Consider the following 498,982-nt stretch of genomic DNA (forward strand, 5'->3'; position numbering starts at 1 on the left):
ATGGCCACAGATCCACTGAAGTCAGTGGATAGCTGATGATCCGGCCCTGAGAGTCTGGCCCTAAAAGTTTAGCTGGTCAGTTAAGACTGGGAAGAACATCTAGAAAAGCCTCACCAGGGTGAGAGAAGCTATTCCGGCAGCTCTGGATTCTCCAGGGTTCACCAGTGGTCTGTGGGCCTCAGCTTAAGAACCACTGGTCTAGAATGAAACTAGGTGATATGGGGGATGGGGGGATGGGGGATGACAGAATTGCAACCACACCCATAAAATTGAGAGGGAGAAAACCGAGAGTGAAAATGCCCAAGACCTGCAACTGTATTGAGGGAAACATCTACAGTCTCCCAGGAAGACTGGCTCGGACCCGAGGTCCATCTCGCCCAGTATTTGTCACTGACCGTGGCCAGCACCAGACACTCCAGAGGGCAGTTATGGGATAACCTGCCTCCAAACCGTAGAGATCAGCCCTGAACCAAATTCTTATCAACCAAGCTTATCTTTATTGACCAGGCCTCACTGATCTGCTAAACTCTAACAATAAAAGTCTGCCCCGTTCCTCTTATCTCCCACCCCAGCCCCTGCACAATACACATGTGGATAGATTCTAGACTGATATATCGGACTGATCATGATCTATTAAACGCTCCACAATAAGTTCTGATAGGCCTAGAGGACCGCTCCCCTGTGTGGCACCTTTATTTGTTACGAGGTGTGTGTTGTGACCGAGTTGTGCCAGTTAGCCATTAAAAAACCCGTGTCGATCTGTGTGTGGGGGGGTGGGGTAAAGTCCCAGTGGGGGGGGGGGGGAGTGCAGGTGGGGATTGGGGCCGAGCCAGCTGCTCCAGAGGTAGATTCGGTGATGACGTGGCTGCTTCCAGATCCTCGGTGAAATTTACCCCATGGGCCAAGGATCAACAGGAGGCTTTAGAGTTTAATATCGCCCCCGGTGAGCAGTGCGGTTTGGGAGAATCTAAAGCAGGGAATGAAGTGGTTTAGACCAAAACGCTGGCTACTGAGTAGCTCAGGACACCCTCAGGGCTCTCTCATTCATTCTCAAATGCTACAAAACAGAAGCTAAGCCACTTGCCCCCTCTGCCCCCTCTGCCGGCTGAGGAGGGATCTGTCGCATTTCTAGGCCCTTTATCCTTCTGCGGGAGCTGTTTCCTCTGTGATAGGGAGATGGCATGACAGCGTCTGCAGCCTGACCCCTAAACAGCTTTATGGCCACCTGCCCAGCCAGTGGTGGATCTAGCTGGCTCCACAAATTGAAGGAGTCTGCTCCGTCTCAGCCACTGTGCTCTGAACCAGCTGTTCTGCAGCCAGGCTCAGGAGGAGGCAGGTACAAAAGGAAGGACACAGGGGCCGCTGGGTCATTATTGGAACTGAGGGGAAAGGTCAACTATTGTTTGGGGGGGAATTTTGGGGTGGAAAATCTGCCATTTTTGTCAAAACTTCCCACCATTTTTGGTCGTTTTTTTTTTTCCTGACGAGAAACCGAAAGCAAAACCGGCAAAATGTTTGGCTTCCTAAACCCATTTTTAGTTTATTAAAAACCTGTAGGGCTTTCAGGTAAACGTGTTGGGTTTTCAGAAGGTGCGTTATTTTTTGTGTGCCAAACCTGAACACTGTGACTGAAACATTTTGCAAAAAGAAAAGGAGTACTTGTGGCACCTTAGAGACTAACCAATTTATTTGAGCGTGAGCTTTTGTGAGCTGTAGCTCATGCTCAAATAAATTGGTTAGTCTCTAAGGTGCCACAAGTACTCCTTTTCTTTTTGCGAATACAGACTAACACGGCTGTTCCTCTGAAACCTGAAACATTTTGGCGTTTTGGTTTCCCGTTTTTGATTGGCAAAAAATGCAAATATGGTTTTTCCGGGGAAAAAATTGTTTCCTATTAAACTTGCTGGGTTTTCAATCTGCCAGTTTTCATTGGAATTTGGCTTGGATGGAAAAATCTCGAGCAGCTCTAGGTATGGTGCTCAGACATTCTCCATGTGCAATGAGAAAATTTCAGTCTGAATGATCAGTATTTATCATTTGTGTTGCAGTAGCAACCAGATCAGAGCCCCAATGGCCGCTGTAATAGTAATTAAAAAAGTGTCTGTCCCAAAGAGCTTTCAATAAACTAGCCTTTCGTTTTAGATTAATCAAAGCAACCCACACAAAAAGACAGTCTCCATGAGAGAGCACAGTATCTGTGTGTGCTCTGTGACCTGGATGCTGGCGTAGCTCTTCTCTCTACAGACAGTAGTCTTCAGAGAGTTAAAGTTGCAGGACACAGAAAATAAAAGGCATACATATATCCATGCATGCCAACGGCCACTTTGGTTTTGCACTGATTTACCTGATTATGCTCATATCTGTCCTTCTACCACGGATTTGCCCGCTTGAATACAGGAGCACGCAACTGCAGCTTCTGCCCTTTCCATGCCATAAATGAGCTGTCTTCTTTGGTCATGAATGATGGATGTGTCCATCTTTGATGTCTCTTTACAGCTGATTTCTTGGATTACAGCCGATTTCTTGATGTCGACTAGATCTGATTGAAACATTTCATCAAAACATTTTTGGGGATGAAAAATGGCTTTTTGTGGGAAACCCAAATATTTTGGGGTAAAACATTTGGGTTTTGGTTAAAAAAAAAAAGTTGGGTTTTAAAAAACCAAGATCTTTTCCCTAAAATTGTAATGAAAAAACCTTATTCAGAGCCATATGTAGTAGAGTTAAAGCAGCACAGCCCTGAAATCTAGACAAGCATGTGCCTACCTGGAGCTAGCCCTCACCTGAAAAGCCTCAGTACCACAGTATAGCAGTTTCCCATCACACAGCATGAACTTGTGCTATCGAATAGAGCTGGCTGAAAAATTTTCAGTGCAAAAATTCCCCCCCCCAAAAATGCGGTTTTGTCAAAATTGCAAGTTTTTGTGGAAATGTGTTGATTTTGACCACCACTTTAATGGGGAAGCGTCAAAATGAACTGTTTTTATTTAGTAACATCAAAACGTTTTGTTTTCATAAGGTAAAAATGTTTTGTTTTGACACTTTGACTTGTATATTATATTGTAATAATTTAATGTTATATTATAGTTTTAATATTAGATACAGTAGCATATTTCAACATTTTACAGAGCATTGTAACCTATTGACTTGCGCAAAGCAAAACGGTTCACGTCTGAGAATCAGAATTTTTCAGAATTTGCATTCCGTGAGAAATCTTGCAATTCCAACTCTTGGTTCCAATTTGGAATGAAAGCAAATTTTGAAATGTCTGAATTTCCCCTGAGGGAGAGAGGCCAGTATCAGATGAGCTCTACGGCCGAGACCCCACAGGGCCTTCTCCACTGCTTTTTGGCTTTGAGTCTCAGGCTCAGATCTGTCACGTTTCACTTGGTTTCATGTTGAAACGAAAGCTGTGGCCCACAGCACTCAGTATCTTGGCAGCTGGATCCATTTACTTGGGACCTTTTACTGCTGGGGGGCCGGGAAAATTCCCCAGCACATTTAGAAAACAGGAACCACAAGCTTGAACAGGACAGGGAGCAGAGCTAGGGGCTTAGCAATCTTCATTCTGGTCAGCACCTGCTCATCATTCATCTGCCTTTATTGTCCATTCTCAGCGTCTTGCTGCACTTTAATGCAAAGCCTTATGCCCCTAATGGAAAGAGACATTCTCCAGGCCTTCCTGGTGGTTCAGAAGCGCAGGGGCATCAGCATCTCAGGGGAGAGGGCAGTTCATTCAGCTTGTTCTAGCAGCAGGTGGCTGTCAGTTTCTGTCTGGATCTGAATTTCCCCCACTTTCCAGGCTGTTTAGGTCCAGGGTTTTGGTTTTGGCCCCTCACTAATTGACGGTAAGGTAATATGGTTATGTAAGGCCCCCAACTGGGAGTCAGAGCACCTGAGTGGCTCTGCCACTGACTCACTGACTGACCTTGGGCAAGTCCCTTTGGACAACTTTTTTTTTAATACGTATCCACTGATTTTTCAGTACCTCTACCTTTAGGTGCCCAACTTAAGACAGTGAGCTCGATTTTGAGAAGGGCTGAGCACCTACAGCTCCCAGGGGTTTCAGTTAGAGGTGGCAGAGGGCAGCACCTCTAGTGGACACGTCTGAAAACGTTTAGCTGGACTTCTGTGCCTCAGTTTCCCAATCTGTAAAATTGCTCATGAGACATTCTCTCCTTTGTAAAGCGCTTTGAGATCGACTGAGGACAGGCACTAGCTAAGACCTAAGAGCTATTGTTATATTTATTATGAAATGGAAGTCCCAGCTTGTTTTCATATTTTGCAAGGGGCTAGGTCGTGGCTCAGTGAGTGAAACCTCTGCTCAGACTGCATTTCCGTAAACACAAAGGACTAACTATTTTATATGAGGGTGGAAATCTTTCCTTATGTAACATTCTGAGTCTAGATTGTTGTATGTTTCATGTCTCTTTAGCACATCTGGAGCAGCAAACATGTGGAAAACAGGTATTTCTTATGCATAGCAGGGTGCAGATCCAACAGATGATGAACGACTCTAGGTGCCAGATCCTATGGACTGAGAGTTTATAAAGCCGATAGGTACACAGTCTAGATGGACAAAACAGAAAGACTGACTCTGGGCCACCTTTTCAGCAGTGCTCTGGACACTGGGTGCATACTGGAGGCTGGGCTCTTTTGAAAATCAGGCCTCTGTTCGTGCACTAGGAATTCTGGCCTTGAGCCTCTGTTTTCATTGCATGATCACGGGAGGCACATACCGTAACTCAAGCTCCTACACCTCAGATGGCGTCTGGCTGCAGAGCACAGGGCCTCCCCCGCTGTACCATTCGCGGAGCGCTCCGTGCAATGAGCAGCGTGGTGTGTGTGCGATCATGTAATGCAAGAGCCAGATGTGCTGCGCATGTGGGAGGGGGCCGAGATAAAGTGGCTGTGGGAAAGAGGCAGCTGGATAGAAGCCCAGACCAGCACTAAGCGTGGTCCACACTGAATTCCTCCGGCTGGATGCCTTCTCCCTTGGCACTGCAGTGGCTCTGACATGCTCATTCCGGTGCTGGCTGGGGCTAATCCCTTGTCCGTATTTTCCTCCCAGCATGTGAAAGCAAATCTTTGGCTTTAATCTCATTTTCCAGCTCCCCCTCCAGATGGGCTCCCAGGCACAGGTGAGAATTTCCCCACTGCCCTCCCCGGGGATTTGCCCCCTCGCTCTGTTAACTTTATCCCCTGACCTGGCCAAAATAATTTTCTCATCCCCAACCCATCCAGGCTGTCGGAGTCTGCTGCAGGACCAGCTGAAGCTAAGTGCTAGGCTGGAAAGCAGGACGAATCCCAGGCAACCAGGCTCCCAAGCCGTTCAGGGACCAGAGGGGAGCTAGTGCTCTGAAAATGCAGCTCTAAGAGGCTAGAACACCCTGTGCCAAATTCACAAGGGGTGCCTAAGCTTGTGTGACTCAGACCCTCTCTCACTCATTTAGACGTCCTTGCACTCACCCTTGGGCCTAATCACTTACCACCATGGAAAGGAGCCTAAACTGCTGTAGAGAGCCAGAAGCTGTGTGATGAAGTAGTCCCCAGTCTTCTCTAACATATGTCTTCTTCCAGCCCCTCAGCTTGTAAATTACACTCCAACCGCCTCCTTTACCCATGGGCATGGAGCAGGTGTGAGATGGTCTGTGAGAGTCTGAGCGAGCGTAACAGAGATCTAATTCGCATCACTTCTGGATTCGTCCCATCTCCGCACCAGAGGCTAGCCTCCCCCATCATGCCCCTCTAAGGGCCTTTGCCAGATCTGCTGCCGCTGATGATCCACAGACAATCACAGCTGTTGTGAAAGAAAGCGTAGAATCAAATGAAGGAGAAATCTTAAATGAACCAAATTGTACCATAGAATCTCTATGGATAGCAATTCCATGCTCAAATAATAAGAATATAGTAGGGATATATTACTGACCACCTGACCAGGATGGTGATAGTGACTGTGAAATGCTCAGGGAGATTAGAGAGGCTATTAAAATAAAAAACTCAATAATAATGGGGGATTTCAACTGTCCCATATTGACTGGGTACATGTCACCTCAGGACAAGATGGAGAGAGAAAGTTTCTTGACACCTTAAATGACTGCTTCTTGGAGCAGCTAGTTCTGGAACCCACAAGAGGAGAGGCAATTCTTGATTTAGTCCCAAGTGGAGCACAGGATCAGGTCCAAGAGGTGAATATAGTTGGACCACTTGGTAATAGTGACCATAATATAATTCAATTTAACATCCCTGTGGTGGGGAAAACACCACAGTGGCCCAACACTGTAGCATTTAATTTCAGAAAGGGGAACTACACAAAAATAAGGAAGTTAGTTAAACAGAAATTAAAAGGTACAGCACCAAAAGTAAAATCCCTGCAAGCTGCATGGAAACTTTTTAAAGACCCCATAATAGAGGCTCAATTTAAATGTATACCCCAAATTAACAAACATAGTGAGAGAACTAAAAAAGAGCCACCGTGGCTAAACAAAAAAGTAAAAGAAGCGGTGAGAGGCAAAAAGGCATTCTTTAAAAAGTGGAAGTTAAATCCTAGTGAGGAAAATAGAAAGGAGCATAAACTCTGGAAAATTAAGTGTAAAAATATAGTTAGGAAGGCCAAAAAAGAATGTGAAGAACAGCTAGCCAAAGACTCAAAAAGTAATAGCAAATTTTTTTAAAGTATATCAGAAGCAGGAAGCCTGCCAAACAAACCCAGAGGGGCCACTGGACGATCGAGATGCTAAAGGAGCACTCAAGGACGATAAGGCCATTGCAGAGAAACTAAATGGATTCTTTGCATCGGTCTTCACAGCTGAGGATGTGAGGGAGATTCCCAAACCTGAGCCATTCTTTTTAGGTGGCAAATCTGAGGAACTGTCCCAGATTGAGGTGTCATTAGAGGAGGTTTCGGAACAAATTGATAAATTAAACAGCAGTAAGTCACTGGGACCAGATGGCATTCACCCAAGGGTTCTGAAGGAACTCAAATGTGAAATTGCACGACTACTAACTGTAGTCTGTAACCTATCATTTAAATCAGCTTCCGTACCCAATGACTGGAGGATATCTAATGTGACACCAATTTTTAAAAAGGGCTCCAGAGGTGACCCCGGCAATTACAGGCCGGTAAGCCTGACTTCAGAACCTGGCAATAAAATTGTCAGACACGTAGATGAACATAATTTGTTGGGGAATAGTCAATGTGGTTTTTGTAAAGGGAAATTATGCCTCACCAATCTACTAGAATTCTTTGGACAAGGGGGATCCAGTGGATATAGTATATTTAGATTTTCAGAAAGCCTTTCACAAGGTCCCTCACTGAAGGCTCTTAAGCAAAGCAGGCACCCATGGGATAAGAGGGAAGATCCTCTCATGGGTTGGTAACTGGTCAAAAGATAGGAATCAAAGGGTAGGAATAAATGGTCAGTTTTCAGAATGGAGAGAGGTAAACAGTGGTGTCCCCTAGGGGTCTGCACTGGGTCCTGTCCTATTCAACATATTCATAAATGATCTGGAAAAAGGGGTAAACAGGGAGGTGGCAAAATTTGCAGATGATACAAAACTACTCAAGATAGTTAAGTCCCAAGCAGACTGTGAAGAGCTACAAAACGATATCTCAAAACCGGGTGACTGGACAACAAAATGGCAGATGAAATTCAATGTTGATAAATGCAAAGTAATGCACAGTGGAAAACATAATCCCAACTATACATATAAAATGATGGGGTCTAAATTAGCGGTTACCACTCAAGAAAGAGATCTTGGAGTCATTGTGGATAGTTCTCTGAAAACATCCACTCAGTGTGCAGCGGCAGTCAAAAAAGTGAACAGTTCAGAAAAGGGCAACAAAAATGATTAGGAATATGGAGCGTCTGCCGTATGAGGAGAGATTAATAAAACTGGGACTTTTCAGCTTGGAAAAGAGACGACTAAGGGGGGATATGATAGAGGTCTATATAATCATGACTGGTGTGGAGAAAGTAATTAAGGAAGTGTTATTTACTCCTTCTCATAACACAAGAACTAGGGGTCACCAAATGAAATGAATAGGCAGCAGGTTTAAAACAAAAGGAAATATTTTTTTCACACAATGCATAGTCAACCTGTGGAACTCCTTGCCAGAGGATGTTGTGAAGGCCAAGACTATAACAGGGTTCAAGAAAGTACTAGATAAATTCATGGAGGATAGGTCCATTGATGGCTATTAGCCAGGATGGGCAGGAATGGTGTCCCTAACCTCTGTTTGCCAGAAGCTGGGAATGGATCACTTGGTGATGACCTGTTCCGTTCATTCCCTGTGGGGCACCTGGCATTGGCCTCTGTCAGACGACAGGATACTGGGCTAGATGGACCTTTCGTCTGACCCAATATGACCTTTCTTATGTTCTTATGTAGCATGCCGTGTGCGCACACGCTGGCTGATCTGCTGCCGGCTGTATCCCCAGAGCTTCCCAGGGGAGATCTGCTCAGGAACACACTGGCCCTCCCTGGACTAACTTTGAGTGGAGTTTGCAACTGCTTATCAGTCCAGTTGACTCTAAGCATGTTTTGTGTCCATACCCAGATAATAGTCACTTAGTAACCATGCCTCTTGCCATGCATCAGCCTTGCCTAGAGGCCTAGGCTGGCCCGTGGATGGTAGGTTAGGCCAGTGTGGTTTTGCTGTGTGACCAGCTCCCCAACCACACCTAAGTTTGTCCTCCTTGCTCCAAATCATCTACGCAGCCTGCATCATGATGCTAATGCCATCCTGTATACATGTACGCTGGGGCTGCGGGGGATATGGTAGCTGCCCTGACTTTCCCACAATGCACCAGCTAGGCAGCATGATGGGGCGATGCACAAACACTGTCGACACGTGGTTAGTTTGTGCAGAAAAAAAGCCGATGGCTAGAAGAACACAACTCCTGTGTGTTTCTTGTAAGTGGGATGAGAGTCATGACCTGGTTACAACAACAGGGGTTGCAACAACCCTGTGTGGGCAGGGTCGCCATGATGATTATCACAAGGCGGGACAGGCAGAAAGTCCTAGCAAGACGCTGATCAGAGGCTTGATACAGATGAATAACAACAAAAAATCCAGGCTGGTCAGTGTAAGAGATCTCCCTCCAGGAAATTATAAACTGTATACACCACCTGCCTCCACCTCTTCAGACTGCAGTCGCACAGTACCTGGGAGGCCAGCTCTTGTGCTTTGGTGTGATTTCCGGTGCTATTTATTAGAGCTCGTAATTCAGATGAGAAAATGGAAAATGTCATACGTTTCTCCTCCCAGCTGCCTCCCTTGCTGCCCGACCAGGCTGCTGCTTTCTGTCCCCTCCCCTCTGTGCTCCTGGCAGCTGGGAAGTGAAACCTACAAGAATCCAGATGATCTCCAAAGCTGCTGCTTCCTGGGGCTTTGGAGAGCTAGATCCTTGTAAATTTCACTCTGCAGCTGCCAGCAAGAGAGAGGAGGGCGGGGGCGTTGGTTAGAAGATCTGGGTGAGGAGGAGACGGAGATGGCTCCAGAACATGGAAAATACACAGACCCAGAGAGGAGAGGTGACAGAGGTTAGGGATGGGTGGAAGGTACAACAGCTCAGAGCGCTCCAGGCTGAGGCTCATGATTTGGTTATGCAACTTGGGGTTTATGTTTAACCCTTTCCCTCTGGGACTGACAGCATATAAATAACAGTAATAATGAATACGTCTGCCGTCCTTATTAAGGACTGTCAATCATGGTTATTGCAATCATGCCTAAGAACCAATTGAGAACAGGGCCCCACTGTACCAGGTGCTGTACAAACTCCTGGGCCTGTGATGTCTGAATTTTATACAAGTGTCAGAGGGGGAGCCATGTTAGTCTGTATTCACAAAACCAATGAGGAGTCTGGTGGCACCTTAAAGACTAACAGATTTATTTGGGCATAAGCTTTCGTGGGTAAAAACCCCACTTCTTCAGATGCATGGAGTGAAAATTACAGATTCAGGAAGTGGGATTTTTACCATGAATTTTTACTCCATGCATCTGAAGAAGTGGGGGTTTTTTACCCATGAAATCTTATGCCCAAATAAATCTGTTAGTCTGTAAGGTGCCACCGGCCTCCTTGTTGTTTTTGTGAATTTTATACATTCATCATCATGGCAAACCCCAAAGGGACATGGCCTCCTTGCAGGTCAAGCACCACCTGGATCAATCTCTAACTAGCTCCTTAAAGTGGTCTGGGTGGCTGTTCAGTTTCTGTCCATCACTGGTGATCTTATTATGCCACTTATCAGAGGGGTAGCCGTGTTAGTCTGTATCCACAAAAACAACGAGGAGCCTGGTGGCACCTTAAAGATTAACAGATTTATTTGGGCATAATCTTTCATGATGAAATCTAAAGAAGTGGGTTTTTTACCCATGAAAGCTTATGCCCAAATAAATCTGTTATTATGCCACTGACATTTATGGCAACCACATGCTCACCGTCCGGGGAGTGGTAAAGAGACTCCGTGATTTGCTGGTCTTCCGTCCTAATAATATGTCCATACCAAGAAAGCTGATGAAACCAAATCAGTGCTGATGGAGGCAGGTTGCAGGGTTCGGCGCTCAATATCCTAATTTTATACATTAGCCCTGTGAACCTGGTAGTGCATGTGAAAATTATTTGCTCTGAGCTAAATACACTTGTAGCAAAGGGACATGCCCACCTGCCCCACTGAAACACGGGAGCCATGGAGCACCCTGTCAGGACGCACAACGGCACCATCTGCTCCTCTGTTAAATCACTCCTTAAAACCTACCGCTGATGTGATTTGTACTCAGGGCGTGCTTGGAAGCCTCAAACAAGATCAGAGCCCCGTTGGCTCTGGATTTCACATACACAGAGAGACAGGCCCTACCCCAAAGAGCTCACAGTCTAAATAGGCTAAGGGTGGTAAAGGAAACTGAGGCACAGAGAGAAGAAATTACTTTCCCAAGGTGAGCTGGAAGAGCCACATATGGAACCTGGATTCCTGATTCCCAGGCCAGTGCTCTGTTCGCTAGATCATGCTGCCTCCTTGTACAATGCCTATACAAACCACTGATCTTTGGCATTGGCTAGGCCACCTGGAATGACTGTGACCACCTAGACTACTAATTAACACAAACACAAACAGACGCTACTGTTACTTTGTCCCCCTCCCCATCCCAGTTGGTCTGTTTATCTCCCTGTCACATCTCACCAGTATCCTAGACTGGGATCTCTCTGGGGCAGGGACTGTCTTTGTGTGACTTGTTCGTACAGCACCTAGCAGAATGGGGACCTGAATGGGACCCCTAGGCAAAATTATGAGCTGTGAATATCCTCTCCCCATAGGGAATGTGTCAGTCATGAGTGTGCTTTGCTTGTGACTGGGTTTGTGTAGAAGACATAGTCTCATTGCCATGCTATGACTTTTTTCCCCAGGACTTGAGATCAGAACTTAAGAATGGCCATATTGGGTCAGACCAATGGTCCATCTAGCCCAGTATCCTGTCTTCCAGCGGTGGCTAATGCCAGGTGCTTCAGAGGGAATGAACAGAACAGGGAATCATCAAGTGACCCATCCCCTGTCATCCATTCCCAGCTTCTGGCAATCAGAGGCTAGGGACACCTAGAGAATGGGGTTGCATCCTTGACCATCTTGGCTTATAGCCATTGATGGACCTCTTCTCCATGAATTTACCTAACTCTTTTTTGAATCCTGTTATAGTTTTGGCCTTCACAACTTCCCCTGGCAAGGAGTTCCACAGGTTGACTGTGCATTGCGTTAAGTAATTCCTTTTGTTTATTTTAAACCTGCTGCCTATTAATTTCAGTAGGTGACCTGATAAGTCTGTTGCTCCTGTCTGTATCACACACAGGCCAGATAACTCCTGGTAGAGGTTAGACCCTTTCTGTCTCATTCTGTCCTCCAGTGGTTACATTCCAGGATTCCTTCTAGTCAGAGCCAGCTTCACATATCTCCCGTAAAATGTAAGGCCAAATTCTGCCCTGAGATGCACACAGCATCTCAGATGGGCTAAGGATAGGGATACTTACCTTAGAACCTAGTTGGTGGACCGATCTGCATGGGGAAACGGAAGTGCCTATCTACTATTCCCTTCAACCTCACTGGGCTTTAGATCAGGGCCCGGTTGACTTTGGAGGACAGATGGGGCTTTCTGAATGGAGAGGATACTTTCCGTTCTTCAAGCTTTGATCAGTGAAGCCTTTGGGGAATTTCCTGCTTTCCCCCTTGCCTTTCCACAATTCACAGTACTCTTATTCCCCCTCAAGACTACGAGCTCATAGCTAATCTGATGCAATTCTGCCACCTAGTGGCAGGTAGCAGTGTCAGCCGCATTGCTGCTCCAGAGCTCAATTCTTTAATGCCAAAGCACAGAACCAAATCCCATGGCAAAGGGATTTATCGCTAAGGAAAGGACACCGCAGAAGGAAGCAGTGTGTATTGTTCCACTACACTGGGCCGTAAGAGTGGGTGGCTCGGAAGATAGTATGTTGCTGGGATTCACACTCCTAGGTCACTAATCCAGGGAGCGGAAGGACGTTGTTACTTATGGATGGCCATGGTGCACGTGATGAGTTCGCTAGGTCTCAGGCAGGACTCTCATAGAGAACAGATTGCACATCATAAATCAGCATTGCTGTTAGTCTTTGTCCCCTTCTTGACAATCTCAGCAGAGAGGCCAGGGAACAAACTTGGCTGCTCACTCCTAGAAGTGGTCCCTCCAGGCCGCGATTGAGAGGGATATGACAGAGGTCTATAAAATCATGAATGGCGGTGGAGAAGGGGAATAGGGAAGTGCTATTTACCCTTTATATAACACACGAAGCAGGGATCACCCAATGCGATTAATAAGCAGCAGATTTAAAACAAACATAAGGAAGTACTTCACACAATGCACAGTCAATCTGTGGAACTCATTGGCAGGGAATGTTGTGAAGGCCAAAAGTATAACTTGGTTCAAAAAAGAATTAGATAAGTTTACGGAGGATAGGTCCATAGGTGGCTATTAGTCAAGATGGTCAGGGATGCAGCCCCATGCTGTGGGTGTCCCTAGCCTTTGACTGCCAGAAGCTGCAAGTGGACGACAGGAGATGGATCACTCCATGACAGTCCTGCTCTGTTCTTTCCATCTGAAGCACCCGGCACTGGTCACAGTCAGAGACAGGATACTGGGCGAGATGGACCGTTGGTCTGACCCAGTATGACTGTTCTTATGTTCTTGTGTTCACACTGAGGCATACAGGGCTGGGTGCTAGGAATCTGTCCTGCCACTGCCAGGACTGTGCTGTCCTTGTTTGTTCTGTATGGAAACGGACTATTTGTTTTAGAACTGTCAATCGAGGACCTTTCTTTAACTGTGCTTTGAAACTTGCCTCTTTCCTTCCCCCAGCCCCGCCCTCCGTACACACATGAGCCAGTCCCTGCATCCGGGAGCCAGATTTCATCCTAGCCCCTTAGCTCAGTCCATATAAAAACCCACCACCCAGGTGAGTCCTCTTGGTAATCTCTGCTGAGCAGGGGCCATACTAATAGCAAGGTGTGTGAGGAGGGGAACCAGGGCTGGACTAGCAGGCTGTGTTGCAGATTAAGTCTGAGGTGTGTGGGCAGCTTGCACTGAACCTAACCGGCTTTAGCCTGGGACATTCCTCTCTCCCTTTTACGCATATTGAAAAGACACCAAGTTGACTCCCACAAATAGAGGAAATAGGTAAAACAAAGCTCATGCGTCAGTATCTGACACCGGCATGAAAATCAGCTCCTCATCTGTTTTACACACAGACACAGCGGCCCATAAAGTATTTTAATAACTTCCCTTTGAGATCTTGAGATGGAAGGTGCTATAGAAGTGCACAGTTCTGGAACCTCTGCTCTCGGGATTATTGCGGGGAAGTTCTCTGGCCTGTCTGGATGCAGGGACTGGCTCATGTGTGTATTGGGGTGTATTCTCTGGCCTGTGCTCTTACAGGAGGTCAGACTAGATGATCATAATGGGCCTTTTTGGCCTTGGAATCTAGGAACTTTGAAGTTTGCTTTCAGAGGCTGCGTTGGTTTGACCCTGAGACTCAGAGCAGCGCTGGGGAACTCCTGCGTGCCCTGAAACTCAAGTACAATGCTGAGAATAAACTCTTGGAGAGAGGAAGAGCTGAGTTCCACACCTCTCATTGTGATCTCTTGCCAGCGTTAGCTTCACCTTGGGTGCTGCTGTCCTCCTCCCGGACTCCTGGGTCCTCTCATTGAGCCTGTGCTGGGTTCCCCCAGCCCCTGGATGTGTATGCGCATCACACTGTGCAGGACAGTTAACAAACATTTCTTATTTGGCTCTTTAACTAAGAGAGGGAGGGAAGGGCAGGGGGCAATTGGCCACAGCTGCTGCAGTCCCGTGACCCTTACACAGAAGAGGCCCCTTAGGGAGGTCAGAGTCACCCCGACTGCCTTTGTCTGTGCGGGTCTCTGTGCTCCTTAAATCATTCCAGGGGGCTGGGAAACTCCTGGGTAAATAAGGTCAGGAGTGTCAATTTCCCCCTAAGGAACAACCCCCACCAGGGAGAGGCCCACCCCAAAAGTTATGCAAAGGTGAAAGGGTCACCCCAGGGGAGACAGTGACTTCTCCTCATTGAAGGATCAGCCTCATGTCCCTCACCAGGGGGAAGGTTCGCAACCTTCCAATAACAGAAGCTTTGGGGGTTACCTGACCCTTCCCATTATAAGGCCCTGTTTTCAGTTGTTTATAACTTTGCCAAACTTTAGATGTCTGGAAGAAAGGGTCACGCTTGGGGTGGGGGGTAGGGGAGTGGGCAGAAGAGTCTGTGCTCACGAGGATGAACTCCCCTCTAGACCCCGGAATGGAACCCCAGAGTGCTGAGTTTCATCATTCCTCTGCTGTCCCCAAATATCTGTGAAACGCATGGGCAAAGTGTAGGTCTTGTACCCCCATCCCTGATGATGAGCCATGGGGGTGTCAAGAGGACGGATTTATTTTTTTTCAGTTTGCTTTTTCAAAAACTTAGATAATTACACACACACAAAAACCTGTTAAAAGAATATAATTAAGGTAGCAAAGTCCAGCACTCGTGATAGGAAATTCTAGAATTAAGGTCTCCTGTGGGACCTTATTTGCCGCCTCCCCCCCGCACATGTATTATGATACTGTCTTTAACTACATGCTCAAATGTTATTTTTCCCCACATTTTGGTACCGAGCCCCCCTCCCCACCCCTCTGGCCTTGTATCTGCCCTGTGATCCTGTCTCCATGCTATGGTCACACTCCCCACTTTGAGTAGCTGGAGGCAGGAGTGGTGGCCTGGGGTCCCTTTCTCCCCATAGCGGTGGCATCGGGGCCCCTCTTTCCTTGGGAACAGCAGAGGTAGCAGCAGGGCGGCAGAAGGAAAGGGACTCCATAGTACTTATTGCAGCAGTGAGGGTTTATCAGCTTGGGTGAGTCAATGGGCTAGGCCTGCTGCACCCTTCCCTTCCTGCTACACACAGTGTCTCTGTTGGGGTGGTGCTGGCAGGGCCCTGGGGCAATGGCTCTTGGACTTATAGTGTATGAAAGAGGTCAAACCTCTCAGAATGATTGTTTCCGCCTCAGGCAGGAGTCCCTGCATTCCTTATCCTGAGGTCAGTTTTCTTCATAACCATGTCAACTAGAAACTGACTTTGTTCCTTAAAGGACAGCTGAGAGTCAAACATAATCACATGACTCTAGGAGCTGGGGCCTTAAAAGTGCCAGTCTGGAGTGCAGAGGGGAACTCTTCCCAGTAGCCCTCTCTCCAGGGTGCTGAAAGCCTCTCCTCTCCCAAACATGATGGGTCAGATCCAAAGCCCCCTGAAGATATTGGGAATCCGTCTATTGACCAGAGTGAGCTCTGGAATAGGCCCCAGATCAGTTCCCCCCTCTGTGTACTTGCTATGAATCAGAATAATATTCTTCCCAAAGTCCCCACCCACCCGAGGCACAATTACAACCAGCTGTAACAAACTGACGAGAAACACCAGTGCACCTCTTTGGAGTGGGGCATGGCAGACCACAGTGGATTGCTCGCTTTCCGCCCTGGCTGTGTGAAATATGAAGGCGAGCGCATTGGTAATGGGCTCCCAGGAGCTGGGAAGGGAGCGATAGGACCTTGTAGCTATACAGGAGCATTAGCCGCCTGAAGCAGGGGATCCTCAGGCCCTGATTCAGCAAAGCACTTAAGCACAGGCTTAACTGTAAGCACATGCTGAAGTCCCCTTGAAGTCAATATGCCCCTACTGGGATGCTGGTCAACATGTGATTGCTGCTTTCTCATGGGTGCAACCCCCCGGTAGGCTGTTGCAGGTGGGGTCCTGGCAGGACTGTCTAAGATTCAGTGTTCCAGGGGACGCTTAGCTTGATTGCCTGAGAATGCAGCTTGGTCCTGAGCTCAATCAAATGCTGATGGTAACTCTGCGGACATCTATGTTGAGCTGGGATTCCCAGCTGGTGGAGACATATTTGCTCTCGGAGGCTAAACGGAGCAGTGTAGCCAGGGTAGCTCAGGCTGCTGTCCAGGCTAGCTGCCCGAGTACATACCCAGGGGGTCCGGATGGGTGTGTACCTGCACGGCTAGCCCAAAGTGTGCCCATGCTTCCCCGGGGGATTGTCATTGTTGCTGGGGTTATTCAGAAGCAGTGCTTTCTGGTCTGGGCATGGCATCGAAATGGCAAAGAGCACCGCAGGGCATCTGGAGGTGGGTCTGGATTGTTGCATCCCAGGGCTGAGATACACTGAGGGAGCCCCGAGGGCAACCAAAACTGGCAACACTAGGGTGATGTAGGGCTGTACGGCCAGGCGGTGGTACAGTTTGTGAGTGGGTCCTTTCAGAGCCCAGCAGGACTCAGTGGGGTGGGACGGAAGGACATCAGCAGGGTGGGGGGCAACAGGCTAAAATGGCAGGGGAGCTGTGAGTTGGGATTGAGGGGCATTGCCAGAGCTGGGGGGCACTGGAACAGTAGAAAGCCCTGTCAGTCAGGACTGAGGTCCCTTGCGTTGTACCCAGCGGGCTGGATATCAGGAGCTTTAAATTCAGGACAGTCACCTCAAAGTAGAAAGCAAGTACGAAATCCGCTAGGGATGGGGGGGTGGTGGGAAGGGGCTTGCTCCGTGCTGGAACATGGACGCCTAGACGCTTGTCTAGTGCAGGGCCCTTGGCCCCCTGCCCCTCCCGCCACCAGCTCCCATGCGTGATGGGTTTGTCATGCATCAGCTTGTTTAAAAGGCTGCTGTGGATGGGGCAGAGCTGCCCTGGGCCTGTCGCCCTGGAGGTGGGTACAGTTGGGAGAGTAATGAGTATTCAATTGCTCCCTTAGGTCTTTTCTTGAGCCTAATCCTCATTAGACTGAAACCCATTTCAATTAGCACAGGCCAGGCTCCCCCTTTGTCTTTCCTTTAATTGGACCATTCCTGCTGCTAAATGGGCAGCTTAAGCATCCCAAAGACCCTGAGAAAAGCTCGGCATGCCCCCTATTGGGGCTTGAAAGTGGAGAAATAACAGCATAATCAGAGTCTCTTCCTCTTTGTGGCAGCACTTGATTAGCCCTGGGCGTCCCTCCTCCCCCTCGCACCCTTTCACTGGGGGCTGCCGACAGATGGGAACAGGACGGCGGCTTTAATGGGGCATGTGCAAGGCTTTCATTGATCGCACTGCCATTCTCTGTTTCTTCTTCTTCTTCTTCTCTTGGCCTTTGTGCCGTGAGACTGGGAACAAGCTGGGAAAGGCCTGGCTATCCCGTAAATACCTGCCTACAATGGATGGACTTGAGGATGCAGGGGCTCAAAGGACAGCCCTGGCCGCACTCCTTTTATCTGCATCTCTTGCTCTCCTCTGTTCCCCTCCTCCACCTTGCTTCTCCTCCATTCCCTTCCTTCTGTTTGCCTTCCTGTTTTTTCTCATTGCCTGTTTCTCTCTCTCTCATTCCGCATTTCTTTCTCATTTCCATTCTGTCTTTCCTTCGGGCTCCGTCTTCCCTTTTCTCTCTTTTCCCCTTTCTCCATCACTTAGCCGGACATGGTCTTAAGCCAGACCAATTTGTTGCCCTTTCATCTTAGTTTCCAGATTTCCAAGCCTCGGGAAGATTCTTAAGTGCAGTCCTGCATTTCGGACCAGCCTTCTCAGCCCCAGTGCCCCCATGTGGAACGCAGCGTGTGGCAGAGAGGCGCAATGAGGGATGCATGAACTGTTTTCATCCAGGGAACCTAAAATGCTCTGGGATTCCTGCCTCTAGCATAAACAGCTCTTTCTATAGCCACAGCTCCATGATTCTGCTGCTCCCATTGTCAACAAGGGGGACACCAAATTTGTGTGGAATGTAGGTAACGTCGGGAGTGACATGAGTGATGTGTGTCCCTCCCATGAGAGACATCTCAGAGGTATGTCTTCAGCGTTCTGGTACCGACCCACGTTACTGTAACCCGTGAGTCACAGACCCTCCCCCACAATCCACAGAGGATATGAGTATGTTACGGCCTCGGCTAGGGACCCTTGGGTTTTTAGCTCAAGCTATAGCAGCTCATGCTTTTAGCTCTGGAGATCTTTGATTCGCTCCCCAGTGTGTTGGCTGAGATGGCAGCCATCATGCAACCTCTGGAGGTGAGCCTGAACCTAAGCCCCAGATCTGAGCCACCCCTGCACTGTGGGGAGGTTTGAACCCATCTGAAGTTTGCAACTGGAACCATCTCTCTAAACAGGGTGAAGAAATACCCTGGCTCTGTGCACATCACCAATTAATTTTTACTGCACTGCCAACACAGCCAAGAGTGACCAGTTTTCTATTGCTCATTGTCTCAGCAGAATTGTTAACTAGGTTCAAGTTGCAGGCTCTTCATTAACAGGGATGATGCATGAGTCAGAAAGAACCCAGCTTGACTCTCAGATCCCAGCCAGTTTGCACCTTCCTCTCATAACATCTGGTCCTGGCCATTGCTGGAGACAGGATATTGGACTCGATGGACCTTGGTTCTGATTCAGTCTGTCGATCCCTATGTTTGTATAAAATCATGCTAATAGCTGGTGACCCAGCAGCCAAAGAAGTACATGGTTCAGTGTGTATGGAAAATATTTCTTATTGGTTAACTGATATTAAACTAGGCTTGGTTGCTATCTCTCTGGGCCTAATAAGCCTGATCCTGGTTCTGAGTAAGCCAGAGAGTTCTGAATTGGCAACGATCAGTTCCTGAAACCACTAATCTTGCATTATACACACTCACCACTACAAACATACACACGCACACACAACAACTTTGTTTATTCCAAAGGGCCTGTAAGCTGGAGGAGTCAGCTGCTTTATATGTAACCATCTGACAAAACCTTAGGAAGTTCAGGAAGCCTGAGAGGGGCTCAGCATAAGGCAGGAAATGAGGAACAACACTGGGGTAACTGGGAAACAAATTGAGAGCAGGTTGTCCCAGGACAATCCAAAGCGCAAATACAAGACTTGGCAACTGGGGGACAGAGGGAGCCCCACTGTGAAGTTTAGACTGACGGAGATTGAGTTATGCATTCAACTAGAGACAGCCTAAAACCCAGGAGCTGCATTTGAATACTAGGGACACAGAATTGCGATGGGTGAAGGTGTTTAGTTTCCATCTTCCAGCAAAGTCGAAGAGGAGAGCACCCATTCATTGCCATTAGCTGGCACAGTGGTGGTTTCTACATGTGTAAACTGCATGAGGGAAGGCATAACAGAGGCCCCTTTTGAGAGCACAATGTCGGATTAATTAGGGGAAGAGATTTAATGAATGACTTGTCCTATCCCTCTGTATTTAATAGCCAAGAGGGTGTCCCAGTCAGTCCCTGTCATTGATGGCTCTGCTTGGGAACTGATTTAGCATAAGCTTAGAGCCTTATCCCATTCGGACAATGCAAGCCTTCCTGGGGCAAAGGAAGGTTTGATCCTATACGCAGCTGGGTAGGAAATGCAAGCTTCCACCCTCACCCCCAAGCGAGGCATGTGGGAGAGAGAACCCTCGCCCCAAAGTCTTGTTGTGTCCTCTCGGCATCTAAGACTGCATTTAGGTCCCTAGTGGGGTGCCTGTAAGTGCTTCGCATGGTCTCTAGGCACCAAAGCATCCTCACAGTGCACCTGGACTTGGATGTATTTGAAAGGAGGGGGATGAGGTCTGAGAACGGAGCTCTTGCTAGCAAGGGGTCAGGAGGGAACAAGCTGGGTGATATGGCGGAAGCTTGGCTCTCCAGATGCAATGGGCCCCAGGAGGGTATAGATGGAAGTGATGTGGGCTGGGGAAGGACTCAAACCTTGGGCTGGAGAAGAACAAACGCTCCACCAAAGCAGAAATAACTAGGCTTGGCAGGATTCGATTTTTCCTGGTCAATGTCGGTAAACGTCGATTTCACCATACACACGCCAACCGATGAAAACGTATTTCCATTGCTGATCTGATCGTTGAAATATACAGCGAGCAAAATGCTGCTTGAGAATTGATTAGAGTTTGATTTAAGGACCTTTCCTTTGTATGTGTGACATCTGACATTGACAATTTTCAGAGTAACAGCCGTGTTAGTCTGTATTCGCAAAAAGAAAAGGAGTACTTGTGGCACCTTAGAGACTAACCAATTTATTTGAGCATGAGCTTTCGTGAGTAGGAAAAGCTCATGCTCAAATAAATTGGTTAGTCTCTAAGGTGCCACAAGTACTCCTTTTCTTTTTGACATTGACAATGTGCGTTTTAATGGTTATACAGCTGCAACGTTTTGAATCTCAACATTTACTGTCTTGAAGTAATCGTTGTCTGCCCCCCCTTGTCTGACCGTCCCCTAATTTCCCCCAGCTATGAAAGTTTAAATGGATAAAAATCCTTAAAACCCGTAATTTTGTGCAACGGTGAAAATATAAATGGATAAATATAGAAAAAAACACTTAAAAATAAACATTGATATTATCCTTCAAAATGATAAAAAAAAGGGGAATTCTCTAAGCCTACCAATAACCCAGACTCCTTAGCTGACCCTCCACATGGTGATGGTTCTCCTGCACCATTTCCAGAGCCTCCAGGAATTGGATCTGTCGTTTGCTCACGCTCCTCTAGCTTTTCACTGCTTCCCTCGGATGTTTCTCCTGTCCGTTGGCAGGGATTTAACTGACATGCAGCTCAGGGCCCTGAGTGGAGTTCAGTGACCACAGACTGTTTTCAGTTCAATTCAGGGAGATTCTCTTGGTGTGTCTGTCAGGGGGTGCGTGCGACCTCTCCCCACAGAATGGGGTCACACACTGTGTTTGGGGCTTATTCCCCTGTGTCGTCTTATTCCCCTGTCCTGACCCTGGCAGCTGGCTCTGCAGTTCGATGCCCTGCCTGGGTCTTTCTCCCAGAGCCAGGCACCCATTTTTCCGCACCGGTCTCTGATGAGACATCGCCGGTGGCTCCTGTTAGTTTGTGAGAAACCTCTCCCCTGCTTCCCCTAGTATCTGGGCCATGGAAGCAAAAAAGCGTTAAGTGTGGCCTGACTTAAATTGTGGGTGAAAACAGAAATAAACCAGGATAGGAAGTGAGGGAAGGGACAGCAATCTTCCAGTCTGATTTTACCCCTTCCCTTCTCCTCCCTTCTTTCCCATTTTCCATTCTCCCTCCCTCTCTCCATGCCCCCCAGGAGCACACGGCACCCACAGATGGTGGGGCGGGGCAGGGCCATGGCTCTACCCACCCACCCACCCCACAGAGTGAGCTGGTTGCACTGGGGCTGCAGGGTGCCTCAGGCTAAAAGATTGTGCTAGAGGGAGGCACAACTCCTTCCTGATCTCCCCACGGGGTGGGAGGGGCTCTGCACTGCCCCCTCTTGGGGACAGTGATTAAATGCCACAACTCACAATTTGGCCCTTAGAGCTTGTCTACATGAGGGCATCCAGGAAAGTTCATTCGAATTAACTAAGGCCATGTCTACACTACCCGCCGGATCGGCTCCGCCACGACGAGAGGCAGAAGCAGAGTCGATGGGGGAGTGGCGGCCATCGATCCCGCGCCGTGAGGACGCGAAGTAAGTGATTCTAAGTCGATCTAAGATACGTCGACTTCAGCTACGCTATTCTCGTAGCTGAAGTTGCGTATCTTAGATCGACCCTCCCCCAGTGTAGACCAGGCCTAAAGGTGTGAATTTGAAGTGGATTTGTTAAACCACATTAAACCCTTGTGTGAACACCTTCATTTAGAACGAATATTACTTTAATTTGGTTTACCTTAATTCTCTTCCAAAGTGAATAAAACTAAACCCAATTAAAACTGCTTTAATCCTGAATAACAGCATCCACACAGGATTGTAAGGCGGTTTAACAAATCCCCTTCAAATTCACATCTTTCATTAATTTGGATTAGTTTGCCTGAATGTCCTGTGTAGACAAGCCCTTAGGAGTCAGCAGCACTTCCAAGGCCAAATTCTACTCTCAGTTACACCCATGTAAATCTGGAGTCCCTCCACTCCAGCGGGCCCTAGCTATGAATGTCTCTGCCAGGACAGCAGCTGGCTCAGCCTTGTTCTTACTGTTGGTAATGGGGGTGCGGGAGTAGGGGGTCTGGCCCTCATTCTTGGAGCGTCTGGCAACTGGTGATAGATGAACCACAAAATGTTCAGCGTTTTGGGTAAATACAAAGCCTGGGACATCTTGGCTGCACAGTGCTGGGCTCAGGCGGAGACGCTCACAGGAGCAGGCTTTCTCTGCCAATCTCTCAGCTGGAGTCGGGCTGGGTGGAGCTGCTCCGGCACTTGGTTAAAGGAGCTCGCGTCCTGGTTTCTCTTGCTGAGTTTGCCAGCGCTACGGTCAAAACCTCAATTGCTGCCTTTTAAAATCTCCCTTGTTCAAATGGTCACAGATGGCGACCCCTGCGCAGCTCCTGCTATGGGGCAGATAAGGCCCCGATGCAGCAAAGCACTTCAATGCATGCTTATCTTTAAGCAAGTTAATAGTCCGGCTGAAGCCAATGGGAGCCTCTCCACTGAGTTCACTGTGGGCTGGATGAGGCCCTTAGTCCTTTGCTGGATAATGTCCTAAATCCTGATTCCTAATTGAGTCTCTCTGCCCTGGCCCCAGCAGCTGGATTCCTATGCACTCACACATGAGATCTGCTGACCAATGTGGCAATGATCTGGGATGTGTATTAAGCCTCTTAACACATGCAGGTCACCTCCAGATTAACTTTCATAAATCTTGACTTAATTAAAGCCACAAGCCCCTTTCACCCGGACTGACCTGGTCACAGAGCGAATGGGTGAACACGTGTCCGGCGGGGCTGTCCGGCTGACCCTTTGGGCAGAAGTGGCACGTGCTGCTGCTAAAGTGGCAGGGACGTGATAAATCTTCCACCACAAAGGGACCGAGAAGAAAAGCTAAAGCCAGCATCTGTCTGCGGGCTGCATTCAAGGTGTTTCAGGGGATGGGGAAGAAAGGCATAGGAGAACACAAGCTGGACAAAGCCGTTTAATGGATGCCTGGCTTGCTAAATGACTGTTCTTCTTTCAAACAGCTCAGCTTAGAAACCGATCCCTCTGTGTGCGTGTCAATATATGTACGGGGCAGCAGGGGACCCCCAAACATTGACAAAACGATCTATTTTTTAGCTCATTCTCAGCTGCACTCTTTTTGCGTAACTTTCCCAAAGCCACAGACCCAGCTGGGAGAATTTCAGCCCAAAAGGCTGAAGTTGGTCAAAGTTTTAAGCAACTGAAAACAGAATTATAATGTAAAGTATCGGCAGTGATCCCACTCTGGTCTGCAACCTGACGGCATTGGGAGTGCGCTGTCTGTTATATAAACAGATTTATCGTTATACATAGATTTATCATGTGTGAGTAATAAATAATACCTTCACTACTGCTCAGCCTAGAATAGATACATACACGTGTGTGTGTGCTAACCACTGTTATCATTGCTGTAATCAGACATCCTCAATTATATATTCAGACACAGAAATACACGACTGAGTTGTAATCAGACCTTAACTATTATGTCACTACTCTCTGCTGATTATAGATACACTTACATTCATACTTACACATACTTAAAAAATCAAACCCCACTATTGTCACCGCTGTGGTCAGACATCTATGATTGTTCCGCTAACGGGAGCACAAACACTATGTGGCAAAGGGGGAAAACTGGATGAAGGAAATGTGTGGCCAGGCCAGCCCATACTGGCATGTTTCATCAAATGTTCCACCGATGGAATGGAAACACAGGGAAATCTGCACCATGGGACTCCACCTCCCATAGAAACTTCCTGTCTTAAGCATCCACTTTAATATATTCAGCAGAATTTAAGTTTAAGACCCATCTCTACTAGGCAAGCAATTCTTGCTGAGGTCAGTTAAGACTGTACACACTATATACAGCATTTAATTTCCAGCCAGGCCTCGATCCAGCCTCTTCTTCTGCAGGTGGAAATTTTGCCCCATTAATAAACTGTAGGTATAAATATTACTAAGGAGACAGTTAACGACTGGATTTGCATTCAGTCCTTCACCTCCCCTCTGAGAAGGCCAACAAGGGAGTTAATTTCCATTTTGCCATTTGTGGATGAGTGCTCTTACAATGATACCGATCTCTGCTCTAGCCTTAAAACCGTGCAGCAAAAAGCGAGTGGTTCAGATAGGGTAAGGTGGAGTCCAGTGATTCGCTTCTCCTTGCATAGAAATATTTGGTGAACCATTGCAAGGAGAGATGAAATGCATTGGAGTAACACTGCACTTCTTCTGTAGCACCTTTCCCCCAAGCGTCTCTCATGGACATTAACCCGCACTACCCTCCCTACCTCCTGTAATGTGGTTATCCTCATAAACAAAGCCCAAGCCGCAGCATCCACATGGATATTTTTAGTGTGCCAGCACAAGAGTGCCCCCTCTGGCTCCGAGGCTCACTCTCAGATGCTGTGCAGTCAGGGCTGCATTGGCACAGTGGGGGGCAGGAACCCAGTTAACCGTTGCCCGGCTCCTTAAGGCAGCATTTACACCAGTGGTACAGCGGGGGTCAAACGACAGCGTTCTCGTGCAGTAGCGTTTGACGCTCCCTTTGCACTGGAGTCAATGCCAAGGTGCGGCAATCAGGAGTCCTGACCCCCAGTTCTGCGCTCGCACCACTAGCCCACGCCACTTCTCACTTCCTTCGCTCCGCGTCAAAAGAGAATTGGAATCACGCTGTCAGCGGTTGCACATTGGCAGGAGAGACCCTCTCCTCCAATCCTCACCCGCAGTGGGGGTCCTCGCTTCCAATTGGCTAATCGCCTTCGAAAGCTTCTGAAATGAATACCATTTGCATCGCACCATTACCAAATTTAAAAAAATGCTTTTCACATTCCTGATTTCCTGCACGGCAACTGCAGGACGTGACACCCCCGCCCCCCGCCTTCCCTCTTTTGTCTTGTTTTTATCTGAAATTCTGTGGCCACTTCTTAAACAGATTCTCAAGGCTGAAGAATGATCGGAGCCATGCGGCAGAAAGTGACCTGAAGGCGTGAGAAATGCACGGAGAGGCTGCAGAAGAGAACAGAGGGTGCATGGTGTGCTGAGGCAGAGAGCACAGCTGGCCTTCCCCTGTGGGGACTCTAATATATGGTCCATGTGAAATCCACTTGCACATCTTGGGTAGGCTTTTTGTGCACTCCTCTGTGCAGGGCTGGAAGGGGTGGGGGCGGGAGGGCACAGAATAGCAGCAGAAGGGGAAGCTGTCTGAGTCCCTCTAGACTCTCCTTCCCTAAAACCCATGGGGGAAACCAGCAAAAATAGATACAGTCTGAGGGTGGCCCCTACACTTTTGCAGGGATTTTTAGAGCCAGCCATGGTCAGGGACCCGCTGCAGATGCTGTGCTTCCATGGACTAGCGGTGCTGAGGGAACAGAGCAGATGCAAGGGGGACCTTGCCTGAGTTTCCAGGGACCCATCAGTGATGGGGGATTCTTTGATAGAAGGGGTAGGGCATATTGCGTACAGCCCCAGTGGAAGAATGAACAGGTGTCTGCATGAGTTCCCTCTTTCCCATGCCGATAAAGACGTCAATGGTAAGCAGAGGTGCACAGTGCCCTTTAGGATGTGGTACTGTGGAATTATAGGAACTGGCCATCCTAGGCAGGGCAAATGAAGAGGCTTGCAAGTGTGGCCTGTTATTATGGCTTGGCGATTGGACGATGCTTACCCCACTGTGACCTTATAACATCACGAGGGGACCCCACAGCTCAGACCCTGTCCTATGAGACATGGCAGGGCAGCTGTGGAGAGCACGTGAACCTGTTCTGTAAGCAAGGGGCAATATCATTGCACAAACTCCCCAGACGCAGCGAGCATCTGGCTAGCGACCTAAGAAACGTTTGCTTCTGAATGGAGAAGTCAGACTCTTGGAGCAAGATGTTTATGGGAGCCTGGCTTTCTGTATAGATCTTTGAAACCTGTAACCTCTAAGCAAGTTCATGTATCCCTGTTTGAACCATGGATTGCTGCTCCATGGGGGTGTTTGCCAACTAGGAACTGAGGAAATGCCCATCTGCATTTAAGCTTTTAAACGATTGAGGAGGTGATGTGCAGATTGGGATCTGGATTAGGTTTAGGCTCGAGTTGAAGTTCAAGGTTAAATCATGGCTTAGGTTTGAATTCTGACCCAGCCGGGCTTGGGTTTGACAGTGTCGAAGCATCACTAACTGTCCTCGTGAGATTTCGGTCCCCAGACAGCAGAAATCTCACAAGATGAGTTGTTCTTGTGAGATTTCCACCACTTTGGGTTCACATCTGATGGGGGTGTCTGCTCTCGGAAGAGTTCTGCTGAAACGGGGCCCTGCCAGCCCGGATTGATAAGGTGTGGCGTTTTATCTGTGACAGTGACATGAAATCCACCCTGCACGGAAACCGAAGAGAAGTTTGGATCCCAGGGCTGGTTTTGGCCTGTTTCTGTTTGAACGCTGGAGTTCAACACCTGCCAGATAGTTTAAGACCTTTTTAAAAAAATCAATTTTAAAAAAATTGGAGGAAAAAAAATCACCCCACTGGAAAAGGGCCTGAGCCAAATCATAATATAGGGCCTGAGCCAAAGTCCATTGGGGGTTTTCCATTGACTTCAATGGGCTTCGGATCAGGTCCATAGTGCCTAGCCCACCAATGTTAAACATCTGCTCTGTACGTTCGGGGGTTGTACCACATGGGGCAGCGTGTCTGCCCCTCGCTGGGGAGGGGTGAGGCACCAGCCTGATGTGAACTCAGTCAGCTCCATTTTCCTCAGAAACAGAGCGGATCAGACCTCCTGAGGACTCTTTCATATTCCAGATGGTGTCAGGCCCACCTTGGGCCAGGGAGAGTGCATGGAAGACAGCTGGGGATGGAGGGAAAACAGCCGCAGCCATTACAGCGAGATGGGAGAGGGATACTGGGCCAGGAGCTGTCTCCCTGGAAACTGCAGTGTAGGAGACATAATGAGGAGCGCATCTCCCTTGCAACGGCCCTTTCATTCCTTTTTCCTCTTTATTTATTTATTTTATTTACGGCTGGGGGGAAGGTAAGGGGGGGTCCGGCTCAGCTGAACCCATGGTGAGTTTATGACACCAGGCCATAGAAAATCACATTTTTCACAGCTGCTGCAGTGACGTATTGCAATGCCCCAGTGGTCACTGGAAATCGGGGGTGGGAGAAGTCACTGAAGGGACGTTGTGGCTCTCAGAGGGGACCCTGGCAAAAGCTTTTACCAACCGAAATCAGATGGAAAGATGAAGCAGGGGGGTCTCATCGCACATCCTCACAAGAATCATGACAGTGTGTGCGGCGCTCAGATACTGCGGTGATGGGGGACACAACAGTAGGTGAGATAGATAAATAAACACCCCCCCTTCACGCACACACACGTGTGTACAGGAACGCACGTCCCTACCCTGCATGCACGCACTCCACCGACACACCAGGCAGTTACATGTCTCTCACCGCCCCCTCTCACACTACATATACACTCCACACGTGCACACACCCTGGGCACCCACACATACCCAGTGCACACAAATCTCCTGTGTGCACACACAACACCTACCGCATTCTCTCGCTCACACACACCCACATATGGTCCCTGCCCCCACTGTAAGAAATCAAGCCACGTGTGAGCAGCGGGGCAAGATGGCTCGGTTTACATGCAGACAGTTTTCAGCTAGCACGGCTTTTTAACCAGTTCTTTGCATTTGTGCCTGGCTCACGTGCTCCGTGAACTGGACATCAATAAACAACAGGGCCAGAGCATGGTATAATAAACCCCACCTCCTGACTCTATAAGTCATGTAGTGCAGACAGGCCCCTGCTTCAGAGCCCTCCGCGTGCAGCATTTACAGACCCCAGGGCCATGCAGCACCTGGGGTTCTCTATTGCAGGTGGAAGGGAGGGAGCCTGTTACCCAAATACAGTCTTTTAAGTCCTGATTCAAAGCCAATTGAAATCAATGCCAAGATTCCCACTGACTCCAGTGGGCTTTGGATCAGGCCTGTATTTCAGTGCTTGGGGCAGGTATGGGGTTGACAGCCCCAGAGTCTGCGTTCTCTGCTGAGCAGCAGTAGACGTAACGCAAAGGGAGTGGAAGCTTGCTCTCTGTGATGCCTCCATGCACCAAAGAGGGCCACTGGGAGCACTGGCAAGGTAGTTTTGTCTTCTTGGCCTGTGGCCGCTGGTGGATTTTGACATGAGAGTGGCTGTCCTGGACCTGGACTGAGACAGGCCCAGCTCATTTCGCAACAGCCATCAGAGGGTAAAAACTCGCTGACATTGGTGGCTTTGATCGGGTAACCTAAAGGGGGATTGCAGCTATATCTTCTGAGTGAGCCCCTCAGCCATTCAGCCTCCCCACTGTCCTTGCTGCACCATGGGGGACAGTTCTCAGCGGCTCAAACGGGAGAGAAAATGTTATATGGAAAAAGCCATGAGTAAATCCGATCAACTTAACTTCTTATGCCAGAGCCTGGAGTGGGGCATGCAACTGCCCATCTAATTCCCTCTACTGCAAGGGTCACTGGGTGAGATTCCATGGCCCCGGTTACGCAGGCAGGCTCAGATGCTCAAAAGTATTTAGGCTCCTAATTGCCAGTGAAATCAATGTGAGTTAGCTTCCTAAATATCTTTGAGGATCCGGGCCAAGGAGAGTTCATGATCTTAGTGGTCCATTCTGGCTTTATAATCTGTGGCTATCTATCCTGGGCAGTGTCTACTGGGATCACAATTAGAGCCGAACCTCCTACAGACTGGATTGTTCCTGCCTCAGGTCCCAAACCATTTGGAAATAAGTCCTTAACCGTTGCCTAGCAAAGGATGACATCTGGATTTGCTGGAGCTCTCCTCCTTATGGGCTGCATACTTGGCTACCCCTCATCCATCCATCCATTCTCTCTCTGTGTGTCATTTCGGTCACTCCCAGATGTTGCACTGTCTTCCAAACGAATGACTCTGCCGCTACCTTGCATGCTGATAGCACACACGCCCCTTGTAAACTCTGCCTCTCTTTATACAGTCCCCCAAAAGAAAAGACTAAAGGGAAACTAAACTTTCCCTAACAAATGAGTGTCCCTCTGCCCTGCTTCAGCCAGTGACACCCACCCACCCACGGTGGACTCGGCCTGCCCTGGGAACAAAGGAGCAATTGCATACACCATGCCGGGGTCACTGACCCACTCTATTGTCCGGGACTGGGCCCGCATGCTCTGCCTTTTGACGGATTTTCCTGTCGTTGGTGTTAAAAAGAGAGAAAGCAAGAGCGTTAGCGGCGACAATGGGGTGAGGGCTGCAGCTATTGTGGCATCAACAAAACATTTGGTAGAGACGCTCGACTGCAACTCGGGTCCCAGAGCCATTGGGACCATCTCCCCACCCTTCTGTCCAATTATGAAAGGACAAATGTCAGCAGTGACCCCGAAGGTTGGAGAAACAACCTCCCTTTAGCCCGGACACGCTCCTCTCCTTTGTACCAGCAGGAAAGATGAACCTTCGAGGTGTTTGTGGAATCCTCGGCCAGGCGACTGTCAGCAGCGTACATAAAATCTGGGCTGAGCTGAGGGGAGGGAGTGCAGGTGTTGAGATGCTACGGTGATGGGTAGCTTTATAAACACCTAGACAGACAGCTACATAGATAGATACATAGATGGGGGTGTATGGGGATGGATGGATAGATTGATAATTTCCCGTCCTGATTACGCTACCTTTGTTATATGTATTACAGGAGCGCCTAGAGGCCCTATCCAAGACAGAGGTCCTGTTGTGGTAGGTACGCTATGTACACTCAGAGTGACAGACAGTCCCTGCCCCGGAGAGCTTACCCTCTCAATAGATAAGACGCCCTCTTTCTCCCACACCTGGTCTATCTTCCTTTTACTGCTGAAGAATTGAGGCACAGCCATATTAAGTGATGAGTCTAAGGTCACACAGGGAGTCTGTGACAGAGGGAGAGAGCGAACCCAGCTCTCCTGACGGCCCGTCCAGTGCCTGGACCACAAGCCCATTCTTCCCAACTGCCTGTTCCAGTCAGAAGAAAATCTTTAGCACAAAGATCCTGATTTTCGATCCGGGCCTCCATTTCCTCAGGCTCCATTTCATACCCTCAGTTAACAACACCTGCAAGGACACGCAGGGGCAATTGCTACTGTTTAGCCTCCTAGCTGAATGTGCTGGGAGTTTTAGCACATGCAGGTGAGGGTTGATAGATGCAATTAAATGCAGGTGCAAAATTTCACCCGCCATTGGAAAACCAGACCCTGACTATTTGTACAAAAGGTTTCATTCTAAAATCTTCTCAGATCTGCTAACCCAGTGCCTTTAAGGGGCGGGTGGGTGAAGCGATATCTTTGACAAGCGCCTTACTTTCGGCAGCTGCTGAAATGTTACTGTCGGGTCAGTGTTGATTGAAGCCGAGCTGAGAAATGCTTTGGGGCAGGGCCTATCTTTTCGTTCTGTGTCTGTACAAGAGCGGGGTTCTGGGCCTCATTTGGAGCTCCTAGGTGCTGCAGTGGTGTAAATAATAAATAACAACAAGAAGGAACAGTCATGGCAGAAAAGGTTTGGCTGAGATTTGGTGGTGGGCCTTCCGAGTCACCATCCAGAAAGGCACAACCTGGGGAGCAAGGTGGCGGTGGGACTGAGGGGCGGGGGGCAAAGGGCAGCCTAAGCCACCTTCTTAGTCTGGGCTTCTTCAGGAGTTGGTGTGAGCTTCGGCATCAAGTAAAGCAACCAGGAGCTTCTCTATTTTATGGCAGCCACCTCCCGACAAGGGCTGCCTATCAGGTTATGTCTTCCCAGCATGCTAAGCCCGGGTCTGCGTGAAATGTGCTGGGAGATTTGGTGTTTCCAACCCGCATCTGAGCATCCACACTGCATTGGGAACCCAGGCCTCTCAACCATGCTCACGTGTCCGTGTTGCGCTACGCAGAACCACATCACAACTTCAGCTTCTCTGGGTACATCCTCCCGTATCCCAGGGTTCCCTGTGCCCTCGCCAGCTGAAGACGCTCTGGGCTTGGTTCAGAGTGGGTTGTGGGAGAACTTGTCTGTACGTCCTGCGGAAGTTGGCTGGAACGATTTTAAGAATATAAGAACATAAGAATGGCCCTACTGGGTCAGACCAAAGGTCCATCTAGCCCAGTATCCTGTCTTTCTGGCAGTGGCCTGTGCCAGGTGCCCCAGAGGGAATGAACAGAGCAGGTAATCATCAAATAATCCACTCCCTGTTGCCCATTCCCAGTTTCTGGCAAACAGAGGCTAATAGCCATCGATGGACCTATCCTCCATGAATTTATCTAGTTCTTTTTTGAGCCCTGTTATAGTCTTGGCCTTCACAACATCCTCTGGCAAGGAGTTCCACAGGTTGACTGTGCATTGTGTGAAAAAATACTTCCTTTTATTTGTTTTAAACCTGCTGCCTGTTCATTTCATTTGGTGACCCCTAGTTCGCGTGTTACGAGAAGGAGTAATAACACTTCCTTAATTACTTTCTCCACACCAATCATGATTCTATAGACCTCTCTCATATCCCTCCTTAGTCGTCTCTTTTCCAAGTTGAAAAGTCCCCAGTCTTATTAATCTCTCCTCATATGGCAGATGCTCCATATCCCTAATCGTTTTTGTTGCCCTTTTCTGAAACTTCCAAGTCCAATATATATTTTTTGAGATGGGGTGACCACTTCTGCACGCAATTTTCAAGGTGTGGGCGTACCATGGATTTATATAGAGACAATACGATATTTTTTCTGTCTTATTCTCTATCCCTTTCCTAATGATTCCCAACATTCTGTTCGCTTTTTTGACTGCCGCTGCACATTGAGTGGATGTTTTCAGAGAACTATCCACAGTGACTCCAAGATCTCTTTCTTGAGTGGTAACAGCTAATTTAAACTCCATCATTTCAGCTGTATAGTTGGGATTATGTTTTCCAGTGTGCATTACTTTGCATTTATCAGCTTTGAATTTCATCTGCTATTTTGTTGCCCAGTCACCCAGATGGTTTTTTGGATGGTTATAGTCTGCAAACCCATCCAGCCTGCAGCAATAGGGAATCACAGAATAGAATCATAGAATATCAGGGTTGGAAGGGACCTCAGGAGGTCATCTCAAAGCAGGACCAATCCCCAACTAAATCATCCCAGCCAGGGCTTTGTCAAGCCTGACCTTAAAAATATCTAAGGAAGGAGATTCCACCACCTCCCTAGGTAACACATTCCAGTGTTTCACCACCCTCCTAGTGAAAAAGTTTTTCCTAATATCCAACCTAAACCTCCCCCACTGCAACTTGAGACCATTACTCCTTGTTCTGTCATCAGCTACGACTGAGAACAGTCTAGATCCATCTTCTTGGGAACCCCCTTTCAGGTAGTTGAAAGCAGCTATCAAATCCCCCCTCATTCTTCTCTTCCGCAGACTAAACAATCCCAGCTCCCTCAGCCTCTCCTCATAAGTCATGTGTTCCAGTCCCCTAATCATTTTTGTTGCCCTCCGCTGGACTCTTTCCAATTTTTCCACATCCTTCTTATAGTGTGGGGCCCAAAACTGGACACAGTACTCCAGATGAGGCCTCACCAATGTCGAATAGAGGGGAACGATCACGTCCCTCGATCTGCTGGCAATGCCCCTACTTATACATCCCAAAATGCCATTGGCCTTCTTGGCAACAAGGGCACACTGTTGACTCATATCCAGCTTCTCGTCCACTGTAACCCCTAGATCCTTTTCTGCAGAACTGCTGCCGAGCCATTCGGTCCCTAGTCTGTACCGGTGCATGGGGTTCTTCCGTCCTAAGTGCAGGACTCTACACTTGTCCTTGTTGAACCTCATCAGATTTCTTTTGGCCCAATCCTCTAATTCGTCTAGGTCCCTCTGTATCCTATCCCTACCCTCCAGCCTATCTACCTCTCCTCCCAGTTTAGTGTCACCTGCAAACTTGCTGAGGGTGCAATCCACACCATCCTCCAGATCATTTATGAAGATATTGAACAAAACCGGCCCGAGGACCGACCCTTGGGGCACTCCACTTGATACCGGCTGCCAACTAGACATGGAGCCGTTGATCACTACCCGTTGAGCCCGACAATCTAGCCAACGTTCTATCCACCTTATAGTCCATTCATCCAGCCCATACTTCTTTAACTTGCTGGCAAGAATACTGTGGGAGACCGTGTCAAAAGCTTTGCTAAAGTCAAGGAATGATTCCATGATTCTATCCCTGCAATGGTGTAGACTATGGGGACACATTGTCCCGATCCTGGCCCTCCATGCAACATTCCCCCTATGCTAGGCCTTGTGAGGGGGCTGGCTACCCTACGTAGTGCCAGTGTTGGGGGAATTCTTCCCCACATGGCTAAGTGGTGTTTATAAGCAGCACACAGGAACGGGACACAAGGGCAGATCCCTCCCTTGGTTTTTCAGTGCCAGGCAGAGCTTATTCCCAGGGATCAAAAAAGCTCCTGCACTGCAAACATCCAGGTGGAAAGGCTGAGCAAAATGGGTAGTGTTTTCTTTTGGGGGGGGGTGTGTGTGTGGGCTGGGGGGTAAAAACCCTGTGACCAATCCAGCACTATGTTCTCGCTCTCTCTGTTCTCTGCGTGTCCCCAAGTCACTGAGAAAAAACAGCTTTTTTCTCTTGCTTTCCCAGTGGAGCAGCTACAGCTACAGGAGATGCAGCTGGAGGCCATCCTGAGCCAGGTATCATCAGCACAATCATCAGTCTAGCTTTGAAGGCAGGATCTTTATTCTCAGAGCCCAGGGAGGAAGCAGGGAGGGAGAGCTAAATTCTCCCCTCTCGGGGTTCTGCTTGCAGCTCTGATGGTTACAAACAAAATCACCCGTTGTCCTGGGAACCGAGTAAAAGTAAGTGCGAGCTTCGCTGAGTGGGAACCCCACCGATCATTTCTACAGAGTCACTTTTCAAAGGATAGCTGCATCTTAAAGAGTATCAGATCCAAACAGCTCACAGAACCGATGTGGGGTGGGAATAGTGCATAAGCCCCTAGTGAACCAGGGGTTGTCATTCTATGGAGGACAGTTTTAATATGCTCTTCCCCCTCTTTTCCCCCGAATATGAATCGCCCCATTGGCTCATTCCTTTCCTCTCTTAGACACAATAATCCCACCCCCTACCCCTCACCTCCTTGCTTTATCTTTTTTTCTTTTCTTTTCTTTTGTTACTTGAGAAATAATTTTTGGAGGGAAGGGGGAAAAAAAGGAATCAGTTTTCTCTTTGGGGGATTAAGGCCCTTAGCATTCAAGCATCAAGCGCTGTAAACAGTGTCTTTTCTTCTGGTGCAGCTTGGAAAGACATGGGTCTCTGTTCTCCCTGAAAGGCCCTCACACTGAATGACCCACGGGCCCTGAATGAAGTGCCTCAATTAAAAGTTTCCCATTGATGCCGGCTGAATGAGACCTTGCTGGGGAATTCACCCAGGCTGAATGGCCCGGGACTTCATGAAATATTAAGGAGCCAATAGATTTCCCACAATATTTGTACACCTTCCTTTGTGCAGATTTTTCCCTCCATTGAACCAGAAACCGTTAACACATCCGCTCCTGACGTGACCCATTCTGCTGCTCATTAGAGGCCTTGGCGGGGTAGATTGGCCTGCCAGTGCCACCCCCGCCACCCCCGCCATCCCGTGTAGACAGATTCTCAGCCATTCATGGGAAGGCTGGCGAGGCTGGGGGGGTTGAGGGAGTGAGGAGGGGATTACATGAGTGATAATGGCCACCTGCTTACATTCATTCTCTGGAGAGGTCAAGCTTAACTACAAATCCTAAGAATAAAGGAAGGGCTGGAGAGAGATGGAGAAACCGATAGGAGAGAAGCAAGAGTGGAAGTCCCAAAGGCAATGCCCGCTCATGCCTCGGCCCAGAACTGTCCACCAAGGAATTCTCCAGGTGCCTATTCCAAGAGCCGATGAGATGCCTTAGCAGATGATAAATACCTGATGTGCTGGATTTTTACCTCCTCCACCCAAAAAAGACATTTTAGTGGCATCACCTCATGCTCTTTCTTGGTGGTCCCAGGAAGAAACCAGGGAAAGGTAGGGGGAGGGAGAACCCCACCTTGCGTGCCCCTCCCCCCCCAGTCCCATCTTAAACACAACAGGGAAGCGTCTGTAAGTCCGGGGCTCCCTTCTCCTTGACAAAGGGCCTCGGGTATTTTAACAGCATCCACCGCCCAGTTGACAGCTCCAATTGTTAACTGGGCTGCAGCGGCAAGACTGTCCCCGCCCCCCATTAATGATGTTAATTAGAATCCTGCAGTGCAGCCTATCGGGGGGCTCCAGGCGAACTGGGAGTGGGACGTGAGGTGGGGGAATGGCTCTTTTCCGGAATAATTCACTCTTATTTAATCTCATTAAGAGGGGGGAAAAGAGGTTGCCCCAGGGAAGAAAGCAAGCTGTGTGTGGGAATGGATGCCAAGGGCTAACTAATAAAAATACCTAGTTCTTATATGGCACATTGCATCTATAGATCTCAGGGTCTTACAAAGGAGGTCAGTATCATTATCCCTATTTTACAGGTAGGGAAACTGAGGCACAGAGCGGCAAAGAGGCCGACACCAGGTCATCCAGGAGGCTAGAGAAAGAGCCAGGACCAGAGTACACCTCCTCTAAGTCCTGCACCCGTGCTCAATCCATTAGGCCACACTGCCTCCCTCCTCCCCCATCAAACAAAGCGAATGCATCAGAGACCCTGAGATGGCTGCTCAACTCAGCAAGCGAGCAGGCTGCAGCCTGAGCATCTAGATGCTGATTTCAGCAGAGTCCAGCTCCAGAGTTTGGGTTTGGGCCTGTTTCTCGGCCACATAGCTCCCTTTCTTTCCTCCCAGACCAGTGTGGCAATGGTCTTGTGACCTGACTGTTCACCTCTGAAGGATGGGATTGATCACAAGTGTTATAAATTAGTTGGTCTCTGCTGAGTCTGCCCAGGGGACATTAGCCCTTATCACAAAACCAAACGTAGGTCCAATTTGGTGTCTGCTTGGAAAAGGGCCAGAACTGGGCTCGCATGTGTGGCAGCAGAGGGGGATGCGAGTGGGTCCGGGGTACAACGGCAATCGGGGGGAAGTTAACACAGCACCTGCCCAATCACCAGTCCCTTGGGTCTTTCCGAATCACACAGAAAAGGAGAGACCATGGGCATAGCGGTTCTGAGCAATGGGAGGAGGCATATGCATGCTTACCTTCTGGGGTCCCTTCCAACCCTTATATTCTATGATTCTATGATTCTATGATTACCTGGGGCCGGTGGGCATGAATGTCACAGCAGTGCCAGGCAGCATTACAGAGTCAGGAGGTGACGGTTTGGTTGCACAGGGCAGGGTAGCAACCTCACGCAAGTGGTGGAGGAGTTCCTGTTAGCTCAGCCAGTCGGCTCGCTGCCCTGAGATGGTGTCACTCAGCTGGCCCATGCCTGCAAGAGGTCTGGGCATGAGATGGAAGAGCCTGTTACTTCAGTCCCTTCTGGATGCCTGACCACTAGCTGGCAGTGCAGACAAGGCAGTGTGTTGACCTTGGCATCATACCCTGGAGAAAAATGTTTGCGTGTCCTAGGTGCCTGGTAAGGTGCTTCGTGTCCCATTGGATTGAACCCTTCATTTACTGAGAGGCTGGAAATCACACTCACACCCCATATCATGTGACGAAGCACTTCATGTGCTATTATTACTGCCAAGCCTGGGACCCACTGGACTGGGCACTGTAGAAGCGCAGGGTACGTCTACACTGCAAAAAAAAGACCGATGGTGGCAAGTCTCAGAGCCCAGGTCAGCTCACGGGGCTTGCGCTATGGGGCTAAAGATAGCAGTGTAGACGTTCCCCTTCAGGCTGAAGACTGGGGTCTAAAACCCTAAAAAAGGGCGGGGGTTGGCGGGGGTGTCTCAAGGCTGAGCTCCAACCCGAGCAGGAATGTCCATGCTGCTATTTTTAGCCCTGTTGCGTGAGCTTGAATCAGTGGCCCCAGGCTCTGAGACTCTCTGCCATGAGGTTTTCATTTTTTTGGTTTTGTTTGCAGTGTAGACGCACCCACAGTGGACACTGCTGTGTGTGGCATGAAGCCTGAGGACCGGAGAGAGGCTTTTCAGAAGGTGCTTGGTTAATGATCTGCAGGACTCTGCTGGCCCTTTAAAAAGAGGATCTGGAGGGGCAGGGTCCCAGCTAGCAACAATGGTTGCACTAGACAGGTGGGCAGGCTATAGAATCTGGTCCCACGGCACGTGGCAGGCTCCGGGAATTCTCCTGCAGATGAATTCAGGAAGGAACATGTGGGAGGGACGGAGCAAGGCTTGTGGGTTAGAGCAGTGGACTGGGATTTTGGCCTCATTGGTTCTGTTCCTGGCTTTGCCGCTCACTCTCTGTGTGACATGGGGCAAGTCCTGTCCCCTTGCGGTGCCTCAGTTTCCCCATTTGTAGAACAGGGAGAATCGTGTTGACCGGCCTCAGCAAGAGCGAACCGCTCTGAGCTCTCCTGAGGAAAGCTGCTGAAAAAGAGCAAAGGGTAAATCCACCGAGAGCTGGGCGGGGTTTACTGGTCCCCTGGGCTCAGCCATTCAGGAGAGGCAGGTATTTCCTGGGGCGGGGTGGGGGAAGCATTGGTGGCTGTGCTCAGTAAAACCCGGGGAGGGTGAAAAGTAAGGACGATCTTTGAATTTAGCCTCTGAGCCACATTGGGGCTGAGAAACCCACATCCTGGTATCCTCTGGAGCAGAAAATTTGCCATTCCTCCCCTCCACTGACCTGAAAATTGTTACCATGGTCCTGTGGCTCCTAGGTCACGGGCCCCATTGGCTGGGTGGCCACACCGCATTGTGTGACAGGCAATTAGCCGCCTGGGGGGGGCAGTGCTGCTTTACTAGCCTTCTGCAGAGTTAGTGCCACACACGATAACGGGCCGGTTAACCTGGGGCTGGCATTGTCTGAAGGCCAGGAGGAAGTGGTTTTTAGTATGGGGAGAGGGAGTCCGGGTGTGTCTGAGCAGGACACCCAGAAGAGAGGGCCGAGAGGGCCCCCGAGTTTTCTGATTCTGATGTCAGGTGGGCTCAGCCAAACAACTCAGCGCAGGGTGCAGGACTGGTGGGCTGACACTGCAGAGAATACCGGATCCTCGGCTCATCCTCAATCCCCTTTGCACCACTTAAGAGGTCCAAATGAGACTAAACACTGTCTTAAGCGAGCACCTGCAGAGTTCTCTCAAATAGGGGGATCCTCGGCTGGCACAGGGCTGATGAGGCCAGCCCCTCTGGTCCTGACCTCCTGGAGCAGTGGGTTAAAAAAGGCAAGAAAAACGAATTACACTTTGGGATGGGACCAGAGTGATCTCTCCAGTCTTTGGATGTGCAGGGTCAGCCTGCCAGCTCAGCAAGGGAGACACAAACTGGGCTAGACACTGGGAGCTAGAAAGCCAGCACAAATGAATCCTGTCTATATTCATTACAACTGAGTCATGTCTCTCCCCTGCCATAGAGGACATTACAGGACCCAGATCTAGTCACAGGCATTCTCTCATTATATCCCACCAGTGCAAGAGGTCGTGCGAACTTGGTCTTCAGTCCCAGGCTGTGTGAAGCTCTCTCATTGCCCTCGTTCCCGATTCAGCTTGAGAGTTGGGTTCAACATCCCCTCCCAGCGTGAGAGGCAAAAGTGCCTTGAAACCACTGAGTTCCACTTGGTTTTGCATTGAGGCCAGGGGCAATGCTGAATGTCGTGGGACTTGGATGCAAGACCGTAAACTGGTGTCGGGACTTGATAGATAACATCACTCAGAATCAAGCTCAGGTTCCATCAAAACTTTTGTGAAATTCTGAGACCTTTTCAACTCAAGACAGGGGCCAGGTGCCAAGTCTGGCTCCAGGTACAAACTCTCCCCAAGTTCTGGGTGCTTGGGTCAGCACCTGAGTGGTGCCGGAAGTCCCCGAAACACTGGCACTTTGTGGCATGTTGCACCCCTTCTGGTACGCGCTTCCAGTCTGACGCTGTCTGGCACTTGTTTTTAGGACTCAGGCACTGGCTTGCTTCCAGGGTTTTGGTTTGGCCCAATACAGCAATAGAGGCCAAAATTGCAGAGGGAGATTTTTGCTTGTGAAGGTTTGGCCGAGCATTGTGTCTGTGACTGAGTGGGTGGGTTTACTGGGGCTGGAGATTCATGTTTCTCCCAGCCCCCACCTCCAGTCATTTCTTATTTATCTTAGATGCTTTGTGTAAACCTTTGACCTGTTGCCCGGGTTTCCCCTCTCTGCCTGTTTGCACAGCTAGCCTGCCCACATAATCCCTGCAGAAGGGAAGGTTAAGCCTCCTCTGAACCACAGATCTGGAGTGGCTTCTGCAGCCCAAAGGTCAAATGGCAGCGAAAGGTGGATGGGGAAGGGGAGAAAAATATGTAGTTCCTTCGTGATGCAAAACTGGATTAAGAATGTCCCCCTGAGCCAGAACTCAAGGGCCAGGGAGAACAGGGACTGTGCAGCCCAGAGATACAGACAGCGGTGCAGGCATCATCCTAAAAGGGAATTCCCTGCTGCCCTGCTCTCCCAAAGGAGTTATGGAGCTGTCCGTATGGGGAGCATATGTGATTCTTGCGTGAGGCTTGCACGCCATGTGCTGTGCACGTGTTTCAAATACACGCCTGAAATGGAGCCAAACTTAGAAAAAGAAATTGGCCAGTTTGATAAAACGATTAAACGATGCCTCACTCTGGTGTGTGATTCTTTATAACCTTACGCACTGTGGGAAGAGATGGGTGGGTCCCTGCCATGGAAGTGTTCTGTGACACTGGCAAGGAAGCTAGATCCCACTCGACTTCTGTGTTGTCCGGTCTGTGATCCGTTTGGCATATGCTCGTGTGTTCTTGTTGGATCTAAAATTGACCTGCTTGTCCCCATGGGTCTCATTTAAAGCAGCACAACACAGGGAAACAGTGTGGCTAAGAGGAAGTGGCTGGGGATCTTGGCATCTATTCCTGAATCTGCCACTGACTTACCACCCGACTCTGTGCAAGCTACCGTTTCACTGTTTGCCTCAGTTTCCCCCTCCATAAAATGGGGATAATAATGCTGACTCACCTCACAAGGGGGTTGTGAGGCTTAAATCAAGAGCCGGCCTGGACACGGACTCCCAGTTCCATAAAACAAATTGAGGTTTTGGAAAAAATTTCATCCTGAATCGAGACAAAAATTTGAAACCTCAATGTTTTTTGAGGAAGTAGGAGTCTGTTTTATTTCAGTAGGAATGAGCAAGTGTTTTCAAAATGAAACATGCTCCCTTGGTTACCAGGTCTACTGGCAGCCCCCCCCCCCCCCGGTTGGCTACAGGGAGCTGGGGAGCTTGGAAACTGCGGAGGAGCTGGTTGGGAATTTTTGTGTTACATTTTTTGGGTATGTCTACACTACGGAATAAGGTCGAATTTATAGAAGTCGTTTTTTTAGAAATCGGTTTTATATATTCGAGTGTGTGTGTCCCCACAGAAAATGCTCTAAGTGCATTAACTCGGCGGAGTGCTTCCACAGTACCGAGGCTAGAGTCGACTTCCGGAGCGTTGCACTGTGGGTAGCTATCCCACAGTTCCTGCAGTCTCCGCTGCCCATTGGAATTCTGGGTTGAGATCCCAATGCCTGATAGGGCTAAAACATTGTTGCGGGTGGTTCTGGGTACATATCGTCAGGCCCCCCTTCCCTCCCTCCCTCCCTCCGTGAAAGGAAGGGCAGACAATCGTTTCGTGCCTTTTTTCCTGAGTTACCTGTGCAGACGCCATACCACGGCAAGCATGGAGCCCGCTCAGGTAACTGTCACCCTATGTCTCCTGGGTGCTGGCAGACGCGGTACGGCATTGCTACACAGTAGCAGCAACCCATTGCCTTCTGGCAGCAGACGGTGCAATACGACTGGTAGCCGTCCTTGTCGTGTCCAAGGTGCTCCTGGCCACGTTGGCTGGGAGCGCCTGGGCAGACATGGGCGCAGGGACTAAATTTGGAGTGACTTGACCAGGTCATTCTCTTTAGTCCTGCAGTCAGTCCTATTGAACCGTCTTATGGTGAGCAGGCAGGCGATACGGATTGCTAGCAGTCGTACTGTACCATCTTCTGCCGAGCAGCCATGAGATGTGGATGGCATGCAGTCCTTCTGCACCGTCTGCTGCCAGCCAAAGATGTAAAAGATAGATGGAGTGGATCAAAACAAGAAATAGACCAGACTTGTTTTGTACTCATTTGCTTCCCCCCCTCCCCTGTCTAGGGGACTCATTCCTCTAGGTCACACTGCAGTCACTCACAGAGAAGGTGCAACGAGGTAAATCTAGCCATGTATCAATCAGAGGCCAGGCTAACCTCCTTGTTCCAATAAGAACAATAACTTAGGTGCACCATTTCTTATTGGAACCCTCCGTGAAGTCCTGCCTGAAATACTCCTTGATGAAAAGCCACCCCCTTTGTTGATTTTAGCTCCCTGAAGCCAACCCTGTAAGCCGTGTCCTCAGTCACCCCTCCCTGCGTCAGAGCAATGGCAAACAATCATGCATCTGAGTTGAGAGTGCTGTCCAGAGCGGTCACAATGGAGCACTCTGGGATAGCTCCCGGAGGCCAATACCGTCGAATTGTGTCCACAGTACCCCAAATTCGAGCCAGCAAGGCCGATTTAAGCGCTAATCCACTTGTCGGGGTGGAGTAAGGAAATCGATTTTAAGAGCCCTTTAAGTTGAAATAAAGGGCTTCATCGTGTGGACGGGTGCAGGTTTACATCGATTTAATGCTGCTAAATTCGACCTAAAGTCCTAGTGTAGACCAGGGCTAAGTCAGAAAATGCCAACTTGTCAAAACCAAAACTTTCCATGGGGAAGGGCTGGCTTCAATGAATGTCTCGTCTCAAAGACGTTGGGAAAAAAAAGTTTCAAAATTGTGAAAATATCCTGTTTTGACATTTTCTAAACAAAAAGTTCAGTGTTTCAGTCCAAAGCAACTTTTCACTTAGAATTGTAAGTTAATGTATAGCCAAAAAACAAGCAAAAAAAGTTTTTTAAAAAAATGAAATCTAGATGAAATTTGGAAATTATTGAAATGAAACTTTTCAATTGACCCAAACCAAATTTTTGGTTTGTGAACATTTTTGAGATTTTGACTTTTTGTCCCGATTTGGGACAGGAACATTTTTTGGAAATTTTTGCAAGATGGGAAAATGGTTTCCCGTCCAGCTCTTAGCCGAGGCTCCAAGGGCTTCCGGTTCCCAGCTCTACATTAGCCTACCTGGCTGGAAACTGTCTTGGTTTCCACAAAAGTTGAGTTGACACTTTCCTGGGATATGTTTAGATTTTGGCAAATTGGCCTTTTCCAACAGAAAAACCTTCTGTCTGAAAATTTCCAGCCAGCTCTACTTAAATAATGCAGTGCTTTGAGATCCTTAGGTGAAAAGGATAGAGAAGTGCAAATTATAGAATCAGAGAAATGTTCAGCTGGAAGGGACCTCGAGAGGTCATCCAGTTCAGTCCCCTGTGTTGAGACAGGACCTAATAAACCTAGCCCATCCCTGACAGGTGTTTGTCCTTTAAAACGTCCAGTGATGGAGAGTCCACATCCTCCCTGGGAAGCCTATTCCAGAGCTTCACTACCCTGAGAGTTAAAGTTTTTCCTAATATTGATCTCCCTGGCTGCAGATTAAGCCCATTACTTCTTGTTCTACCTTTAGTGGATGTGGAGAACAATTAATCACTGTTTTACAACAGCCCTTAACATATCTGAAGGGTCCCCCCTCAGTCTTCTTTGCTCAAGACTAAACAGGTCCCCTTTTTTAACCTTTCCTCATCGGTGAGGTTTTATCAACCTTTTCTCATTTTTGCTGCTGTCCTCTGGACTCTCTCCAATCAATCCACATCTGTCCTAAAGGGTTGCACCAGACCTAGACACAGTGTCCAGCTGTGGCTTCATCATCATCATCAGTCATTCTCACCCCTAATAAACTGCAACTGGCCTTGAAGTGCCTGTTATAAATTCTGCTCAATCCATCCCGATTAAACAAATAAATAGTCAAGGATAAGCGAGGAGATGGCAACAGTTCCATTTAGCCTTCACCTCTGCAGGCCATGACTCCAACATGATGTAGGTCACACGTGAACTGAGTCTGGTGGGCTCATCCTGCCTCCCACGGGGTGTTTCAGCCCAGTGCTCTGCATCAGCTCAGAAAAGACTCAGGGCTGAGCCACAGGCGATTTCCAGGGCACAGTTTGTTTGGAAGAAGGGTGAGTGTTGCGGGGAAGCCAGCATGATACCTTGTGTGGCAAGTCACTTGCGGTCACAGGCACCCACAACTTACATAAAAGGGACATGCGTGATCACATGTGGCAAACCTCAGGAAGGGAGGGAAACATGCCAATGCCTTCAGTGAGCATTCACGATGGTTCCCAGCACATGTCAGACACGTGCTTAGAGACCCGGGATGCTCTTCCCCTGTATCGCTCCTAGCCGCTCTGTATAGTTCTGATTTAATGCCCGTGGGTTTGAAGGGCTTTTGTATCGAACCCCTCCGGTCTGAACAGCTGCTGAAAGTGACCAAACATCTTCCAACCAGATGGGAATCCTCTAGGGGGAGGGAGAGTGGGAAATCAGCCACTGAAGATACAGGAACAGGCCAAAAAAAAAGGGGTGGGGACCCACGATGACATCAGTCTCTTAGGTGCGGCGGCTGTTTCTACAGCCCCAGTGAAAGTGCTCCCTTGGTTCCATCTGGTTTGGGGACAATCCTGGTTCTTATGGAAACACATGGCTGACATCTGGAGAAACAGGAAACGGCAACAAGCATCACCAGAGCAACAGTGTGTCCTTCCCGCTGGTCCCTCACTGGGAAAGCCACGGGATCTGCGGCTGGCGGCTCTGTGAATTCAAAGCACAAGACTGAGGCGACTAATGGATGGGCCGGGTTCAATGGAGAGGGATATCATTAATAAGTGCTACAGCCCCATTGTCCCCACTGTGCAGCCGACAATGCTGGTTAGCTCTGATGGACACTTCGATGACTCTGTGTCTTCAGGCGAGTCACTGAGTTGTTGGATCACAGCCAGTAGAAAAATATTCCCTATGAACCCACTCTCCTTTCCTTGGACAATAGCAGGGCTGCCCCGCATTGTGAGAGCCTGGGATCAGGGGCGATGGCGCAGCCTGGATCCTCCAGCACAGACTGCATTGCAGACCTCACGTCTCCAATTCCCCTGCAATGGGGTCAGACTCACGGTCAGCCAGCCCCTCGTGTGGTCGTTTACCGTGGGTGTAAAACACTGTGATCCAGCACTGGTTGGGCAAGTGGTGAGGTGGGTCTTCTAATTTACAGTGAAACTCTGTTCATTTAGTTCCCTTCCACCCACCGCTTTGTCCCATCTGCCGCTCCCTGTCTGACACATGGACTGTCATCTCTGGGGCCAGGCCTGCCTTCTTTGTTGCTTGTCTGGACAGTGCCTGGCACCCAAAGAACCAGCTTTTTCTGGGGGTTCCTGGCTGTACCATTCTAAAGCAATAACAATCACAACCAAACCGAAATGGTTGCATATACACCCTCTTTGCACGGGGGTAAATAATGACACCAGCTAGAGCAACAGAGAATCGGGCCCATAATATTTATCACCCCCTCTCTGGATAGTCAGCTGAAAAGACAAGGAAGGAGGTTCTGTCTGGTGTTCTCCAAGCTTTTTGTACCTAGCACCAGACCTCCCTCCTTCCCTCCCAGTGTCTAATCTATGCTGCTCTGCAAACCTCAGTAACTCAGCTCCTCTGACCTCTCTGGGCTCTGTCGTTCTATTGCGTGATACAGCCCTGAGCGTCACACTGCTGCTCAGCTGGGACCAGATCCTGCAAGTGGCTCAGTCCTCACTCGGGGAAATTCCCATGCTGGTCCTTCAGGGTTACTCTGTCTATAACAGAACCAGAAGGATGACAAAGGCAGAGAGGAGACTTCACAAAAGAGCTAGCAGTAAATGCCACAGGAGAGAGGGAGGATGCTCCAGTGGTTAGGGTGCTTGCCTGGGGCTCTCAGGTTCAATCTTCTGCTTTGCAACAGACTTCCTCTGCAGCCTTGAGCCAGTCACTTTATCTCTCTGTTCCCTGATGTTAGCACTGCTCTGCCTCACAAGGAGGGTTTGAGGATACAGTCATTACAGATTGCTGGGCATTCAGATGCTGTGGGGATGGGGACCACCTAAATGCCTTCAGGAGAACCTGGGCCCTTGTTGTGGAGAGTAGCGTCCCCTCCCTTTACATCAAACTCCCCAAGGACAGGCAGGTTGTTCCAGAATTGTCCAGGAGGGGGGTGATTACACCTTCTCTGGAGCATCTGGTGTTGGCCATTGTTGGGGATGGGCTATGGGGCGAGGTCTGATACAATGCAGCAAATCCCGTATGTGGGGGAGGTTTCGTTTTATGCAGTGAGAGTGCCCCACCAGAAGGCAGGGAGCCCTCAATGGGGAGAAAATAGCTCTCAAGGCAGGGGCTTTAATGGCACTTGAGACATGTGGCCTCTTGGGGCACCTACATGAAGGGAGGGGACTCAGCTTGACAAATCCCCTCCCCATTTGTTACCTCTGGTGGGACACTTTAACTGGGGCACTAATACATCTCAGTGTGGCCACTCTGCCCTCTGACACTTTCCATGGGCTTTGTGTAGCTCGAAGCCACCCCTTTTGAGACAGGCAAGATGGGAAAAATCTCTCACCCGGTTCCAAGATGCCTCAGAGAGGCTTTGCACAGAAACTTAGCAGGCATTTCCCTCTAGTCTCCTCTGGACCGCCTCCACCCCTGGAACAACCGCTACAGTGCTCCACCTACTGGTGAGGTTCGGATTATTGCGTTGATGGAATACGGCTCTATAAAGTAGGACGAAGCAGATAGTATTATTTATAAGGCAATAGCACCTAGGAGCACCAGTCCTCCACCAGGACCCCATACAGAACAAAAAGCCGGCCCCTTCCCCAAAAGTGCGTACAACCCTGTACCCTGCCTTATAAATAACAATGCACAAGCTTTCAAGGTGGAAACGTACCAAAACATGCCCTGTAACCGCGAGGCCTGCCCCTTTAAGGCCTTCAGGCAGTGAGCTCCCTCCTAATCCCACCCTGCTACACCTGTGGAGGGGGTGGGATTTAAAAGGAAGAAAGCCCCATCATTGAGGGCTGGGTGGGAAGCAGAGTGGATAAGCTGCTCTGAGATGAGGAGCTGGCTGACAGGCTGTGGTCTGCCAGAGGCCTGGGGTAGGAGGCTAGACCTGACCAGGGTGTTTGGGTGGGTTGGTTCCCAGAAGCTGGTGATTAGACAGTGAGACAGGCTATTGCTGCTGGGAACCCACCTGTAAGGAAGGAGGCTGAAGGCTGAGCCTGTGGGAGCTGGGGAACTTTTTTGCCCTGATGTTGTCTTTTGGACATGGACTAAGGCAGTGTCTCTCAACCAGGGGCATGTGTACCCCGGGGTATGCAGAGGTCTTCCTGGGGGTACAGCAACTCAGCTAGATGTTTGCCTAGTTTTACAACAGGCTACCTAGAAAGCACTAGCGAAGTCAGTACAAACTACAATTTCATACAGACAATGACTTGTTTATACGGCTCTATGTACTATACCCTGAAATGGAAGTACCACATTTATATTCCAGTGGCTTTATTTGATAATTATACGGTGAATGTGAGCAATTGTTCAGTAACAGTGTGGCTGTGACACTTTTCTGTATTTTTAGGTGGGATTTTCCGAGCAAGTAGTTTGTAAGTGAGGTGAAACTTGGGGTAACAAGACCAATCAGATTCCTGAAAGGGGGTACAGTCACCTGGAAAGGGGGAAAGCCATTGGACTAATGGACTCTGTTCTCCTGGAAGGGGCTGAATGCTTTACAGTGCCTTGACTGGAGAGTAGGCCGTGCTGCGATGCTGGGGCTTGCTATGAGGGCCCTGTTCCACGGTAATGAGTCCTGTAACACACCCCTTTGTCGCAAACACTCATGTCTTTATAGTCTTTATGTTTTGCATAAGACTTGTGGGAAATCAGAGGTGGAAATGACCTATCAAGTAATCCAGTCCATCTCCACAGTGCCCAAGGCAGGACTGAGCATAGAAGATGTCTAGAGACCTGGATTCTATTCCCAGATCTGCTGCTGACTCACTGGGGCTTTAGGCCAGTTACTTAACTGCTCTGAGCCTCGGTTACCCATTTATAAAAGGGAGAGGGGAATGTTACCTAGCTTTATAAAGCACTTTGACATCGGCAGGTGTCATTACTTAAATTGTAAATTCTTTGGACAGGGACTGTCTTTTGGTTCTGTGTTTGTACAGCGCCTAGCGCAATGAGGTCCTGGCCCCTCACTGGAGCTGCTAGACACTATCACAATACAAATCATCCTCATCGAATACAGCATCGGCTATGCAAACGCTAAGTGTCGCAGTACCAGTAGAAGCATATTTCCTAGTGCTTTGGCTTGAGGTACAGAACACTGCAGTCACTGCACGGATTATCTCCAATGGCAGAGTCTAATGGGATTCTCGGTTGGCTCTGACCTTGGACAAAAATACAGCATCACGTCACAAAGCAGAGAGCACGTCTGTGAGCAGTGGGTGGGACGATGTGAGAACAGTCAAGCTAAAACTGAACATGCTCTGCCCAGTTTGTCTGGTTCATTGACTTCATCAGTTTACCTTCTGCAGACATACGTCTCTCCTGATGCTTTAATAGACATTGCTGTGCTAATTGAGGATCCTTGTGTTTATTCCATATGCCAAGAGCAACTGTGTTCTCTCTGTCAGAATGGCTTTTGTTGTAGACTGAGAACAAAACGAAAGTCCTGGATCTACTCTGGCAGAATTCCCCCAAATATTCTAACCAGTTTTTAGACCCATTCAGCCACAACCAGTTTTAAAACTAGATGGAGCCATAGCACAGACCAGGCTTCGGGTGGCCTGAATCTGTTTCAGAACCACCTTCAGGAGAGAGCATCTGGTGTGTGTCTCTGTTACAGTCTGCACCACGTGGAAACCTGGGTGTGTGTTGCCTGGCGGGCAGTGGGAGGCAGAGATCTGAACCACAAAATGTAAACATGGAAAAACAGAGTGGAGAATGAATGAAGATCCATTCCCTGTCTCGCTGCTATGTTTACCACCAAGGCCGCCCCTGAAAGGCGAGGGTCAGGCTCCTTTCCCCCACCTCCCCCCACACGCTCTGTTGAATGGGGGTCCGGAGCTACTGAGCTGACATACCTTTGACAGCCCAAAGCAAGGGGAGGGTGTTACCCTGAGATGAAGTGCTGGACAAGGAGGGAGTTAAAAGCAGCGAACTAGCTTGTGTTGTCCCTAATCCCAGGTTTGGCAGCTGGTCTCCCCAGTGGCACTATTGTGTACACAGGCAAGAACCACTGGTTCCTCCTTCTTAGGAAAGCTGGGCAAACCAAGCCACTGGGAACGCAGGCTTCTCCTGAGCTTTGGTTGGTTACATGCCACAATAAAAGGCGAAGTGGCTCTTTGTAGGGCACATTCCCACATAGCCCTCGCCCCCGCAGTGACGGCAAATGAAATCATCACAGCCCCTCTTGTACCTTACATGCCTTTCATCCCAACACCCTAGGCACATGTAACAAACAACACACAAGCTACACTCGGGCTGCTCCGTCCACTTCTGGGGTGGAGTACGCAGGGGTTGAACAGCGTACAGCTACACTGTTCAACCGGTAGGGCCGGAGGAAAGCTCTAGCCCGCTGAAACCACAGTGGGAATTTAGGCAGAGGTAAATGCGGTTGGGAACCCTGCTTTCGCAATGCCGCTGAGAATCCCAACGGTTCGGTTTTACTTCTTACCCCAGAAACAGCACCTCCTACTCAGACCCCAGTTTAGTGCAGACTCAGAGCAGGGCACCGCGCTTGAATCACCGGAACTGACCCTGGGTTTCTCCTCTCGGGGTCTTTCCTTCGAATACTAGCCAGCCCCAGTCCTGCTCCACGGGGGAGAACATAGCCCAGGCTGGTATAGCAGGAGGCAGGTTTCCTACCTTTCGGCACAGTGTGTGAGGCACTATTGCCCTCTGCTGGCTGGAATAGGTTAGATCCATGTATTAGAACCGCTCTGTTCTCTTGCCCAGCTAGCAGACCTGGGTTTTGACCATCGTGTAGAAGCCTGCGTATTTGAAGAAGAAATCAGTTTATTCCCCATGCTATCTGTGTGCATTACAGCAGAAAACCATGGGGTCGGTGTATGTAGATGCCTATCAACCATTGCACCATCCTCTACAGCCTCTTGCTTAGAGCTGGACGAGCTGGTTCTGAATCAAACTTGACCCAGTCGGGAATGATTCAGTTCAGCACAGTGTGAGCTGGGTCCGCTTGGGCAGTCAAAGGACTCAGGCCCGGCAGAGCTGTCAACCTCACTTGGCACGTAAACCTAGTCCACTGCAACGCAGGCGTCTAGGTCAGAATCAGAACTGGGGCTGCGGTCACCCTGCCTGTGCTTAATCGCAGTGCATGCTTGGTGGGACACCACAGCATGGTCCCAAAGGCTGTGGTATGATACACCTGAACAAAGCTACGCTCTGGGAGGCAGCATGGGCCTTAGAGAAGGAGTGGGATTCAGAAGAGCTGGGCTCTGCCAGGGACCTTGGGCAAGTCACTTCCCCTCTCTGTGCCTCCATTTCCCCATCTATGAAATGGGGACAATGACCCTTATTCTCCTTGCTAAAACACTCTGAGATCTACGGATGAAAGGTGCCATAGAACTATTACTGTGTCTGCCGCAGGCCTATGCGGTCAGGTACCATGCCAAAATCTGCAGAATATAGACTCCCCTGTCTTGTAGTGCCCCTGATGCTAAGACGTCTGCTCTGTCTGTGCATGCCAAGGCAGGAGGCTGCCCGCCGTGCCTACAGGCAGCACGGATCCAAACCCCTGCCTCTGTGGATTCCAGCTGAGCTCCAAAGCCTAGTGGACCAGAGCTGAGAGCTAAGTGAGGGCTTTTTGCTGAATTGTGAACTTGCCTTGCATCGCAGCTTCTAGCCACCAGGGGCCACTTGAAACTGCTCCACTGTCTGCTGCATCAGCAAAGAGCTCTGATTCCCAGGGGAGAGCACCTCGCTCAAGAGAAACACCCATGCCACTGCGCAGAAGGCAGGGGGCTCCTTCAAGGGGTATATCTCCGACGAAGCAGCCGGTGCTTTGGCCCACACGAGGTTGAACATGGTGTGGAGCTGTTGCCCTGCCTGATGTTTGCAGGCTAGTCTCCCTTCGAAAGAGTCTGGCTGCAGGAAATAGTCCCAGTCTGCTTTTCCAGCCAATACAATGTTGCTGTTGGGACACAGGCAAGGTCTCTGTCAGTGCCGTCACTGCATGGCGGTATTAGTCACGACAGTGCAAACGCCGTGACTGCATGCTGCAATGTGGCTGGCCTAGATTCGGTTCCCCCCTAGGAACTGGATGGGAGCTGAGTCACTAAATCCTGCGCCACTCCTTTTAAACCTTGATTCACGCTGCCGGACAGTGAAGACCCCTCTGTCCAGAACACAGACAGCAGAGGCAAGGCTGTACAAGCTTTCCTGCACCCCTGGGTGCCTCTGCCCTGCACGGATAGGCACTGAGGTGAGCAGACTGCACAGCCTCTGTGCTCTGTTCAGTTTTTGGTTCCCTGCTGAGGCTCTCAAGGGAGCCAGCGGTAGCAATGCCCCTTGTGTTTTGGGCGGACCCTTGCCTATTAGCATCACTGCTGACACCTCTTTCACAGCCATCCAGTGGTGACCGGTTCTAGTCACCACTGACCTGAGCTAGATTTTAGTCAGCCAGCCCAAAAGAGCCAGTGATTTGGGAGCACAAGTCCCTTTGGCTTATGGTGTGACACATGCTCCTAAATCACCTAGGTGCTTTTTGGAAATCTCACCCCTAGACATGAGCGGGTGGAAGGACGGATCAGAAAAAACCCAGCTGTAGTCAGTCCTCCAGGGTTAGTATCTATAACAAAGATGTAAAATAAGTTAGCAGCATCAGAAAGGGAATGGAAACCTGCAGCAAGGGCTTCGTCCCAGTCCTAGGATCAGCGAGCCCTCCTTCTAAAGACCTTCTCCCTCCTCTGTTTCCAAAGAACCCCCTTCTGTAGCCTTCCTCACAGAACCTGTGCAAGACCGCTGGACAGGTATTCACCCATTAATCACCAGGACCAGTTCACACCTTCGCACCCTGTCAAAGCTTCCCTACAGCTTCTCCGATTACAAATCCAATGAGAGAGGCTGCGCTTTTGCTTTGCATGTTTAGGGGATAGTCTGGCAATTAGCCATGCAGCAGGTATGGGACTTCCCTTTGGTTTAATCAGCTGCGAGCTGGGTAGATGTACCCTGAAAGCCCATAAACATTTTGGTTTCATGCCTGGGGAAGGCTGGAGGGGCAAGAAGGGGGCTTGTGCACCAGAATAAACATTTCAGCAGCATCACTTAGACAGCAATGGCCATTGTCAGAAATCAACTGCTTGACAGGCTGCAGGTTCAGCTCTTGGCAGTGGGACAGATTCATTACTCTAATTGGAAAGGCAAATTGCCCCAGGTCCTGGGAGCTTTAATTAATTAGCAAAGGGATGCTTTGTAATGATTCTGTATTCTGATCATGCAGTTGACTCAACCAACCTAGAGAGAGGATCACCCAAATGTACTGGGAACCGCAGATGGGGCAGCCACACCCCCTTGCTGTGGTTGTAAAGGTGAGGCCAGAAAGAAGGGGCTGTGGCTGGGGCATATATAGACCAGGCTGACTCTTGGCTGTGTTTCCTGCTCCTTATGGGTGTTGCAGCAAGATGTAAGTTGGAGCAGCCCTCAAGCTGCTCTACCATGGCACAATAGGACCTGCCTACCCAGAGCAGCATCTGGATCAGGGCAGTGCAAAAATGAAGACTCTGTCATTTTTAATCCCCAGCCCAGACTCTCACTCTGTGCAGTTGAGCCCTAGCTCAGAATCTGGCCCTAACACACCACTTAGAGATATAAGACCTAGAAGCTTCAGTAATACCCTCTGCATTGTCTTCTGAACTGACTGGACATGACCAAGACTCCCTGAAATGTCCTTTCCCAGCATCCACCAGTTCTCAGTAAAAACTCCCAGGCTGTCCGTGTCTCAGGCATTTCAAAGCCCCGATGGGGGATCTATGCAGGACGTGACCAAGAAATCCCGAGCCCTGGGTGGGGAGGAAGCGGATTAACCCCTTCCGTGCTGACATGTGCCCGAGACACACACCCCTTTAGAAACACACAGAGTACGGCGATGTGAAGCCGTCCCTTCTCTTTCCCAGTAGTGGCACCTGAAAAGCCCTTTGCCGCAGTCCATGCTGGGGCTTAAGGGAGTGAAGTCTGTACCAGAGCGTGACACAGACGACAGATTCGTCTTAGTCTGAACCACAGAATATCAGGGTTAGAAAGGACCTCAGGAGGTCATCTAGTCCAACCCCCCGGCTCAAAGCAGGACCAATCCCCAATTTTTGCCCCAGATCCCTAAATGGCCCCCTGAAGGATTGAACTCAGAACCCTGGGTTTAGCAGGCCAATGCTCAAACCACTGAGCTATCCCTCCCCCCATCCCCTAGAAGAATCCAGTAGCTATGACATCATTTCCAGCCTGCGTGTTAACCCCTAATCGTAATATCCTGGCCCTGGCCTGTAAGAAATCAGCATTTGCCTATGGTTACTACCCAGAGGTACCTGAGAAAACACCATTTTCTGGTATGCTGAGTGTGGACAGCAGCTGCAGTAAGGTGGTATTGTCAACATTTGCCGTAGCTGGCAGCTCTAGCAGTCTTGGTCACCAAGGAGATCTTAAAGGGTTTTAGATGCCGGGAGCCTCCCACCATCTCTGTGAGCTAGGGGGAGATCCTTATCCCCATTTTACAGATGGGAGACTGAGGCACAGAGCAGAGAAGTGAATTGCTAATTGGGTTTCAGGCTTAGTTATAGTGTTTTGCCCGGCTTCACTTTTCTCCCAAGATAGGGGGGATATGACTGAATAACCAGTCTGAGAACAAGTTAGCAGCCTGCCCCCTCCAGCCAGGCTTCCATTGTTGATGATTATGGGTTACTGGAGAACTGCAAACCAGATCCTTTCCAATAAAGACACACTTGGTCCTCTACCCAGCCCATAAAACTACTGATCCTGCTCCCGATAAAGTCAATAGCAAAGCGCCCATTGATTTCCATGAGAGCAGGCCAGGGACCCATCAGAATCAAGACTCTCCTTTGGAAACTATGGGAGGGTTCATTGCCTCCAAGAAGTTGCTATTTAATAGTGCCCCACCCTCCAGCTCACTAACCAGCCATTGAGAACTTGTTCAGAAGAAGCAATGAATCTGGCTTGTATTTCATTGGCTGCATATGTTGTCACCTGGTATCCTGCCGGGTGGGAAGTTGTACGGGTGGAGCTTTGGGGGCAGGTTTCATCAGCAACCAAGAACTAAATTAACTTCTGTCAGTGAGTGCAGTTGTGCCTTTTGAATTCACCTTGGGCCTGCTGGACACATACTCCAAACCCAACCCCACCAGGACCTACCTGGCCTGTTGCCACAACCCTACTCCTCCCTACAGTCCCAGTTCCTTGGCAATCGCTGACCAGCTGCTTGCTGCTCTTTGGCCAATGGATTCCATTGCAGTGAATTCCTGTAACCAAAAAGAAATAACTGCTGTCCTGCACCCACCAATACTAAACCCAGTGAAGCCTCGTGACCATGTAGTGCACTGCAGAAAGTCTTTGTAACAGACCACTGGCCCTTTACGGCTCTGGCCCAGCTCAGTATTCCTGTTACATGGTCTTAGGCGGTTTAAATAGGCCAGGTGTTCTGGAGGGATGGCATTCCCGGGTGGGGGAATATGATTGAGAGTGAAGCCTGCTGGGAGAGGAAGCAGGATATAAAGGATAAGCCATTTCCTCAGCAAAGTGGGAGTTACAGGGATAAGTAATAGCTGGATGAAAGACATTTCTGGTGTCTGAGGAAGCTTCAGAGTAAGGTGTGGAAGGGAGGCGGTTTCCTGTGCACGTATTGGGACAGAGTCTCTATATTAACAGAACCTTCCCTCCTGGGATCTGTTTTAGTTTGTATCTCCAGTTGTGCTAAGCAGGTGAACTGAGGCTAAGTAGCTTTCCTACAATCTTCCCCTTTCTCCTTAGGCTTCTTGGATGCCATCAAGTCAGGGCATTAGTTACTTGACTGGTCTCTTCTCTGGGATCCTTGTTTCTTCCTTGGTGAAATAGCAATATGATGGCAGGTCAGTATCTCCATCCGTGTGAGTAATATCTATCTACTGCTTCTTGGCATTGTTTTTGTGCTCCTCTTGCTAAAGTTTATTGCATTTCATTTCATAGAAGCCTTAAAGCTGCCAGAGTCTCAAGCCAGCCTTTTACTTTAGCCATATTAATTCTCCTGTGTCAGGCTTGCCTTGTTGGTTTAATTGCACATTCTTTTTCTGCCTCCCTTCTGCAAATTCAGCCTCAATTTTTCTTCCAGTTTTTCAGGGATGCGGGGGGGGGGGGGGGGGGGGGGCTGGAACCATTTTTATATTGGGGGTGCTGAGAGCCATTGAACCAGACTGTAAACCCTGCATATGATGGAAACCATTTCAAGCCAGAGGGTGCTGCAGCACCCCTTGTTCCAGCACCAATGGGGGGAATGACTATGCCATTGGCTGACCCAAGGAAAGCACTTATTAAAACCCACCTCCTCTGAAAGAGGAGTCAGATCTTCCCAGGGACCAGTCTTCTGCCATTCTCCCTAGCAAAGAAAATGTGAAATATCCTAACAGAGGTGGAAAAACTTTGCACTGAGAGATCTTTTTCTAGGCTTGCCCAGACAGGGCGAAACTCATGCCAAGACCTCTGTCAGCAGACCCCAATATGAGAGGAGCAGGTCTGCTTTTTCATAGAATCATAGAAGATTAGGGTTGGAAGAGACCTCAGGAGGTCATCTAGTCCAACTCACTGCTCAAAGCAGAACCAACTCCAACTAAATCATCCCAGCCAGGACTTGGTCAAGCCGGGCCTTAAAAACCTCTAAGAGGTTTCCTATGCCAATTCATTATTTCTGGCTGTTGTAGGCAAGAAACATAACGTTTTCTTTCTGACCTCTGGGTCCAAGACCAGTGCTGGGCAAAGTTTAGTCTCCAAGTGTAGGGTAGGGTGTGAGAGAGTGCACCATTCTGACCCCTCTTCTGACCCTTCTTACCCTTGACCTCCGCTTCAGTTCTGACATGGCTTCAACAACTGATGGCTCACACTCTGCTAGAGTTGGAGATGACCACTTCTTGGGCCTGGAAAGCTGGTGGGTTCCAAGCTGCTTTTGAATGGTGTAATGTGTTGGTTTCAAGATATAGGACCTTGTTCAAGAGCGGCTACTAAAAGCATGCCAGAATTGAAGTGGAATGGGGAGAAGTACCACAGAAACTAGGGTGATGTGATTTTTAAGGTTTGTGATCTAGTGGGCTGAATTCTGCTCTGACCAGACACTTCAAAACATGGCCTCTGGTTTCTAATGCTTGGGGTCAGTTCTTGGCCGTACACTATTTAACACTTTTTTGACAATGACCTGGAAGAAAACACAAAATCATCACTCATCAAGCTCGCAGATGACCCAAAAATCGAGGGAGGGGTAAATAACGAAGAGGGCAGGTTACTGATTGGTACAGTGATCTGGATCACTTGGTAAGCTGGGCCCAGGCAAACAGGGTGCCTTTTGATAAGGCCACATGTAAAGTCGTACATCTACAAACAGAGAATGTAGACGATTCTTTGAGGACTCTATCTTGGGAAGCAGTGACTCAGAAAAGGACTTGGGGCATCATGGTGGATAATCAGCTGAACATGAGCTTCCAGTTCAATGCTGTGGCCAAAAGGGTTGATGCGAGCCTTAGATTAACAAACATGGGACTACTGAGAAGGAGACTATATGGCATTGGTGCCTCAGTTTCCCCATCTATGAAATGGGGACAATGACCCTTATTCTCCTTGTTTAGTCTCAAGCATCCTAGAGACTGCTGCTAGAATACTGTGTCCAGTTCTGCTGCTCAGCGTTCAAGCAGGATGTTGATAAATTGGAGCTGGCTCAGAGAAGAGCCACGAGAATGATTAAAGGCGTGGAAAAGATGCCTGGTTGTGATAAACCCAAGGAGCTCAATCTGTTTAGCTTAACCAGGAGAAGGTTCGGCGGTGACTTGATCACAGTCCTTATGTATCTACCTGGGGAACAGAAAAATGTTATAATAGAGGGCTCTTCAATCTAGCAGACGCAAATAGAACAAGATCCAAAGGCTGGAGACTGAAGCTAGACAAATTCGAACTGGAAATAAGTCACACATTTTTAACCGTGAGGGCAATTAACGATTAGAACAATTTATGGAGGGTGGGTGTGCATTTTCCATCGCTAACCATTTTTTAATCGGGATTGGATCCCTTCCTAAAAAGGATGTTCTAGTTCAAACAAGAATTAATTAAGGGAAGTCCCCTATGGCCTGTGTTATAGAGGAGGTCAGACGAGAGGATCACATTGGTCCCTTCTGGCCTTAAATCTATGAATAAGGATCAGTGCTCAAAGTGGGGTGAAAAGGGCAGACAAATGTGCCTCAGCCTATAGCCTGTCTGAAGAGGGTGTTAAAGTTAGCGAATGAAGGGAAGAGCAACATGAGCCAATGAAACTGGAAAACCTTCCCAGCCCTACCCTGGCCCTCTCTGGGCAGGGCACCGTTCCTTCACACTACCTCCTGGGCTGTGTGATTCACTGAGGTTCCAATTCAGAAAAATACTGCAGCGTGTGTCTTAAGTGCTTGGAATAGGGGTGGGCTGCTGAATTGGGGCCTAAAATATGGGGAAATAATAATAATTTAAAAAAAATAGGGCAAGAAAGACTTGGTGCCTCTTTGTGTCCTAGGTGTGTGTGTCTGACCTGCATCAGGGGATGTACGGAGGTCTGTAGTCAGTCATGCATGTTTGACTACAGCTATGGTTTTCAGAGTTCATCATTTTTAAGATCTTAACCGAGATTGGTTTGCCTTGTATATGGCCTGCCTCCTCAGTGAGGATTATGTGTCTGAACATGTCTGGAGCTCTGGGAGCAGCTGTTTTTGAGCTGCTGACAAAGAAACCTTTATGAACACAGAAAAATGAGGATTTTTTTTTTTAACAGCCGTGTAACTGGGAAACTGCTTGACTTAAAAAACATAATATATATTTCCCTTGGGATCCGCGAGTATGCTTGATTCTCCACTGCCTTACACCTGTGCACAAAGGAAGTGCAACACTACTAGATCCGGGGGAGGACGGGGACGGGACTGGGGACAGACCATTTTGTACCAGCCCTGCACTGGTGTAAATGACAGGGGGGAGCATGGCCTTATAAATTGTAATGGACAGAGTTCATTCCTAGTATGTCTCCATTGACTTTGTGGATGAATTTAGCCACTTCTGCCCTTCTGCCTATGGTGATGAGAATCATTTCAGAGAGCCCCACCACTCTGAATGTTGCATCATCCGTGTCGCGAGGTTCTGCTCTCCGAGAGCTAAAGATGCGAATCCTGCAGAGGCTGCAAGACGTGGTGTATTATGGGCGGGGGGAGGAGGAGGAGGGGCGGCTCTGGCGCAGTCAATCCTCATTTTCTTAAACCAATTTCACAAATGAACCTTCTTGGAGCCAGGGACAGACAGCGAGAGCCTGAGTCAGATGGGCCTAATGGACAGGGAGTAAATTCACTGGAGCAATTCGTTTAATTGAAAGGGGCTGCCGAAGGGTGCCAAGAAGTGTGGGAATGCGCTTTCCCCTGACAGGCCCGAAGTAGACAGCATAATATATGGAGTCTTGGCTCCCCGAGCCCTGTTGCACTTACAGCGATGTGTTCGGCTCCTTGGCGCTCTGCCCGCTCCCTGCGGTAAAATGAGACATTCCTAACTGGGCAGCCACACCTCACCTCGACTCCCCGCTCCCTCTGTGTTCTGCAGGGGGAGCCCATGTGCACACCTGCTACAAAATGGCACTCACCCCCCCCACCCCGCCTGCTAGAGGCAGTCAGCTGCAACATCCAGCTTCTAAAGCCTCCAGCTGGTGGGTGGTCTCCAGGGTGAGAGTCCTGGGGGCCAAGACTGGATGTCTTTGGTGGAGGGCCCTCTGCTGGGGAACTCCCTGCTACTGGAGATCAGGATGAGCCTCTGGCCAGGCCTACTCTGAAATTGAGGGGCGTGAGTGCAGCAAATGTAGACCTACCTAAACTACTTTAATCTGGATCATATCTCCTGGTTGCTGTGTAGACATACACTGTATCTGGCCGTGTTTAGGACATATTGCAAGACTACATCTCTTTGTGCAGCTACCCTCGCACCTACACTAACAGAGTTATAGGGTTCTCCAGCAATGTTCTCCTGGGAGCAATGTGAACCGCTAAAAACAGGGAGGGTGCAAGAATTTAGTTCTTAGTTGGGATGGGATCCAGTGTGGCTTTGAGAGACCAGGGAACTGGAGGATGAGGTGGGGTAGAACAGTAGGTTAGTGCACTGGCTTTTCAGTTCTGGAGTCTTAGGGCTTGTCTACACAGTTAATCCCTGATTAACTCCTGGTGTGGACGTTCTGATTCCAGAATAAACATGGGATTAAGTTAATTTGGGATGAGGCACTTTTATTATTAATATTATTTGTATTATTGTAGTGCCTAGGCTGTGTCATAGACCAGGACCCCATGGTCTTGGCGTGGTTATTCCAGAATTAGAGTGTCAACACGTGGAGTTAGCCAGGAGTAGTTAAATTCACTTTCAATTCGTACCCTACCTTATTTCAGATTAACTTTTGTGTGTAGACATGCCTTTCAGCTTCACTCTTGGCTTGTGTCATGGTTGAAATGAGTTTGGTGTCTCAACCAGCTACTCCTAAATGGATATCTGGCCACACCATTCAACCACTACATAACCCTTAACTAGATGGATGCCGCCGGTTGGCAGAGACCCAAACTGAGATGCGTGGGGCCTGATTCACCACAGTAGCAGAGGGGATGCACTCTGCACCCAAGTGGGCATTTCACCTTGGAGTGGAGTGCGGGGGCCAGGCAGTGTTTGCCCAGATGTAGCTTGTGAGGAGGACTTCACTTTCTTGGCCCTGGCCATTAACTCTTGGGATTGTGGTGGCTCCCTGTACGGAGCAGCTTTGGGATATTTTGGCAATGAAGGCAGCTATCCTTCCCACACATTCCTGAGTAGCACATTCATAGCTGATGCTAGATTTCAGGGGTGATGCCCTGGACCGTTGATCTAAGAGTGGTCAGATTCCACATGGCTGACTGTAGGCAGGGCGAGTTTCCAGCATGCTGTGACTGGAGGTGATGGATACAGGAAACAGTCCAGATGTATCCCCTTTGTGGGGTTTGCCTCTATTATTTGTCTAAGAATCCAGAAAAACCACAGCCTCGGCCAAAGCTTTCTCCCTAAGCTTGGTTGTTCCCTAGAGTTTTCCCTGCTGAAGATTTTCTCCTAGCCTCTTGCTCCCTCTGCCTCAGAGAGAGGCTGCCCTTAGTCTCTTAGATTGGAGCTAACTGGACACACCTGTTCTAGACACAGGGTGATTCAGCAAAATGCTTCTGCATCTCTATGCAAAGTTGAACCTCTGACATCAAGAGGCTGTGACAGAAGAACCCTGTTGTAAATGCAGTCAGTCCGCCATAAAACCAGGCTACGCCAGCCCCAGTGAGTCTGGAACCTCTGTGGAAAGCGAAAACCCCATTTTGGTTGGAAAACTGACACCCAAAAGAGAAAGGGCTAAGGGCTCCTAGGAATTATAATTTTTGGTTACTCTCTAAGGTCCCACAAGTCCTCCTTTTCTTTTTGCGAATACAGACTAACAGGGCTGCTACTCTGAAACACAAATAAGGTTCTGTGAGGATGAATACTTCCTGGTGCAATGTTTCCTGTTCACCAGGAGATGGCACTGTACCTCCCATCAAGTATAGGCTGGGGTCTATAGCAGGTCCAGAAATGCATTGCTCTAGAACAGTGGTTCTCAACCAGGGGTATGTGCACCCCTGGCAATATGCAGAGGTCTTCCGGAGGATACATCCACTCCTCTAGATATTTGCCTACATTTACCACAGGCGACATAAAAAGCCCTAGCAAAGTCAGTACAAACTACAATTTCATACACTGACTTGTTTATACGGCTCTATATACTATACACCGAAGTGTAAGTACAATATTTATGTTCCACTTGATTGATTTTATAATATGGTAAAAATGAGAGGGGGGCAATTTTTCAGTAACAGTGGGGCTGTGACACTTTTTTGTATTTTTATGTCTGATTTTGTAAGCAAGTAGTTTTTAAGTGAGGTGAAACATGGGGGTACGCAGGACAAATCAGACTCCTGAAAGGGGTACCGTAGCCTGGAAAGATTGCGAACCACTGCTCTAGAAGAGGAAGTCTCTGCTGGAACTGTCCCTGGTGATTTCAGCTTGTGAGGTGCCGCTGGCAAAGCAGGGCAGGCGCACAGTGTAGGTGTTTTCCCCCCTTAGAGCTGTTTGTTTAAAACCGTAGATTGTAAAAGACACAGGGCACAACGCTAGATCGGGTTTTGCAATACACACAATCCTCAATTATCCTAATGGGCTGGGGATGAGGAATAACCTTAGGTAATGGGGCTTTCCGCGAACCCAGGGACTTGCTAAATAGGTAACATGTGCCAGGGGACATGACCATGCTGCAGACAGTGCAGGCTCCATTCGCTCAAATCCTCTGCTATCTTCTGGAGAAATGGCACTATTCCAGTCCCTGGGCCTGGCTGCAGCTGAGAACTAGGCCCCTCGACACTGCGCTGGTAACCAACCGTTCGCTGCCCCTTTGCACCCAGTGAGCGGTAATGCTTTAAGCCAAGGGGGGAAGACATCCGGTCTCCAGCGGATTTTTATCAGTGATTTCTTTAATCACCACGGCTCTTTGAGCCTCACAATGCTGGTCTCCTTTAGTGTTTTGAGGGCTCCTTTCCTCCTAGCAGCTGGAACAGGGTGTGGTGGGGAAGGATGGCCTAGTGGGTAAGGAGCCAGGCTAGCACTACGGTGAGCCGAGTTCAGTTCCCTGCCCTAGTACAAATTTTCCTGCATCACCTTGGGCAAGTCACTGAACCTCTTTGTTGCCCATTTATAACAAGCTTTAAACCCATCCGCGTGTAAATGGGGCTGGCACAGAAGTTCCACCTCCCAGGGCTGAGGGGCTCAGATATTGCAGTAGCAGGGCCATCCAATTGCTTTAGATAGACTGGGATTCAGATCATTCCAAACAATTTTATTGGCACGATTAAACCCAGGGTGCAATAGGACTTAGGCACCTAAACACCTTTGAGGGTCTGGCCCTGGGCCTCTGAGAGAGGGGAGGGCTGGCCTGGAGGGGTGGCAGTTTGTCTCTACAGCTCAGCCCCAGCGCAGCAGCAGGCAGCTGGATCACCTGGTGCTGACTCGGTCCTTTCTCCCAGGGTTTTTCCCCCACTCATCACTTTCTGAGGCAAATGGACTTTTGATTTGGATTGAACCCTCTGCAGTGGATGCTGCAGACAGAAGCCACAGAAAAAGGATCGTTCCCCAGAGAGCTCAGTGGGGGCCTCTCTCCAGCCAGCTGATGGGTTCCGGGAGGCCATTTATCTTTCCTGCCACTCAGTTCCTCCTTGGCCAAATTACTGGATTAAATTAGACCACCTGCAGGGAGGGCGGGTGTTTAGCGCAAGAGAAAACAGCTGGACTCCTCAGAGCTTGCTTGGGGTGTATGGAATCCTCAGAGAGGCTTGCATCCATTTTGATTTGAACTGGTCTTCAGTGCGTTTGATCCGGTTTACTTCCCTCACTGGGATGGATAACGCTCACATGTTGCCTCATCTATTGCAGGCTAATGGGGGTATTTTGCTTCTGCAAGACAATGCAATCCAGGTGCAAACTTGCTTTTATTCTAGAGCTGTCCTGACCATTTTACTTGGAGTGAGAATTCCCAGGAACAATTTCTCATTACATTGGGGCCCTATCCCCTACGGCAGGAGACACGGAGCAGCCTCAGAAACGGGTCTCCTGCTCTCCCTCATCAGATCCTGACACCTCCTAGGTGTCATAGGGCGCTGTCCAGGTTTGTCCAGAGAACTCCCATGGTTTTGCATGTTGCCTGACCACCTCCTGATCCCAGGTGCAGGTGAGACAAGTGATGGGGGAAATCCCAGATAACGGATTTGGACAAGTGTCACACTGCAGTGGCAAATATTCATTCTGGTTGCATCAGCTGAAAACTAGCCTGATCCTCTCTAGTTTAACTATCAAATTTGGCTGCTAGCCCTAAGTCCTGGGCAAGAGACTGTGAGGCTAGGTCCCTGGTTCAGATCCAGCTCAGGAAGGAGTGAGAATTGTTACCAGCTGGGTGAATTAAGTTAAGTGGGTCTCAGCCCAGTTCCCAGGAGATGTGTATCCATGCCACAAGTAAACCCACCATTGCAACTGGCCAGCTCAGCAGGAAGCCAAGGATTAAAATGGATTACCCCTTCATCCTGAGACGAGACTGGAGACACATTGGTTTGTGCTGGTGGAAACAATCGCTCTGCCACTGTCCTTGTTCCGTGGCTACGAGGGGGACTTCAGTCTTTAGGGCTGGCTATTGAGGACCTTCTCCTGACTGGCATGAAAATCATTCCAGAAATTGACCTGCTGGTTTCAACATTCCACATAAAGCTACAGGAGGCCTCTAGCTACGAACACCCGCAGAATCTAGTTTATTTGGCTGCACGTGAGCTGCAGCACTGAGCAAACGAGCTTCGGTGTAAGCACCTCAACATTTGCTGCGCATGTGGCGGGTGGCGTTTTTTGTTTTTTTTTAATAGCTCGATTGTTTCTCTGTCCCGGCCCCCACACAGCAGAATTAGGACATAAATGGAGGGGCCAGCAGGTGGCATTAAGACAGTTTGTTCATTTCACTTATTAATTGTTCCTTATGATATTTCCCAGCACTGGTTCCCTCTTGCCTGGTGCAAGTAACATCCCCTGTCTGGTAACTCACCCAAGGCCAGGGCCTGCATTAGGGACAGCGCTGATAAGGGAAGGGATGAGGAATCCTGACAATGCAGCTACCCTGTGCACTAGCCTGGGCAGCTGGCATAGCCCCCAGGTGGCTGACTAATGCTTAGGGGTGGGGCTCTCTAATGGCTTGGGTGTGACAATGCAGAGCTTGAAGCTCAAGGCTGAATGATTTTGAACCTCCTGGGACTTGCAATGCCACAAGTCCTCCTTTTCTTTTTGCGAATACAGACTAACACGGCTGCTACTCTGAAACCTGAAATATACTTTATTACTCCATATCTATATTGCGGTGGTGCCCAGAGGCTCCAATCAGGACAAGAGACCCTTCGTAAGACCTTGTCGAAACACGCAATTGCAGTGAATTCACTAAAAAGGTGACTTTTTTTAAATACCAACCAATGTAGTTAGACTGGTGCAGCGTTTGTGTGTTCCTGTGCTCATGGCACATGCTAAAATAGAACCAGTTTCAAAAGAACCTGCAAACAGAGTCCAAGGCTTTACCCTACCTTGACGCCAAGTGCCACAACGATATTTGAAGAATGTCACGTCAGCTTATTTTCTGGTATTTTTCCGTATTCCATGTGTGTTGCCCTGCTGCAGTTTTGTCAGACAAACCATAAAGAACGCGCGCTGGCTATGAGTGGAAATATACAAAGACTCAGTGTGGAATAGGAGAAGAGCCGTGTCAGGATGAAGGATGGGTCTGTGCCACTGGGACAGCGTGCTGCCTTGGGCATTTCTTCTCATAGCCAGGAATCCAAGGCGCGCCTCACTTCTTCCATGGACAAAAGCAGTGAAGCCTGGAGGTGCCAGCTGCCTCTGGGCTCCCACAGGCCACCGCCAGCTCCTTCCAGGGACTGCAGACACCGTATTTGATGGAGAAACCTGCTGACCCAAGTCTTCAGTGGTTTGAGCCTGCTAAACCCAGGGTTGTGAGTTCAATCCTTGAGGGGGCCATTTAGGGATCGGGGGGCAAAAATTGGGGATCGGTCCTGCTTTGAGCAGGGGGTTGGACTAGATGACCTCCTGAGGTCCCTTCCAACCCTGATATTCTATGATTCTATGTTGGAGAATCACAAAGCGTGCTCAGCGTAAGGCCCTCTGCAGGGGGTAGGCTGCAGTAACTCTTGGATAACTGGCTGGGAAGAAGGGGGCAGTGTCAGATTAGGTTCTGGCCTAGTTAGTAATAATAGTTTACATGTCTCTAGCATCATCCATCCAAGGGACCAGTGAATTTTGCCTCCGAATCCATCCCCCTGAGAGAGGATCACTGACAGCATCTCCATTCGACAGCTGGGCAAAGGGAGGGGCTGTAACTCGCTGGGGAATAGAACCTGTGTTTCCTGCTGCTTGAGGGCTGTGCCTTAGTCACAAGCTACCCTCTCTCCCTCTGTGCCGATATCACCTCTGGTAAGAGGGCTGGGCACAGGCATCTGGGCTGGGAACAAGGGTTGACTGCCAGTTTCCTGGGGTCTCCTCTCTTCTTGGGACATCCTGTTCCCTGCTTTCATTCTGACCAGGTCGCATGTGTGGTTCAGTATTAGGGGTCTAGATGGCGAGGGGTCTGCCTCAGTGTAAGGCCAGCTGGAGGTTAGACCTCGCTTTAGATATACCACAGGCACCAGAAGGGGGCAAATACCTTCCCTTCAGCCCAGCTGGGAGCTGTGCAGTCTCCCCCTGTCGCCCCGCTCAGATCACCCGAACTCAGAGGAGGAACAGCTACAGCTTTGCAAAGCCAAGGCTCCCCTATCCTGATCATCAGCTGCCCCACAGGCAGGCCAGATGATTCCTGCCTGTGAGTACAAGCAGCTGAGTTTCCCGAGGGTGTTCTCGCCATCTCCTGTCAAGGACAGTCAGTTCTCACCTGTGCCCACTGCCGTGCCGCTCCTTCTGCAGAGTCGGAGGGGCTCTGCCTCCTGGAATCAGGCTCCTGCCAAACTAACCAAGAAATCAGATGAACATCAGGGCTGGGACAGTGTCCCAGGGACCGTGCTCTCGCCCGTGGCACCTCCATGTCCCTGGGGGTCCCCTCCGAGCTCAACGTTGAAGCCAGGCAGTAGTCTGTTTTTTCTCTTTGAAGTAGGAAGGCCCTAAGGAGTGAGGGCAACAGGAGCCTCCTGGGGGGGAGGCATGGGGAAGAACCTGGCTCCGCCATTGGATGGCGCTCGCACTTCCTCTAAGAATGTATGAGACCAGCACAGAGTTCGAGTTGTGACACGCACAAGCCAAGGGCCAAAGAAACTGAAATCAATGAGGGGAGCTTCTGTTCTCTTCTGGGGTGTCCAACTTGGGGCCCCTTAGAGGGCCCAGTTTTCAGAGGCCACGTGCGTGGCACTTCCTGGAGATCAGGCCCCTGGGCACCCAAAATGAGTAGTCACTTCTGAAGTGTTGACCTTGGGTCCTAGCAACAGCGAGTGAAGAGCCAGAGAGCGGAAGGTGCGGACTGAACCCACGCTGGCCTCGCCCAGCCAGCTGGGAAATCCCTTGAGCTGTTGCTGGGACAGCGGGCAGAGGAGGCTATAATTCAAAGTGGCAACAGCGGCCAGGAAGAGGTTAATTCCCTCTGAAAATGTGTGTGTGTGTGTAATAATGAATGCAGGAAAAAGCATTAGGGGCTTGCAGTGCATGGTGATATCGCCCCTGCATTGGCTTCCTTTATCTTGGCACCAGTAGGCTAAAATATTTCCTAGTTATGCCATGTGAGTGTTCAGAAAATTGATTTTTTTCTTCAAGTACAAAAAAAAAAATCTTTTAAGAGGTGGTAGTTTTTAGTGCTTTCCTCCCTCCCCCAGTAATGGGACCGGCAACAGCTGCATTAACAGTTTGGATAAAATTCAACACAAAAGCTTCTATCTCCCTCCCAGTCTGGCCCAATAAATCCTGCCTTTCACTATGAAACGGATTCCGGCAACTCCCCTCGGGTGCATGCACGTTCCAGCCCCGCAGCTCAGCTGAGCACTTCAAACTTTTTGTAAGGGGACTCCAATGTCTGGGGGGCCAGTGGCAGAGCTCCAGCATGGCAGCAGCTTCGCAAATCTTGCCCAGTGCCCGAAAATGGGATTCTCAAACCCTCTGTTTTTTCTCGCTCATTTTTTGTGTAAATACAAATCCTGCATGCCCTGAATCTTAATCTCGTCTCTTTCGACTTGAAACCTGCTTCCCAGAACCCTCAATGTTTTTTCTGTTAGACAGAGGCTCCCAAATGCAGGGGTTTTTTTTCCTTTGTGATGTCTGCCAACTTGGCCATCAGATGCTGAGGCAGCTGACCTAACCCTCCAGCAAATCTCTACATCTGGTGGCTGCCTATGTATCTCCTCCTACAGCCACAGCTGGGCCTTGGTGATCTGTGCAGAGTCTGTTGTCAGAGCAATTCAGTCCTAAGGGCCTTGCACCATTTAAGGCCTGTTGAAGATCTCCAAATAGGGCTAAAGTGGGACCAAAGTGGTGCATTGTGCTGTCTCCTCTGCACGGGTTTCACTTCTTCCATTGATATGAGGGACAAATGGTAACAGAGTCACCCGAGCTGTCAGTAAGGACCAACGGGCTTTGAAGTTGAGAGACTGGCAGGATAATCAGGTTGACACCATTTCTGTGGCCTGCCTTGCTCCCATCTGCCTCTGTGGAACTGATTTAAGGGGCCACGGGAGAACTTGACCGGGGCAGATGCACCATGGAACGGTCACCCAGGCACGCACCTTAGCGGGAACTCTCTGCAGACCACCTGAATGGAGCTCGTGGACCACTCTTGGTCTATGGACCACTGTTTGAGACCCTCTGGCCTAGAGCATACCACTAGGGAGAGTCTGGGTGGTGGGGTAGCTTCTGGCTCTTCTAATCTGTACTAGAGCCACTCCACCTTCTCCCAGAGCAGCTCAGAATCCCAAGGGCACAAAGGTGGCTTAAAACCACCTTTGCTTCCTCACCCCCCCCCCCTTCCTCCTATTTGTGTCTCCAGTAGAGCAGTGGAGGATCCCAGGACATATGGGTGTTTTTTAAGCTGGTGGGTTTCCTTCGGGTCTGGATCACTCAGAGACTCAAGCAGGGGGAGGGTGCAGAGGTTAGGGCATCAAGCTTCAGTGGCAAGTCTCGCAGTTGAGATATTTTAATGTCAAAACCCAATTACGAGCATGCTTCCAGTGTGGCAGCCATCAGCATCACTCAGAAACCAGCCAGTTTTCAATGGGCACGGGGATCTGTGTTCACTCAGAAGCTGGGTGTGCTGGATTTTAGCAAGTGATGCTAGTACCGGGCTGCCATGAGTGGAGGAGATTGCATATATTTGATCTTCTAAAGGATGCTTGGCTCTAGCCTGTAGCATATATCCTCCATTACCATTAAAACAAAACAAATTCACTTGGAGAAATAATCTGGGTCCTTTCCTCAGCAGGTGCAAATTATTGTTTTTATTGACTTCAAAGGAGCTATGCCCAGTGACACCAGCTGAGGATCTGCCTCTCTCTTTCTACCTCAAATGTAAAAAGCCTTAATTTTTGGTTTCTATTTTATAAAAAAAAAAAAAAAAAAAAAAGCAAAAAAGCACCACAGTTGCGCTTTCTCCCCTGCTCATCCAATCTGTCTCCTTACTGCTTTCAAATGCCTTTTAAAAATTCCTCGCGATGTTTTACGGAAATCCATTTTCCGAGATGCAGCAAAGAGGGGCAGTTTTATGTTACAGTTATTAGCCAACGACAAGGTAAGTAACTCAAAGAAGATTGATCACCCAACTAAGCCTTTTTACTTTCCCAATTAATCCTGGCATAATTGTAATAAATTCAAGTGGGGGAGTAATTAGATTTGAACGGACCTCGCTTCCCTTTGCTGTGGAATGTCCGGTGTAATAGATAGAGACATTTCTCCTGGAAGTGGCCTAGGGAAACGTCCAGTGAGTTGGGATTTCTGGAAAGAAAGATAGATGTCAGGGGATTGCATTCACTTTTTTTTTTTTTTTTCCTCAAGGGAGAACAGATTTATGCCATCAATCCACATTAAGAAGCCCTTTGTGGTTACACAGAAATCCAGCAGGAGTAATACAATTAGCCCTATGCACTTTTTAATTAAAAACAGAAAATTCAGTGTGAATTTCAGGGCAAAAGATTCTCCATTTAAAAGAATCATTGTGAATCATTTGATACTTTTGCCCCTGAGTCAAAGGGTCATTGTGGGTTTAAATCCTAACCTAAGAGCTGGGTTTACTCCTCTGATGACACTGCAGTGTAGTGTGTGTTGTGTGCTGTATTGCTAGACACCACCACAATTCTCATATAGGGCATTAAATCAAGAGCTCTTCTGCCCAGATCTGGGAACATCCATATGAAAGTTAATGTTGATGACCGTGCACTGCTGATCCAAAGGAAAAGGGCATGTGTAGTGGTTAGAACCAAGGACTGCTAATCAAGAGTCCTGGGTTCGAGTCCTGGCTCTGCCATGGATTTGCTGCATAACCTGGAGCAAATCACTTTGCCAAAGTGGCCGCTGATTTGTGTACTTCCATTTTGGGGTTTCCATCTCGATAGACCTTTGGAGCTGGTTTTCAGAAGCGCGGGAAGCACTCGCAATTCTAATGGGAGGTGGGGGTATTGAGTACCACTGAAAGCCAGCCTGAGTTGTCTGAAGTTGGGTACCCCAAAAATAGAGACCACCAGAATTAGTGGCTACTCTTGGAAATGTTGGCCTACGTCACTGACCCTAGTATAAAATAGGATAATAATAAATACCTCACAGGCTCATGCTTGAATGGGCTTTACAGAATTCATGCTATAAAGTGCTTTGAAGTAGTTAAGCAGAAGAGTCAGTCCCAGTGGAAAGTATTAGTGATTGTGTTCAGAATTAAAAACATTATGACCATGGGGATTAAAAACCAATTGTATAAATGATCTGAGGGTTCTGTGCTGCTCTTATATATGTAGGAATCACTTTGCTCCTCTCTGGGGTGGAAGCTGCCTTTTTCTTCTGTTTGTACAGCGCCTAGCACAACGGGAACCAGTCTGACTGGGCTCATAGGCGCTATGATAAGACAAATGATCATCCTTCTAATCGCATCTGGCATGGAGCAAAGCCACTGTACAGCAACACTGCATGGCAGTTTGGGACAGGAAGCGAGGACAATATCCAATAGAAATGTCAGGGGGAGTGTGATCACCTAAGTTAGAATTTGGCTCACATCACGCTCCGATTTAACAATGGGATGGGATTGGTGATGACCACCAGGGATCAGGATGTGGGTTTGGATGTCTCATTCCAAAGGCAGCTGTGGCAGCATGGGTCCATCATGCAGGGAGCACTGGCTCATTGCTGACTCAGAGGGAAAAGCACCCATCTACTTTTGACCCCTGGGTACCTTTCCAAAAGAGTTATAAATAAAACTGGTGTAATGGCCAACACTCTTCCTCCTCCGGGAGAACAAGTGTGTGTGAGCTGCTGAATAGGTGTACAATAGCTGCAGGATATCCCACCTAACCAGCCGCTGCCTGATGGGCATCTCACTGGGCTAATCCCTGGTGTGACTACATTGACTTCAGGGGGGTTCCTCTAGGGATCAGTGTGCCCAACAAGTGTGAAAGGCCCTAAAGGAAACCCAAATCCCCTCTAATATATTCCTGATGGGAGGCCCAAGTTCCTAGTTGGTGGCACTGATGGCTACGGACAGTCTTCCAGCTGCCGCGGCGTGTGGGGTACCAGTCCATCTCCTCGCATGCCCTTGTTCTTGCTGATCCAGTGCTGCGGACTCTTGTGCTAATTGGCGTTTTTCATAAAGCCCCAGCTCGGAGTCATGTGACTATGTGAGACTCTCTGCTTTCAGTTAATAGACAAAGTGAGTTTCAAGCACTCTTCGTTGCAGAGAAAAGATGGAAAACGAGACCCCAGTGCACCCTATGGCCTCGGAAGGGAAAGGAAATGGACTCGAACGGTATTATTATTATTTCTTTAATCTCATGATTTTTAAACTGCTCTCATGACTATGAGAGGTCTGGCTCATGATTCGTACATGTTTGGGGTTAGCACTACTGCCCCTGCTTCCCAGGGCGTGCAACAACGTTAATTCCCTCCTGGTCCACCTGTAACCACAGGTAGGTCCCCTGTGTTAGATAGCCACGGTTCTCTGGAGCACTTGGAAGCAAGTCCCGCCCGCTCCGTGGCAGGGAGGGTCCAGGCTCAGCAGGATCGGTGTGGCTCTCTAGGTTGGGGGTTGGGATTCCTGGGCAGCCGTGTGCACCCTGCTGGGCACAGCAATGCTCTGGGGCCGAAGCAGAGAGATCTGAGAAGTGCTCGCAAGAGAGCTCTGTTGACGGGAGTGAAGGATCCCTCCCGCTCTGCCCCTCCAGCCCCCCACACAGTGGCACCTGCCTCCCCAAGAGCTGGCGGCAGGTGGCCCTATCCACAAGGGCATGTTTCAGTCACCCTCCAGCCCCTCTCAAACCACACCCACCTGCAACCCAGCTAAGGGGGCAAGGGCAGCCCCCGGCCCTATGAACTGCACAGCCCCGTTCCACTTCACGGTGATGACGGTGGTTGGGCCCCAAGCAATGGAGCTACTGCAGGGAGGGGAACTCTGGCTTCCACCCCCCTCCCACTGCCAAGGAGGGGGAGCTGGCTCTGGGCTCTGAGTTCCTGGACCTACTGTGCAGACCCCAACCCTTCACCTGACTTGCTCGTTCTTAAGGCCTCCCTGGACCTGAGCGAGCCATAATGATTTAAAGCAGTCCAAGGAGATCTTCCAGCTGGGAGCTATGGGCCGAAGCCCAGGGTGAGTGGGCTGTACACGTGTGCAAAGGGATCACTGGGGACATGGAGGCCGCACGTGAGGTCCAGATGGGCGAATTGCAGCCCCTCTCTGCCGTGTCTACATTCACCAACTCGGCGCCGCTTGAAGTTGTGTTGGCTTGCGCCTGCCGTCACTTGGCTGAGCCCAGCTCAGAGGCAGGGCCAGAACCTTGTTGGCTAGAAAAATGAGCGGGGGAAAAACCCAACCCCACCATCAGAGTGAGCAGTGGTGAAACAGATGCCCCCACTCCCTGCAGGTTGCCTGACAGAGAGCTGCTCCCTGGCTCTCCCAGCCCACCTCCCACTGAGATCTCATTAATAGATGTACTTATTTGGAAATGGTTATGCAGGCAGACAGCCTACTTAGATGTAGGATCCCAGGGGCAACTTGTTAGCAGCTGCTGTGTAGCTACATCAAGAGGTTTTCTGACAGTACACAAAAGCCATTTGACAATGTCAGAAACCACCAAGAGGGATTAACTTAAAAGAGAAAAGAGAGGGCAAAAAAAACCCCACATTAAAACATCTCTTAAAGCTTATCAGAGTTGTGGAGCGTGAGTGGAAAAAAGCCCCGTGAGCTAAGGACGTCGGCACGTTGTGAAGAAGTCAAGGACTTTCTGTGGAAGGAGGAAATTGTGGTTGTAGTCTCATTTACGCTGCAGTGGGGGTGTATTCCTGATCTACACCAGGGCAGGTGGGAGGAGAATCAGGCCCACATTCAGACAAGGGTATATTGAAATGGGCTGAAAGCAGGTTTTTGATACCAGTGATTGGACCAGGTGTGACAGATGAAGCAGGGACGTATGCACCCAACCGTAACCCCTGTTCCAGGCCCGGTTAGTGGGAGGTCATTGAATCAAGGTTCTGTGATTTGATAGCGAGAGGAACCCAACTATAAACTTTCCTCTGCCTTTTTGCACTGCAGGGGTATCCACACAGCACTGCAAAATTCCCAAAGTCCTGCCCTGGCATGCACTGGGCTCGGTGTGAAACCTGAGATGGACTCTCTGGGAGCAGAGTCTCTGCTCCAAAGCCTGGCTTCAGAATCTAGAGGGGATCTGCTCAGGACATTATGCATAGGGCATCTGTGGGTGTGTTTAGTCTGCGGCTGGGAGTGAGCCTCAGAGCCCAGGTAGACAGACGAGTACTAGCACGCTAAAAATAGTAGTGTGGATGTTACGGCTTGGGATTTTAAGCTCCAGTCTGAGCAACAAAGTCCTAGCTTGAGCCCCACTAGTATGAGTCTGACTACTGGGACTGGGAGGCTTGTTCCCAGCTGCAGTGTAGACATACCCATATCCCCCAGTGCCTTGTCCTTGGCCAGTTCCCAGAGCTACGTCAGTGCGAATGGAAAATTCTACTCTCCCATTTTACAGATGGGGAAAATGAGGCAGTCTGCGATTTAGACCAATATTTGCCCTAGTGACTAGTGATTTTGAGTGCCTCGATTTTTCAGGTGTCCAACATGACACACGCCCGATATTCAGAATGCACTGAGTGCCTGTCCTCTGAAAATCAGGGCCTTTGAGGTGTCTGAGGTTGGGCACCTGAAAATTGAGGCACTCGCGATCACTGGTCACTTGTGAGTTGGGCTAATGCTACATCACTAGATTTCTGTAAGAGAAAGAGTTTCACTGTCCAAGGTCAGAGCTACTCTGGCATGAAGCTGCTGAGTGGAACATCAGGGCGTCTGACATTTAATTTTCACTGAAAAAGATCTGGAAACAGGCACTCTCTGACATGTCAGGTAATTTAAAACAAGCTTCCTCAGCTGCATTACCAGTTGTTAAAACGGGAAGGATTTTCCCGGGACATTGTCAGCTTAAAACTTGTACTTCTGTCAGAAATTTTATAACTGCAGTTGCTCAGGGTAACGTGAAAGGCTCTGATCCTGCACAGCCTAATGCAGGTGATTAGCTTTAAGCATGTGAGAAATCCCACTGATGTCATTATTCATGTGCTCAAAGTTGGCAGCTCTGCTAACACACATGCCTAACTCTCACAGCTTTATCATGGGTTTCCCGATGTTTGGTGGGGTTCTTTTTCTTTTGAAAGCTCCACCACCTGGAGTCAACTGAGTGGGAGAATCACAGTTTTCAATGAAAAAAATGTTTTTCTAACCCTTGTGATTACATAGGGAATCTTGGAAATGTGACCCCCAGCACCCCTTGAAGGAGCCTGGAGGAAAAACAATGATGTACGTATTTTGTCAGGTAATTTATTTACATTGTGCATTCAACTTGGTGTATAGTCAGTTTCAGTGTTCTCACCTTGTATAATCAGTAAGTAATGCAGTGTCTACTGTGGGAGCTAGGGGTGCGATGCCCAGGTCACGCAGTCCACACAGATATACTCGTGTTAGTTCTCATCTGAGCGAGTGTGTTAGAACATAAGAATGGCCATATTGGGTCAGACCAAAGGTCCATCTAGCCCAGTATCCTGTGGGCCAGTGCCAGGTGCCCCAGAGAGAATGAACAGGTAGTCATCGAGGGATCCATCCCCTGTCACCAGTGATGAGCTGCCAAAAGGTGAAGAACCGGTTCCTTCACTCGCTCCGGGTCTTCGGCGGCACTGAAGGACCCACCGCCGAAGACCCGGAGTGCCACCGGGTGAGTAAAAATTGCCTAAAGTTAACCATGTGCTTAAGTGTTTTCTTGTTACAGTGTTCAAAAGCTTTCTCGTTGCCTCACAGCACACTGTCTGGTTCCTTGTATTCTTTAACAACTGGTTCTAAACCGGCTTCAAAATTTAACAACCGGTTTGCGCGAACCTGTGCGAACCGGCTCCAGCTCATCACTGCCTGTCGCCCATTCCCAGCTTCGGACAAACAGAGGCTAGGGCCACCATCCCTGCCCATCCTCGCTAAGAGCCATTGATGGTCCTATCCTCCAGGAACTTATCTAGTTCTTTGTTGACCCCTGTTATCGTCTTGGCCTTCACAACCTCCTCTGGCAAAGAGTGCCACCAGGTTGACACTCCGTTGTGTGGCAAAAAATACTTCCTTTTGTTTGTTTTAAAGCCGCTGTCTATCAATGTCATTTGGTGACCCCTCGTTCTTGTGTTACAGCTACACGTCCGCTACGAACAAGAGGGGCTTGCCCCAGCTCTGGCAGACACACTCCTGCTAGCTCTCTTCAAGCTAGTGCTGCTAAAAATAACAGTGTAGCCACAATGGCATGGGCAGCAGCAGCACCTTGCTAGCAGCCCCGAGTACAAACCCACCAGAACCCCGTGGGTACGTACACGGGGCTGCTAACGTGTGCTACTGCGGCCACATGGCCGTGTTTAGCGCACCAGCTCAGATGAGATCTAGAGCGAGTACCTCTACGCAGGCAGGGAGTCGCATCCCTAGCTCGTGTAGACGGAGCCTTAGTCAGTTTCCCCTTGTGTCTGGGCGGGTGTTTCCCACCACAATAGGAAAGGTAGAAATATTTTTGCAAGTAGCATAAATAGTGGCAGGGGTGGGGGGGTCTGCCTGGAAGCTGTAGCATTGAAAACTACCTTTAACCCAATTTGGTTTTTAAAGGGGGAGATTTTAAGGTGATGGTGTTCCTTGAAAAACCCCTTTTACCATGGGTGCTCTTGGGTTAGTGTCTGAACTTGAGTAAGCTTGGACACTGGATGAAATCCTGGTCCTGCTGAGTGTAATGGCCCGATGTAAGCGGTAGAATAGTCCGTTTCATGTCTGCATATGGTCAGTTTCATTTTCTGGTTGTTCTTACAAGCCACCTGACAGTCTCTCTCTGAACAATCGGCCTCCTTAGAGCCGCCTCCAGGATGAAACGATTCCCCCACAACCCAGTTAAGGGAGGAGTATTTTTTTTAGGCTGACGTTTGCTGCCAGCTGTGGATCTGTCATGGAATTATGGGCCTGATCCTGAGAGAGACGGAAGAGCTATATTTCTCCTCCACTTTAATAGGAGTTGTGGATACTCAGTACTATTCTGGATCAGACCAATACCTGTCTGTGATGCAAGATCTGCTCCAAAGCCTGTAATCATTACATGCGGTGCTGTAATATGTTTGACTTTATTCTTTCAATAAGCAAACAGGATCAAAGAAAACAAACAATAACCGGTATAGTCCGCTCCATCAGACAGCCTCCAAAAGCAAGTCAATTGATTTGAAAGAGCTAACCAAGCAAAGGCCATTGCACAGAAAAGCTCATTAAATCCATTTTCCTTGTAACAGCCTTGAAAACAGATGGGGACGGGCGACAAATGATAAATAGAAATTAAAATAAAAAAAGAGTAAACAATTCCTCTTCTCCGCTTTGCAAAGCACTGGAAGCATAGTACAGCTGTGTCTTTTCCACCCCAGAGTGGAGGTTGTTTCCAGGATTTACCACTGAACTGTGCTCAAAGATACAATACAAATTAATAATTAAAATAACAAAATAATCTGCCAGGCACTGAAATATTTTTAGCTGATTGCCTGAGTTTACAGTGGCTGCGATGTAATAAAGATGTCCTTTGTGCTAGACCTTGACTAACAATGCTGATGATTCTGCAGGTTCAACTTCGCTCTACGCTAACAATGCATTCTTCCCATCCTAACCATTAACTTGGCCCTTTGTTGTTTAGGAACAACTTTCCCCTCCACACAGGAGCAAAGACTGGTTTGCAGGGAAATCTCAGAGATATCCGCAGAAGCTGTGTGTAAAGTAGATTAGAATTGGAGTGTGCTAAGTTATAAAATACAGACCCAAAGATTCCCAACATTGTCGGATCCTGGGGGCAAATTGTCACAGCTCCATTGTTTTATACCAGATAATGGTCTGCCCCCAAATGTTTCCTTTTAGCCCTGTAGGGAGCTGGAGCTGGTTTAATAGATTCCAAGGCCAGAAGGTACCATTGTGATCATCTAGTCTGACCTCCTGTAGAACACAGGCCAGAGAACTTCCCCAAAATAATTCCTAGAGCAGAGCTTTTAGAAAACACATTCACTCTTGATTTTTAACATATTCAGTGACGAAGAATCCACCATGACCCCTAGTAGATTGTTCCACTGGTTAATTATCCTCACTGTTAACAATCAACACCTTATTTCCAGTCTGAATTTGTCTAGCTTCAACTTCCAGCCATTGGCTCGTGTTAGACCTTTCTCTGCTAGATTGAAGAGCACTTTACTAAATATTTCTTCCCCATGTAGGTACTTATAGGTTGTAATCAAGCCAGTGCCAAATGCAGAAGTCAAATAACCTCTCTACCCCTACTCGAGATTCAGCTGCTTATGCATCCACGGATCGCCTTAGCCCTTTTGACTACATCTTAGCATTGCACTAGGAGCTCATGTTTAGCTGAATACCCGCCATGACCCCCAAATCTTTTTCAGAGTCCCTGCTTCCCAGGATAGAGTCCCCCATCGTGTAAGTATGGCTGACATTCTTTGTTCCTAGATGTCCACATTTACATTTAACCATACTAAAACACACACTGATTGCTTGTGCCTGGCTTACCAAGCCGTCCGGATTGCTCTGTAGCAGTGATTTGTCCTCTTTATTACTTACCACTCCCCCAATTTTTGTGTCATCTGTCACGGATATAGCTTGCAATGTTGTTTTCTTCCAAGTCATTAATAAAAATGTCAAATAGCATAGGGCCAAGAACTGATCCCTGCGGGACCTCACTAGAAACATACATGTTTGATAATGATTGCTCATTTACAATTACAATTTGAGACCTATCAGTTAGCCAGCTGTCAGTCCATTTAATGGGTGCCATGTTAGTTGCATATCTTTCTAGTTTTTTTAATCAAAATGTCATGCAGTACCACATTGAAGGCCATATGCCTAAGTATATTACATCAACACTATTACCTTTGTCAAGCAAACTTGTAATCTCATTTAAAAAAAAGATATCTGGTAAGTTTGACAGGATCTATTTTCCATAAACCCATGTTGCTTGGCATTAATTATATTACCCTCCTTTAATTCCTTATTAATTGAGTCCTGTACGAGCCACTCTCTTACCTTGACTCCAATAGATGTCAGACGGACAGGCCTATAATTACCCTGGTCATCCCGTTTATTCTCTTTAAATATTTGGCACAGCATTAGCTTTATTCCAGCCTTCTGGAATCTCTGCACTGCTCCAAGGCTTTTTGAAAATCAATATTAATGGTTCAGTGAGCTTCTCAGCCAGCTCTTTTAAAACCCTTGGATGAAGGTTCTCTGGACCTGCTGATTTTAAAACATCTGACTTTAGTAGCTGCTGTTTAACATCCTCTTGAGATACTAGAAAAATAGAGTGTTATAATATGTAGAATTCAAAACAATGTTGACAAATTAGAGAATTGGGCTGAAATCAACAAGATGAAAGACAAGTGCAAAGTGCTACACTTAGGAAGGAAAAATCAAATGCACAGCTACAAAATGGTGAACAACTGGCTACGTAGTAGCAGTTCTGAAAAGGATCTGGGGGTCATAGTGGGTCACAAATTCAATACGAGTCAACAGTGTGATGCAGCTGCAGAAAAGGCCAACACTAAGTGGTGTGTTAACAGGCATATCATATGTAAGTCATCGGAGGTAATTGTCTTGCTCCACTCAGCACAGGTGAGGCCTCAGCCGGAGTACAGCATCCAGTTCTGGGTTCCACACTTTAGGAAAGATGTGGCCAATTGGAGAGAGTCCAGCAGAGAGCAACAGACATAAGAAAAGGTTTAGAAAACCTTTCCTCAGAGGTCAGGTTAACAAAATGGGGTATGTTTAATCTTGAGAGAAGAAGATTGAAGGGGGATCTGATAACAATCTTCAAATATATTAAGGCCTGTTTTAAAGAGAATGGTGATCAATTGTTCTCCATGTCTGTTGAAGGAAGAACAAGAAGTAATGTGGTTAATCTGCAGGTTAGATTTAGATTAGATGTTAGAAGAACTTTCTAATTCTAAGGCTAGTTAAGCTCTGGAATAGACTTCCAAGGGAGGTTGTGGAGTCCCCATCACTGAGATTTTTAAGAACAGGCCGGACAAACACCTTTCAGGGATGGTCTAGGTTTATTTGGTCCTTCCTCAGCACAAGGGGCTGGACTTCATGACCTCTTGGGGTTCCCACCCAGACATACATTTCTATGAATCTTTGACATGACTACATTATCTATTTTTCCTAAATAGAGACCAAAATATGTATTTTACACTTCAGCCTTTTCTGCTTATTATTGATAATTCTACCATTTCCATCTAATAATGGATCAATGTCATTGTTAGTGTTCTTTTTGTTTCTAATATTCTTAAGAAACTCCTTCTTATTGTCCTTAACTCTGCTGGTCTTAGATTTCGTCTTGTGTCCCTTTGCTTCCCTTATCAATTTTCTACAATTCTGAGCTTCTGATTTATATTCATTACTATCAACTTCCCCTTTCTTCCATTTGTTATGTATCATTTTTAATTTTTTTATAACTGCCTTCAGTTTCCCTCTAAATCAAGCTGGTGTTTTAGCCGGCTCCTTGATTATGGCTCTTTGGACATCTAATAAAGTGTTCATAAACAATTCCCAATTGTCATTCACATTTTCCTGATTAAATTCTTCCTCCCAGTTGATCTGGCTCATGATTGTTTTCAGCTTTATGAAATTGGCCCTTTAAAGCGGCAAGTATATTTATCACTGGTACGGACTTTATTCTGTTTCCACATTATAAATGTGATCAAGTCAAGATCACTTGTACCTAAACTACAATTAATTTTTAGTTCTTTGATCAGTTCCTCTATATCTGTCACAACAGGGTCTACTACAGAATTCCCGTGTGGAATGCAAGACTCTTTGAGTTAGGAACTTGTCCTCTATGATGTACAGAAATTCCAAGGATGTGTTAGTACTGGATGCATGAAACCTCCAGCATGTGTCACTCACATTGAAATCCCCCTTGATCACACAGCTTTTTTTCCCTACACATTATAGATAGGTGCATAAAGAGTCTGTCGTCTTGTTCCCTAGAGTAATTTGGTGGTCTGTAGCAGACCCCAACTCATACCCCGTCTTGTACTTTATCTGTTAGGACATTGATCCATAAGCATTCAACATAATTTTTTTCTGGGTTATCAGTGACTTGGAAACAGGTAATGCCAGGGGTGCTGGAATAAATTTTGTAGCGGGGGGGCTGATGATGGAAACCATGAATTTGGTGTTTTGTTTTCACTACTTCAAGTCTCGGGGTGTAGCAGCACCCCCAGCAGCTCTAGTTCCAGCACCACTGGGTAATGCCATTTTTGGCATGGAGGGCCACTCTCCCTCTCCTTTTGCCAACTCAGTCCTTCCTAAATAGGTTATAACCATTGATTTTTAACATTCCAATCATGGGAATCCTCCCACTAGGGTATTCTGTAATACCAACTAGGTTGAATTTATGCTCAGAAATAAGCAATTCCAATTCCTCTTGTTTGCCACCTGGGCTCCTAGCACTGGTGTGTCGGCAATTAGAGAATTTCTTCTCTCCATGTTCTTTGGTTCCTTGATTACTTCTGTGCTCAACATCGGGAATTTGTGCCGAGTGCTCATATCTTGCCTCTTTTTATCCTTCTCTTTTGTTCACCCTCCTGACCCACTCTCATCAGCCTGTTCCTGAGCAGACTAGTTCCCCTTCCACTGAAGCCATCCAAACTATACAGCCCCTCACCCCACAGAAGGTGGACCAATGTTCCACAAAACCCAAGCCTTCCACCCTACATCACTTACCAAGTCAGCAGTTCACTTCTCATGTAAAATCATTTAGTTTCTAAGTTTGGATCTGGATCTCAATGTTACCAAATGTAGGATTCTGGTGCAAGCCCAAATGGGATGAGAAAAAGCATTTTGGGTCTTGGGGCTTGATTGTGCAGAGGGCCTAGTGTTTTGGACCTGATCCAGCAAAGCCCTCAAGCACATGCTTAACTTTAAGCATATACAAAAGGAGACTTTGCTGTGAGAATCCTCTTAGCCGGTCGGAGCAAATGTGTGGCTTGTCAGAATGGAGCAGAGTTTTCTTAGACCCAAGTGAGCCATTGCTGTTGCCTTGCATTAGGATGAAGTGACAAATTAGTCAATTAGGACCTGCTTTTCAGGCCTTTAGTGTTTGCACAGTGCTTTGATGATATAAACCAATTCATGGGGGATGAATATTGTGATGGAAAAAAAACAACAAATTTAGTAACCATATTATTAGCTTTGCAGTTGGTGCAGGATGGAAATCTGAGACTGTTGGTGCGCTTCATGCCAACACAATGGGTTCCTTATGTCTTGCATGAAGGTCACTGGAGGATCAAGGTTCAGGTGTGTACAACAGCAGGATATGCTATGGTCAGAATTTTCAGAAGCTCTAGGCATCCACAGTTGGATGCAGAGTTTCAAAAAAGTTGACCGCATTATGGGCTGGGCCCTTTAGAAAACCTTTCCACAAGTGTCACAGTGGAAGCCACTTTCACTTCGGAGAATCTGGCCTTATGTGTGAGTTTTTTTTTCTAGACAATGGCCAAATGTGGAATTGTGTTATTCGATCCTTCCCCAAACACTGATGCTGTGAATAAAACGGAACCTAGATCTGCTCCTTCTGTTAGAGTAACCTATTGATTTTAAGGTTTTAACAGGGGAAGTAGCCAAGGCCAAAATCCTCAAAGGTATTTAGGTGCCAAATTCCCATTGATTCCATAGGATTTCAATGGGAGTTAGGTGCCTGAATAACTTTGAGGACCTAGGCCAAAGGCCCTATGGGCCTTCATGGAATCTCTGGCACTTGTCCCTTTTCAGGGTAAAAACTTTACTTAGGATAGGGTCTTGGTTTTTAAAAACTTTAATTTAATTAATTAATTTACTTAATTTTTGTTTTAAGTTTGACTGTTACATTGCTGGCTCTTTGGTTAAATTTTGTTTACATTCAAGGGAAAGGGGGGGGGAAAAACAACAATCAATACATATAACATTTCAGATGTACGTAGCGTAAACAGAATTGCATGAAGCCTCCAGGAAAGAAGGGGGGGCTTGGAATTTTCAAAGTGGGCTTGAAATTTCTTAACAATTCAGTCCACTGATTTTTATTGAATTTGGCATGTCAATTTTTGACCGCCTTCCCTTCCCCCCACAGTATTGACTTGGTTGTGAGTCCACCCAATCTTGAATAATTTACCTCCTTGCCCTTAGGTCACCAGCATGACTTGTTTAGGGCCAGTGAGTGAAATACTCTTGTAAAACACCCCGGGGATGGCTAATTTATGAAGGAAAGAAACAACATCCCTCCCCTGGTGCCACTTAACTTTTCATTTTATATTTGCAATAATTGCTAAGGACATCTGGAAAAATTGCTGTCTAATCCATGGAGAAAGCCAGGGCAGAAGGTCAGAACAGAGAATACTCGAGGGGTAAACCCAAGCCATCCCACCAGACCAGGGACTTTCTAGGGGTTAGAGCAACAGAGTGGGTTTCAGAAGACCTGGGATTTGCGCTTTATTAGGCCACTGCCTTTTTGCGCAATGCTGGACAAATCACTTGCGGTCTCATTTTCACAGGGGCCCAGCACCTGGAGTGCCTTTGAACACCAGGCCAGGAACCACCTCAGTTTCCCCACCCGCCTCTGTACAATATTAATCATCATTATCATCATCATCATCATCAGGCTAATCTACATTTGAAAGGCATTTGGAAATGGGCTGATGAAAACCAGTTCCATACACATGCAAATTCCTACTACCCTTCATCAGAAAGGTCAGATCCAAATATTATTATTAGCTCAAGTGGGAGGAGGAAGTCCCTCTCTGGGGCCCCAGGTGAATGGAAAGAGCGTGTGAGTGGCTGTGTTAATGAGTGACAGCGTTTTTGTGCCAGTTACCAAGTGCGAGTCTGTCTCTCCCTGACCCTGCGGGGGAGTCAGGCAGATACAGCCTCCTGGAAGTGGGCGCCAGAGAGGGCTCAGGCCAATGTGCAGCTAAAATCTTCACTTTGCCTACTTAGGGTGAACGTGACTTGGGCGGGGGCAGGCAAACCCTAGGGGCACAGTTGGGAGACGGGGGCCAAGTGTCACTAAACCAAGAGAGGGAAAAGGAAGGACGTAAAAGCTGCCACTTCCCTGCACCTTTAAAAGTCCGAGCACGTTGGAGTCCTGATTATCCATTAACCTGATGGGAGTGTATTTCCTGGGGGTGGCGTTTCTCGCCAGCCCTGCAATAAGAGAAGAGACGACCAGGCAGTCAGGGCTGTTTTGCCAGCCCTCCTCTTTCTCTCTCTATCTCCCCCCCCCCCCCCTTATCAGCAATTCAGATTGCATGCAAATCTCCAGCCTTTCTCAGCCGGGCGCAGGGAGAAGGAGCAGGAGCATTTCTCCCTGATCAGAGCTGGGGGAAAGGAGGAAAAAAAAACACTCCCCGTTGGGGTGTCCCCCCCCCTTTCCTTCTCCCCACGCTGGAGCCCAAGTAACCTCCCCTGGGCGCGCCCGGGCTGCGGCGAGCGGGGCGGCTTTGTTCGCCCCGGTGCAGTTTGGGTGACTCCTTGGGGGAAGAAGAGGGTTTTGTTCGCCGCTGGATGAGCCGCTTCGGTTTCTTTTGTGCGGCGATGGGGGGCAGGCGGAGCGGGGCTGCGGGGCTCTCCGCCTGGGCGCTGGCGCTGCTGGCCGTGGGGCTGGGGGGCTGCTCGGGCAGCTGTCCCGAGCCGGAGTTGGAGAGGAGAGAGGAAGAGGCCAACGTGGTGCTGACGGGCACGGTGGAGGAGATCATGAACATGGACCCGGTTCATCACACTTACTCCTGCAAGGTAACGCGGCGGCGGGGCCAGCAACGTCCCCCTGCGCTGGGGGGAGGGCTGCGCTAAACGGGCCAGGGACCAGGCAGCGTGTAAACGGCACCTCGCCGCTCCGGAGTGAAACCTTCTTTCGCAACTCTTGAGCGATCTATTCCTTCCTTCCCCCAGCTCTGCTCCACTTGTTGCTTTCCCCTCAGCGGGGCAGCATCTAGCCCGACCCCCACCCAGGGGCTGGAATGAGCCCTGGGGAGATTCCTGCCCAGCGAGGCATCAGCTCTGCTCCAGCTAAACACACAAGTTTGTGGGCAATTTGGGGCTTTCACTAAAAAAAAGTTTCCTTGCCGTGTAATTTCTCCTTCTTCATGGTTTTGGTCGCTAAACTTAGATCGACGGGGTTTTTTAATGGAAGGAACAATTTTTTTTAAAAAAAATCCTCCCTAAAATATGGGGTAGGTGGAAGTAGTCGCTGTGGGGAATGGAGCAAGAAGAAATGGATCAATTTTACGCTTCTTGTCTGTTCCTTGTTTCCCTTCTGTCTCCCATCTTCCTCCCCCTGGCATCTTGCAAGAAACGCACTGATTCCGAGCCCCCTTAGACCAGTGTAAACCTCAGTAGGCTTATTCCTGATTTACCCTAATGGTGTAACAGAGGAGAATCTGGTCCCTTCTTTTCACTTTCTCAACTCCGCCCCCCCCCCCCCCCAATCCTAACAAGTGCGCTAAATAAACCGTGAACTCTCTCAGATTGCAGCAGTCCAAAGAAAGCAATAGCAAATCTCCCCCCCCCCCATTTCAGTTCCTGGAAAGTTAATCTGGAAACCACTCTCCCAATATTTATTTTAATGTGTGCGGTAGTAAAACTTTAAATCTGAACAAGTTCCTTTTTCTGCAAGAACATGTGTTTTTTATTGTGTGAATTGAGGCTTCAGTGTGTAATTATATATTTTTAGATTGCGAGGGTTTTTCTTTTTCTCTTTTTAAAAAAAGCTCAAACAACTGCTTCAAGGGGAATCTGTAAAGGCTGCTTTTAAAAGGATTCCCCCCCCCCCCCGCCCTTTAATGTTGAATGTGACTCTCCGCTGTCTGGCTGGTGCTTGTGCGGGTTCCCTTGCTGTGAACCCATCTCCATGTTTGCTCTAAAAGCATCTTGAGTTTCTTCAGCACAAGCTATTGTTTAACTATGAATCTGGCCTCTGGCTATGGGGTTTTAAAGCTAAGAGACAGCACTGAGCAACCTGAAATGCCATCCGCCTGGTTGTCAGCAAGCATGCTGCAAGGTTTAACCCTTTCCAGGAAGGGAGGCCTTCTGCAGTGACTCACTTCTTGTTAAGGCGGTGGCTTAAAATGCAGATACCTGGGTGGGGCCATTCCCCTTTCCCTATTTCAATTGACTCTTCTGTTCTGGCAAGTACTGAGGAACCTCCTGGAGTTAACCAGCAGGTCAGTCTTTAGTGGGACCTGGTATGATGCCAATACCGGTGCCCTGGCAGGAGATGTCAGCCATAGAATCATAGAATATAAGGGTTGGAAGGGACCCCAGAAGGTCATCTAGTCCAACCCCCTGCTCGAAGCAGGAGCCCCCTGCTCGAAGCAGGAGTGCGGAAGCCAGTGCGGAAGGTGAGAGAAGCACTGGGAAGGATGGGGTGCATTAGGAAAAGTGCCCATCGGCTCTCTGGGGCAGCGTCTTGCAACCTTGTTGGACAGTTGTACCAACTGAAGACCTCCACTGTACCCTCATTCATTTGTGATGCTCTAGCTGCCCCCCCTCCCCCAAACCCATCAAAGCATGCTCCATACCCCAGTCTGATCAATTAGATCATAGACCCTCCAGGCTAGTGCAGGGACCTTTGTCTATCAAGTGTCTAGCACATTGTGGGCACGTGAAAAGTTAATAAGCAATTGCGAGCAATTGGAGTCCTATGGCAGGTTGGGGCAAATGCAATCGAATGGGAGTTGAGCATCCTCAGTGCACCAGGAGGCCCAGTGCCAAAGGCTCATAATCAAAGCAGAAGGGATAACAAGTGTCCCATTACAGGGGGATGGGGGAGGAAATGTTCCAAGCCACCACTCCCCAGTCCCTTGCCCCCTCCAAACTTATGACCAATAATGGCTTTGCTTTAGGAGAGCAAAATCCAGGTTTCGCTTCATCGGCACAAGACCCTAGCAAACCACTTCATTTCCACTCCTACTTTCCTAGTATCACAATCTCACCTGCTCTGCAGCTCTCCTGATGGACTGTTTGCGCATACTGTTAAAAGTGTATGCTGCAAGCACCCGGCATCAGGTTGGAAAAAAGACCTTTGGGTCACTGTGGATACAGCAATTCTCTGAGAACTTCAGCTCAATGCGTAGCACTGATCAAATAGGCTAATAGAATGTTAGAAACTAGTAGTAAAAGGATACAAAAAAAAAGACAGAAAATATCATAATGCCACTATATAAATCCATGGTGCACCCACACGTTGAATATTGTGTCCAATTCTTGTTGCCCCGCCCCAGAAAGGATAGAGAGGAACTGGAAAAGGTTCAGAGAGGGGCAGGGAGGACTGTGGTCCATTGGGCGTGGCTTTTATTTTTAGCAACTACCTAGAAATGCATCCCACTCTGCTTGGAAAAAGCATGCTCGGGAAGATGGGGGCACGTTACAGATGAGATGTGTAGGCTATTTTATTTGATACCCCTGCTTTATTGGCATCCTAGTAGAACCCAGAGACCCCAAACAGGAACCCTTTGTGCTACTAAGATGCGTTTTCAGCCCCAAAGACCTAACAAATCCACCCCCAAAACCCTGATCTCACATCTGCACCCGAAATGCCCATCTCATCTGGGTTTGGCAGTATTGCCAGCTATCATGTCTTGATTGTGATATTTGGGACTTTTCTTTAAAAAAAAAAAATCCCAACTACTAAAATCAAGTGGCTATGTGAGACTCCAGTTTTTTTGAAGAAGTTTTTAGCCCTCGTGGCTGTAGAGGAAAAGCTTGAAAAAGGACTTGAAAGCCAGAAGGCAAATAAAAAAGAACCCCAAGTCTCTCTCTCAAAATAAAATCTCATTAGTTTGGCACGACTCACAATTTTTAAACGTTTAAGCTTGGCAGTGCTGCTGTTACCATTGGCCTGTTTTTTATTTTAACCTTTATTTAAAATACTTTCAAACAACTGAAACCTACTTTTTTGCTGAAATTCACTCGTGTGTAAGTGTCTTTCAGAAGTGCCCTTTTCTGAATCTGTCTAAATGCACCTGGCCACATTTTGCCCTTGGCTACAGCCATGCACAGTGACTTGCATAGGTAAAACCAAGGGCAAAAATTTCCAAGGTGCAGAAGTGATTCTACTGGCTCAGCTAGCAAGAAAATGCCTACCCCTTTCCTTACTACAGGATCGCTAGTAATTGTTCCTTAAAACCTAGGGTTACCTCTGAAATCCAACATCTATTTCATGGCAGCTTTTCTTAGTGTAATAGGAAATGTAAGGGCTGAGTCCATGGTATGAGTTACCTTAAATACACGCCCAAAAGAGCGAATGTTATGGGCGCTGGGTGGTCTGTGTGGAGCAGGCCTGGGAATATCTGGAGAAGATTCTCATGTGCTGCTTTAGCATATTCCTCCCTGGTTAAACTCTAACCATCAAAGTTGAAGCCTTTGATATACAGAGATAAGCAGGTTAGGACTGATAGAGGAAATTAAAGGTAGCGTTAGATAAACATCCTCAAATCGCTGCTGGCCATTCATTTGCTTTTGGAAGAGATTAACAGTCTGAGACAGGCCAGACATTCAAACTGTTGCATTAACACGGAGACTTGCGAATCTTTCCTTCCCTAGCCGGATGGTATTTCAGGGACAGTAACTAGGTCTATTTCCCTTATACTTTGCTCCTGAGCAATGGCCCGAGATCACGATCGATCGTGCTTTAGGAGATTGCTAATGGGCATGGCTATTCTTTCTACGCCTGGCGTTCTTCTCCACTTGGTTCTCAAACCTCTCTCCTTCTGGTGTCTTTGTTTGACCTGACATCCGTGCGCTACCAGTAGATGCTCCAGTCAACAAACTTAGCTGGGATCCAGCCCCATAGGAAGCCTTGGGAAGTATATGGGCCCTGTTGCCACCAAGTAATGTGTGCTATCGTGGGGAGACCTGGATTTGGATGATAAATGTGTCTGAGTGAGGTGAGGCCTTGTGCTTTGCTAACTGAGTCCTAGTCTACACTACAAGGTGCGTCGCTCAGGGGTTTGGAAGGAAGTGGGAGAAGCTCTCCTGTTGGCATAAGGCACAGCTGCAGCGCTGGAAGTGTAGACAAGCCCTCAGTTTGGCCTGGCTGCCCCTCTGCTCCGAAAAGCGCCAGCTATGGAAGGGTAGGGTGGGGCTGCAGGTCAGGGCGAGGGGCATTAGCAGAGCGGTGCAGGTGGAATCCTGCACAGAGCCTGGCTCCCACGGACATTAGCCTGTGTCGTCAGCTCTTCATTTTCCAGGTCTGCTGAGGTCCAGCAATAACTCTGCGGCCTCCCAGCCATTGCCCGGCTCCAGCTCATGGGATTGAAAAGCTTCATTCCCGGGAAGCGTCCAGTCTCTTTAGAAACTTAGACCCATCCCAGAACCTTGCAGCTCCTGGGATTCGCCGGTGTGGGAATCTCTCTCTAGGCTTGTTTGAGACCAAGTTGCTTCAGCTGCCTGCGGCACTTCCAATTGCAGGAAGGATTTCCTGGTCTTTTGGGAGATGCCTTTCCCTCTAGTTTGCATTTCACTTTAAATACATTCTTGCCCCGTGTTTCTCAAATACAAGTGCTGCTTCTGCTGCCCCCCTCATCTCGCCAGCCCTTAGGAACCCCTGAGGACACCCTCTTGATCCCAGTATTCCACATGTTCCTTGGCCAAAGAGAGAGAAGGAGATCTCTTAACTATTCTGGTTGGCAATTAGCTTGAGCCTCATTTTTTCCTTCTCGTGCCGGGCATTTTTCTTCTCAGTGTAGCCAACGAGTCACCGGAGAAGAAGCCTTAATTGTATTTGATGACGAATGGGATGCCCGTCAGGTAATCGTCCGCTGGTGCCTCTTGCATCCGAGGCATTCTAAGAATGAAGCGTGGGAAAAGAGCCCCTAGCTTCTGTTACGTTGCTCAGTGCAGCAACCTGATCTTCAAGGCCTCCCTGTCTGAAGTCTGAATATATATTCACACGGATAAAGCGAAAGCGCGGGCTGTTTCAGCTGAGGGCTTTCTGGCCCGGATGGTGAAAATGTCTGTTCACCATTCAACACAAGACGTGTCTGTCTCCCCCCCCCCCCCCCCCCCGCCATTAGTGAGTTGTTATTACTTAGTTAAGCTGCGACTTTTCTGAGGAGGGGGTGGGAGTGGGGGACAGTTGCCCGGAGGGTTCTACCAAAGCGCACTACTCTTGCTGGATGAGAATGGGGTGAGGCGGGTGCTGCTTAGGAAAGTGCCTCGACTTGATTCTGTGGATAAATGTAACCACAGGCAGTTCTGCTGCCGCACAGAGTGCTTAAAAAAAAAAACAAAACCCCTAGCCTGTAGTGTGGAAGGCTGGCAGGGAATTGGGAGGCTCCCCTTTGCCTTTCACAGAGTTCAGACCAGCATTAATCTAATGCAAGCAGGGAACTGCATTCCTTAACTCTCTATATCCTGCCCCTCACCTGAGCGGGTGTGTCCCGGGCGGCCCCTACCTGCTTCTCTGTCTCATCTGGGAGCACTTGTGTGCAGATGTCTCTCTCGGTGCGAATACAGGGGATTCCTGTAAGATCAGAAGAGAGGACAAAGCTGCCTGTTAGTCACCCCTGCTCGCCATGGGAAGCTGCTCGCTGGCTGATTGCCATCACACGCTCCAGAAGGGGCTCGCACCAGCTGGGTTAGGTACAGCTGAGCAGCTGGACTTTGAAGCCGGTTGCTGCTGGGACTGAGTCAGGCAGAGAAAATGGCTTCTGAGCGCACTTGTATTGCTTGCCCACCCTTTCCCCCCTTGCCTCTGAAGCCAGCAAAGTGTGACTTCAGCTTTAGGTTGGGCTGCCCGGGGCCAAGGAATGGCTTCTGGACCCTTGCAAATCTTTGCTCTGACTTTACTGTGGCGTAAAGTGACGTTGGCACAAGCGGTGGTAAAGTCCCCTAAAGCCAGGGGGGCCCTGGGAGTGGGAGGGAGGGCAAGCACGCTACTGGAGCACGGCTTGTGGACAAGCCCAACGTGAGCTCCTCCAAATCTATTGCAGCGTCTGCTTGCCACACCTGAGTCCCCCTCTGTGCATGCCTGGGCCATGGTGGTCTCCGAGGGCGTCCCTTGCAATTGTATTGAGAAGTACAGACTGCTGCTGAGCAGGTTGGAATGCAGGAATTGCCTGGGGCACGTTCTGCAATGCAGGGGCGGTCTTGTCTCCGGCCTCCTTGAAAGATGCATCCTGCAGATCCCCTTTTCCTCTCTCCCGCTGCCTGAGGGAGACCTGACTGGAGAGACGCTATTTGAACCTGGCTCCAGACCACTGAGGGCCTTGAAGGTTGTTAGCAACACGGACTCCGAGCCTTCAAATATCATGAGTCTGGCCCCAAGAGTGTGAGAGTGAGAGTAAAAACCCGCCATGGGCCTCGATGCTGGACCCGAGCGGCACGGAGCATTGGGATGATGCACTTTTTTGGTGGTCCTGCCCCAAAGGCAGCTGCTGTGCTGTGTACGAGCTGCAGGCAGGGCAGTCTGTGGTCCAGTCCCGAGGTTGGACTGTGGTTGCTGGGTCCTGCTCCAGAGCCGATGGTAGGTGCTCTGTTGCAATCTGTGTATCCAGGAGCAGAGATAAACCCAGCATAGGGTGACCAGACATCCTGATATTAGGGACTTTGTCTTATAGGACCCTATTTACCCCTTCATAGGACTTTATTGCCCCCCACCCCGTCCTGATTTTTCACATTTGCTATCTGTGCAATACACCAAGGGTTTGAACTACTCTGACACTTGAATGGCAGATGCTTCTCCTAAAGGGACAGTCAGGGCCTTTGCTAATGCCTTAGTGTTTCCCTCTCCTCATCAGCAATGCTTTTCCCTTGCCCTCAAAGGGGGAGTGGGAACATGTGCACTGGCAAGCTGTTTCTGATCCCCTTTCAGTCTTCCTTGCAACATGCTCCGTGGAACAGATGTGTGGGACTGGCTGTCAAGGCTCCCGAGTCCTCTTGCTGACGATGCCGTTGACTCGCTTTGTAACCTTGTGAAGAGTGCCCTGATCGCTCAGCCCCTCAGTTTCCCCATCTGTAAAATGGGCCCGGCACTTGCAAAACGCACATTAAGATGTAGGGCAAAAAGTGCTCTCATGCCAGGGAGGCTTTCTCTTGCGTCATCTGCGTGGAGGAGCATGAGCCCAGTTTTTAAACCCCGCAAATCTCCTTTAGACCATGTTAATGTGAAGAGCCACTGTCTCATTTCGGAGGGTGGCTTCCAGAGCCTCTTGCCTGTGGACTCCTCCCTCCCCCGCGGCGGCATGGTTTAATATTGCATGCTCTGAAGCTCACTAGGGGAGTTGTGACAGCTGTGGAAAGCAGGTGGCTGGCCTGGTGGAAAGCATGGGGAAAAGTGAGGGCTGACTGTGCTCACAGGTATTCTGGAGCAGCCACAAAGAGACCTAGGCTCTCAGGTTAACACTGACGTGCCGCAATGTATACGCTTGCTAGCAAGCTGCTCGCTTCCTCCTCGAGCAGATCTCTCCATGAACTCTTATTGCATAGCCAGAGCTCTGTGTTTCCTGACCGCTCCCTTAGGAGGGAATCACAGTAGCAAGGGGACCTTTAACTCCTGGGCAATAGACAGGGAACTTGTCTGGTGTGTTCCTCCCCCACCCCCTCCCATGGTGTGCAATAAATTATTCCCATTATCCTGGCCTCTTCCCTCTGCTCCATGCGTTTCTTTAGGAGCAGTTTTGAAAAGGCGAGAGCATGCCACTGGGGACAAGCTGGGAGCTCAGTGCGTTTTGATTTGCTTGCAGATCTACTTTGCTCAGCTGGTTTCTTCTCCTTTTTTGGAGGGGGTGGGATGAGCTGGGGAATCTGCCGGCTGCTGGGTTATCTCTGCCGTAGAAGATCCTGTCTTCCCACGGGGAGAAATAAACCCTTGTCTCATGGCCAGACATTTTATTTTCCTTACTGAAGTTATATGAGCGAGGAGAGCTGTGCTTTACTGCCAGCTTGTCCAAATATTACAGCAAACAAAGTCTGCTTCAAGCACAGGCTTCCTGTAACAATTTATAGGAACGCGCACTGCCCAAACAACTGCCTCTTGTAACTAAACAGAACACTGTCTTCCCTGGCTCTCTTGCCCCGGCCTGATTGGCTGCTCCCTTGTCAGAGCGGGGAAGATTCACTTCTCCCCCTCCAACTCTGTTCTGCCCACGCTCTCAATGCTCCTGCGTCAGAGCTATGATCCCTGGAATGGATGGAGACCGCTTTCTCTAGCTGGTCAAGGCTGCTGTCTCTCTGGCTTGGGGGCGTCCCTGGCTTTAGCACACACACTCTGTCTTTTCAGAAGCAGTGTTGCAAATCGGACCGAGAAGAAAATGCCAGATACCAGGCTGTGCAATGTATGAAATCTCTGAGGGAAATATTTCAGCGATAGCCCAGCACAGTGTCCTATTGACCTAGGAAAGGAGGATTCCCCGTGAGAAGGAGTTAACTTGAAAACTCCCCTTTGGGAGGCCAGTTACTCCTGCACTCTCTTGTTAACTTGGCAGCCTGTGTTTGCATCAGGCTGGTCGACTTCCCCTGCCTGCACAGCGGCTGGAGACGGACAATTGTGGATCTGGTTTTCCTGGGAGCATCCAATCAAATATGACACCCTCTGCTGGGAACCATAATTCCCTTATGAGTCATGGGCAGAACCAGGGCAGATGTGACTGACATTCTCGTCTGTCGCTTTGCCAGCTTCATGTGGCTGCTCAGTGTCCCTTGCTGCCGGGTACCGGCTCTCAAAGTCAGCCCTTGGGAAGATGTACCAGGAAATCAAGGTTCAAACTATATTGGATGAAACCAAGTCTTAAAAGTTTTCAGATACCTTAACCATGGCCTAACGCAATAAGTAATATAACACTGAGGCTAGCTCTGTGGAAGCCATCTGCAGCAGAAGCAGGGCATGGCAAGGGGTTTGTTTTTGTTTTTTTGTCTCTGTTGCAAAGGAGACTCTCCTAAGCAGGATGCTATAACGTAGCTCCGCCAACTGATGCACCAGAAAAGCCCAAAGCCAAAAAGGAGGCAGTGGATGGCTCTTCCCTCCTCTGTCGGTTTCTGTATCCAAGGGGATTGCGGAGCGGTGCTGGCATGCCCAGGGCCAAAGGGAAGGAGACTGGGATTGTAGCTTGTATCAATCACTTTAATAAAAAACAAAAAAAACCCCTAAGATCCTCAAACGCTGACACCTTTTCTGGCAAGTTTCAGCCTTGGGTGAATTCTTATGCCGCGGATGCACCTTGCTGCGACTTGAAGGGCAATCGCACGTGTAACCCTAGGCACCTGCATTGCGGAGGGGAGCGGGGGGCAGCATTTTCTTGTTGCTGCTGACGTTTATCTCACCAACCAATCATGAGAACGGCCAGACTGGGTCAGACCAAAGATCCATCTAGCCCAGGATCCTGTCTTCTAACCGTAGCCAATGCCAGGTGCCCCAGAGGGAATGAACTGAACAGGTCATCATCAAGCGATCCATCCCCTGTCGCCCATTCCCAGCTTCTGGCAAACAGAGGCTAGGGACACCATCCCTGCCCATCGTGGCTAATAGCCATTGATGGACCTATCCTCCATAAACTTATCTAGTTCTTTTTTGAACCCTGCTATAGTCTTGGCCTTTATAACATCCTCTGGCAAGGAGTTCCACAGGTTGACTGTGCCTATTCTATTCTATTCCCCTCCGGGTACTGTAAGGCCATGCTTGCCAGGGCTCACTCTGCCCGTGGCTCAGACACTGTTGTTTTATATAGTGCAACCGATGTGCACGGAGCTTTGCAGGCGTACAAGGCAGGCTCCACCCTAGAGGAGTCTGTAACCCGAATGGGAATGAGAATCCCAAATGGCTTTCTCATGGTTGCTGGGTTAGCTGCATCTCTGTCCCCTTTCTGGCATCCTCCTCGTGCCTGTACCTCCCTGATTCTCCCACTCTTAGGCTGGGCCTGGGCTACATCACCTTGCGAACCAGCTGCGTGGGCCTTGCAGGTCCAGCTGGGTTCAGACACTTGCAGTTCTTCCCTCTGGGAATGCTAGGAACTGATCAGCCAGCTGCCTTGCACCAAAGGGTTGTTTTTTAAACAGTAGGAGCAAAGCATTTGGAGAGAAGATTTTAAAAGTCCAGCCTACATGTGTGTCTCTCACCCTCACTGGAAGGACTCTAGGTATGCGAGGCAAGCCTAACTCCTTCAGACACCTCTGTCTGCTTTCCCTGTCCAACAGCCTGAATGGCTACCCACCCTTTGTGAGCAAGTCCCTTTGCTAACTGCTGTAGGGTTTTTGTTTTTTGTTGTTGTTGTTGTTTTTTTCCCCTCCATCTTCTGGTTCCCAGGGCTGGTCCTGCCCTCGTTTTTGTCTCTTATCAACTTCAAGTGTTTGCTGAGAATTGGCTTATGTGGAGCCATCCTACTGGTTTTCTCCCCCACTTCCCCCGCTTACAGCTTCCTATAAAACAAAACCAATGTCTTGATAGAGTGAACACCACGGTCACCAGGTCAGCTTGCAGTATTCCTACCTAGGGCCCTACCAAATTCATGGTCCATTTTAAAAATTTCAGCTATTTAAATCTGAACTTTCACGGCGTTGTAATTGTAGGGGTCCTGACCCAAAAAGGAGATTGGCTTGGGGGGGGGGGGGGTTTGCAGAACTGCTACCCTTACTTCTGCACCGCTCCAGGCAGCGGGGTTGTCTTCAGAGCTGGGCAGCTGGAGAGCGGCGGCTGCTGGTCGGGAGCCCAGCTCTGAAAGCAGAGCTACCGCCAGCAGCAGGGCAGATGTAAGGATGGCGTGGCATCGTGTGGCCACCCTTACTTCTGCGCTGTTGCCTGTAGAGGTGGGCCCCCAGCTGCCCCCATCCTCCAGTCACCCAGCTCAGAAGGCAGGGGCGCAGAAGTAAGAGTGGGAATACCACAGTCCCACTGCATGCATCCGATGAAGTGAGCTGCAGCCCACGAAAGCTCATGCTCAAATAAATGTGTTAGTCTCTAAGGTGCCCCAAGTCCTCCTTTTCTTTTTGCGAATCCCCCTAAAATAATCTTGTGAACCCCCCTCACCCCCGCAACTCTCTTTTGGGTCAGGACCCACAATTTGAGAATTGCTGGTCTCCCCTGTGAAATCTGTAGAATATAGGGTAAAAGCACGTTACGGACCAGATGTCACGGTGGGGTGGGGGGAACCAAATTTCACGGTCCGTGGCCTGTCTTTTCAGGCTGTGCATTTGGTAGGCCCTATTCGTAGGCCCTGGTTACAGAGCTGCTCCGTTTCCATCACAGGCCATCACCTTCCCTCGGTGTCGGTACTAGGGGTGGGGAAGGGAAGCTGGGCCAGTCTTGCACCTGAGGATGGTTCTCCCCCTCCCTGCGGGCATGTTGCTTAGTGAACAGTGCATGACTGCTGGGGAGGACAGGACAGTGGGATGCAGTCGGGCAGCTGTTCCTGCTGAATCCTCATACTGCTTCGCAGCAAGAAACTACTGCAGGAGCTGTGGGCTGGGGACGCAGGGAGAGAAATGTGCGACTTTGCTGTCCGCTCCCGCCCTGGCGGGAGGTTGCTATGACAGACCCAGGGGATCAAATCCCAAATACAGTGTGCAACCCTGTAATAGGTCGGTCACACCTGCACCTGACACACACCCAGAGGGAGGAGGGGGTCTTTCTCTTGCACTCTTGACAATGTTTCTGTGACAAGAGATTGAAAATTGACTTTGTCTACCCCTCCACTCCACCAGCAGGCTAATAAAGTGTGTCTGTGTGTGTGAGAGGAATTCAGGTTGGGCAGAGAGGACAATGCCCATAGTGATCTATTCTCACTCACGTGTTACTGCTCTTGGTGGACTAGCTCATGAAATTCACTCCCCCTGAGGTTTTATAAGCCCTGTTCACCAAGCCCCCAAAGAAAGCTCCAGTTTAGAGGAGTGAAGATTCACTAGCTCTCGGGCTCTGACCTGGGTGGCGTCGCGTTCTCATACTGGGACCTCCTGTGTTTTCTCTCCCTTTGCTCTAGGTGAGAGTCTGGCGGTACCTAAAAGGCAAAGACATCGTGACACACGAAATCCTCTTAGATGGTGGGAACAAAGTGGTAATCAGTGGCTTCGGGGACCCCTTAATTTGCGACAACCAGGTCTCAACGGGGGACACCCGCATTTTCTTCGTCAACCCCGCCCCCCACTACCTGTGGCCGGAACACAAGAACGAGCTGATGCTGAACTCCAGCCTGATGCGGATTACCCTGCGCAACCTGGAGGAGGTGGAGCACTGCGTGGAAGGTGAGGCTGGTTCCTTGCATGTCCCCTTCTCTTTCTCTGTCTTCACCCCTCACTCCCGCAGGGCTGGCTTTCTTTGTGCATCTGTACAGTAAGAACCCCCGCACTGGGGTAATGGGGTGAAGTCCTTGCAGAGCCAGGGAAAGAGAGCTGATTGGCTGGGTGAGCTGTCAAACACCCAGAGACAGAGGGGAGGGACTTCCCTTCCTTGCAAAGTCTTCTGGGGAGGAAAGTCCTCTATAAAACTCCCTGGCTTCCAGCTGGGAGTCAGAGTTGCAGGAGAAAGAGTTGGCTGGAGGAACCTGAGCCTGGGGGATTTGTTATGCAGGGGATTCCTTGGTGGGAACTGATACTGTCTCATCAGATAACTGTGTGTGGATGGCTGATGACTAGAAGTGAAGCCCCGTTCTGGGAAGTAGCCGTTAAAATCAATATGGAGCCAAGCAATGTCATTTTCACTTTACGCTACAAACTTTGGTCAATGCAAGTTATGTCAGCGTACAGTGACTCCGGTTCAGACTTTTTCTGTTTTGTAACTGGTTCACTTAAGTCATCCCTGCAAACTCAGACAGGGATCTGAGAAGCGAGCCGGCTTCTTTCAGGCTCCTCTAACCTCAGCAGGAGTAAAACTTCCATACATAGGTACAAAGGGCAGAACTTGGCCCAGCAGTTAAAGTTGGTGAATAAGCTTGATGAACGAGCCGTAACTTGAATTAATCATAGTCTGCCATAGCTGTTGTGACTGACCAGTGTTAGCAAGTGAAGGTAGCAGACGTGTTCTTTGCTCAGATCAGCAGAGCGGACAATAGGAAAAGCTTCCGAACTGTCCGGGTGGTTAAGCACTGGAACAAATTACCTGGGGAGTTGTGGAATCTCTGTCACTGGAGGTTTTTTAAGAACAGGTTGGACAAACCCATGAAGGATGGTGTTGATGATACTTGGTTCTATCTCAGTGCAAGGGACTGGACTAATCACCTGTTGAGGTTCCTTCCAGTCCTACATGTTTATGATTCTAGGATTCTAAATATCTGTGGGAGGTGGGGAGGTCTGATTTCTCAAGGGAAGGTGTAATCCAGGCTGCATCACTTGGAGCAGAACCATGCTTCGAGGGCAGCAGAAATCTCTCAAGGGCTAGGGAGAGTGTCTTTTCTCCAATCCCCCCAGTAAATGCATGTTTTACTGCTACCTTGCCCCCTGCCCCACCGTCAGAAGAGGTCTGCATAGGCATCAATGCTATTCCTATACTGGGTCCTTCTGCTAAGTATTGAGGACATTCTCACAGAGGCCAAGTGTACTGTGTCTGCAGCACTCGCCTCTACTGACTTGGAGCAAGATACCATGACTCCGATTTAGGCCTCCTGCATGGTCCTGGATAGCCCGTACGCCTGCTGAGCACCTCATCTCTTCAGTGACTATTTAACTTGACCCATCAGCACTGTCTCACTCTGCTGTGGGGCGAGTCTCAGAAATAAGCATACGTCAGGGGAGATGCCTGATCAAACAGCTGTTAGCAAGTGTCTCTCTGTCTGTGTGAGAGCGAAAAGAGCTCCTGCAGTCGGTCTAGATACCAATGTCCGAATGTGCCAGTTACCGTGGTTATCACAGACAGTACTGTGACCTATCATATCACAGCAAGGAAGGCTTCCTGTAACTGCTGTATGTGCATTTATAATGTGGACTTGATCCATCCAGATGTGGAATGAAGCCTCTTTATATAGGGACCAGAACTTTCTCCCCGCTGATGCTCCCTGTTGTCCCCATTACCCAACCATGTTGAAAATGCACTCTTCTAAAATCCCACTTGCTGGGATCTAAATTCCCTCCCCTAACGAGTGGGTTAATGTTCAAGGCAAGAGTTCCCAGTTCCTGGGAAGTACATTGACCCCAAGCCTCTCAGTTGGGGTCTGAATATTCCACATGCGGCCCTAGGAGCAGATGAATAAACAACGGAAAGAACACAGGAATTCTGTGAGAACCAACAGCTAAACATGTGGATCAGCTCCTTCCTCCTTTCTGGTGGACGGAGGAAAGGGCAGAACCCTTTCCTGCAGCTGTGAATGCTTACAGAGGAGTAAGTGATTGAGTATGTGGGCACGGCCGAGAAGGCTAGTGGAACAGAGTAGCTCCCAAAGTGAAGGCTGTGTGTGCAAGTGGCTTGTGTAGGAGGGCTGCAACATGGAGAGCAAGGTGGTTGGGCATGTCCAGTTGTGGTTATGTATGACCCACTGCATTCCCTATGCAGTGTATATGTACTCCCGGCTAAAGATTGCCCTGCTCCTCAATGCTTTTAGGGTGGGGCCTGCCTTTTTCAACCGGTCCAATACCTAGGACAGTCTTTCTCTTCACCCTTCCCAGTCTTGGTTTGCTTAGCCCTTTAGGCCCAGATTTTTACAGGTGTTGCTTGGCTCAGCTTTGCAATGTGTACCTGACTTGGGAGCCAAAGTATTCTTTCCAAAAGTGCCTTAGGCAATGAAGTTCCTTTTGAAAATGAGACATGGGCTTTGGACGTCTAAAGATCTGGGCCTTAATCTCTCCTGTCCCCTCCTCAAGAGTATGAAGAGGACATTTGGAGGAAAGGTATTTTGGCCCTTGAGAAAAAGAATGTCCTGTCTGGACCATCTGCTTTGTCCTTTACCCATCCACTAAGGTACTGACTCCATGTTGGTGCAGCTCTCCTAGTCCTAACTTACTGAATTATTGATGGAGGATAGGTCCATCAATAGTCAAGATGGTCAGGCATGCAACCCCTTGCTCTGGTTGTCCCTAGCCTCTGAAGCTGGGTGTGGATGACCGTATGGATCACTAGATGATTGCCTGTACTGTTAATTCCCTCTGAAGCACCTGGTATTGGCCACTGTCAGAAGTCAGGATACTGTGCTAGATGGACCTTTGGTCTGACCCAGTTTTAGTCGTTCTTATGTAACCTATGAGTGACTACCATTTGTGGACTTTTGTAAGTTACTGCTAACAAATTTTGGACAGGATATTCAACCTTATGCATCCGGGCTTAAGCCTGTCTCTAACAACTGGAGATCAGGATGAGATGTAAATTGGAGGCAGATTATCCCTCATCTGCTATGTGGGGGTTCTTTAACTTTCCTCAAGAGCACCTTCTGCTGGATGCTTCTGGAGACAGGACACTGGACTAGGTGGATCCTGGGTCTGATCCAGTCTGGCAATTCCTACATTGTAGAGGGATGGATTGGCAATAAAGGATGTGTTTTGCTTAGTATCAGAGGTCCAGAGCAGGGTTTCACATGGACCCAGTGGATTGGTATGATCCATTTCTACTTTTGTCTCTTGAGAAAAGAGTCCAAAAGTTGCTTTGGCTGGAAAAATCTGACCTAATGCCCATAGTGAAGCCTTTCCCAGCTGCTGCCTCTGGTCCTAGGGGAGTAAAACTTCAACTTTCCATTGTTAGAAGTAACTGGCTAAGGTAGTCCAGAGATGTCTCTTCCTGCCAGGAAGTGCTCGCACTGAATCTGGACATCCAAACATATAGATGAGCTTCCAGGAAAGGGCCTGCTGAATTTTGATGTCTTGTGCCTCCTCTTGAGGGTCAGAGTAGCCAGATGGGTGACTTCATTGAGGTGGACTAAAAACCCTGAAAAATGAATAATAATTAATAGTATAAACCCTGAAAAATGAAAATAATACAGCAGCCCCAGCTGTCCCTGAACATGAATATAGAAAATGCCCCTGGTGCATAAGGGTGTTAAAGGCACTAAACCTTGAGTCGATCTAAGTTCATCGACCATCTCTTGCATGTAGCCGTGATCTGGGTCTATATGATCCAAGTCCCATTCTGCAGAATATCCTTGCCTTAGGCCAGATAGCAGCTGACTCTGTCTTGGACTCCAGTTTTCTAGGAAGTTAATTGATCAGCTTGTTTCCTTTAACTAATTAAGAGTTTCTTCCTGATGGCTCACAGAGGAGCTATTGGTGTGTGGAGATGTGGTCATGGCTAACTGCTTTGGGGAACTGAGACCTTGGGGTGGGCTGGGATGGGGAGAAAAGGCTCTAAGATGGGACTGGAAAGCAGGCTAGGGAGAGCATTTCCATATAGGTAAGACTGAGTTAGAGTGAGAAGTGGTCTGGTTCCTGAGTGTGGTGCTGGGAAAGAACAAAAACCAGGCGACCCGCAGCACTGATGTCTCAGCCAGAGGTCAAACATCTGTGTAGACCAAGCACAGATGTGCATGATGACACTGCAGTCAGTTATCTTTGTGTTCAGCAGACTCTGCGGCAGTTTGAGGTACACCACTCTCTTGGGAAAGGGAAATTCAGCAAGTTTCCTTCACCTGGCTGATTTGCTTTTCATCTGTCAATGTCTGAAAGTCAGGCCACGGCTGGACTATTACATATGCCGTACAGTAACTAGCTTGTTGTGGCCTGGGACAATCTGGCCTGGATAAAACCATGGCTTTTGTCCCAAACTCTGCCCAAATCAGAAGTCTCTCTCTTGGAGCCTGCAACATGTTCAGTTCGACTTATACCTCGTAGTTGCCTGGCTTGCCGTGACAGGGACTTTGGAGTCCAGCAAAACTCCTACGCTTTAGTTCCATCTTCTACAGATATAAGAGCATCAGAGGGACTCAGTTGTAGCACAGATGGACTCTCCTCCCAGGATGTCCTCATAACAGGGTTAAATCTAGCACAGTCCAGAGGGCGAAAACTCCGTTTCACAAAAAGAAAAGGAGTTCTTGTGGCACCTTAGAGACTAAATAAATTGGTTAGTCTCTAAAGGTGCCACAAGTCCTCCTTTTCTTTTCGCGAATACAGACTAACACGACTGCTACTCTGAACTCTGTTTCACAGCAACTTTCAAGGTGGCGAAATGTTTTTTGTTCTGCCCTGGAACGAAATGAAAAGGTTCCAGGCATATTTGTGAAACAGAATTGTCTCAAAAAGCCAGTTTTCAGATCAAAAGCCAGAGCTTTTTGGTCGATCTCTAAATGGGGTGACTACATCAGTGAAGGTGCGAGGAGATTTGCTGCTGTCACTGCCTAAACAGAGTGTATGGGAAGTAAGGGCTGACTGGCTATTACAGCTTATAACTGTGCACCAACTTCTGGCTGGGAGTGTGTGGTTTCTCCTTTGCACCTCAAGACATCTGGGTGAGCTTTGCTAGGGGAATGGCTGATAAGCCCTTGGCCTTGCTGTATCAATTTCTGTGCTCTCTGTTAGCTAACCTGGGACTGGGCAGGTAGAAGTAGGAATCCTTGCTGAGGCTTTCAGGTGTGCTGGATTTTATAAGGGCAGATCCAGCAGACTCTCTTGAGCAAGGTGCTAGGTGTGATTACATAATTTTTTTTTTCTCCCTGCTCTTTTGAGAGCTCAACAACTGACCCCTCCCCCGAGACCTTTGCCCAGATATGTCTCCGGATTTCACTTTGATCACAGCTTCGGTTTAAGAAAATCAAGAGTTTGTGTATAGTCTGCGTGCTGTCTCCACACTGAGCTGTCTGTGAGGAAGGAAGTTCAGATTCAAGTCTTCTGGGTCCCTGGCTAATGCGAATCCAGCACTGCTATTAAAAATTTCCTGGTAGGTGGCATGATTTGCATTTATTCTGGTACAATTGCCGGAGCTGAGATTGCTTCACTAGTGATGGGGACCTTGAACCAGGGATGAGTCATGTACATAATCTTTGCAGGTATGCTATGTAATTAAACCTGATGGCACTGGATACAGTAGACATGCACCATCCTGCATGTCTTGTTCCCTTGGAACGTTTAACCATGCTATCACTTTCTGTTCCTTTCTTCTCCCACCTCCTTCCTGATCGGTTCTCCTCCCTGGCACATGCTTTGCATGTAGTGCTCAAGGGTCTTTACAAACTAATTATGCCCCGAGAGCACCGCTTTACACTGGGTTCTTCACCATCTTGCAGATCTGAGCTAGTGGGGGCGGGGTTTGGAGAGAGGGATAGAGAGAGTCTGTGATTCAGCCAAAGCGCCACAAAGCGTAGCCGAACTGGGAACCAAATCAGAGTCCTTAGGCCCAGTCCTCTGCTTTAGCTGCTCCAGACCCCTACGGTAGCCACTTCCTGGTGTGGGAGAGCCTGACCTTACCTTCAGCTAAAGTGAGGGCAGCAGGTGTCTGCAGGTAATGCTGAGGAGCAAACTACTGAGCTGTCTTATTCCCTTTTGAGAGCAAACTCCAGTCCCCTGGAGACTGCAAAGCTTCCTTGCTCCGGATTGGCCAGAAAGGTTTCTGGTTGATTTGGGAGCTGCTCTGAAGCTGGATTGCCTTGAAAGCATCTCTTAAAGCCTCATTGTGTATCTCTCTTTGTCTTTTCCTGTTCACTTTTATTCCTTCCTCTCCCTCTCCTTAATACTGAGAGGTTTTGTCCTTGTAAACCAGCCCGTGCAAAATCTGCTTTTCAGTCTCCTTAAAGAGCTTGCTAGGAGTGCAGAGTGGGCTGTTTTTAGCAAGAAAATTGCTGGCATGGGGCTAGTGCAAACCATGTTTGGGTTGCAGGCATTCCCATGATCCGCTCTCTTTGCAGAACTCCCCGGCTCTGGACCCATTTCTCTTTTCTAATCCCTCCCTGGCCTGTTATTGTGTGTTGGGGCAGGGAGGAGGGGTCTGGAAAGGCTTGATGATTTTTCTTCAAGCTGTCCTCCACCCCCGCCCCCCCCCTTCCCTCTTGGCTCTGTTTTGCGTTCAAGATAATGAGAACAGCATCACCACCTCCGCCTCAGGAGGGTGAGAAAGTTAGCCAGCAGCTGTGAAAGGGCAGTAAACTGTGAGAGAATCTTCTACTGTGAAATCCCGGGGTCACCTTCCCTTAGTTCAGGCTGCAGTGGAGTTCTACACCCAGGGCGGCTGTGTCCCAGAGCCAGGGGGTGAGAGGGCTGGTCCGGGGGAGAAGGGAAGTGGGGTCCAGTTTATGGGCCAGGTGCTGAGTCTCTGGCAGTGGATCAGTCCTGCTTTTGGGGGCTTAAAACCAAACTCTGTTTTGTAAATGGAATCCGCCCCTAGAGGGTCACGGTCTTTCCGGAGTTCTTTGCTAACAAAACCATCTGCACTTACATTCACTTGGGTAACATAATCTAGTGGATGGCACACAGGACTGGGAGTCTGGAGATTTGGGTTCTAGGCTCTACTCTGCCACTTACCGCAAGGCCTGGGGTTAGGTGCATGGACTCCCACCCACGCACCCCATCACTAGATTAACCCCTTCTTTGCTTATGTTTGCAAAGTGCCTTGGGATCCTCTGCTGTTGGAACCTACATAAGCAGAATGGGGTCTCTGTCCCCTAGTGTTGGCTAGTCCATAGGAGTGGCTAAGAGTGTACTACAGCTGCCAGCCGGAAGAGTTATTACTTTAGCCCAAGCAGTAGAGGCATAGGTATTTAGCACTGAGAGTCCTGGGTTCAATTCCCCAGGGGAGTCAGTTAAGCTTCCTCACAGGGGCTCGCTGCAGCAGCGTGGAGCTTCGATTTGTGTAAGAAGCTCCGCAGGAACGGTTAATCTTGCATGGGAGGCTGCTGATCTGCAGAGACTTCCTCCACTTGCCCTTCCTCAGGATAAGAGCGTCCTGCTTCATGTCTGTGTGGCATCGGCTCAGTTAATGACCCAGCCGCTGTTCTTAAAATCCTCTTGGCTGTGGAGGTGGCACAATTTTGACGAGCTGACTCGTCCGCTGCGGACTCGTGGGCTGCTTCTGTTTTGCTTGTTCACATCATGAACTCCCAATCTGGACGGGACTGTGGGTCGTTAGTGTCGAGTGGCGCTGGCAACATCTGGGGCTCTGAATCGGACTTTTGGCCTCTGATTTTTCTGAGATGTCTTCTATTGTCCTGCTGTCTGCTGGATTCCTCCAACTGGCCTCTGGGCTGGGGCTGCGGAGTGATGGCCTCGGGCACCGTTCAGACTAATGGCATTGCATGGAACAGGAGCATTGTTTATTTCAACTCTCCTCTGCCACACTGTTAGACCCAGGCGAAATGGACAAGGCTGGATGTGAAGTGTGTGTGTGGTGGTGGTGGGAGGGGGAGATGGGGCAGGATACATGGCTGATGGATGCAAACACCAAAGGTAGGGGATTATTTAGGGTGATACATGGGATGAAAATAAGGGGGTGCCTACAAACTACTGTCAGACTTTTTGATGGAGAGAGAGAGATTGGACTGGAGCAGACACGAGCGTGCTGGCCGTGCTGTCCTGTCGATAGGGCATAAGGTTGTGGAGCAGGACCCGCAAGTTCTATTCCTGCATTTACTAATAACTGTCTGGGCACTGAGAAGTAACGGATTCCCCCGCCGCCCCCTCCACAGCTGGGGAAATGGTGGTATTGTTACTTGCCCATGTTCTGTAAAAAGCTCTCAGACCCTACAGATAAACTGCTTTGAAGTGCAAAGTGGTGGGGTTTCCTAAGGGAAGTCCCACTGCTCAGGACTTCTTTGAGCTCTCCTGGACAATCAGACACTGGCTCTGATGGTCTGCAACGTCTTCTCCGCCTCTGACGCTTGTGGCCGTTGGGAGGCAGATGAAATTGTGCTCCCACATTTCTTCTCCTTGGCCCTTAGACAGGGGGAAATGGCCCCCTCTCTACCTGGATTGACAGGCGTTTTGGTTACAGGCTGGATGGAAAGTTGTGAGGGACGCAGCATCCTTCTTCGCATTAGATCAATGTAGCTGCTCCCCTGAAAATATACCAGGCAGCTTACTTGAAGTGGCTGGAAATCGGACTGCTTGCTGTGAAGCTCTTGGTTAGGGAAGGTGCCTGTGACTGGAACTGAGTGAGGAATTGCAGCATTATTCAGTGAATTCCCCACTGCTCCTCCCTGAGCAGCCCCTTCCTTCTTAGAAGACAGGACAATGGGCTAGAGGGACCTTTGGTCTGACCCAGTGTGGCCATTCTTATGTTCTTGCACAGAATCCAAAGGGGGTTTCCGAGGAGTACTGGTGGCATAAAACGACCCTCTAAAAGGAGAGGGGCCATAGTGACTTGAACCAGTATCGCATCCCCCTGGGAGGCAATGGAATTCTTGCGGAAGCATGGTGGGGGGAGATGCTTGCATGGCCAGTGACTGTTCTCACCAGCCATGAGATCCCAATGCGTAGCAGCGGCCAGGAGCATACGGTGCTGATGCAGTGGGAACCAGGGTCTGGTTGGAAAAGAGGAGTTGACCTTTCAAACGGGTCTGGTTTTGAGATCTCCATGCCCCCCTCAGTCCCCATCCCACACTAAAATCTGTCTTCAGGACAGTCCTCTCCTCTTGAAGCACCCACTGGCCTAAAGTCACACAGAGGTCTTGGTCGTGGCTGGCTTTTACGGTGCTTATAAGGCCCCTCTCGTGACAGTCTGTTGCCTTGTTGTGCTTTTTCGCAGGCTTGCGAAATATTTCAACCCTAATTCTTTGAACAGTTGCACACACTCACACACATCCAATGCTTGAGTGGGTCATCAAAGCAAAGCTACTGTCTGGGGGAAATCGGGGGTGGATGGAAATAGAGTGGTTCTTTCCTGTTTCCTGCCAGGAGGCAGTCACCCCTGTTTGTGTTGTCAAGGCCGGCTCAAAAATCCCTTCCTGCTGAAGTTTAACAGTAAACCATAGACAGTCCAGACACCAACAAGCTCAGGATTCTGGCATCTCTCTTCCCCCCTGCACTCCTGGGAGTAGTTGGCTTTGGAGAATTGTACCTTGCATCAAAAATTGGTGAAACTGACTGGCCTCTGCTGTTGATGCACTGGGATGTGTATGATTGCTGTTTCTCTGGAATGTGAGTGCAACTCCTCTGTATATCCTATTGAGGAAACTGAGCTCCTTAGTCCTGCAGTCACCACTGTAGGTTCCAGATGCTCGGAAGCAATAATGAGTCTTGTAACATGGGCTAAGTGTGTTGCAGCCCCCTCTAGTGGTTGGTTCACAGGGGATAGGAGCCTACTACTGCTAGCAGTTGTTAGCTCAAGTGGCAGAGGTCGTAGTTTCTGATGTTGGAGGGCCAAAGCTTCATCCCTGCAGATGCTGTGTTTGGTGTTGCTTTCTGTGCTACTCCTGAAAACAGTATCTGGTCTTTGAATCTCCACTGAGGATGTGGTCTCTGCTGTGAATTTTCACCCAAGTGTTGCAATCTTGTATTTGCTCCAACGTAAACCTACTTCCAGAGTCCTGTCTACTTGCTCTCTTATCTCTCTGCTCAAGAGCATTATTATCCAAGTCACATTTTAGGTGCCAGAACTGTTTTAAAAAAAAAACAAAAAAAACAAATATTGGCTAGACAACTGACTATACAAAGCCAGACACCTCTGCCCGTTCATTTACATTCCTCTAAATGTTGCTGGAACAAATTTGCAGCTACCTAAGATTTGTTGGCTGCCGCTGCAGGGCCACTTGTTGCCATTACGCACCATCTGGGGAGAGCTTTGATCCCCGTGCTTTGAAATCCAAGTTCCCACTTCAGTTAAGAGAAACGCCGCCAACTGTGCGGGGCCCATGCCACACCATTGCATTCTGATTCCATCCAGTAGATGGCAGTAGTTTGTGTAGATCGGAGGTCCTCCAAGGTGTGGGGCACGCCCCCCTAGGGCACGCCCCCCTAGGGGGTGTGGAGGACCATGGGTGGGGGGTGCAGCAGGTCCCAGGCCAGCCCCCACAGGGGTGGGAAGGGAGCACCACCCAGCCCCTCCCTGACCCCAGCTGTGCTCTGGTTGGCCCCCCAGCCATGGGCCTGGTTCCCATCCTCACGTGCACCTGCCCACGTCCCTGGCCGCTGGTCACAGCTCTGTTCCTGGCCCTGGGCCAAGGCCTTGGCCCCCTTACCCCTGTCTGTGTCCCTTCCTTTCTCCCTGAGCCCCGGCCCTGGCTCAAGGGGGGCGGGAATAGATGTAATGGGGGTGTGACCCTCAAAAGTTTGGGGACTGTTGGTGTAGACGCACTGATTAGTCTGTGTGTGTATATAGAGGGGAGGGGGTAACAGTAGCAGGAGTGACGTGTTGGATTCTCTCTCTCAGCTGAGAGATGGTGCTGAGCTCCTCTAAAAACCCAGAGGTGGGAGAGGGGTTATACTTGCTGTGGAGAGAGAGAAATGACCTGCCTGTCGTGTTTAAGGTGAAGCAAACTCCAAGGTTGGAGGGTTCTAAAATCCCCGTGACAAATAGGCCATATCGAGCTCCATGGCTGTATCCAGTCTTGTACCTAAGCTACTGGCCTAGTCAATAAGATGCCAGGTTTTGCTGGTGAGTTTCTCCCTGCCGGGCCCTCTGTGAGGTGCCTACCGGAAATCCCCGAGCCAGCCCAGACTTGCCTCCTGCTAATCCTTACCCTGAACTACAGCTTCCTCTTGCTTATCTTACTAAACACTCTGCAAAGATCTCACATTCTTTCAGGATGACTTCCATGGAGCCTGGGAGCCCTCTGATGTGGGAGTGTGCATGGGGGAGAACTGAGTGGCTTTATCCCGCTGTGGCTTGGTGGCCCCTCTGCTCTCTCCAGTAGAAGATGGGATGCTAATGGCCCCGGGTTCTTTTGTAGGGGCCAACGGGGTGTGGCTGTGGAAGCCGCTGCCTCATTAAAACAATTGACTTGGGCAGTGACCTCTTTTCGGCAAAACTGCTTCTCTTTTGCATTTTCGCTTACGTTGAACCACTTTCTTTGATTAGCGAGGAAATAGGATTCTCACCACTTCAATAATTAAATACCCAATTTGGTTAATTTCAGCCAGGCTCCAGCACAAACTACAAAGTGAATATTCAAAATGGTGAGGTGCAAACCACTTGGGGATTCCCCCCTCTCTGATTTTTTCTCCCCAGTTTCTCCCATGCTCAATCATCTGCTCTCTGTATTTTTTAAACCTTAAACCTTAACTGGCCTTCCTGTTTACCTGTCCTGCCTTGGTCAGATCAGAGGGCACTAGACTGGGACTTGGTAGATCTGGGTTCAATCCCCAGTTCTGCCACTGACTCAGTGTGCCCTAGGACATGACCCTTTACTCCTCTGTGCCTCAGTTTCCCCACCTGTAAAATGGGGATAGTTCTCCCTTTCTCTCACTCTGTGTTGTCTTTATAGGTCGTAAACTCTTTGTGGCAGGGATCGTGCACAATGGGGCTCTGATCTCTGTTGGCACCTCTAGGAGTTAAGTGTTGCAGTGGCATCTAAACGTGGTGTTGAGAGGCACGGTACCGTCTTTCGGATAATATGGTAAACTGAGGACCTGACTGTATGTGGTAATAATGCCATAGGATTTTTCGAGAGTGGGATTGAGGAGGGAGAGGGGGCGTAATCTTGGTGTCTTGGCCAAATTCCAACTCTGATAACCGCTTTCTGCCACCCTGAGTTCCCACCCTAGATTCAACGGAAGGCAGTGTTCTTTGATCCCTGCCTAGATTGCAGCCTAGTGTTGCTATGTGCTGGTCAACAGCTGCTTTATTCCACGCCGGCGGGGGTGGGTATCCTTGTACGTAACTTAGAAGCCTGTTGGAAAAGTGCTTTTGGGATCCTTGAGGACGAAAGCTTGCGTTTCTATCGCATTTCCATCACCCCGACCTGCTGCACACCAGAGTGCAAGCTGCATTTCTTTGCTCCAGAGTCCTGGGTACGATCAACCCCCCCCTTTTCTGGTAGAGGAGGCTATGTTGGTGTCCTCAACTTGAGGTCTTCCAGATATGTCTGGAAACTATCTGTCGTGTGGAGGAGCCCCGGTCTTGAATCGGGGCCCCCTCATGCTCAGCACTGAACGAACAAACAGAATCGAGAGCTGACAATCGAAGTAGTTATGCACGTTTGTGGCCCAGTAGTTGTAACTTGCTGCTGAGTCCATTGTGTCTCCGTCATCCCTAATCTCCCTCCCTATCAGGCCTCCCCCATAAATGACAGCAGCCCTATCCCAAGCCAGAGAGAGAGAAGAGGCCTGCCTTCCTTCTGTCTCGAAGATTTCTAGCAATACAGCTAAAGCTAGAGAATACAGGTCAATTTTACAAATCTTCCAGAGACTTGACCCTCTTGCATCAGCAATGCTCAATAATCCTTGACATCTTTGGTCCTCCCACACACACACTCACTCACTCACATGTCCCCTTGTCTGCCGTAGCACTGAAGAATGGAAGAAAATACTGCTTTCCCATAGGACGTTATGTCACATTGACAGGCTGGAAGTGCATTTTCCATCTAATATTAGTCCATCTCTCTCGATCTTGCAGGGATGCTAATTAGCTTAAGTGAGCCGGAGGACTGGCTGTGCCTCTGCGACTTTGATTTGTGGCCGATTATTCAATTAAAACAAAAAAAGGCCAAGGTGGCTTTTGCTGAGCTAAGGCATTATTCCTCTTCGCTCCATCAGCGAATAACGTCGCTGGGGCTCCAGTCGTCTGTCTCGACCGGTTTGGCCATTCTTACACTGCTCGGGCACGCAGGGAGGCCCGCTTACGACTCTATCCAAACACACAGAAAGGCTCTGGATTTGGAATAAAGGGAATGTGGCTGGCTGGGGTGGTGTAAAAAGGAGAGGGGAGACCGGGAGACTAGAAAGTATTGAGAGAACAGAACGAAATGGCATCATTCATCTAAGGATTTCACAGGGCTTAACAAACGTTGGTTAATTAAGGCCCTTCCTCCCTGAAAGGTGGCTGTTTATCTCCATTAGTGTAGACGGGGATGGGCATGGGAAGGGAGCAGAGACAATGTGACGGGACTTCCCCAACATTACACAGCGAGTCTATGGCAGAGCTGAGAACAGAATTCAGGAGTCCCGATTCACAGCCCCCCACTCTCACCCCTGATAGCAGTAGAAGTAGACCCTGTTGGGGACTGGAGTTAACCACAAGTGTCTTGGAGCTGAACGAGCGTGAGGGAGTCTAGGCTCTTGGCTGCTGGAGCCAGAATGCCGAGACTCATGTAGTACCAGCCCTCCAGAGGTAAATGCTTTGCCCAGCCCATGGGAGCCAGAGATGGGGAAAGACGGCGTGTGGGCTGGCCAGTAGAGGGTTGTCCACTCTTTCATGCTGGTGAGTTGCTGCACAGCAGTGGGAGATGCTACGTCTTGCTGTCTAACCCTTTTGTCTCCTCTTCAATCGGCGTGCTCCGGCGATGTAGGGGGAGACTCCGTCTCCAACTTCTGTGCATGGCCATGCGACTCGCTCCTGGCTGAGCCAGCTCCCAGGTGCGTGTTCCTTAGACAGGCAGGTGGGCCAAGGCTCACTGCCAATGGGTGCATCTTTCGTCTGAGACTCCTCTCTTGCTCCAACACCCTCCTGGCCTACTCAGGCTGTTTAATACTTCACCAGTTCCTTCCTTTGTCTCCCTCACTCCTGAAGCAGAGGGGAGCAGAGTGTTGAGGAGGTAATGAACGTGCATTTGTCATGCATCCTTGGCCTAAGCGTGTCTCTAGCTGGACGTATTCCTTGTCTTTAAACCTTGAATTGACCTTTCCAGCATCTATGTGAAATCCTTGCTGGTACAAAGTGAGGAAGGAAATGGGGGAGAAGTAGAATCTAGATGTTCCTGTAGCCTCTGGCTAGAACATAGTGGCTCTGAGATCCACTGCGTTTCCTCTCCATCTCAGACTCCTATGCAAGACTTCTTATTTCCCCCCCACCCGATACCTGAAGGTTGGCTGGTGTTCGCCTCTTCCCTTAATGTCCCACTGCTGCTCCTCAGAAATCTGTTCCTCTGGGGTAAACAAAAATAGTTCTCCACAAAGCACTTAAAGCAATGGGAAAGTGTAAGTGGTCTAAATAACCAATAGAAAAGCGATAAGGAAAGGCCAAGCTGCTAATTATGGCCATAAAGCAGAACTGAACAGGAGGCTTCAGGCTATATGCACTTAATAAAACTCTCTGTCTGAAGTAGGTGAATTGGGACCGGATCTACAGAGGGATGTGCTGTTTTTTCTTCTCTTGAAGTAAATTACAGTAGAACCTCAGTTACAAACTGACCGGTCAACCACACACCTCATTTGGACCTGGAAGTGTGCAATCAGGCAGCAGCAGAGAAGGGGGGAGAAAACCAACAACAGAAGCAAATACAGAACAGTACTGTATTTAACATAAATTACTGGAAAAAAAGGGAATTTTTAAAATAAAAAATTAGACAAGGTAAGGAAACTGTTTCTGTGCTTGTTTCATTTAAGCAGCGTTTTTCTTTGTAGTAAAGTTTCAAAGCTGTATTAGGTCGATGTTCGGTTGTAAACTTTTGAAAGAACCCCCATAATGTTTTGTTCAGTATTATGAATATTTCAGACTTATGAGCAACCTCCATTCCCGAGGTGTTTGTAACTCTGAGGTTCTACTGTGCTTACCTGCTGCACCTTCCTCTGGAGGAACGGCCTGAAATGGACCCCAAATGGAGACTACGTAGTTGTCCCAAAGGCACACTGCCTGGCTTACGCAGGAGGTCAGATGCGGCCATCATAACAGTCTGTCTTCTGTCGTTAAGGTCTATGATCCGAGCGAGGGCACTAGACGGTGTTACACTGTGTGTGTTTTGCTCAGTATAGGAGATTTAATTGGCTTATGTCTTTAACAAAACAAGCACTGCAATTTCACGTTTAAAAAACCTGAGCTTCCTTGCTGCAAAGTGCCAGTGGCTATAAGGCAGGTGTGGAGGGAGGCAGGGGTTGCAAAGCCGCGGGCATCTTGCCTTCGCTTTGCCGGTATGGATAAATGCCAGCTCTCTCCAGAACGCCACTTAACCGAAACTCTGGGTTAACCAAAGTTTGGTGGTTTATCCTCAGCCGCTCCGCTTCTGCAAAGCTCCTAAATTCTTCAGAATTGAAGCTACCTGATATAGAGACCAACAGTCTCTTCTTAAGGTTAGTTCCAGGGTTTCTCTAACATATTTGCCAATAATTACACTGATCATCCTGCTTGTTGCTCTATCTTGCATCCCATCCCCCAAGCTATGATAGTCTTGTCTATTTAGACTGTGATCTTTTCAGCGCATTGACTGGCTCTTACTGTGTGTTGCATACAACGCCTAGCACAATAGGGCCCAGATCTCAATTGGAATCTCTAAGTGCTATCATCTTTAAGTGCTTCTGTAATTAACTTGCTATCCCGCAGGCCCACATAAAACCAGGATTTTGGTATTGCTAACACGGTTTCAGTCAGAAAGGGGACTTGTGTTCCCATTTTTAAACAATATTAAATCAATTTTCTGAATGGTTAAGCAGCCTGGAACCTGGTTTCTAATCTCTCCCTGGTCTCCTGCACTGCCTGCGTCACTCAGATTGCATCTATATTTACTGCATGTTTGTGGGTTACAATAAAACGCTGCATAACCAAACCTCATTACAGACAACAGATTAGCATATTATTGAACATGAGCAGTGAAGAGTTCCTGCTGTCCTACATCTTCAAAGCAGAAGTTGCATGAAAATGACCAAGAAATACCCAAAGTGATTTACAATCTATACAGACTGTGTCTTCCCAGAATAATAAACTTTCCTGATTTACATGGCTGAAGAAACAGCTGGCAGCGCTCGTTAAGAATATAGAAAATCAAATGATCTAACTGGAACCATAATGTTTGGTTAACATACACGGAGTCAGAGAGAAACCAGGCCCCCAGCCCCCATGTAAGGGGGAATATTATCCCCAGTTCAGAAAAAGGGAAAAGTCAGAGGTTAAGGCCAAAACATGGTGTGAAGCTTGGATGCCTCAGTTTTTGGCTGCCCAGTTACAGACACCGGGTTCTTTTTTTGAAGTGTTTGTGCATCTGCGCTGACCTCCAGTGGGAACTGCATTCTTCCCTATAGGTTCTTATACTGCGTGTGCTACAATTGTTCTTATAGTGCTGCCCTCTGAAGTGTCTCAAGTTAGGCATCTGATCACCTTTGACCCAGGGTCACAAAGTGAATTGGTGGCAGGAAGGGGATGAGCCCCAGGTATCTTCTCATTCCTGGCTTTAGCCCATGTGGTGGCGGAGGGGCATGTGTGTGTGAGAGATAGGAAGGAAACGCCAATAACATTGGTTTGCTGAAAAGGGTCACAGAGGTAGCACGATACCCAGCTCAAACTTTCTTAACTCCGCTCCATCCCTGAAGGCACAGGTGGAAATAAAGGCCAAGTCTACCCTATAAACAGACAGTGGTATAACTGAGCAGCGCACTTATACTGACCTAACCCCGGGTGTAGCCAGCTCTGTGTCGGAGGGAGAGCTTGGATTAACTACGCCGACTGGCAAAGGTGTCCCTCCTCCAGTGCAGCTGCGCTGCGGGCAGCGTTTTAAGGGCAGCCCTGTCCTCGGAGGGGCGGAGCTATTGCTCCAAAATACTTGGGGCCGTCCGTGCACGGTGGCCCAACCTGCGATCTCCCAAGAGAAACTGGCTGTTAGCCACAGGTCCCTCCCTGCCCATCCCATATTATGACGATGGCTGCCTAGGCTGCAGTCAAAGGAAACTGAGGCACGTGTGATCAAGGTGTGTCTGTTCCTTCTCCAGGACGAGAGGGATGGGGTGGAAAGGACCGGGTGTTAGATGTGCCCCCAAAGAACAGACCATCTCGTGAGGGCTCTTTCTTCCTTCTCTCTTGCCGCCCCCGCAATCTCTGCAGGAGAAATCTCTCTCCAGGCTCCTGGACCGGGTGCTACCTGCAGTTTACATTCGCTGCCCCGCATCCACCGCCCCGTGCACGTTTCTGGATTATAAATCGTCCCCTCCTCTTGCACTAAAGGGCCTCTAGCCAGTGCCGCATTCCAGTCATAGCTCAGGCAGGTACTTTGCAGTGATAAATGGAGCTTGCAGCTTTGGGGCATGATCTCCGTGGAGCAGCCAGGTCTGGGAGGAGGCTGCACTTAGGAGATCTTGGGGAGCAGAGAGCTGTTCCTGGGGGCTGACTTGAACAGTGCGAAGGTGGCATGGATGGGAACTATGCGGGAGGCAGGGGATGGCATGGCCAGCTGGGTGGATTTAAGGCAATGCTGGAAGCCCGTTGGGTGAAGGGATTGTGGTAGCTTTGTGCTCCTTCCCTGCCCAATGGGTGTTGCTGTGGCTGTCCACTCGTCCCTCTCTGTCTAACCCCCCCAGGAGGTGGGGACCCCATGTGAGCAGGGAAAGGATCTTGCTGCAGCTCTGTGTTGTTGGGAGGGTGGAGGGGCAGGGTAGACTCCTGTGTATGGGGAGAGAAGGGGCAAGGCTGACCCTGAGCATGGGAACTGCCCCCCTGTATTTCAAACCTGTCTGGCTGCCAGCTGGTGGCAGGAGAATTTGAGCAGTGGACTCTTTCCACCTGCTGGGGATCCTGGATCCCCAAGTACGGCCCATGTGTTACTGCGGGCAAGTCTTGAACTGGGCCCCTTGTGGTCTGCAAGCCTGTTGGGTGACAGTGATGGGACCAAGCTGTCATTCCTCTCCTCTGAGTGCAGTGATTCTTGAGAAGGCTCCTCCCCTCCACCCCCCCCCCCCCCCCGCCTTGTGTTTAGCATTAAGGTAGCACGATTGTCCGGACAATGTGACCAGGAGTGGGACGCACCAGCCTGGGGATGCTGAATCACCTCCAAGCTCTCCGGTCCAGTTTCAGAGACCCAAAAACTTTGCTATAAACATCTGAATTCCAGGGGATATTTGAGCTGAACCTGCTAAACAGGGCTGAGTTGGGTACTTGATCCAGTCGAGAGTCCTCACCCGACCTCCCAGCTGACCAGAAATCTTCTCTCTGCGCTGACTGTTCCCCTCCAAACCTCCTCATGGACATCCTTTAATCCAGGAAATTAGCCAGATCTCAGATAATGGATGCTGTGGTGTTCTGCTAGTTGCCAAAAGATTAAAGGAGCTTTATTGCAGCAAGTACAGTTCCTAATGCAGGTTCTCTGGCTTGGTTCCTGTTCGTTGTTGCACACCACTGGCTTTATGCTGTGGTGACTGCTGTTGGGTCTCTCTCCCTGGACCCTAGCGCTCTCTGTCAGCTAGCTGACTTTTGAAGGGGCTGGGATGGGGAAGAGGGGACAGATCCTTTCTCAGAATCTGCTTGAGATCTGATCTCGTGCAAGCAGAGGATGTTAATGTTCAGTGTGGACGGTCTGGTAGGATGTGGTGAGATGTCCAAGAGCAGCTGGTAGCGATCAGTGCAGGAATGGCTGGGTGACACTGAATGCCCTGTGTTCTGCAGGAGCCCAACTGAATTGTCCTATGGCCCCAGAATCTGAGTCGGGCTGTGTAATTCTTGTGGGTGTGCGCTCCAAGAACCATCGCCCCCTTCCTAAAGAAAGGACCTCATTGTCTCATGCTGGTTAGGGGAGCTGGCATGTTGAAACTCAGATTATAGCCCTGATGCTAAATGAGATTTCCCCACTTCAAATGTAAAGATTGGGGGCTGGGGGGGGGGGGGGGGGGGAAGTGGCTCATCATGCTCTTATTTTTTTAAAGGGACTTTCCAAAGTGCTGTAGGAGGAGCAGGCATGTGTGTTTCTGCAGCTGAAGGTGGTGAGGTTGTAGAGTGCCCCCGGGCAGCTCAGAACATGGGCACTACCATGCTGCATAATCATTGGCAGAGAAGGTGTTTATCCAGCAGGTCACGCTGGTAGCATCTCTGGCAGCAGGTCAGGATGCAGGAACTCTTGTGTCTTTGAACAAAGGGATCTGTAGCATCCTCCCCTGAGTTTCCTCTCCTAGAATGTTCTGATCAGCTGCCCGGGAGCTGCCAGCTGCTCCAGCCTGGAGCGAATCTTACACAAAACCACCTGATCTGCAGGGTCAAGTTATCTGGTCATCCTGCCTTCAACTGCAGCCTCCTTTTCCTGTCCCCTCCTCCAACCCCACCCCAAACCTTGAGAAATTACTTGCCAATCATACATGTTTGTGTCTTCCTGCTGGCTTGTCTGATTGAAGGCCCCGGAAACACCCAGGGAACTTACCTCTAAACTCTGATTCTGCCTCTGACCTCAGTCTACACATCCCGATATGTTGCTGTTTTCCTTCTCCACCTTGAACCAAACTCTTTCTGGGCAGCTTTGGCACACTCCTAATAGAATGCATCCCCTCCCCTCCATGGAGTTCTGGCCTTGCGGTTTAAGGGGTACAGCGAGGAATATGGACGTGCTCTGAAGTGGGGGAGCTTTCTTGTAGCTGCAGCCTGCCATACCTCTTCCCCCCCACCCCCCGACCTGTTTTGGGGTTTGCTTTTATCTCTCTGGCTTCTATCGTGTTCTTGCCTGGACGAACTCTGATGGAAGGCAGCAGCCATAGTATCCCTGGTGTGCCAGCCCTTGGATTTGGGGATACCCATGTTGCAGCTCCCCAAGCAAGACCCTAGCTTCAAAGTGGCATGCCCTGGATTATAATGGACTTCAGGACTCTGAGAGAGCGAGCAACGCAGATCTCGTGACACAGGAATTGCATGAGGTCTGGTTTGTTGTTTTTTGTATTTCAATATCATTTGGGAGCCCGTCACGCTCCAGGAGCTCATTGTGCTAGGCACTGTACAGTCAGAACAAAAAGGTGGATTTCTTAGTGCATTCGTTCTTGAGATGGACCCATGTGCTAACACTAGAATGTCACCTCTGCCTGAGAGTGAACGGGTGTGGGGGGGGGGGGGGGAGGGAGGAGTTTCAGTGTGGGCGGTGGCTGAAGATAGCCCATCTTTCATACTGTGTCAGATCCATTTGTGAGTAGCTGTGTGCTGATCCGCTGTGGAGAATGAGGGGTTAGCTGTCCTCCACTTACTTATTATGCAAAAAGAAAAGGAGTACTTGCGGCACCTTAGAGACTAACCAATTTCTTTGAGCATGAGCTTTCGTGAGCTACAGCTGAGCTGTAGCTCACGAAAGCTCATGCTCAAATAAATTGGTTAGTCTCTAAGGTGCCGCAAGTACTCCTTTTCTTTTTGCAAATACAGACTAACACGGCTGTTCCTCTGAAACCTGTCATTACTTATTATGGGCTACCATAGAACTTGCAGGCCCCAACAGAGATCAGAGTCCCACAAGAGAGAGTTCCTGCCCCAAAGACTTTGCAATCTAAGGTTCTTGTTCCATATGCTGGCAGGCTTTTTTTTTTTTATGGATTGCAGGCTGTGCTGGGGGTGTGTGTGTACACGTACACCTATATAATTAAGCTCTTGGGGAACCCAGCCCAAGTCCTCCTGATGTGGTGTCTTGCTGCGGTATTTCTTCCTTCTGTTCATTCATGTCATGTTCCGTCTGTTCATATTTGAAAGCTTTACAAGTGGACGGCGTTAGGGTTTAAAATTGCTAGGTAGGGAGCTAGCCGATCCCACAGAAGCATGGAAAGGGACTAGAGCTGAGCTTTGGAGGGCAACGTAAATGCAGGGAAGGACTCCGAAAAGTTGGCCTCTGTCTGCGGCGTTACACTGATCCTGGCAAGAGCTTAGCAGGACCGAGAAATACATGCTTTAGACATGCAGCTGGCTGAAGAGGCTTTACCTCTTTTTGGGGGGAGGGATAGCTCAGTGGTTTGAGCATTGGCCTGCTAAACCCAGGGTTGTGGGTTCAATCCTTGAGGGGGCCATTTGGGTCAAAAATTGGGGATTGGTCCTGCTTTGAGCAGGGGGTTGGACTAGATGACCTCCTGAGGTCCCTTCCAACCCTGATATTCTATGATTCTATGATTCTACCTGCTCTGTTGGCCTACGGGGGAGGGGAGCATCTAGCCTGATGCTCTTGTATAGCTTGAGAGATGGAAGATAGACACACAGAGGTCTTTTGAGGAGTGCTGATCTTTAAAGGAGCTGTCATCCCAAGGTAGCTGCTGGTCGTGGGACCATGCCATGATTCCTTCTGCGGGATGGATGTGTTGACCTGTCTACATAGGGAAGAGGAGCGGTGAGGGGGTTTGCATGACAGCTGGATGGGTGGGGGTCTGCCCCGGGAGCCAGCTGGGGGACATGGGCTCAGAGGGCAAGTGGGGCTGCTTTGGTTGGAGATGAGGAGGTAGAGGGGCCCACATGTAGTGGGCGGAGAGTTGCTCAGATTCCAGTCTTGCCTAGAAGCCAGGGAAGGGGGCTCGGAGATGAAACCCTTGTTCTTGTGAGCACATGAGCTGTATGCGTGTGCACGCTTCAATCTGATGCTTTCAGAAGTGTATCCGACCAGCGGGAGCGCTGCTTCTTCTACCTCCTGTTTGTTTCCTGTCCAGTTCCTAGTTGATCTAATTAGATTTTTTTTCCCCCTCTTCCACTTCCAAGTGGAAAAGTGGTCTCCGTTTTTACTGCAATTCTGTTTCTGAGGCTCATGAGGCCCAGAGATGAAGCCAGAGAACCGCATGGTGCCAGAGTCTAGCAGCTGTTTAAACTGATGCTGTTTTATCTATGCAGCAATCTAGGAGGGGTGCAAGCCCAGACTGGCCGCCTTTGTGGGAAGCTCACTTTGAAGGCAACATCTTTCCTTTAGGTTGGGAGGACAGACCCTCTCTCTTCTCCCCCCGCGACCCCCAAAGCTTTGCTAACTCAGGGAGCACCTGGGTCTCTTCTGACCATGTCTATCTCTTGACGCTGATCCAGCCGTGGTAACTGGGGGGAAGGGGTGGGTTGGGAGTCAGGGTTGGGTTCCATTCTTGGCATGGCTACAGTGGTGCTGGTGGCTTTTGAAGCACGTAACCTCCGTGCCTCAGTTTCCCACGTTGCTCCTCTAGACGTTAGACTGTCCCAAAACTTTAACCTTGGTGTGCGGCAGAGCGTGACGTCTAAGGGTAACGTGTGGGGCAAGCAGCCTGTCCCATCAGCCCCTACTGTAGGGGGGGGCCTTGTCTGGGAGGGTCCTCTGTTGCCCAGCAAGCACTCCTGCTGTCTGGGGTCTCTTTTTCCAGCAGCTTGAAATGTAACTGCTGCCTCTCCCACGTGCTATTCCTTTCATGCTGCCTACAGCAACCACCCCCAGTTAGTGCCCTCCCCTAACCTGGTACCTTTCTATCTTCCCCCTCTCTAGCTGGCTGGTGCTGTCTGAGACCCACAGGAGGGAACGAGCACTGCTCTTAAATGCAAGTCTTCGCAAATTGCATTGTGAAAGCTTGCTATTCCTCACCACTTATTGTTCTGCCAGCCACTCAACTGAAATCAACCAGCCCTGCACAAGACAATGAACAAAATGCCGTGTTAGATAAGGGAGGAATGTTTCAATGTAATAGATGTGTGGGGGCAGGCGGGACCACGCTATCTGAACAGGAAGCCTCAGACCCCCCTGAGGCTTGGCTACCCACGGCTGTAGCCACCTCCTCCTCCTCCTTATAGCTGGGCAAACTGAGGCAGAAAAGCTCTGACTTCATCACACAGGAAATCCGTGTCCGGGAGTTCCTGGCTCAGACCCGTGCTCGCTTCACTTGACCCACACAGCACAAGGCTTGTAAGTGGCTTTGGGGCGGGAGGATTGTCCAGCACACTTCGTGCTCTGGATCATAGAAACACTCCCAGCTCAGCCCAGTGGGGAAAGCATCGGTGCACTCCAGGGGACTGCTCTGCATCAGGTTGTCCGCACAGCGCTCTTTGACTGCCCCGTGGTTCAGTGGGTGGCTGGAACTCCTCCAGACAAGTAGCCGGGTCAGCTGTGGGCTTTGTTTAACAAATCTGCGGAGGAGGGCGCACTCATGTACCTAAAAAGAAAAGGAGTACTGAGCTGTAGCTCATGAAAGCTTATGCTCAAATAAATTGGTTAGTCTCTAAGGTACCACAAGTCCTCCTGTTCTTTTTGCAAATACAGACTAACACGGCTGTTACTCTGAAACCTGTCATGTACCTAAGGTATTTCCCAACCCCCTGCGCCCCCCATTGCATTCTTTGGCAATGAGGTTGACTGCAAACAATGGCACAGGGCTGCATGTCCCTATCAGGGGTGACGTAATGCTGGCCGTGGGGAGGAATCCATTCTCCATAGGTTGCAGTTTATCTCTGGGCGCCCTGTAGGGTCAGTTTCACAGGGGCTGGATTAAGTCACTTTCTCGGTGCCAGATCGCTGGAAGCTCTTTAACTCCAGGCTCTGGGTCACTCTCGGGGCTGCTGTGCTTTGATTTTTCACCGCAGCAGGCCCGGTTACGGGTAGCGTAGCTGCGGTTGCTCCCCCATCTTTTAATTCCTGTTGTGAAGCTATTGCACCGCCGGCCCAGGGGTGGAGGGCGCCCAGAGTGGGGTCTGACCAGCCAGCTGCAGGGGGGGCAATACAGGATTGGAGTGGAGGAATGTGTGTGCCACGGGGGACCTAGGGCTGGAGTTGCAGCAGAGCAGGGCTGAGCTTTGGCCAAACTCCATTTGTGTGGGACAGCAGCAGGAGGGTTTCAGCTTTCCGGGAGAGGCGAACGAAGCCTGAGAATCCTTCGCTTCCCTCCCACCACCCCCAGCTTTGTGTGCTCCGGCCCCCTGTGGTGGCAGGACTCCAAGTGGCATGTTTATTGGAAGTGTGGGCATAAATCGCCCTGCGAGCAGGGTCCCGTGTCCCACTGCCAAGCTCTTCTTCTTCCCTTTCCCAAGCTGGCGCCAGCTCTAAAGAATCCATCGGTGCTTTCCGCTGGGCACCGGTTCAAAGCAGTCGGGCGCTGCCAGTGATATCCCCGTGCTCGGGGGAACCTCTTGATCTTGCTAGGTAGGGAGCCTGTCTGTGCTCCAGGCCCGTTTTGCCGGTGCTTAATTGATAATAAACGCAGTGCTGGGGCTCAGGCAATTTTTTTTTTTTTTTTACATTCATAACGGACACCGCAAGCCGAGAGGTGCTGGGGCTCAGCCCTGGCAAGCCCGGACACACATTAAGCCCTGCCTTGTGCCGCCTCTCAGCACGGCCCATGATTGCTTTGCAGAGACCTGCAGCTCCAAGTGCACGTGCAAGCTGAATTTATGGCCTACAGGGGTGTTATCTGCTCGGTCGGCTGGCACAGAGCACCTGCCCTCCTCTCTCGCCTCTCTTGCTCTCCCATTGGCTGCAGAAGCTAGGTGGGTAAAACCAGAAGCATGAATGCTCACGGATCCAGTCGTTAATAGCTAGGATCTCCCCGCTGTTGGCTTTTAACCATAGGAGCATCGGACTGCTGGGATTTGGGGAGAGCAGGTAGGTGGGAGCGCAGCTCAGTTACAGGCTAGATTCCAAACCTCTCACTCCGCTGGTTAAATCCGAGCCGGTTCCAGAGGCTGGATTTCTAAACTGGACATTCCAGTGGTGACAGGGCTTCTAACCCACTGCTGCTGACCCTCGGGCATGTGCGGCTCTGAGACCCTTCGTGCCAGGAGTGTGTCTCAAGAGAAGACCTCTTGGAGGGCAACGAAAATGAGTAGGGGGCTGGGGCACATGACTTACAAGGAGAGGCTGAGGGAACTGGGGTTATTTAGTCTGCAGAAGAGAAGAGTGGCGGGGGGTGGGGGGGCGCGGGATTTGATAGCAGCCTTCAACTACCTGAAGTGGGGTTCCAAAGAGGATGGAGCTCAGCTGTTCTCAGTGGTGGCAGATGACAGAACAAGGAGTAATGGTCTCAAGTTGCAGTGCGGGAGGTCTAGGTTGGGTATTAGGAAACACTATATTTCACAGGGAGGGTGTTGAAGCACTGGAATGGGTTACCTAGGGAGATGGTGGAATCTCCATCCTTAGAGGTTTTTAAGGCCCAGGTTGACAAAGCCCTGGCTGGGATGATTTAGTTGGTGTTGGTCCTGTTTTGAGCAGGGGGTTGGACTAGATGACCTCCTAAGGTCTCTTCCAACCCTAATCTTCTATGATGTCTCACTATTTCGGTTACTTCATCTGTTACTGTCTCTGTCTTCCCATGGGGAAGGGAACATACTGGATGGATGGAGCCCTTCAGGATTCAGGGAGTTTCCAGCTGGCCTTTCTCTCTGGCCTTTCGCTCATGTGAACTTGGAAAGGTCTCTCAAAGCACCGGGCTGTTCAAGCCTTGGCACGTCTCCTCTGCTTTTCACCCCGCTTTCTGACCCCTCTTCCCTTGATCTGATTGTGGTGGAGCCTGGCCCTTGTGGGCCAGCTGTGCAGCTAGGACACTGGATGTTCAGGGGAGGGCACTGAATCAGGCTTATAATGGAAACTTGGTGAGGGCTGTCACTCCACCGTGCATTGTTTTTGTGTCTCCCTCATGCATGTCTTTGGTCTATATACAGTGACAGAGCTCTCCAGAGAGCTACACAGGAAGCGTGAAGGCCTCTGCCCCGAGGCTTCTTCCCCTGAGGGCAGTTGGACTTTCTGAATGAGTGCGGAAGTCCCTGTCCTGGCAGACTCTGTCCTGAGCACAAGGCTGAACAGCTCCTGGAGCTGCAACTGCTTGTCTAAAATTTGTGTTTGTTTACTTTTCCAGTTAGGTAGAAATCTTTCCCCAGCCTGCCTTTGCTGCAGTCATGCCTGCTCCGATCTGACCTGCCAGACAAGCAGATTCCAACTGGGGGAGAAGGTGGTCTGAGAAACAGAAGAACCATCAAACAGCTCTAGGGGCCTTGTTTGCAGCCAGGAGAGTGGAGAGCAACTGATTTCCAACTGTGGTGTATTCAAACTGTGGTAAAATTGTAGGCCGTCACTCTGAATTTCAGGGGCTTTCCTGGTCATGTTGCAGGCTGGGGGGCTCTGGAGGGAAGTGTGTGATTTGGGCCTACCAGCCGTCACTCTGCAGCCAGCCAGCCTAGAGGAATGTGGGGTGAGTTGTGCTGCTCTGTTTTTAGGGAGCAGCCTGCTTTGTCTTGCTCTGGTTTGGGCTTCCTGAGAGGAGTTCTGAATTCTTTCTGGAAGGTTACAAGGGTGGTATCATGTTGGCAGGGGTAGGCCCACAGCATTCTCTGGAGTATCGGCATGTCTGGCATTCTGGGAATGTGCTGGTGGCCACCCTAGAGCAGATCCCAAGTTGTTTCCCTCAACCAGGAGGAAGTGGAATATCAGTGAGAGCTCATGTCATTTCCAACCCCCGTAAAGGGCTCCCCAAGGCATTAGGAAAAAAGTGAAATACAAACACTAAATCCTGGAAACACCCCTAATCTCTACCTGCCATTCCCCACCCAGATGGGAGACCAGAGATGGAGCAAATCTAGACTTCTGCCTCCACTTGCTAGTATGAGACTCTGCTGCATGGTATTTCATGAGCCTTTCGTCTCTCATGCCATGTCCATCTGCCTCCCTCCCTTCCCCCTATATCTACCTCTGTCTGGAAAGCATGAAAACTTATGTCAACAGTGAGTCACAATACTAATAGCATGGTAATCACCCAGGAGGCTGAGGAAGCATGGGCTAGAGGATAGGGCGGTGGAATGGGAGCTGGGAGACCAGAGACTTGGTGCTTCGTCTGCTATGTGATCTTGGGTAAATCACTTCCTCTCTGTACAGCACCTACCATGGAGCCTGCAGGTGCTACTGGCATACAAATAATGCAATAATCCATTCGGGCCCACCTCCTTCCCAGGTAGGACTGAACCCTCAGACAGGAGATGCACCTAACTTTAAAAGAAAAGGAGTACTTGTGGCACCTTAGAGACTAACCAATTTATTTGAGCAGAAGCTTTCGTGAGCTACAGCTCACTTCATTGGATGCATACTGTGGAAAGTTTAGAAGATCTTATTATATACACACAGAGCATGAAAAAATATGTGGGAGGAGGTATTTTTTCATGCTTTGTGTGTATATAATAAGATCTTCTAAACTTTCCACAGTATGCATCCGATGAAGTGAGCTGTAGCTCACGAAAGCTTATGCTCAAATAAATTGGTTAGTCTCTAAGATGCCACAAGTCCTCCTTTCCTTTTTGCGAATACAGACTAACATGGCTGTTACTCTGAAATCTAACTTTAAGTTACTGTGTGAGATTGTTCTCTGTCTGGTTGTGTGTCTCGCCTCTGAATGCAGGAGGGAGGTGTGAAGGAGAAGAAAAAGCATGTTGCAAGAAGTAAAACTTTCTCTGATTGCCTGGTGCCTGGGGAGGGGGGACCCTCGCTTTATCTACTGTGTGGGCTGTTCATCTTGCCCTAATGATCTTCGCTTCAAGAGGGAAATAGACCCTGCTCCCTCCCCTCTTAGCTCCACGCTGCAGGATGGGTGGAATGCAGCCGGCATCCTGATGAGTCTCATTCCAGTGTCAGCCTTGGCATGCAAGTGAGGTGCCTAGACAAGGTCGGCAGTGCCTAGCGTAACTCACTCGGGCTCTCTCTCCCTGCCCACCTGCAGAGCGGTGAGGGAGGAGCATGAGGTGGGACGGTGTACGGATTGGGAGGAGAAGCTGGAAATGGTAGATTCTTGCATTTCTCTCACTAAGAGGGCGTCCCCGCTTCCCGGAGCGAGGAATGTTTTCCTTAGGGTGGCTGTCCTGCTCAAATGAACCTTGGTCTGCAGTGCAGTCAGGCGGTCAGGGCTCCGCTCCAGATCTGAGTGACTCTTTAAGGCCCACAAAGTGAGTAATTAAAACCCCTCCCCACACTGGCCTCCTGATGAACATTCTCTCCTGTTGCATGCAAACGGCTGTTTGTTTAACCTGTTCTGGCATGTGCCTTGGTCAGGTGGATTATCCTAAGTAGTGGAATGCCAGCTATGCATCTCCTTAGAGTTACAAAGGCCCCTTGTCTTCCCAGCCAGATGGGTAACTCTGGGAAGAGGTAGCTGTTGGTGCACAAACAGTGACCAGGTGGCCCTTCTGCCCTGGAGGCATCCTGAAGGCAGCTCAAGTGGTGAGTGGACTAGGCTGGCCCAGGAGTTAGGGGGCTAGGCTGGGCATTGGAACTCCCAGGTTCAATTCCCTGTTCTGTCGTAGAATTCCTGTATGGCCGTGGGCAGGTTTCCTTACCTCACAGGCGCTGGGGGAATAAATACTCTGAAGATCGGTGAGGCAGGGAACGGAGGCCATAGAAGTAGCATTTGTGACAGGACGGATCAAGCAGCCAGATGCGATGGTGTGCCCATTGTTGGGAGTGCCGGGGCAGGCTCTGAGTCCTGGTAGTTTTCAGGGCTGGTGTGTGGTGGTGAGACAGGAGGAGGGAAGATATTCTGTCATTGCTCGTTGGCGACACATGTCTGAAGAGTGGAAGGTTGGTGGGGTGGGGGGAGGGTGTGTGCCCGCATGTATGTGCGTGCATCTCCTAATGAGTCTCCCCCTTCCGTGCTCTCCTAGAGTTTTAGTCTCTCTGTGGAGAGGGCTGCGGGCTATTTTCCACTGACATCCGGGCCGGGGTGCACACGGCACAGTGCTGCACTATTCTCTGCAGGAATCAAAAGTTGTAACTTCTAATCCAACCGTCCCCCAAGCTGGAGCTGAAACCCTGTGTTACTTGCTGCCCTGGAGAGACAGGGCTACTACCCCTACTCTCTTTAATTGTGGATATGATCCACAGCTGGGTTTTTGTTCCAACTGATGCAGGTATTCTTGAAGGGGCTAGGAGGAGGGAAATCCTGTGAGGCTATCAGGCCTGCAAGTGCCCTGTTGCCAGGATGTATGGCTCTCAGGGTCCGTGGCATATGCTTCCCTATCAGAATCCATGAGTAAGTCCTGTCTAGCATGGAGGAAGTACCCCTGGGAATAATTCCTTGGAGAACGTTTTGAGAAGTGGAAAAGAGTAATTCCTGCTCTTGTTACTGGTTACTGGACAACCAGTGAGCTTGTAGGCTTCCCATCAACCCTTGTCCTTGCGAATGCTGCCCATTCTCCTAGGTATGCTCTGCTGCCTGGACCCGACCACTCTGGGCAATGCCAGACGTAGGTGCAGCTATCTCCAACTGCTCGGCGATAGTTTGGTCTGAGCTCTCACTAGAGCTCAGGAGGAGGAATTGCACAGCATGGCTTAGTGGATCCCCATCCCACCAAGTAGGGAAAGGAAGGTTGGTTTCCTTCCATTCCAGGGCTAAAGAAAAATTCTAAAGTCTCTCAACTTCCTGCCCTAATAGACTGTGGGGATTTTCAGAGGGACTTGAATGACCACCTGCTTTCAGCCCATCACCAGATTCCAGCCCGGCCCTCTGCTGACCTCCTTGGGGTCCAGCCATGGAAGGGCTTGGCTTGGGCATTCTGGCTCCAGTGTTGCACACATTTGAATGGAGCCTTGTGACCACAGTGAAGCAGTTCCCTCAAGTCAGCTGCCAGCAGCTTAACAGCAGTGGCATTTTGCCATTTGAAAATACTGGGGTAGGATAGTCTGGTGGCGTCTCATCCCTGTAGATATGCAGGAATCCCTTAGCTGAGATTTATGGCCTCTCCAGTTTATGGAGCCAGCTGAGGTCCCAAGAAGCAGCCTGCTCCACAAGGGTGCAATGGTCAGGCTCCATAGGACCTCTTCCAGGCAATCCTCAATGGCAGCTAATACAAATAATTCTGTAGGGAGCCTGCTGCCTCTTCTGAAAATCCAGGCAGCTGCTGCACCATAGGGTCCTTTCATCCTGCTTCTGTGCTGAATAGAATTCCTGTGATGACGGCCACTGGGCTGGCTATGGCTTTGACAGGCCTCCTGAATTGCTTCCCCCCTTGCCCCCCCCCGCCTCACCAATCCTGTGAATTCTCCTCCTCTTCCTGCCAGATTGTAGCCCTTGTCTTGCAGGGGAGGGGGCTGTTCTCCAGCAGCAGCCCAGACTGTACAGGTGGTACTTGCAGACTACAAATGAGGCTTCAGTCCCGCGTCATCCTCCTCCTCCCCTCCCCGTCGTTCCTCCCCAGCCTGAGCATGCAGTGGGAAGAGCCTTGCCCACGCCAGGCGTCTGCTGGCAGCTGTTGAGCTCCAAGTCCCTCTTGAAGAAAAGGGAGCGGGGGGGAAGAAATGGGGGAGGCTCACGCGGAGGCGGGGAAGAAAGGTGGCATTGGGAGGCTGGCTCATCAAAGTGGAAAATGGCTGGCTTGAGTGTGTCATCTGCCACGGGGGCCGTCCCCTTCTCCCTGCACAGCCCGTGTGGCTGGGCATCGCTGGCGGGGCTGCCGCAGAATGGGTCTTACTTCTCAAGCTAGTGCCAAAATATCTTTCTTTGGAGCGTCCCCCCATCCCCTCCCCCGACCCCACCGCCAACACAGTTTGGCTCCACGGGGTGGGGGGTGGCCACAGCGAAGTGACACTCACTCTTTCCTGGCGAGGGGCTATTTGTTTGCTCTGCAGGGTAATGTGCTTCTGTGCCCAGGCTCCCAATCCAACTGGTATGTCAGTCCCTGTTTCCCATAGATGGTGGTTCCCCAAGAACAAGTGGTGTCCTGGCACAGGGCTGGGAGGTAGCTGTTTTGAACCAGAAAAGCTGGTTCTGGTGGCTTGCCCCCATTAAAGAGCTTCATGCTTTTTTAAAAGCAAAGCCAGTGACTAGAACCATCCCCTTAAGCCTGCCCCAGGAAACCTGCTGAATCCATGTGTCTGTGCAGAGAGCTGACTTGACACCTGACACACGTGGATGGAAGGCACTTTAGAAGTGCAAGCTGTTAACTTATTTATTGGCCACCTGTTCCAACCCCAGCCCAAGTCTGTAGTGCTCAAAGGTTACCCGTGTGAAATGGATTTGGCCTCAGACCGAGATGTCTGAGGTGACTCAGGGCCCAGGGGTCGTGGTCTTTGTCCATGACACTTAGGCGGGTACAAGCATAGAGGGGTAGAAAGGTTTCTATTAATAGATACAGACCATAGATTTTGGGCAGTCTTCCTTTCATATCTGTGGAAAGGGCTGGAGGGAAGGAGTCCTGCCTAGCGGCTATAGCAAAGAGGGTGAGTCAGGAACGGGGTTCTGTTCTTGACCTTGAGGCATGGTCTACACTTAAGAATTAGATCAAACTAGCTACGTAGTTCAGGGCTGTAAAAAATTTTGTGCCCTGAGCGCCATAGTTAGGTTGATCTAACTCCTGGTGTAGACCCAGCTAGATAGATTTAGCTACTGCTGCTCAGGGAGGTGGATTAACTCGTCCGTGGCAAAACCTCTTCCATCGACTTAGGAAGGGTCTTCTAAGCTATGGTGCTAGAGTGGCACAGATGCAGCCCCCAGAGTTGTGCTGCTATAGGGAGGACATGTCCCGAGTCTGCCAGTGAATCGTGTGGCCTTGGGCCATGTGTTTCTGCTTCTTCTTGTGTAAAATGGATATGGACGGTAATGTTTTCCAAAGCACCTGCGTGGTTTAGGAACCTACAGTCACTGACTTTCATTCAAAAAAAGAAAAGGAGTACTTGTGGCACCTTAGAGACTAACCAATTTATTTGAGCATGAGCTTTCGTGAGCTGCAGCTCACTTCATCGGATGCAACTTTCATTCAGTGGGACTTACGCTCCTAAATGCCCAATGGGTAAAACCTCCAAAAGCATCGATACTTGCATACCTCACGAGGGATTGGGAAGGCTGGTTAGCATTAGGCAAAATATTTTTATTTCATTAAGTGTGCTTTGACGTCAACGACAAAAGTTTTTCGGAGGAAAAATGCGTAGGTAAGATTCCCAGGTAGCAGCTTGAACGTATGAAGCTTATTTATGACCGATGCTTCCGGCGCCGTCTGCGTGAGTGATGGACTTTATCTCGCTGTCAGGAGAAGCGTATTGGAGGCCGCTCTCCCGTTGTGCTGTGGGACTGTGCAACATGAGATAAAGCCATGAGAGGAAGCTGTCCTTGCACGGGAACTGCCACCCGTCGAGTGGAAAATGAAGCTTTGTTGTGTTGGCCTGGGTGGTGCACGTTGTTTGTGATATGGTCAGGAGAGGTCTGTAATGACGTCTGTTGGAGTGGGGATTTTTTTGGGAATGGAAAACATCTGCAGAGAGTTATTCCATGAATGCATGTGGCCTGTCTGTCTTCCATGGAACTAAAATTCTTGTCTATTCTATCTGAAAGAGGCACCCTGCTGTGATGTTTTCTTTTTACCCCCCACAGCTCCTCAATGTTGAGCCATTTAGTGGCACTTCAAAGGCTGGACTCTCCCTTACGCTTCAACCAGGGATGTGTTTTGGCCTTTTGAATTTTGGCACAGAACAGGGGCTCCGTTCAGAGTGGGTGCCAACTGCACTTCAAAACACTCTGAGCTGCTGACCCTCGCTTGGTTTTAACTTGCCTGGAAGAGTATGACCAACCTGGGTCCAAGAGTTCAAAGAGCTACCATTGACACCTTGAAAGGGACCTGATATTCAGAGGGCAGGGGTAGGGCACTTTGTGGTGGTGATGCTCTTTTTAAGGTGTCTCCAGCTGGATGCTAAAAATCACCAGTTGATCTAGAAAGTCTCGTTTTGAGGAGAAGCTCCAGTTTGTGGCATAAAAGGAAGGCGAATTTGAATAAATCCCAGGGTTTGTGTGGCAACCAGGACAGCTTAACTCTGGGTTGGGAGGGCTGCTTTTGGCAGGCTCCCCCTTCTTGTGCCTTCCACAGTGCTGGGGAGGTGTTGTCTGAGGATCAGGAGGGGCACACTGGAAATCTTAGACGCATTTAAGGATCCTGAGTTGCAGCATTGGCCATTTTCAGCATGCCTCTTCCTGAGCAGGCAGCTTTCCACGCCCCGGGGAGGAGACAGTGCTGAGTTCAGGATGCCTGTTTGACTAGCTTAATTGAACCCTGGACGTTCTGGAGCAGTGAACTGTGGCTCGCAATGCAAACAAGTTTACGGCTCCCTCCACCTTACCTGCAGGCAACATTCTTGATGCCAGGGTTCACTCTCAACACCCACGCTCTGCTACAGCTCACCTGCTGCCTCCTTGACTTTTCCCAGATGAGGCACTGGGTACACTGCTGTCGAGATAGTAGCTGCCTTTGTCATTCAGCTGCCTTCTCTGTGCAACCCCCCATTTGCTTGTTCCCTGGTGAACTGCATGGGTTACGTGACTGATGCTCCAGTCGGGAGGCATGCGTACTGTTTTGGGGCTGCCAAAATCCCTGGTGCTGGACTGCAGCTTGGGAGACCTGGGTTCGTTTCTCTGGGCCACTGCGGGCAAGTCATTTACTCTCCCTTGCCTCAATTCTCCACCTGTAACACAGGGATAATGAATCCCTTTCTCCTGCCCTTTGTCTGTCTGGTCCATTTAATCTGTGAGCAATTTGAGGCAAGGACTCTCACCTGTGTGTCTGTACGGCACCTGGCACAATGGGGCCCTGATCTCCGTTAAGTCTTCTAGACTGCCCCAGCACAGAAATAATTGAAAAAGGGGAAATGGATGACTTTATTCTATATTACAGAGGTGGCAGGATCACTTTCTGTGGGGAAGAGAGTCTCTCCCTCTTCCGCCACCCCTCTCCCCCCACTCATTTCTACCCCTCCTCCTCCCCCAGCCCTCCCACGCTCTCGGAAAGAAATTCCGAAAACAAATCTGTTTCCCTACCTCACCCACTCAGTCACCCCCGTACATCAAAGCCTTTCGCATCTCTCCTCTGTCTGTTTCTCTAGGTTAGATGTTTCATTCCTCTGTTTGGTGGATTGTCCCCGCTTTTCTTCCAAGGCCACGTGGGACGGAGCAGTGTAGGTGGGCTGTGGTTGGTCGTAGGCTGTTCCTGGGGAGTGCACACATTTCACTCCTCTGTGCAAAGGGATTAGTCTCCCACAATGATCCTAGCTCAACCTGCCTCCCTCCGCAGTTTCACCCTGTAGCCCTGAGTCCACTACTGTGTTGCATCCGTTCCTGCTAGCCTGGAGGCCGCATGCACTCCCTAGGTAGGTGATGTGCTACCTGGTGTAAGGAGGGAAGACTCTTCCTCTCTGTCTGCCTGCCTGCTTGTGGGAGGCTAATTGTGTGGGGGGTGTTCTGATTACTGCAAACAATTAGCCTTGGGCTGACGCTGCCCGCGAGGCAGCTTGGAGAGAAAATTGGGGAGCGAATGGTAATGCAGCTGGAGGGCAGCACAGGGTGGGCAGAGGAAATTGGTGTGTTTTGTGCATGCAGGGATAGACTTCAAGGAGCCACATCTTTGCTGGCTCTAGTACACTCTTCTGCCTTCTGCTTAGAATCGCTATGGGCCTTGCCTTTCTGATCAACCCTGCTCCTCTTCCTCCTCTCTTTCTAATGGTGCACAAGCCAGCATATAGTACCGTAGCCCCATGTCCCCCTCTATCTATGCAGCAGCATATACGTTTGCACGAACAGACACCATCCTGTGGGCAGGATCTGATGCTGATGTTGCCAAGCCAGGGCAGGGAATGGGCAAGATCCTAGTCCTTACTTAAAACCATAAGAAAGAGTGGTCCTCAATTCTTGCAACCATCTCTTCCTCCCTACTCTTCACCCTGGTCACTGTGGGTGGTGGAGCCCAGTTTCTAACTTGTCTGGGCCTGGGGTGTGATGCTTTGAGCAGAGGACTCTTAGCTGTGGATCTCACTCTTGCTGGAGATCGGGTTGAGCCAGTCTTGCCACACTGGGATGTGAAGCCAGATTCTTTGGTGACTCTTATTTGGTGCCGGTTATTCTCCAGTGGCTTTAACCTTTACAGGAGGTGACGGGATGAATGGAAAATCTGTCACGAAAGCTTATGCTCAAATAAACTTGTTAGTCTCTAAGGTGCCACAAGTCCTCCTTTTCTTTTTGCGGCTACAGACTAACACGGCTGCTACTCTGAAACCTGAGTTCCTTCAGTTACTCAGCAGTGCCCAGATATTAAAGGGATGGTTGCCTGTAGAAGAAGAAATTATGAAGAATAACCAAGAACATTGTTTCATAGGCCCTAAAAATGGCTACATCAAATCTCTCTCCATTTTTCTGGGTGAGAATCTTTGTTGAGGTTGAGAATCCATGGGGCTTGTGCAAATGAGTGGATCATGTACTTCAAGGCAGGTTAGACTGTGGGCCCAGAGAGGACATTATGGGCTGCTGTCAGAAATTTTGTCTGGGTAATCTAGGGGGGCTTAAATAAGTTGACACTAATGGCAATTACGTCACTTGCCCACAACTCCTGAGTGAGTTCCCAACTTCTGAAGAAAATAGGTCACACGAGGAGATAGCAGGAATTCCAGAGACTGGGGGCCTTTTTTGTTTGGGATTTTTTTTTTTTGGTTTAGTTTCTTTTTTGGTCTGAAGAGTCTGCATTAATTCCCAGAAGCTCTCACTGCTGCAGAGGCTGAGTTCTCTGTTTTAATTACTGCACATGCTGTTCTTGGTTGGCTTTTGCTCCTCCCTTCCCCCCCCGCCGCAGTGTGAGCTGAACGTAGCCTTTGCCACACCAGGACAAACCCACAGTCCCCTCTGGTCTCTTCCTGCCTCTGGCAAAGACGATGCTGGATGCTTCATATTAGGAAAAAACGCCTTAAAATGCAACTCCGTGTGTCATGTTCTACCACAGGGCAAACTTCAGCCCACACTACAAACTTACATTGGTATAACTACGTCTCTCAGGGAGCGACACGCTGGAGCGACACGCTTATACCGACCTAACCCCGGTATAGACAGTGCTGTGTCGATGGGAGAGCTGCTTCCATCGATACAACCTCCGTGCGAGGTGGTAGCTGATTACTGCGCCGGACGCAGGCCTCTCCCACGGGTGTAGTTAGCATCCTCACTGAAGCGCTACAGGGGCACAATTGCCCCCCCCCTGCAGCTTTTTAAGTCTAGACCTGCCCTTCCTGACCTCACCTGGCGATCAGTGAATCCCTGAAGCATGAGAACCAAGGCCTTGTCTAGGCCGAGCATTAGCCTGGATTCTGGCAGTCTGGCTTCGCCAGAGCCGCACACCCAGTGTCGAGTAGGAAAGCCAGGGCGTGTCCCGCTGGTGCTTACCCTGATTTCGGGCAGGGGGGTCGCACTGATTGCTGCTCACCAATGTCCGAAATAGGGGTTAGCCATGCAGAGGCCACCTTGCTTTCAGGCTTGCTAATGTCGCTGCAGCTGTTATGACCCAGACAAGTTTCTAAGCTTTTATTTAAAACCAAACAAATCCTACTAAAGCAATTTCCCCTCTACAGGGACTCCCTAGGAACTTGTTGTCTGATGTGGCAGAGTGTAGGCAAGATCTGCTTCCTTGCTTTTTTTTTTTTTTTTTTAACCTGTCTCTTTCAGATATGTTTGATTTGACTCTGTTTCCCTCCTTCCCCCCCACAAAAGATTGTCCCCCCCCACCCCCATTGTCTCCCGGGAAAGTATCTCTTTGATTCCTGGTCCTTCTCCCCGCCTCACTGGCATGGAGCCTTTAATCTGAATCCACGGAGCCCACAGTGCTCTGCTGAGGGGAGTGTTTTCCCCCTCTCTGCTGGCTGCTGACTCCTCTCCGGGCGTCTCATTTTCCAGGGTTTATTTGCTGACAAACTCTTTGAGGGATTTCTAAGCAACCTCTGTGGAAGGATGTTTTTTGGGACAGTTTTTTGTACTAGTTGCTGTTGCTCTTCCCCGGCCTGGTGCCAGAGCGGCCGGCCCCGTGCGCGGGGGGCGGGGATAATCTCCAAGGACCCTCCTTCCCCATCTTGAGTAAAAAGTGTGTCTTCAGGAGCTTTACCAGAAGGGTTTGACCAGCCTGTATCCACTTAATGGGAAATCTTTCCTGATGCTCACAGAGGAGCCAGCAAACTCTGGGACAGACTGCTGGGGGCAGGCGTTTATTGGGGTGGGGTAGCGCTGTGTGTGTGTGTGTGCTGGGAGGGTGAATTTCTGAGAATCTGATCCAATGCAGCAGGATAATGGAGGGCTCTCAACACCTTGCATTTCATTCAGGGATGGGCGAATCTCCAGAGGCTCTCTAGGTCTGGTGTGAGCGAGTATCCAAAATAACCCGGACCTCTCTGGATAGGCTTGCTCCTTGCTGAGAGCGATTGACCCAAACTGTAAACCCTGGATATAATGGAAACCGCTTCAAGCCAGGGGATGCTGCAGCACCCTGAGTTCCAGCACCTGTGCTCCTTGAGGATCTGCTGGGGCACTTCCTGTTTGCAGTGGGAGATGACAAGAGAGGCCTGTTGTTTCAATACTTCTGCTCCTGCCTGGAACCTGTCAGTCTGGGTGTTTTGTATCCCCCATCCCCACAGTATCTGGGAGCGCAGTGCGTGGGGAAGGGGTGAAGAGAGAGAGTCTTTCAGTCCCCCTAAAATGACCCAAACACCTTGAATCTCAAAGGGTTTGAGGAGTAGAAGTTAAACACAGGTGGCTGGTTCTCTGCCAATGCAGGATCATTCCCAAACCTACAAGCTCCTGACATATTATCTAGCTCTTTAAACAGCCTGAAGGAAGGAGCATCTACTCCCGTGGGGAGACTAGTCTACAGCCCAGTGGATCTTTCAGTGAGATGCGTGACTGGTGGCTGCTGTTTCTTCGTTGACTGGCCCCATTCAGAGCAAAGAGGACACCAGTCCTGCCCTGGAGGAGTTTAATTGAAACGGGGAGTTGGCTGAGCAGTTTGTGTTGGCCAGCCTGTTTTTCCCTCTTCTTTAACTTAATCTCAAGTGATGCTGTTTTAGAGTTGGAAGATTGTAATCCGTTCCTATCTTATCCAAAGTGGCTCACCATCCGCATTCCTGCCACGTAAACTGTTTGCATCACTTTCCCCTCTGGGAAGATTTCTAGTATTCTAACTATTTCCCAGACTTCACAGTGCCCTCACCCTAAAGGTCAATTATGAGTTCATTTGGCGTTTGGTTTTGCCAACAGCTGTGCATAACAAGTAAGGTGATTGCAGCCAATTAGACTCCTACAGAGGGTCGGTGGGGACCCTACTGAGCGGCATTTGTTACACGCGAATGTAACTTCTAGCTCTGAAGCCATGGAAAATTTTTGCAAGCACATTTCATGGCATCTCTGTGGGTCAGCGTAGGTTGTTTTGGATGCATTACAATGTGTGGGGGAATTCCAAGCACTAAGAAGTGCAAGAGATTGGGTTGATCACACAATTCATGCCGTTTGTAACCTGCACAAGATTTGAATCTCAGTCTTCAGAGGTCACTCCATGCTCTGCTGCTAATCACGCCTCTCAAGAGATGAAATTCATGCCAGCTCTAAGGATGTATCGTCGCCTCAATTGGGTGATTCCTCCACATGATCTCCTCTTGAGCTGCTCCGACAGTCTTCTCTACATGTGGTATTGTTATTCCACTTCACCAGAGCTGCTTCCCTGCTCCTCTCTTCCATCAAACCACCCCAGAAAACCCACCTGGTCTCGGGCAGCTGAAGTTGGAACACAGCACCTCCAGCTTCCTGAGAAGCCCAGTAGCTAGGGGCATGGCCACATTGGTTTGGATAAAACAAGACCCTTCCACTTACAAATGGGACTGAGCCTTACTTTGAGGTTAAGAAGAACTCAGTAGAGTACTTGGTGTCCGGGTGTGTTGTTTTGTTGCCTCATGAGCATCTTTGCTTTGAGTTCTAGGTAGCCAAAATACAGTGCAAGGGGCTGGTATCCTGGTATACCCAGCCTGATCAAAGGAGGGAAGTCGTGCAGGAAATCTCTTGAGGGACCACGTGCCCATGAAATGTTTGGCACCCAGGACTGTGGGCGTGCCCTTAGGGGAGTCCAGAGAAGCGTGTGACCTTGAGGTGCTTCTCTAGGCTGAACCAGCGGTCTCCTGCACTTTGTCCATCGCTAGCCTGTGTGTGAATGCAATGGTTGTGACAGATGAAGGACTGTCAGCATCGCCTACAGCAGGAACCGTGCCACATTATCCATCCCCCTCTCTCTCTCCAGCTCTGCCCATGCAACTTAATCCTGACTGCTCCCTTTTTAAAACAAAACAAAACAAAAAGCAACCCAGCTTTCTTTGAAGTTGGACTTGGTTAGCACTGACTCCGAAGTGCTTTAATCTTGCGATACCCCGACACGCAGCTCACCCGTGCCTGTCGAGTGCACGGATGTGTATCTTGCTGATCAGCATGTCTTGAGCTGCATTCGGTGTCCTACTCCAAAATTGGCATGTGGTATTTCATTGCTCGTCAAGGCCTTGTTGTGATTCCCTCCTTCCCCTTCTGCATCTGGAGGAGTCCTTCACCGACCTTGCCATTGGAGGGATGCGTCCGTCGGATGGCATCTACATCAACACATCCCAGCACTGGTTAAGGGAATTGAAGGGGGCTCTGTTCATGGCTGGCGTGGCGAAGAGCAGAAGAGCTATCAGCTCATATGGAGCCTGGATCAGGCACTGATAGCGGATTGAAAGAGGTCCTGCTGAGTCAGGTGCAGCAGCTAGCTTGAGACTGGTCATAAGCCCAGTCCAGAGTGGTGCTCCCAGACTAGGACCATGCAGCTACTCTGGACACGTGTGCCCACTTATGTCTGTGTCACGCCCTTCCTGGCCTCTGCTCGGGCAGCCCTTGTACCCTCTCTCCATCCCAAGACCTCCTGGCTGACACCAACTGGTCCATTCCTCTTTCTCTGGCTCTGTGAAATGCAGTGCCTTAGGTTCACTGCGGCTGGCAGGGACCCAGCTCCCAGGCACCTGAGCAGGAAAGACTCAAAAGAAACCCAGACTTGAAATGTTTTCCTAAACCGATAACTTCTTCCAAAGGGCCCTTAGGCCCCTGATTCCCAGCCAGCAGGGATCACATTGGCTCAGCCCAAGGGAAACCTTCCTCATACACTGCACAAGTTTCTTTGAACCGTGGTGTCCCTTTCTGCTTCTCTTCTGCCTCCTGGGCTCCTAGGCCTTGGGTAGGAATTGGGCTGGATTCTCATCTTGCTGATGATGGTGTTAATCAGGAGTGACTCCATTTTAAGCCTCCAGTGTTACACTGGTGTGAGTGAGAGGAGAATCAGGCCCTGTGTGTATGTGTGGGGAGGGGGCGGGGGCAGTTATTGTGGTGAAAGGTTGAGTGACTGGTGACAGCAGAGAGGAGAGGGCACTGAGCATGCATTGGGTCTGCATGAATATGTGCCTTTATTTAAAGACCCTCAGGCTGGCCAGGCCGGTGGGAGTGTATGCGTGGATGCAGCACTCTGCCATCGTAAGTTGGGGCTGGTGAAGACGATGTGATGGTTCACTGATTAGTGTGACGACTGAGTCTTCCTTAACTACCTCTGGAAAGGGTCCTGTCTAGTCCTAAGCCCAATCACTGAGGGTAACTCTGATATGGGGCTTATGGGGATTTAGAGCACCCATGAGGGGGAGATAAAGGGTCTCCATCTCTTTCCTCATCCCCTGACAAATCCAATTATAAAGGCCTCTCCTGTCCCCAAATGCTGTACTAATGCAAGGTCCAGAAAGGAAACCCCAGTTGTGGGGAGGAGTTGGCCTGCCTCCCAGACTGCACCTCTCCTTCCAGCACAAGTATGTGTTTTTCCCCTCCTCAGACCGGCTCCAGTCCTGACTGGAGGAAAATGTCCATCTGATGGTGTCCTGACCAGGGACGGTGAAAGAAACGAAATGAACATTGTGGCCCAGGGGGCCATTTTGGAAGATGGCTGCCACTTGGCTCTTAGTGAAATCTCCTTTGGGTGGGTCTGCGGCAGTGTGGGACAGAGGTCTGTGGAAATGGAAGGTCACTCTCTCTCTTTGGCCTTCTGGGCTCGTGCCTTCTCTCCGCCCATTCAGCGAGCCAGTGGCGGCTTCTGTTCACCTCATCATTGGCTTCCACGTGGCCAGCTGCCGAGGGCGAGCGTGCTGGAATTCTCCCGCTTCCTGAGCTGTCCAGTCCCGCTCGCCGAGAACGTCACATTTGACCGGGAGTTCTGGAAGCGGCGCTGGGAAGACTGGTCTGCGTTCATGCACCCAAACGGGACTGCCCGTTCGGACCACGCTGCCTGTGTTCTGTCACGCTGCTGTTTACGCTCCAAGACATCTGCGAAGCACGAACGGGTTCGAGCATCCAGCAGGCCTCTTGAGATGTCTTGCATCTATCTGTGCAAACGCTGGGCAGACTGTTTCTACAGACCTTCCCAGATGGAAAAGCCCCCCTTCCTCTGTCTCCCCCACAGTCCTTGGTTTCTTAAGAGCCTTCCATAACTTGCCGCTCTTGGAACAGCAACCGGAAGCCTGGAAGACTCCAGAGATGAGAAGCTGCCTGAAATCTCTGGAGCCTAGCCAATTTATGCTGCAGAATGGGGCTTGTAATCTGAAACGTGACTGGGGTGAAGGGGGCAGTGGTGGCTGCAGGGCAGATTTTCAAGTGTGGGTGTCTCCTCTCCGAGCTGTTCTTTGTGCTTATTTAATTAAGGGCATTTTTCAGAGTGCCCCTCCATGCTAAGCAGGACTGTGGGGTGAAGAGCTGGCTTCCCTCCTCCCTGAAGTCCTGTGTGGAAGCCTTAATTCATAGAAACGGCAGGCCTGATCCACAATTCCCATTCAAGTCACTGGACCAGAGACGCCCAGCGGATGTCGATGGGCGTTGATGCTGGCTCAGCACCTGGCCCGATGGGTGTTGCTGGAGCTCTGCCACTTGCTGAGCCTGGCTCTGCACTAAAAGTCATTTAATTGCATGTAGAAGTTGGCTGCAAAGTTTTCTGCTTCCTGTCACAGGCAGGCACCCAGCGGCGGAGCCACTGGGCAGGGTGGGAAGAGGAAAATTCGTTGGCTTGAGGTTAAATATGCAAACTTCTTAATAACTCTCGCATTGGTTTCTCGTTCTAGTTGGGTAACATGCATCCCCTTCTGTGGCACCCTCCTTTCCTCACCCTGAGGACGCTGGGCGACTCCTCCCTAGCGTGGGAATGTGGGGGGCCAGGGAAGGCTTCAGCAGAGCGTGCCGGCCCCCAGAAATCCCATGCACCGGATCTGCATTGCTGTCCGGTGAATGGAGCGAAGTGGCACTGGTGGGCTGGAATCCCAGCCCAGTGAACCCCGGGAGCGAGGCTGCGGGTCTCCGGGGACCCTTCAGCCCTAGCTGCTACTGCTTCTGTCCTGAGAAGAGAGGCTGCTGCTCCATTGCTCGGTATCTTTGGCAGTGTCCAAGGTATTGTGCTGTCGTCTTTTGGTTTGTTTTTTTTTTTGGCCCTTCTCCAGCTTTCCAGGCTGTGGCTTCTCCATCCCAGTCCTAGCCCCAGAGGCTTCTCACCCAGCACATGGCTCTGGGCAGAGATTAATTTGGGGGAAGTTTCTCTGTTGACTCCTCGGTTGCTAGGGGCGTTTTGGATCTGAGCTGCTTTCCTACCTGCCTGAAGCAGTGTCTCCTTGCAGAGTGCTTCCTGGGCAATGCTGCCGTGGGTCTCTGCTGATCCGAGTGCCAGGAGGCTCCTCTCCGCCATCAGCCATGCAGTCGGAGTCCCTGGCCTCGAGTGATGTGATGTTTGTGGGCAGTGAATTTTTGCTGTGCTTCTCATCTGGGTCATGCAGCGCGAAGGACGCTACCAGCCGTGGAGCTGGTTAGCTGAGCTCTTCGTGGTGAGTTGGGAGCCCGCAACTAATGCCAGCTTTCCTGTGCCAAGGCAGAGAGATGCGGGGACTCCGTGGGGGAGCTGGTCGAGACAAGTTCAAATTCATTGCTGGCGTAGCCGGGTGCAGCTCCACTGAGATCAAGGGAGCCGTGCCTGCATGCCCCAGTGGAACAGATGGCTGAGTGCAGGGGTCAGGGGAGTGCAGAGGTAGGTGATCTGTGGAGAAAGTGGCCTTTTGGAAGGGGAAACCGTGTCAGAATTCATAAGGCATGTGCATAATCCCACTGACTGAATGGGACCTCCCCCTGCCCACTCATCAGCACTGCAGGTGGGGGTGTGAGAAATCGTAGCTATATGGCCACAAAAGGCACATCCAGGCAGGGGAGGGATCCTGCTGTTTGTCAGCCCCTGGTGGGCGGGTTGGCAAGTCTCCAGTGTCTCATGAATCCCAGCTTTGGGACCAGGGAGAATGATTTGCTACCGTGTGCGTGCGCATGCATGGACTACCCCCGACCTAGAGAAGGGGGTGGGAGGCTGTTTCAGACCGGCTTTGGTGAGCACGTTCTGAGAGCGTTTCCCCCCCAGCTGAGGGCCTATCCTGTGTCACAATGGGGGTGTCTTTCTGGCGTCACCTTGATGCTGCCTGGGTACTGAGGCTCTCGCTTTGTTTGCAGATGATAGCAGCTAGGACACCTCTCTGCCTCTAAGCTATGTCTCTGGGGCCTAATCCCCAAGCTAGCAAGAACTGAGTTATTGAAGTCATTAACCTGACTTCAGTCACTCTTGCCCAAGTCCTGCATTTGGCTATGTCCAGTCAGAAGATGCTGGACTTGGGGAAAGGGTGCTGGAGGCCAGAATCGAGGCGCAGAGCTGTGACGTGTGTTCCTATAGCAGGGGACTTGGCATGGTGGCAAAGCCGTGGGTAAGCCTGGGACAGGCCTAGCCAGGAGTGAGCTGCATTGGCAGAGGTCCTGGGGATGCCGAGGGGGAAGGAAGTTAGCACTTGTTTCTGATCCACCCACTAGCACTACTTCACTTTTTTTGTGAGAGTCCTCAGACTTGTCCCGGTTAGGAGAAAATGCATGACGGCACGCAGGAACCCGTCGGCCAGATTTCCCATCTCAACGCTGAGCAGCTCTAATGACTCGTAAGCAAGGGGAGTGTGTGACATACCAAAAAAAAACCTTTCATGAGCTCCTAAGCTGCTCTCCTCAGGAGGATTAGAATTCCCGAGGGAGGAAAATCCATACATTGTCCATCTACTAATGTTGTCAATTCATGCGGAATATAAAGGAAGCCTAAATATAGCCGAGAAAGCAGGGGGAAGGGGGAGTTTGAGAGAAGAGTCTCTTAATACAGCTAAGTGTGTTGGAGTGTTATTAAGTTGTTCTCTGTGTGGAAACTTTATTCAACCCTGCTCAGAGAATCCCTTATTGGATCATTCCGGTAACAACCAAGAAAGACACAGGGCCGCGCAGCGTGGACACAGTGTGAGCCGTCCCAATGCTGCGAGTGCGGGCTGCTCTGCTTGGAGAATCCTATAGTGCTGGCGAATGCTGGCAGAAGTTGCTTATGTCTGATAGGTGGCCTGGAGCCAGAGACCATGGTCAAGCCTTTCAAGAGTGATTTTTGGGGTGCTCAACAAAGTGCTCTCTGAAAAACAAGTCCTGTCCAAGGTGTCAACTTGGGCACCCAAAATCACTAATCACTTTGGGAAAAATGTGGCCTATAGTTTTACTGGTGCCTTGTGATATTAGACAGAACATTCTCACAATTCTATGCGCCTAGTCCTGGAAAAAACAGCCCACTCTGGTGGTGGTTTTTAACTGTACGCTAGCCCCCGCTGCCAAACAATCCTGTGTGCACTGGTGGTGGAGGATCTTTATCCTGCAGATTGACCAGTTCAAAAGCTTCAATGGTAGGCCCTTTTTCCTACCCCTAAGTCTTGATCTGGCAAACAAGCTGTTTACTGTTTGCATGTGTTTCTTCCCAGCCAGGGGACAGCTGCTATGATGTCTCAGAGCTTGGGTACAGTTAAGGTGCCTTAACTTCCCCGAATCTGAGGGTTGGATCCAGAGAGTCTAGCGGTTCTGGCTTGACTCTTCCTGCCTGCCTTTTACCGCTGCACCTGAGTGACACCCGCTCGCATGACCTTGCTGGGCATTGCAGGAACCCAACTCAAACAATGGATGGAGGCATCCTGGCTAGCCGGCCGTACAGCCCACACTCTGCCTAAGGGAACTCATTCTGGGGCCAGAACAACAGGAAGTCTGGTTGTTCTGGGGTGTTCCCACCCCATCTGGGGACTGAAATACTAGAGGAAGTTGAGATTCAGTTTCTTCGTCGTGGCATTAACACGGCTTCACACTCTTGAAAAGCATAAATTCTAAGACGAAGCCTGGTGTAAGCCCCTTAGAAGTAGCGAGGGGTAACCTTACAGCCTGTGACCCCACTGCACTGCTGACACAGTTCCCATTTCCCCAGGGGAGAATGATCCTGATTCGCAGCAGGAGTTGAGAAACTCACCTCTTCATTATAGTAAACAGGAGGGTCTCCTCCATGTCCGGGACTGATGACATCTGGTCACTGGGGACCAGCTGGGACTGTCCTGGGAATGCTAGCCGAAGAGCTGGGAGGCTGGGTGTGTTGGAGAGACTGCGGTCTCTCTTATTTAATGAGCAAGCCAAGTGATTACGATGGCGGAGGAAATGGAGACTTAACCTGCTGGCCCATCGTTTATCTCCATCGCCTCTTGATTTACAGGCGCTGCTTAGATCTGAGATTCATCTTGCGACCCGCCTAATAGATTCAATTATACAAACGGCAGTTTAGCACAGAGCTCACCCCTCAGCCACGGGGTTTTACAGGCCTGGCCTAGCTGATTCCTCCCCCACTCAACACAGCAAAAGAGCTGTCACAGAGAAGGTCTCATTCCTCAAGTCCGTGTCTGGGCTTTTTAGTGTGCAGAGTCCGAGGGTCTTTCCTGAAAGCTTCTTTGACCTCTGAAATCTGGGTGGGGCTTGTGGCTACTCAGAGGTGCCCGCCGCCCCTTCCCCTCCCCAGTCTGGGAAATGCCATTTGTATACAGCAGTCTACCAAATCTCTAAGCTTCAGACCAGCCGTGTGTGTGTATGTGGGGGGAGGGGGTGAAAATGTACTCCCCGGGCTACCTAAAAAAGGCAACTGCCTTTCACTGACCTCAGTTAGCCCGCATTTCAGTCAGGTCACTGGGTGCTATTCCTGGCTCTGCCACTGACTTTGTGAGACCTTAGGCGGGTTGTTTGACTGCTCTGTACCTCAGTTTCCCCATCTGTAAAGTGGGGCTCCTGCCAACCTCACCCCGTGCTTTCGGATCCTCTGCCAATGCACTGTACAGTGCTCAGTATTTCTGCATGCAATTCAGTCTTTAGACGTAGGACCTGAGCGCGACCTTGACTGTGCCCTTCCACGTTGGGCTTAGACCATTAGCCTAGCAAGTCACTTGTGCAGCAGAAAATCGTGTTTCTCTTACTCTCTCTGCTTGCCCTTTTATTTGGAATTGGTAGGGGGGAGAAAAGCGAGTGCTGGCATTCCCTTCCGTTGGGGCCATATAAGCAGCCATTTGTCCTCTAGGGAAGCCAGTGCAGCGGGGAGGGGGGGTGGGGGGCTAGCACGAAAATCCATTTGGAATGTGTGGGGGGAGGAGAATTCCTGCCGCCCTGCAGCCAGCTGTGGAAGGGTGCCAGGCCCTGAGCGCATTGTTCCCAGAGCTGCATACCATTCCTTGAGGGAGAGCCGTCGCTTTCCCTGCGGGAGGGCAGCCCCGCAGAGAGGCCTGTCAGCAACAACAAAACCCTGGGTGTACAAAAGCTTCGGTTGATACAGAGCTGAGCTCTGCATGGGGAAACATCCGGTCATCGGGACGATGTTCTCCCTTTGCCCCTGCTTGGTTCTAACTGGGAGGAGGGGGTTCCTGTTGCAGATGCCGGGCTATCTGGTTCCCTCTGGGGCAGGCAGGGGTTGGAGCAGCTGGGCCCAGCAGATGTGGTCACTGTCAGGCCTTCCTGAGCAGCCTGTTTTTTCCCTGGAGAAAATAAGGCAGGCAGCTTTTGTGTGGCATTGGGAGGTCAGGGGGCACGGGGCCTTAACCCCGCTCACAAAGCGCGCGTCTGTGGTCAGGCACCAGGCTGCTCGCTGGACTCTGGGAAGGCTGGGCTCTGCCGCTTTGTCCTGGCCTGGGCGGAAAGCAGGCGCGGCTTCATTTTGCTGTCTTTTGAAAAGAGCAAAAGCTTTTAGGGGAGGCAGCGAGGTCTGCTGATTACAGCCGGGAAGTCTGGACTCCTGCTTCCATTCCTGGCTCTGCTGCTAGCTCCGTGAGCAAGCCGCTTCTCCTGCAGTGCCTCAGTTTCCCTACCTGTCACGTGGGGAGGCTGATGAGTTTTTTAACATTCACATTCACGTGGGGGAGGCAGAACAAATACACATGAAGCCGTGGTTCCTGCTCTGAAGTGCTTACAATCTAAGATGACATGAGGCACACAAAGGATCGGGGCAAAGGGTGCAACCAAACAGTACAACTTTTCAATACAATTAATCTGTGAATTATACTTGCATTCAAACTCTCTGGGACAGGGGCCATCTTTGTTCTGTGTTTGTCCAGCGCCTAGCACAGTGGGGTCGTGGTCCATGCACAGTGGAGCACGACCACAGTGGGGTCGTGGTCCATGCCTGACTCCTGCCACATGGGACAAGGGGGCGGATTAGTCTTTGTAAAGTGTCTATCACAGGAAGCGTTTGCTGGAACAACCGCTCTCCTCCTATCTCACCTGCTGTCCCTCTTCCCTGGTCCTCTCTCGCAGTTCCTCTGTTCCAGCCCCACGCCAGACACATGTGTGTGAAGGGGCATTTTACATCCACGGGGACTGCTCATCAGGGGGATTATTTGACTGCATGGGGTGGGTGAGAAACCATAGCAACATCAGCCAAACTGGCCCGCTCATCTAGAGAAGAGGTGCAGACTATATGCTGATATGAGGGCTTGTGTGTTTTGCTAGGAGCTTCCCTCCATCACAGCCGTGCTCCCGTGTCTCTGACCTGGCCATGCCACGAGCCCCTCTGATGACCAGGAAAATGTCACATCTTGATGGCAATGATTGTGTGCACAGTGCCTGGAGGAGCTGGAATTTGCAGGGAAATGGCATCTGATGGATCTCCCCTCACCATAGTAAATCTAGTGAAGCATTTCTCTGACCTTTTAATTCCAACAGGGAGCGGGGCGGAAAACTGGCATCTTGTTCCCTTCAGGAGCTTTTGCTACTCCCAGAATAGGGCAGAAGGAGGTAGGCAGCTCTCCATAAGTCATGCATGTGCAGTCCCTAGCTTCTACAGCCGTAGCACCGTATACATGTTTAGGGGTAGATCTACAGGCTGGCTACATCCAACAGCACCGAAAAGCAATCGTTTCTGGAGTGGGGGCTAATTGGCCACACTGCGTGATAACCTAGGGTGGGGAAAGTAATTTTCGGCCGAGGACCACGCGCAGGGGCAAACCTCAAGCCTTACTAGTAGCATTGTGGGATCTTTGTGGGACTTAATGTGCTCGCAGAGGCGACGGTGTGCTCCAAACGGTCCTTTCAGCCATGTTTTAAACCAGTCTGTTTTTTGTAGGTGCAAAATCGTTGGTCCTCTATCTCTGCACCCACAACGAATTTCGTTCAGCATCTAATTGCATGATTTGCAGGAGCAAACAGACAGTCTAATGACTTCATTGATGCCAAAATATGGGCACCGTTATCGGCAGGCAAAAAACTTCAGCACTGACCTTTTTGCAGGCATAAAGCTGGCCAAGTGTGTGTATTTGTATTAAAGAAGCGCCATCTGTGTCCAGTAGCTCCTCCCCTTAGGCTGTGGGGAGGGGCCCTCAGACGAGGGCAGGCTTGCGCCTGCCCACCCCCTAGATTTTCAGGTGGTACAGGCTCCAGCTGGGATTGGGGCCCCATTGTGCTAGGCACTGTACAAACCTGCACAGCCCCTACTCCAAAGAGCTCACAGCCTAAATAGCCAAGACAAAAACAGGGAAGGGAAACAGGCACAGAGAAGGGAAGCGACTTGCCCAAGGTCACCCAGCAGGTCAGTGGCAGAGCTGGAAATAGAATGTGGATCTCCTGCCTCCTAGCCCAATGCACTAGACTCTAGGCCTCCATTTTTTACGGAGGTCTCTGGAGGATCCACCTGCAGCAAACTGCCAAGGGCTTAGTTCCTTTCTAAAGGTTGAGGGGTTGCATGGATGCCGGCTGGGACTTCAGCCTGTGCTTCCAGAGGGCCTCGGGGTCTAAGAGAATGATGCTTTGGGATCACTGGGCCACCCACTCAAGCTTGGTCGTGGCTCTTTCTAAACTGATTTCCAATATGTTTGACTGGGAGCTGCAGTTCTACCTCTGCCGAGCACAGCTGCTAGTCCAGGTGGCCGCATGCCTGTTACTATGGCTGATGCTGCGGCTGCAATACCCTGCCCTCCCCGTCCCCGAACCTGGCAGAGATGGGCACGGCAGCCAGAGTCTGGGGGGGAGTGGATGCTCGCAGTGTAGGTCACAGGTGAGGAGAGGTGGCTGGCAGGAGCAGACAACCCGCCCCCCTACACATGGCACATTCCTCACATATGACTTCAAAGGTTGTTGCTCAATATACAAACTCTGGCAGCCTTGGTAACCCTGAGGGGGCATGGGCAGCAACTGGCTGCTGCTGCTTCTCTGCCGGGCCTCCCCCCCCACGTTGGCCACAGGGCTTCTGGAGGAATACCCACCCCCTTGCTAAAACAGCCTCTAATTAGCGCAGTTAGGCTGGGAGTGGGGAGGTGTCTTGCACAGAGGACAGATTCTCCTTGGCATTAGCCCTTGAGTGCATTTATCCATGTGTCCCTGTTACTGTGTGCTTCCCTATCCACCCTTCCACCCTAGGATTCACCCCATCCCTTACCTCTTCCCCCACCCCCAGTCCTATCTTGCCCCTTGCTTTGTGGGTTTAAACAAGAGGGTTGAACCAAATGCCCAGATCTGACATGTGCGGATGGGGGGCGCATCGCATCCTGTCCCATGTCTATTGCCTTGGTCTCTTCCTGCCCCTTACACTCTGCTCCTTCTCTCCCTGTCCTCTCGTCCCTTTCCCTAAAGCCTGCCCCCCTTTCTCCCCACTTCTCCGCCCCCCGGCACTGGATTCAAAGCCGTCTCTCCCAAAGAAGCTTGGGGAAAGACAGAGGGGTTTCTCAGGGGTGTAATTCCTGGCTCTGTGAGAACGGAACGGCCACTTCCTAGCTGGCAAATCCCCAAGAGAAACAACCCACTCGGAGGAGAGGAGTAGCCATCCGGCTGTTCCCATGCTAAGTTATTCCTCTGCAAATTCTCCGCAGGGAGCGAGGCTCGAGTGCTGTGGTCCGTGTCTTCAGCGAAGCCAGTGTTGGGGGTGGATGCCCAGTCTGCTCTAGGCAGGCAGTCCTCCTTGGAGGAGCACCTGTCTGTGGCACAGGCCTCGCACTGAAGCTGAGCACGTCACTGGCTCCCCTGCTCCACATCTGGAAAGAATCAAAGCTGTGAAGGGAAACAGCTGGGCCACCTGGCTTGGCCTCTTGATTAAACACAGGAGTGACTGTTGCTCTGTCTGTGCAAGGACCCAGATCTCGCCTTTCCCCAGGGAATAGTTTGTAGGAGCCCAGTCTCTCTCAGGGAAGGGAAGATGGGGGGAGGAACAGAATGTATTTGGTCTGCAGTCAGCTTCAGGAATAGGATACTGTGGTATGCTTCCTGCAGGCCCCACTTTGCTCACCATGTAAATACAGCCGCCTCTGGGGCGGAACATGGCAGCTGTCTCGCAGCAATGCTGCTGCACTAATGGGTGAGGAAAGGAAATCCGAAGTACGCTATTCATCCCCCTGGAACTGAGGGAGGGGTGGAGTTTGAAGCGGGGTTAAGAATTCCTCTCACTGGAACAGGCGAGGATAGGTAGGTGAACCTGAGTCAGAGATTTCATCTCTGTTACTTGAATTGCAATGAGACGGGCATATTTCCTCCCACCCCACCCCCAAAAGTCCCTGATGCTGGCTTCCTTCTGGGAGGGGAGTGTTGCCTAGTGGTGTTTAAAGGAAGGTATTGTGAGTTAGATCACTGGAGGATTCTGTTCCCAGTTCTGCCACTCATTTGGTGGGTAGCTGAGGGCGAGTCCCTTTGTCCTTCTGTGCCTCCGTTTCCCTGTCTGCATAAATGTGGCTAGTTATGCCCCTCGCCTTGGCAGGGGAATTGGGATGGGTGTGGAGACTCACTGAATACCTGTAAACGCTTTGAAACTCGTTCAGCATTTTCCTCCAACTTGCTCTGAGCTGTTGTGGTGATTTTTAGTATGTGCAAGTATAGTGGGTCGTGAATCGGCTGCACTCTGTTGCCTTCTTTGCAATCTCTGGAGTTTCTTCAGCCTGATTCCAGTCCCTTGAGGGACACCCCCTGCGAAAGGGTGCCAGAGAAATAAGCACTGCATAGACTGCTTTCTACTGCATGGGGGGAATTTGCAGTGTCCCTTGAGAAATGGAAGCGGGCTGTGATGGGTATAAGGGGGCTTCCCTGTGGAGGCTGCTGGGTGCAGTGGGCTCTGTGGGTCTCTGCCATCCAGGCTTACTCAGCCTGTGCTTAATTCAGACCCGGCCTGAAGGAGATCCTGGGTGGCCGGGTCAGATAGCAGCAATCAAAGGGCCTGCACCCCTCTCCCCACTCCTGCACATCAGTAGCTGTGCTGTGGGCCACGTGTGGCAAACAGACCTGAGACTGACTGAACAGGGAGCTTCTCTCTCCCTCCTTTGCCTGTTTGCATCTTGTTTGACCCTATCTGCTCTGGGCTGGAGGCTTCAACAGAGACAGGCTTAAAAGGGGTCCAAGGCTTAAAGAAAAATTAGCATGGAAAATCTTGCTAGGTTAGGAGTGAACAGCCTTCTCCTAGCTCTCTTCTTCGCCCTTGAGCATACACATCCCTTCACCATTGTGTGCAGCATGAGAATCCCCTGGCTGACCTCCTTTTGGCCCTGGCTTGGTTCCTAATACATATAGCTTGAGAAACACTTGGGATGAAGGCTGCTAGGATGGGTCTGTCTTATCTGGCTGCATGTGTGGAATTGAAGAAGTGGCACGGGATTTTGGGGTGCCTTTTCAGAGGGGACCTGCCTTTTCAGGAAGTGCTGAGCACAACTCGGGGGTCTCAAGTCGAGCACCCAAAAACCACTAGCTGCTTTTGAAAATCATGGCCTTATGCAGAAAGTGCAGTTTGCTTAATGTTTGTAAGCAGTCCATTGCCCAGGAAGGGTTGGGTCTGGAGTGTGGTACCCCAGCATTAAGGTCAGCTAGACAGTGATTTCTGATCTCTTTCTAAAATCTCTCTTGTGTCTGGGTTTAGGCAGAAGGGTGGATCGGGCCCTTTCTCCCAGCGTTGTGGAGCTGGTAACTGGTGGCGTTAGTTTAATCTGTGTGGCAACGCTCGCCTTGAGAACGGGAGTAGCTCCATGCTGATCCTTTCAGGTGCGGCAAGATGCAAGTGTATTTTTGTGGGGAGGGAGGTGTAGGAGTCTGAATTCAGTCCTCAACATTTGTGTGAATCTGAGAGATCAATGAGCCAGAGCAAGTGACTATGCGCTAGGCCGCCCAGTACGGGCCAGTGTACCCTGCCCTGCGCTGCACTCACCCATTATTCCATGACAGGGGTGGATTAGTTGCATGTGGGGTTACATGGGACTATCCCGAGCCCCCAGTTAACTGGGGTTCACATCCTGCTTGGGGCTGGGCTCTGCAAAGATGAAAGGCTCATGCATTTAACTCACTGCTCTGCCAGCTTGGTTCCCCCCCGCCCCCATGCAGAGTTAATTCCTGATGTGGGGGAGAGGAGGGAAGTGAGCAGAAACTGGGCCACTTCTGGAGTGCATTGTGTGCACCCAGCCCTGGGCTTGCCTTTGCTGGCATTCATCCGCCTCGGCTTCCGGGAGGCGCAGAGCAGGCTGTCAGCAGCCTTACGGGGCGCACGGGATTGTGCTGTCTTCTGCATTGCTGATAATGCTTATCTCGCTCTCCCTGGTGTCTCCAGAGATCCCGGTTCTTTCATCGGTTTTTATCCAGGCCCTTTGCTTTGTCTCATAGGGGCTTTGAGCAGTGGTGTTTCCCTGCTGCACACTTGGGAGGGAGAGAGGATCTTTTGCAGGTCAATTGAGCAATTAGTTTGGCCGATTTGCCATTGGGGCTTCCGGTTTCCAGTAGGCGAGTGGATGTGTGTGCTTAGTGTGGCTAACTCGCATAATTCCCTCCTATCCCTCTCTTCTTGAGGGAGGTGCTGGGGGGGAGGAAATAAGACTGTAAAAAGACTGACTACCATGATGACCCTTACTTTAGCTCTCTGGAGCGGTGAGCTGGCCTATGCCTCTGATCTCTCATCGTTTCCACCGGTGCCAGCCTGTCTCCCCTGACTCATGTCTTCAGGTTCCTGCGTTGAGTGACCGCCGCGCCCCCACCTTCTACTGCGTGGCTTCTGTCCTGCTAGAATGAGCTCTCTGGGCCAGGGTCACTCTAGACCGCAAGCCCTCGGCAGTGCAGGGCTGGTGGTGGTGGTAACGAGGAACATGCTGGCTTACCGTGTCCCTTTCACCCATCCTGCCCCTCTCTGACTTGGATGTCCTGGATCCTTTCCGTGCAGATCCCACCCAGATCTCTCAAGTTTTTTATTCTAGTGAATGAGGCCATGCGAAATAACTACCCAGGAAGGGGCATGGCAGAGCAGGTCTGCAGGGTGGGTGTATGGGGAAGGGCGTGGTCCGAGCTCCAGTCTAACCAGGCCCTCTTGTTCTGTTTCTCTTGCATGTGCTGCCTTCCTCGCCGTGATTCTGGTTTCTTCACCCACAGGTAAGAATGGGATTTGTCTTCCTTTTTTGGAATTTAAGGGACGGGCGCCTGCATGGCCTCCTGATTCCTGACGCAGAGAAGGGGGCTCAAGGGGAGGGCCTTGCCATGCCCCAGGGGAAGCGTGTGCTCACACGTGCTTTTGGACCAGACTCTTTCTGGACTGTCCCTGGCCTCACCGGTGGCTTGGCGGTGGGGTCTGAGATTCACGTCCTTCCTGGGGTGAAGGGGGAGCCCAAGTGCAGGGCTGGGTGAATGTGGAGGGCTGCACGGGAGGGGATGGAAAAGAAAGTCCACTCCATGTGTCCACTGTAATGAAGCCAAATTGTTCCCCGCCCCCCCAGTCCCTTCTACCCCCACTCTCCTCCCTGTTTTGCTGGAGGTTTGTGACAAGAGAATGGAGGTTGTGTAGAAGTCGGTCATGATTGTGCTCTAAGTCACGTTCTGGCCAGAGTAACCCTGTGGCTGGATTCCTGGGGCACAGCGCAGGGTCTGGAGCATGGAGATGAAACCAGCTGGCACCCTTCAGCTATAGAGACCCATCCAGGTCTGAAGAGGGGAGCCCTGCGTTCACACCAGCCTGGCTGGTCTGTGCTGGAGACTAGAATTACAGCCATGCGCTGGGTGTTCCTGGGACGTGGCTGCTAGCGGGTGCAAGGAGAGTGGTGCTGGGGGGGCGCAGGCGTGCTCTGACTCCGGTGCTGGTTATGTGGTTTGGTGTCCCGGGCTGCGTATGGGGGCAATTACCCCATTGCCACGTGGCATTGGCAAGCAGCACAGTAGGGGCCAATTGTGGAACTGCGTGCCCACGGGGTGGGTACCTGCCATTCTGCTGTCCCATAAATGTGCATCTGCAATTACGTGATCCAAATCTCCGTGGTGAGGCGGCACAGATCTGACCAGTACTGGCTGTCTTGGGCCAATCCGCGGCTATTCAAGGCTGGGGCATCTACGCCCCTTTAGGAGGGCAGAGGCATTTCCTAGGACCCCTGCTGTAGAGCTCCCGCATGGCAGACCGTAGGTACCTATGCTGCATTCTTGGTTGTAGGCTGGGGGTGTGCAAACCAGTTGGGATAAAACAGCTTAACCAAGCTGTGACCTGCAGATGGGCTGGAACCTCTTTCTTGGTTGGATGTAAAGCCCGGTAACTCTTTTCCTATGAGCGGGCTCTTGCCCTGCGGGATTCTTTCCCGGAGCAGGTGCAGAAGCCCTGAAATTCTGCAGCAGACCCAGCTTGGTTCTGGCCCTGTCGCAGGCAAAGATGAATTGGGCTTGGGAGCCTCCCAACTCAATTCGGGAGACTCGAGGTTCAGATGAGAGCCAGGGCAAGTCCTAAAAGCAAGTAGGACTCTGGCTGGGCTCTGGAATGTTTAGAGATGGAGCCTAAACAGAAGCCCCGGGGTCCAAGACCCTGAATGTGGAGGCTTTCAGAATAAGGCTCCGAATGTAGCAGCTGGGGCCCAGCTAGCTAGCAGGGAGCCTAAGGTAATTTAAGGCTTTGGGTGGGGAACGTGCTTAGAGAGAGGGCACCAATCCGGGGGGCAGGCTTTTTTGGCGGAGCCTCGCTCTGAGATTTTCAGGCTTCCCTGATCCCAAATGTGAACGCAAGGTCCCAGCGGCCTGCTGTGAGCTGGAACAGTCGAGCTTCACCCCTGGCTGAGCTGGCAGCTTGGGCTGTCTGCCCTGAATCTCCAGGCTTGTTGCACGCATATCCCCACCCTCCATATCGTTATCCCTGACAAAGAGCCGAGACTTGGGTGGGAGGAAACAATCACTTGTGGAGACTGATGTCCCGCGTGTAAAATACCGGGGCAGCATGTTCTAACCCAGCCCCCGACAACTGATTTTCCCAGCTGCAATGATCTAACCAGATCTTCAGACTACATGACCAGCTTTGCTGGGCAAACAAATCCCAAGCCGTTCATGATTTGCCCTGGGCAACAGGCTAAGGGCCCCTTCCCTGCCTCCTCCCCATCCCCATCCCCTTTCAGGGATCCTTTGGCTTCACAGCCTGTTTCCCTTTGGATTAATGACCCTTTTTGCTTACGCTTATTTTGCAGCTGGAGACTGAATGTTGTGGAGTGGAATCCTGACATCTCCCTCTTGAATTATGCTCTGCCCTTAAATGTACCTATCAAGTATCATCAATCCTTGGTCACTTCCCACTCCTGTCCTGGACCTGGCTGGTCTAGTGCCAGATGACAGCTGGCGGTGAGAAGTGGGTTGAGCTCTCTTCCCTAGCAGAGCACATGCTCTCTTGGCTGTAACAGTTCAGGGACCTGGCTGGCTTTTATGGAAGGGGGAAGATATGTTTTAGGAGTCGAGTTGCTGTGTTGAAATTCAGCACCCAGGCGAAACTGAAGCATATCCGGATTAATGCTCAGTCCACGTTTCTGTGGGTATGTGCGCTTGTGGGTGTGAAGGGGCGAGAGAGAGGCTGGCATTTGGGGCAGCACCCCATACAACGGGACTCTGATCCTGACTGGGGCCTTTGGGCAACATCAGAATTAAATAATATAGGGAGCTGGTCCTGAGAGGTGACAAGGGCTTGTAAATCCCATGGACTTCCCTGGGTTGGGGCTAAGATGGGAGAACCATTTGTCTGGAGACTCAAGTCCCAGGCTCTTAACTTTCTCCTCCCTGACCCCACCTTCACCCCTGAGGTCTTCCTGAAGGATGAAGTGGATTAGCCTCTCTGCCTGTCCCAGGAGGTGTGACTCCTCTGCTCAGTGCTATGGTTACCATGGAGGAGGGGTAGTCAAGTGTGTGCATGGAAAAATGAATGGCTGATGCTAGTCCAGCTTGTAGGACTCTGTCTGTCCATAAGTGCCTATCCCTTCCTTTGCCAACAAATAAAGTGTCACCTTGCATTAAAAGGACAGAGTGAGGTTAACCATCCAACTTTATCAATGAGTGAGAACATTGTTTTTACTTTCCCTTTTGGAACAGCTGTATGGCATTTACTAGGGTTGAAACCAGTAGGATCCTATTGCAGCTACTTGAAAGCTACAGGGTCAGATTCTCAGCTGGTATAAATTGCCATAGCTCCCCTGGAGTGCACTGATTTACCCCAGCAGAGAATCCGATTAAATTTAGATCCTGTTCTCGGCTGGTTGTTTTTAAACCATCTTGTAGAATGCTACAGCAGAGAGAGAACGTTTTCTATAGGGTGGCTCAAAATGTTTGAAATATCTGTTAAATTCTATAGGACTTTTCCACAAGGGTTGGTTTAACAGCTACAGCATTTCATGTTTCTAAAAAACCGTTCAGCTTTCACTGTTTTGTGGTCTTGCTGTTTTCATTGCTTCTAGAGGGGTTCACTTTTTTAGATTCTCAAGCCCTAACTGAAAGCTAGAACATTCTGCTTTGCAAATAGGGCAAGGGAGCAGATGTGAACGTGTCTAAAAAAACCAATCCAGATCCAAGACAACGTAAAAATATCTTTAAATATTTCACAGAAACACTTCCATTTGTCGCTGATTTTTTTTTTCTCCGCTGATTGATTTTTTTTCAAATCCTTACTTGACTCAACTTCTCCCCTTCATAAAAAGATGGACTGTGTGAGTTAATGGCTAGAGCAAACAAAGCCAACTGATATGAAACCTCTTATCCGCTTTCGGTGAAAACAGTGCACTTGCCAAGAACTGGATTCCCTTCCCAGTATTTCATATGAGTCATTCCATTCTTCATATACCCAATATCATAATTCCTAGTGTCATCAGGTCTCCTCTAGATCAGAAATTCCTACAACGTTGGTGTTGCCATATCCGATCAGCCAATGGTCCAGTGCAACCCGGTGCATGTCTGGAAGTGACCAGCTGAGATGCTTTAGTGGAAGGTGCAAGAAACCCAGTAGACAACTCTGAAGTACCCTGTGCCAAGGAAAAACTGCTTCTTACTCAGCATCATTTAGGGGTTGGGTTATGCCTGAAACATGAAGTTCTGTATCCCTTCTATCCTCTAAGGACCTTATTATCTACAGTCTGTGAAATGTAATGCATGCCAGTGGCTCTATATAAATATTGACTAGAATTAGCTTGGGATGGAGGAAACTTTAACCCAATGGTGTAAAGCAGGAGTCGGACTGGTTACCTCTCCAGCTTGGCTCCAGAGTTGATTATTTTGCTATGCTCCTGCAGTGGGTTGGATCTGGGGGCAGGGATGCATAAAGGGAATCAATAGGATTTGAATTATTTGAAGTGGAATTGGGCGATCGTGAGATCGTGCTGCCGTACGAATGGAATTGAGTTGGAGTAGCAGGGGATGGAGTGATGAGGAATGGCTGGGGCGGGGCTGGCAGGGGAGGAATAGTTGGGGAGGGTTGTTGTAGGGTCCCCATCAAGACACTGAGAACAAGTTCTCTTTAGCCAGGGAGAATGGAGTTAAATGTTTTACAGCCAAGACAGCTGCCTGCCCTACCCGGGACTCCAGCAATGACAATTCTCCAAAGGGAGAGAGCATGAATTTTAATGAAATCTTGAAAGACTTTAAATTTTCATGTTAACTTCAATTATTCAGGACAGTTGAAAAGCAACTTTAAAGCATCATACCAAGAAAGGAAAATACCAGGCTGGTTTGGGTTTTAGATTAATTGAGTTTGCATTTTGTTTTGCTGCAGTAAAACAAAGATCTTTTAAAGACACTGAGAAGTCAGTTATTCCAGCCTGAGGCAGTGATAAGGGGGTGTGGGGGGCAGGGAATGGCTTAAGCCCTGGTTGGGAGGAAAAAGGGGCCTGGTGGCTGAGATGTGGGGGAGAGGATAAACAGTAGCACAATGGGGGTAAAACTGTGGCATCGGGGAGGGCTCTGGAGTGTAGGAGGTGGATCTCCACAGCCGAAGGCACTGCGGTGCGGTCTTCATTGCAGATATCGCTTGAGGCGGGAAATGGGAGGCAGTTCTGTATTCTCGTGGCCGCGTGTTTTCATTGCAGATGCCTCAGGTTAGCAAAAGGAAAGACAACCAAACTCCTGCTCTGCCATATGCCTCGTGGGGTGGCACAGCTGTGGCCCGACTGAGGGGGGTTGATGTCTGAGCCCCAACTGTGTTAGCAAGTATCAGGGGGTAGCCATGTTAATCTGTATCCACAAAAACAACAAGGAGTCTGGTGGCACCTTAAAGACTAACAGATTTATTTGGGCAATGCAGAAGTGGGATTTTTACGCATGAAAGCTTATGCCCAAATAAATCTGTTAGTCTTTAAGGTGCCACCGGACTCCTTGTTGTTTTTTCTGTTAGCAAGGAAAATTGTGATTCACAGCGAGTTAATTTTCTGGCGAGGACACAGCCAATGGGGTCAGGCGGTGTTGATCCAGGCTGCGATCCTGAAGGATAGGCCTGCGAGGATGAGCAAACGTTCTAAGTTGCAAACAAAGGTGTGGGGAGTGTCTACATTAGACAAACGTTAATTATCTCCAGTTAATTGGCAATCCAGCTAACCCAAGGTAAGAGTCTAGTGAAGACATTCCCTACATGGAAGCCCTTGTTAATGCGGGAAGGATCCAGGTCTGTGATACAGCCTTCTGCTGGTGTGGGGGGGTGAAGAGGTCTGATCTTTGCCTGACAGAATTCTCTTAGTGTAGATGCAACTATACCAGCAAAACTGTTACCACTTGTCTACGCTACAGAGCCTTGGATGGGTGGTATAGCTAAGCTGACATAGCCCCGTAGTGGCGATGCAGCATAGGCAAACAGAAGGCCATCTTCTGATGGCATAGCTGCACCACCTCCCTGAACAACCTTAGCTATTCTGACAGAAATATTCTTCTGCCTGCATATTTTTGGGTATCTACCAGGGGTTATGTCCGCTAGTGTCATGCCCTGGGGGTCTTGATCCCCCCCCAGGAACCCTGCAAGCCATGTTGTTCATGCTCCAACCCTCCACCCGATGTTGGCTAGAACCAGAGCTCCTGGAAGCCCAGCTCCAAGAGGAGGCTTCAGAGCTCCCGATTGGCTCATTCCCCCTACTTACACCAGAAGAAAGGGAACAGGAAATGCCTCTTGAACTGGGCTGCATCCTGCTTGGGACTGCTCACCCAGTGCTATCTGCTCTTGTCTCCTGGTCCTAATCTCCTGGTTTCCTGACTCGCCCTGATTCCTGGTGTCTGAATCTCAGCCCTGACCTCAGTTCTGGAACTCCTGGATCTGAACCCCGGCTGGTATGGAGTCTCGTTAACCGCAATGCCCAGCTGCTTGTGTCCCAACCCTGACAGCTAGGGGGTGGGTTCCCCCCCTCTGACTCCTAGCTGACATAGCTATGCCGGCCAAGCTTTGTAGTGTAGACCAGGCCTCAGTGTCACTCGTGGAGGGGCAGTTGTACTATCCTGGTACAAACCAGCTTTGCCAGTACGGCTGCATCCACACTAGGAGCAGTTTGTTGGCAAAGCACTCCTAGAATAAACATGGCCAAAGTTTTGGCCACTTTATACCAGTGTAATTATACTGGTTAGTTTAAAGTGTTACACTGGTAGAACTCCCCCTGTGGACACTCTTGTTCCAGAATAAAAGTGGGGTTTTTTTTTTTTTTTGGTTTAGCTTAAACCCCTTCCAAAGAGACCTAAGTTAAAGCAAAAGAAAAAGCTGCTCTTGGTCCAGAAAAGGAGTGTCCGCACGTGGAATCACTAGCTCTGTTTAAATTCACACCTTAGCTTCTACCAGGATAACTTTCCTGGGTAGGCAAGCTGCGAGAAGGGGAATTCCTCCACCTGCCTGAGGGAAAGCCCAGCGCTGCGTGGATTGCGCAGAGCTCCCACCCCTGATAAGAAGGGCAAGCACTCACCCTCCACCCCCCATTCCCAACCTCCCGAGAAGGGGAGGACAGATTGGTTTTGGATCCAAACTTTGTTGCTCTGGCTCCTTAAGCTGTAAGTTCCTTTGGGGCAGGAATTGCGGGTGTGTATGCTGTGTCACGCTTGAGTATAATGGGATCCTAATTCTTGACTTTTGGGGGCCCCAGGCACCTCCTCAGCACCTGCTGCTGATAATCTCAGTCTTGAATACTAGGGCTTAGTTCTGACCTTATGCTGGTCTAATGCTATGGACTTTGCCAGAGCTACTCCTGACTCTCACCTGCGTGAGAGTCCGAATCGGCCTCATTTGTCTCGAGGTAGGACCTGTGCCCGAGGCTGTTGGGGCAGCCAGCCCTCGTACTAAGTGTGATGGAAGCAGACGGACTGGACCATGCTGAGGAGGTACCGGAGTGAGCGTGCTTGTGAGGCCAATCCTGTACCCTCCCAAAAAAAGCAGCCTCCGAGTTAGGGTGCGCCCAGACCACAACACATTGCCAGTCCCCATGACTGGTACCGAAGCGTCTGAATAGACTGGTGAGGACGGAAAGGCTAGATGCTTGGTGGTCGCACATCCCATCGGGCTACAGCACCAGGCAAAAGCATCAGAGTGAAACTCTCCAACCATCTACTGGTGATTCCTAGGCTGGAGTCGAGCTTCGTTGCGCGTTTGTAGCACTTTGCCAAGTCTCTCATCCACCCCTACACCACCACCAAGTAACCACAGGCCCTGGTCCTGGGTTTTGAAGAGCCCCTGCTTCTCCACTGACCTCCAATGGGAGCTGCCAGTGCTCAGCACCGCTCAGGATCAAGCCAGCTGGACAGATGGTTGGACCCTGTGAGAACTCATTCCAAAGAGAAACTCCACTGGGAAAGTAAACAAACACTCTGGCAAGCTTCAGCAAGGAAACAGGCACATAGAGGGCTGGAACAGTGCAGGGTATCGTATCTGTCTGTCTACTCAATGCATTTGTTTTCCTACATGGATTTGGGGGAATCTCTACAGTTCAGGTCTCGTTCTTTTGTACCCTACTGCTGGGCCCCATGTGAAAATGTACCTAGCACTTGGGAGTGTACCCTTCCCCAGCTCTACCCTCCATGAGATACTCTGTGGCCCTGATCCTGCCAGGTCCTGAGCACCCTCTGTTCCCACTGACTTCCGTGGCTCAGCGTGTTGCAGGATGGGGGCCTTTGTTTGCAGCGGCATTTGGAGAGCGCTGTTGTACATCTCTCTGTGCCTGGGGAGCTGGCTAACTGTCACCAGAATGGAACAAGAACCTCTCTCCTCTGAGCCCCGCACGGCTCTTCGAGTTCACCTCTTGCTAGGCCCCGGGCATCTCTCTTCAGTTCCGTTTCCGAGCCCTGCGCAGGCGGCTGCTCAGCAGCCTTCCAGGGCATACCACTGGTGCAGAGAGGCTCCGTGGCCCAGACGTGCCTTTTCTTCCCACTGCTGAGAGCTGCCAGGCCTGGCCATCTTCCCAGAAAGCTGTGCTCTTTTAGAACATAAGCAGCTATTGTCTTAGGCCCGGAGACTTTGTGATCTGAGCTTTGCCGGAGTTGGGAGGGGAGAAGGATACTCTGTGCAAAAAAGGGCTGTTGGGAAAGGGGCTCGCGGGATAAGAGCGACTCAGTCTCTTAATTATATTAGCTTCAGCCAAAATGCTGCTGCGGCTCCTCCCTCCAGGCTTGAGTCACCCTTTCCCTCTCCCCGGTAGCTATTTAAGGAGATGGTTGTACTTGGCCTGTCTCTGCTGAAGAGCGGGGTCTTTGTTAAGGCGGACGGGAAGGAACTCGGAGGACAGAATTGTGATTTTGCAATAGTCTCCTGTCCCGAAAAGAGCCCCAGCTGACACTTGCGGTTCATGAGTGTTCGGGTGCTGTGACGACAGGTGCTTTGGAATGGGGGATGATACTGGCAATGCAGGGTGTGTCTGTCTCCCCATCCCTTTGTGGCTAGAGGATGAAATCTGAGCCCCTTCACAGTGGGGTGCTGTTGTGCATGATGGGTAGATGCCCCTCTTTGTTGCATGCTTTAGCCTGTGTTTTGAATCTGATTGATTGATTGATTTTGCTTTCCTGCTGCTTGTCCTCTCTGCCTGACTTCTCAGGGCAGGTTGGCGAGTTGGAGCTAGCGATGCGATTGGAGCAGCACCCAAACGGCTCGGCATGGCTGCCCCGCGTCCCTGTGTTCTGTATCGTAGAAATGAAACGTGGATCGCTGACAGGCTTGCAAACCTGAACCTCAGCACGCTGAGCTCAGGCCTGGGTTTAGAGCCAAGCAGCTTATTGCTGTTGGATTGCATTAGGGTCATACCTAGGAGTCCCAGTCATGGAGCCAGGCTCCACTGCGCAAGGTGCTGTATGAACATAGAGCAAAAAATGGTCCCTGCCCCAAAAAGCTTACAGCAGAAGGGTCAGATTGGACAACATGTGGAGACAGATGTTGGAGCTCAAGGAAACAGTGAGGCGTTATTGACCGTGGTCTCAGCACACTGGATGCCAGACCACTGTCCTCAAGCAGCGCTCTCTGCTCCCACTGAGTTTTCAAGGTTTCTTCAAAGCCAGAGCTGGGTAGGATATGGGAAAGGAGTAGCACGATGACTTTATCACAGACCCAGGCTGAGCCTCTCTGTACTAGACAGAGTAATTTCTTTTTAATGAACAAAGTTAAATGACATCACAAGAACAAAGAGACCACTAATGAAATTTAAAAGATGGAAAATTCCAAACAGATGTGAGCATTTCTTTATTTGCACAGGGTGTAGGCTGACTGTGGAACTCATGGACACAGGAAGTTGTTGCAGCCAAGAACTTGGCATGATTCAGGGAGAGATTGGACACTTACAGGGACCATAACAGGGGTCAAAAAAGAGCTAGATAAGTTCATGGAGGGTAGGTCCATTAATGGCTATTAGCCAGGATGGGCAGGGAGGGTGTCCCTAGCCTCTGTTTGCCAGGAGCTGGGAATGGGCAACGGGATGGATCACTTGGTGATGACCTGCTCTGTTCATTCCCTCTGGGGCACCTGGCATCAGTCATGGTCTGAAGACAGGATACTGGGATAGATGGACCTTTGGTCTGACCCAGTAGGGCCGTTCTTATGCTTTTAACATGATTATCCAGAGTTATTAATTATAATAAATGTTGGGAGGGACCTCAACCTCTGTTTTCCAGGAAATAAGCCAAGTTCTACCTATTTGGGTACGTCTACACGGGGATAAGACCCGCAGCATGGCTGCAGGTGGCCCAGGTGAGCTGACTCTGGCTGCGGGGCTGAAGATGGCTGTGTAGCTGTTTGGGCATGGTGGACTCTCCACCCTTTCAGGGTCCGAGAGCTGGAGTGTCTATACAGCAGGTTTTCCACCCCGTAGCCCAAGTCCCGTGAGCTTGAGTCAACTGACCCATGCCAGCTCAGTTTGCAGGGTGGTACCAGCTGTCCCACTGAGCCCAACGTGCCACCTTTCCCCTTCTGAAGCAACAGCTGCCTGAAAGACATTCATGAGAACCAGAACTAGAGGAGTGTTCCCACGAACCAGCAGCCCGGCCCTGCTAAATGACCTGCTCCTGCCCCCCTGAAGTGAATGGGCGCTTTGCCATTTACTTCCATGTATGATGGGCTCAGTTGTGCCGGACCGGAGACCTAATGAAAATGACTCCCCATTCCTACAGGATCCTTTAAAAGAGAGATGCAATGGGGGGACGAGGGGGAAGAGGGGAAGAAGGGTGTCTTGTATGTAAAAACCAACCTCTCACTGGTAGAAGGGAGCATGGGAGGGGAGGCCGTTGTTAAGCTATTTCACGAGTCATTTAGCTGTGAGGCCAGGCGTTTGGAAGGCTTGGAGTTGCTGTTTCAGCCTAATCCGGCAGAGCAGTGATCCTCTGCTGCTCGCTGGGCCGCCGCCCGCTTTCGTTGCAGCCTGAGTAAACTTTCCGTGGCTTCAGTGAAAATTTTAGTGTAACAGAGGTTCTGCCTCCGCTTCCCTTTCCCCAACCCCCGGCAGCTTCTTGGTGGTGGTGGTGGCACTGAAGGGAAACCTCAAATCCTCGCAAAGCAATTACTGCTAACGAGACACTTCCTGCACGTCTGGTTTCAATTCTGGCCATGCTGGAGGCTGCTCTACAGCGTGGAGGGAGCTGGGGGGGCAGAAATGTCCTCTTCTCCTCTTCCAGAAGGGAGTCAGGTTCCTCATTAGCATGCAGCATCCATGCCAATCAGGAGCGATTAATTAACACTTTAAATTGCACCCCCGGGGAGGGGGAGTTGATTTTTATGCCGTGGCAATTATTGAATGTTGGTCACATGCCCATTGATTGATATGTGTGTTAAAGAGCGTAATGTGCGTAATTGGTAGGTAATTTACAAGAGCAAGTGCAGCTGGATGCCTTCGACTTAAGAAAATGTGTGCATTAAATGTTGACTGCAAAGAAAATGGAGAGGGTGTTTTTAAATTTCTTAGTGCTGGTTTGGCGTCTCTGGAAACTCTCCAGTTAGTTGCAGCCCGGACAGTGGCCCGATTGGTTTTCCTAGCCCGTTTGCCCCGACCCTGGCCCTGAGAGGAGCACCTCTGGGATACCTCTCTGCTGAGATTGGAGTCCATCCAGAACAGTCTCCTTGTTGGCTGTGATCTGGACTCTCTGCTCTAGAACCAACCCCCAGCTTGCCTGCCATGGCCCACCCAACAGTTAGGTCACCAGTGACTTGGGATTTTCAAAGGCGTTTAAGGGAGGTAACTGCCCAATGAATTTCAGTGGGCATTTGGCGTCTTTCTCTTAGACTCCTTCGACGATCCTGGCCTTGGCCTCGATTTGAGCCCTTGACCTAGAGTGAGATGGCTCAGGTTCTAGTTAGCTGATCTTTTAAGCCATAAGGTGCTGGAGCCCTGTCTACACTACAGCCACCCCTTTTGCAGTGAGTTAAAGCCCCTTGTTTTTCTAGCATAGACTGCAGCCTTTGAGGAGGATACAGTGAGGTGCGAGGGTCAGGAGGGCAGAGGGATTTTAGGGACCCCATGTTGCTTTGTTGCCCTTTGAGCTCCCTGAGCAGGCATTGGAAGCTGAGTGCTCTGGGCTAGTTCCTAACAAGTGAAACACCTGGCTGCAGCCTTGGGAGGGATTCTTCACTAATCAATATTGACTGGAAGTTGAATGCCACAAAGATCTTCCTGGTCTTTCCCCATCCCCCTTGACCTTTCCTATTGACACGAGCATGAGGAGAAACTGACTTCTGGGCTCTTGTGTGAGGAGCTCTGAACAGAGGAGGGTGGTGGTGGTATCTTGTATTGAGCAGAAATGGGAGCAAGGCCTGGGTTTAATGTCTAATTCTCTCCCCACCCGCCAGCGGACTATGTCTAGAATCTCCATTGATGTGATTCGTTCCATCCTTTGTCGTGACAAGTGCGGGTTTACATCTGATGACGTTCAATTTCTGGAGCTTCCAAGGGCGCGATCTTTTAAAGAGCGTAACTGGGATCCCTCTCCATCCATGCCCCTCCCCTGATGGCTCCCTGTCTCTGTTTCTAAAACCTCCTGAAGTCCAGCTGGCTGGCTGCGTTCTCCAGGGAGTGCCCTCTCCCTTACGCCACTTTTCTAATTAGCCTGTCTCCTAAGCGCCGGAGGAGCCAGTGTGACGGGTAGCAGAAGCTGTCGTGCATTGGCTGAGAGTTGTGATGGCCTCCTTCACAAGCAGATCCCTTTTGGTTTGTTTTTAATTTCACTTTTTGAATGAGTTTTTAAAGGACTGAAGCTGTTTGGCTTCCTTCAGGCTCTTAACACGCACCTCTGCCCTCTAGCTTTACTGCCTTCCAGCCACCTGGGCATAGAAAGGGGTGGGAGGGAAGCAGGTAACTTCTTATTTGTACCGTGGTAGCATCTAGCAACCCCAGCCCCGGATCAGGACCCTAGCCTGCCAGGTGCTGTACAAACGGAGAACCAAAATACAGACCCTGCCCCCAAAGGACTGTGTGTGGTGTTTTTTCAGTGGCTGCTCTCTTGACCTTTTTTAAAATCTCTTCCTGGCTCAGATGTTTCAACCTGCCCTGCCTTTGCATTCTAGGGTTGTTACTGCTCGCTTCTGAATTTTAGACTGGGCTGGGCCGCTCCCCTGGAGGAAGGCAGAAGAAATCAGGCTCCGATTACCCCCCCCCCCCGTTCGATCCAATGGCCCCTCTTTGTGGGACCCCCGGCTGCTCTGGCCCTGCCACCATTCATCCTTTGCTAGCCTGCCGGGGCTTGCCTCCAGGTGGGTTGGGGAAAGCGCCTGTAGTCGGAGGTGGGAGACCCTCTGGTGGGCCTGGCCTTCTGCTAGCACAATGTGGTAAAGGCTGGGCCCTGTTCTGCATTGTTAAGTTGTTTCAGGGATCTCTACAGAGCACAAGAAAAACCCCGTGGCAGTGAGTCTTGGAGCCCTAGGCCACTGACTCAGGCTGGTGATGCGGGGCTGCAAACTGGAGACGCTTGGGCTGGAGCGCAGGCTCTGAAATGCTCCCCGCTGCCGGATTTCAGCTGAACCCTGGCCCTGAGACTCAGTGCTGCAGTGTTTGCTTGCTGTGTAGATGTACCCTTCGATCCTGGCTGCTTGGAGCCTGTTTTTCAACAGCCCAGCCAGCATGGCTTGGCCTAATGGACTCTGGCAAGTCGTCCTGCGCCCATGCTATCTAGGATGTTGCAGCCTTCTGCTGACTTGCTACCGCTCCGCCGTTCGCCTGGGTGCTGCTAAATCCAGCCCAGGCTCTGGTTGATGAGTTTGGAGACTGGGGGGGGAGGGGGATCTGGGGGAGGGGGACCTAGGAGTGGGAAGATTCCTTTTAAGAAGCACTGGGGTAGAGGAAGGCTTCAAAGGGGAGGGTGAGAGCGGAGGTCAGGCCTAGCTCCTCTTTGAAGCGGAGTACATGGCCTGTTGGTACAGTGGCTGTTCAGAGCATGGTCCCCCCAGTGTGGGAGCGAATGAGCTTTTCAGGGGCTCCTTGAAGATAGCTCCTTCTTGTACCTCTCCACGGGGACCCCAGCCTCCTTCAGTTGCACCTGGATGGTGCTGAGGGGTTTAGCCCCCTGCTCACTGTTGTTTTTTCTACAGCGTTAAGTTTCAATGGTCCCATCAGTGGTTCAGTAGCCAAGGGCATCAGGTAGCCTGCCTTTATGCAGTTCTTCTCCGGAATCTCTATCCTAGGATCTCAAAGCTCTGTACGGACCTTAGCCGAGACTTGCCAGCTCCCTGTGGGTAGGGGGCTTGGCAAAATTCGATTTTGACTTTTTCATAATGTTGAAATTTATTTTTAAGCATTTTTTGATTTTTGATTTTAAATTTTCCCTGCTCTGGGAAGATCGGACAATGGAGGTTTCAGACCATAATTATTTACGGACAGCAGAGCTTGAGATTAAAAAAATTTAAAGCTTTATAGCTGTTAAAACACACATTATCAACGTCATACGTCCAAATATACCAAGTAAACATCCTTAAATCAAACCCTCTGCTCTCAAACATTTTTCTGGCTTGGCCCACCTGTACATTTCTATTACCGATGGAAATATTTTTTGTGTGTTTATGTGTGTGTGTGTGTGTGTGTATATATATATATATATATACGGTGAAACCGATGTTTGCCAACATTTACTGATTAAAAATCTAATCCTTCTGAGCCTAGAGACTTAGGTTTGGTAATTGGAGCTGGTAGGATAAAGCGTGGGAAGGAGAAGACATTAAAATCCATTAATTAAATGATTTGTGGGATCAATTATTTGAGCAGTTCTAATGGTAACAGGCTGGCTAGTGTCTGGTTACTGCTACCTCTCTTCTGCGGGGAATCAGAGTTGCTCTGTGCGTAGACACTCTGCCGCTAGTGACGATCCTCCTCTCGTTCAAGTGGTGGGGGGCCTATGGTGGTTTTTCAGCAGGACTCTTTGGGTTCGAACCCTGCTGTTGCTGGGATATTCCAAGTGCCTTGGTGTTCAGCACAGCGATAAGTGTGAAATCCTACGTGGCCACCAACTTGACGTGAGCTCCATTTTTACACACGAGGGGAGTTGTCGTAGGCTGTGGCTTACCCAAGGGTCTGGATTTGATACAGATGCTAGCCCAGGTGAGCTGCCATTGCCCTAGGGAAGGTCAACCCTGTGCATTCATCTGACCATGTCCCCTGAGGCGTAGCACCTACCTTGGCTCGCTGTCCTGCAATGAGACCCTCACAAAAACCACATGCTTCTCCTCTCTCCATAGTGTGGAACTGCTCAAAGTCAATACATCTGACCTTGAAACAGAAGCACTTCTCTCTCATTTAAAATATATATTGAAACAAAACTCACTTTTCCCCTCCCTCCCCCCTTGATGATGGCAGCTGCTCTATTGAGCCACAGTGTGATAAAAGGAAAATCAAAGCAAAGTTAAATCTGTCAGAGTTGAAAGCTAGCGCAGGCTCTTGGGCTATTTGCCTCAATTGCACTTTTGTTCTAAAAATGAAGCGTGAGAGAGAAATCCCACAAAACCCTGTGTCATTTCCCTGACCGTTGTGAAGGAGGCGGAGGGCAGGGCTGTGTCGAGACCAACGGGCGATGCCGTGACCCCCCCAGGCCGCAGCGTGTGGGAGTTCGGCAATGCAGTCCCGATGGGTTTCCGGCAGGCGCGTGGGCAGACTGCTACCTCTCAAGATGTGAAGTGAGGGTGGCCGCCCCTGAAGAGCAGAGCAGCCTGAGCTGTCTTCAGCTTGGAAGCCATAATGAGGCAGAGAAGCCTTCTGGTAAATGTGGGGGTCAGCGGGTTCTATCCTGTAGCGGCTACTCTGTCCCAGATGGAGCCGCTTGCAAATACAGGGTCGCCAGGCTGCCTGTTCTTTTCATCCACCCGTGAACTATTTGCATAAGCTCGGGCTCCCATCAGCAAGTTCTTCCCTGCCTGCAAGCCATTGATATTTTATATTGCAGTAGTAGCCGGAGAAAGGATGGTCCAAGAGTTAAGGCCTAGAACTTGGGAGGCCAGGGTTCAATTCCCCGCTCCGCACAGGAGGTCTGTTGACCTTGGGCAAGTCACTTAGCTGCTCTGTGCCTCAGTTTCCCCACATGAGACAATCCCTGTTAAAGATTCTGTGATGCTGAGTTACTGTGGTGAGAGGTGCCATAGAAACTCCTAAGAGAAAGCAGGATCAGGGGCTCCGCAGTGCCAGGTGGTGCTGCGTAGACACACAGCAGCACCTGCCCCAAAGAGCTGGCCCTAGTTAGGCATAAACGCCACCACCTACTGTAGCACTGTGTCTGTCTCTTGTGCTCTCCTTGCTCCAGTGCAGGGTTGTTCTGTGCTCTCCCTCAGGCCTGCTGTCTTGCGATTAAGATGCTCGCTTGCACAAAGGCAGCGCATGAAGCCGCGGTAGTAGCCCGTGTCCTTCCAGCTCCCCGTGTGGATACTTGCCCCTGAAATGCAGCCACCCCTTTGGTGGAACACCTCTCCAGGGAATAAGAAAGGGCACCCCTTTCTCAAGAACCAGGGCCGGATTAAAAGCCTCGCCCCGGTGCGTGTTCTAACATCCGAGGGTTTAACTTGGATAGAGGCGGGAGAGTGGGATTTTATACGGGACCACGGGTCAATCCTTCCCCCAGCTCTGCGGTTCTAGACATTAAACTTCCCTTCCTGGAGAGGGCTGCAGCTCTGTAGGCTGTGGAAGTTCATCATGTATCTCTTTGTTGTGGCTTCTCTCTCCCCTCCAGACGCTCCGAAGGGAGCTATTGTTACGGGCCCAATGAGCACTGGGTTTTGATATCTGCATATGAAAGCGCCAGTTGCCATGGTGCTGGGCAGGCAGCGATGTGTATTGCCAGGCACAAAGCCCCAGCGGGACCCTAGGGTCCGTTTCTCCCGCTGCCAGCTACCTGAGGCTGCCTGCAGCGGTTTCCCAGGGAAAAGGTGGCTTTCTGGAAGTGCCTTGTGTTAAACTCTCCTGTATCTTTGCCCCCAAGGAGAATGATGAGGCTGCATCATGCTGGCCCAAGAGATGGGGCTTTCATCTTGGGGAATGCGTGGCACCCAGCTTCCAAACCCCTGTGAGTTATCTGAACACCCAGGAAATAGCCTTTTAGAATCACAGCTGGGGCGTGACAGCAGCCCTCCAGGGTGTTCTAGCCACGGACACAACCAAACACAAAGCTCAGGTGTTTTCGTGGAGGGCTGGAAAATTGTTCTATTCCCTGCTCTCCCACTGGCTTTGTGTGGCCTAGGGTAAGTCGCTCAATATCTCCACTGGGTAACCTTGGGGTAAGTCACTTGACCTCCCTGTGCCATCTGTGAAATGGGGCTAATGATACCTTGCAAAGTGCCCTGACCTCTACTCATGGAAAGTACTCGATCAGAGCTAGGGACGATGACCGTGATGATGGATGTTCTTTGCTCAGTGTGTTGGGGAACAGAACTAACTCGGGATCCCAGAGCACTTCGGGATCAGCGGAGGAGAAACGCCGTCTGTGCCAAGGAGTCTTGACATGTAACCAGCTGATACAGCATTGCTGTTGCCTGGCAACCAGCTTGCCTGCTGGTGTAGTATGGGAGCCTGGCTGACTGGGACTGGGTTACACGGACGTGGCAAAGGTTTGGGGTGCTGGAGAGTCCCCCCCCCCCCGCCAATGCAACAAACCAGTTTATTTCCTGATGGTGTTGCACCTATTGGTGAATTTCCGTGTTCTCTCCTCTCTGCAACTTTTCAGCCTGGGCCCCAAAGTACTTCAGTTACTTTGCACTCACAGTGCTGGCCATCGGCCTCTGAACCCCTGAAAAAATGACTGCCTGACCCTCACAACTCTCCCGTCTCACCTCGCAAACTCCCAGCTCTTACTTCACTCCCATGGTTCCTTCCCAGGAACTTATTTTCCTCCTACTTTAAGGCACACACGGCTCCTGGGGCGGGGGTCATGTAGACCATTCGTCCCACTGTGGTACAGTCTTGCACAACTCTGAGTATTCAGTGGGGGGTCACATCTAGGTTCTTGGGTTAAAATGCTTAAGTGTGTTTTCTCAGTGGTTTGCCTGGGATGTGAGGAAGAAGAAGCCAATAGGGTGCAGCTCTTCCTCCCCCCGAGCATGTAGTAAGAATTTCTGTGTCGGAGCCTCATTTTGTCAGCCTGTGATTTCTTTACAGTGGCATTTTTAATTTTTTTTGGGGGGGGGGCAGCGGGAAGGGGGCTGGGCGGTGCCCAGTCTGTGCCAGTTCCAGGAGTGCCAACTCCCGGTGGCCAATAATCAGGAGGCAGCCCCTCCACTTCCCAAAATCATGTGATTTGCTTTATATGAGGTTTTTGTTTGTTATAAAGAAAGTTGGGGTTTTCTTTGCCTCCTGGTTTGCTTTGAGCCTCGTATGGGGCATTCAGGGCACGTTTTCAGGCTCTTCCCACTGAGTGTGAAACTTTATTTTTAAATGCAAGGTGAGATCCTCATTTCATCTCAGGACTCCAGGCACTTGGGACTTCAAGAAAGACTCAAAGCATGGTGAGAACTGGCAATGCTCCTGTTGTGTTGGTAGCCAGAGGCCTTCCAGCTCCAGGATTGTCAGTCTGACACTTTTCACCAGCTTATTCACCAGTAGTGGAGACGGCTACATTTGGACTAGAAGTGTCATTCTCTCTTTTTTCTTCTGAAGGGGATCTGGTGTCTTTTAAAATGGGTTCCTAAGGATCCCCTGTTCTGGACCTACCTGGGCATTGTAGAGTTCGTGGCTCCATGCGGCTGATTGCTTAAGGCCGCTCCAAATCCTGTTGATAGATGCTCCTCTGATCTTTGTTCTGACCTTCGGTGCAGTCAGGGGGTAGATCTGGACTTTCTTCCTCAGACACCTGCCAGGGAACTTCCCCTCCCCATTATTGAAGTGTGTATCTCTAGGATTCTACGAGGTTGCCCATCACAGCAGTATCGTAACGCCTAGGCCCTAATTCCAGTCCATAACTCCCAACACCCCACTCCACCTCCCCAGGCACCTGGTGCTTGGCAAAAGGGGCCAGCTCTGTTATCTCCCTGCCCAGGCAGGTGCCCCTCTCCTGACACTCATTGCTCCTGCAGCCAGTTGTTCTGGGGGAATGGGGAGGATCATAGAAATGTAGGGCTGAAAGAGACCTTGAGAAGTCCAGTCCCCTGTGCTGAGGCAGACCAAGTAAAGCTGGACTTTCCCTGATGGTCGCTCTGCCTGCTTTCTGACACAGTCAAGGTCGCTTGGAGATCTGGCATTCCACTCTCCCCACGGCTGTCTCCAGGGCCTCCCTTCATCGAAGTGGGACGCGTGCTTAGAGCCCACCTCTTCCCCTTGGGTCATCCTGCAGGGTGCCCAGACCACACAAGGTCCTCCCAGTGCCACCTGAGGTACAGTTTGTGCCCATTCTCCCATCTCGCAGCAATGCCAGCTCCAAGGTTGGGGCACAGTTTACTGACCCAGGGGGATGTTTTTTGGTGCTATCTGTTTTTGGGGTGGGGAGGTGTGAAAATGGGGGCATAAGAAGTTGCATGGTTGAATCTGGAGATGGCATGGCACAGGAGGGAAAGCTGGGATGCTCACTAATCTGACACAGATTTTTCGCACACCGGCCTGGGCCAAAGGGCCTTAGTATTTTATCCCCAAATAATCTTGCCACTTTGGGGATATTTTCAACTTTTGTTGCCTCCCTCTTCCCGGAAGCTGCCAAGGCAGTGGGTTGCCAACAGCAAGTCACTTCCTTGGTGTGGGGCCGGCACCAGCCCTCAAAGCTCACTTGGTTTTTCCCCCAGAGTCTTGGCCGGCCGGATTGTCACGTATGGCTTGTGTTCTGCCCCCCATTGTGAGCACCCAGGAGGCTGCAGTCCTCTCCGCCTGAGACTGCCGACCCGCCTCCTGGCTAATTCCCTCCCCCACTTCCCCTTCTTTTTAGCCTAGCTCTTCCCTTGGTTCATTTCCCCCACCTCCCGCCGCCCCATCCGTGGTCCAGCATGGTCCATCTTCGCAGCACACTCCCTCCCCAGCCCCACTGAGGAGCTTGGCCCTCCCAGCTGGACTCTGAAATCCATTTGCCCGCAGCTCTCCTTCCAGTCAGACACTGGAAGGCCTGCAGCCTTTCAAAGTCTGGCCTGGGAAAAGTCTGTAAGGAGGATCACACCTTCTGCACTTTATTCTGCTCTTAACCCTTTGGTGGCTGGCGCGCAGCCTCCGGCAGAGGCGAAGCACCATGGGGGCGGGTCGCGGGGATGGGGATAAACAGTGTTACGCAGAGCAGGTGCCCAGTTCTGGATTCTGTTCTGTCCCTCACAGAGAATAGTCAGCCAAGCACCACTTGAAATGTCCTTCCGGCTGGTGCTGACGCTCGGAGCCCAGCTGGGTTTTCCAGACCCGAGTCAGAATTTGCAGCTCTGGCAATGAAACTTCCCTCTTGGGGGGCTGTGTTTTTGGTGGTGGGGAATAGTCCTAGCACGCTGCTCTCTGAGTGCTCCCATCGACTTCAGTGGGGCACAAGGCCCCGCCCCAACACAAGTAAGGGCATCCGAATCTGGCCCATAGCTTGTGAAGGGATCCCAGCCACACCTGGGAGTCGCTAATTGAGAGAATTTAATGAGCAAACCAGGGAACTCCCAGGGTGACTTCTGTAAATCACCTTTTGAACTTAGAAGCACACTGTAGGACCATGGGGCATACAAGGGGTTAAGGGACTTGGACTGTGTGATATTTTGCAGGATTATTTGCTTTTCTCCTTGGTTTGGAAGAGGGAGAGGCTGGGGCAGTGGGGAGATCACTTCCCTAAATCACCCATTTAGTGGTGTCCTTGGAGAGGCGAAATCTGATCTCTCTGGCTTTTGTGGGGCAGAGAGTGAGGGCCCAACTTTCAAAGGTGTGGAGCATCCAGGACCCCAGTCGAAGCTAGTGGCTGCTTGGCATCTTTGAAAGTCAGGCCCTGTGTATTGGCCTAGGCCTTAACAATTGCTGGAGTCGAGCATATAGTTAAGGGGCATGAAGTCTGCGTCAGAAGCTGGAGATGTGTATCTGCAGTAAGGAAGCTGAGTGAACATACCGGGGGAAAGACAGGTGCTGGAGTTCAAGGGATGCAGCCGGTAACTGGAGAGTGCTGTTCAGTGGAGATGCAATGATCTGCATTTCCCTGGTGCAGAGGAGTTGTGGACGTCTGAGTAGTTTGTGTTTTACCATTGTGTTTTCTTGCACATACAGTCTTGGGTGAGTCCTAGGTTATTTCCCCCCCTCCCCAACCCCCCAATGCTTTGTCTCATTTTGAATATTGGATGCAATGTTTTGTTTTGTCCTCCGCTTTCTGCATATTTCCCCTGAGGTTTGACCTTCCGTAGGGCAGTGCTGCATACCGGCCTTAGCCAAGCTCACAAGCTAGGTTCTGTACAGACACCTAATAAGAGATGCTCCCTGCCCTGAGCCCAGACCAAGGGCAGGAGGAGAAACAGAAGCATGGGGGGGTGGGATGCGATTTCCCCAAGGAATAGAATGAGGGTCTGCCGAGTCCCAGTTCAGTACCCTAAACACTGCCTAGCTTTGTATCTTCCATACACACAGGGGGCTTTTTTGGTGTGTCACTCTTCTGATCCCTTCTCTTTCTTCCTAATGTAAGTTCTAACTAGCAGTTCATGGTTCCAACCATGGAGGCTACCCTATATTGGGGTATCAGCTCCCCTCTTTCCTCCCTCCCTCCCTTTTCACTCCTTCCACGTGCTACTCAGTGTTATCTGGGCCTTACCTAGGAAAGGAGGATCCATCCCAACGAAACTCAAGCCATCATCCCAGCTATAATGGGGTGCCCCCCAGGGGAGCAGGGTGGGGGCTTGCACCCCTGGAATGGAAATACTGTAGGGGCTCCACTGTCACTTAAACTCTCGCAAGCCTGCAGGGAGGCGGAGGTGAGAGCAGGATCCAGATGGGTTGGAGTGGTTGCCACAGGGCCCAGGTTTGGGCTGGGAAAAGGAGAGGGAGCTGCAGTCCCTCAAAGGGGCAGATGGAAGCAGGGCTGCAGGAGAAGAGTGCTTTGTGGGGCTGGGAGAGCTTTGGTCCCACTGTCTGTATTGCTGTGCTAACTGTTTGTTCTCTCCTTTTTCCCCCCCTGCTTTCTAAAGAACATAGGAGGCTTCTCGCGGGTAAGTGATGGTGTATCATCCTCATGCCGTTCTTCCATCCACCATCAAACCAATCTCCGATAGTCTTCTCCTCCCCCAGCCCCCCATCCACTCCATTTAAGGTTCTGCATCCAACTTGGGATGTGCCTGAGCAATAGGGAGCCTTCCGGAGGTGGGTGCAAGTTTGCCCATTCCTAGGTGGTCTCCTGCTGGCTTTCGGGCGGGCATGCACCTCTGGGGGTCACGACTGCCATTAGATCACAGTTTGAAAGACCGTCTGCCCTTGGATGTTTCCTGGATCGCTCCCATGAGGGTCTGGCTCTTACCTTCTGCTCACTAACTAGCCCACTGGGTGGCCTTCCGGAGCCAGGCTTAAAGCCATTGTCCGTTTAATCTCCTTGCAATGGGCCAACGGCACTGCTCAGCCATCGGAATTGTGCAGACAAGGAGCTGTGATCTAAAGAGGTCTGTCACCTAGCCCTCGCCCCAGGTACGACTCCATCCTCACCTTCCCTGGCCTCCCGGGAGAGTAACAGGCCGAGCGGTCTGCCAGCCTACTCTGCATCCCATTCTTCCCTCTTGTGGTGGTGTTTGATTGTCTCCCAGGGGCTCAGAGGAACAGCCGTGTTAGTCTGTATTCGCAAAAAGAAAAGGAATACTTGTGGCACCTTAGAGACTAACCAATTTATTTGAGCATGAGCTTTCGTGAGCTACAGCTCACTTCATCAGATGTTTCAGTTTCTGGCCGTTCCCTCGCCCAGAAGGCTGGGTTGAAGGGAGCAGGGAGAATTGTGCTGTGTGCATGTGGATTCTTCTGGAGGATTTTCGGGTTACAAGGTCAAAAACAAACACACCAATCTTCAGCCAGACGTTTGATCAGTTCATGTAAACTGGGATGTGTTCCACACAAAGAATTCACCCGCCTGAAACGGGCAGAGCCTCCCGGCATTGGCTTAGTGCGTGCAGCACCCTGTATCCCAGCATTTCAGGCCACCTCCCCGGCTGGGACTTAGATAAGCTGAGAGGGGCAGGGAAGCCGCAGCGCTGGTAGTTTTAAACCTCAGCTGGTGTAACTCAGCATGGCCCTCAGCGGAGTCTAACGCTGGCTGAGGATCCGGCCCCTGCTGCCGTGTGTATTTGTAAGGTGGGCCGGCATCTGTGGCATAGCCCTGGCTTGTTAGGGAAGCCAGAACCTGAGCTCCTACAGTCGTGCTCTGTGCAGGGTGCTGCACGGCATGTATGTGTGTCTCTTGCTTTCGATTTCTCACCGTCAGACTCTGGAGCGAATTTCCTCAGTTGGATCAGTTGTGACGCTCCTGGGGTTAGATTTGCACAGTCGGAGCCAGCGTCTCTGGGAACTTGCGTGCTGACAGGCAGAGACTGAGGGGAGGCCGGCTGGGACTGCCAGGACGTTGGGTGCTCTGAAATCCCAGCCTGCACTCCCACCTCTTCAAGGGACAGTGCAGTGGTGGCAGGGGGGCAGCTCCTCCCCTTCCTGCAGCATTGGGGAGGGCAAGAGCTCCCTCTCCCCTGGCTCTCAGCCCCGTCTGCTCTTCCTGCTCCCCACGCACTGACTGACTGCACAGGGGAAGGTCGGGGCTCGGCACAAGCTCCCCTCTGAGGTGAGAGGTCTGCTGAAGGCCTCTCCCCAGCTGGCAGGAGCTGGGGATGGCAGAGATATTAACAAAACCCCCTTCCAGCATCCCTCCAGCCCCCAAATGACTGGTGGGCTGGAAAGCCGGGGTGAGGAGGTAGGCAAGCCAGGGGACTGGACGTCTGAAAGGGAATTAGCCCAAATGCCCAGGAGGTATTCCTAGAAACCCAGTTGGATCTTGGGACCGCAGCTCCTGCGTGGGAGGGGCCCGGCTGCCTGGGGTGGGGTGCAATTGACCCTGATAGTCAGACCAGATGGGCCGGGGCTGTTCTCTCTGTGCCCGTTCCCCTCCCAGGGAGCTGCTTCTCACTGGGCTTTTTTATGTTCTGAGAACAAACTGTGTCTGTTTCTGGTTTTTGTCTCAGATCCCCAGCCCGTCTCTCCCTGTAAGAAACTGTTCCAAGGGAAGGAGATGGAGTCAGTGCGTGAAGTGCAGCCAACCCAGAGTCTGGGTTTGCCCCATTCTCAGCCGTGGCCATGCAGGGAGGAGAGATCGAGATCGGATGTCCCTTGTACTGGCTCACAGGAGGAGACAGCCTGTGCTTACCAGCTGGCTGGGCCACTCTGAGGAAGGGCAGGGAAAGACGAGCCCATTTTTGATTTCCCTAGAGGCCTCATAGTGAGTAGGAGGCAGATTGCAGATGGCTAGGCAGAGGTAACCCTTTTACAGTGACCGACCAGTTACACTGCTAGAGCTCTCTTCCTTGGCTTGTGGGGGAGGGAATAGAGAGCTCATTTCTTTAATTCTGCTGGCTCTGTTGGATCGCATGGCTGGGAAATGCTTTCCTGCCCCGTGCGGGGCTGGCAGGGGCAATGGATGCCAAAGGGCTTGAATTAAAATGGGTGTAAGCTTTAAAATGGGTGGTAACGATTGGAGCAGTGTGTGAGCTGAGTTAGCCCTCGTCTACATGGGAAAGTGGTACTGATTTAACTTGCATTGGTTTTTAAACTGGTTTGTTTAAACTGGTGCAAACCCTGTGTGCGGATGTTCTGATTTTGGTTTGAGGGCTTATTTCCATTTCGTTACACTGCTTCCTCACCGATTTAAGCTAATGCCCAATAATAAGCCTCTCTTAAACCAGAGTCTCCATGTAGGAGTTTTCACTGGTTTTAGTGATATCCATTTAAAATCACCCCTGTCGTTTCAACCGGGCCAACTTTCCCCATGTTGACAAGGCCTTGGATTTTAGTGGCACCGTCTGCCCCCGCTGCAGCTGAGCAGGTGAAATGCCAGTGCAAGCAGAGAGGAAGAGGAGATGCCAAGGGCTGTGCTTCTGGCCGTGCATCTCGGCTGGAGGTGAGGGTGGAAGCGCCTTCCAAACATCCTCCCTCCCCACACTGTACTCAGAACCTGATGTGGTTTGGAAGCCTTTCAGTGCCCCCAATCCCAGGCCTTCCCCTGCCTGTCTGATTTCCAAATCACCTAGTCTCCCCAGGCTGTATCCTTAACAGCTCGGCTCTTCGCCCCCAGCTGTCACGTGGGCTGATGTTGGTGTTAAAGGGAGAAGCCCCATCATTGAAACAAACCCTACGTGTTCGCTTGGCTCAGCCATAGAGGGCAAGGCAAGGGTGCGCTGTGCAAACGGCCGCCGGCTGGATGGGTGCCCGCTCCCCTGTGATCCCTGGCGCTGGGAATCCCCGGATGCTGGGGGTGGGGGGGGATGTTGCCGGCTCCTTTGTTTAGCGGCTGCAGATATGGAGAGTATGTGAGGAAGGAATTTGGAACGTGGCTGTGTTTGTCTGTTCATTTCTCACCCCGGCGGGGGGGGGCCCTCCACAAACATTCACACGGATAGCTCACTCTGTATCCCCCGGCTGGTGCAGAGGACAAGGCAAGTGCAAAGTGTTGTCATCTACGCCACTGCCCCTCCTGAAAGCAGCATGTCAGGCCTGCACGGGTGTTTGCTGGAGCCGTCACATGGCCAAGGCCCCTGGTCTCTGTGGCCTGAGGATGGGTGTCCTTTCTAACTCTGCACCTCAAGGATTATTGGATACAGGGGGACAGACGTGGGGGAGACATGGGGTGTGTGTCTGTGTGTATTGCACACCCCCTGTATTGTTGTGTTCTCTTCAGCTTCCTTCTCCTTTGCATCGGTCTCCCACGGACTCCACCTCTCGGGCTGGCGCTCACCTGCCTGGCTCCAGCCCACGCTCGTCTTGTGCCATTGCACGTTCATTACTCACAGCTGGCCGCAGAAGCGCTGTCTGGCGAAGCTGAGCCCATAAGCCGCTGCTTGCATTGAAGAAAGGGACAGTCAATGAGCCAAAACCCTGGCTTGGGGCACCCGAGGAGAGCCCGCTCTGAATTGTCCCGCTGGCCTGCGCCTGTCGCCACGGGGACCTGGGCAGTCTGGCCTAGCGGGTAGGAGCTGGGAGACCGAAGTGACCTTAAAGCCACCCCTTCTCTGAAAGAGGCGGCTCCCTGGCAATGCACCTAGGAAAGGGACCGAACCAAGCCCAAGGGTGCCCCCTGCTGGCTGCCGCTTGTTATGGTCCTTCTCCTGTGCCGGCTCACCGAGCGTCGCTCTGCATGAATATTTCATTTTTTAAGTTGGAACATCTCCCCTGTTCTCGTGGGGGGTGCTGTGAGCGGTGGCACTAAGTGCTCCTGACAGCTCCCGGGCCGCGCTCGCTCTCTGAGCCCCCATCTGGCTGCTCGCTCCCGCCCCTCTCTGTGGCGTGCGATCCCATTGCACCTGGGGCATATTCTGATCTGTGCTCAAGACAATGGGGTTAATATTTTATTTACATGCGCAGCTGGCAGTGCAATCGCAGGGCCCCTCCCGCTTTCCACCCGCCAGCCTGGGCTTTGGGTGACGGGATGAGAAAAGGGGGCTGGATTCTGGTGCTTTCTTGCCCGTCCTTTTCTGGGTCTCCATGAATCATGCATGGGCCTCTTTACGTGACGCGCGTAGGTGATCTCTCCGCACAAAGCCTTCCTCTGCCAGAAAAAAGGCAGCTTGTCCGGTGCTCGCCTTCCCCAACTCGTCCTGTGCGTATTGTGCCTTTCGGAGCAGCTGATTCTGTTTGTACCACCCACCCCCTCCCGCTGCTTTTCCCGTACTCCTGTTGGGATCCTGGCCCTGTTCAGAGGTGGCATGGCCGAGGCCTTCAGGCCCTTGACTGCGTTCCCGGGAGGAGGGTCTAGGGAAAGGGAGGAACGCACTGATCCCTGTGCTCCTTGGGCCGAACTGCGTGTGTGTGTGGGGGGAATTGACACCCCCTCCTGGTGACCTGCAGTAGATTTATTCCTGGGCCCATCTCGCCTCATGGGTCACAAGTCTCCATTTCAAGCACTCGACCGGTGCTCCACTCTGCACTTTCTCCATCCCTGCTGAGTTTCTCGAACTCTGACCGTCTGTGGAGCTGCTTCCGTCTGGCTCCTGGCGTTTGTCCTTCATACCCCCAGCTAGGTGCAGCTCAGTCCTGGATTCCTGAAGTTATTTGACTTTGATAACGGAGGTGATGGTGGGGGGGAACGACAGGGAAAATAGAGAAATCCCTCTTCTGCACCTTGTGTGGCTGCCTCACCCCTCTCCTGCGCTGGGGCTGTAACCCCCAAACTGGAGGCCCGGCAAAGCCCCAGAGGAGGATGTGCCCAGCTGGTAATGCAGCCTGGCCGAGACAAGAGCAGCCAGCCCTGCCGGCAGAGAGGGCAGACGGGGTCCATAGGAACGGGAAGCCCTGCAGCCAGGGAGACCAAACAAACAGCAGATACGCCATGGGTGTGTCTGTAGCTGACCAGCTGCACCTTCAGCACACAGCCTGTTTATTTCCATCCTCCTCTCTAATGCTGTCCCAAAGCTCCCTCGCTTCCGTGGCACCGAGCAATGTTGCAGGGGCCGGGGGGGCGGGGGGGGGGCTCTCCAGGGAAACTGGCCCTGCCCTGGACATGTTAGAGAACCACTGGCTGAAAGCTGGGTGCGTGTGTTGAAGTTGTGAGCACCAGCACAAACCATATCCCCTGGAAGCTGGCTGGGTCCTCTCAAACATTCACACTGCTAGACGGGTAACATCCCTTACGGAGGAGGACGAGCCACTAGCTTTCCATTCTTCGCCCCTGCCCGCTCAGCTCGCCAGGGCTCTGTCTGGCTGCCTCGTTAGCCGCGGTCGGATGCGGCTAGGCGCTCTCCCCTTCTTCTTGTCGGCACGTCAGGGTTGCCCCCTTTGCCTGCCCTGCCCGCCAGCCCCAAAGCAGGTCAGCCGAGGAATGTCTGCCGGGGTGCTGGTGTCCCTGTGCCCCGCAGAGAGGCTGCGGCTGGTGAGGAGCGGGTTATTTCGGATTGAAAAAAATCTCCATGTCTCCTCCTTTCTCTTGCTCCCCCACCCCTCCCTCCGAGTGCCCTTAGCGGGGTAACTCCTGGCGGTGAGCACTCGCACCAGGCCTGCCCCGTGCCAGCTCGGCCGCTCCCGGGGTTTGTCTAGTTTATGGGAAGCCGTTAACGACAAGGCTCGAAACCCAGCAGCCAGGAGCGGCTCCGTTTGAAAGGCTGTGCCTGGCTCCTCTTGGCCGGGAGCCCGGGGCTGACATTCCTGCGTCTGCAGCCAGCGGCTGGTACAGCCTTAATCCTGTGCGTGTGAGAAGCCCAGCAGCGGTGCCAGGTGCTTAGCTGGGTGCTGCTCCCCTCCTTACCTCCATGTATACTCCTTAGCGTGGGGTGCTCAGCAAAGTGTCCCTTTGCCAGCTCCTGTGAAGGCCAGCCCCTCTCTCCTTCCCCTTCCCCAGAGCTCCCTGCTGGGGTGTGTTCTGCTGTTTGGGGCATAGGAAGAGCTGCTTCGGCAGGGATCCCTCTGGAAAGTCTTTGAGATCCTCTGGCGGAAGCTGCTGTGTGAACTGATGGATGAAGCCTCCTGGCACCCCCCGTAGGACAGGTCAAGATGATCCTCGCTGTAGAGTGGGGAAACTGAGGCATGGAGGTGAAGGGACTTACCCAATGACATGCAACCAGTAGCAGAGACAGGGACTCCAAGTCTTGTGCTCCAGCAGCTAAGCAGCATCTCCCCTGGGAGGAAAAGCCCTGCCCGCCCATGCTGGTGCTGGATTGTCCCGTGCAAACTGGTTTGCAGGGGGAGTGGAGGGAGAGAGCGAGGGTGCATGGTGGTGAGACCACTCTGGGGTTGGGGGAAAGAACAGGCCATATAATGAACAGGCCATATAATGAACAGGCCATATAAACAGCCAGACTGCCAGGACCTTGTGCCTGCAGAGGAGGGGCTCGGTGGGAGCAGTGACAGCTAAGCAGAAATCCTGCCTCGTGGAGGGTGTGGCCCTGTGGGGCACCGAGCACTCTTTGCCCCCAGCCAATTGGTAAAGAGTGTTAAATATCTGCCAGGCTGGCCCTTAGTTTCTGTTTCTGGCCCTGCCCCCTCTTTGCGTGGCTCCAGCTAGGGGCCAGCAGGTTGGCTCCTGAGCGCTGTTCGGAGGGTTTGCACACCCTGCCCTCCCCTCGCCTCCTCTGCCCGCTGCTCTTGGCAAAGCTGGCACATCCAAGCAGGGACTCCTGCCCTTGGGGTGCTGCCAGGGTTTGGGCATCTCTGCTTTTGCTGCAGGTAATTTCCTGGTCTCCTTTTTCTCACCACCACACTGTACCTAGTCTGAAGTGGGCTTAGCCCCTGGGCCTCTGTGCTGGTTGGGAAGGATTTGCTGTGGCGTTAGCACTAAAGCGTTTTGCACAGGGACATCCCCCCCCATCCCCCCATGTGGTCCCTCTCTTGCTCTCTATCCCAGGTGGCCTGATTCATTTGTCTTGCCTGTCTCTGAAGGCTCGGGGACCCCTTATCAGTTTCCCAGCAGGTCCCTTGCAGCAAGTGGTATCCAACTGCTCGCCACTCGCGATCTTCTGGCAGGCAGCACCTGCGTGTGGTGAGGCTGAAGGATCGCCTTGGAGGTGTGGGTACCTTTCCTCCTCTTGTGTCTGTGCCTGGAATCAGCACTTGGGTTGTAAATCCCACACTGCTAATAACCAGGGGAGGTCAAACGGGGTCTGTGTCTAAACGAGGCAGTAGGTGACAGCTGGTTCATCTTTGGGGAAAACGTCATCAATCGTAGGAAGGCAGGACCGCGAGAGGTCAGCTAGCCTAGTCACCCCCTGCACTGAGAAAGGATAATGGATGCCAGTGGCTTTAATTAATTTAGCACAATGGCTTTTCACCCCAAAAAGGGTTTGCTCATTAATTGCCCTCTGGGGTGGGGGCGGCTTACATGGCTCTGCAACAGGCTTGTGATGGCAACGGGGCATACAAACCCCAGACAAAGCAGGAAAGGGTTAATAGGATAGCGGGGGCCCAGTCAGCCTCCCCTGCATCTCATGGGGCAGGAATCGGGCTGCCGGGGGGGAGTGAAAAGGGAGAGCCCTGCTCAGCTGGGTGGGTGGAGGGATGGAGAGTGCTCTCTGTGGGAAAGGAGGCTGGCTGGGGTCAGGGGAGGTCTCCCAAAGGAAAGGGAAGGGTTTGTTTGGAAGTTTGGGTACCCGGGATGGGTAGAAGAGCTTGTAACCTAGCTAGAGGGCTAATTCGCCGCCAGTCTGGAGGTGTTGGTGTTGAGGCCTGGGCTACACTGAAAAGTTCGGTCGACCTAGCTACCTTGCTCCAGGGAAGGGAAAAATCCACCCCCCCACCCCCCGCAGCCAGGCCATGAAGCCGACCTAACCCCCCGCTGTGGATGGCGCTGCATCGAGGGAAGAATTCTTCCACTGGCCCAGCTGCGGTCTCTTGGGGGGGGCCCGGAGTCGCTGGGAGGACCCCCCCAACGCCCCCCGGTCCCCGTCGGGGGTGTCTGTGCTGAAGCACAACTGCAGCCCCATGGCTGTGCCCGCTGCGTTTCAAGTGGCGACGCTCCCTGAGCGGAGCAGCGCGGACGGCCAGTGGGGAGAAACAGCCTCCGAGCAGCTGCTGTACCCCACCGGGCTGGCAGGGACCTGCCACTACAGTTGGGGAGCACCAGCAGATCCGTGCGACTGGCCTGGCCGGTCGCACGCCAGGTGAATGAGCTAGTGCTTGCAGACCAACTTGGGGTGGAAATTTGTTGGTATAAATCACTAATGGCCAAGCTGGATCATTCTGTGAACAGAAACAAAGGCTAAATCCTGGGAGGATCCTCTCTTCGCTAATGGAGAGGAAGCAGGTGCTCTGGGAGCTGGTGGATTGGGCCTCTAACCCAACAGTGCCATGGAGCTCCTGTAGCCACGGTGAAATCCAAATCACCGCTCCATTACACCACAGATCCCGTCTACTACAGCATTGCCCCAAATTGCTGCAGCCTTTGGGCCCCTTGCTTTCTAGCCGGCGAGTCTGGTGCATGTGTCTGAGAGATCAGCAGATGGTGCTGTTACATCACAAGAGAAGGAAAAGCTCGGAAGCTGAATGGCCACTGGTGGGGTGTGGGGAATTCTGCGTGTTACGTTTTCATGCCGGGGAGCAAACTGGGGTGAGAAAAAGGGATTTTTCTTTTTCTCTGGTGAGGCTGCGTCAAATTCGTAATGTAGAACTGCTAGGACTGGGGGGGGCGGGGGAAAGGGGGGAATAGAGCATACAGGAAAGCCTGATAGTATGCCAGCTCTTGTAGCTTTATCGTGAGTCTCCGTATTCAGTGTCCTCAAAGCTCTAGCTCCTGGAGTCACATGAGTGTCTCAGCTTTCATGTGAAAAGAGCAGCGAGTTTCCAACTCAAGGGGCCACATTTTCAAGCTTTTCTCTGCGACCGCAAAAGGATCAGACCCAGAAGGTCAGTAAATAAAAAGAGCCCAACTGTGATTTGCTTTCACAATCTCCTGGCTCGCAAGCAGGTCTCATGGTTTTTGGAGGGACCTGACTCCTGGTTTATTTTTTGAATGCTTAGGATTGGCAATGGATAAATCCGGTAGAAGGCCCTAGCAATGGAATGCAGCTCTGCAGGAGTTTCTCCTCCCCGACCCTCTACAACGTAATGAAGAATACGATCCTTATATAGGTTTATTTGACTCCTCCCATAGCAACATTGGGATTTTCAGATTGGTTCAGACCAAGAGCCCATGCAGTCCAATAGTCTCTCTCCAGATGTTTCAGAAGAAAAAAACTCCTGCCCGCAGGCAGTTATGGGATTTTGGGGAGGACAGATTAAATTTCTTCCTCCCCCACCATCATAGTTAGAGGTTGGTTTATGCCTTGAAGTGGGAGGATTTGTAACCTTTCCAAAGCTAGTATTTTAAAATGTTTTTTATAACTCAGCCTATTCTCATGTAAAAGCCCAGTCCTGTCTGAATCCTGTTAACCCATTGCCACAAGGTATAATTGAGACCAAGAGCTAACTGTCTTGTATGAGGTCTAGCTTTCCTTTTAGCAGCTTTGAGTTTGCCACCTGCCAACTTCATTGACTGTTCCCTTGTTCTTGTACTGTTTGGGGATGGTTATTGACCCCCTCTCTCTAGCTGTTCTTCATTTCGTATACTGGTATTAAGTCCATTTCCCATAGAAGAGAGAAATGGCATAGGATGGTTCAAAGAAGCCTATAAAAAGGCCATCTAAGAAATAGTACAGCTCTCTTCTGTAGGGTTAGGAGTCAGTAGCTGTGCGGAGGCTGTTGCAGAACTGATGCTCCTTGGACAATATCCTGGCAAATAGGGTCAGACAAAGTAAAAATGAAACAGACCACAGGCTTGTATTTGTATGTGTTGGCCTCAGCGTGAGCGTTGTGCAACGCTACCTTGTCTCAGTCTAGCTGAACTTCGCTTTGGCCAGGAGAGAAGTGAGACCAGCTAGCTCGAAGGGCCACTCGCCCCACTGTAATGGTCAGGAGTGCGTGTGGACAGGTTCCCAGGGCTGAACCAGCAGGAGGTGCCGCAGCGCAGGGTTGAGATCCATTGGGGCTTGCTTTGCCTTCCCTCGCTGGTGTGGCTGCTTTCAGGCTGCAATCTAATGCTCTTATTTCTGGATGTCAGTTTCCCTGCGTAAACCCCACATTTAAGTAATTGCCAATTAAATTCTATAACAAAAATCGTAAAATCCAATTCTCTGTTGCATCTCCAGCGGAGCAGATGTCAGCTCTGTGCCGTTTCTGTGCCGGAACATCTGTCAGAGAGAAGGGGACGCTCTCCCTGTGTATAGGCAACACGTGCCTGCTCCATGGCTGGTGGCTTCCCAGTCCTGGAAGAGGCACTTTACACTGCAGGAGGGGAACTAGCAGGTGGGGGCTGAATCTGGTTGCTGCTGAAGGTTTTTTCCAGACCCCTCCCATGCGGGGGCTGGCTGGTTTGCCTGCGGGGTGGACATTCTGGACTGATTTGTGCTAGCACGTTGATGTGTTATACGTCCTGTCCTGCTTCTCTGTCTTAGCTTGGCCACCATGGGGTATGTGGGTCTGACCTCCCTTGCCCCCTTAACAACCATGGGGGCCAGAGGAGCAGGGCTGATTGGAGCTGGCTGCATCTGCAGCAGCTGGATCAGAATTATGCCATAGTTTGAGGCTGTCTGACCTGTCTCTAGTTTGGAGAGGTGGATGGTAGAGGGCCTCTCTCCTCCCCGTGTTGGCTGGGCACTGGAGTCTGACATGCTCTGCCGAGACAGCTGGGTGGGAAGCCCTCCATGTGTTCCTGGCTTTTCATCCAGATCTTTAACTTTGGCTTTAAGATTGCCCAGGACACCGGCTGGCTGAGGGGTTTTGGAGCCTTTCACTATCACTGACTCCGTGAGCCAGAGCGGTGGCAATGGGAAAGTTTTGGTCACTATCTGAGGGTTGCTCGGTGGCCTGTGTGACACGAGTTTGTTGGGTCTCCGTCTGGTTTCTAGCTGGAGGGCGTCTCCAGCAGAAGCCGTGAGTGGGGTTGGCATTTGCATGCCGCTTTGCAGAGAGCCCAGGGCCTGCGTGACTCATGTGGACAAGCTTCTCCCCCGAGGGCAGGGGCACTGGGGGGGGAAGCAGGAGGGAGAAGCCTGCGCAGCACAAAGGTCTTCAGGCTCCAAGGCTTGTTGGTCTGGCACCCCTGGTTTGCTATGATCCCCATCCACCATCATCTCTGCTGTCAGCATTGCCCGGGAGTTGGCTCCTGCTATAAATCTCAGTGTGGTGCTTGGTGGCCGTGTCTCTGCAGAGAGACCTGCACCGGGTCTCAGTAAAGCCCAGAGCCTTGGCGGGGGCCTGGAGAGGGTCATAGGAATGAGTGGGGAATTTTTGCAAACCTGCAGGGGGTTGCCTGGCCTGCAGCCCCCTTGCCCCCCACGCCCGTTGCTTTGTCTCCACCTGCACCGGTCCCAGCTCCCGGCAATGCGCTCCCTCTGGCTAGGCTGTGGCACAGGGCATGTGAGACCAAGTCTAGCCAGGCTCCCTGGGGTTGTAGCCTGGGGGTGCCGGGGGAGTCACTGCAGCGGGCTGACGGGCTGTCCCTGGGGAAGGCTCGTGCTGGTGCAGGGTTGGAGAGAAGCGCTGCTGTGTCCATCGATGGGAAAACCACCCTAACTCAACTGTTCCTTCCCTGTGGGGCAGGGACAGGCCCCAGGCCATTGGTCTGTGTGTCTGGGACCATCGTGCTGAGGGGTAGGAGATGGCAAAGGGTCAGTGCCCCTCGGTCAGACCTCCCGCTATGTGGCCAAAACCACCCCAAGGACAGAAAATGTTTAGTCTGTATTCGCAAAACCTGATTCTGTGTGAGCCATGTATTCAGGGTAGAGAACAGCAAGGGTGCAGCGAAATTATGGGGTGTGTGGGGGGGTGTCCAGCTGTTGTGGAGGCCCTGTGTAGCGCCACGCTTGTAGCACCCCATAATATTGAGCTGCTAAGAAGTTCTATGCAGTAGCTCCTACTCCAAGGGCAAGGTCTAGCCCCAATCGGTGCCCCGTGCTGCTCCGCTCTCTACTCAGCGCTGTGCTGAGGATGACAGGGATACTGGCAATTGTAAGTCGCTCCTAGCCCCTGGGAAGATGGCTGTGTGTCCTAGCGGTCACAGCGACTGACTGGCCGGGGCCGGGGTTCTAAGCGAGGAGAGAGTCTTGCGGGCACATGCTTGGCAAGTGGCCCAGCCCTCTCAGGGCACCAGGCGAGCTTGCTGCTCTTCACTGATCACGCAAGGAGCTCAGATGTGGCAGGGCTGAGCGCGGGATAACTGCTCCGAGCTGGGCTGGTAGCATGGCGTGGGAGCGCTCCCCGGGCTGGAGTCTGACCCTAGCCCTGGAGCAGTGCTGGCCGCCGTGATGTCCAGCAGGCTGCCTAGTCCAGAGCCTTGGGCCAGCACTGGATCAACCTGGCTGAGCTCCTGCTTTCTGCCAGTAGGACCATATGGGCAGATCGGGCTGGGCCCCTTCACTCCATCCCTTCCCCGGGCGGCCTGGTGGCACTGAGGTTGAAGGGGCAGCTTGACAATTGAGACTCCTCGGTGCGGAGGGAGAGTCCCTGCCTTCGCCCAGACCCCGTGGTGCTGCATCCTGTGGGAGCCGAGATCCGCGTTCCTCATGTCTCCCGTCAGATTTGGGCTGGGGGGGGGGGGAAGTGGGGAGGCAGCTGCTCTGGCTGCGAAACCTGTATCTCCCCATGAGCTGCCCCCTCGCCCCTCTCTCTGAGCGGTGCCGCTGGCCCAGCGAAGGTCCCACCGCCTGCCCCGGATCCATCCAAAAGGCAGCAAACAAGCTGAGCTCTCCATGTGCTCCTGCCCAACCTGTGCTATGGGCTAAAACCATCCCCCCCCTCCTTCAGTGTGTTCATATGGGTACGAAGTCATTAAGCAGGAAAACCCCCTGGTCTCAGGAGCAGCCTCACGCTGAGCCCCCCCGCGGCTGTTAATTAGGAGAAGCCTTCATTAGCACTCTCGTTCTGCTCCCAGTACGTATGCCAGCTTGGCTTTCCAGGGCTCGGGGCCCCCACCCCGGTGCCCCCTCCCCGGCGTGCGCTCGCTCTCCTCTCCCCAGCGCCGGGTTCGAAACGCTCTTTACTTCCAGGCGTTGCTCAGCAGGAAGCAAGCTGGGTCCTGCCAAGTGTTAAATGAAATCATTAAAAGCCCCAGTCTCCTTCCCCTCCCCTGCTTTTCTTCCTAATGCTGGTAATTAGCCTGTAAAACCACACAAGGGGGTGCTGGGTGGGGGGGCTGCCATTGACCCTTTAAACGGGTTCCCCAGAGGATGCTGCAACTGGCATCGTAGCCGTGGGGTGCTGTCCAATACCAATTACCCCACTGCCAAACTGGATTAGAGAGAGTGCGGCCAGGCAGCGAGCGGGCACCAGGCAGCTTTGGGAGCTGGGGCTGCTGCTTTCTGCAGGGCCTCTGGCTCTGTGTGTCAGAGTGAGGAGATTGGCAGCTGTCAGTCAGGCTCCAAAGTGCCATTGATCTCCGGGTCTCTGCTGAGGTTGCTCTCCGCGGTCATTCTGGCCAGGGAGAACAGGGCGGGGGAAATGGGGATTGGCCACCTCCCAAATAAACCAGTCCCCTAAGGGGATCGTGGCAGGACAGGTGCCCCTCAGAGACCCGCGGAGTCTGTCAATCCCCCTCCCTGCAGTACAGATGTGACTCACTGATGGGGTGGGGATGCTGCAGCACGGCGCCTTGGGGTGAACACAGAGCTGCATGCCTGGATGGGGTGGGGGGGTCCTGTCCTCGGTTTGGCTCTTGTACGGCGCCCATTGTTCCTGGATCTGAGCACCCCTGGAGGATCCCTCTCCCACGGGCATCCGGCCCAGTGCAGAGGAGCCCATGTGAAGTGTCTATGGGCCAGTTATACCATCCTCAGCTGTGAAAGGTCACTTTACTCTGACCATTGCTCTTCCCCTCTGTATGCATGTTGGGGGGGCTCCCCACAGATGCCATCCCTGCCCCCCAGCCCTCGACAGCCCCACGCCCCCTTGATCAGGCCAGTGAGAACTTCAGTGCTTAATTATCTGCCCCTTCCTTCAGTCATCCAGCCTTGGGGCTGATGGCCCTCAGATCCAAGAGCTTGGGGACAGAAGTAGGTGGCAAATACCTCCCGACCCACCCTCTTCCCCACCCCACAGGCCGGTGTGGACTGTAGAGGGCACGTTCTGCACAGAATCCTTCTCGAGGAGGCCACGACTCATCCGAGGCCCTGCCCCCAGCCGAGCTCGGTGGCTGGCCATGGCGCGTCTCCTGTAGGCACTGGGACGCAGCTGTGGCCGTCGCAGAACCAGGAGAAGTTCATGGCCCCTGCACAGCCCTGAGTTACAGAAGCAGGAGAATAAGACCCGTTTCTGTCCAGTGGCAGCAGCTGTTAAATCCTTGCTGGGAGTGCTCAGAAATAAACCCATTAGCAGCGCTGGGCTTTAAAAGGGCCGGTGACCACGCAGAGGCCTTAATGAATTAAACGCTCCAGTTTAGAAAGCTGGGGGAGGGGAGGGGAGGGGAGGGGAGCTCTCCATAATGAACCAGTGGCAGCTGTGCCTGATGGCGTTAAATTGGTCCTGCCGTCACCCCACTTCAGTGGGGTTTGAGTTCCCCCGGAGCAGTGGGTGGAGGTCTCTGGCTAAGTGTGAAGCAGGGGAACTCTCCGAGGCTTTGCTCTGAGGTGGGGGGGGGGGGGGGGGCTGGAACCAGGGAGGGGAAGGTCACTTGGCATGAGGCACAGGTGAAAGATGCAACTATGTGTGGGGAGAATTGAAGGAGATCACATGAGGCAGGTGGCTGGGTACCACGGTGATGGGCGCTGTGGGGGTTGGGGGTGTGTGTGAGACCGGTAACTGGATACCATGGTGACAGGTGCTGTGGGGGGCAGGTGAGGCAGGTGGTTAGATATCATAGTGACGGGCGCCGTGGGGATTGGGGTTGAGGAGGGAAGGGTGCGTGAGGCAGGTGGCTGGATACTACGGTGACGGGCGCCGTGGGGATTGGAGATGAGGAGGGATGGGTGCGTGAGGCAGGTGGCTGGATAACATGGTGACAGGTGTCATGTAAGATTAGCGTGGAACGATGCAGCCGAGGGGAACATCCGTGTGGCAGTTTAAGAATGGCGAGGGTGTAGGGGGATGTCCTACTCCCCCTTGGGTTGCCCTTTTGGGACCGTTCGTCCTGGCCCCTTCTCATTGAGTTCTGCTCATTGAAATTGGGGGTGTTCTCAGGCTGAAATACCCCTTCAGCTCTTCCCTTCCCTGCCGGAGCCTCTTCCACTGGGGAGGGGGGGGCTGGGGCAGAGCAGCCCACACCTCTCCCCGCCCCTCTGAGTGTACAATGGTCCCATTTGGGTGGCTGGCTCTCCCCTGACAAGGGAACGGTTGGGGCCCTTTCATTGCTGGAGGGGCGAGGTCAGGAGGGAAGAGGCCAAGGCCAGAGTGAGCGGCTGCTGCATTGTCTCCTATCGGGTCCCAAGTGTGCCCTCTTGATTCCTCGCTTCTAAATAGCCCTCTGCCTAACGCCATGCTGCTGTCCCCATCCCAGCCGCCCTGGGGCCTCTGGTGGGCTCATTCCCTGCCGGCCAGTGGTGCTAATTGACCTACCGCTGCCAGGAAGCCCTGCAGCCTACTTCCAAGACACTGATGCTGGCTGGGAGTACAGCAGGAGCAGTCTATGGGGATGCTCTTACACTGTGACCTCCCAGTGAAGGGATGGGGGTTCTCGCCCCTGCTCCCGAAGTCTGGGGCAAGAGGGGCTTAGAGTCCCCATAAATCCTAGCGAGCCTCCTCTCCTAGGGGGATGCACTGGTCCATTGCAAACTGTCCTAGCTGTGGCTGTCTCAGATCCTTCCTGCAGCTGCTCTAGAGGGGGTTGAAATGGACCCTCCCGTGTGAAGTTAGGAGTGCGTGTGTGGAGGATATCAAAGTTTTCAGCATTCTCCCTCCCCCAGGCTGGAGGAAGCCAATTCTTGATGGCGGAACGCGGGGGGCGCTCAGCTCTCATCCCCGTCCCTTAGCTGCAAATGGCTGTTCAGAGATTGGAAAGGATGTGCAGTATCTGGGCTGCCTGGCAGGATCTCCCTGACTGTTTCTCTGCAGCAAGACCAGCGAAGGGCTCAGAATCTGACAGAGCTATATTACCTGTTGATGAGTATTTTTGTCTCTTTAATTTCTGCTCATCTTTTCTGCTCTGTCCCCCCCTACCTGGTGTTGGAGCGGGAGGAGCCTAATGGAAAACTCCAAGTGCAGGTTCCAGGGAAGACCAGCAGAGGGCGCTGGGCAGGGAGCACGCTTTTCCTGGGGTGCTCATAGTTGATCGGAAAGGATCCTGTAATTTGTGAATGGCTATATCCATGTAACTGTGCGGCAATGCAGCCACCTCTGGGGTGGAGGGCAGCGGCAAAGGGGATGGATGGGTGACCAGCACAGAGCGATTGGGAACTGAGGATGAGACTTTGGCCTGTACACAGAGGGAAACTCGGACACATACACAATGGGGTGTGTAACCACGCCGTAGAGCAGACTGGTTTGTAAGGTCTCCTCTGCAAGACCTGCCTGGGGTCAACTGCATTAATTCATCCCCCTTGAAAGGAGGAAGAGCTGAGCTCTCGGTGCTGGGATTGGAACCTGCGCTTCCAGGGAGCTAAGGTGATTCCGGCATGGTGTGGTTCTGCCCCCAAAAGTGGCCCCCGAAAGGCTTCTGGGAACAGAGGCCTTGAAAATCCTGGAAGAAAGGGAGGAATGGTGTGCCTGATGTGCACATGGAAACATGCAAAGAGGGCTACGCAAATGGCCTTGCTTGCTGCTTGCACTGTTTGTATTTGCAGCCAAGCCTTTGGATTTAGCCAGGCGGATTGGCCTCTGAAATCCAAGCTGTGCTGACAGCCTGGGGGACAGCCTAGCAGTGGTCTTGTGGCAGGTGGCGGTGAATGCTGCTTGCATCCCAGAACAATACACTGCACTCCTGTGCCCCTTCCTCCTTGAGTTCTCACAGGCCTTTCAGTATTACTGCTCCCTTCCAGCCATCAATGCCCCTGGGCAGCGTGGAAGGCCCGTTCTCTCCCCGCTTTGCAGAGGCTGGACTTGCCTGAAGTTCCAGCAGGAGCCTGGAGCAGGGCTAGGGGTAGGCCCCAGGAGCCTGGTGTGTTTAACTACCAGCGTATTCTCCTGCTTTGGGAGGTGCTTGGGTTTCAATCTGGGTCCCCAAGAACCCCCTCGGCGGGGTGCCTAGAGTCAAGGGTCTCGGACCTGAGGTGGGCAGAGAATTAAAGCACTAGAAATGCCTTAATGCTTCTGAAGCACACTTGGTGGGGGGGCGGGGGGAGCAGAGGGAATGGGAGGGGCAGGGCACTGGATCTAGCCCTTCCCTCAGGCCAGCAAAGGCATCTGTGTGTGGCGGCAAGGCAGAGCAGGTGGCAAAGGCTCCCCTTGTGCTCTCTGGAGTGAGTTGCGGGGTTGGGTCTCAGCCCACCACCCTAAGCCCTGCCTCCTTCGGGAGCAGGCTCTTGGCTGCTCGTCTCCATGTGGAAGGGGACTGGTTCCCAGCCCGCTCATTTCCCATCTCGCTCACTGTCCTCGTCCTCGTTCCAAGGGAGCTTCCTGCTGCCAGCTCTGCTGGGTCCTTGGAGCCTTCCCATGGCCCGGCTGGGTGCGTGCCGTTGGGATTGGTGCCCAGCGTGCGCTGCGGCGGCAGGATCGATCCCTGCGTTCGGGTGTCGGGCCGAGGGACACAGCGAATCCCGTTCTCCTCTTGCTGGGGGTTTGTCCTTTCCGTTCGGAGCCGGGATAGAGCGGCCAGCGTGGGCGTCCAGTGAGTGGCTTGGCTCTTCCGTGTCGCAGCATCAAGGGGGCTAGGGCTGAGGCCTGGCCCTGAGCACACAGGAGGAGCAGCAACCAGGGGAGAAGTGGGGAGACCTCGGTCTCCTGTCCCCAGCACAGCTGAGTCCTGCAGGTGGCTGAGCCGACTAGGGTTGGTCTGTGGGTTTAAGGCAGTTCCCTGAGCTGCCCACAGCTGTAGCTTAACTTTCTCGACCTGCCTCCTCCCTGACCTCCAGGCCGTGGTGTGTGCCACGTGCAGGGAGCTGCTTAGGCTCCTCTGGCTGCTGGCTGGGCACTGAAGAGGAGGGGGGTTGGAATCTGCTCGTCCTTGTGCATGACAGGTGTGGCCCTCCCCCCCCCGATAAACCGCCCAGGTGACCAGGGGGTCAGCCCCAGAGAGGCAGGCTGGAGCTGGAGGGGGACACCCCACCTCCCTTTCAGGCTGGTGGGAGGCTGACGTTCTGGTGACTAAGCAGCCAGGCGTCTCCGCAGAGGAAGCGTGGGGCTCAGGCGCCCCCTCGTTCCCGGTCTCTGCCAAGGCTGCTCCACTAAAAATAGCCCTGCCTTCAGGAAGGCTTCCCGAGTGGAGCTCTGGCAGGGGGTTGTGGAAGGCTCAGCTGGGGCAGCGTTGCTGCCTCATGGGGCACGGAGCAGGCCACGGCACGGGCTGGCAGCTGCAGAGGAGAAGCTATCTGGTTTCCCTGGCTGCGACAGCTGCCTGATGGAAAGCGACTCAAGCTGGAGATGCCGGAACGTATTTCAGAAGCTGCCTTTGCCAGAGGCCTCCAAGTCTGACACCAGCCAGCCCTTCCTCCCTGGTTCCCCCTGCTTTGTATCTGCAATAAGCACCCCTCCCTCCGCCAGCACAATCAGCATGGGACCCAGGATAAGCAGACGGCAGTTGCCGGCGTGGCAGGGGGGGATCTCCATGCCCCTCTCTCCCTCCCTGCGTGGAGCCTGAAGCACAGAACATCTCCCGCGTCGGCAGAGCGTCAGCTGAGCCGTGGCACGAGGACCGCGCGCTGCCCTCTGACCCAGGTGCCTGTGTTCACGGCTGACTCCTTCCTCCCCAGCTGCGTTGCAAAGGGTCAGAGCCCCCGGGGAGCCTTCCCTCTGTGGGGTGACTCCCCCCCACCCCCAGGGATCTGTTTCAGCCTGATGAGAAGCTTTGTGGGCTGGAATTAGCATCGTGGCAGGTCCCGGCGCCCCGGATCCATGGTGTCGATGGTGGCAATAACCTGCTTGGAGAGAGTGTGCGTCATAGCAGCACCTTGCCACTGCTGCCCTCCGCCAGGGGCTGGTGCTCGACTGGACGGGCGCCGTGTTGCCAAGGGAGGGTGAAGTCAACGGGAGCCGGTTCATTGACTTCATCGCCCCCACTGCATCTGGCCAGCGTTGTTTTTTAGGACACGTTGGCCTCAGCCAGCGCTGGGGCCATTTTGCTCCAGGGCTGGGGGGGACTCTCGTCTTTCCCTTCTGCTCCCGTCCCAGGCACTTCACCGATGGTGTCGTGCTCTTGGTCCCGACTCCCCTCTGGCCCAAAGCCCGGCTCGTCTCCGGGTGGCTTTCCGGTGTCTAATGTGGCAGCATTATGCTTGGTGCTGGCGCTCAGGCCATGACCATGCTCTGTAGGTGTCCTGCCAAGGGGTGGTGGCGACATGGAGGTGCATGACGATCCCCAGAGGCACAGCTGCTTGCTGGCTCAGGACTCCGGTCTGCGGAAGCATCACTCTCTCCTCTGCTGCTTCCCTGACCCCCAATCCCCCATGCCAGGTGGAAACTCCTTGCCAGGACCCTGGGTGCTTGCTCTGGTTCTCCTCTCCAGCCAGGGCCCTATGGAACCCATGCGCTCCCTGCTGGGGAAGCCGCTTTCCCGCTTGACCCTCTGTCTTTACCAGCCCCGCAGCTTAACGGGCCTGATCCCAAGCCCACTGGCCGCCATGGGGGAGTCTCATTTGCTTTTACTGGGCTTGGGATGGGGCTCTGCATTCCTCAGCGGGAGTCTACTGAGCCCAGGGCCTAGAGCGTTGTCCTTAACCCTCTCTTTGCCAGAAATCTCCTGCGGTGGGGCCCAAAGGGGCTGGGGCTTTTATTCGTCCCGCGTGAACCCTCGCAGGGCCAGCCAGTCTGTTCTGCGGATGCTCTTGTGTCTTGAAAGCTTCCCTCCTCTGGGGTCTCAGGCCACGAGGGGGGAGCGGGGCCCCTCCCCTCCCCACACAGCGGGGGAGGCTTCCCGTTCCCCACAGCCCTCCGGCGGCGGGATTGGAGGGGGCGCAGGGGGCAGGAGCACGCTGCTCAGGGGGAGGCATAATGAGTTTTGACAGTGCAGTCTCCGCCCCTCTCCACATCTTTAGTGCTCGAATGGAAAGCTGAGGGGGGGGAGGAGGGTTTTTTTTCCCTGCTTTTCATGCTCTCGGGAGGAGAGACAGAAGTGAGCAGAATATCCCAGCAGCTCCCAGTCAATCCCGGCTCAGCCCCACACCTCCGCGGAGCTGCACACAGGTGGCTGTGGCTCCGGAGCCGTGGGGTGGGGGCAGAGCAGCCGAGCTGAGGTGCACAGGGCCCCCTCCCCGTTTCCCTTTGTGCTCTCGCCTGCGAAGAACTCCCCTGAGGAGCCAGGGCAGAGAATTCCCGCAAGCCTCCTTGCCTTTGTTTGAGTTGGCTTCTCGCTGCGCTGGCTGGCTGCTGGTCCTGGAGCCGGGGCTGCTTTCCTTCCCCGCCTCCCTCCTCGCTCCCCGCACCGCTCTCCTGTTCGGGGGCGGTTTGATGGTGTTGCGAAGGGACGCTAGGCGTTCGCCAGAGCTCTCCCAGGGATGCCCCGCTACTCCCGCGAGCTCGCCCGGAGGAATCGGAATGGGGGTGCGTGAAGTCAGTGCAAAGCCCGGGATGGAGAGGGTCACCGAACAATAACACGCTCCCGGCCTTCTCCCCCCGCCCCACCCACCAACCCCAGCTAGGCGCTGGCAGCGGATAAAGCAAGTTGGGCGCGAGGGAGGTAACAACACAGTTGCTTTTTGTTTTGGGCTGCACAAACCTTCCGCTGTGCGAGCGAGAGCCCCGGGCTCTGGAACGAGGTCTCTAAGCTCCGCTCCTTCCCACCCACCGACCCGAGCTGCTGCCGCCCCCGGTGGCTCAGTTAGCATTCGGGTGTGCATCCCTTGATGCCTGGCTCAGCGAGGAATCGGGATCTCTCCTGGCAGGACGGGCATGTCCGAGCGGCGTGAGGAGGGGAGCTGGCCCGTCCCAGCCGGCGTGGTTGTGTCAGGTCGCCGTGCTCTCTGCGGGCAGGCTCTGAGAGCAGGTGGCGCGGGAAGGAGGGGAAGCGAAGCCCGGGCCCCCTCCCGAAGTCCCAGCTCTTTGGAGGGGCGGAGGGGTGCGAAGGAGCTGGCTGCTGCAGGGACGGAGGAGGAGAGCCGCTCGCCAGCAGCTGTCTAGGATGCCGGAGCCGAGCAGGGATGGACTTTACCACCACTTTGAAGAGGGAAGTGTGGCAGGAGATCTGCCCTGGGCTGGAACGTGGGCAAACTGCTAGTTAAGCCCCCTGTGTTTGGCCAGCGGGTCTCAGTTGGCAGGGGCAGAGACTGGCACTCCTGGGTCCGTCTATGCTTTACAGTCAGACACATGGACCAAAGAAACTCAGCATCCCAGCAGCGAGACCCATCCAGCACCTGAACTTGGGGCGCTAACGGGGCAGCCACCCCCATCTGGAGCAGCCCCGAAATAGGGACCTTTCTTCTGTGTGGAGGTGTCCTGCTTGTGTGTCCTTGACAAGTTCTCCCACTTCTGGGGGCAGGCCCCTCTCTCTGGAATCAGAGCTCCCGCAGCTGGGTGGGTGACCCAGTGAGACGTCGCTGCCCATCCGAATTTCTTCCCCCAGCGCTCGCCCCTGGCAGGTTGGGGCTCAAAAGCTGGGAGGTCTTTGATCCTCTGAGTCCCTGGGAGTTGTTTGCTTTGTTTGTTAATGTTGATCCTCAGGTCCCCACCTGCAATCTCTGGCTCCAAGGGGATTTGTGAAGCTGAGACTGGGCGAGGCTTTCCGCAGTTTTACCTGACTGGCCCCTCGGGCTCCAGGTCAGGCCCTGGGTCCTAACACCTGCGGCGCTGCCTAGGCCGTAGAGATGGAGTATGTGGCTGTAAACTCTTCCTCCTGCAAGTGAGCCAAGCCCACCCCGTCCATACATGCCAGCTGGAGGATGGGAATCCCTGGGGAAACGTAGCTCCCTGCAGCTCCGGAAGAGGAAGGGGGGGGGTCTCCTGCACCCCTGCTGGGTCCTCTGCCTTGGGTGTGCCAGCGGACGGCTGGGCCCATGCCAGCAGCGGCATGACGGCCTGCCAGTACCCCATGGCGCCTGGCCCCTTGGAGCGGGACCGGATGTACCAGCACCAGGTCTCCCTGGTGGTGCGCTATTTCATGATCCCCTGCAACATCTGCCTCATCCTCCTGGCCACCTCCACCCTGGCGTTCGCTGTGGTGCTTTTCCTCAATAACTGTAGGTGTCCCTGGGCATCGAGGGTCTATGGTGGGAGGGGGAGGGGATTTGTGAGGGTTGGGGGGGCGGGGGCTTTAAATCCGGACTCCTGATTGTCCCTCCCAGTCCGAGCCTAGATCCCAATAGCCACCATGTGCCACAGGCTGGGATTCCCCCTCCTCTCCTGGGTGTTGCCATCTCTTCCTAAAGGCCAGTCGGTGTCTCCGAGTTGAGCCAGTGACTCTCTGCCCGGTCTCCCTCCTTTCCCGGCCTGTTGTTGGGTCCGTCCTGCTGCTCTTTGAACCCCTCCCACGGCCCGTTCTCTACCCAGCGCTGCCCAGCACTGGAGCGGAGATGGGTATGACTGAGAGCTGGGATCCTTGCTCCTTTTCAGTCCCAGCCCCTCCTTCGCTCTGTCTCCCAAGAGCTGCTGCCCGAGCCCAGCTGTTGGAGGAAGAAACCGAAGTGTGGTTTGTTTGGCCCGTGCTTCCCCCCCCCAGCAATGCAGGCTCCCCTTCCTGGGCAGGGGCTGCATTTCCTCCTGCCTGGGGCCCTACGGTCCAGGCACAGGAGAAACTGTCAGGGCAGCTGTTAGAAGGGAGGAGAGAGGCAGCTACTGTGATCACGGTTCTGCCAGGGCTGTGTGTGAAGGGAAGTGTGGTCTGAGCACAGGGCTGGGAGCCAGGAGCTTCTGTGAGCTCCATACCACGCGACTGCTTCTGCCACTGGCTGGCCTTGGGCAAGACACTTAATCCCCTGCTCCCCGTCACCCTCTCTCTGCTGTTCCGTGCGTGTTGTTGGGGTGGGGTGTGCCTGATGGCCAGAGGCTCCAGGATCCCTGTTCTCTTCCCTGTCCCTCCTCCAGAGGTCAGCAAGAGTTGGTGTGAGTGCAAGGAGGCGTAGGCCTCCCCTGGTTGCTGGTCCTGCTGGCTCTGGGGAGCGAGCGGCTGAGGGTGGTGACTGACACCAGAGTCTGGGCTAGTGGCAAGTACAGGCCACTCCGTTATTCTGCCAGGTCCACTCAGAGCGTGTCTCAGCACAGGTGTCTAACACTCCGTACCAGCATCTCCTCGGTACCAGGCTTGGTTACACAGCACGGAGAGGAGAAATCCATCAGGCTGCGGCTTTCCTCTGAAGCCTTCAGAACAAATGTTCCTCTGCTGTACCCTTGGCCAGGAAACTTCTCTGGGTCTCAAACAATTGCTGCGAGAGAGCACATGGGAGATGGGGAGGCCGGGAAAACAAATCCCTGGCATCCGGAAATGCTAGCGCCTCCCAGCTGAGTGCAGTTAGGGCTCTGTGAACGGTAGCTAAAAACCAGCGTTGTATGGGGCAGGGTCCAGACAGTGTTTCTCGAAGGACAGTCTGGTGGCTACAGCACTGGATTGGCCCTCGGGAGCCCCGGGGTCAATTTTTACCTCTGCCTTAGCTCGCTTTCTGACCTTGGGCAAGCCACTTGCGAAAGATGCGGGTAACTAGATTGCTCCACCCTAATTCGGGAGCTGGAGGCGAAGATGTTTTCTATGGGAAATACGATAGGCAGGGATGAAGGGAGCAGGCCCCTGAGCTAACAAAATGCATTTTGGAGAAGCCCCCTCTGTCCATCAGGTTCTGATTTATTTTCAGAGGGAGGGTTTGTAACTTATTAGGCTTCTCTCCCCACGGCTCGGTTCGTAATTCTGTAGGATCCTTCAGGCCCTAGATCCTTTTCAGTCACATGGTCTGCATCTTGCATCTCCCCATGGCTCAGGCTATCCATTTGTCTTACTGTTTTCCCCACCACCACCCTGCCACGCCTCCTCCTTGCATGCATGGCTGTGGCTCTCAAAATCGTGTTGCTGATCAACTTGAATGTGTTGATGAATTGGTGTCTTGGGAGGCTCTTGGGCGATAGGTAATAAATAGTTTGATTTGCATCACAGCTGAGCTGGGTGGCCTTGATGAAATGACACGTAATTGCCCAAGGCAGCAAGAAATAACCTCCCTGAATGGTGGAAAGGCTTTGCCAGAGCCAGGTTTGACATACAGCCCCAGTTCGCAATGCCTGCTCCTGGTTCGTCAGTGTTGCCTGGCACAGAGGTTCAGTTCGGTAGGAAACTCTGAATCATCAGGTCTGAAGCCAAATGAGTCTCGTGAAGATGTTTTGGGATCCGCAGTTCAGCAGCAAAGCCAGAACTCCTGGATTCTCCTCCTGATTACAGCTGGCTTGCTCTGTCACCTGGGGGCGGTTGCTTAGCTGCTCTGGGCCTACATCCCCAGGGGCGGATGTGAGGTTTAAGCTTTGAGATCCTTGGTGAAGGACCCTAGAGAAGTTTTTAATACCATGCTCTAACCATGGGCAGTGCTTTGCGGAGAGGCGGGAGGGTTGGTGCCAGTACTGGAGGAGTCTCTGATCTCCCCTGTGTTTGTTTCTTTGCAGACAAGCCCGGTAACTATTTCCCCCCGCCACCGCCACCGCCGCAGGATGGTAAGTACAGGATCACTTCCTGTTGCTTGGTTTTTTTGCACTTGGGATGCACTTGTAAGCAAATCACTGGAGCCTCTTCTGCTTCCTGCAGCTGCCTCGTGGAGAAGCGCCTCCCTGACCCAGTGATCTATTTCTCAGCCTGATTCATTTCTCTTTCTCCCCTGAGCTAAATCTCTGGTTCACACACGCATGCTCCCTCCCTTCCCTCTTGCAGCCTGAGCCGGCGGGGCTCCACCCCCCCCCTCCCCCCCCGCCATTTCTCTGCTGGCCTAAGAGGGAGCAGAGCGGCTTTGTCTGCTCTCCTTCCTGGAAAGATGCAACACCGTGTGGCTCCTTTTCTCTGACACCCATTCTTGAGACGAGGTGGCATGAACTCATCTAGAACTGCCGCGGGCAGATCTTCTAAACCTGTGATCGCTCTGCTGGCAAACCCCAGCTAGGTCATTTAGCCTGATGGGATGGAGGGGACCAGAGGTGGGATCTTAGTCGGCTTGTAGGGGGAAAAAGTACTGATGGCTAATTCGATGGCCATAATGCAGTTGTCCCCCAGGTGCGCTGGGCATTGGTACCGGGGTGGGATAGTCGAACGAAGAGCTGAGTGGCTGGTTTGCTGACAAGTTAGAGGCCGTGGGGAAGGAGGTGCCCTGGGCACACGGTGCTGAGAGCTCCAGGCAGGATGGCTAGGGAAAGCCCCTTTTCAAGGTGGTGACGTGTTAGTGTGCGGGAGGCGTGAGGGAGCAATTCTCCCCCTCATGGTCTCTTTTGTCTCCTCAGTGCATAGTTAAGCTCACAAGTTCTGAGGCTTCGGAAAGGAACAACCCAAGACCTTGCCTGAGAAGTAGAATAATCCGAGCTATTGGTTTACCATCTTTACAAAAATCCTTTTTTCTCAAGTCTTTGCTGGCAAAAGGCTCAGAGACTGAAGGCCTCTGCTTAAGCACTGCATGGGCAACAGCTGTACAAGCTTCCTTCCTGCTCCCCTGGCTCCCCTGCCAATGTGCCACAAACCTTGGCCCAATAGCCCCAGTAGGCATGGGTAACAGGCTGGCAGTGCTTCCCCAAACTGGGAAAGGGTTAAGTGGGTTCTGCAGACTCACTGAGGCAGATGGCTCATTGCCTCTTCTGGATAAAAGAGGTGGGAGTTGCTTTTGGAGAGAGGGGACATAGGGTGTGGGCTGAGCAGTCCAGAAAGGAGGCACCTTTGGAGCAGCCAAACCTAGAGTGAAGGTTTGAGCTGTTCTTTAACTTTGTTGGTAAAGCCACATCCCTAGGATATACAGACCAGTTTGGGAAAGGCTCCAGGGCTTGGAGCGACTGGGGAAGTTGAGTCACCATGGCCCATCCCGTCTTTGAGCTCTCTTCTGTACTAACACTGCACAAAATCTGTCAGGCTCTTACTGCAGCTTTCACAGCACTTTGAGTATCCTCCTGGCATCAGAAGCAAAATGGAAACTGGTTTGCAGCTGGGCATCGGGTACCTTTTACTGCCATGGTCATAAATGTCTTTCTTGACAGTGAGCCAGCTGGATGCTTAGAAATGTCGACCCTAACTTTCTCCCATTCCCTGGGTTATTTGCATCCCTGATGGAGCCAGAAGACTTCCTGCTCCTGGATTCCCTGCTATCCCTTTATTTTAACCCTCCTTGCCGCAGTGGAGTCCCCCTTCCCCAGAGCCCAATGCTATTTCCCTGGTAGGAAAAAGGTCTCATTTTCTCCCTACATTCTGTGCAATCACCCTATCCATGTTTCACTGGTTGAATGCACAGATAACCCCATCTAAAAATGCAGCCGATTATAGCATGTTAGTTTCTCTTTCTCTCTCGCTTTCTCAGGGTGGGGAGGAAGATGGGAGAGAAACAGATGCCAGATAAAATGTCGTTAATCTATAATTGGACCCAAGAAGACATATAATTCAAAAATAAAAAGGAACGTAGGTGTATCTCCCATCTCGGGGCTCTGAAATATTAATAACCCAACCCATCCAGCTGACACATTCCACCGCGTTCCCCCGGCAGGAGGTGGAAATGCACACTGTTCATGCGGGTGCCTAAAGAGGGCCCTCTCTGTGGGCCTAAAACGTTTCAAATGCACCTGATAAAAATCTGGAACGCCTCCCCCACCCTTATGGTGCTTTGGGGTGCAGCGTGGAGAGAGGGGGGTGCAGATTTCTTTACAAGACCGACTCCCCAGCCCTGTGTGTACGGGACTGCGCCAGAGAACCTGGTGGCGTCAGTCACCCCTCATCTGGCCCCCATTCTATGCAGACTTGGGTGCATTCTTAATTTTTCAGCTCAGACGTAGTCCGTCGACGTCCGAGGGGTTACTCACGGGCTTAAAGTAAAGCATGTGCGCAAGTCTTTGCAGGATGGGGGCTCTCGTTTGCAGAGTCTCCTGGGCTGTACCTGGATCTCCTAATCCAGTTAAAGGGTTGGTGAGGCCAGGGCGATCAGGTACCATGGGGCGGGAGCGGTAGAAGAATGGAGCTAGACAGACACCCGTACTGTAATTTGCTCATGTGGTTGTATTTGTCCTACCTTACAACCTTTAATTGTGGAGGACCTCTTCCATTAGTAGCCTTAAACCACTTACCCCCTCCCACTCCCAGTTCTCACAACTTGCTAGCTATTGAAAGACACTGAGGGAGGGGAGGATGGAATCTCTTTCTCTTTTATACAAGAGTTTTGGCCCTCCCCAGCTCCCCTCACGGCCACGAAGTCGTGACACTGAATTAGCGATGTCACGTACATTGTTCTCGGGCAGCAGTCGATTGTGCGGGGTGGTGATGACATCAATCAGCAGGCAGGCATTCCTGGGAGGGGTACCTTGTCAGAGCGCTGCGAATATGCACTGTACTCACAGAGCACACAGCAACTGGCAGGCGCTGTCAGTTGCTTTTTCTCCAACTCTGCTCCACACAGAGTGCCGCTCTTCGGGGTTGTTACTGCTTTACGTTCTGGGCCAGATCTCAGCTCTTGCAAATCTGCATCGCCCTATTGACTCCAGGGAGTTTACTTCCATTTACACCAGCTGAGGATCTGTGGTTCTGTATTTTTATCTTGAAGCCCTAACGCTCTTTTGGGTTGGGTTAGGTTAGGTTTTTTTTTCAAATATAATATCTTGATTTCCAAACAGTGATACCCAGCTAGACATGAGACTATATTATAGAGAAGCAGCAAACCAAAATCCTGGAAAGCTGAGCTTATCCTCCTGATGCCGCCTCCCTCACGATCTCCCATTGCATCACATCCTGCTCTGGTACATGTCCGGGTTTCTCTTTAGATAAGGGAAATGACCCTATTGCGTTAAAACTCCATTTGTGTCATTAATATTCTCAATAAGATGCTCCTGTGGAACAATTTCAAGACATGTCAAGTCTGCCTGGTCCAGTGGGATGAGTGAATTTTTTCCATGTTCTCTTTGCATAACCGAGGTTAACAAGGGTCCATATTTCTTCCGAAAGCCTTTGTGGTTACGATCATCGATTAAAAAGCATGAGGCATGGTGGGCTGAGCTGAAACCCTGGATTCTTGGAGGAAGCTGGCTCCAAATTTTGGACCCAGGTTTGGCGTTTGGGTTCCCCGCTGCAAGGAATGGCTGGAAAATGAAGCTGCCTTTTAACCTCCATGGTGGGATGATGCCCACCCCTACATGCCCAGTGTTGGGGGGCTAGGATGAGAGAATAAAACTGGGCCTTCCTCTGAAAATTCCAAAGCACGGACAGGAAAACCAGAGGTTCCCCCCTGTCCCCATCCCCAAGAATCCTTTTGAAATTGAGGATAAGACTGAGTGTCCAGAGGATCCCCAGTTCAAATAGAGCTCCCCTGGCCCCCCCCGGTGCTGGGCAAGCTCTGCTGTTCAGGAGGGCCACGGAGCATGTATCCCTCTGCGGGAACACTGGTGGTCGTGGGAATGAGGGGCTACATACAGATGGGTGTGGTTCCAGCATCCCCCATGCACTGCAATCCTGACCTGCAGCAGCCTGGGCTCCCCCTCACAGCCCTGTCAATGCGCCTTGCCCCTTCAGATACCTCCTTCCCAGGCCTCCTCCCCGCTGTGTCCCCGCAGCTCCCTCCTGCCCTCTGGCAGGTCCTTCTGATTCCAGGTCCTGGCACTTTCTGGGAAAACAGTGCCAAGCGTGGCATGCTCTCCGGCTTTGTGACATGGGCATGCATTTGCGAGGAACTAATTTGAGGCTGCCCAGCTCATTTCACGTGTGACTTGCAACAAGTTTGAGAGGGAAAGGATGGAAGGTGGTTCTGTGGCACCGCCCAGCTCCTGCTTAGGGGACCATGGCAACCTGGGCCCAGGCTGCTTTATGGCCTGCCAGGTTTTTGAAGTGCCTACATTGTGCTCAGCACTGTACACAACCCAATCCATCGGCTGCACGTGACTGCTAATTAAATACCCTTGGGGCAGGTCCTGGACCAGACCCCGCTGGATGAGCTGATGAGTCTATCTGATTCCTCCTATTTCTCTGTTAGCCGGGTGCTAATCAGACGTGCAGTGCCCCACTCGGGGGACATTTCCCCCCGTCTCTCCTCTTGCGCGGACTTCCCTTCCCCACGCTCCACAACCAAAGCACTGGCGATGTCAGAGCGGGGAACGAAGCCAGCATTCAACTCTCTTCCTCCCCCCACCTCATGCTCTCACAGGAAGCCAGGAATCCGGCCCAGCACCTGTGACATCAGATCCCACCTTTATCCCTACCTGCCCCCACCCCACTGTAACTGCCCAGGCATGGGGAAAGCGTAAATGACCTTCTCTCTGCTTCACTTACCCCACACCTGGGAGTTTTGATCTAGCCCCTATGGCCTGAGGCAATTCCCTTGACCTCTGTGCCTTGGTTTCCTCAATCTCTCTCCAAGGGGGCCACTCAGGATGTGAGGTGCAGCGTAAGGGCCCATCCTCACAATTTGCTCTGTCCCCCAAGAAGCTCTTTCCTTCCCATGGATATTCTCTGAGACCAGGCTGAACCCCGGGGGCAGTCGCTGTTCCTTTCCCTGGGGTGAAGAGAGCCGAGCTCAGTGGCGTCCTGGATCAAAGCATGTGTGCCGACCTGCCGCTCTTGGGGAGCCCCTGGCCTGCTCCTAAACCCTGAGGCTACCTCACCGTCTCCCCCACACTCCTGCTGGGAGAGGGAGACCATCCCCCACCGCTCTGAGCCCGAATGTGCCTCTGACCAGCATGCTGTCCTCTGGGGTGTCTCCAGCCCGCAGGGGACCCCTCCCAGTTATTCACCAGGGCTCGGGGATGGATGCCAGTGCTGCTGATGGCTTTGGGAGCTGCTGGTCAATCTCCTGCTGGCTTGATGAGTGCGGTTGGAGCCAGGCGGGTCCCTCCCCAACCGGGCCCAGGCAGAGCGCTAAGCGCCTGTTTATGGACCCATAAAACCTGCCGCGATGCACGAGGGGGAAGAGCCATTTGATAAATTAAATATCGGAAAAATCACTTTCTCTGGCCTGGCAGCCCCATAAATATAGGGTGTGCAGAGCAGAGGCTGGCTGGGCAAAGGAGTGGGGGCAGTGTTTGCTTTGCAGGCAGCTTTTCTCTTTTGCATTGAGAATCAGTTAGCCGATTAAATCCCAAAGAGCCGTAAATCCGACAGTTTGACTCTGTCTGGCTGCTGGGGCGCTCTCTCTCCTGCCCCCGGTGCTTTGCTGTGGCTTCAGGTCTATGCAGGCGGGCTCCTGACCGGATCCTGGTAGCCTTTCACGAGAGACCATCACTGAGGCCTCGGCTGCTTTGCTGACTGTTGACCATTCCCTTTCCCCTGAGCCGTGGTGCTCTGGGGTGGAAATCCAGCCTGTTTTGTCCTGCGTTGTAGCCTGTCCCCATCTAGGTATGTGCGTGTGGCATCACTGGTGGATACCGGCGGGGATGGAAGGCGGCCGTGCTTTGTATTTAGAATCTGTTTCACGCCAGGGTTGCAAAATATCTCCCCACCTCCCTTCAAAAGAATCAGCAGCCGTTTTCTTTCTCTGCCCCACCCTCGCTGGGCCTGCGCTGAGTGATGGCGAAAGAGCTCGTCTCGACGGGGGCCCCTCCAGCGCCAGGCAGAGACAGCTTAGCCGGGTGCTGGGGGGAAGCCCACGGTGCGTGCGCACTACCAGCTCTGTGCTCTTTTGATTTTATTTTTTTAGTCGCTGTTCCCCAGCGTGTGGGGATACGAGTCCAGCGCCTTGCACCAGTGCTAAATTCACTTCACAAGGGGAAAAAAACAACAATGTAATTACATTTTTACTTCAGTTGCTTGGGGTTTCAGCAGAGATGGCAATAATTCTGTCGCTCCCCTTCCTCCAACCACTTCCCCGTCTTTCTCTGTTATCGGTTATCGCCTGGAAATTTGCCCAGGAACTTGACAGTGCAAACACTTTGGGAGCCCAGGAACTGGAAGGGGTTATCTGTCTGGCTTGGCAGAATCTGTTCAATGTCTAAAGTGTTGGAGACGGGGCGGGGGCTCCGCCATCTGCACTGCATGGATGCTTTGGATCTTTCTGTCTTATAGGCTTTGTCTGCGGCTGAGCGTAAACCTTGCTTCAGACTTAAGGAGTCAGTGGTTTGGGTCTTGCCTGTCCCGGTCAGTGCTGTGCTGGGGGAGAGTTGCTGCTTTTTTGACTGTTTAATTTAACTGCCTTAATTCACGCCTGTGATTAATGGGCTTCTGTGGCTTCCTCTACCCAGGGAGCTATCGATAAAGATGTAATTGGAGGGATAACTGACTTCAGCTGAGAAATCATGCAAGGGCCTTAGTCCTCCTCACCTTGCCTTTTGCGGTGCTGGCTATTCGCACAGTCCATGTGGCACCTGCAGCTGGCTGGGAGTGAGTTTGGTCATGTCTTGCAAAAGAAAGTCTGAGCAAAAATATCATCTGAGAGGAAGGATGGGTTTGTGGTGAAGGCTCTGGCCTGGAACTTGAGAGATCTGGAGTGAACTCCCACCTCTGCCATAGACTCACTGTGTGACCTTAGGCAAATCAATTAATCTCTCTGAGTCTCAGTTCCCCACTTGTAAAATAGGGGATAATAAACCTTCCTTTCTGTCTTATCTATTTAGATTGTAAACTGTTTGGAGCAGGGTGTGTGTAGGGGTGTATGTGTGTGAGCGGAAAGTAGGTCAGTACCATTATCCCTATTTTACAGCGGTCTTACTAAGCAGTCCCAGTTCATTTTGCTTGTCTGACAGGTGAATTTAGAAAGAGGTGAGTGGCTTGCTGGCCCCCCTCTCCTATTCTATCTAGGTTCTTATACTGCGCTTCTCACCACCCTTGTCCGAGTGCCTTTGAACAGTGGGCCACACATCTGTCCTGGGTTATTTGGTCTCTCATCCTCTCCCAAAAGAAGCAGGTGCAGAGAAGTGTCTTGTGTTTGATGGGTTGTGGGTTTCAATATAGCTGTTGCTCTGTGGTTGTGTTAGAGAAGGCAGCTCAAAGAAATGCACCGCACACTTGGAGTGGAAGGTGGGGAGGTTTGGGATGGTCCTTCGCTCCTGGGGGAGTCCATTGCACAGCCTCAGACCGACCTTGGAGAAAGCCCTGTCTCCCATGCAGTTGAGTTTTACACTTAGGCCAGGTCTGCACTACAGACCTAGATGTCATTCTCCTGACCTAACCCCTTTGTTGGCAGAGCACTGCCGACAGGAGCCCGCTGCCGCCTCTCGGGGAGGTGGATTAACTACACCAATGGGCCACGTAGGAGTGTCTTCACAAACGCAGTGCTGTACGTAAATACAAGCCCTTACTGTTGAGCGTTCCGGCGTGCCAGAGGAACGTAGCTGCTGACGACGGTCTTCCTCCCGGAGCTTTAGGCAATCAGTATTGGCAAATGTAAGTGACGAAAGGCAATTCATGAGCAAGCTGGATAGCAGGGCTACCTCTGGGGTTCTGGGGAGATCACCCCCCCAAAGAGCTGAATTCCAGATTGTGATTCCCTGAGTGAACCCCAACGTTGCTCAGATCTGGGTAATGTAACAGCTCTGGTCCGCTATCTCTAAACTATTGGCTCCTGTTAAATGAGCGTGGAAGGCCACGTTTGAGCTGGTAACACAGGTAAGGCTTCCCTATTCCTCTTTTTCTATGTTCCCGTTCAGGTCTGCCTGCTCATGCCTGCGTAGAGGCTGGCTTGCCTAGTGATGGTTTGTAGCTGTGGCTTCAGATGGAATTTCCTCGCTTTAGCCTGCCTTCAAGGGGAAGGCTCTGTTTGAATGCTGTGATCAAGGGACGCGCAAGCTCTAATGCTGGGGCAGGACCTCCCAATGCTGGAGTCCATCCTCATATATACGTGAAAGGGCCGGTCCTGTGGTGGTTCATGTAACTGGAGTGCGCAGTGGTGTTCATGTCACAGCTGAGGATTTCTCATGAGTGGCTCCTGGAGATGGCATGCTGTGGTGACTACACGGGGCTGGCGTCTTCCTGCTGCACCCTCTGGGAGAGGGCAAATGGACTTCCAGAAAGCAGGAAAGCACCTGTCTGATTGGCTGGTCTCCTCCTGGCAAGTCCCACAGTGACTGAGCTTGGGCATCCTGGGGTCTCGTTGCAGCCGGAGATGGGATGAGAACAGAGTAACCAGGTGCCCCAGCAAATGATCCTAAACCGGGTCCTTTGTCCTGTGTTCCATGTTCTCCACCTCCCTGCTGTAAGCTCCTCATGCTGGGCTGAGCTGGGAAGGCCAACGGTGGGTTTGCTGGGCCCTAAGATGGTGGGTGATCTCCCAGCTGAATTGTTGCATGTGCTTGGGTAGGCAGCAGGGTCAGCACTCCACGAATTCACACCCAGATGCTCCAGACCCTGCAACAGAGCTTGGGGAAGTTCCTTGCTGCCGCCCAGCGCTGCTGCAGCTGGGACCCAAAGCTTCTCTCAAAGGCAGGGGTAGAGCTGCAGCACCAGGGTCACGGGAAGGCTGAGAAGTGGCCCCCGCCTCTGGCAAGTGAGCCCCGCCGGCTTCCACAGCCTCCCTGTTCCCCCGCTCTCCAACCCCATCTCCAAGCCAACATTCGGAGTGGTGCCCTGGGCTGCTTTCCCAAGGGGCCTGGCTGGTTCCAGACAAACAGCTCTGCCCTTTCTTCAGCGCCTGCCTGAGGGGGCAAGGGAGGGGAAATTCAGTCGTACCAGGAGGGAAAGCTGGAAAAACACCACTTAAACGAAACCCCGTAAACTCTTCAGTCTCTTCCCCATTGTGCGCCCGGCCGGCTTCCGCTGCTGATCCCATCCTCTGCCTCTTGGCCCCTGCAGAATGAATTCGTAGCCCCGGCTGCCTGGAGGGGCTCAGCTAGATCCAGGGAGTTTAGATGCACCACAGCCCTCCTCTTCTTCCTCTGCCCACCAATCATTTCTCCACCCCGCGCGCGTGTGCTCACGCACACGCACGCACACACACACACACACACACACACACACACACACAGAGCTTGGAGTCTGGAGCTGGGCTAACTCTCGGCAGCTTGAGTGGGGAAATTGATCCACTGCAGCCGTAATCCATCTAACTAAGGCCTGAGGCCCCTGTGTCCACCTCCATCAATTCTTCACCTAACAAATTCACCCAGACAGTGAGACTTTGATGCTAAGCCCCACTGAGGCTCCTTCCAGGCCTTGAATGGCTGCCATGACCTCTCGTCTCCATGCTGGAGACAGGGAGGTAAGAAAAGCTTCAGGGCAAATCGCATTTGACCCCGAGCCATTGGCACCACATGGGCCTCTTAAACTATTTAGAGACCATCTTGCCTGATTGTGTTGTCAAGCCTCTTGTCACAAACACAATTGCGGCTAAGTAAATCCTCCTTGACGGAGGCCTTGTGCATGTAAACAGGATCTCCAGCTCTGCAGCGGGGAGCAGAGGGAGTCTCGTTTTCCCCCTACCTGAACTCCCAGCCCTCCCTTATGGGGAAATCATTGCTGTGGCAGCCAGCTGTCATGTCAAACCAGGATGAGGCTGCTGGTGGGGAATCGTCTTGCAGGGTACCAAGATCCTTCATGCCAATAGCTTTGGGTTTAAGCACTGGGGGAAGGGAGAGGCCTACAAAATCCAGTGTCTGCCTAAAATTCTTTGACGGACTAGAACGTGGAGGTCTCCCCAGAGGGAGAGTCAGTTGCTGTGCACAGGGGCTGGGTGTTTTGCTTTGCATGGCATCTCTGCGCAGGCGGTGGGTGTATATTCTGAAGGCTTTTGGGAAAGCTGGGGGTAATTTTCCCAAGATGTTGGAGAAAGCCTGTAATGGTTTCAGGCTCTGACCAGGGGCTGTGCGGGGTGCTCAGGTAGTAGCTAATGAACCAAACTTCTGCCAGTCCGTTAATAGCCTACTAACCTAGAGGATCGTTAAAACACCATCATTTTGGATTCTCACTGTTTGTGACCTCGCCAGAACTCCTCTGGGTGGCTCCCTCTCTTTTACTCTGCAGCAGCCCTGTAATTAACACACAGCCAGGCCCTTGCTATGATCCTTACAGTGCTCATGGCAGAGCTTGTTGTCCTTCCTTTCCTTCTGGGAAAGTCGAAGAGCCGCCTGTCCGAGGGCTGCTAGGTGGTGTGCGGAGAAGTCAGGAGAATTGGAGCATGGCAGGAATTTTGTCACACATCACATCACAAAAAATGGCCCTTTCTGTTTGTTAAATTTTTATACTGGGTTCTTCAGCAACTTCATCCCCACTCCCTGCCAGCTGCTCCCTTTAATTACATACAGCCTTGCAGCTCCCTAAGACTTTATTAAAATATAGACGGAAGTATTGACCTACTGATCTGTTTTCATTGCACTTCTGTGCCACGGCTCAGGGCTTGATCTTGAGAGGAAGGGGGAGCTCGCAGCTCCCTCCAAAGTCGATCAGACACTTGTGTTGTTACACTTGCTTGGTGACCCAAGACCATTTGTGTTCCCATGGCAGGGTCTGGCTGCTTCCCAGCTTACTGGATCCTGCACCGCATTTACAGTGGTAAACGTACAGCGTTCTGCTGATTTCTAATCATGAATAATTCCCATGGCAATAGGCTGAAATCATAGGAGACAAAATCAGAGCTCTGCTTGTAGAAAAGGGGGGTGGAAGGAGAGGGAAGAGAGCTCTTGTTCTAAGCATAAATACCTGAAATGTGAAAGGGAATACAGAAAACCTAACAACTGCTCTTTGTACCAATGTGGTTCGGGAGGAAGAATGTATGATTTCCCCCAGTATGCCACGGCTTCTCTTCCTCAATAACACCCGAGAAGGAGATGACAGAATGAACCCCACTGGAAGGTCACTGATGAAGTCAGCAATCCCATGGCAGTGGTCTGTTGGGTGGTACCAACTATACCATGCCATCCTGGGCTTCTACCTGTTCCTGTCAGCCAGTGGCTAGAGGATGAGGAAGAATGGCCTAGTGGTTAGTGTGTTAGCCTGGGATTCAAGAGACTTGAGTTCAATTCCTAGCTCTGCCACAAACTCCCTGCATGACTGTGGGCATGTCACTTAGCCTCTTTGTGCCTCAGTTCCCTGTGTGGAAAAGGGGGAGATTAGTACTTCCCTACTGCACCAGGGCATCATGAGGATAAATGCATTAAAGACTGGGGTGGTCAGATACTGTTGTAAGGACCTAAGAAAGGTAGAAAACTCCCATGGGAGCAGAATGGGACCTTTCAGAAGGATGTGAAACCAATCCACTGCCAAGCTATAGAAATCGTACAGGGTGGCTGTGGAAGGATCCTGTTCAGGACTGGCAAAGCTGCTTGTTACTTGGATAACTTTCCATTATCTCTGCTTGTGGCTTTCCTGGTGTGGACCCACTGCGGGTGAAGATCCAAGGCGCCTAGAACGTGGCTGGCCCCCTGCCAGAGGCAGGCAGGGCACGCTCTGTCAGCAGCAGACACTCAGGGCTCCTTGCTTTTTCCTGGAATGGGAACGTGCCCGTTACTTGTTCTGGGATGTTGGTTCTGCTGTGCACCCCAGGAGCTCTGCCGTGGCAGAGCACGCTTCAGCTCAGCCAGTTCGCACTGGTTCAGGGTTGCTCTGGAGAGAGAATAGATGCTAAACATAGCTCATCTTACTGCTCAGCTTTTGGAAAGTAGCGGTGGTTATTAGACACCACTTTTGATCTCTTGAGAGTATTTTTTTCCCCTCTCCATTTGCAGTGAAGTTTTAGCTTTCTCTTGAGGATCAATTTATGCACTTTCATGTTGCAAGGTTTAACTATCCAGGGAAAAGGGGAAGATGGGAGAACTGTCAAGCTTGTATTGCCTTGTCTTGTCTGATCCTGGAACCTCACTCGGGCAGTATCAACGCAGCCACCCACCCCTCCTTCGAAACCCTCCCCTCATCCCAGCTCCACCATCTGGCTGGTTGTCCTGCTGGCCACATAGTCATGGGGAATTGTGTCCAGAAAGCTATCATCAGAGAAATTGGGTGCTCTCTCCCCCATGTGTGCTCCTAGCCTCTGCTGAGCAGGGAGCATGCTGGAATCCTCCTCTCAATTCCTTATGGGGCCGACCTGTTGTGTTACGACAAACCATCAGCTCAGCCCTGGAACGAACTTGGCTTGGTTTTTTATGTGAGGTTTTCCTGCTGGCTTAATTTTGTGCCTGGCACTGGCTTTTATCCTGTGGAGGCTAAGAAGACTCTATGGGTTCTGAATAAGCTTCCTTGCAGCTTTGTACCTGACTCTGATGACCAAGTGGGACAGTCTACTTCATCCTGTAGCCGTGTGATTCAGTGTAGGACCCGTGGCTACTTCCCCAAAGCTCTTGTAAATTACACGTGTATGATTTGAGTCCGGGCCTTCGTTACAGATTTCAGCATCCCAGGGTCTTCGAGGGAGCAACAAGTCCAGCCACTGGTCTTCCTGCATAAGAACAACCATATTGGCCTCTCTTCTGGAAACAGCTGTACAGATCCTAACGGCATTCATCACCCCTTTACAGCGCTGCAGGTGCCGGTGGCACATGCCGAACGCAGTTCAGAAGCCGACCCTGCTGCACTGAATCTGGACAGGCCCCCGTACAAATGAGGCTCAAGCGGGGGAGCAGTGGGAGGAGTGGAGCGTGGTGGTGGGAGGAGTGGAGAGGTCTGAAGCTGAGGGAAGAGGGTTGGTGCCTGGGAGGAATGATGCTTCTCCCGGCATGGAGGGGACGGGCCAATGGGGAGGTGCATGGGAAAACTTTACCTGTGCTGAGAGCAGGGCCCTATTGTGCTAGGCGCTGTACAGATGCATAGAGAGAGACAGTCCCTGCCCTAAAGAGCTCAAGGTCCAACAGATGAGCCGGACACAGCGAGGGAGGGAAAGCAGAGGTGTGGATAGGGGAAGTGACTCGCCGAAGTCACCCACCAGGTCGCTGGTGGAGGCAGGAATTGAACCTAGTTCTCCTGACTCCAATTCCCCATCCGGCAGGCCCCCCTGCCTCCAGCTGGCCCTTGGCCTCCCCGGTAGGGGGCACGGCTGCACGCCATGTCCTGTGAGCAGCTGCTGCCGACTCGAGACAGTTTGGCTCTCACCATTGGATTGAGAACCCAGCCTGCAGGGTGCCAGAGTCTGGACCTGGCACTTCAGTCACTGATTCCAGTCCCTCCGCCCCAGGCTTGTCTCTCTGGCCCCTCCAGAGCCACTTTTTCCCTCAGGCCATTCTCCCCCCACCCCTTGCCGTTCACCAGCAGTGACCGCGGTGTTCCCACAGACACTCCAGAACCGTCTCTCTGGCATCCCCGCCCCACGATCTCCGTGACACAGTGAGCGACTCGTCGTTTTTGTGACAGGTCAAATGCTGGCCAGGAAGAGGAGGCTCTGTGGTGCACAGCTGTCACCCCGTCGGACTGTAGGTTTCCTGAGTGCCCCTTGCCAGACTAAAGATTTCCCTTTGCTGTGGGGCAGGCTGCTGCAGTGAACTAGTGCATTAAATACACGCCCCCACTGAGGAACTGGCATTGGACCTGCAGTGGGTCACGGTTGAGAGCCCCTAGCCGCCTTACCCAGTGAAACTGGTAGCCTCCCTGTAGAGGAGCAGAAGAAGGCTGTAGGTCAGAGGTTGCAGGGTATCGGCAGAGCTTTGCGGGCAGCCCAGCACCAGCAGAGCCAGAGTGCTGGAGCTCTTCAATGAGGCAGAGCTACTCCCTTCTGGCTCTGCACATCACCTCGTCTTCTGTGTCTGCCCGAAAGTCTCTTGTTTCTTAGACAGGACCGAGCCCTAAACTGGTACTAATCACGAAAGACTGGGCAAGGCTTCTGCCTATTCCACGCCTGTTGGGCTGTCCCCTTTCCCCCCGAGCGAGCCTCTTCTGTCTGTAATGTTCATGGCGAAGCCCTCAGTACATTATGGATTGCAAGCAGAACTTTGATGGTGGATCCAGCTCACAGCAGCCATTGCTGTCGGTCGGGCCGATGCATATTTGAGTGCGATCATGGGTAATTAGGGCCGGCACCTCCGCTCTGGTCAGTGTAGCCTTAAGGTGCCATTGCCATGTTTAATATTTAATATGAGCAGCAGACAAAGAAACCTGAGTCACCAAAAATGCCAATGTGGAAGGATCTGGCCCAAAGCCGAAGGCTACCCCTACCGTACCCTGTGGGGGGGGCTTGCCAAAGGCTGAGCGCTGATGCCATGCAGTCTGGGCAAGGCTAGTGAGAGGCAGGGTTCAGCTTTGGTCTGGTGGGTTTGTCAGACCGCAGAATTGAAGACCAGTTTTGAGTCTGGAACATTCACTAGTAATACGTAGCGCACACGTAGCACCTTCCATCTGTCGATCCCGATCCCTTTACAAAGGAGGTCAGTGTCAGTCTTCTTGCCTTCTGTCCAGAATCCTCTCTCTGGCTAATTTTGCAAAGTGTGGATTCAATAGCAGAGAACAGGTTAAAATGACTCTTCATTTCTTTCTTGTCCTCCTCTCTCCAGCTTGCTATATATACTACTTTCCTTTCCATTTGACTGTATCCTTCGCGTGTTGAGCCGTTTCTTCTGGTTTCACGGCTGAACGTTTCTTCGGGGCAGATTCTGTTCGTGACCGTGTTTATTTCTAGTGAGGGTGATGGCCTGGAGCTTGTTATAGAGAGAGGCCTTGATGCCAAACCCAGGGTGGAATGCACCTCTGACCTGCATCCATCCCTGAAACGGCTGATTAATTCTGTGGATGATTCAGCCAGCCTGCTCAGAGCTGTTCTCACCATGGGACTTGTGACAAATTAATGAGAGAGACTCCAGGTCGGTGTTTGATTTGCAAGAGTGACTTTGATGTTTCGAATAACGAGAACATGAAGTTTAAGCCCCGCCCACCCCAAGCTTTGCTCTACCCCATGGCTCCAGCACGCACTGCAGCTTGCCACCATTCTGCTGCCTGCCTGTCGATGGCTTCAGCTTTACTTCTGCCCCCCGGATAAACTCCCGCCCCCCCCCCCCCCCCCCCGTGCCTGCTTGATTAGTGAAACATGTGTAACCCGCCTTTCCTTCCACTCCTCCTCCTGCTGCTTAGTGTGGACACAGGTGGCAGGACAATGCCGGTTGCAGCAGGGAGGGACTGGACTGGTTTGAAACATGTTCAAAGCTGGAGTGCTGAATGGGCCGGGCTTCTGTTTTTAGCGTCCGTTACAAAAGTGGCATCTTGTGCACATAAAGCGCTTCTGCAGCAGCAGGGCAACGGCAAGCTGGGGCTGTAATTGGTGGGAGCACGGCAATTGTGCCCCGTTGGTTGCCGGCTGTGTGTGTTTGTGTACTCGTTTACCACTATATAAAGAGTGGTGAATTACCAGGCTGCCTGGAAGGGAGGAAGTGCATGGTTTCCCAGGGATCCCCTAGGCTGCTGTCCTGAGCTGCTCTTGTGATCAGGTTCTTGAAGGGGTTAATTTAGTGGATTAAGTATAAGGGTTTGAAATCCCCAGGCCTTCTGGTAGTAGGAGTTAAGATCCTAGCAGCTGGGTCTGAGTCCTGCATCCTTCCCATGCAGACAGGCACATTGCCCATTACTTGGTGGGTCTTTCAGACATGACCTTAAAGCGGGGGGTCCTGCCTGCTCCATCTATTTACTAAGGCTTCTGTGGGGCTCTTTGTAACAGCCAGGGTTTGCAGCGGCATCACTAGCCAGTGTTTTCCCCTCTTCCCCCTGTTGTGCAGTAGGTTATTTGCTACCCTCCGGTTCCATTTCAGTGGGGTTGTATGCGAAAGCTAATGAAGCACTAAGGGCAAAGAGGGACTATGGAGATAGATGGAGTACAAGGAGCCCACTCCAGCATGGGCAAGGCTTGGACCACGTTAGCTCACATTGTCTTTGTGCCTCCCAGTGCAGTGGAGGGGTGTGGCACGTGCCAATGTGATAACCTCGCTCCTTCTGTCACTGCCTCTATTGCAGGCGTTCGTGTATTCATGTCCCACTGTTAATTACTCTGTCACCCCTCTCTTTCATCTGCTCCCACCATCTCTGCCTAACGAAGACTTGATCACTCCCTGCCCTGTGCTAGGATCACCAGAGCCGACGCCAGCTCTTCTGGTTAGGGAGCATGGAGATGAGCTGAGCTGGGCAGATTCCTGCAGCAAAGGATTGGGAGGTGGCAGGCACAGTGCAGACTTGCTCTGTGTCACTCTGCCAGGGCAGATCAAGCTCTAAGCAACTCCGGAGGAATGGGCATATGTGTGTCACATACATAGAATGTCGTGTGACTATTACATGCAGCGAGGGATGGAACATATGTGTATAATAGTACCTACCTCATATATAGCGCTTTTCACTAGCAGATCTCAAAGCACTTTACAAAAGGCGTCCAGTATCGTTATGCCTGTTTTACAGATGGGGAAACTGAGGCACAGAGAAGGAAAGGACTTGTCCTTCTGGGTGACCTTGGGCAGTAGCAGAACCAGGAATAGAACCCATGTCTCTACTCACCAGGCTGTTCATATCAGTTCACACAAATCACTGTATGACTTCCCACAAGTCCAGCATATAATACATGTAAATGACTTAGATTTCAGTCATCTTCATCTTCTCACAAGTCCGACTGTTACTCCAGTACTGGGGCCCTTGAGCAGAGAGGGCCAGTGCCAAAGGGCATAGCATTGGGGATGTTCACCACGAGCCCTCCACGGCTCACTGCCCAGGTGACCAAGTTGAAATCTGAGCCCCGCTCTCTGGAGCGGATGAGCCTTGTGGTTCGAGCCTTGTGGTTCCAGCCATGTGCACACAGGAGAGCAGGAATCTGTGTGTTACCTACACATCTAGGTGCCTGGCTTAGCGTGTTTACATAGGGTGGCTTCCAGCTGTTCTCCTGATGGTGTGAAAGTGGCAGATTCCTTCTCCCTCACCAAACAATCCACTGCTGATGTAATTAATATTGATGGCAGGGAGGGTGGGCCCAAGTGGAGGAGCAAATGTGCACAGATGAGTCTCAGCTGGAGCTCCGGCCTAACTGGTCTCCATGGCAACATACACCTCAGTCTCATGCAGAATTCATGCTGGCCTTTCCCGTACACACACACACACACACACACACTGCGGCTCCTGCCCCATCGCCTGCCCTCCCGGTCCGGGGACTTTGTTTTCCCTTTTTTGCTTTCCTCGCAAAGGAGGCACAAGAGCAGATACCTTCCACCCTGCCCCATTTAGCACTGGTCATTTCTTTACATATTCGATGGTGACACCCCAGGCCCCCGTCTCAGTGAAGATGGCTCAGGGTCTGCTCCAGAACCAGGTGCCATGGGGCATGAGGAAGGAAGGAGGTTTTATCCCTCACATGTGCCTGGCAATGCCTTCTAAGGAGGTGGGGCCAGGGGGTATCCAGAAGAGGACTGAAAAAGCTCAGTACCTGAGCCCATTGATAACTGTTCAAGGTTCAGGAAGAAACCTCTACCATGGTTAGATTGCTGCTTAATTGTCTCTTTATAGTGCTGGTCCCTGTCAGAGATAGGATAAGGGCCTGCATGAATCACTGATCTGATCCACTGGGACAGTGCCCATGTTCCTTGAAATATGGATCTAAGTCTTATTGCAGGAAGAAAATCCTCAATTTAAACTCTCTGAACTCATGCTCTAAGTAATCTATTGTAAAGCGGGGATGCTTCGCAAAGAGACGCAAAGATACCCCTCTTAGCTGGGTGGCCAGCAATACCCATTAGAGATGGAAAAGACCCATTAGACCATCTCAGCTATTTCCCTTCTCCCCTGCCCCTGCATCCTGACCAATCTAGGATTGTTCCCTTATGTGTATTCTCAAGGGCCTTGTCCTGTCTGAATTTAAATGACTTGACCAATGGAGCTTCCCAGAGGATAGTTTTCAGTCTAACAGTCAGCTAAAACCAAGCTTTCCTTAATATTCAGCCTAAATTTTCCACTGCTTAATGTCATCCTATTCCTTCCTGCTAATTCTGTCTCCTGGTGTTACCCTGAACACTTCCTTTCTCTCCTTGTCATACATACCCCTTCAAACACTTACCTTCGTGCCTACCCTCTTAATGTTCATTGAGTTCAGCTCTGTGTATTTGTGTGCTATGATTTTACAATTTCTTGTGATAACAACACGGCTTTTATGGACAGTGGCCTGGTCCCTTTGAAGCCATTGGAAAGATTCTTTTTGACTTCTGAGGGGGTTGGGTTGGGCCCCTCCAGTACTGCATTGTTGGACAGCAGTGGATGTGATGCAATGAGAGTTCAATGAAACATTCATAGAGGCGTAATCTCTGTGCCCAAAAATGTTCCATTCAAGGGGAAGTTAGCCAGTTAAATGATTAGATCTGTTTCAAAGATGCCATTTTTGCGAGCGCCCTTCTGTAGTACATTCAAGACTAGGGACTTTGAATGAATCAGAGAAACGATAACTTGCTGCAATGAAGCACTGACTCCTACACCCATCCTGGATTTCCCAAATGTTGGCTCAATTTGCTTTCAGGATATTCACCTATCCCTTCCCAGGTCCCATACTGCAACGCGGCAAGAGCAGGTTTCGACACATTGCTATAAAGGCAATGTGCCATTAATGCAGGAGTTGCTGGAGCTTGAGCTGATGAGCCAGTGTTTGCCAAGCCGGCGCTGTAACAGACTTGAGGAGGGGTGCCTGTAACACACACCAGTGGATTACTCTTTTGTAAACTCTGGTCTAGGTGGACAAATGGAGAGGCCATGCTGTAGTGGGGAAAATGCATCATGTTAGAAAATTCATTCTGTGTTGTTACACATGGCACCTCACATATCTAGGAATAAATCCTGTTTAAAGATATGCTAGCTGCTCGTGGACAGCTAAGGGGTCACCGTGGTCATTTGAAGTGCTTGTCTACAGGAGGACACTCTGAAAAATTAATCTGAATTAATTTTTTAATGGATTAGTTAAACTGCATTAAATCCCTGTGTGAATTCAGTTCGGCTTCATTCACTTTGGAAATGAATGAAGCTAAACTGAATTAAGGCCTCTCTAACTGTCTACACAGGGGCTTGATGCAATTTAACGAATCCATTTTAAATTCACACCTTCAGATCATTCAGATTAATTTTCCTGAGTGTCCCTGTGTAGACAAGACGTACCACATTTCTAACCTTGGCAGTCCTTGCCTACACTAAGGGGAAAATTGTACTTAAGATCATGTGAGTTAGTGCAGGTGGGGCATTTTCTCACTCTAGCCAAGCCTCACGATAGGCAGCGCTCACGTGCTTTAGCCAGTGTGTCAAAGTGAGATGGGTGCATGGAGTGTGAATAACTTCTGGAGGGAGGGGAAGCTTTGCTCCTCTCAAGCACAAAGACATACTGGGCAACTGTGCTTGGCATCTGCCAGCTGTTTGGTAGCATGTGACATTGGTGAAGGTCTCAGCTGAGTTCCCAGCAGCCCCCTGCAGATGTTGAATACCCTGAACTACCCCTTGGTCTGCTACTGGTGTGTTTGTCACTGGACTGGGATGACCTCTTTCTTTCCCCAGGGCATGTTCCTTCCTGGTGGAATTCTAGCCTGCAGTTTATCCTGACAGCAGCAGCATGTCTGTGGGTTTTTTTTTTTTTTAAATTTCTACCACCCCCACCCCTCCAGTTCCTGTAATCGGAGACATTTTAAACCACAAATGTAGGTAAATCCCACCTCCTATCTCCCACCCATGAGTTTTAATCAAGTTTCCTACTGAGCTTTTCTGATTGTTTTCTCCGCCTGTTCGGAGAGGGGACAAGCGCCTCTGTGATCTGGAGCTGATCCAGGCTGCCAAATGCACATTCTGCCTTCAGCGGGGGAGAAGGTGGAATTGTCAGGATTCCCTTCTCTCTGGGTCTCGACATTCTCTCCCCCCCCCCTCTCTGTGTAGCACCTGTCCCCGACTTTCCTCGCAAGATTAACGTCCAGGAGCAGGAGGCCAAGGTTGTTCTGGTCCCCGTGAAATGGCGTGAAGCATGCTTGTGTCTACCCCCACACTCCCAGCAGGCTCTTCATGTTAATATCACACCAAGTGCAGTTTGGGTACAGCCAGCAGGATCTGCAAGGCCATAGTGCAAGCAAAGCGAGAGGGAGCCTGCCACGTGCGTGTGCGTGTAATGAGCAATCAGTGAGGAGTCTGAGCAGATTTTCTTTTTCAGTGCAAGAAAAAGGAGCAATTTAAGCATTTAAACCCCCAAATCCTTCTCTGGCTTGATAACAATAAACATAAGCAATAATAAAAACACTTCAGCTTATTATACCGAGCCTGTTGCCTTGGGCTCTCAATGCACTTGACAACGCTAGGCTGGTATTAGTCCTTAATGCTCATATGGAGCCTTTCAGCCAGGGGTCTTCAATGGGTAGCAATTATTATCATCCCCATTTTATAAAAGGGGAAACTGAGGCACAGAGCCCCACAGCAAATCAGTGGCATAGCTGGGAACAGAAGTCAGGCCTTCTGACTCCCCTTGGTCCCCCGTTTCTCCTCCTAACCCCATTCTAATCACACACCATATTCTCTCTCCCAGCTGCCTGCTCTGAATGCTGGACACTCTGGCTTCCAGTGCCAACAGCCTCCAGAGAGGCCAAGGATTGGGTGCAGGGCCAGCCCCAGGGTTTTGGGAGAAGGGTCTGTACTCAGCCATTCGTGCCCGGTTCCAGGCAGATTTCTTGGTAAACCCTGTAGCGTATTTGAGGTTGGGGGAGTGGTTGGCAGAGAGGCAAGGGATCAGGGCGGCTGGCTCTAGCGGTGGATGGAAGACAGAGGGAGAATCAGGATGAGGGTGTCTGTAACTGCCGGCCCGGGGGGCCCTGAGTTAATTATTTAAGTGTGTGGGACAGGGTAAGAAGGGACTGTAGTAGGAGTGGGACGTTGTTGGCGTGGCCTAGGACGGGGTGCTGTTAGAACCCCCACATATGGGGCCATGTGCCACTGCTCAGGTTACTCCTGCTGCAGTCCAGACTGAGTGGCCTGGGGAGGACCCTGCCACTCTCCCTTAGAGAGAGAGTCCTTCCAGCTGAGGCCAAGAGGACAGGGTGGCGTGAGAGGGGCATCTTGCTCAGCTGCTGCCCGGGCTTTACCAGAAGCAGGGAGTTTAATTCTCCAGAGCCCAGTTACAGGCAACAGCAAAGCATGCCCTTCACAGCGCTGCTGGTACCGCCGGGCTGGGGCCTTTTCAACGCCTCCCGCCAACCTCGTGCCACTGATCTAGTTCTCTGATTGGCGGAGCCTGAATCCTCCAGCTGTTTTAGACAGTGCCCCGTGGACATCTCTCCGGCCGTGGGTGAGCACCCAGCGTCCCTGTGCCAACACCAGCAGTCGTTTCTATAGAAGAGCAACGCTACAGGAGGAAGAGCTATTTGTAAGTGTTCCCCTGGTGGGTTCGGTCCCTGCAGGGTGGAGGCCTCTGCCTGCTTGTTTTCAGCTGTTATCTGGGGCACTCTTTGCAGGGGAGAGCCTGGGCGTTGGAAGCGAGGAGGTGGAGGTCCAGCCATCTGCAGACCGCGGTTCGCTTGTGCCCCTCAGAACCCGAGTAAGGAGAGGTTGGTTGCTTTAATGATGATAAAAGTGACCCACTCACTTAGCAGTGCTGACCTAGGGCTATGAGGGAAAGTACCCTGGGCCGAATTAAAACCCAGGATAGGTTGTGCCAGGCGCAGAAGGCTGTGTGAGTGCCCTTATTTCAGCGTGAGTGGTTTATTTCAGCTTGACTCCACGCCACTCCTAGACCAAAATCAGAGGGTCCACACAGCATTTTGTACTGGGTTAGCTATATCCATTTGAAACCCAGTTTCGGTCACCACTATAGCTCTCTCCTGTAGATGAGACCCATATTGGTCTGGAATGATGGAGCCGGCACCTCTCTCCTTCCCATTCCTCCATCACCTGTTTCTTTGCCCATCCAGCCATTTCACCTCCCGCAACCCCCTTGTTTGATGTCCTTGTGGACAATCCTGGAGCCCTGCCTTTCCTGGGGGGAGTTGGTTCCATTTCCTGGGCTCCCATTGGCCTCATTGTTGCTGATTTGCTCGTGTTCCCCAGCGTCTTTGGGGACGAGGGGGGCGTGTTTCCATACGTCACTTTTGTAGCTCGCTGGCTGTGACCGACCTCTGTACGTGACGTGACGCTACTTCCTTCCAGAGGGGCCATCCCGTCCCTCACCTCAGGAGCCTTCTGCAAATGCTGCGTGCTGTGAGCCCCCCCCTCTCCCCGCTGGGCAAGGTCCGGTGGGCAGGCTGTTGTGTCATGAGGCCATCAGAGTTCATTCCTCCATCTGCTTGTCCTGGTGGGAGGGATGGTGGGGGAGGGGGAGCAGGCAGCCACCACTCCAGCTGTTGCTGGTCTGGTGCTGCAGAGACAGACTCCTGTTAAAGGATGAAAGCTGTGACCCTTCCCCCTTCTCCCCACTCCACCAGGCAGAGAAGGGCCGAGACCTTTCCCAGCTCTGGCTGTTCCTAGGAAAGGCCGGATCACCCTGGTTCGCCCAGTCCCCCTAGCTCAGAGAATGAAAACCCCCATTAACGTTCCCTCGCACCATACCGGGGGGAGCGCCTGAGCCTGGCATGGCCTAGCTCGAAGGAGGCCACAAATCCCGGCAGCTTTAGCCTTCCATTCCCCACCTCCTTCCCCTTCACTTAAACCTTCCTCCCTTTAGCAAACACTGGCTCACCAGGGGAAGCAACGGAGAGCTCAGACGGACTCACTCACCATTGTAATGCTGGCAGTTCTAACTGTAGCAGCAAATGAATTGGTACAAATCAATCCCACTGACGTCTGTCTCCCCCCACCCCCCCCGCCTCCATCATGTGCATGTTTTTTTCCCCTCTGCTCCAGCAGAGCCAAGAACAGTTTGACAGGGAGTCAGGATAGTTCCTATAAGCTTGAGCCCTCCCTTTTGGCTTTGTGCAGCTTGCTGAAGTTTGTATTGCTAGTCCTACTCTACTTGCATCTTCCCCTCCCCTTCAGCAACCCGGGGGGCTTGGGGAAAGGTCAGCTCTCCTCTCTGGTTTTCTACCATTCACTAAGAGCTGACAAATGCACCACTGAAACCTTGTTCCTTGCAGTTCTAGGCACACACTGATTTAACTAGAACCATGATAGTCTTGAGACGCAATCCTCCCCATGCAAACACACACTGCTGTTGCACCAGCCAGCAGACTCGCACGATGATTCAGAACATCCATGGGAGGATACCTAGTGATGGGGAATGTTATCCTCATTTTACAGATGGGGAAACTGAGGCACCCATTGGTTGTGACTCACTCAGGATCCTGCAGGGGAACAGTGACCCATAGTTCATCATGGGTGCAATTCCAGCTTTGGGGGCGATGGTGGGAGCTGTAGTTTAGACATGGCTCAGGTGTGCTGGCCATCATGTGGTCTAACCATGATGTGTAGGTGAAAGTGCAGCCTCCAAGATCTTAAGGCCCGAAGAGACCATTGCAGTCATCCAGTCTCGCCTCCTGCATAGCAGGCCAGAGATTTCATCCTATGAACCCTTGAATCTAGCCCACCTTGTGGTAAAACTGGAGCATCTCCCTTAGAAAGACATCCAATCTTGGTGTCTTGAAGCCTCTGGAGGGTTTACCACACCCCTAGAAATAGGGTTTCACTGGTTGATTACCCTCACTGTTTTTGTTTTTGTTTTGTTTTTTTTAAAGCCCCTTATTTCCAGGTTGAGCTTGGCTAGGTTAAACCCCCACCCACCACAAAAAGCAGGGGCAGGTCTCTCCCACCGGTGCTAGGGGAGTATGGAGGAGTAGTTTTGCTAAGTAGATGCAGCCTGAGAGTCGGGGTTAGAACGCAGGTCTCCTGATGTCCAGTCTCTCTCTTGTGTGTGATGTTTCTGTAACTATCTCACGTATGTGGTTAGGTAACTAGTGTGTAATTCGTTGGTTCTAAGACCAGAAGGGATCTAGTCTGACCTCCTGTCTAACTCAGGCCAGAGGACTTCCCTGAACTCATTCCTGTTTGATCTGCAGCATCTCTTTTAGATTATCATGCTAAGACTGTCTCATCACTACGTTCTGCTTTCTCGTCTCTGCATCGTGTCCATCTGTTGTCTATAGGCATATACTTCGATTATGAGGGAAAGGACCATCTCTTTGTTCTATGTTTGCACAGTGCCCAGCACAACTGAGCCTTGGCCTGTAAGTGATGCCTATAATCACAGCACGTGGAAAGATGAGCCTGAGTATTTTTAACTGCGAATTCAACTCATTCCAAACATGGATGGGCATAAATGCTAAGAGGTTCTTGCCATCATGGGCAATCTTCCTGCTGTTTGATGTTTACTCAGACATAATCTGCTGTATTTTTTATTAGGATAGGAATCCCAGGAACATTTCTGACCACACTTGTTAGTACTTTATACCCCGATTCAGCAAAGCACCTGTGCACATGCTGAAGTCTTACTGTAGAAAATGGAACTGAAACGCGTGCTTAATGTTACAAACATGCTAAAGTGTTTTCCTGAATAGGGGCTTCGCGCCTCTTCCTTTTTAAAAAAAAAAAAAATAATTTTTTTTCCACTTTCCAAATTTTATTCTTTTCCCTGCTGTGGTAACTTCTGCCAGGATACCTAAAATTAAAGTGCAACTGACAAGAGAGCCCTTTTGGAAAGGAAAACTCCTGCTGACTTCAGTGGGAATTTCATGCTATGCAGCGCTTGTATGGCTGAGCGTCTTTGCCAGTTATAATAAATCTGGTTTGTATTTCTCAGATCTGATGGGAGAAGAGAAGTGTTTCTTTTATTCTCTCTGGGCTTTGTGCTTGCATAATCTAGCCACATCACGACATCGGACGGGCGCTTTGTAAAATCAAATTTAAAATCATCTGCAGGAAAAAAACATGTCATTACCAATAATACCTGAGATTACTAAAAGTGAAAGAAACGTAAACATCTGATTTGCTCATTACTGTTTAGCATTGGGGAAGGGGTGTTAGTTTTTTATTTATATGTTAGTCTGTCAGTGGAGATCCAGCAAAGTCAGTTTCATACACAGAGAGAGGAAATTCCACATCAGGGTCAGGAGTCCTCATCTTCGACATGCTGCTCCCACCCCAAGAAAAACACCACCCACTGAGGGTTCTCAGTGATACAGCCTCAGTGCTGTAATGTCTGCAGCTTCTAAAACAACCACATTCATTGGATTATTGGTTGATTGATTTCTTTTTTCTGTTAAAGTGGAAATGTGTCTATTGGACTCAGGTGTTATGAAAGCTTGTTTTTTACAGAATTGAAGCGTTTGGCCAAAATTAAGCTGACGCTGTCCCTTTGGCGAAATAAACACACTTCCCTAGTCTTTTGTTTAAATGTCAGTATGTACCCAGAGTGTGATTGTTTAACTTTGCTCCAGGTGGAAGGAATGATTCCTTAATTTCGTATCCTTATGCAGCCTCATCCAAATATCCTCCTTATTTTTTGATGCCCTTCCATTATTTTATCGGGGTTGTTTTGTATCATTTTAAAATTGAGAAATGTTTATCTACATAAATACTAGGGATCTGCCCCGTTGTAAAGAGGATCAAACTGAAAATAATAATAAATAATAATAATAATAAAAAACCTTTTAGGAAACATTAAGAACAATAGAAATGTTTCCAGTATTTTAAATTCCAGTGCAACATTTTCTTAAGCAAAAATAAACATTTTCCCAGTAATGTTTGCAACCTGGTGCTTGACAGTGAAATTGACAGTCAAGCTGCTAGAGCAGGGGTAGGCAACCTATGGCACGCGGGCCAAAGGCGGCACGCGAGCTAATTTTCAGTGGCACTCACGCTGCCCAGGTCCTGGCCACCGGTCCGGGGGGCTCTGCATTTTAATTTAATTTTAAATGAAGCTTCTTAAACATTTTTAAAAACCTTATTTACTTTACATACAACAATAGTTTAGTTATCATAGAATCATAGATATATTATAGGCTTACAGAAAGTGACCTTCTAAAAACGTTAAAATGTATTCCTGGCACGCGAAACCTTAAATTACAGTGAATAAATGAAGACTCGGCACACCACTTCTGAAAGGCTGCCGACCCCTGCGCTAGAGGCAAAAGTGAAACTGACTGGTCTAACTTCAGCCTGAAGGCTGAGACCAACACGGAAAGGAAATGCACCCTAAAATAGTGACCAGTAAATGAGGGTTGTGACTCTGTTCCTGACAGCAGTAGTAAAAATTCCACAGGCATCCTCTAGAGCAGCACCACCTTTGTGAAGAGCACTGAGAGATACTGATGAAAAGGGCTGTGTAAAGTCCAAATATTCTTTGTTCATTCTCTGAGGAGCTCTCATCTGAGCCCATCCCTCCCCTATGTGGCTAGGAGCAGCAGGTTAAATGGAAATCATGCCTGGTCCCTAGGTCAAGAACCGATCTGTTTCTGAGCATCACTTGTGTTTGAATAATCGAGCTGGAGTCTGAAATTATTGTCCTCAGAATATAGCATTTCCTCCCTCTCTCTCCTGCACAACAGTTCCTGGTGGTGCACATAGGCCGGCAGGGATGTATCTGAGCGTTTGTTCAGCCCCAGGGAGGGGCTGAAGGAGAACTGCTCCCCAGTGCACCTCCTCACCTCCCCCCAACCCCCTTCTGAGCATGCATCTGTCAATGGCGCAGCTGCGCGGGCCCACGACTGTAATGGGAAATCAGACAGAGCAGCAGTTATTGATTGGAGGTAGTCCTAAATTGGAATGATGGGGGTAGGGTGGGTGTGGATTAAACGCATAGGGCCCAACCTCTGCTCAGCCATTCCTTCCCCTCGCCACAATCTCTCTTTGTTCCCAGAATAAACCGCTGTGGATCTGGGCAAAGGGGCACTGCTGTCACCTCCCAGCTCACCGCTTCCCGAACCTTGCTACTGGGATCGGGGCGGGGTCTTTGTTTGATGGGAGTGATTGAGGTTGGTGATTTCTGTCTGTGCCTTGAGAGTCACCCCACAAGCCTTGATGCAGAGGTCTCTCTCTGGTATTAAATCAGCAGGGTGGGGCGTGTTCTCAGCTGATACAAAGGGGCGATTTCCCCATGTCCGACTCTCCCCGCTGCGTGGGAGGGGAGCTGGCGAGGCAAGGGAAGCGCGGAGGAAACAAGCCTAGTTCAGTTGTGCACTGCTGGCTCAGTGCCTCTGCCCTCATGCATCTTTCAGCGCCCCCCACCCCCAAATGCAGCTGTGTCCTCGCATGCTCCTGGCAGCACAAGGGGAGCAGACGCCGTCGGGCCCTGCTATCTCGCTCTAAATTATTCACCAGGCCTCATCCCAGACATAACGGAGAGGGAGACGGGGGCAGTGGGAGCCCGGTGGCGCCTTGGTCACAGCCTGACATGGCTAGAGAAGCAGAGAGTGGGATGCAGAACACAGAGGCCTGGACGATCCCCCCTTGCGATGGGGCTCATCTACAGTGGATTGGGTTGGGGTGATCTGAGGAGAAGGCCTCAGTCTGCAAGTGCAATGAGCTCCTAAAGCCTATAGGATCCTGCTGCCCTGTCCCTGCCTCTCCAAGTGCCTGCAGGGGCTTCGGCTGTCCCTGCTGGGCTCTTCTTGGAGGGGAAATGGGGTTTGTGCATCCTGCTCTAGTCCCCAGATCCCAGGATATGGGGCGAGATTCGGGGTGGTGCCCCTAAGATGCAATGCAGAACTGGCAGCCCTGGGGGAGGGGCACCCTGTCAGATGCCAAGCAAAGTTTGCCTTAGTCCTTTAGAGATCTGCCCCACCCCATCTGATTACCTGAAATGGGGGGAGAGGCAGAGCTGGCCCAGGTGTGGACACTTTGCACCACCCAGAAGCCTTGGTCATATTCAGAACCCAAGCTCCTTTGAGACGGGTTTGTAACTTCCTCAGCTGCAGATGGCTGGCAGTGAGTACAGTGCTATAGAACAGCATATGCTCCAGGAATCGCAAGAATGGCTCTCTGATATGGTTCCATTACTTAGCCCCCAGTGGGGAGGGCTTGGGCAGGGCCTCTGGTTTCTCTGCAGCACCCCCTCTGGTTGATCTTGGCATGGTTTTTATGGGCTCCGAGTGGGAGCCCCGGCCCATCCTCTCCTCTATCCATCAAGGAGGTTGTCATGAAGGGGTGTCTAGAGCATGTGTGGTTCTGAGGTTTCTTTAAGAGGGGGAGAAAGGAAGATAAAAGTAGGTACCAGCATGTGACCCCCCCCTTTCCCCTCTCCTGCCCTGAGCCCCAGTGCTCCCTGACTGAGCTGGCCAGGGGGAGTCAGAGGTGCGCTCACCCCCTAAGCTCACCACGGACCAGGGTCAGTTTCTGGCCCAGGGTGTAGCTGGAATTTGCAGCTCACAATAAGGCTCTCTCCTCTGCCTCCTGTCCTTCTCTCAGCACCAGTGCTGCTGGATTTCTCTCCCAGGCTTTGTAGTTTGTGTCACTGCAACACACCAGAGCTTTGGAGAGCTGCAGCTCGAATGGGGACAGGCAGGAGTCCTGGGTCCTAGTCTGGGCGCCGCACTTTGGGAAAGATGTGGATGAATTGGAGGGAGTCCAGAGGAGAGCATCAAAAATGAGAGAAGGTTGATACAATCTGACCTATGAGGAAAGGTTAAAAAAGGGGCATGTTTAGTCTTGAGCAAAGAGGACTGGGTGGGGGGACCTGATAACAGTCTCTGAATATGTTAAGAGCTATTATAAGGAGGATGGTGATCAATTGTTCTCCATGTCCACTGAAGGTAGGACAAGAAGTAATGGGCTTAATGTGCAGCAAGGGAGATTTAGGTTAGATGTTTGGAAAAACTTTAACTCTAAGGGTGTTTGAGCGCTGGACTAGGCTCCCAAGGGAGGTTGTGGAATCCCCGTCATTGGTGGTTTTTAAGAACAGGCTGGACAAACCCTTGTCAGGGATGGTCCAAGTTTACTTGATCCTGCCTCAGTGCAGTGGGATGGACTTGACCACTTGAGGTCCCTTTCTGCCACACATTTCTGTGCTTCTATGTAGACCCTCCTCAGCAAAACCTACTGAGGTCTCCAACACCAGACGAGTTAGAGGGTGGATGTTGCAGTTGGGCATTGATCCACCCAAACTTCTCATCTCCTGCCCTCCGCTTCCATTTGTTGCCCTTCACCCTTGGGGAGGAAATCCTTTCTTCCATGGAAAGGTAGGGAAATGTGCATGGCTGAGACCACCAGACTTGCCTTGCATTTGCTCAGCTCAGGCTGCGTTTTGGTGGCTGGAGAATGCGTGGTGGTGGTCCTGATGCACGTTTGTAGTCTCCCATCCACAGTCCAGGCTTGGCCTTCAGGCTAGAATCAAATGTAGCAAGAACTTGTAAATCTCTGCTCCAGTGCATCCTACATGGGGAGACCTGCCCCCTGCCCTTGTGAGGGGAATGACCAGTGTGGGTGGCTGATTGTCAGCCCTGGGTCCTGCCCTGATCTCTCCGGCTATTAGCTTTATTGCTTGTACTGCAGAAGCAACTAGCAACCCTAATCCTGGACCAGGATCCCAGGGTGCTAGGTGCTGTACAAACACAGAACCAAAAATAGTCGAAGTATGAAACCAGAGAGCAGATGGACGGGCAGGCAGATGGGGGGAGAACGAGGAAACGGCAATGAGATGACACTGGTCAGCGGTAGGGGCTCTGATCTCAGCAAACTGGCAGCCAAACCGTTGTGAAGTTTTTTGTAGGCGTCCCAGCCAAGGAGAGTTTGTGTTAGAAGAAATGATAATGGGTGAGTTTTGAGGCTGTTTATGGGGAACTCCACACACAAGCGCGCGTGTGAAGGCCATGCCCACTCGTTCCTTCCACTGCCAGTCACGCTCACCTGGGCATGAGGCCAGGGTCCAGCAGCAGACAGGCCTAAAAGATTGTATCCATTTTCATTGCTGCTTTCGTCTTCTCAGCCTGTCTCCCCCACACAAATGCCTGCTCTCAGGTTTGTGCTTTCACACTCCACTCCTACCGTCCCCGTTCCTTGGGAACCTCACTCTGTCTTTGGTACTTCTCTGGCCCCCGCTGCTGTAATGTCTGAGCGCCTCTTCACACCCCTGCGAGGGAGGGCAGTACTATTGGACCCCTTTTGCAGAGGGGGGAACTGAGGCACAGAGAGGCCAAGTGACTTGCTCACGGTAATGCAGGGAATCTGTGGCAAAGTCAAGAATAGAGCAGTGGCATCCTGAGTCTCAGGCCAGTGCCCTGTCTGCTGAGCCATCCACCCTCCAGCCTGCCTCCCTAAGCTGGCATGCTGGACCATGACGTGTCCATACCCCTCTGCACCAGAGCTGCCAGCTGGTGTCTCGCCCGGGTCTGAGCATCCCAGAGCACAGGCCTGGCCTACAATTGGCAGGTTCAGAGGATGCGTATGGTACATCGCCAAGGTACCATATCCTGCTCGCGGGGGGCAGCACCCCAAGGGAAGAATCGAAGTGAGGTGCCATGGGGAGACTCGAAGTTCACTGATGAGCGCCCTTCTTCCCCTTTGTGGTTGCAAATTATGGGTGTGTGGGGTTACGTCCACCTTATCCTAGGGTTATCCCCGTTCAGTGCTCCAGGCTCGTACTCCATACCCATCACCAGGGTGTCTGAGTGTGATCCCGCTCCCCCTCAGCTTGATTTGGTGACGTCAGACTCAGGCGCTCCCGTACAGGGGTGACAGGTGGTGGGGAACAGAGCTCTCCTGAGGAGTTAGCTGTCATTCCACCCCTCTCCCAAACAGAATAGCACACGGCCCAGCTCCCACTGTGTCCGTGGGACAGCGCAGGGGGATGGATTGGGCCCCTATACGTTACGGGTCCAGCAGTTGTTGCCAGCAGAGCCGACCACCTCGCTCCCCATCACCCTTCATGTTCTGCCCAGTCTTCTGCAAGCAGGTAGCTAATTGAAACCTGCTCGAGGTTTGCTCTGCATCCCCGCATCCCATCTGGCGCACCGGCTTCTTCCCTTTGCCTTTTGAGAAGTCTGGTCTCTGTCAGCCCTGTCTCTGCCTCCCCTCTCCCTTCTGAGCGGCAGCTTGATTATGCACTACACAGTTACACTTCTGCTCCAAAGAACCTGCTCGAGAGGAAGAGGGGGGTGGGGCTGGATAAATCCCCACTTGTCCTGCATTTCATATTCACACGCTGTCTATCGTCTCTTGCACCCTCTAATCTTGGAGCTAAACAGACTCATCTGCATTTAAAAAAAAAAAAGAGAGAGAGAGAGTGAGAGCAGCAGCCAGGGAAAGAGTGAGTGAGACTATCCACAGAGCTTCATAAAAATGATAAATTGCTTTTAGATATTGGGTAGGAGAGAAAGAGAGTTCTTTTTTTATTTGACGATATTAGTCTCTTAGTGGCGCATTGTTGTTGTGCATATGAGCTCAACATCTCAAAGCAGTCAAAGCCAAGCGGCCGGGAATTGAAGTGTAAATGAGCCACTGCCAGGCTTTTTATTTTGCCTTTTATGGTTTTTCTCTCTCTAGTATGTAGGTCAGTCTCCATATTTAACGTATATCGTGTGTGTGTGTCTGGGGTGGACGCGTGTGTAGTGAGTGCAGTGTGTCTGGGTCGGGAGAGCCGTTTATACTGTGGGGGTATGTGTGTGTGTAATACATGTAGGCTTGGAAGGTGTAGACTTTTATCGCTAAATATCTGTACATGTCGCTGTACACACGCAGACCGACAAAAAATTGTTTCCGTCAGTAATGATCAGAATTTCAGCTCGGCAAAGTAAGAAAATGCTGCTTGAGAACTTATGGGCGTTTGAAATAAGGATATTAACGTTGTCTATTTTGACATGCGATGTTAACGATCTGTGTTTTAGCGGTGACAATGCTTTAACCCTCTGGAATCTCAGTGTCTACTGGCATTAACTTATTATTTCTGCCCCCCACTGTCCAACATCCCCCCCCCATAATTTCCCATAAGTGTGGAAATTTAAATAGATAAAAATCTTTAAAATGCTTTAAAAAAACCCATTGAAATTATTTTTTAAAAATATGAATTCTGCCGAGCCTAAGTGTGGGCAGGATGTGTGTCTGTGTGTCTGGAATGTAAATGTAGTGGGTGTGTGCACGTATGTGATAGATCAGCGGTTCTCAAACTGTGGGTCGGGACTTCAGCCCAATTGTGGCTTCAGCCCTGGGTGGCTGGGCTCAGGTTACAGGCCCCCTGTCTGGGGCTGAAGCCCTTGGGCTTCAGCTTTGGCCCACCCGCCAGGGCGATGGGACTCGGGCAGGTTTAGACTTAGGTCCCCCATCCTGGGGTCGTGTAGTAATTTTTGTTGTCAGAAGGGGGTCCTGGTTCAATGAAGTGTGAGAACCCCTGTGATAGATATATGTGGTGGATAGTACAGGCCGTGGATTTGTGTGCAGTACGCATACATGCATGGTATATGTGGGGTGTGCTCCGTGTGAGCATGCGTGCGTAGTATGTGCAGTGAAAGGGTGTGCTCTGGATATGTGTGCACAATGGCTGTGTATGTAGAGAGTATTGTTCTGCACGAGTCCGTGACATTTCCGGGAGTGGTCCGAGTGCTCTTTCATCTCTTCCCACCGCTGCGATTGTGCTTTGCTCACAAATCCTACCTGCACATGGCTGAGTTTGCATCTACCTGTCCCCCTCCCTCTGCCAACTTAAAAATTACCTTTCCTGTTACATTAGCAATTCAGGTGCCGATCTGGTCTGTGCTGGCTGTTCTGATTACGTTGTGTGATAAAGAGATTTATGCATCTCCTATTAGAAAGCGCTCAGCCATGTGATCCTGGTAGATTTGCATAAATTGCAAAGTATAAAGATAGTGTGTTTGTGTGTGTGTGTGTGCGTGTGTGTGTTTTCTACCCCCACACTGAATAGAGTTACAAGGCGAGGACATTTTTCTTTTCTTTTGCTCTCAGGTTTTTATTTTAATAGCCTTTCTCTCTTGTTTGAACAGGTGTCAGTAAATGCTGTTGGTGAGGAGGGCTCGGGAAAGCTTGATCCCAGACATCCTGTCAGAAGGGGTGTGGTCATTATGAATACTTTAGGGATGGGGATCAGGGGCAGTTCATCTGTCTACCTCCTTTGGTGGGGTCAAGAATCTCTCCATGACCTGGTTCATTTCACCCGCCCTGTCCTCATGGCCACTTGTTGTCTCATTGTTTGTATCACAGCAGGGGCTAGAGGCCCCAGCCCAGATCAAGCCCTGTTGTGGTAGGTGACATAGTGCACAGAGTAAGTGAGAGTCTCTCCCCTCAAGAGCTTATGGTTTAAACAGACAAGACAAGACAAAAGATGGGAGAGGGAGAGAGGCCCCGGGAAGAGAAGCGATTTGCCCAAGGTCACACCACTGAGCAGTGGCAGAGCAGGAATGGGACCCAGCTCTCCAAACGCTCCGTCCCTTTCCTCTAGACCAGGCTGCCTCCTGGCTGACTGAGTTTGCTTTCACTCAGTACCCCCCTGCTCCTCCCGCCGGCTCTCTCTGAGGCTGGTGTCCCTGTGTGGGATGGAGGGCAGAGGGCGCCATGACTGTTGCTTTCCTGTGACGCTATCTAGGGCAAAACCTGCCTTAAGTGACTCTCAAGGCACCTTTCATAGGCGCCAACTCTGTGGGTGCTCTGGGGCTGGAGCACCCACAGGGAAAAAATCGTGGTTGCTGAGCACCCACTGGCAGCCCCCCATCAGCTCCCTCCTCCGTGCTTGGGGGAGGGGGCGGAATGGGGCGGGAGGAGGCAGGGCAGGGGTGGGGAGAGGTGGGGTGTGGATGGGGCTGTGGAGGAAGGGGTGGAGTGGGGGCAAGACCTGGGCCGAAGCCGGGGGTCGAGCACCCCTCTGGCACATTGGAGAGTCGGCGCCCGTGGCTCCTTTGCAGAGACCGGCATCCCAAGGAGAGTGCAGGAGACTTGCCCTCTGCATGTCTGGGGGACTCTGCGGAGCGGGTGGTAGGCAAGAGGTCTCCATGCAGGGTGGGACCTTGGTGTGCCGCTTTCGCCATACTTAAGCTGGTGCCAACATGGCAGGTCACGCTCCTCTTTGCCACCAGCCGCCACATCTCGCTGCCCTGGAGCCCTGCACGGCTCGCCAGCATGGTGGAGCCCCTTTGGGAGCAGGTATCTGGGAGCGGGATGAGACAATCAGCCCTAAACCCAGACAGCCCTACGGATGTGCCCAGTGGCGCGTTGACCAGCCGTGCCCTTTCGCCCGCTGCCCAACACGGGTGTGGGAAGGGAACTGCGGCCGGCTGAGACAGGTCATGCAAGCACAGAGGGGCGAGCGGAGAGCGGGGGGCCAGACGCAGAGGTGGGAGCGATCTTGGACCCTGGCGTAATGGGGATGTGCAGCGTCTGGGCTGCTCCGGCTGCGTGTGTGAGGAAGAAGCTGTGAGAGTGGAAAGCCCGCTCCCTTTGGGGCCCCGTTTGGCAGGGGGTGTTCCTGAACTTGGACCTGATCCAAAGCCCATGGAAAGACCTCCCTTGGCATCAGCTCCTTGGAAGATTGTCGGAGCCGCTGAGAGGAAGCTGCTCAGGCAGATCTGCAGGGAAAGGCCCCAAGGCGGGCGGGGGGGCGGGTCTCCCACACAGGGGAAACGTTGCAGTGCCGAGGCAGGGGATCTGATTGTGAATATCGCGGCGTGATCCTGCTCCCATCCTGGCCTGTGGCGACGGTCCCACCAGGGCAGGATCTGGCCCATACCGGCGCACTTTGGGCATTGTGTAAATAACAACGCTTGCGACTGCTTTGTTCTTCCAGCCGCCTCGCTGGCTGCTGCATGTCCCCCTGCAGCTTGTCTTGTCTTGGTCTCTTGAGTGCAAGCTCCTGGGGACTGTCTTTATCCCTGGGTTTTGTGTTCAGTTTGCTGAGCCCAGGAGTGCTGAACAGATAAAATAATGAGCAGAGATTCGCAAAGAGAATAACTACACCATCCTGCATTCTGTATGGCAGATGGCGATTATCATCACAGGGGAAACTGAGGCACACAGTTTGCTCAAACTTATACAGTGAGGCTGTGGCAGTCAGGAACAGCACACAGGAGTGTGGACTCTCAGTCCTTCCTCATTCCTATTAGATAAACTCCCTCCTACACTCTGGTATAGAACCCAGGAATCCGGGCTGCTGTGACTGTTAGACCTTCGCTCCCCTTATTTTGTGTCTCTGGATAAGCAGTCTAGGCTGACCTGGCCTCTTTCTGTCTCTCTCCCCTGCAGTGTGCCGAGGAATGCTGTGCGGATTCGGAGCCATATGCGAGAGGAGCACCACCAACTCCTCCCAGGCCTCCTGTGTCTGCAAGAAGACAACCTGCCCAGTGGTGGTGGCCCCTGTGTGTGGCTCGGACTATTCCACCTACAGCAACGAGTGCGAGCTGGAGAAAGCTCAGTGCAACCAGCAGAGGCGGATCAAAGTCATCAGCAAGGGGGCATGCGGTGAGTTGAGCCAAGGACACGCACGAGCCCCGGCAAGGCAAGATGGGCATCCATGTACCAGCCTCTTTCTGACGCTCTGGCATCAGCGACATTCTTAAAGGGAGGCAGCCGTTTGCATTCTGTAGCTTGGAGAGGGTGGGGGCTGTGAACGGTCACCACAAGTCCTCAAACGCTGTCAAAGCATTGTAGGGTGCCGGGGAGGATGGAGAAGGAGAGAGACTCCCAAGACTGGAAGCAGGGTATCCAAGGAAAAGGATTTGGTGCCAGCACCATCCCTGGCATACAGACTGCGATCCAGAATGTAGAATCCTTTGTCCACCACCGGGGCAGGATGCAGACACTCTTGAATGGCGCACGGCGACTCTCCGAAACAGCCTAGGTTAAGGTGGCTCCCTTGTGCCATGGAGTAGGTAGAGAACATCTGGGAGGAAGAAGGCAATAACCTGGCCAGGGCACCAGGGTTAACATGCCCCATGGCTTGTGAAAAGGAGCTGTGGTTTCTTTAAAGATCACAAGCGGACAAGCTGTAGGTTTTGCATCTTGTTCCAAAGGTGCTACCTCCAGCAGCACAGCACCCCCAAATGCCACTCTGGGGTATCAGGCCTGAGGGCAGGGGGCCATTCAGGGTATGGCTACACTGCAAACAAAACCCAGTGTCTCGGAGCCAGGTCAGCTGACTCCGGCTCGCGGGGCTCCGGCTGCAGAGCTAAAAACAGCAGTGTAGATGTTCTCGCTCAGGCTCTGAAACCCAGTGAGTGGGGAGAGTCAGGGACCCCAGGGTCAAGCCCGAGCCTGACCGTCTACGCTGCTATTTTTGACCCATAGCACGAGCCTCATGAGCCTGAGTCAGCTGATCCAGACCCCCTAGCTCGCAGTGTAGATGGCTCCTTAGTGATTCGCTAACCCCCACTACCTGACCACTCAGCCTGAGGCTGGCTTTACTAATGCCTCTTCCACTTCCCCTCGGTGCCGGTGTCCCTCGGTGCTAGGGAGACGATGCCCCACCAGCTTTTGTCATCCCATAAAGCATGAGAGCCTCCACCAAGCAGTGAAAGTGAAGAAAATCTCTTTCAGCCCTGCCTGTAACACTCCTCAGCCATAGGGCTCTAAGCCCTTTCAAACATCATTATCTTCATTTAGCAAACAGGCAAACTGAGGCACAGGGAGGTGAAGTAACTTGGCCAGGGTCATGCAGCTGCACAGTGACAGAACCAGGAACAAAACTCATCTAAGGCCAGGATTCTAACCACTAGGCAACACTGCCCCCAGAAGCAAGAACTGTTCACCTGCTCCGGAGAGCCAATGTGACAGATTAGCCCCCACACACATCTAAGTGAGCCCCTTCCTCGGGGATGGAGATTTTTCCAGGAGGCCAGGTGCATGAGGCTAATAAAGGCCCTTCCCTGGGCTGGCATGCACCAGCTGCGAACGAGGAGCTGTGTAAATGAGCCCCTCGTCTCAGAGTAAATTAACTTGACCTTTCCCGAGCGCGGCTCTCTGGCTCACAATAAATCTGCACCCAGCATTCCTGCCGGGGCCCGCATCAGAAGCGAGAGTGCGCCGAGTGATTTATTTAAAATAATAATCATAAAAAAAGTGACAAATTAAAAGAAAAAAGCTGACAAATAAATTTGGGCCCATCCCTGTCAGCGAGGAAATTGCTCCTTGAGCTCTTCCTCAAATTACATTGTGCTGGCGGTACCTTGAGGATCCCTGTTTTGCTTGTTTGCTGGAGCTAGAGTCTCCCAGAGCTTGGGCTTCGAATAGAGATCGCAGTGCGGGGAGCTAGGGGAATTGGGAGTGGGAGGCTGGGAAATAGAGATTTGTCTGAAGCGTCAGCTGGCTGGGCGAGGGCTTCCCCTTCTTTGTCTCCCCTGGATTTAGGGACTGAGTCTGCAAACAGCTGAGCACCCTCCGCTCCTGTTGATTTCAGGAACGGATGTGCAGCATCTTGCAACATCAGGCCTGTAGGGCCTGATCCCAAGTCCAACTGAAGCCAATGGCGAGACGTTGGTTGACGTTGGTCGGCTTTGGAGCAGTCCCCGCAGGCTCGATCCAGGGAGAGGCTGCACAGTCTGGCCTGGATCCAGCCAAGCCCTGAGGCAAATGCTTCGCTTTACGCACGTGAGCAGCCACATTGAGTTCAGCGGCATTACTCACCTGCAGAAAGCGAAGTGCATAGAATATCAGGGTTGGAAGGGACCTCAGGAGGTCATCTAGTCCAACCCCCCTGCTCAAAGCAGGACCAAATCCCCAGTTTTAGTCCCAGATCCCTAAATGGTCCCCTCAAGGATTGAATTCACAACCCTGGGTTTAGCAGGCCAATGCTCAAACCACTGAGCTATCCCCCCTGCATATTTCAGCATTTCACTGGATCAGGTGCTCGGCATCTTGCCAGACTCGGTCCCTAGCTAGAGCATGATGGACAGCCCAGAGCCAAGTGGAGACAAAGTCACTCTGTACTGTAATGACAGTGAGGGAAAGTCTGGGCAACTGCAGGGCTTTATTACTGATGAGTCCCACCAATGACGGTCCGAGGCCCCACATCAGATCTGGCGCCTTTCAGCATGCCGGGTTCACACGTGGATTGTGGCTCTCAACCTTTCCAGACTGCTGTACCCCGTTCAGGAGTCTGATTGGTCTTGCGTACCCCCAAGTCTCACCTCACTTAAAAACGATTTGCTTTCAAAATCGGCCACAAAATACATAAGTGTCACAGCACACTAGTACTGACAAATTGCTCCCTTTCTCATTTTTACCATATAATTCTAAAATACATCAACTGGAACATAAATATTATACTTACATTTCAGTATATAGAGAAGCATAAACATTGTCTGTATAAAAGTGTAATTTGGATTGACTTCGCTTGTGCTTTTTATGTAGCCTGTTGTAAAACTAGGCAAATATCTAGAGGAGCTGATGTACCCCCTGGAAGACCTCTGAGTACCCCCAGATGTACACATACCCCTGGTTGAGAACTGGTCACTGTATGATATGTGAGGAGTGCATAGCACACAATTAACCAGGCATGACTCTTGTGAAGCCTTGAATAACTGATCCTTGCTTCACCTCGCTGTGATCATGTGGTTGCCAAAAGCTTTGGTGGTGCGATAAAATGGCCAGTGACACTTGTACGCTGCTCCGCCAGCCAGCCGATCTTAAGGATCTAGCTAGATTTCGATCAGGGGGCACGTGATCTGCAAGAAGGCGATGCCCCGGTGGGATTTGCCTGGATTCGGATGTTGATGACGATCACCTGTCTGCGTCCCTCGTGCTCATGCAGGGATAGGTTAGGCCCTCCCGTGGCCAGAGCAGTGGGGGGAGCTGAAATGCAAATGTCCCCTGCACCGGCCCTGTCGGAGCTGGGCTGGATTTCGGCCCTTGCTGCTCTGCCTTCCACCTGGTATCCGACTCACCACCCGCAGACCCCAGGACTCCGAGGGCAGGATGCTCCGTTTTGTTGTGGGAGGAGAATGATTCGTGTAGACTGACCAGACAGCAAGTGTGAAAAATTAGGACGGGGGTGGGTGGTAATAGGAGCCCATATAAGAAAAAGACCCAAAAATGAGGACTGTCCCTATAAAATTGGGACATCTGGTCACTCTAGATTCGTGTGAAAGCCCTGAACTTAACAGAGGGCTGTCCGGGCTGCTGCTGGCTGAGGGCCCCACTGAGCAAGGAGCGTGCAGTCCAGGATGCCGTGTGCTGCGCCTGCCTTTGTCCTTAACCGGGCAGGGGGGAAGGATCTGCCCCCCCCCCCCCCCCCGTCTCATCCTTGTGAGACCTGCCCGGGTGTGGTGGGGGAGGCCGTGAGAAGAGGAGGAGGATGGAAAGTGAAGGGATGTGGGGCAGGGGCTGTGCCGCGTTCACGCAGCAGTGCCCTGTCTCTTCTCTCTCCAGGTTCCAAGGACCCCTGCGCAGAGGTGACGTGCAGCTTCGGCAGCACCTGCGCCCGCTCCACGGACGGCCAGGCGGCCAAGTGCATCTGCCCGTCCTCGTGCGGCGGCACGGCCGAGAGCACGGTGTGCGGCAGCGATGGCAAGGACTACCGCAGCGAGTGCCTGCTCAACAAGCACGCCTGCGACAAGCAGGAGAACGTCTTCAAGAAGTTGGACGGGCCCTGCGGTGAGTCGCCCGCCTGCGCTGGGGGAGCCCGCCAGCTCCAGCTCGGGGGGGGGGGGGGGGGAGGTACTTCTGAAGGCCCCCTCTCACTCAGTGCTGGGCCAGCCGGCTAGCAGCCCTCCAAGCTGCAGGCAGGAGTGCGTGCTGGGCTCTAACGATGGGAATTAAAGCACCGGGAGGGGGCTGTGAGGATGCCTAGAGCCGCAGGGTGGCAGTGGGCTAACACAGCTGCGTCTGGTGGCCTGAGCCGCCTTCGGTTTTACTGGTGTCGGGAATCGGCAGGAAATGCTTCGGTGTTCAGGCCTGACCCCCTTGGAAATGCTGGGGGAGGGAATCGGGCCACCGCATGGTACAGGCCAAAGCACAGTGGGGCGATTCCTCTCTTTTGGGGCTTCAGAGAGCGGTCTAAGCAGCAGGGAACAGGAAAAGCCCCGGGCAAAACAATCGCGCCCAGCATCCAGTCTGTTCAGCCACACCCTGCCATCTGAAGTTACTGCCTCTTCGAGTTTCTACTGGGCCTTCAGTTCCTTTCCAAGGGCTTGCCGGGGGGGCAGCCTGGCACCGGGGCTGGGAGGAGGGGGTACCTGACTGATGGGGTCTGGGCAGGAGGAGACCGCTCTCTAGTTTGTGAGCTGGGACAGGGAGAAGCCCAGCCTCCAGCTGAGACTGTGGCTTCCCTAGGAGCACCTGAGGACCAGAGCCACAGCAGTGGTTTCCCCAGAGCAGCGGTTGGGAGCTCCCCAGTACAAGAGCTGGGACAGTGGTTTATACCGGAAGAGCTCCTCTTTCTCCCCTTCTCATGCCCGGTCCATCTGGCTTGGGAAGGAGTCAGGCTTCACAGCGGCTCATACAGAGCTTCAGTCCCTCATGGCTGGGCACACAGGCCTATCGCGAATGATCCAGAAAGTGGCTGCAGCCTCTGACCCCCCGTTTCCCCCCTGCCCTGAATTGGCTGCAGGCCTCTCCTGCCAAACCGCATCTCCAGCAGCCTAGGTGACAGGCCTTGAAGAAACAGGCCACTTCCCCTCATGAAAGGAACCCATCAGTCACCTAGAGTGACACCGATCCCCAGGGAGTACGTCTTGCCCTGTCACTGCCCAGGACAGCTTCTGTCGCGTTTAATTACCTCTGTGCAGCTTTGCGATTAAAAGTGACCATATTCATTAGGAAAAGCACCAGGTTGGTAGGGACACGTGCCAGATACCCTGTCTGTGGTGTGCGGAGGCTAGACTCCAGGAGAGGTGTTCATTTCTGCAGTCCCCTTGCAGTCCACCAAGTTGCCGTGATGTCACAAAATCACCCCAAGCAGGGGCAGGAGGCTACAAGGGGCCAGGGAACACTCTCCAGACGGCACCTGGAAGCTGTGTTCGGCTCTGGACAGCTGAGCATTAGGAGGAGCTGGCGAAATGGAAGGGAATTCAGAGAAGAGGAACACGAGCGATTAAAGGGCTGGAGGGGCTGGCGTAGGAGGAAAGAGAAAAACTAGGAGCCAGTGCCGCAAGGTCATGATTGACTTCAGCCCCAACCAGTTCCCTGGCACTCAGCCCCTGGCAGGATTGAGCCCTAAAGGAGCAGACCTGTCTGCAGGTGCTTCGAGGTGTGTAAACCCCCAGGGGACTTTAGGGTGGGTGAGAAGTAACACGATGCAGTTGAGCAAAGTAAGCATTCAGGCTGAGTGCCGGGAACCGGTTCCTCAAAGCGAAAGCCGCTGAGCAGTGAAACCAGTGTCCAAGGGCAGCAGGAGGCAATTTCGGACAGGGGGAGGCAGGGTATTCACAAACCTTTTCGTCACGGGGGCCACACCTGAACAGAGGAGTCTTGTTTCCCTGCCTGCGGGCCACGCAGCTAGAACACCCCGCGGCAGCGAGTCTCCGAGCTCGGCTCAGCTGACTTGGGCTTGTGGCACTCGCATGGCGGGGCTGAAATGATCAGTGCAGACGTTCAGGCTCCGAGGCCCTCCCCACCCCCACCAGGTTCAGACCCGGGATTGCAGCCCAAGCCCGAATGTCGACACTGCTATTTGGAGCCCCGCAGCACTAGCCCATGTCAGTCAACCCGGGTGGGTCTTTATTTTGCTATGTAGACGTACCCCTAGTCACCATCCTGGGAACCCCACCTCCCTTCCTTTGCACAACCCCCTTGCATGCCAGCGGCAGCTACTGCGATTGCTTACCTGGAAAAGTAACACTAGGGCCCTGATCCAAATCCCGTCGAGTCCTTCCACTGACCCGGATGAGGTTTGGATCCAGCCGTAGAGGAAACAGGGAGTTAGGATCTGGAAAGAAAGCAGAAGGAGAAGCCAGCGTCATGGGACTATCCAGCTCCTTACAGATCCCCAGTCAGTGCTCTGTGGTCTTTGAAGCATGGTCTGGGAACCATCGCTGTGGGGGGCCATCCTGCATTGGAGGCTGGTGGGGAACAGGCTGGAGGGGACCAAATACCCTGGCACCCACTTAATCTCTGTGCTGACTAAAATGGACCAAGCAAAGAGCTGAGCTGCAGCTCTGTATTGGGCCAGCTCTGGGGAAGGGTGTGGGGGTTCTCCCAGAAGGCAGGGGAATGTGTTACTACTGGGTTTCGCCCCTTGGCATGCCAGAGCCTCGGGGGGATTGTAGGGCATGCAGGGATTTCAGTATGTTCAGATTAAAAGGGGAGAAAAATTCAATCCTGTGTCTACAATTACGGCTGAAAATGCCTCTGTGCTGTCCAGGTATTTCCACTTGGCAAAAAACCAAAAAGGAGGTGGGGGGACTAAAAAGCCCAGGACTTGAGAAGGGATTAGCATATAGATGGTGCCTGTTTTGCACGTGTATTTACTATGCTAATGTGAGCACGGATCGGTGGCGAAGGTGATCCGGATAAGCCTGGATTATCTCAGGGGGGAAGGCAGCGCGTAGCCTGTCCTGTCCTCAGGGATCTTCCCTCACAGGCCTGGATTTCCCAACCCAGCCACCCAGGGCAGGGAGTAGATGGGAAGGTTGTAAAACTGAGCAGGCCCCCAGGGAGCGAGTGCCCGTAGCAGCTCAGAGCACCTCAGGAGCAGGTCAGAAAGACGCCGCCAGGGATGGTCAAGCCTGCCTCTGCTGGGAGGCTGGATGCACGTGCTCTTCAGGTCCCTTCCAGTGTGGTTCTATGGTGTGTGTTGCCCAGGAGAAGACCCATGGGCATATTAGGGAACCATATTAGCCTGGCTCTAGAGGGAGTCCTGTCTGCCTTGGCTAAAAGGATAGAAGACTTCTCCCCGAGAGGGGCAGCTCTCCCCACCCGTGGTGTGTGGGGGAAAGGTGTTGGGAGGTTGAGCCTTGAGCTCCCAAAGCTCCTCTCACAGTTGAAATACGTTTGATCTCAGCCTTGTCTTAGTGGTCATCTGCCTGGGTCTTCGTGGTCATCCCACCAGTGGGTAGGGCTGGGATGTCAACAGGCTCTACAGCCAGGTGGGGATCAAGGGGCACCAGCAGAGTTGCCACTTTCGGTTGGACATGTTCCTGGAGGTTCCACCACAAGACATAATCTAATTTCTGGAGACTCCTGGACAGTCCTGGAGGGTGGCCAACCCTAGCTGTTTGTAGGGCAGAAGAGAGAGCTGCAGGCCAGGGTTCAGATGCATTGGCAGGGCTGTCAGGGGGGGCGGGTTAGACCATCCTGGCTCACCTTGGTGTTACTCAAGTCTCACTTGCTTCTGCACATACTCCTGGCTCTGAGTGACTGGGACAGTGACTGTCTGGGCCGAACCCTCAGCCCCTGAATTTGTCAGCAAAGCTTTCTTGTCAACATGAATCCCCAGGCTCTCTCCATCTGGAGACGGGGTCTTACTTCAACAGAGCCTTGTTGATACCAAGAGAGAAGGGAGCACCAGTGCAGCGAAGAGCTGGACTGGGATGTGATGGGGCCAGGATTAGAATGGCCTGACCCTGTTGGGCGTGGACTGCCCCTGGAGATGACTGTGCTGGTCTGAGAGCTCCCCTCTCCTTTGCCCTCTGTTCTGTGCACAGACCCCTGCAGGAGCACTCTCAACGACATGAACCGGGTGTGCCGGGTGAACCCCCGCACTCGCAGAGCAGACCTGCTCTCCCGGCCTGAAAACTGCCCTCCGAAGAGGGACCCGGTGTGTGGCGACGACGGGGTGACCTACGACAACGAGTGCATCATGGGGCGGTCGGGCGCCATCCGGGGGCTGGAGATCCAGAAGGTGCGTTCGGGGCACTGCCAGCCTCAGGGTAAGTACCTCTCAGCGACTTGCCTGACAGCAGGGAGCTCGGGTTACAGGGTGCCCGTTTCCTCCCCTGGGGTGCCCCACCAACAGGTGCTGCCGAGGGGAATGAGACGCTCTCCTGCCCCAGCTAAACCTGCTGGACTTGGACAGGGAAGCTGCCCCTTCTCAGCCTGGCCCCACCTTTGTCATCTAGCTCCATTGACCACGCGAAGAATCCGGTGTTGGTCACTACTAGAGGCAGGGGCCAGGTGGGCCCAGACTGGGTAGGGAATCCGGTGTTCTGGTGACCCTGGCACTACGGACAGCAGAGAAGACTCAATAATCCTGGAGGGTGGGGAGGGGACTGTTGCTTCCGAATCTGCTCGTCCGTCCATTAGCGGGAGCTGGGCTGTACCCAGGCGTATTGACCTGAACGCCCCTCAGCCTGTTCCCCACCGGAGTCCCCTTGGCCCCAGGCCCCCGCCCATTGCTGCCCCCCAAGTTGGGAGCCCTGCTAGGAGCTCAACGCCAACGAGCCCGACTCCTACGTCCCAGCCGCAGGGTGTAAGTGGCGCCTCCCTCTTTCCGTTCCAGACAAGTGCCAGGCCGAGTGCAAGTTCAACGCCGTGTGCCTCAACCGCCGCGGCACCGCCCGCTGCTCCTGCGACCGCATCACCTGCGACGGCGCCTACCGGCCCGTCTGCGCCAGGGACAGCCGGACCTACAGCAATGACTGCGAGCGCCAGAAGGCGGAGTGCCAGCAGAAAGCCGCCATCCCCGTGAAGCATGAGGGCCCTTGTGGTAAGCGGGACCGCCGGTTGTCCTTGTGCATCTCCCCCGCCTCCTTTGCTACCTGCCCCCAGCAGGAAAATGCCCCACGCCCCTTCCGGCTTTCACACATAACAGGGCAGAGGAGGAGCCGTGCTGTCCAGACGCCAGGGGTAAGTCGTGTCCATGTCCCTGTAGCCACTAGGCGGCCCCTCTTCCCCTTCATGACCTACAGGCGGGTAAGATCCATCCCCTCCTCCTCTTCTTCCTTTTGCCTGATCCCAAGTACCATCTGTCTCTCTCCTCTCTCTCCGTTGCTGCCGTTTCTCTCTCCCTCTCTGCTCCGGTGTCGTCTGCGTCCGATGTGTCCTGTAACGGAGGGGAAAAAGTGCTTTGGACAATAATAACAAGACGAAGCATCTTGAGTGTTCGGTCCATGTCCCACATCCATCTGCTCCCTGCCAGGCACACATGCTGTATCACCTAACTCGGAAGCAGCTCTCATTGCCCATCCCGCCTCCTGGGTAGTGCCAGTCTCCCAAGTCCCTTTCATTGCCCTCGCCATGCTTTCCAGCCTTTCTCAGTTCTAGGTGCCCGCCGTAAGGAACTCTTCCCTGTGCTGCTCCTCTCTGATGGTCTCATCTGTGTTTGTCTCATCTCTGGGCAGGAGCTGTGGGGGGGTGGATCTTTTGACTTTCTGCTGAAGGCTATTTTAAGAGATTTGGGTTGTGGGATAGGATGGGGGCCTGGGTTTCTATGGCAGTGGAAGCCACCGGTTACGAAATTCAGCGGTTGCCCAGGAAACAGGATGGGCTAAGCACAGGCAGCCCGCCGACCGGCATCGAGTGGAAGACTTGCTGATCTCAGGTTGTATCTTCAAACTGCTCTTGTATCGTGTCAAACCTTCTGAGAAGAGTCTTAGATGAACCGCACTTTTCCGGGACTGTTTGGCTGGCTTTGCCCTCCTGGTGCCAGAGTCTCAATATTACCAACCCTGCCAGCTTAAAAAACATTTGTCACTCATCAGATTGGCATAATGGAATCATGGCACTTTTTTTTTAACTACACTTGGAGGTCATTTCTGGTTGTTGAACCATTAGGAGTCACTTTTTCAAGTTTTTCTCTGCACCCACGAAGGCTAGAAACTTGCTTTTCTTTTCCGAGTGAACTTATAGATTCTCATGTATTCAGAGGACTCCAAGAGTTGGGGTTTTAGGTAAAATAGCAACTACGGCAAGACTTGTGATAAAATTGTGAAAGTCAGCAGCCCTAGACTTTGTTTTCGTTCCTCAAGCTATATCCCTTCCTTCCCCTGTTGGGCTGCTTCTCAGGTTCCGTTCCTTGGGTTCCAAAGCCCATTGAAGAGAGTTGAAGTCTTTCCACTGATTCCAATGGGCTTGGAATCAAACCCTAATATCTCAGCCCTTCTGAAAATCCAGCCCTATATCTCTGTTAGGGTGTAAATCTGGAGCAGCTCTGCTAGCTTCAGTGGAGTCACTCCAGATTTACACCACCATCAATGAGAGCAGGATCTGGCAACAAGGCATCTCGGCATGTCTGTTCCTTGCTGGCTCCTGGAAACAAATGTTTGGCAGATTCTGCAATTCTTGTCTCAACCCTGCCCTATCCCATACAGGGCAGCTTCTCTCCTCCTCCTGTTTTGATTCTCCTTCATTTGATGGCTTTCCCTTTCCTCCTCTCCCTGCAGGCCGTGCAGCTAGCCAGGAGAGCAGGCCCACACACTGTTCCTTTCAAGAGCATGTGCTCGTGGGATGGAAAGTAAATAAAATCCAGGGTGAAGCAGAGTTTGATGCTTGCTCAGTTCATGTGACAGCTCAGTTCTGCCTCCTAGCAAACCACCATGCAGTGCAGTCATGCCAGAGGCCTTCTCCTCCCATGTCAGCCTACTCCTTCCCCCAGCTGCCACCTGCCCTGTGCAATCTGGAGACTTCCGCCTCCAGGTTACCAGTTCAAACCCAGCACCAGCCCAGAAGTGACCTGCATAGAATGGGGTTGCGATCTCAGTACAGTCTTGGCTAGGCACCCGTCCGCCACACAAAAGCACGCTTACCGACATGAACTTTTCCTTTCTGACAGGCTGGCCAAGGAGGCTGTAGTGCAGGACAGGGCTTAGGGAGACATTGTGAGGTGACACTAAGCATGAGAGCTGAAGCAGAGTTGGATGCTTCGTAGGCCAAGACATGGAGATTTAGGTCCATGTGATTGCTCAGTTCTGCTCCAGAAGGGAGCTAGAGATCCAGGCTCTGTGTCTAGCAGCCTCCATAAAGAATCTGTAGATTCATTCTGCCCGAGTCCTGCCTCTTCTCCGCAGCGTGGGACACTGCAGGGACGTAGAGATGGGGTCCCGCCCAGTAAGGGTGGAGGCGCATTGAGGGGCAGTGTGGGGGAAGCTGGCTACACGCTGTCTGTACTGGATCTGCTCTGCAGAGAAAGATGCACTAAGGAAATTCCTCCATGGGCCCCCACCCACCTGCATGTCCCTATTACAATCTCTGATGTTCCCTCCTGTCTCCACTATAGGGAGCAAGGGGGAGACCTCAGGGATCTAGAGCATCCCTTCCCCTGGGAGGGCCCAGGTTGGGGCAGGGAATAGGAACCTCCCTGCAGAAATCCGGTGGGGGGGTCTCCTTTTACAGCAAGGTGGAAGCTGATGGTACCAGCCCAAAGTGGGGGATTTAGGGTGCGTGAGTCCAGCCGTATGCCCTGCTGTGCACATCAAAGCCCCTTCGGGGTTGCCTACAAACTCTCAAGCTTCTGGAGGAAGATTGCCGCTGATAGCCAGCATCTAGTGAAGAAGATTTAGCGTAACTAGAGCCTATGGAGGGGAAGGAAATGAAAGGCAGTCTATTAACATGGCAACACGATGCTTTAATCTTTCACAGATACCTGCCTAATGAACTCTCAGCCCCGCTGCTCGCTCTTCTCCAGCAGCCAGGGAAGGAAACAAAATAGCCCAATCTGCCCGTCAATGGGTTATTTTTTTAAGTTCCTTTCTGCTTTCAAACAAGGGTGGTAGGAGCTGAAAGCCGCCTCTAGGTGAGGGGAGATGGGAGAGGGGGTTAGGAATTTGGGAGAGGCAGGGTGTGATGGGGGCAGAGGGAAGGTCTCTGTAGTGGTGTCTGTCTGTTTTCCTCCTCCTCCTTTTCTTTCTTTCTCTCTTTCTCTTTCTTTCTCTTTGTCTTGTGTTTTACAGCATTGCCTGTTTGGAGAAAGGACGTGCGTCTGCACAGTACCCTACCGCTCCCAACCGGGATGTCTCTGCTCAGAGGTCTGCTTTCTACCCTTCTCCTTAGTCAACGGCATTCCCTAAGATGTCGATCTCTCTCTCCTCTCCCCTTCACTATCCTCTTCCCTGGCCTTAGTTAAAAGCCCTTGGGATGGAAAGATTCCCACATTTTTTTGCCAATCCACCCACTTCCTGCCTGGAATGAAAGTGCCTTGCAGCGTAATGGGGTATTTTTAATGCTTGCTCCAGTTTGCATCTCCTTCTCTGCAATGGATGTGGGTTGCGGGGTGGCCACACAACTGCAGGCTCTGTTGTGGGCAGCTGCTGTTTTGCCTGACCATCCATGTGAGCTGAGAACCCTGTTCCCCTTCTCAAGCTACCTGGGTGCCTCTTTCCGGCTGATGAGTCAATTCGGGCTGCTCCTGGTTGATTTTTCTGTTGCTCAGGCATGGTCGCGGACTCCTGGCTGCTCGAGATTGCCGTGCTTCCCCCGTCCCCCTCCTTAGCGCGTGTTTGTGTGTGCGTGCGTGTACGCGCCAGGCTTGCCTGGGTCAGCTCAGGGCGTGGAAAGGAGTGAGCGTGCTGCATGGTGTCGGCCTGAATATGAAAACTCCCCGCCCGCCTCCCGACGCACGTTGCAACGTGTTGATTTTTAGATCCTCCTTCAGTCTGGTGAAGGAGCCTTCTCCTGTCGTGGGTTTCTCCCTGGCAGCACACCATCATAGCACCTCGGGAGATGGCAGCCCAGCCTGCTGGCAGGGGGTTGCGTCAAAACTCCTCGGATGCTGCAAAGACAGGCAGGGAGTGCAGTCGGTCAGAGCAGCGGACTCGGAGGCAGGTCTCCCAGGAGCCATTTACTCCTTGACAGTTTTTCAAAAGAGCTCAGCTCCCCTCTGGGCACCACAGTGGGTGGCCAGGTTTCTGCAGAGCGCAGAGTCCCGTGATTGACAACATGGTCCCTTGAGATATGGCCCAACCTGTAAACTGGAGATGTGGATTCTCAAGTGATGGTGGAGGTTGGGGGGGTGGGGGAGTCATAATTACCTATTGATAACACACTCCGAGGCCCTTGGATGGAAGGGGCTATGGAAGTGTCATCTTCTGCTCCCATTGAAACCAATGGCAAAACACCTACAGACTTCAGTGGGGGCCCGGGGGCGGGAGGGAAATGCTGCCAGCCTGAGGATCAAACTGCTAGGGGAACCTCGTTTACTGCACCAATGCAGCTCTGAATTGCTAGAGGGGTGAGAAATGTCAGAGCAGCTGTGTCTCTCAGCTCCAGGCCTGGGATCCTCCCATCCAGCCGCTCCCCGTTCAGCCTGATTGTGCTGTTTCTCCGTCTCTGCCCGCTGCCTCTGTGCGACTCCGGGGCGCAGTTATGGGAAGCGTGTCTTTAAAAACGAGAAAGCAAAGCCGGAGATGTCAGCAGGCCCACAGAGAGGTGCCGGCACCCCGTGGGGGAAGCTCGGAAACCGTCTGGCTGCAGGAAGAATTGGGGGTAGGGGGGTGGGGGATGGATTGGGGGGGGCGAGTGAGTATTAAAGAGAGGGAGATGAGCCTTGGCTGACTCTCCTGCGCCCCAGCCCTTCGATCTCAATCCCGACTTGGCAGTCGTCTCCCTCGCAGGCCTGGAACCGAGCGACACCCCAGACGTGGGGACCCTCTCTCGTCGGGTCCCATGTCAGGGACTCCTCCATTCCTGCTCCTTCTCCGCTGCTGGATCCAGGAGCATCTGCCTGGGGCAAGCTTGGCTTCTTGAGAGGCAGGATCTCTCCATGGTGCTGGTGGGACGCAGGCAGCAGCAGGGGCCCATGCACTGAACGGCACACACCTGGTCCTGTCACTCTGACCCATGTCCCCCCCTCCCCCCCCGCCCCCTGGCTTTGTACAGAGGCGCCCCCGGGTTCAATTTCCCATCAGTCAGAAAGCGGGGGGCCCAGCAGGCTGTCTCCAGGTGGAACCCATCCCAGCTCTCCATGCAGAGTTTGCCTTTCACACCCTGCGCTGGTTCGTGGCTGGGCTGTTCTCGCGGCGTGTTCGTTTTGGTTGGCTCTGTCTCGGTGCGTGACCTGTTGCATCCAGCTGGCTTTTGCTGCCTTGCGTTTCCCCGCTGGCTTGTCGCCACATCTCCTTTTCAGGGTTTCACACCCAGTTTCTTTCTTCTCTTTCCCCTCCCCTCGCTGCCCAGGGCGGTTGTTTGAGTATCTTGGCGCGCCCCCTTGGCTGGACTGCCGGCTCTCCCCCAGCACTTAACACAGTCCTGCCTTGAGCTGCCTGGCCTGGCCTGTAAGCAGCCTAAACCAGAGCGCCAGCTTCTGGGAGGTGAAGGAAATGCAGCCTGCTGTTTGTCCCATTGCCTGCCCATGGGGTTACGATTGTGGATTTCTGCATCGCAGATCTTCCCTTGACAAAAATCTAAATAGAAAAGTCCCGGGGGCAGGCGACCATGCTGTCTGCAGTGGAACAGGGATGCTGGGCCCGATTTGCCTCTGTCACTGGTGCAAACCAGGAGTCACTCCACCGGAGCCAGTGAGTTACCCTGGTGCAGGGACGGCACAGGTGAAAGAATAGTCGGGCTCGGTGCGCTCTGCATCTGAATGGGCTCGGCACCCCATCTCCACTCGCAGCACGACACGCAGCTGCCTGGAGACCCCGCAGACTGGCGAGAGATGTACTGGCCTCTCCTCCTGCCCTGCTCATTGGGCAGAGTCTGGAGGGATGCCCTTCACGCTTTGCATTGGCTAACAATGCTCCAGGGAAGCCTCGGTGCCTACTAGGGTGAGTCGGTTTGGCCCGCCCCAGGCCCCCTGCTGCACGTGTTTCTGGCATTTTAACCTGGGCTAGTGCAGCTCTGCAACGACCTGTACAGGGAGGAGTGAGGGTGATCCTCTCTCCCCAGTTCCCACCACATCCCTGTCCTAATGAAAGGAAGCGGGTGAGAATAAGAAGTAGATGGGAAGAGGCTGGAGCACAGTGTATCAGAGCCCAGTGCAGGTATCGGAGCCATCGCAAGCTAGATCTCTCTACATACAGTCACTGGGGGGATGGTGTTGGTGCGAGGGATGGGCTCTGTGTGTGTGTATGTTTGTGTGAGGGAGGGCGTGCGTGTGTGTGTGTTGGTGTGAGGGAGGGGGTGTGTGTGTCTGCGTGTGTGTTTTGGAGTGAGGGATAGTGGGTATATCTGTGTGTGTTGGTGTGGAGGATGGGCTGTGTGTGTGTGTACTGGTGCAAGGGATGGGCTCTGTGTGTGTGTGTGTGCGTGCTGGTGCAAGGGATGGGCTCTGTGTGTGTGTGTGCACACTGGTGCAAAGGATGGGCTCTGTGTGTGTGTGTGTGTGTGCGCACTGGTGCAAAGGATGGGCTCTGTGTGTGTGTGCTGGTGTAAGAGTTGGGGTGTGTGTGTGCTGGTGCAAGGGATGGGCTCTGTGTGTGTGTGTGTGTGTTGGTGTAAGAGTTGGGGTGTGTGTGTGTGTGCGCGCACACTGGTGCAAGGGATGGGCTCTGTGTGTGTGTGTGTGCACTGGTGCGAGGGATGGGCTCTGTGTGTGTGTGTGTGTGTGTGTGCTGGTGTAAGAGTTGGGGTGTGTGTGTGTGTGCGCTGGTGCAAGGGATGGGCTCTGTGTGTGTGTGTGTGCTGGTGTAAGAGTTGGGGTGTGTGTGTGTGTGTGTGCGCTGGTGCAAGGGATGGGCTCTGTGTGTGTGTGCGCGCTGGTGCGAGGGATGGGCTGTGTGTGTGTGTGCGCGCACTGGTGCAAGGGATGGGCTCTGTGTGTGTGTGTGTGTGCGCACACTGGTGCAAGGGATGGGCTCTGTGTGTGTGTGCGCGCACACTGGTGCAAGGGATGGGCTCTGTGTGTGTGTGTGTGCACTGGTGCGAGGGATGGGCTCTGTGTGTGTGTGTGCGCTGGTGTAAGGGATGGGTGTGTGTGTGTGCGCATGCTGGTGTAAGGGATGGGCTCTGTGTGTGTGTGTGTGCGCTGGTGTAAGAGTTGGGGTGTGTGTGTGTGTGCGCTGGTGCAAGGGATGGGCTCTGTGTGTGTGTGTGTGCGCTGGTGCAAGGGATGGGCTCTGTGTGTGTGTGTGTGTGCACTGGTGCGAGGGATGGGCTCTGTGTGTGTGTGTGTGCACTGGTGCGAGGGATGGGCTCTGTGTGTGTGTGTGTGCACTGGTGCGAGGGATGGGCTCTGTGTGTGTGTGTGTGCACTGGTGCGAGGGATGGGCTCTGTGTGTGTGTGTGTGTGTGTGCGCGCACTGGTGCGAGGGATGGGCTCTGTGTGTGTGTGTGCGCACTGGTGCGAGGGATGGGCTCTGTGTGTGTGTGTGTGTGCACTGGTGCGAGGGATGGGCTCTGTGTGTGTGTGTGTGCACTGGTGCGAGGGATGGGCTTTCTGTGTGTGTGTGTGTGTGCGCTGGTGTGAGGGATGGGCTCTCTGTGTGTGTGTGCGCTGGTGTAAGGGATGGGGTGTGTGTGTGCGCGCTGGTGCAAGGGATGGGTGCTGTGTGTGTGTGCGCGCTGGTGCGAGGGGTGGGCTGTGTGTGTGTGTGTGTGTGCGCGCTGGTGCGAGGGGTGGGCTGTGTGTGTGTGTGTGTGTGCGCGCTGGTGCGAGGGATGGTGTGTGTGTGTGTGTGTGCGCGCGCGCTGGTGCAAGGGATGGGCTTCACTTGAAGGTATAAGGCTTTTAGCAGGATGGATTTTGCTCCGCCCTGACTTTCAGACTGGTATGGTCCCTCTCAGCATCTGGGATCCCCATCCCCCTGTCTTCTTGTGATCTGCACAGTGGCGATAACAGAGGGAGAGTTGAGGTCGACCAGGGCCCTGTCCTGGGAGGAGGATCTTCTGCTGCTCTATGGGACAGGCACCAGACCTGGACCGCCAGGGTGGCATGTGATCTCAAGGGGGGTGGCAGGGGCACCGTGTGTTTGTGACACCATCATAACTTCCTCCGCCCAGGGGCAGCGCGGTCCTGGCGGGGGCCGGCACCCGGGCATTGTTCTTTGCCCGCCCGCTCCCTGCCGGATGGGGAGTTGCCGCGGCAGGGGGAGTGGCTGATGTGTGGCTTTCTCTCTCCTGCCCCCACGCAGACCTGGGCATGCCCAGCCCGTGCCTGAGCGTGGCGTGCACCTTCGGGGCCACCTGCGTGGTGAAGAACCGGGAGGCGGTGTGCGAATGCCAGCAGGTGTGCCTTAGCCGCTACGACCCCGTCTGCGGCAGCGACAACCGCACCTACGGCAACCCCTGCGAGCTGGACGCCATGGCCTGCGTCCTCCGGAAGGAGATCAAAGTGAAGCACAAAGGGCCTTGCGGTGAGTGGGGCGGGGCTCCGTGGAAGGAGAACCACGAAGCCGGGAGGGCTCAGAACTGGCTGGCGGGGCGGGTTATGGAGACACAGAGCAAGTACCCCCCTTCCCCCCATATGCTCCCCACCCAAGTCAGGCAGACTTTTCCACCCAGCCCCGGCCTGTCTCCTCCACCCCCAAGTCCTTGATCTGCTGCAGGGCAGCCCCTTCTCATCCCACACCACCCCGGCAGGCAATGGGACTTTCCGCTCCACCGGGCCACAGGATCTGAATGGCATCCCACCAGAATCTGCCCTTTTCACCGGCCCTGGTGGCTCTGGGAGGGGCCCGGTGGCTGCCCCTTCCAAGCAGGCCTGCGGATAGACTGCAGCCCCACCACGCTGGTTGCTTTTGGAGTCTGTAGCTCTAGCTGGCGTGGGGTGAGGTGTTAGGTGACGTGACTGCTGACCCCATGGGATGGCACCACAGTAACCTATAGGAACAAAGGGGTCCAGTGAAGAGAGACTCCTGGGCATTTCTCTAACCCCCTGCATCTGGAGCTTGCAACATGCTTTGCAGACACAGAGTGCCCTTAGCTTCCCAACCCCCACAGCGAAGTAGCAGGAGCCTCCTTGTTTTACAGAAGGGAAACTGAGGCAGAGCGCAGGACTGTGACTTGCCCAGGTTCGTGCAGTGAGTCACGGGCAGAGCTGGGGATGGAACCCAGGAGTCCAAACTCCCAGCCCAGCACTCTCACCACTAAACCACTCTGGATCCTAAAGAACACCTTGCTTCCCTTTGGTCCAAGACTTTTTCAGCAAGTTATATTGCTGATTAGAGAGGTTACCCTCGTCCCCGCGGGATGGAATCTCCTGCCCGTCATGGGGATGAAACAAAGTGTTCAGATTGTTCCTTAAAGCACTGAAGCTTTTTCTGTGATCCAGGTATAGTGCCTCCCTACTGTAGAAAGTGCAGAGGGGCTGCTAGTGGTGGACTGAGCTGGGTGGGGATAGGCTGAACACGGGAGGTTGCCCTTGGAAAGAGTGAGTCAATGGGAGCATTGCCTACAGGTAGAATAAGCATTAGGAGTCAGGACTCCTGGGTTCTGTTCCTGATTTTGCCGCTTTGCTTCCCCTGGGTCTCGGTTTCCCCCTCTTGGGTGGCTTGCGAGTCAAACTGAATTGAAAGGTGTTGCCCTGAGGTGCGTGGGAAAGACGTGGAATTGGCTGCAGAGCAGGTGGCTGTTAATCAAAGCAGCTACAGTTCCTTGAGCATCAAACTGTATCCAGGTTGAATGAAATCTCTGTGCAGCATAAGCCCCCAGCGCTGCCTCTGCGGCGTGCTTTGTGCGGAAATGATCCATTTCTCACCCCAGAAGCGTCTCTCTGGTTTGGGGCATGTGTCTGCGTGTATCTCTCTGTGGCTTGCCATTCCCTGTTCTCCTTGCCAGGCAAGCACCGGCTTACATCATCCACTGCCCACTCAGACCACAGTGAAATCAGCAGGCCCCCCCCCGGCGAGCAGAGAGAATGATGCAGTTCACTGCTTCCGGCTGCTCGGGAAGGTTATTCCTTCACCTTCCAATGGCTTAAAAATAACAAAGTCTCGGCAGAAGAGGTTGATTGGGGGAAAGGAACCAATGTGGGTGGTGGTTTTCCCTTTCTCCCTATAGAAATATGGGGGGGGGCACTTAGGGGAAATACACACGTAAATGGCTTCTCTGTGCAAAGCCCGCCCTGGTTCCTTTACCAGTCTGATGCAGGACAATTGGCTGCTGCAAGAGTTTGAACAGTGGGAGAGCTGCCCAGGAGTGGCTGGGGTTGAGATGCGGGAGAAGCTATCTGAGCAGCTTGCTCCTCCTTTGTCTCTCTTTTGGAGGTAGCATGGGGGGTGTCCAGATTTAATTACTAAATACATCCCCTCTGCCCCCATTAGAGAGAAACTATCCATCTCACTTGCTCCTCCACCCCTGCTTACACCCCTTATCCAATCAAAGGGCATTTCTCTGCCTTGGGAGGAATAATTGATCGCTGTCACTCCATCCACCTGCTGCATCCCACAAAGCCACGTGGCAGAAGGGCTCATAAAGGCCTTTCCTGCACCTTTTGGAATGCACCACAAGAAAAAAACAGGGATGGCTGTCCCTTAATCCTAGCGCTCTATGTCCCTCAGCCGTGATCTGCTCCCTGTTCCAACCCTGCCACCCTACTGAAGTCAGGGAGGTTGCTTAGGCAGGATTTAGCCAACTGTGTTTATGACACACTAGGGTCTGTATGCTCCAGGCGTATGCTTGCAGTCTGTATGCTCCAGGCGTTATCGTGAGCTAATGCCCAGCTATATACTCCGTGACCTGTGGGGGTGAGGCTAGCGGGTATGCAGAGTGCCGCAGCCAAAGTTCAGGCTGACTTTTTAGTTTCTGTTTATAGGATCATGTTGTAGCTCTGCGTTATGCAGGAGGGACACTTACTATGATGAAAGGAAATATAATGCTTAGAAAAGAGGGATGTGTTTGCACAGTGCACAGTTCACTCATGGAACTCCCTGCTACAGGATAGCAATGAGTTCCGGAGGCTTCAGAAGCAGATTAGGCATCGATAGGTGCATTAATATCTGCAGTTACCTGAGAGATGATTGTCATGTAAAAGGGATATCAACACCCCTGCTTTAGGGCATAAACAGACCCTGATTTCCTGGGACTCAGGAAGATATTTCCCTCATGTCCATAGATCCTGCCTTCAACTGCCTCTCTACCCACTTCTGAAACCCACCAGTGGGCTGAAAACGACAGGCTATAGATAGAAACATGCCAGCCAATAGCTCATGCTAACCAGTCATGGGTTTGGGCTTTTTTTTGCATCTTTCCTCCCCACACATCCAAAGCAACAGCTGCTGCACGAAAGTAAAATGAGAAAAATATTCCTCGAGCCAAATTCCTGGTGAATTGAATACAGGGAGGGAGGGGATGCTCCTCTGAAAGAGGAAGTTAGCCGGTGAGTCACTGAATGCGCAGGGGCCATGAGAGCGGAGGTGCTGACTGGCTCTGGGCTCACCCGCAGTGCCGGGACTGCGTGCGCTGGGGAGGGACGTGCGTCATACAGACAGTGTATACGGAGATGACGTGTCGCTGGGAATTACAAACATAGCCAGTCCCGGGGACATCCTAATAAACCAGGAGAAGGGGGCTCGGCAGGTCATGGTGCTGCCCGCGCCTTGAGAGGGGTTCGTTGCACTTGGACGTGAGTTTAGAGCCTTCTGTGACACATGGGCCACCATCCCGCAAAGCAACTCCCTGTTCCCATGGAATTCCCAGGCCTGGCCTTGAGACTTTGCTCTTCTCCTCCACACTTGGAGCTGCTGCTAGAGTAGTGGGGGCAATTGCCCGGGCTTCGTGCCGTCTTCTCCTTGGCGTTGCTACAGATGGGGCTAAGCTGGGACCTTGGGATCCGCAGCCATGTTTTAGAGGTGCTCCATCCCTGGGAGTCAGTGGCTCCTGTTAATGGGTTTTCCTTTGAGTTTGATGGTACCCAGACCCCAAGACTCGGCCCCCAGCACTGGGTGTCCGGTGGGAATCCCGCAGCCTGCGAGGTTGGCTGGTCTATGCCTGAAGCCAGAACTTGACTCACCAAGAGTCTTTTCATCCTGTGAATCCAGCCTGCGTTGCAGCCTCCAGCAGCTGCCCCACATGCAGCCCCCGTCGTCTCCTGCTGCCGTACCTCCATGATGGCCCCACATTTGCAGGGTCGAGTCCGGGCCCTCTGAGCCTGTCCTGCAGGAACTCAGTGGAACCCAAAATAATCCTTGGGGCCCGCAACACACCACGCTGCGGCCTGAGGCCAGGGATGTGTGGCGCCTGCACTGGGACAAGGCCTACCAAGTGGCAGCCATGACTCGCTGGCTTCAGGCTCAAAGCAAGAGCTGCTGGCCCGGCTGCAGGGAAAGGCTGCCGAGACTGGCTGCGGGCTGTTCTTTGCCTCCCTGTGGGCTGCGGTGGCTTTTGTGGGGTGATCTCTTTTTCACACCACTCCAGGGGGTTCTGATCTGTACATTCCCAGAAAATGGGGCTCAACCCCCGCAGTCCCCCCAGCCCCAAGGGGTAGAGTGCTCGCCCCGTCTGTGTCAATCAAGCTCTAGAGAGCAGACCAGCCCTGCTTTTCTCAATGGGGGGTGTGTGGGGTGCGGGTGGGGCTGACGAGTGGTTTGGTTAAATGACACGCCCCTTGTTAGCTTCTGCAAACGGCAGGGCACAGGATTGGAGTGGGCTGGGAAGGTGGGAATGCCTCACCGGGCAGTGCGGGCCCCACCTTCTGCTGGGAGTAAGTGGCTCCAGAAGCACCCGGGATCCAGAGCTTAAGATAAAACCTTCCCTCCCCCTCATTTCCACAGCCCTGCCCAGCCGCCCCCCGCCCCTGCAGACATCGCCCCCAGGAGATTTGCAAGCTGCCTGGGTTGTAGCCCTTGTCTCTCTGTGGCTGCTGATACCGGGACTAATTTATCAGCCTTTGTAACTGCACTCAGCCCTGCACTCGCTCCAGCCCTGTTTAGAGCTGTAATGGCATACAACTCCGGTAACATTTCATCCCAATTTTATGGCTAAGCCTCTCTGCCCACCCCGTTCCTTCCTCTCCCCACCCCCCACATACTCACTCCCTGTGAGTGTCTGGGGGGCCAGGGTGGGGGGGTTGGATGGCATATGACTGTTGCCTTGACACTGGGTTCAGAGACAGCTGCCTCCCCCGTTCAGTCCCCCCGTGGCCCCCGGAGTCTAGAGTGGAGGCAGAGCTTGGGGTCCGAGGCAGCTGTTGAGGGATGCTGCTGACAAGGTTACTCATGCAGCTATCTCTGGTGCTCACGTGATTCTCGGGACATTCAGCCCCCTCCCCTCCAGCGCCCCTCTCGTGTTCAGTGTTGGCCCGTGGAGCTGTTCAGTCATGGGAGAGACTCTCTATCACGCTCCTGTCTCTGGAGTGTCCCGGCGGCGAAGGGTCCTTCCCCACCCTCCACTCCCACAGAAGCAGGTGAGTGCTACAGACACGGCGCTCGGCTGTACAGTGAGCGCACAGGGTCTAGACACACCTGGTCTGTTGATTTTGGCTGTGGCAGTTAAAGGGTTAACGATGTCCCCGCAGAACATTGAGAAATACTTGGAACAATGGGCCAGATCCTCCACTGGTGTAAATTGCCATGGAGCAACACCGATTTACACCAGATGGGGAATCTGCCCATTTATCTTTTCATTATTTTTCTTCGCCTGTTCCCTCGCGGGCATTGACGATCCCCCACAACGCTTCGAGTGTCTAACCCTGTTGCCATGGCCACCTCCTACCCTGGGGTTAATTTTACTCTTCTGCCTGAATTCCCCTTGGACTTGCTGCCTGAATCTGACCCAGAGTGTTGCTGTGCACTGTTAAAAAGCTGCTGTGTTCCACCCCAGAGGTGGCTGCGTTTCTCTGTGGGTCTTGCTAGCTTGTAAAGTGCTTTGAGTTGAAAATTGCTATAGGGATATACAATACTTCTTATGAAGTCCTATTCGTGGGACAGTAGGGGAGCTGCACTCATTTATCCCAGCTGAGGATTGGGGCCTTTTTTTTTCTCCTCTCCCCCCAGCACAATGTCTCCGCCCTCCATTTGCAACACTGATCGTTTCTGAGGGTGCAACGAGAACTGAAGCCAAGGTGACGCTTTGCCTGGGTCTGATTTCAGTTCCAATCTCTGGGCCCGATCCAATGCCCATTGGAGTCAGTGGGGCTTTTCCCGTTAGCCTCAGTGGGTTTGGGATCAGGCTGTCGGAGCAGTTCTAGATGTTGTGATGGTAACAAGGAGCAGGCTCTGTGCTGTAGCCATGCTCGAGCAATGGAGGGCGATTGTTGGGCAGTGCTCCGCACAGACAAAGCCGCTATGTCCTTAAGCCATGACCCTCTCTCCAGGCTAATCTGCCTGTTCTAGCTGTCCTCTCGCCATTTCACATGGCAGTGAAGGAGTACAGCGCTGTTGACCCCTCCTTGCCTGGAGTGCTGACACGGCATGCCTTTGGGATAATGAGCCCCTGGGTTATTCTGCAGGGGCCTTGGTCTCCATGCCAGTGCTTAGTGACTTGACTTTCTCTCTGGGTTTCTTTTCCCTTTCTATTTTGATTCCTGCAGACCGTTGCAGCAAGTGTCAGTTCGGGGCCATCTGCGAGGCGGAGACAGGCAGGTGCGTGTGCCCAACAGAATGCGTCTCCTCCTCCCAGCCGGTCTGCGGCACGGACGGGAACACCTACGGCAGTGAGTGCGAGCTCCACGTCCGGGCATGCACGCAGCAGACCAACATCCAGGTGGCCGCGCAAGGAGACTGCAGTGAGTTTGCAGGGGCACCTGTCCTTCCCTCCTGCCTCCACATTCCTTTCTTAACCCTTCGTGTTACTTCAGTTCCACCCTCCCCTGGGGAAAGGAATAAAATCGAAAAAGGTTTTGATCCAAGGAAGAAAATAACTTAATTTTCACCAGTGACCAATGATTTCGGGTGCCTCCATTTTGGGGGGGCCAACTTGAGATATCTTCAAGAGGCCCAGTTTTCAGAAGGCAGATGTTAGGCACTTTCTGAAAACCAGACCCCTTTAAGGTAAGTCAGCTTGAGCACCCAGAAATGGAGGCATCCAAGATCACTAGCCACTGTTGGCAATCATGTCTGCAGGCCCCGGGGGAGCAGACAGATACCAGGCAATAGGCTGGCGGATGGAATGGTTTTCATCACAAGAATTTCCTTGATTTGTTACACCCAGGCTGTCTGTGTGCTGGAGCTAGAACCAAGCTAGCCACAGCCATCTTTGCCTGCTCAGGTCCTCGGCTGGCATAGAGCACTCAAAGGAGAGAAGTCAGTCTAGCCCAGTTGGTTCTAGCAGCGTTTCCCTGCCCAGTTTGGACAGAGGTTTCTTTATTTCGTTCATGAGAGCCATCCTCAAACAGACTTGAAATCCTTCAGTTGAGATTTTCAAAGCTGATTAGGGATTTAGACACATTACCATGAATGAGAGTTACTTGTCTCAATCCCTTGGTCGGCTTGGAAATCTCAGCCGTAGGGTTTTTTCCCCCTATTTTCGAACAGGAGCTGAAAGTTCTTCAATGGGTGTCACCCTGCAGGGTGGATGGACTTTGAAGACGCCAAGGCTCTAAGCAGCCTAGAGCATCTTGTCATAGCCCAGTTCTAACGGGATCATCGCCAGCTATGCCACTGACTCGTTCCCTGTGAGATCTAGGGCAAGACCCTAAAGTTTAGCCTTTCGAAGCCACCTCGGCTGTCGTGGTCCATGACGAGGGCTTCTAGGGGTTATGGTAATACAAATTTGAATAATGAATGGATTCATGCTTCCCATCCATCTTAATGGGAAGGGGGCATCCAAATCTCTTAGCCGGCTTTGAAAAGCTCAGCCACAATCCCGGTGTGCCTCAGTTTCCCCCACCATGAAACAAGCGTAATAGCTCCCCTCATGGGTGTCACGACGCTTAATCAACCTTATTGAAATACTAACTGGAACCTTGTCAGGGAAGGCGCCGTAGAGGTGCAGAGCGCTCTCCGTCGGGGCTGAACAGGGAAGCCGTGCCAGAACCTACAGCTGCCTTTAAACACAGCTGTACCAAGTGTCTGTTTGGTCAGCATGCCCCGTTTTTTCTTTTTTCCTCCCCCCTCAGGGGTTAGTTCCTATCTGATCTTATGCGCGCTCCCCCCCCCCCCCGCCCTCAGCCCTGCACACTTTGCCCCAGCCCGAACAGTCTGTGCTAATTTCCAAATGAACTAAAAGTGCATAGGAAATGCTACATCAGAACAAATGATACACTGGACCAAATAATGCCTCTCTCTACAGCTGGGGCTAACGTTTCCCAGCTGCGCGGGGGCCAGGCGCTAACGGATACGTTTCAGAGTGGAAACCTGAGTGAGATGGAAGGGCTGCCTGGGACGGCCCGTCAGCGTCGGGCACTGCAAGGCTGGGCTCCGGCCTGCTGTGGGTATGGGACGGCGGGTACCGAGAGAGAGTCATTCAGTGCTCATAACCAAAATGCGCTGCTGGCCTAGTGTCTGCAGGGGCTGGCTACCTGCAGCGGGAGTTGTGGGTGCTTAGGACTCTGCCGTGGGACCCCCCTTCCCCCCCCCCCCCGCCAGTTTCTTCTGTCCTGAGCCCGTTCAGGGATGGGTTAAGCCAGCGAAGAAGCAATCAGCAGCCAGGCCCTCTGACGCTGCCCGGGCTGACGATGGCAAGGGGAGGCTTTCTGCTGGATCTCACGCCGCTTCTCTCTCCCTCCCCGTTCTCCCCTTGCTTCCCCCCCCCCCCCCCCCCAGAGTCGTGCGGGAGCGCTGTCTGCGCCTTCGGGAGCAGGTGCGTGGGTGGGCAGTGCGTGTGCCCGCGCTGCGAGAGGCAGCCCTTCTCCCAGGTGTGCGGCAGTGACGGCGTCACCTACGACAGCCCGTGCGAGCTGCGGGTGGCTTCCTGCCAGCAGAAGAAGGCCATTGAGGTTTCCAGGATGGGACCTTGTGAGGAGGGTAGGAAGCTCCGTTCCCTCTGGTTCTGGGGGGCAGGAGGGTGTGAGGAATGGGGGAGGGGGGGCGGATGGGGAGGGGGTCTTGGACTTCCTCACACATGGAGTTTATATTGCGTGGTCCAAAGGCAAACGTCCAGAGCTCATGGTTTGTGACTGGAACGTGGATGCCTTCTCTATCTCTCTCATCCCCCCACACCTGCCCCGCTGGGCCTAGGTACAACAACAAGCTACTCCATCTGCTGCTTGGAGCTGCCTGTGGCCTGCCCAGGTGTAACCCCCCTGTGGTCGCCGACAGGTCTCTTTGGCAGGGCTTCTTCCTCCTCCCCTGCTGATGCTCTGGGCTGTTGTACGGCAGGTGTAGTTTAAAGGCTTCACCGAGTCTCCTCGCAATCCCCCCATGCGTGGAAGTTGGCTGCTCCGCTCTCTGTATCCTGGCAGGCGAATAGCTCCGCGATGGGAGTCAGGAGGCTCCTCTCCTGCCCTCGTGGGAGGGGAGAGCAGCTTGCCGGAGCTCGTTTCGGTGGCTGGCGCTGTGTCGAAAATAGCACCTGGCACCCACCGCCTTCGTCTTTGTGGCTAGCGGTAATGAAAGTTGACACCACCTAATGGGCCTGGGCGAGGAGATTTATCACGGCTTTAATTTCACACTTCAAAGGGCCCAGGCTTGAGAGAGGCGTGAGGAGACGGAGCGGTTCCTGAGGAACGGCACCCAGCTGCCTCGCCGCTGCCCTGGGACTCTGTTGGGGTCAGGCCCTCGGTTGCCATTAATTCAGCACTGGGCACCTGGGAAAAAGTGTCTCTTTGCTGAGCCCCTGCTCAGCCAGGTTTCAGGGGGATCCCGGCTGCAGGCCCCCTCTGAGCAGCACTGGGGCAGGGCGTGGGGGAGATGCCTGCGTTCAGCAGTTAGGGTCAGTGAGTGAAAGCTGCCGGGTCAACAGTCCTGGACAGCAACAGCCTCTGTTTAGCCCCAGAGACAGCCTTCTGCACGTCTTGGCCTGCCCCCCCCAGCCTGGGGGATCCCCGTTAAGTGGGAGAGGGGAGCTCAGCGTCCCCGGCCCATGCGATCCCCAGTGCTTCTCTTGAGTCTGGGGACAATTGATGCCAATGGGTTTGAAACCAGCAGCCCGCTCAACACAGGCCACCAGACAGAGGGTGACAGACCTGGACTGGATTTTAAGGGTCTGATCCAAACCCCTCTGAGGTCAAGGGCGGGGAGGGGTCTTTTTGCTGACTACAGTAGGCGTGAGGACAGGCCCACAGTGGGAGTCCATACTCCAGTGTCTGTCCCTGAGCTGGACTGGGCAAGTTTCACCAAAACTCGCCTGGAGGCAGGGAGCGGTCAGCAGTGTCTAGGCTGCTCAGAGCAGTGTGTCCCTGGGCTGCTCTTTCCTGACTCCTCTGTGAAAGTGAGGAGTGGGGCTTGCGCCACTGAAAGGGAGGGGCGGATAAAGCTGGCTACAGCAAAGCTGAATGTGCTTCCCTGCTTCCCTGCTGCTTCTCCTCAATCCTCACCTGCAGCATCAGCTGCTGCTCCAGTCCACACGCCGCTCTGCCTGTGCGCCTCCGTCCTGCCCTGCCAGGCCAGTCCTGCAGCTCCCCCACAGCTCCGCCATACTGATCCCCAGCAACCTCTGGGACACCAGGCCTGCCCCTCCTGCAGCTCTGCCGGTGCACCTCAGTCGTCACCTGCAGCGCTCTGCTCTGGGCCCAGCCACTCATCGGGGTCAGGTTGAGGCCTCCCAACTCATTTCACTGGTGGCCTGAAGTTGATGAACCCAGACCTCCAGAGTGGGAAGACTTTGGAGCAGTGCTGGCTGAAGGCCAGTAGGGGAACAGCATCCACCTTGTCCCTTCAATGTGTTAACTCTGTCAGCTAAGACCGCCTAGCTCATTGCTCATGTAGTTTAGCCAGATAGGGCTGGAGTGCTGTGGCAGGGCTAGGGAGAGTGGAAGACATAACATGGCGTTTGATCACAGTCCTCCCCAGGGAATTTCAGGTTGCTGTCCTTCCGAGAGAAGAGCTTAAATAATTCTCTGTGTAACGTCAGCTCCCATCCTTTGATCACTCCATAAAAAGGGGGCAGGTTGTTTTTTTTTTTTAAAGCCTTTGAAATCAACATCTCTCTCTTGCTGCCAGAGCGCTGAGCGTCTCGTGGTTGGTTGAGGAGCTGGGTTGACATACAGCGCATTAAGTATCTCTCTGCCAAGCCGGTAATCTGCCTGGCTGGACTTCCAACTGAAAACCAAAACCACCCAGGTCTCTGTGCTTTTCCGAGCAGAAGGAATCCATTTGCCTGCTGCAGCGTGGGGGGAGAAGCTGGGTTAGAGAAGAGGGAGTTAAACTGTTGTGAAGCCAGCTGGCTGCTATTCATACTGTGCGTGGGGCTCCTGTGTCTGATCCCAGGTAGCCATCCGAGTTAGACGTGAGCTCTGAGCTTTTGCTTGCCAAGCCAATACAGGTGGAGCCTTGAGCCCGTCTTCAAGGAACCTTGCAAAGAGATGTCCCCTTGTTCCTGGCCACGTGGCTGTATTCCATCCTCCTGCGGGGCTGGATGCTCTGTCCTGTGGGAGGAGGGTCCTGCTGCTCTCGGAGGGCCAGGTGTGGCCTAGGAGCAGTCAGCCTCCAGGGTCCCCCTGGCTCAGGGTCCCCTCCTTTCCTGTGCAGAGTGTGGCTCGGGGGGCTCAGGCTCTGGGGATGATAACGAGTGCGAACAGGACCGCTGCCGGCAATACGGGGGCTCGTGGGACGAGGACGTGGAGGACGACCGCTGTGTGTGTGACTTCACCTGCCTGGCTGTGCCACGCAACCCGGTAATTCCCCCTGCCCACCCGCTCCTGGCTCTGGAAGAGAGCTCAGCCTAGTGAGGGGCGCTTTGCTGAGGTCTCTGCAGCCCCTCAGGCTGGAGGTCTCGCAAGCCCAGCCTGGCTCGGGGTATTGCCGCTCTTCTAACCTTGGCCACAGCTGGGTGGGGCTGTGAAAATCCTAACGGGCAGGTGGGGGGGAGAAGTTCCCCCAAGCTGTCCCAGACTCACAGAACCCATTTCAGTTTGGGAGGAAGTCCCACTCAGTTCTTGTTGTATCCCTACTGGTCTGTAGGGATCTTCCCTCATCCCCCTCGTCTCAGGGGGACCTCTCCAGCACAGCCAGCCCTTGCACTGGTCAGAGGTGTGACTAGATGCCTTTCCCATTGCCAGGGCTGAGGGACCCATGCTGCATCCTGGGTGCTGCGGGCTGGCACCCGGCCCGTCTCCCTTAGTAGCCGTTATTCCACCGAGGCAGAATTGGTTAGTGCCGGATTCAGAATTCCAGCTTCCCTGCCCAGCACTGGCCTGGGGATGGGGGCACCCCGGGGGGCTCTCCATTGCTGAGATGGGGAGGCAGCTCTCTGCATATTGGAGGCTGCAGACAGTGATCTCTCTTCCTCCCCCACACCCATCCTCCGAGTAGGTGTGCGGCTCTGATGGTGTGACCTATGCCAACGAGTGTGAGCTCAAGAAGACACGCTGCGAGAAACACCAGGACCTCTACGTCACCAGCCAAGGAGCCTGCCGTGGTGAGTCCCCACTGAGGTTCGGACCCGGGCAAGAGCAGGTATTGGCCTTTAGCCAGCTCCTGCCCCATGGCATCCCATGCTCCTCTGCCTTTTGTCTGGGACGGCAACAGGGTCCCTTCTCCTCTGCCCTTTGGGTCACCACAAACAGGCTGGAGACTTTTGAGTTGATAAACACCATGTGTTATTTATTGGGTCCCCTCTGCCAGGTCGCCAGTACAGCCTCATGCAGCCACATGCAATCAGTAGTAAACTTCCCCCTTAGCCTGCTCTCCAGGGAGGGAGAAGGCAAGATCTCACCCTCCTGGGATTCTGCATCCCCTGGCCCCTGCCAGCCTCCCCCCTTGCACTTCCTTCCTGTCCTTGAACTGTTCCCAGCTGATGGGATTCTTCTCATTAGCTCCTCAGCCTCTTGTCTAATCACCCATCCCCCTCAATTAAAGATACTCCAGGGCGGGACTGGCTAGTACTGCAGTGACCAGAGTACTGGGTCAGCTCTGGTCTCCTAGCATTCTGTCACGCTGACCAATGCGGGGATTCAGACCCTAGGCTAGCAGGGGCTGCATCAGCCTTCAGCTGCTCCCTTCCCCGCAGCACAGGGGGCTCCTCCGCCTTGCGTCTGGGACCACGGCTGGATCAGCCTGCATTGCTGGCGGGGCCAGCATTAGTTTGTTGCTACCAATGCAGCAGCTGAGCCGTTTTGTGCATCTGCTTGCATGCTCCTTCTTGCACTGGGGAGGGCCTGGAATCAGTGTCCCTGCCCTAATGCAGGGCAGAGACCAAGGGTGTTTGTGCAGGGAGGACATGGACAGACACATCTGCCCGGATCCCATGCATTTGTTATATTGCCCTGCTGTAGCCCAGTTACAGCTGCAGTTCCCCGTCTGCCCAAGGTGTGACCTGTGTCCCTCCCTCTCTCCGTAGTCACTGGAACGCCTTCCCCGCCACTCCAGGTTCTGCACTGCAGCCAGACCATATATGGATGTTGTCCAGACAATACAACCGTGGCCCTCGGCGTGGGCTCAGCTGGCTGCCCAAGTGAGTGAACCGTGGGGCTTGGGGGGAATCTCTTGTAACAGACGAGGGGTCCTGGATTGTGACTCCCTTGTCGGGGACAGTGTGGAGATCCAGACGGCAGATAATGGGGAAACCTCCTCTACAGAGGATTACTCTTCTGCCTGACCCTGTAGAGCAGGGGGTCTTCGCCTTTTCCACGCCCTTCTCCCAGGTTGTAACAGAAGTTCTGGAGTCTCCGTCCCATCTAGCCATGGGAAAGGGAGGGTGGGGAGAAGCTCCCCCAAAAGTCTGTTGGCAACCCCCAGGCTGAGAAGCTCTCCCATAGCATAGCTGCTCCTTCCAGTTCCTCCACTAGACATACCAGAGCCTCCAGATGTCTCCAGAGCCCGCAGTCTGGAGCACGCCCACCCACAAACAGAGAGAGACCAGCACACCCCCTTTGCCTTCTCAATTCCCAGTGCCTCTCGTTTTCTATACGCTTCCGGTTCACAAGCTGCTCTAAATCTATGTGGGGAGCAATGCCAGAGGGTTGCTCTGAACTGGATGCCCCAAACCTCCCTCCCTCTCTGGGCAAGGACCGAACCCGGCGCAAGCTTTCGTGGCCTGTGCAGATGGCAGCTGGCTCCTGGTGGAGCCAAGCTCAGGAAGGCATTGGCAAGTGGTGGCCTTGTTTGTTTTCTCTGGGTTGCTCGCCAGGTGGCAGCTCAAAGACGGTTATCAGCACTGCTCCGCTGCCTGTCCCATTTTTGGATGGGAACAGACGTTTCTTAGAGCCTGAGCTGGCCTGGGGCTGAGCCCCCACGTTATTGGGAGCTGAGGGTGCTCAGTGCTCCCAGCGGTGAGCCCTTCCCGAGGGCGTCTTGCAGGGGAGTTCGGGGCTAGTTCTGGGGCTGAGCTGGGCACAGATTGGCTCCAGCCCTGGCCCCAGACTACGAGGCAGATCCACATCCTCCCACCCCGTAGATCCTTGGCAGCCCACGCCAGGGCTGACTGAGAGGTGACTCTGCTTCTCAGGAGGCTGCGTTAATGAATGCGTCATTAATATTTATTAAATAATTACTGGAGTCAGGGCTTTCAAAGAAGGCATGTTCGGAAAGGCATTAGCCTTATATTAACAGCTGAGGCTGTGACCGACTGTTAGGAAAGCACATTAAACTGCGGAAATATAGTTAAAGCCATGTATGGGCCTGGCTAATGCACGCTTGATGGGGATTTAGCATCATTTAATGTGCCGTATAATTTAATAAGCAGCAGTGTTCTGACAGCACCCTCGTCGCGGCAGAGCTCTCATGGCGCGGGGTCACCGCAGGTGGGCTTCAGCCCAAAGGGGCCAGCGCATGGCACCACTTGGGCTGGCAAGCTGACTTCCGCCTCTGCTCAGCCAATGATCCCAGCCTTCATCGCCCACTCGTGAGGTTCTCAAAGGAACCCCGTCCTGCTTTCCCCCAGGCTGCCCCTTGCTCAGAGTTCCCCATAACCACCCACAAAGCCACCTCATTGTCCTTCCGCAAACTCTTCTTTGCCTCCAGGCATAGGTGCCGGGGGGGAGGCGAAAAGAGGTGGGGTGGGTAGAGGCGGGGCAGGGTGGGGGCTTGGAGGAAGGGGTGGAGTGGGGGTGGGGCCTGGGAAGAATGGGGATTGACTCCCACCCCAACCCCGGCAACTCGTTAAATCAGTGCCAGTGTTTCTGGGCCTGCAAAACACTGGACAGCCGTTTAGAGAGCAGGTGTGGCAAGCCCCTCCTTCCCTCCCCCGCCCCCCCCACCACCCCGACGGCATGGTCCCATTGATTCCTTGTGCTACGCCATGGGTCTGTCTGTATGCACCAGTTGTCTCTTGTCTCCTTGGGGCAGGGACTGTCGTTCTGTTCTGTGTTTGTTCAGCACCCTGCACAGTGGGGTCTTGTTTTGTGACTGGGGCTCCTAAGTGTTCCTGCAGTACAAATTATAATCGTCATCCTCTGGGTCAGTGACCGCCCCCCAACCTTGGCTGGGGCCTCACCCCTCCTTCTGGATTCCCGCATGGTATCGCTCCCCGAGGAAACCACCCGGATTGATTGGCTTGCTCTGTGTCCAACTTCCCTTCCCCTTCTGTTCTACCCTTGCCCTTGAGTTGGCGACGGGAGCATAAATCCAAATGTAATCACCTGATGCGAGTGACTTTATTTATTCCACACAGCTGGGTCTGGAGATAATGATTTCCCCTTATGGCTCTTGCTCAATCCTGGGAAGTGGAGGAGGTGGGACACGACAACTGCTGGTCTCTCCTCCCTTTCCTGCCCCCTCTCTGCCCTCTCACCCCAGATATTATGGGATTATCCATCCCTCTCACCCCTGCTTCCCAGGAATATAGTGGCGTCTCTCTCATTCTCTGGATCTCCTCCCTCATTTTAGAAAGAGAGAGGAACGATAGATGCAAGTAAAGTGAGCAGGAGTAGCTTGAAGGTTTTAAGACGGCCCCCTGGTCAATGGGGGATTTGAAGGGGAAGGGGTTTGGTAGGGGCAGAAGGAGGATACATTGATCAGCGTCCTGGTACCTGCCCCAGGAATGCATTACTGCCTCAGCTGAGCAGATCAGATTGGCTCATACAGGCAAGTTAAGCCCCCTCCTATTCCAGACCCTTGCTGCTAATGGGATTGAGGGTTTGCTCTCTTTGACCCTCTCAGGCACCTGTCAATGTTACCCCTACGGCTCGTATGGGGGGGCCTGCGACCCCACCACCGGCCAGTGCTCCTGCAAGCCGGGGGTGGGGGGACTGAAGTGCGACCGCTGTGAACCTGGCTTCTGGAACTTCCGCGGGATAGTCACGGACAGCAAGAGCGGCTGCACCCGTGAGTACCGGGGGGTGCCAGGGAAGAGGAACCCACTGACCACTCGTGTTTACCCTTCTCCTGCTGCCCTACCACAAAAACAGGAAACACCTAGGATTAGACTATCTCCCAGTAAGAGATCTTGACCTGATTCGCACCAGACCTCAACTAGATCCCACTTGTAGGAGGAGATCCAAGCACAGGCCTCCTTAAACAACACCATACAGGGCTCAGACTCTTGGTATTTCTGCAGTTCTCTCAGAGGCTAGCGCTATGGGAACGTGTCTTCAAACTGGTGCCAAGCACTCCCCAATGCTGCTGCATCAGACGCAGGTGTGAAATCACACTCAGGGGAAAGGGTTGTCTCTACTGTCTGGGGTGACATGGAATTGGTCCAGCACAGGATTCGGCAGGCTGGCTGCCCAGTCCATTGCAAGGGAACATCAGATGCTCCCCTGAATCCCTGTCAGAGTCTGCACGGCCGATTCCCAAATCTGCGCCAACATCACCAGCAATGCCCCTGTACAAACAAGGAAGTAAACAAAAAAAGCCATGTTAATTTCAAGCTCCATTGGAGACACGAGCCAGAAAATCGATACGTGCCAAATGGGAAGAGGATAGACTGGTCAGGGAAAGAAGACTTATTTGGAGGAAATTGCAGACAATAGAGATGTGATTCTGTCTTTCTCACTCTCTGAAATTATAGCACTCTCTCTCTCCGGAGGGATAGACGTGTGTCATGCTTCCATCTGGTCTTAGGTCAAGGGATTGAATACGAGTCTCAGGCTCTGGGATTGCAAGCTCACATTTTACGACGACATGCAGTTAAACAGGATGCAGGAAGCTTTGTTGATTCAAGCACAGGTCTGGGTGGTCAGGACTCCTGGGTTCCACTCCTGACTCTGGGAGTTAGTGTTGTCTAAAGATAGACACAGTCGCTGGGAGGTGATGCCAGAAAAGTTCAGACTGGAAATAGGATGCCAGTTTAACGGAGAAGGTAATTGGAACAGCTACCCAAGGGCTGTGGTTAATTCTCCACCACTCGGTGTCTTTAAATCGAGATAGGATGTTTCTTCTAAAAGATCCCCTCTAGCTCGACCACAAGATATGGGCTCAGTGCAGGAATTACTGGATATAATCTCTGGCCTGTGCTATGGAGGAGGTCAGACTAGATGCTCATGATGGCCCCTTCTCACCTTAGAATCTGTGGCCAGACTCTCACTTGCCATAAGGGCCCCGTACACAGTGCTGGCTGTGGAGACTTGCAGTTAAGGTAAACGGAATTACCAAAGTGACCTTAGTGTTAAAGAGAATGAGGCTCCATGAATCTAATGGTAGGAACAGGAGACTTGGGATCCAGTACGCCTGGGTTCTATTCCTCCTTTGGGAAGTACAGTGTAGGGATTAGAGAGTAGTACGGGAATCAGGACTCCTGGATTCTTTTCCTGATTCTGCCCCTAGCGAAAGGGAGACTGAATTAGTCCGAACAAAATGTCCTTGGCAGAACTCAAGGATTGTGAGGAGATCATGCCTGGTAAATGGGAGAAGTATGAGACTGGAAAGCAATGGACCCAAATTGGCGTGCAGGGAATTAAGCCGAACTGGTGGACGAAATAATGAGAGGAAGGGGTGTTCCACCCATCACTCCCTAATCAGAGTCTGGCTTAGCCAGCCAAGACTGCCAGTTTTGCATCACTACTTTAAAACTGTGACCAGGGAGGCAGCTAAAGGCAATGCCCTCAACAGCCCAGTGCTGGTACAAGTTTGCCAGGTCTCCGAGGGACAGTGTGTGCTGTGCCCGGGTTTTTCCGGCAGTTAGATTGCAAGGGAGCCAGAGGCAGAAGCTGCATTTCTCATCTTTGCTGTTCTCTTTTCTCCCCTTTGAAGTGGGTTTGCCTTGGTTTGTCTTCAAGACACAGGATCAGACTTTAACAACATCAGCAGCAGTTCCAGCCCATTTAAACTAACTTCTTCCCTTTTCCTCAGAAAGGACAGTTATTCCTGTCTTTAATACCATCGAAAAGACTGTCAAATGGCGGGTGGGAGGCGGGGTGTTCCCTCTAGAAACTCTCTCCGGCTAAAAGGGAAGGGAGTAAGGGACAATCTTAAAATGCAAGCCTTATTTAACACTGTACATTTCAAAGGCTTTAATTGTTGACTCTGGGGCCGTTTATTCTATTGAAATTAATGCAACAGGGGGGTAGGGAAGTTGAATTCATTGGCATGCGCAGGTGCTCAGCTCTTCTGGTGGAAGGCACCAAAAAGGGGAAGGCTCGCGTTCTAAAACGTGGCAATGTTTGTTCCTTTCCTCCTGCTGCCTCCTTGCCAAGCTTGTAACTGCGACCCGGTGGGCTCGGTGCGTGACGACTGTGAACAGATGACTGGACTGTGCTCTTGCAAGACTGGCATCACCGGCATGAAATGCAACCAGTGCCCCAATGGAAGCAAGCTGGGGATGACCGGCTGCGAGAAAGGTGAGGCGAGGAAGCCACTTAGCCAGTGGCTGTTTTTCCTTTCTGAAGAAATCTTGCGTCAGTTACGATGTACTGGCTAACGGGTACGTGGCTACCACTACGTTCTGCTGACGTGTTTTGTTTTGCATCCACAACCGGAGTAGAGGGACACCTCATATGTGTATCACCCGCATGTGCGTCTTTTTCCTTCCTCTCACCCTCAGATCCCTCTGCGCCAAAGTCCTGCCGCGAGATGAGCTGCGAGTTCGGGGCGTCATGCGTGGAGGTCAGTGGCTTTGCCCACTGCGAGTGCCCGTCCCCGCTGTGCGTGGAGGCCAACATGACCAAGGTAAAAGGAGGAGGCAGCCCGGCTCCGCTCAGCGTGCAGAGAGAGATGATATGTTGCCAGGTGTCAAAGGAGGGATTTTTCAGATAGCCTCACAGGGTGCCTCTGGGCTCCTCCTTTTGGGATTTGTCTCCTAGGGTCTCCTCCCAGCAGTGAGACACAAACAGGAGTCTCCCTGGCCTTTAACCCTTCACTGACCATTTAAAGAGGGAGGTTTATTTTGCACGGGGGGGGCCTGCGTCATGGGTGGTGGGGGGAGGAGAAACCCATGTCTCAGGTGGGCTCTGCTTTACGGAGGGGATGATGAGAGGAGCTGGCAATCTCTCCAGCTGCCTCTCCAATCTCTCCAGCTGCCCCCACTCTCCCTTGCCCTTCCCAGGTCTGTGGCTCTGACGGTGTGACCTATGGTGACCAGTGCCAGCTGAAGACCATTGCATGCCGGCAGGGGCAGGTCATCAAGGTGAAGCATGTTGGGCAGTGCCATGGTGAGTCTCTCCCCTATCTACCACTCCCGACAGGCACATATGGGCAGTGCTTAGCCCACTCCTCTCGGCATGACTAAGCACCTAGACAATAATAAGGTGATAAGTACCGTTCAGCATGAATTTGCCAAGAACAAATCATGTAAAAACAGCCTAGTATCCTTCTTTGACAAGATAACAAGCCTTGTGGGTAAGGGGGAAGTGGTAGTTGTGATACATTAGTAAGGCTTTTGATACTGCCTCACATGGCCTTCTCATAAGCAAACTAGGGAAATATAGCCTAGACAAACCTACTATAAGGTGGATGCACAACTAGTAGGAAAAGCGTACTCAGAGAGTAGTTATCAATGGTTCACAGTCAAGCTGGAAGGGCATATTGAGTGGTGCCCCGTAGGGATTTGTCATGGGTCCAGTTCTATTCAATATCTTCATAAATGATTTGGGTAATGGTATAGAGAGTACACTTATAAAGCTTGCCAACGATACCAAGTTGGGAGGGGTTGCAAGTGCTTTGGAGGACAGGATTAGAATTCAAAATGATCTTGACAAACTGGAGAAATGGTCTGAAGTAAATAGGATGAAATTCAATAAGGACAAATGCAACGTATTACACTTTGGAAGGAATAGTCAATTCTACAAATACAAACTGGGGAATGCCTGCTTGGGGAGGAGTACCGCGGAAAAGGATCTGGGGCTTATAGCAGTTCACCAACTAAATATGAGTCAATGTGATGCAGTTGCAAAAAAAAAAAAAAAAAAGCAAACATCATTCTGGGATGTATTAGCAAGAGAATTGTAAGCAAGACATGAGAAGTAATTTTTCCACTCTACTCAGCACTGATAAGGCCTCAACTGGAGTATTGTGTCCAGTTCTGGGCACCAGGCTTCGGGGAAGATGTGGACAAATTAGAGAAAGTCCAGAGGAGAGCAAGAAAGGTGATTAAAGGTCTAGAAAACATGACCTATGAGGAAAGATTGAAAATCTGGGATTGTTTAGTCTAGAGAAGAGAAGACTGAGCGGGGACCTGATGATAGTCTTCAAGTACGTAAAAGGTTGTTACAAAGAGGAGGGCGATAAATTGTTCTCCTTATCCACTGAGAACAGGACAAGAAGCAGTGGTCTTAAATTGCAGCAAGGGAGATTTAGGTTAGACATTAGGAAGACTTCCCAACTGTCAGGGTAGTTAAGCGCTGGAACAAATTGCCCAGAGAGGTTGTGGAATCTCCATCATGGGAGGTTTGTAAGAGCAGGTTAGACAAACAGCAGTCAGGGATGGGCTAGGTAATACTTAGTCCTGCCTCAGTGCAGGGACTGGACTAAATGACCTGTTGAGGTCCCTTCCAGTCCTACGTTTCTGTGATTTTATTATGCCGCTGGGCACGATCTCTGACTGCCTCCCTCTGTCCCTCCCCATAGACCCAGCCCTGCCTCCCAGAGGATGGGATCCATGGCTCCTGTCCACTCCGTCCCTCTAACCGCCTCCTCTTGCTGCTCCTTCAGAATCCATCACCCACGTGAGTCACACCGTGCAGCCCAAGCCATTGCCCACGCTGCCCCTGGACAAGCTCCTCCACCCCCCACCTCTAAGGCTTACCACCCGGGCCCCTGACCCCACGGAGACAGCCACGAGTTCCCTGCTGTTTGAAGCCAGGCCCATTCCTAGAAGCCAGCCTGCCACGGTACGGTTGACCACTGCCCGGCCAGCTACCACCACCTGGACTACCCAGGGGATCCACAGGACCACCATCCGCCCCCTCTCCACCGCTCCTGTGGTCCTGGCCACCCCCCAACCCGCGTACTCAGAGTCTGGCAGCGCAGAAGGCAGCGGTGACCCAGAACTGGGCATCAGTGGGGACCAGGAAGCCAGCGGGGCTGGCTCTGCCGGTAAGTGCCCTCTGCTCCGGTTCAATCGTGTTGCCGTCGTGTGGTCTCCGAGCCCCTGCTCCCGCCACTTCTGCTTCCTCCTTAGCAGCTGTTCTGGCTGGCGGGCCCTGCGTGGAGCTGGCGCTGCCCAAACGATCACAGTGCCAGGGCGCGGTGATAGCATCACCACGCAGCTCCCAGCCCAGACCTCCTTAAAGGCTGGTCGCAACATCTGCCTGGGAGCTGCGAAGCCAGGGTGAGACAGGAGGTGGGTGCTGGCGAAAGATGTTACCTAAGTGGCCTTGGGGTAGGGGAGGGAGGGTCTCCTTCAGCACAAGTAGGAAGCCTCTGGTCCCCAGTGCCGCACCGACAACCTGCCTCCTTGCTCACCTGCAGCAGGGGCCGCCTTGTGGTGGGAGATGTTCGTCCAGTCTCCGTGGCCCGTTCAGCCCGGGGCTTCTCAGCACACCAAGGGGGCTTTAGTAGTGAGGAGGGCTATCTGCTAACACCTGGAGGGTCACCTGCCCGTCCATCTCCCACAGGCTACCAGGCTGAGCGCAGCGACTGCTGACTGGGTCTGATGGGGCCTCTTGCCGGGGCTGTGACAGGAACTGAGGGTGAGGGGGGGTCCCGCCTCTTGCCGGGGCTGTGCCAGGGCTGGAGGAGCGTCCCACCTCGTGACGGGGTTGGAGGGGGTCCTGCCTCTCGCCAGGGCTGTAACATGCCCATGTGGCCCCTAATGCCATGCAGGGGAAGAGGAGCCAGAGGAGAGCCAAGTGACATCCACCCCCGCCATTGAAAGAGCAACGTGTTATAACTCCCCTCTGGGATGCTGCTCGGATGGCAAGACGGCAGCTGTTGATGCAGAAGGAAGCAACTGCCCGGGTGAGTGTCTGCCCCACGAGTCGGGGGGTGGGCGACAGAAAATCTCTTGAGCTCCACCTTGGTGGTAAGGGATTGAAAGCTACTGTCCCCTCTAGACTAGAGCACAGTCCCGCTACACGGAGCGACGGCTGGTGCGGGGAGCTGCTGCCCGCTTGTTTGGCAGGGGGTCTGGCTCCCAGATCTTCACTGGCAGCCTGTTGGCTGGAGTTGTAGGTGCTCGTTTTGATCTACGTAGGCCCACATGGCCTGGGACTATCGTACGTGAAATAGCCTGGTCTAGTGACCTCCCTGGCCCGTGTCTTTGCCCAGGTTTTGAGGCGTGATGGGGTGATTAGGGCTGGTCCTGGTGGTAGCGAGGAGAGAAGGGGCACTGCCTGGGTTTCCATTTCATCTCTGGCTAATGACCTTCTGGTTTCCGGCGAGCAGCCGGTGGCTCAGTGTCTCTACCATGGCCGTGTGGGGTTACGGCCAAGACTCCTGGGAGCTTCTCTTTCCTTCGTGTTCTGCCCCCCGGCAGCAGGCGCCGCTGTCACCAGTCTGTGCGGCTCCTGTCTCGCTGAGTGAGAGACTCTGAGAGTTTCCTTCTGAACTCGTCCTGTGTCCGGAAGGCATGAGAACTGGGGCACTCAGTGCGGTTTGCGCATCTCCGGAGCCCCAAGCACATGCTCCTGATACGGGCCCTTGTCGTCCTGCTCCCGAGCCTAGCAAACCAGTTCCCCGCCCCAGGCACGTTCCAGGTGGGTTTCTCCCAAGGTTCTGCTTGGTGTGCCCCCCCCCCCGACACTTCCTGCGGTGGGGTTTCCAGTGGGATGCCCCCTTCTCTTTGCGTACAGTACCCCCACCCCCATAAGGGGGTGCAATCCCTCCATGTACTAATGCCAGTGCCAGGAGGGTTGCTTCCTGCAGCTCCCTGTGCACCCCCATGGGGCTCTCTGGGGGCGGGGGGGTCCCCCTTTGCAGGGCTCCTTGCTGTTTCCGTCCCCTTCCTCTGATTTCTGGGTGGCTTGGTGGGAACCCTGCAGGAAGCGTCAGACTACAGATCCCCAGAACCTACAAACAGGCTCCCCGGTTCCCTCCCCCAGCCAGGGAATTCTCCTTGCCAGGGGACCTGGTTACCTATGGACTCCCTCAGCTGCCTCTTTGTGTTGCATGCACATATCTGATCCTGCCTTATTGATTGTGTCCTGCTCTGGCTAACGTCTTTCTCTTGTTACCCAGCCGGTCCAGGGGGGCTGCTATCCGGGCCAGAGTTCAGAGGAAACCGTATGGTAAAAGCTGCCATCTCTAGCCTGGTTTTTGCCATCTGACCCACCTGCTCCAGCAACCTCAGATACTAATCCTCCATAGCCATCAAAACTAACCCAAGCCCTGGCACTACCCACACACTACCATCCACCCCCGCCAGGGACTGAACGCTCCGCTCAGCTGTTTGCTGCCAACCCCCTTCCAGCTAGCCAGCTAAACAAGTCTGTCTTGTTTCTTTTTGATTGCCCCACCTTCCCATAGCCACCAAAGTCTTCCAGGGAGTCCTCATCTTGGAGGAGGTGGAGGGCCAGGAGCTGTTCTACACGCCTGAGATGGCTGACCCCAAATCAGAGCTCTTTGGGGAAACGGCCAGGAGCATCGAGAGCGCGGTGAGTTGGTTGCCCTGGGAGCATTGGCCCTGCATTTGGCGAAAGGGAGGAACTATCCTCCTTGGCTCAGAGTGTGATGGTTAGGTATCCTTCATTAAGCTGCTCTACGAGGGTAAATGTAACAGCCCTGCGCAGCACGTGGGGAATAGAACTCGTGACTTTTGGCTCCAAGAACACACGCCTCTGACACGGGAGCTAACAGAGAATCTCTCTTAACTGCTGCAAGCAACGGGGCTCATCTGTCTCTATGGACTGGCCTTGAGTGGGCCCGGGGATCTCACACACGCTGAGTGAATATGTGTCCGACGCACCCCTTCAGCATTGCCGTGTGTCTACAAGGTACCTGACTGTGGCAATGACAGTGTTCCAATGGCAACCCTTCTCTGCCCACTCCCTCCACGTGAGGCAAAGCGGCTAATGGGGAGACCTGGCACTGGAATGTGTCCAGAGCGCATTCACTGGGATGTACTTTCCTAGCGTTAATATAGTGGGGGAGAGCTTTCTGGTGGATGGGAGAACTGGTCTGAGACCTGGCTAATATTCCTGGCTGTGCCAGTGGAGCCCCATGTGCCCTTGGGTAAGACACACTCCCCTATACACACACTCCTCTGTGCTTCAGTGTTACTATCTATAAAATGGGAACAATAAGACCTTGCCGCCTATGTCAAGTTCTTTGAGATCCTCGGATAAAGTTTGCTCTGTGTTGTTATAATTAGAGAGAGGCTTAAACCCCAACGTTGGAAGCAAACTTTGAAAACCCCCAAGCTCAAGAGCTTCCATGGATCGGAAGCGTGAGGCCGCTTGGCTAAGGGGTGTTGCTTTGGGCCTCTCAGTTGCTATAAGGGTATGTGTGTTAATGAAAGACGCCCTAGAAAAGCGGCTGTCCCAGCCCTGTGTCTCTGCTCCATGCTTAGCTCCACCAGACTCTCCCAGACATCTCGGGAAGTCGCGCTTGTAAATCCAGTTCCCTGCTTTTTCGAGACTTGTAAAGGTCAAACGCTGCAAGCGCACCGCTCCCTCTGCCTTTGCCAGCTCTCAGGCGAGCGCTTGGCCCCATAGATGTGCTAGGCAGCGGGTGAGACAGAGGAGCAGTATCGTGTCGCAGACTGCTGTGTGGCACAGCAAATGCACAGCATCCATATGAATGGAACCAACGTAGTTAGCATTCAGACGCTGTTCCGGGTGGTACTTAGGAATTTGGCAAGTGCTTGGTACAATTACATAAGTAGACATGCACTTGGCATATGGGTTCATGCAGCTACATGTAACAGTATTTTGCATTGCGATAGAGGCTTCCATCCGAGGATCTCAAAATACCTTAATCCTCGCCACCTCTCAGGGGGTAGATTTCATCACCCCCATTTTACAGATGGGGAAACCGAGGCACAGAATGGGTAGGTGTCATTTGTCGCATAGTATGTTTGTGGCTGAGCCAAGACTAAAACCCGGTCCTGTGTATCAGTCATCCTTCATTCCCTTAGCAACTGGCGTGTTTGCGTGGCTATTGGTATGCCCCTTTAACACATGGAGATATTAGGACCTATCTGGGGTGGGGGGCGGGGAGAAGAGGAAATTCCCTAGCGTAGAGAACCCCATGGACACCCTTTCCTTTAGGACACACTTGTGTCCTTGCCCTCTGGCTGAAGTGAAAGAGTGCGGGGCTTGGACCCAGCCGGGGTGAGGGACAGATGGAAGCCTGTGTTAAGGCATTGAGCTGGGACTTGGAGCTATTCCCAGTGCTGCCACAAACTCCCCGGGTGACCCTGTGCGAGATGCTCCAACTCTCAAGGACAGACTTTCAGAGGTATTTAGGTGCCTAAAGATGTAGCTAGGGGTTCAGTGGGGTGTGGGAGTTGAGCACCGAACTGGCTTAGGTGCTTTTAAAAATGCTGGTAGGTGCCAATCTGCGTCTTTCGGCGCCTAAATACCTTAGTAAATCTGGCTTTCCTGTCTCCGTTCCCCACCTGTGAAGTGGGCATACAGATATTCCCTGTTCCCCACCCTTGTCTGTCTTCTGTTTGCCGTCCATGGTGAGCTCGTCAGGGTGGGACTCTCTCTCTCCCCAAATGTCTGCACAGTGCCCGGCATGGGAGGGGAGGTGTCGGGGGGATCTCGGACAGGGGTCTGTGTCACACCCAGCACAACAGGGGCCTGATCTCAGTCAGTCAAGTCTGCTCAATGCCTAGCAAAATGGGGTCCCAATCTTGGTCAGGGGTCTGCACATTGCCCAGCACAATGTTGGTGGCCTGATCTCAGTCGGGGGGCTCTGCTTGGTGTCTGGCATAATGTGGGGCAGGAGGGGGTGGAAGGGGCTGATCTTGATCAGGAGTCTGTGCAGCACCTGGCACAATGGAGGAGGGGGTGCGAGTTCATTTGTGGGGGGCGGGAGCGTCTGCGCAGAGCCTGGCACAAGGAGGGGCCCCCCGATCTCAGTTAGGGCCAGCACGCTAGTATAATCCTGCTGCTCCTATTCATAGTAAGCAGAGGCTCAGATATGGAACCCAGTAGGTGGGGAGGTGGGAACAGGGACTGCTGGGCTTGGGTAGGCCAGGCTCCTGAGGCTGAAAGGAGGCGCGGGCACCCTAAGTCCATGCCCCAGTCCGACTCCCTTGCTTTACGTTTCTCCCCCTTGGCCAACCAGCTGGACGAGCTTTTCCGGAACTCCGATGTGAAGAAGGATTTCAAGAGCATCCGGGTGCGAGACCTGGGCCAGAGCAGCACGGTCCGTGTCATTGTGGAGTCCCACTTTGACCCAGGTGAGAGCCACCCTCTCGGATCTCTGCCGATACTCCCTGGCGGTGCGGTGCTATCTGCCTGGAGGGGGTGGGGCGAGAGAGCCTGGGGCGGGGAGGGCTGGAGCGGCCACAAACCCAAGGAAATCGCACGAGCTAGGCAGGAAAGGGCCTCGTTAAAAACACCGAACGCCTGGTCTTTTGTTCAGCAAATGCAGCAGGCGCGCCGGGGGAGGGCTGTGGGGCTGCGGCGGGGAAGGGAAGGGAATGAAAAGCATCAGATGCTTCAAGGGGATGGCATGAAAGGGAAGGCCGGCGACAGCTACCCTGTCCTCACTCTGTGCCTTTCCCTTCTTCCTCCTGGGTGTGAGCAGCCACCTCCTACACAGCAGCTGATGTGCAGAGGGCCCTGCTGAAGCAGATCAAGGCCTCCAAGAGGAGGCCCATCCTCGTGAAGAAGCCTCAGCAGGAACACATCAAATTCATGGACTTTGGTGAGCGCTTTGCGCCTTCGGTCTGCCTGTGTCACTTGCTCTCTCTTGTCCTCCTTGCTTCTGTCCTCGGCTGGTCCTTTTCCTCTTTGGCTGGAGCCCATCCAATGCACCTTGTCCTCCGGAGGACGTTTCGTCCGCAGAGACCGGAACGCTCGGTTTTGCCAGGGTGGTGCTGGTCTCCGGGACACGCTGGGGGCTGCATTTTGTGCAGCTTGGCTCCTTGGGAACCGCTGGGCTCCCTTAGCCCAAAAAATCACATCCGGACCCCAGTTCACTGTCAGGTCAGATCCTTGGCCGACGTGAATCTGGGCAGCTCCCTTGAGTGTTGATTTATACCAGCTGGGGGTCTGGCCCTTGTCTCCATTTCTTCTCCTACGGCCTGTGTACGGAACAGAAACCCCCACACTGTAATCTGCTCTCCCACACCACCCCCTGCAACCCCCAGCAATCGTCTTGCCCCCTGCACCCCCATGAGGTCGGATGCCATGTGATGCTGCAGCACAAGGGCTCAGGTCACAGGGCTTGAGTGCCCACAAAATCGTCAAACGCCCCACCGCTATGGTAACCGCGAGGCCGGGGGAGACAGCCGGGCAGCCCCATGGGCCTGAACAATCGATTTCCTATTGACCCGCCGGAGAATAACGAAGCACAAGCCGGTATTGATGTCAGGGGCAGTTCAGTTTGATTAGAGAGCATATTTAGTGTAATTAGCACTGACGCACATCAGTGACAGCCCCTCTGCAAACACCCCAGATAGGCTAGAGAGCTGCTAAAGTCACTCACCTGCCAGCTCATGGAGCAAGTCTCCTGATCCCCAAGGAAGGGCTGTTAGTCGGAGGGGAAAGCCATGGGGAGAGAGGGGGCAGTAGGGAGGCTGAACCCTCTTTCTCCAGCCTTTCAATGCGGTGGAGTAGACGGTTCTGGTTCATCCAGGCCCAATGGAGGGCAGAGGATGCTACTTCCTGAATGAACCAACCCGTGTAAAGGGGTGGGAAGGATCGGGATCAAGGCTCAGCCCCACAGCAGCCCTGAAAAACTATTAATCTCATGTTACAGGTGGGGAAACTGAGGCACGGGTAGGCAAATTGTCTAGCCTGAGTTCATTGTCAGAGCTAGGAATAGAACCCAGGAGTCCTGAGTGAGCTTCACACACTCTAATCCCTAGACAGCACTTCCAGAGGTAGGAGTAGAACCCAGGAGTCCCGACTCCTAGGCACCTTGCCGCTCTGATGAAACTTTCCTCACTCTGAAAGCTGGAAATTAAACCCAGGAATCCGGCTCCCAGCCCCCTACCTTCCCTGGAGATGCCAGCTGGGTGCCAGGTTCCTCCTGAGGACCAATCCCCCCCTTGCTGTGTTTCAGACTGGATTCCCAGGCTCTTCACCACCACCACCACCACCACAACGGCCACCACCATGGCTCCTATCACCACCCGGAGGTTTACTGCCCCAACCGCTGCCCACGTCCTGCCCCCGGAGGCCATGGAGAGGCCCAGCACCAAGATGGCAGGGCCCGCCATCACCAGGAGGCCCACCACCACTGTGCCGGCCACCACCCGGAGGAAGCCCACGCGCCAGCCCCCCGCCACCAAGAAGCCGGCCCGACCCTGTGACTCCCACCCCTGCCTGCATGGCGGCACCTGCGAGGACGACGGGAAGGAGTTTACTTGCAGCTGCCCGGCAGGGAAAGGGGGAGCGGTCTGCGAGAAATGTAGGTGGCTCCCTGTGTGTCTGTGGGGAGCAGTGAATGAATGCCAGGGGGCCTGATTGTGAGGTGCTACGCCCCAGGAGCTCCCCCTGGGACTCCAGCTGGAGATGGAGGGTCGGGGGGCAGGCACAGCCCCATGGTTCCCAGTGAATAACAGTGATCCGGATTCTAGACGACCTCTCGAGGTCCCTTCCAGTCCTACACTTCTGCGATTCTGTGAATTGGCCGCTCATTGTCTTTACAAATCAGGCCCAAATTCAAAACCATCTTTTCTCTCCCTCTGCCCCTACAGCGGCACTGCAGGCTGGAGGAGGCTAGAAATGCCACACTGGAACAGGCCAGTGGTCCCTTTAGGCCCAGGTCTTGCTTCTGTTCAAAACGGGCGTGACACTCCCCATGTAAGGCACCCCATCAGAAATATGACAGCCTTAGTGAGGCAAAGCATCCGACAGTAAATTCTTCCTGACCCTAGTCAGTGATGCACTAGTGCCCTGCCACATGAGGATTGTGAGCTCTGGGCGGGTCATACCAGCTAGTGCAACATGCTGTTCTCAGCCTCAGAGGCCAATGAATGCTGGGTGCGGTCTAGCACAGTGACAGCTCAAAGTGTTCTCTTGTATCACAGTGGATGCACCTGGGGGGGTTCAGGAACTATCCCCCAGCCCTCTGTGCCGCTCATCAACCTACTCCAAACTGGCTACATCCTGCGACCGAAGCAGTTCCCGTTCGCTGACAGCTCAGAATGGCGAATCAGGGTCGGGCTGGGGTGCAGGATGGGACTGTAAAGTGTTGATTCCTGGAAATTATTGCCCCGAATGTCAAAAGCTGAGGCTTTCAAAGCCGCCGTTGCATGTGGATATCCAGGCCTGTTAATGTTAATGGGAATTGGCCGTCCAGATCCCTTTGAAAATCTCAGCTGCACTAAATAAGGACTGGGGTGATAAATATAGCTCTGTCGTGTGGGATTCAGGGAGAAGAGAGAAAAATGATCCAAAGGTTAGAGGGGCTGGGTTATGAGGAACGATGCACACAGCTCGGGGGGACGGGGCACCTGTTTGTGTGTGAGAAAGGCGTATCCGACCCGGAAGGAGGAGGAGAACTGAGGGGCATCCGCATGGGTCTAGCTGGGAGCAAAGGGGTGAAATCGAACAAGAGGAAACATGAGGTAAATATCTGGGGGGTGATGGAACAGTGAGATTTACAAGGCTGTGGAGTCATCGCTCTATGGAAGCCCCATCACTTGGGGGCGTTGAGCACTAGGCTGGTAAATGACCAAGGAGGATGGTGGAGGGGACTGATCCCACAATGACTTGGGGTGGGGCCTAGCATGCCCGTTCCCTCTCTGACCCCTTCCCCGGACGTGCAGGGAGGGTGGTGCTCTCGGACTCACGTCAAGGGTTGTCTCTCTCTCTCTTGCTCTCTCCCGCCGCACCCCGTCCTCTCTCCGTCTGTGCTCACAGCCATCAGGTACTTCATCCCTGCCTTCGGCGGGAAGTCCTACCTGGCCTTCAAGATGATGAAGGCCTACCACACGGTGCGCATCGCCATAGAGTTCCGGGCTTCTGAGCTCAGCGGGCTGCTGCTGTACAACGGGCAGAGCCGGGGCAAGGACTTCATCTCCCTGGCGCTGGTCAGCAGCTTCGTGGAGCTCAGGTGGGTGTCCCTAGCCATCCGCCTGGGCCCTTCCCCCCTCAGCGGGGAAGGGAGCGGAGCAGCCTGGCTGCGTGAGCAGGGATCCAACTCCCCGGGACGTTCCATGGGTCGCTCAGTCATTGAAAGCACAGATTCGTCTGTCTCTTTTTACCACGCAGGCCCCTCTGTCCAGGGTGCCTCCCAGCCAGGCTGTCCTCAGCCCGAGCTCTCCGCATAGCCTCGCCAGCTCCCAGCTCTCCAGGTCATCCGACTGCAGCTGGACAGCCTCCTCTTTAAAAGTGCCCAGGTGTCACTGGGGCAGGTGGTGGCTTCTACCCTGGCCCAGCAAGGTTTTGCCTCCTACAGGAACACCGCTTTGGGGGCTGATGGGATGCAAAGCACTGGACAGCTGCAGGAGCAGGGGTTTGTACCCAGCCAGCTCCAGAGTCCAGAGTGGTGGGTGGAAGAATTGGGCGTTAGTGATCCAGTTGTTAAGATCAGAAGGACCAAAAAAATAAAAGGGGTCTTGAAGGAAACAAACAGTTCTCCAAAAAAAACCAACCAACCAACCAGGTTTTCAGCAAAACCCAATGAAAACATTTGGTTTTCAAAACCTGAACATTTTTGGGGGGTTGATTTTGGGAGATTGTGCTCCACCCCTTTTTCTAATCCCTGTTTTCTACTGGAAAAGGATGGAGAGAAAGGAGAATCCAGAAATCAAACCCTGTACATGTTGGGGGTTTCAAAAGCCAAAATGAAAATTCTGTTTGAAATGAAACAGTGGCCGGAGGCCCTGCAGATTCAGGGGCGTTCCTCAGGGGAGGCCTATGTAATGAGTCCAATTTGCCTACCCTTAGATTCCAGAGCCTGTCAGGTGTGTACAAAGATCACATCACCCACCACTGAAATGCAGCCACCTCTGTGGTGGAAAGTGGCAGCTGGGATGTGGTTGCAGCATCTAACTGAGAAGCTGTCCCAAGCACCACTTTCCCTGCAGTTCAGACACAGCAGTAGCCACGACGCCACCTCAAGCCCACTGCCCCCCTCCTCCATTTCAGGTTCAACACAGGATCTGGTACAGGCATAATCACCAGCAAGGTGCCCGTGGAGCCTGGCAAGTGGCACCAGCTGGTGGTGAACCGGAATCGCCGTAATGGCATGCTGTCGGTGGACGGGGAGCCCCATGTGAACGGGGAGAGCCCCAGTGGTACCGACGGGCTGAACCTTGATACAGATCTGTTCATCGGAGGGGTGCCGGAAGACCAGATGGCTGCGTGAGTAGTGGGTGGACTTAGCTTCCCCTGCAGAACTGCTGCTCCTGGGGTCCTAGCACTTCCTGCTGATGGCTTCTGGCAGTGCATCCTTAGAGGGAAAAGGTGGGGTTAAGGCCAGCACCTGAATCCTCTTTGGAGCAAAATCTGGGGCGATGTTAGAGGCAGGCGGCTCTCGGAGCTCAGAGGGCCGGGGGGGAGTCCCTTCTCCTGGGCAGAGGGGGGAGCGGGCTTGGAGGGGAGGATCCTGGCCTGGAGTCTGCAAATGAGCCCAGCCAAAGCCAGGCTACTAGGTGCACACGGCCCTTCATGCCCTGGCCCAGCTGTCTCTCCTGAGCGCCGCCCTCCCGTCCCTTCAGGGTGGCAGATCGCACGTCAGCCACCGCCGGCCTGAGGGGCTGCATCCGCCTTCTGGATGTGAACAACCAGCTGTACGACCTGCGGGAGAAGGGCAGCGACGTGCTGTACGGCAGCGCGGTGGGCGAGTGCGGTAACAACCCCTGCCACCCCAATCCCTGCCACCACGGCGCCATCTGCCACGTCAGGGAGGCCGAGATGTTCCATTGCCAGTGTCTCAAAGGCTACACAGGTGAGAAGCTGGGGGAATGACACTGGGAGGCAGGGCTGCCCTGAGGGTGGCCTAAATCATGAGTCCCCTTCGCCCACCCGAAGAGATCCCATGCTTAGGTGATCGTGTCCCCACCCGCCGCTGGAATGCAGCGACCTCTGGGGTGGGACGTGGTGGCTGAGTAGCACTGTGCCGCAACAGTGCCCAATTGGAGGGGAATCCTGAGACCTGGACTCCGGAGTTAATACCCAGCTGCTCTTACAAAAAGATAAATGCTCATAAGTCAAGGCCTCTTGGGTTTTACGTGACCCAAAAGGCAGAACCTCCAGCAGCGTGGCCTGCCCCTAGTGCCGGGCAAGGACATAACTCCATTGCTGACCCAGCCAGTGCAGCCCGCCCCCAGATGGATCAGTCAGAGGTAGGCTATGGGGACCGGAAACATTCCTCCCTGGTGCGCACACGTCTGATTGTACGTGAGCCCAGAGCTTCCGGCCTCACCCCAGCCCCAAGAGCCCTCCCTGATGTGCTGCTTTTCTCCCCTAGGTCCGACCTGTGCCGATGAGAGGAACCCGTGCGACCCCAACCCCTGCCACGTCTCTGCCACCTGCCTGGTGCTGCCTGAGGGAGGCGCCAAGTGCGAGTGCCCCATGGGGCGGGAAGGGGAGTTCTGCGAGGCAGGTGGGCTGCGATGGGCCTGGCAAGTGCGGGGGGGAGGGTCTCTGTGTGCCGGGGGCACTCGCCCCCCCTGGCTGAGGGCTTGGGGGCACAGACCCAAGTGGCTTCTCCTCTTCCCATCTCACCCCTTCTTGTTTTCTGACTCAGTGATGGAGCAGGACCAGACCCGGCCGTTCCTCCCAGAGTTCAATGGCTTCTCTTACCTGGAGCTGAGGGGGCTGCAGACCTTTGTGCGCGAGCTGCAGTAAGTGTGTTTCACGGCTACAGAGAAGCCAGTGTGGAGGGGGAGGGGAAGTGTGAGCAGGAGGTACAGGGCTCCTGGGGTGGCTGGGATAGGAAGGGGGCTGAGGATTGTTCCTGAGAGATGGTGGGGGTTGCTCTCCTCCCTCCCCCAGGCACAGCACCCCCCATGACCCATTTTTCCCACACTGCTAAGTGGGAGGGGGTCCCAGGATGGAAAGGACCCTCGCGCAGATAGCCACAGCATTGCAAGCCGAGCCAATGGGCCCAGGGAGACTTGGCCCTCAAGGGCTCTGTGCCACGCAGGCCAGAGGCCCTCGGGGCTGTGGGAGGAGGAAGCTGGCCCGGCTGCTGGCCCCGTTGTGTGGCTGAACAGAGGAGGCCGCTGCCCAGGGCTGTCAGGCTGGCTCCTCTTCATCGCTCTGGTGGGATGCAGAGACTTTGTGGCTCAGCCCCTTGAGAGGGGACGAAGGGAGAGACGGTGCCTGGCCTCGCGTGGCAATAGCCCTGGGGCGGCTGGTTGGGAGGGCGGCACTCATGCCCTCTCTCCCTCAGGGACGAGGTGTCCATGGAGGTCGTGTTCCTGGCCCGGAACCCCAGCGGCATGATCTTCTACAACGGGCAGAAGACGGACGGCAAAGGGGACTTTATCTCTCTGGCCTTGCACGATGGCTACCTGGAATACAGATACGACCTGGGCAAAGGAGCAGCTGTGCTCAAGTACGTGCCCCATGGCTGCTGGGCTGGGGGGCGCCCGCTGGCGGGCCCTCCCACCCATTAGGAGAGCCCAAAGCGGAGCCTCAAAGCCAGCGCTAGGGCAATTCGATCTAGAGAACAGAGCCCCACCGGGGGGGGCGTTGCCTCGCCAGAACAGGCCCCTAGCCATGTTAGCTGCTGGTGTGGCACAGAAGGGGACCAAGGAGTGGAAGGAAGGGTGGAGGGGGTTAACTCCAGGACCCCTTGGCTCTGGCCCCTCTCCCATTGGTTTGTGGTGCTCCTCCAAGGAGCCGGGGGAGTGGGAGTGAAAACAGCCAGGCAGCGCTCCCCTTAGAAGGCACCGGGGCCAGACCCACCACAGGTGATGAGTGGAATGTGGGGCAGATCTGCAGTAGGCCTAGCTTTAAGCAGCTGGCATGGCCCCTAAGCAAAACCCCAGTGGGGCCGTTGGATCTAGCAGCCGAAATGAACAGGGCTCACTTTAATCGGGTAACCATGCCGCAGTTCATCTCTGGTTCAGCTGATTCTGAACCTGATTCCCAGGCCCTACAGCGATCGTGTCCCAGCACCTGGAGAGGAGACTTGTTTGTCCTGGTGATACATGATGCGGCCCTTTCACCAGAGAGTGGTTACTACTTCTGTACAATGTGCCCCTGCTGTCAGACTCCTTCGCCAGCTTCTGGGAGGGGTTGGGGTTCTCCCCCGCCCCAAGGCAGCTGTGGGGTTAAATCTATCTCCCTCGGTGCTTGCTCATCTTCCATGTTAATTATACCGGGCCGGATCCTTAGCTGGTGGGAGTCAGTATAGCTCAAGTGATGTCAATCCAGCTCCATTGATATAGGCCAGCTGAGGATTGGGCCAGTTGAGTCTAACGCTTGTCACAGGCAGGGGCTTCCCAGGGAAGATTGACTGACACATCTCAAAACACTGATGAGGTCCACTACTAAAATGGCAGGGTGTCGAGGGGCAGGGGGCAGCTTGGACCTGTCATGGGGAATTGGGCCTGCTGTGTTTCACCAGGGCGCCCAGCAGTGTGGGGTGAGCCAAGCCCCGTTCAGTATTGTGGGACGTGGGATGTTGCAGCCAGCTGTTCTGATGGAGGCAGGACAATAGCCAGGGATGGCTGGGCTGCTAGATCTTTCTCTCTGCTGATTCCTCCAGCTGGGCCATTCCTGGGTGTCCTGGCTGGTTGAGTCTTGGCTCCTCCTCCTTTGACACACAGCTGGAAGGGTGGTCTAGTGGAGAAGGCCCTGGACTTCAGGCCAGGAGACCTTGGCTCCTTTCCCACCTCTGCCACAGCCTCACTTTGCGGCCTTGGGCCTGTCGCTTGGAGCCAGATTTCTCAAAGGTATTTCGATTCCTAAAGATGCAGAGAGGCACCTCACGAGGTTTTCAAAGGTGCCCAACCCAGTTAGGTGCCTGAGGCCCTGGGTGCTTTTGAAAATCCCACACGGTGCTTGTGTTCATCTGTAGGAACTGAAATTCCTTTGGAAATCTGGCCCGTAGCAGCCTAAGCCCTGTTCACTTCCATTGAGACTCTCTGGCTTCTCAGTGCTTTCTGAAAATGGGTGTTGGCACTCTTACGTAGCTGAGGGCCAGAGTGCAACGTAGCTAGGCACCTGCATGCCTTTTCAAAATCTGGTCCTTAGGCACTTTTGAAGCTGTCCCCCCTGTGGGCCTCAGTTCCCCACATCTGTAGAATGGGAAGCAGAATCCTTCCTGTCTCCTGCCCTTGACTAAGCTCCTTGGGGCAGGGCCTGTCACTCCCTTAGCATGTCTACACTGCAGCCAGAGGTGTGACAGCTGCATGTGTAGACGTACCCAGCCTAGCTTTACTTGAGCGAGTTCCCATAACAGTGTGCAGTGCCCAGCCCAGTGGGGCCCTGGCCAGGGGGTGCTCCCATATTGCAAATAGGAAATACCAGCCAGCACGGTCTGTTCTGCTCCCGCTCACCCGCTGCATCTGTTGGATGACTTTCACCCCAGCTGTGTTTTTTCCCCCTTTCTTCCTCGCCAAACCCCATAACCAGGAGCAAGGAGCCAGTCCCTCTGAACACCTGGATTAGTGTGTCTCTGGAGAGGAACAGGCGCAAGGGGGTGATGCGGATTAACAACGGCGAGAGGGTGATGGGAGAGTCACCGGTAAGTTGGCAGGCCAGTGAGATCCTGGCCGGAGACGGTCCCCACTGCCATGAGACCTGACAAAGTCTGACACAGCCTATCCGTGGTTTCTTGTACCAACCCCACCGATTGCAGTGAGACCCACGGGGATGCAAAGCCAGGGGAACAGCGAGAGAGGCAGACCTCTTTTAGAGGAGCCAGCTGGGGCCTCTTCAGCTTAGATAGGCTTCAAATCCACGCCTTTCACAAGCGAAGCGAGTTGAATGTTCTCAGCCCCAGTCATTATTTAGTAGGCATTTTTCCACTTCTCACAATTGGGCATGCTTAGTACCCTGTGCTCGGCAGCGGAAGGAGAGCATGGGAAATCCAGGGAGCAGTGGGGAGGGATGGGGCACCATGTGACAGATCTGAGGTACCTTTGCAGAGCTACTGGAGTGAAAATTACAGATACGGGCATAAATATACTGGTACATGAAGAGAAGGGAGCTTTTGTAAGGTAATTCCCTTCTCTTCATGTGCCAGTATATTTATGCCCGTATCTGTAATTTTCACTCCATGCATCTGAAGAAGTGGGTTTTTTATCCACGAAAGCTTATGCCCCAATAAATCTGTTAGTCTTTAAGGTGCTGCCAGGCTCCTCGTTGTTTTTGTGGATATAGCCTAACACGGTCCCCCCTCTGATACTGTGCAGAGCTGTGTGGGATAAGCTTCCCCCCAGCTGGACTCTAGCCCCAGAGCCCTCACTTAGTTGCCCTGAGTCACTAGGGGAACGCCTCCTCCCTGTCAGAGCAGGTCCACCCTTCTTTTATACCTTTCTTTTCCTGCTTGCCCGCCCTGGGGAGCTGGCAGCCCCTTTGCAAGAGAGACGTCCCTGATTCCCCAGACACCGGCTCTGCGGGTTGTGTCCAGTCAGGCATCCCCAGCTGCAGGTCCCTGGCTGGGTGCAGCTGCCGGTGCACGGCCCTTCCTCCACTGGGGCCTAGTGTTAGGGCCAGATCCTGGCTTCGGGAGCCTTTCCTGGTACTCTGGGTGAAGAGCCAGAAAGCGCTTTTCAGGGGGAAAGAAAATTGAGTCATTAAAATCAATTACCGTGATCACACAGATGCCAGCAAAATCTGTCCCCACTCTCTCTGCTCCACTTTCAACCTGGTAGCTGCATTTTTCTGGTTTCTCTCCCCCGCTCCCCTCTACGCTTCTCCCATCTCCCTACAAACGGCCCCACTCACAGCAGGTTAGACTCTGACGCTCTCACCCACACCGCGGCTGCATTCTGCCCCTTCCTCTCCTCACCCCCGACCTCCTTGTTCCCCAGGGAGTGGTTGCTCCTCCAGCATCCCTCCCCCTGTATCAGGGAGCGATGATCCTGAACTTTACGGAGAGAAGATCAACTCCAAGTGCTGGTAAACATGCCCCTGAATGCAGATTTTCCGAGGAAATGAGCTAGGCTGTTTTTTCCACACATGGTGTTGGAACACAAGCCTTTGCCCTGGTCTTGCTTGCACACTCTATTCCCAGTGGAGGAGCTGGGACAGCAACCCCAAACTCTCTTCTCCCAAGCAATGGAAAAGTTTCTAAGAGCAAAGGATATAAACCTTCCAGTGAGAGAGTTTGGTACTGGGGGAAACCTCATCCGGTTTGATTGCCGGCTTTGCTTTGGATTCTCGCCTGACATCCTCTTATTACCAAAGTCATCAGGGTTTAAACTAAAGATGGGACCGAGTCTCAGGGCTTGGAGGCCTCAAGGGAGTTGAGTATGGGTGGTCCAGGCCCACCTGTAGTATAGGCTAGGTAGTCTATGCCCATCTGGATTTAGACTACAGCTTAGAGGCAGTGGGCTGTGCCCATATGTAACTTAAAGCAGGGCATTGTTCCCTCTCCACTGTGCAATCACGTGGCTGGATTTGTGCCCTCTGTCAAGACTTAGATGTCCATTAAAACATGGGACCGTTATGCACCTGCAGCAGGACAAGAGCTCTTTGATTCCTCTAACACCGGTTTCTCCTCGATAGCAAAGGGGACGCAGGGTGCCAAGGGCTGTCTGATTTCCATAAATGCTCCTTTTTTTCCCCTTTTCAAGGTTCCTTTGGTATTAAAGTTGCCCTTTTTAAAGCAGCATTCCGCCTGGCAGGACAGCAGCACCGTCTGCCACTCCATTCTGCATCTTTCCTGTCTTAATTGCCTGCTAACGAGGGAACGGACATTAGCCAATGCGCATGCAGCCCTGCCTGCTATGATGGAACCCCACTGATTTCCTGTTTCTCTCTCTTTCTCTCTTCCTTTTGATTTTCATTCGTATTTTTCCCTCCTCTGCTGTCTGGATTTCAGAAATCCCGTAAGGTAAAGATAAGTATAACCCACCGCGCTTCCATCTCATGTGCCATCAACATGTTTTACATTCCTCCATTCAAACCCGAGTGATCCATGCTCGTCTCCATCCGCCCACCCTCTCCGTTGGACCAGCCCCATTCTGGGTTCTGTAGACTAGACACATTTTTGTTTCTTTTCCTTCGTTAATTTCAGCGAGTTCTATTTGATTTCGACACATTTCAGTAATCTGGTCATTCCTTCTTGTTTTAACTCTGCAAAGCGTTAGTTAGTGATTAATATAACCTCGTCTTGGCCAGCCGGGCAGCAAATTTCCACTGCTACTTTTTGAATGATAAATGTTGTGGCCACTACTTGGGACTTTCCAGGTGTTGTTAAGCTGCCCACCATGGGCTTTATGGTGACAGCAAGGATAGAACTCAGATCCTCCTGGTCTGAGACCACAAACTCCTGCTGTATGAGCTAAAAGAGACTCTCCTTATAGTATTTGCTGTTTGGGGTCTATGACACACAAGCAGTCAGTTCTGATTCTGTCCAGTAGGGGGCAGTGGTTACTCACATGCCCTAACCAGAGCGTGTCAATATTTATTTATAGTAGAACCTCAGAGTTACGAACACCTTGGGAATGGAGGTTGTTCGTAACTCTGAACAAAACGTTATGGTGGTTCTTTCAAAAGTTTACAACTGAACGTTGGCTTAATACAGCTTCGAAACTTTACTATGCAGAAGAAAAAATGCTGCTTTTAGCCATCTTGATTTAAATGAAACAAGCACAGAAACAGTTTTCTTACCTTGTCAAATCTTTTTTTTCAACTGGCCCTTTATTTTTGTAGTAGTTTATGTTTAACACAGCACTGCACTGTATTTGCTATGTTTTGTCTCTGCTGCTGCCTGATTGCGTACTGCCCAGTTCCAAGTGAGGTGTGTGGTTGACCAGTCAGTTCGTAACTCTGAGGTTCTACTGTATTTGAAGTCTCAGGTCACGAACAGACCTAGAGGCCTCCATTCTCCAGGGGAGTCTGTCTGGTACCTTCATCAGAACTGAATTCATTTGAAATCTCTTCCTTTTTACTGGCATGTAAGAACGTGGCAGTCTGACTCAGGGGGAACACAGCTCAGACACACCCTGTTCCTGTAGCCCTTTCCCCCAGCCCTCTCAATTCCAGACCCTGACTTGGTGCCAAGGTGCATAGAGCACCTCTCCAGTGCCGTGGCATGAATGCTGGGCTCAGCTCCACAGGGTGCATATTCTCCACGCAGCATCCCTAGGCATGAGCAGTGCAGGTGGCCCACAGAGGAAATCTGGCGCTGGAAAGACTTGTCATAAAGTTACCCAGCCAGAGCAGTGGCTGGAGCCTGGCCAGATGCCTGGTTTGCTATGTGGACTAACCAGCGGCTCAGCAAGCCCTGGCTATCTCAACTGCACTGGTTCTGCTGTGCCAGGGATTGCAGGTGCAGGGCAAGGATAGTTTTGTGGGGTGGGAATGCAGCAGCATGAGTTTGAGTCTCAGCTTTACCGTTCCCCCATCTGTAAAAAGAGAGGTGATAATTCTTCCTTGCTGGGAGGCTCCATCTATTATTATGCCCAGCCTCCATGGCAAGAGGGCCATAGGAAAGCCTCTCAATAAGGAGAGACAGAGCCGGGAGAGAGGGAAGGTTGGCCAAAAGAGCTGTGTTCTCAGCTGTAGTGTTTAAGGGTGGCCAGCAGAGGGCGGTAGCAGTGCATAGGAGAGGAGGGTAGGGTTGCCAGTTTTGGCTGGACATATTCCTGGAGGTTTCCTCGCGTGACATAATCTTTAATTCCTGGAGACTCCAGGACAATCCTGGAGGGTTGGCACCCCCTAGAGGAGGGTGACCCTGTAGGTCCACAGGGTGAAGGTATTTACTGGAGGGATGTTGAATTCCTCCCTGTAATGTTCCCCCTTGGTGTGTCTGCCCCAGTGAGGGGGTCTCTTCCCTTGGGTGAGGGACCGTTGGCTTCAGTCATGGTGGGGAGGGAGCTGATGTCTCCTCTTTCCTACCAGGCTGGGCCCTTAAGCTGGCTAAGTCCCCGTCTCCATCTTGAGCTGCCGTCCCTGGCTCCTGCCAGTCCACACAGGGCAGCTGATGCAGCCAGTGCCCTACTTGCCTCCCCGGATAGGATGCAGGGCTGGGCCATTCACTCTCCCACTTCTCATCCTGGTCCCGGGTTCACCTCTCGCCCTCTTACCCGGCCCCCAGGTTCCTCACGCCGTCCTGAATCTGAAGGAACCCCTCTACGTGGGGGGAGTGCCCGACTTCAGCAAGCTGGCTCGCGCCGCGGCCATCTCCACCAGCTTTGACGGAGCCGTGCAGAGGGTAAGGCAGCTGGCTGTGGGTTCAAGGGGAGCCCTCCTTGGGCATCCGGCAGTGAGGACCCAATGGTTGGCAGCCCTTCCGTCCCTGGTACCCCACTGTGCTGCCATTGTAGAAGTCACAGGAGCCTTAGGACAGGCCAGGGGGCATCCTGCCCCCCATGCACCGGGGCACATTTTGCAGCATGGTGATGCATGCTCAGCCAGGAGGTAGCAGCATTGGGCAGGGGAGGGCAGGGCATGTTCTTGAGGACCATGCCAGGGAGACATACCAGGCTCAGGGCGTTCATTCTAGGGGGTGATGAGTTGAATTTCCATGTCATTTCTGGGATGGACTCTGTGCCTACCCTTCCTCCAAACCCCAGCTGGGAGTGGAGTGTAATCTTCATGCTGCCTCTTGCTTCCCTCCCTGTGCGCCCCCCTCCTCCCCTTCAGATCTCCATTAAGGGCATCCCGGTCCTGAAGGAAGAGAACATCCGCAGCGCCATTGAGATCTCTGCCTTCCGCTCCCACCCCTGCTCCCAGAAACCCAACCCCTGCCAGAATGGAGGCATGTGCAGCCCCCGGCTAGAGAGCTACGAGTGCGCCTGCCCGAGGGGCTTCTCCGGGGCACGCTGCGAGAAAGGTGAGGCTGATGGGAAGCAGGCCTGGGCCAGACTGCACTCCCCACTGGCAATGGCCTGGCCTACTAGCCAGGCTCTGCAGAGAGCTGATGGCAGCCAGCTGGAAGCTCTCAGGCCACGGCTGGGGTTTTATTCTTGTTGGTGCCATCCACGTTCCCGGGCAAGGGTCTTGGGGTCATGTGGCCTGGCCGTGCTCTAGAATTGCAGGATGTGACCACGTGAGAGCAGCGTGCCCTGTGGCGGTTAGTGTTTTACACGACGCACGCCAGTGAAAACGTTGCCCACTGAGTTAACAAAAGGAAGTCCCGTCCTCTGGCTCTCCCTATGTGTTTTGAGTCTGGACTGTGTCATCTGTCCCCACTGGAAGCTCCTTGGGGCAGGAACCTGGTCTTTCGCTGTGGCTTTGTACGGGAGCAATGCACTCTCCGGCCCCAAATTGGCCTGACCTCGCTCTGCACGCTGGCCCCCAGTCGCTCGAAAGGTGCGTGAGCCGTTGCAAACCTTTCCAAGGACTTGCTCAGGGCATCAAGTTCGTAACACACCCCAGGAACAGGCGAGTTTGCCAGGTGCCCTGGACCCGTCGGGAGCACTCTGTGCCTGGCCGGTTTATTATTGCTCTGTGGAGATGCACCGATAGTGTCGTGATCCCTGCTTGTGCTTCTCCTCTCCCCTTCCCCAGTGATCATCGAGAAGGCAGCAGGCGATTCGGAGGCCATTGCCTTTGATGGCAGGACCTACATGGAGTACCACAATGCTGTGACAAAGAGGTGAGCTGGACTGAGGTTTGGGGAGGTTAAATCAAAGCCAGGGGTGGGGAGGGGAGGTGTTGGTGGGAGCTAAGCCAGTAGCACAGAGGAATGTGAATCAAGCGCTCAAACCAGGGGTAGGCAGAGCTGGGATTTCACCCATCACCCTCTCCTGGTCTGGTCTTTTCCTCCCCTTCAGTCCCATCCCACAATACACGCAAATGTGGACATTTTTGCTCATGAGTTAGGTTGGTAGCTTCCCCGCTCAGCCAGGCCGGTAGCTGCTGTCTGGAGGTCTGGTGCATATGCAGTCCCTAAGCTGGGCGGGATCCACTCTCCGGAGTTACTGGCCCAGATCAAAGTCATCTGGTCTGGGTGTGAGTCAGCGCCCAAAGGCAACAATGTGTTATGACATCCAGAACTGATCTGGGACTGTACCCTGAAAACCTAGCAGGCTGAGGGGAGCGAGAGGGTCCTGCAGCTTCGAGGATGAGTGACATCCCCCAGCCAGTTTGGGCAGTCCTAAGGGTGCAGAATAGCGAGAGTGGGAGCCCTGTCCCTATCGGGAGCTGCCGTGTAAACTCTCCTGCCATGAGGGACCTCTACAGCACTGCTACCCAGCTCTCCCAGGGGCCTGCTCCCCATCTTTCTGTGCTCTCCTATCTCTGTATGTCTTGGTCTCCAGTCACTGTCAGTCTCCTTCTGTGTCTGTCTCCCTTATGGAACAGACCCCTCCCTCCCCTCCCCGTTTCCCAGATTTGGATTTCCCAGGGTTCATGGTTTAGGGGTTTTCAGATCCAGGGTTTAGGCTCAGCCCATCTCTGCTCTGCACCAATCCCCCTGGAATGGGGGAGGCCAGGAGGAGATCCCAGGACCCAGCAGTGCTGCTGAAAACTCTTCCTGCCCTGCCCACTGCTTTTGGCTACCTTAAACCAGGCTTCATTTCTTGCCAGCTGTCAGAGACTGTCCCAGGCCCTGGCCTGCACCCCAGAGGCCGATATTTTACTGTATAACTGACTAATGGGTTACGGGGCTGGGGAAACTGTAGGCTCCTTATTGTAAATTTCCTATCATAATAATTGGCTGGCTCCCAGTGATTACTTGTGTGGCTTGTGATGTAGCCAAACGTCCATCAGGGACTAGGCTGCAGGGCCCAGGCTCCACTGTGTGGGTGGCCGGAAGCCAAATCCAAAGCCAGGTTTGCAGACCTGAAATTCATAGATTCCAAGGCCAGAAGGGACCATTGTGATTGTCTAGACTGCCCTCCTGCAGAGCCCAGGCCAGGGAACTGCCCCACAATAATCCCTAGAGCAGAGCTTTTAAACAAAACATCCCGTCTTGATTTTGAAATGGTCAGTGATGGAGAATCCACCACAGCCTGGGTAAATGGTTCCAGTAGCTAATGACTCTCACCATTAAAAATAGATGCTTTATTTCCAGTCTGAATTTGTCCAGCTTCAACTTCCAGCCATTGGATCGTTAGACCGTTCTCTGCTAGACTGAAGAGCCTGTTATTAAATATTTGTTGCCCACGTAGGTACCTGTGGACTGTAATCAAGTCACCCCTTAACCTTCTCTTTGTTAAGTGAATGCTTAACACTGATGTTAGTGCTGTCAATCCACAGTGTCGCCGAGCTCTCCTCCCACACAGGAATTTCAATTGCCTGCCACAGGCTGGGCTTTGGAGAATTTGTTTCCATTTAATATGCTGTGGGCCAAATTCAGATCTCAGTTTCACCGCTGAGTCCTAGGGAGCAGCCAGGATGTAGCTGAAGGCAGCATTTCCCCTGACAGCTACATCCCAAACGTGGGAGTCAATTCTACCCTCAGTTCTGCATCTGCCACCCCATTGAAATGGATCATTTGAGTGGGGTTGCGAGGACCTAACTGAGGGCAGAATCGGGCCCTCTGTTTTCAAGCTGATGGTTTAAATAACTCTCCTGGGACCCTGTCGTTTCTCTCACTGGCTGTTTATGCAGCGATGATGCTGCTAGGGGCTAATAACAATGCGCCGTCAGCCGGGCAGTGCTGCCCACCTGTGGCTGACGCTGTGTGACCCCCCACCAAGCCCCCAGCAATGATGGACTTGTCTAATCCACAGCAGGGTAGCTCAGCCTCTGGTTTTATCCACAGGGCATCTCAACTAGCTTCCTAGGTCTTCTTCAGCCTCATGGTTCCTGGAGCTAGTCCAGTTAGTTCCCAGCTCTAGGGACCATTTGGCATCTCTGGAGCCAGATAACGAATGACTCTTTGCCCTTTTCCCCACTCTGCCTCCCTGCCTACCCCCAGTGCTAACATCCCCGTTGCTTGTTGCTCTTTGTCTGTCTGTCTGTCTCTTCTGAATGTCCTTGTTTCTTTGTTTTCAAGCCAACTGACCAATGAGATCCCAGCGTAAGTAGATCACACACACCCCTCCTCACTGTCCATCATCTGCCCTCCACCACTGCACAAAGATTGCCATCCACCGCCCTGGGCTTCCCCCCATGACCCCGAGCCCCGTTCCACGCAGCCAGATAGCGAGCGGTGTTTGAGGGGGAGGACAGCTGCCGAGAATCTCTCGTCCAGCACCTGGGAAGAGCAGAGCTTTGTCGTGGGCACCACTTGTGTTTCACTGGTAGGGTTAGGTGTGGAGAGAGGAGCTAGGGGCTGGTCTCTGAATCCAGGGCTGAGACGCTGGCCCCATTGACGTCAATGGGAGCTTTTGCCATTAACTTCAGTGGGGCCAGGCTTTATGCCAGTGGTGTGTGTGGGTTAGCTCCACCCACGCAGATGTGTTTGGGGCAATGGGCATGGGGGCTGGGGGGAAATGAGTGGGAGATCCTTTGTCAAGGATCTCTTCAGTCAGCAATGAAGGGGTTAAGCAGTGAGCAGGGTGGACCCTCTGGGAGCCTGATTCTGCACTCACTTGTACCAATGTGAATCCGGAGTGAGTCCTTGCAGTATAAAGCTGGAGGGAGGGTGTGCAGAGTCAGGCACTGAGATCCTGCCACCCCAGGAAACGTGGCCCAGACGCCCGCTGGGTAACATACAGGGAGGGCTCCTTGGTGCCAAGGTTTGGCTGGGAGGGAGGATTCTTCTCCAAAGTCCTCTTGACAGCTGCTTATTTGCTGGTTGTCTGCCTGGCTGGGGAGCAGGAGTGGGGGGTACCTGATCCCTTCGAAGCAGCAGTGGCTCATCCAGTCGCATTCTCTATTCTGTGTGTGTTCGGAGGTGGGGGGTGCAAGCTGTCTGGTGCATCCCCGTCCCACCTCATTCTCTCCAGGCCAGGGATTGGAAGGAGGGCTCGGAGGCTGAGAACCTGCATGCATGCATGTCTGCACTGAGGGAGGGGGAAAGCAACGCAGCCTGACTGATGCTGCATGGTAAGAGCAGCCCGGGGTGTCCTCACAGGAGCCTGGCCCCTCACCAGCTAGATGATGTGAGCCCCACATATCACAGCCGCCTTCCAGCTGGCAGCATGCCGAGTCTCTTTGCCATGCAGCTGGAAGCCTGGCTACCCCGCTGTGCCAGGAGGAGCCAGGCACACTCGTAGGGTGGTGGAACGCTGCTCCCTCTCTGCCCTGCTCCCTCTCGGTGCGCTGCCAGGAAATGAGAAAGGGTCACTGCTTCCCGGCTCACTTGGGGAGCTGTTCCACAGTGGTGCCAGCCAGTGCCCACGCATCTGGGCATCCAACCAGCAGTGGAGCTTAAAGCTTCTCCAGCTGGGATTTGGCGGTAGGCACGAGCTGGCACTACTCGGGGCTTGCTCTGCAGAGTTGCCCATCAGGGCTAACGGCTAGAAACCAGATTCTTCTGCCTCCGTATGTAAAGGTTGGAGGTGTGCTGGCCATGCGGAGCTGTTGCTAATGACACAGTTGCCTTGCTGTGTCGTGCGGGGCATGAACTGCCCTTGACTTTTTTTATTTTTTACTTGTTGGAGCTGATTTTAGCGCTAGACCCTGAGACTGGCCCCTCATGTGAGCAGGACAGCTGTCGTATGGGATTTCCCCCACGCAGCCCTGCCAAAGTGTCCCAGCCCTGACCCAGAGTTTGCTCCACAGCCATTCAGGCCTTGGCCGCTCATCGGACAGCCACCAAGGGGTCCGATCTTGCTGATGCAGACACCTGTCTTTGACAAACCGTACCAAGATCCACCACTGAAGGCCTATTAGGTGGAATCTGCAGCCACTCTGGCCTGGACGCTAACTGCGGAGCTCGAGGCAAAAGGCTCCATCTCCTAATGCCCATCCCCTGAGCCGGGCAAACCCTCTCTTGCCCTGTGTCAGGCAGTCTGCATTGGACAGTTTGAATCTCGGAGGGGTTTCTTGATGCAAATACCTACCAGTAGCAAAAGCAGCTGTGTAATTAGCAGAACCCTTGCAGCACCCTCTCTGGTCCTGCCTTGATAGTACCTCGCCACGTGCCCTCCCGCCCTTCGCAGGCTGCCCTTAGAGTATCCACAGCAAAGCTCTAGTGAAAGTGGAGGCTGAACATTCAGTGGGCTCCGCGTTCCTGCGTGCGTCAGATATGCAGGGATCGTGCCTTGTACCTGCTTACCGGAGTCCTGAGAGTTCACCCCGGGGGTGTCAGGAAACCCAGGCAGTCCCAAAGGACGTTTGATTCCCCACTTCAGTTCCCTCTAGAGACTGTTCCCCAGGCTTTATGCTCAGGGTGAGAAGCTGCCCTGAGCCAGGCAGAGCCATGCACCGCACCCAGGGCCTTCTGTGAGCCAGGCGGGTGGTTTTCTTTTTTCTCCTCTGGCGCTTATGGCATGCCTCCCCTTTCTTCCTGCTTCTAAGTCCTGAAGCACTGGACTATGCCCTGGACCACAGGTGAGTCTCCGCCAGGCTTTGGCTCTTGTGTCTCGTGCCTCATGTGCTCTGGTGTTGCTGCTTTGTTGGCCTCTCTGTCTGTCGTGCGTGTCTGAATGCTTGGCTTTTTATTGATAAGGGACGATGGTTCGCAGCCTGCGAGAGCCTGAAATAAAGGGAGGCCGGGGTGGGGGGGAGCCCATACAGCACAGAACGAGGACTCAGAAGATGGGGCCACAGCTCTGTGGCCTGGAGAAAGTTATTTACCTGCTCTGGATCTGCCTTTCAACAGTAACTCACCCACCAAGCAAGCGCTTGATAGAGCAAATGCCCACAGCTTAGTGGGGAGGCTGGGTCATATCGCTGGTGATGCGGGCTTCACCCAGAGCTGCCATCTGGCTCTTTGGCTGCAGTGTCCCTTGGGAATAAAATGCTCTCCCTGCGGCTCTCTGTTTTGTCTGGTGTTCTGTGTGCACACGCGTCAGCGGCAGCCTCCTGGGAGAACAGAGGGGGAAACCCAGCATTTATAGCCCACTGTAACCCCAGTGGCAACGTGGCCAGTCACCCAGTGCTGTAGCCAGTGGCAGGAACTGGGCCGGGGTATTGTATCCCTGCCCAGGAGTGACCGAGTGGAGATGTGGATTCTGATGGGGGATAGTCTGGTCCCAGTAATGCACTGGTTTTAGGAGGAGACTGTCTCTGTTGTCCCAGGTGCAAAGTGCAGCCTTCCCCCACCCCAGTTCCCATCATGCCTCTCTTCCCTGGAGCCACGCCACGGGGTAGGTGTCAGTCCGAGTCACTGCGGGGGTTCAGTGACATTGGAGAAGCCTGATGGTCTCGCCATTAACCCTTTGGTGCTATTTCTGGATGCTCAAGAAGGCACTCTGACACAGGGCCACTCCATCGCTGCTCCCTGCTGGCGTCCTGTGAGTCAGGCCAGTGGGCTGGGCAGAGGACGACCCTGGGGCTTTGGGGGTGAGGGGGCAGAGGTATTGGGGGGGGTCCTTCCCTCGTGTGTGGCCCCAGCAGGCTGATTGCTGTCTCCTCTGGCCAGTCCCAGGGAACTTGCTGGTGGAGGGCAAAATGGCACCAGCCCCAGCTGACTCCTCCCCAGGGCACTTCTAGTCCAGCTGACGGAGCCTCCTTTGTACTGAACTCGCCCGGCTCAAAGGCTGCTGTGCGTGAAGCCGTGTTCGAGAGCAGAATCGGGGCCTGCCCAGCCCCCCTCCCCATCGTTCTCCAGGGCCTGCATACCAGCCCAAACCCCGGGCAAGGCTCGTGAGCCTCGGACCTTTTGCAGGGGCCAAGGTGGGGCCGAACCGGGCTGCTTCAGCCCCTGCCTCTCCTCTCATCCCATTTTGCAAACAGCACATCAGGCCTTGTGAATTGCCTGTGTCTGAGATCCATCACGTCCTGCAGATAGGTGTATAACCCCGCCTCACATCCACCCACGCTCCCCGTGCCTATTCCAGAGGCTAGGCGGGGGAAACCAGCCAGAGCAGCGACCTGCCTGGAAGCAGAGGAGCATGCTGCTTTGGCAGGCTGGCCACCTGCCTCTCAGCCCGAGTGGGGGGCTGCCCATTGCTTCAGTAGCCCCCTTCCTGACTCAGGCCTGTCTTCCCTTCCCCCACCCGGCCCCTCGGTGCAGCGAGAAGGCCTTGCAGGAGAACCACTTTGAACTGAGCATCAAGACGGAAGCCACCCAGGGTCTGATCCTGTGGAGTGGGAAGGGGCTGGAGCGGTCGGACTACATCGCCTTAGCCATAGTGGACGGTTACGTGCAGATGACCTACGACCTTGGCTCCAAGCCGGTTGTCCTGCATTCCACGGTGCCAGTGAACACGAACCAGTGGATCCAAATCAAAGCGTACAGGTGAGACGGTTTGGGGAGGCAGGCGGCGAAGAGGCATAAGGGCTGGCGGGGTTGCAGACAGTGTGCTCACAGCTGGGCATGAGCTGGGCTGGGTCACGTCTCGGGCACCTGAGTCATGGCCCTGGAGCCAGGCCCCACGGTCTCCATGGGTCACTGAGCCCTACAGATAATAATAGAGGAGTGGTATTCGGCCAATGTGGCGTTGGAGGGGTGCATGCCTTGACTTGCCTGCCCTAGATTCTAGGAAATGCGAAAGGGGCAGGCTCAAGGAAGTACTCCCGGTCCATGCCTTTTATTTTAGCTGGCTAAGGGCTTGGAATTCTGTTCGTGTTGAGCCTCCCATGGGTTTTATTTATATTGGTGATGAGGGGAGTGGTGAGCTGCTCGCATGGCTGGAATGCCAGTGGTTTCTGCTGATGAGTCTGGAGGGAGTATTAGGAGGCAGGGGCTGTTGGAAGAGCTTTGTCTGGGACATCAGCTTGCAGCAGGACCCCGCCCCCCCCAAAGGCAGGCTGAAGGAGAGAGCTCACCTTGCTTGTCGTACCAGCCTCTCCCAGGAGGAGGCGCTGCAGGGGATAGTGCAGGAGTGCTGGCTGCAGATTGCGATGCCAGTCCTGGCAGGAGAAATTGAGGCCTGCAGGGGTCCAGAGACAGCACAAAGGGCAGGGGGCTGATGCACGGTGATGGAGCCATCTGCAGCTTCCCTAGTCAGGCTAAGGCAGACCGCTGCTCCAGGCCCCTTTACTGAGCATCCCTCTCTGTTTTCTGGGACCAGAGTACACAGAGACGGCTCCTTGCAGGTTGGCAACGAAGCCCCCATAACTGGTTCTTCCCCTCTTGGAGCAACTCAGCTAGACACCGACGGAGCCCTTTGGCTGGGTAAGTTGAACACGGGAAGAAATAATGAAATTCCCTTCTGTGTCCCGGAGTGGAGAGTCTCAAAGCCCCCAAGGAGGGTTAGACACTCACTTCCCATTAACCCCAATGGGAACTGAGTCCTAAATCCCCGAGTTGTCTGAAAATATCAGCCCTGGCGTAAATCTGTGTGATGGGCCACAGCGCCGTAGAAGGTGATGGCTGCTTTGTGCCATAGGCACGGCTGTACAGTTCAAGGGATAGCATGTTTTCCTCTGTAAATCTCAAAGGACTGGACACAAGTGGATCAGCATTTAGCTCCTTTGACAACTGGTCTAACCAAGTACAGAAATTGTAAAGGCAGCACTGTGGGTTCGCCTAGTGCGTGCCTACCCCTTAAAACCAAGCGTCCTATGCCCCGCTCCTCCTGTGGAATCTGTGGCAGGCCCCTTGCAGTGCCTGTTAAAGGAACATTCTCCATACAGCAAGGCAGCATCCTGGTGGGGAAGGCAGCAGGAGAAGTTGGTTTCCCCACATGTGCCAGAGATGTCAGTGTAGTCATGTCCACGTGGGAAGTCGATGATGGAAATACTCTCTGGCCCAGGGCTTTTTCCACCGGCAGCTTCGCTGACAGAGAACTGTGTCCCGATTTCAAATAAGGGCTTCTTTCTTAAAAACAGTTCACTACTTCTGCCATTGAAAACAGTCTCATGCACGCACGAGTATCAGAATGCCCTGCCTGCCGTTCCAGTTGGGGGGGGGGGGCAGAAAGTGATTACGCTGGGCAGAGAGAGGGAGAGACAGAACTGGGCACTGCCCAGGGGTGTCCTTTCAAGGTCTGGGTGGCTCCAATTCAGCGAGGTTTTTAAGCCCATGTATAACGTCAAGCATGTGAGTGGTCCCATTGATGTCCAGGGGCGACTCGTGTGCGTAAAGTTCTGCACATGCTTAGTTTCCTTGCAGAATCAGGGCCTGAGTCTCCACGCGTTCGTAATCAGTTTAATCAAGCTCCTCAGACAGCAACCTCGGTGGCTGGGACACTCAGCCCCAGGAGCGTGAAGACACGACAGTTACACACCCACACACACACGCATGCACTCTCAGGGTACGTCTACACAGCCAAAAAAACCCACACAGTGCGTCTTAGAGCCCGAGTCTCCTGACTCGGGCTCGTGGGGCTAAAAACAGCAGTGTGGACATTTGGGTTGGAGCCTGGGCTTCAAGCCCCTGCCCCCATCACCAGATTTCAGAGCCCTGGCTCCAGCCGGAACATCTACACTACTGTTGTAGCCCCACAACACAAGCCCGAGTCTGTTGATCTGGGCTCTGAGCCTCACTGCCGGGGGTCCTCTTTCTCTCCCTCTGTCTCGTGCCCGTAATGCAAACAAATCAGCCTTATAATGCGATGTAGTGACAAACCTACCTATGGAGAGGCTCTTCCCCACCCCGTTATAAAAGGCAGAGACAGAAGGCAGTGAGGTCTGGAGGAATTAGCACTGGGTTGGGAGTCAGGAGGTCTTGAGTTCTAATGTCCAGTCTGCCCCTCACTCATTGTGGAGCCTTGGGCAAGTCCCTTTGCCTTTCCATCTCGGTTCTCCAGCTATAAAATGGGAATCCTGCTTGCTCTCCTACCTCCCGGCGGTGTCACAAGGATTAATTCGCCGCTGCCCATACAGGGCTGTGAACATAGAGGTGATCTAAAAATAGTGCTATTCTGGGGCTGGAATCCTGGTTCCCAACTCTGAAAGCACTTACTGCTGACAGAAGAGCTCTGTTGGGTATAGAAGCATGGGCACAGGGTGACCGGCCTGTTAAAGGACAGAAGGCTCCATATTCTGCTTTCCTCCCCAGGCGGGGAAATGGGTCCTGTGCCTCAAGCAGGCCTGTGGGATAAGTCAGGGAAAACCCTGGACAACAAGAGAGGAGGAGAGGCCTGGGGGCTGCAGGCAGCAGAAGGCTCCTGCAGGAGACCCTGTGATACCAGGGGAGAGAAGACTCCAGCTAGATGGGGCTGGGAGCGGCCTGCCAAAGCTGGGAAAGGCTCCAGGCTTGTGGGGCTTGCTGAAGAACATGGGTGGATAAATATCTGGACTCTGGACTTTGAGGGCTCCATTTTGAATGGTCTGCGATAATAAAGCAGAGAGTATTACTGGCCAAGAGAAAAAGCTTGTGAGCCATTGATTGAGGAGCCCAGAAGAAAGGGAAACTGAGGCAGGGATGCTGCAGGGCCACCCCATGCCAACGGGGGTGGTGCTCTGGAGGCAGCGACCCTGCTACAAATATCCATGTGTCCTTATCAAGATGCAGCCTGTCAAGAGAAGATAACCTACAGGCATATACACCTATGGGGCCAAATTCTCTGCCGGTGTCAAATCCAGTGGAGTTGTGACATTTGGCTCGTTGTTTCCGATCCTGCCCCCACTGAAACCCACAGCAAAAATGTCTATTGACGTGGGTGAGAGCAGGACTGACCTCAGAACCATTTGTTCACATCCGTGGGGGCAGGACAGGGTCCAAAATGACCCACAACAAATACTATTAACCCTGCCTAATTACACCCGATGGTCTTCAGATACAGCCCCTGCAAGCGCTCTCAGCTTGGAGACGCAGCAGCGAGCCGTTAGCTCCCATCGTTCGTGTGCTAGCATCAGACTCGGGAGACCTGTGTTCAGTTCTCTGTTCCACCACAGGGTTTGGGCAAGTCCCTTAGCCTCTCCGTATCTCAGTTCCCCATCTGTCAAGCGATTATAATTGCCCCTCACAGGGGTGTTGGGGGGTCAATATGTTAAGGATTGCGGGGTGCTCAGGTTGTAAGGGGAGGTCTTCAGTTAAATGGAAATGGTCAACAAGAAGTGTTTTTTGATGATCTGTGACAAAGAAGCAAGGTGACACATTCTCTCCAGCCTTTGCAGACACATCCACCATTAGAGGGAAGTGGTGCCATTTTCGACTCTAGTCAATTTCCCATGCCAAAGTTATAGGAGGGTTTCCTAATGGACAATGCCGCCTTTAACGATGCGGTGGCTGTATCCCCTCTATCGTTCGTCACCATGGGAGTTAAGAGAAGGGCCATCAACAGAGCTGGTTGGAAAACCAAAACCTTTCTCACAAGAAATTCTGGTTTAAAAAAAAAAGAAAAGAAAAAGTGTTTTCCCACTGAACCTGTCAGGTTTTGTTTTGAATCAACACTGCAACATGATTAATTTTGTTTCCACTTAAAATGCCATTTCACTGCATTCTCACCTTCAAACAAAAAAGAAACAAAACAGTATTTGAAGTCTAACTGCCGATATGAAATGTAAGTTTTCGTTTAAAAAATCCCCTCCAGGAAAAACTAATTTTTTCCCCGGACTTGACATTGACTTGCAAACAAATTCAGTCTTGACAAAACCAGCCAGGAAAACTTTTCAGGTGAACCCTTTCAGTCCGCTCTAGTAATTAACTCTTAAGCTTCATGGCATCAACTACTCCTTGCTGAGGGGTCAGGAAGGAATCCCAGCTGTTCAGCACCGCAGGCAGCATTGCACAAGTGCCAGGATGGAGAAAGTCACTATCCTGTGCAGCTGCTCTAGACAGACGGGCCCATCCTCTGTGCCCCTACCTGATCTTTCCATCCCATCTCTTGCAGGGGGAATAGAGAAGCTCGGCGTGGCTCACAAACTGCCCAAGGCCTACAGCACCGGCTTTACTGGCTGCATAAGGGACGTGATAGTCGACCGCCAAGAACTGCACCTGGTGGAAGATGCTTTAAACAACCAGACGATATTACACTGCTCAGCCAAATAAACCCCCCAGGAGCCCTTCCTTCCCCTTCCCCCTCCTGCCTCTTGCTGTAATTATTTTCTATTTTTGTAAACTTATTGCTTTTTATATTTTGGGGGGGGATGAGGGAGAAAGGGGGAGGAAAGACCTGTTGTTTTTTTTCGGTTGGTTATTTGTTCGGTTGCAGTGTAGCCACATCGGTCGGACTTTGCTCAAGCAGCAGCCACATAGAACAAGCCCTGAACCAAGTCTCCAGGAAGTGACTGAGGAACAAACCCACGTAGCCTCCTTCATTGTAAATGTCATTAATACTTGAAGCCTTTCCCCCACTCCCCGCCTTATTTTATTTTTTGTTGGTTCTTGTTCATGCCCACGAAGGGGAGAAAAACGAGGATCGCAGCGCTGGCCAGACCTGCGGCCTTCGGGGAACCCTTGCTTTCTGATCTCAGGCTGTCCCCACGCTCTGCTTCCTTCATTCCTGGCTGAGCGGAGAAGCAGTCATTCGGGGGAGGGGAACACCATGTTGCATTTGGGCCAAGATCTACCAAGTCTTTTCCGGGCTTCGTATCCATCCCCTTCTTTCCTCTCTGTCAGTAATGGCAGTGTGGGAGGATCTCAAGTGGTTTTCTCTGGGATGCTCTGTGAGGGAACGCTGCTTGCTGGAAGATGGACCAAGCTCAGCTCATAGCAGGTTGGAAAGCTCCGCTCTGTGGTTGGCTCGTGCCTCCTTGACAACTCGCTGGACTCAAATTTGTTTTTTGTTTTTTTTTATCAGTTTGGCTGAGGAGGGGCAGCAGCTTCTTTACGTGTTAATCTCCTCCTGGATGCGTACAGAAGCAGCTGGGAAACCTATTTCCAGGCTTTATTTTTATCCAGACATGTCCCAACTGCCCACTTGGCCTCGCTGCGCTTTCCAAGAGTCTTTGCTGTTTACCAAAACATGCCCTCTCTTGTGCCAGTGAGAACGCTGCAAAGTATGTTGGATGTCCAGGCTTGATCCATTGAGGGTCACCCATCCCCAATCTCCTGTTAAGTCAACAATATTTGAGGGCACAGGCTAAGGGCCCTTTTCCTCTGTAATCCATGTGAAGCACACTTCCCTTTTCCAGCCTGTCCTCTATTTACAGAGATGATGGTTTTGGACCAGCTGTCCTAAGGATTTCTGCTTACACGCCTTGAAAGCTAATGGGTGTTTGGCCATTGACTTCATGTTTGTACAACAGCCAGCACAATGGGGGACCCAATCCTGGCCAATGCCCATGATAACAACCATGATACAAACCATAACTTCAATGGGGAACAAGATTTGGCCCTTACTGTATAGGCAAGAGACAGGGTTGTAGGGTTTTTTGGTTTTTTTAAAGCTATTTTTATTTTCCACAATGCAAATCATTCCTTGTAAAAATTTGCTACGATGCAAATACTGTAACGCCAGCTCCGAACCCAGTGTGTGTGTGTCGATTTACATGTACGCATTGTATGCAAACACCGATTCTCTTGTTAAGGGAAAAAAGCCCCCAAGGCTGTTTAAGAAAAAAGGACCAAGGTGCTGAAAAAGACTGGCCTGCTTAGGGTGACCAGCCGTCCCGATATTATCTGGACAATCACGATATAAGGGGCTTTGTCTTATATACACAACTATTTTCCCCTCCCCCTGAAAAAAAAGTGTCCCGATTTTTCACCCTAGACCTGCTGTGTTCAGTTTCATTGTCTGTGGGAAGGACTCACCGATGCTCTCTAATAGGGTACATCGCCTTTCTCCCCCCGAGCTAGGCGGGTTTTGCTTTACTGTGTGTAAAGCACATTTTATGGAGCAGGGAGCATGAATTTGCAAGATCCTGCCTCTTATAAGTGATATAAGGTTGTAGTGAAAGTTGCCACCATTTGGCAGTTTTCTGGCCTGCCTGCTGGTGCTCCCTCCCCTCAAGAAAATAACATTTCTCCGGGCTGAACTCTGAGCCAGGAAACCCAACTGCTTTTTGTGGGGTGAGATCTGAAGGCAGGTGAAGCAAAGGCAACCGACATACCTTTTAAAACCACGTTTTTTCCCCTCTTCTAAAGCAAGGGTTCTACTTCTAAAGTCAGACCAAGTCGCACCAGGGACGCCTGGCCTAGAAAGTGTCCCAGGCCTCAAAAGATGCCATGCCTTGGGCTTGTGATTCCCTTTCTTTTGGGGTGGGGAAGAGGCAGGGGGGTTGTTTGATATTCCTTGCCTGATGTGTTTCTTCTTTTCCCTGCCTAGCTTTATTTGCCTGATCCCGCTTAAAGAAATAAAAAACTCCATCCCGCCCGACCAGTCCTTGTTTCATGTCCCAGCAGGCAAAACATAGATGTATTTCTCCCAGTGGAAATCTACACCTACTGTCCGGAAAAAGATCCAGAGTGGTTAGTGACTCAGTGGGGGTCATGGCCTTCTGAGAGCTACAATGGAGATTCCAGTGTTTTCTTGTGTGTGGCAATACCGCATTTTAAGTGGTGACTGTAAATAGATTGTGGGTCCTGTTGGAGAGTAATGTGATTGTGTCGTAAAGCAAACTGACTGCTGGACTTTAAGCACATGGTGTAGGTTGCCAGAGGCTAACTAGGACTGGCAAGGCGGAAATGCAAAACTCTCCTGCTGTATTTTAGCTGGACAGTGCAACCTCCTAAGCTGCAATTAAGGGCTGACGATTCCAACTTGAGGGAGAGGGAGAGGGGTGCGCAGACAGGAAGCTGCTAATTTCCCAGAATGCCACTAAAATGAAGCCAAGGTCACTGCAAAACAATGCACTGTCTGCTTTTGCTGGGGCTTGGAAATGCCTTAAAACAAAACATTGTGTCCTTGTGGTCAAGCTTCTTGACCCAACATCGGATTCAGCAGCGCTCCCTAGAGGCCGTGCACTTAACTTCGGCTTTATTTTCAACAGCATTTAGAACTCCTGTGTACAAAAAGACATTGAGTTTTGAATTTTTTTTTCAACTTTTTTTTTTTTTTTGGTTGGCTATTTTTTTACAATTTGTCTGTCCACGTGGCTTCATTTTTAGGGTAAATTAATGACGATTGTGAACTGCTGTATGAATTCTGAAGGGCAATGCACAGTAGAGGAGCAGCATGATATAACCATTACTAACTTGTGTCTTTCGTCAATCACCATGAAATAAAGTTTGAAAACAATTAAATATGTTTAAAAGGGGCCGTTGCTTTGTCTCTCTGGGGCTCGCATCTGCCTTCCACCTATACTCACTGCACCAGCTGAGGAGCTGGTCTAGCGAGTGTCAATCTCAAGTCATTGGTACAAGACCCTTCTGGGACAGTCATTTTGCAAGCCAAGACCATACCCTCATGTATTACATACCATGTACAACAAAAGGCAGAGTCTTAACTCCAGTGAACTTTGCCCATCATTCCCTGTCTCAGAAGATGTGCTGCTGTCCTAGTCTTTGGTGCGTCTTACTTCTCTAGCCCAAAACTATGGGCTGGTCAACACTGAAAATGTACCTTGGCATAGCTGTCCCCCAGGGGTGTGAAAAATCCACCCCCCGAGAGATGTAGGTAAGCCGACCTAACCCCCGGCATAGACAGCGCTAGGTCGATGAAGAATTCTTTCATAGGCTTCGTTAATTAACTATAGCAATGGGAGAACCCCTCCCGTCGCTGTAGTGAGTGTCTACACTGAAGAGGTAAGTGCTACGTGAAATACACAGTTTAGAGACCTGTAAGTATCCACCAGGATTAGCTTGAGCCTTGTCCAAAGCTATACTGAGGTCAGGGGCAGTGTTAGATTGTAAGCTCTTTGAGGCAGGGGCTCCCTGTTCTACGTTTGTACAGCCCCTAGCACAATGGAATTGTGGTCCATGACGGGCTCCTAGGTGCTACTGCACTACAGTAATCATGGGAGTCCTTCCTTTTACTTCCAGCGGGCTTTGGAGCAGGCCCAGAGCTTGTGTTTTAACAGTTACATTGTGGTAGCTCCTGGAAAGCTCAGCCAAGTCTGAGATCTGCTGGGCAGACGTATGGTATGAATGACGTATTTTAATCTTCTAGTTGTGTTTCCCTCTTTATTTTTAAGAAAAATGGAGAGAAACTAATTAAAAAGTTAAGTTTGTGGCGCAAACTGTTTAAAAACCCAGGAATTTTAACCACTAAAAATTTGGCCTTTGCTCCTCAGTATCCTGTTGGTTTTGTTTTTATACTTATCTGTAATCCGGTGTGGCTGGTTACGTATTCACTCGACATGGCCCCATTTTTACAAGTATCCTCCCGAACATCTTTCTACCTAAAGGCAAAGCCTTGGAACAATAAATATGGCAGTTTAAAAACTGCAAGCTGGGGCTAGATTCTAACACTGAATTGTGGAGGGTAGGAAAGGCCTTTTAAGAAAAAATGTACGAACGTTTTAGGAATTCAATATTAAACCACTGACCTTCCCAGTGCCTCTGCCTAGAACCAGACCTGCATTGCCTTTACTGGCATTTTTAAAGCAAGAAATGGCATGTGTCTTTATCTGCAGGGGTGGGACTAAGCTGTGTACTGTCTTTGAGTCTGCAAACACATAACCTGAAACAATAGCTAGGAGAGGTGTGAAGTGCCCCTTTCATCTCATGGCTGTGTTAACTCTGAGGTTGAATGATGCCATTTAAAATGCCAGCATTGTTAACCTATTTCGCTGTTGATCTTGCGAGTAGAAATTTCTTGTTGTTTGGGGTCTGTGGGTGGAACTGAGCTAAAATACCGCTCACCTTCCTGTGCCCTGCCTGTATCATAGGTGTACATATCTGCCAATTAATGAATCGAGCATAGTGATTGGGGGATACTGAATTATTAGAGATGTAGGGCTGGAAGGCACCTCGAGAGGTCACCTGGTCCAGCCCCCTGCACTGAGGCAGGACCAAATAGACCTAGCTCATCCCTGCCAGGTGTTTGTCCAACCTGTTCTTGAAAACCTCCAGCAATGGGGCTAGAATAATATATGATTTAGCCTTGATCCTGTTCTGTCCCGCTGGGGCCAGGAGACCACGGCAGACTGCATCTTCATTTGTATACAGATACAGTCCAAAAGCAAACCCATCTCTCAGCCACCGTTCCACTCTGAGCCAAAGTGCTCAACCTACCCCATCCAAACTCTCTCCAGGCTCTCGGAGTCCTGTTACACCTTTCAAATTCCCCCTCCCCCGAGGTACAAAACACTGGGACATCTGGGATGAGCCTGAGCCCATCAAACTGGCCAGCTGGCAGTGTGGCCTGAACACCCTGACAGACTTCCCATGACAGCTACTTTGAAAAAGAGACATACCCGGGAAAACCTGGACAGGGGCCAATCTTAGCCCAGCCCCAGCTATGATCCACTAGCTTGCATCGCTGCTGCACCAGCCGGAAAAGGAAAAAGCTCCAAACGATGCTACTTTATCACTTGTATCAGGACAAGTCCCCCAAAGTGGCCGCATTAGCACCTGGACGTTCATGCTCAGCGAGCTGAGGTGCCATCCTGTGAGGGGATAATCCCAAAAGGCACATGATTGGTTGGTGGTTCTGCACTGCCACCCATATCTGTACGGGTCGTGATCTAGGTGGCTGGTGGCAAAGCCTTTCAGGTGCCTAACTCCCAATACTTTGCAGATCTGGGCTTTAATTTGCACGTGTTCGCCGTGGTGGCTTTTCACCTCCTAGGACCCTATTTAAGGCTGTTATTCTCAGCTGTTGCATAGAAAGATGGCAAGTGGAGACTTATTCATGCTTCCATATGCAGGAGCCAGTGCTCAGTTGAGCTGCAAGGAGTGGGTGGGGGCGGGGGGCATGTTCTGTTAACCAGCAGGTGACTAGAATTTAAAATCAAAGATGTCCTTGACATCCTGCAATGATGAGCACTGGGTTGGGGTCGAGCATGTCTGCCTCGGCTCAGTGGGAAGTAAACTTTTCAAGGGGCAACCAGACACCGGAGAATTCTAAGGCAGGGGAACAATGGGGCTAGTGTTTTAAGAGCAAAAGGGGTTGCACAACTCACCCCTGGGCCTATGTTTCGCTGAAGATCAACCTTCTGGTGCAGGGTTTTCCTGACAATGACCCTATTATGCAGCAGCAGGCACCAGCTTGCTAAATCAGTACCTCTTCAAGCCACTGACGCAAAGCAGCAGGAGAAAAGCCACTGTCTTCTGGCACAGCATGAAAAGCGGGGCCCTGCCTGACTGTGTTTCACTCTAGGCACTGGAAAAGCAGCTGGAGGATGAAGGAGAAGTGCCATTCTGGGCACACGGTGGTGTGTGCAGCAGGCGGCAGTCACGATTCAGAGGAATGGCCTTCCCGTGCTTTGGGAGGTCACACCCGGTCTGGAAGGAGGCTGGTTTGCCAGGCCAGGCGCACATGGCGGCAGCGGGGGGCTCGTCATCTCTGAAAATCAGGCCTTTAACTTCAGGGGGAGACGCAGATACTCGGCACCTTTGCAAATCAAACCAAACAGGGTCTGATCCTTTTCTCACCTGCGCTGGTGTAAATCAGGAGTGAAGGCAAAAGGGAGGAAAACTGGGCCCCTGACTTACCAGCCCATAAGCTAACCCCACACACTCTCCAGTCAGCATAGCTCAGCCGGGAGCATCCTATGGGCTGAGAGAGGAGTGCTTTTTTAATTTTAATGGTCTATAGCAAACAAAATTACTGGCTTTCCGCTCTGTCCCTCCAAAAGGCTCCCCTGCTCCAGTGCATTTCAGTGCGGGGGAGGGGAACATATGTCACTCGGCTTCCACCCAGCCCCATTTAACCTCCAAAATCCTCGGCTTCCAAGGGAAGGGAGAAATCTGTGGGTGGAAGCTCCAAGGAGGAGGGTGTCAGGCATGGAAGGTGCGTGTAACGCTTTCTGTCACGGGTACGCAGCCTGGGGTGGTTGTGATCACCCTGCTGTTCCCCTACTGAATGGGAGAGGGTCCCAGCAAGGGGCTGGCTAGATGGGAGTGGAGAGATGTGTAATTTATGGAACAGCTCTCTCCTCCCTCCACAAGTTTCAGCTGTGCTGCCTGGCACATTTGCATGCTGTATGCAGTGAGGTGCGCATGGCGCTGGAAAGCGGGAGACCTGGGGTTTATTCTCTGCGCTGTCACTGACTCGCTCTGTGGCCCCCGGCTAGTCAGTTCGCCTTGCTGCGCTTCACTTTCCCCAGCTGCAAAACCAGAGATAATGAGATGTCTCCATCTTGGTAAATTGCCTGGAGGTCTATGGCTAGGAAAGGGGCTCTGAGGACTAAGTATTCTTGCTAGGGAAGGACAGGGCACGAAATGCTTCAGCGTGAGTGAAACAGGGCCCTAGCCCCGACAAATAACGTTGACTCATAACAATCCCTCATTCTCTACGTAGAGAGCCTGCCGCAGGGCTGCTGTAATGAAGGGTAATTGGACACCCCTCATTTTGGGATTTTTAACACACTTGTAAAAGTTTGCTGCTGGTGAAAGCTTAGCCCCTGCCACAGGGCTGATTTCTTTCCCCTACAGCAAAATTCCAGGAAAAAAGTTTTGACCGGTTAATATAATAAGAGAAGGCAGAATGGCATTTGTATGCATGCGTCATGGGCCTGATCTGGAGCCCATCAAAGCCAATGGATTGACGTTCAGTGTCTTCAGCAGGCTTGGGATCTGGCCTGGTCACTGCATTATCGAATTTTCAGAGCGTCTCAGCTGCCGAGCTGTGGAGGCTGGCCCTCCCCAGGAGCGTCTCTCACCTCCTGAGTTCAAGCAGCACTGGAACTGCTCAGCACTTGGACGGGAAAGGCCCAAGGAAAGCCCAGGGTGCTGCTTCTGGATATGATGGGAACTCAGTAGTGTTGTCTTCCCGGACGTGGTTCAAAAGCAATGCCCTACCGTGGTCGCAGGAGCGCCGTGAGGCTTGGGGTGCTGTCTTTCAGATGAGATGTAAACGTCCGATCCTGACCCCTCACCATCATTAGATATTTTGTGCCCTTTTTGAAACTGGGGGAGTGGTATTAAATATGGAGTCTAGCAAAAATCCAGTTGGGGGGTTACATTCTGCCAAACTACAATCCCAGGCCCCTGCTGTTTCAGTTACGTAGGTGGTCTTTATTTGCATAGTATTTATGTGTGCTGTTAAACAGTGGTTCTGTGCCAGCCGGCCCAGAAGTGGCTGCATTTCTCCGGTAGGGGAAATGAGAGAGAGAGAGACTAGATGGATTGGGGAGAGATTATAAACCACTTTGATCAGTTCGTGAAATGCTTTGGGATCCTTCTGGATGACTGACCTTATCGAAATGTGGTTTAAGGATCAGGCTTCTACCTAAACCCCTAGAATCTTAGGGTCAAATGGGGCCTTCATGCTCTTGGAGAGAGAACTTTGGGTGTGTGGCTGCTAAGATTAGTAATGGTCTAGAACGCAGGCTCTCAACGCCAACAATGAGGCTCCTCTGGTACTTTGTACAAGAATTGGATTTTATACAGCTGCCCTTAGCCAAAACTCTCCCTCTCTCCTCTGCTGACCAGTGTTCTATGGGGTGACTGCTGCCCTTCCACCCCAGATGGTGCCACATTTCAGTGGTGCTCTTCCGGCAGCACAAAGGGCCTGATCTCGCTCTTGTTGAAGCCAATGGGAGCATACTGGGCCCCTGGTTTATTTGCCTTCGCACTCTCCAGCATGGAAGTGCACTCTACAAATGTAAGGCAAATCCCCCCTGCCCCAGTTACACTTTCTGGCGGGTGTTAGATTGTTAATAAACCCAATGCCTGCTGCATGTGCACCCCAGCCCTTTAGCACGTTGGCATTTACCAGTCTGTTCCCCTGCCCCCATACGAATGCCTAGGAGAACGTATGTATTATAGCTAAATATACCATGTCCTCAGCCTGCAGCAGGAAATGCCTTCAGGCTTGGGCATGAATGATGAATTCCACAGCTACTGATGAAGGAGCTGAATCCCCCTTCCCATACAGTTATGTTGGGCATGCATCATCACAGCCGCTCCCCCCTCGGTGGCGGCTCGCTATCCCTCCCTGGCATGCGTCAGAGCAGTTGCCTCAAGAGACCGGCCTGGAATTAGCAGAGGCAAATGAAAAAGGAGGGAACAAAGAAGCCATCCTGGGTAGGATCTGAACTGGGGACCTCTGGAGCAGAGATAGTAGCACTGTCCACAACATGGACTCGTCTAGGTTAACACCTGCTAGAATTTACTCGGGATAAAGTCAATGGGGTTTGGCTAGAAATGTAGCCCGGTGGTTATTATCATGTAACATTCATTCTGCAGGGCTCAAGCAGGCTGAGGGCCCCGTTGGGCTACAGTACTGGGCAAACATCTACCAAGGAGCAGTCCCTGCATTAAACATCTTACCATCCAAGGGCCTGATTCTCCACTGCTTTGGATCACATTGGTGTAACATACTGGGGAATGCAGTGACTGAGGTTGGATAGAATCTGGGAGGCCAGATTCCCAGCTGATGGAAGTGGGTGCATCCCCACTAGCTTCGGGGGGGGGGGGGGGTCCATTTACAGCAGCAATTTGGTCCTGGCGTTCGATAGCAGTTACTGTAACCAACTCTAGGATGGAAAAAAGAGTCAGATCCTTTCTAGCAGGGTTTTTTTGTTTGTTTGTTAACCCTCCCATGAAATTTTCTCTAGTCGGGATAGACTCCTCTCTCAAACTGCTGAAGCGGGTTCAGAAAGGTTCCTTTGTCTCCGTTCAGCCCGGACAGGATTTTTACCGGCCATGTCTGCCTCAAGGAGAACCCATTGCTGTGTCTCTCACAATGGAGCGCTACGAGGTCTTCCCAGGAGCTAGCGCACGCAGCAGCCGGGTTCTTTTGGTGGCTCTTTTGTCTGTTGTGTCTCATCACGCGTTATAAAATCCACTGGTTCACAGCTGGGTTCGAAACGATGCAAGCCTGCCATCCTACCCACTGAAAAGTGAGCTAGCGGCTGCTGCCAGGGCCCTGGGTATTCCCCGAATAGAAGTGGAATTCGGTGTGTCTTATTATAGTTCTAAAACTGCTATTCGTGCTACGGCAAGCGGGTCCAGGGCTGGGGGAAGGGGAGTTGGTCAGTCATGTTCTGGCTTTTTCTGCCTTAGACAGCTGGCTTTGTTTTCTCGCAGTGCTCAGGAAAGGGGCCGGAGGCCAGTACTTTCTTTGGGCTAAACTCTGCCCTCATATAAAGCGGTGTAAATCATTAAAGTCCTCTGCATTTACACCACAGATGGCCAAATATTTGTACAAGCGTCCTCACAATTGGCCAGCTGGAGCCTAGCTCCACGGATGCTGATTGACACCAGCTGAGGATCTGGCCCAATGTCCCACTCATTGGCCTTCACCTTTGCCCTGGGAAAGAGGAGGTGAAACATATCTCAGAGTTAAGGGGACATTTGGCCTCCATGGCCCACTCAACCCTTGCCCATTTGGCTGAGGCTAGCAGGGGCACCAGTTGGGCTGGTGGTGCTTCTGATGGGGACAACTAGAAACTGCAGAGCTCCACCAAACTCATTGCATACAGCTCCACAATCAGCCTTCACCTGGTAATTATAGGCTACAAGGACTTGGCTTTGCTTTTCCAGGGGCACAATTGGTTTTACTTAAAGCTGACATGGCCAGACCTGCATGAAAGAGAGAGTGAGTCTGATTCTTCTCTCATTTACATACATTCAATTTTATTGACTTCAGCGTGACACTGGATCCAGACCCTAAGGCTGTCAGGTGGAAGAGACATGGCAGTAGATCGTATCCAGTGTCTTAGTACAGAATTCAAGGAATAACACAACATAGATCCCTTTCTATTGTCCTTCACATTTTTTAAAGCTCTGTCCTCCTCCCCACACACATGGCACCTAAGTTCTTGGGGCTATTCCTTCTATTCTTCTCTCTGACTAGACTGCAAGGATGTTGGCCTGCATATTTCATCACTTCGGCCTTTTCTTTTCCCCTTCTCTGTTCTCGCACGTTATTTCCCTGTTTGCCCATGTCTGTCCCCACGCCAGCTCTGAAGCAGTGGTTGGCTGTCCTACCACCTTTCACAGAATGCTGTGTGATCCTTCTGATGAAAGATGCAACGTAAACATGCTCCAGCCTGCATCCTTCAGGTCTGTAGTACCAGGCGTTCCTCATTTAACCAAAATGGTAGCACTCCTGTTGTGGATTAGCTTCTCCCAGACCTACTCACGGGTTATTGCTTTGTAACTGTCTTGCCCTCTAGTGGCTGGTTTGTAAAGCAGTGGGCTGGCAGAATGGGCCTCCAGTGACCTCTGCTTTTTCTAACCAGCCTGATTACCAGCTTGCTCCTTTCATCAGAAACCCAAAGGGGGGGGAACCTAGGGTGAGGGGCTGCCGATTTAAGAGATGTACCAAGGCAGCATGGTCGTTGTTGTTGTTCCTCTGAAACCTAAGCCTGATCCTCTCTCTAATATCACTGCATAGGCACAGGGATGATCACAATGTGCCCCTTCATATTTTTAAAGACTCTCTCTCTCCAAAAGAGAAGGCGAAACAAGGAATATAACCAACTTTAAAGACCAAGTGGGCCAGTGCTCATAGGCTTACCTCTTAAGAACATAAGAACGGCCATACTGGGTCAGACCAGTGGTCCATCTAGCCCAGTATCCTGTCTTCGGACAGCGGCCAATGCCAGGTGCTTCAGAAGCAATGAACAGACCAGACAATCACTGGGCGATCCATCCCCTGTCTTCCACTCCCAGCTTCTGGTAAACAAGGGCTAGGGACACCTAGATCAGGGGGCTGCCTCCATGACCATCTTGACTAATAGCCATTGAGGGGCCTGTCCTCCAGGAACTTGTCTAGTTCTTTTTTGAACCCCGTTATAGTTTTGGCCTTCACAGCATCCCCTAACAATGTCTGATATTATATTGACATGTCTGGTAGCTTTATGTAACCTATTTGGTTTTGTACTAGTGTAGCTGGCAGGTTTTTTCTTCCTACCTGGTATTGTACAGGCACGGTGGGCTGCTTTACCCTAAGTTCATTAAAGGAAAGAGAATGTGGAAAAAGCTAATGCACTCAGTGCTTTTTTGGCCTCTGTCTTCACGAACAAGGTCAGCTCCCAGACTACTGCACTGGGCAGCACAGCATGGGGAGGAGGTGACCAGCCCTCTGTGCAGAAAGAAGTGGTTCGGGTCTATTTAGAAAAGCTGGACGAGCACAAGTCCATGGGACCGGATGCGCTGCGCCCAAGAGTGCTAAAGGAGTTGGTGGATGTGATTGCAGAGCCATTGGCCGTTATCTTTGAAAACTCCTGGCGATCGGGGGAAGTCCAGCTATGTTTGCTGTTCCATGTAGTAATTATGTGTGCTGCATTTTATTTTATTTATTTATTTTGAAAGGTGGCAACCTTATGTTAACTTTCATGCTGGGCAATTAAAGCAGATCAGATGACAACATAGCAAGGAAAGGTGAGGTGGCGGTCCTCACCTCTTAATTAAGTGGTCTAGTTTTAGGGAGCAGATGAGGTTAGCTTCATCCAATGGTGGAGGGAAGAAAATCTACAAAGGTATTGAACTGTGGAGAAAGGTAAACAGCACATCAGAATACATTAAGCAATTGATCATGCAAGCCACAGAAAGCTATGGAGAGCAGTGGGAATGCTTTCCCTGGCTGGGAAATTATTGAGCCATAATTAATGTGTAGGAAGCACTTTGAGAGCCTGTGAAAAGAGGTCGTAAATGCCAATTACACATGTATTATAAAAGTTTAGAAAGCAGGGGCATGGTAATGTAGACAGGGTTGCAGGAGGAGGAAGATTTCCTTGGTTTTTCAATAGAAGCAGTGCTTTATTTTTTTATTAATGTCTTAAACATATTAGTTCATCCAAAAGGATCTCAAAGCCTTTTCTAAATATGGACCACGTCCTACTTACCTCAGTGGTGTGAGTAGTCCCACTTCAGGGGGACTGCTTGCAAGAGTGGCTGTAGAGAAAAGTATGCAGACACCTCAGGGAAAGCAGCAGTCTGGTGTAGAGGAGGGAAGTGGAAAACTGTGTTCTGGGGCAACAGGGGAACAAGAAGTGCCGTTGTACCTGTAGTGGGCAGCAGACCAGAGAGGACAGGTCTGTCCCTTTCTCCTCCTGAGCAGCAGGTCAACTTGTGCTCCGAGCGCCTGCCTAAACGTGTCAAGAAAACAAAGGACAATTGTTTGAAAATTACAGGATAAAGCTTATATTAAAGGAAGGCCTATCACAAGACTACACGCTGGCATCTCAACGTGTGACCTCTGATCTTCCGCCTTGTGCGGCTGGAGCCACAGGACAAAGCACGGCCTCGAATGACTGAGCCAGAGGGCCAGGCACCAAATCCAGGATGTTGCTTGAACGAACGCCACACACCCTGCCCCAGGAATTTTATTTATGCAGCAGCGGACTAGGGCAGACTAGGGCTCACACCATTCTGTGGCAGGGGGACTAAGGAAAATGAGCAGGCTCCAGCAGGCCTGTCCATGGACTCTAGGGAACAACCACAGAGCTACCCTCCGTCCCCATGCCCCTGGGCGTACCTCCACCCTGACCCAGCCCCGGCCGTAGGGGGGCCACAGGCTGTGATCCCCTTGGTGGGGCGTGTACCCTTCAGCACTGGGCTCCTGCCCTGCCTCTTCAACCAGGCTCGGCCTTTCCAACCTGACGCCCAGCTGCCTAAGCCAGTGTCTTTCAATCCGTGGGTCACAACCCGCTACTGGGTCGCAGCATGTGAGGTGCTGGGTCGCCTTGCTCTGGTCAGCGCCGCCAACCGGGATGTTAAAAGTCCCGGCGGCGGTGCTACCCGGCTAAGGCAGGCTAGTGCCTAACTTTTCTGACACCGCGCTGTGCCCTGGAAGCAGCCAGCAGCAGTCCAGCTTCTAGGCAGGGGGGCCCCGGGGCTCTGTGCCCTGCCCCCACCCCGAACACTGGCTCCACACTCCCCAAGCCTTGGGTCCTGGCCCATGGGAGCCGGGGGAGGCAGTACCTGTGGGCGAGAGTCGTGCAGAGCTGCTTGCGCGTTGCCACCTCGGAGCCAGACCTGCTGCTGGCCGCTTCCGGGGTGCAGCGCGGTCCGTGGTGCACCCTGCCTGCGCCACTGAGCCGCCAGAGGCAAGTCCGTGCCCTGGAGCCCCTCCTGCACCCCAAACCCCTCATCCCCATGCAGAGCCCTGACCCCCTCCCACACCTCTGCCCCAGCCCTGAGCCCCCACAAACCTGGAGCCCCTCCCGCACCCCAAACCCCTCATCCCCATCCACAGCCCAGAGCCCAGCCCCCCTCCTGCCCCCAATCCCCTGCCCCAGCCCTGAGCTCCCCCAAACCCAGAACACCTTCCCGCACCTCAAACCCCTCCTCCCTGGCCCCACCCCAGAGCCTGCACCCCCAGCCCAGAGCCCTGACCCTCCTCCTGCACCCCAACCCCCTGCCGCAGCCCTGAGCCCCTCCCGCACCCCAAACCCCTCATCCCCAGCTCCGTTGGGTCTCGGGTATCAACAATTTTCTTCAACTGGGTCCCCAGAAAAAAGGGTTTGAAACCCACTGGCCTCAGCCTTCCCCTCCCCAGGGAGTGCGCTGCCCCTTTAAGAGCCGCAGCGGCCGCCCTGCCTCTGTTGATGGGCGGTGCCAGTTGCCAAGCGGGGAGGGAGGGGGCGGAGGAACAGAGGGCGGGGTTCCCTCTCGTCACAGGGAGGGCTTTCCCCCTGCTGACACGTGGTTTAACCTTCCAGCTGGAGGAGGCGGGGCTAGGCTGGCCGCCTTGACCAATGGGCGGCCTGGGGGATGCGGGCAGGGGGCGTGCCCAGACCATATGTGGCCCGGGAGTGGGCGTGGCTAGGGACCCCGAGCCCCGCCCCTTTCTCTGACCTGGGCAGCTGCGCCTCGCCGGCCGGCAGCCTGCACTGAGCGGCGCAGCCCCGTGCATCGCCGGCGCCCGCCGCGCTCCCGGCCCCGGCCATGACTTCCCGCAGGTAAGGGCTGCCCGGGGGGCGGCCCCCTCGGATCCCTCCTGCCGGGCCCTAGCCTCCCTCCCTCCGGCTCCGGGCTGCTCTGCCTCGCCCCTTCCCCGGACCCGGCTCCCTCCGCGGAGCTCTCCCGGGGCTGCGATCCCTTCGCACCCGGCTTTCTGGTCCCCAGGCGGGGGGTGCGCGCCCTCCTGGCCGGGCTACGGCTGCTTGAAACCTGCCCTGGGCGAAGCACCCCACTGAGCCCAGTCCCTGGCGGGGCATGGGCTAGCCGACAGCCCTGGGCGTGAGGGCAGGGCTTGTGCTTTGTTCGCGTGGGTCCGCCACATGGGGGGGGACAGGGCGCTGCTGGCTGGCTGGCTTGTGGGGACCCGCGTTTTGTTTTGTTTGTACCGTCGCCTGGGCCCCGATTTCCTTTTTATTTTTTTTTCTTTTCTCTTTTTTTTTTCCAAAGAAGTTGCTGAGTTGGTAGAAAGAGCCTTTCCGCAGTGAGGCAGCAAATAAGTTAACCTAGAGGAAATCATGAGAGCAGCTCCTGAAGGCTTGGAAAGTTTTGGCCTTGTGGGGGGATTTTTTGTGTGTGTTTTGTGTTTTTGTTTTCAGAGCGGACTCTGGTGCCTATTGCATTGTGTCGTGACGTTTAATAATCTAGCCAGCCTCTTGGGCCCTATTGTGTTAAAGGAAGCGGAAGGTGCAAAGTAGCATTTAAGCTGATATTGGCTAAAGCTTGTACCCAGAAAGGAACTCAGAAAAGTACTTTCCTCTGTGCATTGCTAAAGCCAGGGATTTGAGGCGGGGGGGGGGGGTTGATGTTGCTGTTTTGGCTAGAGAAAAGGAGGACCTCAGTAGCGGATTTCTGCTGCAGTTCATAGAATATCAGGATTGGAAGGGACCTCAGGAGGTCATCTAGTCCAGCTCCCTGCTCAAAGCAGGACCAATCCCCAAATGGCCCCCTCAAGGATTGAACTGACAACCCTGGGTTTAGCAGGCCAATGCTCAAACCACTGAGCTATCCCTCTCTTTTGCTAGTTGGCAAGGTAAAGGCAATTAAAAAGGTAGCCTTTGAAAACAAAACAAATGGGGCATTATCGTCCATCTGTCACATACCTCTCAACTCCTCCTGCCCCTTGGTGGTCCTTTCATTCAAAAAGTGAGTTTTCTCCAAAGTCTGCTGTCCTTTACCAATCGGGCTTGATTTAAACCTATTATACTGACCACGGGCACCACCCAGATGTGGTTAAAACTGAGTTCTGCTTTGCAGATATAATGTGTGAGGTTGTTTCATATTAATGCTTTTAATGTGCATAGCTGCTCCATAGTTAAAGTTGCACTGAGCTTTTCAGTGAAGGCGGGATTAACTGTGCTCACTCTAACACATGAGTCGTTTGGCTTCAGGCTTTCTTGACAAAGTGTCTTAACTCAAACTCTGCAAAGCTTTCCTTTTTCCCGAAAGGGGAGGGAGAGAGATGGTGGCTGACTCTGAATGTCTTCCCTAAATACTCAAGGCCTAAATCTGCCTCTGTCATAATCAGTCAGTTGCAAAATTGTTCCTGACTTAAGCCTCTGTCCTGCAGTAGTTCTGTAGAGGAACCCCATTTCCTTTACTGGGGCTCTTCATAAGCACAGGGTTCTGATAGCAGCAGCATCATAAGGGACTTAGAGCAGCCCTTGGTTCGCTCTTTATTTATGCAGGGGTTTTGTTAAGGAGGGGAGGTGAAAGATGTTACCTACCTTTAAAAGTTACTAGTAACTGGCTTCCTGAACAGTGGGTCTAAAATGGGCAAACGGCCATTGCAAAGGATTTCTCTTGGGCATGCCAGCTGCTTTGGCTTGTGATCCTATGAAACCAAAACACCTGCATAGCCCTATATACCCCCAAGTGGCTTCGCCCGTGGAGTCTGTCAGGAAGAATCACTTTCAAAGCTTTTGTTCATATTAAAAATGGGGTGGAGGGTGTCTCTTTCTGCTGGGAGGGTTGAGATGGCGGTGGAAAGCAACACCACAAATGACTGACATTTTAAACTGTGTGATGTGGCTAGCTATAGGACAGAGATGGTCTTTTTGTTCTATGTTTGTACAGCACCTGGCACAATGAAATTCTGGTCAGTAAATGGTGCTCCTAGACACTACAGTGATATAACTAATGTCTCTGGACTTGGGTGGTAATCGAAGGAATCTGTTTTCACTTCACTCTAAATATTTCTGGGTAGTAAGTGTTTGTTCATGATTTGGGATCTTCATACTTCTTTTTCTTAAAGCAAAACGTTTGAAGTTTGCCTTAGACGCTTTCCTGCAGAGAGAGTCACATGAATGTTTGAGCCAAAGTATAATGGGGGAAGTAAAAAAAATAGAGGTACGGCACTAAACTGGTGGGTGGCTTGGTCGGTTATGAAGCATACGTCTGCTGACGGGCAATGGAGTTAGAGCAGCGGAGTGGGCGTCTAGACGCTTGGGTTCTATTTTCAGCTCTGGCCCCAGCACTCTGTGAGATTGAGCCTGTTGCCGTAAGCGCTCTCTGCCTCAGCTTCTCTGTCTGTAAAATAGAGATAATGGGCCAGATCCTCGTCTGGTATAAATTCTCCCAGCATTATTGACTTCAGTGTAGTGACGTGACTCATAGCAGATGAGGAACTTTAGTGAAGTCAATGGAGCTGTGAAGGTTTACACCAGATAAGAATTTGTCCTGATGCCAGTGTAACCCATCGGCTTGGTATGTATTGTGAACATAAGAACGGCCAGACTGGGTCAGACCAAGGGTCCATCTAGCCCAGGATCCTGTCTTCCGACAGTGGCCAGTGCCAGGTGCCCCAGAGAGAATGAACAGAACAGGGAATCATCAGGTGATCCATCCCCTGTCGCTTATTCCCAGCTTCTGGCAAACATGGGCTAGGGACCCCATTCATGCCCATTCCTGCATCTTCCTCTGTGCCCAATCCAGAGATGATGTGGTTCTGTTTCAGGCCGCAGCTGCAGAGCCTGGCTCTTTGGTTCAGGCTGTAAAGACTTGCATGTTTAGCTTTGGGCATCCCTAGTTCAATCCCCAGTGTGTCTTCCAAGACAGTGGCTGTCACACCTGCTTAGCAAGAGTGCAAGCAGTATCGTGAACATCTACAGAAACACAGTGAGATGCGTAGGTGCAAAGGGCAATAGCTGGGCAAAGTGTTTTCTCACACCGTGCACCTGCTTTCTTGTTCGCACCTATTTTAGACTTGCACGGCAGCCCGTGGCACTCAGAGGTGCTCTGGAATGAATAGGCTTCCTGGCTGCATTCTCAACAGATGGCAGTGCAGAGTGCTTGCAAGTGAGTGCAGGGCTCAGATGTGTCTTCCTAGCTGACTGTAAGAGGCTACTGCGAGGGGCGGGGGGTTCTCCTCCATCAAGTGATACTCCAGTGGTGCCTGCCCAGGCCGAGGTGTGCTGATCTGCTGCTTTGAGTGCCACCTCTGTGGCTATATCTACCCTCTGCATTGCGATGAGGTGCTTGCCAGCTTACAATGCCGGAGGTAAGTGTGGGTCATCACTCCAGGCCCAGGGTATGTGTCTGTGTGAGACAGACTTGGCTTTAAACCCTCGGGGGGTGGTCTCCTGTCCTAGTAGAAGGCAAGAGCAGATCCCCTGATATTCGCTTCACTGTGTGTGTATTTAATGCTTCAAAGTAGGCTCTGCCTGATGTCACGAACCGGTTGCGTGCTGCGTTGTTACCTTGCCCCTAGGCTGAAAGCTGGGAGGCAGTGACCCCTTTACGCGAACTGAGGCTGCTTCGGATGCATTTGCTGTTGGGCTCCGTTGCCTGCGGCTTGTGGTGTTGCTGAAATAAGAAGGTTCTGTGCTCAGTAATATGGCGCCTGTTTTTGGCCCTTTCCACTTCAAACTCTGGGTCAGTAGTCTCGTGTGTTGGGGATGGGGTTTCAGGTGATGGGAAGAGGGCGCAAGCTGTGAATTGACCCGGACCTTTCCTTCCAAGATCAGATTGCTGCTGCTTAGGAGAGGGCTTCAGCATGTGGACCGTCCTCAAATGAGCTGATGGAAATCATATCTGATTGGCCATTAGACAGGGATATCCAAGGGCACCTGGTCTACAAACTAGAGAGCAAGTTCTCTGCCCCGATGAGCTTACAGCTTTCTATACGTAACTGGGCTTGGAAGGATGAGATTTGTCAGGTCACATCGATTTCGCAAACTGAGGAAAGAATATTTCCACTAATGTTGGAAATTAACAGCTCGGCAAAGTAAGAAAAATGCTGCTTGAGAACTTATTAGAGGTTTTGATGGAAGGATGTTTGCGTGGCGTATCTTGACGTGTGACAATGCCATTTTGTGGTTTAATGGTTAAAACTTTCATTCTTTCTTGAATCTCGATGCTTCTACTGGTATTACATAATGGTCTGATCCAAGCCTTCCCACCTCATAATTTTGTACAACTGTGGATATTTACATTTATGAAAATTAAAAGAAAATCCTTAAAACCCAGAATTCTGCACAAGTGTGAAAATTAAATTGATTGAAGAATGCTTTAAAATGAACAGTGGTATTATCTGTCCAAATTTACTTTTAAAAAGGAGGGGAAAGGAAAGCATCTTTGGACAGCTTTGTTACAAAGAATTGACACTTTTTTTTAATGGCTGAATCTTGCTTTCCCTAGGCACAGAATGGGACGATGATGATGATGTGAGCTGGACAATTAAGCCCTTTATTTGTGCGATTCTCTGCCCTCATACACAAAACCGGAACAAATGATCTGCCATGAAGTGTGTGGCGGGGGAGGGAGCAATGGCGTAGAGGGGGCAGAGCTGAATTCAGCATTGGGACTAGCCATGCTGGTAGTTGGCATTTGACACACCTGCTTGTGTGTATCTGTTTTGGGAGGATAATGCTATGTGCTAAAACTGCTCTTCCTTTAAAGGAAGGCGTAGCTTTGGGGTAGGGAAATAAGTTCCTTCTCTTATTGCACATATACTTATTTAATCAAATCACATTAAAATTAAATACTCCCCTTCCTGCTTCCCTTCTACCCTACCCCCTCTCCCCCTCGAACTGCAGGTGACAGATGCTAATCTCACTGCCTCATTACACTTCTTGAAGGCACTTAGATACTAGGAGCAGTGGGGGCTGTATAAGGGAGTGTGTGTGTGTAAAGTCAGAAGTGTTCACAGCTCTGCACTAGAGGGGAAATGGGTTTGTTGTCTTAAAACTGTAACACAAAGCTGTCCCTGGCTCCTAACTTTAGTCTTCTGCCAAAACTTTGTTGTATTGGTTCTCAAAGGCAGGCTGATGAAAGAATGGTCACTTCTTCCTTCCACCCCTTTATTCACCCTTTAATAGCATCTGCTCCTGTTCAGGCCTCAAGGCTTTGACTGTCCGAAAAACACCCAAATCTGCAAGGTTAGAGAGAGCAAGCAGAAGGGTTCTGCTGAAACACCCCAGCTGGCTTGTCGAGAAGTCAGACGTCTAAGAATAGCTCCCCCAGCCTCGTGCTTAAGTCCACTCTGGTGAGATTAGAGGTCTTTTTGCTGGGATGTAGAGATCTGAATGGATAAATCTTGCCGCCCAGCCCAGCCCGGCTGCTACAAGCTCCTATGTGCCCTGCATCCTGTTCCTAGAAACGAGACGCACAGCACACGTACTGTTGCTCCTGCAGGACCCAGATCTGTGCAGGGCAAGGCTTTAACTTCCATCAGTTCCCTGGGACTTGGGTTTAGGAAGAAAGAAGGGGTGGAGGAAACAAGCAGAGCTGGGTGGGAAATGGTCTCTCTCCCTCTTCCCCCCCCCCCCCCCCCGAGACTTTTTGCATGAACAAAAAAATGTTTTGTACCAAATCTGGACAAAGTCAATCTCAAACATTTTCCAGAACAAGAAAGGTGTCTTTTTCCAGTTTGTGTCAAACAAAATATTTCATTTCAATTTTGCCCTTTTTTTGTGATCCACCCCCGTCTTCCTTTCCTGACTTCTGGCAATCAGGCTTAGGGTCACCCTGAACATGTGGTTGCATACCTGACCATCTTGGCTAATAGCGGTTGATTGATCTGTTCTCCATGAACTTAACTCGTTCTGTTTTGAACCAAGTAGTACCTTTTCACCATCATGACATCTCATGAATAGTTAAGGCCCTTTGTTTTCTGTTTTTGTTTAATTTTTCCTGGGAATTTATCCGTGTGTGTTACCACCACAACAAAAACAGGTGAAAATCAGTGCAAAAAAACTAGTCATTTTTCTGAGTAAATATCAGGGTTTATTTTGGTGGACGGAAAGATGGGGGGGATGTATTCAATAGATTAATGCTTTGAATTCTGTTCATCAGTTTGGCTTGCTGTAGAACTAAAACAGAACTCAAAACACAATACCACCTCTGAGTTTAAGAAAAGAATACATCTCTAATCCCCAAATAAAACTTTTGATTTGAATAAACAGTTTACTGTTGTAGACTTAGAACTATTAGCCTGTAAATATTTACAGCGCATAGACTCAACTTTGTCCTTTTCTCCTGTTTTTGTTTTTTTGTAAACTTGTGAATACTTCCTTGTGTTCTGAAACGTGTTCTGATACAGATTTTCATTTTCTTCCCATTTCAGTGTGTCAAATCTTTAAATTGTTCTCTGCTACAGCTTGAAATGTGTACATGGTGGGTGTGAGATTCATCAGTATGTTCAGATGCGCACACACTTCAGAGCTTGCATGTGTGCCCATTTGTTTGTTGTGTGTATCTTCTAGACTAATACAGAGCCTTACTTCAACAGGCAGCTTTGCATATACACACAGACTAATGTATTATCATAGTACATATATCTCACGCAATGTTTTGTATTTTCCTAATAAAACAAGGTTTTCTTTATATCTGATACAAAAGTAGGGTGAAAATCAGAAAATACTGAGGAATACTTTTTGTAAAACCTGAGAATTTTTCGGTAAAAATCAGTTTAAACCGAAAATGAAGGGTCTCATGAATAGTGTGGAAAGAGAACATAAGAATGGCCTTACTGAGTCAGACCAATGGTCCATCTAGCCTAGTACCCTGTCTTCTAACAGTGGTCCGTACCAGACCCTTTGTCGGGAATGAACAGAACTGGGCAATTTTGATGGTCCCTCCCATTATACGGTCCCAGCCTCTGGCAGTCAGAGGTTCAGGGCACCTAGAGCATGAAGTTGTGTTTCTGGCCATCTTGGCTAATAGCTGCTGATGGACCGCTCCTCCATGGTCACTCCAGGCTAAGAACCACTGCTCTAAGGGTAAGTCTGTAGAGCATTGTAAACTTTCGTCTGTGAGATCCGGGCTTGTAGACTTGGTGTTTGCACACCTGCACCGGAGTGTGCACTCGGCCTTGGACACCTGGGTTTACAGTTGCTGGGCCTGGGTCTCTCTGCTGTGTTAGCATGTCTGTCGTGCCCTACACAGACCTTCTGACTCAAGTCTGTGCCTTGAGCTGCTTCCAGAATGACAGGGCGTGAACCCAAGTCACAGCGGGACTTGAGCTCTGGCCCACCCAGAGCCTGCTGCCCCGCCACCCCAGGGCTGAAGCCCAAAGCCTGAGCCCCACTGCCCCTGGGAAGGTGGGGAACTCACTATCTGGCTGCTCCTCCAGCGTTGTGCCCCAGGTGAGCAGGATCCAGCCCCTGCTGGCAGCTCCAGCAACCAACCGCAAGGTGGTGCATCCAGGAGCAACAGGGAGGGACCACTACTTCCCCCTCTCACCTATCACAGCCCAGGATGCTGTGGCCACAAGCAAAGCCCCTGGCGGCTGCGTGCGACCAGAGTGGCCGCATTTGAGAAACCCTGCTGAAGCAGCCTGTACAGATGCTACTTCACTTTTGGCTTTTAGGTTTTGGGCTCCCTTCTGCCAGGCAGGCCCCAATGCCAGAAAGCCGGGTTTGTAGTCATTTTATTCCAAGGAGTGAGTGAGTTAAGTTTGCAGCTTGGCAAGCATCTAGAAGTGAGTTTACAGCGAATTTAAGGCTGAAATTCTGGCCCTATTGAAGTCAATGGGAACTTTGCCATTTGCTTCAGTAGGGCCAGGGTTTGACCCCGAAACTGGCCTTAGTACATGAAAATGTAGAATAAACATTAAGCTGTGGAGTCTCTTAATGGCCGTTGAATCGGCAGAACTGCCAGCAGTTAGGGAATTAATGACCCACCTTCCCCTGGAAGAAATCAGTGCTCGTATGCAGTGCACCTCTGTAGTCTGAACCGTTACAGGGACCTTCAAGGTGGGTGGGTATTTTAAATAAGACGACTTGTGCTGGGATTTTCAAAGATTGTGGGAATTGGGAGCATACGTTAAGTCCCCGAAGGTCTCTGGAAAAATCTCTCCCCCAGTTCCTCTCTCCTTACACGTTGTTGACATCCAGCGTTCCAGCAAATATATTTTTGCTGTAATATAAAATCTATAGTCTTCCAAACAACCCGCCGTGGTTGATTTGCTGCAAAGCGTGTTGAGAACAGGTCTTGTGCTGTGTAGAAGGCTTAACCCTGGAATACGCATATAGGTACCCCACTTTAACCGTGTGAGACTGGATGGCCCCACTCTCCAGGCGGCCTTGCTTCACGCTTCCCAACTAGCGAAGGGCCAAAGGCAAAGTTTCAATGTTTGTAATACTTTAAGCTTTGTCACATCTCTTGGACTTAAAAAGAAACGTACTGGAAATCTTGGCAGAAAATCTTCCAACGTGGCACATCCAACAATGAAATATGAAGGGAGAAAATTATCAGAACTTGGCGAGGCGGGAGGAGGGACTCCAATAAAAGGCAGGAGTTTGAACAAAGTTCAAAATATGGATCTGAAGTTCGTGGAATGCTTCCAATTTGATAATGGGCTGAACCCAAAACCCTAAATCCAAACAATCCTGAGCTTGGGGGGTTCAGAATCCAAATCTGTCCTGGACTCTCCAACTTGTGCCTCTGTTTAGCCAAAAGGTTCAGTTTGAGCTGTGGGTGAAAGTCAGGGCTGCTTCCTTGTTTATCCAAAGCTTTGTCCATTTTCATTTTGCAGCCTGCAACTGAGGGTCTGTTTTAAGGGCCCTGCTCACCTGTAACTGGTGGGTAAGTCATCAGTGCTTCAAGTGCTCTAGTGTGAAGCAGGAGCTATTGTCGTTCAGCCAAGGAATCGGCATTGGACCCATGTCTGAGTGTGTTTTCCGCGCTGATGCGCCTTCCACGAGGCGATCAGTGGCGTTACACAATGTGCCGAAGATCTGGCGTTACCAGGGACCTGAGCTGCTGTAGCTATAAAATGGCTCTGGCAATTCAAGGCATTTGCAATCTCCCTGTTTGGTTTTTAACCCTGACCTGTTGTTGCAATAGGAAACATAATACCAAAAACCTGCCCTCCTGCCCCCCTCCTTCACCAAAGGGAATACACGTATTTCCTGAACTGAATCTGAATGTAAATATTAGCCATAAGTATTTGCAGTAGCTGCTTGCTTTGGCAGGAGCGGGGGACGGGACTTCTGGGCTGGCTGAAAGGGACGTTTAAAACCTGTAATGTGTTTGCCTCCTCAGAGACTCATTAACAATATTTCAGACAGAACTCGGGAAGAAATCAAAATGTCATGGTGTATCCCTTTTGCTTGGCAGCTGTGTGTGTCCCGGGGCAGCAGTGTCTCTAGGCTCCTAGTCAAGGACCAGAGCTTTAGTTTGGTGCAATGGGGAAAGAGCCTGATTAGGATGTCTTCCGAATAACCCTTCTTTTCCTGTTTTCCGCACACGGGCATTTCCCTGACCAGTGCTTACCTAGGTCTAGATCTGGGGTCAGTCCCAATACCAAGGAGTCTCTTGCTATGGTTGGGTCACTGAATCTCCCTGATGCCCCTGGCTTGTCTGGTCTCTGGTATTGTAGCAGCTAGAGAACATCACAGCGAAGCAGCCGCATTGCCTCTCTTCTTGGCTGCTGACCCGGCGTCTTCTCTACAGCTGGTTCCCAGCCCAGCGTGTGCCTCAATGAGGGCATTTTCAGCCACAGGCCGAGAGCAAGAAAAACCATGTGCTCAGCCCAGACCGTGGTTTTCCCCCCCATGCAGCTGTACCTGTCCTGTAAGTTGCCAACGAGAATTCCTCACCGTCTGCAGCAGCGGTTTAACTGGAAGAGCTGTTGGTGCACTGAAGAGGAGCTTAGCCCCCCTCGCTTGCTCTCCCCGCCAGTTTTTTTGGCAGTCCGTGCGTAATTGAACCACCACCTTCCAGTACGATTATTCTAACCTAGCAAAACTGACCAGCTTGTCCCTTTGTGTTCTAATAAAGCGACAAAGGAGCGAACAGAGGACAGAAGCTTTCAATCTCCCCCCGCCGCAAACACAGAATATGGCAGCAGCTAGACCCAGGTGGGGAGGGGGGCTTGCTGGGCAAAGGCTGAGCAGCTGCTCTCCCAGTCGGGGTTGATTACAGGTGTGTGGGGGGGGGGGGCGGGGGGTGGTGGTGAGGTGGGGGGGGAACGGACAGAGATAAGCCCTCTCCTGCACAGTGATCACTATTAAAAAGCTGGCGTCTAGCATCTGTTCCCACCCACTGGGTTATCTCCCCAGTTGATTCCTCTCCCGAGCAGCGGGAGGGGTGGGGACTGAGCTCTCCCCTCGTTTTAAGCAGCGGTGTCTTCAGTGGTGACTGCTGTGTATTTGGCCTCAGCTTGAGGCCTCTAATGCACTGCAAGCAGTGAGCCTGGATCCTGCTGGCTTTCTGTACCCGTCTGGTGCTCTTCCATCCCCGATGAAGGCCTCGACTCTCACTGACCTCTCAAGCTCTTTTTTCCACCCGCTGAGCCATGGCCTGGCCAGTGCCAGCCAGCTCCTTTGTGAACCAGGAACTTCCTTTCTTTTGGTTCAGGGCGGCCTGGTAAGGAGGGCACGGCCTGAGAGCTGGGAGACCTGGTTCCAGCTCTGCTGCTGACTCACTGTGTGATCTGGGCAAGTCCCTTCCCCTCTCTGTGTCTCAATCACTTCATCTGCAAGATGGAGATAGCACTTCCCTGCCTCACGTGGGCATTGTGAGTCGTGTGGGTGCTGGAGTGATGAACGTCCTAGAACTACCTGAAAAATTCTCTGTGGCTCTTCTTTTCTTACCTTACCACCCAGGCTGCACCACTACCCTGGAAATGCAGCTTGTGTCTAAGCACATGCCCTGCCTTTGCTTGTCTTAGCCTCTCTAAATGGCTCACTGCACATCATTAAGCACTGCGCTTGGTCCTTCTCAGACGCCATCCCTGCCTTGAGGGGCTGGCAGTCTGAGTCGGTACTTACTGTCCAAAAATCAGTCCCTGTCCTACCGGGAGTGTGAGGGGGAAGTGCCGGTAGGGTGCAATCTTCCTAGGCATGAATTGGACAACTGCATCCTCCTTTCAGTTGCTCGTTGCTCTCTTGAACCCAAGACGGATCCCCTGGCTGGAATTGCACTCCCTACCTTTTGTGGGCAGGGGTCGGAATGGAAAGTAACTCCCGCAAATCGTTTGTTTCAGGAAACGTGCGTGGGATGGAAGCTAATCAGATTATGGAGCTGGTCTGTTTGCAGGTTTCCTGCATGAGTCTGAAGGGAAGAAGGAAATTCTTCTTATTAAACCAAACTGGAAATCAGGAACTGGGCTCTTCCTGTATAGATGCGTTTTTGTTTTTTTTGCAAACAGCTCAAACTGCTGCTGCTATCTACGGTGCTCTCCAAAGACCTGCGCTTTGTCTGACCGCAGTGACTGGGGGACATGTTTGGAAAAGAGAGATTTAATGTCTCCTCCTGCTTTCCGTCGCCCCACTTCCCATGGGGTGGAAAAGCCGAGAAATCTGCTGGAATAGCAAAGCTATGTCATAGTGCTGCTGGCTCTTGGGAGCTTGCTGTAAACTAGCTTAGTCCCTGCTCCATCCAAGGACCCCTGCAGTGGAAGGGGGAAACCATAGAAAGCTTCAGCAAGCCTGATGTTAAAATGAAGAGGGCTTTGGGGGAAGGCTGTGGCTATAATCCTGCTTCTATTAAAATTGCTGGCAAAACGCTCACTGGCTTTGCTGGAAGCAAGGATCGGGCCCGTTGCGTAGGAGAACCCTTGCTAGCGGCTGCTGCTCACTTCTTGGCTGTGCTATGAAAATTCCCTTCTTGTTTGGGGGCGGGAGTGGCAGAAAATTGTCCGTTTCTTCTGCCGTTTAAAAATCCAGAAGTACGCTGGAAATTGTGCACAAGTCTCGTCAATTCCAGCCTTGCCCTAGATATTCTGGGGTGAAAATCTCCCAAAGTTTGTACCCCTTTCACTCCCCCTCCTCTGCAGGAGCTGGTCTCTTCTTTCCTATCCAGGGCAACGAAAAGGTGTGATCCCATTTAAAAAGGGGGGGTCAGTAAGAATGATGATGCACTAATCCTATGCTGCCTAGCAGTGGGATGCCCCCCCAGCCCCTCCAATGGTTTCGTCTATGGCTAATCCAAACTTCCCTTTCAGAATTTAGGGGATGACCAAGAACAGCTGGATTCTGGAGTTTTGCTCTGCTGATTGCTGGGACGGGTACTTCAATTACTGTCCGTAAATGTGTGGACTGATGAAATATGCAGCTCCCTCTCCCCCTCCACCTTCTTTTTACTCTCCTGATTCTTGACATGCAGCATTAAAACGATTTCCAAATGTTTTCCATTTGTTTGCTGTCTGGTCTCTTAAACATTGAAATCGTTGGGGGAGGGGGAGTCAGGAATCTGGATTTCCTTTAACAGACGGTTATTCTGCGATTGGAGCCCTGATCCCTTTAGAGGTGAGGATCTAAACTCAAGTCCATCTGTTCCATGCGGCCCTCCACCATTTGGCCCCAGGTGTGTAATGCAAAGCAAAGGTCAGCAGAACCGTCTCCGTTTCTTTTGAGATGTTTTGTATTCATTTGCCTGCGTGCTTGGGATACAGATTAACTTCCCTGGCCCCCGTCTCAGTTACAGCTTCATGCTGGGAACAGCAGACACCCTGGAAAATGGATTGCGAGGTCACCTGGTGCGGCTGCCGTTCCTGGCCTTGGCTGAGATGCTAGTTTGTAACTCCTGCCAGACGTGTGCGCCTGGGTGAATCACGGCAGCGCTCCCCGAGGCAGCCCTCGCGGGGCGGCTGGTGCTGGCGAGCTCGCTGCAGCCAGGAGCGATGAACTTAATCTGTCTTGTTGCAGCTTTTTCGGGTTGAAAGCAGCCGTAGGGGTGGGAAACACCAGCAGAGTTCTCTAGACCAGCTGCTGGTGGCAGTAACTGACCTGACACATCAGGTAAGGGCCCATCTCTTAGCAAGCATCTGCTCCGAAGCTTCCTGTGCAGGAAGAGATGGTCAGGGTGCGGTTCCCAGCCTGCACTTCGTGTGTGCCACCGGCCCCCTCTCCCCCTCCCCCCCGGGGAAAAACGAATGCGTGCACCCGTGACTGCCTGCTGACTTTGGGAGGAAGGGTGGGCACATCTGCTCACGGCTTTTAGGGAAGGATGTGAGTGTAACCCTCAGCCGGCACCCTGGGTGGCTGGGAGGGGGTGGCTGTCGGTGCAGAGCCCCTTTGGGAATGGCAGCATAGCCCTTTAATTGCAGCAAGCCTGTAGCTACCTAGTGCTTCCCTGCGGTCGTGATGATGCATCCCCCCGCCCAGTCGGAACTTCCCGTGGAATTCTCTTCCTCCTGCTCCAGAAGTACCGGGTGTCTCGCTCTCATGCACCTTGCAGTTCTGGTTCTCCCCCCCCCCCGTGGAGGGCAGTGCCACCCCATAGCCCTCTCTTTACATGCAGTTGCTGGTGGTTGAGACCAGCTTCCCCAAAAGGCCATGGGGAAAACTTGCCAGCCTGGGCACGGAGGGGGCAGTATGTCGGTGATGTTTCCCTTCTCAGGAAAAGGGAGGGGGGGAAAATGGCCTCAGCTTTCTGTCTGTAACCACAATGTAGCTCTGTTCCCCTCCAATGGCTGGCTTACAGGATCATGCTTTTAAATCCCAAAGCCCTGGGTTCAATCCCCAGTTCCGACCACCCTTCTAGGGATGTGGCCGTACGGCACGTAGAACCTTATGCCAGGCCAATTGAAGTGGAGCTGCCATGTTGGCTGCTATAATTTGTGTTACCGTAGCGCCGTGGAGTCCTAGTCAGAGACCAGGACCCCACTGTGCTAAGGGCTACGCTTTGGGATTGTTGCACACCCCCTTGTGGCGGGCCTTAAACCCTTTCAACGTTGTGGGCTAGTCTGCTCCAGGATCCTTGCTGTGAGCAGCAGAGAGTTTTGGCTCTGATGTCTCGGTATCAGGACAGAAGGCATTCTCTCCATCTTCTAGCAAAGAACAGCCCAGACGGGCCCAGAGCAGCATGATTCCCCCTCCCTTTTTGTGGCTTTACAAGAGCTGGGGGAAGAGAGGGGGGAGTTCCATTATAGCAATTGCATGAAGTCCCTCTTAAATCCATCCTCTTCCTTCCCCCAGCTGAATCGGAGCCGGCTACGGCTGCATGATAATAACAAGGTATGGAAATCATCCCCATCTCCGACCTGTCGAAATTCTCTGGCTATTAAATGGGGATTGTGTCACTCTGTAACTAGCTGCATATTAATCTCCTCTGCTTTACATAAGAGTCTGCGCTTAAATAAATTCAGGCTGGCTATAGTCAGCACCAGAGCAGCTAGATCTAAAAAGGTGTCCCCCTCCCTCCTAGCAGCCTTGACAAACAGATGCTAAACAGGTTTCAGAGGAACAGCCGTGTTAGTCTGTATTCACAAAAAGAAAAGGAGTACTTGTGGCACCTTAGAGACTAACCAATTTATTTGAGCATGAGCTTTCGTGAGCTACAGCTCACTTCATCATCTGATGAAGTGAGCTGTAGCTCACGAAAGCTCATGCTCAAATAAATTGGTTAGTCTCTTTCAGATGCTAAACAAGAAATCTGCCTCCTGCTAGAGTGAAAGGGGGGGGGGGAGAGTGAGGATGGAGCCTGGCTGCTTAGAAGCCAGAGGCAAGGGTGTGGTGAGAGGTGGCTGGAAACTGAGCAATGAGGGGTTCAGATAAGGGGGAATCCCCCCCCCCAAAAAAACCTTCACATTAAACATTTCCCAGGAAGTGCCTATTCCAATAGAATTCTGTGTATTCCCTGATTTGGGAGGTAGTCAACCTCCCTCCTCAGGGGTAGGAGCTGCAGCCTGGATACCAGTTCCAAATTCATGGCCCTGGGCCTTCTCCCATTGCAATCGATGGTCAGACTTCTGAGTTACTACAGGAGCGCAGTCTGACTGTTGGCTTGTGTTTTGTTTCCTGTGTCACACCCGGTGCTGCTACGTCTCTCCTCTCTCTCTCTTCTCTCTCCCCCGCCCCCCCCCCCCCCCGAGGCACTTGGATCCAGTGAACTAAGTCTAGTAGAAACCCTGTGATATGGGGGCTCAGAAACCAGGAGACGGACAAAAAACAAACAACCCCTGAACGAATTCATTCATGATTCTGGCGGGGGCCTGTTTCATGATTGCTGAGTACATGTGAGCTGGCCACCCATATGAGGGGGGAATCACACTGGGGGCCACCGGAGAAAAGGAATGAGCTGCTTCAGCTTGGGCTCAAGAGCCAGATTTCTGCCTAGCTTGGGCTGGAACGTCTGCCTACCCTCTGTGGATTGGGCAGGTGGGAGGATGTGGAACGATGGATCAGGTATGGAGTTGTCGATACCTTTTTGAGCTGGGCTAACCACGGGTGGGTCTTTAATAAACTGAAAGCTCTCTAGTTTCAAGGTAGTTCTGATGGGGAGCCTGTGTGTTGCATATTCTTGAGGGAACTATAAAGGAGGACGTATCCCCTCCTGCAGCAGTTGTTGTCTTGATTACCAGAATGCTCCGTGATTGGCATATGTGGCTGTGCAAAATCAGTGCAGCGCCCCCTACTGGGAAGAGTCAATGGAGCAGGGGGGAGAGGACCCAAGCAAAGAAAAGGCGGGGGAGTGACAACAGGCTGTTATGGTGTCAGAGGGTGTGAAAAAGACCGGGGGGGTGGGGGAAGGGGAGGGAGTAATAATGAGACTCCCAACCGATCCAAGCAGTGTCCATTCCATGTATGGCAGTTGCCAGATCTGCTGTTCTCCTTGCCCCCTTCCCTAAATATTAGTCTCCTCCCTAAAGTGTAACCAGCCCTGCCACTGATTAAATTGTAAATATAGCCATGTTATTTATTTATTTTTATCATCTCTGATTCTTCATGATGCATCTAGGTAAAAAATAACCCTGGCAGCTCTTCAAAGGCGACACGGGCCTGTTACGGGCTATATTTTGCCTTGTCACCCTGCCCAGGTCCAAAATAAACCCATCATTTAATTAGCTCGTCGTGTTGTATAATCCTGAAAGGCGAGCTTGGGCCTGGCAGAAAGACACGTGATTGCGTGGTCTCTGGCAAACAGCGACAGGGGAAGGTGTCCCAGAGGCGGGATGTGGCAGGAATCCCCTCTCCTGCTGTACACTCTAGTGCCGAGGTGGAGGGAGCTTGGGCTGAGGCTAATGTGCCATTGCTTAGTACTGCCTTGCCTGGTCCCTGGGTGAAGGTAGGGGCTGTGTCAGGCTGCCTTCAACTTCCAGTCTCTGTTCCCGCCCTGTTTTTTTAAACCTTGTTAGCTGGGCTTCAGATGTGTGGCTTTAACCGAGAGAAGGGCCTCTTTCAGAACGGCACCTCCTTGCAGATAGGTCTGCCCCTTGGGGTAACCCCATCTAGCTGGGGAGTGCTACAGAGGAGTGGGTTGAATTCCTTTTTCTGTTGCCAAACAGATGGTTAACTCCTGGCCATGAGATTTCCCGTTACTCCGTGGGTGGGTGGGTGGGGGAGAGGGGGTTATGAGTCAGAACACAGTGCGGCTTCATTTTTTTGGGTCCGAGTACAGGCTGAGAGACATGACCATGCTACAGTCGTAAGTCGACCTGTGTTAATTACTGCAGTGGTGCATGTCCTGGCTACCCTCCTCCTGTCGGTGGGGTGCGTCTTCCTCCTCCTCCTTCTCCGTCTGAAGGGGGCAGTGCGGGGAGTCACCGGAGCCTGAAATTGACAAGACTATCCATGTCAGTAATGCAGTGTCTACACAGACCCTGCGTCTCCTTAGCTACACTGACATAAGCCCTACGCCGCTCATGGAGGTGGAGTTAGGGCACTTACATTGGCGGGACAAGGCTGTAGCGTGTACACTGACATAATTAGCTTGGTGTAAGCTGCCTGCATAGTGTAGGCCAGGTGAGTTTACGGTGCTGGTGTTGCAGAAATCGACTCTTGCTCCCCAAACTGAGCAAGGAGCAGACCAGATCATTCAGCCCCTCTGCGTCAAGCTGTAGCGGTTTGTTCTTTACAGTCACACTGATCCTACAGACGCTGCTCTCTCAGGCTTAAATTGTCTCCTAAATGCCAGCGGTTCCCTGTCCTTTAAGGACGGGTGTTTGTGTTGCTTCCATGTGGATGTACCGCTGTCTCCCCTCAGAGTGCGGCATTTGCAACTAGAAAACTCCTCTGAAGCAGGAGGTGTCCTTTAGCACAGTAACTATGCTGACGGCTCCCTGTCCCTGCTCTGTCTAAAGCAATGTGATCTGTGGGCTGTGTCCAGGCAGTGCTGTGTGTTTTGATAAAGAAGTGTCTCTTTTTGGGTAAAGGCCTAGCAAAGGTTTGGGCCCCTCTCTTGCTGATAGCAATAGCTGTTCTTGCTCAAGCTGGTTTGTGTGAATTTGTTGCTGAGGGAAAGGTGCTGGATTGATAGCCCTGAAGAGAGAGCTTCTGTCTACACCACTGAACTGGCAAAGCACGGACCGTGTCACTGACCCACCAACCTGCTTGGCGCCTGGCCTGAGGGGGCTGCCGTTGTGGAGTGAGAAGGTACGTTGGCCTCCAGGGTCCATCCAGCCCTTGGCCTCTCTGCTAAGGTGGAAGCCTCCGTTGCCCATTTAGTGATGCTCTGTGCCGCTGGAGCAGCACACAGAGGACTGTGGGATCCTCTGAGGTGTCCGACGCCCCTTTGGGCAGGTGTCCGTATCTCTTAAAGGTTTGTCAGCTGCTGTTCAGACAGCCATGTTTGCTGGCCACCCCTGCTCAGCCATGCATGAGTGGGCAGGAAGCCCAGAGGAAGCCGAAGGGTTGGTTGGGGTGCATTGAGAGGCACAGTGGGGAAGACAGAAGGACTAACTGAGTGGTGGGAACTCCTGGATTCGTGACTCCGTGACCGATTTGTTTTGCAGCCGCTGTCTCTTCTTACAGAGCCGCCTTGTCTCACCAACCTGCTCAGAGCAGCCCATGGCTCTTTCACATGGGATTCTATTGTCCTAATATTGCACTAACGCCTAAGAACCTGTCACGGACCCCGCTGTGCTAGGGGCTGGGCAAACACATGAATAGAAATTCCATCTTGTGGCCTTCTAGGCCTTTGTCACTCCCTTGTCCCACACTTAATAAGGATGCTCAATGGTGTCCTGACATCCTTTGCTCCCCCCTCGTATTCTCACCTTTCAAAGTGTGCGTTCACCTCTCCTGTCTACCTCGCAGGAGTCGTGGACCCAAGTGAGTCTTCAGGGTGAGCTATTCAAATAGCCTCTCTGTAGTTTTTCTAGCATGTGACTGGTCAGAATGTTGGTGGTTTTAAAGCTGATTAGTTAACGTTTCACTCCTAGGAAGAAGCTGCTTGTGAGCCGTTCAGCAAAGTTTAAAACTTTCTAACCACCAGATGGAGCAAAGGAACTTTAAAAAAAAGAAGAAAAAAAACAAAAAACCACACAACCCCTCACCGGCAGCGTGGCTAAGGACCTCCAAAGGATGCCAACTCTAAGCCATGGAGTAGGTGTTTTAGCCAGGCAGCTAACCCAGTGTTCCTGCAAGACTTTTTCCCTGTTCCTCATTCCCTGCGATCCAGTGCTCTTAAATTGTCCTGTCTGTCTGAACTGGTTGCTCAGAGAGAGAGTCCTGTGGGAGCTGAAGACTTGCTGCAGTTTGGTGAGCTGTCGGTATGTGCTTTGGGAGCATCCCTCAAATCCCAGCCTTCAATAGGACATTCGCTGTTCCAGCCCCAGCCTCGTGGAATCTCTCTCGCCATTTGTTCTGAATGGTGTGGGGTAATCTTGCAGTGCTTAGAGAGAGCCACTTGTTACCTAAGCTGAGCCAACAAAGCTAATTTCATGTCTGCCCCTAAGCCAGGCTCTCACTAACCCAAAGGGTCGTGCTTGTTGCTACTACAGCTAAAAGCAGCATCGCTCCTAGCCCTGACATGCTGAATTCAGTAACTGTTCGGTTTTGGGAAGTGGAAACACAACCTACGAGAACTTCAGAATGTTCCCCATTCATGTGTGTCTCTTAATCTCTTGTGTCGGCAGAACTCGGCTGGAAATCTGGCAAGAATAGGGCCCTTTCTCATGGTCTTCTAGTACTTGTGGTTCTGTCCAGAGCCAGGAAGTGCAGAGACTAAAATAACGAAAGCAGGAGTTAAATGAATTTTTTCAAACTTTGAAGTTTCAGGTTGGTGCTTGAGGCTTGGACTTCAGACACATAATGAGGAGCTGGATTTTGTTCTTTCCCCACAAGTACTGCTGTGTAGAGCTGGCTTTTTGGTTTTGCCCGTTGGAGTCGTTTGCAACATCTGGATCTGGATTCGAAACGCCTCCGAGTGGGGAGGATGCGGGGGCCGTGTACTGGTCTAGGCCTCTCCAGTTATTTTAACTTAATCAAAAGGACTGGTTCTTGCATCTGCATAACTCCTCCCCCCTCTGCAAAGATTAATCCTTGAGAATGAAGCTCTCTCTCTTGGCTGCAATCTCTGCTTTGTGTGTGTTATAATTCCAGCATCCAGACTTTTGGCAGGATCTCATTTTGAGAGGGGAAAGGGCAAAGTGGGGGCAAACATGGTGCGTTTTTTTTCCCTTGTGTGCGCTGCATGCAATGTGCAGACCAGCAGCTGTCGGCGCCTTCTTTATCTGTCCGGCCTCACCCTAGTGTGAAATAGACCAGGAGATGCTCACAGAACTCATAATTTGGGAGTAGGGAATGTGGCTGGGTAGGGCAATTGCTGGCACTTTGTGGTGGTTTTATTGGTCTTCTAAAAGAGCAGGGACTTGTGCTACTTAATAATGCTGGGCAGCGGTGATTGCATAAGCTCTGGTACGAAAAGGGAGGGTATCTGGGAAAAGAACAGGAAATTTCCTAATCCTGTTGCTGCCTGTTCCTTGTGATCACTCAGTCCCCAGTCCTGCAAAGAGTTCCAACTGGTCTACACGCAAACATGCACCAAAATAGTTAAATCAGATGAGTCACTTTGGTTGCTTTGTTGCAGATCTGATTGTGGACATTTGCACTGAAATAAAAGGAGTGAATCAAAACTGATTTAGTTATTTCGAAGCAAGTTTGCATGCGGAGAAGCCCTTACACACACGCTTCGTGTTATACAAGTGAGCAGTCCCATCAACATTAAGTTTATGCATCTGTCTTTGCGGGATCAGCCATGCCGTCCTTTCTCTTTGTCATTCGGGCTACTAGCATTGAAGTTTGGTTTGGGTAGTGCGCTTATCTAGCATGGAAGCACATAGCAATTTCCTTTCCTCCACCTCCTGTTGAGCTTAAACAAATATTTACTACAGGAGAAAGTTCTCGCTGCAGTTGTTGCAAAGTTCTGAGGCTCATCTGGGAAGATTTCTGGCAAGTGCCTAAGGAAAAACATTTTCTATACCAATCCGAACATAATTTATCCTTAAGCTCTTCCTCCCCCGTCCCCCCCAACCCTGGTGGTATTTTTTTTGTTTGGTTTTTTTGGCTGGCATTTCTTTTCCATAAAATACAGACTGGGATTTTTGAAGTATAATGTAAGGGAGTTAAGCATCCAACTCTCCTTGGCTTTCAATGGGATTTGGGCAGCTAACTCTGAGTGAGAGAGAGCGAGCTAGCTAGCTCTCTAATAGAATACTGGTAACCACTCTATAGCTACGTTTGGAAGCAGGTTTCTATTGTAGGACTTTTTTTTTTTTTTTTTAACCATTCTTGATCCACCCTCTTAAAATCCACAAACAAAGGATTTCTGCCTAAAAACAGATAGGGTTAGATCTCCGACAAAAGGGGCAGAGTTAAGGTGCTTTGGGGTTCCTTGACTGAGTTTCATAATTTAAAATGTTTAGGTTCCTTGTAAGTTTACCTCTAACTCTGAACTTCATGGCTTTACAGTGGTGGTGTTTTCCCTGTGATACACCTTGTGGGTGTATTAAAACCTATACCCCAAGTGTGTGTGTGTGTGTGTAAACACCTATTAGCGTGTCTCAGTCATAGCAAGAAGGAAAATACAGGTCCAGTGGAGTCCTATTTCAGTCCAGGATGTAACCTGCTTTTTCCTTTCCAGTGTCATCACAGCTACTATCTCTCTCAGCTACTACCTCTGGCCATTAACTGGCAGCGCTATCTGCCCATACACGGCATTGAGCCGAGAGGAAAAGTGCTTGAGTGTCAAATAGGAAATCGGTCTCTATTTTAAAGCACAGGTTTGCACGGAAGCGTTGGTAGTAAACAAAGGAAAGTCATGTTCTGGCTGTAAAGTTGCTGATGCAGTTAATTGCTGGAGAGGCAGGGTTCAGAGTCTCCATTGGCACAGCAGAGCTCGTTTGGTTGCTGTATTCAGTCTTGGAATGATTGTGGGGAGGGAGGGTGGCTCCCCCCCCCCCCCATAACCTGTATTTAATGACTTGTGTGCTGTTGGGTTGCAGGCGGCCGGGCTGATCTCAGTGGAATACCTCTGTCTTGTATGTGAATCTTAAGGTATAGGAGAAGACAACATGCCAGCCTCAAGCACCATCCTGCAGTGAGGGAGAAGCTAGGTCTCTGGAGCTGGACCCCTTTTCTAGGGAGAGCTCCCCCTCTCCCCATGTGGCACTGACTGTATAATAAACTGCGTGGGGGAGGACACAAATGCCTGGGAAAGAACAGGATTGAAACCTCATGGATCCTTAAGTAACATGCAGGTGTTTGTGTGGTCCTATTCTCCTCTATTTGTGAGCAAAGCCCTGGCCTATGAAGCATGAGGTGCTGGCCACGGTCCGTCAGGCGAGCTGGTCAAGAAGGACCATGGGTCTGATCCCATAGGGCGGATCCTATGTTTCTGTCGCAGCGTTGCCAACTCTCGGGGGGTTTGAGTTCCACAATGTTTGGGGATTTAAGATAAACCACAAACAACTCCTAGAATCCTGACATTATGTGAGAATATTAACATTTCTAGCCTTTATGGTTGTGGAGAAAATCTGGAAAATGTGATGTGCATGCGCACCCAGGCTCAAACAGAGGCAAACAAAAATCTCCTCCAGTTTTAATCGTGATTTCATTTAGGGGACCTTACTCTTGACTTTTTTTTTTTTTTCTTTTTTCAATGCTTGGGCTTAGCAGTGCTGCTCCTGGGCCTTCTGCAAAGGTACTTGTGGAAAGGCCCGTGAACCCTGATGGCTCCTCCAGAGTCCGTCGTGAGACACAGAAAGGTTTGTCATTTTGAAATATGTCAGTCATCCAGGCAGGGAGCAAAACCCATTTTATGTGGCAGAGGTGACCAGTCACGTGGATGCAAACAATGACTAGTTGATGCCAGCAGTTGGGGTGAAATTCACCCCGGTGTAGAGGTCCCATCCAAAGTGTATAAAGCCACTGGGCATTAAATGGCATAGTGGGGATTAGGAGACCTAAGTGGTGCACAGACATTGTGCAGGCTGTCTGCAGAGGGGTGTTTTGCCCTAAAGATGCTCCTTGGCAAAAGGAACAAAGACGTGGAACGAAAATCGGGCTAGATGCACAGATAGCTTGTGACCAGGAAAAAGGGCTAAAATCATAATGAATATTGGGCCTCGTTCTGGTCTCCCTTACGTGGGTGTGAATCAGGGGTAAAGCCTTGGACGCTACTAAAGATGCGCTAGTTTGTACCAGCGTAAGTCAGAAGCGGACTCGGCTCCTTGTTCATGAAGGGATAGCTCAACCAGCCGAAGCATGGGCAGAGACCTACAGGGTGCAGTTAATTCTCCGCTACCGGTTAGGCTTACCTGCTCCAGTGGGGTTAGCTCATGTTTCTGCCATTCTTTCTATGCGTCTGGCAGCACAAATTCCCCTTGCTGAAAAATAACTGTCTGGCCTTTTGCGGTGTAATGAGCAGTTATTTGTGTAATTGCTGGCCATTCAGGGGTAACCCTGAATTTACCAGGTTTGGACGCTTTGTAGACTCTGAATATCTTGCCTGAATAAGATGCCGAATGCGCTCAGTCCATTTGGAAGATTCTCTGACAGGAGGGGGAAAAAAAAAATTATGTAAATGCTCCTTGTTTCTGAATGACGAAACCTCAGCAAAAGTCCCTGCCAGGTCTGATGATGGCACAAACCTGCCGTTTTTTCTGGCCCAGGCGTGGTACAGGTGGGTGGCTGCTGGATAGCATGGTTAGGCGTTTGGCACATCCACACTTTCTGGCGTGTAGGGAAGGCAGGGGTTACAGTGTTTGGGGCACAGGTGAGGGAGGAAACGTGAAGGCTGATCTGCTGTCAGGAGTAGCCCATGCAATCAGCTGTAGCAGAGTTCCCAAACTGGGGGATGGTGGTCTCTGGCAAATCCCTGGGTGCTGGCTCCTCTGCTTTGATTCCAGCTGAGAGACTGAGGGGGGAGATGAAATGAGCCGACAGTGTGACTAGCCGGGCTGGTGGCAGACCAGAATTCCATTTCACGAAGAGTTCTGAGGTTTCGACACGTTTCCATTCCAGTGCAGAATGAAACCAAAACTTTTCTGTGGGGCGGGGGGATTGTGAAAGCTTGAGACAGATGCTCACCCACGCCGCAGTAGCCAACAGCCCAGCTCTTAAACCGTTCATCTGGGATATTGGAGCCCGCTCCAAGTCCCTGCTCTACCCAGGTCAGACCAGGTACTTAAACCTGGATTTCCCACATCCTGGTTGAGTGGTCTAACCATTGGCTATTCAGGGGTGGGTCTCCCGCTCTCTCATTTTGATCTGAAGTTCCATCCTGGACCTGAGAAAAGTTCCCAATCAAAGCTTTAGCAATAATGTTACGTTTTCACTGTAAGTCCCAGTTTCAGCGAATCGGCGTTTCTCTCTCACATGGGAACCCCCCCCCACCACCACTTTTCTCAACATGTCTGACCAGCTGTAGTGATGAGGGTAGGGAGTCCTGGAACCTATTCCCAGCCCTGTCACACTGACTCCCTGGGAGGCATGTCCCCTCTTTTGTGCCTCAGTTTCCCAAAATGTAAAATGAGAAAGCAACCTTCTTTTGTGAAGTGCTTTGAGATCCTCTGATGAAAATGGCCTCGAAGGGTAGGGTATGTCATGTCTGCATGGCATACTAAGCCCAGACCTATAGGACCTGGGTTTATGGACTTGGCATTCCAAGCCCACACTTTAGCGTCCGCACTGCATTGTAAAAACTGGGTTTACAATGGCTGGCCCTGCGTCTCTCACATCCATACCGCACTGCTCAGACTTTCTGACGTAGATCTGCGGCACAAGCTGTGTCCACACCACAAAATGACATGGCTTGGACCCAAGTCCCAGTGGGACCCACCCCCACCAATAGATGTGTGTGGACAGAAGTGGGGCCTGGGCTTAAGTCTGTGGGGCTTGGGGTCTCATTCCAGTCATCCCGCCCAAAAGTCATCCCCGAGTCTAATGCCACACACGGGCAAAGTTTGATTCTGTCCATCACTTTTCCCCTCCTTTCTGATGACACAGGCTGTTTGAATTAAGGTTGCTCCTCAGGCTGCAAGGGGAGGTTTCCATGCCAAGCGCTGTTGGCCAGACCCACCGTGCAGGAACCTGACTCGAATCCACTTCGGATTACTCCCCGTCTGAGCTGATCGCTTGTAACCCCACCTCCGCCCCGTGCTCCAGAGCGTTTCCCAGCTCACCCACACCCTTCTTCTTGGAAGCCCTCGCTCCATGCCTGAGAGCTGTTCTGTGGTTAGGTTTTGCTGCCCTCTAATCCCTTCTATGCCTCAACTGCTCTGTTGGCACGTTAAAGGCTTGCCACAGAGCGACCATAATTGCGCTAAGTGCCTGTCGGGTAATGGACTAAATGCTCGCACATGCAGAGGCTGCCGCATGCCTCGATATTTAATCCCCTGATTGATGTATATTTAGCCGTCCTCCAGCCCTGCGGGTTCCGGGGAGGCTTGTTTTCCTTCACTGTGCGAACCCTTGGGGTGAAGGAGATGAACAATGGGCAGGGTTTTGGCCTTTGCCAGCTGTCTCGCTCGTAGGTGATTTAGTTCTCCCATCACGTCACTCTCCATGGCTCTGAATCCATTGATGCGTTGCTGGGACTGGCAGCCGGTGGCCAGGTGCCCTGCGTGGGTAGGTCTGGGTTTTTCACTTCTTTGGCAGGATCGTGCCCTGCTCGCTACTTGATCAAAATGGGAATTACCCTGGGGCCTACGCAGCTCATCAGTTACTCTGATTAGAAGCCGATGCCCAGGCCCGGTTGGAGCAGCCAGAGTTGTCATGCCTGTCTTGACTGCAGTTCAGTCCTGCTGCAAGAATTTTAAAGGGACCAAAATTCTTGCTTGGCTAATCTCTCAGCATCCAGCCTCTTTTCGCACCAGCTCTCCACCTGCCCTAGTGGTGGTTGTAGCCCTTAAGAAGGGAGCTTTGTGGTGTCAACCCATTAGCAAAAGTCCTATATAGTTCAGGAGAGACGGACACAGCCGGGTTGTGTAGAAATGGCTCTGGATTTTAGGAGCCCAGTGAAGCCCCCTTTTGTGTCTAAACACGCAGTACGAGACACTCCCTGCTCCAAACAGCTGCAGTGTAAGAGGACAAGGCAGACAAAGGAAGAATTATTATCTTTGTTTTACAGATGGGGGAATGGGGTGGCAGTGGGAGAGACTGTCCTGATCTCCTGCAGGGAGTTTCTGGCACAGGCAGGAAGTAAATCCAGGTTTCCTAAGTCCTGGCACAAGTGCTTGAACCGCAAGCCCATCTTTCCTCTCCATTGCCTGTCCTGTATGGGTTTTGCTGGTTCTTTTGGAACCACCCTGTGGGATCCCCTAGCAGGAGCGGAATCACTGTTGAATTCTGTAGCCCTGGCTCTCTAAAGAAGAGGTGAGGAGGGTGCGCTAGGAAAGTCCATCCTGATGCAGGAGTGCCACACTCCACATTTGGCCGGGAGGCCGCTCATCAATTGCCCTTGAACTAGACAGATAAGTGTTGTTTATGGTGTTCACACCCTCCCGCCCCTTCTAAACATTACGTTCACAGCTGCCAGCTCTGCACTGATAAAAGAATGAGATGACTTCCTTTTCTTCTCTCCACCCCCTCTCCTGTCCAGAATAAGCTGGGTAGTGGTTGGTTTTTAGTAAATAACTTCAGCTGTCACCTCTTCATTCGAAACTTCTCTAGTTCCGTCACCTTGGCCAAACCTCTGAGGCTGGAGCTCTGTTGAACAGCAAACTCTATTGAACAGTCCCACCTCTTGTGCCTTACAACCCGGCCTCCTTTCTGAGCTTCTGTGGTTTGTGGACTAAGGACTCTCTGTATGCTCCTGGGGCTGGCGAGCTTTGACCGCTATGGTGAGGTAGGAGAATGGCTCTACATGTCTGTAGCTTCTGTGTTTCAACAAAGAAGATGCTCTTGAGTCAGAGCAAAGCAAAAGGGAGAAGATTGTATAACTTATATGTAGTTCAGGTCCTATAACCTCTTCCACTTGTGCAAATGGACCAGCGCTTAGCACTGTGTATGCACTATTGCAATGAGAATAATTAATATTGTCCATGAGTAGGTTCTAGTTTCCTTGGAGGTATAAGATTTCTACAGTGGAAATGGGGTGTCAGATGCTTGGCTTTCCTTGTGGGTTTTTTCACTAGTGTTAGGAAAGTGCATGTGAGCAACTTTATTTGTACGATTAGCACAGACTGGGTGCGTGGTGCTGTACGCCACGGGCTCTCAATCTTTCTAGATAACTGTACCCTTTTCAGCAGCCTGATCCGTCTTGTGTACCCCCAAGTTTCACCTTGCTTAAAAACTACTTGCTTACAAAATCAGACCTAAAAATACAAAAGTGTCACAGCCGCACTAGTACTGCAAAATTGCCCCTTTCTCATTTTTACGATATAGTTATAAAATGAATCAATTGGGCTATTAATATTGTACTTACACTTCAGTGTAAGGTAGATGGAGCCGGATAAACAAGTCATTGTCTGTATGAAATTTTAGTTCGTACTGACTTCCCTGGTGCTTTTTATGTAGCCTGTTGTAAAACTAGGCAAATATCTAGGTATGAGTGGATGGTGTCCTCCGCCAGAAGCCCTCTGTGTAGCCCCACCGGTACATGATCTCCTGGTTGAGATCCACTGGTGTACACCACATGGGAGAGGTGGTCCCTGCCCTGAGGCGCTTACTGTGTGTGTGATCTAACATACATATAATGGCATGTATTATTACTGTGTAGCAATATTGCATTCATTGTTACTTTGTTTAGAACGCTTAGCCATGCACTGTAGTCAAGTTTCATTTTCCTTAATGATCAGCCACAGTGCCTGCATATGGGCTTTGCCGCTTCAAAGGGCTGAATGTGTATGGCTGAATTTTTCAAATACTCATAAAATGCATCAGAAGAAACTCAAGAGTCCTTGCAAATGCAGTTTAGAAAAGCAGTCTAGACCCAAAGCAACTTAAACTGTGAAAGCAGCTGCATGTGAGCGAAATTGACCGGAAAGGGGGGAAACTCTCTCTCTCTCTCTCTCTATCGGAGCAGGTGGATGAAGTAAGTGTGTATCAAGTCATATACTAAATTCACTTGGGGGGGGGGAGGTGGGCTGGAATAAGAAATGGAGTGTTCCTGAAGCCACATTTTGAATCTGCTAAATGCAGCCAGATCGTTGTGAAATTGGGCTCTGCAGGCATAGACCCTCACCTCAGAACATGACACTGAGCATGCTTAGATTTTACTCCAAAATTAGTGGTTTGATCTGGGTGTGGATGGATTGTAACCTTCTTTAGAGGTCTGGACTGTGGTTACTTTTCAGTAAGTTAACATGCTGTCCATTTCGCCATAAGAGCAACCCAGGGCAGCTAAACAAATAACTTTCTGTTCCACAATGGGACGTGTCACTCAAGTGGCAACCAAGCCGTTTTATAGGTTTTTAATGCCCCAACTTTCTGCCAGGTGTGTACACAACTTCATTTCAATGGGAACAAGAGCATCTGTAACATACAGGCTGGTAAATATCCCAATAATTGAGATGCTTGTTTTAGTCTCTTAGCTGTGTAGCTCCACCTTAGCTTGAGGTTAAAATGCAGTCCTATTGGGGATATGAAGTTTACTTGGTGTATAATATAACACAGAAACTTGCAGATTGGAGAGTTGACCGGTTTTATTTGGTCAGTAATTCTGAATATCAAATTTTAAATTACAAAATACTTGTGGACAATTTGCTAACGGGAAGAGGTAAACATTTATCAGCTAAATTATTCCTTCAGCTTTTTTGTGGGTAGTTGATATGTTTAAAGTGGCTTAGAGGATTTAGTTGCCCCTCCATTAATTTTAAAGTATGATGGGTCTAAATCCTCTAGGCTGCTTTGAAAATCTCAGCTGTAATTCTTTTCCTGCTAATACAGGTGGCGGATGATGATACGCTGTTCAACTGACATACCGTGTTTTATACGTTCGGGCTGGGCTACATTAGACCAGTTTCTCCCCTTCATCAGAGAGCCAATCTAGAGTCAAGCAAAGCCATGGCCTTTTCCTGTGAGATCTCCAAAACTCCCTTGGGTTGAGCTCTTTCTTTTTTATTTTTTTATTTTTTTGCTCCTGTTGGTCACGGTCTATCCATTGTACAGACGACATACAAAGTCTGTACTGGAGTCTAGCAAGCAGTGTCTCTCTTGGTGGTATGCAGCGTGCCAGTCGTATTAGCATCTCGGCTCTGAAATCCATCCTTAAAACACATTTAATGTGATCTCCTATAGGGCTGCAGGAAGCCTGTAGTCCCCATAGTTTACATATTGCCTATACAGGTCCAGGCTTTCTGTGTGTTTGGTGAGGAGAGGAAAGAAGCAGGGTATCAAAATCCCAGTATGAATCTTTGACACCTTTTTCCACTTGCAAAAGTGGTCTACAAATAGACCCCTGGCTCACCATCCACTTATATGCCTCTCAATCTATTTATCTTGGGTATTCACGCTACACTTGAACTGAGCACCTCACAACCATTGTTTTTCTCTCAGCCCTCTGAGGTAGGGAATTGCTGTTATTAACTGGGGCAAATCACTTATAGTCTGTCTGAAGTCACAGCAAGGAGCTTGTGAGAGCAGGGAAACAAAGCCAGGTCTACCATGCCTCCAAGCTATCACCATACCAATGGACCTATCCTTCTCCTAGGTCACTTTCCATCCAAACTTTGCATGTAGCCCTACAGTGCTTGGGAACACGAGCATGGATAAGAACCTGGGTTTGCGCTAAGAAGATCTGCTTTGTATGCTAATCAGCTAAATGGAGGGAGTGGGCTATGTTGTGTCTGGCGGGGGAGTAATAAGATGCATGTTCTTAAAGCAATGTCTTTTAGAGAGAGGGAGAGCTGCTTCTGCAGCAGTATAATCCTCACCCACGTTTCTGGAGCATTCTGCCCTAATCCCATGGGAAGAGTTGCAGTGACAGTTGGCTGTCTGAGATGGAAGCTGGTCCTTCTCCTGAAAACCCTGCCCTGGCTACCTGATGGCTTGCGCGCACGGACGTTGCTTTATGTACATGCAGACTGGGGGTCCGAATAGCCTCTCACCAGAAACGGAGAAAACTTGCTCCAGTACCAATGAAAGGTCCAGTTGTGCTCATTGCTTACTCCGTGCTGTTGTCCCACCTGTGGCCTGTTCTGTGTGAGCTCCTGATGTGAAAAGTACCAGCTGGATGGTCATAGGGACTAAAGTCCTCCTCTCACCTTGAGCACAGGGACAGCATAGGCTGCCCCATTGATGCATCTCAACCCTGACCTAGACGGGCCACCTCTAGGGGACAAGAATGAGCTCTGTCTCCACGGCCCATTGGGTCTTCTCTGCAGAGACTGACAATAGGGTTGTCCATTAGTGCCTTTAGTGGTTTCAACAATGTGGATGCTTGCCCATAGGGAGCTGTTCTTTCTCTCTCCTTCCCTCCTCTCCCTGTCCCCCAATAAACTGTTTGCTCAGTGTGAATGCTTGGTGTGTCTCCCCACTTCCCCCTCTACACCTTTCTCAAACCTTTCATAGCATGACTGCACTCACTAGACGTATCTGCTGCAGGCTAGGTTGTTGGCTGGTGTAGAGGACTCCAGTGGAGTGATGTTGACTAGCACCAGCTAAGAACCAGACTGCAAGATTTCATCTAATGAGTTAGGAGTTTGCACTGCAGGTGAAGGCAGAGATGGGACCCCTCAGCCAAACAGCCCATCTGGCTGAGCGGCACTCCCTGACCTTTAATCCCTCTAATGTCAGAGTCCTAAGACTCCACCGAATTTGAGGTGGACGTATCCATGTCTTTACACCACTGCTGAGTGCAAACATCCAGCTGCTATGATCTAGCGAGGCGCCAAATGAAAGCTCAAGTCTGAGTGCAAGCCTGTGATGTGAAGGAGATGCTGTGATGTTCACACAAGTGACTCGCGAAGTGGCTGACCTGGGTTTCGGGTTAATCAAATGTGGTGAATGGGTGGAAACACAGATTCTAATTTTAGAGCTTAAGATGGGAAATGTCGCTGACGGATTTACATGCTGTGGCTGTTAACAACCAGGTCTTGTGTGGCCCAGGACACTGAAACTTCTTCCTCCAGGCAGATGTCACAAATAAGTGCACTGGTCTGTGAGATGCACCGGGGAGAACACCACCACGAACCCCAGTGCTATTGCGCCTTGTTGCAGCTGAATGCCCTGAGGCACTGCTTGAGTGACTTGGAAGGGGGAGAATGAGACCTGCCATTGCAGAGCTTTTCCTCTCTCCCCATTTGAGTCCAGGGGCATGGGAAACCATTTACAATTTCTTCCCCACTTGACGCTGCAAGCCGGCAGCCGATGTGTAAGCCGAACTCCCAAGTGAGACTTGTCATGGTGTGATCTGATCAGTAACAGCAGGTACAGTTGGAGAGATTGTGTTCATCAAATGCAGAGCAAAAGTCCTTGCCAGTCGCTGCCAGATCCTATACCCCAGCCTCAATCCCCAAAACATCCCTCGTGGAAGCAGGTGACACCTGAAAGGGAGTGGGCAAATTGAACACATCACAGTATGTTCAGAGCCAGTTTCCTGTTAACTGATAATGTGCATTGTGTGACTCAAAGCCGTGCCGTCAAAGCCCACCCCGAGGACACTTCACCGTATCCCCAGGAAATTAAAGAGACAGCTTGAAGAGAAGCTGCACCTCCCCTTGTTACAGATAACACCGGAGATCATTGGAACCAGGAGAAGTTAGCAAGAAGGCTGTTTGCTGTGTGCTTTTGACAGCACTGTGTGGATAGTTTCCTTCACCGCATCACGAGTTAGTAGTAACCAGACTTCTAGCATGTTTACCCCGACATAATCAACATCTGGGGAAGCAGTGACTGTTGGAAATGCAAGCGAATGTGAAGGAGGCGGGGGAATGGAATGGGCTTTGCTATATTTCTCTAGGCACTAGCGTGTGGGGCCTTTTGCATATCTGGATGCAGGAGTGGCCATGACATTTTATTTCTCTGTGTGTTCTGCATGCGGTAGGGGAAAGCTTCTCTTGTGGGATACTGGGAATCTGACCACTCTCCTCCTCCTCCTCCTCTTCCTCCTGCCCCATCTTTAGCCATCCTCCCTTTCTGGCCAGAGACCAGCTGGGACCCCTTACGCCGCAGCTTAGCGCCCTCCCTGAATCACCTCTTGCAGGTGGTAGCCGTGATGGTGAGCAGCGCAGTCCCGAATCTTGTTGTGTTGGCCATCGTGGCTCAGTTTAACGTGACAGTTGAGCAGGCATGTGCGTATGTACACGTAACCACAGGTGTTGGCGCACACGTGCACCGTTTCACGCCTGTGCCACTAAACCTCTGCCCATTTCTAGAATGGCTCTCAAGGGAAGGTTTTCACTGTCCCTCCCCTGCCACGTCAGCTGCCGTTTTTGGGGCAGCCTTTCCATTTCCAGCTTTCGTGGGGGCCTGGAAATAGATGCTCTGCTGTCCTGTTGGACAGGCTGTTCTCGCTACATTGCTGGCAGCCGTGGCCGCTGCTTGGAAGGCTTCCAGCTTGGTGTTGCAGGCACAATTAGCCAGACATTGGGCTGCCTGTCTGAGATGCCCATGTGCAAACGCTTGCGTGTAATGCTCCATTAGAATCTTACCCTGGGAGCTACTGCTCAGAGCATGGGCGCCTGCTAGACATTCGGGTTTAAAACCGGATGGGGACTGGTCATTCCTTGAGCTAAAACTCTCTATGAACACTGCCTTGATACTAGGGTGATGGACACCCTTCCATCACATTGCAGGAAGCCTTATATATTGGCGCCAGTCATTTGGGAGGGGCATGTTGAGTCCAGCCGTGTGTACACCTGTGAGGCCGTACAGCTAGGGGGCACTGTAGTAGTGGTCACGGGGTGCATCACAGCTACTTCCTGGCCCATGGCAGGGAGAGAGCGATGCGCAGGTCTGTGCTGATTCCCAAGCATGGGAAATCTCATTATTTTCACATCCTCCGTGCACCTGTTTGTGTGCACATCCTCTCAGTTGTTGTTGTTTTGTGCATGTGGAGGCAAAACAGCTCTTGCAAGCCCCAGTGCGTCAGCATATCTCTCCGTGCCATGCAGTTCGCGGCATTCCCGGAGCCAGTCGTCGTCGTCGTCCTCCGCAGAGGACATCTTTTTTTAGCTGCTTCCCTTCCTTGTCACTTCATGGCTTTTATCTGGGGGAGGGAAGAAAACTGTTGGAAAGAGGCTGTCCACATCAGCGCTGTGGCTTGGCATGTGATGGGCTGGGAGGAAGTGCCTGTGATACCCTGAACCAGAGCGTGCAGCATATGAGCGCAGGGCAGAGTCTCTGGAAAGCAGGTGGAATTTGCTTTCCTGCTAGAGCTTTGGGCTTTGCTTTGCCTAGGACCTAGTCTAATCTCTACTTTTTGAAACCATTCCCATTATGGGGACTCGGGAAATCAGTGTAGCCACGAGGACTCTTAACACTTGGGGTAGAAAAGAACTTGGGTCTGATTTCTTTTTTCCAGGGGGGCTCAGCCTCGCCTGTTCCAGTGGAAGTAAATGGGAGCGGTAGGCTCTCAGCACCTGTGAAAAGAGCTCCGATTCAGGAAAGTATTTAAGTTCATGCCCAACTTTAATATCACCAGTGGGACTACAGGCATTCTGAAGTACTTTGCTGAACTGGGGCCTAGGAGGGGCTGGGCAAAGCTTCCTTTGCTTTCCCACCAGCTGCAGGAATTAAACATGGGAGGGGAGGGGAAAACATGTAAATTGCTGCATTTCTAGCAATGTGACGACTTTTAGATTGCAGGTGTCTGCTCTAGCCCTGCTACTGGCCAGCTGTGTTACAATGCTTGTAGATGTGTGATATTTAAAGACTGCTGCTTTTAGTGCTGGTTCACCCCAACTATGGGATGCTGCCTTATGTATTTTGAATGGCTGGCTCCAGAGTTACAATAGCAAGGATTAATAAAGTGGAGCGAGGGGGAGGGGTGTGGGTAGAGCCAGGGTTTCCCAAAGCAGGTGCCTATGTTTAGGCTCCTAAATAAGTGACCTGTTTTTTTTTTTTTAAAGGGCTGAGCACTCAGCAGCACCCAGCTGTTCAGTGTGAATGAGAATTTACAAGTGGTGGTGGTACATTTCTTAGAGTAGCTGCTAGTGTCTGCAAGCATCAGGGCCTCCTTGTGCTGGATCGTCACCAGGCAAAAGGAGTCTGGCAGACCTGGGAATGTGAGTTCATTCCCCGTATCCCATTCCGGTGCCTTAACCTTGAGATCATCATCTCCTCCACCCCACCCCCCTTTTTTTTCTCTTTCCACCCCTCTAGTGTGTGGCTGTCTGGTCAGTGCAAAGATGCTCCAGGTGGTTTAGTCCACTCGCTTTCCATCTCTTGATGTGAGTTGAAATAAGTCCTTGCTCAGGTCACAAATGAGAGAGAGCTCACTCTCATCCCCGTTCCTATTTGCCTGTGTCACACAACCGTGTGTACAACTAGCAATCCTCTTAGAAAGCATAAGCATGTGGCCTTCGTTTGTTTGACAATTCCATCCAGACTTGCCAGGAGTGTGAATGGCAGCCATTCTGATTAGTAAACTTTAAGTCCAAATACTCTCTGAAAACGGAAAGCCTGTTCTTGCGGGTTCTCCCCACTCCTTAGCTTATTCTCTGCCATTTGCTAGTTTTGAGCTGATGACCTGGTTGTTTAATCTCAAGTTTCCCCAGGGAGGTAAGGGGTGGCCAGTGATGGGATTCTGACTCTTCACTTCTTAGATCAGAGCCTTCTTTAAAGAAGTGAGCACTGCACACAGCTGTCTCCCGCAGAGTGGCTTTCCTACTGAGCATGGGTGTGTGTGGACCCAAAGTTGGCTGAGGGTGGTCAGTAGGACTCCTTTCCACAAGCATGCTGGGCCTCCAAGACTCAGTCGGGACCCTACACTTAACCCTACGTGCTCTTCCGTTCAGCCTGGACCATCTGGAGGCAGGTTTTTAGCAGAGCCCAGGCCTGATTTAGAGAGGCAGTGTGACCTGCTGGATACGATGCTGAACTGGGAGTCGGGAGATGTTCTAATCCTGGCTCTACTGCGTCTCCTTGAACATGTCACTTCACCGCTTTTTGCCTCTCTCTGTCTACTTAAAGGGTAAATTCTTTGCAACAGGGGCTCTTGGGCTGTGTCTCCACAGTGCCTCGCAGAGTGGGGCCCTGCTCTCTGCTGGAGCTTCTGGGAATTACTGCAATACACCTAGGCCTACTTTTGCAATGACATCTCCACGGATGGACTTTATTGAAGCTGTGGGTTTGCCCACACAGATGTCATTACAGGACACTGTCAAATACGGGTTTAATTTGGTTGGGATACAGCAGTAATTATGTATCAGTGTTACTTTTTTTCCTAAAAGGGAGCATTATTGATACAATTGTGAGATAATATTTGTGTAATGCTGTGTGTATAGGTTGTCGTTACATCTCAGTAGCTTTAGTTCCAGTATAATTTCCTATTTCCACTGCAGGGCTGAGTGAAATATTCACAACTTAATTTAAAAACAACAACAAAAAAGTATTTTGGTTCAGATCAGCTGTATTGCTCCAATTTCCAGGTAAAATAACTCTGAAATTCTGCTGCTTTTTGCCACTTTCAAATAGGAACCTTTTTGGTGTTTAAATAGGTTCCACTTCAGTACAGGAAAGGTCCTCTTTTTGAAGCAGAGATTCGGGCTCTCAGAATTCAGTTCTGACGAAGATCAATTTTCACGCAAAAGATTGCGTTATTTGGTGAGGAAATTCTGGGGCCCAGAATGACACACTGAAATTTTGCATGTGTGCATGCACAACCCATGTACTAATGTGAAACCCTAATAAGTTGCTAATTATGGGTCCCATCGATGCATACAGCCCTGTGGTGATGTGGTCCTGTCCTGATGTGCTTCTCTCATCTCATTCAGACACGACGTAGAGCAGACACAAATAATGCATGAGACTCCCGTTGAACTTGAAAGAAGGTGGGCATTGCACGGAAAATGCAGAAGCGTGCTTTTCGGGGGAGAGATTTGAAGGAAAAGGTTTGGTGCATAACCAGAGGGATGCTGTTCCATGTGGAAGAAGCAACATGGAAGAAGGCATGCAGGTGGGAGGGGAAAGGGACAAAGGACAGATGTGATCAAAGCAAAGGGAATGAGGAGGAGAGCAGGAGGGAAGAGGTGCAGAACCTTGAAGGTGTGAGTGGGAATCTCAGCAGACATAACACTGGGCCAGATCTTGAGCTATTGTAAATCGGCAATTTACACCAGCTGTGCATCTGGCCCAGTTAGCGTAAGCTACATATTTATGCCCACTGCCTAAGGGGAATGACTGTACTTGTTCTTGTACAGGGTCTGTGAAGAAGTGCTCTTTAGCTCTTTTTGTATAAATACCTTTCTATTCCTGCTTCACCTAATTGAGAAATGCAGCCCTCCAGAAGGGCCGATGCATCCCATTCCCTTTTTGACTTTTAGGGCATTTGCTTTATGCATGTGGCGTTTAGCTGGGGTCCAGACGGCTTGGCTCTACTGAGCAAATGATTTAGGGAGAGGACTGAAGTTTGGGATTTAGTGGTAGGAGCCCATGAAGACCTAAGACTTAAGCTATTAGTCCTCCTTAATCTCAAGGTAAAAGCAGATGTCAAATGAAACCACTCCGCCTTATGTTGTATCTTACAAGTGACATTTATGGACACGTCGGTTTCTGAAAATCTGTCTCTGAAACCATTGCCTGTCACAGTATTCTGGCTTCACCAGCCAGGAACATGTGGGTGGTGAACAATGGCTTTTGAAACAGGTCCTTTATGAACATCCCTACGGAGAAACAGCCTCTCTGTTGTGTTAACTGTATCGTAGCCTGTCCACCACTGTGCAGTGCAATGCAGCTTTTATTTTGTCTTCCATACTGTCTTTTCCATTCAAGCTAGATCCCTAGCAATTTGCAGAATTACATAATAAGCAGAGATGGATAGTAAGAGTCGGAGGGACCTGATTCCTCATTGTCCCGCACCTTGTGTGGTCATGTGGATGGCTGCAAAGAGGGCGTAGAAGGTAGCATTTCACACCCACGCTGGGCAAGACGCAGGGTGAAGCAGAATGGGACCCACGGTCATATCAGATGACCTGGAGAGCTGTGGCCTAATCTAAAGCCCATTGGAGGACGGTGGCAAGACCTTCACTGGGCTTTGCCCTAAGGGCTTGATCCAGAGCTCAGTGGAGCCAGTTTCAGATGGCAAGGTCTAGAGTGGAGAAGGCTCCAGCAGTAGGAGGCTCGGCCAGAGGCTGGAGCTAGAAGAGTAGAAGGGTTGAGTTCAGTAGGCAAGTTTCCAAGACTGAATTCAGCAAAGCACATTGGTGGGTGGAAAATTCTTGCTTTTAAGACCATTCAGACTTGGACATTTTTGTAGCCTCCCTTTAAGGGCAGTGGACATGCACGTTCGTACATACAGAAGAAGAGAGGCTGTAGGATGCTACTGATTGTTGCTGCCATGTGTCTAGCCGGAACCACATAGGTAAAGATGGTCTAGCATTATCTGGCTCAGGAAAGCAGAAGCTCCTGGATTCCTTTGCATTTGGGATGCCCTGTGTACACCTACTAATGGCTTGCGGCTTAAGTAACCCAGGGACTGCAATAGGTAATTGATTTCTGTATCGCAACCCTGAGGGTGTTACGAGGCCAGAGAACAATAACCGCGTGACTTCACCCACTCCAATGTTAGCAGTTGCTCAGACTGGAACTGCTGGGTCTCCCCTACTGCCTGCTTCCCCCTGAAGCCCGACTGATAGTGAAATAAACTTGCTCTCCATTACTGTGTCAAGCCACGATGGCGGCATGTGAATGTTTCTTGTAAAAACCGGTGGTGACCTTCCAAGAGAATCAGAAAGCCAAGAATGATTATATAGTGGATAACATGAGATTAGGAGCCAGGACTCCTGGGTTCTGCTTTTCTAGCTCTCCCCCTGACTTGCTGTGTGACTGAGTAAGCCTCTTACTTACATTGTCACTAAAGTTGGTGTGGGGTAAACTGATTTCAGTGTCCATGCAGAGGTTTGCCCTGATGTAACTAAAGCAACATAATCAATTTTAATTGAACTCGGTGCAAGTTTTCTGTTTAGATAAGACCTAAGCACTTGATTATTTTCAGAAGTGCTGGGCACGTACAACTTAATTTTGAAGCCAATAGGCTGTGAGAGTTCAGAACCTCTGAAAAGCAACCCTTTAACCACCCGTGCCTCAGTTTCCCCACTGTAAAGTGAAGTGGTGAGCTTGACTCTGCTATGGTTTGTAAAGCACTTTGAGGCCCTCTGTGGAAGGGGCTAGAGAAATGAGAAGTATCTCTAGAGTAGGGAGCTGAGTTCCGTAACTGCCATGTAATGCAAAGGGCGGTGTTTTTCAAACGTGCCCAAGTGACTTAAGAGAGCAAGTTGTATTAGCTTTCCATAACACTTCTGTGCTCCAATTAAGTAGGAGGTGTGTGAAAAATCTGCCCAAATCTATGCAAGCTGTTTACTATGAACCAAATTTGATTCTCAAGACTTCTCCACCCTGGTGATGTTTGCACTAGTATAACTGCACCCGTGCAAAGCCCTAGTGTAGATGTGTTGCACTACTGTGGGTTTTGGGGTTTTTTTTTTTTTTAAAAGGGGGCACCTGGAGTGGCTTATCCTGGATTCAAACTGGGATAAGCTGCAGCAGTGCAGCTCCATGGTGGAAAAACCTCCCCACCAAACAGACAAGGCTCCAGTTGTGGTTGGTCAGTCCAGAGGAACTCCACTGGCTTGGGGATCAACCTCCCCTTTCAGTTGTTTGCTGTCTCGTCTTGGCTTCCCTAAATGAGTGGGTTGGGCTCTTTATACAGCAAGTTGCCCTCACTTCAGTTTTTCCTGTTTCATGTACTTTTGGCTGTATCTCTGGGAAGGAGGAGGGTGGTGGTTTATTTTATTTATTTATTTTTTTCAGCTGATGTGCAGCTTGTTTTGAGAGCCTTTTTGAAAGGCTCTGGCAGTTTTCACAGCCAAACCCTCCCGCTTCCCACCCCACGCTAAGCCAAACTAGGGGTTTGAGGAGCACGCCCTACGCTTCTCTGCTCCCCGGTTCACCCCTTCAATAATAAGGGGCCTAAGGGAGTTAGGCACCCTACTAGACTTTGATCAGGCACATGTAAAATACATGAAATGATCAATAGGAAACATTAGAGCATCTGACTTTAAAAAAAAAAAAAAAAAAAAGAGGGAAGAACCCACCAAGGGACTAATCTAAGACTGGCAGCTAGGTTTGTGAAACATGATACTGAGCTATCAGGGTGACGAGTGCATTAGAAGCAGAGAACCAATTGATGGGTGAGCTCATCTTTTCACTAAGAGAAGGATGCAATTCACTTCTAGAAAAAAGGGGGAGGGAGTATGGCCTGATGGATAGAGGCACTGGACTACTGGGTCTTAAGAGACTTGGGTACTATTCCCAGCTCTGCCACTGGCCTGTTGGGTGACCTTGGGCAAGTTGCTTCACCCCTCTGTGCCTCAGTTTCCCCATTAATCCTCATTTTACGAGTGGTCTGCTCAGGCTTGATTTTTTTTATTTATTTATTTATTTATTTATTTTGAAAGCCCTGACCCGGACCCAAGCCTGAGACGGTTATATCGTTTTTTGAGCCTGACCCCTCCCCGCTGACCCTGAGTCACTGTCGTCTCTCTACCCACCCAGGGTTGGCGTGGCTGCATGCTCCGCTCCTGCATCCCCGCCCCATGCAGTGTTCTGCGGGGTGAGAGAGGCTGCCATCCCTCGGCAGATATGTTCATTCAGGACCACGCGCAGCAAGATGGTGGCAGCTCACAGGAGTGGGACACGTAGCCATGCCCGCTGGCCTGAGGAGGAAAGCCAGCCCAGCCTGGACGCGACACTTGGAGTCGAGTTGAGGTTGGTTTGCAGGGCTCTAATGAGGATCAAGATACTGACCACCTTTTGAGAGGCATGTTGAGATGTACTGATGAAAAGCGCTATAGAAAAGCCGGGTATTTATTTATTTAAATGTCTAGTGTTGGCGTGAACGCAATCGCTGCTGTTAAAGGACCAAAAGGCAAATAGGACTCCTGCTTTTTCAAGGCTATTTGATGCTCATTATGACTAAATCACGTTACTCCTGTTTTAACCTCCTTTATCCCATTCTGTTGGACGCCACCCTTGCTAAGCCACGCATTGTGGACTGGCAGCGGGGAAGGGTTTAACGCAGCCCTTTTCTTGACCATATATAGATGGGGAGGGAGGAGAAGGTTCAGTGTGAAGCATTTTGCCTGGGAGTGACTCATCATGTAACTGAGCAGTGTTTCTCTGGGGAAGTCCCTTTGAGTGTACACTCTAACCAGCTACTTCAAAACTACATGGAAAATATCTGTACAGTTCTTGTCACCGGGCTGATGGAAAGTCTGCCGCTGGTTACGGGGTGCAGCTAGCAGTTGGAAATATGTGCACACCTGGGCATCTGAAGCAGCCCCCTAATGCACCACCGTAGACTGGCTTCTACAGATATCTGATTAGAGCTGTGGTCCAGGTTAGACCAGTATCCCATCTCCAGCCATGGCTAGTCCTTTCAGCATCAGAGGAAGGTGGAAGGAACCCTGTAGTAAGCAGTTTTAGGATAACTTGTCCCCAGGGAAATTTCCATCCTGACCCAGTTCCTGAGAGAGTGACTTCTGCCCTGAAGCATGAGCGTTTATATCCCTTCTAAAATTCCCTTTTAGCTTTTGCTTTTTTATTCTTACTGATGTGTTTTTAAATACTCCTTTTTTTAATCCAACCCTTTTTTTGCATCCTGCTAAGCTCTTGGCCTCAGTTACCTCTTGTGGCAATGAGTTCCACAGGGTGACTGTGTGTTGTCTGAAAGATTTTGGCGGATTATTAGCATGAGTGCAGTTATAGAGGTTTAGCTGTGTATAAATAAAAGGCCCAGTGCAGGGTGCTAGTCCTTATAAGAGTCTTCGCCTCTAGGAAATGTCCTGCTGTGGCATATGCGCCTTCAATCCTGTTAACAAAGTAGGCTGGAAAGGGAAATTGACTCAAAGATGGTCTTGGGGTAAAACCACAGCATGAGGAGATCTGGGTTCTGTCCCTGGCTTTGCCACAGGCTTGTTGTTTGATCTTCAGCAAGTCACTTTGCTTTTCTGTGCCTCTGCCCATCTATCTTCAAAATTGGTGGGTAGGGGAGGAATAATGCTTTCCTGCCTCTCAGGTGGGCTGCGAGATGAAATTGATTAGATTGTAGAGCGCTTTGACATCTGGGACTGAAGATCTGTAGAACAACAAAGTGTTAAGGTTGGGTTGAGACTGTGAATTGTAAAAAACTTAAAAAAAAATAGTTTTTGCCCTTTCCTGCTTTCTTGGGAGTTAGTGACTGTCCCAAAGATGTCTAAAACAATTGACCATGGGTTGTGGTGGTGGTTGTGGTGTGCGCATATTTAACTCTGCATTTATCAGCCCCTCGCTGCTGTCTGCTGGAGCAAGATTCAGAGGACCTTGGTAGTGATGTCGCACAGAACTATAATCAGTGCTGCGAATTCTCCTCCCACCGTTGATCTAGTACCAATGGGAGCACTAGCATGGACTTACGACTGGAGTTCTTCCTTGTTTGTCATCAAGACCAGCTCTGAGCCAAAGGTAGAAAGGTGAGACAGTTTAAAAACTCGAGTGCCCCCTCTATACTAGTAACTAGAGGGCAGGGGGATTATGGGGAGGCTGCAAGCCACACCTTGCTCTTTCAAAATCATCTTGTAAAATTTTTTTCTTGTGGGTTGACTAAGGCCATGTCTACAGTCCACGGTTTTGTCAACAATAGTCAGCTGCTTCTGGGGTCCTCGAGCCTTGGTGCACCTCACTCCTGCCTATTCTCTGCCTGTGGCACATAATAGTCTAGTCTCCGGGGGGCTGTAATATTCTGGTTTTTGGATTTAGTGTGTGGGTGCTGAGGGGGTGTCGGTGGCCTGTGATACGCAGAAGGTTGGACGGGCTGCTCTGGTGGGCCCTCTGCATCTTGATGTCTAGGACTAGGGTTGGCAGAATTCAATCTTTTTAAATAACTTTGGAAAATATTGATGTTTTTAAGCATTTTTTTCTGACTTTTCACTATTTTAAACTTCCACAGTTGCAGGAAGTGTGTGTGTGCACACATGTTTCAGACTGTGGAGAGGTGGGGGTCAGACCATAATGGCTTAATGACAGAAGTTGAGATTCTAACAGTTAACGGTTTATAACCATTAAAACACAGCAGCAGCATCACGTGTCTAAATGTACAAAGTAAATAACCTTAAATTATATTCTAAGAAGTTCTCAAACAACATTTTGCTTACTCAAAATTTACAGATAGGCAGAGTATCGATGGAACCTTGGTTTGTGTGTGTGGGGTGAAATCAGTTTACCAACGTTTATCAATAAAACTCGAATCCTTCCAAGCATACCTATGACTTTGTTGAAATTAAATGAGTACCTAACTTGCCAGCCTAAACTAATACATTATTCTGCATACATGTATATGGTATCCCTTATGGAAAAGCCCCATAGAATTGATAAGTCTAGAACAAACAGGGTTCTCTAGAAATGACTTTCAAATCCTGTGGAATATAAAGCAGCATTATCCCTGCTATAGAACAGTAGATGCCGGTTTAAAAATTCAATCCAAATGTTCTAAGTTTCCCTTAAGTTCTGTAAGACTTGTTCCCTAAAGGATGCTTTAAGTGATGTGCAGTGGAGTGGTTAGCTGTCTGGATGCTGATGGCTTTGGGAAAATGAAAATATTTACCTGTATGTAAAACTGACTCTCTTTGCTGGATGTGTTTATTTCACACACTCCCTTTAGGCTAGGGTTGGTATAATTATTCTCCTGACAGGGATTTGAATTGAACCAGACTAGAAAGAGCAAAGGAGGCAGACTTGTCTTATCAGGTTTAGGAAATGTTTTATATTCATGCATGCTTTTATGTAGAACCGCTATTACCGTACTATTAAGAGAAACAACTAATCTACATATACGGAAACATCTCAAAGCAAACACAGCATTTACTGTACAGTCAATGCCCCAGCTTTGTTAAAACACTAAGCTTTAATATACTAAAACAATGTGACACCCACACATCACACGCCTCCCTAAATGATACTGAATTAAACTGTTTGCTTATTTCCATCTCCGTATCAACAAATCTTTTTGCAAGAGGTCTTAAACACCAAACTATGACACACGACCTCCATGTGGCTCTGCGTTGTGGACTCACGATGACTTCTGTTTCCCGAACATCTTGCTTATTTGCTCTCCCACACTGATTAGTGTTGCCACCTGACGTGATGGGGATTTTTTTTAATCTCTTGTCTTGCAATATTTGATATTAAAGCCCCAGCTGCTGGAGTCGATTACTTGAGAATCTCGGCTTTCATTGTGTGTGTGGAGGGGGGGGAGTTTCAAGCCCTTGTGATTGTGGGAAGAAAGATAGAAAATGTGACATAAAGACTCAAAACACAGGGAGGAAATAAAAAGAACCCAGCATTTATTGTTTTAAAAACCCTCATGATTATTTATTGGGGCCCAACTCACAAATCTTTGAATGCTTGGGGCTGACAATACTGGAGTTCTCAATGCTTCCACTCCTGCCTTTGGCTTTTAGCTGGTTCCTGAATAATTTCTTGACACTCTGCTCTCCCCTTTCCAACTTGGTGGCTTTTCGGAGATGGGCAGTTGCTGGTAACTTGGGGTCTGCAGGGTATTAATTTTATTTTCTCATTTGGAAAGTACCAGCGATTTTGGGCACTATACTGACCTGGGGGAAATTTGATGGGAAAGACGTGTGTGTGGACGTATGTGGGCATAATAGAATTCCCACTGACTTAAGGAAGGTTGTAGAATATGTGTGCGCTCCAGAGACTCTGCCATCTTAGCAGTGTTGTCTAGCTATGCTGGCATAACCCTGAAATGTAGATGCAGCCTCCGCCGCGGGAAGGGGTTTTTCTGTTGGTGTGGGAACTTCACCTCCCTGAGCAATGGTAGGTAGGTTGACGGAAGCATTCTTCTGTCAATATAGCTGCATCTGTACTGTGGGTTAGGTCAGCATAGCTACCTTGGTTGGGGTGTGGGTTTTTTTTGTTTTTGTGTTTTTTTTTTTTTTTTTTTAACATAGCTCTGTTGACCTAACTTGCATGTAAACGAGACTCTGGTGGTGCAACTTCTCTGCCTAGACAAGGCCTAAAGGCTTTTCTATATGTAGAATTGCCTAACGAGTACTTTGTTCCCAGTGAGCTTAACCCAGTGGGGCCAAGGCATTTTTGTTCTGGAATAAGTGTCCACATGTGGAGTTATTAGGAACAGCTGTCGAGCTTTAAATTCACACTCTACCGTAATCCACATTCACTTTCAGATGTAGAAAAGCCCTGCAAAAGAGTGCCTTCATTGCCCAGTTGAGGTCAACAGGAACTGAGGGTGCTCAGCCCTTTACAGGATGCGCTTAGTTCTTCAAAGGAGCAGGCCCGACAAGACAGCACTTACACTGGGAGACCCAGAGGGACTTATCATCTTAGTGCAAATCACGTCTGGAAGGGTGCACACAAAGTTTGTCCCTCTTAAACTCTGTTCTGAGTGTAAGCCATGTGTAGGCCTTGTGTGAGAGACAAGGCCGTGTGAGGTAAAACCATGTGAAATGAAGTGGGCAGATGCTGTTTTTATGGCTCATTACAATTTGTAACACACTCTCCTACCTGCTAACCCTTCATTCCACACTTCATTTTAAATAGTCTCCTACAGCACGTGTGAATCCCTTATGCTTTATAATCTGTCCCACCTTGTGTTTAGCTTGGACACTTTGGTGACCTTCTCCGGACCTGAGGAACTGCTCTTTGAAGCTCGAAAGCTTGTTGCTTGCACCATAATAAGTTGATCCAATAAAATGTTCCATCACTCACCTTGTTTCTCTCATGGCCTGGGACCCAAACAGCTGCAACAAAACTGCAAACACCACCATTTGTAGGCAAGTTCAAATAGAAGAGTGGGATTTTAAATCCCGTTTTAATGGGAAATGGGCATCTAAACACCCTTGAGCAGCTTTGAAGACTTCAACCTGGATACATACTGTTTTCCAAGTTCACTTTCTTTGCAAAATAGATTTTTAAATAACATTGGTTCTTGGAAACCGTTTAGAGTATCCAGCTATTCCGGCATGGTCTCCAGACATTAACAGGGCTATTTTAAATAAATAAATAAATAAAAAGCTTTGTCAGTTTTTGTTTTTTTGCTTTTAAAGCAGGGTCCAATCCAAACACCCACCCCTCAATTATTTTCGGGTGAAGTTTGTCTTTGGCTCATCCCACAAAGTTCCAGGTCCAATATCCAGATTCACTCAGTTTATAATAATATAGAGATGAAAACTAATTCTTGAGCCTCAGTCTGTTTGTGGATGATGTGGTTTTTGATGATTTAGTTTCAGGAAATTTGAAAATGGTCTGGGAGGTGTTTTTATGGCCGGTGTAATCTTTTAAACTTTTTGAAACAAGGGTTGACCGGTTTTTTCTCCTCCCTCCAGATGAGCGCTTGCTGACTTAAAACATATATTATTGCCACATCACAGCTCAATAAAAGTAAGTTTTTCGGTCTTTTGTTAGCGCCAGAATTCGTATTTTTTTCAGCAAAGACATAATGTATGTTTTTAACTTAGTTATTTTAACTTGAGTCAGCTAACCTGTGAAAACATGGCAACTCTGCTTTTAACTTGTTAGCAGCTTACGTTCAACCCCAAATTTCCCTGTAGGTAGGCTTGGAAGGAGTAGATTTTTACTGGTAAATGTCAGTAAACGTGGATTTCACCACACACAAGCTGACAAAATATTTCCATCTATAATTGAAATTGACAGTTAGGCGTAGTAAAAAATAAAATATAAAAATGCAGTTTGAGAACTTAGTTTGATATAAGGATATTCATTTTGTCAACATCACGTGTCAAAATAGACAACTTTTGTGTTTTAACGGTTATAGAGCATTGATGTCTCAAATTTCAACATCTGCCGTTAGGAATTAACGGTCTGATTTCTGACCTCTTCTCCCCCTCCTCCCCCCTTTTTGTCTGGCCCCTCCATAACTTCCTGAAACTGTGTAATTCGAATTCAGCCAAGCAGCAGCCTATCTATAGGCTTTAACCCTGGGGGCTTAAGTGGGGCACAAACCGTGTGCCGGTTCCTATGCATTGTGGTGAATCTCATGAGCATGAAGTAAAAAACATGATGCTTTTTCCTCAACCCCTTATCAATGACTACCAGCTTTCTGCTTGTGATCCTAGCTGTCATGGGGGTAGATGTTATGATCGGTGCATTGAGGGAGGATTGTGTGTGCAAGGGAGGGCTATGTGCATGCATGGCTGAACCAGCATATGTAGCTGGCAGATTTCCCTTCTGAGCAAGATGTAAATTTCATTTTTGTTGTTGTTGTTTGTTTTTTCCTGGCAGCCTTGGTCTTAGCACTTCTACTTTCCATCACTAGGGCTGCAAGAAATGTTCTGCACTAGGTGTCTTGGAAAGGGGGAAAACTATTCTTTGCAACACCTGGGGGTTTCTGTGACCGCGGAGCAGTGGAGTTCACAATTGTGACCGTAGCAGTCAGCGTTGGGCATTATGGGGCAGCTGCTGGAGGACTGATAGGGTCGAGAGGGAGAACGCAGTATCTGCATTTATGCCGGGTCAACCTCAGTGCATTGACCAGGCTGGACGCCGCTCAGGCAGGTGGGCTTACTATGTTGGCATAATGGAGAACTTGTGTCAGTGGGAGTCGCATTTTAAGTGTAAACACGTGCACCAACTAGATGAACACAAGGCGGCTTATGTCAACCTAACTTTGTAGTATAGACCTGGCCTCAGGGTCTTCAATTGGTGCCACTGTAGCATTTCTAGTGTAGATGAGGCTAAGCCCCGGTTTGAAGCAATAGAACTAACTGGGGTTTATCCTCATTTATGAGGAGGGTAAATCTTGAGGTTTGTACCAATTTAAGGCTTGCTCCTACCTGTAACTGGGGTGAGCCCCAACTAGTTCAGTTTTGCAAGCTCCAGTTTGCCCTTGTCTAGACTCAGGGGCAGACCGTGTGCAGCTACATAGGTTGCCGTCCACGGCTAGCTGAATTGGGGCTAGTCCCAAGTGCGAAGAAGGCCTCAGGAAAAAGGCTAGTGTAGACGCAGCCGAGGGAGGAGGAAGAGCTAGTAAGATCCTGACATCACAAGAGCAGTTGACTCAGCTGTGTTGCCTCAAGGGAAAGTGTTGCATATGTCATGTGGGTTGTCTGGGTTGTCTCATGTTCACCAGGTGGTTAGTCATTCCAGGTTTTCACAGAGGGCTTTCTGGCATTTTTGTGGTTGTCGAACCTCTTTCTCCTTTTGACTGAGGGCTGGAGCATTAGTCAGCCTGGCTTTACATTTAAACAGAGAGCATCTTTCGCTGCATTAGCTCTGCCTTGCTGTCAATTCCTGTCCAAACTGAATCAGGCTTTCATAGCCCTCTTCCCTCCAGAGGGGCCTGAGTAACTTCCTTCTGTGAGTCTGGCTCTTGTGCTGTGTTTAACTTGTCTCATTTCCTGTCTTGTTTTACAAATTTCCTGGGGCAGTTTCTATTGTTGATCTTTGGGTTCCTGAAAAGTGCTTGGGTTTTTTTTCTTAATTTTTATTTTTATTTTAATTTATATTTTTGGTTTGAGTGAACCATGGAGGAAATCTTCCATTTCTTTGTAGAAAAGCAGGCTTGCCTGGAGTAGATTTCAGCTCCAAATACAAAAACGATGATAGTTAGATCTCTCTGTCTTCATTTAAAGTAAGTCTCTCTTAAGGCTGACCCAGTTCCAGAAGAGTGAAAACAATTTATTACATCGCATGTTTTATTTTACAGTGGGACACTTATGCAATTCATGTCCATTAAAGAAATGGACCTACTTTGAGAATGTTATGCTAGTCATACTTCTATCTTGTGCATTCCTTCCCAAAGGATCGCAAATCTGTGTGTGTGCGTGTTTCTTTTCCCAAAAATAACTTCTCGTGTTGTCAGATTAAGCTGGGGATCTCCCTAGAAGCATCTTTCTTTCAAGACTTCTTTCAAATTCTTCTTGGGCCAACCTTGAACCCGAAAATTAAAAACAAGCACCCCCCCCCCCCAAAAAAAAAAAAAAAGTGGATAGCTGGGAATTAAGTCACCTGCATTTGTTTCAGCCCTGTCAAAGGTTTGGTTTGGAATGTGTATTTGAACTGAGCCCTCAGTTTTTGCACAGCTATTCATACATGCTCAGAGAGTCCTTCACAAAGATTTTGCATTCAGGAAAGGGAACTACCGAGTGGGGATACCCTTGTAGTAACCATCTGTACTTGAAACAGTTGCTTTCGTGCTGTGAGTCTCCAGTTGCCGCGTTTCTGGGCCAGAGACCTATCCCAAGGCAGTTCTCGGCAAGTCGTTCCCTTCTACATATAGCCTTCAGAAGGAGACGTGCGGGGGAGGCTTTGTTTTTTCTCTTAGCACCCAGTGAGGGTCTGTAAACCTAGTAATGTTTGGAAGAGATTCTTCCACTACTGAACTCGGAAGTTGGCCTTTCCTGCATCTGTTTATGAGGACCACCTAGGTTTTCATGCTTCGTGCTCACTAAACACGGCGGGGTGTGTGCATGGATGTTTGTATTGACTTCTTTCCAAGCAGTAGGAGTGACTAGGGAAGCATCTTGGCTTTTAGGCTCTGCTTAACTTTTGAGAGACGTCACCCAAGTTGACAAGCCCAAAACCTGACCCCCTGAAGTGCCGCCTCGTCCCCTGTTCCTGACTGCCTTGTTCAAATTTTGGGTGAGCAAGGGTCAGGGTGCTGCATGGGAAGGCCCACATTTCTTTGCCATAGTGCACTGAGAATCAGTAGTCAAAGAAACAGATGCTAATGAGCATTGCATTGGGCCCAGGGAAGCTAAGGAGATACAGGGTGGAGGAAGAGACTGGAAAACTAGAGGAGACTGGGCATCTCTCTGCCCCTGAGCCACCATCCTGTCATTCCCCCATGACCATGAGACCCCTTCCCAGCTCCCCCTCCACTCCCAGCACCTGAACATTCCCAAGTGCAGCACCTCTGTTCCTCCTGCCATTAGTGGCCACCTTAATGCAGCTGCCCTGGTTTGTGACATCAAAAATATGGCTGTAGCCAAGAGACTGCTAGCATTTCAATATTAATCGTGGGATGGAAACCTTTGTAGGCATATGTGTGGTCATGAAACATGAGAAGCTGGCAGTGTGACCACACATCAGGGAATGCGGAGGTCAGCATTGGGATACGCATGTGAAGTTCTGATCTCCTGGATACCAGGATGGTCTCAGAACACATTGAGGTACCTGGGTGTCTGCCCTGGTAGGGATTGTTTAATGCATATAAAGACATGTAGCCCAGAGTTTCCTGTGATGCATTTAGCTAGACAGAAGAAAAATCATGCCCAACCCTCACAGCCCATCTTTGTCATTAAGCACTCAGCTAAAACATTATCCATGACATTTCGCAACTTTGCCTGGTCCCCGAGCTCCATTAAACTCCATTAGAGCCATTTGCTGTTCCGGCTGTAGCAGCTTTATAGAATATTAAGTATTTGGCTTCTGCACAAGGGGAGTCGCTGCTTGCGGTCTCAGAAGTATGAGGTTCTAAAACTGTTCAGATTCTGCCCTCCACGTCCTGTTTTCAAATTGCGTTTTTGGACCAGTTACGATATAACTCCCCCCCCCCCCCCCCTTTCCAAAAGAGCGTTTCAGTCTGGGGTGGGGGGAAATAGCCCTAAGCGTAGAGCAAATGCTACATTTATTTTAATTTTCTCTTGTTTGTGTATGAGAGTCTCTTGCACACAAACACGGGGCAAGACATTTCTCTGTCCTTCACTTTTCCCATCTGTGAAGTGGAGGAGATGATGATGATGATGATGATGATAATGATGATTTCTTGCCAGACAGGAGGTTTGTGAGGTTTATCTGGCTTCATTTATATGTAGGGCGCTAACTGATTAAATGTGCCCAGGTTTGCTTCTCTTGTGAAGGCCCCAGTTTCACTTTAAATGGTTGGTTTGAGAATGAGGGTCTTGCGTTTTGGAGTCACTCTCTTTAGAGTAGTAATGCAAATCTCTCCGCCCAAGTGAGGTCTCTTCCAAGATTGTCCGTGGCCCTTGGAAGGGGAGTCTGAGCGCCATGCAGGAGAATTTTAGAGTTATAAACACCTTGGGAACGGAGATTGTTTGTAACTCTGGAACGTTTTTAACTCTGAACAAACCCTTCTGGTTCTCTGAAAAGTTTACGACTGAACATTGACTTAATACAGCTGTGAAACGTTACTATGCAGAAGAAAAATGCTGCTTTTAACTAGCTTAATTTAAACAAAACAAGCACAGAAACCATTTCCTTAACTTGTCAAATCTTTTTTTTTAACTTTTCCTTTATTTTTTTTGCTAGTTTACGTTTAACACAGTACTGTGCTGTGTATAGTATTTGCTTTATTGTCTCTGCTGCCTGATTGTGTACTTCTGGCTCCAAATGAGGTGTGTGATTGACTGCTCAGTTCCTAACTCTGTATTTGCTCTTGTTGTCTATTGCGACAGCAACCCCTTAAAGAATGCCACTTCACATTACTATGCAGTTAGCTGTTATTTAAGATGAATGCAAGGAATACTACAGCAGATCACCTGCTTAAAGGTGTATTAGCGCTTGCTAACGAAGACCTTTTAACTAACGTACTAATACTCTAGGTCAAGATATTAAAAAGCGACTAATGATTTTGGTGCTTCAGTTTTTAGATGTGCAACTTGAGATGCTTTTAAAGGGGCCTCATTTTTCAAAAAGCAGGTTCAGTGCGTTCAGAAAATCAAGCCCCACTTAAGGAGTGTCAAACCGAGCACCCAAAAACGGTCACTTCCGGAAAAATCTTTGCCCTAGCGTAGACAAGGCTTTAACTTGTGCTGGGCTGGGGGAAGCACCAGTGTCTTGTAGCTCCATCAAGGGATTTTGGTACTGACTGATACCATGAATTGAGGTCAGTAGATGACTTGACACTCTGATCCTGAGATGAAATTAAAATTAATCTAAATGATGACAAAACGTTGTCACCTATGCATAAGTAGTCTCCTTTTTACCAACCCTATGATCTACATACACTAACAGCCGTGGTACTACAGAATAGCACTCAAAGCAGCTTCCCTGATCTTGCTGTGTTCTCGGCTTCCTTTATAATATGATGCTGAGGATTCGGCTAGTTTCTCCGTGCTTTTAAAGTTGTTTTTGTTTTTGTTTTTTTTTTAAAGCAATGCTCGTGGGATGGCTGTCATCTTGGCAATGCTCGTGGGATGGCTGTCATCTTGGCCAACACTCCCGGGGTTGAACCAGGGAACTCCAGAGCTGAAATTATGAGTCGCTATAGCTTGAGCTAAAAATCAAGACTCCCAAGTGGCTGCTTTAACAAACCGGTATCCTCTGGGGGTTGTGCCTCGCGGGGGACACTTGCCAATGGGTTACACTCACACTTTTTAAAAGGGGTGTTTAAAATTAGGCCCTCGGTGGCTCCCTAGCACAGGCGATGGCAGGACAAGCTTCACCCATAATGTCCTGCCAATGTGTCTCAACCCTGGCCTGGAGGAACCACCTCGTGGTGTAACAGTAGCTCTGTCTCCTTGGCCTGTTCAGTCCCTGACAGCAGCTGTAATGCGAATTGTGCCTCTTGAGTTACACCTGTACCTAGAGAGTATCAGACTGTTATTGTGGCCTGGAAAATTGGGTTCACTGTCCCCGCTGCAGCTCTGACAAAACTTGTGGCCAGCCCAGGCCTAAATGTGACTTGTGTCCACCCACCACGTGGTTAATGCTGTTAATAAACACAGGGCCTAGACTAGGCTCACAGGTAGGGTTGCTGAATCTGGGGTGCAAACAACTGGGACCTCCGAGCCATTTCATCTGGGACAGCTCTCTCAAAACAGGGATCAGTGGGGGCAACCCTACTCGTTGGCCTAGTTAGCACTAGCCTTTTTTCCTTTAAAAATCCCCTCCTTTCATGAGGGCTCTGTGCAGCCTTAGTAAATCACAGGAGAGTCCCCCTCTCCTCCTGCCCTGATCAGGCAGCAGACCCAGATGGGGAGGGTCCTACCCTCTCTCAAACCGCTACCACTTCGGCAGCAGAATCAGAGTAGAAAACTCTGAAGGTGCGATCCTGGGCTTCAGACTTAAGACCCATGGCTATGAGGTAGCATTAGAGCTTTTGGTCTCTTTGTGCTATTTTGGTTTGGGTTTTTTTTGCCTTTTTTTTTTTTTTTTTTTCTGTCTTAAAAGACACCCACACAAACCCTTAAATAAATACCACAAACGGGCCTGTGTCATATGTTGGGCCAAACTGACTGAAGGCAATAGTCTTTTTGGCCTGCTTGTTAATTGCTTTCATAGGGCCCCCATGAGTTAGGACTAAACCTAGAACCGTTTACAGCAGCTTGTGCTGATGGAAAAGAGAAAAATCCCTCTTGTTGCTGGGGGAGTGGCATAGGAGTGTGGTTTAATTTTTCATTTGCTATTGGTGTAAGTGTATAGAGAAGGGGTGGCCAACCTGCCCTTGAGAAGGAGCCAGAATTTACCAATGTACGTTGCCAAAGAGCCACAGGAATATGTCAGCAGCCTCCCGTCCACTGGCAGCCCTGCCATTCAGCGCCTTCCCCCTCCCTCCCTCCCGATTAGCTGTTTCATGGCATGCAGGAGGCTCTGGGGGGGAGGAGCGAGGGCACGGCAGGCTCAGGGGCGGGGGTGGAGTGGGGGCAGAGCCGGGGGTTGAGCAGTGAGCACCCCCCGGCACATTGGAAAGTTGGAGCCTGTAGCTCCAGCCCCGGAGTCGGTGCCTGTACAAGGAGCTGCATATTCACTTCTGAAGAGCCACATGTGGCTCTGGAACCACAGGTTGGCCCACCCTGGGGCAGAGCGTGTGTGTGTGTGATTGCCCCCCCCCCCACATACCCAATCTTCAGAACCCTACTACCTTCTTCTAAGCACTTGGGTTCATTTCCTTCAGCTTCCTGCTGGTTATTGACGGTAGAGATGCTTTTTTAGGTCTTTCTAACTTCCAAATAACACCGTCCGTCCCCCCACTAACCCATATATTTCCAGTCTTCTGTGTCTGCGCCCATAGGGACAGGAGAGGGATGGGAACTGCCGTGCTGAGATCCCACCCAAACTAATTGAGGGGAGAAGAGTTCGGGCAGAGCTGTTGAAATGCAAATGTCTGCAAAGGACTGTTCTTGGGCCCTAGGACGGTGGCGGGGAAGCTTGTATATGTGAGAATTGTAACCGAGTGGGATGGAAAGACCCACTGCTTTCAAGTGGGTCCCAAGTTCTCCCACCTGGCCGAGTCAGTGAACAGAAGCCAATATGAACACCCCAGTGGAGGAGATGTTGATGACTGGATGGTACCTAATGTATATTTGTTTTCACACCCCACGTTTTTGTTGTAGGTGGTTTCACCCCAACATCAATGGAATAGAAGCAGAGAAGTTGCTCCTGACAAGAGGCGTCCATGGGAGTTTTCTGGCCCGGCCTAGTAAAAGCAATCCAGGAGACTTCACTCTCTCCGTCAGGTATGAAAATGGGGGCAGGGGATGGTTGCACCGGGGCAACTATAGGCACTGGCCTAATTTTGAGGCATGCACTCTTGCAGACACTTGATTAAGTGGGCAAATCCCTGATGAATGCTTATGCAAATGGGCGAGGGAGAGGGCGAGGGGCATCTGCCTGCTGCATACAGGTATCTGTACATGGGCCTGATCCCAATCTTGTTCAAGCCAATGGGAGTCTTTCCACCGACTTCCACAAGCTTTGGATCATAGGCCCTGTGTGCGCACAACCCCCAACTTGTTGATCCCTGTTGAGCGTACATAATAGAGCACCGGCAGGGTTCTGTGTTCAGGTGCAAATGCTGATCACTGAGGGCTTGAAGTGCAAGAGACAAGCTAGTCCTCTGAGTGTCCGCTTCGAATCCCTCAGCACTCGAGCAGCACAGCATTCAATCCTGGCAGGACTGATTGATCCCTTCATTGTTCCAGGATAAACTTGAGTAACATTCATGTTGTGTAGGCCTTTTGAATGAGACCTGCGAAAGCCCAGGTGCTGTCTGCTCTGCATGGACAAGATCCCAAGGCAACTTCCATTAAAAATAGGGCTTTGCCCTTGAAAACTGGGTCAGCGTCTCTCATTGACGTGCAGACCCCCTCAACCCTAGTGTTGGCTGCGTTTCTGCACAATCATGTGTACATAACCTTAAGTCCTTTGGGGACCTTTGGGCCCAAAGCCATTACAGAAACGAAGCGTATGAGTATGGTGATTTGGCTTTGGAATGTGGCCTTCCAGGAAACAGTGGATCACGTTCCATTTGTGCCTGGTGGGACTCCACTGATGTAAAAGTTACAATGAAGATAAACATAAGAACGGCCCTACTGGGTCACACCAGAGGTCCATCTAGCCCAGTCTCATGTCTTCTGACAGTGGCCAGTGCCAAATGCTTCAAAGGGAATGACCAGAAGAGGGCAATCATCAAGTGATCCAGTCCCAGCATCTGGCAGTCAGAGGCCTAGAGACACTGAGAGCACGGGATTCCGTCTCTTACCATCTTAGCTAATAGCCATCGGTGGACCAGTTCTGCATGAATTTATCGAATTCTTTTTTTAATCCAGTTATAGTTTTGACCTTCATGACATTCCACAGGTTGACTGCATTCTGTGAAGTACTTCCTTTTTGTTTTAAACCTGCTGCCTATTAATAATCATTCGGTGAGCCCCTGTTTCTTGTGTTATGTGAAGAGGTAAATAACACTTCTTCTTCTTCTTCACTTTCTCCACACCATGCATGATTTTATAGACTTCTATAATATTCCCCCCCTTAGTCCTCTCTTTTCCAAGCTGAATAGTCTCTGGTTTTTAATCTCTGCTCACATGGAAGCTGTTCCATACCCTTAATAATTTTTGTTGCCCTTCTCTGCGAGGTGACCAGAACTGCATGCAGTATTCAAGGTGTGACCGTACTATGGATTTACATAGTGGCATTGTGATATTTTCTATCTTATTAGCTATCCGATAATGCAAAGAATAGAGTTGACCCCCGAGTCCATGAGGTTAAAAGGAGCAGTTTGTGTGTTCCAGGGGTAGCTTTAACCCCTCCTGGGCCATACCTACCTGGAGCCTTACCGAGAATAAAACAGTGTCCCTGCCCCCATGCAGGCATCTTCTCTGACGTTATTTTAGTCGTTTGTAGTTTTTTCAGTGGCTGTTAATTTAGGTTTACAAGTCATTACCATATACTTGGTTTAAAGTAACCCTATGCTGCAATATATTGGTTAGATATTTTTTCCCCATCTGGCAAGGTATTGCTGTGTTACAGGATGTGAGCGTAACTTGTTTGTTGGAGGTACTGTATCCCCTCCCCCATGCCCTGACTCTTGGTAGCCACTTGCAGGTTTTAATAGTGTTTTGAATATTTCAAGTGAGTTTTCACACTTGTTGTTTCCCAAAAGTATAATCTCGCTCCAGCGCCCTTCCTCCGTCCCGCCCTCCCCCCCCCCCCCGATTCCTCTCTCTGATGCTGGAACCCAAAATATCCCCATTCATGCTGATCTACAACAAGCTGGGCAGTAATGTGGGGGGCCATGGGAAGGACCGTGGTTAACTTTTCAGCAGGGTAGACAGTTTCAGCATCAGACTTTAATTGCTTATGCTGCAGGTAATCTTTGCAATCAGAAGCTGTTGAGTTAATAAGAGACAGGAAGTCTTTCTAATTAGAATGGAAAATAGAGTTAGTCACACAGAGCTGCCTTGAACAAGCTGATCACTGGGAGAGAAGAAGCATAAGACTGGGTTTGTCTGTGTGGTGTTAATGCCTTTTTTCTTTTAATTTATTTTTTTGAGTCAATGTTTTTGTCCGTTTTCAAAGTGAGCCACTGACGGCATCTCGGTAGAGTCAGGTATAGTGTGTGAGAAGCAGCATCTGCCTGCACAAGCTTTCCTTTCCAGCACTCTGCCCACACACGTCTGCCATTCCAGTGCCTCGCCGGGGCTCCATTCGGCGCTATCCTGAGCAACACGACCACTGATGATGATGCAAACTGCCCTTAAATCTGCAACCCCTTCTGTTCTGCTCCTGGCACATGCTATGATGGAATGGTTAAAACGCCAGTGACCTCCTCCAAAATAGCCACTGCTAGCCAAAGCTTCCCAGATCTCCTGTATAAGGAAGTCTATATGTCCCTTGTTCTTGCAGGTGTGTGGGGAGGGGGGCAGCAAAGGGAGGTGATCTGGGATTTCAGGGGAGGGGTGATTTGGGATTTCAGGGGAGTACCTGGAACATTTTTCTAGAGGAAGAAGACCCTTGTGTTGCCATTTAGCCTGATCCATGATGACTTGACACTGGGGGGGCAGTTACTTTATGTGCTAAGGGTACAGGTGCTTTCCCACTACTTTTTGGGAACTGGGATGGTTGGTTACTATTTGTAGCCCAATGGAGTCTTGAGCTGGGTGGTCGGTAGGTGTGACCACAAGATAAATATTGAATTAAAAAAACAAATTGTGGGTAGCTCAATCCAAGTCCAATGTCCCTCGCCCACAGCCGGCGAGATGTGTGTCAAGCACAGAACACGAAGTTTGCCTTGAAGTCTTAATATTTATCAATTGTGTGGCCACAACCCACTGACACATTTTGATTCAGTGGAAATTCTGAACCAACCTCGCACACAAAGTATGCAATCAGCAAAGCCTGTGACGCTTCAATGTTTCCAAGAAAGTGCCTCTAAGTTTGTGCATTTGATTTTTGCAAGCCAGGTGTCATATATGAAGCTTCAGATGCTTAAGCGATGGAAAAAAATCTTTCTCCCTGATTATCTTACCTTTGACAATGTACTATCATCTAAAATCTTCCCGCCTGAGCCCCCTTCTCATTTCTAGTGACTGCCTTCAAATGCTGCCTTTGTCACACACATGGGGTCATGTGCACGATGTATGGTATCATCTCTTGCACACATTTCATGAGTCAGGAAAGCAGTTCTGGGTGTGCTCGTGTCCCATTGAAACTGACGCCATGCAAGTTTGTGTTTTCCGGAATTGGAACTATAAAGCATAGATCAGTGGACAGAATGAGTAGCATTAGGTTATCTGAATTCCAACCAATCATGTTGCCCACCTTGTTCTTCAAAGAACCAAACGTGTCTGAAGGTCAGGAGCAGAAAGTACCTCTTCAGACAGCGAGCTAGCCTTCCACCTTCAGGTTCTCCAAGAATATGGGAAAAGGCAGCTCCCTTCATGAGAGAGGGGACGTGGGCCGAGGAGAGAGGTTAGCTGTAGCTCTGGCTGACCAGCCCCCAAACTGAGTGATCCACGTGTTCATGGATCTCCAGGTAAGTCTCTTCCTCAGAAGCCCTCCCACAAAAGATGCAGCAGCCTCTGTCCCCATCCCTTGAATGTCTCTTCCCACGTCTTCCTCTCACTCTATGCAGCCTGGATTATTTGCTTCTGTCCCTGCAGCAATTACTCTGTGTCGGGTTGGAAATGGAGTGATACCCTCTTTATCTTCTTTGTACTTATTTGGGAAATCCGGTAACTTCTGAGTGAGTCAGGTTAGTTCTTTCCAAATCAGTGAAAAATCTGAATGGAGACAAATACAAAAAGAATCTTCCATAGCCCCATCTCTGTTCTTTTCCTTCCTCCCCTCTCTTCAGATCGTTTTCAGCTAGTCAGTATAACATGTTGCCACACTTGGATATTGCAAGCCCCTCTTCTTCCAGTATCAGGAGAAGCTTGTTTTCTTGAGCAGTCTTTATTTTTGACATGGATCTGTGAGTACTGAACCTTTTATTAACTGAGGCTGTCTCAAGCTCTGTGTACTTTAGCAGTGATAACAAAATACATTTAATAATAGCTATACATAAATATTTGATTCAGCATAGAACGGAAAGGGTCTTGCAACTTTAGCTGAAGAAATGCAGCAGTGACCCTCATACTCGGATTAAGGAGGAGATAAGATACAAGTTTCTCATGAGTTATCTTATTCTGGGTCTGTATGGTGTTTCGCCCAATGTGATCCTGATCTCTGTTAGGGTATCTAGGTGCTAGGGGAATACAGATGACAAGGTGACTGTGCACACATCCATGGGTTACTTAGTGCTGAATTACCCTTTCAGGGACTGGCTCATGTGGGTTATGAGAAGTGGAGCCTTTTCACAGGGACCTGGCAACAAACCAAGCATTCCTATTTTATGACATTTGCACAGAAAGCCAGTAGAGACCAGGGTCTTGGGGAACAATGGGGCACTTTGGGAAAGATTTTGTTTGTTAAACTTTCACAGGTTTGTAAAACTTAATTTGGGTTGAAGGACAGCTATAGAAAATGTTAGGGTGGGAGGTGTGGAATGGTGACATCAGAGGTTGCTCAGCCAGTCATCTTAGTGTTGATTTCCATAGAGGATATTTGCATATTGCAGTCCCGATTAAAAGATGTTCTAAAAATACCATAAAAGCTAGCCCTGTTTTCACCTCACATTTAATCACAACTCTGTCTTATTTGTTCAAAGGAAGGACTGGATGCTAATTAGGGTTTTGATACCCAATCTTCTAAAGCTCAATACTGGCTCTTAACAGAACTAGCCTCTTATATCAGGCATGATGTGATGGAAGCTACTTGGCAAGTCGGAGAGACCCTGTGCTGTGCTAGGCCTCCTCTGTTCTCATGTGGGAACTGTGGTGCGTGCTTAGAGCCGTGTCTCTGGCCTTTTGAAGCATCCAAATATTTAGAATCACTTCTGAGAAAAGCAAGGATCCATTTACAGAATCAGTCAGCTCTCTGTAAATAACTTTAAACAAGGGGAAACAGTATTTTGAAAGTTTCCTGAGATGCAGCTGGCCTTGGGCCACAGCGGTAACACACATCTGTTAAAAGCACCTAATAGAGACCCTATTAACTTGGTAAATAGGTCACATTTTATGGGAACAGATCTTATCTAGGTTTGCTGCATGCAATAGAAAATGCTTCTGGTTAATAAAATCTTGCTAGAGTGCATCTCTCTCCCATAGTGATGTCCCTATTAACACTTCTGTAGGACACTGTTATTGTTAGCTAGACACTGGATTTTATAGGTTGTTCCCCCTTCCTCCCTGCAAAAAGCTGTAAAAGTCCTCTCCACCTGGTATTTGACTGATTAAATCTATCACCAAAGAGACAGAATTTAGGATTCTGTCATGTGAATTACATATACACACTGCAGGGTTCAAATCAAGCTCTGTTACGGAGGAGATACTGTTTGTTTGCAAGAGTATAGATAGAATGAGGAGGAAAGAAGGGGCTGAAAGAGGAATTCAAGAAATCTTGAGAAAACATCTAAAAAAGCAATTGTCATGGCAGCTTAGTATGTTAGCACCTAAAGGTCCCATCCGAGAACAAAATATATGTATGCTTGGTAAGACCCAGTCCCAGCTTCAGAGAGTTTACAGTCTGAATAGGCCAGACAAAGAGAGTGTTGTTTTCATTTTACAGATAGGGAACTGAGAGACTCGCCCAAGGTCACAAACGAGGTCTGTGTCAGAGCTGGGATTAGAAACCAACTGTTCCGAGTCTCAGTCAAGTGCCTTAATTGCAAGACTATCTTTTTCGAGGGCTGGGTTTCTCACCTGACGAAAAGTAGATAAAAATCCTGTTTTGTCTTATAAAGGGCCAAACTCTCTGTGGATGTAACTGCAAGGAACTCAGTGGAGTGTCACCAGCAGAGAGTTTGGCCTAAATGCTTTTTTGCTACTATTTCTTGCTTTACAAGTTTGACTTGGGGCTGTGGTTTGTCTGATACCTTGGTACATCCTGGAAATGCCTCCTCTGAATCATGAATTTTGTTTTCCCGAATCTGGCTTGACCAGCAAAGTGGGGGAAGTGTTACTTTGGGGGCAGGGAGCTTGTTCTGTATGGAAAGCTTGGATGGGAGCAGAAAACAAAAGCCTAGAATCTATGCAGCACAAACCCCATGGAGAAACCACTGTCCACTTATGAGCTCACTAATTGCCTTACGTTTGTTCTTCCTGGGATACTCTCTTCTCTCCATTGCAGAGAAATCTTGGGAATGGTGGGTAGCGGGATGGGAGAACTCTCCGCTACCCTCCTGCCGCCCCCATTGAAGCCTGCATTGATTGAACCATCTGCACCCATTCCATAATTACCCCATGTGGTGATTGCAGGAGAAGTGCCCATCCACGTTAGGCTACTGCGTGAAGCCATCCCACCTTGCCTCATGCTAGCTTTTGGGAAGGAGGAGATGGCATCAGGTCCACGTGACTGTGGATATTGGTTTGGGGCCTGGTGAACTGAGAGACAGATGAGGCTGAGAGTCTTCTCGGGGGAGAGACTCCTCCTCTCTCCACGCCCTTTTGATCCTTGGCCTCTCTGCTAAATTGCTGTACTGCGGACACCTATCCAGTGGGGAAGGAGGGCTGAGAACATCAATCGATTTCACATCGGCCCCTGGGACATCGGGGGGTGGTGAGTTCTAGCCTTCACGCACCCGACCTAGATTGGAACCATTAACTGCCTGGATGACGACGCTCAAGTCCATTCCAGAGCCATTTAATTCTCTGACTTCTGTCTCTCCAGTTGGACGTGCCTCCCAAAAGGCAAGAGAATAACATTTGGCTCTCTTCGGCATGATGCAATGGTAGAGAACTGAGCATTTTGCTGAGAACCCAAACTACTGTCTGAGCAGGGTCAAGTTTTCAACCAAGTTTCTAAAATACGTGGGAGGCGCTTCCTGTTTTGCATAGGCAATATTTTGGTGTTTTTGCAAGTGGGGTCACACGTTGCCTGATAAGTTTTAGGCTGCCTTTGTGGCTCTGCCCAATGAAACACATGACCAAAAATACTTTGGGGGGACAGCAGCCAAGTGTGGCTCATGTTTTGACTCGTAGACCAGTTCTTCTGCCTTTGGTGCCAAAAATTATCCGATTCAGGAGTCCGCCAATCTGAGCATCTTTGGTCTAGAAATCTGCCTGGAAACCTAATGAGGCTGTTCTGGAAGCCTTGAGGCTGTTCTCAGTTGGCCCAATTAAGAAACCGCACGGAGAGCAACTTCTCCCAAGGAGGGAATCTAATTTATAAAGAAAATCCCAAATATTTTCAGCCATTTAAAAAAGGGGTTGTGGGTCACTCTGGGACCGTGGGGAGGGTTTGGGTGAGCTCTTAGCTCATGTAAAACATTTTGACCACCCATAGTGAGTTTCACCCAGTTGTTCTGAATATTGGTGGGTGGCTGCATCCCCACTTCATTAGCAGAACACGTAGGACAGAATTATTTTCCCTGGTAGGGCTCTTCCAGGCATTGCTGTTCGTCCTACATGTGAGAAGCTGCTGCTGATGTGAAGGTTATGCAAGGAAGGGTGGCCAGATTCAGGAGATCTTGTTTTGAATCCTGGCTCGGTCACCCATTTCTTGTGACCTTACACAAGTCCCCTTATCTCCTTGTGCTGCAGTTCTTCACCTGTAGAATAGAAGTAAAAATGCAAAATATCTCTCTCCTTTTATGTCTAAGTAGATTGCAAAGCCTTCAGAGCAGGGACTGAGAGTCTCTGTGTTTATGCAATGCCTAGCATGGTGGTGCCCTGATCTCTAACGGGGTCTCTAGATATGCCATTGTAATACAGATTATCAGGGTTTCTCATGAGAGAAGTTTGGCATGGACGCACCATTTGGCTCAGAGTTTTGAACTTGCTGACTCTTAAATCTCCAGAGAAGTTGGATTCTGCTAGCAAACAGTGCTGCGTCCGAGTGCTAGAACAATGTCCACTTTGTCCAGCACTAGCTGTGCCACTGGGTGAGTCGCGTATCTCGGCGTTGCTCTCTCTCTCTCTCTCATCAGGCCAGGTCTTTGCATTGGTGAGGATGTTGTTCTGGGATTGGGGGTCTGTGGCCCAGTTTGAAGCTGCTCAGTGAGACTTTTAAAGTTGCAAAAGGAGGGGCAGGGGGATGAAATCCCTCAATGCCCTTTGTGCTAAGCATGACCTTGAGGGCTGCCTGGATAAAGAGCCCCAATTGTCCATTTTCCCTTTGCATCCATGCAGTGCTAGCAGCCTTTTGACCGGGGTGGGGGGAGGATTTCAGTGAACTGGGGCTTTGTAGGTTTTTAGTGGGCTTGGGTTGTAGGGAGGGAGCAGTGGAATGAAGGAAACTTCAGAGCGTCTGGCCAAATGGCGAAGATGTGGCTTCCATCCGGTGTGTTCTGTGCTGAGCAAAGGCTCTTCACGTCCAGCCTCAGGCATGAAACTGCTGGCGAACTTCATCTGCCAGCTGTGATTGGATCAGTAATGATGCTGCCCAATTTAGAACAAAACTTTTGCCTGGCCATGCTGTCACATTGGGAAGCGTAGCCTAGAGATCTCCCCCCTCTTTATGCCTTTATATGCACAAACTCGCTTTGCATAAGGGTTGATAAGGTCTGATTTTTAACCCACGCTCGCTCTCTCTGCCTCTCTCACTAAAGATGTTTCCAGCGCGTGTGGTGACGATTACCATCTCTGATTATGGTCAGGGTGTTTTTGAAGGGCTGAGTAACCACAATTGGAGACAGACTTTGAAAAGACTTTCCATCTCTCTTGAAAAGCTGGCCCTGAATCACCTTGGAAACCCTTCCCGAGCACGTCCACAGCAGCAATCTACCTGAGCGTGGGAACAGCCCGGCTCTTCTGAGAGGGGGGTTCGTCATCTGCACCAAGCTCTGGAGCGGAGTTTCACAGCTGGCTTCTCTTTTCTTATAATGGGCTGAACTTAAACTCTAGATCCAAATGCTCCCAAACTTTTAAGTCTCTATCTGTACCACAACTAGAACAGACTCCTAACAGGTCCGATTCAAGCCATAGTTACAGACCGGTGTTAAGCATGTCCTAGTAACTCCATCAACACACCAGACCTTTCAAAACTGTCTCTCCTGCTCTGCCTTTGGCACCCGGCTGTTTAGTTTCTTGAGGACTGAAATGCTGTGGTCTAACTAGAGCTATTGTGCTTGGTATATGGGGTTTCTAGGTGAAAGATGATAGAGAGGAGGTCAGACTAAAATTCACCACTCGCCATTGTGAGCCTCTGTTCACTGTGTGTGATGTATCGGGAGTAGGCATCCAGTGCCGGCCTCTCCAGAGGTGGGTTTTATGTATTGTTGGGCCAAAAATTCTACAGGCACGTAGGGTGGATTTTTCAACTGGTCCGCTTATGGCAGCATTCTTCCTAGCTTAAGAAACGTCTCCTCCTGTGGCAGAATCGAAGGTAAACTGCCCGAGCTCCCCCGCTCATGGGCTCAGCTCCACAATGAATGTGAAATTTGCCGGTGGAGCTTACGCTGGTTTACGCCAGTGGAGGATCTGGCCTAGTGTGGGCAGCTGACGAATCTTTGAGGAAGTGGAGCGGCTAGAGAACATGTGGCTACTGCTGCGTTTCTGGAAGTCGGTCCCCGAGGGTTCAGCAATACTGATGGCACTTAAAAGTCATCTGCACTTCTTGAATAGCTTTATTGATCTAAAAGAACGCAGCTATGTGCATTCAAAAGGGACTTGCCCACTGAGTGGGACCTGAATAAGAGATGCTCTTTCACAAAATCCATTGGCTTTGACAGTCACGTCATTCCTCTGTTGCTGCTGATGATGATTAAATGACATGTATTTGGTGTAACGAGTTCGCCCTCCTTTCCGCCTCTGATTCCAGCCGCAGCGATGTCCCAAGCCTCCCTTTTGATGTCACAGTCCCTAGATGCAGACATGATTGTGCTGTCCATGGATGGAGTGACTCTAGGCTGGAAGCCCATCCGAGGACCAAGTCTAGGCCAAAAAACGGCCAGCAAAACGGGGCTAGATCATCCAGTGATGCAAACTGGCTTCAGTCCATGGGCGCTCATTCCATTTCATTGCTGGCTGGAGACACTGCAGGCCATCGCGTGCACACTTGCACAGGTTCACAGTAGTGTAGATCAACCTGTCCGTACCCTGCATCCTCTGACTCCCCCGCAGCCCATCTACGCCGTGATGGATGCTTTCTTCCTCATTCAGAAGAACTGGAAGTAGCCCCTCGAGGAAAACTCGGCCTGCAAGGGCTTGTCTAGATTAGAGGAATTTGCACGGAAGCAGCTACACTGATGGAAGACACTGCTGCAAAGTCTTGTTGCAGGCCTGGTGCAGAATTGGGCCTATACTACTGCAGCTGTCCGAGCGAGTTACGTGGCTAAGCCGCACTGGTACCAGCCCCATCTCGCAGAAGTGCGGTGCCTCTAGACTGGGAGTTTGCCCGGGTGTAGTATCAGCATTTATATAGCTATTCCAGTGCACAACCCGCAGCCACTCCTCTTGCAACTTCGCTCCTAGACACGCAGCCTCCTTCCGGGGTGACCTGTTGAAAGCAGTCTTGCCCAGGGACTGTTCAACACCAAGGGAAGGACTCGCGTTTGGTCCGTGGGCTTTGGATCTGGCTCCTCGTTCCGTTTGACCCCGCGCAGAATACGAATACTTCGTGCCCTTGTTATTCTGTGTTCTCTGAAGCCGGTGATTCTCTTCTGCATGACGTAGCCCACCCCGTGCACCTCCCAGGTCTCCTCCCTCTTGCTGGAGCAGTTGCTTTGGCAACAAATAGAGGCCAGGAGCCGCTTGTCCTCTCTCTCTCAGCGACAGGCTTCCAGCCACCAGGGATGAGCTCAGCAGGGCTGCCGCTAAGTGTATTTAAAATGCAATTAGCCTGCCTCTCGGAAAGGGTAGCAAGAGCTGTGGCAGGAGCTGGCTGGGTTTTACAAGGGCTGAGGGGGCCCTTGGAAGAAGCCAGTAAACACTTGCACTTGGGGCTCAGACACTAGGGCACAGCAAGTGGCAAAGTCAGGAGTGGCCAACTGGTTTGATGGCTTTAGAGGTTGGGATGGGGGAGGCGGGGAAGGAGAGAATGAAATCTAGCTCTGTCCATGTTCTGCTGCTTATTTGCTTTTATCTACAGGAACTCGTTGCTTAAAGTCGTCCCGTTAACGTTGTTACGTTGCTGATCAATTAGGGAACATGCTTGTTTAAAGTTGTGCAGTGCTCCCTTCTAATGTCGTTTGTCCACGGCTTGCAGGAAGAGCATCCCAGTGGAGCTGGTCAGGCTATCAATTGCTGGCAGTTCAGCTGTCCCTCCCCCCACTGCCATGTGCTGCTCCTGCCCTTTGCCTTGGAGCTGCTCCCCAAGTGGGGGGGGCGAGGGGAAGAAGAGGGGGGCGAATGTCAGGGTGTCCTCCTACCCCCTGCTCCTGCACCCCGCTTACTCCATCTTCCATAGAGCAGGGGGGACACACGGACTGAGGGAGCAGCGTCTGGTCTCAGCTTGCTAATCTAATTAACAAGGCAGCGTACTTCTGACCCCACTCTTCATACTTAAAAGGGGAAATGAGCATCTCTATCTCTCAAACACACACAGGGTGTGTGTGTCTCTCTGTCTGCCCTCCCTCCTTTCCAGCTGCCTTGTAGAGTGGGAGAGTTAACCCTTGAGGGCTCAGCCAATTGCTAGTTCATCATTCAGCAGTAAGGCATTCCCTGGGAAATATCCCACCCTCCGACTCCTCCACCTCAACCAAGCTTCAGAATCATCATCACTGTGTACCAGAAGTCTTATGGGGAAATTGGATTCAATTAACATCGTTTCGCTTAAAGTTGCATTTTTCAGGAACATAACTACAACGTTAAGTGAGGAGCTGCTGTATTAGACTTAATGCTGAGGGGTGGGGAGGACCTGGACTCCAGTCAAGGCCGGGTTGTCACTTTCCTTTCCAAGACAGGTCACACGTGGGCTGGAAGCTTTCTCCCCAAATCACAGCCAGCGCGTGGGATCTGAATCCTGCTCTTCCTGTCGTAGGCTCCCCTCCCACGTCCAGCAATGGGCACCAGCCACGCTCTGCAGCATCCGCTTCCTTCTCCTCCTGCGCTGGGTGAGAGGGCCTCTGGCACAGCCCATGGAGGCGAGCCTCCCAGCCTGGGTCAACCGACTCCGGTTGTGCTACCACCCTGGGAACAGCTGTGTCAACAGTGCTTTGGAGCTGTAACTTGCTCTCTGAAGCCTGGGCAGAGGGGAGGGCTATTTTTAGCATTGGTGCACGAGCCTGTCCATCTGGGCTCGGAGCCTGCTTGCCGCCATGGGCTGTGTAGATGGAGCCTGTGCAGCTCTGCCAGTGGAGACCTGAATCCTGGCCTGCATCTAGTCCTGGGTCCTGTGCAACAATGCTGTTGCATTTCGGTCCTGCTTGTGTAACGCTGACAGACCCCGGTTGTCAGCAGGCAGGATCGAACCTGGGACCTCCGGGAGCTCAGTGTGTGAGCCTCCACTGCATGAGCTAAAAGCTAAGGCTGTAGAGCAGACTCGTTTAACTCTAAATGGTCTCAGTGCAACTAGATGGGACAGAACACCACACCCAGGAGGTGTGTGGGTTGCACTTGCATCTAGTAACACCCTGCTCATTCAGTCCTGGAGCAAGCATGCAGAATTTATGCACAAGTTGTGTCTTGTGTCCTGAATAAATGTCCTTCAGGTGCTAGGAAGCAATCCTCCTCACTCTGTCCCGAGGTGCCAGGTTCTGAACCTGGGGTTGGTAGGTCACACATGTGCAGCAGTGTCCCTTAGCAGCGATCTCCAAGATGCACTAACTGGGGGAGGGAGCAGTAGATCTTGGAACTGGAGTTAGACAGGAGAAAACATAATCTGAACCAAGTACAGAAACCTCTGGGGCTCTTCAGCATCTGTAGGGCCCAAGTTGATGGGAGAAGCAAATGCCCAGCTCCTCTGAAAATCAGGCCCCGAGGTGCTTTTAAATGGGAGCATTGCTGGGGAAAAAAATACTGATTATCTGATGTGAGGTTTGTGCGATTTGACTCCAGTTGTTGTGGATGCCTATTAATGTGGGTATATCAGCAGAGATAGTGTTGCTTAGTGGGCAGAACTCTGGCCTGGGACTTGGGAGACCCGGGTTCCATTTCCAGCTCTGTCACTGGCCTGCTGACTGACTTGGGAAACTGAGGTATGGGGAGGGAGTTGCTTGCCTGTCTGTAAAATGGGCATAATGGGGGTACCAGCCTCCTTTGTAAAGCCCCTTGAGATCCGCTGATGAAGAGCGCTAGATGAGAGCGGTTTGGTACATTACCTCAGGTTTGAATTCTACCAGGGCCCCTGGACTCCGAAGCTCACTGCCCGTGTGTGCTGTGGTCCCTCTTGCACTGATACAATGTCCTGTCTTCTCCCCCACCAGGAGAAACGACGAGGTGACCCACATTAAGATCCAGAACACCGGAGACTACTACGACCTCTATGGAGGGGAGAAGTTTGCCACCCTGGCCGAGCTGGTGCAGTACTATACTGAGCAGCAGGGGCTGCTGCGGGAGAAAAACAGCAACGTCATTGAGCTGAAATACCCTCTGAACTGCCAGGACCCCACCTCCGAGAGGTGAGCTGCTGCTCTCTGCCTGCCACCCAGCCGGGGCACCTCTCAGTGAACATGCCGGGCAAATCCCCAAGCATCACTCACTCTGGTACTCAGGGGAGGTTTGCTCTGAGGCTAACCATGCACCCAGGCTGGGTTTGGAATGGAGCCCCAAACTGGGTGCATTTGGGTTTCATAGCCCGAAAGCTGCCCGCATAGACCCTCGTGATCCCTTCCCCCTCCTGTTTAGCAGTGCGGCAAGGGCAGGATGGTGTTGGCTCCCCCTCCCCCCCTTCCCCCCCCGCCGCCCCTTGTGACAGTTGCTAGAACCAGACCGAGAACCTGTAACACTGGGAATCCCTTTGACTTCTGTTGAATTGCAAACTTGTCTCCAGTAACCTCAGACTTTCCCATGAGTCCCAGATTAGTGCCCCCGCCCCCATGACCATCACGCTCTGATTTCCGCTCCTGAGTTTCCCCCAGTGTCACATGCCCCCAAAGAGCGGGCCTGCCTGGACCAGAAAGGGAAATGCATGGGCAGGCAGGTGGAGATGCCACTTATGGCCACTAATTACTCTAACTTTAGCAGCCCCAGTCAGGCGGCGGGACAGTCTCACTTCCTGAAATGGCAGCTCCACTCCCCGTGCACTATCATGTGAGCTGCCCTGGCTGAGGGGCTGGGAAGTCCCTCCGGCTCCTGTGCTGCCTGGTTGCTAAGACGGGTTAGTTGCTCATTCCATCCTGCAGCATGAGAAGCAGCTAACGCTAGCAGAAGCCCTGGAGAAGTGGAAACCTCCCTCGTATTGATTCCCTCCAAAGAAACTCTGGCATGGTGAAAGTTTGTTTTTTTTTTTTTTTTAAAGGGTGTCCGCTCCTCGCCAGCACTATGCGTCTCCGGCGTTAAGGAAAATGGGTCCTAGGTCCAGCAATACAAGGGGGGGGGCGGGGGCTGCAGATGTGGATGGGGATCTGGTTCTGGAATAGCAGAGGATGCTGGGAACGGGGATTGAGGCACATTTGCAGAGCAGCGTGTGGGAAGCGTGTGCAGTGCCTGGCTGGCTCTAGCAAAGTCCTGTCATTCTATCACTTTCAGCAGCAATAAAATTCACCCATATGTGTAATCCTAATACAGTCTCAAATCGGTGTGAAGTGATTTGCTCTCCAGGTGCCCCACAGCCCGTGGCTGAAATCGCTGTCATCATAGCCTGCTCCGAAGGATCGGCCTCGCTAGCTCCCACTCCATAAACGTTGTCCTCTGGGACAAAGTTGCCGAGACATGACGTGATGCTGTTGCATCGTCCCTGGAAGATATTTTGAGCCACTTTGAATTCCTGGCAGCCTGGCTTGCAGGCCAGGAGCCAACCTCATCAAACTGGGAACCAAGTGGCATCTGCCTGGAGACACTGTCCAGTTGTTGTTTTGAGCTTGGGCACCAGATGCCCCGAGGCAGAGAAGTGATGAGAGGCCGGATTGTGCTGGGCTTTGTACGCACGCAGTAAGACAGCATCCGCACTGAAGAGAGTAAATATAAGCAGATGAGACAGACTGGGAGAAAAGGAAAAGGGTTACGGTGGGAGCACGGACACTTGCCCGAAGTCACGCTGGAAGTGTGTGGTAGATCAGGAAACACACCGTGGGTCTCCAAGTGCTAGGCTAGTGCTCTAACCACTGGACCATCCTGCCATGATCAAGGCTAAACTAACAAGGCTGCTGGACCTAAGTGAACAAATGAGTCCAGGAATGAAAGCAGCATGTTCCAGTCGAGGCGTAGGGCTGGGAGGAATGGTGTTCTGTGCTCTGCCGGACTCACGAGGTGGCAGTAACGTAACCGCTGTGTGGGAAATTGCCACTTCTGTGAAGTGCTGGGCTCTCAGATGCAAAGTGCGATTTCAGCAGGCGCTCTTAGTTAGCTAGCGCTTGTGTCCCTCTGCCCGGAGCATGTTAGAGCTGCCATCTAGTGGAGAAGGTGTGGAGCAATCAGGGGCTTGCATTTTAAAAGCAGGGCGACACGGAGGAAGGTAATTCTGTGCAAGGCGAGAGAGGGGTTTGTTTCCTGGAGCGGATCGAATCCTGCTGTTTTCCCAAACTCTCAGCGCAGCAGAAAGCAGAAGGCTCATCAGTGATTTGTCTCCAATTTTCTTAAATCTCCAGGTGAATTTGGTGCTCAGGAAAGTGAGTGGCTGAATGGTGCTAACTGGAGCTAGTGGGCTTATTGTGCAAATCATGTGCACCCTGTGGGTCTGGGCTCTACCAATGCATCTCACTCCTGAGCTGCAGCAACCTCTGCTATTCCACTTGTGGGTCTTTTGCTGACCAAAGACGGCTAGTTATGAGTGTCCTGCTGTGTGTCTCTTTAAATATAGATGTTCCCTAATGAGATCTGCTAGACTGATTTCACTTGTAAGGTAATGAGGAGCTGATCCCAGAGGGATAAATTAGTATATTAAGCCAATGTGTTATCTTAAGCTACTGCTGTTTTTTGTATTTTTCCTGTGGGGCAAATAAAAGTCCTGATGTTTGCATCCTCTCAGCCGGGTGAAGAATTGACATGCCATTGCACCATATAGCAGCAATGTCCCTGGGGTTTTACTCCTAAACTATTCCAAGCTGGAGACTTTCCCCAGTTCGGCAGGCAGCGGGGATGAGAGCTGTAAAAGCAGTGTCTCGTGAGTGGCAAGGATAGCTGTATAAACTTAGCATGCCCGCTTTGCAGGAGCTCATGGGAGCACTCTTTCTGGGTTTAGCTAGAGAGGTTCCCAACTCTTTGCTCTGTCTTCTCTAGTTCGAGCCTGGGGTTTGCACTAAAAGCTGAAGCTAGGTAGCATTATAAAAGTTTTTGGCCCAGTCTTCGTGGCATCTGAACCACCACCTATCTCTAGGGAGGCAAATCTTTTCTCTTTGAGTGCTGCTATATCTGTGTGTCTCGCCTCCACCTTGATTGCCTTCTCCATTCTCCCAGGTGGTACCATGGGCACCTGACTGGCAAAGAGGCAGAGAAGCTCTTGACGGAGAAAGGCAAGCCAGGGAGCTTTCTGGTGCGGGAGAGCCAAAGCAAACCAGGGGACTTTGTCTTATCAGTGCTGACGAATGAAGACAAGATGGAGACTGGAGACCGGAAGCCACGGGTGACTCATGTGATGATCCGTTACCAGGTAGGAAACCCTGAACTGGCTGTTTAGGATGGGGAGTTGGTTATCTTTGCTCTCCTCGGGCCCCGTCCCGCTCCCCCTGGAGTCCAGTTGGAAAAGTCCCACTGACACCAGTGAGCGTTGGATCAGGCACACGGCGCATGCTCTGATCACACTAATAACTCGCCACTTCCTCCCGCAGCCAGATGGGAAGTATGATGTTGGGGGAGGCGAGAGGTTCGACACTCTCACGGACCTGGTGGAGCACTACAAGAAAAACCCCATGGTGGAGAAATCTGGAGCCGTGGTTCATCTGAAACAGGTGACTAATAATAAGCGTGGACTTGGTACAGATGAACTAACTAACCCTCCCAAGAACACGTCACGGGGTGCTCCGTCCAATCCCCTGTTTTTACCACTGGATCGTTGTTTGCATTCCCTCTGGTGTCCATGTAGCTGCTTCCCATAAGACGTCTCTGCCTCCCAGCCTGGCTTCTCCCACTCAAACAGTGCAAAGGCTTTAGGAAGTGCAAGAGTTCGGGGGTTTGAGCCTGGAACCTCTTACGTTATGCCATGACACGCCTCTGGCCTGAGCCTTGCTGTATTAGTGACCCTTGGCGACACCATGCTTTTGTCACCATCTCGTGGCTAGTCCACAAGCGGAGTTTTGTCTGCTACAGTCTTTGAACTGCAGCACCTGGTTTTCTGCCTGGGGTAGTATATAGCGGGTTCCACCCCAGCCGCCACTGCCCTATTCGAGCACATCGTGTGACTCTGCCATTAGCCCAGCATTACAACTGCAGGATCAAGCAGAAGAGGCAGGAGTGTGTGTGTGTGGGGGGGGGGGGGCTGGCTTGGAAGCACATCCTCTAGCAAGTTGGGGGGCAGAGAGAGCAGGGGCCGCCTGTAAGAGCGGAGTCCCAGTGTCTCGGGCCGTCTCTCTGTGTTCTGACCCTGCCCTGCCTTTCAGCCCTTTAACGCCACGCGCATCAACGCCGCCAACATCGAAAACCGAGTGAAGGAGCTGAACAAAATGGCAGATCACAGCGAGAAGGCCAAGCAAGGGTTCTGGGAAGAGTTCGAGGTACAGGAGTCCGGCTGTTACCCTTCCCCTTCCCCTTCCCCTCCCCCTCCCCGCAGAGGATGTGAATTCAGCATTGAAATATCAGGCTTGCCCAGTGTGTGAGCATGAGGGGAGGCGCCACCCCCACCCCCAAACTGGCTGCCCTGCCCTATCTGAGGGAGTTCCCCGCACCTCCTCCCACCCATGCCGTGTTTGTGGGATCTCTCTCCTTGTCCTACCCTCCTCTTCTCCATTCCTTGTTTCTTGAGGAGCCCCCTCCTGGCTCCCTGTCTCTTCAATACCATGTTGGAGGAACCCCCCCCACACACACACACAGTCCCTCTCTGGTATCTGAGAGCCCCTTGTTCCTGTGTCCCTGTTCACTCACGTGTCCCCTTCTCCTCAGATGCTGCAGCAGCAGGAGTGTAAACTCCTCTACCCCAGGAAGGAAGGGCAGCGAGTGGAGAATAAAGCGAAGAATCGCTACAAGAACATCCTCCCCTGTAAGGAGACGCTGGCTGTCATGTCTTCTAGCCGCCGAGTTTCTCTGGGGACAGTTGACCTGTGTTGTTGAGGGCTGGGATTGCATGGCATTTAGAGGTCCTGGCCTAATAGTCACATACCAGTGAATCGTTGCCCGTTGGCTAAGGAACGTGGGCTTTGCCTGTCGAATCCAAGCTGGGGTCTGGTTAGTTCAGCGCCCTTTCTCTCACTTTCCTGAACTCCGCACTTCCGCATCCCAGGGACTGTGGCAAATGGTTTTTCCTCCTTCACCTTTGTTACTTTGTACCCAGAGATCAAATGAGCCCAGAGCTCAGTTGAGCCTCGCTGGCGTTGGCCAAAAATCGCATGAAGCCAGAGCTAAGCCCCGGGGAAATCAGACCCGCTCGAGGGTTGTACCATTGTGTCCATCAGGTAGCATCGGAGCACCTCCACGGCGTCTGGCCTTAGTTATGGGTTTGTGGCGTACCCCAGGCAGAATGGGCTGCCTGGATGCATCACTAGGGGAACTTCTCTCTCCACTTTGGAGTGGGACCCAATTAGCCCCAGCCCTGAAATAACCAGCTGGTCACGTGTGAATGATCTAATGGATTGCTGGGAGCTGCTGCGGGTAAACGGTTGGGGCCCGGCGTGCCGCGCAGTGATGCTTCTGCGCGTGGCTCGAATGTGGCTTCTCTTCCCACCAGTCGATACCACGCGGGTTGCGCTCCGAGACGTCGACGAGAGCTTGCCAGGGTCAGACTACATCAACGCCAACTACATCAAGGTACGTCAGGAGGGAAAGGTGGCTCTTGACGGTGGGGCTTCCCAAGGCTGCCTCTCGCTGCCCGTGAGCGGGTGCAGCGGTGCCAAGAATGATACCGCCACAAGGGCAAGCCCGGCGCGAACCCCTGTATTTCGCTGATCACAGGTCAGATGTCATATCTGCTGAGAATCCTCCTGCACCCTAAGCAGTTTCCTGATACTCCCCCACCAGTTCTTTAGCCAGCTGCCTCTTTGGCAGGGTAAGAGGTGCCTATGGGCTGCTCCCGGCAGCCAGAGAGACTCTTCCAGTCTGTATCTGGCAAGAGGAGCTGCTGCTTTTAGTAGCCCTTTCTTCAGAAGCCTAATGCCCTGTGCTCCTCTCTGGAGCTATGGAACTGTCTTTGTCAGGTTGCCTCAAGGGAGGTCCAAGAGCCACATAATTAGTGCCCAGGCCCGCTGTCGTTCTGGGTGGCCAGAAATAGCAGCCGGGCTTTGGTGCAGAGAGCAGGAGTGCTCCAATGCATCCGGGGGGCGGGAAGGAGGGTAGCTTGGCTTTATTGTGAAGTGCGTGTGTGCTTCCAGACCTTATTGCTGGTGGGTGCCGTGTCCTGGCCGCCCCTGCACAGTGACTCCAGTCTCAATGCCCAACCCCGGCTTTCCCTGAGCGGGGCCTGCCAACATGGCTGTGTTGCGCAAGGTTGTCTGCTGGGTCAAACTCATTTTCGCCTGGGAGCTGAAACCAATTTGGAGCGAGATTTCCAGCCAGGAACAGCTCAGGTGTTTAAGCCCCTAGCCTTCGCCGCACGATGGGGTCACTTATTTTCCTGTCTGATACAACCAGAACTTCTGCAGCTGTCTTGTGACCTGCATCTAGCACTGAGCAAATGATAATAAGGCCCTACAGAGGTCACAGCCGGCAGAGGGTGCCTCATTAACACTGTTGAGGGGGTATCTAGAAACTGCAAGCAGAACAATTTGTGTCTGGGGGTCTGCTGTAGCTTGATCCCTAGAGGAAAGCCTGTTAGCATCAGGTGGCAGATGTTTGACTGGAGAGCTCATGCAGTGCCAGGCAGCCATGTCCTGTAGGACTCCCCCTGTCTTTGCAGCTCAGGGCTGCACTGGGGCAGTCCTTGGTCCCTTACTCCTATTTCCTTGCCACACCCAGAGCATACCCGAAGATGGAAGAAGCTCGGAGCATTGCAAAGTCTACATTGCCACCCAAGGCTGCCTGCAGACGACGGTGAACGACTTCTGGGCCATGGTGTACCAAGAAAACACCCATGTCATAGTCATGACGACCAAGGAAGTGGAGAGGGGCAGGGTGGGTACTTGGTTTGCAGGTTGTTGGCAGTCATTGTCTGTGGAACCTCTTGCCCGCCAGGTGCATTTCATCCCTCCTGTTGGCCAGACAATTTTGGGTGGGGAAAACTTCTGACTTGTGGAGCCTCAACCTGGTGCCTTCAGGATGACCAACTAATGGCAATAGTCAAAAGCAGGTCTAGTGCAGCTACGGCAGTGGTGGGCAACCTGCGGCCCATTACCAGATCAGGGTAATCTGATTGTGGGCTGCGAGACATTTTGCTGGCGTTGACCGTCAGCAGGCATCGCCCCCGGCAGTGCCCAATGGCCGCGGTCCTCTGTTCCCAGCCAATGGGAGCTGTGGGAAGCAGCGGCCAGCACGTCCCTGTGGTGAGTTAGAATTGTACAACTTGTCTATGCTCTGTCTGCATTCAGAGGTGGGGAGGGCCTGAAGAACGTGACTCTAAGGCCGCTAACCAGAACTGGCTCCGCTGCTAAGGAGGGGTTACCAAGGCTGTGTCTACACTAGAAACTTTTGCTGGTATATCAATGCCACTTAGGGCGGTGGGTTTTTTGTCTTGTTTTGTGTCTTATTTTGTTTTAAAATGTATACAGTAAAAGCCCTAGTGCCGATCCAGTCATATTGGCAACGTGCTTTTCCCAAAATAGCTTATTTTATTAAGGAAAGTGGTAGAAACTATAACAACGAAAGCACTCTTGTGCTGCTATCAGCTGTGTCTGAACTAGAAGACTTTCCCAGTATAGCTGGTTGATAAATTGTTTAGTCAATTGCTTGACTGCACGTTGGTGTGTTATGAAATGTATTCAAGAGACCAAGCGTGTTTGTTGCTACAAGCCAATAATAATCTGGCACAGGAAAAGGTTCTGTACGGGGCCGGTCTCCGGGAAGCTGCCTCGTGCAGCGTTGTTCCATTCACCTTACGCAGGAGTGATCCCAAAGTTACACATTTCAGCTGGTATTATTTATACGATGATTTTACAAGTCACAGGTTTACCGTCACTAAACTCCAACCCCTAAATTCGTCCCACTTCCCTATGTTGTTCTGTTCCTTCCTTCCTTTGTTTTGGATCCTGGCATTTCAGAAACTGGTCCATGGAAGCACTTCCCTAGCTTGTACTAACACCTAGAACGAATGTGTCTTGATTTTTGACAAGTTTCCTATCTGCTTATGCCAAGTGCTTGCTTCAGCAAATGCAAGGTGTTATGGGATATTTAGCATAAGTGAGCAGAGTTTGTATAAGCAGCATAGGTCAGGTCAGGCTATATAACTACTATGTGCTTAATGTGTGTTATCTATGTACAGTGCGGATAATACAGATTGGTACTGTGACTGATATATGCTAGCCCACCATATATTAGTCAACAGCTATACCAGCAAACCCTTTCTAGTATAGGCAAGGCCTTAATACAGTACAAAAATAGGGGATTGGAGGGGTTTTTAATGGAAGAGAATGGGATGTTGGCAAGCAGCATAGTGCATTGGGATGGCTCCGGAGTGATGGAGTGACCCATGTAACTGCACATGGGACAGCAGGGGGCGCTGCAGGTCAGGACTGAAATGGATTGGCAGAGCTGTGCGCACACAGGACTGCGAGTGGCCAGGGGTAGAATAGGTGTGATCTCTAGGGGGAAAGGGACCTTCTGTAAGATTAGCCTTCTTTAGGAATTTGTCCTGCGGGCCAAAGAAACCTTCCCCTGGAGGGTCCCTGGGGGCAATGTGGCTAGGGGGTGGGGATCTCCACCCCAATCAAACTCTGGATTGTTTAACCTCCTGCAAGCCGCTGCCTCCTTGCAGGAACCATCAGTCGATTTCTTGCAGGAGGGGTTGTGGAGTGGGGGTCAGTGCTTCTGGGGTCTCTTCCTGGCTCAGCCACTGCCTCATGGTGTGACCTTGGGCAAGTCACTTATCCCATCGGTGCCGTGAATCTCCCTGCCTTCACGTTTGTAAAGTGGGGATAGTACTTGGCCCTGCTCCGTGTTTGACTGCACGAGGAACCCCATTGCAGTCAGTGGGATTTCTGGGTGGGGAAGGCGCTATTCATCTGTGGTGAGGGTTCCCCTTAATGTTAGTTGTGTACGATGGAAGTGCCGGTGTAACCCACGCCTGCTCAGGGTGGCGCTTTGTCCCCTGCTAGCGGAGGCTGGGTCACACGCCCAGGTTGAGGAATATTCTGCAGCCTTGGCTCGGAGAACTTGATCCTCGAGTTCAAGCAGCAGCAGCTCACGCTTTTAGAGCCAGATGTCCCTGCTGCTGCTGACCCAGCCACCGGCATGGAGTTCAACAAGCTCTCGCGGACCTGGTACAGCAGGCTCAGTTTGCTGAGCTCTAAGGAGATTCCCGTCCAGCTCCCCGGTCCTGAATGATGAGCCGAGCCCCTTAATGGCATTTTCCCCTGTCCCTTCAGAATAAATGTTTCCGCTACTGGCCTGATAAGAACTGCACCAAGGAGTACGGCCACATCTGCGTGCGGATCGTGAGCGAGCGCGAGGCGCAGGGCTACTACCTCCGGGAGCTGGAGATCACGCGGACAGATCGGGTGAGAGGCCTCTCATTTCTCCTGCTCCTTTTGCTGGGGCAGGACTCTCTCAGAGAGCCGTGGCGGGGGAGAGGCAGCCAGCCTGTAGCTTTGCACCGTTGTAGAAATATTTATCTTATCGATGTGGTTCCTCCTGGTATCGCCCCAGTGGTTGCAACTCTTGCATTCATTTACCCTTTAGACCCGTCGGGTTCTGATTGTGAGCATGCTTTTGGAGCTACGCATTGCCAGGAATGCTGCTTGTCCTCCCGGGCCTTTGCACTGGCGTTCTGCTGGCTTCGTGAGAGAGTTTCCCAAACCAGGATTGGTGCAATCGGCATGGGGGCAGAACTTCCCTGACCTCCCCAGGAAAAGCATCCATCCCTTGCATTTGTGAGCACCCTCCTATTCGCTTGGGTGGCTACGCAGATGGGCTCTATCCTAGCCGAATAGTCTCTCTGCCCCATCTCTAGGTTGTACCGATCAGTTTTCTCTCATTTTACACTTGGATTGTAAGCGCCGTGGGGCAGGGACCATCTTCTTCCGGGGGGGCGTGTGTGTGTGCACCGTACTGTCTGTGGCATGTGGGGTGTTCTAACCAAGCGACCGGGCTATCTGTCCTGCAGGAGGAGCACCCCAGACAGGTAAAGCACTATCAGTATTTCAGCTGGCCAGACCACGGGGTCCCCAACGAGCCAGGAGGGGTTCTCAGCTTTCTGGACCAAGTCAACCGAGCACAGCGAAGCATTCCGGACTCCGGGCCGATTGTTGTCCACTGCAGGTATGCACCCGGTGGGGTTGTCTCGGTGGCCACCGGTGAAAATGTCCCTGTGTAGATGGAGGGGGCTGTTGCTCATGTGAGCCAGGAATGACCAGAGGTGAAATCTGTTGCGTCGAGGCCTTGAAATGAGGCTCCCTCGTCCCCTAGTGTACTGCCAACACTTCTCTAGGGCTGTTACAGATGGAGAAATGGAGGCAGTCTGTGGCAGAGCCAGGATTAGAACTGGGGAGGTTCGAGTTCCCAGGTCTCTGCCCAGACCACTGGACTATGCTTCTCTGAGGACTCTGCTTTGGCACGTCTTTATAGCAAATATTCCAGACACCGGCTTCGATGGGCTTGATGTGCCGATAAAGGGCACGCACTGAACTGGCTAGTTATGTAGGGTCTGGGGAGGCATTTTGGCTTTTCCCACACTGATCCCTCCTTGTCTTCTCTCCCCAGCGCTGGAATAGGACGCACAGGCACGATCATAGTGATTGATATCCTGGTTGATACTATTCACAGGCAAGGTATGGCAACTGATCTGTCCCATGGGATTAGCTTCCCCCTTGTCCCCAGGGTGTTCCCTTTGGTTGCAGAATGGCAGTATAGTCTAACCTAATCCCCCTACAAGTGCAATGAGTTTGAAGATCTCTGGCCAATGGGCTCAGCTCGGCTGTACGTCTCTTGGTATGGGCTTTGATCTGAAAATATCTAAAGGGCTGGGGAAAGGCCTCTTACCCCACTGGAATGTAAAGTTTCCACTTCTGGGCTGGCAGGCAAAGGGGGAATAGCGCTCTGCCTCATGGGGAAGAAATCCACTGCCTCCCGAAACAGGCAAGTTGGCCCAAATGGCCCCAGCAAGCTCTGGTTGAAATGGAGGGTGAGCTCCTGGCCTCACTGGGAGTTCTGCCATTGGCTTCAGAGGGGCCAGTTCGCCCAGAGTGCCTTCTTAAAGCCCTCTTTCCTTATGGAAAGGTGTGGCTCACGCCCACCAGCCTCACCAGAAATCATCCCACCAGCCTCTAGGAGGTAATGGAGAAGGATCTCCTTTCCAGAAGCTCTGCGAGTCATCCTCCAGAGCAATATAGCAAGGATAGACTTCTCCATCGTGCTCTACAGGAGAGTTCCAGACACCTGCAGATAGGTCGTCCTTCCCTGTTAAACCCTACCGGACTCTTGCAGAAGGGTTAATTTCATGGCATCCAAGCCGCTCCAAGGAGGTGGGTCTGTGTTTGGTGATCCAGGGGAGAGGGAGGGACTGTCTCCCCCCACCTCCCTGAAATCTCACTCAATTCCTGATTCTTTGCTTCTCCCCCTCGAGCAGGTTTGGACTGTGACATCGACATCCCCAAAACCATCCAGATGGTGCGCAGGCAGCGATCTGGCATGGTGCAGACAGAGGCGCAGTACAAGTTCGTTTACATGGCTGTTCAGCAGTACATTGAGACCGAGCAGAAGAGACTAGAAGAAGAGCAGGTGGGTCCCGTTCCTGCCCAAGATGCATGGCTGGAATGCTCAGTGATGTTGGGCCTATCGGTGGGAATTGGCTCAATGGCAGAATATGGTCTGAACCAACCCTCCCCGGTCAGAACAGCAGATCTGAATGGAGCTGCTTCTCTCTGTCATGGGATGACTCCAAATCCTGGACCTGGACACGCTGAACGCAAGCGCTAGAAATCCAGGTCAGAGCCCAGCCTTCTCCAAGCTGCTGAACTTGTGTGTGGATTGACGCAGTTCCCAGCAATGAACTTGGATCCAAATCCAGCTCCCAGGTGTGAACCCAGGGAGGATGGGTTTGGGCCCAGCTCTGGTTAATAGTGAAATTGGGAGAAATCTTATTATAAAGACACAGTGATTTCGTGAGCCTCAAGTGTTCTCTCATCCATGGAACCACGAGCCCTCCCTGTTAGGTCTGGGGTCTGCTGTGCACCTGGAGTAGCCCCTGTAGTTTCCAAACACATCCTCCTCTGTAGCAAGAGGAAATGCCAGGTGATGCTCTTACGAAGAGAGGCTAGGGGACTGGGGCTCAGGATCATGTCTCCTTCCAGCTGTGTTCACCTCCGCTCTTCTCTTCAGCATCTCAGACTTGGGAAGCTGGGCTCTTCCCCAGTGCTGTGGAAATGTGTCTGTGGGAAATCCTCTTCCGTACCTCTAACTCACCCCTCTTGCTACCTGCCTGTAGGGCAGAAGATCTGCTCTGCAGACAGTGCCTCCGTTCTTGCCTCTGGTGGAAGTTTCATCTCCTTGCTTTCTCTCTTTCAGAGGAATAAGAGGAAAGAGCGAGACTACCTGAATATCCGGCACCCTCCTATGGATAAAGCCAGAGCCAAAGGGCAGCCGCCCCCACCACGTGTCTCTGTGTAAGTTTGCTTGGAGGGAGGGAGATTACTGACTGGACGGGGAGCAGATGGGTCTGAATCACCATAGCCCCCAGTGCCGCCATCTTTCACGCAGCTGCTTCCTTCCACCTGGGACCGCTTTTAAGCGCACTAGCGGGAAGAGAGTGGCTATAACTGGCCATGTAAATATGTATCAAACATAGCAAGGCCCTGGCCTGCTGGTCTATCCCATTTTTGCAGCTACCATAGGGATGTTCAGTCGGCAATTACTTAAGCCCCTTTTTCTTGGAAATGTCCCATGAGCCGCGGGAGAGAGGAAGGAGGGGAGAAGTGTAGCAATAATATAGCACAGAGCACAAGAAAGAGAGAGCGGGCGTGTAGGCAGGATGAGTTGCAGGGAGAGGTGAGCCCGAGCCCGGAGAAGCAGAGGACTGAGCGAATAATGCACTTTTCAGTTCACTGGGAACTCTGAACAATAAAATAAAAATTAATTTGGGGGCACCCAAAACACTGGATTTCAAGCATTTTTTTAACGTTGAATTTTAAAAACAAAATCTCAGGTGTTCCAATTGAAAAACCCAAGGCCATTTGTTTGGAAAATGTCCAAATGAAACATTTCAATTTTCATTTATTTATTTAGTCTTTTTCCACCGAAGCAATTTGGCAAAACCAATGGGAATTTGCCAAATGTTTCCCGGTTGCCGAGTCTGCATTTTTCATGTGAAAAAGCATTAGGTGGATACACTTCATCCAGTGCTGCTGAGGCCCTTTGTGGACAGTAGAAGTTCTACACTGATCTCTCTTCTTTTAGATAAGAGAGTGATGAGCAGGGAGAGTGTCCCATATAAGCAATGGATTTCCCACCACTGGTAACTTTTTTTGTTGTTTGTTTGTTTTAAAGCTGTGGTTTTTCGATCTTTTTTTTTTTTCATTTGCGGACTCCTAAAAAAAAATTCCAAACACAGGTGCCGACCCCTTTGGAAATCTTAGACATAGTCTGTGGACTCCCAGGGGTCCATGGACTGCAGGTTGAAAACCACCATTTTTAAAGAGATTTTCTAGTTTAAAAGGAATGACTTTGGGGCAGTTCTCTGACCTGTGCTATGCAGAAGGTCAGACGAGAGGGTCACAGTGGTTCCTTCTGGCCTTGGAATTTCTGAATGGGAGGGGCAGGGTTTGAGTATCTCCACTCACTCATCCAAGATGGACCCTGCTGGGCCGATGGCACCTGTCTAAATATTCAAAATCTTGGCAGTTTCACTTGGAGCTCTTGGCTGCGTTTGAATCTGAAACTCTAAATGAAGCTCAAGGTGAAGGTAGGGAGGGATCACAGGTGGGACAAAGCCAAAGAAAACTATTCCCTCCTTCCTGAATGTTGCGTATCGCGTATTGTTTCACAAAGTCGGGGCTGGATTTCAAGTGAAGTTCGGGGTTACTTGGATCTGGGATTTTGGTTGGACCCATTCTGAACAAAAAGGTTGGTTTGCAAAAATAGATCTGGATCCAGGTTCCTATCCACCTCCCCCCTCCAGAAGGTCCATCGTTTTCACTCAGCCCTGTCTTTAGACCTATAGGAAGTATGGGTGATATTCTCACTCCGATCACATCCCAGTGTTGGATGCATATATAAAGGCTTGCATCTTGGATGAATGTTCAGGGCCCAGTTTGTGTGTACATTAAATGTCTGAGGGACGGCAGGCATGAAGTGTGTGGGTGTAAATGGGCATTGGGGTAATTCCCGGTCTTGCCGTCTACCAGGCTGTGGGGGGGAAGGCTTGGAATTCTGTTCAAATGCCTCCAGGCAACCTGCTCTGAGGAAGGAATGAAGAGTAAGAAGGTTACTCATGGCAAGGCTTTGCGTATCTTTCCAGGGTCGACGATGATGACTCAGCCACAGTCTACGAGAACCTGAACATCAAAAGCTCAAAGGTTTCAGGGTTGAATAATGCAGGGAGATAAATGGGCCGGAAGGGGAGCTGGATGGAGGCTGCACAGGTACGTTCATTCTCTGAGGTCGGCACTAAACCCCACCAGGGTTCTGTTGGCTCTAGTCCCTGTTCGACATCATGAAGTGCGTGGCCCCATCTACCCAGGGAAAACCAGCTATGTTCTGAGTCAGTTTAACAGACCTTAAAAATGTTTGTGCAGCTCCTGGGCAGTGCCCAGCTGGTGATGGGCTGGGGAGAAATGGGGCAAGGCTTAAAAAAAAAATATTTTTTGAAAACTGCCTTACACTTGAGACCCACAATGCGAGCTGAGGTTGTTTCCCTAGTGTAGACTCTAAGGGTTTGTCTACACTGCAGTCTGGTGGGATTGCAGCGTGAGTAGACATGGACTTCAGCGCAGGCATCTAGAACCCTGGGTACCTACTTGTGTTGCTGAAAGCCATGCCACCACATCTATATTGCTGGGTTTAGTCCTGCTAATGCAGGTATGTCTGCTTGAGCTGCAGTCACCCCTCTGATTGCATCCCGCAGTGAGAGAGACATACACATGGGTACTGGGAGCATCGTCTTTCTCCTGTGTGTGTCCCACTCCGCTATACATAATAGCTGACACCACCTCTCTCCTCTCGTTTTGGATCTTAGGATTTACAGTGTTTACGTCCACACTTGCCAAGTTCTGTCATCGCTGCCTCCCTCGACCCTTGCGCCTCCGCACCCCTTCAAGCACCTTGGATCCAGCGAGGAACCAAAATGCTGAAAGCATCTGAGCAGGGCAGAGTCCTCGCCTCGGGAACACGCCTCAATCTAACTTATTCACAGGAGCGACCTTTCCCGGTCCCTTTTTCACGTAGGCCGATATTTATGCGCAAGTGCCTCTGGATGTTTGTAGGGCGTAAAAGCTCAGTTTTAATTTTTTTTTTTGTTTAAAAGAAATTAATTTAATTTTTAAAGAAATTGGTTTTGTAAAAAGTTAAAATAAAATGACAACGTGTTTAGGAGCTTTGTCTGCTCAGGACAATCACCGGGGTGTTGCTGCACTTCACGGCTTCATGAGGTCGGTCGTGTCTCAGCTAGAGGTGTTTAAACTGAGTCTTGGGTTAACTCCACTGCCATGGAAGAGATGGACTGGGCATGTGGACTGGACCTAGGTATAGTGCAAATAGCCGCTGTGTAAATGCCCTCATTCCTTTAGAAAATGCACCTCCTTTCTGCTGTGCTAGGCTTGGGCACTTATGCAATCTGCCAAAGCGCCTAGCTCCTGGTCCTGGAGCAACCCTTGCTATTGCAGCATGCAGAGAAGCAGTGTGGAGCAGTGGACTTGTCTGTCTGGTAGCAAAATCCCCATGCTGCACAGTTTCTGACACGCACATGAGTGAGGAGCCAGCGTGAGAACCCTCATCTCTACCAACACAGGCCTCTGCCGCGGGAGCTAAAAGAGATCTGTAGCTGGTGGTAAAAGCAGTAGGGAGGTAACTTATCTGTGCACTCGGCAACCAGAGGGCAACATCCCATGTACCATCAGCACATTAGGGCTTAGAGTTCTGCTGAGTTCTCTTCCTGACTCTATTGCTGTCTTGCTGGATGCCCTGTGTTAGTTTCCCCATGTTTGTCTGCTGAGCCTAATGCTATGCATACGAAATAGGGGAGCTGTGGGCAATGATTAATATTTGTACAGCACCGCGAAGAAGAAAAGAGAGAGCATGCTTTGGAATGTTAATATTCCGGCTCTGTTCGCGCACCTCAATTTTCACTGACAGCACTTCCTGCTCTTGCAGCCCTGGGCCTGCAAACCGCTCTGCCAAAGAACCTCCTTTTCTGCCGGACTCCTTGCTACGTGACATTGCCCAGGGTCTGAATGTCCGGGCCGAAACCAGGAGACCCTGTCTTGGGCAGCTGATAATGGAAAAAAGAAACTTTCTTCCTTGGCTGTGTGGGTTAAGGGATGTGCTGGGCAGTGGCTTTAGCTTGCAGTGCTGGAGTAGCTGCTCTCCCAGCACTGCAGGGGTTGAACAAAGAGAACACCGATGGAACGGGGCTGTATTTACCGGCCGGCGTCTTCAGTTGTTTGTCACAGGGACAAGAAAACAGTTTATTTTTATTGCACTTTTAATAAATGTTGACTATTCTAAAGGTTTTTTTTCTATTTAAGTTTGAAATGCTTGTGAAAGTGACTGATGGGCATTTGAAGGGGGGTATGATGCCAGTGGGTGCCAGGCCTCTTACCCAAAAAAACTGCTCCTCTTAGACCTCGATCAGAGTCCCTCTCAAGTGGCCCAAACAATTTTGGGCTAGCTCTGAACCAGCAGCTTCAGCGTGAGCCTCTGTAGCCCATTACCAGTTCTCCCAAAGCTGTCCCGACCCTCCAGCGTAAAATGTGGCAGCAAGCGGGGAAGTGAGGGGTATTAAAGGGCTGCACGTGGGATGGACATGTGTGGATACCGTAGTTGATGAGGTAAATCAGTGGGAATGGATGTGATTGTGGCAGGTTGACAGGCTCCACCTGGGCCATTGTTTGGAGAGGGAAGTATGGGGAGCATATGGCAGTCAGATGTTTGTACAGTGACGAAGGACGGCTGGCCCCCGTCACATTCCTTCTCCTCTGATGCTATGCAGGCATTTGTCATCTGGCCTCTACTGCTGAGACTTCAGTGGTAGTCTGGGGGGATGGACAAGATCACCCAAGAGTCCCTGGCAACCCAAATGGTTCTGACTGACACTGCGTTAAAAGCCCTGGGTCCAGTGGCAAGGGAACTGGGCTGGACAATACCCGCCTTTTAAAGCTTGCTATAAATTGTCAACATATTGAATCTGTTGCAGCAGCCAGGACCCTGCTGAAATCCTGCCTGGGAAAGCTCCCGGGTCACCCCTGGCTGCAGCATGGTATCCTATTCCAATCCCGCTTTACAGCTTTGATGGCAGAGGAGAGATGAGCAGGGGATCTGGCTTTGTTTTTTCCATCTGGAGAGAGGGAAAGGATGGCCAGCCCACAAAATGAACTTTCTCCCTCCATTCAGATGGCTGCAATAATATGACCAGACTGCAGCAGGGCCACTGAGGGTGGGGGAGTGTAGTTGCAAGTTGATGATCAGTGTAAACATTTATTACTTTAGAGCACTTCTGAGCCTCTATCTTGGCTTATTGTATTCAGCCGGGCACTGAGTACTGGATTGTTGCAGAATTTGTGGAAATGCAATTAGCATCTGATCTGGATTTTAAGCTTAACACCCCTAAAGAGCACCTAGAAGAAGGAGCAAAGTCATGGGGTTAACTTCTGCAGCCAGTGACACCTCTGTAAAATGTACAAAGCATCTAAACGCCATTACAGCACTTGCATCTAATGCTGGCTATGTTAAATTATTCTCTTAAACTGCATTATCAGGTCCCTTTACTCTAACAATGGCTTATTGCTCACTGAGCCCCTCACGTCTGAGCAACGCAGAAGTCATCCCATTAAACACCTAGTTGGAGCAACTGCCCTGTATCTTACCCTAGTGGTTTTAAAAGGTGACGGTATTAAAGTTACAGAGCTAGACTGACATTTTTGCGATGTCTGGGAGAATGATCTAGTTTTTCTCTTGTACGTCGGCTACTACATTTTAAATTGAGCTGTGCAAAATTCTCTCTGAAATGGTAACCCCTGAGAGGGCTAGGCTTTTTGCATGTTAGCGAAATAAACTACTCCCTCCCATCCCCTGTTTGGGTTTGAATTAAAAAAAAAGTGGTCCAGCTGAATATTAAGCAGAGATGGCTTTGCAACAAAAATATGCAGAAATTTCTGTTTTTAAGAACCTCATTTGTGGGCAATTCCACAAAAAAAATTACAAAGAACTTTAAAGCCCAAGTGCCTGGTCAGGAGAGCAGGGTCTTCTCGGAGCTGAGTCTTGTTTTGCTGAGCAGAGTAAAGAGCTAGTACTAACCCAAATATCAAGCAGAGGCAGGTAAATAACACCTCCCAGCAATAGGTTTAACACTAACCAATCTACTATTGAAATGTTTAATAAAGCACATGGTATAAAATTAAATATTGTCACTTTATAGATACAGACAGCTTTAGCATGCTTCTTTCCCAGGGCAGATGGATTTCTCTCCCTGAGAAATAATCCCATCCAGGCCCGTTTTCAGCGTTGTCGGTTTCCAAGAAAACAACCCTTCCGTTAGCCCTTCCTTTCCATCAGTGAGTTGAAAGGGCCGAGCCCATTCACAGCTGTATCCTGACGGCAACAGCCCCGCAGTTTGAGGCATGTGCACCTTTCCCAGGAAGCAGCAGTTGTAGAAACGTGCCCTTGTGCAAGTCTTCAAGGCTCCGTTATCTGTGCAGCGTTTTGGAGGGCTAGAGATTTAGGTGAAGCAGTGGATCAATATACGGCTATGCACGAATCTCTCCTCTCTCTCCCACCCACCCCCCGCCTTTGCATGGCAGAGCTGTGTGAAAGCGAGGGGCTGGATTAACCGTGTAGGTTCAGGTGACATTCCCAGTGCAGAGGTGGAGCCGTGTGTAGGCCGGGAACAGGGGCTGCTACAGCTTGGCAGTGAGGTATGTTGGTGAAATCCAGTAGGCAGCGGCTTGACCTAGCTCAGTGGGGTGAGGCGTTAGCGAGAGGGCGGGCTGGTCCCAGGCACTGGCGGGGTTGTAAACGAAACAGGGTTTGGCCTGCTGAAAGTAACCGTCCTTGAGAAGCAGCGGAGGTTCCCAGTTTTCAGGGCACACTGCACCGGCCACAGAATGATGCACAGCAAAATGATGACCAGGGCCGAGAGGAGGACGATGCGTTTCCAGTCGTCGCACATGGCACAGCGGGACAGCCTCCCAGCCATGCCCTCTGTCGGCGTCATGGGGGGATTGGGCTTGCTCATGGCCACGTCAAGGCAGATGCATGCGTCGGGGTCTTCTGGGTCCTGGGATGACTGCCTGCAGCACAGCTTGCTGCCTTCCATCCACACCACCTTCTCCCGTTGGTACTCGGGGGGCAGGGTGGACAGGAGCTCCTGGCTGGTCTGGAGAGCCGGAGGGCCCTCAAGGGGAATCTCCGTGAGCTGCCTGCAGAGGGGGCAGGGCAGCTGGTCCTCAACACGGGGCTGGGGCAGGGCCGAGGTCAAGCGGGCCACGCACTCCAGACAGAAGACATGCGAGCATTGGAGCAGCTTGGGTGTCTTGAAGCTGTTGTCGTAGGTATTGAAGCAGATGGAGCACTCAATGGGGGAGGTCGGTTTGGGGGAGGCAAGGCTGGACGTCGGGGAGCTGAGCTTTCTGCTGTCGGTGGGGGAGGTGACTATGATGGGGCTAATAGGAATGGGGATTTCATCCAGAGCGGCAGGAATGGGGCTGGTGGGGGAATCTGGCGTCTCGGTGCGCCGCATTTGGGGGAAGCACGACATGACCGACCCTGAGGAGACAGACAAAGTAGTGTCAGAAGCTAGATAAAGGGGGTGGAACACTTTAATTTTTGTTACGTTTCCCCAAGACCTTAGAAAGACTAGTCCTATGTAAGCGTGGGCATGGCTCCCTTGAGAGCTGCAATTCTAACAGAGCTGAAATTGCAGTTGATAAATATGAAAATAAGACACCTCTTCCCCCAAGCCTGCAATCCTCATCCAGAAAAAGTGTGTGTTGGAACAGAGACAAGCCACCAGCAGACAGCTGGCTAAGCCAGCATCAGGCCAAAACTTTTTCACCACAGCCACGGGGAGAGAGTTTACGACTGCTGTCTTCCCCCACAAACCTCCCATTGCCAACAGAAACCAAAACACATACCCCAAGTGCCGCTTCCCATAATCTGAGAAGGGAGGAGAAGAGCAGAAGACTCCATGAAGTCAACTAGGGACTTTGCTATGCCAATCTATTAGCCTGGGAGGCGCTCAGGTATTACGGTGGCGGGCACCCGTGCAAAAGCCTAAGATAAATAGATAAATTGTATTCATTGATACAGTGCCCCCATGGGTTAATAAAACATCCCCTCCAGCTGACGGTCAGCACCACCAACCAGGTGCCTTCATGCTTGCCTGAGTGTCCTCTCCAGCATGCCCTCATGGGAGTTGAGGGCACCCAGGCACTTTGCAAGATCAGGTCTGTCCTCTGCTCTCTCGACCCCAACGGGGGGCGGGAAATCTTACCTGCCTTGTAACCATGACATGGCAAAAAAGTTGCCTAAGGAAATTCCCTCAGGATCCCGCGTGGGGAGAATTTCCCCCTGAGCTATTTCCTTGTTGTCCTATTGCTACCTCATAAGGAAGCTGCTTCTGTGTTCTCATCCACTCTGACTGAAAGTACCAGCCTGCCTGTAGCTACGTGGTGCACAGTGCTTTCTGTCCCCAAGGACATCTGAGAGCAAGTGGGAGTTCTGGTAGAGAGTGCTAATGTTGCCACCCTGGCAGCGAGTTAATTCCCAACCTCCGACGGAGTCACTCCAGTTTGTGTGCATAAACCTGGCCTCCCTGTTGGAGGCTATTTTCTCCATGACAACATGGCAGCTAGCTATCCTGTCTTATGGGGCATTTAAAAGTTTGTCCTGGAGCGTAGACATTTAATTGGAGGATTCCCACATGAATGCCGGGGGAGCATTCATTTCTGACTATGCGCTGAACTGGGCGAGCCTGTTTGCTTGGCTTTGAAAACCAGGTGGCATATGGATGACATGCCAGGGGTGTTCATAGCACAACCCTGATAGCCTCTTGCATTGCTTAAGATGAGGAGATCCTTGCCCGAGGCTGGTGAATTACCCCTAGAGTGACTCAGGAGCTAACTTTAAGGTATTAAAATCCAGCCTTGTTCCTCCATGTACATAAGTAAGCGTGTGCATGTTTCCCTCTCCCCATCATGCCGGAAATAAAGTACTGCTCTATTACAGCTAGTCTTGCGAGACTTAATTTTAGGTATCCAGATTATACATCTAGGAGACACAACCTGGTCATTTAATGAGGATAATTTAGCTCATCAGTGGCAGCACCCTTTCGCTCTCCCACCCCCCCCACCTGTGTGCACCACCACTTTTTAATTGCAGGGTTACCTAGTAAATCCTTGATTCGACAGGTCACCTGGTGGCCCTTGTTAACATCTGCCAAGGCTCTTCAGCAAATCCTAGCATTTTAATTTTTTTTTTGCGGGGGGGCAACGGAACTTGAAGCTGGCCTGGTTTCTAGTTCCATCGCAACCCTTTTCAAACCGTTCACAAACCCGGATCCAGTTTGGAGAGAACTTGAGGCAGATTTCCTAGCTTTTAATCAAAATCACACGCACTTTGCGGTTTCTCAAAACTCCATCCAGTAAAACACGGCCATTTCACCTGAGTTTAACTTTCAGCATTTGGGGCACAAGGATTGAGAACCCACATGGACAGACGATGAAGAAGGATGTTTGCACCAGCCTCAGCGATGAAATCGCTGAGTTCTGCATGACTTAATATGGCCTGAAGCCTAAAAAGTTTGGTAAAGAATTTTTACTAGTGCTCCATAAGTCATTGCAGAATCAGTAAAAACCTGGACACTCCTGGTAGTTAATTAAACTGGCATCACCCCACAGGCTTTAACAAAGCAATGCCGATTTGCCCCAGAATTTCATTCAAAGTTTTCCACAAGCCTTTTCCACTTCAGTAAATAAGTGAACCATGAAAAAAGACACAGTAACTCATCAAATTCAAAATCACTCGCCTATTTCAGGCTGTTGCACAAAGCATTAAGTAGTTTTACTTCCAAGCAAAGCTCTTAAATTTCCTTCTTGACCATAAAACTAAGACAAAGAAAACACAGTGGCCACTAATGCTGTGTAATCCAATTCCCCAGCTCCAAGCAACCGAATGCAGAGTTAAGAACTATATAACTGAGATTAAAGTCTATAATTACCTGTACGGAGTGCAGTTTAGCAGGTGAAAAGCATGTTATGTCTCTTGATTTCTATCCCTGATGTTTCTCCTCCTCAGAGGATGTGTTTAGTCTCAGCTTTTTTTATTCATAAGTCGTCTCTGCTTGTCTTCTGATATCCAAGTCTCCTGCTAGTTTGTGGATAAGCTTCCAGGTGAGGTTGATCTGGTAGGGTGAATGATCTCCAGCTGCTCCCAGTGTATGTGTGAGTGTCCTGCCTCTCTTATTCAGGTGTCTTTTATACCTTCCTGTCTGGAGGTGACTTACCTGTATCACCTGGCTTTCCCAATTATAAGTGAATCATTCCATTGACTGCAAGTACATTTCCACTAGGGGGCGGTTTCTCTTTTGACAGACAAAGCAGGTTGGAAGGTCATTGGTGAGAAATAGGGTTACAGCAATACCTGCTCATTTACTGTATGTAGTAGTTTGCTGTTTATAGAATCAGATTATGGGAAACACCGATTTGCTTATCTTCTCCCCTGTGTCTGTGCAAGCCTGTCCCCTCTCTAGTATGTTTGTCCAGTGCTTTGTCGAGTCTGGTCTAGTCTAGTTTTAAGTAGTTCATGTTAAATATGTCTTGGCTTACAATTCCACCACAGAGGATAATAGACTTTATGAAACAAATATTCTCTGTGTTAGCAAGTCCAGCAATTTTAGGAAGGGGAATTATTTTTCTCCTGATTCTTCATTCAGGACAAATTACTTGAAATCATGTTGGATCTGTAGAAAGAAAGGGGCTGTCCCCAGACTTCCAGTGAGAGATGGGATTCACCCGCCTTGATCCTGGCTGAAAAAGTGGTTTTGTTTTAATGGACGTGCCCTGCTAGAAGTTAACGGAGCATGATAAGCTCTCCGTAGGTTCACTGAACTGTCCTATAAAATGCATATGCTTGCTAGATAATTCTATAGGATAGCTCAAAATAATCCTTTCGAAAGAATCTCATTCTCCATCAAGCATTATAGGGTTTTGCACTAACTGCTGTGAAGTGCTATAGTGTCTTCTCAGTTTGGGGGCACATGAGCTGACTAAAGCCCAGTGACTTTCAGTAAGAATTGGGCACCTAACTCAATTTGTGCCTTTGAAAATCAACCCCTTCCCTCATCCTTGTTAAATTCTATATGTCTCTAAGGCCAGAAGGGTGGATTTTAGGAATAAGAAATGTGGGGTTTAATTGTTTTTTGGGTTAAACCTGGAGTTACCTCATTCTTTCGTAGGTGCTTTTTATCTGGCCTAATATACAGCTCCTAAAGTCAACCTGCGAGAATTTTTTTTTTTTTTAAGGTTTAACTTGAGATTTTGCTGATGTCGAATGTACAGATGACACTAAAAGCAGGAGACCTGACATGGAGGAAGTAGAACTGAACAGATAAGCCACTTAACAGATATACAACTCCTCTCCTGCCTTGGGGCATCCGAACTATGCAGTAGGAGCCATGAACAATAGCAGCAAGAGATTTGTGTATAATGTTTGTGTCCATAGTACTTTTCAGACATCAGCCATGTCGGGGAGCAGCCAGTGTGTATCTTAGACAAAGCAGAGATGCTTATTTAAAGGTATTTAGGTCCGATTGTAATTTTTAGTCAATTTAAAAAACTCCGAATGGCTTAAGCCCGTGTATAAGAGCTTTGCTGAAGTGGGAACAAAATGAATAACTTAGTGCCGGTGCCCACCACGATGCATCCCCTGAAATACCCAAGCAACAGATGCTGCTTAGCTCAGGGCCAGATCATTGGCAGGTGTAAATTGGTATCTCTTTACTGAAGACAATAGAGCAACATCAGCTTACACCAGGTGAGGCTCTGGCTCTTTTGCCATCTTTGAAGGAAAGTAAACCTTCAAATATTCTAAGCCTTTATCTGATGAAGACTTTTGAGAGGAAAACAAGCCAGGAAGATTTTAACCCAACCCAGCCATTGCCAACCGTTGTACACAGCTGGCTTTTTCAAGCATTGCTTTGTTTACCTTGGTTTCCCCACCAGCCCCAGGGTGACTGACACGTGTGGAACAGATTGACTCATCTCCAGTGGCTGATTGCCTGGGGGGATTGTGTTTGACTCACACATGCCCACGCACACCTCCCCAGCGAGGGCACGCTAGATCCTCAATACACTGAATGCGCCCAGACTGATCACCATTCTGGCATTTGACATCAGGACTTCAGCTTCCAAAGGTGAGCGGGAGGTTGTCTGTCTGTCATTTTTGTCTCTGGGGAAATACAATGAGAACGTCATGATCAGGTGCTGTCTGCTTAACGCCCAGAAGATCTTTATAAACCTGCTACAGTAGGATGTATTTTATGATGTTGTGCCTTAGAACTTGGCCAGCTGTATCTAAATTAAATACAGACAGTTGTGTTATTCCCTTGTTCTTCAGGTACAGAATAGACAACTACAAATACTTTAGCTGTCGAAAGCAGCGGTTCCCAAACTTGTTCCACCGCTTGTGCAGCGAAAGCCCCTGGTGGGCCGGGCCGGTTAGTTTACCTGCCGCGTCCGCAGGTTCGGCCGATCGCGGCTCCCAGTGGCCCCAGTTCGCTGCTCCAGGCCAAAGGGAGCTGCTGGAAGCAGCGCGGGCCGAGGAACGTGCTGGCCGCCACTTCCAGCAGCTCCCATTGGCCTGGAGCAGCGAACTGCAGCCACCGGGAGTCACAATCAGCCAAACCTGCGGACGCGGCAGGTAAACAAACCGGCCTGGCCCACCAGGGGCTTTCCCTGCACAAGTGGCGGAACGAGTTTGGGAACCGCTGGTCTAAAGCAATGAACAAGTTTTTAGGGGAAATCACTGTGTGCACGCACACACCCAGCGAGATCTCTTTGCTGTCCGATTACTTTTGCCATGCAGTTGAGGAAGTGTGGTCATGTGCTTCCAACACTGGACTGGCACTCAGGAGATCTGGGAACAATTCCTGACTTTGCCACACAGGATCCCTTTGTGACCTTGGACAAATCCCTTAATCTTCTGGGCCTCAATTCCCAATATGTTTAAAAAACGGGGGAGGGAGAGAACTATCCTTCCTTCTTCCTTATGCTTTGTCCATCTCATCTATTTACAAGACACATGGGGCAGAGGTTGCCTATCACTGTGTGTTTTGTGAAGGGCCGAGCCCCTTGGGGCCTTGCTCTTCCAGTTCCTCTGGAATGCCCAGCATCACGATGGGCCTTTCCCTATTCAATTATCTGCCGTCTCTCCGATAGCACTGTGGGGAAAGTGCTAACTTCTTAGGTGACCGCTGGCTCCACAGCTCTGAAAAACCAATGATGACAGAAGCCGCAGAAATTATTCTTAACAGCTGCCAGGCAGCCTCGTTCCCCAGCAAACACTGCCTGGGGAAGCGCGAAAAGTGACTTAACGTGAAACCGGCCAACCTCCTTTGCTCTAAAATAAAGTAAATAATAATAAAACTGAAAGAACTGTTGATCGACTGCCGTAACAGACTGCTTTCCAGGGCTGGGCCAGCAAACTGCTTCTTTCACTTTTCCCATCATTATGCACAAATTGAACTGAGGAGGCCAAAGAAATAAAATGTGGCATGGGAAATAAATGCATAAAGCAGCAGGTCAAAGGGCTTATTTTGATCTCTCCTGCATCCATGCTAGCAGGTTTCTGGGGAGCATGCGCTAGTGTGCACGACAGGGTCGCCTCTCTCTTGGTTATGTTTTGGGGATCTTTTTTGTAGCTTGTGCTATGGCTTGTTGGGTTGCAGCCCAAAGTGATGGGAAAACTAGTGGTCCTGCGTCACACCAAAGCTGGGCTGTCTTTAGAACGCTTTCCCACCTGCATTAATGCTTGCAAAGTGCTCTGAGATCCGCAGGTAGGAGATGCTATCGAAATTCAAAGCATTAACCCCAACTGCTTCAGCCAAGACACTTCCCCCACCCCAAGGGCAACCCCCCATGCCATTCGGATGTTATCCCTGCCCACTACAAACCTCTTTGCTGGCTTCCTAATGTGGCATCTTGTTTCATGCCCAAGAATAATCCGTTCAGTGCTGCGGCTAGCTGAACCGATTTTTAACAAGCCCGGCCAAAGCTGCCCCCATGCTCAAAATAGAACGGAAAGTCCAAAGGGCGTTAATTGCATGCAGTGGAGAGAGATTGCCTAGATTATAATTTTTCCACTGGTGTTCAAGTTCCTGACCCAGAGCCCATTCAAAGTTAGTGGAAATACTACCACTGGCTTCAATGAGCTTTGGCACAGACCCCATGTCAGCAGCCCAGTTCTCTGTGCCTCTCTCTCATCTGTTAATTAGGCTTCCCTGGACTGAGGTACAGTCTAGAGTGGGTTTCTGTGGCAAAAAATCCTCCTCCTTTGGCCCTAGGCTAAAGTCACTCTTTGATGCTGGGCTGCGTTTTGTAGCGTCGAGGCCTTATGCTGTCTGCGATTTAAAGATCCTGTTTGCACAACAGGTGTTCTAAGGATTGTTTTTCCTGTGTTAACTCATGTAGCCTGGCCTCAGCCATGTGCTCAGTTTAAAGATTTATAATCGCTGCAGCAGTTTGCACCCAGGACAAGGTCTGCTAAGGAATTTAAATGTTCAGATCTAATCTACAGCCAGGAAAGAGAGGTTCCATGAGTCATCAGATAAACTGGATAGGAACTCATGGGGGTCCTCTCTAGAATAACCTTGTCCGTTTCTAGCTCTTTCCATCGAATGATCTCCAAACGCTTTGCCAGCAGCAATGAATGAAATTTCCCAACTGCCCTGTTTAGCAGGGATGTTGTTAGCCCATTTTACAGATGGGGAGACTTCATGGAGTGCAGAAAGCTTGGGCAGCCTCGCGGAGGATTGCTCTCGTGAATATCACCTGAACAGGGATAGGACATACCTATAGGCTTTTCCCAGTGATGGCATGGTCAGCCGAGCAATGGGAGGACAAAGGTGGAAGGAAAGAGAACAAGAAACAAAAAAAAGCCACAGGGAAAAGGGGAGAAGAATGGGGGTAAAAGGCAGCAATAAACAAGGCAAAGACAAGGAGGTGATTCAATCAGCTGTTATTCTTTTCCATAGTTTAGGCGTTTTGAACCAATACTTTGTAAAGTGAAGGCTACTCTACTGTGCTAAGGGCCGGGGCCCAGGCCAGTACAGTATTTTAAGGGGTATCCCAAAGAACTAACATGCCCAGTAGTGTAGTTTGACAGAAATTAGAGAGAACCTTTTACTCTTTACAGTGCTGGATCTAGACCCAATGTGCCACCCCTTGACACTCCGGCTCAGAATTCCTCTGAGTTATTGCAGGCCAAATCAAAGCTGTGGAACCCCCCAGCTACAGCGTTTAGCACAATCAAACAGTGCACCTAGCTATTGTGCCTACTCTGCACTATTACGCCTCACTACAGGAAATGGGGAAGGCCGGCGATTATATAACAATGATGAAGTGCTAGGAGGTGAGGATCCGGCATCATACCCATGTGATTATTACTCTGCTACAGTTCAATGGCTACATGACTCATCAGCCGGTCATGGTGTCATTCACAAATAGTAGGAATAGCAACCATTCTCCTGGAGTTAATGTCAAGCCTTTTTCCCAGCCAATTACTGGTCAGGAGGCAATGTCCTAGAGCTTCTGTCATTCCTGCAAGCCTCTTCCAGCTATGGTGAACATTTAGGCCCTTGATGTACTGGTAGATTTCGCAAAAATAAAAAGGAGGACTTGTGGCACCTTAGAGACTAACCAATTTATTTGAGCATAAGCTTTCGTGGGCTACAGCTCACTTCAATCTCCCCACTGTATTTTCCACTGCATGCATCCGATGAAGTGAGCTGTAGCTCACGAAAGCTTATGCTCAAATAAATTGGTTAGTCTCTAAGGTGCCACAAGTCCTCCTTTTCTTTTTGCGGATACAGACTAACACAGCTGCTACTCTGAAACCTGGTAGATTTCAGTCCTTAAAATGGCTTCAAGCCACATTTCTACTGCTTTGGACTTCTTCAGTCCACGTTTATATTGTTCAGTTGCTGACACTGCTTGGCTTTATGGACTTATAGACTTTAAGGTAAGAAGGGGCCTTCATGATCAGGTATTACTAAAGTTCAGCAATGCCACCAAGATCCCGGAAAGATGGGTGCGCAGTTCGCTGGAATGTCTGCCATGAAGAACACCGATTCTGGGCACTTGCACCAACACCTTTGATACAGGCAAACCTGAAATTGTTCCTGCTAGTAGTACTAGGTACATTGCTTAGCTTTTAGATGTTCACAAAGGCCCTAAGGATCAGCCCCCAGGATCAACGGAGCACATCAGCCCTGTCATTTGCTCTCTAAACTGGCTTCCCATAGAATATCAAGTCAAGTTCAAGATCATGGTCTTTTTCTTCAAGACACTCAGGCTATCTGAAAGATCACCTAAAGCTCTAGGATGAGTACTGTGGTCAACAGCTCTGCTCCTCTGGCACAATGGTTCTTTCTCCTCGTCTATTCAGGAGACAGAGCCTTCTCAAGGGGCCAGTCCCAGACTGTGAAACAAACCGTGCCAGGAGCTAAGGACGAAGCTTCTGCCGATGCTGGAGACATCCTGGGCCTGATCCAGCTCCAAACGAAGAGCTGGACTGGGGCACTAGCGATTACGAAGCGCAAAGAGACTAACTTCTGCTTTGGTTGGTGTTACTTTAGTTGTGATTTACCGTTCATAAGTGATTCCAGCTGAACATGGGACATAACACCTGTTCGGCACATGGGAACCAAAATAATTACCAAGGAATGATCAGAATGTTCTCAGTCATGAACAAGCAAGACGGCTGTCATTAGTGACAGCAATAGAATAAACCCTGCAGCAGCTACAGTCATAATCCCTTTCATGAGCAGAGGTTAACAGCAGGACTAATAGGGCAAGGTGTGGTGCTGACAATGAAAGCAAGACTTAGAACAATACCAATCAATTACCACAGTGCTATTTTCAATTGCCCTCGTGGCTGTTCTTTGGGAGACCAGCTTCCTTCAGTGTTACTCAAGCCCCTGACCCATGTGGTCATAGTCTGAGCTTGGGAAATGGAATGTGGTGCCAGGAGGAGTAAGGATTTTTGGTGATGCTCCATGTAGCTCCAGTTACAATTGCTTATGTAAGGAGCAGCCTGCCATGCAAACTGGCCAAATGCTCTTGAAACACACCTGCAGCTCCATTGAAGTCAGTCGCATTGCTTCAACACAACAGGAGTGTTTAGTCCAAAACTAAATTTCATCCAAAATTGGGTAAAAATTACCATGAAACTTTGACAGCAAATTTGGAATTTGCAAGAAATTTTGTGTGTGTGTGTGTGTGTAATTTCAACCAAAAATGTGTATCTTCTTGTCGCCCCTAGCCACTGCTGTAATGCAAATATTAATAAATGTGAAGGGAGGTGACACTGTGCAGCAAACTCCTGTTAAATGCCTTTTACTAGGGAAGTCTGTATTTTGTGCCTCTTGACCATGCTACTGGAGTATGTCGGGAGTGTACAATGTGTGGCGATAGATGGGTGACAACCTGGCAGGTGGACTCAGAGGACGGTGTATCCTTCCCTGGGAAAACGCCATCCCAAATGGGAAAAATAAGAGCTTGCAGATGTTATATGATCCCACAGGGTATCCCTGGCAAAACATTTTGAGCCATAGCCAGGGAGTGGGGGCGCTCTCTGTGGATACGGGAAATGACATCAACTGGCTGAATTTCTACCAGTGGCTCTCGAGAGCCCTACCCATTTCATCTGAACCCCCGAAAGGTGGGAGAGGAGGGGCGTTTCAGATGAAGAGTTCCATTTTGGACTCAATGCAGCGCTGATGCAGGACTGGGAAAGCACATCTCACTCGACTCCCTTTGTGTTACGGAACTCCCTGAAGGCAGTGGTTAGAAGGATTCGATACAAAGGTGGGGTGTTATCCTGGTGTTAGAACCTTACATTCCAAGGAGGTTTTTGTCTGCAACACAGGATTGTTGGGTAAGTGGCACCCATTAGGCCTGGCGCCTCTGGTTTCCATGGAAGTGCCATGAGGAACTGCTCTGGGGCATTCAACGTTCCTTGAGCCATTGAGAAGCCTCTTTGTGCAGCCGCCACAATGCATGCTTTGTCCCACTGAACAGGCTCTTTTCTTCCCGCATGTAAATACTGCAGCAGGCCTCCAACACAGACACAGGGTGGACACCAGTTGCAGAACTAGAAAAGCAGCCTTGTTAGACACTAGAAGAGCGGGAGGGTTGGGCAGCCCTTCTCTGCATGTGGAATAAAGCACCGCTCCCCATCTTTTCTCTGGAGACTCCAGTGGCATTAACTCTAGGGAGGAGTTAAGCACTCTCACTTCGGTCTGAAGCCCGTAGGCATTGCGAGCACTCAGCACCTCCCAGAAGTGCTCGGAGCTTTGCAGAATTGAACCCGGAGGTGTGCCTGCTCCTCGAAGCACTTCAGCCTGGGCCCGAGTGCATTGCTGAACTGGGACCAGGCAGTCAGAAGGGCTGGGCTCTATTCCCATCTGCACAAGTCCCTTCATCTCTGTGAAGTCTCCCTCTCTGTCAAATGGGGATAATGACCCAGCTTTGGAAGCTTTGAGATCCTAAGGTGAAAGGTGCCATACAAAGTCCTAAATCCTTCACCTTCCACGTGCCCTGCCAGCTACATTCCACTGAGTAACCCTGAGTTCTAATTATAATATAGATTAGAGGCAGCACTGGCTATAACGAAGGTTGCCCTAAACTTTCTATTATAAAACCCTGGAAAGGCCAGTGGATAGAAATAACAGTATGTGATCACGTAACTAAAGACTGCGCCATAATGCGTACGGACAAGAGGGCTGAATTAAGGTTGCACAGGCAACCTTAACTCTGGCATTGCCTAATGTTTGAGTGCTTAACTTAGCAACCTCAATAACGTTCTTTTAATGTGGTGTTTTGGGTGTAACATATATTCCAATGCCAACAGTATTATCAGAAGCTTTAAAAAAACCCATAGCATCCTTTGCATTCTTTAAAGACACACACTCACATCCTTCCATATTACAGAATATGGTGCTTCCGCTGCCTTTTGCATTTAAAAATACACCCAATACACCCATTACAAGAGGCCTTCGCTTACAAGGACACTGTTGGGCTCCCGAGGCTCGCTACTGCTAGGCAGTTAAAGTTTTAGACCTTGGCTCAGCTCTCAAGACCCTCATTGTCTTCACTAGGTAAGGTATGTTCTGCCCCCATGTTTGTTTCCATGTGTTTGCACACACAGGTGAATAATGCCGCTTTTTTCCTAGTGCAGATGCACCCTTAAAGTCTGTGCAGCTACAGTAGAGATCTTGTGAGAAAAAAGCTGTTTTCATCCATCTGCCATATTGCTCCAGCTGGGGTGGCAATGGGTAACACAGAAACATAACTGCACAAAGTAGAATTCCCTGGGGGGAAACTCCCCCTGCTCTCAACCTACAGGGCTTTGTCCGAAGATGGATTTTTAACCAGGAGAGCCTGGAAGAGATTGACACCCCCTCTCCCTCACCCCTCTACAGAAAAGGAGTGAAACCTCACTGAGAGCGAGGTCTTTAACAAAATGAAAACACCCAACCATGTGCTTGCCCTGCCCTGCTTGCTAGCTGCTCAAGTGGGGAGTGATCCACTGTATTGCTAGGGTGACCAGATGTCCCATTTTTAAAGGGACAGTCCTGTTTTTTGAGTTTTTTTTCTTATATAACAGCCTGTCCTGTTTTTTCACAGTTGCTATCTGGTACCCCTATGTATTGCTTGCACTCTACCCTAAATACCTGGAAAGGATAGCAAGGCACAAGTTGCCAGGAGAGCTTAGCTGGTTCCTGCCCTGCTGCTGAGAGGCCAGTCTGGATTCTGCAGCTCTGAAACAGGGTTTAGTTTTTATTCTCCCTTTAACCAATTCCCTTTCGCTGCAACACCCCCGCCGCCAGCAGCTGGAGGATGCAAGCAAGAGGGGATAGTACTGACAGGGGACAATCGCACATGTGACGAAACGCTACTTCATTGAGCTACAGTCACGGAGATGCTGGGATATGGACCGCCTCAGGCCATGTCCAATGCCTTTCCCTTGGTATGGTTTCTGAGAGCCTGGCAACACCTCATTTTTAAAACAAGCCCAATAACTAACTATTTAGCGTGAGAATGACATCGTTTCAAATGTCCGTGTCCTAGTAGTAATAATTATATTCTTATATGCCAGTTGTTAGTGGCATAGGGCAGCTGAGCAGATGGAAGATCTGACCTCCATGCTACCCCCTCCCCTTGATCTGATTTGCACCTATATACGTGCACACTCTTTCCTACCTTCCAGGTATGTTGCTCTCATAGATGGAGAATCACAGTTCTAGCTAGAACAGGATTTCGCTGTAGTGTGGCAGATTTTCTTGTTTCTGTGCTGGAAGTGGCTGGCTTTGTGTTTACCTGTATAACTCAAGGGTTGTAAAGAACACTCTTATCAGTTCAAACCTTCGCTGTTGAAGCAAATTGACTTGGGAACTGGTGCAGTTTAAAATGTAACCAGCGCTGGGTATCTCTGACAGGCTCATTCCTGGGTGTTCACTGTAAACTTGTTTGCAAACTGATTTAGATCCTCAAATCTGATCATTTTTCTTTAAGTGGAGCATAAGTGACAGCTGCTTTGAGGCTCGTGGCCCTCTGCTCTGAGCGCCAAGTGATTAGGCACTTGGGAATTCAGAGCACTGTAACTTGACTCTCAAGAAGAAAAGGAGTACTTGTGGCACCTTAGAGACTAACAAATTGCCACACGTCCTCCTTTTCTTTTTGCAGATACAGACTAACACGGCTGCTACTCCGAAACTTGACTCTCAAGATAAGTCAAATGGCGTTTACTCGAGCAGGCTGGTAAGTGCCTCGAGAGGGTGCAGATTTCCCCTCCCACTTCATTCCTGGGGCCATGAATGGGAGTGTACGGCACTCAGTATTTTGTAGGGTTAGATTCAAAATTTGCTTATCTTGCTGATAGAACGATTAGCCATAATGGGCAGGTTAGAGTTTAGGTGTCATTAATCTCCAAGCTAAGACGTCCGTGGAGTTTGGTGTAACCAGTTCCAAACGTTCAAAAATCATGCTGTAGTTCACGAAAGCTTATGCTCAAATAAATGTGTTAGTCTTTAAGGTGCCACAAGTCCTCCTTTTCTTTTTACACAAAGTAAAACTATTTCCCCATGTTTATTCCCCACTGTTTTTCAGATGTTCTTGTCAACTGCTGGAAATGGCCCACCTTGATTATCACTACAAAAGGTGTCTCCCCCCCACACCCTCTACCCCCCCCCCCCGCTCTCCTGCTGGTAATAGCTCACCTTAAGTGATCACTCTCTTTACAGTGTGTATGGTAACACCCATTTTTTCATGTTCTGTGTGTATATAAATCTCCCCACTGTATTTTCCACTGAATGCATCTGATGAAGTGAGCTGTAGCTCACGAAAGCTTATGCTCAAATAAATTGGTTAGTCTCTAAAGTGCCACTAGTCCTCCTTTTCTTTTTGCGAATACAGACTAACACGGCTGCTACTCTGAAACCTGTAATTTAAAAATCGCAAGCTGATGATGAATTTGGCATTCTCTTCCTTTACCTCCTGGTTTCGGAGCTATTATGGTGCCACTTGGTTCACATTTCCAACCTTTTATCTGCATCTGCAAGGGCGAGAAACCTACCCTTTTCCAAAACTGAGGCCGAGATGCTCGTGTAATTACTTATCTTGAGGAACCGGGGCTTTAAATAACACTTAATGTGTTGTGAGATTTGGCGGCAGGGTCCATTTTATGCCTGCTCTAAGAGTTTTTTAAATTAGCCAGACTTGAAATGTTTTAAAATGAGTCCCCTTTTCAGAGGGCAGGTGCTTAGGATGGTGTGAAAATCAGGCCCCTTTAAGTAGCCTCAAAGCAGGATTCCACTATTTCGTTCTTTAAGGCTGTCCTATAAAAAGCAATGCGGCCTAAGAGGTAGAGCAATGGCATGGGACTCAGGAGCCCTAGATTTTATTTACAACTCTGCCACTGGCCTGCTGCGTGACCTTAGGCAAGTCACTTCACTGCCCTGTGTCTCTGTTTCCCCACCTGTAAAATGGGGACAATGTTACTGATCACCTTGGTAAAGTACTTTCAGATCTACTGCTAAGAGCTGGGTATTATTAGACATTTTAGAGGTAATAGTAACAGCCAGCCCCAGAGGATTTCATACCTCCTTCTCCCCCTCCTCCCCTCATGCCGCTGCTGGACAGTGCGCGAAGCAGCAAGAACTGGGTGCCACTCTTTGACTTATTAAAAATGCAGGAATTATTGACAGAAAGGTCAGTGATTTACTGGTGAAATTCCTACGGGGAGAGTGGGTGCTACCTGAAGGTCAGCTTCCTGCACTTTGTGTCACAGAACCATAAATCAATGGCTTGGCTCGCTGCAGGGCATGCAGCACATGGTGCATCAGGGTATACCTTCTCCTCCAACAGTCTTTACTGGGATTTTGGTAAACACCAGAATAATCACACAGGCCTGAATGATGTGGGGGGGAACTGCATCACACAAGCACGTACGAGTGATGCGTCTCACATTCCATGTCAAAGCCAGCAAGCCATGCCCGTAGACAGTGGAAAACCCTCAAACCAGCATAAGCCTCAGCCTTTGTGGGCCCTGATTAGTCATATGGGAAAGTTCACCACGTGCGGAAGCAATAAGCCACTTGTTCTAGGCAGCAAATGCTCATGTAGGGAAAAAACAGACAATGGGGACTCTGTAATCCCTGGCTAGGGCACTACTAAGGGCAGATTGTAGAAGCCAGCGGGCATGGGAGTTGCAGCTGGCAGTGGTGGTGTACTGCTGCACGGGGGCTGGTGAGGGGATGGGGGTGTGCAGAGAGCCAACCCAAAAGCACTGCAGTCCGAGGCACTGTTAGGGTACGACTAGTGGTTCTGCAAAAGCATGAAGCCACCATTCTGTGTTTCTTCCCCCACCTGTGTGTATGGATGGAGTGTGCAGAACTCCTGGACTGCAGCTGGACTGGGAGCAAGCAAGATTCTGTCACTCGCCCCTGGGCTTTCAAATGAGAGGGTTAGCTCCAGGGCACAGCTGGATTAAAAGGTGCTTTAGCCATCCTTTGCCGTTCAGAGAAAGCCCCAAGCAACAGCTAAGATGCCTTTTCTAAACATCCTCCTAAAAACCCATTCAGTAACCAGCTTTATCCTCTCTTTTGGCCCTGGCATGTGGCTGAATTTGGGGGCGATTCGCTGGCCCATAAACTGACCCCGGCTGGCATTTTGGAAGCACTGAAGTTGTTGAATGTTTATCTCGACTCTCACCTATTGCACCCCCCCCTCAATAAGGGCCATGGGGGTAGTGCCTTGAGCTTTCACTGTGCAGGAATCCGAGGGATTAGCACAGAACCTTTGGCCCTGTGCACAGTGAGAGACGAGCCACCGCTGACATAAATACTCAGCTCAGAAAATCCTGCCCCTGTGGTGCTAAACTGAGTCCTGGTCTTTATCTACATCAGCATAAGGCAATATTTACCCAAGCACTGGGCCCCTTTATCACTGGTTCCTCACAATAACTCTCCTCAAGCAGCAAATCGCCCGCACAGTTACTGTGCACCAGCGCATTGCCTATCTCAGGGAAACCCAGCGCACCTGCCATCAGAGATAAAAAGACCGCTCATACCACCGTGGCTAAGTACATTCAGGCCTGGTCTAGCTCCAGCTAGCTCGTGGCCGAGGGTCAGCTCTAAATACAAATCTGGAGCCGCACTCGCCGTAGAAAGGCGAAGGCACCTGTTGAACCGCTGTGCTGGTATTAAAGCTGGCTGGGTTACGTGCCTAGTGAGCAATGGCTGCGTTTGGCAGAAGGCCGTTGATACACCCAGGAGCGGGGGTCTGGGCGTAGTGACTGGGAGGGCAGGGGAGGTGTCATTGGCCTGCTAAGATGCTAGTCCCACTAGGAAAAAAAATAGACCACAACCCCTGACATAGCTGCGTGTGACTTCCCGCCACCCCTCTTCCCCCCGCCTGTACATGGGCATGGGCCAAGCACAGCACAGACAAAGTTCAGGGGTAAGGTCTAACAAAAGACAAAATGGAGACTCTTCTGTTTGGAATGCAGGAACTGCCAGGCTAGATTAGCCCTGAGGGCCAGCTGTCTCATTAGCCTGTGGCCAACAACGGCGGGTAGCAGCTGCTTCAGGGTAGGTGCAAGAAAAGCTGCAGTGGATTATGGGTTAACCTGCCCTCGGAGAAAATGGGTCCGCCTAATCCCCATTAGTTTCATAGGGTTTTTTTTTAAGGCCAGAGGGACCATTAGCTCATCTAGTCTGACTGCTTGTATAACACAGGTCATTACATTCGACATATAGCCCGAAGCAGGCGGATTTAGTGCTTTCCAAAACTCTGACAACATGGTTGTGGAGGCGGCGTCTAGAGCACTGGACGGGGCCTCAGACGACCTGGCTTGTATTTCTGGGTCTGCCCACAGGCCTGCCGGCTGACCTTAGTAAATTGTAAACTAATCAGTGTTTCTGTGGCGTGTAATTGAGGGGAGACATGTCTGGGCTTTGCTGCTAGACTGAAGTGGATGGTATCGTTAGTAATTAAACAGCAGAAACATCGAAAAGGGGTAAAGAACCAACAATAGAGCATGGTGCTTTGAGGCGTTCGATACACTGCAGCGCCATAGGGAACCAGCTTGTACTTTATGGCTCATCTTGTGATTTGCATTTAAATAGCAGCATTATGGGCATGGAAACTTTCACCCAGTGGTGTGCAGCTCCTGTTCGGAAGCAGGTGAGCCACTTGCACACGCTACTGTGACCAGGGACAGCTGCGAGCCTGGGGCCTGCCCCAGTAGGCAGGGCGGGGCGGCAGGATGTCCACCCCGGAGGAGATGCAGAGGCTGGGAATTGGCTGCTACTGGTAGAGGCCAGACATGCTGCTGCTTTCGCCGCTGCGGTTCCTGGCCTGGTCCCTGGCCGTGGCCCTGGTGGTCTCGCTCATGCTCGCTAGAGCCGTGCAGCAACTCCACAGACAGCTGCAGCCGCGGATATGAATTTTGTATCTCTGCAGGGCTCTAGCCCCGTAATATCTGAGCACCTCGCAATTTTGAATGTATTCCTCCTCACACCACCCCTGTGCGCCGGGGCAGTGCTATGAACCCCATGAAGTGAGCTGTAGCTCACGAAAGCTCATGCTCAAATAAATTGGTTAGTCTCTAAGGTGCCACAAGTACTCCTTTTCTTTTTGCGAATACAGACTAACACGGCTGTTACTCTGAAAATTGTAGGGACAGAGGCTCAAGGAGGTTAAATTGGTTACCCAAGGTCCCGGCAAAAGCCTGTGGCTGAGCAGCCCATGTTAGCACCCTAACCACTAAACTATCCTTCTACTGCACCTTAGGGCTACGCCAGCGGTCCCCAAAGTGGGGGACCCTCCCCCTGCGAGGGGTGTGGAGGACTGTCCAGGGGAGGCACAGTGGGGCCAGGGCCAGCCACCCACCCCCTCCCATCTCTGGTCCAGTCCCACTCCCAGCTGTGGCCCCAGAGAAGGATGCCAGGCATCTGGTCTTCAACCAGAATGCCCTGTCAAAAAGGGAACCTGGAGGCTCCGGTCAACACAGCTGACCGGGCTGCTAAAGTCCAGTTGGCTGCAGCATGCCCAGCTCCTGGGACGTGACTGGCATGTCCCTCCAGCTCCGCAGTGCCCATTGGCCGGGAACCATGGCCAATGGGAGATGCAGGGGCGATGCCTGCTGGCGGGGGGCAGCATGAGGAGCCCCCTGGCTGCCCCTCCACCTAGGAGCTGCAGAGACATGCTGCTGCCTCCTCCATGCCAGGAAATGCCGGGGCCACCTGAGGTCAATGCTGCCCAGAACCCACACCCTGCATCTCCTCCTGCACCCCTGCCCCAGCCCAGAGCCCCCTCCCACAGCCTGAACTCCACAGTTCTGGCTCCACCCCAGAGCCTGTTTCCCCTCCCCAACCCCTCCCCGGAGCTCCCTCCCACACTCCAAACCCGCCTGCCCCCCCCCCCGAGCTTGGATCCCCCTCCTGCCCACCCAAGCCCCTCATCTCATAGCCCACACCCCCAACTGGAGCCTTCACCCCCCCCCCTCAACTCCCTGCCCCAGCCCAGTGAAAATGAGTGAGTGCATGCGTGGGGGAGCGACATGGCATGAGGGGGGGTGGGGCAAGAGCCTTCGGTTTTCTGCAATTAGAAAGTTGGCATACCTAGCCCCAGGCCACAGCCCTGCTCCCAGACCCACTCACAGCTGCAGCCCCAGCCGCAGCCTCCTTACCCCATCCAGCATTTCCTCCCCCTCCCCCACAATGGAGCCTGCAGATGCGGGGGGGGGGGGGGTCAACCGTCAAAAGTTTGGGGACTGCTGGTCTATGCACACAGGACTGAAGGCCATGCACTTGCTTTCTCCCGGAGTGGAGGGGGCGGGGTACACTTAGCCGCAGCCCTGAGCTGGGATGGGGGTATGGCACCAACTAGGCCTCAGTGATACATTCAGGCTGTTCATACCAAGATACAATTCAGTCTCTATCAGGCCCCTCAGTCGCATACATGGCTTGGAGGGTAACAGCACTCAGCCATTGTTTTCCAATAAGAATAAATGCATCCAATGAAGTGGATTTTAGCTCACAAAAGCTTTTGCTCAAATAAATGTGTTAGTCTCTAAGGTGCCACAAGTCCTCCTGTTCTTTTTGCGGATACAGACTAACCCGGCTGCTACTCAGAAACCAAGTGTAATTTTTTCTTGACATTTCCTCATAACTGTTGCCCCAGCCACTGGTCCTGCTAAGCTGTGCGTGTGCACCCACAGATCTGAAACCCCGCACACATGGCGAAACACCGTGCCCTCAAAAATTTACACAGAAGGACAACAATGTTCACGGAAGAAAGTTTTTGCGCACACAGCCTGTCAAAAATTTGCACAGAAGAAATTTTTTGTACACCGGGCCTGCCAAAAATTAGAGGGAACATTGCCCCCTTCCCCCAAGCTTGCCCCTGCCCCCACCAATGCTGATTAATAAATGATCCAGGAAGGTTATAATGACAACAGAGTTTTCGCTCATCTTCCAGGTAATATCAAAGGAAAAAACCCCTTTGCAATCTCTCTCTTGCCTTAAAGCCCCAACAGTGCATTTGTAAGACTGGAGCATCAACCCGGACTTTGATTTCCCTGGCTTGTAGTTGCAAATACTATTCCAACAGTGGTGGTGAGGTATTTAATTTCCTTGTTTGATGTTGTGTAATAAAAAAGGAGGAGGAAACAAAAGGCTAATTTTCCACTGCTGTAGGAGGTTGTCAAATACTGAAAACAGTTCAGCGCTTGCCTTAATCTGTCACACAATCACTAAGTTACGATGCGTGCTGTTCGCCTCGGAAATTGATGAATAATAATTAACTACGGCTGTTCAGTTAGCATTGCTGAACGGTGCCGGAATGATTGGCAGGCCATGGAGACTTACAGTCTCACTAGCTACAGCATAGAGACAGCATGAGCAGTGCTGTCTAGGTCAGATTTGAACTGGTGACCTAGAGCTAAAAGACACCATTCCCAGCCCTCGAGTCGCAACAGGCTGTAGCTTTCGCTAGTGCATAAAGGCCTAGTTCCAAGACCGGCAGAACCCCCAGTGCAGCGCTGCACCTGAATTCTCCAGGTGCAGGAGGCCATGACGTAGATCCCGGGCCTGTTGGAGGAACACCAGAGTAACCCAGAGCCTGCCACCTGCATCGAAATTGGCTAGCGGCCAAATCCAGGACGCCCACACAAGGCAGCCAAGGGCTTTTTAATTACGGAGCGCTTTTATCTTTGTCTTTAATATCCTAGCCTCACCGCTGCCATCAGTCAGTCCCTTAGATGAAAGTGAGGTGCTTAATTAGACAGGCTCCTACCTGGCTAGAATGAGGTATATTCCTTCTCTGCCCACCCCCATTTCAATGCAGCGTGGAGGAAAATGGCTTATCTAAACTATACAGTTGTATATTTTGCAAGGGAAAGTACTTCCCTCTCAATTCCTTTGTCCATGCTCCAGTCCTGTCATCTCCGCCGCTGAATACAGTCATCTAAGCACAGAGGTTTGTTGTCAGTTTTAATGGGTCAAACCTACACTCACACCAGCCGTAAAATCATTATTAGCTATAGCCCACAGTTTTCTTAAGGAGATGAGCCCCAAAGTGGAAATCCAGACACTAGACCTGGATCCAAAGTTTTCACTAGAATGAGACCATCTTCCCAAGCCTACATCTTTAAGGCAATAGAGGAACGGTGGAGACAGCCTGGAAACTCTTCCAGAGTCAATGTGAAAACAACGAAGAGTCCTTGTGGCACCTTAGAGACTAACAAATTTGTTTGGGCATAAGCTTTCGTGGGCTGGAACCCACTTCATCAGATGCTGGATGTGGCTGTGTTGGTGGTGCCCGTCAATGTAGTTATTCTAGGTAAACAGGGTTTGGATGGGTTTTCAAAACAGCAGCATGTGCCTGCCTGGGATTAGAAATGAGCCTGGAGCCTTTGTGCAAATCACACTTGACTCCAGGCTCTCACCTATAATGGCAATTGGCAACAGCTTTAAAGCCAAGAACTAATTCAGCCAAAATGCCCTACTAGGGAGATGAGCTGCATTATCTGGAGGATGCATGATCGTGTCGTGAGACTGTCCCCAACACTACCTCAGAGCAGTCTGACATTTGCAACCCCACCTGCATGCACCACAGGCTGCAAGCGCATTTGCAATAAACTGTGTTTCAAACCCTCAGGGGATATCCTTTTATTTACTCCCCACCCCCTTTCTTTTTTCAGCAAGTGCTTTGCTACCAATGGGACATCAATTTGCACATTCAATATAAGTGCCTACACAGATAAGCTTAGGGTTGGATCCACAGTCCTCTGAAGACAATGGAAGTGTGTCCCTTGATGTCAACGGGCTTTAGATCAGGTGGTTAAAAACACATCTAGACACCAGAGCACCGCACAGATAGTGCAACAAAACCACAGTCTGCCACCTAGCGCTTTACCCTTTTCCCTGCACTGCACACTGTGGCTACATGATACTGTATGATTGGCCTTCTGTTCCAAAAGCTCAAACCACTGGAGATGCTGTCCTGCAGAACATGGCCTATGACACGCAGCTGAACAGTTCCAGTTCCATGCAGCAGAGGGCAGCGGGACACAGATACAGACAATACGGACAAGTTCCCCCCCTCCCTCCCCAATCTTATTACAAGAGAAAAACAACTAGGAGAAAAGAAACGTGACTCATTGAAAGCAAAAATACTACCGGTTAATGTTCCATGAGAAGGAGGCCAGGCCACCAAGAAGCCTTCAGGATCTCAGGGCCACTTATTGATATTGAGCAAATGTCATGTCTCTTAGGGGCTGATCCAAAAACCCAATCAGAAGTTGATGCTCCATTGACTTCGATGGGCTTTGGATCAGGCTCTTTGGCTGCACAGGTTATACCAAATATTTTCTATCTGTATGGGGGGTCACATGGACTCATACTAGAGCCAGACCCTTTATTTGAATGCCCCTTCTTAAAATGGGGTGTAGATATGGGGCGGGGAGGAACCTTAGCCAGCACGCCCATGGGTGTAGGTATCCAGGTCACAACAGCATGCTGTTTGTTTTCAGAAGCACTGACCAGAGCCCCACAATGTGGGATTGGCTATGTGGCAGGCTACAGACTGACAGAGGTATAGAGTACTGCGACTTCATGGGTTTAGGCAAGTCTATGCCATATTCAGCACACTGGGTTTCTGCATCATGTCGTCTTAGCACACCCGTCGCTAGCTGTCTGCGCATGGACAGGCTCACCTGCTGCGATAGTGACAAGACTGAGCTAAGGCTGCAAGTATGGCTCATGGGGTGTTTTGCCTGACTCTAGCCTACAGGGTTTGGCATTAGGCATCTTATCGTCTGGGTGCTGCAGGAGATACTGTGGGTATGTGGTGGTAGACCGGCCACTGCGTGAATACATTTCAGATTGATTGTGCACAGACGTGGTAACGATACTGACTGTCACTCAGGGGTCGTAACGTTCTTCATAAAGCACTTGGAGATCTAAAGGTGAAAAGTGCTGTAGAAGAGCTAAGGATTATCATAGAGAACTAAGGAAAAGTCATTCTAAACCTTATTTCTCTATCTGTTGAAATTCTTCTGTCCCCTGGTTTTGGCCAACAAATATTTCCACTGTTCTTTCTGTGCTTTTGCAACACTGGCCCCGTGTGAGATTCTTCCTGGTTGGCGGAGCCCATGTCCGCATGAGATAATGGCCTAGCAACCATTTGTGTGAGACCTAAATTAGTGCTTTGTACATTTTCTATTCGCAGAGTTGCCACTACATCTTCCTCAGCCTTGCTTGTCCAGTCCTGGACCTCTCCTGAACTGAGCTGTCAATCATCCCCCCATCCACTCACTAAGAGTTGTGGTTCTGGGAAGCGGAGCCCAGCTCTGACTAGGAGAAGCCTATCAAACCTTGAGAACTAAGCTGTGGGTGAAGCCCGAAGCCCTTCTATCTGCCAAGGTGCTGGAAGCTCCATAAATCAAATAACTTGGGTTCCTAATTCCTTTAGGCTCTTTTGACAATCCCAGCCTTAGAGTGAATAACCAGAGCCTGTGTGATCATCTCTACACAACCCGGGTAGCCACAGTAAACTCTTCAAGTCCTAGCTAAGCACGCACAAGCTCGGTATAAAATATAGCTGCATTCCTGGTTTTTCCAAAGCACTGATCTGGAGGGGAAAGACAGACCCATGACAACAAAAACCTCAGAAGCTTCAACTACAACTCATACCAAGCTGAAAAGGCATCTGAAGGTGGATGATGTCCCAAAATGTATTGAGCAGTATGAGCGAGAAAACAAAATACTGGATGACATTGGCCAATGGACAATGACCACTGCCATGTGACAGGGGTTATATGACTGGGGACAGGATATAAAGATTAATCTCTTACCAACTATCCAGTGTGTCCCACCCTTATACCAATGAAGTTGTTTGCCTTTTTGGCGCGAGCAATAACAGTCGTCCTAGATAGCTGTGATAGAATCCCGTAGCTCTCCTGCTCTGGCTGGTTCTTTAGATAAGGCGTAGGCAATAAGCAGTATCATCTGATGTGCATGAGGTTCAGTAATATTTAACTTTCTTGCAATTTTGTCAGCCATTCTCACTGCCACAATTGCAGGGTGTACCCGTTCTCCCTGAATCATGCTACCTTCTGCTTCCTACCCGCATGAAAACTTCTCTCCATTGCTGGCAATGAGGGGTTTGGTTGATTAGAACTAACTGAATGCGGATACCACAGGCTCAACCTGCCAGCCAGATGAGAATGCAGCTCACTTGCGCTTGGGTACGCTGGTTCAGCAATGCTGCCACTGGGCACTGAGCTCCTTTGGGTCAACGGATGCTACAGTAAAACAGGAGTGGTCTGCTTTCAAATGGAAGCTGTGTCTTTGTAATTCTGGCTAAAGCACCTTTGTGTTGGGAACAGTGTCGTATGGGGACAGGGGATTTCAGTTCCCCAAATGTCTCCCATCTTGAACTTCAGTCATTCCATGACTGGTTAACAAAGAGCTTTACAAAATAAAATAAAAAAAGCCACCAAACATCATCCACGGGCAGCTAGAGATAAATGACAGCTTCTTGCTCAACAAATCTGCCCCAGGGCATTTGTGTCATATCATTTGGCTGACAAAACCAAGCTGTTATCTGCTCTGTAGGCTCAGCAGAGCCAGTATCATGGTGGGACAGTGATTCTGGGCTGCTGCGTTCAAATTGTCAGCTAAAAGGCAATTGCAGAGTCTTCGTTACCCAGGTGCCCTCAGCCATAGTTGGGTGGCCTGACCGAGCCAGGGTATGGGGTAATAAGCTGAAATCTCATCTTCTGACTTGTAAACTAGGTTAATTTGATCTGAAGTCACAGGGAGAGAATAAATAGAGAACTGCATCACAGCTGTAACCACACTTCAAAGTGAACTTGTCAGACTCAGTCTCTTTGGGGATTGCTTTCACAAACAATTGTACACTCTTATCTCCATCACAAAGACAAAGGCAAATCCTGCCATAGCTCTGAAAGCAGCAGCTGTGGTGTGCTTCTGCCTGAGGAGAAAGAGGAGGAATTTGCTCCACTGAGATGCCTGCCACATAAGAGATCTTGAGAGCAGGATGGATGGCTCTGTAAACGTGTAGAATCGAAGACAGTGGAGCTAGGCTGAGGATCTGGCCCAAAGCATTATAGGCCCCAAATCAGGAGAGCGTTTAAGTGCGTTCCTGGACGTGGATTTGTGTCCAGACCAAAATCAAATGTAAATACAGCCAGTTCATCCTTATGCAGAAGAGCCAAATGCAGCTTATTTTCAAGTCATCAGGACTGTATAGCATAAATATTGCTTACAATAGCTCACCGTAAACACTAAAACAGCCCTTCCACCTGTGCTCTCGTACATACGTGCCTGGTGTATATCAGCTAGTGTTTCTTCTCTGGTGTTTGTTATAAAGTAACCTCACATTTCAGGTCTGTAAAGTGGGGAGGAGGGGTGCTGGTGATGTCTGTTTACATAATAAAAACAGTTTGCTCCCGCTTATAAACCAGTTACAAGGAAGAAATCCATACAGGGAAAGCGAAGTTTATTGGCATTTCTGACATCAATCGGCTCTTTACTGGTATCCTTACGATAGAATAGTATACAGGATGATATAGTAGACACTTTGGACTTGGCTTCACATAACGCTTTATTATGACTGTTCAGCCAGATAAGACAATTACGGAAACTACATGGTGTATCAGAAAAGGAAGGGGAAAGGAGATAGTGGAGTGTGTCAAAACAAGCTCTTACCGGCTCCCAAGAAATAAACACTACTGCCAAGCACGTGACCTTCCTTCAAGACAGGCAGGAGGAAGCAACTGATACTAAATATTACAGATAGTAGAATAACGGGGCAATAAAATGAATGGGGCAACCTTCTTGGATGCTTAGAGTCCTTTATGGGCTAGCCTTGTTCTTGCTGAAAGTATCACAACCAGGAAACTTTCCTGGACAAGAGTTCAACAAGGAAGAACTGGGAGGATTTAGGCTGGGGTAGCGTTTAGTAGCAATAATATACTGCTTACCTGCAGTATATTATTCAGCCACTAGTTGTCTGTGTGCTGGACAGAGTTCGAGTAAATAAAGGATGGAATTTCAGCTGTGTGGAGGACCGGGCCCTAGCTTAAACCTCCGGTATAGTTGGCTCACATTGTTTGCTTCCTGCCTCTCTTCCAGCGTTTCAGTTCTTTCACATGCAGCCGTTCTACCTACCCCCCTCTAGGTGAGGAACGCGCTCCATCAGCCTTTTTACAAACGATCTGCCATTGAGTCCCTCCTTGACCCCTTGGAGTAACATAAAATTCATCCTACAGTGCCATCAATTATTTATTAGTAACCACGTGCTCACCAACATGTCTCGCATCAAAATGGACAGGGAGGGAGGAAGAGTGTGCGGGCTTTTTTCTTCTTTTGGCCATGAAAATAAAAAGACGGAAAGAGAGAAGAGGGGAAAAAAGTAGAAGAAATCATCTCTTTTCTCTTTGTCCTTTAGCATCCCTATCTCTTTTGTCCTTTTCTCTTCTCCCTCTCAGTACCTCCTCTTCCCTTCCTCCACAACACTGTCTCCCTCTTTCCCCCAAATATTGGGAATGGAACTACAGAAAACATACAAGATACTTTATACTGAGCAGGAGTACTTGTGGCACCTTAGAGACTAACCAATTTATTTGAGCATAAGCTTTCGTGAGCTACAGTTCACTTCATCAAAGTGTTAGTCTGTAGCTCACGAAAGCTTATGCTCAAATAAATTGGTTAGTCTCTAAGGTGCCACAAGTACTCCTTTTCTTTTTGCGAATACAGACTAACACGGTTGTTACTCTGAAACCTGTCTTTATACTGAGCCTAATTGCTGCTCAGAATGGGTACAATACCTGGACACCAGCCCGACTAGAGGGGAGAATAGATCTAACTGGGATGTTGTAACTGAATGCCATTGAGTACTTTTCCTCGAGATTTTTTTCTTTTATTTGTTTTTGGCCAATGGACACACCTCAAGTAAACTCCATTGTACAGGTCAGCTTGAGTTTCATTTTGGATTTGCCTGTGTGCCAGAAGACCATCTGGCTAGCGAGAACTCATTATTTAAAACTCTAGGGTTGATTTTACCAATGTTTTCTAAAAACTTCAGAACCTGTATTACTTTCTATTCGCCCTTCCCCGTCCCTCTTTATCATTTTCAGCATGGGGATTCCAAGAGATGATAAATAACCAAACCATATCTTTTATGGTGCTGAGTCATTAAATCATGTTGCCCTTGTATAATTCTCATCTGGTATAGCATTTTTAATATTACATCAGCTCTCAGGTCAGAGCACAGATGCAAAAATAATTGGTTAAAACTAGTATGTAAAGTCTTTGGATTGCAATTAGCTTCTGATGAATACACACAGTACTTAGGCTACTACGTGTTTAGATGCATTATCTCATCAGCCAGAGATGCAATTGGCAATCCACATCCGTGCCTTCTTGTGCCGTGCTGGTCACCTGACTAAGAGTTATGTTTCAGGTTTCAGTCTGCTCTCGCTGCAAATGGATCCTGGCTTACTTTAAAACAAAACAAAACCACACCCACACACACACACACACAGAGTTGCTATACTGGTTTGGGGCACTTTATTTATAAAGCATTGCAGTTTTACAAGGCATAAAAAAGTGCTGAACAAATAGACCTCCTGCCCTGCAAAATGTACAAATCTAAAGTCCTTGCAACTTTAGTGGTTATGGAAGGGGCTGCATGACAGCTCTGGAGCTTGTGGGCCAGAACCTCCTCTCCCATTATTACACTGGCGTAGCTTCTCTGGTTTCCATCCTGTTGTTCCTGATTTACACCAGCATGAGAGAAGAAAGTCAGTCCCTGAATTGACCTACTCAGTATCAGGCAGAACAGAAGTTGCTCGGCCAGTTTCTCAACTCTGACCTTTAGTGATTGGAGGAAAGTTCTCTCTGGGTGCTCATTCATTCTTGGGCCTCTGTCAAGACTGCCAACCTGGCCAGTTAGTACCGGTTCTGATAGTGGTTTGTGACATGGACACTTACTCATTAGGGAACTGACTCAAACTCATTTCACACAGGCCAAAGTCATTGCACGGTAACAATTTGTGGTCATGAATGATTTGCGCTGGATTTGAATCAGCCGCCGATGCTAAGCAAGGCTCTGTTTCTCATTAGCTGCCTTCAGCCAACTAGTGACCTGGGCTTTACTAATTACAGCTCATTTCCTAATACTTTACATGTTGGTAGCTCATTATATAACACGTAAAACACCCATCGAAGAAGAATTCCTTTCTTTGTACACTTATCCGCAAACTTTGGTGGTGTTGGTATGTTTACTATTAGACACATTTTTGCATCACTTTAAGGCACTGACTAAAATAGTTTGAGTGTATCATTTAAATGGGTCACAAAGTGCTTAGGAAAATATAACTGGCTGGAATCGACAGTTCCCCCCAGTAGAAGGTTAGTATTTCACATCATGGGAATGCCTGTTAGTGTGGAGCACATACAAATAAAGATTTCACCTCCTGTCCTCTCCAGTCTATTTCTGAGGTATGTAGTGCTCTGATGCCCAAGAAACACAATGTACGTGGTGGGCAGGGGTGTGGTTGGTTCTGGTGCAGAGTAGCATTAATGTTAGAAACAGAGCCATGGCCATGAAAGGACAGTGAAGTAGTGGTATATTTTAGAAGGGAAGAAGGGGAAGTGATTGAAATGAAAACTTTATAGACACTGATGTCACCAGGATCGTGAGCTATGAGGTCACAGGAATTTGAAGAGCTGGCAGATTGTAGTGCAGTGTTCTGGATCGGCTATAGCCCTTTAGGAAGTAAATCCAAAGGATTACAGTTTTACACGGACTAAGGTTGTGAAACAGAGGGGAACATTTTAATTTGATGAGTATGATGGTATAGGGAAGAGAGGTTGCAACAAAGCCAATGATCTATTTATAAACATTGCTCATTATACAATGAAACTGACAGGTCTACAGCCTAATCCCTCCTACATTAGTTCAATTACCAAAAAATAAAGCCAGGATGACGGTGAAATCCTAATCCTTTGTAGCAAATAGTTTACAGAGTTGCATTATATCATATTGAAAACTATTGTTTAAAAACAGTTTTCTCTACATGCTTTGGGTAAAGATACATAATTGCATTTCTGTAATTCAGTTTTTTTCAGAGACTGGGATTCATCTGAATGCTGTTGCATCCAATCAGTTAACAATAAAAAATATGGCAAGGCACGGATTGTAAAATGATCAAGTTTACACCATTTCATTTCTTCTTTCCCAGAGAGCATTAAAAATAAATGACAAAGATGCAAAGTAGCTTTTATACATGCTAATAGACCTCACAGTGTCCTGTGGCAAGAGGAATGCAAGCAAAATTCAACACAAAATGGAGCCTCTAGGCATGTTCCTTAAAACACACTTCTACCCATGGCAGTGCTAACACAGGACGAAATCATCCTCTGGCCTGAGCAGGTACGACTCCTACTGAAGCCAATGGACATTTTATCATTGTGGAGACTGTTTTGTTGAAGCACAAATGGTGTACCTATCTGGGGGTTTGCATTAGATGGCACTCTCACCTGGTCACTCAGCTGCTTAAAACTCCCTACACAGCCTTACATGGGGCTTAAATGGGATGGAGGGGTTTGGGCCATTTTGCATTGGCTTGGTGTCTTCCCTATCCCATTCCCTCTAGCTGCGTAGAAGAATGAATGTGCGAGTGATAAACCTTAGCTAAGCCATTTGCCTACAAAGAAACACTGTCTTTTTTTCCCCTCCACACACCCACACCACCTCGCTCACACTCTATTGATTTCTTTTTCAGGATGACTTCCTCCTGTCCCTGTGTTTATTATAAGGAAGTTGTAGAATTCCCTTAAGACGCTGTATACATTTCCCAGAGATACTCCCTGGGGAAACTTTCCCTGGGAGGAATGAGTGCAAGAAAGGCTCAAGAGGCATTCTCAGGACAGGTAGATTCCAGAAATCTAGGTCCAGGCTCACTTTGGGCTCTAATCCAAGTCATTTATGGCAGGGCCAAGAAGGGGAGGAGTCCTAACCATATAGTTAGCTGCCCATACAAATTTACAGACACTAGCCATACAGTGAAGAATTGCTGCTATACTTGTCTAGCTGAGGGGAATGTCATTTCTGCGTCAGTTACTCAGTCCAAAGCAGCAGGATGCCAGCACCAGCATTTTGGAAAGAGTACATAATTGGGTATCAGATTTTACACTTATTGTCCAAAAAGTGATTGTCCATCATTCTCTCCTCAATACAATGCACACTCACCTTCAGCTGGTGGCATGAATATCTTAGAAAAGAGACAGCCCCTCTCAGGTATGCCCTATACGCTGCCTCAGTCTGTTCTCTGCTGATGTATGCTTACTTAGCGCCTACTCTCCGCAGTTCACTTCCTGTTCCATCTAATAAATTCAATCAAGTGGCTACCAGCTCGGGCACTGACCACTTCATCTTCAAGAAGGTTGTTCTGTTTTGGCATGTGCTTTGGCTCAGAGTCCAGTTAACTGACAAAACATCTTTCGAGTTTCGGCTCCCAGGGGATCATTTTCATTGCCTGAATCTTTTCATACATTGCATTCTCATCCTTGCTTTGACAACACTTTTTTGGAATTTTCCCAGTGCCTACATAGTAAGTACAAAAGCTTTTTTGGCTTGTCCCTGTGCCTACTGCTGAAAATAGCATGTTTCCCATGTATAGGATCGCTGCTCAACTCTTACCTTTGTATTTATTTAACCATCTGTAGTTCGGCTGTCTGACTGTGCACAATACTTTCCATTGGCTCATCTCTCACTGTTACTCTGAATATTTGCAAAGTAAATTTGAGGAAAACAAAACACACCCTCCTGTTTACAGTAAAGAACGTCCCATCAAACTCCTTTCAGAAAGAAACGCTTTACTATGAAGGGATTAGAGGTCTGTAAGAATTTGATTGTAGCTAAAGAGAACTTATTGTTCAGATTTACAAGTGTTACACTACATCGCTTTCATGTATGGAAGGGTCTACTTTACCTTACAGCCTCATTGTGTTAGATTTTTTTCTTGCTACCCTCATCTGTCTCTTTAGTACAAGATCCACACAACCTTATATCAACTCAGTGACGTGAAATTTAAACAACCATTTACTTCAGACCAAATTCTCAGCTATCATAACTACACTAACTTCAGTGGAGTTATTGTCAGTAGAAAATTTGGCCCATCACCTCTGAATTCAGGCATAAAGGGTGATTTATTCCTTGCTTTAAATCAGGGGTCGGCAACCTTTCAGAAGTGGTGTGCGGAGTCTTCATTTATTCACTCTAATTTAAGGTTTCGCGTGCCAGTAATACATTTTAATGTTTTTAGAAGGTCTCTTTCTATAAGTCTATAATATATAACTAAACTATTGTTGTATGTAAAGTAATTAAGTTTTTTAAAATGTTTAAGAAGTTTCATTTAAAATTAAATTAAAATGAAGAGCCCCCTGGACCGGTGGCCAGGACCCGGGCAGCGTGAGTGCCACTGAAAATCAGCTCGCGTGCCGCCTTTGACCCGCGTGCCATAGGTTGCCTACCCCTGCTTTAGATCCTTGTAAACGAGCATTTATAAAGGGGACAAGTTTCAGTGCTTCTGGAGGCAAACAGATTCTCAAGGAATTCTGCTCCCCTCCCCTCTTATTGCCCTGCTATCATATTGCATAATTGGACAGGAGAATTATGGACATTTTTACTTTCTCCTGAAAGGTGAGCTATGGAAGAGGCAACACGCCAAGTGAGAAGGGTCAGAGATTTGCTTCTTGTGCTAAGTTTGCCCCTTCCTGTGCTTAGAAAGGAAATACATGCATGACCTCAACAATAGTTAAAAAAGCTGAAAGGTGTTTATTTTGGCACAATTTAAAAATACCCCAGTACATTAAATATCAGTCCTTTGTCCTTGAATTAACCATTTACAGCTCAAGACTCAGTCATCAAGTGTTCAATAAAGCCAACTGTATGGGGGAGAAAACAACAACTCCACACTATGCATTTAACATGACAGTGCAAAACAACAACAACAACAAAAACTAACGAGGTTCTGTCCACGGATCCAGTTGGGTCAGACAACATTAAAGTGATCTGAGCAAACTACAAAGCCCATGGGAATAACATTTGCTGTGTTCAAAAAGTTTGACAGAAAGTTACGTTAGCACTGCGAAACCTGAACTCTGTCTTGGGCGTGAGGGGAGAAGGACAAAGCATCTAATACTTGGCACTAAACTGTTACAGTGATGCACTTGAGGCTCAGACAGGGTTCATCAGACAGATACATACATGTAGCAGTGACATGGGCCAGTGACAGTCCCCTCAGAGCAATGGAGAGAATGACTCATCAATGATTTATGTATGGAAAGAATTGATGAGCAACTATGCCATGCAAGGATGCAGTTTCATCGGCAGATTCATAAGCAGAAACTTCCTCCCATTAAAGATGTAATATCTTTGCATTGTATCATTGCATAGTTACTTCTTTTTCCTATAAGGTTAAGTTGTTTCTGACACTTCATCAGTTCATAGCCCCTATGCCTTCCTATCACCTCAAAATGTCATTTGTATCAGAGGTAAATCCTATTGACATGTAGAGAACAGACATAAACAGTAACTCTGACAAAACACCCACCTCCTGGTTTGCGGATAGACAAACTATACACATACAGTACTTACATACAGAAGCTTCCCCTCTCAAACGGCCTGACTGACTGCGGCTGTTAAGTTTTAGCAGACAGAAAAAATAGCAATTAAAACTAGGTTGGATTTAACCATAGCAGGGGAGTCAAAGTTTTACATATAGTAGTTCAATGTGTATGGTTAGCAGGCCCTGCTCCTTCAGTTTCCTCTTTAGCCCCACTGTCTTTGACCTCACTAGAGGAAAGCTGCAAAATGAGAGGTTCCATTCTCAGGTAAGAAATTCAAACAGTTTACACTACATTAAAATGTGCATAAAATAGATATCCAATAAAAAAAGACTAGTAGCTCCTCCCTGCCCCCACCCCAAACCTTAACTCTATAAGCTTTGAACAAGCCTCTGGCCATAGGCAGAGTGGGTATTTGAATCATGAGGTTTACACTCTCCACATTGGTGTCACATTGGCCAAAGACAGCTACTTTAGCATTTTTAGAGATAAGGATCAATTGTTGTGTTCTTGAAATCATGATGGCTACCATTGGCTAGTGACAAAAATCCACCATGAGTCATTTCCTCTAAAGAACCCATTGTGGTAGTGAGGTTTAAACAAAGGCAGGTGATGTGTGGGGGAAGTCAAAGGCTAAGGTGCTGATCTGTAGGCCTCATGCACACAAATGGAGGATTAGATTGGGGAAACCCTGACTTGTGTTGTGTTAGGGAAACCCTTACTTGAGAATTCCCATGACAACTCCAGTTGAAATCAGTGTGTAAGTGCTCAGGGTGGCTCAACCTAGCTTACAGAGTGTGCCTTCCTTTACACTGCAACAGCCACCCTCAGGAAATGCTGGAATGAGGGAAGGCTGGGTGTCTCAGTGGGGCAGAAATAGCAGCTTATCAACTACAAAGCCACAGCAAATGGATCCTCATGTAGGGCCTGATCTAAAAGCCCATGAAATTCACTGGAGAAACTCCCATCAACTTCATGGGCTTTGGTTCAGACCCATACTGACCACAGTCTTCAGCAGCACTTAGGATGACAATATCTGGATACAGGTGGGTCTAAACTTACAGTTATAAACCATGGTCCTCTATGACTGAGAAGCTGAAGAAGATGCTTCTGAAGGCATCAATTTTTGCATTGAGATACTTCATGTAAAATACATTTGTATTTTCCTGCAGCATTAAAGCCATGGCACTTAGAGTTAACATTTACAAACGTGTCCTTTAAACAAGCCCACCTCCAAAACTCTGTGTTGGCCTGCTGCACTGAGGGCTTCTGCTCTACAACCAGACAGCTGATCACAATGCAGGAAAATGGATCTTGCCAAAGCTGAAAGTGTTCCAAAAAAGGCAGACTCTTTGCAGATTTTAACATAGCTTCTGTTAGGAGACAAATGAAGCCACAGAGCTAGAAAAGTGCTTTTCAAGCCCATCAAAGCAGTTCACAGAACTGGATATTTCCTATAGTCATCACGTTTGCATTAGTTCAATTCCTCTGTCCACGTTTGGCACAAACCCATTTGACACAGTGGCTCGGTTTGCTTTTAGGTCAGCTGCTCCTGACATTTTCCTGGCATTCCAGTGGCTACGGAAAGTTTCTCCAACACTGTGCATATTTATTAAGTCCTCAGGAAAGTTTTGAAGGCTAAACATTGCTGACCCTGGTTTCTGCAGAAGGGATCATAGCAGTGGATGCAGACATCACTAACGACCGCTCTCGTCTGACATAGCGTGGCTTTCGAACTGAAAGGGTGGGCACAGACACACAGTTAGCAACTGCTATCTAGTCATGTCTTCATAATTAATTCATACCTAAACACATCAGCCAATGATCCAAAAGTAGCTATTGTTATTCTGGAATATAGAGAAGAAAATTCGACCGATGACTAAAGATTAAGAAAGCCCACTAATGCACCTCTTCTGAAGAAAGCACTTAAGTTACTTATTGAACTGGGTGCTCATTGGATACCAGTGTTTCCATTATTATTTCTATCTTCAGCCTTACAAAGATAAGCCACATATTATTCATGTTTTATGGCTATAGGAACCAAGGCAGAGAGGCTAAGACACTTGCACCCACTCAGGCTCTCAGGATCAGAGCCAAGATTAGAATTCAGGAGTTCCTGGTTCTATTAGATTATATCTCCCTGAAGCCCAGAACAAATTCAGACAAGGGCTTTGTCTACACTGGCACTTCGTCAGCAAAACTTTTATTGTTCAGGGGTGTTAAAAAGCACACGTACACCCCCAAATGACAAAAGTTTTACTGACGAAAAGCGTCAGTGTGAACAGTGCTTTGTCGGCAGGAACGCTCTCCTGCCAACAACGCTGCTGCCACCCGTGAGGCAGGAGAGAGCTGGAGAGTTTTTTGTCGGCAGCAGCTACACTGCATGCCTTTTAGTGGCATGGTTGTAGTGGCACAGCCGTGTCGCTAAAAGCCTCGTAGTGTAGCCATAGCCTTAGAGTCAGCATGCTGCCTGCAGGAAGGCCTAAAATTAAGATTGTGGTAACCAAGATTTAAATCTTAATTCTTGCAGCTTAGATTTTAAAATAATCCACATACACCCACACAATGAAAGTAAATAGTTTGGCTTGTTTAAAATCCCCCTCCCCCAACAACATTTTATCCAGTTCCTGGAAGGCTTGATTGGTCTTCCTTTAAAGTCGATATGAGTTTCACCATTATCTTCAGAGTACACAGATCAGACATATAGAGTAGAATTGCAGAGTTCCAAACAGACCGGTCAACCACACACCACATTTGGAACCAGAAGTGCACAATCAGGCAGCAGCAGAGAAAAAACAAACAAACAAAACAAACAAACAAGAGCAAATACAGTACAGTACTGTTAAATTACTAAAAAATATAACGTCAATTTTTTTTTTAAACTTCCCTTTAAGGAAACTGTTTCTGTGCTTGTTTCATTTAAATGAAGATGGTTAAAAGCAGCATTTTTTTTCTGCATAGTAAAGTTTCGAAGCTGTATTAAGCCAACGTTCAGTTGTAAACTTTTGAAAGAACCACCATAACGTTTTGTTCAGAGTTACGAACAACCTCCATTCCTGAGGTGTTCGTAACTCTGAGGTTCTACTATACAGTGTACACTAGTTTTCAGTAGTGTCCTGATTAAATAATTAGATTTACCCTATTAGGCAGTACAAGTTTCTTTGATACCTACATGTGAAATAAGCAAATACAGTTTTGTAGTATTTGTAATGTTACGTATCACTGAATTCGTTTTTGACTTTGCATTGTTTTCAGAAATACTTGAAACTTGAAAGAGTGCTTACTTTTTTCTTTGACAAAGAGTGATTGATTTCACCTTCTCCCATGTTTTGAATGGAGAAGTAGCCAATATTCTGTTTCAGACAATATTCTGAAGATATTCTGTTTGTTTCATTAAGCTTTCTTGTTTGCACATCAGCATCACAGATAGCTACAGCTTTGAGAATAATATTTGTTAGTGTATTGCTGCTTTTTTTGGTGGCCTCTGTGTCTGCTTTTTTCCTGCAATTCTCAGTAGAGGTTTGTTAAGAATAAATAAAGACATCCCTAGAATGGATTATTTAATCATACACTCAGCACTGCTTGAAAGAATGTGCGTTTAAAAAGAACGAACAAAAGAGGACTGGTTAGATGAGCACCAATCCAGAGAACGGGTTACTGCCTGAATTTTTCATGCTTAATACAGCCTTTCCAAACCCTGCCCCCACCAATTTGCATGTTCCAAACACCATGTAAGTGTAATTTGTTAGAAGAGGTGTGACATGCTTCAATCCAGTGAGCCTGAAAATGAGCCACCCAGGAATCCTCAAGATGTTCCAGCCCTGAAAACATGTCCCATCCTGAATAATTCAGTTTTTGAACACCTCTGAAAACCTGAACCCTCATCCATCTATTTCTAAGCTGTCTATCTCCTAGCTGCCAGAGATACCATTAAGGAAGCAGCACTTCTACTAGATAATGAAGTTGTCCATGTTAATTACTCAAATGACACTAGATTAACAAAAAAGTTAATATTACAGACACTGTCATACTTCTGTCCCCTGAACAGACTTTGTGGTTTGAATTCTGGAGTTTATATATGTTTACTTATGGGTATTCCTGGCATTCCCACAATGAGATTCAGATTTTTGGGGATATTCCTAGGTAGTTTTGTATTTCTTAACTACAAGCTAACAAGGGGAAAGAAAAAAAAAAAAGCTACCAGAGCAAGTTGTTGGAGGTGAAAATATTCACAATAAAGTTTAAAGATCCCTCAAACATGGAACAGATCCTTACCTGAAGAAGTAGGTGGAGGTATCATTGATGCCTGCAGAACAGAATAAGGGCCAAGTAAAATATAAAAGATCTTTGCATTTTCTAATATTACAGAAATTAGAAGTGGACACTAAGGTTACAATTATTTTTAATAAGCAAAATGTCCGCACTTGTGCTAAAAGAATAAAATGTAAAAAATATATTTTCTCATTATTAACGCTGTGTTTACTTTTGCATTTTTCTCAGGACAACAAACTTGTGAGACTCGCTTTATTTTATTAGTTAATTCTGCTTCCAATTTCTCATATACCAGTACAATGCTGCAAAGTTTGGGCGATAAAAACTGAAGGGGAATATCTGGTTTTAAATGGTTCTGATTGAAATTTTAAAAGTACTTCAGGGACAGTTCTTTTTAGTTTAGGTTTTGTAACAGTTTCATTTCTACAAAATGGTAGATTTGGGCCAAAAATTTGACCGGACAGTATCCCTATAAATAATTAACACTATTTGTTTATATCCCTTAGAAGGAATGATTTTACTTACTGTTTCACTGGGCTGCAGAACTGATGCTAAGGGGGAAGGAGAGAGGCCGTTATTGTTCTAGAAGGTTGGAACTGTTTCCTTCAATTGCTTATGTATAGAAGAAATTCTTCACAATGAACAATCTGATAGGCCCAATATCCCAACCAACACTCGAGGGAGAATTCTCCCTCCATTGCTTAGAAGGAGACATCAGTACAAGAGTATTTTGAAATCAGAGCACGTTGCCCAGAAGATGCTTTTGTGCATTAAGGACATAGGATTCTCAAGCTCTCCAGGAAACAGTTATTTCTACAGGGTTAAATCAGTTCTTATTTTGCTCCCTGAGGAGGCATCACTTTGCCTTGAAGGAGCTGCCATGGAAGGAAAGCAGTAGAAGCTAGCTGTCAGTGTGTGAAGGCAGCAAATGATGTGGAGAGAGAAGGATATAGGAGTCAGAAGCAGCAGAAGAAACTGGGAGATACTAACCTTTACTGACAACAAAGCAAATAGCCAGGCAAAATGAAATTCAGCCTGGCAGAAGTCCTAAGAGATTCCCTCCAGTGGGCTCTTAACTCTTCTCCCTCAGATAAAAACCTCAGTTTCAACATTGTGACATGTTAGGACAAAAGAGAACTAGCAGCACAAAAAGTGGAAATTCTAGTCTAAATGTTGTTAAACAGCACAAGTTTGGTGACCTGCCAGATTAGATGTCACAGTATGATAGCTCTTGACCCACTTATAAACACCCAAAGGGAGACCTGTGGTACCTAAACCTATTGAAAGAAACTTGTAAGAACAGGTTTCAATTCGTCAGTTTTCATGATACTAACAGTTTCTTTAGCACAAAATAGCTTAGCGTCTAGGTGTCTATTATTGGCACCAAATTCAATGGAACTGTGCTATGCAATTAAGTTTACGTGTGTCACTTTGATCTCATGTTCCTCCTTGCTTGTGTATTGCTCTTATTTACTGATTTGTGTTGAGACTGTCTTGTTTTGAATTGGCTCTGTTAGAAGCTAAATGGAGGTGAGGGGGTATCCAGCTGATCAGTGGATGGATCTGACTAAGAGTAGCTCATTGTTAAACTGGTAGAATCTCTTAAATGGCAGCTATTACATGTGGGGTTGGCAGAGAAGGGGTCGGGACAAGTAGAGAAATATAGATACATTTCTATATTATTTCAAAATTTACTGTGCAGAAGTTAGATACACCATATTTACACACTTGCTCTCTGACCAGGAAAGGTTAGGGTGCAATAATGTACGCAGAATTGTTTTACAAAGATTCTGCAACTGAAGAGAGAGTGTGAAAAATCTAGCTGACTCCATAAAAATTACATATTGGACAAAATTTATACCTGGTATAATTCTATTGGCTTTCATGAGTTACCACAGGGATGAATTCAACTCATTAGATTATAGTTACACAGCTGCATTTCAGATTTACATTTCTTTCCAATATCGTTCTACAAAAGCAGAAACTAAGGTGGGTGGGGGAGAGTTCACAATAAAATGAAAGAATTCTGGTCATAAAACAGGTCATTCCTCTGTTTCTGGAGATCCCAAATAACCCCATGTGAAACACAGAGGCAAGTGTAGTGGTTAGAGCAGAGGAATAACCAGGAATCTTTTGACAGGTTTCAGAGCAGCAGCCGTGTTAGTCTGTATTCGCAAAAAGAAAAGGAGTACTTGTGGCACCTTAGAGACTAACCAATTTATTTGAGCATAAGCTTTCATGAGCTACAGCTCACTTCATCGGATGCATTCAGTGGACAATACAGAGGGGAGATTTATATACACAGAGAACATGAAACAATGGGTGTTACTATACACACTGCAACCAGAGTGATAAGGTAAGGTGAGCTATTACCAGCAGGAGAGCGGGGCGGGCGGGGGGTGGGGAATGAATGCATCTGATGAAGTGAGCTGTAGCTCACGAAAGCTTATGCTCAAATACATTTGTTAGTCTCTAAGGTGCCACAAGTCCTCCTCGTTCTTTTTCAGGAATCTTTAGTTCTCTTCCTAATTCTGCTGCTGCCACCTCTTCTTGGGTAAATCCCTTGTCCGTCTGTGGATCAGTTTCCCTATCTGTAAAACTCATATAGGACAACAGTGTTGTGGGGCTTAATAAAACTTTCCAAAGTGTTTGGAGCGCCTTGGATGAAAAATATTATTGTCAAATGCTACAAAAATGCTTCCTGTCCACATAGCATGAGTGTGTACCCCAGATATAGATCATGAGTTTGTACCCCAGATATAGACCATTTAGTACCATCTAGTGTGAAGGGCTGGATTGCTGGACCCTTTGACACCACAAAATAATTTAACTGGTGTTTGTCACTGACGCTGCACAAGAATCATTCATGCAAAAACGAAACTGAAAATAGATAAATTCTGTATTGCCACAAAAACCATACAGGGTATGCAGAGGAAGTGTTTACTCAGGGCATATGAACATAAGAATGACCATACTGGGTGTGATGCACTCTGTATGATTTTATAAAAGTACGCTGATGAGTGTGAATATAATGTAACTAAAATATGCTTCATGCAAAAGGTCTCTTTTAAGGTATCATGACAAAGCTTATAATCTACTGAGTGTGGTTATCCTGTTTGTATAAATGCATCACTCTTGTATCTGAAACTAGAAATATGAAAAATAACTTTGAGGGCCTACTGTAGTTATGCAAAGTGTGGGCCATTAATGGTGGTTTGGAATCTTGATGGCTCCCATCAACCAGAACAATTGACTGCTCTGTTCGCAGGCAGGCCTTCCTGTGAGTCAGGCTGGGAGCAATGAAGGCCTGGGGTCTCACAGGAAATGTGACCATATCACCTGGTACTGAAATACTTAATTCTGGTGCTTTTCCATTTAGAGGGTGGGGCGGGGGGCACCCAGAGAGACAAAGGATTCCTGCCTTGTACCAAAGCCATATAACAAAGGAGACGGCCATCATGAGGAATCCCCTAGCTACCACCTGAGCTGGAACAAGGGCTGTACCAGGGGAAAGGATTGTGCCCAGACTAGGAAGGTGTCCAGTCTGTGAGAGGTTTCAGAGTAGCAGCCGTGTTAGTCTGTATCTGCAAAAAGAAAAGGAGTACTTGTGGCACCTTAGAGACTAACAAATTTATTGGTTAGTCTCTAAGGTGCCACAAGTACTCCTTTTCTTTTTGCAGTCTGTGAAAGAAATTTATTGAAACATCTCTAATGGTGAGATTTTATCTGTATTCAGTTTTTATTACTGTACTAGACGTAGACTTGCGTGTTTTATTTTATTTTGCTTGGTAATTCACTTTGTTCTGTCTGTTACTACTTGGAGCCACTTAAATCCTACTTTCTGTATTTAATAAAATCACTTTTTACTTATTAATTAAACCAGAGTATGTATTAATATTTAATACTTTTAAAACTGCTCTATGGTCTTTTTAATTTTAAGTGCCAGCAATCTGGTTCCATTCTGGTTTATGTGGAGCCCATCCTTCCTGTACAGGCTCCCACTTTCCCAAAAGTTTCCCCAGTTCCTAATAAATCTTAACCCCCTCCTCCCTACACCATTGTCTCATCCACGCATTGAGATCCTTCAGTTCTGCCTGACTAACTCGCCCTGCAAGTGGGACTGGAAGCATTTCAGAGAGTGCTACAATAGAGGTCCTGGACTTCAATCTCTTACCTAGCAGCCAAAATTTGGCCTCCAGGACCTCTCTCCTATCCTTCCCTATGTCATTGGTACCTACATGTACCATGACCACCGGCTCCTCCCCCGCACTACACATAAATCTATCTAGAACCCATACCCTTCATCATTTTTGTTGCCCTTCTCTGTACTTCTTCCATTTCTAATAGATCTTTTTTGAGAAGGGTCAACCAGAACTGCATGCAGTGTTCAGTGTATGGGCATAACATGGATTTATAGAGTGATATTATGATATTTATGGTCTTATCTATCCCTTTCCTAACGGTTCCTATCATTGTTAGCTTTTTTGATGGCCACTGCACATTGAGCGGATGTTTCCAGAGAACTAACCACAATGACTCCAAGCTCTCTTTCTTAAGAGCTAATTTAGACCCCATTATTTTGTATGTATAGTTGGGATTAGGTTTTCCAATGTGCATTACTTTGCATTTACCACCATTGAATTTCATCTGCCATTTTTGTAGCCCAGTCACCCAGTTTTGTGAGATCCCTTTGTAACTGACAGGTTTCAGAGGAACAGCCGTGTTAGTCTGTATTCGCAAAAAGAAAAGGAGTACTTGTGGCACCTTAGAGACTAACCAATTTATTTGAGCATGAGCTTTCGTGAGCTACAGCTGAGAGCTGTAGCTCACGAAAGCTCATGCTCAAATAAATTGGTTAGTCTCTAAGGTGCCACAAGTACTCCTTTTCCCTTTGTAACTGTTCGCAATCTGCTTTGGACTTAACTATCTTGAGTAATTTTGTATCATCTGCAAATGTTCCCACTTCACTGTTTACCGCTTTTTCCAGTTCATTTACACATATGTAGGACTGCACTGGTCCCAGTACAGAAGTGCACAGAACAGATTACAATATGTATATTAAAAATAATGTGGAACATGGAACTCTAAAACATATGGAAAAGGTTTTGGCCTTCTCTCAAATTCCCAGCTAAACTGTAAATAAATGATGAAACAGAGAATGACTAAGAAACACTTTACCTTTGTTTCTTCTGTAGAACATATTTGGAAGTTTATTGGCACGTTTGAGGTAGAAGAATGAAGCCACAGACAGTATCAGGAATAAACTGATGAAGAATGTCCCTAAAATGAGAGAGGCGGCCACTTCTGGGCCCCCTGTGAAACCAGAAGAAATAGCCTATTATTTACTAGAAACCCTTATGATACAAGGGGCAAAGGGATTTATTCTCCCATCAGTGCTATAGAGAATACAGAATAAACTTCCTTACATTTAGATGAGAGAAGAACATTCCTTTTGTGTATCAAAATATCAGACAGAAAACCTCATCAAAATTGTCAGGAAAAATCCTCCAACACTAATTTTGCTGTGTTTTAGTCTCTACCTACACTATTTTAATTCTATGTTTTCCTCAAGATAGCCATAGATTTTTGTGCCAAGTGTTTCCTTCTTTATCCTTTTCAAACCTGGTGTTGCCAGGCACTGAACAAAAGTGGATTAGTAACCAAAATAATAAGAACGCTTAAAGTAAAGTTAAATTGCCCAATACAGGATGGAGTCAGGCCATTGGTCATTAAATCCGGTATTCTGCCTTCAAAATGGCCTATTTGTAATGCCTCAAAGGGAAGTTAGACACTAGCAAAAAAATTTCTCCAAAATATTTGCTCAATTTGCTTAACATATTTTGTTTAAGGTCATGATCACATGAGGTGGCATAGATTTATTTTATGAAGCAGAGGAATGCTGAAATTCTTCTGTTCAGGACAGAGAACGAGCAGATACACCACATCTCTGGTATTTACAGTAAATGGAATACAAAGACTTTACCTCAGTTTAAATTCTGGCTTCATTCTGTTTTTAATTTGTTTCATTCAGGATCAGGGACAAAAGATGTTTAATGAGATTTTGAACACTTGGCATAGTGAAATTTTTAGTATAACACTACATAGGTTGTCTTAAGTTCCCAAAGCTATTCCCTAGATCTTGCAATTCCTTTTTTTTTTTAAAGCTATATATTAGTCCTCAGTTTCCCTGGGCAGGATAGCTCTTCTTCTTTACCATGTGGGTACAAGTTTCACGGGGCCGGTTGCAAAGGCGATTTACCTCTGTTACATCACACGTAGTACAAAAGGAAATAAGCAGCATTTGTTTTATACTCATCATAAACTAGAACTTGATTGAGAAACCAGGAATCATGAGGCTCCTATCAATAGCTGTTTCAGCTTACTCACATCCAAGAGCCCCCACTCCCCTTCTGTGCAGGTCATAAGATAACACAACTGGGCCTCTCTGGCGGGTTCTGCCAGAGAAGTACAGGGATACAATAGCAAGTGGTGCTGCAGGTCAAGATTTACGTGCACTGGCAGAGCTGTCTCAGAGGCGCTTTTATAGCATCCAACTGTACATGAATCTTGTTTATGACTATACCATTTACCCTCTCACTTCAAGAGCATTCACATTATATGCCATCATGTGCCAGCAATGCCCCTCTGCCATGTACATTGGCCAAACTGGACAGTCTCTACGCAAAAGAATAAATGGACACAAATCTGACATCAGGAATCATAACATTCAAAAACTGGTAGGAGAACACTTCAACTTCTCTGGCCACTCCGTAACAGACTTAAAGGTGGCAATTTTGCAACAGAAAAGCTTCAAAAACAGACTCCAACGAGAAACTGCTGAGCTTGAATTAATATGCAAACTAGATGCCATTAACTTGGGTTTGAATAAAGACTGGGACTGGCTGGGTTATTACACATATTGAATCTATTTCCCCATGTTAAGTATCCTCACACCTTCTTGTCAACTGTCTAAATGGGCCATCTTGATTATCACTACGAAAGTTTTTTTCCCTGCTGATAATAGCTCATCTTAATTAATTAGCTTCTTACTCCACCTTTTCATGTTCTCTGTATCTGTGTGTGTGTATATATATATATATATATATATATATATATATATCTTCTTACTAGATGTTCCATTCTATGCATCTGATGAAGTGGGCTGTAGCCCATGAAAGCTTATGCTCAAATAAATTTGTTAGACTCTAAGGTGCCACAAGTACTCCTGTTCTTTTCACATTAAGTAGTTATACTAGATACTGTTCACCGAGTCACCTTGTCTGGGATCCTACCTCCAGTAGTGGTCCATACTTCAGCAATCTAATTATTTTCAATTCATATTTGCTTGCAGTACAAGTGAAACAATACATGTAAGGAGTCAAGTTGAAGTGACTGGTGCAGTTTACAACCAGCTCCAGAAACAAAAAGTTTCAAGCCCTAGAAGAGCCAGTCAAACTCATCAGGCATCAGATCTAATTAGAATTGACAACTGGCATACCAAAAAGATCCCACAACACTTGTTGCAGCATCAGGTTTAAAAATCAGCTGGCAAGTAACTGGCATAACTGTTTCTCTCTGAGCAAACTGCTTCATGACCAAACACCATCCTGTAAAAGAAGTGGTTATCTCAAAATCTGGCTTTTTTAAAAAAAAGAATAAAACCTCCTACAGTCTGGAATAATTAAACACTCTAAAATGGCTGCTATGCTTAAAAATATGGGAGAAAACATCTTACTGAGATTGTATCCAACGCTATGCTGTCAAGCACGTACAGGTGACAACAGGAAAAGCTTTAGAGTGGCTACCCCCCAATACAAGACAATTCCATTTACTTACCTATATTCTGTAGAAAGGGGGTTACGGTACTTATATTCATTTGCAAATTCATTCCTCTGGTACCAGCTACATGGGGAAAAATGCATTTTTATGAAGCATTAAATTCAGAGCAGATTTAGTAAAGGTTTTGAGTGACATAAGCCATCATATCATATTGATGCCTGGTTTCTCTCATGCGATAACAGCCCCTCTACCACTTCCCAGGAGAGATAAAGAAGAGGAGTGTGATCACCCTCTTCTGGCAAAAGTGTTTATTACTGCATTGCCCTTACAGGAAGCATCTCAAGCTCTTCTGCTAATTTTGCTAAACAATTTATTAATTAAATGGAATGGACTGCTCATGGAGAACAAAAATGAGAAATGGGGCCTCTTACATATGGGATAGTGCAGTCCAGCTTCCTGAATAAAAGGGCTATTTGAGGTCTGAAGGAGTCCTTAGTATGTGCCTACGGCAAATGCCTGTTTCTGAAAATAGTGAATAAATCATTCAAGAAATTCAATGTTAATTATTTGTCTAATGCAAATTTGTTTTTGTTTTTTTTAAACATTTTGGTATTTGTTTAAATTGTGCATGTTACAGATACTGAGAGTTCTTAAAAGCCACAGAAAGATATAGTTTGGACATTGCATTTGGTTGTAAAGATCAGATATTCTACTGTGTAAACAAACGGTGTCTAAAGGAGATTTAGGAGACAAAGGATTAAAGATTACGGGATGCTGTGCCTCACACTGCTCTACAGCAGTCTCTTCTGGTTGATTTCAGGAAAGTTCTGATGGGTTTCGAAGGGTTTGTCACCCAAAGCTATTCAGGTACAGCAGGGCCTCTGAGAATGATGGAGATTTCAGAGAAGAAAAATTAGGAATGGAAATCATCAGAATCTCTTACGGGACAGTCTTGGTTGAGCTGAATGTGTACAAAGAGACCCCAGTGCAAAAATAAAATAAATAAATAAATAAATAAAAAATTCAGGACCAGAGGATGGCAGATGACTTACTATTTCTACAATCGGTCAGATTGTAAGTTGACACAACAGGAGTGGTTTCATTCTTGCATTTAATGCAACTGCTACTCCCATCCTCATTCCACTCTCTGTAACAACCTGCACAAGAACAAAATGTACACTGAGCTGGAAATGGCATGAGAAATGTCAGGAACATCCTTCTAGTCTCCAGAATCAAGCATCTGAGAACACAGGCTTCCTGCATGGAATGTCTCTTGCTTACTATCATACTACACAAAAAAAAAAAAAAAGAGCTTTAATTTCTAATGTGCCTGCTGCAACAAGGAAACAAGGTGTTATCCCACATATAAAGGACATTAAGGAGAAATCAGTTATAAGCAAGCACATGCTAGGAGGTTATTTTCATGTAGCTCCATTCACCATTTAGTTTTTTAAATTATGAAAAATAGGAAAATTGTACCAATTCCCCCATGCCATCCCTTAAAAACTACCAGAAAAGAAGGAACCTCCCTGCTTATATTTTTCCTGCACCCTCCGGGTCCCCTTGCTGCTAAAGCAAGATTTAAGACTATGTCTGTGTATGATATCACAAGTTAAGGTAGAGAGAGAGGCATAAAGATGCTAAGAACCAGTAAAGGAGCTCCTGAATCAGGATATATTGGACTCAACCCTGTCAGTCACTTGATGGCTAGTAACGAACAATACGAAGGTGGCCCATAATACAGTATTTTTCTATTGCCCTAACTTCTTTGGTATTGTACAGTTTGCATCAATTTAGAAGGACTCAATCCTGTTTAAACTATTCCATGACAGGTAAGTGGGGTCTTTTATATCAGCCATCCTACCACAGGGTTGAAAACTGATTAAAACTTGTGTCTTGAGTGATGTCTTCTGTCTCTCATTTTATGTTTAAATGCACAAGTTTCTATCTTTGATACGATAGGAAAAAAAGTTAAGGCACGTCTTCAACACCAATTTTATTTAATAGAATAAAGCAGTAGTGGCTTCATTCTGTGTGTCTTATGACTTAGGAGCCTGATTATTAGAAGGATATTCCTGCTAGATCATGCTACAGTCTAGATACTAAAGCGAAAACTCACTATGTAGGCTAAAATCCAGTCCTCCACAGCCTTTGGCCAAACTGGGATCAATTATTCCATAAAGCACACTATTAGTAGAGCACTGATTGGAAAACAGCTCTGCTGGTAGGTTTTCCTCCGAGGGAAGCTGCGCATTTGATGCCCTTAGTAATAAATTACACCTGACAGTTATTTTAAACACAAAACATACCCACTGTAAGGGCAAAGCCTTTCTATAGTAAATAAGAAGAAAGCAACGAAGTACTTTATCTGACACCAAATATTCAGATAGTTTAACATTTTATAGCATGATGCAAAAAGATATGAATCTATAAGACTTATGGACAACAGTTTGTGCCACATCTCAGATCATTTAAGAACAGAAATGAATGTAATAATCATGTAATGTTTAAGTAACTGAGCAGCAAAACATTTAGCTTAGAAAAATAACGAACCTTAAGATACCTTTTAATATCTAATGTGAAGAAAAGACAGAACCCACGGTTTTAGTCATAAGAAAGAAAAAATGTGATTTTCAATTCTTTAGTTCTTCAGAGAATCAGTAATATTGAAGCCTATATGTTCTCTTACTGATCTTGAATCTAGAAGAGTTTGGTTATTTTTTTAAAGCTTTCCACTTCACCTTAAACAAAGGTGGGTTTTTACAAACGTTAGATCATCTTTTCTCCTGGCATTGTTGGAGAATGATAAAAGGAGGTAGGAAATCAACTAATATTTCTCTGAAAGTCTGCTTTAAGTGGCACAAAAGGGAACCCACATCATTTCCTGGCAATAAGAGATAGTACATTTGCATCATATTAGCCAAGGCTTAAGTCTTTCTTCCTTCCCCCTTAGCTGTATATTACTGTATTTTTGCATCACATGTGTTTGTAAATCTTAATTTATAGTACACCTAGCATCATACCACTTTATGCTATGTGAAAACTGAAAAACAAGTTCAGCAATGCCAGGCTACTATCCTCCCCATGTGAGCATACAGTTTCCATGAGAGTTACACGTGTTCATACAGAGAACATTCCTCAAGATGCATGTGTACAGTAAGTTTTCTTTCCGTCCCTAATTAATTAGCTTCTGTGATTTGCCACTGGCTACCAAAAAATGCTCTGGGAAATTTCTCTTGGACAAAGACACTACCTGGACTGCACTGGTTAGTGACTGGACAGGTGCTGTTAGCATCCAATACATCCATACAGCATTCTGGCTGTGAAACCTAAAAAGAAAACATTACAGCACATTTCCCACAGCTCTTGGCTTTATTAAAAACACAGCTCAATCTTACCCAATACATACTAATGAAAAAGGAACAAATTACAGTATCAATGAACACTTCATTGTCAATTTTTAATAATCAGCAGTAGAGGATACAGAACAGGTTGGATTACATCAATGAGATCATTTTGACCAGTCAGCAACTGCCCAAATTAGGGCTTTGCGAACAAATGTAAAAGAAGGTACATGTCCGTGTTGATTTTGGATGGGACCTCATAGAACCACTTTCTAAAAGCACTTGCCAACTTTTCTAGAACAATGTACAGTTCATCTCCTTGGACTGAATCTCACTCTCCTGAGGTAAAACCCTGGAGAAGGCAATTTCAGCATGGTTGCCGTAACAGATTTTCCCTAATCATTGTCTTTGCCCCTTACAGAACAGGCCATAGGACCACTCAAAAAGCTGCAGATTCCAGGGGGGCAGGAGGCCAGGATCATCCATGGTGAGGGTCTGTGCTTCAGAGCAGCTCTGACTCCTGGTGGCCCCAGGGACTCCCCTGGGACACAGCTGCCCCAGAAACCCTCTGCGAAAGAGAATCCCCACCAGAAAGGGGGCTCCATAGTAAATGTGCGGGACGATGCATGTCTACCTTATTTCACTTAGTCCTCATTGCTTTCGCTTGTACAGATCTTAGACTAGCAGAGAGAGCACTCTGTGGGATCTAGGGGGACTGCTGCAGAGGCAGCTAAGCTAGGTCTCCTCTGTGCACAGATCGGAGGGTCCTCATTCCTCCCCCATACTCCAAAGTGAGGATAAGGCTGATTTTTTATTAAACTTCACATTTGCATTGGAGTTTCCTAATTTCATAGAGCACCTTTAGAAAAGGGAGCTTTGCGTTAATATTGTAGGTGAAAAACATAATGCATGTCAGAATCATGGCAAAAACTAATCTCATGTGAAACAGCGCACTGACTAAAACTGCTCTCTTTTTGATGTTTATATGCAGTGACAGGAGAACTCCGTTATAAAAAAATAAACTCTCTCAATGTTAGGATGTCAGTACTATAAAGTGAAAGCACTCTTTAGCGCACTTCATATTCATGTAAACAAGCCAAATACCAGATGCCAAATTTTAAAAATAAAAATGTGTGGTTTTGCAAGACAGATAGTAGTATCATAACTCCTCCCTTATAGAAAAGCCATTCTTTCTCTGGATATTCATGTTGCAATGCAGGAGAGTGTCATTTAAGCTACACAATTTCTTCCTCATAGGGCTAAAAAAAAATGTTCTGAAACAATATGGGCTAGTGGACTGAGCACAGAGCTGGGAGCCAGGAACTTTGCAGTTGTATTAAATCTGATTTTTTTCTCAAAAATACCAAGCTGTTCAAGTCTCAAAACTCTCAGATGCACTGAGCTTGGTGAAAAGTAGCACAAGATCAGGCTAGTATCCAAGCATATGACTAAAGGGTCAAAGTCAGTCTAAGCCAACCCAGCATAGTATTTGTTATTACATGTAGTCATCAATTAATCAAGCAAGTGATGAGGTTCAAGGATATCAGGAAGAGTGTATGATTTATCCCTGACCTGGTTGAGATAATCACACTTGTAATGACTGCGGCAGACTTCAAGTTAGTGGAGTGTGGGAGGGGAAGTCAGGGAACAGGAAAGAACCAGAAAGGCTCACAGTCAATGAGAAAATAGGCAGCTTGGTACATACAAAGGCTTGTAGGTCAAACTGTCCTGGAGACAGGTTATAAATTTCTGCTGATTCACTGTGCAATAATAGGCAGCAGCAGTTTCCTGTAAGCTCGGGCAGCTTTTTAAAGCTGATTTTAGGTTTCCATATTTTGGGCTACTTTTGTAGTGCCAAGCAGCTAGAAAGATTAAAAGCTTTTCAAATCATGATTATCTATGTTTTTCAGAGTGTGATCAGCTGCATGTCTTCTAGCCAGTGGGTTTGTGTCAGGGTGGGGGGGCAAAGCTTTGACAGGCAGTCTTCAGAGCAAGTTCCCCTCACTAGCTCCCAAATTGTCTAGACAGAGTATCCAATCAATACTGCAATACTGAGGGCTAGATCTTCATTCCTGTTGGGAACGATTTGCTCCGTCTACCTATCATATTGATCATTGGCAGCAAACGCTGCTTGGAGAAAGGAAAAGCTGATATTAATGTTTACAGGCAAGTTCTGGGTGTGCTGCTTTTCCTGTGATCAGAAAATCTTCTATAAACAGCATTTTAAGGGGGAAAACCCCCACTTCCTTCCTAAGAGAATTTAGCATATAAACAGGCAATTTTAACTCCATTTCATTCATAGCAGAATGAAACTTCATGCAGAGCTATGACATATAATACATACCAAACTTTCAGTGGATTTGCTTGTAACTTCAGCTATGAGTCTAGTTAGGAGAAGGACATATGACATTGCCATGCCCAGGAATGAGAAATGTCTAAATAAAAAGAGAGAGAATGGAACACTATATTAAGGACAAAGAAGGTAGAATCTCTCTCTCTCTGTCTGCATCCAAAACAAACTTCTGCTGAAATGTTAATTTTAACTGAACACAAAGGCTTTTACATTCAGCATCTCACAGGAGAAAGACTTACCTTGTTTAAAGGTACAAATTTGAGACACTCAGAATTTTCACTCCAGCTGCAGAGGGGCAGGTTTCTGGTTATGGCAGACTGTGTGGTTGCTAGGAAACAAGGAGCCTTATCAGTCTGTTCCAAACAGTGCTATGCAGAGACTATTCCACACCCATGATCTAAAAATCAATGGGATTGTAATACGAACAGTTACTGCCTGGCACCATCACTGATAAACCTGCCACAACAAAAACCGACTCCTCTGGCTGCAGCACTGAACTGCAAAAGGATTGGTATCAGGATACAGAGTAACAGCTCTTCAGAAAGTTAATGTCATAGTTATTCTCCCCAGAACAGAGACCTGAAGTCTTAATAAAGTTTGCAAGTTAAGATGCAACATTACTGAATTCAAACAGAAGTTTAGCTAGTCAGGATTTCTGGCTGCAATAATTTAAAATTAGATTATTTTGAAACTATCTCCATATAAAGCAGAATGTAGTTTTTCAAACTATTGTTACATATATGTGTCTTCTCTTCCCCACTTTTTTCAGCCAGGCCCAAAAAGACCGCAATGGAAGTCAATCCCCTTCTCCCAGTCCTAATAAAGTTTAGCTAACCAAAAACGTAACCTCAACTCCTTGATCTGACTGTGCTGTTCAAACACTTGCTGTGTTATCACCATGTTATCGAAACACACTACAAGTAATAAAGTGTGTGGTAGCCAGACCCATTTTCCTCTGAAATACTATGGAACAAAAATCAAAAAAACTTTCAAACCTTACTTACCTGCAGGGAAAGTATTTCAGAGGAAACATGAAAGACCTCCTGATTGAAGTTTAATAAGAAGAAAAAGTTAGAAATGGGGGACTGCAGGCTGAGAGCTCCAGATGAGCCTTCAGTATCATTTAATAAACCGAAAGTAGTTATTGAAGTGCTGTGGCATAAAAAGGATCCTGTGGGTGAATTTTAAAATAATTTATGATATTACCAAACTACTGAGAGTCACGGTAATGCAACGTTGACCAATTATATATAAAAAAAAAGCTAAAGGAACCCACATAGACCATGTTAGACAAATTTGACTTCTGTATTAAGAGAAAACATCCTTAAATCTTAACTTTCGTAAGTCTTTCTGTTAAAACCAAAAGATAAAGTAGTCAGACATACTTCTTGTCCCTAACTCCAAAAATTGGACCAATAGGTTTGGTGGTCTTGGCTGGAAAAGGGTCCACCCCTCACCGTGACCACTACTATAATTAGCCCCCTTCACAGCTCTTTCAAGCCTAGAGACTGAGGACTTGAATGGACTATGGAGATCACGCTTCTCTCTTCCTCCTAGAAGAGGTCCCTCCAGCCAGGGATGATTTAAGCACACAAGCAGAGCAAATGTGGAAAAGACTACACTGCACGATACCTTGTACTGTGGACATCAAAGAATGTCAAGTCTCCAGTGAAAAAAAAAAGGAGTACTTGTGGCACCTTAGAGACTAACAAATTTATTTGAGCATAAGCTTTCGTGAGCTACAGCTCACTTCATCGGATGCATTCAGTGGAAAATACAGTGGGGAGATTTATATACATAGAGAACATGAAACAATGGGTGTTACCATACACACTGTAACCAGAGTGATCACTTAAGGTGAGTTATTACCAGGAGAGTGGGGCGGGGGGAACCTTTTGTAGTGATAATCAAGGGGGGTCATTTCCAGCAGTTGACAAGAACGTCTGAGGAACCGTGGGGATTGGGGGGGGGGGAGGGGGGTGATAAACGTGGGGAAATAGTTTTACTTTGTGTAATGACCCATCCACTCCCAGTCTCTATTCAAGCCGAAGTTAATTGTATCCAGTTTGCAAATTAATTCCAATTCACCAGTCTCTCATTGGAGTCTGCTTTTGAAGTTTTTTTGTTGAAGTATTGCAACTTTTAGGTCTGTAATCGAGTGACCAGAGAGATTGAAGTGCTCTCCAACTGGTTTTTGAATGTTCTAATTCTTGACGTCTGATTTGTGTCCATTTATTCTTTTATGAAGAGACTGTCCAGTTTGACCAACGTACATGGCAGAGGGGCATTGCTGGCACATGATGGCATATATCACATTGGTAGATGTGCAGGTGAACGAGCCTCTGATATTGTGGGCTGATGTGATTAGGCCCTATGATGGTGTTCCCTGAATAGATATGTGGACACAGTTGGCAACAGGCTTTGTTGCAAGGATAGGTTCCTGGGTTAGTGGTTCTGTTGTGTGGTGTGTGGTTGCTGGTGAGTATTTGCTTCAGGTTGGGGGGCTTTCTGTAAGCAAGGACTGGCCTGTCTCCCAAGATCTGTGAGAGTGATGGGTCATCCTTCAGGATAGGTTGTAGATCCTTGATGATGCATTGGAAAGGTTTTAGTTGGGGGCTGAAGGTGATGGCTAGTGGCGTCAATTCAACAACCTCACCAATTCCATTAGTTCAAATTTAAATTTACACACATGAATAAAGACAGGTTTCAGACTAACAGCCGTGTTAGTCTGTATTCGCAAAAAGAAAAGGAGTACTTGCAAAGTACACATGAATAAAGTGACACCACTGCCAAATGAGAAGCAGTCAGTTCAAGTTCATTATGTACTTGGCACTATCTGACACTGATAATTGAAGACTCCAGGAAAAGATTGAGCTCTTGATTAGATTTGCTATTCCTGATGCAGATTACAGTATTTGGAGACAAAGTGTATATATCCCCCATGAACAAAATGGTTCTCCAAAATGAGACATTTATAATAGAGAATTAATGAACCTCGGGAATGATAATCACACATATCTTGCTCCTATGTTATAAAGAGCATACTGAATGCACTGCATTTGGAAGGAAGATCTTTGGGTCACCTCAAACTATACAATGGGCTATTGAAGGGAGATACTTCAGAAGAAAAAGTGCATCTGAAAGGACTGGAAAAGATTCAGATTTGGAGATTATAAAATTGGACATCTTTAGGGCAGGATGGAAACAAATTTGTAATTCAAAAATAGGTCCCTAAACCACTTGTGAAAACAAGGTATATTATTCAACAGCATATTTGAAACCTCAATCGCTAGTTTTAATCAAAACCTCAATTATCAACATTCTTCTGAGATTACTTAAGGAGACAGCTTGTCTAGAGATTAGAGCATAGAAACAGGTGCCAACAAATCCTGAATGATAATATTGCCTCTGCCACTTATTTCTTGTACAGCTTTGGGCAAGACACTCAATTCCTTTCCTCCCCCCCCCCCCCCCCCAATTTACACATTTGTAAATAGAGATCACACTTACCTACCCTCATAAGAGTGTTCTGAATATTAATCTTTGTTTGGGATTATCAAAATGTAAAATGGTTATATAAATGCTAAGAATAATTCTACTTTGAGTATGTAGATGCAGCTTTGTTTCAAGTATAAAGCCTTTTAATAAGACTCCATAGAATTTAGTTTAATGTCCTCTTACTGTGACAAGAGTCTAGAAATTCAATCGTACCGGTGAAAAAACAAAATAAAAGTACACTAATACTATAGATGAAATGCATCCAGTGGTCACGTCTGAGTGACAAAATTCCCCTCTAGTAAGAAAATGCAATAATATAGATTACACTGGTTTTAATCACAAGACAAGGGTGAACATTTCAAAATGACCTACCTTGTGGAAAATATTCCAGTTTAAAATAGCCTATGTTTTCCATGTTTTTATAGTAAACAAAAAGTTTTAAAACCTTTGCTCGTAACTCACAGTGCAATTGACAAACAAGATCCAAAAATGTCATAACATAAAAAAAAATTGTTTGGTCTATTGCCCAGATCATTACCAAAATCAAATCCAGATTCCTTGTGGCCTTTAAGGAAGCATGTTGACTAGAATTTTCTGGTGGTAGTAGACCCGTTTCTCATTTTTAAACATTTGACTGAAAAATATATTCATCACATGGAGTACTTATAGAGCTACACACAAGGGACACAAGCACTTTAGGCCAGATTTTCAGCTGCTATAAACAGGCACAGGGAGACAACACTACTCTTGATACTTTTCAAGGCAGTTCAACACTGCAATCAATTCCATATCTTTAAAAAGCTTTTGTTGACGGCGTGTATAGCTTTAATATTTTTTGAGTTTCATTAATACATCCAACTCTCAGAGACAGAATTTGTCTTTATCTTCTATACCTCATGCTCCTCAAAAAGGTAAATATTGCCTCTTTGATTATATATGACTTCCATTGAGAAAATGTCCTCAGCTGTTATAGCCAGATGCTGATCAATTTTTCATCATTTTGGACTCTACACACAAATGTCTGTCAATACCTGCTTCATTAGTGTACTAAAGTTAAATATCGAAGAGAGAGGAGAAAACTATTTAAATAAGTATTTTCCTGTCATCTAAATATATTTATCTTTCAGGAAAGAAAAATGTAATATCTTCCGCACAAGAAAACATCAGTAACTAGATGCTTTCAGAATGACTGGTACTTATTCTTGTTGGACACAAGTTTATGGTATAGGCTCCACACACCTCTTATATTTCCATCCCTGAAATACATTAGAGTACTAATCAGCAATGAGACAATTACATTTATGGACAGCTACTTGTTCACAGCTGCTAACGATTGTACTGAACTAGAACATCTCCCCTGCAGCTGTTCCAGCAGAAATAGGACATCGGATAAAAATGCCTTTGAATCTTTCCAGTGAATTGATCTTTCTCCCTCTCAAACTATAAAGGCATCTTTTATATTTTATTTGAACCAATATTTGCTCATAGAAATATCTATTAGCAAATAAATGCAGAAGAGTGGAAACTTGTATATATATATTAAGAATACTTGATCGGATTAGGCATAGGACATTCAGTGAAGCGATGCTGGTAACATCATATATTTTGTTTAAATGAAAAATAACGCTCATGAAAGGAGTCAGACAGAATTAGAAACTCAAATTTGTTATTAATAAATCAGGTGAAACATATGAAAGTTCTTAAGCTTTGCTGCAAGTGTTTAGGTACCTTGTGCAAAGACAGCTTCTAGTAGTTCATTCTCCATGATAATCAAAGTGCAAGACAGCCAAATAGGGCACTGACTTTGATGGTAGTTTGTGCCGCGGACATCCATCCACAAGAAAATAAATCAAGACCATGTAATTAATTTTACATGGGCCTTTAGCTATCAAATACTAATAGGCTTATTACGAACACCATGGCCAGCACTTTAACTAGAGGGAAAAGTTACTGCATCCCCTATGCCAGTGGTTCCCAAACTTGGGACACCGCTTGCTCAGGGAAAGTCCCTGGCGGGCCAGGCCGGTTTGTTTAACCTGCTGCGTCCGCAGGTTCGGCCAAATCGCAGCTCCCACTGGCCATGGTTCGCCGCTGCAGGCCAGTGGGGGCCAGTGCAGTACCGGCTGCCGCTTCCTGCAGCCCCCATTGGCCTGGAGCAGCGAACCTTGGCCACTGGGAGCCACGATCGGCCGAACCTGCGGACACGGCAGGTAACACAAACCGGCCCGGCCCACCAGGGGCTTTCCCCGAACGAGTGGTGTCCCAAGTTTGGGAAACACTGCCCTATGCAATCAGAAATGTAATACTGTTAACTTTAGAATGACATTATAACAGGAGGAGACAGCTTATTCAGAATATAATGCATAATGAAACAAATTACAAGCAAATTAAGAAAACAGTTCTCTGGTGAGTACTACATTTGGCAGGGCTTTCACTTTCGGTTTAAAAAAAAAAAAGGACTCACAAACTGGAGCCCAGACTAAAAGTATTTATACCGTAAGTGCCAACATCCTTTATTTTGAAAACACAGATATTACAATTAAACAGCAGTAAGGTTAAGATTCTGTCACAGGTATTTTTAGGAAAAGTCAGGGACAGGTCGCAGGCAATAAGCAAAAATTCATGGAAGCCTGTGACCGGTCCCTGACTTTTCCTAAAAATACCCGGGGGGGGGGGAGGGGAGAAGAGGGGAGGCAAACAGAGTGCTGCCGGCCTTTGTAGCTGCTCCAGCCCTCCCACTGCTCCCATGGCAGGGGCTGACCACTGCTGCTCCAGCCCCCAGGGGGCTGACCCAACACCGGCTGCTGCTCGGGCGGGTCCAGTGCTGACCTCTGGTCAGTTGTTTGGCAGCCCCAGGGCTGACCACCGGCCAACTGTTGCAGGGGCTGGTCAGCTGTTTCAGTGGCCCTGGGGTTGACTGGGCAGCCACTGCTCTGGTAGCCCCAGCGCTGACCACCGGCTAGCTCTTCCAGCGGCCGCTGCTCTGGCTCTGTCCCAGAAGAAGTCCCGGAGGTCCCAGAAAGCCATGGAATCCATGACCTCAATGACAGAATCATATCCTTAAACGTTAGATACTTCCTATCATAAAATGCTAAAAATGAAAACTAAAACCTTAAGTTATTGTCAGCTCTGATCTCACGTGCTCGAATAGGCATAAGCTACATTCTTTACATTTTTACTCAGCAGTATTTATTTGGTTCTTGTAGCCTGACAACCAGAAAATTATCCCTTTCCTGGATGCAGGGGTGCTTCTATAACTTAATGTTTATTAAAAATAACAAAACTTAATTTAAGGATAGTCATCAGTTATACTAGCTCAGGTGCATTTTTAGCAGAATCATAGAATCATAGGACTGGAAGGGACCTCAAGAGGTCATCTAGTCCAGTCCCCTGCACTCACGGCAGGACTAAGTATTATGAAAGAATTGTATCCACAAGTTTGTTTGCTTTTTTCCCCAGATACAGGCCAAACAAAACAAAAAAAAGAAAGAAAAAGGAAGTGAGTGGGTGGTAAAAATTTGGTGCATACATTTCAGGTGGATTCAGTCTGTGGTTATCAGATAAGATTTTGAAATTTTATCATCTCCATTCTGCTGCCAAATGCATTTTTAGTTCTGAAGTGACCTTTAGTTGCTCATAACTGTCAGGATATCATACAGGCAAAATAAATTAGATCCCAGTTTCATAAACCACATACTTGGCAAAGGCCAAAAAATTCTCACTTACCAAATTTTTCAGAGTTTCATACTGAAGTACTGCATCTTCCACAAACACTTTTTATTCAGGAAGGAGGAATTTAACATGGTGTACTGCTAGGTTCTCATTCATACCTCAAATACATGTAGCAAGACACCTACACAGTAGAAGGACAGACAATTATTTGGGCCATGCTTATCACAATCCCTTACAAAGGAAAGCTTAAAAAAAAAAAAAAAAAAAGACGACTTGTTTTTCCAGATCCTCTTACCTGTTTTTCCTGCTCTCCTAACACATACCCATGATAAGGACAGTGCTAGTTTAGTTGGGACCGACAGAATTGACCTAAGTACATTTGGGGCCTCCTGCAAGCATTGAAACAGACCCTCATGCCATCTACAAGAGTGCAAAGTTACACTCACTTTAAGCCTTGTTTCTACTGCAAGGGAGTTACATGATTCGAACATGCATAAAGCAGCCACTGGGTGACTCAAAACTGCCATCATTGTTCAGTCAGCCAGAAGTTTGCAATAACTGCTTCTACAATGACAATTGTTACAGATACCTTCAATGTTTGATGAGAGAAATTAATGTTGGCAGGGTTTTGTTGCCAAAGTATAGTTACATACTCCAGTTACAGGTGCTTTACAAATGCCTTTAGATACTTATTAAGCCCGATCTTGTGCAATTAAAGAGATTAAACTGGCAAACACACTTTAAAAAGTACTTCCTGAAAACAAAACCTAAAATCCAGGACTGCCAAACTATGATCAGAAAAAAACCCCACTTTTTCAAATTAAGAATACATTACAAAAATTCTGTCATTGGAGAGAGATTCTGTACTGTCAAATCAGTCTAAAAATGTGGCATTTCCTTGTCTTGGTAGAGGTCTGGATTTTATATAATTTATTTGTAAGGATTGGGAAGAAAAGAGAGATTTCTATTTCCTTGGCTTCCCCTGACATACCAAAATGCTGCAACCGCTCCCCAAGTTAAAATGTACAGTAGCTTCTTTGCCAGGGAATGTATTCTCCACACCCCCTATTTTTCTGTGGTTCACATTGCTTGCTAAATATATTACAACAAACTATTTTCTGTCTGCAGCTTTGAAACCTTTGCGCAACTTCCCCTTCCCATTGCAGGAATTTCACTAATTACTAGTGTTAAGACAGGCATTTGTTTTTAATCAAGTTTTTGGGTTTTTTTTAGAAGATCCTAAGATGTATCATTTTTGCGGTGCCTGTTTTAATGCCAAATTTTAAGTCACATTCAAACTTAGTTTACTTTTTAAGCCTTCCTCATTCTGAAGCCCAGTAAATGAAACCCAAAAACGTGAGCCTACCACCCTCAGAAAGGTGGGTGTATTGAGGGGGTTACTGGACAAGGCACTGGAGCCATTTGAATCCCAAATATCTGTCCCCCCTAAAAAAGGTGAGTATATGGGGGGGGTGGGGGGTTACAAGAAGAGACACTGGGGCATTTCTCCTCCTCACGCCTCATCCCACCGAAGTAAAAAAGGGACATTAGTCATTCCCCATCCTTTTGTTGCCCCCCCAAGTATGGAAGATGGCGGGGGGGGGGCCCGGCCTTCTCGCCGACTTGTCCCCCACAAAATATGGGGGCTTTGGCCTCTCCCCCAACTGCAGAGGGAGGCAGAGCCTTTGGCTCCTACCCCAGAGAATGTGGGGGGCCCGAGCCCTCATCGCCCCCGCTTTCTACACCCCAGGATGCGGGGGACCCCGAGCCCTCCCTTTCGCCCCCCACGCTGGGGCACCCGGCAGGGCCTGAGCCCCCAGAGCGCGGGACAGATGGGGGAACAACGGAGTATCGTCTGGGCGTCGGGGGGGGGGGCGGTTTCAAACCCTGCAGGCCCAGGAGGGGTTCAAGCCCCTCTCCACAGCCACCGCCTCACCTGAGTGAGGAACCTCCAGAGCCTCCGCCAGCAGGTTCCCTTTCGTACCCCCCGCCCTCAAGCGGCGTCCAGCCCGCTCCCTCCTGCGTCCCCCTGGGACTTGTAGTCCTGCTCTGCCTTCCCGCCCACTGGCTCTGGAGAGTCTCTCCGGGTTCGGAACTACAATTCCCAGCGCCCTCCGCGCTTCCCCCACCTGTGTCCCCTCGCTCCACAGGGAACCCCGCCGCGGCGCCGCCTCGACGAGCTCCCCACTTCGGCGCGCGATGCCTCCTGGGAAATATAGTCCCTCGCCTCGGTAAGGGACGAGAAGCTCAGGGGTGCCAGGACTATAATTCCCAGAAATCGCCGCGCCGCCCAGCCATTTTGAGCGTTGCTAGGAGTCAGAGACGCCCCTGGAGGAGGAGGAGGAGGGAGCAGGTGAGGGGAAGAGTTGCTGGGTAGGGACCAGCCCCCTATGCTGGGGAACCCCACGAGCCTGGTACTGGACCTTGGTGCCACTTGGGTTGGGGAAGAGTAGGGTGGTAAGTGGGGGGGGGGCACAGAGTTGGACTCTCACTCCTCACCTCATCAAGTCAGTTACAAAATGGGTGCAAAGAAATGGGGTCCAGACAGGCGTTTTCAGGATAAATGGGTGGGAGGGAGAGGGAGATGATCCTCCAGGATTTTTAGGGGCTGTCCCCATTGTGTAGGGAGCTCCCTCAAATGCTCAGAAGTTACGCAAGTGTCTTGACACCACCTGGTTGTGCCATGACATCTGCATCGCAACCCTCGTGAGCACCCCGATTTCAAGGAAAGATGTGTGAACTCTGGGATGAAGCTTATTTCCAAAAGGATGACACCCACCCTGCAGAGTTTATTTACACAGACCTACCGTGGTATCTGTGTCTGATCCTTCGACTGATTATTGCTGAAATATGAGACAAGGGGCATTCTCGCTTGACATACTGGACCTGGAGTCAAAATGGTCTGGCAAGGTGGCACTATTCTTTGGAGACTGCCATTTTGTGCTCCAGAACCTAAGTTGTCACTTAAAAAAAAAACCCTCTAGATCTTATGAATGCAAAGGGAAATTAAAATGTGATCCAAGTGTAAACAGAAATGGTACCTGCAGAGAGACTACAACCATTATCTCTGAGACATGTGAACATCTCAATGTGATGTTAACTCTGACACATGATACATTACATGACATCACTTAACTATTTCACTGCTGATGTAAGCCAGCAAGAAGAGGGACAATCACATTATGAAGATGTACAGAATATTATTGATGGCATCTCGTTTTGTTCTAATGAGTGGACAGAGATTGAAAAAGTATCATGATTTATTTTTTCCCCTCTCTAACCTGTGCATAGGACATGGAGACATTATGTTCATTTATTCTGTCAGATAAGAAATAATGGACATCTTTTAAAATAAGGGAAGAGCAGTTACTTTCCCTATGACCAAGCAATGTCATTGTAACAGAACAAAATTTGTCCTATAGGGCTAACTGATAAAGGCAACAATTTTATAAATCCTGTGTTCTGTGACAAGCCTAGATTATGGAAAATTAGATAGAGAAACTGCTGGTTGGCTAATTAAGAAAATTCCAATGTCTGAAAATTTCTTTTAAATACTATGTCCAGCATACATTAAAAAAAAAAAAAAACTTTGAAAATTGCTCTCCTCTTGATATTTATAAAGGTCTTTTCAGCAAGGGAGAACCTAAGTAATTGACTAATGGAGAATCGTGAAACTGACTACACACAAAGTATTGTCAGATACACACAGGTTCACTGTAATATTTAGATGGCTGTGTAGATGGAAAGCTGAATGGAGCTCTTAAGACAATTTTCACGTAAGTTTCAGCTTTACTTTTTGAAAATTGACCTTTTTGAAATTTCTACATTAGCAACTTTGAAAAGCAGTTAGAGAACTAGTTACAATGCCTAAAAAGCAAAACCAAAAATCAGACATGGAGAGACTTATTTTAAGTTCACTTCTTGAGAACAAGGCCAAAGAAACCTCAGCTCAGAAAGATGCTGCGGCTGAACTTTGAGACAGTACTCCTACAGCTTCATTCATCCAGGTTGAACATACAGTACAAGCCATCCCACCTTGCTCAGGGGACATGAGAAAAGATAAAATATTTTGAATTTAAGCTTTCTGCATTTTAATTCTGTTTGGACATCATAGTGAGAGAAGATTTATAACAACAACTTCAGATAAACAGATGCACAAAGTAAACAAACTGAAAAAAGCAAAAAAAAATGTTTGCTTTTCTTCTAACTTTCTTGTATGTTTCACAAATAAATCATGTGTGAATATAAAGCACAAAAAAACCCAGACATAACATCATAATTAGTACAGATCCAGTGTATGTAAGAAGCAGTCCTTTAAAGCCTATGAATAGTTTCTACAGTACCACAACTTACTACATTTTTCAATATATGAGGGCTTTGTAAAACTCAGCATCATTTCTGTGTAAGGTAAGATACGTCACTTACAAGTTTACAGATGGAAGGAAAGATTGTGTGCTGTTTAAACCTGGAATCAGTGAAACATGCCAATAATTTACAAGGTAGAAGAAAATCCATGCACTGACAAACATACCCAGTTCTTTAACTTGTTCTGTTTGTATAACTCAGACCAGCACTGCTGTGAAATAAAATTGCTGGAAAAGAACTTTCTGGATGTTGACACTGCAAATGAGTACACTAAATACCCCCTCTTTAATGCCAGAATTCCCATATTCTGTACTACTGCAGCATTTTAAAGTTAGAATAGGGTTCTCTCAAACTAGCTGTATGATCATGAACACAAATTTCATCAGCTAGCTAACTTTTAAGTAGATTGAGTAGATAAACTGGGCATGCAGTCCAGTTAAATTTCTACAGTGATCTTTCCAAGTGAGGATGGTGGAAGATTACATCCTTTTCGGGTGCAATATACAAGCTAATAGGCATACTGTGGCAATTAACTAAATCTGGTTGCATGATTTACATAAATGTGTTCTTGAAATATAGCCAATGCATTTATAATATTTATTTTAAAATAATTCTATAGTGGTGGTGTATTGACTCCGCAGCTCTGCCTATCAAGGTTTGTCTATGTAACGTGTCCAGACATCTCCCCAAGATGTTGGCAATCATTAAAATAGACAAAAGAATATCTGCTAATATATGAGTACTTGAATGGCAAGGTGTTAGGAAGAAAACAATCCCTTGAGTAGATATTAGGGAGAACTGTAAATTAATTTGCTTCTAAATTAAGGAAAACATATTTGTGGAAAGAAAACACCTATATTACTACATGAGAATTAGCTGGAAGATGAGATCCCAGATACTAAACTATATTTATTAAGCTATGAGAAAGGGAGCTTTGGCTACAGCAAGAAACTTTTCTGGGCTATTTTATCTATTGCCTGTCTCCCTATGGTATTTCTATACACCGTAACATCTAGATGCTTACTAGAAGAAAGTTTTCACTGTGAGAAGGGAAGATGCTTTTCTGATGCATGAAAGTAATATTTCAGTGTTCTGGAACTAAGTCTTGTATCACTTCTGCGCTATTTTATTAAATAGGTCTATTTTTTCTTACTTTTTATGATTTGTCATTTTATATACAGTTACCAATAAAGTATCCTTTCATTTACGACTTCTGTAATTGTGGCTCAGAACTGTTAATTGGACAGTCACTGACAGATGCCAGAGGGCAGGGGGGAAGGAAAGGGAAGGGGGAGAGAGAGAGAGAGAATGAACTCTGACCTTGGTTGTGGCAGAGCCAGGAGAATGCAAGGCCTGGCTTAGTGTAAGGTCTCTGATGCAAAAGGAGCTGTCATGGACCACAGAAGGACTGGGAAAGACAAGGAGACCCAAACAATGTACAGTGCGCATGGTTACATCTACAGTAGTTGTTTTTGATAAACATATTACTGCATGCAGTGATTAACTTTACAGAAAGATACCATATAAAGGCATTATGTAATGTTGCTGACATGTAACTTGATTTTTTTTTAACTTAAGACAGAAAAAAAATACCAGCTGCTTTTTTTAGGTTACACATTGAAAGGATGCTTTGTTTTGGGTTTGATTTTTGTTTTGTTTTGAGGGGGCATGAGGCTGAGGGTTATTGTAGAAAACCAGAGGCATCTGAGCATGGTCTGTCCCTTACTAATCTGGACCAATAGCATATTCCAGTGAGTTTCAGATCTTCTTAATGCAAAAGATTTGGAATATGAAAATCAGATTGTGTGCGATATGCAAATTTTATTCATGCTGTCATTATCCAAGAACTGTTTCTAGCATTTATGTCCTATTGTTCTCCATGTGGGTACTTTTAAATGGATGCAACATTGTACAAGTTTCATGTGACTTGAGGTGCTGTTAGAGTCCTCCTGGGCTACTGCCATACTGTGCAGGCAGTGAAAGGTTTCTTCACAGAGATTCAGCTATACTGTGCAATTTAGAGAGGCTGGAAGTGTCATCCTTATGATTTCCCCTCACCTCTCCAAATTGCCAGAGATTACTCTTGCATTTTACCTGGTAGTTATATTAGGCTGCCAGCAAATCCACTTAACTGCCACAATTTCAAATATTCAAGGTGATTCTCTTAAGCACTTTTTAGTTATTTCTTATTGGAGATACAAGGTGGGTGAGGTAATCTCTTTTATTTGACCAACTTCTGTTGGTGAGAGATACAAACTTTTCAGCTTACACAGAGATCTCATTTCTTATTGACCATTTAGATCAACCGGAGCAGCTAAAAGGTAAGTTTCAGGTCTTGATTCTCCTCTCTGTTGCTTACATCAGGTTTACACTCATGTAATTACATTGACTTCAGTGGATTTACACTGGTGGAAAGGTAAATCACACCCTCAATATTTAAGAAAAATCTTCACTGAGTTATTGTTAAGGGTCTGCAATAGGACACATCAAACAATACCTGCCAGGCGGCAATGATAGTTTGTGTTTTGTAATGTATTTGCTCATCCTATTATCTTCCCTCAAGATTACTTGGGTGACATATAGTTGGGCACCCAGGCAGAAAGCTATCACATTTTAGCAGGAGTGACCTACATACCCAAAGTAAAAACATTAAGGGTTGCAAGTCTTTATGTCTAGCCCAGAGAATCTGTCCTAAATTGCCATAATTTTGTGGTCCACTAAACCGGAAACAAAATTTGGTATCTCAAACAGGAAACATCTCGACATTTCTGGCATATACAGGTACCCTTTGGAGGACTATATTACATATTGAATTTGATAGAACTGGTTTGATTTTTACCAGCAATATTATACAAATCAGATAATTTCACAGTCAGATGTATCTTGAGTTTCCCAGCTACACTATGAGAATTGAGTCGTATGCAAGAAGTTATCTTAATTTATTTCTATTGCATGGTTTCGGAGTGGTAGCCATGTTAATCTGTATTGAATTGGCCTTGTTAGCACTGACCCCCCCCCGACTTGGTAAGGCAACACCCATCTTTTCATATATATATATATACTGCTTACTGTATTTTTCACTCCATGCATTTGATGAAGTGGGTTTTAGCCCACGAAAGCTTATGCCCAAATAAATTTGTTAGTCTCTAAGGTGCCACAAGGACTCCTCGTTGTTTCTCTTGCATCGTACAGGAGGAATCAGAGAACTTCCTAAGAGCTCTTACTCTACACTTTTCAATCAAGCCAAGGGCTGTTATTTACTCAATAGCCATTTGAATTAAAACTTGTGTGTTTATCTATCCATGTGGACTATGTTAGTAGAGTGTAGGCCAGCTCATCTGAAGAGTGTCTTAATAGCTGATTTAAACAATTAATCTAGTCCTTCCAGTTGCTGATTCTATTTTAGATACAATGAGAATATTTTTTATTGGATCAGTTTTCATAAAACATCTGGATAGCTTGGATCTCATATTTACTATACTGTTGAACTGATGAGTTCCAACAGGATTTTTAATGCCATTGGGTGTCACATACACACCACTTGGCTCAGCAACTGTATTTTAATTACAACTTGTCTGTAAAGTAAACGTTTTCATAATTGCAGGTCCAAAATAGTTATCTAGAAAGAAGCATGGAATCAGGAAAGAAGAGAAACTGAATAGCCCTACTTGATTATGTAAAGAGTTGTCACTTTGGATGGGCTAGCACCAGCAGGAGAGTGAATTTGTGTGGGGGGTGGAGGGTGAGAAAACCTGGATTTGTGCTGGAAATGGCCCACCTGTTGATGACTTTAGATAAGCTATTACCAGCAGGACAGTGGGGTGGGAGGAGGTATTGTTTCATATTCTCTGTGTGTATATAAAGTCTGCTGCAGTTTCCACGGTAAACATCTGATGAAGTGAGCTGTAGCTCACGAAAGCTCATGCTCAAATAAATTGGTTAGTCTCTAAGGTGCCACAAGTACTCCTTTTCTTTTTGCGAATACAGACTAACACGGCTGTTCCTCTGAAATGCTGTTTCATGGTGTATCTTGAAGGTTTAGATCAGGAAAAAAATGAAAATGAAATGGAGACTGTGAGTATCCAGAAGGCATTTCAGAAGTTCAGAAGAAAACGACAGGTAGGAATGATTGATCGGTGTCTAATTTACGTTGGGGTTTGAGATTAGTAATCCAGATATTAGTTCTAGTCTAACAGAGAAGAAAAGACATCTAACAAAAAAATGATTCCGTAGCATGGGGATGCATGTGTGTCTGATGTTGGTATTAAGTAGAATAGCAAAACTCAAGTGCTTTTTCCCCCCCAAGATGGAATTTTCTTCTATTTCTTTCTGGCAAATTTCTAATTTTACAATATAAAATGGGAAGTGGACATTATTTCTATTTGAAATATTTGTCCTTATTTTTAAGTAGTTACTATCAATACTATCTCAAACATATAGGAATAGAAATTTGGGAACTTGATCCTGCACAGTGCAGGTGGAGAAGGTTGAGTCTAGAAACCATGCCCATTGTCTGCCCATGTCCCGTCCCTTTTTGGGTTATATATCTGCAACTAAGAGGACTGTTATGTAGGGGAAGTGAGACTTATTACTGCTCAGTGTAGAGGTCTGTGTCTAGCAGTTAACCTTACTTGTGCCTATGTGTAGCCTCTGGTTGCAGGAGTGCTAGAACCTTGTGCTTGCAGGATCAAGGCCTCTAGGTTGCTGGGTTGATGGGAATTTCCAGAAGCCATATGTTCTATTTACAACCAAGTTTATTATGTGTAAAATATATTGCCTCTATAAACCTATCACTGCTGGTTTTCCACTGCACTTGCCGTACCATTGTATTCTATTGATGTCAGTGGAATGTTAGGACATACGCAGTGTTCTCCGCAGTGTTCTCCACAGCATATCAGGGTTATTTTACAACTGGTCAGTCCCTGATAATAGTTCTGTTTATCTCTTTTGCTATTGTGTGTGCATATGGGGCACATTCAAAACTGAAATTACTCTGGTGCCACATGGGCATCTTGCCACATCATAAAAAGAAAAGGAGTACTTGTGGCACTTTAGAGACTAACCAATTTATTTGAGCATGAGCTTTCGTGAGCTACAGCTCACTTCATCGGATGCCTACCGTGGAAGCTGCAGAAGACATTATATACACAGAGATGTAATGTATACAGATGTGTATATAATGTCTTCTGCAGCTTCCACGGTATGCATCCGATGAAGTGAGCTGTAGCTCACGAAAGCTCATGCTCAAATAAATTGGTTAGTCTCTAAGGTGCCACAAGTACTCCTTTTCTTTTTGCGAATACAGACTAACACGGCTGTTACTCTGAAACTTGCCACATCATGGCACTTTTGTTTTTTAAATATGATATTTCTGGTATCTATATTGGGACTTTTAACGAGGCCTCTTTGCAGCCCATTTGAACATCTTTTATGATCAATGCATCACCATAGTACCCATGGAAAGTGAGTCAACTGTTCAGTTGCATCTGATGTTTTTTCATCATAGTTTCAGGCTGAGTGCACCTGCGTAGTGACATGCAAATTAAAAATCTTTTAGATTCCATCCAGAGATGGGGTTTCTTATGGGTGGTAAACTGGATTGCCTGCATTGCCTGGTACCCAAAAAGAGTTACTTAGTACATAAAGCTGTCAGGAAAAATGACCGCATGGGGATAAACCTGATAATGTCACATCAGCATCATGTCTAAATTTTATAGATAATTTGTTCGAAAGTCACAGAAACTAATTCTGTATTCAGGTTGGTTTTGGACCATTCCTCACTGCAAGCAATAATCAAAAGACATCTTTCTAGCTGGCAGTAAATCTTCAGCTTTGAATTTAGTTACTTTTCTTGGTTTATGACATCACATCTAAGTGTTCACATTTTATTTTAAATAATTTTATGGAAGACTAAGATTTTTTCATACTACTGTGGAATAACCTCTGGACATATTAGGCTAGACTGGGAGGTACTAGCCTGGTTGTACAATTCCTAAGTCAATTTGATGACATATTGGATGGAAGCATATAATATGGCTCATGGCAGTGGCTATAAATGCTTAAAATCATTAGCATGCTCATAATTTTAGCTCACGAATGAGGAATATGTATAGAAAGGACCAGTAATTTCTGCCGGTGGATGGAAAGATTTGAAAAACACACAAGTTAGGAGATTTATATACACACAGAACATGAAAAAATGGGTCATGTTCTGTGTGTATATAAATCTCCTCACTGTATTTTCCACTGAATGCATCCGATGAAGTGAGCTGTAGCTCACGAAAGCTTATGCTCAAATAAATTGGTTAGTCTATAAGGTGCCACTAGTACTCCTTTTCTTTTTGAGAATACAGACTAACACGGCTGCTACTCTGAAACCTGACACAAGTTAGACAAATTGTTAAACTTCAAGACTGACCTTCGAGGTGTAACAGAGAAAAACATGGCCCATAACTTAAATAACAGAGTTTGCCTGTTGCTAAAAATCAAAGTCGTTTCTTGCCTGGAAAAATACTGAACAGGATTAACCAATCAAAATAGAGCTGAATAGATGGATACTACAATGAGTGGGAAATCCCACAGAGACCCATTGTTTAAGGGAAAAATGGGGAAAACTGTTGCATTAGTGGGCATACAATCAGCTGCATTTTAATCCCTGAAAAAGATGGGTTTCCACTTAATATAAGAAATTTGAACAGTATAGCCAAAGCGGAGAGTTAATTTATTCATGTTGTCTCTAAATAAGCAATCTGTTTTTTAAATGCTGTGAACTGTTATTCCACATATTGTATTGTAATTACTGTTAAAATGATAACGTTTTTTCCTTCTTATCTACTCCTGTGTTGTATTTCAGATGAAAGCTTTGTATGTAATTGTACTGAGTTTTTGTACACAACCATTTGTGAATGTGCGCAATGGTAAATTTCTAAAACCTGTAAGACCAATGAGTCTGTTATTCTTATATTGCATTTGATGGTGTATTCAGCATTTATATATAAATTATACAAGTTACAGTTTAAATGCTTCAACGCTATAAAATGTTCATGACAGTTGTAAACAGTTTACATGACATATATAGCCCAGATAAGGGGGAAAAGAAAAATATTGAGGGACAAATATGTAAATTTGTCTCTCAAAACTCTTGCTACCAGTACAAAGATTAAGTACAAGTTTATATAAAACATACTAGGGAGAGTATTAAAGTTTTAATATTTCTAGCAATATAAAGGTTTCATTATTAGTACCTGGGACAAGGATTTTCAGTTATATATTAGCATCTATTGGAGAGTTATTAAAAATAAATTTCATTTTGTTTTCATTTGAGCTAATGAGCACAAAAACTTGATACTAGTGAAAGTACAGTTGGGTGTTTAAGGAAATCAATTATAAAGGGTCTAGTAAGATATAGTATATACTGGCATGCTTCATATGTCTTATAAAATTAATCAATGTGCTTGCAAATGAATGAGCAACAGCTGATCTTACAAGATAAGCAGCAATGTCTCTCTCCAAGCTGAGGGTGAGCTGAGCACAAAATATTCTTGGGGCAATCCAAAGTGAATTTAGTTACTGAGGTTGAAATACAGTATCATCAAATTCTTACAGTACTGGAGTTAATTTTGTGGTGTATGGTTAATTTGCCAGAAAATTGCTTCACAGATCAGTACTTCTTGCAAGATACAGTGCAGTCTTAACATGGAAGACCTACTACAATTGCTTTTCCTATTTCACTAAGTGGATACCAAAGCAAGGTATATAGAGTCTACAAAGAACCATCTGTAGGAAGCTAGAAAGATTACACTAATTTCATGGTCATTCTTAAAGACCTAAATGGATTTGGGAGTCCTAACATGCAAATTAGTTCCCTCAAGTGGAGTCACAGTGATACTCTAAAATCCTCTCTGAAACAGTTTGAACTTGAGTATTGTAGAAGAAAAGCATTGCCACCTAGTCTGAGCACCTGGCACATAACTTCTGTGCTCTGCTTTCCTTCTATGCCTTGCTACAACTGTCCTAGAGCAGGAGATTCCACCTTATCCTGGTATGCTGATCATCAGAGTTTACTGTGTACCACTTAGGCCCCGGGCTTCCCAGATTTCATTGAAAAACTATTTTTGGCTACATGAAATTAGATGGACTCAGATACTTTATCAGTTGCATCATGGCAAAACTTGTACTGAATGTTAGCCATTGTAAGGCATCATTTGTAAAAGCAGCACATACACAATACACAGTAACAGTGACTACAGATTGGCAAGGAGAGTCTTGGCTGTTGAATTATATGGCAGCATTGAAGAACACTGCTTTATTGTAGAAATTTTATCTTATACTATACTTTGTAACAGGCTAGATGTTGGAAGAATTAAAGTCACACACCTCTGCCTCCCCTCCAGTCTTCCTAGAAATTATTTTTTGTTAGAGCTATAGGTATCAGTTGAAATGTTCTCATTTTCAAGCTCCCCCTCCCTTCCCCCCCAAAAATATCATGGGCTTTTTCCTGGTGTGCACTGTATGGACACATGCACAGAAGCAAACTCAGCTTCCCTACTCTGCCAGAGAACAAAATCTCAACTAAAGCTCAAATAACGGTTCTGTCCCTGGTACAGCTGTGAAATAATTAGAACAGCACACCTTAGAGTTCTTTTGGGGATCAAAGCAAGTTTCCTTCAAGGGTGTCTTTGGCATGTAAGCCACTGCAGTTTCCCCATACCCTTCTGAGTTTATCATAATTCATCATCTTTCATCTCTCCTTATTCAGTGCCTCCTACACAGAGCACTGAATACTGGGAGGCACAGAAGGATCAGCTTGGAATGTGAATACTTACAGATTTCCCTGACCCTGAATGAGCAAAAAGAATGTCTAGAAGAGAAGTTTGAACGGCCCTCAGATTTAAAAAAAGGAGGAAGGGAGAAAACAAAATAAGAAAGTCTCTAAACCCTGTACAGCACTCATGGGATTGATTGTTTCTGGTGAAAAACACTAGAAAGGAAGTAACAGGGAAACAGATTTGTGAAACAGGATTTCCTTCCAGTGGGCTTCTAGCAGCTACTGAAGTTGGGTAATTTAATAGCTCTCCCGTCTGGGTTTATTAAGCATGAGGTTTCTACCATTTATCAACCTGCCTTGGGGTTTCACTTTTTCTTTTCCAGTGCAAACAGTTGATAATCTATAAAAGCCTCTCTCACCTAGGAAATTCACAATGTATTTCAAATAGTATGTGTGTAGCTATATACTGAGAGTTCTCTCTTCAAGGTGAAGGGCTTTGTGTCCCTTTAGCACCCTTATAAATATGATTATTTCCCCACTCCCTCCCAGTTTTCAGGAATATCACCATATGACATCTGTCCTTCTCTAGTTCACGTCTCTGCGGTGGATGCCACCAGCAAAGCAGAGGGCAACTTTAGTTCCTGATATTTCTAAGAGCAAGTCACCTGAGAATTATGCCAGCTCCAGAATTTGAATTTGAATTAATTGGTTCAGTTATAGCAAGGAAGGCTCTAGATGTGACCCATTCACTCGACTTAGATACCCTGGCCTAAATTAGAAATAGTAAAAAAAAAAAAAACAAACACCACCACGATACCGCCACAAGATTGGTGAAATCCTACAAAAGAGTTTGCTCAGTAGGATATAGCATCCGTAAAATTGAATCCAGTTTTTTTTCCAGAACAGAATTATGAGTCAGGCAGTCATCCCATCAGGGGAAAGTGTAATAGTAGAAATAGCTGAAGGATGGAAATACTAAGGAGGCAGAAGAATTTTAATGTGGTACATGAAGATACCGTTACAATTTGTGGAATCAAATTAAGCATATGAAACTTTAGGCTGTGTTTCAGGGAAAGTTTCCTGACACTGAGGCCTGTGAGGTGGCGGAATAGTCTTCGAAGGGAAGTGGTGACAATTCTGTCCCTTGGGATGTTTAAAGTCAGACTGGGGGGGAACCCTAGAAAGCACTGGAAGCACTCACAATCCTGCATCTGCTGGGAGATAAGCTGAGAATAGTTCTGTTATGTTTCTAACATCTATGATACTGTCCTTCTCTAGGGTCTTGCTATCATTCAGACAGCCAGAACTACAGCACTTCAATAACCATTATCCCTGCCAAGAAGTGGAACATTTCCTTCCCCACTTTTCAAGAAATAATTTTCATCTAGGCTGTTGGATGTCAGATACCCACTGAATCCAATATGGTGCCATAGCTCGTATCCTCAACATATTTGTCCACTACTAAAAGCCACAATGTGTAATCAGCAGTTTAATTATCCACTCTTTAAACAGTAAACTGCCCCTACCCAGGACCTGTGCTCTGAGTGAACACACAGGACAATCTCATATTTTTTTCTATATACAGGCTTTAGAAATGTGACATAGCCAAGAGACAATCCTAAAAGGCTATTTAGGAAACTGCAGGTATCCACAGTGCAGACATCTTATGAGTGTTATGCCTGGGGGAATTCTGTGCCACTGCGCAATGCAGAACTTTGCAGAAATTAACAGGCTCGCAGCATTTCCTTTCCCCCACAGAAATGGGCTGCAGGGCTTCTGGCCGCCACTAGGGGCCGCTCGACCCAGCAGAGCTCAGCTTGCACATAGAAGACACTGCTGGGGGAAGGGGGAGGTAGCTAGAGGGTTCCTGGCAGCTGCAGTTCCCAGCATGTCCTAAGGGAAGGAGATGGTGGCATGCAGGAAACTCCATGCAAGCCCAGGATCAAGCATCAGGCTGTTTCTCCCTCTGGATCCCTGGGCTCTGAGAGGGAGGGGGCAGGTGTCTGGGCTATGGGGGCCACAGCTGGGCTCTGGGGGGGGTATCTGGGCTGGGAGGGGCCCTGCAGCTGGGCTCTGGAGGGAGGGGGTATGGGTATCTGGGCAAGGGAGGCACCATGGCTGGGCTCAGGGCTGGGGGAAGGGGACAGAGAAACAGAAACTGTCATAGGGGTTTCTTTAACTGTCTACTCCTGGGGGAACTTTTATGTGTGTTGTTACAGACATACTCGCTGACAGGTATTTTGAAATAAATTACCAAAATAATTGAAACTGATGTGATTATGTAGTGTTATTTTGACAAATAACATTTGCAGAATTTTAAAATATTGTGTACAGAATTTTTATTTTTTTGGCACAGAATGCCCCCAGGAGTAGAGCGTTATGGACTCACAGGTAAACTACAAGCTTTCGCAAGAGCCAGAGAGACCTTAGGTATGTAGCAGAAGCTTGTTTCTATATTAGATTTGCTCCCTGGCTACTTTAGATGTTTCCTCCTAATAAAACTATCATAGGTCCCTAAATTTACATAATCCACCTCTTGTCAACCAGTCTTTTGTAGGCAGAAATACTGAATTTTTGATCTTTAAAGCCTTATAAGCATTACATCTAACAAAGACAGGAGTACAGAACTAAAACTGAGCTTTATTTACTTCATTTTACCCTTTTGCATTGACCCTAGCCCTTGATCAACCCACACAGAAAAAAAATCCCCACCCAGCCTGCTGGGCTTCCTATGTGTGCCTACTTGCTACCCAATTAACTTCTTCTAAAGGGGCACATCTGCATTCACTTAAATATCAGATTACTGCACTGGAATTTTTAACCCTATACTTATCTTGCATTACACAAAAGATAAAAGCTATTTCTCCCCTCCACGCCCAAATGTTTCTCTTCTATTTTACAGCTAGTGTATCTGGCCAAACAGCTTTTAATACAGTCCACTGTGTCATGCCATAAACCAAATTCTCTGTGTCCTTAGACAAAGGTAATACACCCACTAGGCCATGTTCAAATACTTAAAGATGATTTTCTGGCCTAAGACTTTCTGAAAGTGAAGGATGATTAAACTAGAAAACAGTACATCAGATCTCTGAAAAGACTTAAACCAGAAAATGACAGCATGAGTTTAAAAATAGAAACTATAAATATAAAATTTACAGTTTTATAAATTTCCAATTTATAAAAATATGCTTGCTGTGTGGCATCGTTGTGCATTTACAATTTAAAATCACAATCAATGAAACTGCTGTCTACCAAAGCCAACAGTTTACAGTCACCTAATAATTAGCACTATTCAGTCTTAGCAAAAACAACAACACCACCAGGACCAAAACCTCTGTCCCCTCACCTTAGGCAAAAGCTTGGGTAAACACATAGAGTACATTTTCAAAAGCAAACTCAGATTTTTCCTGCCTGTTTTTGCAGTGCCCAGCTTGAGATACTGTGGCTCTGAATTTTAGCACGACTGTGCACCACAATCCCCGTAGAAGTCTGTGAGAGCTGGGGGTATTAAGCCTCTCTGTAAATTAAGCCCCAAGGCCCAGACCCTCAAAAAGGTATTTAGGTGCATAACTCCAATTGATTTCAATAGGACTTCAGCATCTACATACTTTGAGGATCTTGCTCTCAGATTGGATACCCAAAACCTAAAGCAATTAAAATTAGAGGCTACTTTTGATTATTTTGACCCTGGGAGGGACCCAATCCAACTCACTTTAAAGGCCATGGTGGTTTTTCCAGTCACTTTAATGGGATGTGGATGGACTCACAGGTCTTGTGCTCTGCCTAGGTTGACCAGATGTCCCGATTTTATAGGTACAGTATCAATTTTTGGGTCTTTTTCTTATATGGGCTCCTATTACCCCCTACGCCCGTCCCGATTTTTCACATTTGCTGTCTGGTCACCCTAGCTCTGCTCTGAAAGTTAACGGACATGGGACACTGTCACACACATAGAGGTAGCAAGTTCCAGAATTGAGGAAACTTCTGCCTCCATATACCCCCACGTTAAAATCTAGTTTCTGTCAAGAGAAGAATCTCAGGAGATCTCACGTGTTGGGATGGTGCATGTAGAGAGAGAGAGAGGGGTGACTGTGCTCTATCTCTCAAGAGACTATTTGAACTTATGGTAGCCTTGTGTGACTGCCCCTGAAACGTTACAGAGCACTTCCCTGCCCCTGTCCGCAACATGCTGTGCCCCATCACACCCTTACACCCAAGAGGGAGTGGCATATATTGGCACTAAACCCCTCCTTTTCTAGGGGAATTTCCCCAAAAGGCCATTTTGCCCTGTTACACCATAGATATCATCTAACGGGCCAAGGGCTTAATGGAATAGGAACAGAACATGCTCATGATTAGATCTGAGGCATGGAATGAACCTGTTTTGGACTGTTGTCTGTGTTTCAACTTTCTATACAGTAAATTCTGGGACCACCAGACTCACTGAGAGGCAGCTTTGCTTAGTGGACAGACAGCATGGAGCTGGCAGCCAGGAACTCTGTGTTCTCTTAATCCTCCCCTACCTGATAGGGGTGTTCTGAAGATGAATTAGTTAATGTGTGTATAGCACTTATGAGAGCAAAGTGTTATATAAGAGCTAGATCTTATTACTGAAGCTGTTGGAAACAGGAAATGAACAAAAGAGGCAGGAAGTAGTTTTGCACAGTCGTGGGTTTTAAATCCATATTACATAACTATTATCACTAGAATGCTGTCTTCCCAGAGCCATATTTTGTCATAAACAAATGGATGGAAAATATGTGTTGGAGAGTGGGATAAAGCACTGCTTTATACAAATGGGTATCTTCAAAACAAAATATAGCTGTAGACTGTCATGTCTGTGAACACTCTGATTATATATTGCATACCTTTTCCCTACCCTTCATCTGCCTTGGGTCTTTTTGCACTGTGGGCTCTTTGGGGGCAGGAACTGTATCTTCCTATATAGCTGTACAGGCCCAGATCTTCACAGGTATTTAGGCTCCTAACTTCCATTTAAATCTTTCCCCCTTCCTCCTGCAAAATACTAAGTTCAGACATGGAACAGCGTTGGGCAGGCACCAAAATCCTACTTTATGACATTGCAGTTTGTTCCCAGCTAAAGGATTCTGTTACCAAGTCAGCATTGTCATCTCACTCAGTTGAAATATCCAGGAGAGAAAATTTGAGGTGAGAGCTTGTATATCATTTGTATTGGTTCAAGAACATGTATCATAAACATGAACTATGTGAACAATAAGCATAGCAATAAAACTAGGGTTTGTTACATTCCCTTTTGTTGCAGAATTCTCAGCTGCAGAAACTGGTAAAACAGCAAGAAAGGTACAACCAACTCTTTTCCTGCCTTTCAACAGTTAAAACACCCCCACCAAACCACTTTCTTCAAAGTTGCCAACCCTACAAACACTTATGCATGCGCACAATTTTTCTTACGTAATTTCCCTTGAAATTAGTGGGAATACTCATATGCACAAAGTTAAGTGCGTGGGGTAAGTGTTTGCAGGATTGGGGTCTAAGATCTAAATTGTATAGTTGGAAAGTTCCCAGATGGTATCATCGAGGTGCAATTCAGCAAACTCTTTCAGGCTACTGAGGAGGGAGTTCAGAATCAGTCTCCTGAACCTGTAAAAATTCAGGGCCTAATTTCTGATCATAGCTGAATGTTTTACAGAGGAAGGAGTTCTGCCCCCCTACTCTCTAATGTGTGCTACTTGGCAGCCCAAATCTTCCCCCACACTGCAAGCTCTGATGCACAGAGCATGCCAGAAGTAAGATGGAGTGGGTCAAGAACTGAGTGCTAGGGGCTATTGTGTGAAGCAGCATTCTAGAAAAAAGAAAAGGAGTACTTGTGGCACCTTAGAGACTAACCAATTTATTTGAGCATGAGCTTTCGTGAGCTACAGCTCACCTCAGCTGTTCCTCTGAAACCTGTCAGCATTCTAGAGTCTTCTGTAAATTAGACCAGTCCTTAGTACTGCCCAGAATCCCAGAGTGAAAAGGTGACTTAAAAGCTCCTTTACATCCCTCCCCCATGGGCTGCACCTTCTCAAATGTACCTCAGCACAGAATTTCAGCCAAAATATTTAATAATGTAGATCTCTCTGAAGTCACTACAGGATTGTCTTGAATTGAGACACTAAAGATACAATTCCTTGTTGCAAATGAGCACAGACTGGGACCTTTCTTTACCTCAGATCCTCCAGGGACTGAAAATCTCTTTAGTGTTAAAACAGATTGACAAGAAGGAGGGCACCTAATCTCAGAAAGGATCAGTGAGGGGTCAGAACCACCAGCAATGAACCCAAGTTTACCAGGGTGCCTTATATGTGGGAGAGAATCCTGGGACATATTTATATCTTAGATCTGGGGATATTCAAAGCCTACAAATGATTTTGTACTAAGTTTCACATATCCAGAGCTTTAGACATATCTTTTATTCGCTTTCTTCTTCTTTTCCATTTGTCCCCGTCAATGGCACAACCCACAGAGACCTTCCCAGAGTTTTTTCCACCTGTTCTCCTACCACAGTTTCTGTTTTTGATCAAAGGCCTTACATAATAGAGATCGCTCCCCTGCTAATGCCTCCATGTCTATTTATTTTCCTAAAAGAGACTGTGTTAAACCTAACTTAATCTGCTCACAAATCTGGGAACTTATCAAGTGTCAAAGCTCAAAATAGGGGAGGAAGAGAGGGAAGAAGGACCTCAGGAGACCATAGGAAGCTTGAAGCTCTTCAAAGGAAAATCATTTGTTTATTGCAAACATGGATCATTAGCAAAAGTGGCAAGATAGATTACAGAAAACCTGATTATTTATTGTGTGCCGACAGTGTGCTCTGCATTGTATAAACATGTAAGAAAGCACTTAGGAAAAGCAGATAGATGTACAGTTAGTTTAACTGTTGTTCTTGATATACACATTGCTAAAGCACCCATCATCTGGGCATGCATTATGTACATTATAGATACATCAAATTCCCATCAAGGGATCCCTACTCTGCTTTTCTCCCTCCTCACTAAGAACTGTTTACTTGAAGAAAGAATAAATCCAAATGGTGGCCATCCAGGGAGACATAACCAGGGCAATTCTGTAACTGCTAGGAAAAGGCCTGGACAAAGAGATAGGTCTTGCAACATGACTTAGTAGTGGTCAGGTTTGGGCTCAGTTGGATCTCTTACAGAAGGGAATTTCACAGTTGGCAGCCCTACTGTGAGGCTCCCCTTAAATATTATAGTAGAGAATGATGGTGATGCATCTGTGTTGATGAGTTTGAGAGACGGGGTGGCATGTGGAGGTGTCTCTGAAGTAGTCAGTCAATTTAGGATTGTAAAGCATGCATGTATGTATATCAGCTGTTTTAAAAATGACTATTGAGTTCATGAATTTCTCTGTGACTTTGGGAGTTTTGCTGCTGCTGAACCAAGATCTAGAACTTTATCTATTTATCTGGTAACTAGGTGGAAATGAAATATGACTTACTGGTATCCATTTTCTGTATACACAGAGGGTTGATATCTGTAATTATGCTGATTACAGCAATTATATTTTAGTTTCAGCAGAGCAACTCTTCTGTGGCAATATAGGGTGTGTTTTCTTCACAGTGAGTGACAGGAATTGATATGCTGAACTCTCCTTAGCACCAGATGCTTAATCCTATGAGCTGCTGAGTGCCCTTAACTTCCACGGAACTCAGTGGGAATGGACAGTGCTTAGCACCTCAGTGGATTAGGCCTTAAGCCACTTAGAGTAAATATCCAATGCATTTGGAGGGGACTAAACCTCATGGCAGTTACCTTTATTTAGAATGCTGCAGCCCTGGCACCTGCGTTGCAGGAGGATCTCATTGTCTAAAGCAGTGTTTCTCAATGACTGGTTTGTGGTCTGGCACCGGTCCCTGAGATTAACCTGACAGCGTTTAGGAAGGCAGCAAGCTGGTTCCTGATATCAAAAAGGTTGAGAAACACTGGTCTAAAGTTCAGTAGGAAAGATGGAATTTGCATTGGGTATGTAAACTAGTGTTCGTAAATGCCTAAATCCAGATTGTGAAAGGTTTACACATCACATACAGACAATGCCATCTTCCAGTTTACTTAGTTATATGGACATGGCATTACTACATTCCTTCATCCTGACCCAACAGATGCAGAAGGCTCTAAATGCAGTCAAACTGCTGTAATTCCACTGTGCATGGGGCAGATGGAAAGAGGCATTCCTGGAAGTTTGTTCTGCTTGGCATCTTTCTCTATGGTACCATAGAGCGAAGCTTGTGAGGTAGTGGATGTGCATAGCCAGTTGATTCTCAACTACCTGGATCTAATAGCTAATGCCAGACCCCCCACCCCAAACTGCATTACTGCTTCATTTCTGTCCCTCCCAGACCCTAAAGAGCTTTCACAAGGCCCAGAAAACTTACCAGCATCTGACAGCAATTCTTTGTGTAGTGACACACTGAAATATCTTCATATTACAATAGCACCCAAAGGCCCCAATGAAGACTGGGGCCTCCCTGTCCTGTGCACTGTACACAAATATAAGAAAACATGGCTTATGGTCTAAAACATGCAGTAACTGAAGGGTGTTGCAGGAGGCTACAATCAAAATAAGAACAGCTCTTAAAAGAACAGTATATATTTGTACGTGGCTGCGTGTGCAAATATGAGAGACACATAAACCCTGCCCAATTTTCCATCAGTCTGTTCTTCTCTGTAAATAAAGACAAAGATCCAGATCCTTGGCTAGTATACATAGGTGAAGCTCCACTGACTTAAATGGAGCTATGTTGATTTACAGCAGCTGAGGATCTGACCCAGCAAGTTCTTTGATTTTGTTCTTTCAGCTATCACTAACACTAGATTCCACAGTATGAAAACACTCCATCCTTTAAAGTACAACGCTGACCATTCTACAGTACATCTAGTCTATTAGAAGTTATTGAGCCGATTGAGAAACGCAAAGACAGCATGGGGGTGATAGCCACAAAGTACTTTATTATCTTAATCTACCAAAATAGCATAATAAATATGCATATGAAAGGTAGGAGAAATATATTAAAAGGGTGTCACTCGTGATCACTCTTCGCCCTTTGGCTCATTAACTGAACTGATGATTCTCACTTGTGCTCCGAGTGAGTGTGTGTTTCTCCAAAGTAGTTCTGCGTGTCAAAAAGCATTTGTGAGCAGAACCAGAGCCGAAGATTAAGATATAAATTAAGCATTTATGAAGGCACAAAAAGCATCCTGATGTCCTTTTTTATAGCTTCATATAAGGGTAATGGCGATAAATTATTTGACATGCTACAAGGACACTTCACCCTTGTGCGAACACTGATTGCTTTACTTTGCTGCATCTCATTGGGATTGAATTTATATCTCATCCTTTATGTTTATATACTCCGATTAGGGCAAGATTTGCTTGTTTGTCCCGAATATATTCTTTAGAAATAAGGCAAACTGAGCTCTTCTCTCATAGACAGGTATATCACTGATATTTTCTTCTACTGTCCTTCCTAACCAGTATCACATCTAACTTAACTGGCATAGTCCTATCAAACCTCTAAACAGCTGAATGATTCATTGCATATTATGATAAAACAAATTAATATCAAACTGCAGGTATAATTACAAGAACCAAAGCTATGAATTCTTTTGAGTTATGTACTGGCCATAACTAAACACTAAATAGCATCCAACCACTGTGCACAGAAGATCAACTCTGTGAGTATTTCAGACACTCAAGGAGTGCAAAACAAATATATAGACCATATATACTAGGTATAAAGATGACAGTGGTGATATGTATATGGTAAGTATCTTTGTCCCATCCATCATTGCCCTGCAGGGCTGGTGAGAGGCAGGGGAGGGACCATATCCAAGTGAGATGTCTGGGCATTTGAGAAAAGCAAAAAAGACAAGACACACCTCCCTACTATAAAATTTTAGGAGGCTGTTATGTCTCAAAGGGCTAGAGCCATGCTGTGGCGGGGTACACAGCCTGACCTGGAGGTATTAGGCTTGCTCAGTGCAGGAAGAGATGAATGCCACTAAGAGGGAGCGTGCTGACCAGTAGAGGTTACTATACATGTATAACAGGTGTAGTTTGTAGGGGACTTGTGAGAGAGGGATTAGTACCAGGGTCACATCATTATCCAGCCAAACACCACCCACTAGTGTTCTCCATGGAAGTCCCAATCTGCTCCCCCTTCCTTGTTCTTGGGGCATGCAAGACACCAAATAATGGCTGCTTCTTGTGAGAGCTGGGGGTAATGGGGCTCCTTGTGCCCTCTCCCGTTCAAGCGTGCCATAATCTGTCTCTGCGGGTTTTACATATAATCTGAGCCATTTCCAACAATGCATTTTTCTAGGCATCATAATAACTCTATGTGAGAGATCTGGAAATGGTACTTCCCAATAATAGGATCGTAGAGCATGATTCTGTGTGCTACTCAGCTCATCCACGCCCATGAAGTCAGTAGGAGCTGAGGGCACTCTGCACTTTGACGGATGCACTCAGCACTTTTCAGGATCAAGTCCAGAGAGATTAGAAACAGTAAAGCACTATTACTAGTAGGTCATCTTGTCCAGCTCTCCGCCAGCTGAGGATTTGTGCCTACAGTAGATTCTCAAATATCAAGTACTTTGTCCAATCTAGTAGTAAATGACCCAGGCAGTGACGCTTCTATCATTTCTGCTGGGAAACAATTCCCCAGGCTAATAGATCTCATTGTAAGGAACGCTTTCTTGATAACCAGCCTAATATTCCTTTTCTTAGTTGCAACCCATTACTCTGAGTTATGCCCCCTTTGACCACCCAAAACAATGTTAGGGGCTCATTTCAAACCATGACAGTTTTTTGTACTGCTCTCTTGTTCTCACAGAAAATATGCATTGCTCCTCCAGACACAGGGCTAGATCAATGTACATCATGGGCAGGGTTGAGATGGCTTGACACACACCTTGCTTAGCTATTGATGGCTTTATTGTCAAAACATCTTTTGTGCTACTTTTAGTCCTGTAGAATGGGAAACTGAACTGTTCTCAGTGGCTACAGTTCTCTCCCTACTGCACATTTTGAGCAACTCAGCCAGGCACTGGGTGGATGGTAGGAAAGAATCCTCTGTCCTCAGGTTACTGAACAGAAGAACCACCCTGTGGCTGATATTCAAGTCAAATGGCTATAGTACAGGGATCCTCAAACTGTGGGTCGTGACCCCAAAGTGGATCAAGATCCTGTTTTAATGGGGTCACCAGGACTGGCATTAGACTTGCTGGGGCCTGGGGCCAAAGCCAAAGCCTCACTGCCCGGGGCCAAAGCCCAAGCCCTCAGGCTTCAGTCTTGAGTGGTGGAGCTCAGGTTACAGGCCCCCGTCCCAGGGCAGAAGCCCTTGGGCTTCAGTTTTGGCCCCACCAGGCTTTGGAATTGCCCCCCTCTCCCTGGGCAGCGGGGCTCAGGCTTCAGTCCCCACCCCTACGGTTGTGTAGTAATTTTTGTTGTCAGAAGGGGGTCATGGTGCAATGAAGTTTGAGAACCCCTGCTGTAGTAGCTTCCAAAGCACCTTTCAAGGGAAAGAACCAGGGGTAGATCTCTCAGCTTTGTCCCTCCACCAAGTCCATACGCTCCCTGCCCAAACCACAACACAGCACAAAGAGCCTCACAGAACTACAGTGGGGTGTGTACCCCTACCATGGTCTCCCCATATAATGCCCCAGGACCATGAAACTGAACTAGTTGTGTGCCACAGGGGGACAGCTGCATCAGCAGTAGAGAGAAAAGGAAGATTTGCCTCCCTGTGCTTTGGGGATTATGACAAATAAATAACCAGATAACACATCAGTGTGAATTTGGGCTCTGATTGTCAAAGGAGACTATTAAGGAGTTCATTAAGGGACAGCTTGATTTTCCCCTAGCCTGCATGGATTTCTGCAGAGCAGAGACTGCCAGAGTAAAGGATATATATATATATACACACACACACAGTGTTGTTGTAGCCGTGTTGGTCCCAGCATATTAGAGACAAGGCGCGTGAGGTAATATCTTTGATTGGACCAACTTCTGTTGGTGGGAGAGACAAGCTTTCGACCTTACACAGAGCTCTTGTCTCTCTCACAGACAGAGGTTGGTCCAATCAAAACTATTACCTTGCCCGCTTTGTCTCTCTGAATAAAGGATGTCAGCAAACAATGCACTGTTTATAATCTGAAAGGATAATACATATTATCAATGTAACCAGAGATTTCATGGTTGTGGATGCTTAAATCAGAGACAACAGGGAAACAAGTCCCCCAGACTGTCAAAACTTTCTGCTCACTTTAAAGAGATGAGTCTGTCTGCAGCAGTAGATTGGAAGAGTGAGCAGTACTTGAGTGACACCTAGTGGTGAGCATTTGATTTAGAGCCCAACATGCTAAAATTGTATCTGTTTTATTATATTTTTCAGAATCAGATAGTCAGTGGTTCTTTCTGCTGCTTGTTTTTCTGAATACTCACATACTATCCCAGTTCATTGTTGTTATTCTAAAAAATCCCTGGGCCAAATTCTGTTAATACACCTATGTAAATCAGGAGTAACTCCACTGAAATCAATAGTTACACCAGTGTAAAATCTATTTGAGGAGAGAATCCAGCCCTTTGATCTTTTGGATGTTCTGTATATATATCATATTATGTATTTGTATTACTTTGCTTCGTGTTGTACTGCATCACTGCTGTGAAATGACAAGATGCAAGGTATTAGACATCAAAAAGAAAATCCATCTTTTTGATTAGGTCTTTCAGTCTATATTTATAGCCGATCAAGAATTAATTCAGCAAAACTGAGCATTTGAAATGTTAATTGGCTTGCTCGGTGAATAATTCCTAATATGTGCTCTAGAGATATAAAATAACTGGGGTTGTTTTATTTTGCTGTACAGATGGTCTCCTTCTTCTACAATGCAATTTCAGTAAGGAAATTTATTTGTGATTGAGAGCGAGTGTCATAAATAGAAACCTATTATCTGCAGTAATGACAGGAGAAGGGCCTCATGTTAGAATGATCAAGAATGAGGAGAGAAAAAAGCCTAACTTCAGTTTGCAACCTGTCACAAACCTCCTACTTTATAAGAAATTCTGTGTTGGGAATGGACAAAAGGGGGGTAGAAGGAAAATATTCCTTGAAAATCTAATTTAAAGCACATGGTGCCCTCAGATAACACAGTAAAAGATAATCTGGTTCTACAGGTAAATATCCTGTCAAGAGATTCAGAACTGACCATGATTAAGATGAACAGAGTGTAAAATTTCATGAATAATACACATTTCCACTCAATATTCTATATGTCTGATTTCACAACCAAAGTTTAATGTCTGTGACCTTCTATAATACAGATCCTTCAGAGTTTCATTTCCTATTTTTAAAGCAAACTTGGCACATTTGGGCCTAAATGACTCACCCAGCAGGCCAGTGGCAGAGCTCAGATCAGATCCCAGATTTCCTGACTCCTCCTTTAGCGCCTTGCCCTCTAAACACATTGCCTCCCCATCTTCTATTGTGACCTTATTCTCTAAAGCAGTGTTTCCCAAACTTGGGACGCCACTTGTTCAGGGAAAGCCCCTGGCGGGCCAGGCCGGTTTGTTTACCTGCTGTGTCCGCAGTTCGGCCGATTGTGGCTCCCACTGGCCGTGGTTTGCCGCTGCAGGCCAGTGGGGGCTGTGGGAAGCGGCGTGGGCCGAGGGACGTACCGGCTGCCGCTTCCTGCAGCCCCCGTTGGCCTGGAGCGGCGAACCATGGCCAGTGGGAGCCGCAATCGGCCGAACCTGTGGACACAGCAGGTAAACAAACCGGCCCGGCCCGCCAGCGGCTTTCCCTTAACAAGCGGTGTCCCAAGTTTGGGAAACACTGCTCTAAAGAGCCACTTCTGTTGCGAACAAGAACTGGTGATGAGAAATAGCCTGTCTGGCTATTGAGCTTGCTGACATGGTAAGAGGCTAGTCTGGCCCTTTGCTATTCAAAAGTTGACTACCATGAGAGGAAAACATAAAACTACCAGTGCTACCCAGGAAGATCTACAACACGCAGATTGTCTTAAATCAGTTCTCTGTATGCAGGTAATCACATTTTTATGAGGGAGTAAATGTTCTATTAGGTGGATAGAAAGTTGGCTAGATTGTCGGGCTCAACGGGTAGTGATCAATGGCTCCATGTCTAGTTGGCAGCCGGTATCAAGTGGAGTGCCCCAAGGGTCGGTCCTCGGGCCGGTTTTGTTCAATATCTTCATAAATGATCTGGAGGATGGTGTGGATTGCACCCTCAGCAAGTTTGCAGGTGACACTAAACTGGGAGGAGAAGTAGATACGCTGGAGGGTAGGGATAGGATACAGAGGGACCTAGACAAATTAGAGGATTGGGCCAAAGGAAATCTGATGAGGTTCAACAAGGACAAGTGCAGAGTCCTGCACTTAGGACGGAAGAATCCCATGCACCGCTACAGACTAGGGACCGAATGGCTCAGCAGCAGTTCTGCAGAAAAGGACCTAGGGGTTACAGTGAATGAGAAGCTGGATATGAGTCAACAGTGTGCCCTTGTTGCCAAGAAGGCCAATGGCATTTTGGGATGTATACGTAGGGGCATTGCCAGCAGATCGAGGGACGTGATCGTTCCCCTCTATTCGACATTGTGAGGCCTGATCTGGAGTACTGTGTCCAGTTTTGGGCCCCACACTACAAGAAGGATGTGGAAAAATTGGAAAGAGTCCAGCGGAGGGCAACAAAAATGATTAGGGGACTGGAACACATGACTTATGAGGAGAGGCTGAGGGAACTGGGATTGTTTAGTCTGAAGAAGAGCAGAATGAGGGGGGATTTGATAGCGGCTTTCAACTTCCTGCAAGGAGGTTCCAAAGAGGATGGATCTAGATTGTTCTCGGGGGTAGCTGATGACAGAACAAGGAGTAATGGTCTCAAATTGCAGTGGGGAGGTTTAGGTTGGATATTAGGAAGCACTTTTTCACTAGGAGGGTGGTGAAACACTGGAATGCGTTACCTAGGGAGGTGGTGGAATCTCCTTCCTTAGAGGTTTTTAAGGTCAGGCTTGACAAAGCCCTGGCTGGGATGATTTAGTTGGGGATTGGTCCTGCTTTGAGCAGGGGGTTGGACTAGATGACCTCCTGAGGTCCCTTCCAACCCTGATATTCTATGAGTCTATGATTCAATATCATTGTTTGTGTGTCTTAGGCTGGTAAAACACACTTTAGAGTCTGTAGTGTTCCTACTGCTACGGCAGTCCCTTCTAGCGATGATCAACACAGAGGGGTTTCTGCTGCAGTTCAGAGAGCTGCTTTTGCTGTCATTTGAAATAATCTCTGCATTAAGTGTTTAATACATATACTGGGGGGGAGGAGAGAGAGAGACTTGCATGGAGGGATGCTGCAAGCCTGGTAGCTCCCAGATTTTCCCACCATTTCTCCATTTGTCTGTTTGCAAAGTCCATGTAGCTCTTTAAGATCATGATCCTGTGCCATTGACATCAATGGTAATTTTGTCACTGACTTCATTGGCATGGGATTGAGCTCTAAATCCATTTCTCCCCGAAACAAATGTATCAATGCTGCAGCCTTGTCATATGTGTACCCCTGAAAACCTCTCTCAGTTTTACAAGAGATCTGTGTTTTAGTCATAGTTTTTCCAACCCCTGAAGAAGCCATCATGGGCAAGCTGAGCTGGTAAAACTGCTAGGTATCTGAAGCATCTGCCTAACCCCTGACCAAGCCAGACAACCTCCCCTCCCCTACCACTTAATCCAACACAAGTCCTTCAACTCGCATTCCCCCTTTGCATGGAGTCAAGTTCACAGGAGAGTAGAAAGGAGGAGTGGTACTGTTAGGCTGAGGAAGAGGAGAAGGACTGGGCATCTTGTCTTTCATGCATACCAGCTAATATGCATCAAAACTGTCTCCTGACATCCTCAGCTACCGTTCCCATGACTGGTGTTTGTGTTTCTGCTTTGAAAAGTCTACCCCCTACATTGCACTCATGATCAACCTTACCGCAAAACCCAATCTCTGCTCAGCATGGGCCTGTGCTGAAAACTGCACCTGGATATCAAATGACCTAGAGTTCGTGGTTACGTGGAGCTGGGGTTTTGGGACAGGTCCACTTCTAGTGGGAGCATTTGGTAAGAAAACAAATGTCAGTATAATGCTTTCCAATGGATCCTTACAAACAGGAAGGAAAAAGATTTTCAACAAAGTGAAAAACTCCTTGACTATGCCCCCTTAAATGATTGTCATAGACAATTGTTCAAAATAAATAGATAGATAAACAAAACAACATCCCACATATTGTTCATACGACTATTTCAGGTTTATTTATGACTAGCTGACTAGTTAAAGAAATTGCACTGTCCGGCTGGGTTAACCCTTTGAAAGAAATATGCTGTGAAAGGATAACAGAGCTCTACAAAATAGTACTATAGGACATCACTACTTGTGTGATACCAAATGGTTAAAAGAAATAATTTTCGATACATCAAGGTTACTATGTACATATAATAAAATGAAACAATTAACACATGCACATACATACTCACACTACTTCCAGAATAAACAGTTAACTAAGGGTATATAAAAGTGATGGCTCAATGACATTTGAAGAGAAGTTTTTTGAGAATTCTCCCACCCCTTATAGCCTAGCAGAAGAATGTAAACTGCTCCTATCCTCTTTTTCTGCACAGTCAATGCTGAACGGAATAGATGATTTGCAGTATGCACTGAAGATCAAGCTGAGACTAACAAATCCATTGTATTATTGGACTGCTAGTGAAATCAAGTGCTGCCAATTACTTCATCATTTCCGTCTGATGATGTGCCCAATGGTAATATCCTGCATTGCAGAGTACCCTTCCTCCAGAAGGATTATAAAGCACTTTACAAACTGTACCGTGAGTATGGCCCACGTTTCAGGGTGAAACATAGCAATTGTTCAAGAGCAATACCATGTAGCACTTTACAACAGGAGGTGAAGAATACTGTATCCTTTGAAACTAGAGAAGAATATCTAGGTAAGAATAATGTATCTACCCAGTTGTCCAGGAAGCAAGGATGAACATCCCTCTTCTTGTAAAAAGACCTTACATGGTCACATGTGGTTAGGAGGACCTTCTTGCTGCACGCGGGTCTTCCTCAGAAGTTTCCCAACCAAGTCTTGAGTACGCCAACCCCTGCCTGGGAGACCTAATGAGATCACAGGCCAAGGTAGTTTGGCTATTAAACCAAAGGAGGAAGAGGAAGAAGCATTTCTAAGCATTCTGGCTCAAATATGAAGAAAACAGAAATGTCTCCATGAACATGGTCCTCATGTAGTTTTATCCCAGGATGTTTTCTTAGGTACTGTAACATTCACACCTGTTTTATGAGACTTAGAGAACAAAATCACTAGAGTTTATGAAACCTTTATTTTTGCTTCTGGAATTCCTCCAAAGCCTACAAAATGCATTGTAACAAAGGTGCTCTACATTTTTAGTACCATGCTGATCACATAGAAACCTTTTTTAGAAAAGACAAATATTGCAAAACTATACCTTATCCCTGTTCCTATTCCAAGTGAATGCCAAAAGTTCTATTGATTTCAATGGAACAGGATCAGACCCTTAACCAGCAATGAGACCCTATCTCACACTACTCATGTCATCTAAAGGCCACGTAATGGGTTAAAGACTACACCTGTCAAAGGGAAGCCCAACACCAATTATATTGTAACATGAACAATATAATATATGCCTCCTTAAATCCCTTTTATATCATTTTTACTTAACTCTCTCAATCCCCTTCTTTAAGTCTCCTAAAAAACTCTAATACCATCTGCCGGGCATAATAAGGATAGCAATAAGAGTAAATGATAATAGTGAACAGCCAGATGTGGTAGTGGGGAAACCCTAGTCAGCCTAATGAGCAGGGGAGGGGATTGTTGACTTTCTCCAAATAAACCCCAATGATTAGTCAAGGGTTGCAATAATGCCAGCCTCATAGCTCAGAGAGTGGTTCATTTATGCAATATACAGTACAATTAACTGCTTGCAATTAGAATGAGAGCCTTAATTACTGTGTTTATACTTCGTAACCTCTTTGCTACGATCAAATAATGTCTTCTCTGCATATAAAGTTGGGCATAAACATATTTTGCTTTCCACTCCTGATTTCTTACCATATGTTAGTTTACAGAGCCGAGATGGTGTTTGGAGAATGATAGTTACAGTATTCAGGCTGGATGGAGTATAATGTAATAGAAATTACAAAGTTTTGTTAAAGGCAAACACCAGACTGAAGTGATTTCATGCTTAATAAATATATATTTATGCATTTGGTTTTCTATGCCTTTCACACAAACATTCATAACAACTCCTTCCATTTCAAAGGTTCATAAAACAGACTTTTATAGTTTGAAGCCTCTTAAAATATGTTCTCTCTGGTGTTCTATTTCCATGTCCCTTTGCATTTTGTTTGAAAATATAGTTTTGGCTGCTAAAGGAGCGCTGCCGATGAATGTAAAAATTAGTGTGTTTTTCCACTACTCCCAAGTGACTGCTTTTTAAGATTTGTGATGTCACGTTGCACAAATAATGATGCAATATTTCCAATTCATACGAGGCCCAGTCTAGCTGCCATTGAAGTCAATAGCAGTGTTCCCACTGAGTTCAGTGATGCAGGCTCAGGTCCACTGTGATTATTTGATCATTTTAGCTCCAATTTCCAAATGTGGGCATTGAAATCTGGCCCCCATACCACATTTCAATACAAGGTGTCTAAATACCAGTTTTAAGTGTCCAATTTGGCACCTGAATGTAGAATTAATTGCTTATATTTATGAACTCAAATTTGAAAATTTAGGCACATTTTAATTGCTCAGAATTAATGTCTGAACCAAAGGAATCCAACAGTTCAGAAAGTGCAGATTCCTGTTGCCATTAGTCAAGAGAGAGATAAACACATGGTAGAGAAAACTTCATTTTAGGGCCCAATCTGGCAAGATGCTGAGTACCTTTGATTCCCATTGGACACTCCAGAAGTTAGTTAGCACTTTGCAAGATCAAACCTTATAAAGAGAGTATTATAGTTTCAGATCACTGACAATGGTTTATTTCCATTTTCTTCTACCCACCTGTGCACAAGATCCTATTTTCTTGATAGTAGCCTCCAAAGAGAGTTGCATTTTCCATTAGAACTTTTGCCAAACACAGAGTTTTAAATGGGAAACAGAACTTTTCAGTAAGGTAGGAACCAGACTAGGAAATGTCTCTGTGGAGTACACACCTGGGATTCATATACCTGACCACTAGATGTCACCAATTATCAATAAAACCAGAGCCAAAATGGCTGTCCTGGAGCAGTGTAAAAGGCACCTATAAGATGTCCTATGAGGATAACCAAGGCAAAGAGCGGTGATGTGAATTGCCCAAGGTCACACAAAACATCAGTGGAAGAATAGGGGGTGGAATGTAGGCCTCCTGGCACATAGTTTTCTGCTCTAACCACTATATCCAGGGCTGTCCTTAGGATTTATGGGGCCCTACACAGTATTATTAAACTGGTACTTCTATGCCCGGTTTGGGGCACAGCCACCACCTCCACCTGCAGACCCCCAGAAGAATCCCACACACACCCCCATTGCTGACACACACCGAGCTTTGTAGGCAGCAGATGCTCGGGGTGGGAGGGACGAGGCAGCAAAGAATACCAAGCCGCCTGTCCACCTCATGGCGGTGGAGAGTCACAGTTCCCCGCAGAGACCCCCGTACCTTCTCCCTCACTCAGAATGCGCCGCACCGGTGCATTTGGCTCTGTGAATACAGCCGCTGCCTAAAGAGACTGCTGCGTATGCTGGGAGTGTGGGAGCCGACCCACTGTCACGGTGGTGCCCCAAATTTTCTGGTGCCCTACGCACCCACATATGCTGTGTATGCCTAAGGACAGCTCTCTATATCAGACCCAAATTTTGGACTATTTTGGGAAGTTTTCTGAATATCCAGAGTTGTCTTTTACTTTCTTCCATGTCTTGTATCTTTAAATGTTTTCTTAAACAACATTAAACAAATGGCTGTGGTTTGCTTCACCCGGGTTTCCTATAAGGAAGTTGACCATGCCCTTGTGATTAGAAATGTGCTAAAAACATTTCAGTTTTGTAAGAACACATAATGGATAATGGCAAATATATGAATCCACATTCACTCAACTTCTTGGGCTTTGCTTTTAGTTAAGGTGCAAATATATGCAAGACTTAGCTGGAAAAGCAGGACTTGGCTAAGAGGTTCACTCTTCTTGTAAGAGGAAGTAGCCCAGTGGCTTGGCTTTCAGATCCACTCAGAAGTCTGTGTCATCAGATGTCTTTTCAAGAAATGGTTTTACCCTGATGCTTTTGAATTAACTTATTACTTGCCTGTTTTCAAATCTTTCATGCGAATTTGCTGTTTAAAAAGCAGCATCTTTTCATGATCACATTTAACTTTCTCGTTGATAAAGCTACCTCTGCTGCAGTAGTTAAATGATAGATGGAAACTAAAATATTTGGGTCAGATCTTTAGCTGGTGTAAATTTGCTTAGCTCCAATGAGATCAATGAAGCTCTGCTTGCAATCTGTACAGACAAGTCAGACAGAGAATGGGGAAGAATAAGTATTATTTTCATCCTCATTTTACAGCTGGAAACTGAGGAAAAGAGTGATTAAGTGATTTACCCATGGCTTCCTTGGAAATCTGTGGAAGGGCCAGGAACTGAACCTAGATCTCCTAAATCACAGTCTAGTACCTTAAATACAAGGCCATCCATCTGGGAGGGATCAGTAAAATTGTAGAGGATACATGTCTACCCCTAATCTGCAGTTTTATGTTCTAATTCTATCAGTAGTCTCGGGCCCAAGCCAGAAATCAGATCTGGATCTGAACTTTCCTACAATTTAAGGATGTTCATATCTGGGGTTATAGTTCAGGCCCATTTCTTGTGATCACATATGGTGCCATATCAGATGAGATGTCTTTATTTTTTCCTCTCCCCATTGCTCTACAAATGACAGCAACCATTTACAGAAAAGATTATGTGATCAAAGTCAGGATCATTACCTCCCTGATCCATTCTTTGCCCTTGGCTGGCTGATGGGGACACATCAGAAACTCACAGGCTATCTATACAGCAGAAGTTCAGTGGTACTTTGAGGTCTGTGGGAGAAAAGGTTAAGTGAGAGATGTCATGGCCCACAGTTGGTGCTTCAGGGCAATAGGAAGTGAAAATCAGTACCGTTCGCATCAAAAGTTGACAGGTAATAAACCCAGATATGTTTCCTGAAGACTTATAGAGAACCAGGTTGAACACACCTTGTACTTTGTTTGATTGGTTTCATACTTTTGTCTGTGTCTTGTCATGTAATCAGACATCCACCAGAAATATAAACAAGATTCAATTTCATTATTAACCTTGCCTCTCATATCAGACTGGGATCCATCTGATCTGCTACCTGCATCAGCTGCCTTGTTGCTAGAATCTAGTTCTAACCCAGATAATATTGATTCATAGATTCATATATTTCAGGTCCAGAAAGGACCATCTAGTCTGACCTCCTGTAAAACACAGGCCATAGAAATTCACCCAGTAATATCTTCATCAGGCTTATAAATCCTGATTGAGCTACAGCATATCTTTTAGAAAGATATCCCATCTTAATTTAAAGACTTCAAGAGATGGAGAATCCCACTTCCTTAGGTAAATTGCTCCAATAGCTAATTACCTTCTGGTGCCCTCTGAAGCCTGCAAACCGGTCTGAAATATCAGGAGGGCTGTTTCTTATTGCTATCCCTAATATGCATTCCCAATACCTAGCCCAGGGCAATGGGAGGTACCACTGGGCAAATATTTACTTTACAGATTGGGCTAAACAGGATGAAGACACAGAACTATTTCACGATCTAATTGTAGTAAATTATCACATTATACAGGTAGATTGACATAGGAGAGGTTACTTATCTAGTTGCCTTATCTTAATGCATACTCACGAATGGGGTGGGGGCAGAGATAAGGATGAGATGGGAAGGGAGAGGAAGGCTGAAGGGGAAGAGGTCAGATAGCAAAGGGGATGAAAGTGAACGAGCTGATATCTGAATTTCCTGAGTCTTGAGGGTTTAACTGAGCATGCCATTAGCACAGAGATGGGCACTGGTCTGAACACCTGCAAACTTTGGATCTGGAGCCAAACTTTGCAGCTCAGCCTCACCAAAAGTCATGGTAGATTCTCCATAACTGGCTTTTTTAATTTTTAAAGATATGGTGTAGTTCAAAAGGAATTATTCTGGAGAAGTTCTCTGTGTTATACAGGAGATAAGATTAGGTGATCACAAAGGACACTTCTGACCTTGGAATCTGTGAATCTCTAATGAACACAGGCCCTATTTTTTCAGAAATGACTCGTGATTTGTGGGTGCCCAGCTTGAGACCTCTTACACGAGCCTGGTTTCCAGAAAGTGCTGAGCTCTCGTTTGTGAAAATCGGACCCCCCATTAAGGTGTCTCAAATTGGGAACCCACAAACTGAGGCACCAAACATTTATTTCATTGTTATAGCAATGCAAACAATAGGAAGTTTATTGTCTTTCTTGTGTTGTTTTCTCCTTCATTGGAGATCTCTTTCTCCATAAAGGAGCTTTATATCTCTGGACATTAATGGCTCTCTAGTGAGGGCACTGAAACGGGGCTCTATAGATGGATTTGTGACTGTGCTGATTGCTTCTGTGAGGTTTTGTTTTATCCTCTAAATGGATGAGGGCAGGTCAGTGAACCATGTCACAGTTCACATATACTTTTTTTCCTTTGCTGAAGATGGGGTGACCTCTTGTGACTCCGGGCCAAACACATTACTGGGCTAACTCCATTGCATTCAGTGGCGCTACACCAGGGATCAACTTGTCCTTCTGCCTCTTAGCAGGATGGCTGTGATAAGTGATGGAAAATAAATACAAAGAATGTATAGTTGTTATATTAATATATTAATTATTATTTGTATTCTAGTAGTTCTAAACCAGAGGTGGGCAAACTATGGCCCGCGGGCCACATCCGGTCTGCAGGACCATCCTGCCCGGCCCCTGAGCTCCTGGCCCAGGAGGCTAGTCCCCGGCCCCTGCCGCACTGTTCTCCCTCTCCTGCAGCTACACCACCACGTGGGCAGCGGGGCTGTGAGCTCCTGCCGCTCTGAGTGGCATGGTAAGGGGGAGGCGATGGCGCGTGTGCCGCGGTGAGAGGGTTGGATAGGGGACTCGGGAGGGTGGGCAGTCAGGGGACAGGGAGCAGGGAGCGGTTGGATGGGGTAGAGGTGCTGGGGCGGTCAGGGGCCGGAGAACAGGGAGGGTTGGATAGGGCGTGGAAGTCCTGGGGGTCCTGTCAGGGGCTGGGGGGTGTGGATAGGGGTTGGGGCAGTCAGGGGACAGGAGGGGTTGGATAGGGGGTGGGATCCCAGAGGGGGCAGTTTGGGGAGGGGTGTCCCAGGAGGGGGCAGTCAGGGGACAAGGAGCAGGGGGAGTTGGATGGGTCGGGGGTTCTGAGAGGGACAGTCAGGGGGCAGGAAGTGGGAGGGGGCGAATGGGGGCAGGGTCTAGGCTGTTTGGGGGGCACAGCCTTCCGTACCAGGCCCTCCATACAGTTTTGCACCCTGATGTGGCCCTCGAGCCAAAAAGTTTGCCCACCCCTCTTCTAAATGGATCTCAATTCAGATCAGGACGCCATTGTGCCAGGCACTGTACAACACAGTGAGAGACAGTCCCTGCTTCAAAGAGCCTGCAATGTAAATAGATGAAAAGTGGGAGGGGGAAAGAGAGGCGGCTAGCCCAGGCTCACACAGTTGGTCAGTGGCAGAGTTGGGAACAGAACTCAGATCTCCTCAGTTCCAGTACAGTCTTAACCACGAGAGGCGTCTGCCACTCTAAGTCATTTCCTTGGCATAGCGTTGAAATATCTTCACTTTAAAAAATAAAACACTGCAGGGCTTTTACAAACCTTGGGTTGGCTGTTTCACAGCCTGTCTGCCTATGTGCCAATCACCTAAGGCACCTATCACAGTAGTATCTGAGCTACTCATTCTTTTCAAAGAACAAATTCTCATCATAAATACATTTTAGGTCACAGACTCTCTCTTTTTATATTCCTCTCTCATTGGGCAGGTATTTACATGCATAACTTCTGCTAGCTCTGATGAGAGTTACAGGATGTACATACAGTCAATACTCATTTGTTCTGTTGGAAATACAGCGCCTCTCTTGAAAAGGGACTGGCCACATGCTCAGGGATCAGAATAAGTTTTCTCACAGGTCTCACACTACAATGAATGGGAGATGTGAACTCTTGCATCTCCTGTTCCACGACATTTTGATGCTTTTTTCAGCCATTTGGTCACCCTATTCTTCCAGTGGATGTAGAACTAATGGGCTATACGTTCAGCTGGTGTAAGGCAACATCACTCCATTGAAGTCAATGGAACTACACAGATTGACACTGGCTGAGGATTTGGCCCAACACGGATTGTAGGTAAAGTCTATCTTCTGTAGTCTGCTTGAGTTCAGTTACAGATACTCTGAGCTGTTCAACTGTAGCTAGAAACTTGTAAAAAGTGTTATGTAGCCATTTTGCATTGTGGTTGCATTGGGGTT

At 49.7% G+C, this 498,982-nt stretch overlaps 4 protein-coding genes across 24 annotated transcripts; 2 read left to right on the plus strand and 2 right to left on the minus strand.

The window, feature by feature from the left end:
* The first annotated feature begins 82,411 nt into the window (after positions 1–82,411).
* On the plus strand, positions 82,412–305,685 carry AGRN (agrin). 9 transcript variants are annotated; one of them, XM_048824778.2, is made up of 40 exons: positions 82,412–82,918; positions 95,092–95,353; positions 171,069–171,089; positions 196,225–196,272; positions 231,683–231,898; positions 235,802–236,026; positions 240,016–240,240; positions 240,810–241,016; positions 249,313–249,534; positions 255,648–255,842; positions 257,821–258,021; positions 260,686–260,831; positions 261,469–261,574; positions 262,496–262,609; positions 265,255–265,419; positions 267,729–267,872; positions 268,076–268,200; positions 268,577–268,682; positions 270,181–270,564; positions 271,294–271,428; positions 272,935–273,062; positions 275,704–275,818; positions 276,169–276,288; positions 277,651–277,998; positions 279,456–279,648; positions 280,686–280,901; positions 281,258–281,487; positions 282,010–282,144; positions 282,289–282,385; positions 282,937–283,101; positions 285,129–285,240; positions 287,545–287,556; positions 289,765–289,881; positions 290,313–290,502; positions 291,180–291,267; positions 293,614–293,637; positions 296,025–296,057; positions 297,685–297,909; positions 298,685–298,788; positions 302,393–305,685. In XM_048824778.2, the coding sequence occupies exons 1-40, from the start codon at positions 82,691–82,693 to the stop codon at positions 302,548–302,550; spliced, it is 6,285 nt and encodes a 2,094-aa protein (XP_048680735.1). In that variant the 5' UTR covers positions 82,412–82,690; the 3' UTR covers positions 302,551–305,685. The 9 variants fall into 9 exon arrangements, with proteins under 9 accessions (XP_048680735.1, XP_048680738.1, XP_048680739.1 ...); XM_048824781.2 differs by lacking the exon at positions 171,069–171,089; XM_048824782.2 differs by lacking the exon at positions 293,614–293,637 and having other exon boundaries at positions 82,413–82,918.
* An 11,627-nt stretch (positions 305,686–317,312) lies between these two features.
* Positions 317,313–400,853, plus strand: LOC125624525 (tyrosine-protein phosphatase non-receptor type 11). 7 transcript variants are annotated; one of them, XM_048825309.2, is made up of 17 exons: positions 343,596–343,857; positions 356,667–356,879; positions 370,442–370,564; positions 384,232–384,426; positions 387,362–387,554; positions 387,733–387,852; positions 388,501–388,614; positions 389,000–389,096; positions 389,781–389,860; positions 391,004–391,159; positions 393,565–393,696; positions 394,302–394,456; positions 394,898–394,965; positions 395,763–395,914; positions 396,701–396,798; positions 398,649–398,772; positions 399,366–400,853. In XM_048825309.2, exons 1-16 carry the CDS (start codon positions 343,850–343,852, stop codon positions 398,734–398,736), a joined length of 1,992 nt encoding a protein of 663 aa, XP_048681266.2. In that variant the 5' UTR covers positions 343,596–343,849; the 3' UTR covers positions 398,737–398,772; positions 399,366–400,853. The 7 variants fall into 7 exon arrangements, with proteins under 7 accessions (XP_048681269.2, XP_074977205.1, XP_048681266.2 ...); XM_048825312.2 differs by lacking the exons at positions 343,596–343,857; positions 356,667–356,879 and adding an exon at positions 317,313–317,402; XM_075121104.1 differs by lacking the exons at positions 343,596–343,857; positions 356,667–356,879 and adding an exon at positions 331,777–331,805.
* Positions 400,854–402,703: 1,850 nt separating this feature from the next.
* Positions 402,704–417,785, minus strand: RNF223 (ring finger protein 223). 5 transcript variants are annotated; one of them, XM_075121105.1, is made up of 4 exons: positions 416,821–417,785; positions 408,642–408,787; positions 404,476–404,614; positions 402,704–404,107 (listed from the first exon to the last, which is right to left on the minus strand). In XM_075121105.1, exons 3-4 carry the CDS (start codon positions 404,528–404,530, stop codon positions 403,314–403,316), a joined length of 849 nt encoding a protein of 282 aa, XP_074977206.1. In that variant the 5' UTR covers positions 404,531–404,614; positions 408,642–408,787; positions 416,821–417,785; the 3' UTR covers positions 402,704–403,313. The 5 variants fall into 5 exon arrangements, with proteins under 5 accessions (XP_074977206.1, XP_048681274.2, XP_074977207.1 ...); XM_048825317.2 differs by having other exon boundaries at positions 408,545–408,787; XM_075121106.1 differs by lacking the exon at positions 404,476–404,614 and having other exon boundaries at positions 408,545–408,787.
* A 17,683-nt stretch (positions 417,786–435,468) lies between these two features.
* C18H1orf159 (chromosome 18 C1orf159 homolog) lies at positions 435,469–463,225 on the minus strand. 3 transcript variants are annotated; one of them, XM_048825324.2, is made up of 10 exons: positions 463,138–463,225; positions 461,256–461,382; positions 454,023–454,113; positions 451,588–451,663; positions 449,387–449,491; positions 448,392–448,457; positions 445,734–445,868; positions 441,081–441,106; positions 440,559–440,589; positions 435,469–438,019 (listed from the first exon to the last, which is right to left on the minus strand). In XM_048825324.2, the coding sequence occupies exons 3-10, from the start codon at positions 454,092–454,094 to the stop codon at positions 437,922–437,924; spliced, it is 609 nt and encodes a 202-aa protein (XP_048681281.1). In that variant the 5' UTR covers positions 454,095–454,113; positions 461,256–461,382; positions 463,138–463,225; the 3' UTR covers positions 435,469–437,921. The 3 variants fall into 3 exon arrangements, with proteins under 3 accessions (XP_048681281.1, XP_074977208.1, XP_074977209.1); XM_075121107.1 differs by having other exon boundaries at positions 435,469–439,719; XM_075121108.1 differs by lacking the exons at positions 461,256–461,382; positions 463,138–463,225 and adding an exon at positions 454,271–454,425 and having other exon boundaries at positions 435,469–439,719.
* Between the last annotated feature and the right edge of the window lie 35,757 nt (positions 463,226–498,982).

The sequence above is a fragment of the Caretta caretta genome, chromosome 18 (assembly GCF_965140235.1).
Source record: "Caretta caretta isolate rCarCar2 chromosome 18, rCarCar1.hap1, whole genome shotgun sequence".
Lineage (NCBI taxonomy): Eukaryota > Metazoa > Chordata > Testudines > Cheloniidae > Caretta > Caretta caretta.

Coding starts and splice junctions, on each gene's coding strand:
- LOC125624525 (XM_048825309.2), top strand. Junction 387,555..387,732: donor ATGTGATGATCCGTTACCAG/GTAGGAAACCCT, acceptor TTCCTCCCGCAG/CCAGATGGGAAGTATGATGT. Junction 393,697..394,301: donor AGATCACGCGGACAGATCGG/GTGAGAGGCCTC, acceptor TCTGTCCTGCAG/GAGGAGCACCCCAGACAGGT.
- C18H1orf159 (XM_075121107.1), bottom strand. CDS start 454,094: ATGGCAATGTCATATGTCCTTCTCCTAACTAGACTCATAGCTGAAGTT. Junction 451,664..454,022: donor GCAAATCCACTGAAAGTTTG/GTATGTATTATA, acceptor TTTTCTTTTTAG/GTTTCACAGCCAGAATGCTG. Junction 449,492..451,587: donor CACTAACCAGTGCAGTCCAG/GTAGTGTCTTTG, acceptor GTTCTTGTGCAG/GTTGTTACAGAGAGTGGAAT.
- RNF223 (XM_075121105.1), bottom strand. CDS start 404,530: ATGGAGTCTTCTGCTCTTCTCCTCCCTTCTCAGATTATGGGAAGCGGC. Junction 404,108..404,475: donor TATGGGAAGCGGCACTTGGG/GTATGTGTTTTG, acceptor CTGTCTCCTCAG/GGTCGGTCATGTCGTGCTTC.
- AGRN (XM_048824778.2), top strand. CDS start 82,691: ATGAGCCGCTTCGGTTTCTTTTGTGCGGCGATGGGGGGCAGGCGGAGC. Junction 255,843..257,820: donor GGCCGCGCAAGGAGACTGCA/GTGAGTTTGCAG, acceptor CCCCCCCCCCAG/AGTCGTGCGGGAGCGCTGTC. Junction 281,488..282,009: donor GTGTCTCAAAGGCTACACAG/GTGAGAAGCTGG, acceptor TTTCTCCCCTAG/GTCCGACCTGTGCCGATGAG.